This window comes from Apteryx mantelli, chromosome 1, assembly GCF_036417845.1.
Source record: "Apteryx mantelli isolate bAptMan1 chromosome 1, bAptMan1.hap1, whole genome shotgun sequence".
NCBI lineage: Eukaryota > Metazoa > Chordata > Aves > Apterygiformes > Apterygidae > Apteryx > Apteryx mantelli.
The window spans coordinates 107,153,922-107,730,637 of NC_089978.1; the positions used below are offsets into that span (position 1 = coordinate 107,153,922).

The 576,716-nt window shown below is 39.8% G+C and overlaps 6 protein-coding genes and 1 long non-coding RNA gene across 21 annotated transcripts; 4 read left to right on the top strand and 3 right to left on the bottom strand.

Annotated features, from left to right (window-relative positions):
* Positions 1–1,209: 1,209 nt before the first annotated feature.
* Positions 1,210–59,161, top strand: CYYR1 (cysteine and tyrosine rich 1). 7 transcript variants are annotated; one of them, XM_067299513.1, is made up of 4 exons: positions 1,210–1,324; positions 3,723–3,828; positions 52,408–52,565; positions 55,693–59,161. In XM_067299513.1, exons 1-4 carry the CDS (start codon positions 1,246–1,248, stop codon positions 55,824–55,826), a joined length of 477 nt encoding a protein of 158 aa, XP_067155614.1. In that variant the 5' UTR covers positions 1,210–1,245; the 3' UTR covers positions 55,827–59,161. The 7 variants fall into 7 exon arrangements, 2 of the variants coding, with proteins under 2 accessions (XP_067155614.1, XP_067155618.1); XM_067299517.1 differs by having other exon boundaries at positions 3,726–3,828; XR_010884649.1 differs by lacking the exons at positions 52,408–52,565; positions 55,693–59,161 and adding exons at positions 3,471–3,629; positions 18,325–18,864 and having other exon boundaries at positions 1,239–1,324; positions 3,726–3,828.
* A 29,632-nt stretch (positions 59,162–88,793) lies between these two features.
* On the bottom strand, positions 88,794–112,967 carry LOC106494920 (uncharacterized). The gene is made up of 4 exons (XR_001294371.2): positions 112,903–112,967; positions 98,584–98,657; positions 93,222–93,320; positions 88,794–92,053 (listed from the first exon to the last, which is right to left on the bottom strand). It is a non-coding gene; the product is annotated as an uncharacterized lncRNA (long non-coding RNA).
* A 17,021-nt stretch (positions 112,968–129,988) lies between these two features.
* Positions 129,989–366,442, top strand: APP (amyloid beta precursor protein). 2 transcript variants are annotated; one of them, XM_067299530.1, is made up of 17 exons: positions 129,989–130,152; positions 178,496–178,663; positions 209,980–210,109; positions 241,561–241,673; positions 243,156–243,349; positions 262,209–262,411; positions 273,083–273,250; positions 289,942–290,075; positions 301,245–301,319; positions 302,571–302,729; positions 316,041–316,169; positions 318,311–318,410; positions 337,207–337,428; positions 343,325–343,378; positions 354,106–354,206; positions 357,408–357,554; positions 365,176–366,442. In XM_067299530.1, the coding sequence occupies exons 1-17, from the start codon at positions 130,096–130,098 to the stop codon at positions 365,275–365,277; spliced, it is 2,256 nt and encodes a 751-aa protein (XP_067155631.1). In that variant the 5' UTR covers positions 129,989–130,095; the 3' UTR covers positions 365,278–366,442. The 2 variants fall into 2 exon arrangements, with proteins under 2 accessions (XP_067155631.1, XP_067155637.1); XM_067299536.1 differs by lacking the exon at positions 273,083–273,250 and having other exon boundaries at positions 129,991–130,152.
* Positions 366,443–397,834: 31,392 nt separating this feature from the next.
* GABPA (GA binding protein transcription factor subunit alpha) lies at positions 397,835–430,993 on the bottom strand. 4 transcript variants are annotated; one of them, XR_010884664.1, is made up of 11 exons: positions 430,939–430,993; positions 427,925–428,025; positions 423,778–423,922; positions 421,362–421,446; positions 412,848–413,093; positions 409,227–409,421; positions 408,387–408,443; positions 407,121–407,261; positions 405,524–405,716; positions 400,888–401,013; positions 400,743–400,812 (listed from the first exon to the last, which is right to left on the bottom strand). XR_010884664.1 is itself a non-coding variant. In XM_067299557.1 (10 exons), exons 2-10 carry the CDS (start codon positions 427,999–428,001, stop codon positions 400,584–400,586), a joined length of 1,368 nt encoding a protein of 455 aa, XP_067155658.1. In that variant the 5' UTR covers positions 428,002–428,003; positions 430,939–430,993; the 3' UTR covers positions 397,835–400,583. The 4 variants fall into 4 exon arrangements, 2 of the variants coding, with proteins under 2 accessions (XP_067155658.1, XP_067155655.1); XR_010884662.1 differs by having other exon boundaries at positions 400,888–401,016; XM_067299557.1 differs by lacking the exon at positions 400,888–401,013 and having other exon boundaries at positions 397,835–400,812; positions 427,925–428,003.
* A 172-nt stretch (positions 430,994–431,165) lies between these two features.
* ATP5PF (ATP synthase peripheral stalk subunit F6) lies at positions 431,166–435,664 on the top strand. 3 transcript variants are annotated; one of them, XM_067299567.1, is made up of 4 exons: positions 431,166–431,344; positions 431,978–432,157; positions 434,124–434,248; positions 435,548–435,664. In XM_067299567.1, the coding sequence occupies exons 2-4, from the start codon at positions 431,988–431,990 to the stop codon at positions 435,574–435,576; spliced, it is 324 nt and encodes a 107-aa protein (XP_067155668.1). In that variant the 5' UTR covers positions 431,166–431,344; positions 431,978–431,987; the 3' UTR covers positions 435,577–435,664. The 3 variants fall into 3 exon arrangements, with proteins under 3 accessions (XP_067155668.1, XP_067155676.1, XP_013810712.1); XM_067299575.1 differs by lacking the exon at positions 431,166–431,344 and adding an exon at positions 431,476–431,523; XM_013955258.2 differs by lacking the exon at positions 431,166–431,344 and adding an exon at positions 431,514–431,598.
* An 849-nt stretch (positions 435,665–436,513) lies between these two features.
* On the bottom strand, positions 436,514–469,654 carry JAM2 (junctional adhesion molecule 2). 2 transcript variants are annotated; one of them, XM_067299582.1, is made up of 10 exons: positions 469,033–469,654; positions 450,200–450,265; positions 446,472–446,585; positions 445,101–445,253; positions 442,867–443,072; positions 441,447–441,549; positions 439,626–439,733; positions 438,797–438,812; positions 437,861–437,891; positions 436,514–436,738 (listed from the first exon to the last, which is right to left on the bottom strand). In XM_067299582.1, the coding sequence occupies exons 1-10, from the start codon at positions 469,085–469,087 to the stop codon at positions 436,706–436,708; spliced, it is 885 nt and encodes a 294-aa protein (XP_067155683.1). In that variant the 5' UTR covers positions 469,088–469,654; the 3' UTR covers positions 436,514–436,705. The 2 variants fall into 2 exon arrangements, with proteins under 2 accessions (XP_067155683.1, XP_067155687.1); XM_067299586.1 differs by lacking the exon at positions 439,626–439,733.
* A 9,515-nt stretch (positions 469,655–479,169) lies between these two features.
* On the top strand, positions 479,170–492,806 carry MRPL39 (mitochondrial ribosomal protein L39). 2 transcript variants are annotated; one of them, XM_067299597.1, is made up of 10 exons: positions 479,170–479,272; positions 479,920–480,126; positions 480,485–480,624; positions 481,074–481,173; positions 486,264–486,331; positions 487,655–487,767; positions 488,971–489,036; positions 490,274–490,427; positions 491,312–491,359; positions 492,673–492,806. In XM_067299597.1, exons 1-10 carry the CDS (start codon positions 479,221–479,223, stop codon positions 492,757–492,759), a joined length of 1,035 nt encoding a protein of 344 aa, XP_067155698.1. In that variant the 5' UTR covers positions 479,170–479,220; the 3' UTR covers positions 492,760–492,806. The 2 variants fall into 2 exon arrangements, with proteins under 2 accessions (XP_067155698.1, XP_067155703.1); XM_067299602.1 differs by lacking the exon at positions 479,170–479,272 and adding an exon at positions 479,422–479,640.
* The last annotated feature ends 83,910 nt before the right edge of the window (positions 492,807–576,716 follow it).

Below are 576,716 nucleotides of genomic sequence, written 5' to 3' on the forward strand. Positions count from 1 at the left end.
GTTACCCACCTGGTCTGAGTTTTACTCTCAGAAGCTAAATTTAACTGAAATTTCCTTTTATTCATTTAATTCAGGCTGTTACATTAACTAAGGGACACACACTGCAGGCTAGCTGAAAACATAAAGAAAAAGTTGCTTTTCTTTTTTGATGGTTAGGTTCTGGTGTGCATAAAAATACTCAGCTGTGGGTTGATAAACAAAGCAACTGGCTTTCAAGTGATTTGGTTTGGTGGTTTGGGGTTTTGTTGTTGTTGTTGGAGAAGAATAGCTAAATCCTTAAAAAATAATTTCATTATATGCTTCCCTGTCAGCTTTCCCTTGTAAGCTGCCAGCAGCAGGAAGCCCTTTATGAGCAGAAACACCTGTGGATTTTTCTCATTTTTGCGTGCATACTTTAACGTTTCAAAGTGCATTCCTTGACTTGTAATTCATTACAAAGTCAGAGCTAACTCTATTGTTTTCTGAGACCATAGGGTAAATATTTTGGCCTCTGGGTCCTGCATCTATGGGAATTCTTGAACGGAGTTAACTACGGCGGCATTTAAACATAGCTGTCAAAAACCACTCTTGAAAAACACTTTAGAAAGTATTATCTCCAGTCTGGCCGCAGAGCGACTTTAATACTGAACAACAAGGGCAGATTGAGGGCGTTTTAGTTAGATATATGATCAGGCTTTAACACTCCCCCCCCCCCCAAAAAAAAAAAAAAAAAAAAAAGTTCTGCGCTTATTCAGCTTACTCGTGTGTCCTGCAAAGGACCACGCACATAGGGAGCCACGCGTGAAGAAACCAGATTTTGTTGTCGCTACGGCCCCTAGTGTAGACGGTGTCTCTTGTTTACGAGAATGTGCCGTATTCGATGTTTTAATGGTGCCCTTGCGGTTACAAACAAAACACGCTCTTAATCCTAGCAGGAAAAAAAAAAAAAAAGTTAGGCTCGAATATTACGCCCCAGCACCGGAGGAAGGAAAAACACAAGCCGAGCGGGGTAGCGCGGCCCCGGCCCCGGCCCCGGCGCCGGCCGACAAAGGGCGGCGGGAGCGCGCCGCGCTCGGGGCCGCGCCGCGACGGGGCGGCCTCGCCGCAGCCGCCCACGGCGCCGCCGGGCGAGCCCGGGGGCGGCCCCGGCGCGGCGGGGGGCAGCGGGCCCGGCCCCGCCGCCGCCCCCAGCCCCGGCCCCGGCCCCGGCCCGCCTCCGCGCCGCGCCGCGACGGGGCGGGCGGCGGCTCCGCGCCCGCCGCCGGCATGGAGGCAGCGGGGCGGCGCGGCCGGGCCCGGGGGCTCCCCGCCTGCGGGGCGCTGCTGCTGCTGCTGCTACTCGCAGGTCAGTGGGGCCGGGGGGCGGCGGGGCCGGGGCGGGCGTGAGCGGGGCGGCGAGGGGCCGCCGGGCGCGGGGGGGAAGCCGGGTGCGAGCTGAACTTTTTAATACTGGCTGTGATTAACTGGGGCTTGGAGCCGTGACGATGCTGTGGCAGACCCGTATGGACAGATATGTGTGTAGGGACCTCTGACCATGCCTAAAAATACTTTTTTTTTTTTTTTGAAGTTTTTCATAGCTGTGCTGCCACAAATGCAGATGGGTAACCGCATTTTTAGCACTCCACCGCAAAATGTGGCTTTGGGAGGGAAGATCTGTGTAACTTGGTTGATTTAAAAATAAATTTTTCCAGTGGTTTTCTTCTGTGACTTTGCAATACAGAGCAGAGGAGCCACTGGGGTGAATGACTACTTCCAAAAAACTTTAATGTAGGTAAGGCAGTCCAGAAGAGACAGGCAGTGTCAACTTAGAGTAAGTCTAGATGCAGATCCATGTGACTAATTTACACTGTGTTGGTTTTGCTAAAAGCTGCTGAAGCTCCAGCTGAGGGAGGAATGCTGTGCAGCCTTACTGTGGGACTTTAGGGAATGCATAAAGTTAAATACATACTTAAGTACTTCTTGAACCAGAGCCTGAATCAATAATGCCAGAATTGCCAGTACTGGAAGCCAACAAAATTCTCTGGTTTATACCCAGTACTTGGGAACTAAATTCTGTATCAGCTGATAACTTTGGTGTCTCTGGGGACAAGAGAAGCTTTTCAGTGTTGTTGATGATTTAAGATATTGAAAATAAACACAGACTACTTGAATTAGAAGAGTGTGTACAGGCTATTTCAGTAGACCTCTCTTGAGCAGGATATGCTGTGTTTAAACCCATCTCAGACTGCGAAAAAACAAAACCATCATCCTATGGGAGAAATACTGTGAGGTTTTTTTTATACCCTCACCCCAGTGTCTTGTTATCAGGAAGATAGGACTGCTCAGGTGCTTGCACGTGCAGGCCTCCAATTTCTCTGATACCTCCAGGTTTTGTGAGAAAGCAGGAATTTAACTTGCATGTGGCTGCTGCACTTACTTCTTGTGTAGTACCAGTACTTGCCTGTCATTTTAGAGGCGTATCTGAAGACATAAGCACTCGCTCCAGAAACATAACAGTGCAAAAGTTTGAAATTGCTGGCATGAGAAGTCCTGTACAGGTCACAGTCCCACACTGCAATTTCTTCACAGCAGATCTGATTCAAGAAGTTACTGGCCCCGTTTCTCCTTTCGGACATCACTGTCACTTCAGTTGTTCGTGTGGTTTTCTAAGCCAGATGGGTGAATCATCCCACGTTTTTATGCATGTGCATTTCTTTAAAAGGGGGTAATTACACAGTTCTCAGCAGGGTGAGCTGACCTGCGTGCTGCCTTGCGCACCTATCTCTTCTCCACGGGTTCCTGCCCTGACCCTTGTATTCGTGCTTGTTCTCGCGAGACCAAACGTGAGCAGGTTCAGGGAGCTGACCTGGTAAAATCTAACCAGCAAAATTCAGGTGAGGAGTTTTAGGAGGGATCAGCAGCCTGAGTGGTTCCCCATGTGGTCACACACGAAGGAGCCTCAGTGCAAGGCAGAGGTGGGAACTTGTGGTCAGAGATGAGCGAGAGCGTGGCCACGGCAGCAGGCTGCAAGGAGGTAGGATTGCCTGGCTCCCACCTTGGAGCTCAGGCACGTGGAAAGCGGGATCAGCATGACCGAAAGGCAGTAAATGGAACGGAGGTAGAAAGAAATGGAGGCAAAAGCCACTGCACAGGCAGAGCTGGGCGCCCCGCTGGGTGCTGCTGCAGGGCCAGGAAGGAGAGGGGTGCCGCAGCACCGCCGTGGCCCCTCCATGCCGGTACAGGGCAAGGGGCGCTGGTGCCAGCTGGCAGTGGGGAAAGCGGCCCCAGGCGGCTCTCATTTACACCCAGAGCTGAGATCAGGCAACGGACTGAACCGGGGGTGTAGCCACTTTCCAGGCAGCTTCATTCTCCAGTTTCTCCACCCTGCAGCTCAGTAAAACAGGCTCTCTGGCCTCAGGTTTTTCTTTGCACTCTGTGTTTAATATTGAAAGATAATCCATGATGCCTTGACATTTTGAAATGTTCTTTCTTTTTTTTTCTTTTTTTTTTAGATGATTAACTAGGAGAAGGAACTGATACAGCCCACTACAAAACACCCATATACAAAACACCTAAATCTGTACCTCTTACTGAAATTTTGAATGAGGAGGAATTGATTGCCATTTGGATTACAGGGTCAGGTCAAGCCTCGAGTGAAGTCCTGTGATTGTGTAAAACTGTTAGATTGCATTTTCTTTAAAGCTGTGCTGTAAGGTATTTCATTGTTGTTGCTGTTTGACCACATGAATGTTATTTTTATTCAGCAGAAAATTGTCTGGCTCAATGTGATAATGACTGCAAAGCTTACTGCTGCGATGGGACTACTCCCTACTGCTGTTCATATTATGCCTACATTGGGAATGTCCTTTCGTAAGTATGTTTGCTCTTTAGAGGAAACCGATGCCCTGTGTTCATGAACTTGATGTAAAACCAGGTTGCTGAAAAATGTGTTTTGGCAATAAACAGTGGCAGAATTTGGTTTGGTTTCGGCTTTGTTTGCCTTTTTTTTTTTCCTTGCTGGTAACAAATATTGGTAGTCCTGTAGTCTCACGTTTCATGTCTTTTTAAAGCATGTTTATATCAGATATGTGCTAAAATTGAAGCTATGTCCTTAATTGTGTACACTGATATGTAGTATCTTTACAGCTTATTTCCACAGACTGAGAACTTTTTTTCAAGCTCTTCAAATCAAGAGGGCTATGAATAGAAATCTTGTATTTCTTGGTTGAAAGGCTTTGTTACAATACTTCAGTCAAACCACTATTCAAATGACCTGGATTTGAGGGTTTTTTTCCCTTTCAGTGCTCTTTGTTTTCTTTTTATTGACTTTTTTGTTTTTGTTAAATGATTTTCTGGCTTTCTGTGGAATTTATTGAATATTTTCTGTGTGAGGGTAATCTGCTCCTTTAACACCGTTGTATGAATAGCATGTTGTACAGTGTTTAACACACAAAAAAGAAAAACACAGCAGATGAAACAGGGTGGGTATGAATATTTCCTATACAGAGGAAAAAATTGGAGTATACTGTTCATTAAATACATAGGCTCCAGCGGAGCTGTTAGCTCTGCTTCAGTGTTCTCTTCAGAGAAACCCAGGGTGCCTGCCAGCACATGATTAATGTAAATGACAACCATAAGTATTACATTCATGTGTGAGGATAAACCTAAACAGAACATACAGTGTTATTCTTCAAGACAGGGCACCTTACCATCTGTTTTGCCAACCCCATCAGTAATTTCCTTAACCTTTAGCATGCAGTCAGTGACATATTTTTATTTTGTATTCTTGACTAAAAGCAGAGTAGGAAAAAGAAGTATGTCATCTGAACTGCTCGGTGCTTGGGGAGGAGTGAGTGGGAAGGTGGTGGTTGCTTTTTCTAGAAGAGGCTCCTCTGTTGCATGCTTTGTTTTAGCCATGGTACCTGGGGAGCATGTTAGTCTTCCCTTCAGTATATTTTATAGCACTTTGAAGGAGTAGGCATAGTGATGGTATTTTAATACAGAATTGATCCACAGCTTTTAAAGCAGATCAGACACTTCCTGGGCTAAAGTAAATAAAATGGTGATAGAGCATCAGAATCCTTCACCCCTCTGGAAATAAAAGAGCGTGTATTTAAGATTGCCTGTTACTGTTGGAGAATGACAAGTGATTTTTGCTCTCGCCTAGGGAATGTTTGCTTTGATTTTTTTTTTCTCATTCCAAGATTGCTTTCTGATTTAGATGCGTGGAAAGAGGTGCTGGTTTTTGCATACCTTATTCTAGCTCATATGCGCTTAGGAATGTTGGATGTGATACCACAGGATAGCCCATTATAAAAAGCAGGCTTCCTATAAAGCAGCGAAGCAAGCAGTTTCTTCTCCCACTTCCACATGAACATCCTTGGCATTTGTCTAGCCTCATGTCAGAGCTGTGCTTTGGAAAGGATCAGCCAGGGGATTTTTTACGGTAATCACTGAAACGTTCAAATCACACTTTCAGCATCAGGTTCTTGCTTAGTCTCTTGTATGTTTATTTAGCAGCTTTGAATTCGGTCTGGGGTGTGAGTGATGCTGGAACATTGGAAAGATTTGTGTGTATTTGGATGATTTTGAACATTGGAGTGGCTCTCTACAAGTGCTTGTTTGTCACAGCTTATCTTGAAGAGAACGTTTGATTCTTCTCATTTTTTATGGTTAAGTACTCCAATTCATAGACTCGAAGGCCAGTCAGGAGTCATTATTCTCCTGTGACCTGACATTTTGCATGATCAAACCATAGATTTTTTTTCCCTAGAAGCTGTACTGGGTGTGTCTTCTATAAACATGTGTAATCTCATTTTGTTCAGGCATTCAGGCATTAATGAGTTGACCATCTGCCCTGGTATGCTGTTCTTTAGTTAATTTTCCTCACACTGCCAGGAAATTTCATCTATAATGAATCTGAAATTCTTAATGTCAGGTCTTAGTTTATCTGCGAGTTTGAAATGTGGCCCTAAGTAGTCATCATGACAGCTTTCAACCTTATTGCTGAGCTGGGTGAACTCTCTCAGCTTCACATGTAAGATTTGCTTTGTTTTGCTTGGCCCTGCCCATGGGTCAGTTCTTCAGCTTTCCTTTGAGCTCCTTCTAGTATTTTCACTTCCTTCTGAAAGTGGGGCTAGCAGAGCTGAGCACAGAACTTTGCCAGGGGTCCTACTAGGATTTTTTTTTTCTATATCTTTGTTTGAGTATCTGTTTTGAAGCAGTTATCTATGATGATCACAGAAAATAGAGCTGGAACAAATTCTAGGTTCATTTGGAAGTCTTCATGTCACTGTTCCCAAAGCATGTCTGCCACTTCAAGCTTGCCAATTGTTCATTGTTAGAGGTCCTATCTTGCATTTAGTTGTATTACAAAACATGTTGTTGGACTGTGACTTTAACTATGCCATTTAGATTGCTCCATAACAATAACTTTCTCTTTTTATTTTTTTCACCATATTGGTCTTTGTTTTTATGTGCAAACTTTACGAGTCAAAGTTTCTTCTCATTTCCTCACCCCAAATAACAAACCTATGAAATTGCATTAGAAGAAGATGTGATCCCTGGGATCTGGAAACCCCTGCTAGTGACATCCCTGCTTGCTGATGGCTTTCTGTGAACAACTGAGTTTTCTGTTTTAAGAAATCATCATCTTTTTAGGACATTAGGGAATTTTTTTTCTTTAGTCGCATGAGGTTTTTGGCAAACATCCTCCAGGCTGTGTGCATCTGTGATTAGTTTGGGGTTTTTTTTTTGCACATGAAGAGCAGATGCGAGTGATCAGCTCACTCTAATATTAGGATTTAGAGGCCTGTAAGAGATGCTCCCATAACTCCATCTTTAGTTGGACTAGTTAAGAGATATACTCTGTAAACATTCAAGGTCTGTTTTTGAGTCATTTATAATCCCATGAACATCTCTAATGTAAAGTAACACATCCTTCCTCCTTCTCCTCCTCCTCCTCCTCCTATTCCCTTTTTTCATGATACCCTTTCAGAGCAAGGTGTTACAACACTGAGGTTCCAGTTATATTTCCCTTCCCACTAGTTTTCAATAGTTCCAGCCTGTCATTATTTCCTCCGATGCATATGCATTTCCTCTTGTTTATTTGCTAGGCATCTAGTGCTCAATAGATGTTTTTCTAAAAATGTTTTTCCTTGGACAAATTACAGATTTATGTTTGGATTTGTGCAATGTAATAGAGCTATTTCTATGAAATGAATGAAAAGGTGCAGAGACGCTGGGGTTGCCAAACAATTCCTTCTGTCTGGCTTTTCACTCCTCATCAAAAGAAAGCTTGATGGCATCCTTTGCAGCCTTCCTGCATGATCCCAGCTCTTTGAGTCAAGAGATTCAAATTCCCCTCCTCCTCAGAAGCTACTTTTTAAGCTACTGAGTCATTTGTGACTGACCTTTCATCAATTGCCCTGTGCTACATCTGCCTCGGTAGCTTGCTACCAAGGTAGGGAACCGAGAGAAATGCACTCTTCTCTTCCCAGAGCAGATGCTCCCGTGTTGCCCACAGCAAAAGTATCTTGGTAACTAACCAGCCACCATGGTTTTGCTTTCTGTCATTCGGTGGAGTTGGAGATGGTCTGGTTACTCTGCAGTCAGCTCCAGCTTGGAGTCCCAGAGCTCCTCAGCAGTGGAAGTCGGTACGAAAGGGGTTTCTTCTCCAGATCCCAAATTTGTGTGTGCACTTGTGATAGTGCTCTTTGTATTTTCTTGTGCCTTTATTGTGGCCCAAGTGCGGCTTTTAAGCTGCAGGGAGCTCTCTGGGAGGAGATGTCAGTAGTTGTGTGCTGTCAGGGGCAGTTCTGGATGCCAGCTTGGCCTTTTCATGCTTGTCTGCAGCTGTGAGTTGATGTGAAATCCTCTCGGATCTAGGTGAATAATGAAGAGGAGAGGGCAAAATAAACAAACTGTTCTTTTACATGAATACTGCTGGACCAGTTGAATATTCAGCAGAAATGAAGGGACCCAGATTTGGCCCACAGTATTTGGAAAAGCTCATTGATAGCTGTTCAGCTGTAGTGTGATCAGTCTGTATCTTCCTGGATGATTCTTTAGGGGGAAGAAACTGGAACATTGGCTTAAACAGAAGAAGAAAGCTGAGATGCAGTGATGATACGTTGTGTTGCAAAGTGTATGAAGTTTCTTGGTAAATGTCTTTAGAATGACTTAATCTGGGATAACTTTTATTAAAAAAAAATACAACACATGATTCCAGGGACTTCAAAAGTAAATGGAAGAAAAAGTAAATAAAAACTTTAGAGAACTGTGATCTCATTACAGATAGTGAATGGGGATTTGCAAGGGAGTAGATGGAACAAATGTTACCAGAGATAATGAGGAAGCAACAGACTATTTGGTGACTGATGAAACATCAGGTGTTATTTACTTGAACTTAATATACATTGGAGGGGGCGAGATTTTTTTTTTTTTTGTCTAGGGTTGCACAATGTGGCCAGGAAGGAAGGAAGGCAGACAGAGAATGGGAGGAAAAGAGGCAGAGAATATGCTTAGCGTAAAAATTGTGTGTATGCTCCAGCCTTCCAAACTGAAAAAGAAGGCATTCGTAGTATGTCCAAGTGTGGCATTTGAAGTGAAGTGCTTTATATCCAGGAGTGCTCTGAGAAAAGCAGCTGACCTCAAAGAATGCCATTTTCATGAAATAAAGAATGCCCCTTAAGCTGATTCGCTTGATATGCGAATATGGGATTGAGGTTGGGTATGGAGGAGGAGTGCACCAAAGAACAGAATTAGCATTTAGAAAGTTAAGAATATGGAGATGTAGTCTCTGGAGTTCATAGTGAATAAAAAAATCAGGAAGCTTAGCATTCACTATGAATTCCAAATAATTAAAATTAGACATTTTCAGGCATCCCACAGTAAATATGCGAAGCAACATATGGATTGGGGATGGTTCTATGTCTGCACTTCAACTGTCTGGTACTCTGCTTAAAATAAAATTGAGTTCCTTTTCATCAATGCAGTGTTCAAAATTTCACATGATTGAAGCACTTTTGGACAATATGCAAAACTGCAGTTTACCTGACAGTTACCATTTCATGCCCGTGGGTCTGGGACTTCTGAGAAGATACCAGAAGGTGAGCCAGAGGCCTGATTCAATGAATATTTTTTCCATTTGTCTTGAATTGTGACTTTTGGTCTGGCGAGTCTCCTTGAATAAGCACACAGAGCACGCCCTGAGCTGTGAGGGGATGGAGGCAGAGCCTGAGGATGCTTGTGCTACGCGTTGGGGGCTGGCTATCAGTCTGCAATCGATAAGGAGAAAACTCCGATGACTGGACTAAAACAATTTCCCTTTCACTCTGGGTAAGAGGTGGATAGAAGTTCAGCTTTTTAATCCTTAGTCTTCAACATCTGGAGTACCTGCAGAAGTGTGCTGTTCGTGCCTCAGCCCGGGAAAACCTCTGCGGGAGAGGTGTCTGCCTGGCCCTCTGCAGAGGATTGATTAATTGCAGTCTGCTGTAAGCTTAGAGGAAGATCTAGGGCCACGTTTCATTATAAGATCTGCTGGAGAGAGAACTGGTATGCGAAATGTGACCTTCGCAAAGTGATTGAACTTGCAGTTGTTTTTTGTTCCGTGCCTATTGTTCCATTGCATATCCTTTGCCGGGGAATGTGTGATCAGATTTATGACTAGAGCAGTATCTGCTCTTGGTGGTGGCTGCAGAGGAAACCTTTGTCAGTGCCAGAATTAAAACACAGGGCGTTCCTTCTTTAGCCCTTCATGTTTTTATTTCTGACCCTGTGTTGTGACAAGCTGTACGTTGGCTGTTAAGTAGAACAGCCAGCTCTAAACGGGGGGAAAAAAAACTGTGTTGCTTGCCAATGGTAATGGTGACTATAAAAAGATAGCTCCCTCTTCAAGTTCCCACCTCCTATTTGGATTTTAAAGCTGAAGCTGGGATTTTTTGGGTGGCTGACTAACTATTTTGAAATGTTTGGGACTGATGGGACTTTTTTCACATTTAAGAATCATGGCTTTTAGTATTTAGAAAGTAGCTATGAGAACTAGAATTTTTCTTATGAAAACTGGAAGTCTTTTTAAGCATGTGAGGCCTGTTGTTCATAAAAGAAAAAGCTACCATGTTTTTTTGCTAAAATTTAAGTTGTTGATGTCTCTGTGGATCATCTGATCATCTGTTTTTCATCATTTGGAAGATTGTTAAAATTTGGCCTGAGAATGGAAGCATTAAGGTATAAATCACTGTGAAATGTTCTCTGTGGCTTACAGAAGACTCACGGTAAGGGGTGGAGAAATAAGCATTCATAAGGGACTCAGATAAATTACCCTATTTATACCCAACTGTCTTGAAAAGATTATTCAGTAGAAGAGAGATGATTTTGTATTTATCACTTGCAATGGCCTGCTTTAGTAGCTGGTAAGATTTCCCCATGTGGTTTGGTCGCATGAAAGATAAATGTTTTCTTACCGTATAGTAAAAGATTGGCATAAAGACTGAGTCTGGGAATTATGTTGATCACAAGATGACTGTCCTTTCTTCATAAAAACTTTACCTTGTCTGTTATTTACCCACTCCCCCTCCTTTTTCTTTTTTGAGTGGGGGAAGACCTGTTTATGTATATGTGTGTGTGTGTGTAACTTCAGGGTTGTGAGTAGACTCAGTGGATAGAGTCCTGATCCTGTTGAAATCAATAAACTAATTACTTCAGTGGGGATTTCATGCACTGGCTCTAATGGGACAATTTGTAAGCTCAAGGACCTTGTTGAATCCAAGTGTTAGAGCAACAATTTCTTTCCTTTTTCTTTTTCTTTTTTTTTTTTAAAATAACCATGGTACCTTCCATGCTTGCTGCCACCTTATGCTCCCCTGTTTCCAGTTCGAGTGCTGCTTACTGAGGTGCGTCACTCTTGGGGGTGAGGAGATGCATAGGACAAATCCCATCTCAGCTGACTCATCCGCTCCCCGCAGTAGCTCCCTGCATTTCTCAGCTGCATACACGTAGTCCCTGCCACCAGCTGGAGAATTTCTGTTTTATTGACTAATTCTGAGATTTCACTGAGCTCGCAGGGTTCTCGGAGGATTAGTGTATTGCATTTTGTACTGGTTGCTGTGTAATAAGAAATATCACAGTAACTCAGAGCAGGGTTATTAATGAAGGTACTTTGGGGTCAAAAGATGTGCGAGGGGGCCATTTCATGCTTGCACTGTGTAATTGCAGCCAGTCCAAATAAAACCTGTAGCACTAATTCAATATTTGAACAATATCTTCCTAGAAAGATAAACTCTAGTTCTAATCATAATGGGCCTCCTTAAGGGACAGAAATAAAGTTTGGAGTATATAAGTGATTTATTAAAATTTAAAAGAAAATGAACTATTAATTCACAGGGCAGCTGCAAGTTCCTTTGAGATTTATAACCACAAGTAGATAGAAATTCCACAGTAGTTAATATCATCTTTAGAGATTCAGTGAAATTTTCTTAATGATTTTTCTCTGTTAAAAAACAAAAAGTTGACATTTACTTTCTGAATTGTTCACACTTTCAAAAAAAATCTTTTTTCCTGTAACGATTTATTTTTGTAGAATATGAGATTTGCCCTGGGACTTTTCTGTACATAAGTATTTAGTATGGGGTAGTGAGCCACTATTACCACAAACTGTGCTGGCATGTTTCATCATAATATCTCCCTCTGATGGCTCATCCACGCACAGAAGAGGTTTTTACTGCCCTTGGTAAACAGAGTTATTCCTTGTGTTCACGAGGAAGGCCTGCTTTAATGCTGTATGTTCCAGCTTCTCTCTTTGTTGAGGACCATGGTACAGTTTGTTGCAAGCACAAGAGGTACTGAAGGTCTACAGCTGTTGCTGAGGCATTTGTTCCTCAGCCAGGATGCAGTGAGCCTGACTTTTTGGTGCCTCGTGCACTTGTTACACTGCTACTCGAGTGCAGAGGGACTGTATAAGCCATCTCTACCTCAGTCCTTCAAACAGTCCATAGTCAAGATGGTCTAATAGGGTATAATCAGGGTACTGCTGCCAGGTACCTCTTTTCAGCTGCTAAACGGGGCGTCAGAGTTAGTAGACTGTGAGCAACATATGAAATGCAGTCCAAAATGTGGGGGCTGATGCCTTCATGTAAACTGCACCTTTATTCTGTGCTACCCTTTATTGCCTGGCCCAGCCCTGCTCTCCTGGTGCCTGTGTGTTTGATTTTTTTTTCCCTTTCAACAGCAGTGTGAGAGAGGACCGGGCGGGGGGTAGTGCCTTTTCCTTTTCTTCCCTTCCTCCACCGCTGTTGCTCCTTCTTCCTCCCCAGGAAAAGGAACAGAATAGAAATAATCCTTTGGGATGGGGGGAGACAGTTAGCCTTGGAGAGCCATGTCCCTCCATGGAGGGAGTGGTGCCAGCTCCCCCAGCAGGCATCTTCCGCAGCAGCCTCCTCTGGAGGCAAAGACCCCCAGGAGCCCTCTGAGTAAGGTACCATGGGCTGGGAGGACAGGAGGGCTAGCAAGGAGGGGAGAGCAGGGGATTGCAACTGCTGCCTGTAACATTTTAATCATATATACACACACACAAAAATCTGTATGTATATATGTGTGTGTGTATATATGCATATATATATGTATATATATACACCCATACATTATAATTATTATTTTATAATCTCTTTGCTTTTGAAACTCTACTTTCCCATTTTCTTACAAGACTGAAACCATCTAGAGTAATTGCTGGTGTTACAGTCCTTTTTGGTATCGATACTGTTGAAATGTCAAATTGGTGGCACCCATCAGTAGCAGCTAGCGTTGGGCGTTCAAGGCTGTCTGACGTCTATGAGTCCCCCTGGCCTTGAGCGCTCAAGGCCAGCGTCTGTGACTTTGGGCTGGGTGTGAATGGGGAGAAGGGAGGAACGCTGCAGGGCTCTTGTTCTCGTGTCCTGCACCTTTCCCTTGCCACCTCTGCGATAGGCCGCTAAGCATGGAGAGGAAGGGAAACAGAAATTTTCTGATAATAGACAGAGGAGAATTCAGGGACAGAAGACAAGCTTCGGAGAGACCCCAAATTAATTAATTACTTATAAGTAGCACTTATAATATGATGGTGTTTAAACGATACATGACAGCAGCTCTTAATTCTTTTGTTCGGATCAAATCCTTCAGCAAGTCCCTGAGCTTTAGGGCCTCTCTTCATCTGCTGCTTTGGAAATGTAAACCAACAGGAGAGAAAATAAGCAGCCAGCATAAATTTAACACTTACTTTTCATTGTTGGGACTAAAGCAACTCTAATAGCATTTTGTTGAAACCTTGGTGAAATATATCTCTTGGAATCTTCAAGATTTTCCTGGAAGAATAACAAGATTTTTGTTAGTGTTATGTTTTGTGTAAAAGCACCTGCTTTTCTGTAACCATCTTTGCTTTCTACTTATATGGCATATTGTGATCCAAGGGTTTCAAAACATCAGTTCTCAGTTACTTCAGTCTTATTTCATAATGTCCTGTCAGGCAAAGAAATGATGCCAGGGGATTGCCTGTCTGCCGTCCAAGTAGTGTGCACTCTTGCTGGTGATGGGCTAGTCAATTCTGAATGCAGTATAAACTATCACAAGTAAAGATAGATTATTTGGGTTATAGGCAGGATTTTGATTACCTGAAGCCAAAGTTTGACATCCCAGTGTGGACATTGAATATGCCATGGATCAGCACAGTCAGATGAAAATGTCTTGGGGCAGAGGGTTTCACCTTCCCTGTGAGTGTTTTTTGTGCTGTGTCTGGCACAAAGCCTCCCTCAGTTGTGAATGACATGTCTTGGTGTTAATCAAATCTAAGTAACTAGTAACCTTCCCATAAACCTATTAGGTCAGAGCATCTCACATGCAAATTTGTTGCCCTCTTTTAAGACAACAGTTATTTTTGTCTGTCTTCCTGTTTGCTGAAACTGCACCCTGGGACAGGGCTTCTCCTGCGCTGCAGTGTGCCGAGTTGCTCTGCTGTGTGGTTCTCATCCCCAAGGAACGCAGTGAGACCGTGTCCGATGATGCCTAATATATTTACATGCCTGGAAGCTAATATTTAGTCAACTGTAGTTACCCTGTGTTTGGCTTGGAAATAGATGGCCTATTTACATAAACTGAAATTATGAAAATGGATTACACAATCACCAATCTGCTTAGCTTGCATTGGTTTCCTCCCCGACTCCTTACAGAGATAATTTCATATTAAATTCCAGTGGAGAGCGAAAGAATGAAACTTCAAGGGGATGGGGGATTGATGAGAAGTTATGGCCCTCATTTCTGTTTTTAACAACACAAAAATTGTCTTAAACAAAGCTCAATGCGTTTTTATGCTTGAGCCTTCATGATTCTTGAATGAAACTTAATGATTGATCTTGCGTATTCCCAGGAATGTAATAAAGTGTCAGCTTGATGATAATGCTTTCAAAATTGCTATGTGGCAGTTATACTGTAAACACTGTGGCATGTCTGCTGTATGTTTCAAATAATACGTTGCATTCAGATAATAAGATAATATGCTGAAATTAAGAGGGAAGCCGTGGTAATTAACGTCTATATTTGGCAAGTTTACGTTGTTGCTATCTTCTGATATAAACTTATTTTACATTAAAATTTGAGATCAAGAAAGGAAATTTGTCCTGCTTTCTCCTCACACCCTGCCCCACTCGTTCTTCTTCCCCAAAAGGTGCATGATGCAGCGTGATCAGCTCATGAAATGGGTTATCCAGCGGGGTTGCCTGTGCGAGCAAGGGTATGGGTTTGATGAACTGGGAAGGTCCTTTAGCACTAGCCACAGAAGTAAGCATTTGTTTCATTTTAGGTCTGGCCTATTCCAGCATTTTGAAGCTGTAGGGAAGCGGGTAGTTAGGGGTCTCTCTCTGGTCTTCCCCTGAAGTCAGAGGCTCCCAACAGCTGTTTTCAAGCTAACCTCCAGGGTGGCATTTGTGTAGCAGACTGTGCTCAGGGTTGTTTACCCGACAGACAGAACCATCTCTGAATGTGAACTGGCCCATGCATTGCTAGGTAAACAGCCCCATTTTATATCACTCTGATTTAGCAAGCTGTAAAGCAACTTTGTTTTTGTTTTGGAGCCATGCTTCCTTGCTTAAGGAAGGGGTTTGGGTTTTTTTCCTCCTCCAAGGGAGGTTTTGCTCAGCATATCTGTGAGTAATTAGCCAAAGGGATACTGCAGGGATGCATCTGAGGAAGCTACGATCCTCTCCAAAGCGCTGGGAAGCTGTCCCATGGGGTCTCGCTCGGGCTGCTGGGAACAGGAAGCTGCAGAGAGACTACTGTTGTTCTGAGCCAAAGAACTCTCTGTGGGCTCTGGGCTGAGAGGTTTTTAGATTGTCTGATATTTTAATGAGTTTAAAAAATACCATCGATTGTGTATCTCCTTCTAATCTGAAGTCTGTCTTAGGTTACAATAAGGTACTTTTGAGATGGCGTCAATTAAGTTTCTGTATAGTTCTGTCTTATTTTCCTTCCAAAGAGTTGTTGTTATCACAGAACTACTTAAAATCCCAAATTACGCTAGGAACTTTTAATGACTAGATTAGATTCTCATTAAAGGTTGACTCATTTTTTCTTGGAAGTTCTTGTTGCTAGAAGTGAGGGGGGGAGGTTACTCCTCGCTGGGCAACTTGCTGACTCAGACAGAAGATCACTGGGTTTTTTTTAAGGTGTTTCTAGCTACGCCGACTGGATGGGGAAAATGAGGAAGAGCAGAGTTGTAGGGAAGATGGAAGTGCCCTGTGCTTGGCCCTCGCGTCGCTGAGGCCGGGCAGCTGGAGGAGCCGTGGCACGGGGCAACAGTGTGCTGTCGCTAGAGGTGTGCTTTCTTGCATCTTCTGGTGTACTTTCTAAGCCGCCCTGATGAGAATGCAGCCCTCGCTTTGAGAAAAAAATCAGTACCTCTTTGAGCTAATATCAAAGCAATTACTGCTCTGTGAATCTGGAAAGCAAGTTATCAGTTAACAGCTGCTGTTTAAATCTAAAGGAGCTATGCCTCAAGTGAGGGTTTTCACTCTGGGTTCATTGCGTGTCGATAATTTAATCTATGTTTCGGTTGCTGATAGGGCTTTGTAATGAGATGTCATTGTTTTTTCTAGACTGAATACTTGCTGTGTTCACAGAAAACCCTGGATGTGTGGATTTGTGAAACAAGTCAGCTGATTTATTACTGTTATCTGTCACTTGCACTGGATGGTTTTAATAACTGCCAGAACTAACAGCGCCTTCGTAACCGCCGGTAGAACAGTTGTAGCTGTTGCTATTTTTTTTTATCGCTCTTTCATTTTTTGACTTGTGTCAGGAGATACAAGCAGTCAATTAACTGGGCAAAATCCTCAAGTCACTGGAGTTATGCTGGCATACACTGGCTGAAAATATGGCCCAGTGTGAGAAGAGCTACTGAATTTTCCTCCAGAACTGGCAAATGAAATCATTTGGCCTGTCTGGAAGAAGGTTTCACTTGGTCCACAACTCTGAAAATTTCTAGGGCTGCGTGGCCCGTACTCAGATTTGAGGAGTACTTTGCTCTTGGTGGTGTCAACAAAATCCTATATTGGCTTCACAGGAGCAGCCCAAACTGTCCCATCCAGGGGCCTGTTCCATAAAACGGGGAATGGAGGTTCCTCCCCCAGGGAAATCAGTTGTAAGCTTTGCATTTTTTCCTCTGACCTACTTAAGAAGTTGCCTGAAGCTGAACTTCAGACTGGTCCTTGTTTTCTAGGCATTTTTTTCATTACTGTTTTATTCTTGTGTTTTTAGCTGCTTCTTCCTCAGAAAATAACTGCTTATTCTACTTTTTTGTCTCTGCCCCCCCCCCCCCCCCGACTGGCCCATTGGTGGATTTGGAAGACCCTCATGACTGCAGGAAAACAAAAGCTTTGGCAGTGATTGCATTGCCCAGAAGGTTTTTGTTCTTCTGTTGTAGCAGCTCCCAACAGGTCCCGAAGCCAAAATAGAAACAGTTTGGGCTAGAAAGGACAGCTTATCCATGGCAGCACAGGAACTGTTCAGGTGGAGAAAGCTCTGCTTTTCGTTCTTCCCACTGGTTGAGCATCTTCACTATAGCTCCCCTGGGAAAGGCGGTCCCATGCCTCTTGCACTGTCGGAGATGCTGTAGGCGCAGATCAGCTGACCGAAGGCAACTCCGCCTGGTCTCCACTTTGGGAGCTGCCGCTGCCTTGACTGCCACCTGGGAATCCAAGCTGGAAGCAGAAAATCAGCTCTTTGGAGGAAATTCTGCATTGCAGCTGCGCTACTCCTTTGCCCTAAATGCCTGCTGTTGCTTCTCTAAGACTCATCCCCCTAGAAAGGTTTTTGTCTCAGAGCTATCCGTCCCCTGCTACCAGGATCCATCCGAGTCAGACTGCTTTTCTCCCTGCCATGTACCATGGCAGCTCCCTGTACAGCCGAAGCTCGGGGACAGATCAGTGACCTTCTACGGTACGATGCCATTCTGCAGCTCCTACTTCATTAAGAAGTTAAAAGGATTAAGAACTGGCTGACATGTCAAAAAGTGGATGCAACAAAGAATTAGCGTGTAATGAGGGTTGTTTGCGCTGAAGTTCTTTGGGGATTAGTACTTGTGCTGAAAATTTTTCAAATGCCAGTCAGGTCCTAGGATGTGAATGCAAAATCCTTAGTCATAAATGTGTGTGTATGACAGAGATACATTTTAAATGAATGCACATTGCAAGTTCTCAGATGATAGATTAAAGGGGGTTTCTGTGACCTTAATTTGTTCCTCTTTTGTATACTTTGTGGTGCAGTCTTGAATCAAATGATTTTTGGGGAGCAAAACAGGATTGTAATATGCCTATACATCTTCCACAGAGATGCTTTCAATGTGTGAGGGATGTACATCATGATATAGATTGAAACTTGGACCCGTAATGCATATTACTCGTAATAGTGCAAAAGAGCCCCTCTCTGATCTTGATATGGACAATTTCAGACCTAGAAGTGGCTCTGCCGTTGATGGCCAAATTTCTTTGCTAGGCCTTGACACCGTTGTATTAGCCAGCTCGTGTGAACTATGTTGGAGGCCTTATTCCAGCTGTTATTGATTACAACCAAAATTTGTCAAAGCTGGTGCCAGATGAAACATTAGCTCAAAATAGAAGCAAAAGGGGTAAAGGATAGATTGTCATCTTTCGCTGCAGAAGTAGCACCACCTGGGCAGGCGAACAACTCCTGACAAGGCAGTGAAGGAAAGCTGTTTTCGTGTTATCTGTGACATAACTTTTCTGAACACAAACATGAGTTCTTTCTCTTATGATGTTAGCACGTTAACAAAAGACAGTAAAATTTTCAGCATTCTAATTAAATGTCATTGTTATTGTGTTGTTTCAGAAATTCAGCAACAGCAAAATCAGAGATGATCTATGCAACCTAATTAAAACCAAAACAAATTACAGCCCCTGCTTTCAAAACTGTTTAGGGATCCCAGATCCCATTTTGATGTATCTAGCAAGAGGCTCACCTCCAGCGGGAAGGCACTGGGAGATCTCCAAAGATTCAGTCTTCCTGCAGGGGGTCTCGCACGGACAAGGGCATTCAGAGCCACCAGACGGTTTTGGAACACTTGCTTTCCACAGCTGAAATTTTGCTCCCCAGTGTTAGAAAGTTGAATGTCTTTGTGTATACTGACTTTGGTGCATTTAGTTTCTGTTTTTTTTTAATCTTGGCAGCATGGCTCTTTCCTGTTCATTTAAAAAAAAAAATAGTGCGCAAGTGCACACACGCTTGCACACACACAACAATATTCCCAAAAGCCCTTGCATTCTCTGCTTGGTGCGTTACTCTGATTCTTCATCCTTCTGTACCTTCCACTAATACAGTTACATCATGTCTGTTAAACCATGAAATGCAATAAATGGACTCTTAATCAGATGTGACTGCATTTCTATTTCTGAAAGCCGTCCAAGATGGCTGATTAAAGGGTGGGGGGAGGAGATTGCCCTATGATCTCTGATAGGTGAATATAGGTTGAAAAGTCTTTGAATTAGTGCCATCAGATGTAATACAAAATATCTAGTGTTTCAGGGCATCTTCTCAAATAAAGGTCAAGAAGAATGAAGATAAGCTCTATCCTGTTTGAAATAGGTTTCAGTAACAATATTCATTCCCTTAAGCCACTTAGCATATTTTTTGTAGCAGTGTTAAATTTAAGCTGTGAAACAGGATTTTTTAGTTGTATTTTTAGCAAGTTATTTTCAAGAGTGTCTTTTAAAAAAAAAAAAGTTAACCTGCCTTTATATGTCTGTCTCGAACTTAATTTCTACAGTCTGAAAACAGATTTGCAATGGTCCTGAAAATGCCAACTTGATTTATCCTGAAGTCAATAGGAATCTTGTTGAGAGTATAGAGCTGGACTAGTAATAAATGCTTCTGGTCCACACACGCCATGATGGTTGATGCATGCTTCATGTGTTTAACATTTGAAAAAAAATAGAAAGAAACGATTGTCAGAGTCCATTTACAATCGCATGCAGTACTGCAGTGTCTTTGTGACATTCTTCCTTTGCTTCCTGTACCACAATGTCTTTCCACCCAACTTCCTACAGTAAATGGGCTGTAGAAATGTATCTAGAGAGTCTCATGCTAAAGAGGACTGCCTTCCCCATGGTTTACTCCACAAATCCAGTAACTTTAAAAGACATTGTCTGGATTTAAAGCCCCCTCCCACCCTGAGTCAGGGCAAATTTACTCTTTCACTTCTTTTTAAGTTCTCAGAATGTATAATTATGACAAATTGGTTGTTGCCTGCCTCTGTTGTGTAAAAACCTAATTGAGTGATAGGTTTTTTAAAATATTTTGTATTTAGATTAATGTAGTTGTCTCTTCTCAAAAGCTTGTGATGTGGAGTCAGGGCTTGGCAGGCAGTTCGGAGAAATGAGGGGGCAATGGAGCGTATCTGCCCCTCTGGTGGTGCTTTGGGTCTGAGAAGGAGAGGCAGGAAAGGGGTGGCAGAAGTTGTCATTCTCTAAGGATAAAAGGCAGGTTCCCAAGGATGCTTCTTCTTTCGTGACCTGTGAAGTGTGGGAATTGAAAGAGGTGGTGGAGGAATATAATCTGCCTAATCCCTCTCCTTCTGGAAGCCCAGTCTGTTTTGGGGATATGAGAAACTGCCTGGAGACGTTTTTATGAATCATCTCCTCTTTGTGCCAGATCAGGGTGCTCTGGCTGCCTGGGCAGCTTGTGGAAAGGGAGCTCGCTGCCATGGAGGTAAGCACCCACCCCGGGGCCTCCCAACGGGACCTTGTGTGAGTGGTGAGGAGGAGGAGCAGGGGGAGGCAGTGTTCTACTCTAGCAGGGTCGGCAAGTCAGGAGGGAACATGCTTTCAAATAGACCTTTTGGGTGGTTTTCACAAGGAACAGAATATAAGACAGAAAGCATTATTCACTGCTAAATATGTAGTGATGTCTGAACCTAAACATGAGCTTTCCAACAGTAGTATAAATTTCAGAAAGCCTTCATGTTTAGTGGAAACCAAAATAGTTTTATGCTAAGGTATGGTGTAACATTCATTGAATGATTTTGCAGGGGCCAGAGTGTTTAAAATAGTGTTTGTTTGGCAAATACAGATGATTATGCTGCGAATGTATGGATTTGCTGCAAACCACATAGGTTTTATCTCTTTTAGTTTGTAATGAACTTCTTTTGAAAACTGCTTGTTTTGTAACCTGGATCCCAGCGGAAAGTTTCCCGCTGTATTTCACGGGCTGTGGCTGAGGAGATTGAAGGACTATAATGTCCTTAGCAGGAACACTGCCCTTTCCTCCTCCTCCACCCAAACAGAAATGGCAGGCTCTAGGGATCAGGGTAGTACCAGCCCCCAGATCATTTGCTCTTCCCAATCTTGCCATGGAGTCGGCCAGTCAGCGTCGTGACTGGCACCAGTTATGGTGACAGCTCATTGTGAGCTGGCTCCCTTTCAGTTCAAAAGCAGACTGAGGCTATCAACTCATTTCACGTTCATTAGGCGAAGAGCAATCTTACAGCGGTGATTTTTGAACTGATTGCATGGAGGTATATTTTATTACAAATCCCCTAGATGTCTCAAGCCTCCCTTAAGCCATGCATTTAAAAATTGGTGTAATCTCCATTTAGAACCTGAAGCAAAGTCTTGTACTAAAAGCAAGGCTGCAGAATTTGGCTCTAGAAGAGGTGCTCTGATATAAAGCTGATAAATTTTCAATCTATTAGCTTAATGCCAGGAATCAAGACAGTGAATTTTGCAGAGTATATTCCATGTCTGACAGTTTCCAGTTGCCACAAAGAAGGCAATGCATAACAAAGACAATGCCTGCAAAAATAGCTAATGTGCTGTCAGCTCTAGGGCCTCGTCTAAAAGGCAGGGTGATAATGGAAGTGCATAACGTTGCTCAGACATGAATATCTACTGCTGTGATCTGTAGGTCATACTGTAACAGCTCTCTAAATCTAAGTATGTGCTTACTGTGTCCCTTTGCAACAGATAACATAGGTTTAGCACAGTTTGTGGTGTGCTGAGTGGAATGCAGCCTTTTTTCTGTTGGTAAGGATACGTCCAGCAAGATAGAAATATACCAAATACAGACTTTTCGTTGCGGTATCTGTCAGTCAAGCAGATGATGCTTTGTAGGAATGAATGACTAAAGGGGAGTGATAATGCCAGGTGGAAAAAAGTTAGCAACTTGAGCAAATGCTTGATTTCCTGGAAAATTCCTTGAATGGAGACAAGTGGTTGCAGCCAGACCAGCTACCTTTAATAAAGCAAAAGCATGGTCTTTTTAGCAACTCACTGTATTAATCCCCATCATCACTTCTGTACCAGGATGCAAATGTTTCGTCTTCAGAGGATTTGAATCTGCTTACACCTGTGGTGTATTTGTCTTTATGTTTAAACAGTTTGGTACGTGCCCTTACCAAACCAGGAATTTTTAATTCCACAAATAATCCAAGTTATAACTAGTTTCCAATGTTCTGTCATTAGACTTAAGCTTTCTTTGTTATCTATTTAGACAAGGACTGTTAGGCATTGCCCATTCCTTCTGAAATCTGTGCTCCCCTTTGCTGACAGAGGTTGCGCGGTGCTTTCAGTTGCCCAGCTCCGCACACGTCGGTTGGCTTCTCGGGCTGGATTACAGTGCTTTTGGTGTTAATAAGTAGCTCTGCACATGCAACACCTCCATAGAAATCTAGTTACAGTACAGGTTTGAAGGAAGCATAAAGTAACGTGTATACTAGCAGGTGACAGAGATAGGGCATGTTTTAGGGCTGAATGGAAGGCAGGTCAGTTAGCTTTTGTTTTGCCAAATAAGAAATTATACATACCTACATATCTATGTTTTCTGAAAAATAAAAGCAGCTGGTTATTCTCTAATCAAATGTCTTCAGAAATGCTGGATAGTAACAATTGCTGTTTTCTTGCTTGTGAGGTGCTATGTATCTGGAATTGTTCTTCTGATGCTTCAGAGGAAGTAAAATTGGGCTTCTTCTCCTGAGAATCAATTAGTTCTTTGCTGGTAAATATTTCTTTCTAAATCTGTAGGTAAAAAAGAGTAAAGCTTCGTCTGTGCTGCAGAGAACAGGTCAATTGTGTAACTGCTTTCACAGAGTTTGTTAGCAGAGCAACACATCAAAGTAGAAGTGGGTTAATTTGCACAGATTTGTGCTCTTCAGCCCCAAGTTCTCCAACCTGTGTAAGCTGCTGCACTTGCTGAAGTCCTCAGTGCCCACAGAGGGCCAATTTATCTCCTCTTTTGAAGTCCCGACTTCTGGTCTCCAGCTAAAACAGGAGTTAAATTTTACCAGTGTAATCTGGTAGGGTGGGGGATCTGTCTGTCAATGACTTTTTCCACTAACTGCTTTGCATTATAGGAGTACTGGTTTGGTCTTTTAAGTTGTCAGATCTGCCTTTGACAGTCTCTTGTTGGTTTCCAAGGATCAGCTTTGTGACAGTGTCTCGCTGTGGGATACAAACTGCTGTCAGGTGAAAGATAATTACAATAAAAATAATGCTATTTTTTCTTTTCTCCCAACAAATATGCATGCATGATGTTGAGAGCTAACATTGGAGAAAAGCAAAATTAGCACTAAGAAAGATCTAGGAATATCCGTTCAAGTTTAGTTTTTAAAGAGAAATCAGGAGGTAAAATCTCAGCTTCTTTTGTATGGATGAGGGGTGGGCGCTGGGCTATTGAAAACTAGGATGTCAAATAAGTTGCAAATTCTTTCAAGTTATGCTCATGCATTAAAAAAAAATTCATTACACTTTTTAAAGAAGGAGCTTGCCCCTGTTCTCCAGTTTGTAAATATTTCATGCTGAAATAATGTATGAGGTAGCAGAGCTCACACCACACTGCAGGATTGCAGTTGCTCTGTTTTCCGATTCTGATTGAAGTGGATCACCGGGGAACTGGGCTTACGCTGAAGCCAGCGTACCCAAATCTGCCACTGTAGGGTTTGTTTCGCAGGATAAGGTATTAAGAAAACAATCTGGCTAACAACGACTGAATCCAATCCGGGTTGCTTGCTCTCTAGATGGTGTAGAAGTTGGAGTTTCAAGAAAACAGGAAAAAAAGCAATGCTGTATCTAAAGTTATTTTGTAATTACAAAATTCTGCAATTACGAAGGCATTGCTCTTTTCACCAGGTAAAGCGAAATCAGTGCATGAATCGTTAGGGGAAAAGCTATCTGGGGGGGGAAAGGTGGATTGCCCGATCATCAAGTCGGGAGTGGTTAATGGACGAGGGGTCTGGAGGTGGAAACCACAAGCCTGCGAAGTCACCCTCCCTGAGCTTCAACGTGGCCAAGACACCCGAGGGATGGTGCTCCCTCCACAGAGCTGCTCCGGGATCCCCGAAAATGGGCTGCCAGCCTCTGAGCAGGCTCTGAAGGGAGGTGAAATGAGGTTCTGGGGGCACTGGGCAGTGAATGCATGAATGCCCATTACAACTCATCATTTATCATGAAAATTAGGTGTACAGGGCATGCCATATAGTATGATATAGTACTATTTATATTCCCAAAGTTAGCTTGTTTCATCTTTGTAAAACCGTTAATTTCCTGTGCTCCATCTCTCCTAATACTCATTTTTGTCATGAGCCCCACAGAATAGAGAGATTCTTGGAGGCCATGTGTTTCTAGTTATCCATGAGGGAAGGCGTAAAAGAACTGAAGCCGAAATAAACACTCAGGCAATTAAAATATAATATGCTTCCTTTTCTGAATCACCAGTCATTTGCATGATTTGGTGAGGACTACTGGGATAAAATCCTTGGAGAAACATTACCAAAAGCCCAGATGATTTGCATATTTAAACAGTTTACTCAGCAATCTGTTAAATCTTAAATGACCTGTTGAAATACAAAATATAACTCACCCAATATTTTAGTACAAATGAGTTTTCTTCATCAAAAGAGAAAACTTAATTGTACATTTGTGGTGTTGTGTTAACAGGATTTTTTGTCCTCTATAACCTTTACAAAGTCGGGAATTAATGGTTTTACTGCCACTGGTTTGCTGGGGATTATCAGCATCATCCCTGTTTCTGATGCGTGAGGGATGTACATGCTCCAGCCATGCTACAATTTTTGTGACTCTTCAGAATTAGTTCACCTGGATTAGGACCAGTGAAAGTCAGAGGTAAATTCTTGGCTCTGTCACTGCCTTCCTGGACAGCCTTGGGCAAGCGATGATGGGTTTGGCCTGTAAACGCGTGGAAGGAATCAAGTGCTCCCTTAGAGAGAGAGAGAGAGAGAGAGAGAGTGAGAGAGAGAGAGTGTGTGTGTGTGTGTGTGTGTGTGTGCGCGCGTGCTTTTTTTTTCCCTGGCTCAGTAGGGTCGTAGTCTTGGTTGAAACACTGCAGTACTGTTAGTCATAGTAAAGTATATTCCCTGTTTAATGGGCACACTTTGACAGGATTTAGGAGTGAAATTAAATCAGAATTAACTCCACATTTTGTACTGCCCACAATCCCAAAGCTGCTAGCAACCAGATACTCCTTACAGCTCCTTTTGGAGGCAACAGAAAAGTATTTCTTTTTTCCCCAGTGTTTGCAGTGAGGCGCAGTGAGATGAAGTGATTTGTCTACATTTTTTAAATGAGCAAGGGGTGGAGTTATATCCCCACTCACAACCCGCATCTCCTGATATCTGGTCTCTCATTCTAATAACTGTATCTCTGTGCAAATCTTTACCATATAAATTGGCAGGCTCTGGTGTAGCTAATACACTCAATGTGTGTATACTTAAATATCCCTCGTCTCACTGTGCAGACAGTTAGCCCTGGAGTTGGAAACTGGTATCTTTAAAAGCAATTTTCACTGTTTGAAAAGAAACAGGCCATTCTAGCTGCTGACACAGGAGACTTAGAAACTGATTGGCAGATTTAAATGCAGAAAACAGACACTGGTTAAAATACAAGTGCATATGTGACACCAGTTGTTTTTAACATTACTGTAATTAACTGGTTTCTTGTGGACTAATTAAATGCTTGGAATTCTCTTGTCTTGTGGTAGCTGTTTCAAACATCAGGAATAGGGTGTCTGTTGTTTTTCTCTAATAAAAGTAAACTCATTATTAGGTAAACAAGTGAATATGCTAACAGACTGACAAGGAGGAAGAATTACTTACGATGTAAAACTTGAGTGCTGGAGAAAAGATAGCATTGATGCTGCTGTCACAGCAGCCTGAATTGTGCCAGCATCTCCTGTAGTTCAAAATCTAAATCTGTTTAGGATCTACATTAATTTAGGTCCCCAAAATAAACCCTGCAGAGACGATGCAGTGTAGCTTCTCCATCTTGGGAGAGCGGAGGTTTCAGGGATTAGCTGTGTCCAGGACCCTTGGTCCCTTGGGTGGCAATAAACTTGGTAGTAGTGTCATTATTTAAGTGCTAGCCGAAGCGGCCGCCTCTCTGGCATGAGAGATGCAGTGAGCTGGGCAGCCAGGCTTCATGGCGGGGATGCTACCCCGCCCAACGTGGAGGAGAAGTCCAGCATAGCCGAAGCTTTGGGAGGCATCGTCGGGGCTCGTCTGCCTGCAGACAAGCTGCTCCGTAGGCAGCTGCCCCAAACCAGCAGCTCCTGCTCCTGCTTAGCACGGCTGCCCCCGGGGCTGGCGGGCTGAGCTGGGAGGGAGCAGCACAGCTGGCACAGTGGATGCCAAGGAGGACAAGCAGACTGGCAGTCAGCCCTCAGCTCTGCGTGGCTGAGAGCTGTCGCCTGCTCTCCTTGGGGAAAGGTGGTGCTGAGCGAGCAGGGAAGGTACTGAGAGAAGTGGAGCGACTCTGGGCAAGGAACGTTTCTCTTCTCCAGCGCCCCTCTGGCTTTCAAGCCATGCTCCTTATCTCCTCCGTTTCCATGGAAGATAGGCGAGGCTTTTTCCAGACAACCTTGCTCAACGGCGGGACCCTTCTTGCTCTTCCAGCCGGCTGTGCTGTTGAGGATGTGATATGGTTCAAAATTTGGGGGGCAGGGGTGCCTGATTTTTAATCATGAAATTAAAATTACATTAATTGGATTTACCACACAAAAAAATCCTCAAAAGCTTTTGTAAGTGAGAAATTAGATTTACAAATCCTTGCCTTGACTTTACAGTACAAATCCTTCCAGTAAATCCTAAATATGCTTTCATATATAAATCCTTTCTTTACCCTTGGAATGGAAGTCACTGATTTATGAATCAGAACGGTAAAAATCCCAAGGTTGTATCAGGCTTACAAATCCTAGCGTAATTTTTTAATGGAACGTTCTGGTCTTGAGTTTTTGTGTTTTGTGTTGCTTTATCCCGAGAACAGTGAGTAGTTTACATCTGCTTCTACATTTGCATGCATTGGCATAGGTCCTGATGTTTTATTTCACCTGGGTCGGCAGCAAAAAACTGCTGTCCGTGCTAGTGGATGTGGTAGGAAGGTGATCCTTTTTCTTCCTCTGGAGACTTGAAATGCTTGTAGCTCCCGTATGAGAAGCAGCAGAGCGTGCTGTGTTGATGACCCCTCTTGACGGTGACATGGCTCCCTTCGGCTGGTGCATTTGGCGGTTCGCTTCCCCCAGGGCTAACTCTGGATGGCGCCTCTCTTTCTCTGTCTAGGCCACCCTCTTGCTGCTGAACCTGAGATCAGAAGCAGACGTGGTAGAGATGCTGTGCACATCAGAGGGCTGTAGAGTTCAGCAGCAGCCCTTGGCTGAAGATCAGCCAGGCCAAATGTGGAAACCGGCAGAATGAAAACAATCCTGAAGCAGAAAGGTTGCTGCTCAGAAGAAGTCAAATTTGCCAAAACTGTAAAGGACACTGTCACAAATTTAAAGTGACTTCTCAAATAAGACTAAGTTTACTTCTGAATAAAGAGGAGAATAACTTCTACATGTAAGATGTTCACTGCTCTTCCTTTGGCAATCTTATTTTTGTCTCCTTTTCGTATGTGTTGCCCTGCTCTCCACCTTCTCCACTGATTTCCTTCTTCCTTGCTCTGTGAGGCAGGCCATTTAGACCTGGGCAAAGCAAGAACAACACATAACCATGCCAGATAATTACAGCTGCGCACTCACTCTGCACTGATACAGACAGTCGTTCAGGGCTGCTGGCCCTGGCTAGTCTTCTGCACACGTCCATCACGTTTGACTGTTTTCCTTTGAAAACTTTGTTCCCCCCCAGCCAAGGGCACAACTGCAGCACAGGTAACACAACTGGGGGACACCTGGCTCAGCAGCATCAGCTGCCAATGTGTTGTTTCGCACTTTGAAAAGCTAAGTGACTTTTTGGAGCAGACGCAGAGGCTCTTGGCATGAAGCTGCATTTCCGCAGGCGTTGGAGAGGTAGCAGAGTCAGCAATAGCTCTTATGGAAGCCCTCCCAATAGGGGAACAGATGCTTTTAGATGCTGATCCAGTTGTCTTCCTCTTGTGTTGGACCCGCTGCCCCAGGACCCTCCCAGAACTGAGCCCAGGAGCTGGTAGGAGGGTGCAGCAGTGGTGCCTGTCCACTCGCTTTGCAACTATGGTGCAGCAAGGCCCTCTGCCACTGTGATACGCTGGCCCAAGATTGCCCTCACAGAAAAACTCCTGTGAAATAGCCATACCATCTTTTTGTCTTAGAGTTTAACTGAGTAAATGCCTATGCATGGCAATATAAAACAGGAGGAAGGAGGTGTAATTAGATAAAGGGGAACTTTGGCAAAGCAACTTCAAGTCTGGTTGTTTGAGATACTGAAGTGAAACTAGACTGTATTTTTGAGAATTACTGTGTTTGCAAAATTACAGTGGGAGGAGATAACCAAATACCTGCTTCTGTCAGTGGGCATATTATTACTAATGGGAAGTTACACTAAAGATTTCTTAGCTCTATTTCCTTATTTTGAAACTGCCAAGAAATTGTCACATCATATTCTGCATAATTTACTACTACAGATGTTATCATTTATTTTTTTTATGTAGCTATCATTTTATTCCCTATAGTCATTGAAAGAGATAATGACTGGGATGTGATCAGCGATAGGGAAGAGAACCCAATATGCCTGGGTCAGAGGTTTGATGCTTGGTAGATCCATGCCAGCAGCCGTTGCCAGCTTGACTTCTGCTTCATAATTTAATCCTGCATATTTAGCATGCCCAGTATTCCAGTATCTAGTACAAAGCCCAGAGTTTAAATCATACTGACTTCCTAGAAGATACTTAAATCCTGGAAACACCTTAAAAAGAGCTTTGATCATGTGATTGGTTCCTCTCCCAAGTGGCTAGTGGGACAGCTTAGAAGAACATGGTTACATGCAGTGTGTTATCTGTTTCAGTGGCTGGGTTTCTTCACCCGATTCGACTCGCTGCCAGCCCCTAGGAATGATCTGCAGGTAATCATCTGTCAAAGCCATCTCTGGCCGTTCTTCTGTTGTCCTCAAGGAGGCGAGTGGTGGGGATGGGCCACCTCGGAGCAGCCCTGATGTCTTGTCCTAGATCCTTCCATAACAGGGGGATTCCCACTGCGAACACCACACCTGCAATTTTTTTAGTGTGACCCCATGTTGTACCCCTCAGATATTCCTTCTGTGCACTGGATTGCAGGCTGGATTTTTTGAAGTGCAGTCTTTTTCTGCCTCGAAATTTGGCTCAGGCAGTCTGAGAGGTTCTGTGCTTGTCTGGAAATGCAGACGTGCTGCTCTCCAGAGCAGGTCACCTCCACAGTGAGCCCAGGCTTTTTGCACAGCCTCATGGACCCTGTGCATCAGGAACAGCCATTTTTCTCCATAGCAGCAGGGCAAACCTTTTGAGGATGAGTTAGCTGGTCAGCCTCTGATCATCTGTGCCTAGCGGTCATAGTTTCACGCAGTAAGGCCAAAATGTCCATACTACCCAAACCTAGTGTGCAGGTGCTGTGTCATTAACGTGCACAGATGCAGTTAGTCTAGCATGGTTTGAAGTCTTTTTTCCTAACTATCTGCAGCCCAGCTGTGTCCAAGATGCACTGCAATTACAACACGTATGCAACACGGCACATATGCGCATATTTCTTCCTGGGAACAAATATTTGTTTTCAAGGCAATTAATGAGACACTTAGGCTCATAAAGATGACAAAGCAAAGCTCAAATGTGACACTGTGTTGCCTTATAAAAGTTTGAAAAATACTAGTCGAATATAGACTTACAGCTTTCAGAGGAAGATTACTGGCTTAACTCAGAGTTGCTGCTTCTTTTTTTTTGTTACAGTTAGAATTACATTAATGAATGATATGTACACCTTTTTATAACACATGTTGTTACTTGTGTTATGATTGTGCTTATAGTAAAGTGTGTTCTCTCTTAACGTCATTTCAAAGGTAGTTTATGAACAACACAAACAAATTCAAAACTTTATGAGAAGGAAGAACAGGAATATTTCTTATGCTGATGCCAGACTTTGAGTCAGTGCTCAGCACTGGTAAATAAAAACATAATTGAGGGTTCTTTCTTTATGAGAGATGTAAGATTTTTTTTCCCTGTCCACCAGCAATTCAGAGCTTCTGTGACAAAGGAAATAGGGAGTCGTATAACGTCAGTAATTCTGTGTCCAATTCCAAAATATATATTATGCATGAATAATTCATTGCCTGGCCAGCAAAGAATTTCAAAAAAGATTGGGTGTACGCCATGCAGATTAACGTTGGCAGAGTTATATTGCCAATGCCATCATGGCTCCCAAAGTATTTTATGTTCATGTAGACTCAATGCTGAGGGCAAACAACTGCTTCCAATCACCAAGTCCTGAGCCAGGAGCCTGCCTGGTTCCTTAAACAAAAGAAAACACATTAGTAGTTTGTGGTTTATCTGACACATGGAGAAGTTGACACAAAGATTAAAAGTATTGAAACGTCAAAGGGGGAAAAACACATTGTCGGGGATTTTGATCAGACTTGTTCCATAAAGCTCACTCATATTTTCTTACCTACCTTCCTGACTTTTGTGCCTAGTTCAAAAGTGCACAGCAGCACCATTAAGATTCCTGGGGAATGGGTACTCTCTTCCTGTGTTACATTTGTGCCATCATTTAGCTTCTGGATTTTAAGGACTGAGCATGTAATCGTGGCCTAAGAAGTGCATGTGCTCGTTAGATAACCCAGCCTCAGCTATAGCAGCAGTTGCATGAAAGAAGGAGCATCACTGAGATCGATGAGCTTAGGGCACTGCATAGCCCATAGTGCCTGACGGGCTCCCAGCATAGGAAGGTCCCAGTATCATGCTTTTAAAAAGCTCTTGCAGAATCTGCAATGAGGATTTCTCAGAAGCATTACAATCTTTTTTTTTTTCCCAACTACTTCTTCTATGATGCCCAATTTACATTTTTTTTCCTCCACTGCTTTTTATCTTGTGGGTTTGTACATAGCAAAGTGAGTGTAAACTCCGACTCTAATTTGCAGGCTTTTTACTGTCATTTTTTGTGAATGTAAGTGACCACACTAAAGTGCAAAGCACTATGAAGAATGGGATGCACTACCAGATTTTCTTCCTGTTTATTAACATAAGTTAATAGTTAACAGAAGTTAACAGAACAGTCTTTTCTTCCCATTCCTCCTTTATCAGGAAGAGAGGAATAACTCCATTCCACTCACCTTCTTGCCCCATGCCTTAGTGCCAAGTGAAAGCAGTGTTCTGTATTTTCCTGGACCGCAGGAAGACTAGAGACCTCAGTACTACCCAACTATCAAATCTACAGTGTAACTCTTCACCTTAGAATCACTAATTCCATTTATGCTTCAGTCAAGGTGGGAGAAAAAGTCTAAGGGTTACTGTTCAAAAGGGGGAAAGATGTCAGAAAAATGTACTTCTGTGAGCTACGCTCAGCTTATCCGCAGTCCTCAGTGCTTATGTATTGAGTTCAGCAAGGATTAGTGTTTCAATAGGCACTCTGTTTGCCACAGTGCCTGAGGCAGGAGAAGCCGCCAGTAAAGCCAGCGTCTGTTTCTGAATAGGGATACCTGGACCAGATTGAAACTACCAGTAGCACATTCTGGGGCTGCATTTTACCATTTGTTGCCTGTCTTGCTTATACATCTGTGCTCTGAAATGTAGCTTCTTAAGTTTAAGTTCATAGTTTGCCCAGATCCAAACTGATGGATCATGGAAATTTGCTAGTATCTGCAAATTGCTATTCATTGAGTTATGAGCCTCCTTGGGTCAGGCACGCTTTGCAAATAGTGAAGGAAATTCAAGCTCAGGGTCCGACCGAATCACTGGGAGACTCTTTGGCTCTGCGTCATATTCTGGAGCAAGCTCTTAGACCCTCTCCCCCCCAGAGGAAAGGATTTTGCAGCCTGCATCACATTTGTGCATTCCTGCACAAATCTCTGGGCCCTGGCTGCTGAGGAAGCCTCTAGCAGTACTTTTCGACATCTCCATGTCTACTGCAGTAAAATGCTTGCAAGTTAAAAAGCTTATTTTGCAATAGGGAAATAGATGCCAGTGGGAAGATATGAGGGCTGGAAATCCCAGGTGCTTTTTCAGGAACTGCCACAATTCAACCTCTTGTGCCTCCTTTTCTCCTGTAAACTGGGGCTGTTTATTTTTATAAAACTAATTTACTGTCCCTAACCCAGTTAGGGACACAGGCATCAACTTGAACAACTTAAAAAATGTAATTTCTAGTGTTTAGTTTGGCAAAGAAAACCTTCTTTGTAGAAGTGAATGTATAAAGAATCTGTTTGTCTTTTCAGATAGCTAAGAGAGGACAGGCAGTGAAAGCAAAATCCACTCTGTGGCTGTAGTTTGTCCAGCCATACAATACCTTCCTCTGTGACACCTCCATTTTATTTGATTAATTCTGCCAAACGTACTCAGATCGTGTCCCCAGGTTGGGAGACTGGTAGGGTTGGAAAGGAGTAGATACCATTTGCCTCTCCCTGCCAACCCCAGGGCAGCAGCAAATCTTTCTGCCACCGCTGTCGCTTCCAGGCTATGGTTTTCTTGGCTGCATTTCCCGGCTTTGCACTTCTGGCACTGACTAATTTCTTAACAGCTCCACGTAATAGGAGATCTGCACGCATCCTAAAAAAAGCCCCTGAGGCTTCTCTGTGGGAGGTTAGTAGGGTGGGCACAGGTGTTTGAGTGAGGTGTGATTTAGCTTTATCTTCATAAATTTAGAAGATGATAGACAGGTGTTTCCAGTGTTTAGCCTTGAAGGTAGAGAATGTGTTTCCTTTAGTTTGGTAATGCTTGGATTGTCTTAATTGCACGGCATCTTATTTATTTTCATCCTTCTACATTAAACCATGGAGATCTTTGTTTTTCTGAAAATTATTGTTAGGCAGCTACCATTGAACCAGCTATATTATTGAACTGCTAGACAGGGTTTTTTTCTTTTCTTTCTATTTAAACTGTTGCCTCTTATCTCCAGCTTTTCTGTATGACATTTTAATGAATGGCCTGTTCCCTCAGCTCAGTTCACAAAAGCTCTTCTACCTCTGATTTTATGTCATGTCAGCTTGAGACCAGAATAGGTGAGTTTAACCTCTAAGCACCTGTGTGCTACATTTTTAAATATAATATATTCTTTGCAGGTCTGTGCCAGTTCTGGTATCTCTATAATGAATGGCTTTGTGTTTGCTTTCACCAGGCAGAAATGTTTGGAAGGGACAGAACTTCCCATTGACCTGATTCGGAGGTCGTATTAACATTACCAAAACGAAAAGAGCCCAGACTTTCAATGTAGACTAAGCCTTACTGCTGCCCCTTGCCCTGAAATGACAGTCAAGCTTTGTGCAGTTAAAGTAAACTTGCTCCAGTTTTGTATTTTTTTAATACAGTGGGCTGTAATTTGTGGTGACAAAGTGACAAATGATTAGCTAAAACCTGAAGTGTCCTTGCAGCGTGGATGGGACTCTTTGAGGAGGAGGTGCAGCCAAGAGCCAGCGGGCAGCTAAGAGCCAGCATTGGGTTTTCTAAGAAAGGTCATCCCTGCTAATGAGTTAAAACTCATTATCTCATTACTTCCTTGCTTAAATACTGAGTACTTAGATATCTTGGAGCATCTCTGTCTAAGAGCCTAAGTTATTTAGAAAATTAGATTCTGGGCTGTAGATTATTTATCTGCTCTAGGAATTGGAAGACCTATTTCTTCTCTCATTGACCATAGTTTTACATGGAGGATGTATAGAAAGAGTCAGTTGGATGCTATTGAGGAAATGGGGAGTATCTGCATTAATTTGTTAATTTTCATAGAGCTACATCCTCTCAAGCCACTTGGGGATCTGAAACAACTTTTTTGTCCTCTGGAAAGAGGAAAGGAGAAGCTATTCTCCTTATTGTGAATATTTTTCACACAGACAGGCTGTTAATTAATTAAAAATAGGTGATGTCCCTTAGAAAGTTGAGAAAGAGATTTTCTCTGTCTCTCACCCCCTGTTTTCCCTTACCCTGAGATGTCTCATTCACCTGAGGCTGAAGGTCGAATAGCTGGATCAGAAGCATAGTAAGAAGTGCCAGTCAAATGCAGTCAAAAACCATATAGACTCTGTCTTGGTGGGCAACTCCCAAGGGTCAGGAGAAGCAGAGTATTTGATTCTGACTTCTGTATTGGATAAGCATTTAAACTCTCTCTTACTTCAAATCAGACCTCACTGGTTGCTGGTAGTGTAAACTGCCATTGATTGAGCATGATTTACATTTTGTTTGTGTAGAGCTTAATTCTGTATGGAACTAAATAAGCTAAATGAAATGGCTTTCTGTGCAATCAGTAAATGAGGAGAAGGCAAAATTAAAACATGACTGTTCCCTTTGACAATTAAATAAGAAAAAATAAAGCGTGGTTTAAATCATGTGAGCTTTCAGCTAATCCTCTCATTAGTGGTGAAAACCTTTTTCTCTGAAATCTCCTGAACTCTATTTTTGAAGGGGAAAATAGAAAAAAAGCACTTTATCAAATTGCTGTTTTGAAACGGGAGAATTTAATTTATCTGTTTCTCTTCTTCTCAAAAGTTAGTGTTTACAACAGAGCCTCCAGACCACCCATAATCTTGTAATGGGCCTACCACAACCTTGAGTCTCTAAACAGATGTTTATCTGAGCATTATCTGATTCCCTTATGGTGGGAGGGTCTGTTCATAATCCCCAAATGCATTAAAGAAATGAGCGGGTTGTAAAAACATTTAGAAAGAGATGAAACACCCTTCCAAGAGAAGTTGCGATGGAGGAAAGCAAAAGCTCCATGGGACTGACATGATTCCTTGAGTTCTTCGTGCTACTTCTTTGGCAGCTGTGATGTTTATTCTTACTGTGGTGACTGTACTCTGAGGCGTGTACTGAATGTCATTCTGAAAGAAATGTCTTAGATGCTAGAAATACAAAGACACTACTTTTTATTTTACCTTTGCGTATTTGTTTTAAAAATTGCAAGTTGGGTCTTAAAATAATGGTAGATCGTCATTGAAACGGTCTTGTTAGAAGGGTTGTTTTCTTTGATGAATGCAGGACATGAAGGCTGAAAATCAGAAGTTATCCTGATGTTTAAAATGACACTCTTACAAAACATACAAGCACATATGTTGCTTTATCCACATGAGTTCTCAGATCAGAAAAAAAAGAAGCTGTAAATCTTTCTTTTTACAGTTATCTAGGTAGTAAAGTAGGGCAGAAATACGATGTGAAAAAAAGGATTATTAAATAATTCCTGAGCAGAAATAACCTATAGAAACATGATAATTAATCAACTACAAAATCACAAACTTCATTACTCACAAGCTGGCAGGTGATAAGAAAGGTGCAAATGCATTTTTATGGCAGGAAATACTTCCATTAAATTATACCATGAAGTCATCTCTACAAGTCTTTGCATTCTCTGTTGCTTTATTGGTTTTGTATCTACTTCACCTTCTATTTGGTGCTGTAGACAAGAGAGTAGTGCCACAGGTAATGCATTTCTCATACTTCTGGATGCATGCTTGTCAGGGGGCCAGAATTCAGACGTTCCCATCGCCTCCCACCTCGTTCACTCCCATGATGTGTGTGTGCCATTTCTGCTGCATTCCTGAAGCGCGCCTGTCCCAAATCTTCATTTTGGTTGAAATGCTCATTATTCACAGAAAAGGTGAGAAGCTGCAGTGCCTCCACTTGAAAAGTGAGGCGTAAACCAAAGGTAGAGCACCACTGCTCTTAAAGCTCAGTCTGGTTTTAGAGAAATCAGTCAGTCTTATTAGCTTTACTTAAGTCCGGGATTAGACCTTGTAGGCCTTTATGTCATCTGAGCTGTCAGTACTTAAAACCCTGTTAATTCTTAACTATATTCCCAGCCCTCTTCCATTTCAGTCAATGTCATGTATTAGGTGCGGTGCATTCTGCTACTTCTGCCAAGTCCCACATACTGCCACTTATTTTTCTATTCCTGCTTTCCTCATTGCATTTAAGCCCTGGAGTCCCAGTGCAACAAAGCATTTAAACACATGTTCAGCTTTAAGTGATGAAGTGTTTTGTTGAGTCAGGATCTTTATATTCAGCTCAGCCTGTTTGAGTGAGAGTAGTCTTTTAAATTTGAAAGGTACAGGGAGAGATTCTCAGTGGCACAGAGGACCAATTAATTCTTTCTTTTTTCAGTGTCGTTGGTTCTTCATTATAGTTGCCCTTAGATTCCCATTTTTTACTTTCTCTGCTTTATTGTACCTTTTCTTTTTCTTCACTCTGTTCTTCTTTTATTTATCACTTGTCTTCTGCAGAGTTGGGAAGCACAATTTTATTTTGTACTTCAGAAAATTTACCCTACAATTAGTTTAATTGAATGAGCAGTTCAGATTGGCAAGTCCGTGACGTGCTTCTGGTACCATGAGGCAGGTGTCAATGAATGCCACTCTCACAGAAGGCAAGAGCTGTCCAAGGGTACTGTCTCACCACAGTTTGTCCTGATGGGATAAAAATATCCACACTGGACTAAATGTTTGCTTGATCTAAGAGTGTTCCCATGTTTTGTATGAGAACAGTCAATGCATGCAGCTGCTTCAGAAAGAAAAGAGCTGAAAACTTGGATGAGTTTAAAATGGCGGTTGCTAATGAGATCCTTCTCTCTACTTCTGAGCACCATTTCCCAGAGCTTTGGTGACTTTGCATTGACTCAGAGGGACATGCCCATCCTTTTGATGTGTGCATTTTTTTAAATCTGCTGCAGCATAGCTTTGAATTCAGAACTTTCACTTGCTCTGCACTCCCGGGTCACTGCGACCAGGCTCCCGCTATCATAGGCAACACATCATGTGATTGCTTTTATAAATGTGCCAAGCTCAATATTCAAACTCTTAAGTAGCTAACCCCTGCTGCAGCTACTGAAAAGCTGTTCCAGAGCCTTACAACTGATGGCTGAAAATCTTTTCTTTTGCAAGCTTCCTCTACAAGCGTAGTAATTCTAGTGATACATTTCTAATTGACCCTGCACATTTTGATGTATAGTTGTGAAATAGATTATTTGGTCCCTTCTTAAGTGATTATGTTTCTAGGCTGAAATTGTTTTGGGGAGCTATGTCCTTGCATGCATAACAGCGTTCCTTTTCAGTATATTAGTCAACTGTGTAGGCTAAAGTGTATTCCCTGAGTCAAGAGTGTAATTCCTGTTTAATCAGAACAGTAGTTGATTCACATAGGCCAGGGGACAGAATTCTGCCTGTTTTCTTAGGGAAACGTTTTCGTGTGTTATTTGACCACGCTATTGGCCTGTCTGCTCTTCCCAACAGTTGCATGTACGTCTCAAATGACTGCAATGGACTGTGACATGTTAAAAAGAAGGGCCCTATAACCATATATTTTAATGAAAACTGCATTAATATGTAGTTTAGTGGTTGTGAATGCTTTTGCTTTTGAATATTTTGCAAGCCATACTAGAGTGTTTAGTCACTTCCTTCCCACTGTTGCAAAATCATGCAAAGTGTAGATTAGTTAACAGGGCATGACATAAAAGCAGTACTTACGACCTCAAGGAAAACTTTGAAAAAATGTTATGTTTATGGATCATTTTGTTAAAATAGCTCAGATTGTCACTACGTCTCTATTTTTATTGCTAGAGATATTTGCATGGGTATGAGCTCTTCTGGCTTGTGGATACTGCTAATGTTTCACAAAGCAGTAATGAATGTTCAGCACGGTTAAAGAACATGAACTCAGTAGAGCGTGCAGTATGGCAAAGGACACCTGAAGGTTGGCTGTGCTTTGGTGTTCCCGGTTGTGTTTAACTACTGTCAACTGTGATAATCACAGCATGGGATGCACAGGATGGAGCACAGCATTTCTTTCAAGGTAGTTGAGTAAGTGTCAAAGCTGTTACCTTCAGCAAGGCTAAAATGGAAGGATAACATTTTAATTGTCTGACAGGCGGTGGATTTAGGCCTTTGTTCAGCAAAGTACTTAGAGTCTATTGACTTCACTGGGAGTGTTTTATTTAAACCTAAGCATATGATTAAGTTCTTTCCTGAGGTTGCCAAGCCAGGCCTTTAGGGAAACTGCTTCTCGCCTTCCGTGCATGGGAGGGGAAAACGCATTTAGTTCTGTGTCTAAAGAAATTAGGGAACTTCATTAGCATAAAAAGCAGGGGAAAGTGATGCTGAAAACTGGGAGGAAGACACCAGGAAGGCAAAGGGGTGTCTCTTCTGCACAGCTCTACAGGAATAAGGGCTGTCCGGTCTTCTGGAAAAGAGCAGGAAGGGGCTGGTGGCTGCTCGGTCTCCCTTGCTGCCGAGTTAGGGTTTGCCCAGCCCCTCATCCAGGCAATGCAGGCAGGTGAGCGTGGAGATCTTGTGCTTGCCAGAGAGATTATTGCTGTTTCAGCAGTGACTGGCTCTTTGCCGGCCCCTGAAGAACTCCAGAGATGGACAAGGTCAAATCCAGCTCAGTGTTACTTAATGTAGCCTATGCACACATTCTTGCCATTCAGTGGCTTTTGCATCCTCAACACAGCTGCCTTCAGATAAAGCAACCTTCCTTATTTTATGGAAGCCCTAAGAGCCACAGAATACTTTTGTAATTGCAGTTTTTCTTTTTCTTTTTTTTTTCGGTTTTCTGACTCACAGTTCTTTTCTTCAGAAACATAAAATGATTCATATACCCAAGCACATAGCTCACTTTACATCTGTAAATGGCACTTTATGCATGCTTAACGAGGGTATTACAAACCGCCAAACCCATAATTTGCTTATGCTACTTAATAGGGTTTGAATCCTGTGAAGGTTCATGTAAATACTTTAAGTTCACGGTAGGTTTTTGCAGGTTTGGGACTTACAGCTAGAGTGTCCAGTGGCTTGGGCTCAGTGCATCTTTATCATTGTGGCCCTCATAAGCTGTCTGGCACAGCACCTGGGAAGAGAGAAAGAAAAATGGAGTTGGCGTGAAAATTTGATACAGAAAAGAATGCAGAAGAGGCTCTTTTATTGCTTTCACAGGGCTAAGAGAGCTGAACGTTAAAGTACATTAGAAAAAGGAGATGAAAAGGGAAAATGAAAAACATTTTTTTTCTTTCACTGTGCTCCAGAATTTCTAAAATTAAACTCCCAGTGTCTTATTATTTTTATTGGAAGATATGAGGGAAAAATCCCCGTGCTGGATAATTCAAAGCCTAGATAGATTTATTTAGACTCAATAACTACAGTAGCTAGCACTGCCTTTGTAAAAAGCTATTTCGCTGTTACTCAGGCAATGCACATAAGTTATAATTTGCTTTTTAAAATGGAATCAAATAATCTGTGAAACTGGGTTTTAATATCTCTTAATTAGGATTTTTCCTCCCAAATCTTCCAGGAGCCACTTCAGATTACTTAATTCTAAAAATACATCTTTTGCATTTTTGTTCTACCAGACAGAATTCTAAAAGCAGTAAAGTCTTCCAATTTGAGTTGAAATTTAATAAATCATAAATGCATTTTTGGGACACAATTTATGTTCTCAGAATCACATTTCTGAAAAGGGTGAAAATATTTTTTTCTGGTCCATAAAATGGTGTTGTGTGCAGGCATCTGTTCATTTTCACATATGTTATTGCTTAGTGTTTTATGTTATTTCAGTTTGTTGTTATTTGGAAGAGAATTTTTAGTTTACAGTCATCCAGTCATCTTTTTTGCGTAAAAGGCAAACTTCTCTTCCTCTTCCGACCCCCGACCCCCCAAAGAAAGCAAGAGTTAACGATCTTCTTCTCTAAGCTCTGGGACTGATTTATAGCTCACTAATGTCGATGAAAGACTACTAATAAACAATATTATTAATTAGGAAAGGACCATGAACTGCATGCCGAGTGCATTGAACTCTGCAGGGGTTGGAAGTGGGTTGACTTTATACCATCAAACCTGTTATCTAGAGTCGTGGCTGTAGTCAGCAGGTACCTGGCCCCAACCCCAAAACGGCTTCAGCAAGTGGGTCCTACCCTACCTGCCCTGAATGCTTGAGTCGCGGAATGATTTGCACCGGCAGCGTCCCACAGGCTGCTGCCATTGAGAGTAGCAAAGCATTGCTGGTCTTTCTGGTGGTGCAGGGGGGAGCCAAAGCTTCCAGTTTTCCAGTGTTTATCCTTTTCCGATGATGGCGTTAATATGGGACGTTTTGTACTCCAGGTGTGGTTGCGTTAAAACCAGCTGCTCTCCACTGAGGAACACGTGGGAAAGCAGCTCATCTCACCTGCTGCAGCTGCAGCAAACCATGGTCCAAGGGCAGAGGAAGATGAAATAGTGTGTGCAAAATAATCACAATACGCCCCCAAAAAATGTTGTCTTAGTACCTCCCCTTGGAGGCCAGGAGGGGGAAGCTGCAGTTAGGAAGAAATGGAACTAATCAGAATGGTGGAACTAGGATTTGTATTATGGTTTTGGTAAAATCTAAGATCTTGCAAGTAAAGAGAGTAACTAATAGAATATTATCAGCCATCAAATGTTACTAAACTAATACCACCATCTCTACCACTGTTAGGACAGCAGCAATTTCAGAGAGGTGTAATTTATGAAGAAACAGCGTTTCTCTGAAAATAAATTATTCTGGATGATCTGGGACCCCGTGAAATTTTATATACACAGGGAGTATATATCATAGGACACCAGAACAAGATCTGTAATCCCCCTTGAGGCAGAACGATGGCCAACGAAAAAATAGGCTGAATCAGCAAGGAGCATTTCAGGGATGGCAATCCATATGATGCTCTTCCAGTTCAGTTAAATCTCCGCTCTGGCACAAAAAAGGCTGAAGTTGGCTTTGTAATATATGTTCTATGGGCATTTACTTGGGGTCTTCTCCCTCTGCACACCCTGATCTTCATTTCCCTGAAAGCTCTCCTGAGCTCACATTAGGTTTGTGCCGTTTCTGTTAGCAGATGATAAAGCAGTTCTTCGTAATGATTCACCAAGTATTTAGGATCTAGGCAGAAATGCTTCAATATTGAAAATGTGCCTTACTTAGCAAATTACATAAGCCGTTAGATTTGTTTTTAGGTTACTTTTGTCTTCAGAGCTGACCACCAAGAAGGAAAAAAATGTTTCTGTTGGCCTCAACTTTTCCAAAATTGGGAAGGATCTCTTGAGTCAGCAGCACGCAGTTTCATATGAAGCGTGGTCTGAATGCAAGATACCAAGTTTGGGCTTTTGCCTCTGTTAGCATATTTTGAGACTGAATGCTTGAAAGATGGCCTGTGTGGGAGCCCATGAGGGGAACCTAGGGAATCCAGGGTTGCAGCCTAGTAGGAGAAACAGAAAGCCCCTAGTCTTTATGAAGAGCTGGTAAGTAAACTGTGCTCCTTCCGCCAGAAACACTGTAGTGATAGTAAATTGTTCTCAAGGTGAATATAATGGAAAATTACCTACTCAAGTTAAAACTTGTGTAACCTTTGGGAGGTCCTTTCGTTTCTTAGCAGGAAGAGTCACATTTGCGTAATACAAACAGGTTGGCTCATTAGCAAACCAAATAATAACCTTGTACTCGGAGTTGTATTCAGTGGTGTTTTGCTTCTCAAAGACAACCCTGTAGTGAAAAGGATTGAACTGGCAGGGAGATGACATGCAGTTACCTTATTAAATCAGTCCTTGACTTTGGGCCATAGATACATGGTCAGTTGAATTTGGCATAAGTTTATGCTGCCCTGGGGAACAGGCGAGGAAGTCTTTACAGCGCTGCCATCCTGAGCCACTCAGCCCGTTGTGCTAGCCCTGGCGTTTGGGGGAATGCCCAAAATGGGTGCCGTGTCCAGGAATCGGGTCCCAGCTCTTAACAGCTGAGAAAAGTCACCCTGATGCCTATCTTCTTTCAACCTCTTTGCCAAACAAAGCACAGCGCTACTTCTTTTTCTTTTCCCCCTGGTTATTTTTCAGAAACTTAGACCTAAAGGTGTGGTTGTCATGGTAAGGGGTGGAGGTTTTTTTTGCCAACAACCAGTTCATTCTCTTTCATTGTTTTCTGTTTGTTTCAGCTAAAGGAAATATGGCAACAGAGAACGGTTAGCTCATAGCTCTGCCAACAACTACAACTTGTTCAGCAGTGCTAGGGGGTAGTGGCTGGATTGCACACACAAGGCTGTTGAGAAAAAGGAAACCTTATGTGTAGAAAATTAAAAATGGGAAGGATCAGCCTTAACAGTGCACAGCTTTGCAAATGAAGGTGGTCAGAAGGGACACAGGGGTGTGAAACTGTGAGGACAGACATCAAGGCCAACAGCAAGAAAATGAAGGGATGATGCAGAAAACATCCTGGAAAACATCTCTTTAGTTTCCACATCTAGTGTTTACCTCTCTATTTAGCCAATTGCCTTGGAAATCATGAGTAACTACTCTTCTTAATTACAGCCATCACAGTTCTTTCTTTTTTTAAATTTGTTCATCTGTGGTTTTGAGTCTTTTTGTTTTAAAAAAATATTTTCCTACTGAAAAAAGAATAAGTGCAAATTCTGACATTTACAACTAATAGCTGGCCTAATCCTGCCTTTTGACCAGGAGACCAAGGAAGCCCAGTGCGAGGTGCTGTCCCCCGAGCTCTGGGCTCTGCAGCAGCCCTGTTGCCCTCAGGGAGCAGGACCCGCAGGCACAGACTTGTCAGATCTCTTTGAGGCCTCACGTAGGTAACCATGCACCATGGGCCCACAGTCCAGCTATGAGCGAGCCGGCCAGCTCGCCATCCTCCACCGTACATGGTCCCAGGGGACCCCTCTGAGATGTGCTGCTGCTGCCCAGGAGCCAGAGCCCCACATTGCCCCTGCAGCTGGATGGAGGTGCTTTGCATTAAAGGGGTGTGCTGCCACTTTCCATGTTGCTCAGACACTTAATGTCCCCTCTGTCCTGCCTTGATGGTTTTCTGCCTCAAAAGGCAATAATTAAGGGTCCTGTCTATAGGCTGTTTTCATTAGGGCCCACTCACTTGGTTAATTTACAGAATAACAATTAGTCCTGTGCACAATGTTCTCTGGCAAATCAAAATCATGTCAAACATGGCTGGCTGCAGGGTTTATTACAGGCTTGAAGCATGGAGTAGGCGTGTTAAAAGTCTCCGAACTGTGAACCTTTCTTTGGCTTGGCAGGCATGGATTCAGGCCAGATCCAAATCTACTGTAGATGCAAGCCTGAGTAAAAGTAGGCAGGTCTGGCTGCCAATTGCTCTGAGATTTCAAGATCCTACAAACAAAAAGTCCAGAAATCAGAAGAGCAGGTCAGGCTTTTATGGCAAAAGCTTCCAGGCGGGGGAGCTTCAGGATTCTCCTGATCTGAGCTAATGGGACATAAAAATATATAAATAAAAATATATATAAATAAAAATATGTATCATATATATCATATACATTATATATAAAATATAATGTTATATATATTATATATATATATAACATAGTATATAATATAAATAAAAATATATAAATAAAATTGCTGTCAGAAAGACTATGTTAGGAATTTACCAGAAAGATAATAATCCTGAGATTCTCCAAAGTGTTTGTATGCAGCCACCAGGCTAGTGCCAGAAGGGAACAATTAGTAGGATTACTAAGTTTGTGATCTTCTTGGAAGGCCAACACGTCCTCCAGACCTGGCACGCTTGGCTTCCCGGAGGGCTGGGAGGTGGCAGCAGCTTCAGCCTCTCCCTTTGTTGTTGATTCAGAACGTGTTTTAAATGGCAGACTCGGCCAGCAATGCAAACGGTAGGTGTACAAAAATAAAAATCCCTAAACTAAAGCAAAGGTTACATTAGGTATAATAGTGTCATAATTTTCTATTTAAGACAACGTCAGGCTAGGCCCTGGGAGCACAATGAGGAACGTTTTGAAAAGTGGAAATGCCATTATGCATGCTGTTTCCTTTCCAGGGAAGCATGTGAAAGACATTGCATAGCGAGGGGAGGTCACGACTGCTGAGAACAGGACAGGATGTCTGAGCAGGGGAAGGTGGGGCGAGATGAGCTGCTGCAAAACAAGCACAGAGAAGCAGCAAGAGAATGTGAGGGTGAAAACTGGTAACTGGAAGCCTCGGCAATATCTTAATCAGAATTCCTTCGGATAAAATGTGGAGAATAGCTTTTTCCCGCTGTTATTTCTGTATTTCTGGCTTTTTAATCTCTTGTTCTAGTTTAAATGGTCACGGAAATGTTTTTCACATGCTAGTAACATCCTGACATTTTTGAACTACCAGACAGATAGTCTCAGTGTTTCATTTCAAAAGCAGTGTTTGCATCTGTGTCTGATGAAAACGCTGGACAGGCTGCCACTGATCAAAATGTATTTGCTTAGCCATGATCAGTTAGTAACTCAACACCACCATCTATTAAGTATTGTGACTGTCATATCGCTGCTACATGCGCCTCCCAGCTATGTGCCATGCCTCATTCTCTCTGTCCCCAAAATTATTTCTGAGACAGCCCTCTTCATTGCACTGATTCTCAGGCAGGGCGGAGGCACGGTTTCTGCAACCTCCTCTGTGTCAGACAGCAGGAGGATCTCGGGCTCGTTGTACACTGGCAGTGGAAGTTGTTTGGGAACCAGCTAGAGGAAGGTTGCTGCCCACCTCCTCCAGGCCCTCGCTATGGTGGCAGCAGCACTGGACCTTACAGGCCTTTCTGGGTTGCTTATTTGAAGCACTTTGCAGCACTCCTGGCCAAGCAGCATCCCCAGCAGTGTGCCAGGGAGAAAAATGTACCATTTTGCCTAAAGGAAGTAAACATAAAATATCCACATGTTTCTCAAAAGGTAAGTTGTCTGAAAAGCCTGTCCAAGAACTAGCCCAAACCAGAACAAGCTATAATTGCATGTCCTTTTGTTTTGCAGTTTATATGATTTTCTCTCCGGTGCTTTAAGTATGCCATGGCTATGGTCCAGTGGATCTGCAGCCTTTTAACAAGCTGTAGAACGAACCCGACTGCTCATGCACTGGTGATACAGGAAGATGGGAAGTACTATCCTTTAACCCTTTTCAGGGTTATGTAGCTTAACAATATGGAGCAATCTCAAATGATAACCTGGCCACAAGTAGCAGGGAGGAGGGAGGTGAGGAACCAGGATGGTTAGCTGCCACCTTTTCATAGTACGGGTGTTACTCAGGGTATTTTGCTGCTCGAGTTAATAATCTTGTGCGTATAACAAAGTAGAAAGAAGACAGCAAAGAGGAAACAATTCTGAGGAATTAAACATTAACAGCACAGCTTAAATGCAATTGAACAAGAGTGAAAGAAGGGTAAGAAGCTGTTCCCCAGGGAAATACTGTCCAAGTACAGCTTGTACCCAGTTTTAATAGGCAGATGGGATTTGTTTACGGAAGCAGACAATCATCTCCTTCCTCTGTGTTGTAAAATGTGCCTTTAAAGGAAGTACCAGTAGGAACTCTGCCTAAGCACAGCTTGCAAAGTAGCGCATTGCATTTGAGTTACTACTCTGCAAACTAATTATTTAATTTAGAGCAGGGGGCAGCATCTAGCTGACTATTTTACTGATTCCCAGGTTGGACAGTTTCTCATTCCACGTTACCCTGGGTTCTGTGCTCCCAGGCTGTAAAAGTTTGTGGTGAGAAGGCTGCTGATTTAGCAAGGGAGGACCCAGGCTGATACAATCATTCCTCCATCAGCTTCTGCTGTGGGGTTCTCCAAGTGCCCTAGCATAAAGCCAAACTGCCCTGGAGAGCAAAACCAGGCTCTTGGAGGAGTACTTATGGCGTGTTTTTGCCCCTATTAGAACTAAGGGGTGACTGTGGGCAGCTGCAAACCAACCAGAAGGAGTCCGTCTGCTCCGGCATCCTCAGGAGAAAACTGCACTGCTGCACTTCTGCTGTCAGTCCCAGCAAACCAGGCTTTGCCAACCAAATTAATAAATAAATGACCCACCACTACCTCCCCCCAAGTAACTTCAAATCAGATTAGCAGTCCAAAGAGTACATTTTTCAAGACTTCAGTGGCTGGATCAGAAGATCAAAGATCATTGATTTTTTTAAATTTTATTTTACCTAAGAGAATGAGTTTTAAAAAATCCCTTACCAGCTGCCTTTTGAATGCCCAAAAGGAAAAAAAATTAAAGGGTATTTATTAGCATTAGAAGTAGTATTCCAAAATGTATTACATGCATTATTATTAATGCTATTCTAGAGATTCAGTGCCAGCAAATCATAGATAGAAAGAATTGGCAACAAATTAATTGGAGAACTAAAAAAAGTACTGGAAATTAGGATAGATGATGAGATGGAAGAGATGAGGTGAGCTAAATGAAGACTATTAAAATGGTACCTCTTTCTTGCACTGAAATAGTAATGAAATACAGTGAAGGAAAAGTGGAAATACTGATCTTCATGTGCGTCTAACAACCTCTTGCCATATTTGATCGAATTTCTGTAAAATTGCTAACATAAGCTATTATAACATGAAAATACCTTTATGCCAATATAAATGCATCTCTGGTAGGGATTTCTACTACTTCTGTAATGATATTCTATAAATTGATATGGTATTACAGAGTGAGCTGGGCTTTTGAAAAACTGGAGGCTTGAATTCACCTGTGCTAGGTTTAGCCTGTCTCCTTCTGCAGAGGACATGAGTCGGGGCACCGTGACAGGAAATTCAGTGGCTATAACAACAACATAATGCATATAGGGGAAAACAAGCCTAACACCCCCACAAAATGATTGGCTCTGCATTGACATTGCCTTTTAGAAATGAGACTTGGTGCTATGGTAAACGGTTCCATAAAACCTTAGCTCCCGACTCTGTGACAGTCAAAAAAACAGATCTAACAGGGATTATTTAAGAAAACAATAGAGAACAAAACAGCAAACATTATTATGCCTATGTGTGATACATGGCTCTTGCAGACCATATGCAGTACTTGAAAACAACAGAGCAGAATGAGGAAAATCACAAAGCCCAGGTGTGCCCAAGTGCAAAGCCCAGGGTGCTCAGAGGCACGGAGGGGTTCCCATACAACGGACAGCTGGGAAGGGCAGCCCTGCTTCAGCCCCCAACGGGGCTGGCTGCCGGCACCGTGCGAGGGGTCTGTGAAATCGTGAACAGCATGGAAAGGGCAGCTGGCAGCTCAGGAGCTCAGACCTGGGAGGCTCGCGTGAGAGCAGTGGCCGTGCGGTTCAGCATGAGCCGAAGGAGGTCGTTCTTCACGCGTGTGATCAAGACAGGGAGCTCCTGGACACGTGATACTGTGGATGCTAAAAATTTACCCGAGCTCAGAGGGAGACTGGGCAGGTTTGCAGGGGGAAAACCTACAGAGCGATGGTTTAAAAAAGAAAAAAAAAAACTGTCTGGGTCAGAAAGTTACTGAGCTGCTAAACATTGGAGGAAGCCAGGAAAGAAACACATATTTTCTCCTTTTTCTTACACTCTTCCCTAGACTTCTCTTTGGCCATGGTCCCTATTGGGTTCTCCAGTTTAAGAAAACCCTTAGAGCTCTTTCAGGAAGGGAAAGGGCTACAGGAAAAAAGAAGCCGAGAGAAACCACCTGACAGTGAGAGACACCCAATGCGAAAAGGGCAGGCATGTGAGGGTCACGCAATGAAGCGCGGCAGAGCCAGGGCTGGCAGGACAGCGAGGGGAGCACCCCACAGCCTCGCTCCCGCAGGGTGCCCGAAAGCAGGATGCCACCCAGCACTGCCCTGCCCTGCCACACAAGAGGATGAGCCAAGAGAAACCGGCCCCTGGCCGGGGAGGATCAGGGGCAGGAGAGGGGCTGCGGGAGACACTTCCTACGGGGTCGAGGAGGCTGTCTCGGAAGGGGCTGACTTGGTACTGGTGGGGTTCAGGGCATTGTGCCAGGGTCTGCAGGCTTGCTGGACAAGCTGAATGAAAGGTTTTGTCTTTTCCTTGCAGTTTTGTGCTAATAAACCAGACTCCTAGGCAAAGTTTTGTGCTCCGCAAGGTAGCACGCATGAAGTTAGAACAGAGCCCAAGAAGGAGAAGTTGAGGCAGTATAAGGCTGCCAACGGCCTAGGAAGTCCCTGCTGTATAGCAATGCAAGCTGTGGAGACATTTTTCCTTCTATTTCCATTTTTTTCATTTAACTTTCACACATTTCAAAATTGATAGCTATTCGGTCATCATTCTTCCTCTAAAGAAACTTCAACCAATTGAACCATAATATTTTTAGGCCTCTGAGATCCACTCACCCTGCAGCGTTTTCCCTAACTTGAGCAAGTTTGACAGCTGCTTTGCTTGCCTAAATCCCAAATTATTAGCCTTTTGGAAGGGAGAGTGGTGCTAAATTAACTTTATTCCCGCTCATTAAGACTCCAAGGAGCAGGAGACCTCAGTCTCTCTCAGTCATCTCATCTCTAGCACGTGCAGGTTGGAGCAGCAACTAGCGATGCCTCTGCCACTTGTGTAAAAAAGGGCCAGTTACTGGATCCCCCGAGTTCTCTGATCCCGGGCCCCGGTCCGCCCTGGCTGGGCCCTCTGCAGGGAGCACTGGTGGAGGCTGCTGGATGCTCCAGGATCTCCAGTGCGTCGGTGCTGTTCAGCAAACAGCCTGAAACCCTGCACAGGACTTGCTCTGGGCAGAAATATCAAGCTGTACACGAGGATTATGTTCTTTCCAAGGGGTGCTGCTAAGAGCAGGTGGAAAGCTTCTCTGAATATCTAATTTTTACCTTCACAATTTCTCTTGACATTCTGCTGCTTTAAAAATATTTTTCCCTTCTCCCTCTTAACTTTTCTGTATGTTCTTTCTCTATGGCAGTATTTTTTTCTTCATACGTTTTCTTGCTGTAAAGGATCTTGCATAATGTTTTTCTTTAAATGGTTTAATTTCAAAGTTTTCTCTTGCTTCAAACTTTCTAGTTGCTATGTGACTCTGCTATGCGGTTTCTAGGTCTTCTTTTGCTTTAGTGCCCTTTATCTCTTAGGCAGTTTCCCTTGAAAAGCTCTGCAGTGGTGATAGCATGAAAAATATCATCTGTATCTCTCTGTTCACAGTGTAGAATTTTAATATATCTGTGAGAGAAGTAGATGCAGACCAAGCAAGCATTTTGTAGTACAAAATAATGGTTATTTATTTATAGGATACTTATTTTCTAAAATTCCCAAATAGCATGAAGAGAACCTTGGCCATGTTATAAGAAAAGACTTTTTTTTTTTTTCCCTCGTATGTTCTAGTCATACCACAGGCTTTCCACAAAAAGAACAATTTATTTTTGTAATATATGCCCAGAACAGTTCTTGCAGGACTGTAGCGTTGCCAGGATTTGATGCAGAGAACGTGCAGCCTGATTTTTTAAAGACAGAGTGCTCACAGCTTGTCTTGGAGCCTTTGTGAGTGGCAGGTGTTCCAGGTCTCCAAATTAGGATGTTTACAGTTTGACTTGCTGTCAGCGTTATAATGTTAGAATACTTCTCTCAAAATCCTCCAAAACAGATCCTTTTAAACTGAAGCATTTGACTCCTGTAGCAATTTAAAATGCATGACATTGGGTTTAATCTGAAGCTCACCAAGACCAATGAAAGTCTTTCTGCTGATATTCAGGCAGGCTATAACTGGATTTAAAAAGTGACCTACATCTTTTGCTCCATGTCTCAGGCTCTCTTTGCTCAACTATCCATAGGTGGTCTAAATTTACCATTGCAGTGTGAAAACATGAATCTGTGAACAGCGGTGGGTCTAGCTGTTTAAATCACTTTCTGGCCTGATTTCTGAACTGTGAACAAGACTTTCACTTCCCAGTTTTGTCATCAGAGCGAAGCTGGTGAATGTTTTCTTTGGTGACCATTTTCATCTGCAGTTCATGGCTACACCAGCCGGAGCTATGGTGAAGCCAGCAAAAAATGCTGTAGCTGATATTCCTTGTTTTTCCTATTGAACTGGGTTGGCTAGCTGGCAGATGTGTTTTTTGCTTGCCAACACAGTTGTGTTTATACTGGGAGGCCTTTACAAACGGAAAAACAATAGGACTGTGAGTGAGTCCTCAGGTCTCAGATCTGTCACCCAAAGCAATAGAGTTGATAGGTATCCAGGTATCTGCTTAAGACCTCAGGAAAGGCAGAAGCTCTGTTTGAAGAAGGTATCAGGCATTTTGTCATCTTTGTTCCTTTTCCCCCTAAATCTGCATTGATATTAGCGGAGCAATATTGCTTTGAAGCAGTCACTGTTTATGCAGAAAGGGAGAGTGGGATGTGGTTATGAGGATGGAATGTCTGGTAGGCACTGGTGCACAAAGAGTGCTTGCTGTCTTGCCAGTGCAGCCCATCGATTAGGGCAACCAAATGGCACCCAGCTGAACACTCCTGGAATCAGTGGGACACCTTGGCCTTTGGAGATCGCTTAAACTCTATTTAAAATGAGCTTTATTACTATGGAACTTCTAATTTAGCTCTTGGAAGGTAGCGTGTGCTATATGTGCAACGTTACGTGTTATCCACTTGTGCCAGCCGTTAGAATGGAAGTCACCTTCTCCTTGGCCTGCAGTCACTTAGAAGTGCAGCAAATCTTTTTAGTTTCTGGATGGAGTAGATTAGCCTGGCGGAACATACCTGGACTGTATGTACTGTGAAATAGTGAGCCCTGCACAAAGAAGAAGTACAGTGCAGATCCTGAGGGCAGCAGTCAGTAATCTTTGGTTCTGTTTCTTGCACGTAGGAAATGGTTTATTTCAGCATAATGATGATTTTGTGATACAGCGTTCCCATGGAAGGGCACAATGATTCATCCACTTAACTATTCTACTGTTGTTTAGAATAAGTGTGCCTTTTATTATGCCTGATTTGTTTTAATTGTAGTATTATAAGAAAACTTGCTGGAATGAAAAGAATATTGTGTTAAAGTATCTCCTGAACTGAACCATTTTCTCATATGGCAGTTGCTCTCAAAATGGTGATAATGTTCCCAGAGAGAACTGAATGTGAAAACCAGAAGGTCACCTGGTCACATCTTCTGAAAGTTTCAGGCTGTATTTTTTGTTAGAAACAAGAGTCCCGCTACCCCTTGATAGTTTGCTCCTACGTTACTCATATTGGTTAATATCAAAATACTTGATCACATCAGTGTGCCAAAATGGTTTTTGAGCTACTGGTTTCATCATCAAATGCTTTCTGCCATGAGTTGGGGTTTGATAAATTAGACCTTTATATATATTGCAAAATATTAACAGGTTTAGTCTCCCTGCACACTCTTCATTCATTGCTACATAGCAACAGAGAGTAATTTAGCCCCCCGGCAGTGAGTTTTAGTAAGAAAGAAAATTGTCTGTGTTTACTTACACTATACAATTCAGTAATTGTATTGCATACCTTGGCCAAGTTGCTGAATAATTGGGGCCTAAAAACAAGCTCTTAAATTCATATTTATATTCCTAAGTAGAAGGTCTGATTTTTCAAATATTGAGTCTACCTGAAAGCCAGTAGGTTATTGGCGTTTTGAAAATCAGGCCTGCTACTTCTTCCAGTGCTTGTATGGGAAAGCCAGACTATGTTTTAGACTCCTTTTAATACTTATCTTTGTAGTTTTGCAGTGCCTCTTTTATTCTCTGCATTGCAATAATTCCTAGTGGAGCTTATTCATGCTGACTAAATTACCAATTTAGATTGATTAAAATGTCCAGTAAGAAAAGTTTCCAGCAAGGTTGCTACTTAAAATCTTTGCTAGAAGATACAGTGATGCATAGAATAAGAATATTTCTGGCAGTTCATTTTGCTGTTTTCATAAAAGGACTGACTATAAAAAACATCATTCATGTAACATATGTTTCACTCCCTGTGCCTGACAACAAGCCTGAGTGAACTGAGGTGCATCAGAAAGGCTAATTTTGCCCTCAATATTATTAGGAGCTCTTCAGTGCAGTTAGTCAGGTTTGTCTCCTCTGTGTCAATGCCGTAAGGCTTCCTTTCTCTATATAATTTCAAGGAAAGTCTGATTCATTACTTCAGGGTCTGAGCTAAATTCTTTCCTCAGGACCATTTTAAAAGAAATTGTTTAAGCCCCAAATACTTGTTCTGGCTGCAGTAGTAGGAGTGTGAAGAAATGGCCATTTGCTTTGCTTCTTGCTGCTCATCCACAAGGAGAGGAGGCTCTCCTTAATCTGCGGGCTCAGAAGCGCAGCAGAAGGACTTTTTGACCTAAGATAAAACCATGACAAAAATGTTCCCGTGGAAGCACAGCAGGCAGGCACTTTGGGATGCTTCTGGAATATATTACTGGGGATAACTTACTCTTTCTTTTAAAAAGAAAATTGTACCAATACTGTTAGGAAAAAAAGTCTTGTGTGATGAGGAGAAAGAGAAGAAATTATTCTTGGTAATACTTAAAAGTTCTTAAATGCAGGAAACCCTGGAATGGCCCTGGATTTAACATACACTCACTCAGGAGTGTGTTCTGGCACAATTACAAAGGTGAGACCTTGAAAGAGGAGTTTCTCATTTTAATCTTTAGGATTTTCCATTTCTTTTATTTAGACACTCTCGTGGGTCAATATGTGCAGCATTTTCAATAATCAATATGCACTTTTTTGCTCAAATGAGGGCCACTCCTGAGAAAAGTATTTTGGTTTTTAAGCATTCTTTGGCTGATGCTGACTGCATATTTCCATTCCCCTTGCAGAGGCACAGCAATAGCTGGAATTGTTTTCGGTATAGTATTTATAATGGGAGTGATTGCTGGGATTGCCATCTGTATCTGCATGTGCATGAAGAACAACCGTGGGACTCGAGTAGGGGTCATCCGAACGACGCACATCAACACTATCAGCACGTACCCAGGTAAGGAAGCTAAATTGCACCCTTGCAAGAGCGCCTGTGGTGTCGTGATAGTGTATCTGTGGAGAGTTATGACTTTACAATAAATCGGGGATGTGAATATTTCTATGAAAGGAGGCTTTTCTCGGTCAGCAGGGGAGTGGCACGACTCCCTGCCGAGCAACGCAGGACAGCTTGACCCGCACAGCGTTAGCTGGAGCAGTGCTCTGCCTGCGCTATTTTATTCTGCTACTCAGTGGGCTAATTAGCTCTGGCCGGGTGCCATATTAACCCAGCTGTGCGGTTTCCGGTGCCCACAGTAGCGTGTTTAGACCCTGCTCAGGGTGGTACTGCATTGTGCCGTGAAGGCTTTTGCAGCGTGCCAGCAGCCCTCCGACGATGGATCCCTTGTTTCCCGCTTGGGTTCTTGTTCTTGTGATTGTTCATGCTCACGTGCAGTCAGCTCTCTTTCGTTGCCCAGTATAATGGGGGCCTGGCCTACCACAGGCAGGGGGAAAACCTGGATAATAAGGTCTGCGGATGGTGCTGCAAAGGCTTCCGAGTCATGCCGTGTGGAGTCAACTGCAGTCTGAGGTGGCTGGTACTCAGCCAGAGCTAACAAGCCCTGCTGGATCCTGCTGAATCCCAGCTGACTTCTACAAAGGCGTGCGAGTGGCTTTGCAATGTGTTCCCTGTTGCACGTTCCGGAAGGGACTGCTGGCTGGCACGCCGCGCTGGATCTGAGCTGGCTCGCTGCATCCGCCTGGCGCCATGCCTCCACTGAGAGGAGTATGGAGCACAGCACAGAGATGCCCCCGTGGTGCCTTGGTCAGAGTTAGCTGAGGTCTGGCGGGGCTTGCTAGCTCTAGCTTAGCTCTGGACGTGCGGGCTTGTTTGTGCAGAGCCGGGAAGCGGATTTGCACCCTGCTTCCATGTGTTTGTCAGGTGCAGGGCAGCACCAACGGAGGCACAGAGTCCAAGTCAGATCTGGCACAGAGTTAATCAGCTGTGAGCATGGGCTCCAGGGTACCCAAGGGGTGGTAGGGACCCCTTGCTGCGTCTGCCCTGAGTCTGCTGTAGTGAAGCCATGCCCGAGCCAAGAGAGGCCTGGTACATCCAGTGTTACCTGCACTAGCTCTGTGCAGAGCTGCTTTCTGCACTGCGCTCACCAGCTCGCTGTGTTCTGGGAGGGGGATACAGGAGCACCATGGTGGGTCTGCACCATGCCAGCAGGGTCTGCAAGGCTCATCTGTCTGGGCTCCCCACCATGTGAAAGCGGCCACGTTGTTGAAGAGCAAAGCTGGCCCAAAAGCAGCCTAGCAGTGTTTATGCAATGCAGCTATGTCTCTGCTTTGGTGGCACGATTAATTACAAATCCAGGAGCATTGCCTGCGTATAACTGAGAGTTCACTGTAATAAAAGGCAATGGTGTTTCACGCACAAAGTCCTCCCTCCCACTCTAAGAGATCCCCGCCTTTATATTCTGTTCTGTTGCAAAGGTTGCAGCAAACCCCAGGTGCATTATATATACTTACAGGCAAGCTACCCAATATTTAATATATACTCCTTCATCATAATCACTGTTCTTAGCATCTATTTTCTCCCTCATCCTCTTACTTTACAATTAAACTAAACCCAGCTATAATCATCCTTATTATTGCAATATTGTTTCGCATAGAGAGATGAGTAATGAAAGAAAACTGCAATATTCTCAACCATGAATTGCTGAAGAGCTATTTTAGAAGCTAATAGTCACCACAAGCTGTAAAAACAAGAACAAAATGAAGGCTCTGGGGCTCTGGCCTTTTCGTCCCCAAGGATGTTCCTGCACTGACTCACACCCTATCTATCCACCTCCAGGCAGTTTGACTCTACGTGCTCCCTGATCCCAGTGCAAACATTTATTTGAGCAGTTTTTGCTCAAATTTGCTGCCTCTCAGCAGCAGCAATTTTTGGAGGATGGGACAAGCTCTGAAATGATTTTCATGTTCCCCATCATCATTAACAGTCTTGGAGTAATGATTGGCCTGGCTCTGGTTTTGTGGTGTTTACAACCAACCCTCCCTACTGCCATTAGCAGTTTTGGACAGGAGTGACAAGCGATGGGATGCCTTTCCTTTGGCTCAACCACAGTGGCAGCCAGGTTTTTGGAGAGAAGAGAGTGCTTTTCCTGCCATGCAAGGATCCGAGTCTCCTTCCCCTCAATCGCAAACATCCTAGGCTCCTGTTTTCTCTCCTATTAAAATGCTATTTTAGTGCCAGTCTGCTTGAGATCTCCAGGGAGGGAATAGGAAAGCCTTCACAGTGATATGAACAGTGAAGAAACAGACCCTGGAACTTAAAATTCATAGAGACTACTCTAATGGGGTCTTAGTGTGGAGCCTTCAGTTCCTACCATGCTGTACTCCCAGACCATTTACTGTCTTTGTGATCACTGAATTAATCCTTCTCCAAGGTTAGCAGAAGCAGTTGAGAAAAGGCTTTCAGTTGTTTGTGAATGCTTTTTATTCTTTCATAAATGTCTGACCTGCTTTCAGACACAGGGCTCTCCTCAGCTTTCTCCACTGGGCAGTACAAGGCGAAAGCCCCGTTCTTATGCAGCCTAAGTCCTAGGAACATCCTGGGAAGATGTCGGGCTTTTTTCCTACAATGTGTAATGCTGCTGTGCAGCAAGGAGCTTTAAGCTGTGTTGGGCATGTGGCTACACATCTCCTGGGGATCCGCAGGCAGTTCGAGAGATCTGTGAAGGTCAGCAAAGGCCCTGGCTACAGAGTCAGCCTGAGATAAATCCGTGTTGCGGCTGAAGGAATAAATCTGCTAAAACCCAGCTTTCCTCTCCTTAAAATATTAAGCTTTCTGCCACATCACCCTGGTGTCATTTGCCATATGGCAACCTGAACAGTGCTACCAGCACAACATGTCTGTGGGGACAGGGATAAGCAGTGAAGGAAGGGGCAATAAGCAGGCACTTGCATTGAAATACAATGACGGTATAATGACAGCCTGGGGAAAAAAAAAAAAAAGTAAGCATATTGTCAGGAGACTTGCATCTCTTGTATGGAAGTCTGAATGTTAACTCGAAAATACTTAGGGACCCGTGTAGGAAAAAAGGTTAATTTTTAACTAATTCTTCTTTTTTCCCCCATTTCAGTGGCTCCACCGCCGTACAGTTACGAATACGAAATGGAATACCCGGCTGATCTACCTCCACCTTATACTCCAACTCCACAGACTTCGATGCAGTACCCCCCACCCCCTCCCTACCCTGGGTATTCAGGGAAATAATGAAGTGGCACCACATGGATATTAATTGCCTGTTGAAACAGCCAGCACCATTGGGACAGATATTTTTGACTCAGGGACAAATAGGATGGGCTCTGCAGCAACACTTGTGGCCAGGTACTAGCGTAACCAAGGGGGGTTGCCACGGCTCAGGATGAAGGAAAACACCGTCCATTCCAGCTCATCATGTTTGAAGGTTAAACAACACATGGCCAAAGAAACAGTTACTGCAACTTAGTGCCTGATGAGCAGCGCTTAGCATCAGTGCTTGGCTTCAGCGGCACCCTGACGCAGCAGCTCAGGGCGGTGCTCTTCCCGTTTCAGAAGGTGCCTGATGCAGATGATTAAGCAGCTCTGTTCTGAATGCACAATACGCAGCTGCTGGGGCTTATTCGGGGGGAAAATTCCAACTGTCGTCTGCAAACATACGCTCTGCCTTGCCTTGAAATGAGGTGAAGAAGGAAGACTGAAGCTATTTTCAGCTTCCATTTCAGGATGATAATACCAGATGATCAGCTGTGCATATTGACCTGATAAATATATTACAAAGTGAAGTGCGCTCGGAGTTACTCAGTAGCCAAAAAGTGACTGGGATTATTTTTGGCCAAATGCAGGCTGTTTTAAGTGCCTACTTTTAAATAGGTTGAGGCTAGTTTCTGGCCTAAAATGTAAACATAAAGAGCATTTTTTATATGTGAATTACACTAATTTATAGCTGATTTATTTTTATCTGGACTTAAATACTATATACATTGGACATATGCTATGCAGCCTTTATGCTCTTTTATCACGAAATGATACTCTCATTTAAAAAAAATACTGATTTAGGAAAACTCACAAGCAGGAGAAGAAATACAAATCAAGTCTTAAAACATCACAGATTTAACTTTCAATTGGATTACTGACTAAGCTACATAAAGACCAGCTTTTTTAAAATTGAGTATTGTTTTGCAGTAATAATGATATTCAGCCTAACCAAAGAGATGAGCAGAGAGACTGTGAACATCAGATTTCTTTTGTATGTTGTCTTGGGCATTTTAGAACTGTGAGCTACTAAATGATATTTTTCACATTCCTCACACACATAGTTCAAGATCATTTAGTCTCTACGTGTAATGTACAAATGTTCATGATTTAAAGTGTTCCATATCCTTGTTGGGCACACTCTAATTCAGCATCAGCAATTTGACTTCAGAATAGAGCATCCACCTACCTAAAACATCATCCTTTGATGATAAGAGTAGCATTTTTCTCAATTTTATATGCAAGCCACAAAGCAAATGGTTCTCTTCAGGGATTTAAAAATACTAAACTCCTTCAGTTTGAGTTGGGTGGCTGGGCTGTTTGAGAACTTTATAGCCAAAATAGTGGAAGGTGACAAAAACATATGGCACCTACAGTTCAGGACAGTGGTGGCATTAGACTCATTTCAGAGAGACAGACTTCAGGTTGCCATTGATTCCTGGAGATCAGAATGTGTTTAAATGTTGTCCAGTGTAGCCCTCACCTTTTTGCAGGTGTATCAGTGTATTAATGAATAAAAAAAACAGCTTGCAAAAAGTGGTATCTGTAGCCCAGTGAAGTCAACTGAAGAGCTCTCATCACCCTCTAAGTAAGGCGTATTTTTGGCATTCAGTCCAGATTGAGGGACGAATTCAAACAATCTCGTAACTTTAAGCACACAAGTTGTTCATAAGCCCTCTTGTGTCCAAGACCTTACTGACTGTTCTTGCTCAGATTTTGTAATTGCATTTGTCCTTTCCGGGCTGACTAACCATATCTTCTTGAAAACCCCGCTTGAAAGCATAAACGGCCTCAATTCTTACCACTCTAAGTCTGGAGGATCTGCATTGTGGCCCTTGGCCAACTGAGCTTTGAGGCAGAGCCCCATGAGGTATCCAGGCATTTGTAATCCAGTCAGAGGAAAATTGGGCTGTGTCACAGGTTTTGTTTGCTGCTGGTTCCTTAAAGTCTTCCCCAAAGAAGGAAAGTTATATTCTCATTTCTATTGTGCTGTTCAGAGATGACAAGTCCAGAACTAGGTTATCTTTAAAATTATTTCTGCTCTGGGCTGTATCTTGTAACATTTTAGTTGCTAACATGACCTCTCTTAAAAGATGGACGTTCCTCACTTGAAATCCTCCCATAAAGTGCAACCTTCTGCGCATGGTGTTTTGACGGTCCCTACTTAAGCCATCTGTTGGGGTATTGGTGTGCCTGCCAACCTTCCCATCCAGGCTGGTGGTCAGCGTGAATAACAGAATAAGCAACATTTTCTCTGTGGGAAATCCTATTTCACATAGTTCTACACTGGTACTCCAGCACTTTACAGTTGATCACACCAGATGATGTTTCTGTGCCAAAAACTAACCCACAAGTAATGAGTATTTTCATTTCCCCCATTCTTGTATTTTTTTTTTTTTTTTGTATAACACTGAACAGGCAGACCTTCAAATCAAAGAGTAGTTTGTATTTGATGAATCCAGTCTCCTGAAAAGTACAGAAAAAGAAAACTATGTTATAGATCATAAACCTTCCCTTAGAGGAAGAATTTCCGCAACTGTGACATTTGTCAGAACAAGCTATAGAGCAGATTTCTTAAATAAAAAGGCATTTCTGGAAAATAAAACTCTTTGGCCAAGGAGTCCTCTGTTTTTCAGCTTTGAGATTGCATGTTGCCTCTGATGATATTGCATAAAGGTCACAGTGACCTGACTACCTAGAGTGGACACATGGCTTATTCCAGGGGAAAACTATGGAAATAGCAGCCTGAAAATTTCATAGTGATAAAAAGATCTATTTGTCTGATGTGAAAACACTAGTGAGGATGTTGATTTTAGGATGCTAATTAATGTTGTGCAGATCCATATATATTGGGCGATAGCAGACAGTGATTTTACTTCTCGAAGGACACGGCATCTCTTGTCCTTGCTAAGTGCACAATACATAAAGATGTTGCTCTTAATGCAGATCAGGTAAAACTAGTATGAAGTAGAGTCTCTTTTCAAAAAAGGATGATGTTTGCATTTCAAATAAGTAAGCAAGTTGTGATAACCAAAAAGGTGGAGGGAATTTGAAAGATTTTTAAAAATAAAGAAAGAGAACAAAGAAAAAGTTGCTGCATAAGCATTTGCTAATACTAAAGTTGAATCTAGTTGAAAAAGTTGAAGTGTTGTTATACCTTAAGTGTTATTTTCTTTGTATGGAAACATGTAATTTATTCAGTGCCTTCATACTCAAAGTTCCTGCAGTTCAGATATTGCTGGCCACTAGTCATTTATTTTGTTTCACATGAATTGCTTGCAGACGAGTGGGTTAGTAAAAAGAGTTTTTACTTAGTCACACCTACTTATTTCACGTATTTCAGTCTCATGCCCTACATCATCTTGTAAAGTAAGAAAAAATACTAAAATGTAATCTATGGCTGACAATGGACAAGTGGTCTTTTGCTTTTTTCACTTGGCAGTGGATGGTATCACTAATTTGGTCAGACAGTGAATATAGCGTTGCCCTAGGCAAATCATACACTTTGACCAAATGCTACTGATTTTCCTGCAGTCTCAGTTTGCTGTGCCTTTTACTCATGACTTCTGAGTTAGGGAGGCAGGGAAGCAGGTTACTGTGTTGGGAGTGCACTCCCTGGTCCCATGAGCCTTCCTCCTTGTATTTGTAGTTTAGCACATTAGATGATTGCCTGGTTGCATGGTTGTTGTGATGGATTGGAAACAGCAGGAGTTGCAGGTGCTTGCAAGAACACATATGCTTGCATATGCTCTGATGCCAGTCCTCCTTTGTGGAAAAAAAATAAATTCTGTGTGAAGTCTTAGTTAATTATGTATCGGGGATATTTCAAGCCATGATTCATTTGACAATTTTAATCTGGCATTTCTTTAACTTTTTTCCCAGAATAAGCTACTTCCAAACCAGTTATCTCTTTGACAACCTACTGTTTCTAGGGTATATTCCAAACAGCAAGAGAAATCTATTTAAGTGCTAATGATCCATTTGGGAGACTGCAAATTAGGTAATGATCAGTTAGAGAAGTTAAAAGGCCAAGGCAAAGCCAAGGGAAGTTAATGTACTAGGTTGGCCATTACCTGAATGACACACTCCAATGAAAGGATCATGAATGCTATTATAAGCCTTTTTTAATTAGTGAAAAATGTGAGAATTTACTTTTTTAATGTCAAATACTTTGAAAGATACAGCTTTAGCAGTGTACAAGCCCAGTTCTTCACTAGTGCCACAATGAAAAGATTAGATTGCTTCATAAAACACCTAGATCAATATTAACAGTGTTCTTGGTACAGTAAAAATACATTCTTTCAATTTAAAGCAAACATTCCCAAGACCTTTTGTTAAGCCACAAGGATTTTTTTTAATGTAATGGGATAGTTCAGAAAGTACTTTTGGCTACCTATTAGAATAGTAAATGTTCCTCATTTCTGTATTCACATTCATCCTGGAGGCTCTCCAGGTGCTTTAGTAACTAGATAAATAATTATTTTAGTCACCTTGGAATAAAACGCAACAGGTATTTCACAGCACACAATAATAATATGTAACACCTTATGGTAGAAATTGCGCAAAAGAATTAAGGGAAATTTAATATATTTCTTCAATTTCGTTAAAAAGTCAGTGCTTGGACAAAACACCTTGAGAAAATAATTACCAGGACCTTTTATCAAGTGTCCTCCATTATTACTTTCTAATAGGTACATCCAGTCTAGTGGCTTCATTTTTATCGCAGCAACGTCTGAGGTCCAAAAAGCAGAGCCCCAGTCCAAGCCTGGATTACAATCCATCCATTGTAAAAACACCCCTCCCACTCTGCTGTGATTTTGAAGGTTCATAGTCAAAACGAACAAACAAGCAGAGGACTAAAGACAGGAGGGGTGGTGGTCATTTTACATCAGATGATGTTTTACGACAGGGAAACAGAGACTGGGAAAAACAAAATGGACAACATTTTGATTTTGTATGACCTACAGAGGAAGGATTACTGTTGCTGTTGACAGTAACTATCACTGTAGGAGAACGGAAAGCTATGAATAAAGCATGTTAAAGCACTGACATGTAAACAGTCGAATAGCTTAAAGAAGAATCCAGGAAGCTCAGACTCAGGGAGAAAGTAATTTGAGGTGCTGGAGGCAGTAACTAGCACAGTAATGTTTGTCTAGCTGCTTTGTTGTGAAGATTAGGTGGTCAATATTTATATAGCATAGAAAGGGAAAATGTTAATTATTTTTGCTATGCTCTGCATGATTAGTGTTTTACATCCTTAGCGGAGGGTAGGAAAGGGCAGCCTTTGCATGCCATTACTATGACTATAAGGACTTATAATGAACTAAAGCCAGCAGAAACAAAAGGAAAGCCAAAGATTTAGGTGTTTGTGAAGAACATGATTTTTTTGTTAACACAGTGTGGAGCTGGTTCTTTAACTGAGGCAAATTGGCCTGCCTGCAGCAACTTTAAACAGCTGAAGTGAGAAGGAGTGAGGTTGAAGTGGGCACTTTGTTCTGCCGTTCTTCCTGAGGCTTGAGTCTGTCCTGGAGCTGTGGGCACGCTCGCAGGAAACTTACTGCACAGATCAAGGTTCAAGGCAGTTCTCGTTTCTGGCATAAATGCTGAGTTGGCCATCTTATCCCATAACCTTCACAACACATCTAAGGATATGTTCACTTTCAAGAACATGGGCAAAACATTTTTTCATGGTTAGGAAGCAACCCCCAACTTTTTCTCAATAGGTACCATATTGCATTGATTGGAAATCCTTTGTTACAGAAACTAATCTGGACACTGGAGGTGACTTCTGCCAGTTTTTCCTAATTGCCCAATCTTTATATTGTAGTATTCCTACCTAGTGACTCATCTCTTTGTCCTGGTTTTACATGCTGCCTTAAGGTCTGTGTCCGTATTTTACTCTGTCTGGGCTGTGTCCGTATTTTACTGTTGCTTACCAAAGAGCTTTTCTGAAGGGCGCTGATCACACGAAAACATTTTCCAAGCAAACCCTTTCCTCTCTTCTCACTGCATTACCACCTTTAGGAGCTATGAAGGTTGCATGCTGCAAGAGTCATCCCTACCCTGGTTTTATACCTTGCTCCTCTGAAGGGGGGGAATGCCAGTTGCTTGCCAGTTATCCTGAGATCACCCTTAGCACAAGCTTTAGTTGTGGTAAAACTCAACTCTCCATATGTTTTCCAAAAATCCAAATATGATCAAGAAGTTTGGAGATGGAAAAAGAAATCATGCCTACATCTGCTTGCAGGTTCAGCTCAGCTCTGACAGATTTCTTTCTCCTTATATATATCCAGCTATCAAGCTGATAGGATATTTCCCATTTTCTGAATGGAGATCTAGTTCCTTCTTTATATATCTATCTTATATCTCTTATAGCTTATATCTTTATATATATCTTTATATATATATATATATTCCCTTATATCCATCGAGGATATAAGCAACTTTGAAGTCCAAGCATTCCCTGGCACTGTGTTGTAGTTTCAGTGCCTGTGGCCCCCTGCTTGGCATCTGGAGCTCTACGAACAATCACTCAATTTGCAAGTTGTTTTTAATTTTTTCTTCTGAAGTGTGATATTTTACCTGTCTTAATTTTTAGATATTATAATGCCCCTTGGTCTTATCCAAATAGTAACTTGTTAATGACTAGTCTGTGCTTAATTAACTTTAAACAAAAAGTTAATCTATGGCTAGGAACCCAGTCAACCCATATAATGGAGCTTGAACTCTGGTGAACTGTCATTGTACCCTGAAACTTAAAGCAAATGATAACTTGACAACAACAGATTATATAGATTGCATGATGGGATATGCAGAATATAAATGTGAAATAAATGCATACAGCTTGCTACTGGCCCTTATTTGAGACTGAGTATCACAGCAATTAGCCAGTTTGTTATGATAATGGGCTTGGGGTGGTTGATTAGTTGCCGAGGCATAAAGGGATACCACGGTATCTTCCTTTTATTGATAGCTAAGAGACAAGGTTGCTTCTGTAGCTCTTGCCCTCACATAACAAGAATTTATGAAATCACCTGAGGCTGCCTTTGCCAATTAACATCATCATTATTTCCATGTTTAAAAAACAAGGCAGATTTTTTGTTGCCCATTCATCAAAGGAATACTGTGGTGCTGCAGTCTCCACTAATATGCCTCAACTGAGACCTAAACAGGTAAATTCTTGAGAACTAGGAAAGAAAATAAATATATATATGCTGCATATTGTTCTTCATTTTATATTCTTCTTCCTCTAAGGTGGATGGTAGGAGATCAACAAGCAGACAGTTGATTCAGGATTAGGGAATCAAATAATACGTGGGTGTGCTTATGGTGGTAAAATTAGAGGTAAACCATCCCCGCTAGGTGATAGATTTTTGGGGGCACCTTACTGACGAATTGTGAACCTATGTTTAAGAGGTCTGCCACAGCCCTAGCTAGGCTATTGCTGCATATCCATCTTCATAATCCACAAGGGACTACAAAGAGGTATAAATGGTCCCTGTCATATCTGAGTGCCTGGTAGAGTAAAATTAAGTTTTGATCAGCTGTGACTGTGTGATTACCACCAAAATAGAGCAGTTTGCTAAGTGTATGCTATTGGACTCCTTTCGCTAGCCATGAGTCCTCTTACCCCAGCGTACCAGTGACTGCGCCCAAGTCCTGTACAATTTGGTGTGTAACACACACAGGTTGACAAATGGCAGCCTTGATGTGGAAGAAGGTATGGGCAGTAAGTAAGCTTGGCAAGAGCCAATATTTATTTTCATTGAAAAATCTGTCATTAAAATCCATGTTTATTTTTGGTTGCTGATGTTTATTGCTGATTATAATTTCTGGTCAGCTTCAGTGAGTGAAAATGAGGACAAGCTGCGCCTAGTGAGGTGGCCCAGAGAGGGGACACTGTATGTCTCAAGGACTGCAGTCCTGGGGAAAGGTAAAATTGACCAGAAATATCATCAAGAAGCCTGGGGAAAGTCACAACACAAACATGGATGTTTATGGATGCTTATCCTTAAAACCAAAAGGATAGCATCCTGATCTTCCTATCCCCTCCACACCTATCATAATAATTTGAAAAAAGATGAGGAGCCCAACATATATTCTTTCCCTCACTGCCGAGTGCAGAGAATCTCCTTTTTAAGCCTGATCCACTCACCTATCTGTAAGCCTAGAGCATGATCCTTATGATACCAATAAGGATACAGAAAGGTGTTCATTCAGATCTTGGTTGAAGAGTAGACTCGTGAAAAATGAGGGAAAGCAAAGCATCCCACTAGTTGGAGCTCAAGATTCACTGGAGTGTTGGAGTGGTTTTCCCTCCATGGATAATAGACTTACTCTGCTCATAATAGTCAAGGTATCATTTCCTAAATGAAATAGGACAACAGTAATCAGTTCTACATGTGACAGAAAAATAATTCTCCTGGTTTAGACAGAGCAAAGTGTATGATTTCTCTGTGCCTTGTTCACCATGACCCTCAAATAAGACTTCTGTGATGCAGCTGGATTAAGCAAAGTGTGGTCTACATCCAGAAATACACTCGTTTTATATCAATTTGATGAGCTAGCATTTTTGACCTTTGCAATTGAAAACAGCAATTACATCTCTGCCCTTTGCTACTTCCATGTCTCAAGAGTGAGAAAGTGGAACACAGGCTGACATCTCGCAGCATCTCCTGTGTGTGTTTTGCCTCTCCTGCAAGCCCAGTGACAGCACACATGGAGGGAACAGACACAACCCTGAGCATCTCCAGGGAGTCATGGCTGCATCCAGTCTTGGGAATTATTAGACATGACCAATTTTGCAATCTCCAGACTGTCAATTTTTCAGGCCACATAGTTTCTTGGTGTAAGTCTTTTCATATCTGGGTGCCCACAGGAGGGTTGAGAATATTTTATTTGAATTTCCATCTTTTGAAAAAAAATTCTGTCCAACATGAACGATATATTGCTACAAAAAGCCTATTCTAATAGATCTAAGGGCTTAACACAATGATAAATGCTGCCTGGACTTCACCAGAAGACTTCCTCACTTCAGGTGATTTGTTCCCATCAACTCTGGGTACAAGGGCTGGAAACTGATACCCAAAGGCCTCTTTTAAGGGGAATTTCTGATGCTGGACAGTAGGAGAGATTGTGGTGCTGCTTCTTTAAAATATGCTTAATGCAATCTGTAATTTAGAAAGATTTCAATTATCCTGGTTATGAAAAGGAAATAGAACAACAGAAGGTAAGGAAAATTTTCAAGTGCAGACAAATCTTCTTGTTCTTCATCTTTTGGAGGCCAGTGCTTAAAAGTAAGAAGTTGTAGATAAAGATTGTTGACAATTTTCAGTCTTCTCTTGCCTATATATTTCCCAAGTGACTGTCAAGTGTTATTTCTTTTCTGGTGTTGTCAGCTTCTATTGCCTGGCACATGATATATATTTTAATTGACAGTCAGTAAGAGACATTCCAATCATAGTGAAAACTGCATTTTATAGCCAGTGTGGATGGAAGTCATAACTTGAGGATGTGTCAGTTACTTGTTGGAAGTATGAATAATTAATACTGAACACCATTCCTTTTTACAGTCCCTATTCATTAGACACAAAGCAATCACAAAATAACTTTTTTTTTATTGTTTCCTTTATATATGATTTGCCAGTCTTTATGTAATTCAGAAAGAAAATTATTCAGCATGTAGTTAGGTTCTGAGTGAAGGCTTGAACTTAGAAATGTAATCAGGCATGACAAAATATTCAGTTTTGCCCATGGAAATATCAACTACAAGGTTGACAGTTAAAGTGTCTTGCTAGCATCGTTCATTTAAATGTGCCGGCAAGACCTAGGCTATGACTGCATGGTGACGTAGATGTGTGCTTATCAGACATTATAGCACAGGAGACACGATGTGCGTTGCCAGCAGTCAGAGGATGTATGCAGAGTCGCTGGCAGATTGTACCACACTCTGGGGAGCACTGCTCTAAACCCCTTGCCCCCACTTCTTTGCTGCTGCCTTTACTCATGTCGTTACTGGTGAGCTTGAGTTGAGTATGTCAGTGCAAAGACCTGATGTCCTGCCAAAGGCGGATGTGAGAACAGAGTACAATAGGAGCAGTAATGCCACTAAAAGAAACCTTTCTGGTCTGAGCATCTGTTCACATGGAAGATGAAGCTCCCCAGATGTATTTGGCTTCACTGGTAATTAACAAGTTCACATTTGCTATTACCTACGTGGTATTTCCCAGCCTTTACAGAGCTCATCACTGCTTCTCCCCACTGATCTTGAAATTTAATTTCTCCTGAGTATGAGCGTGGTACAGAAACTTAACAGTCTTAACCTTTAGCTGAGCCCATACTGCTGAGATCAAGTGTCGTGATGGCTGCAGACTAGCAAATCTGCCCTAAGCCAGTTAGTGGCAGGGCATATCATTAGCCTTGTACACACTGCAGGGATGTTGTCAAGCCCACAAGGAATTTCAAACCATCTAAATGGGTTGAGAAATGCCTCTTTTTTACCTCTGCGCCTGACATGGTAGACTAAAATTTGGCTTAAAAGAGACTGTCTACAAGAATGTAGATGCACTTGTGTAATTGTATTTGTAATTGTATTTTGGCAAACTAAGAGTGAATATCAGTTGGCTGTGACAGGTTTTTTTTTTTTAAGTTTTGTTTGCTTCTCTTGAAATAAGCAGCTGGCCTGTAGTTCTAGGGAAGGAAGTTTTCCCACTTGTTTTCCACTATTGTTGAACACTGAATAAAATTTCGTGGTCTGGAGGCAAAAGTAATGGAATAGGGTCCTGTAATACAGGAAAGGACTTTGGGGCTATTCCGGGTTTGTAGACCACATAGCCTAAGATTGCCATGACTCCAAGTTTTCATGTTTTTTCTTCTGTGTCCTCCCAGAAGGCTTTTCTTGGCAGATTTTGAGAACTTTCCAGATTTTGCTGGGAATATGCAGCAGACCCATTGGTACCACTCTTCAAGAGCTGTTTAGTCATAGGCAGAAGGGCTGTCACTGTTGGAAGGAAACACTGCCATCTTCCACGTGGTTGCCTGCACACCACCATAGGCCTGAGCCTTCTGGGAATGGGCAGATAGGGCTTCAGCTCAGATGCTGCCAATGGCCTGTTTCTTTTGGTAAATTAAGTTTACCTTTGAAATTACAGATTTACAGTATCTTCACAGAGCGTTCTAGAAAATTCAGATTTATTGTGTGTGCATTCATATTTCTGTCTAGGAAATCTCCAGACTTAAATAAAGGTTGCTAAAAAAACAGGAAGAAAAAAAGATGTTTTACCAGAGGCTAAGCTAATAACTAGTTATCTCATTGTAAAATCATGTGGAAATAAAAGCAAGTTTTGTTTTGTTTTAGTTTTTGATAGTGACATCAACTTTACTTTCATCAGCCCCATAGTGGAAACAACAAGAATCCTTTCTCCCCCAGATTTTTTAGTGAGATAATTAGCATGTATTAGCTATCTCACAGCTTTAAAAAATAGACAAATACCCATCCCTCACAAAGGGAAATTACAGTCTTTAAAAAAAACATACCTGAGCTAGAGAAAGGAAGAGTTCCCTGCCCACTTAAATCCAAACCAAAGCTCAAGTTCAATTTTTGTATGTATTGTAATTTCAATTTTTATGCACCAAACCGAATGGATCCCCATGGCAGCTCTATTGCAGTAAGGGGCTTTGTTCTTCCTTGCTTATCCCTGCCAGTGGTAACGGTCCCATCAGCATCTAAGCCTGGGGCCCCACACGGTGCTTCCATAGGGAGGAGGCAAGGTGGGAGGCCGTGGAGTCAGTCCACACCACCTTGGGTGGGCTGGGTGCCCCCGCCAGCATCCCTCCTTGGCCAGCCTCCACCCACCGCAGCTGCTGCCTCCATCTCTGGCTGGGACACACCAGCTTCTTCACAAAGCCTTGCTGGAAATGCGAGGTTGATGAGACTGAAAGTAGCAGCGAGCTTGGCAAATTATCTTTTTATGTCTGTAATTGAGTTTCACACCTTGGTGCCTTCTCCCTTTCCTCTGAAAACTGCCTCCATCTGCAAGTAAAAGTCTCTTGGCCTGAACTCTTCCGATTTGAGCTTAATTCCTCCTTTCATTAGGATGGGCAGTATTGAGCCCTTTGTTTTTCTTTTTCAAGAGGGGATGCTGAACACACTGACAGGCAAAATCCCAACACAAGACGGCTGGATCAGCCACAGATATGGCCCATCATTGTGTTACACCAAAGCAAAGAGGGAGAATGTGTCAAAAAAAAACTTGCAGGTGAATTATTATTCAGTGAGACTTGTGCTTATTCATGGTTACCAGGCAGTCAGCTCATGGGTGGCCAAGCCCAAACTGTGCCGGTCCCCAAAAGAAATGACAGCCCACACACATCTGCTGTGCCAAAGACCGCTCTCCTGCTGTAGCAGAGGCCTCTTGTCCATGATTTGGAGACTACCTACAGTCCAACATTCAGTTCTCCCTTCCATCAAATATTTCATTTCCTTTCTTCTTGAGCTAAAATATTCCAATTTTATTTTAATAATTCATTTAGTAAATGAGATTTCTTTCTCTTCCCCTCTCTCCAGTCCCCAACATATAATTAGGGTTTTAGAGGATACAGTTACATTGGTATAAAGATGTCCTTCCTGGGTGGGAGTAACTGTATTGGAATGAAGTACCTTAGACGGCAGTTATATCAAAAGGCAGTTGTATTGCTTTAAATGTTTACTATTTAGTTATGAATGCTTCTCAGAAAGGCAATAAGACTGTATATGCCTCTTAAGTTACACTTCAAGGCAGAGCCCTTTCCCCTTTTTGGGATCTTTCAGACACAAGCCTAAAAACCCCAAGCTAGCACAATAACCATCTCATTGCCTTAAAAGTTATTTGGCTCTTCTACTGAAAATAGTGAAGAAATAACTAAGAACTATCATGGAGCTTTAGAAATAATGCACCATATTCGTTATCAGTAATGGAAAGATGTGGTTGGTTTTTTTTCCCCTGTAATTCTCCATTTCCAGAGAGTGCTGTGAGAGGAGTTAGTTGAGGTGCCATGGTTCTGGGGGCCAAGGTGAGTACCTAAGTAGACAGAATTTCCTTGTATTTCTCCAGATATAGGTGCTTGTATTTTCGGAGTTCAGCCTTGGTTGTCTCTTCTTCTTGAGCCAGCTCAGCCTCCAGTGGACTTGGGCTGATTGATATACACCAGCTAAGACCTTGCCCCCAAACACAAACTACGGCACCCCTAGAAGGAGAATATAGGCTGGTCTCTTCCTTAGTAAGGATTTAAACATAAATGTTAAAAAAAAATTTTGAAAAAAATGTTCTCTTATTTTTCAGAGAGTGAGCAAACTTATTAAATGTTATTTCCCAAAAGGCAAAATTTTATGTCTCTATCTCTAGGCAGTAGCTGTTTCTCCGTTATAGAAAACTCTGGAGAAAAAAAATAGGGTAAATAATAGCTCTTATCAGAAAAACTGTGTCATAAATGGGCATAGGTAAGCTTTGCCACTTGGAAGGAATATCTTTTACAAGACAAACACCAGCAGAGTATATAGTAGAGTCTACCAACCACTTCTGAATAAAAATATAGTACATTTATTTTATTCATCTTCTTTTTAGGAGGGACAGTTAACTCCATGCCTTTAAAATAAAGCATCTCTAAAGTTTAGAGGACAAAGAGCCTCTCTCATGCTTGACCATATTCTTGTCACCAAGAAAGAACAGTGTAGTTCAGGATCTCTGCAGAGCTCTGCAAAGCAAACAGTTTTGCAGCTGAGGAAAAGATGGAGAAACTGTCATGTCAATGCATTTTCATGATTTATTGTCATGCTTATAGCTCTCATTGCTGCAAGTGTCTGAACAACGCATAGGCACAAGGTGGAGTAAGCCTCACTCCCCTTTTAAGGAGTTTTTAAATTCAGTATCTTAGAAGATCCTCTTTTTTTCTTTTTTTTTTTTTTTAATTTGGATTCCCCACAAGGTTTATAGCATGGGAGACACTCTTAGAAGTAAACCACAAATGACAGACTTCCTTGACCCAGTGCATGCGAGTGAGAGTTTTTGGCATCCCGAACAGGCTGGCAGCATGGTACCCATCTCCCCAGCCCTGATAGACGAGCGCTCTGGTGCAAACACTTCTGCTCCCTGCCACCAAGCCGGGAGCACTAGGGGTCCTGCCTGCTTTTCCTCCTCCTGGTGCTGTTGCTCCTGCCCCGTCCCCCTGTCCCCATCCTCTGAGAGCGGCTGCAACCCTCCATTGCCCACCACCTTGGCGCTGGGCCATAGCCCTGGTGCCAGCAGTCCTTTGGAAACACCAGCCCGGGCAGGAGGCGTCCCTGAACAACACAGACCCTTGTGAGTACTTCCAACCTGTTCCATCAGGGTGGAGGCATTCAAAGGCGTGAGGCTGGGTAGCTCATGGGCTCCTCCCACCTTGCAGAGGGGCATGGGAAGGTGCATGCGGGCAGGCAGGCTTTGGCATGATGGACACCACTCACCTTCTTGGCAACTCTGCGGGAAACAGGGCTTTCTTCAGAGGTAACCTGCAATTACTTCCTCCAGGGCCCTCACAAACTTTGTTTTGGTTAGGAACAAAGTGTGTATTCATTAAAGAAACAGCTCCTAAAAGGACACGTTACCGAAGAGAAGGAGAAAGACAGGACCTGGTAGCACTGGCCTGTGCTGCTCCGGGAGGGCTATGCTGCTGAGGGTGGTGTGACAGTCCATGCAGGACAACAGCTAATTCCACCAGCGTCGCTGTACAACTCCCACGGCAGCATTAGGCACATACCGCAGGCTCATAAGTATGGGAACCCACGCTTGTTACATAGCTTCCTGGATGGAGATTTTATTTTGCATCATTTATTTGAAATATAGCATTCCTCCAGCAGTAATACATGAAACACTTTCTCTTCTGTCTGCAATTTCTCATACTTTCAGATCGAAAATCTTTTGTAATAAGCAATTATTTGTTGCAAGCTTATTCCATTTTGCTGTGAAGCCTAATTTTTCTGCAGCGTGGAGAAGAGGTGGAATAGTTAATATCTCCTAGTCCTGAGAAAGACTGCAGAATAATAACAGAGGAAGCTGAAATAATCATTCTGCCATCAGTTGTTGTCCCCTGGGCCTGCCCACAAGAAATCATATGGAGAACTATTAGAGTCAGGCATAGCTAAAGACTGTCTGATAATTTTACTGTCTGTAACATAATCTGTTTATTCAGAAGATGCACTCTGTCTTCTGTGCTATGATTCAGAAGAACCTTAATCTGATATGATTTCTTTTATTCTCTCTCCTTGATAATTAACATTGCAGCACCAAATCTGAGGCTGACTCTGTATTGCAAGCAATATATTATGAAATGTTTTTTTTTTTTGCCCAAGAAAGCATAATCTATACTTTGCTATTAACTTTCTAAGTCTGCTGCTCTTATTTTATAATAATAGTGTTGTCTTGGGAGACAGTTGTTAAATGTCTGTATTTTTGTTTTTATTGCAGAAGAAAACTTGATCAAAGTGGGAACAGGAATAGTCTATAAAATTATAGTGTGTACCATTATTTAAATACAGCCTTTGTTTGAGTTTTAAACAGCTTCCCAAATGTGAGTATCTGTTGATAACCCTATTTATGGGACATCCGATGGACAGTGGCTCTGGCTCACTTGGCAGAATGGCTGCTTTTTCTTCTTTTCTTTTTTCAGTTTCTTTTTTCTGTTCAAACTGAGATGAGTTTGGCTTGAGTTTCTGGACCTCGAGTGCCTGAAGCTTTGAGCCAGGTCCTCAGAACACAAATCTGACCCCAAATGCCTCAATTTGAGCAATCAGTACCTAGAACTGCATATCTTGCAGTGTTTAGAAATAGCTGGCCAATGATTCGAACAGTATTTATCCTATTTACACAGTATGTTCTCAAAAGACTAACCACACGTTTTCTTCTCATTGTCCCGCTTTTCTCTTTTCTGTTTTTCCCTAGGTTCCTGGGTCAAACAGATATTGCTGCCTCATCTGTTGTCCCTTGTCATTCCAATGAATCCCATGCTTACAGAAGCGGTAAATGAAATATGAGAAGTTGTCCAAAATGCCATTTTAGTTATGCAACAGCAGACACTTTCAGGCAGTCAAAATGGAGATTACTCAGTAAAATCAGTTCTATAAAATGTCAATGATACATCTTTCTTTTCTGCAGTTCCTTTCTTTCTATTAATGTCTCCTTCCCTCATTATTTTACCCTCATTTTCCTTTCCAGATATATAACTGTTAATAGGATAGCTGAATGAATAAGACACTCACCTAGGATGCACTTTGGTTTAGCTCACAACTCTGCTGCAGATGTGATTTTCAGCATTTAATCTTTGCTGTGCTTCAGTTCCCTATCTGTAAGGTGGAGATGGCATTTCTGTGTAACGCAGGGATGTTGTAAAATAGAACCCCTTAATGTCTGCAAGTACTTCACAAATGATTCTGGTGAAGCCTTGAAAGAACTTGAATAGATTAATGTAGTGGTGTGTCCCTGTCTGCTAGCCAAAAGGCTTTTAGGAGAATGCCAGTCACGTCACAGTTATTATCTGTAACAACCAGGGAAAAGGGAGTGTGGAGGTATGCATGTGTGTATGCATGAAAGAAAGACCAGGGAGAGGTCTTTGCAAAGTAGAAAGGACCTGTGCCTTTTACCGCAACAGTGGCTAGTGCTCTGTAGAAATCTGCCTGTGGGTACTGATGAAGACAGAACGATTCTAAGAATTAAAAAAAAAATGCTTTTGACAAAAAATTTTGTGAATTTCCCAGGCCTGGCTTATGGATGGTGGAGGAGTTTTGCAGGAGAAATTGTGGTCCCCAGTGAAAAGTCATCCACACTTTGCAAGCTCCCATGACATCCTCCTCCAGGCATTCTCCTTAGGATGGACAGAAAAGGCCCTTTTCTCTCGTACAGGAGTGCTGGAAGGTCAGGAATCTGCGGGTGGGTCCAAGAGAGCTTGCCTAGGCTGCCTGTGTAGAGAGTAAAATGGAAGACTTGGGTATTTAGTGTTGAAGGAAATAACAGAGACTCCCCCAGTGAAAAATTCAGTTGGGCTCCTAGCCCAAGGAAACCCATCGCTTGCAAGGCTGATTCATGGCTCAGTTCCCTTGGCCAGGTAAGTCCCTGTCAGGGCAAGCTGTCTCCTGCTTCACTTGAGATCAGTACAGGCACGTGCCTCCTCCAGATGCCCTTCTCTCCATACATTTGTAGAATGTTCAGCCTAAGCATCATAGTGGCAACGTTAGGGACTTAATATTTCAGCCACTCCAGGCATAAATTACTCTTCAGGCCACATATAAGGAGGACAAACATAGATGTTTTAACAGAAGATGGTACAGTTCAGTGGGTCTTTTGAGAGAACAGCTTGAAGGGTAACCAGAGATATCCTTGCTTTGTTTGACCTTAAAAATCCTACTGTGGCAATTAGTTTCTTCCTTCCTGTAGTTCTGCGCCATCATTGTAATTTTCCCTATTTTCCTTCAGAATCAAAGTATTCTGCATGAAAGATGACAGGGAGCATAATAATAAAGATGTATTTTGTGGGACATACACCCTAGTGAATTTGAGATTGCCCTGTAACTGTATATTAACACTGTAAAATGGTTTACTACATGACATACTGCATTAAATTGCCCGAAGAATTTGAACAGGAAGGAAGGGGAGCAAAAAAGTCTCTAGATCCTGGCTCCCGTCTCCTGTTGAACCTGCAGGAATTTGTTACTTGATGGTCCAGAGAGCAGAAATGGGAAGAATATGAGGGCTCTGAGAAATGCTAATAATGTGTCTCCGATCAATGGCCCCTGAAGGGAACCAGACTGGCACATCCTATACTGGTGAACTTCTAAATGCAAGAGAGGGGTTCATGTGGGTGATTTCTTCTTGAATCTTCTCTCCTTATATTGAAATGGGTTGTTCCTACCTTTATAAGGACAACTTATACCACAACGTACATGGATTCTTGTAGGGAGGGTCAAGACATGTCTGAACTCCTGCAGCTCTGCTAGGTCAGCACAGTGACTGCACACTGCAATGGGTCAAGAGCATGGCCAAAGCGGTAACAAGTGTGAGATTTCCGCAGGAATTAATTTTGGTGGTGAGGAGAGACCAGAGCGAGGTAACGCTGTAGAGGGGGAGTTACACCTGTAGCCAGGGCTGCTTGGCTATGCGGTTAGCGTAACTCCTCATTTCCAAGATGAGTGTTCTCCATTAGAAACTTGAAATCCGTGGAAGGAAAGCAAAATCAGAGTGTAAGCAGCTGAAGCCAAGTTTTAGAAAATATGAATGAATATTCATGTGAAAATGTTTTCATTGTTCAACTCTGCTAAAAAGCTCTGACTTCGTTGCTCTCCTTGTTGAGAAAAACGGCTTTCAGAAAGCACAGCTTTTGAGACTACAGTTTCCTACATTTATGTCATTCTCTGGACTTCTAATTAAATATTAAAGAGACAAAGGAGAACTGGCAGGCAGTTACACTCACAGCGGTCTAATGTCATATGGTTTGTTTGAAAGAAAAATGTTCTGAAGCAGATGAGATAATGTACTTTTAACTTGAAAAAAAATGCCACTAAGCATTCACTGGACAGATACTTTCATAACATTTTATCATCAATGCAAGAAAATCAACACTTCTGAAATATCTGACTATGGCAATGACAGCTGAAGGTTTATGTTAACGTTGGACCAGATTTTTGCAGTGCAACTGTTGAGTTTTCAAAGGACACTATATTTCTGTTTCTTTCCAACCAAATTAGGCTGAAAGCAGTGGGAGGCCAACTTGCAGACTTCTCTTCAACAGTGTATTTGTTTCTTTTATGTAATGATAAGTGAGGGATTTTTCAGGTTTTCCTAGCTGTTGGTGAAAGACTATCTTTCCTTCTCCCTTCTACTTTCATTTTCAAAGAGTAGGCAATAAAACTGTACAAACAGAAGTGCAATAATTATTTCCCCCTTGGTAAAAATAAAGGGTTACTAGTCTGCTCTTTCCAAAAGAAGGGATAACCTTGGAGCTTTCATAGAAGCTTTTGATTACTATTTCCATATGTCCCTGACCTACTGTTTGCCTTCAACTGAAAATTATTGATGCTGAAAGAATGAATAAATAAATACAATTTGTTTAAGTTTGCAACTACTTGAAATGCCACTGCTGCAAGGTGTCCATCAAGGAAGCCTTGTGACAGGAATGTTCTCTCTTATGCTCTATTCCCTTTAATTGATTCCAATTCTTCACACAGCTTAAACAGGGAATGAATAACTCCAAAAGTTTAATCCTAGGTAAAATATGATTTACATTTACATACAGCTTTCTTCCCTGGGAATCAAGACATCTGCATTCCTGTTAGTTTTGTGGCCTTTCTCAGAATCATTTTCTTTCTTTTTTGCACTTCCTCATTCCTAATTTCAGGAACTGGATTCTGAGCTGCACAATCAAGCACAGCTCAGCTGAAGTCAGTGCAGCTAAATGCCTTCCCACTATACATCTGCCCGATCTTTTCCATGCTAAGGACTACTAGGACAACCTTCACCACCAACACTGGTGAAGCCACTTATTTCTTCTCTTTTAGATCCTCACCAACTTCACCCTCCCATGAAATCAGGGTGATTACTATTTTTACATAGATACTTTCTCCATATTTGCCATTGGCTGTGCTTTTTTCTAGCTCCCTTTTAAACTGTGAAGTTTGAAGAACCTTGACATCACTTAATGACTTATTTGTACGTTTACTATTTTATACCTACACTATAAGCTGCATAAAAGTTAAGCCACTAAAAACTCAGCTGAACATTGCTTACACTGAAGCTACCGTTTGCAACTTTTTAATGACTAAAAGATCAATTTCTTGTTTTGGCAACATAATTAATACTTCTATTGCCAACACAGTGGCTCAGAGCGGCTCCCTCCTGCTTCCTTCTGATTATCAAATCTGAAAATCTTCTCTTTTTTTTTTTAATTTACAGAAATTTCATGTCTTGACTGTTTGAATTTACAGCAAGCTGAACCTTGGAAGATAACTTGTCAGTCTTTTTATGAAGAGAAGTTTGCTTCTTCATGGAAACAGGGACAGCTATGGCTGTTGACCTATTTACAGGAAGAAAGGCAGACAACAAGAGTCTAGTTCATGCCAAACCAGAGACAAAAGTCTGGTCTTGGATTTATCTCTGTGGATCCAGAGAATGCGGGTGTCATTGGCAATCTTTCTTCTTGCAGTGTTTAGTCTCTGAACAATGCCTCTGCTAAAGCTGACATACTGTATGAACTATTTTCTCATAAACTTAATCTAAATTTGAGTTTCGTATACCCTATCATTTAAACTGTCATCTAAGGAAAAGAAAGGTTTTGTGTGACTGTTCTCTGCAATAATTTAAAACAAAACAAAGCTCAGATTCCCATAGTTGAAATGACACACAGTATTTGGAGTACTCAGCAGTAAGGAAAACTATTTCCTCATTTTCTTCCATCTTCTCTTATTCAGTAAATTTTGTTTCAGAAGCTAATCATATTAAGTATCTTAGCTTGTTATAGGCATGATGGCGGGCAAGTACACATAAGTCTAATACCCAAATTATTCTCAGGAATTGTGTCGTCTAGTGATAAAAGTGACCATTTCTATTCATAATGCTATATGCAAAATGATTTAATTTCAACTTCTAATTTTGTTATCCACAAATGATTAGGTGATAAACAAATCATTTGGAACCTAAAAGAGTAGTATCATTGTAAATGTCCCTCTATGTCTCAACTTGCTCAGTAAAGGATGTCAAAAATCTGAGAAGCTATGACCCACAATCATTCCCTCAGTTAATTCAGAGAGAGAGAGAGGGTATAGGATATCTTTACTAAATTTTCAAAAGTACATATAAAGAGGGAGCACTATTAGAAATGACCCTGCTGGTCTCTGTCCTCCCTGAAGTTGTACTCCAAAGATAGGTACTTTTATTTTCTTGCTTTATACTGTAAGCCTTGTTTTAAATAAGCAGGCCTTGTTTCAAATAAGAGCCCTTATAGTGAGCCTTTACTTTGTATTCTCTCTCTAAAAATAAATATCTGGGCCTCTTTTCTGAATAAGATTTCACCTTTAAATCAGAAAAGGGCCTCCTCTTTTTAGGAGACCGTGGAATTGATTCCTGTTTCAGAGGTAAAGAAAAAGTTTATATGATTCTGGGATGAATGGTTGTAAAAGAATATTGGTACTTTCTCAACCATTTTTTATTTAAATAAAACATCATCTGAGCTAACCACTCATGACACTTATTTCAATTTATTAGTCAACATTTGGCCCAGAATCCCAGTGTCAATGAGAAAAAGATCAGTCAGTATGGATTGCACATATGAATATCCTTTGGGGGTTTTGGTCAGTATCCTGGTGCTCACATATAGCAAGAGTTAAACATCTGTGGAATTATTAATGCTAAACAGGAGAAGCAGCTATAGAAAAACCTATGAAAAAGCTTAAAGCAACCCAAGGTGTTCTCAAGGAACTAGCATTTCTAGAAAATGTTCCAGAGAAATATATGGTTTTGTCTTCAACTTGGCTGCGACTTTCACTCAAAACTTCATTTACTTTATTTCATTTATCATCTCTGAGCACAGGCAGTATTTGGGATCTTTTTTGCTGGCTTTTGCTGTCTGAATATTGCCATAGATTTTGGATAGTGCCAGGCTGAATCTCAGGGCATGACAAACTCCTGGATCCTCAGCATACAGCTCTGCACCATTTCCACAGCTGGATCCTCATCTTCACTCGTGAAATCTCAGAATCACAGAATGGTTGAGGTTGGAAGGCACCTTGGAAGACCATCTAGTCCAACCCCCCTGCTCAAGCAGGTTCATCTAGAGCACACTGAACAGGATTGCGTCCAGGCGGGTTTTGAATATCTCCAGAGAAGGAGACTCCACAACCTCTCTGGGCAACCTGTTCCAGTGCTCGGTCACCCTCACAGTCAAGAAGTTTTTTCTCATGTTCAGATGAAACTTCCTGTGTTTCAGTTTGTGCCCATTGCCTCGTGTCCTGTTGCTGGGCACCACTGAAAAGAGTCTGGTCCCATCCTCTTGACACCCTCCCTTCAGATATTTGTACACATTAATAAGATTCCCCCTCAGCCTTCTCTTCTCCAGGCTAAACAGGCCCAGCTCTCTCAGCCTTTCCTCATAAGAGAGATGCTCCAGTCCCCTAATCATCTTTGTAGCCCTTCACTGGACTTGCTCCAGTAGTGCCACATCCCTCTTGAACTGGGGAGCCCAGAACTGGACGCAGTACTCCAGATGTGGCCTCAGCAGGGCTGAGTAGAGGGGGAGAATCACCTCCCCTGACCAGCTGGCAGCACTCTTCCTCATGCACCCCAGGATACCATTGGCCTTCTTGGCCACAAGGGCACATTGCTGCCTCATGCTTAACTTGGTGTCCACCAGCACTCCCAGGTCCTTCTCTGCAGAGCTGCTTTCCAGCAGGTCAACCCCCACCCTGTACTGGTGCATGGGGTTATTCCTCCCCAGGTGCAGGACCCTGCACTTGCCTTTGTTGAACTTCATGAGGTTCCTCTCCACCCACCTCTCCAGCCTGTCCAGGTCTCTCTGAATGGCAGCACAGCCCTCTGGGGTATCCGCCACTCCTCCCAGTTTTGTATCGTCAGCAAACTTGCTGAGGGTGCACTCTGTCTCTTCATCCAGGTCATTATTGATGAAGAAGTTGAACAAGACTGGACCCAGTACTGACTCCTGGAGGACACCACTAGCTACAGGCCTCCAACTAGACTCTGCGCCGCTGATCACAACCCTCTGAGCTCTGCCATTCAGCCAGTTCTCAATCCACCTCACTGTCCACTCAGCTAGCCCACACTTCCTGAGCTTGTCTATGAGGATGTTACGGGAGACAGTGTCAAAAGCCTTGCTGAAGTCTAGGTAGACAACATCCACTGCTCTCCCCTCATCTACCCAGACAGTCATTCCATCAGAGAAGGCTATCAGATTGGTTAAGCATGATTTCCCCTTGGTGAAGCCATGCTGACTACTCCCGATCACCTTCTTGCCCTCCACATGCTTGGAGATGGCCTCCAGGATGAGCTGCTCCATCACCTTTCCAGGGATGCAGGTGAGGCTGACTGGCCTGTAGTTCCCTGGGTCCTCCTTCTTGCCCTTTCTGAAGACTGGGGTGACACTGGCTTTCTTCCAGTCTTCAGGCACCTCTCCTGTTCTCCATGACCTTTCAAAGATGACGGAGAGTGGCCTAGCAATAACATGCGCCAGCTCCCTCAGCACTCGTGGGTACAGCCCATCAGGGCCCATGGATTTGTGGGTGTCAAGTTTGCCTAAATGATCTCTAACCCAATCCTCCTTAACCAAGGGAAAGTTTCCCTTTCTGCAGACTTTCTCTCTTGCCTCCAGGATCTGGGGTTCCTGAGGGCTGGCCTGAGCAGTAAAGACTGAAGCAAAGAAGGCATTCAGTAACTCTGCCTTCTCTGCATCCTTCGTCACCAGGGCACCCACCCCATTCAGCAAAGGGCCCACATTTTCCCTAGTCTTCCTCTTGCTGCTGATGTATCTGAAGAAGCCCTTCTTTTTGTCCTTGATATCCCTTGCCAGATTTAATTCCAAATGGGCCTTATTCCTCGATTCCTCGTCACATCCCTGCATACTCTGACAACGTTCCTATATTCCTCCCAAGTGGCCTGTCCCCCTTTCCACTTTCTGTATACTTCCTTCTTCTGGTTGAGTTTTGCCAGGAGCTCCTTGCTCATCCATGCAGGTCTCCTGCCCCCTTTGCTTGACTTCCTAGTCATAGGGATGCACCGCTCTTGAGCTTGGAGGAAGCGATGCTTGAATATTAACCAGCTCTCTTGGATCCCCCTTCCTTCTAGGGCCCTAACCCATGGGATTCCTCTGAGTAGGTCCCTGAAGAGGCCAAAGTTTGCTCTCCTGAAGTCCAGGGTTGTGATCCTGCTTGGCCCTGCCTCCTCCTCACAGGATCCTGAACTCCACCATCTCATGGTCACTGCAGCCAAGGCAGCCCCCAACCTTCACATCTTCAACCAGTCCTTCTTTGTTTGTTAGTACAAAGTCCAGCAGCACACCTCTCCTTGTTGGCTCCTCCACCACCTGTGTCAAGAAGTTGTCACCAATGCTCTGCAGGAACCTCCAGGACTGTTTGTGCCTAGCTGTGTTGTCTTTCCAGCAGATATCGGGGTGGTTGAAGTCCCCCATGAGAACCAGGGCCTGGGATCGTGAGGCTACTTCCAGTCGTCTGTAGAAGGCCTCATCGACTTCCTCTTCCTGATCAGGTGGCCTGTAGTAAACACCCACAACAGTGTCCCCCATGCTAGCCTGCCCTTTAATCCTTACCCATAAGCTCTCGACTCACTCTTCATCCACCCCTACTTCTTGCCACTCTCTCTATTTTGAGATGCTCCTGTGAGCTGCTCCTCCGAGGCAGCCCCCCACCCTGGACTCCTCGCTCTCCTGAGCGCTGAGCACCGGTGAGATAAGCTGAGAGCTGAGCAGGGACCCCTTTTCTTTTGCAGCCTTCCCAGCAGTGCGGTGGCCAGAGGGACATTGAGCTCCACACCAGCCCCAGGCTTTGGCCCCAAGGCCACTAAGAGTGGCTGCTAAAGCTGCTCTTAAAAGAGAGGGCCAGCACAGGCATTGCAGTCAATAGGGATGTGCTTGTACAACTGATTTAAAGGCTCCTGGGCACTGCCATGGATTCTGAGTTTGACAGGCCCTTTTTCTAATATACTCTGGAGCAAGCAGGGATTTTTTTCTCTTTGTCTGAAAATCTCCACAGAATGTGAGGTTTATGCACACAGATATGTAGGATAACAAAAATATAATTTGACACTCGGTAGCAGAGTAATTGGTTCCTGCCTTTTCTTCAGGCCACTGTCAATTTGCTGCCTGTTTTTCTTAAAAGGCCAACAAAATGGCCTTCATGCTGGCAGTAAGTCATGTTCATGCTATTAAAGTAAAGAAGAAAACAAATAAATGCTATATCTGTCATATTGCTTAACTTATATTGATGAGAAGGGAAAACAAATCATAGAACTGGTTATGTGTATCTGATATCTATGACTGCCTATGCTGTCATTGTTCTCTGACTTAAAAATTTTGCTAGAAAGAGGACAATACTGCCTATAAAAGAGAGGATTACCCAAAAAGGAAGTATACCTGTTTTTTGAGGGACTGGGCTTTATTTGCTTAGACCTATTTCTTTTTAATTTCTTGCTGCTATCTTCAAGGCAGATAGATGAGAAATTTACTGACCCTCATAGCCATAGCAAGTATTAGCAGATCGCCTGTAATATATGTCTTGTCTGGGCTAGCTAGGAGTCTGAGCTCCTGAAGAAAAATTTACCTATTTCACAATAGCTGTACGCAATAAGTTAGACAAATCACCTGCTGAAGACAGCTTGTTCTCTTCATTGCCTACAGATGCAGCCTAGATGAAATATGTAATCTGAACACCTGGGGTGGGTTTCGGTTGCTTAAATACAAGGCCTCGTGTCAGCTCAGGTGCTTGAGAGTATATTGAAGAGTGGTGTGGGGCTGGTGGAGGTGATCTGGGGCTGATGGGGTCTCTTTATCACCCAAAGTAGCAGTGGAATACCAGGTGGATTATGCCAGAGTGCCCAAATGATACTGGACATTTGTGGCTTGGTTACTGAATTACTCCTAGAGTGCTAAATTTAGAAGTGAGTGCTATCTCTTATTTCTTCCTACATGCAATGGTGAAAAATGCTTTAATAAGTGACCTGTTGTTGTTGAAATTTCAAGTAATGAGTAAGAAAAGAAATGTAGGTTAGATCTCTCCTTTAATTGTTTCAATGCAGAGAGAAGGTTTACATTAAGCATGAGGTAAAAACTAAGCTTTAAGCCATGCGGAATTATGGCAATTTTGGGAAAAGCTCTTATTATGCTCTATAGCTCTGGGTAACACCTAGTGAGCCCTACTGCTGTGATGGCATTGAAACTGGTTGAAGCTGGGTGTATGTGTATGTATCTACATGTAGTTACAATAGTGCTTGAAAACTGCCACAACAAGAACTCCAGACTGCTGAAGTTCTTGAATCCCAGCTCCTGTTTCAAGAAAGTATGAGAATTTTTTTTTTAATTTCCTTTGCTAGAACAGTTACACCAGTAATGTTCTGCCAAGCAAAGCTTTTGTTTCTGAAGTTCTTCAGAGCATACATACTTTGCTTGTGGTATCCATTAACTCTTCTTAATTAGACACACCAGTATAACAATTTATTCATTTAGCTTTAGACCCATAATTGCTTGCTAGTTCTTGTGCCTTTGGGTATGTGATTGATTCTGTTTACTTTAGTGCTATAGAAATAAGATGTGCTTTGTGTGTGAGAGTGTATTTACACATGCATGTGAGCAAGCATGTACTTTTGTGTAGGTTTGTGGAAAAACTGTGTAGGGAGAATGGGAAGTGGGGAGAGGCACAGAAACAAATGATTCCCCATCACAAGAGCAGATTAATTCAAATGAACAGGAAAATTCCTACAGCTGGGATGAATCCCTTGCCAGCATCCTTTTTCAGCCTATCAAGACCCAGAAGGCAATAGGAAGTATGCTCCTTCTCCGGCATGCTTTGGGAAGAAAAAGTTAGAATAGGAAATTTGAAAGGTCTTTTTGCTAGCAGTACCATTTTCTGTAGCAACTCTTTTCATGCTCTTGCATTTCTGATGTAGATGCCAACGCTAAAAATGAGGGAAAACAAAATCAGAGTGAGGATTACTGTGGAACAAATACCTCACAAAACAAGACACAGGAAGATGTTTGCTGGGAAAAGTCTTCCTCCTCCTCCTTTCTTAAAACTTTTCAACTCCTTGATATTGTCTCTACGTATCCTTAATACTATCATGGCTTGCTTTTTGTAAGTAAACACCTACCATGTGACAGACCTCTGACAACCCTCATACAAATTCTGTGATGTGCCTCTGTTTCAGACAGATTCATGGGCTGTTGCAGGGAGCTGTACACATAAATAGGAAAAAGTCCCTAGCCATTACCAGCTTCTGCCTTATGGATCTCTGAAGTGCTGGGTAATTCAGCTCCCTGTCTGATAATCACTTTTTGTTTGATATGATTTCTTAATTATACCACAGAATATGTGAGGAAACCGCTCATCTGTTTAGAGTGTGGAGATTAAAATTAAAACCATCTCAGTCTTCTCTGTTATAGTGTGGGTGTCAGTAACAAACTAACATGGAACAGGCAACTGTCAACTGAGATGTCAAAAAAGGCAGTCATTACAGCAGCTAGAAAGGCTGCTATTGACTTTATTGCTGAAGGAAATGTTTGCTTAGTCTGTGTCTGCAGGTAACAATGAATCTATTAAAATAAACTCTGGATTCATTTCCTGGCACTTCACATTTCTTGAATGCTTAATGTCTCGATAGTAAACAGAATTGATTTTCTTGTTTCAAGGGTGAAACATGAACAAGTCTCAAATATTTTCAAACATTATATTTATTAACACTAGCAATGAGGGAACCCTTGTATCTTCCACTTATTTTTTCCGATCAGCCAGGAGCTGCTGGGAAAATTCAAATCTGTATTGTGTTGGGAAAACAGTTACTGCATAGCAGCTGCAGTTTTGATTCTTTCAGTATTAAATCAGGAGGAACAATCACTTCATTGGTTTAATTCTTCAGCCTTATCATTCTGGAGGCAATAGTATGTTAATTCAAGCAAAGGAGGTGTTGATGATAATTTTATTCATTAGTTCAGTGAAGGAAAACTGCTGTTCCACAAGGAAGCTCCTCAATGAATAATAGTGAAAAGGGTAATACAGAAACTATTGGTTTATTTGGGGGTCTTCACAGGAAGGGAAATAGGATATATTCTTGTATCAACTGGCATTCAGCAGCAGCAGTTTTGCTTTTGCTTGCTGATCAGTGTTTTGTATTTTCTTTTATGCAAGAATAAGATCTAATTATAAGATTTAGTAGGACAAATCTCAAATATTTCCTTCGAGATGCTACATGTTCTCAGTATATGTTGTCTTATAACTAGCCAAACCACTCTGCTAAAACACCTCAGAAATACTAGACTGTGCTTGATAAAAATGTGTTGTAAGACCAGATCCCTCCTCTTGTTCTTGACAAACAGTTGTTTGCTATGTCTGGAAAGCTCTTCTAAATGACAACTGAAATGCATGAGTTCTGGGTATGGTTTGTATTAAGAGCAAGTAAATCCTCCAGAGACTTGAAGCACGTACTTATCCAGTTTTCTGCACCAGTTGGAAATGAGTGGTGATTCTGGAAAATGTGCAAGCAGCCAAGAGTATCCACATTATTCCTATTAAAGTACTGCAAGAGCCCTAAAGTGCAAAGGTGCAAGGCTGGAAGGAAAAGGCAACCTGTATGGGGGTGCCCTGACCTACTGTGGCCCGCTCTAAACCATGGCTCCAGCAGGCACTGATCCGTGCTTTGCTTAGCATATGTATGTCCAGGATCTGAGGTGCTGGCCTCCATGGAGTATAGTATGACTGGCTTTTGGCCCTTATATCAAAAACCACTGGTGCTCATACTATCCTGAAGACCCATCGCATCTCTCACTCAGGGATTATCTGTGCTTTCTACCTTTCTCCATTCTCTTCAGGATTATCTATCCTTTCTGCTAGGTCTTGGAGTTCACCTAAAACCAGACCCCCTACTCTCATTTTTCACATTGGGGCAGGCAGTGAAGTGGAAAGTGATGTATAGTCATCCCTGTTGCTTGCAGGAGAAGAAGAAGCAGAGGGTATGACTAGGGTCCTGCAGAACAGCAGGGTTTTCCTTTGGCCCATTTCTGGCACCAGCCCTGATTCCCTTTTGTCACACAAGACGGGCAACATGAATGACCACTTTGACTGCTGTCTTGGAGTGCTGTTGGCTCCTTTGTGCTGAGGGATGCCCTCTGAGATGCCTGTGTTGCCTGCATGGCTTTCTGGCCATCCTTTTATGATGCTTCTGGTTAAAGGTGGCCTTTAACATCTGTCCTCCTATATTTAACATTTCATTGTTTCAGCCCTCCAGGATAACTTGTCTGGGCACTAAACTGGCCAGAAAAGATTGGATTAATCCAAAGGTATTTCTCTAACCAAAAATCATGTTGAAGTGGAATCCAGTGCATAAGCCATTAACCAGCTTTAATAAGACGTGCAACGAGGCCTGGAACCTGTTTTCTGCCAGAGGACGTATCTGGCATTTTTTTGTCATGTGGTGAAGGAGAAGCTGCAATGTTTCATCACAGCAGTATCTGACTGCATGGCATAGAGCCTTTTACAACATGACACCTGGTGCAGTCCCTCACTTGCTATGAAAAACTTTGTAGAGAAGAGTAAAATATGTAAGAAAAGGGACTTCACATTAAGCAGTTACAAATAACAATTGTGCATTTAAATATTAAGTGACTCAATGGAAGAGACAAACTAGTGCAATGTAAATAACCACTGGAATACTTTAATAAATTGGAATACATTCTTTGAATAGGCCTATATCCAGTGCTGATAATTATGGCTAGGTTTAAATGAGGCATGTAAATACTGTGAAGCTCAGTTTTGTCCTAGTATTAAAAACTAAGGATTCTTCAGGTTAACTGTATGAGAAATCTGTTCTTTTCTGAAAACGCATTTCAGACTTTACATATTCTTTTTGTTGAATGAGTATATAGCATTACAAGTTGTGTGGGTTTTTGACGAGTGTGTGGGTGGCTCTTTCCGCAGACACTGGTTAAAGAAGTCTTGTCACATGGGTTTAGTTCTCACACGACATGCAAAGGATGGTTTCAAGAAGATTGTCTAAAGGTAAATCTAATATGATGTATTGATCAAATGTACTTCCTGTCATGTTGTCTTGGAAGCAAAAGAGAAATAGTCAGTATGCTTGAGTGACTTTAAGAAATACTCTGAGCCATTATCTGTGTTCAGGCAAACAGTCCTTAAAGGGACTTGAGCATACGCTTAGATGTTGACCTGGTACTGTGGAAGGCTTTCCTGACTAATTTTTTCCCTCCAGTCATCAAGACTTTGAATCTAAACTTGATGTTTACAAGCCCAGTGCAAATAAAGCTTTGAAAAAAGAGGAAATACTTCTTTCAGTTGAAAGCACTATTAAGTACTGAGGGAAAACTTGGAGTTGCAAGTTCATGGAGGAGAATCCAACTCTTCAGTAGGATAATTATTAAAGAAAATGACACATTACATTGAAGGTGAGAAATTACTGAAAATAATCTTAAGCTCAATTACCTTACGCAAAAGCATGTAAGGAGATGACTTCAGTGTCAAACTGTCCTGTTGGAAAATTTCTGTGAGAACTTAATCTGTCTTTGAAAGTAACTGAAGTCACTGGGGGGCTGTTTAAACCTCACCCTCTAAAGCAGTCTCTCAGTCTCTGATCCATAAATTAGTGATGGTTTGTAACACAGTGAGGGTCACATTCTTAATTCTTACAAGAGGACTTCACACGATGCGTTCTTGCACACAAGTGAAGAATTCATAGTTTTCCATGAATGAAAACCATGATGCCAGCACATTTTTTTTTCTTTCCAGAAAAAAAGTAAATGTCATTTTAAATAACAAAGGTTGAGAAACACTTTTCTGAAATTCCTAGTTATCATCTAAACATTGCACATTCATTACAACTTTCATCTGGTTCAGAGATTAAAAAAAGTGTGCCTGGTGAGGGGGAGATGCAGGGGTCACAAATGTTAATTCTGGTGTCATGTGGTTTATCTCTTATCTCCTGCATTTCCAATGCATACCAGAAGGTTAGAGGCTGGATGCCCTAGAGGCAGATTAAAAGCAGGCACATAAATTAGCTAATCTGAATCCATCTTGGAGAACAGATATTTCTCTGGTGATGAAAGCTTGCCTTTGAATATTCCCAAAGTCATACTTTGGCAACATTGTGACTGTATCCCTTAACCTCGCTTGGTATAACTATTCACTTAGGAACTAATGCTACTGTTTTATTTGCTGCCAAGCTTCCAGTTGCTGAAAGAGACATTGAGGTCTGCTATTGTAACATCTGGATTCTGAATTAAAGTATCCAGCAATTTGGGGAGGGGAGATTGAGCATAGCATGTGTGATGCTTATTTTGGTGTACTATTGAACAAATTTACTTGAGATATTCTTATATGTAACAAACTTCTTTTTCCCCACCAGTATGACCTTTTCTTATTTTATTCCATTCTAATAAATCTTGTTTGTGGGAGTCTAGTTGGAGGACATTCTGTGACTTTTGATAGCCTTTCCATCAGCTGTTAGACAAACACCCCAATGCAGGAGTCAAGGTGTATATATTGATACTTATATTTCAAATGTTTTCATAGGCTATGTGAGTTGAGTTAATATATTTTTAACTAGGGTCAGACTTAAGGCTGGGCTGATATGGTGGTACAGCTGTTCTCTGCAGCTCACCCTCAAGCCCCAGTTCCCAGGCTAAACTGGAAGGTGGGGAAAGGGAGTAGAGTGTAGGGTTTTTTTCTTCTGGTCCCTACATACCAGACTCTGTTCAGTGATCTACACTGAAGTCTAATGCCCACCATGGCTGTGGGATGCAGATGGGGTTTGCACCCAAACCTAAAACTTGGCAAATGCTCCTGGGCCCTATGATGTGGATGTAATTCCAGTGGATAGGTCTTGTAGACTGGTGGGTTGAGGTGGGATCCACATGCATGTAAGTGCATTCAGTCCTGTTTTGAAATCTTTTCTTGTTACCCTGTACTATCCATGTGATCCCCACTCTCAGGGCTGGTGCTACATGGTGGACAATATGGATGATGTCAAAAGGCACAAAATATAGACAAAGCATTTTGTGCTCTATGAAGGTCAGGAAACACTGAATAGTCAGACATGTCCTGGAAAGACTGAATTATAACTTCAGGCTAGAGTAACTTCATATTTGTCAGCTTAACTTAAAAAAAAAAAAAAAAAAGTGACTTTGTCAATCCTTTCTTCTTAGCTTGAGTTTTTTTCAGGCTTTCTGCAGACTTGGGGAGGAATCACTGCATCTGATTATATTCTTGCATTTTAAGTTTACTTTGCAGTCATATAGACTAGAAATGTAACTTAAAATTAAAACCAACTTATATTCTGGAGTTCATTCTTTTGGCAAGAAGTAAAATGGATTTTATGGTAAATTTTATAAGCATGAAGTCACAGGATAACAGGAACTGAATATAGCGTGTCATACCAGCCTGGCAACAGCAGTGTCTTGCTGGAGAATGAAAAGTAGATGAGGGGTAAAACTCGGAGAAAAACAATTAGTTATGCTTGGGGTTTTACAGGCAGTGGTAGAGATGCTGTTACCAGCTCGCCCTTGAAAGGGGGGATAGCTGATGAGAACTTAGATAAGATGATGGAGAATGGAGTGGCTAAACAAAAGTAAGGAAAATAATGCACAAGTTTTGAAATACAATATGAGGGCAAATACGATGCAGGGTGGGGGGAAAAACTGAGTTTTAGGAATGAATCCAGGATATCAATTTGTATTTTAGTCTTCCCAAAGCTCCTAAGCCAGTCCAGCTCTGATGGTTTTTGTCCCCCCAACCAAGTGAATTCCACTGCCCGAGCCAAAGTCCTTGCCAAGTGGAAATGCACGATCGCTGATAACAGATTGCAAAGCTCACATTGCCTCCCTTTCACAGGCTGCGTGAAATGTTGCGTTACCTGTTTGCTGCTGTCCCTTTAGCCAGTGCCATGAGGAGCAGCTCCAGTGAAATGGGCGCAAACAACTACAAATTGACTTTCAAGTGATTGTTATGCACCTGGAGACCAACAGCTTCAGTTTAATGGAAGCAGAAAGCCTTCTTTAAGAAACCCTAAAGGCAGCTGTAGTTAAGTGTGACTGAGGTAGCTATTCCACTGAGACACATAACGTTCACAGTCAGACCTGCCATCAAACTCACAGCAGAGCTCAGAGTTTTGGAGTTATAATTCAGAGCATTTAATTCTTCTGGAGGAATAATTTGTATGACTGCAAAAACAAAACTTCTTACTTTTATTATATGATGTTATAAATCTCCCCAGGAAAAGAAGCTTTGCTACATCCAGGAAATATAATAAATGTGATATTCTAGTCTTTTTCTGACACAGCATAACTTTAGCCACTGGTTAGACCTGTGTCCTGCATACATATGTACAGAATACAGCGATAGAGATGGATATGTTTTCTCAGTTGAAATAATTTCAAGTTTTCTTAACACTGAATGCTTTATTTTGAGCATATGGTACAATATGCTTTTATTTGGTTTCTTAACTGTTAAAGTAAACAGATACTAAACATATGCTAATACCCTTCCCTATTGCTCTAAAGAAAATCTCTTGTGACATTAATCTTCCCAATGACCATGTCTGCATGTTGAGGTCAGTAGGAAAGTGAGGTGCATGCTGAAGGCCTTGTAGGATCCAAAACTACCCATCTTGCAACTGTCAGTTTTTCTGAGGGTAAATCATTCTCTCATTAATTCTCCTTGCAAATAAAATGACCCTGGTGGAAAGAAGAAGCTCTGAGGTGCTCAAAAGTAACAAAATAATCTAACTTTTCCAGCAGGACTCACAAAACTGAAAAGAGAAGGAAGCCTATGAAATAACACCTAAAAGAAACATTTAGCAATTACTGTGATAACCCCTCTTACACATTTTTAATTGATCTGTTTGTTTCCCCAAATCCTATAATGTAATTTCAAAAAAAAAAAAAAAAAAAAGACTAAGAGGATGCAATCTTGCACAAGCTGATGTGATTGGATTTGAAAGTTAATGTGTTGCACAGGTAACCTACTTTATAAATTCAAGGAAATGTTTTGCATTTTGCACTTTTGATTTGCTGATACTTGCTTGCTAAGGAGCAAAGATTTTTCAATCCATTATGTTATCAAAAAATCTATCCACTTCAATTCAGAATGAGGGTGAATAGATAGCCTTTTGTGCTAGTCAAGCTGGATTGGTTGCAAATCCTACTTTAACTTAATCCATGGCAATTTGATCTCATAGCCTCAGATATCAGCTATTTCTAGAAGTGATCAGGCAAGAATAAGGTACACATTATTGCAATATTGATTACTTAGGGCTCTCCTTCTTCAGGAAGGCATTGTACTTAGTGGGCTGAGAATTCTTCATTCAAATATATGCTCCACCTCCTAAAAGTCAAAGTATATTAAAAGATGTCATGTAGCCATAATAGTGTTATTCTTTGTTAGCATTTGTTTCTCTTGGGTTAGGTATTAACTCCTTACAAAGCATAACTAAGAAAAATGAGATCTGCATGGAAATATGATTGACACAAACTGAGTACAATTACTGGGTGCTCAGTTTGAGGGAGGAGAAAGTCATATTACCCATTTTCAGCTTGCATTAGCTGAATTGCCATGCACAGGTACCTTCTGTTCGATGGTCAGTGCATGCCTGAAAAGCACCAGTTTAGTTCCTCAGTGCATCTGTGAGGTGGGAATTCCTGATAGCTTACACTGAGGAAAGCTGAATAACCAAGAAGATGTATGAGGCTTGTGTATATACAAGGCCTGTATTTCTGTACCTTAAGAGAAACATGACTGAACTTTTGAGTGTTACTTAAGGGACTAATCTTTGGGGGCTTCAGTAAAATATTTTCCTCCCTCATGCCATTTCTTCAGGATATTATTTGTGTGGGAGACTTTCATAGAACAGCACCATATCAGTCTTGCTCAGCTGGATTATGGACTTAGGCTGGCTCAGATGCTGTCCTAGCCTCTACTAATAGGAGTACAAAGTGGGGTGAAATCCTGGCTGTCCAGAAACTCTAACCCAATACAATAACTGACTCTGCTTGTGTCAGTCATTTCATACAGAAACACACTTGTTCTTTGCATGACATACTGTTAACCCAGCTGTAGGGGACCACAAGGCTCCCAAAAGCTACGAGTTTTCTAAGTAGCATTAATGATTAAGTAAGCTCAATTTACTATATTATAAAACAGTATTGAACCCCTTTGACAATATTTTGTGGTGTATCTGTGGTATATACATGCTTAGCCTACAAAGGTTTTTTTTTTTTCCACCATTATAACCAAGTAAATGTTGCTCCCTTGTTTCTTTACTCCTATAATTTTCCTCATGCCTAGGAAAAAAATAATCAATGCAGAAGAACTTAATTAGTACTACAAATCATGATACAGTTTTCCAACAAAATTTGGTGGAGAAAATGTAATAGCAGATCTCTCCTTTTTGAGAAAGACACAGAGCTGTCTGCAAAAGTGAGCTCTTTGGAGCTGTTGGAAGATTTACTTGAAGGAAATCCAGGGCAAAATGGATTATTGAGAAACACTACTTGCTGCTGACAAGGAAAGCTGCCTCAGCACGTGGCCCAGTAGAAGAAAAAAATCAGCCAAGTATCTTGAAAGGATCAGACAAGGAAGGAAATCTCAATTTGGGGCTGGATGGGGGGAAGCAAAGCAAATTACAGAACTGACCCAGAGGGTGGGGTCTATTGAGGCTTGTTGAAGTGTGTAGTCTCTACTCTGTTCATATAGTGCATCACTTTACCTATAAGTTATATCACTAGTCTTGAAAGACAAGGTTGTGAACAGTTTCACTGAAGTGCATTCACTATTTTTGCTGTCAGTCAGGTATGTTCCTATATTTATGTCTAAAGAAGAGGATCTTGGGATGCTTCCGATCTCCTGGGTCCAAGATCATGCCACTGTCCAAAGAGAGAAGCTAGGAGGCGCTCCAGGCTTTTTCTTGCCCCCTCTGAGCCTTGTCTACCTTGGATACCCAGAGGTTTGTTGGTCAGGCTCCAGCTATAACCCCAGGACACTGCGCAGCACTCGCCAGCGGCTGCCCAGTCTCCATGAGACTACTGCTTTCAGCAGAAAACTACCTCTATCAGAAGAGACTACCTCTATCAGAAGCTGGTCCATCAGTGTATTCATGAGAGATTTTATGATGCTTTCTGCACCATTTGTTTCCTGATTAGCTGTGCTCAGAGCATCACTGTTAACTCTCAAAGATGCTAACATGCAGGCGGTTATAATATGAGGTTGGAAGACCGCTGATAACTTGTTGAAAACTTGAGGAGACTGACTCGGTGGATTGCCAGAGGGAGAGCTCCCGACTGCTGAGATGCATCTGGCTGAGAAGTTTGTCACAAGCCTCACTCGTTCTCCCTACTGGGAATGCTCAGGCTGCACTTATATTGCTCTGCTGTTGCTGGCTTTTGATGCCTGGTCTGCCACAGCCCTGCAGCTGAACCTGGAAATGAAAACAACACATTAGAGCCTAGAAAGAGAATCTGCATGACCAACCACCTGTATGTTGGCTTTGGGAGCTTAATTTTTATTCACTGAGATATAGTAGCTGATCCTTGACAGATGTATAGTGGAAATGAAAGTATGATTAAGGAGACAGGATGTAGCTAGAAATGATAAAGGGCTTTATTTACTGCTGATCAGGTCTTATCTGAAGATTTTTAACCTTAAATCTTTTCTTTAAATAGATATATATATAAGATGGGGGTTGGGGTAGAGAACACTGATTTTTATCTACAATTTTAAAAGGACTATAAGGACTAATGTCCTTTTAGCAGTGCTCTGTCTCGCTACCCTTCAGCCCCTGGTGCGTTGCTTGTTTCTCTCATGCTGAAATCTGATGGAGCAAACTCTCCAGACAAAGTTGGTGGTCATGTTTCATCAAGTGCCCTTTGCTAATCAACGGTAATTGCAAAGTTAGAAGGATTTTACTGATAATTGGTTAAATGCTTTTGCAGTCAGTTGGCATTCTGCAGGCTCATTCTCATGAGGATGATTGAAGCTCACTAAAAATGGAAATACCAGACTTGCAAAGCTTGTTTGCTCTCTTCTAAAAACAACTTACCCTAATCCCAGAGCAGCAAACTTAACTCTCATGCAGAAGGCAGTTATTTTGTTGAACCTTGGATGTTCTGTAATCAGACCATTGATATTTGATGATGGAATTATGTATCAAGGGTATTACCAAGTTAAAGCAAGAGTTGAAAATTTAAAGTGATGAATCTCCTTTTTTTCCTACACCTAACACTCTTGCCATAAAAATGGCTTCCAGTATATCTGACTGCAGGAAGGAAGTGGGACTGTTCCATAACTATTTTAGCCAATTGCTTAAAACATGTAAGAAGCTTTGATCAGAGTTTACTGAAATAAGCCAGAGAACTGCAAAGGTCTGATGTTTGTTCATATTCTCAGCTTGAGATAAGAAGCCTTCAGAGACCTGTTTGTAATATGTTGGGTTTTTTATTAAAACCACTGCTTTAATCAATTTCAAATTAAAAAATGGAAACAAATTAAAAGATGAAAAGGGAGTATTTTGTTACTTTATGATGACCTAGCATATGCTTTTAACTTTTAGGAAGTAATTAAGAAAATAATCAACTGCTGCAACTCACCTTTAAAACTCTAAGCTGCTCAGGTTTATTGGGATGAATGTTCCTGGGACAGCAGAACTGTGACACTGGCCTAAGGGAATATTTGACTTCAGAGCCCTCCTGTGAAGACACAGCACACTTGGCTTCAGAATACGAAAATCACACTCACTTTCAGTGAAGTTCACTGAATTTATTTTCCCCTTTTTTCATGAAACATAATGATTACACATTTTTCTTAAGAGAAGCTACTTGCGTGAGTGCATTCAAGTGAACTATTTTTTGTTTTGTAATTCTGTTCAGTGCTTGCAAATCTCATGCTGCAGGGGATTGTTATTCAGTATTTTAAACTTGAGCTCTGGAGGTCAGCTGTGATTGATCTCCAAGCTTCCTCTTGTTTCCTGAATGACCAGACAATGGCATATCTTTTTTTCTCCAGCTGCTTGAGCAGTAATTCCTGTAATCAAGATGAGGGTGCTGCTGTGTTTCTGTCAGGGAGAGTATCAGAAGATTACGAATTCTTTTAAAATTTAAAACGATTTCCTTTGAACTTCCTCAGGCATTGTTCCTGTGCAGGTTAGGTTGCTCTAAGACTTATTGGCTGGGTACAAGTTTTAAACATAAGCAGGTCTCTCATTCCATTCAAATAAAGATCTTGGTATGTGCTCATGCGGTCTGGAGATATCCTTGGCTGTTTCGCTGAACTGCCTTGGGCTAAGCAGGGTTCTCGGCAAGAGGCTTGGGCCCAGCAGCCCCGGGCTGCTGCAGCGCTCCCTTGCTGAGAAACCCCTGCTGCTGGAGCCTGGCTCTTTTTTTTTTTTTTTTTTTTTTGCCGGGGGGTGGGGTTTGTTCTTCAAGAATAGCAGGCAGTTTCTTAAGAGCAAAAACTACCATTTTACACTATTTGGAAGAGGTGAGTCAAACGAAGAGAAACAGGACTGTGACCTATACGCAGATTTTCACTTATCTACTTTTTCAGCAGTTGAAATCCACCAGAAAAAAATTGGCAAAGCTTTCCTCACATACCTCTTTTCTGCAGAATTTATGCTGGAAAAAGCCAACAAAATTCCAGGTACTGAGCTTACATTGGCTAGATTAAATGAAGCCTCAATCATCTATTCTTATTCAGTGCAGTGAGTTGAGGACAGAATATCTAGCACAGAAGCTTATTCTCAAAGCACAGTCATTAGTCTATAACTCCAGAAACTGCTAGAATTGAATGTGATCCTATATCACTTCAGGAATAGAAGATACTAAGTACTGAAGCCATGACAGCATAACAAGGACTATGAAAGAGCGATTTTCAGAGTGCTCTGGCACACTTTGTGTTTTGAAACTTAATAACTTGTTCCCATCTTCTAAAAGTGCACTTCTGCCCTTCAACAGCTTTGATTTCAATAGTGGAAAACTGAAACAACACTCCTCTAACAGGTAAAGCACAATATATGACATCTGTCAGTAAGCTTTGACTATTTCTGTTTTACCACAGAAAACACTTGTGTCTCAGCTTTCATTGATCTTGGCGATCTTTGGTAGTGTTTCTGCAAGTTTCTGTGTTTGGGAAACTGTTTTGTGAGGCATGATATAGCTTAACACTACCAAGCTTTTTTGAACTCGTATTTCACATTGACCTGATTCTAAGACTTTATTGTGAAGTTGTTACTGTTTTACTATTTTGAGCTACTTTGATAACCCTGTGTTCTTTAAGAGCCAGCATTCGATGGAACTGAAGAGCAAATAAAAATAAGTATCACACATCAGGCATTCTCATAAAACCACCCTATATTTGTTCTGCCTGCTAACCAAGCAAAATAAGGAGTGTATCTCAATTACTTCTTCTTACTGCAGTAGATTGTCTTGTGGGCTTTACCTATCTTAGTCTACCTCCAAATACATGTGGATTATCTGGATTTATTCCAAGCTGTATTCATTTGGAAAACAGTTAAGAGCAGTGGCCCATCTGCATTTGAGCTGCCACCCCTTGAAAAATAGCTGCATCTGATAGAATGGCATCAATGAGTGCAGTGGTGAGAAATCTAAAGAGGAAGGAAATGTCCACATAAATGTAGCCTTACAAACTTGTTATACATAGTTACAACCCAGCTTCATAATACTATTAGTCAATGTCTACATTGACATCCTCTACAGTCACCAGCAATTCAGCTGAGGAAGCTGGGTGTGGGCAAAAGTACAGATCAAATCGTAGGCCTATATTGATGTGCCCTCTCTCACTCAGCTAGACATAACTGAGAACAGTGCGTGGCCTGCTGGACAACTCAGAAGACAAGCAGTGCCTGTTCTTCCAGCAAATATTCACAGACCTCCATCTCCAGAAGCTGGTTCTGGCTGATAAACGGAGGCAGAAGCCTCTCAAGAGTCACAGTTCAGGTCCCTGAACTGTGGAGGGGGACAGGACTCAGACCCAGCAGGTGTGCTCCTGCTCTGATCTTTGGATCACCTTTAAAGGCTCTGAACTGCAAACTGGGACAATTTATATTGGGGCAGCAGATGATGCATATGTACTTGCTGCATGGAGGTTGTGCTAGCCTGAAGCATCTCCTGTGATGGTTATGTTTTCACACATCAGGTTGTCATCTGCAGTAGAGAAAGCTTAGAAGAGGCTTCGTGAGCAGCTTGTCTTCCCTGTAGGAGCAGTGGAAATCTTGAGGAGAAGGATGTTGCGGGCAGCAGGAGGCATCCAAGTCACCCATCGTTCCAATATGAGGCAGTCCCCACTTGTGAGGCAGGGCTGTAGTCTTCTACTATCAGTAGATTTGGTGCTTAACTCTAGGTGCTACTTTGGATAATAAGACCCTAAAATCTGTGGATACAGACACAGAGATGCTGTTTTTAATCAGCTGCAACTGGTGATTTAAAAAAAAAGAAATAATAATCCAGCAGTCCAGTAGAGATTTCTGCTCACATAGCTGGAATAATGGAATGGCTTGTGAGGCAATTCAGGAATTCATTCATAATACAGTGGTGGGTTAGACTAAAAGCCAGTGAATGTTGCAAAGCAGATGCTTTTATTTAAAAGTGCTTTGCAGGTATAGAATGGAATATGCAGAGACTGTGCATGAATATTTTTGTTTGTAGTGCTGTGCTGTTCATATACCTGCTTGGGTTTTCAGTTCAAGCTTTCCAAGTTAAAGATGACTCTGTAAAAGACATGCTGTTTTGTATCATCATTTATTGTTGTGAATTTTCTTCCAACACTAAACTGCAATTAAATGTTCCTATCATCCTGTAAATTAGTCTTTCTCTTTTAAACATCACATTTGCAACTCTATGTTCATACAATCCTGTAATTATGTAACTATTTTCATTTCAGCACTGATTCAGCAATGTACTTAAGCATATGAATAATCTCTTTGAACCCATTGGGACTCCTCACATGCTTAAAATTAGACATGGTTTAATTACTTTGCTATATCAGCAGCTATACTAGTAGATAAAGATGAGGATAAAAGAGGTGGCTTGCATCTACTGTAAACACTGTTATTGAACTGGACATTTCTAAACTCTTTTACCTTCTTATTTTTAATGTTTTCAACTGAATCATGGTAATGGAGCTAGACACCATATGAGGCACTGAGATAGAATCACATCTTTTAGAACTGAGGTTTATCTAGAGGCAAAATAGTTTGAAGAAGCTCCAGACCTCCCTTGCCCTGTCTGCTCTCTTGAAGTTTACTGCCCCTTCAGGTGTGCTGCTGCAACTGATTGCAGACCAGCACTAGAGGGTTTGGGGTTTTTTTTTTATATAAAAGTGGTTTGTTTTGCTTGTCAGGATGACAGCATGACCTTATATTGCATTGGTATACCTGAGGTGGTGATAAACCCTGAGGCATGGACATGAACAAATAGGGGAGGTGGGAAGACAGGAACCTTCTCAATCCATTAGCAACTGAAGAAAATATACAGGTCTATGTCCTACATCTTTCCTGTGGTCTTCTACCCTAAAAATGCATATTGTCTAGGAATTGTCTTGATGACAGTTTAAACCAAAGTATATCTGTAATGTGTCTACCTTTTACCTTATATTACATGAACTGGGAAACTCGAAGCACAGACATTGAATTGAAATTAGAGCTCTTCTATTTCAGAAGAAACAAGACAGAAGAGTACTGTTGAAGAGAGTGGGAACATTAAGGAAAGGACTGAAATGAAATGAAACATTACAAACTGCCTTTTGTGACAGAATTTGAAATGCTGAACCAAGAACCTCCATTTTTCAGGAAACAGAGACAAATAGGCTAAGTTCTTCAGGGTTAAGTACAAATGAATGGTTTCTATGAGGTCCCACATGGTGATTTTAAGGAATTCTTGTTAATTTCATATTGACTTGCCCTAAGAGAGAAGAGCTTCCAGAGAGCAGTGCTCTTTTCTTGAGTCAAAACAGGGCTGATAAGTTTGATCTCTGTGATACTTATGCAGTGATTATTTTACAAAAATATCAACACAGAGTCAAAATTCAGGGCAGGAGAGAACGATTCTGTCCCAAAGTCAGTATTTAATCTTTATGAAGAGCAAAAAAAACCCAAATATGCTTAAAGATTATTTTAGAGCTAGAGAATCCACACAACTGTTGTTCTGTCTGTGGCTTAATATCCACTAATGGAGATGGACTTACCTGAAGCTGTCAATAATGAGAGGCTGCCCAGCCAAAAGTTTATGGAATGAGGTGACAGTCTGCAGGGAGCCTGGGTCTCAATTAAAAGCCAGCACACAGCCCAGTAAAAAGGAAGGCAAAAAGGGAGTAGAGAGGGGATATTTGTACTGCTAGGCTAGAAGACCTATTTAGAGATATCCACTGAGTGAATGGGAATGGACCCCTTATGAGCAAAAGAGGCTTTAGAAAGGATCAAGCAGAGGGGATTTGATACGTTTGTTTCACTGCTTAGGTTTTGAAAAATAGATCAGCCTGCAAAGAAAAAGGCCTGATTATTGATTTCTAGTAGGAGTTCTATTTCATGCAGACTTTAATGGTAGGGACTTGGTGGTGGTAACACTGCTGCTAGTAAAATGACTAATGCACTGGAAGACATTACTAGAATAATCTGCCATCTTACAGAGAACAATCCATAATTTTACCAAATAGTTTTTGCACCAAAACCTTCTGCCTGAACATATCTTCTAAGCATTTCATGTTGATTTACATATTTGCTTGGGTGGAGAACATACTCTCTTCTTGTAGAAACTGTTAAATACCTTCACGTCTAAAAAGAAGAATTTTTTGATTTTTTTTGTTGTTATTTCTTTGCCTGAATTTCTCTAGCTTCAGCTGCCAGCCATCAGATGAGTCAGTTGAATAGGTCTTTTCATATTGCACTCCACCAGAAAGGATCACTGAGGTACTATATAGTACATAGAAAAACTGCTTTACCTTCTGATGTTCAGCAGTCACCTCTGACTCTTGAGCTAGGCTACTGCAGTACCAGGAGTCCAATTACACAGCCTCTGTATAAGAAAAACATAGCAATGAATGCACTTCAGAAAGTACTTCAGCTACCTAAAAGCTATCCTATGCAACATAAAATTGGGAATATCAAGCTTCAGGGTCTGTTTACCCACGCAGACTAGAAATGAATGCTGTTTTGCAAGTGAGAGAAAGGAACAGAGTGCTTTTGTTTTTTGTTTTGTTGTTAAGCACTGAGACCACAATGTCCTTGCATTTGCATACTGCCACAGTGAATTTCGAGGCCCTTGGCCCTGATAGAGTACTATGTTCTGGCTTCTCACATGGTGCAATAGGAAGGGCTGGGTACCACAGAAGGGATCCAAAAACCACACAGCTTCTCAGTCTGTATTCTGTCTAAAAGTCATCTTAAAGAAAATAGTGAGAACAAGGACAACTCACAAATTCTTCCTCTCTTTAGGATTTTGGAGTTTACTCATGGCTGCAGGGGAATGTCTTACTCCACTCAGGTCCAATACCTGCATCTAATAGTCGTTCTCTGTTCTGTTCTTGCAAGAAAAAGAACAAGGATTGTGTTTTCTTTAAGAACATTGCATGCTCTTCAAGAACTGTTCTGATATATTTTGTTGTGAACTTTAATTGGTGCCTGGGAGAAGTCTTTGGGAATGCAAGTTGGAACATTGATCCTTCTCATTTTCTGCAGGATGAATATTTTAGACTTTAAGTTACTCAGATGCCATATTGTTTGTTCTCTCGGATCTTTCACAGTTCCAACAGAAGGGATAGGAATTGTGGCTTCTTGTTCATATGGTTCCTTCTTCACAGAGCCAGTCAGACAGGAAAAGCCTTCAGGAAGTCTAGTCCAACCTTCTGCCCCAAGCAGGGTCAGCTCTGGGATCAGGACTGCGTCCTGTTGGGATTTGAAAACCCCCAAGGACAGAAGCTTTATTTCCCTTTCCCCTCCCATGGACATCAACCATTATCCTGGCGGTCAGAGCATTTTCTGGAGATGTACATTTGGCTGAACTGGCCCTTGTCGAGTTGGAGCTTTAATATTTTACATAACAAAGGATGGTAGTAGCATCACCTTTACTGCCAAGCTTGTAGCCACCACTACAGTCTATTAACGTGTCCAGACTTGCCAGGTTGTTGGGCATGTTCTGAGAGTGTCTGCTGAATAAGGGTTCCAGGAGATGCAAGTAAGAATCGACTTTATGTTTGATTTGATGGCAGTTGATAGAAATGATTTAACTTCTATTGATAGTTAACTGTGTGTTTTTTTTCATAAGCACAGGGATACATGTCTTCTCCCTTCTTGTCAACACTCTTTTCCTATTTCAGCTCCTTGAAGTTCTCAGAAGGTCTTCTAAAATTGTCCTCAAGATACATCATGGGCAAATCTCCTTATAGAAACTAAAGGACTAAAGATTCATTAATATTTATGAATAATGAATCACTAGGATATTGCCCTTAGATAAATGAACTATAAACATTAATACAACTGACCATTTAATGTAAACACAAGTATGGTGTTCCAATTTATTTTCTGTTACCCTTTGTTTGCTAATTCATTGATTTATTAAACTGCCTAACTAGAAAAAAGGCTCTGCAAATAACAATTTCATTTGTTACACACTTATAAATGTTTAATAGACTCTTCAATTCCTAAACTGTTGGAAAGATACTACTCCTTGGGCAACATGATTTTCCCAGCTTGTCCTTAGCTTCCTACTGCTCAAGATTTGGATCAGCACAGGGCACATGATAACTTTAACATGATAATCTTTAATTTCTGTTTGTCCTCCACCTGTGCAGGACAGGGATGAAAAAGCTCAGAAGAGTCTCCTACCTACCATGTGTACTACCATCTATGTGAGCAACCAGTGCACTGAAGGAAGAAGAAAAATACCTCTGGCCCCTACATATGCCCTTGCACTAGTAGATGGGGTAAGGACTATATGTATCAGAAGTTATGTTTTTTTTCTGCTGAATGGTGTACCATGCAGGGTACAAGAACTGTATGCTTAATGCAGCTATTGGAATCTTACTGGCATTGCTGGGATTTCTCACTACTTATTGTAGAACCATTCACGCTAGTGAGGAGCATCATACAATAAGATGAGTTATACAACAGCTTTTTTAGGCTAAATCATTCCAGTGTTCACAAAGCTGTTTGTTCTTGCCTTAAGAAGAGAAAATGAGTCTGAGCAGCTGTTCAGCCACTGCTTCTTCCACTGCAGTCTCACTTAATTTTTTTTTATGGCCTAAATCCGCAGGTGTTGGTCATAGCAGTTACGTAAGTCATAATCAGAGTAAATATTTTGCTAGCCTGTTAGCTAGCAAATACAGAAGAATTGGTGGCATTACTGAAATGATTCATTATGGATTATAACCTTTGACAACAGGAGAGTGGTTTCTTGTTGAGTACCCTCACATATTACTAAAACTCCAAGCAGCCATCTTTGTCTTGCATTGCTCATGTTATACGTTGGGGTGGAGAGGCTGCCTAGCTAGAGCTGGGCCCTGTGGACGTGGGGTTTATGAAGTGTAGGCAAGCAGATTCTACCTCAACCAGCTCTCAGAATTAATCTCCCTATGCTTCCAATAAAAAACAAAGGATAAGCTTTTCCTACTCTTAACCTCTTTAGTCTGTTCCTTCTTTATTAAGAATAGCCTCCTTTTTCCTTTTGTAAAATAAATACAAGACCTAATTTTTCTCATCACTTGTGTTCAATGAACCACTCCATTCCTGATGTGATTTAAGTGATCCTAATGAAGTTATGTCAGTAATGTATTTGTTCCAGTGAGTGTCAGAGCAGTAGACTGTTTTCTTCCTTCCTCTTATGCGCACTTGTTTCTTTAATTTCTTTCTTGCAGCTATTAAGGTTGTAACATTCCTATCTTGTATTATAAATGCATGGGTGTTTTTCTTCATGGGCTTCAGGATGGTTAGTTTACTATATGTTACTAAAAAGCCTGATTACAATAAGGCCCTGATTATAACCTGTAGGCAGTACTATATTGCCAATAATCTTCTGAATAAATAATTTTCCTAAATTTCACAATACTATTCAGAAGTCTTGCAAGTAAATGTGACTGTCTTTCATGTGCACGGACAAAAGTATCGTCTTGGTAACAGTCGTTGTCTCCTCTCTGTTAATCCATACAATATAGTCAGTATGGGTTTCCTCAAGGGATTTATATGACATGGTTAAATCTGTTTTAGCAATAAGAACCCAAAACTGCCTTAATGTCACTTGTTAAATTACTTTCTGGAGGCCCAAATATTCTCTGCCATTAAGGTTTTGGATCTGATAGTCCTCATGTTGACTTTCTCAGTGAAAGCTCATGAGGGCTTGCAGCAGAAACACCTGTTTGCTGAGAGATGCACCACATATGTGTCACGAACGCTACAAAAACATTGGTAGTTTTCCAGAGATAGTCTGGTAAAGATTTAATTTTCTCACTTTTGCTTTTATGAAGCTTAGAAAGCTACTTAGAAAGGGGCAATGGATGATTCTAGGAGAAACTTTGCAAGAGAAACAAGAAAAGTTTCAGGGCTGTTTGGGGTTTTTTGTTCTTATTTTTCTGAAGACATTTGTGCAGCACTATGAAAGATGATAAGAGCTTAAGAACATCACTTTTCCCTTTGTCACATAACAGGGAGGAGCTGAAAAGAGTAAATTAATGAATTTCATACTGCCTAAAACAGAAAGCAATGACTCAGTCATTTATATAAAAGCACCGATATATGAAATTGAGAAAAACGTGACTGTTAACTTTCGTTCTTATGTACGTTTTTGTTCCTCATCTAAGAGAAACTTTTGGAAAATTCTAAGCTAGTTTGCAGCTGCAAAATTGACTTTTCTATTTAAATTTTTTTTTAAAGGAATTGAGGCCTTTCTTTACAGGGCCTGAGCAGCAGCCGCAATATTGTAAGTAAGCTTCTACTTACTGTCAGCACTCCACTGCAGTTCAAAACTGCTGCCTTGTAAAATAGCCACAGGGGTTTGGATTTTCATACTAGGTATGTGATATATTTTCCATGAAAAATAATGGAAGATTTGTCTTACATCTAGAAAACCTTAGACAGGATATTTATTTCATAGATGTATGCAGCAAAGTATTCAGGGCATGTAATTTTCTGAGACGTCCCATAGACAAGAGATAATATAAGTGCTGTTATATGCAGGCGTTTAGTATCTGCCTGTCAATATTAGCAAATCACTTTGTGATTATCAGTAGGATGATATATACTTAGCTATGCATCCAGAGAGCAAAAAGCAGGGAATGATGGATTTAGAAAGATAGTTTTGATAACACCTGCGCTGTTGTATTAAATCTTTAAGGGCTGCCTAGGCTTGAATGCTCTGTGTATATATTACACTGTTTCTAAAAAGTTCCAGGTGCATCACAGCAAAACACCCCCAGGCCACCACCTGCACCTGAAAGCCCTGAGAGCTGCCTCCAGAAAGGATCCCCTCGCCTCATGCTCCCACTCGTTTTGCATTTCCCCGCCGATCTCACAGCCCAGCATGAAGGGCCCAGTTTAGCCTCCTCATGCAAGGCAGCTGCGTAGCTGCTCTGCCCGTGTAAAGCTTTCCTGCCTTCCCTCCTCCTCAGAGCTGTGGGCAAATGCATGGCAGCCAGCAACCCTGGGGCCTCGGGGCCGTACAGTCAACGAGAAACCACCCAAGGCACTGGCAGAAGTTTCTGCCTCCTGGAGCACTCAGAGTAAGATCATTGATCCCATTGCCGGACCCAAATTGCACGCAACCTTGTTGTGACAGTATTTGGTCCTAAATGGCAGCAATCCCCATGGAAAAACTAGATATTCAGCCCTTCAAAGCTGGGACGCCCGAGATGGCCTCCCAGTTCAGATCTACAGAGTGAAAGCCTGCTCCTGTCTGTGCCCAAAACGTGATTCCCACGTGCCAGCCCTGGGGCCTTTCAAAGTCTCGTATCCTGCTGGGGCTGGTGTTAGGAATGACCCAAGGCAGGACTAGGAAAACCTCTTCCAAGCTCGGCATGGGCAGCAATGCAGTTTATGGTTGCCCTGCTGCCTGGCCGGTTGGGGCAACTGGGGCCCATGCCAGGGCCCAGGAGACCCCCAGCGCCGGGGCCGTCGCAGGCTGGCGCCTCACACCGGTCTCGTTTTCTCTGGCGCGGTGGCTCGCGTGGGGCAACTGACAGGACGAGGGCTGGGACGGGCATCCTGACACGCGCGCTGGGGTGTCGGCCTGGCTGCCTCTCAGGGAAGAGGTGCGGAAGGGGCAGAGCCGGGCCAGAAATATGCAACCCTTCCAGCTGATCTGCTGTAGCTGCCGCTTCTGCAACCTTCAAGTATCCTGGTGTGTGAAACATGGGTGTGTGAGGGCTGCCTGGCTGCCACCTCCGGCTGACTGCGTAACCGAGGTGCGGCGGTCCCACATCACCTTTCTGAGCCCAAGGGCAGAGGCCACAGCGGCTCAGCCTTCGCATGCCGCCACAGCCTGGCCCCTGAGATGTCAGCAGGCAGTGGGGGGACTTGGCTTCAGGAGTGTCACAGAGAGGGGTTTTAAGAAACGTTGAAGATGGACCCACTTAATAGCCCTCCCCGTCTCTGCACACACTGATTTCAAAAAGCCTGCACTGAGCTCCCGTAGGAAACTCCTGTCTAAACCAGTGTCCTGCAGAGAAAACCTGGTGAGCCTCTTTAAAAGTGTAGGGCCCATGTGAGAGAGGACGTTTGCTACGTGAGCCCTTAAAACCCCTGACAGTGGATCGCAGTTCTTTTCACGTGGATAAAATGGTGCTGTTTTCCTTCAGGCAAGAGTCTCAGCCTGTATAAATCAAACGATTTGCACTGGCTGACAATCTGGCTGTCGCACACCCAGCGTGCTGTTTTGTTTTTTTGTTTTTTTTTAAGCTAGTATTGGGAACATAAATTGAGGCATATGCTATATCTGACCTCGTATCTCTTGATCCTTAAGCTGATCTGTAACCCTAAAATCAGGGCACTTAGGTTTTTGTTTCATTTTCCTCCCCTTAGCCAAACTTACTGTGATCAATGTAACAAGGAGGTCCCTTGCAGCACACCAGTGAAGAGTGAATTTGGTGAAATACCTGTTTTTTGTTAACCCAGATAAGTTTTGAGTTAGGGCCAAATCAAAGTAGTCTGCTTGGGGGTGTGGTGGTGGAGGGGTAGAAATAGGAAACTGAGGAACTATTTCCACAGAGCTGAGGGAAATATTGGTGTTGCCTTTTTATCCAGTGGCTCAAATTTCTGTATGTTTCTAGCCCTGTGTTTCTGGGTAATATGGAGTCAGGGATGCTATTCCCTGCAGTCTGGAGAATCAAAAGGGCAGAGTATTTTCAATGAAACTAAATATACTTTGGAAGACTTTACTTCCTATAAGGTAAAGCTCTGAACATCTTAATTTTTATCTGAATTACATGTATGCAACTTTTTGACAGTGAGTAAGGGAGGGAGGGAGAGGGAGAGAGAAGAAAAAAAAAAAAGCTTTTGCACATATAGTATAGACCAAATAGAAGACAGATATGTAGCCAGAAATCAATACAAAGCCTTAGATCCTCAGACCTTTTTAGTGTAAAGTTTTAGAATATCAGGCTCATGGTCTGCCTCTTCATGCAAGTATTTGATGCATCTAGTATATATCCGAAATGGATAGAGTAGGGACATGCAATTCTTTACAAGTATGAGCTCATTAGAGCATCTATGAATGTTGTGAGTTGGAGGAAATCTTGGCTGCCTACAACGTACTAGCTGCCCTTCTGTATGCAATAGAAATGAGTGAAAAAGATGGTAACAGACCAAGCAAATTCTAGCACAATCACAGAGCTGTTATATTCAGGACCAGGATAAAAGCTGCAAGAAAGCATTTTATGCTGAATTTTGTGAGTTTTGTGCTAGAGATTTCAAAATGAAAATATAGTCCCTCTCTTGCTGATTAAGTTCTGTGCCAAAGGAAACTGGATTTGGTTTGTTCTTTGCAAAATAAAAAAGTTGGCTGGGCATCCAACCAGTAAAGATGGACATGGACTGTGCACACTGAGCATCATGCATGTGAGAGACTAAATTTGGCTCTAGCCTGGATATGTGAACATTTTGAGGTTTCTGTGTTGGCCTTCCCTGATCCCATAAAAACAAGGGTGTATCTTTAATTCTCAAACTGCAATTATAAAAACTAAACATTATCGTAACTGTGCATCTGTGTTACAGAAAATTATTGTAAATGTGAATAACATATTACCAATGTTCCAACAAAAACCTAAGCAAAATTTAGGAGTAAAATTCTGCCACCCATTTAAATATGGAATAAAATGTTCCTTTTCAGTTATGAATGCTTGAGATGATTGCAGCTGCGACCTGTTCCTGGGTGTTGCACTCACTCTTTAACTGTAACTTTCTAACCTGAAGCATCGGAGAGCAGACAGCAATGGGGGAACATGCGCTGAGTCTATTTCTAAATACACCCACAAACACGTTATCCCGAACTGCGTGAAAATGTTCTTTCTTCCACTGAAACACTAGGGGACGAAGGCTGCTTTTCATATGGATTTTCTTTTTCCTTTGGGATTATTCTAAACAGTTTGTTTTTAACCTGCATATGAAAATCAATCTACCTTTCATTCCAGTTGTTTAATTTCCTTATCACCTGCCACTAGGAAGATGGCAGACAGGAAATGACTGCAGAGTATTGAAAAGCAAGGGGCAAGGAAGACACTATCTTATGCAATGCAACAATTCTTCCTCTCCTAACTCTGTGTGCTCTTGTGCGTGTAAGGATGGATGATTGGTTTGAAAGGCATACCAGAGGAAAGATAAATCAACAAAAGGTATGTCTGCTTTCACAAGTTTGAAATTAAACATTTATATAGCACTGACAGGGACTGGGTTTTCTCTTAAATTTTTTGCATTTTTTTTGCTAAGCAAAACTTCGTTTTGAGATTTTTTTTCCAGTTTACAACAAAAGTTATTTTCTTCTTAATCTCTTTAAGGCTCTAGCTGTGACTCTTAAAATTGACCAAAGATTTTTGACTAGGGAAAGATTTTGGTGTGCCTTCAAGAGCAACAGTTAAGGAATGGTGAATTCCCATATTGTAAAGATCCAGACTCCTATTGGTGTCACTAGGCAGACAGCTTAAAAAAAACTTTTTTGAAAAGTTTTGTCCATTGATTTTTTTTCTATTCTACAGAAAGACCAATCTGGTCAATATATATAGAACTTCATGCAGTTTTAGACTTTGTTTATAATTAGCAGTACTTAATATGATATAAATTGAAGTGACAATAGAGAAAATAGAAATGTAATATATAACGCTTGGGAATTTAAAGCTATTGAAATTTCTTTAGCAAAACACAAAACTGAAGACAAAACACAAATATATAAAATCAGCATTCGTTACTGCAAAAGAAGACATACAGCCTTGGAATGTGTTTCCTCTGACATCTGTCAAATGTCTATAAAATGTTTTCATTGATGCAGTAATCTTTTTTTATCATGTAAATCCTATTGAGTCTACTTCTGATTAACTTAGTTAACTATATTCATAAACTAAAAGTCTGAGGGGCTGCAGATGAGAAAAATATTATTTGATAGGAGATGTCCTTTGAGTTAATCAGCCTTGTTCCCCAAACCAAAAAAAAAGTGCTGTAAACCAGCAAGAAACAAATGAATGTGTAAAAGCCAAAGGAATGGATATTGTTGTAATTACGATTGATAAATCTGGTGAAAGGTCAGTTCCAAAAACCAAATCTGATCTTTTTGCCTCAGGTCTCAGCTAGTGCTCAGTTCTACATGACACAAGAATACAAAGGGAGAGGCAAATTTTAGGCAGCTCTGCTTGGTGTCAGAATAAAATCCCTACAACAGAGCAGATTAAGAAGGCAGGGGTATGAGGACGACCACTTTTCTTTGTGCAAGCTCCAAGCAGGGCAGAAGAGCACCTGTACCATGCACATATCTGGCCAACAACGCATACCCTGAAGCATACAAAGGGATCCAGAACCAAGGTTTTCTCCAGGCAATGAGGCCCCTCACAATATGTTGGCTCTCTGTAGTGATGTGCAAGGGGGACCTGCCTGATCTGGTCCCCAACAAGCAAGAAGCAGGAGTGCCTCAAGCCCAGGAAAAGTAGGGCACGGCGTTCCCCGACTACGCTCATTCTCGTAGCTTGATGTTTGCGTCGTGCTTCGCCAGGCCATGTCAACTTTGCTTCTGTTGCTCTTGGCACAGGAGCATGTTATCTGCAAACCAGATGGGCAGAAGGGAGCAAGAACTGAGAAGAAGACCTAGGGAAAAAAGTTGTGCTTCAGAGACACTACTGAATATGCTAAGGAAACACCCTAAATCCTAAAAAAGGAGGTACAATGTAAACTGCTCTTGTCAAATATACAGCTTCAAGGGACAAAGTTGCTTTGTTTTGTTCCTGTTTTACAGAAAATCTGATATTCAGTAAGTCCTAGTGAATTTGGGAGAAAGTTGGCTAACTTGGTGTTTTCTTTAAAAAAAAAAAGAAAAAGAAATGTCACTTTCACTTTGGAGGGGAAATGGCTGAAGAAGGAAACCTGAAAACAGGGATATTCACAGGCTGTCTTAGCAAAGAAAAGCAGTGTCTTGGATAGAGATGGCCTAGTCATCTGGTTTTCAGCAAAAGGTACTTTAAATGTCTGACAGCTGGATAGTAGTACAGGTACTTGGTGTGAGGAGATCTTGGACAGCTTATCAGCTGATTTAATTCAAAACAGCTGTAGCGCTCATTTTCTTTTGTCTATCCCAGTTGAAGATCAGGTCTCATGGCTTGCTAAGTGGAGATAAATACTTCTGCAGCAGAGAACTTCAGAGTTTTCCAAAAATGCCATATTTGAATTCTGTCTATAGGGACCTTGTTTCTCCTCTTCTGCTCTGTTTAGCAGCAATTTCTTGCACTGAAGCAATGCTTTAGATTTTATTTTGACAATGGAAGTTAGGTTGTATCAGCATTATGATGAAAAGGCTTGTTGATTAAGAAAACATTCATTTAGTATTAAAGAATGTATCCTTGAGGCATCTGGTTATACGTAAGAAAATAACATCCTATGACCCAATTCCTTTGACTTTCAGATATGTATCCAGGTAAAAGGCATACCCATATTTACTTTCATTGGCTCTGCTGCTCTTGATGTTCTGACTGTAACACTATATATGGATTTTTTTAAATACTGTATCTTTCCTATTAAAATTCAGCCTTGGATTTGGATGCATCCAGGTTGACATTCACTTTTACTTGCAATACAGAAAACAGCTGTGATAGTGGATCCATTATAGTGTCTAAAGACAAACCAAATAGACAAGTGAGGAAAAGCATAGAAGATGAAGGGTTAAGTGATGATGTGAGCAGAAACTGAGCTATATATTGTAGCTGTTGTAAACTGAGAAAACAACATAGCTGCATGGTGTTTTATGATTTGAAAAGCTATTCATTCTCTACATAACATTACTTACTTACCTATGTAGGTTGTATTAAAATAAAGCCCAGAGTTAACTGAACCTTAAATTTTATAGGTGCACGTTTAATTAAATTGTATGTTTTATCTGCAGTAATAAAATATGAGACTCATCTGAGTTAATGCACAGTTTTACAGTTTTGAGGTCTGAAACATCTCTAGCACCTCCATTCAGGGCTGTTTGGTCTATGAGCCATAACATCCATTGAGGGAAAGTGCTAATCTCTGAACCTTTTCATTTGCGACTAGGTAACTATCCCGCTCATCATGTTGATTCTGTATTAAGCAAGTAAATAAAACTGCTTCCTTTTCTGGAATAAAGTGAACCTACAAAATCAACAGAAAATTCTCCTAATCATTATAAAGTGCTTGGCTTTGCAAATTGTTTAATCTAAAAGCATCAACAAAGGATAGTACTGTAAAAATATATTCAGACTACACTGAAGGACATGTAAGTGTTTCCTGTTGATGTTGGAGGACAGAGGATGCTTTTACATAAGGCAACATTACGTGGAAAACTCTAATTTTAACCATATGCACTGTTCTTGCATTGTTTAGCTTCTAGCCTTTGTCAGGCTAGAAGGCAAGAACAATCTTTTACATCTCCCCATTTTACAATGGGCTTGTAAGCACTTTATTTCAGGTATAACCCATGAAAAGACCAGATCATAAGAGTCCGTAGGTCCTACAGAGTTTTGTCTACAGAAAAAGTGAACTTACTAAATGTGTACTTCTAGATTATGATTTTTGCAAACTGAATTTCCAAAAGTTTAGAGGGAATTCTGATGACCTGATCTGTCATTGCTTCCTTATTGTAGAGCAGTCACTTGTCCATTACGCTTCATGTAAACTAAAAAGGATTCAACCCAGTTTCCATTTAAATCAGTGCAGAGCTTCCACTTCAGGGTGTTGTCTAGTGAGATTGTCTCAATTTGACAAATGTCTGCATTCAGCTCTGCAAGTATCTGTCTGATGTCACTGTGTTTAAAAGGAGGAGGGTGGGAAGGTGCATGGAGCATCATGGCTATGTCTACGCTGCAAATTTGAGAAGTTTGAGCTGGATGGACATCTGACAAACCCTGTCTATTGTTCTACTGGCCATAGCTCAGACACAATTCATGACCCCATCTCCAGAGGGTTTAAACCCAGAATATCCACTGGTGGGCAGAGTTATATTATGGAACACCATTACTATACCTCATCCATCCAGGCTTCAGGACAGAGAGCTCAGATGCACCAGGTATACTAAAGGTCTCAGTTTTAAGAAGGCACTGGAGTTTGGCCTATTTTGTTTGTACGTAGATGAATCGGGACTTACAAGTGGATTCATATTAGTGTTAGTCTATCCTGGCAGATAACCCAATGTGATGCAATCATTGAGCTCTGACAATAGAAATTGCATGAAAATTTTCAGGTAGAACCTGATATGGTTGAAAGTTATTTGCCTTTGAGTTAGCCAAGCTTGTGTGATCTGGACAAAACAAATCAACAAACATTTCTGCTGAAACTGGTCATGAAACTTCCTTGTTGTACTTTAGCGTTCATGAAAACTCCAAAAGATTTTCATACCCACTTCCATTGTTGAGGTCCAAGCTGATTTATTAGGGACAGGTCAGCTGAAGCCAATTTATCTCCTTTTCTCTAAAGAACTTGCTGTATTTTGTATATCCTCTGACTGAGATGGGAGAGAAGGAGGGAAATTTTTTTTTTTTTGCTATCCTATGATGAGTTTTGCAACTATGATGGATTTTCAATGGATTCTCAGCACTCATGTAGCTGCTGAGTTCTCCAGAAGCCAATGGAGACAAAAAAACTCTGCAGAAAAAAGTCACTACCTGTACTTTTGATATCATCCTTTGTTAGTAACAGTAATGATTTGTGTTCATCAGAGAGCAGAACATATCTATCAGACACATAAACAGTCTGTTCTTCCTCTCTAAAAACAATGCTTTGTAGGTGTGAAAGAGTGTTGAAGAGTCTTTGTTTTGGAAAGCTGGGGCAAGCATCTGTAGCTTATGCATATGTCTTAGTTCCCTCAAATATTAATTTCTGTTGTCTAGGTGCATATGCAAAAATGTGTAACTCTGTACTCTTGATTGTAATACACATCAATAGCTCATCATCACTTGTGACACTGCTGATTATTTTTCTTTGGAGTAGTGGAAATATAACTTGATAATTCTTTCTAAGGTTATTCAGTTTGTGAATTCTTAAGTAAACAAAACCCTAAGCTAAATCTAAACAACTATCTTTTATTAGCAAGCAATACTTTGCACAACCATTCCCAAGACAAATAGTAATACATTGGTAACAGGAAATTACAAGTCATTTATCTTAAGGTTTGGTCTTTGACTGTAAATTCTCTTTAGGCAAAGATGGTATCCTTTCATCTATCTGTAATAGAGCCCTAGGTTTGAATTTGAGACTTTGGGTGTTATGGGTAACATACATCTGTAACAAAATGTTGGACATATATTTACTAGGCAATGTTGCATCTGGGATTTGCATGTTCTTGTTTTGTTTACATTCCAGAAGAAGAGAGGGAATGAGAATTATTTAAAGAAGAAATATTTTATTATCATGCCTGACCAACCTGACTGCTTTCTATAAGATGACTGGCTCTGGACAGAAGAGAGCAGTGGGTGTTGTATACCTTGACTTTATCAAGACCTTTGACACTGTCTCCCATAGTATACTTGCAGCTGAATTGGTGAGATCTGGAACTGATAAGTGGATAATAATAAGGTGGGTGGAAACCTGGCTGGACCCTTGGGCTCAGAGGATGGTGCCTGGCAGTACAAAAACCAGCTGGCAGCTGATTACTAGTGGTATGCCTCAGGAATCAATCCCAGGCCCAAGACAGTTAATGCTAATAAAGATTAACATCCTGGACTAAGGGACTGTGTGTGTACTCAACAAGGTCCTCCTAGCCTAAATTATTCTATGATTGTTTTAATCTGGGGATTCACAAAACAGGTAGCAATGAACACAAGCAGCTACATGTCATGGTGAATGTGCTAGCTCTCCTTCCTTGTAAGAAGCACCTATTTCAGAACAGTGCTTGACAGAGTGTAAATGCAAATTCAGTAACATGTTGACTTCATGTCAGCAACAGCGAGAAGGAAGTGGTGTAGGACCAGGCTGGAAAATTTTGTCCAAAGTTGATGTTACTACTGTTGGCTGAGTTAGTACTCCTGGGACTGCTTTTTACATGTAAAGGAATCAGCAACTGATGGTATTTTCTCTTTACTCTAAAATGGTAAAAGCAGACAAGGTGGAGAGACTTAGTGTTGCTTCAGATGCTATTTTCACGTGGTTCAGCAGCTCCTCTAGAACTGTCTACTCTCTCACTTTCTAGGGCCTGCCCCAAAATCTAGATCTGTCACTCTTGCATAAGACAAAGTTGGTAGAAATATCGCTATTGTGGGCTTTTGTATGAAAATAAAAATATTGCCCTATAGTAAACAAGCAGTTTAGTATCTGCCTGGAGAAGAAAGACTTTGAATGTCTAGGAGAGAAAGATGACAGCTCTGTTTTACATATTTAACAGTCTGAGGTTTGGAGTTCCTTAGTTTTTTGGGGCTTCTGTACCAAAACAGCCTTATCTTATCCAGTAAGCAATAGATAACTTCTCCCCACCCCCTACCAAAAAACAAAACAAAACAAAACAAAAAAACCTTGGCATTTTATCCATTGGCTAGTTATTCCTAGACACCTTATGCAGCCATTCCTATTTCCACCTGGTGTGCTATAAATTACAGATTTAAAGCACTTTAATTAGACCACAAAACACTCACCTTCCTATTCTGTTGTTTATATCTTCTGTTTTCAAGTGTGCCTGATATATGTGATGCAAGTCACTCTTATACTTCCTGACTATCAGTAGTTTTTGGTGAGACATCCCCCCCCCCCCCGCCCCAGCTGACATTTTCTTTGGGAATAAGGAGCAGAGAAATATTTTAAAGTCAACTTAGTGTTTAAGAAGGTTGCCAAGCAAGTGTGGGATCTTCTCTCTCTCCTCAGTGAAATCCAGTAAGGCACAAACTGATCAGTTTCCTGCTGTTTTTTTTCAATCCTGACCTGAAAGAAAAGAAGATATTCCATTTTTTCATACTATCCAAGTTTCTCCACGTCACCTTTTCCTTCTCCTTGTCGATACCCTTTTAGTTTTTATTGTGCTGTTTCTATATTTTTCCCTATTCATTTCTTCCTTCCATCTATTCTGTCTCCCTCATATACCTCTCCCCTCTCTGCAGTCCATGCCCCGTTTTAATTTCTCAGCTTCCTTGTGCTTTCAGTGTGCTCTTTTCTAACACTTCTCTAATTCCTTTCCATCTTTCTTGGGTACCAAGGATCTAAATTATATGCCAAGAAAAAACAAACATCCCATCATATTGTAGAACTGTATTGTCCTTGGCTACAAGCAATAAGACAGTACTTGAATGATCTTTTCTTTCATCTGGAATCTTTTTTCTCTGGCTATCTTTTATATTTGTGGGTACTTTTTTGGACGGAGGTAAGAAAAAGAACCAATATAATCTACTAGATTTACAATATTCAGATTGCAATTACCAATAGCTGTACAAAGTGTTATCACTAATGTAAAAATGCCACTGCCCCAAAAATACAAACCCATGCCTTCTGCTTCCGTTTTTTCATGTTCATTTTCAGGTGCAACTCCCACTATGGTAAGAGTGGGACACAGAACCCACAGAAGAGAACAGACACCATTCATCTGAAAACAGTGCAAGGCTACCATGTTTGTAAATTCTTACGACAGTGAAATATAAATGTTATCATTCCATATTTAGTCAGTCATTGTGTTACATTTCCAAAGACAAAGTACACAGCAAAGATGATCACCTCTTGTGTAATATTAGAGACAGATGCGACATTAAGCACGAACACTTAGCAGCCACCAAAAGAAAATGACATCACAGGAAGCCTTGGTTTGCCACATCTCATGACGTCTAAGTCTTCTACAAGCTAGTTAAGTAATGCATAGTCTTATTTCAGAACAACACTTCTTCCTGTAAAAATTCCTTCCATTATTACTTTTTTCCTTCTCCATTCCTATTTTAGTGTGTGTGTGTGTATACAAATTTTTTTTAAGAGCAAGATGTTAAGATCTGTTTTTTCCTTACGTCTTGATTTTCTCAGCTGTTTTTTGGACTCATTTCTTTTTGCAGAGGTAGAAAATCAATAGTCACCTTCAAAAAGAATGCATGTCAGAACCTGACAGAGTAAAACCTGGCAGAATATCTTTACCATGCATATGTCTCAGATATATTCCACAAGCTTACTACTGCCCCTTATAGCTTTGAAAAAAAAAGAGGAAAAAAGTATGTTTGAAATCTAGAGATTCTCACTCTGAATATAGAACTTTTGATGTACTTAGAAGTCAGCAATTCATTAAGTGTGCCATTCTGGTACTGGAACAACCTATAAAACATTTACATCTCTAGAAGCATTTATCATGTAATGACAGGAACAATAAATATGTCCATTTTTAGAATCCCATAAAAGATCAGTTTCCACTCCAACACCCAACCACAGCGCAAAGTTTTATGGTACAGATGGTGCTACCTCAAATAAGGCATTGCCAAATACAAAAAGATCTATGGCTTGACTGTATAAAGGACTTTCTACCTGCGACTCCATTTGCCGGGGAGGAACTTCAGGGTTTCAACTGTACTTTACAATTGGCGCTAATCACTCTGTAGGATCATTTCAGCCATGCTACTTAAGATTCATCTAAATGAATCTAGTAAATAACTGAACTATACAATTTAAAACATTTTTTTTCAGGAGGAAGTTCCTTCACTTTCAAAAATGTCTGCTTATTAACTGCAGGAACTTAGGGGGATTCCTACTTTTACTGAAACATTTTTACTTTTAGAAGATCAGGGTGCAGGATTTAACTGCCTCTCCTCCAACACACAAGCAGTCTTGCTGAGCTCAGCAAAACTCATTGCTTTGTTGCTTAGAGATAGTTACCAACTTGTAAGCAGGTCCTGTTCTTTTCTGTGGGTTTATTCAAGTACTTGGAGTTGTGGACTTCCTTAAATCCCTTCCTGAATCAAAACTTTGAGATGACATTCTTTTGGTTGATTCGGTCATTTTCTATTCAGCTGCACTCCTCCTCCTCCTCACAAAAATGACTGGATTTGCAGTCCAGTGTCTTAGCAAGCAGTCAAAAATGTCTCCGCAAATCTCCGGATGCCTATACAAATGCCAAGAGTGGCAAAATAAAGGTACTCTATAACATTTTAGATTGGCATTTTAACTTTTATTGACAAAAGTTTGCTCTTTTCATCAACCACATTTGCCCATTTTTATATATAGTTTTTAGCATCACAGAAAAATGGGATTTACAAAGTTATATCTGACTAACTGAAGGGTGGGAGTATCTAGAAGTCAGGATCTCTGTTCGGAACAATGATCTTAAAAGGTTTGTTAGTTGTGAAATATTTTCAGTCTTTTTGACTTGCTTCTGTTCTCTGTTCACTTCTATCATTTAGCTCAATGTAGCACTTGCCTCAGTGTGAACTCTGTCTGCCCTAAAGCAAAAAAAATGATTGCTTTAAACAATAATATCTCAATAACAGTAATAGATAGTCTTCAGTTTATTATGCTGGCAAAAATGTCTGGGCCAACAAGACTGCCAAGAGTCATAAAACTCTTTTGCGTCACTACCAATTTATTGGCATGAATCTGTCATATCTTACTTTGATGTTTACTGGTTTTGACTCCAGCTCACGCCAACATTAACTTCCTTTGATTTTTAACTCTCTACTGTGTGTTTGGACACCTTTTGGTAGTGGATATTTTGGGGTTGGTATTTTATTTATTTATTTATTTATTCGGAAATTGATGTAGGAGATTATCTTTAAATTTGGTGTTCTGAGAAAGGGAGTGTCTGTTCAGGTTGATAAGCACTCTTTTTTTTCTTTTTTGTTTTTAATTGTGTGTTTAAAGTGGACTTGAGCTGAAAAAGATATGCTCCAATATTTTCTTACTTGACACATAGTGTTTAAATGTCATTATTTCAGACAGTCTCTTTTTTAAAATAGACATTTGAGTCTCCTGCTATGATAAGACCCAGCTCTTTATAGTACAAAATGTAATCAGCCACTTTCCATTACTATATAGTATGAGAGTATGACTTCATTCCTAACACAATTTACTTAAATTGGACATTTTGGCAGATGTGTCCATGAGACTAGAGGAGCAGAACTTCTATTAAATCATATCCTGAAACAATAACAGATTGTGCTGTAGATCTAGCTATGGAGAAGTTTCCAGGTCTGCTCATAACTTACTGAACATTACAGGAGACATTAGGAAAGTTTACCCAGCAAAAGACTGAAAAACACCCCACGATCTGGCCAGAAATGACATGCATAGATAAACAATTTGATTTGTGATGGAGATGAAGAGGTTTACATAGCACAGCTACCTAGACAACAATGGTCAGTAAACATGTCCACTTGTAACAAGTCCAATGACACAGATGAGAGGAAATGAGCAATTCTCTAGTGATAGATGCCTTTCTGTTCTACTCTGCTGGGCTCATATACCATCTTCCTTTGGAGACGTGACAATACAAAATGTAATTCTCCTCTCTGGAGGTAACGAACTGTGCAGGCCCTGTGGTGTTCTTAGGAATGATGTGTGTGTGTGTGCACATATTACTTTGTGCTTTACAGTAATGAAGACAGGTCAGAGAAATTCCCCTAGCACTTGGAATTAAAAGTGGTAAGTCTTATGAGTATCTGAGGAATCTCCACACATGATTTCAGAGCAGCCCAAGAGAGCTCAATCTCCTGCCTAAACAAAGTGGTGCTCTTCTGGCAGAATGTTCCTGGGAATGAAGCAGGATTGTCAGCCAGAGACTCCAACTTCAACCCCAAGAAGCACTGGGGTAATTTTTGAAATATGTTGGGTTGAGGGAGAAGTTCTAGAACTTGAAATATTCTGGGGCAAGTAAGAATGACTAAAACCTCTGTCAATATGCACATTTCACACTTGTACTTTATTTTGTATCTTCTCACTGGGGTTGCCTGTTGCCTCCAGTGAAGCATTTGATGTGAGGCTTTCTGTACATTGGTGGTAGAGGTCAATTATTAGCACTAACCTAAAAGCATTACTGGTTCCTAAAGATCGCAGCATCTGAAAAAAGCAAAACCAAAACATGACAAAATCCATTCTGTTCTGCAAATCTTGATTCTACAATGAGCTTCACTAAGTTTTCTGAGACCACAAATGCAACCCAATGTGCTCAAAACCTGGGATGATCAAACTCTGAGTGCTACGGAAAGATAAGCTTATCTTGAGTAGTATTTCCTCTTTTCTTGACTTCCTAATCTCTTATAAAAGACCTATTCAAAGGAAAGAAATAAAATGTAGCATTGGAAGTGCCATCTGGGTCAGCAAATCAATAAAGCACATACTTAAATTCTATTGACTTAAAACTGAATTGAGTAGTAACAAAGTACACCAAAGATTTCAACTCTCTGTCCAGAAAAACACTTAAAACATGCTAGACTAATGAGTATGAATCAACTTTTATTTAAATATGTTTGAATACTTGTGAAGTCAGAGATTAGAGGGCAAAACCAACCCCAAATAAAATCAGAAAATGCTTTACCAAAATTGGACCAGGAATTTTCATTCCAAATATAAACAAAGAAAATAATAATATTCTAAATGGGTAATTGCTGACTTGCAACAACTAATAAAATACCTGCAAAAGCAAAGGGGAAATAACGATTACTGTCCTACTATGGATGGAATAGCGACCCAGTCTTATCTCCCATGCCTTGAATGTCACTGAGTTGCCTTGACTTTTCCCTTCCACCGTTGAGATCTGATGAAAACTTAAGGATAAACTTAGTCTCCTGGCTTCTGTCTCTCACTAGTGAAAGATGAACTTCAACAGGTACTTTCTATAGTAAAACAAAAGCACTCCTTAAGCGTAAAGCAGTTACGAAGTTATGACTTTGAAAAAAGTAAAGGAAAAAAATAAATAGAAAAGCTGTTATTTCCTCTATTGCCCAGTGCATTTTAAGCTTAAGGACTGGAGAACAGGAGGGATGGTCTGTGATTGTACTTGGCTTTGGTCTTTTAGGTGTTCCTTAGAAGGTTTGCTGGGGCAGCCTTGCTTTGACTTTGGAGTCTTTATTCTACCTACTGTTTTGCTTGCTCAGAATTTGAAAGCAAGAGAAACAAGCACTGGTTGCAGAGCTGCCGTGACCAGCCCCGCTCCCTAGACAAGGTATCTCCCTCAGATAATTTTTTTTCTTTCTACTTCCTCAGAGCAATGCTGAGTATGTACTGCTTCCCTTCCCTCACCACTACTCAGAAGTGAGCCATCAAGACATTAAATTTGCAACCAGTATGGTTTCTGCCAACTTACATCAGATGGGCATTTAGCCCACTAGATCTGGTTCTAATAGTTTGTATACAACAGAATAAGAACCCTAGTTGACCTTTCAATTAGTAAAGTCTGTTGAAAGCACAGTGAGGTCAGAAAGAGCTAAGGAAACAACTCAGGGACCAAATTTTAGAGGACCTAAAGTACCAAAAGGTGTTTTCTCTGTCTTACTGTGAAGTTTGCTAGCCCCTGAAATAGTCAAGCTTTGAGCCAACAAAACACTGGTATAGCTGTTTAATTTCAAACACAAAAGCAGCCTCACTAAAGTCAGCAGGATTACTCATATGTCAAATACTGACTATATTAAATGGTTTGCTGGCTTAGATCCAACAGATGTTTATCAGGAATGGCTATTCCTTTAAAGAAAGCAGCAGCATTCAACAGTAAAAGAAAAGGCCTACTGTGGGAAAATGGGAAGAAGAAATCCACCTGAATGTAGAAAAGGGTGGGTGGGAATACCTTTGCTGATTAAAAAAAAAAAAACTCAAAAATTTTTTAGGATGTCTCACTACCCCAAGACTTGCTTATACACAACTCTGTTAGAATCTTCATTTGTCTGCTGAAAGCATGAAATGCCATTATCAGAGAGTCAGTGGTGTCATCAGACCCTGAGCCAAATGCTGCGGCTGTGACACCTAGGGCAGAGGAGCTGTTTTCCATCCATTCTTACCATAAATGACAGTAAAACGTGTTAAAGTTTATCTGGGTATTTCTTGTGTTTTAGTTTTCTAGTTTGGTAACCTATATTTAACTTTTAACTTTTATAATTAAAAGCTTGATCTTTTCAGCTCCTATTTCTACTAACAGTACCCTATTCATTTAAATAAGCATACAGAGGGAAGGCTATTTTCAGAAGTGATCGGTAAATACAAGCATTGGCTTATATTTACTTCTGTGGAAGTCAGCAGGAAAATTCCTACTGATTGTTACTTGGGAGTAGAACTATGTCAACACTGAATGGTTTTGAAAAGCACAGCTTAAGCGTCACTTTGACTAAATGCTGTCCAGGTATAATCCTGAAGAAATTAAGCTAAAATATTTAATTAAGTATGACATAATACTTTCAGTTCACATTTTTCTCCTTAACATAGGTGCCTTGTCTGCACAGGCAGAGACATACCACAGAATAAGTCAAGTACTTCCTACAGATACTGCTGCTTTTTTTAGGCAGCTGTTGTAGCACTTTATGGAGCTCACAAAGTTTACGTGAAATAGGTGTTTGAAATAAACCAGCTGTTTGCATCCTTGCTGCTATACCCAACTCCTGTCCTTTTTTCTTTTTTTTCTTTTTCTTTTTTTTTTAACAGATGGAATATTAGGAAAGAAGGAATTTAGGTAACTTGTATTTGCACTTGAGCAGTATACCATTAACATCTGACTAAAGACAGTAGATGATGCAGTTCTGCAAGAGCAGAAAAAAGTGACATTATTCAAGAGAATTATACATATACATGAACATTCATATATAGATATATTTTGGTAATTTCAGCATACTGACTTTTAATGCTTCTTTCCTGCTAGATTCAGGATGTTTTCTGAAGAATGAGGCTGTGGTCCCATGATAATTTAAGCCTACATAGATTGGGATGACTGCAAAATCTAACCTTACCAAAAAATATGTGCATCTTTCAGCTAAATTGGCTTCTGAGTTAGCTCATAACCTAAGTACTGGTGCTGGAGTAAGGTAGAAGATGGGAAAGCCTGGCTGAAGGCAAAGGTATGGGCATGTAATAAAAATGATCAACGTCTTACCTTTATTAAACATTTTCACATGATTAAGTCATCAGTGGTGGGTTCAGTCAGTTTTGTACGCTGCAAATGTTGTTGCCGTGCTAATATAGTGTTTCTGCTAGGCCACATAATTAATGAGGGTCAGGGCTGTCTTTCATTTCTCGTTGTGAAGTTATGTCAATAACTATCTTTTAACAGACATATCGCTAAAAACACACTATACAGAGGGTATAATTTTCTCTCTATATATAACTGTATATGACATATATTTCTTTTAGTTACGGATACAAAACATATCTGGCTATAGATATAATGTTTGAGTGCAAGGAGGAAGGGGAAGGAATACCTATATTCACAGTAAGATAGTAAGAGGTGCATTATATTTGGTATAAAAAATATAAGAAACTAAATGAAACAATTCAGAAATTGGATCCAGCAATGCTGGATTTATCTGCTTAATTTCCTGCAATACTTTTTTTATTTGAGACTTTGGAAACTGAGCATCACCAGTTATGTCTGTTTATTGTTTTCAATATATTTAGGTTTACAGCTATGGCATAGTAGATATACTGTATGGTTATCATGATAGAAATATTTGCCCATTATGTTTTGAGATGCTGCTATTTCCAGTATAACTTTTCATTAATTTTCTCTACCATAAGAATTTCTCCTTCACTCCCTGAAAACTGAATTTGCCTCACGTTTCCTGAATGTATTATGTGCAAAATTCAGAGCAAATGAGTGAGACATATTTGCCATTTCAGCTCTCCCATATAACACCCCCATCACCTTTTCCAAAATGCAGCTGGTGGTTCTGTTTTTTTAACATGAAAAACAATTCAGGCTCCACTTGGAGCAATGAATGTGCAAGGAAAGTGTGTCAGGTGTCAGGTCAAAATAACCTCAGTGATTTCAGAGTCAAACCTTACATGTTCAAAAATGACTTTAAATAATATTAAGTCAGCTTCAAATGAATCACTTTTGAAAATGGACTAAGCAAGCTTTAACTGGATATTAGTTTTTACAGTTTGATCTGATTTAGTCCATGATTATGTAGTGCAGTAGTTCACAACAAGCTGAATTGAGGGTTAATTCCCAGGGAGGTCTTTCTTTCATGTACAAAGATAAGCTTTCATATGCACGTGTCAGAATCTGCTCTCTACTGCTCTGTGATGTTTTGAAAAAATATATGGTCCTGCAAATGTCTAACATGACTCTGATCGTCCTCAACTCTGCATATTTCCATGCTATCACAAGAGCCGCCGCATCACTTCTAATGCTTCCCTAGCAGCTCATTAAAAAAATGCAGAGAATAATGTCAGCATCTCTGTTTTGATGAATATTTTGAAGCTCACATCTCTGCGAGTGCCTGAATAAACCATCCCTGTGGGTTATGCAGGAACCCAATCTCAGCCCAGGGCAGGGTAGGGGGCAGTTCTGCAGCCTTCCTGCTCTTCTCAGGGTCAAGGTGGAAGGTGCAGCCCTCTGCAGTCACTACGTGTGTGGGTATGGCACTGGACCTGTGTTTTAACAGCCGATGAGAGGATGTGCTGCTGCTGCTACCTCGCTTTAGCTTGCCGGCATGCAAAGTCTAGTTCTATAATGCCTTTTTCAATGGAACCAATGGTGCCTGGTCCAGTGGGTGCCTCTCACAACTCCTGCTGTGGGGGAAGTGTAGCTCACCTACTCTCCCACTCTCAATATGCTTTTGTGTCTCTGCTCTAATTTGGGGAAAGATATGTCCATTTTGTGTGAAGGAACAAGGCAGATGTATGCCAAATCAACTTGAACAAATATTTTAAAACCCTTTTGCTGAAAGAAATTGCAGGATGATTACAAAAGACACAGGATCTGAGGGTGTTATTCTTGTATACGGAACAATCTGTAGTTCTTCATTGCAATCCCCCCTTTCCCCCTCCTTCTTCAATACAAAACCATCCATTACAAAACTCCTGTAGGCATTGATTCATGCGCTTGTGATCAAACTTTCCTGCTTCTAATATTGGGAGCATTTTATAAAAAATGGTTGCAATTCTGAGGTGGACTTATCATGTCTGTTCCTGTGCTGTTGCGCAGCTGCCTTGTTATGCTCCTGGCCTCTCATCAGTGATTTCAGTCTTACTGTGAGACTCTACATAAATGAATCTCTGGGAAGAATACATTTATATTTTGATGATCACCTCATCTGCATAGCTGCACTGGGTACTATGCTTTGTGATAACAGTCAGGGATAGTAAAATCCTGATAGCTAGTCTATAGGCTTTTTCAAGGTAACACGAGATGATACTTGCCCTTGCCCCAGAACAATATCAGCTGTCTCATCAAGCAATCTGATCAGTACTGTTTCTCATGTGTGCATATCAGCCTGGACTTGTTATTCTGAGCATCAGATAACATGAGAAAATCCCTCACATTCCATAGTTTCACAAAAAGTTCTAAAGAGGACCGTTCAGTTGATTTGTAAAATGTGAATTACAGCTATGTGAAGGGTTCATAAGAGGATTCATCAAAGGGTATAATATTCTAAGGCTTTATACTCTTCCACCTTCTCACATTTTATTCTACAAAATAAATTTACTTCTAGATGATAAGCACAGGAGACCGTAGCAATCTCTGCAGCATCTAAAAATATAGAGGGCCACCAAGAAGCTGCGCTTCTAATTTAAAATGTTTTCTTTATGTTCAGGTCTATTATTTGGCTTAAATTGCAGATCTTGAGGGAAGATCTACCAGATTCTGGCAACGAGAACGAAGGGAGACTTTTTTTCTTTCCACTCTGTTTTCACTTTAATAACAACCTCTCACATATAGGCATTGCACAGCCTGTTCCATGACACTCTTTCACAGCCTCTTAATATGGATTTACACATGGAGAGTTACAGGTCCCCTCTTTAGCCCCTGCCTCCCACTCCTCTGGTTCAGCCCTAGCACCACAAATGCTGCTGCAGCATGGCACTGGGAATGCAAATATGCCGGTATTGTCAGGGGCAATGGGAATTATCTCAGTGAAAACCTCAATCCCTTAAAGAGAGAGGGTCTGAGGCTACAGCACAGTCACCAGCATTTATATCTCCTATTTCTCTCTTCAGATAGACCTGCAGGTTCCCAGGAGCTGCTTGTAGTCTTTTCAATGGTTGTACTGGGAGTGAAGGGACAGAAACCTGTGGCACCCACAAACCCAGCTGTTGCAATCTTTCCACTTGCATAACCATTTCTTGGATTGGCTGCTTTTTGTCCACGTTTGAGGTGCAGGCATATGACCTGAGAGATTCCCTTGTTGCTTGCTGTTTATTGGTAGAGTTGTGTTGCAACTGAATTTGTCATTTTATAATGTAAAGGCCTTGGACTTCACTTCCTGTGAACAGTCTCTGTTGACTGTTTTCAGATTTTAGCAGCCTTCAGAAAAGCTACTTTATTTTTTCTCCAGGGACAGTTGGGGAAGTGCTAAATTATGTGGTGAATTAAGTTTTTCTACAAGCAAGTTGAGGAATGAGGATGCTTTTGTTAAAGTTTCTTGACAAACAGCTGTTCTGTGTTAAGTGGAGCCTGCTACTGTTCTTAAACTGACTGTTTTTATTTTCACTATTACAGACTGTAGCTGGGACTTTCAAAAATTGAGCTGAGCACTGTATTTCTATCAACAGGTGGTAGGATGTGTCTGTGCATTCCAACCTGCTGTGTTAGCAATTACCAGGTATTTTAGGATCTGACACACCATGCTGAAAGAATCAGAATAACAATATATTTTTTCATTCTGTCCAAATTGTTCAGCTAACTGAAGTCAGAATCTAAAATATTTTTAATGTTGATATATATGCATACATATACCATCTGTTATATTCCCTATTTCCATTTTTATTTCAGTTCCAAGACAGTGTTGAAACAAAGGACCATGTCTAATGTCATACAGGAAGCTCTTTGTGCCAAATTAGAGCCCTATTTTCTTCCTTGTGCTCTATTCAGACATATATGGAAGGCTTGTATGGTAGAAGTGGAAGCCAATACAAAAATACCAAGATTTCTGTTTAATAATTTCTCTAAATCCAAGTACAGTTCGTTGTTTTATTAGCAGCACCCTTGTCTCATTTACAAAGTCTGTAAGGGAAGTAGGGCATATATTAAATGTTCAGTCTCACACTGGGGAAGAGGGGTTAACGTGAGCCTGAAAGCTGAGAGGAGGTCCTCACGGTGTGCTGGGCCAATGTTGGACAACGAGCGTGCTCTGGACAAAGCTACAGAAGAAGAGCTAGATTCTGTGGGGGTAAACCAGACATGGATGGAGCTCTAAAGAGAACCATGACTATGGAGAGAGGAGCAAAGCACTGGGAAAACTCACGATAGGATTAAAAAAAAGTAAATCTCAGAGAGAAAAAAATCATGGTTTTTCATGGTTTTTGAATATTGCTGAGAAATCTTACAAATCCACTCGGAGATTGAGAGAAATCAAAGACATCCTGTTGGTTGCATCTATTTTTTGTTAAATAGTAATGATTTGGGACATTCACACCACAAACTGCAGTTTTATCTAGGAGGACAAATCATAGCACAACAAGCAGCTGCACAGAGGCCAAAAGGACAGTAAGTATTTCATCTGGTGACCTTCATAACATGGAAGAAAACACATCACAACTTTTAGTTGCAGGGATGCAAATAGCTAAATGTCATTTGCACGGTTGCTCTGGAGTTCCTGCAGGGTTGGATGCTGTCAGGGATTTGCTTTAGCCATTCAGAAATGCTTACTGTTCTCTAGATAATGCCAAACTTGACTTGCCTGACAAGAAATTTGCCTGCTGTACTGTATGGTGACTTGTAACATCTATGTGTTTTTGTTTGTTAAGAGATGCGTGCTTGTATTCAGAGTTGTTGGCATATGGGATGGTGAGGAAACGGAACACCAGAAAGCCTGCACCTGCAATACTTTGCTGGTAAACTGACCACACAAGGCATGAGGCCAAAAATAACTAGGAAGATTCACTGCATGCAGTGAAAATAAACGTAATGAATGTTAAAATCCAAATGCTGCTAGATTGCCTTATGAAGTAATTGGGTAAACAAAATCATGGATACAGAATCAAATGAAGAAGCGGCCATTCTGAACACTTCCTCCCTACTGAGGAGCATAGCAAGAAGCAATAGCCTCCATCAACAACGGGCAGCTGGGAGAAGCCATAATAATATCGTATTTGTTTGGTACAGAGTGGTGTCCATATACATTCACATCCCGATCAGCGGAGCAATTACTGCTGCTCACATCTCCATTTCATTTCCTTGGCTGAGCACTCCTGGGATTTTGGACTGTGATTTCATTACTCACTTGGCTCCTCCATTGGTATTGCGTAGATATCATCAGCTTTTAATACTCCCATGCTATGCAGAAGAAATAATTTACATCTGAGTAGGTCGCTATGGCTACTGGCTACCTAACTGTGTACTGTATCTGCAAGAGCCAAAAACTGAAGGTGCTTTGCAGAATTCAGACGAGGATAAACTGTTCACTATTTGAAATCATAGCCACATGTACTGTTAATGCTAACAGCACATGCTTGTGTAAGGTTGATTAGGTACAATCTCTCTCTTCCTGTTCTGGATGAATTTTTAGAGACTCTCTTTCTCAGGGTTGCCAGCTGACTCCAAAGGAATGACTGCCTCTAGAGGACAATTTACATGACAATGAGCAGATTAATTATACCTGCAAATGGTTTAAGGTGTAGCATAAAGTCTAAAGGTTTTCCATTAAAATTAATTCTGAGCTATTAGGAAATCCAAATTCCTACTGGAGTTGTCTGAAGCAAATCTGGTGACTTATGCTGTAATATTTTTGGACGAGTACAGAAAAATTCCTAAACTGGGACTAATGCAGAGGGTGCCAATTATATGGGATTCAGGTCCTTAACTTCCAGAGGTTCATTCAGAAACACTAACCGTAGTGCTTTGTAGCGTTCTGTTCTCTATATGAATCACACAGGCAGGGAAACAATATCATCCCCAGTAAAGAAAATGATGAAAACTGAAGTGAAGTGACTCCAGAATGAAACAGTGAGTCAGCATCAGGGTCAGGACCAAAGCTCAAGCCTGCCAACTCAAGTCCTCTCCTCAGAGCGAGAACAAATGAAGTAACCATCTCAGTGAAAGCAGTGGCTGCAGTATACTGAAAGAAATTTGACTGAGGAATCATCCCTAATACGAATAAAATACAGTTGAGAACTGGACTAATAACTATTTTGTCATTGCGGAGGAAATAAGTCTCCATGATCAGAAATTCAGTGGACATCAGTAAACTGTATGTATTTTGTAAAAATCCTTGCACATAGTAGGAGACATCTGGCAATACTGTAACTGCATCCATGCCACAGGCTGCCTGTTCTGCCTTTGGAACTCGTGTGTGACTCCTCCCCTTATAGCTCTCTGCAGTGAGATCCACAGGAGCATCAAGGGAAAGTTTACTGCTGTAAAATAATCAAAGAATATTCTAGTGGTTGCAATACTGTTTTTGTTCCCCTCAACAACCACCTGTTTTCACTTAGCTATTATTTTGGGAGGGAAGTTGGAGGATTTTGAAATTTCCCTCTCTTCCCTCCAGCAATAACCAGACTTTTTTCATGACAAAACAATTCAAAACTCTTCTGACTAGACATCTGACTCCAAAATGTGCTGCTTTTTTAAGTGTGGCAGTGAACGTAGGTAGAGTGAAATATCTGTTTACTTATTTACCACTGAATTTCACTGTTATGGAGCAGACTTGAAGTGTTTTGTTGTCCACTGTGGAATAAGATCAACATTTATAGATAAGATCCTCTTGCTTCATGAGTCTTTGATAAGAAATTGTATAACTGAAGAATGTTTCCATATACAATAATATATTAAAATGAAAGTGCTGTAAAATAATATTAGACATCATTTGCACCCAAAGATACACATGCAAAGCAAAAAAGTAGCCAAACAAAACCTGACATGCATGCTTGGACATCACTTTGAAAGTGATCTCATTAAAACTGAAGCTCAGCAAATAAAGAGAAAAACACATTTGAACAGAGTTTGCCATTATTTACTCAAAGCACTTTATTAGATTTTAAGGTAACCCCTGTTGCTTTGTGATTTAATCTGCATTGCTTTTTTCTTTCTGGGGAAAGATTATTTTCATTGCCATAGCTGGAGCACTACCAAGACCACTACCACCTCATAACAGGAGGGACATTTTCCAAGGTTAGGTAAGACTGAATTTTATACTAAGGTAGAGAAAGCAAGGAAAAGAGTATATCTGACCTTCTATAAAGATCCTAAAGGAGAACAGAGAGGGGAAAATAGGACACTTTTTTTTTTTCTACTGGCAGGTCATCTCCAAGTTTTGTAGACCTTACAAACAACCTTTGAAAAAGCCTTTAGCTATAGCCATTCTACATGGCTAACTTGATAAAATCTTAGCAAATAGTGTCACTGGTTTGGACCAATGGACTGGCTGTAAACGGTCTTACTGTACTCTTGACCTTTCCCCATGAAAGACTTTTTCACCTGGGCCTTCCTTCACCTCCCCCAAGTGGTTCAATCCCACGGGTTTGCCCAACTCCTACTGCTGGGTGAAAGAGGCCTTCCGCCTGCCCACCATGAGGATGGAGTGGGCTTGGCTGATCCAGAGAAGCAGCAGTTTGATTTTTTGAAAGCATGATTTGATTTTAGCAGCAGGAAGAAGTGTTTACAAAGAACTACTAAGCCAACTTATAATAAAAGGGCTACATGAATCTATTTTGGTTTTCTATCCATCTGGAAGCCTAATTTTTTTTCAGAACTTGCAAAAAGCTTCCTTCTGATTGCCTCCATTGTTTCTGGAAAGAATTGTTTTTGAATGACCTCCATCAGCTCTACCAGGATGTTGCTTATTTGCAACCATTGCACTGCCTTTCCAATGTCTGAGTTTAGAAGCCAACTGGTTAGAAACATTTGCACAGCAAATCTTTCTGTAACCCCTCAAAGTCATGTGATTGTTATCCTAACAAGCAGATAACAGTATTAAATTATTGTAGCACAGCCTGACGTCACTGCTATTTAACTCATCCTAATTTACGAGTTGTGTTGTATCGTGGCTGTGACTCTGTTCAAAGTACCTATTTATTGCACTTGTGAGAAATACTGCATATCTCTATGTTGGGGGGAGGGAGGGGCCTCATCTGCCTGTCAGAAATCTCTAAAAATTCAGCAAATATGACTCAAGCAATTCCCCAAAGCCTTCATGCATTGTCAGTTCATTCGTTTGTATGAGAAGATTCATATTTGCGTGACCATATTTGTGAGGGGCAATGCTGTGGTTCCAAGGTATTTTATTGCACATTACAACCTGCCTAATACAGCAATCCAGTTTGCCATCCCTCTGGTAAACATCCCTCTGTATCTGGATGTAGCTTTGATCAAGAGTCTTGGTGAATGTCAGTTTTGACCTAAAAAGAACATTAGCCTAAGAGCAGCAGTAAGGACAGGCTTCTGTTACCATACTGCTTACTGGGGGGACTTTCATCATCTGTCCCTTAATTGACCTGGCTGTAGCTCCCCTTTCTGTGGTGGGTCTGTTCACTGCGCTCTTTGGAGCCTTGATGAGAGCAGAGATGCGGCTATGGAGTCAGCAGTTCAGAGATGAACACGTCAGGTTGTGTCAAACTGAATTTCAATTAAGATAGCAGCTGTTTCAACTTTGACGAGTTTCAGCATGAAACTCTAATAGTCACCCATTCTTAGCTTTTCTTACAGGTTTCTTTTCCAAATTATTATTATGCTATTGAGAAGGCCAGAAAGTAAGTCTGCTTTGGCCTCCTGACTACAAGGTATTTGAAAAGCTGTAAATTTTCATTTGATTTCTTCTACATTCAAGGGTTATAAGCCTCAGACCTGTCAATGTACCTGCACACATTCTTTATTGATAGCACTTCCACAGATTTTGTATCAGATCTTGCAATTAACAGCAAACAAAGGAATACCACAGGGATCACAGCTATCTCTCCAGGCAAATTAATAGAAGATTAGGACTCAGGTGTGTGCACAGGTGCTTCCAGGTGTGGATCCTGGGTACATAGGCTATGCCTATTTATCATAACCATATGGATAATAACGGAAGATCCCAGCTTGGTATACAACCTCAGTGGAGAAATAGCTGGAAAAGCCAGCATTTGCCAGCTGTTAAATAGCCCATAGATTGCAAATACGATTTTTGGTAAACGCTCTGCCAAGAGCCGAAAGGCAACGGTGCGTCCTCGAGGCCCCAAGGCACCGGTGAGCGCAGGGGCCTCCCGCAGCAGCGGGCACGCTGCAGGCAGAGCGATAGGGCTGCTTCCGAGGCCGCGAAAATTTTCATCGGCGATGCCAGAGAGGCCGAAAAGACGTTGTAGCTACAGCACACGGACGCAGAAGAAAAAAAGAAAGAAAGAAAAAAAGAAAAACCCCGTTTTTCCGGACAGCGCCGGCACCTTCCTGCCCGGGCCGGCCCGAGCACCTGCGAAGAGCCGCACCCTCCAGGCGGGCCGAGCCTCGCTGCGGCCCCCGGCGCGGCGGGGCGGGGCGGGGCGGGGCGGCGGCGAGGCCGCGGGGGCGCTGCACCGCCCCGCCGCCGCCGCCAGGGGTCGCCGCGGTGCCCGCCGCGCCTCGCCGCGCCGCGCCGCACCGCCCGCTCGGGGGCGGGCCGGGCCATCAGCTGACCGGCCCCGCCGCGGCGTTCGGCACGGCTGGTGCCGCCGCAGCTCAGTCGCTCTCCCCGGCAGCGGCGGCGCGGATTTACAGCCGGACCCCCCCCAACCGCAGCTCGCCGGCCGGCCTCCCTCCCTTCCCCCCCTCCCCCGCCGCGATGCTGCCCCACTTAGCCCTCCTGCTGCTGGCCTCCGGCGCCGCCCGGGCCCTAGAGGTAAGCGGGGCCGGGGGCAGCCGGGCGGGGGCTTCCCCGCCGTCCTCCCTCCGCTTTCCCGAGGCTTTGTCTGCCCGGAGCCGCCCCTGCGGCTCGGGCTGGGCCGCGGCGGGGCGGCCGGGGCCCGCCGCGCCCGTGGCGGCGCGGGGCGCTGGCCCGGGCTCCCCTCTGCCCCGCCGCGGAACAATAGGGCCGCTCCCGCCGAGCGGTGCCGCCGGCGGGCAGGCGCGCAGGAGGCAGCGGGCTGGCCCGCGCCGTGCCCGCCCCGGCGGACTCCCTCCCCCCGCGCCTCGCCGCGGCCACGCGTGTCTGCGGCGGGAGCTGCCCGCGCCGCCGGGGCCGGCGCGCATCCCGCGGCGCCCGGCTCCCTGCATTGGGTCCCGGCGCCCGGGAGCTCGGCGCCGCCCTCCCGCGCCCGCCGCGCTACCTTGAGGCGCTTCGGCTGCCGTTCGTCGCTGCCCCTTCGCTTCCCCGTTAACTTCGGCCGCCGCCCGCGGTGCCGTCTGGCGCGGCTGGCGGGGGGCGGCGGCTCCGCCGGGGGATTTCCCTGCCGGGAGCAGCCGTGGGCTGGGGGAGCGGGGGGGGAAACTTCGTGGGCGTGGGGGAGCGCGGCGGGCGGTGCCTCCCCGCTGTGGCCGCGGTTGGGGGCGCCGAGCCCGCTGCGGGCACCGCGCCGGGGGCGCTGCCGCGGCGGGGCCCTGCGGGGAGGGAGGGAGGAGCGGGGAGAGGCCGGGCCTGGCAGGGCAGGGCAGGGCGCTTCCCCCGCGCACAGGTGTGGGGGGCTTCCCCCGCGGGGTGGTGCAGCCGCGCTGCGGGGGGAAAGGCGGTGCCCACCCCCCCGGTGCGTGTGTGTGTATGTGCGTGCCGCCGTGCCCCGCTGCGGGCCGGGCTCCCCCGCGGCCGGGGAGGGGAGGGCTGGGGTCGGCGCGGAGGCGCGAGAAGATGGCGTCTCTGCAGTGCAGCAGAGAGGCGTCGTAGTGCGAGCTGCGGCCGGGGGAGCCGCGCCGCCCCGCGGAGCGCCGCGCCGCTAGGTGTGCGGCCGCCTCCGCCCGCGGCCCGCCGCGGGGGGCCGCCGCCTTCCTCCGCCGCCTCCTTCCCCGCGCCCGGCCGTTAACGGGCATCCCCCGGCGGGCGCGGGGTGGGTGGGTTTGGGGCAGGGGCTCGCTGCCCTCCGGGGCTGCAGCCGGCCGGGTGGGGAGGACCGCGGCGGGGCTTCTTCCTCCCTCCCGTGGTGACTGGGAGGCTGCGCTGCGGGAGGCGAGCGAGGCGGGGTGTCTGCGCTGCCTGAAACACGGTGCGGGGCTGGGGGGGAGTTGCCTCCCGGGCCGCCTCCTCCTGTCGCCGGGCACCACACCTCGGCCTGGGGAGCTGCGCCGCTCTCCTCAGCAGCAGCGCCGCCCCTCCTAGCAGGAGGGAGGTCACGGAGCGGGAACGAGTCCCATGCCAGCGTTCACCCGAAAAGCCTGGGGCTCGCCCGTCGGCGGGGCCGGGCGCTCTCCCCTGGGGGCACCCCGTGCACGGCGGTCACCCGCGCCCTTTCCTCCCCGCGCTCAGGCTTCGCAGCAAAAAAAATTCCTCTTTCAAGGCATGATCTTGCAAATGTGGAGCTTGGCGCATAAAGCGGAGCAGATGTAAAGAAGCCCGGAGGTTTCAGGCTTCCTGTTACAGGACTCATTTGGGTTTTATCAGCTTGATGCAACCGTTTGGTGTCTAAGTGTAATAGGATGAAATCTCTGCCTGGGGTGTTCACCTGAAGTAAAAAATGAGGTTTTACAAAAGAGACAGTGTTTAACGTAGACCATAGAGGGGCTGGCATTTCCATCAGATCGCTCTAGATTGATCTTATAAATACATATGTAGGTATGTCCACAATGAAGCTGCTTCCATGTGTAAAGGTACTTGCAGGAAAGGGCTCTCGGATTTTCCATCAAAATCATTCTGGAGAGAGGCCTGTACTTAGAGACGTCTGCAACCCTGTCCTTTCAGTGGCGTTTGCCGTAGTGATATCCAGACTTTTCAGTGAGGCACCCTTTGCCTTGTTTAAATGAGCACTGACGTTTGTGCAGAAGCTTTTGATCTTGTTCTGACATTCCATATGAATGTTTGAGGGTTTGTGTGTGTTTTGTGTTTTTCTTTTCCCTTTCTTTCTAACATTTGGTAATGGGGGGAGTAATACTCTTATGATTAGGCATGTGTCACTCGATACTGTTACAGTTAATGTTTTGAACAAGTTACTGCTCATATAATACTAAAATATTTGATAATAGGAATGGCATTTGGGCATTAACTGCACTTGAGCTGTCTCTGTGTGCTCATGTATGAAATCTTGGTGTTTGTATTAGATTCTCTTTAGATCTCATTTCTGAAAATGAATGTTTCTCTTGCCATTTTAACAAATGCTTTCTGGAAAGCAGCAGAGAACCTATGCTTTGTTTTCAGATGGAGTCGTATGAGGAAGAGGGAAAGTTTGAACAAAACAAAAATTCTTTCTAAGTTGCACATGAAGAATACCTTTCTAAAATTCCAAGAAGATAAAAATTTATGCAACCTTAAGGGAAATTTTCCCTTGTGGTGTTACACTGATGTCATGGTTGCTTAGCATGTTGCTTCTTCTACCCATGTGAATCATACTTCTAGGGGACTGGAGGTCTATTGGACAAGAATCCTCAGAATCTGGGAAGTTATCTTTGAATAGCTATTTTTTTCATTTAATCTCTTCCCAGTAATTGTCTGATTTTTGATAGATAACTGAAACTGAGATTACCTGTCTTTATGAATTTGAGTGAATAATCCCAGTTTATAAATCAATATTTCTTTTAATTAACACATTAGTGGGGGTATTAAGATTTCTGCAGTGCCTCTTTTGCTCACTGCTGTTGTTCCATGTTCATAAGCAAGACTGTAACAATAGCTGATGGAAATAAAGTTAAGAGGTTCAATTCATATTGTACAAGCTGGCCCTCAGAAAGATAGTTGACAAAAAGTTTATTTTCTAACAGTTTTTTTTTTTCCAACAGGGTAATGTAGTGATTTTTAGGTACTTTTTCTTCCCCCCCCCCTTTTTTTTTTTAAGATCCAAAAGACTTCCTTCATACTGTCTTTGAGCAGCTTTTTAAAAATTACTTTGCAATATGGAAAGTTTTTTAAAAAGCTTTTCTTTCAGTTCTATGAGGGTGTCTGTTCTTGAATTCCTTTGGCCAAGATTTTTCTTTGTTAGTTAAAGGATCCCTTTTGAACTTCCTATTTAAAATTTTGTCATGTTGTGATAGGAGACTGCGTGAATGAGAGAGGCAGGGCAAGCATTATGGATTCTGGTGCACGGTCATTCTCTAATACTGGGCAGTCAAATGGACAAATTAGAGTAGTAAAAAAGGAGATTCTGCTCCACTCCTCCATTTGTCTTTCGTTCATGATTAATGAGCAGCAGACGATTTTGAGGCTCCCATTCTTTTAAATGCATTTTCTGAGCAAAAGGGATCAGTTACTTTTTCATAGAACACAATTAAAAATATGAGGGAAGTGATAAGATTTTGAGATAATTTTTTTTTCCATGAGGTGTTTGTGTGATAGACACAGGTGATCCTTCTTAATCTCTGAACAGTATTCTGAGTTGTATGGCAAACCTATGAGAAATATAATTGTCTTTACAATGGCTTATAATGACTTTTTTTCTGCATGTGTTTAATCAACTGTAAGAGATAAACAGAGACATATATTTAGTCTGTAAGTTGTGTGAAGAAAAGGTAAGATGTTTTCCTTTAACTGATAGCCTTTGTAGAATTCAGAGCTTAGGAAAGTAGCTTCAGAACATAGTAATTACATGTGACTGCTTGATGAATTGGCAGCTCTGTTTTTCTGGACAGAATAATTTCTTGTAACTTGGCAAAATAATTAACACAAGCTGTTGGGTGTGGAAAATTGGTCAAGAAATGAGTTCATAGGATCATAGAATAATTCAGGTTAGAAGGGCCCTCAGGATGTCTCCAGTCCAGCCTGCTACACAACATCTTGCAACCTGCTCCACTGCTTGGTTCCTTCATTGCTGGGTTGAAATGTCTTCAAGCTCTTTCTTGTTTATTTTTAAGGCGTTATCTCTAGACTTAATTTAAATATGTGATCCTTAGTGCTCTGAATGACTGTCTTTTTGACATCTGTCATGTCTTCCAAAAATTTATGTAATAACTAGAAATTGAAAAATCATACTTGAGTTTAATGAAAAAATAATTTTAATCTGTCATTCATATATATACACAGATGTATACGTATATGCATTAATATATATTAAAATTGCCTAATCCATATATGTATAGATGTGTATATACATATATACAGGATATATTAAACCAATAGTTACTTACATACTCAGATGATGAAGAGATGGAATTCTAGCCTTACACTGATAAAAAAATATAATTGGGTTTATATATGTTCATTGAAGTTGTTAAGTGAGCTAGTATGGTTTTAACGCTTAAGTCTAGAGCTCTGTGTTACTGGATTTAAATTCGGAGGATTTTGAAAAAATCCTGTGGTGTAAGAAGATTAAAAGTGAAGCTAATTGAAAAAATACTGCACTACTTCCTGTAAGATTAGTTAACTGTTAGAATGTGCAATTGAGAGAGTTTACAACAGTTGCTGCTAGTCTGAGGACTGCCAAGATCTGAAAAGAAATGTAGATTACAAGTTTGAGACTAGAATCCTTCTGAGACAAAGAACTTCTAAGAGAAATTGGATATTCTTTCTGGATCTCTCTTTTTTTATTAAAACAGAACACAGTCAGTCTTATGAGTCTTTGTTCTTAAGACTTGATCTGGAAACTGACCTTCTTCCTTGATTTTCCTCCAGAGATACCTACAACTCAGGGTTTTGATAACATGTTTTTCTTTTTTTGGTAATACCAAACCAATTGAGAATATAAATAAATAATGATTCATAAATGGAGTTTTCAGCCCTGAATCAGTCAGGTATCTGCCCTCTTGATTGCAACATGACATTGATTCTGAAATGTAGGTATAGGACTTGCTTTTTATTCATTTTGATTAAAAAAAAAAAAAAACTTTAGAAAACTGCTCAGTTCTGTAATTCTGAACTTTTGTGCTCTGCTATAGATTCCAAAAGCTCTGAAGTTGCATCTAGTTTTGAAAAACTTTTACCTTTCCTTCTGCAAATTTAGTCATATAACAAAAGAGAAACAAAATATATGGATATAAGGATCTTAGTCCAAGGGGATCAAATCAATAACAATTAGTATGTTTGTATATGAGCGTTTAAAAGAACAAACAAACCTCAAACCTCCCTCTTTATGGAGGTTATATGATTGTTTTGGTGCTATGCTTTGCGATAGAACAAATATTTGACAATGAGTAAAGTAATTGCAAAACAAAACTAAATTATTGCCACTTTATATATATTTCTATCATGTGAAAGAAACTCCAGTGTGTAATGCCGGTATCTTGCAGTGCTTCACGAAACATGCTTTCCTAGATAACAAGCACATCTGTTGTTTGAATGTAAAGATAAGTGACCTTTTTTAGGAGGGGTGAGAACCTTAAACCCAGCTACTGACTGTATGGACACTTTCATAATTGTGTGTTGCAGGTTTCCTTCCCTGCATCCATTGATAGTAATACGAGAGTACAATACATGGGTGTTGCAGATTAATTTAACTCCAAATAAAACAACTTTATAAGCACTGTGGCTTCTTCAGCAAAGAAGTAGGACTTCTGCATTGCTGCATTTTCTTGATGGTCCTTCCAGCAAGTTCAGGAGAACTTGATCCATCCTTGAGGACTTAATATTAATGGATAAGTATGGATTGCGCTGATTTAAGAGGCTTTCCAAAAAAAGCAAAAGTAGTCAACTGATGGTGTTTCATCTACTGCTGGACAGCCAAGCTTTAAGCAGCACATGAGCCCCAATGCGCTTTTTGGTTTTGTCATCTGTCTGATCTTTTCAGACTCTAGTTAAACGTTACTGTTGGCTGGCAGCACACCTAGTTCAGGAGCTGGCTCTTAAAGCTGCTCTTGATGCTTCCATCAGTGGTTAGACCTTTCTAAGCTGAGCCTTTTCAGCTGTCTTTGACTGCTCTTTGAGCTGGTTTTATGACCCTGTGCAATATTAAAACAAGCTACACCTTTTTTTGGTAGGTCTCTGTTCTTCAGTCAGATATTGTAGAGACCTGTTTCACAAAGTGACCACAACAGTTGAATTGGCCCAACTAAAAGAGCAGGCAGCTTCTTTGGGGTAAGAGCACTAACCTCTTAAATCACACTTGCTGAAGTTGACATAGTAGCATTTAATTGCATTTTTTATCCCTTTGCTTTCCTTTGGTGACCTGCAGCAGCGGATGAATGATCTTTTCACACCTGACCCCTCTTTGGTTCCTGATTGTTAAAAGTTAATGTCAAGTCAATGTGAAAGACAAAAAGCCCCAAGGAGCTACATTCAGGGATGGATAACTCCATTCAGTTCCTACTAACCTATTTTAGGTTAATCCAGATAGGAGTTCCCTGTTCACCCTTCTATGGTTTGTCCCTCCCTAGAGTAGAGTTTATCTATTCAAGCATGGTAGACAACATATGACAGGAATGGGGCAAAACTGGTTGTACCTGTTAGTAAAAGCATTTTAAAATTGTTCCTTTTCAGAGCAGGTTACCAATGCGATCCAGTGTGGCACTTTGCATCTTTTACGTAGTGCTAGTTGGAATTGCAATTAGTAAAGCATAGCATAAATCTGATAGAAATTCAAGATATAGGAAGGGGGGAAGAAAAAACCCCATGCTGTGTTTTGGGAAACTGTATTAATTTTGAACTTTGCTTCCATTTTGAAAATAATGAAATGATTTTATACCTAAATCTGAGTTGTTTACGTAATACAATTATTTCTTGCAAATATGTATGAACTATGTGATTAGGTTTTTTTTATCTTATGGTGAAGGCGAGAATTACCTCCTCATCCATCTTCGAAAGTTAGAAATAAGAATGTCCATCAGACAAAGATGAAAAAATAGTGGTAGGATAGTATTCTGGAATTATTTCCAGTCTCCTTGTTGTGTTGTTATTGCGTCATCTTTGTGCCTGCGGCAAACATGCTCTTACCTTGTCAGCACTTTGTTAGAGATTGCTCATTCTGAAGCTCTGACCCTGTAAAATCAATTTTTCTGTATATTATGGGCCAATAAAAGGATGCATTTTTCATTTTTATCCTCTTTCTCAGGTGCCATCATACAGGTTTGAGACAGAAACAGCTAACCTGAGTTCCTGTTTTTGTATTTAGTTGTGCAAATGTATCCATAATTGGAGTTTTGAACTGAATCTGAAATATGGACTATTGAGCTAATACAGTAGTTTTATACACTCTGCTTTCTCATCGTTTGAAAAATGCCTTGTATGTTTTCTCCCTATATCATATCTTAACACATAGGCAGATAGTTTTCTGATGTGCTTTTTGTTAAACCTTTGGTTTTGTTTTAGTTCTTTATTTTCTAAGTTCCTCATAAACTCTGAATCATGGTTTCTAGGCTTCTTTTTTTTCTATTCTTTTCTTTTTTTTTCTTCCTGGAAAAGCCTTACTTATATGCATATCCCATATAATGCCTGTGTGTTTGTTTACGTATGCTGTGAAAGAAAATGCAGTATTATTTAGGGGAAAGTAAATTGAGGAAGGAAAAAATCCTCTGTTATATACAACCAAATGGCAGTGGCTTTAAAGTGACATTCATTATTTTGGTTATTTTATTTCCTTACAAGCATTTTACATTTATATGTATCATTTTGGGTTATTGGCTGAATACAGTTTGTTTAGTAGTTGCAGTATAGGAATTGTTTTTTTGTATTCATAGCATTAGTAAGAATCTAGGTTTGTAGAATGAATTAAGATCTAGCTACTAGGTTGTTTTGGAGCTTGTTAGATACTCTTTTGCAGCTGTTACATATGCTTCTCTATCCTCTGCCCGCCTCTCTTGACTATGAAGTCGAGTAAAATTGCTTTTAATGATGCGTCTTTCAGCATCCTGATTTCATCAGTGCATCCGTCCCCCAGTTCTGTGTTCAGTCCAGTTAACTTCTGAAAGGATAATATTGACCTGAAGTTGCTTAATAACAAACTTTTAAAACTGAGAGTTTTGGAACTCCAACTTGTCATTCTTTCAGTGTTTTTAATTCCTAGAATTTAATTGCAAGCAACTTGCTAATTGGAACTTCTCCATAATCCCAGCTTCCAGCAGTGTGTGACTAATTATGTCAGCTTTACTTTAAGTTTAGATTTTATTATTTATTGCAAGATTTTATTACTGTGTTATTTTATTATTTATTGCATTTAATTGTATGTGTTTTGTTTTATTAAGAACGAGAGCTGGAAAGACTAAAAAGTCAAAGATCAAATAAGTGACCCAGAATACATGTATGTTTGAGAGAACTTTTGGGACCTCTAAAGTAAATTCTGTCTGGACAATTGAAGTCTTGTTTCACTTCTGTTTGGATTCATTTCTACTGTGGTGTTGCCTTCTCCTTTTCATTTCTTGTAGTAGAATAATAATCTTTAGTTGTTTTTTTTTTTTTTTTTTTTCTGCTAGCCTTAAGGTCTGAGAAGCTGTTTTCCCTTTTTAACATGTATTCTTAATAATCTTGTCAAAAAAGAGATAGCATTTCTGAGCAGTTGAGGTGGAGTATTTCATTTTTCACTGCTAGGCTCTGATCTGTTTGGATGCATGCTAAGGTGAGATCTTTTATAAAGCTCAACACTTGTTTCATCAGACCAGGAGCTGTTTTGTTGCAGTCAGTGGCCGGTACTAGATGAGTTGGCAGGAGAGGCAGAGATGTCTGCAGTAGGCAGTTCTTGCTACAAAGTCAGGGAGGGAGGTGTTTTTGTATTCACCTGTTTTTACCAAATGTTGGCACTGTGCAAAAAGCTGTTGACTTGCCATAGCCAACAGGGTTCATTAAGTCTGATTATGGGAGAGGGCTTTCCTTTGGGCAGAGGATCTAAAGCCTTTCCAAAGGTGTCTGCAAGAAGATCGTGGGAACCACTCAGCTTTTAGAGAAAATGAAATCTCTGATAAACACCAGCGTAAAATTAAATCAAAGCATTTTACTCTGAAATCGCAGTCTAAACTATTTCTAGAAACAGACTTAAATGAGACTTTGACTTTGTCAAACAACTTTAGATTAAAATTTAAATTGTAGTTATAAATGAAACTACTAAGATTTTTTTAGTTGAATTTTATTAAATTCCTGTGGGGAGTGGACAAAAATATTGGAGATCAAGACCCAGACTCTGAATTTTCAGACTTGCCTTTGTTGCTTAGCTCATCTGAACACTCCCCTTTCACATGCTTAAATATAAATATGCGCATAAGTGTTTGTAATGTTGTGGATTAAGAGAATTGATTTCTTAACTGGTAAGAGGAAAAAAACTTCAATTAATCTGTCGCTTTGAAGGAAGATTTCTGAGTAACGAGGCTGTTTTGTACTCCTTTTAAGCATAAAGACAAAATGCGTTTTGTACAATGCTATTGACTTATGAGCCTTAGAAAGTAGTGGGTAGGAGGCTGACTATTTCCTGTTTAACACCCGTGTTTGGTGAGGCTGATAATTAAGCGGTCTCCTCATTGCAGAAGGGGTTGCTGAGATCCATAGCTGCTGGCAGGGTTTGAGACAGGGCAGTGTGTTCCTGTTGCGTGCTTGGCACGGCTTCTCCCAGAGGCCTCCCCAGCCTTGCGTGAGGCTGTTGAGCCCTCTCAGCATGCTGCTACTGAGCACTGGGGGCTTTTTTGCATAGAGTTTTTAGGTAAATTTAATGAGGGTTTGGAGTTACCTTAGCAGGGTTGTTCAGCAGCTGAGCCCATCCCTGAAGAGAGCCCGTTGTCTCTGAGAGGAATGGGAAGGAGGGCCTGGGACAGGAATTGTCACCTCTGAGGTATAGAGGTAATTTTTTTTATTCCTGCTTTGGAGGTAAAGCCAGATGAGAAAGAAAGTCCGGGTAATTTATCAAAAAGAAGATTAAACAGTGTCTTAATTGCCTCCACAAAGCAAATACCGGGCAGGAAAGGCATAACAAGTACCACTGGCTGGAAGGCATTCAAATAGGAAACCATGGACATGTTTTTAACAGTACAGGCTTGTGGCAAACTGAGAAGTGAAATACACTTTCTGCCTCCAGACATCAAGACAACATGACTAATTTTCCAAAAAGGTAAATACAAGATGTTGGGCTCTATCACAGTGAAGAGGAGAACTGCAATGGCCTGTGATGTGCAGGAGATTGGATACAGATGTTCTCTGTATCTTTGGGTTTAAATTCTGTACCCACGTGGCATTTCCACTGACTTCAAATACACACCCTGAGGGAAATACAGTATGGTCCAGTCATAAGAGGTTTTTTGGCTTGTAGACAATAACCTGTGCTATATTTGCAAACAATGTTATTTGCCTGTTGATCTCCGGATATGAATTTTGGTGTTATTAACATAAAGATTCTAATTAAGTCTAGAACTTTTTTTCTTTTCTATTGTGAATTGGCATTTTCTTTGAGAAATTGCTTAGTATGATTTTAGATTTCTTAAGAGATTTTTGTGCTAAAACTTACAGAACTCTTTGAAGAAACAATTAGAAAGTGTCCAGTCTTTAAGTTACCATAAAGAATAAGCAATACATTAAATTATCTTAATTCTTTAAAAGGGCTTTATTTGATTTGGGTTTTCTGTTACCCGTCCTGCTGAAGCAAAAGACAGTGTTTGGAGTTGAAGGTGTAACTAGACACTGGGAAGCAGGGTTGATTTTGGCATATTTCCCGTGCTTGTAGATACTGTGCAGAGCACGTTTGGAATTGTATCTGCTTACAGTTGTCTTTGGTCCATCCATGCAGTGGACAGCTCAGCTCCTTAAGTTTCCTAAACAGGAATTTTAAAGAAAGAAAAATAATTTTTAAGTAGTTTCCTTGAGTTTGTTTGTTTGGCTTTACTGGATAAGGAATACTTTTGCATTTTTGAGTGTTCTGGGTATTTTTGTTTTGTTTTTAATGACTGAGCCTGAAAAGAAGAACACCTTGGAATGCTGATCACTGAATAATGTATCTTATGGGAAATAGCTCATGGGTGTTTCCTAACAACCAAGGCCAATTTAAATGGCCAGCAGAGCTTTGGGGGAAGGCTGTGTTTAAGCCAGTGTGCAGACTTTGTATATGTCCAGTGATTATTACTTTTTTTTAAGTATAGAGAATAATTCTGTAGGGGAAAATACTTAATTTGTGGAATGTGGGACATCAGAAATATGAAAGAAGTTAAATTCAAGTGTTCTACCCTTGCCTTAGTTGCCAGTAACTGTCACGGGAGCTAAGCTTCTGGCAAGAGCTGAATTTGTCCAGTGAGATGAAAGAAAACTGAAGTAATTGCCAGTCTCTTTGTTTAGCTCATCTCACCATCAGAGTATCATTTGTTTGGTTCATAATGTTCGCCTGAAGTCTAAGGTTTTCTTTGAATTCTTGTTTTAATTTGCCTCATAAGAATATTTAAGGAGACATCTGTTTTTCCCTCTCCTTGCAGATTATTATAGTTCTAATTCTTGTTTCTTTGCAGTTCTGTGGCTTGCTTTGGCTGATCGTTCATGTCAGAACTGATCCCTCTAGGGTCAGAGGGTTTTTTGGGTGTCTTGCCTACAAATGAAAATTCTTGTTCTTATTTACTGTGTAGTCAATAAACTGTCTTATAAGCACATTAGCTTTGTCCTCAGGTCAGTGCTGTCTCTGTCAGGTCTTTTTTGGTATTCAGATGCTTTTGTCTTGCTCCAGCAGTTTGAATTCTTGTTTCAGTAGAAACACTGCAGTGTAAGATTCACCTCAAAAAAAAAAAAAAAAAAAAAAAAAAAAATTGCACTAGCTATCTTGGTTTGAGAAGCAAATGATGCCACTGACTTCCTAATTGAAAGTCTGTTTTTAATCATGCTAGGAGTCAGATCACTGGTCCACTTAAAGAAGACCTTTTATGCTGCTTTATGATGTATGATACAAAAGCCAGATTGAATGGTTTGCCCAAGTCAATGGGAAGGAGCAATAAGCAACTTTCTGGGTGTTTTTGGTAAATTAGTGAATCTCTCACAAGAATCAAGAGGAAAAGTTGGGAGGAAGCCATATAATTACTACTAAATCCTTGGGTGTTTTAACACTTCCTAATTGAAATGCCTGTGGACTTTTGGTAAAGCACACTTTGAAGATTCAGCCTTCTTCCACTTCATTTGAATTCACAGTACAGTATGCTGTAGGATGCAAAGTCTTCTTATTAAACCTGGTGGTACAGAACTCCAGAACTGATGTGTTTTGGAGGAAAAATGGATAGAAAAGAAAGGGGAAATATTTTTAGTCAGCTGTTCCCATGACTTCAATTACATGTCAAAAAAGCACGTAAAAGTTCCTTTGAGAAGTATCTTTGCATTTTCAGTCCTATGTACTCAAATCACTTATGTCATCTAAATTGGTATGATGTCAAGAACATCTAAGGTTTTGAATTGTGTGTGCCACATTCCCTCTGCCCTTCTGTCTGTGCTTTGAAGGGGGAAAATGTATCTGGGGCAAGAATGACATGCCGACTGGAAGCAACCCGCCTGCCCAGTTGTGTTTTAGCTCTTCAGGCCTGTAAGAGATGCTTTGCTATGAATGATTTTTACCTCTTCTTTTTGGAAATTGAGAAAGGCATATATACATAAAACAGCTTTAGGAAGAACTTCTTTGAAAAGAATGTTTATTGTTTCTCCAAAGGTTACTTAAATTAAAGGTGGGAAGGGGGTGGGTATAGGTAATTGCAAGTATGGGATTCCGGCAGCACTCTTCTTTCAGGGACTATTTAGCTGTGTAATCCCTAGAGTTGGATGTCAAAAACCAAGGAAGAATGTAGAAGTGAAATAGAAGTTGAGGACTTAGAATTAAACTGAAATTTCATATGTCTTTATCAACCTAGTTGTGCATATCTGTCCTAGTGGTCTGTTTTAGTTTGACTGGAAAATTTTTCCTGTCTCAGCCTCATCCCTTTGGATCTGACCTTAAATGTTTCTTAATAATAATAAATTTAAAAAAAAATCACAAACTTCTGGGTTTTTTTACCTAACTCCCACTAGCTCCCTATTTGGCTTATTTTAAAAAATGTTCTTGAAACTGCCCAGATTATTTCTCCCACCTTTGCTGGATGATATGTATTGTTTTTAAAAAGTGTTTCCAATGCCCTGATTAGCAAATGTGGCTTTTTTTTTTTTCTTTTCTCCCAGGCAGGCTTATGTACATGATGTTAATTGTGTGCAATGCCTAGAGTTGGTGCAAGCATGTAAGCTAAATTTCCCCAGAAGTAGTAGTAGTGGGTTAGTGGTTTGTAAACAGACAGTCCAGAAATGAATTGCATGAGTTTCAATATACCTTAAAAAAAAAAAAAGGCAGAAAAGAAAGGTTATAATGGCTTTGTTTTCAAAAGCAGCATTCCGGATATGAATATCTGTTTGCAGAACAGTATAAATAATGCAGCTTGTATTGTTTTGATTAGGTGTTCAAAAGTGCCTATGATGATTGCTGGATCGCCAGCACTTAATACAGGCAGCTGGGATTTTTTTTTGTTTATTTTATTTTTAGAAATTGCTCACTTAGAGCATACAGCTAGCTTTTGAGAAGCATTGGAAAAATGAAATTTTGCTTAGACATAGCTAAAAATGAAATATTAATGAAAGAGTTTGTAATTTGAAATAAGTGTTTTGTCTCACTGAGGTTCTAATGTCCCCTCAGTCTTCAGTGAATTTATAATGTTGTAGTTGATTTCCATGTTATTGCAAGGAGTACTGTAACTTTCATAAGGAAAGGAAGAGGCTAGAGGTTAGCTTAATTTTATGAACTTGGATTTAGATACTGCATTTGATGTTATGCACACAGAAATCATAAGGGCTCTTGTTTTTTATTTTAATATAAATGTATGCTTTTGTTTATTTATTTGTCCAGGTGGGTTGTTAAATATATGTACTTAAATCTTTAACACCTTCCCCCCACTGATGTGTTTGGTAACTGAAATTATCTGCAAAACCAGTTCCAGGTTTGAGAATGGGTTTGGTTGCCTGAAGCTGTTCAAAATATGTAGCCTAGTTGTACTTGGATGTACGCATAAAACAAATATTTTTGTAATGCTGGGTTAGCTTCAAAAACACACCCAGAGTGGTTTTCCTTCTCTTCCCCACCTCCTCCCATCATTAAGAAGAGGGAAGATGCATATAATTATATTAACATTATATGCTTTACTTGCAATAATTATCACTAGGAAAAATGTTGTTTAGAATATGCTTGTATTTGCTTTGATGCTGGAAAATATTACTTGCTTAGGTTCGAACTGCATTGCTTCCTGGTGTGTCCTCTGCGCAGCTGCTGCTGCATCTGCCCCACCTGCTTCTTGGTCTCTGCCGCCCTTCTTTGGTCCTGCAATATGAACGAGGGGTTTCTGCCTTTCTGCCACTACTGTGTTTAAGAAGTGCCTCTCTTGACCCCTCTGCACAGAAGATGCTTCTGCCGTCTTGGTTTAATTTTTGGTTTGCCATGTCATGTGGGTGTGCTTGACTTGGATTACTGTTTTCCCTTCTCCATATGCTTACGCATACAGTTCCCAAGCAAATAAGTCTCCTGAGGTGTCAGAAGGAAATAATGTTGTTTAAAGTCAAGGTGAACTAGTACCTGCTGGTTTCCTTCTCCTAAGGAGATGATCCAAGAGCAAAGAACTGGCTCTGCAAAGCACTACAGCTTTCCTATTAGCCACAACTTTCTATCAGCGTTGCTTATATCCTTAGGAGCCAGGGACTCCTGATAGTTTTGAACAGTTGTTATGGCTTTGAGGGAGACTTTTTACAGCTTTAAGTTCTGAATTTGCTTATACTGCAAGGCAATGGTTATCAGTTTGTCAGCAGGTCTGTAGACTATTTCTAATAACTTTGCAAAAGTAAACTGAGAAACCGTACCAGCTTCAGTAAGCTTAAATTGTTTGGAATAGAGATCTGTGTTTCCCTGTATATGTTTTTAGAGTCTCTGGAAGTTGAAAGCAATTGTACTGAGCATTGTGTGGTTATGTGAGAAATATTACCATCAGTTGATAAATCTCATTGCAAAGGTATGTTAAGTCTTCAAGAGGAAAATGTTACCACAACGAACACAGAGGATGGCATAGAGTCATATTCTGGTTCAGAGTGGGTTGGCGCAATGCCTTGGTTTTGAGAGATTCAGTTGGGCTGCGGGGTTGGTGTTCCTTTTGGTTGAAGTTGGCTGTTTTGTCGTGTCTGTATTGATGTTTAAGTTCAGAGGAGGAGGAAGTCCTAACTGACCTGCTTACCGCACTTGCTTTGTGCTGCAGAGCAGTCTTGGAGCACACGGAGTGGGCTCTTCTGGGGTGGAAGCCAACTATAAACTAGATTTCTTTGGCAAAATGCTGAAAATGTGCCAGCCGCTCATGGCAATTCACTCCAAATAATCGGCCTAAACCTCATCTGAAGTAAACCTACCTAGAGTCAGTATAACATGGCTATCAGAATCTGGGCATCAGTTGTTTTGCTCGACGGGTTCTCTTGTTTTCCAGACTACTTGCTAATGTAGGCACAGCCGTCAAGGCTTGCTGAAGCAGGAGGGGCTGTCTTCCAGCTGTGAAGGTAGTCAGTTTGTTTAAAGGGAGCATAGTCAGTGAAATATGGTTATAAATGGTATAGACACTGCATGCTTACAAGCAAACTGTGAGTATCAGCCTACTTTGAAAATGACTTTTCAAGTGAGGGGTTACTATAATGTGAGGAATTTCGGCCTCTTCTGTTGTCCATTGAATCTCAGTGTTACCTGCCTAATAAAGGTAATGTGGCTTGCTGTGTCCTTGGCCAAAGGATCAGATTGCACACCACTGTCTTAAAGCTTCTGTTAGGGGCTTGAAATGACGGAGTGGGGGAATGGTGCTAAATAAGTGTTTATAAAGAGAAAAGTTCAGCTTGAAAATAATTGTTCTTGCACCTCTCTATGTTTAATAGGAGCAAAAAATGGTAAATAAGGAGTAATTTTGAAAAGACTCCTTAAAGCAGTACATACTCCTGATGAAGCACTGACTCTTTCATTTAATCTACAAGCACATTCCTCCAAGGGCAAGGTCACATCCGGTGTTGAAAATGGATCAGTGTCGCCTGAGGAAATCTGCTGAGCGGGCATGGGGCTGGTTCCAAGGTTCCCCAAATGGCACTCTCTAATGTCAAGGGTTTTGTTGTTGTTGTTGCTGTTCCTCATTTAAAGGAGCAGTGCAAGAGCAAGAAGTATTTTCCTGATTCATTTGGAGTAGCTGCTGTTTTCTTTTTCAGCCTTGAAGCAGATACTTTAAAGATGCTTTGATGCCCTTGTATGCTACATTTTGAGGTTGGCTAAAGCTGGCAAAACTTGATGCCCAACCTGTACAAATGATTTTTTTTTTTAAATGCTGAGTATGTGGAATCTCAGTGAAATTCAGAGAAATTTTTGGTCACTTACAAATTTAGAGAGTAGCTTCCAGTTTTGTGCGTGTGTTTTTTAAACCTTGCCAGGTCATCTCGTTTTCCATTGTGTCTATTTGATGAAGGCACTAACATCTGCATAGATGTGAAGATGAGAAGCTACCCCCCACTACAGGGGCTTGGTGACCACAGGGTGGAGATACAAAATCTGTTGTAGTTGCTTAGGTGAAATCTGAACCTAGCCTGAAATGGCACTGCTGATTGCTGTGGTTGCACGCTGTGTTTGTACTTGTGCATTGACATGTATGCGTACATGAATGTTTACTATAGATAACTACTGCTAATTATGGCTAGCTGTAGAGCTCTTATCTGAGGAAAGAGTCAGATGGGCAGGGCTCATTAGTATCACTAAATTTGCATTTGCTGGCTTGAGTTGAAGGTGGAAATCTGGGTCCATCTTCCTCATCTTTTCCCCCCCCCCCCCAATAGTAAATTGCCGATTCTCCTGCAAAGATGTTCATTAAACCCATCCTGCAAATTTTTAATTCTTTAATTCTCCTGAACCTTACGTCTAGGTTTGGAGACCTTGAATAACAAAGTCCCAGACAATGCTGAGAGGTTACTTTTTTGCTCTAGTGGTTAGTATGGCTGTATGAGAAATTGAATGTCAGCTTCACCACATCAGGCAAAATCATGAGGAGAGTGGCTGTGTGTGTGTAGGCATGACCGCTCCAGTTCCCCACAGAAACTCAACAAACCAAAGCATCTCTAGAAAATGAAAATGTTACCGAGTTGGAAAGTAAATATAGCCCACCCTGAAATCTTTATTTTTGTAAAACTTGGTGAAAGTTTCCAAGAGTCCATCTGCATTTCCATGCTCTTTTGTTGAAAGTTGTGATGCTGATAAATTACTTTACTATCCAATACTATGCCATTATCTCTTCTTCCCCAAGCAACTGAATATTTTTCAGCCTTTATCTTCCACTGTAACTGGTCCTAACAACAACATTATTAGGTTTAGCAGCACAGGTCGGAAGTTATGTTTGAATTGTGGTGGTTCTTGATCATTTTCTCATTAAAATCACCTATTTATTTATGATTAATTTAAATTATCATTGTACTTAGGTGGCCTGTAGAAAAGTGGGTGATGGTGCAAAATCATTGGTGAGGTATGTACAGCGTTTTTCTTCAAAAGAAGTGTTGAAATCTTAATTCTCTAGCATCATGTATTTTTGTTCCAGGCAGAATGACTTGCAGAGTTATTCTGTGATATGAAAGTATAGAATTTTAGTACGCTAATTTAAATGCTACTAACTCTTGTGTGTTCTTAAAGCAAAATTAACAATACTGTCTCTTAATATTTTCCAGCTATATATATATATTTTTTACATTTGCTTAATATGTAAAATTAAGAAGGAATATAGCTATCATAGTTTCTGATGTAATTTCATAAACTTTTTTCTAATGAACAACTTACTCATGTCTCTCTAAATTTATGGAAGTGGTTTTGTACTGTTCGCACAACATTTTTATGATCAAAGGTCTTGAAATGCGGTTTGAACAGAACTGCAGTGTACTTCTGGCAGCAACTGCTGTAGGTATTTCCCAACATGATACTCAAAGTGCAAAAATAATCAAGTTACCTGATGCAAAAAGAGCAAGCGGTGGTCACAGTTAAATAATCACCTAGGTGATTGGCAGCTGGTCTTCAGGCAGCTGCTGATAGGGATAGTCTCAGTTTGTTGTTTCATTGGTAAATTCTCTATGCTTATTTATTTTCTCTTTCTTAATCACCTAGAGAGCTTCACTTTTTAGACTTCTGGGAATAAGGTATAAATGCACATTGTGTATGTTCTGTGATTCTTGATGCTCAGTATTTATTTCTCTGTTAAATATGTATCACCTCTATAAATGGCAGATACTTAAACAGTCAAGTTAAAATGCATACCTATTAAAAATCTTGTCTTGTAGTTGGAATAAATGACTATGCAGAACTGAATTCTGCACTGACTATGCATGTCACAAGTTGAATTTACTTGCAGAAAATGAACGTGTACAGTGTGCACTATCTTTAGTCACTGTAGCACTGACTTCTGATGCGTTCTTCCTCAGACATTGTTATTACTGAAAGAGATGTTCTGTCTTACCTGTAATTGCAAATAAATCAGATTGGCCGAGATGCTGCTAGGCTAGGCTCTGCTGCATGTCAAGGCCTTAGAAACAAGAAAAGATTGGAGCTATAGGAATATGAAGAGGAACAGCTGTATATGGCAGTTCGCATTTGACTGACAGTCTTCTTGCAGAATGAATGTGGTGTTTTCAACAATAAAGATGATAAACCTTAGTCTACTCATGTTTTTCAAATGTTAGCTGCAGTTCCAGTTCATGTGTGTTAGGTTGATAATTGAGGAGAAATGCTTAGAAATGGTTGACAAAATGAAATGGCAAGTTGCCATTCTTGAATGAGGACTAGATGAGAAGTTGAATGTTCTGCCCATCTTGGAGGGAGACATCTTGACTCATTAATACTGAAGGCTGGGCTACTGGTTTTGATGACAGTTACTTGCCTAAAGGATGGTCTCTGGATCTTTGCAAATTCATGGGAGCAGAAATTTTGCAAACCAGGTTCACAGTTTGTGTTATATGAATAGCATGAAACTGTAAACGCTGGATAGTGATAGGCACTGATATATTATTAGGCGGAATGAGGAGGCTGAGGCAAGAGTTTTATGCAGTAGTCATGTTCAGTTTATATATAACAATTTGCGCCACTGTGCATTTTCCCCAATTAGATTTGAATAGCATAGTGAAATCTAGACTGAGGTTGATTGTGATCAAGGATACAAAAAAAAAAAAAAATCGGATCTGAAATTGGATAACATAGAGGAAATGTTTGACTTAATAGCTGGACTCCTAAATCTGAATACACTGGAATCTGTGTATGAGAATACTTCCTATTTATATTTCACCTCAGCTTTTAAAGTATCACACGTGAATGTTTGTTTGCAACTTCAACGCTTGTGCTTATTAAGGGTATTGCTTCACATTTTATGATTAAGTAAAGTGAGGCAAATAGCATCAGTCATGAGCTCAGCTAGATACCAGCCTGGTAGCCGAGCAGGATGCATAGATCTGAGGCATTTCCAGGCTTTCAAACATGCATATGTTGCTTTTGGGCGCTCTATTGCTAAGGAATGAAAGGCATTATATCCAAGCCATCAGTGAGCAAATCATCTTGATAGCAGTGATCACAGACAGCTAGTTTTGGGTGTATAGGATAAATGAGCATGTCAGCTTTGAAGGCAAGGACAAATCTGGTCAGCTTGAGAGTCTTTCTCTTTTTCTTGCCCTTTGTATATCTGTCTAAGTTCATTTTAAAAGAAACCGTGAAGAAACTGCCCTTAACAAAAAATAAACAGAACGTTGTTATGCATAAGATTATATGCTATGCTTAAATTTGGGAGTTTTTGCTTGAGTCCTCCTCTGGGTTGCAGTGATTCTGCAAAAAGAAAAACTCAGGGTGGTTTAAGTCTTGAGGTTTTAACTAGTCAATGCTTTTATAGTACACTTTATTAGTACCTGGGCACTTAAAATGGTTCCCTGTGTTTTGAGAGATAGATGGTATTTTATACAGCTGTATGGTATTTATAGATTGTCCTTCTCGGAAGAATGTCTAATACAACCGCTGTATCCTTATTTCTTTTGTTTTCTGTTGATTTGGGGTCTGGGATAAATATAAAATGTTGGAGTCATGTTTATAGTTGAGGGTAATAATAAAAAAAGCAGTCAGAATCAAGCTGTTTTCTGACACTGGCTTGTTCTCTCAGCCCTGCAGCTATAAAAACCAAAGTAGCTAGTCCAGTTGTCACTTTAGTGCAGTAATCAGTGCTACATCTGGACAACAGGGCAAAGCAGCTTCTTGTTTAATGTACTGCTAATTTCTGTATGTGCCAGTTAGTAGAAGCCACACAAATGCTTAATGGTTCTGATGTTACCACTATACATAGCCATGTACTAATGGAAAAAAGATTGGAAAAATCTTCAGATGAGAAGTAAACCTTAACTAAACTTAAAACTGAGTGGCTTTAGTCTGTTTCTTTGCTGTAATAGAACTTTTTTTATAAGCACTTAAAATTTACACCAGTGTTTTTAAGAGATGATGCCACAGCCAGTTGCTCACTGTCCTGAAATCCTTCCTTATGTTTCATTCGGTGGGTTTAATTGATTCCCCCTACCTTCCCTCTTCCATAGCTATCTAAATGGAGAATCTATGTCCAGACCAATGCTGCATAAAACATTCAAGTTTTTTGAATGTCTTTTGTGTTTGCTGAAATGGGATGCAACCTCAGGTGGTAACACACTATGCAAAGTGTTAGTGTCCCAAAATTTCTAATGCAAATGGAAACTGTAAGACTGGAAATGTTGTTAAAAAAGACACAGATATTCTTGCTTCCTTCTCTTGGCCCTGGGTTTGGCTTTGGTTTTTGGAATTCCAATTACTTCAAAGTTGTGTTTTCACAGTACTAGGCTTTTTTTTGTTTCACTTTTGCATACTCTCCTCATCCTCACTGCAAGTTGATGTTAAATATGCCTTTGCTGTATTTCATTTTTGCTGACAAACTGGTTTTAAACAGACTCTCTCATTATGTTTCTGTGCTATGGCTACTCTGTTTTGTGTACTGACAGCTCAAGCTCAGGTGCTTGCAGATTCCTCTTAATCAATTTGGCCTTTGCATGACCAGATCAAATGTTGTTCAGTGTGATCTTGTTACAGTCGCATCCTGTAGCTTATTCCAAGTGTTTTGGTGCCTGCTTAACCACGGACAGGTTTGTTTTCTGCTTTTTGTAATTTGTTTATGATTAGACTGAATGGAAAATTAGAAAATGGGATAATGTTTCTGTAAAGATCCTGGTGTGCATCTACTTCAGTTACATTTGTTTGGTAGCTCAAAATCAGTTGTTTCAGCACTTTGCCCTGCTAGTCTAAGAATAACAGATTCCTCTCTTAAATTGGTAGGTGGGTTCATGACCGTACTGATTTTAATAAATTGCCAATTTTTGAGGTTGTCCAATGATCAACATACATTGTTCTTCAGAAAAACAACTTGCATAATCTCGTTAGATCAATGTAAACTCTGTGTTTTGATTTATAAACAGTTTCTATAGCTGTAATAGCAACTGATTTCATGGGGAAATATCATTTTGTCCTGGGGAAGTTAGTGATGTTTCTAACAGATATTTTGCTCAGTTTGTGGAGAAAAATGTTTCACACTTCCAGCTGTGGATTTATGGTCACTATTTAGTGGTTACAGTTTGTTTCCCTGTGGGAAAATAATGCCACCTTATACTCTTTAACTTGTATCCTTGGCAAAATGGCTAGAAGTCTCTATTTGCAGTAGATTTCACTGCTGGGTGAATTGGAATTATCATGCAGTATCTCAGATTGAATAGTAGTAAATGCTTCCTGTAATGTTTTCATCTTCCATTTCCTCCTTTTAAGTCAACAAGACTTTCTGCATAAGGTTTGAAGGTAAAGCAGGCTAAAAGGAAAATAGCAAAATGGCATTACTTTATAAGGAAGGAGAGCACACTGGCTTGGATTTCCTAGTGCTTTCAAACATTCATCCCTATGGAAGGGAATAGCATTTGAGGTTGTGAGGACCAGGAGACATCTGTCACATGGTTGGCTCAGCTGTGCTGACTTCAGTTCAGTAATATTACATTACTTAACTGGTTATTAGTAGCTGCTTATGTTCCACTCCTCTGAAGTCTTCAGTCTTTTTTTCCTGCTTCCTTATCATGTTAGCTTTCTGAGATAAATCTGAATGGATTCCTGCTGAATGGACCTATTGTTGTAGACAGCGTTTTTTGTACAGTTAGTCCCTTTTACTAAAGGCAAGAAAAGAAACAGCCCTTTGTGGTAAAATGGCTTCATTTTTGGTGCATTATTAACTATCCTTTGTAAAAAGAGCAGAAGAACTACTTACGTTACCTTTACACGCATGCATTTTTTTTAATATGGTAATGTAGTAAACAAATTGCATGTGCATGTTCAGAATTAAAATGTCAGCCATATAACAATGATCCGTTCCAAGACTAAAAACTTATTTGTGTTGTGCTAGGGACCTGAGATGCATGAAAGACTGACAGGAGATAGGAAAATAAATGTTTCATAGTCGTATACTTAATTCAGTAGAATAAAGAATGAGGGAACAAGTTCTTGAATTGTGATCTTAAAAAGCTACTTGGTAAACAGAATTGATTTTGGGTGTTAGCTTTTATAATAGTTTGCTGTAAACCATCAAATGCACTTCACATCAAATTTTAGCAATTGTAAATTGCATCAAAATTTTTTTTCCTAACAGACTGTGAAAATTGTTTAATTTACAGATAGTCCAGTAAAAATAGTTTCATATATACAAATTCAGATGTACAGAAATTTTTAAGTTTTTCAGCCTGTCTGGTGAAGATTTGTTTTCCTCAACAGCATGTTTTGAGTGCAATGATGCCAGTATTGTGGAAATCAAAATAGGTCTAAGGTGCTGAGTATTTTTAACAAGCTTGCTATGTTAATGTCAAACAGAGTAATGACAAATTGCTGTCATACATTGTTTGAAATCAGAGATTTACTCTACTTTGTGTGTGTACTTTTACTAGGAGAAAAGTTTTCTTTTAACACTAGGGCTGTCTTTTAGGAAGTCTTGTAAGAATGATGACCTATACTAAATATACAGTGCACTTATATATATGTTAAATATACAGTGCATTTTATGTATGTATGTATGCAGAAGGCTGCACTCCAATTACCTGACAAATAGGCACTGTGGTAAGGTAGGGCCTACAGCTTACTTGGTGACAGAATGGACATAAGCATAACAGGATATTTTTCCTGCCCTTCATTGATACTTGTACTATACTTTGAATATATGTTTGCTTGAAATCATAAATGATAAGTACTGTGACATAATGTTTAAGAACTGATGCAGCAGTTCTTCCTGTCCGCATCGCCTCTTCTCCAAAGGACTTGCCTCCTCAGAGGGTTGACTGTGGTGATTCCTGCAAGGCTGCTTACAGCAATCCTCCCTACTCCTGTTTGAAGCGTCAAGGCAATGGGACCTTGCTTCTTGATTTGCAATCATTGCGCAGTTTTATACCATGGTCCTTAAATTTATAATCTTGCTAGATAGTTTCAGTGGGGTCTGTAGCAATATAATTAGCTTCATCTTTGTTTAATCCACCAGAGGAGCAAGTTGTTTTGTGCTATAGAGGAAAAGAATCTCACAGTAGTTATATGTATTTACATATATTCATATATATAAATGTTTATATGTAAATGTAATTTATATGTAGATATAAATCTATATTTATATGTACGTGTGTGTGTTTGTATGTGTTTTTAATTTAAAATTCTAGCATGTGTATCAAAGTACACCTAACATTCTTCTTGGTAGCCTGATTTCAGGGCAGCAATCTTGAATTGCTGTTTGTGAGAAAGATAGAGTGCACTGAGGAGCATTTGGAGTGTAAAGTGTTCAGGCAGGCTAGTGTTTTAGTGAACTCCATGATGTTACTCTGGATTTGTTAACTGAAAATCTTGACTTTAAACATAGGTTATTAATTGGAGCAGTAGATGCTGATGACATTCAAGAAGTGTTTGAAAGCAAGACCTTGCTGTGTCATGGCTCCCACAGGGAATGGGAAGTGATGTGTCATAAACCCGATATCTTATTCTGCTTGAAAACAGAGCCATGGGATGCAAAAACCCCATCAATTTGACTTGTTTTCATGCTTAGCCTGGGGAAGAACATTGTGCCTAGAAACATGATCACGTTCCCTCTCCCCTGCACTAAGCAATCCAAGCAGCTGGGACCAGTTCAGCTACAAGGGTAGCCAGGGAGTTTAACTGGGAGGCCGTCAGAGGCTGAATTTGTGTGTTATGTTCCCTGGGGAAGTATCGGTGTTGGCCGGACCCTGCGGAGGGTTGGGAGATGTTGTCCCTTCCTGGGCAAAAGCTACCCATTGAGCTCAGGGAACAGTGGCTGCAGGGACAGCAGCTACAGCAGGCGAGAGAAAGAAGGTGACACTGGTAAGGAGCAGGCAGCCTGGCCTTGAAGGTGATGGACCGTCGGGGTCGGATGCCGTGTGGTGGCTTGGAGCCACTGAAGCATCTGGAAGCAAGGACCTGCTGTGGAGCACACAACAGCAGGCAGGAGCAGAGTTGTATATAATAAGCCCCTGGGGTTATTTGTCATTTCAGCTCTGTTCCATCATGGCGCATTTGTATTTTCTGAACTTTTAACAATGAAAGTACTACTTAATTTTTCTAGTAAAATGCAGTGTTTAAAAAAAGAGAGGGGGGGAAAAAAAGAGTGAAAGCCTTTTGGTCACATTTGGGGATGTTCATTATAGGAACGTTTCTAAGTCTGTCCACCCTAAAGCTCTGTCTGACCCGGATTTTTGGCATACTTTGGTAATGTACAAGCACAGAAAGCGTGATTCAAACAGTTGTGTCCCCACTTCAGTCTGCTCTTTGGCAGTGGTGACTTTTAAATGTAGAGAAGACTTCTTGGGCATCTTGTGTTAAAGTTTAATGTGCTGCATTGCTGTCTGATATGACAGCAAATTGACTTTCCCTCCCCCTGCCCCCCTTTTGGGAATGGATGGGTGGACTCTTAAATGTGTGGCAAATTTTAATGGAAAACTTGTTGTTAAATTAATTGTAGTAAGACCAGAGTAGTGTATATCTCCATGCAAGCATGTAGTTATTCTATGCTTCTGAAGTAACTATGTTTGGTTTTCTTCTCAGTTTCCATCTGTGTAGAAGTATTTTGTCAGTAACTTGGGTGGTGCTGAACCTAGAAAAGAAATTTAGGGTTTTTCTTTCTTTTCTTACAGTTGCCTCCAAAAACATCTTTATATTGCTCTTCCTGTAATGTATTTCATGCAAGCCTAAGTACAGGAGCTCAAACAGTTAGTGCTTGAAATGAGGCTGTGTGTATAATCATATGCATACATTATATGACTGTTGAAATGGATTTATAATGTCTGTTTATTCAGACTAAGTGCTTTTGACAGATTTTAATAAAAAGTTTATATTAAAGAGTGAGTGGATGCATGTTTGCACAGCTTGCTCAGACAACATTCTTATGTCTAAGATGCTAGAGACAGAATTGATAGTGTACTACGTACGTGAAGAAAAGAGTTCTTGAAGTCCTGTGAAAATAGACTAAAAAAGATCTTGTGGCGTGACCACTCTGAAAGCTTCCAAAATTTAGAAAAGATGAAAAGCCACCTACCTGGCTGTGAAAAAGCTAAGAACTGGTTATCTGACATTGAAATAAACCTGCATTTAATCCGTTTTGCTATACCTTGTCAGAAGAAATGTATGTTGTAGATTTTGCCTCTTCAGGCAAATATACTCTGAATTGTTATTATGAAGAATTACTAAAGCCATGAATATCAAAACCAGTTCAGTGTGAATGTGTAAGGACACACCTGGTGAAAACAGTGACTCAGATGATTTTTCTGATTGAACTATTGAGAACATATTTTAGAAGATCTAAAATTCTCTTAGCGCCTTGCATTTGGAGATTATTTCATCAATAGGATGAACAGATATTTGCTAGTGTCAAGAGATGCTGAGGAGGAGGAAAGAGCCCTATGTGATAATTTACCAATATTTAATGCTTTTTGGTGCCTGGGATTAGCTCGTGGTTTACTTTTGAAATGTAGCAAGTCTTTTTATATTGTGATTTGACACAACAGTGTGATTTCACTTTTCAAAAACTTTTTCTGAAGTTAATGTGAATTTAAGTATCTTAGTGATCTCTCTTTTATATGGTGGATTACTTTGACTTCTATGCTTTTCATGTTTGAAAGTAATAGGGTGTTTTATGTAAAAGTAATTTTTTTTGTAATGGACGTAAGCAAGGTTTTGCAGATGCCCACAATAGGCACTCAGCCTTCCATTAGAAAGTCAGCCTGTTCAGAGGTAAGTACATGAGACCAGGTTATTGTCCACTGGAAGTCTGTTCTAAACCCTACATAATGCTAAATAAGCGCATCTAGAGCAAAGGAAACATGTTATTCTTATGATTTACCTGAAATACCAGTGTCCTGGACTGTTATTACAGTGTTTCTTAACCTTACTTTGTTAGTTTAGATTTGATGCTTATTTTCTGCCTGTATATAATGAAGGAAAATAAAAATACATTTGAAGCCAAAAATATGCTATTCTAGTTATACTCTTGATTACCTTGAAACAACTTCTGCTCTCAGTGTGGTGTAACAGTGCACTGAAAAAGTCAAAAATAATGCTCGTGTTAATGGTGAATATTCTCTATTATTTTGGTAGAGGAAAGAACCACATAATGTACACTGGCTGAGATGAAAAAAAAGTAAGGAAAAAAGTTAATGTAATCATATTAGTAAACTGGAAAACTGCCCTATTGTTTGGAATGAGTAAGTTGAGGGATGCCTTAAGGTTATTCCATGTTAGATGTAATGTGTTTGTGGATGTTTTGCCAGTATAAAGCTCTACCATCAGTAAAGGCTCGTTAATATACATGTGTATACTCAGAATGTAACGATAGGAATCACCTTATTTCCACTAAATTCTCAATTTTGGGTTCTGCATTGGGTGGAGTATATCGTTACTGCAGACGAAATGTGATGAATGCTGGGTTTGACTAAGCCTAGGTTGAGTGCAGGTAACAGAGTGGCTGTGTCCTCTCATGAGAGTTGCCAAGGCTTCTGGAGCCAAACACTGGCGTTCGCTTGTGCTGTCTAAGCTAAACTATCTCCATACTTCCTCAGTGAACTCTGAGAAACGGTGCCTGCCTTCCTGGGCTTGTGGGCAGGGAAGGGGAGTGTGAGAGTTGTGGGAAGGGCGCTTGCTTTTCTTTTGCTGCAGGTTGGTGGCTACCATCTGGAAGGAAGAGGATGCTAAGCTCCAGTGCAAGTTTTGGTCCTTTTTGGCAAGCTTGGGTTGAAAGCACCAGCTAATTCTTGGTGACTTTGCCTATGTGAGAGGAGACGGACGCAGTATTAAGGCAGTGCTTGAGATGGACTCAAGGCTGACATTAAATCGGAAATGTATGCACATGAACGTTTCCACTCTGCAACAGTTTCAAGTTGTTTTGTTGCTCTTTTCTGGGGTGTTCCTTGTTGCCCTTCTCTTGGCGTTTTCGGGGAAATCAGCCTGTGTTATTGTGGTTGGTACTCTAAACTGCTGTTTTCTGCAATTTCACATCACTGGCAGTGGGAAGGAAAGCATGAAGAGAGTCTTCTGAAGATGGAAAACAAGGACAGCAGCTATAGGCTGCTTTATAATATCTTAACATGGAATAAGAACAGCATTTAGTTTAATACTTGATGTCATTCAAAAATGACTCCACCAGACAGTATTGTATTATATTTTTAGTGGTGCAGTTTTGTAAAACTCTCAACCAGCAAAGTGAAACTCAGTTGTACAAGATGATGTGTCAGGTTGAAAGGTTTCTTGCTGAGGACTGAAGGTTTGAAAACAAATGTGTATGGCTGTTTTAGAGAGAACATTCCTCAAGGGGCACAGGGGAGGACATCCAAAGAACAGGTTGTGTTGAAGCTTGGGCAAGTGTTTTGTCGATGTAGGTCAATTTTTAGTATCTGCAAATAAATCTTTGAGGAGAAAGAATTTATTATTGTGCCTTGTTGCTCTACAGTGTACAAATCACAGCAAGCTTGTGCTCTGCATCTAGTATTCTGGTCAAATTCCTGGCTTAAGAGTCATCAAGAAAAATAAAATAAACATTATTTCTGCTTTCACCGAATATGGTTTAACTAGGCTGTCTTAAGTAAGAGTTGATAGCCATCATGCTTTTTTCTCTGCTGTCTCCTCATTAGTGAGCCAAAGTGAGGATTTTTTTACTCTCCATATGAGGCATCGTTAATGTTCAGTAGGATTTTGATATAGCAGAACACCAGGCTCTATAACCAAGTACAGGATATATATATTTTTCCCCCCTGCTCCCCTCTGTGATTGCAGAACATGTGACATCTTTCACAGTATAGCTGGTTCTCCTTACGTCGCAATAAAACAATGATGAGTGTGAGGTGGGAAAGAATGGTATTATTTCTTTATTTATGACAATAGTTATCAGGATGCTACAGCTGATGAGTTTCATAAAGATAGGCTGTTGTATTAATCTTCCAGATTATTCATTTAAAAAACAAACAAACGAAACCCTTACAAATAAGCCACTGTTTAAAGGATTTATGTGTTCAAAGTAACAGTAACGTGATGGAGGTATTAAAAAATGAGAGATTTTCATCTTGCAGTACATGGGTCCAACATGATTACAAAAACTGAAGGCTTTTTTTTTTTTCTCTTAGGAGAGGACTAATGCTTTAGTGTTTTTCTGTTTAATGATCAGTGGTGATTTTAGTCCACTTATTGGTAAGAAAACAGCACTTCATCTTTATTGTATCTTCCCATTTGGATCAGTTCTTTCATATCTGATAACAATAGTTAACACAGAATAAGACTTCTCATTTATTTGCATCTTTTGAGGATCTGAAAATGCCTCAAAGTTCATTTTAACCTCTCTTTGATAAAAGTCTGTTCAATTCAATTAGTGTAGATTTGAAATACTCTTTAAGGATTTTCCTTTTGAGCCCAACGCTTTTCATAAGCTTTCAAATAAAATGTGTGTGAGCATTTCTCTTCCATTCCCACTGTTGCCAAGAGTGAGAGCAGCTGCTGTTAGGGATCAGAGCTAGCAGAGCTCCCAGAGTCCTCTTAATCTATTAAAAAAAGAAAAATACCCTCTGAATTTTGGCTTGTAGTTCACCTGTTCAATCAGTAACTTTCTCCATTCTTGTTTGAATCTGAGACCTTAATGCAAGCTGCAGTTAACTGTAAGAACTATGTCTTCTCATGGAAGAGCAAGAATTGTCTGCCACAGTTTTTCTCAGGTTCCAAGGAAGTTTTGTGTTAACTAAATTGCAGGAGATCACTGCTACTGCATTGTTAGAACACAGTAAGGATGGCATATTGGAAGAAAGCTCTTGGATTACAGTCTCCTGCAAACATAAATAACAAAATAATGCAGTAGGTTTGTAGTCCATGGTACAGAAGAGTACAGAACGTGTAGTGCTCGATAAGACCAGAAATCCAAAACCCACAACAGTAATGTGCAATATTAATAGAAAAGGGTGAGAACATCAACAGTGTCATGCGCTCTTTCTTTGAGGTGAGATTTTTAAAGACAAAACATTGAAAGCAGTAAGTGCTCCCACCCACTCCCTGACTCTTTTTGGTGAAGACAATCCATATGTAAGAACTTAAATGCTTTTAGGCACAGAGAAGAATTGTTGTAAGAAACTGCAAGTAGGGTTTGAAAATTTAAATATATGAATCAGAAAAATATTCTTCTATAGCATTTTTCTTCGTGTAATGGGTAGTATGGCTTAGAGTTTTTTCTCCTATCCCATGTTGCTTCTATTGCATGTTAATTGCTTCTTTTTGTTGTCTTCAATTGCATAACGGATTTTGGAAAGTCATGAATTTATCTTAAATAGCTTCCTGTCCAATTCCTGTTTCACTGGAAGTTTATTTGATTCAGGGCTGTCAGGATTCCCTTAAATCTAGTTTTAGACGGTTTTGCTTATTTTTTCTTTTATAAGCGGAAGAGTTGTCTTCTGTAGAACAACCGACTTGCAGAATAACTCCTCCGTTTTATTATTTCCAGTAAGATTAAGACTCTTGCTTTATATGATTTACCTTTGTGAGTCTATCGGGATAGAGGAGTAGGTGCGTATAAACTTGTTGAGCGATCCCTGTGCTAAAGGGAGAGATTATGATGTTGACCATAATGTAGTACAGTTGTGTAGCCTACTGAACAATGTTATTCTCCTTCCTCCTGTTCTGTGGTTGCAAGTTCTGGGAAGGAAGAGGTGCTTGTTTTTGAGTGTTAGCACAATGACGTAAAGTTCATGTCTGGGCTTGTATAGTGTAGTAGCATTTAGTGAGTAAAGATGTGGAAAGCGCAAATTGTAAAGGGAAACCTGAAATGTGTCCTGTTGAGAGAATGATGGAATATATTGATTTCTTCCCCAAACTGTAGAATCGTTTGCCTTTCTCTATTAAGCAGTTCTCAAGGTCTGTTTCTTTTTTACTTAGGTTTTAATCATTAATATTTTATGTATGCAGTAATGGTAAATTTATTTTTTTAGTGGTGGATGAAATTAAATAAGCAGTCTCTAGAGCCAGAAAGTGGATAGCCAGAGAAATGGCAGCATCTCTGAAACAGCTGGGCATAGCATCAGAGGTTGAAGGACAGACCTTCTTTCTAAAGTGTGGTGTGGTTATTATATCATAATATGTACAGTTGTTATTATGAAAACTTACTGAACATGGGGTAACTATTCAATAAGAGCAGTTGGGTACAGAGTGACGTAATAAAAAGCATGTGTCTTGTATAACAGTAGAGGGTTTTTTTGAGTAACAAATTACCCAAAGTGCTGTTTAATACTGGGCAGAATTCTTTGTCCAGCGGCGCTCTCCATACAGGATGGGGTACGTAGGAACACTGTATTAATACCCTCCTTGTCACAGCATTACTGCTGTTGAGAGGCAGAGTTGGATACATTTTTATGGGGAAAGATTGAAGGGCTGGACCCCAATTCAACTCAAACTGGATCAAAATCTGTCCAACGCCTATTTGACTCTGCCATGTGCCATACTGTTAGGTTTCTGTATGTGCTTTGAAAGTGATCCAGATAGTTCTCTATGTTGTTTAATCCTAGTGTTGACAGTTTAGTTCCTTTTGGCTCATACTGGTGTTTTTGTGAGTTGAAAAAAGGTTTGTCTAATTAGAAACGTGATGGCATCTGTTGTAGTATAAATAATATCTCAAGAAGGATCTTATGGAAGTGCTCTTCTTTGAGGCAGTCAGTGAATCCTCACCTTATCAAATACTAATGGTTAAAGTCAATGAATGTCAGAAATGTCACGTGCGTTTATCTTCATATCATATGTAGCACAAAATTAGGAAACTTTTTTTAATGAGCAAATCAGTTGGACAACTTGTGGGGCAGAATTGGAGTCACAGACTCCCTGTTTTGGCAGAGAATAGTTCTGTAGTAAATGGAGGTGGAGAAAAGGGGGACCTTTGGCATATGTATGGAGTGCTGTAACTGTGCACAATCAAACACTGGGTGTTAAAACCAGTGAGTTGCATTGGACTTCTCATGTGGCTCTGTTCAGGTAATTGCGATTCATCGAAATGATTGCAGAGGACGGCACCATTCTGCATCTTTTGAAGAGTAAGATAGGTGATTTGGTCAGTTTAAGCCATCCCTTTGGTATTGTAGGTTGTGCCTCTGTTTTGTGACTGGATTAAAAAAAGTAATAATGAAAGTAAAGATCAACCTCAGAGCTTGATGTGAAATTCAGCTGATGCAGAACGTAGGTCCTGTATCACAAGCAAAGCTTCAGCACTTATGGTCATGTGAATTTATGCTTGTGTGTGTAAGGGTTTGTTCAACCTGACTGCTTGCAACATGAGCAAAACCCTCTGCTAAGCAAGAGGGTTGCAGCTTCTGTTCCTTCTTGGAGGGGCTTGCAAAGTGAACTGGATATTTCCTCCACTGTGGTACTAATTCTGTAGGTTTAGTGTAATTAGTTCAACAACTTAGTGTTGTCTTTCTGCTCTAGGAGCATGATATAAGCTTTCTTGGCCTGCAGGATTTTCCAAATCTATACTGATATCTGTTTTTCAAGGAAGCTTGTTTAAAGAAAAATAAAATACCTCATACATCTAAACTCACTTCATCAAGGTAATATGTTGTCAAAAAATATGGGATATTAGCTCTGTATAATATCAGCCATGTAAGAAGTGTTTTGTACAATTTTAGTATTTATCTTGTTCATACTGCTTATCCAAGGTGTGTGTGTGTGGTTTTTTTTTTTAATTTAAAAAGTTACAAATCCAAACATTTAAACAAGAGTGTTAGAAATCATATTGTCGTCTGTTTTGGGATTCTACTATAAACCAAGTCTGCTGATTTGCATGTGTAGGCACCCCATATAGGATCTAAAAGGAATAAAAACATTGCTGCAGAGGTTATTTTTAGTAATTTATTTCCTTCTTTTCTTTTTTACTTCCACAAAATGCTTCTAAATTAAAGGTTTGATTCCGTGAGATGTTGAGTACTAATAAATTTTATGGAAGTGGGGTAATCCCTCAGTAGACAGAATGGCTTCCTCTTATGAGTAATCTTTTGTCACTCAGTTTCAGCAAGAAAAATCATTGTTGAAAAAATAAATTCTCATTAAAAAAAGAGGTGCAAAGATGACATACAGATGATTTCTGCTAGCATGAGATGCTTATGCAAAGTGCTAGAAATGTGATGAATGAGGTCTGAAACTGTGCAGTAAAGACAACAGCTACTTCAGATGACTTCCTGAAAACTGAAGACTGCTGTTCTACTAAAAATATGGCAGTACCTTACAGAACTCTGACACTTGAGCTATAGAGCTCATTTGAGAAACTGACATTGCTCAGATGTTAACTTGTTTATCAAATTTGTCAATCTAGAATTGTAGTTCAAACAGTTTTTGACCTGACAGATATAATTTAAACTTATTTGTGGAATGTGATCTGGCTCTGCATGTAACCGTTTTTTCTTTTTAACATCCTTCTAATGTATGCACACATCTAAGATATAATTTATACCAACTTAGGGCACCCTTCTTTAAGGAAAAGTGTTTTAATATAAATGAAAACTAGGTCTTAAATTTTAGGGGGATTGTATACTTGTTCTCACTCTGTAGTTTAAATTTTACAGGAGTGAGTTTTATGGGAATAATAAGAACCTGAAAGTTATTATTGAGGTTGGAATAGTTCTGTAGTCTGTGTTGTTGCTGTGAAATATACTCTCATTTCCTCTTGCGTATCAGGTCTTTATTTAGGATAAAACAAGTGATGGTGGCTCTGAGCATGAAAACAGAAAATGTAATGCTGGAAATAGATGCTTTCCAATAAAAGGCTTTTTTTTTAGTCCAAAATTTTAATTTAGTTTTGCAAAATATGATAATCTGTTTTTGTTTTATGGTAATGACAGGCTTTCTGTGATTAGATTTACCTGCAGTGTCATAGCATTTCTACATGCATAGATATGTTAAAAGAAATAATAATCTTGTTATATTTATTAGTATCATAAAAACTTGTTTCCTCAAACTTGATCACCTGCTGGATTGCATCTTCATTTTTTTTCAAATCAGAGGATATTTAATCCTGACAGGAGGTTGTTTTTGTTTCTTTTTTTACCTTGCTGCTCTTTGTGAACAAATTATGTTGATACATAAATGAACAAAGACTCTTTCAAAATCTGAATTAATAGCTTGGGAGCAGGATTGTCTTATTTACTTATTTCTACCTTCTTAATGCATTTAAAACATCAAGTTTTTATGACTTGATTAGAAAAGACTTTAGTTCGTGTTGCACTAAATGTTATACTTCATGAAATTCACTCCAATCTCAGATAATTTAGATAAAACCACTTGTCACCATTTTCTTCCTGGCAAAAGGGTAGTTTTTATAAAGTATGACTAAACCATGCTGAGGTACCTGCTGGCTGAGTAGAACTTGTGGTCGTGAAGGTTTTTTGTTCACTAGTATGGTGACTAATAAATGCAAAATACATAAATCTGAGTATGGAAGAATAAATCCAAGCCTGCAGGGGCTATGCAGTCTCTTAAGATAATTTCAGACATGCTCATGGACTCCCTCCCTGCCCCCCCCTTCAGTCCGGCATTTGCTGTAGCCATGTAGGAGAATGGCATGTGTGGGTGTGTGGTTTTTTCTTTCCTCCCCCCCCCCCCACCCCCGATGCCACTTGTTCTGTACTGTTGTCCAGTACAAGGTGAGAAATGTGAACAAACACATCCGAAGCTGTGATGATGCAGGTTGTCATAGGTCAAACTACTTGCACTGCTGGTCTAGTTATGAGCTGAGTTATGTAGAGACTGGGAGCATCATATTTGGGGGATGTTTTGGAAATAGTCTAAATGTATTGCTAATACAGAGTTCCGTAATGACAGTGGTAGGTGAGAAACTCTTTGACACTGTAGTTAGTTGCTGACAAATCCATGTTTAGTATGCTGATTAGTCTACACCCTTGCCCTCTCGTATATTCATGTTGCTGATGGAAAAATCTAACTTATTTGACTCTCTGGGAATTCTTTGCCCTTGATATTTACCTTAGATTTATGACCCCAGTCAGGGATGTTGATTTTCGTAGCTAACCTTTCGAGTATCTTTAGTCTCTCTCGCAGGAGCATGAAAATGTCCCTGTGCTGCCATTTGAAAGGCTGTGCACAGGAACTCGGTCAGCTTTTGCTGCACTGGTGATTCTCTTTATTGCTTTTTCTTGTTTTCAGGGGCTCTATTTGGGGAATTCACCTTCTCTCACATGTTAGTTCACACATACGTATAGGTGTGATGACAAAGTTTTTACTGGAGTCTTGCAGATATCTTCTGAAATTTCTTGGTTGCTGAGTCTCTCTTTTTGTTGGATAGTACTTACCTCTAAATTTCTCCCTGAAATAGCCTTGCAGACTCAGCACTTACTCAGTCTTGCTTGGTTTTTTTGTTTGTTTGTTTTTAGTACTTATTTTGATTTCAGGGTAGACATGCCTTGGCCAGTGTGTGGATAGCATCCTGCTGGTAGCTGGAACATGACCCGAGGGAAGTTTTGAAAACTAAAACATATGGAATGAATATAATGTATCTATCAGGAACTTGTGAAGGATGTGGATGACAAGAACAGTTGGCTGTCGGAAGATAATTTTGAGAAAAATATTACTTCCTCTGCGGTCTTGGAAACAGACTTGCTTCTTGATTTATTTGTGGAGTGGACAATGCTAGAACTGCCATGGAAAAGTGGGAAGCATGCTATTGTGATGCCTTTCTTGCATTGCAGTTTATAAAGTAGGACAGGACAGGAGAACTGCACACAATTATTTGTACTTGTTTGGCTTAACTAGTTCATAGTTAGGGCAAATCAAAATCTCATATTTTCTAGGAGCTTGTCAATGAGATCTGTTTCTCAATGACATTTCAGGTATGTTTTAGTTCACTCAGGATTTGAGTTTCTCAGAAGCTAACAGCTTTTTGTAAAGGAGATGTGGGTCTTCCCAGGCTTTCTTCTGTAGTTCAGGGAGATGGCCCTTTTCAAGCCTGTTTGCCAGAAACATTCATTTTCCAGGAGGAAGCAGTTGTACCTTTGAGTTCAATGAGTAAAATTGTTTTGGTTTTTTTGATCAGTTTCTCTAGACTGTGAACAATAATTGCTACTACTCTTTCTATATTATCGTTATATAATAAAACACAGTTTCTAAACTATTCATGCTTATTTTGCCAACCTCTTACTCTTGTGATGCTCTTTGTCTGCAAGGAGAAGTTGGGAGATGGAAATTTTTCCTTGCCTTTGGCAGACATCTTTAAGTTGTGGGGAGACAATAATTTGATATTTCCTCCTTTTCTGACTTTGGGTGGTTTTTTTTGGTGCTGGTAACATCTATAAGAAGGGAAGAGTTCTTCATTGCCTATCTGCATAAGCAAGTTTTTTAATATTAATTGTTTTGAAAGTATGTGTGTGTGTGTTGCATAGATGCATTTGTACAGTAAAACTAGGAGGAAGATTGGTATTTTTATGACATAAATAGGAGCCTTGCAGTCTGTATTCTGTTGAGCTCTCATGTGCAAAGTTGATAGTTAACCAACAGGCAAGAAGCCATGGATTTATCTCTGGTAACAAGAGTCCTTATTAGCATGATATTTGCCTAGTTTGAATTGTGTACTTCTGGAATTCAGCAGTGAACTTTATTTGTAGGGTGTAGATCTCTGAATTTTTGCAGCTAGAGTAAAATGGAAAGAGCCTGGTCTTTCCATTGAGGACAAGTACTAAAGCACATCAACAAGGATGTCTCATGTTTTGCCCACAAAAAGTATAAGGACAAGCAGAGAGTCCTTTTAGACTCCTTTTACATCTGTTCTTTTAGGAAAAACTACCAGCAGCCACACTTCAAAGATAGGATTTCTTTTATTTTATTATAATTGTATAGGAAGCAAATGGATGCTGCTTTAATCATCTAGACATCTCAAACTGCAACCAGAATGTGGAAATAAATATTTGGAGGAGCTGCAGAAATGGGTTGGAAGGGTGGCATATAACCTGTGTGTGCTTATTCATCACAATAATTGGACATTTTTCAATTTTTATCTTCAGCAAAAGTTGTTAAACCTTAAAACTACATTCACTGACTATTGGGTTGAAGGGCTGGAACTGATGTTAGGATTAGAAATGGAAAGCAGAGAGAAGTTATTTTAATTATCTCCTCAAATAAGGAGGGCATTTGTTGTTCTTGAATAAAGTGTAGATATGGAGGTTATTAGAGAATGTAGTCTCCTTGAAAACAGCTGCAAGTGAAGACCTATGGTAGTTGCTTCAAGTTAATGTTTGCACAATAAAAACAACCAAAATCATAGAAGCAGTCTTGGGGACTGCTGGGGAATGTTTTTTGATGTTTCAGTGTTTAAAGAAACAGCACATACAAGGTCTGATGCTTATTTTCATATTCTGTTGTAGTCCTTCTGAATTATAAATTAATAGTAGAGCTAGCTGGAGTGAAGTTGTGTAGCTTTGGGCTCTTGATGAAAAACCTCTTGAGGTAAAATCTTCCAAAGGTGCGTTTGCTCAGTAGAACCTTAGTTGTGAACAAAGCCTACAGTTGTTGAAATGGGGATTATGAACCCCTATTAGCAAATAAGCTAATTACTTCTGCAGTTGCAGGAAACAATGACAGAGAGTGGATGAGGATAGGGCAGCACGTTCTGACTTAAATAGCGGTACTTGACTGGAAAAGGGCTTTTGCTGTAAGATGAAATGGTAACGAGCTGAAAGAATCCTAATGCTGCTTTTAAGGTAAGTATTCCTTTTTTGATTTTGTAATTAGATAAGCTGCTTCTAGCCCTCTGGGCTCTGCTGCAGGAAGCCTTTTTGAGTGTCTCAGAAATTGTATAAATTGCATTCAGCATGCGTTGCAGAATCTGGTGTATGCTAATACTGTCAAGCATTTTACCACCTTTCCTCAAATGTTTTTTTCAAATTACCAGAGCTGGAAGAGGGGAAGGCAAAGGAATATCTATACTGCTTCTTAAGATGGGAAGGAAATCGATTACCTCTCTTACATCCTGGCTCTTTCAGTGCTTGCATGCTGTCTTATTTTTTTCTGTCTTGTATTTAATTTGACATTTAGAAATCAAATAAATATTTGGAAGGGCTGCATTCTCTCTAAAATGCAAAAATCGCCCAAAACATATTTTAAAGACAATCTAATCAGTAATTAAACTGCTTCATTCGGTTGGCCTTGCCAGAACTTACCTTGTTTTGTTCTAAATTGACCAGGCTTGTAAATGTTTCTTTATTATTTGACAGAAGCTAATTGGAAAACAGCTGGGTTTAGTCCTATTTTTCATGTATCATGCTTATAATATGCAGTTATGCACTTGATGAGCTTTCTCTTATGGAGCCATTTTCTGATGTCAGTCTTTGGCATTTTATTTTTTATTTATTTTTTTTAATGTCCTTATTTAAAGGATGAATTCTTAACAGCACTTTCTCCCTGAGAGTAGAGAAAAAAACTGAAAACCCATACTTGAAAGATATTTTCAAATTCCTTATTCTCAAATAATAAGATTTTTAAGTACTTTAAGATTTAGCTGCTTATAAGAAGGAAACAACAGGGTAGCATCCATGAAGATGCAGATCTCAAGAGGAAATGACTACTACAACAGGAACGTAGATCTCTGAAATGCCAAAACTGTTTTTTAGGGAGAATCTGCTGTCGGCATTGATCATTACCTCTGTGATGCACGTCATATCCTTTCTTTCAGAACTTCAATTCTTATTTTAATTATTAAATTTCAAAATTGTAATAATTATCTTTTTCTATACCAAAACCATAAGATTTGTGGTTTTAACACTTTGACGTATTAGAGCAGTGTATTTTATTTACATAGAGATCTAAACAGTATGCGGTCCACTGAAATAATACTTTTCAGAATCAAGTAGTTGCTGGTTTTGCGCAGTGTAAATTTAGGTAGTTTCCTTTCTAGAAATTTAACCCTGATCTAGGTGTCTAACGTCTAACAGTTACTGCCCCAATGAAAAAAGATGATGAATAGCTTTTTTTTTTTTCCCCCAAAGTGTGTTTTATTTGGTCTTTGAAAACTTGTTAATGTACTGTGATTTGTGATTGCTGTTCCAAATACAAAAATTCTCTACACTGCAGATCAAGAAAAACCAAGCATATTACAGTTATCTGGAGACCGTGTGCTAATTGGTTTAAGTGTTATTTAATGATATGCTGAGAGGCAGGAAAAAAATACATGCTGCTTCTTTGAGGTCCTATGCAAAGTAGACAAAATAATACATGATTACAGTTTCATAAATATGTTTCTAGCTATTACTTTTGCAGAATACTAATAAAGCAAATAGTTGCTGTTAATGTAATTTGTATTGCATGAGTTGTTCTTTGGGAGACTAATCTGCCTGAGAGCGTTAGGATTAGTCAAGGAGAGACTTGCCACTACAGGCATTATTGTAACAAACTGGACTGTAGCTTTATGTTATGCAGTGCTACTGTATAGAAGTTGCTTATCTAAGTAGATCGGTGCTCTAGATTATTTAATTGTATTGTAATGCAGAAAGCTTTTCTTGGCAGGGAATGCATGTGAATCAGTCAAACCATTGGCTATGATGAAAACATAAATGATGAATAAAATTCTCCACTGATTTGCTTATTTTAGCTAGATACACTTTTGACAAGACTAGTTGTTCAGGAATCAGCTGAGGCAGATTATTACTGAGTTGGAGTTTCTGTCTCTGTATACTTTAAATGGGCTGATTCCAATCATGCTGTATAGGGTTGCACGCATACCCAGATGCATCTGCTAGATTTCAAATGAAACTTGGAGTCTCTACATAATCCTTTTTTTATGTTTTAACAATGAAATTGTGGAGATTATTATGAACTAGCTGGCTTGACATCCTGGAGGTGTAAGATTAAATATTTCCAGTTGGAATTCTGGTGGCTGTCGGCAGGTGAAGGACCTGCGTTTTAAATGTTAAGACAGCTTGCATGGGACAAAATCACTGTACCTGGCCTTTCTCTTGTTTTGTGATGAAACTGATATTGGATATCTCCATTAAAATCACTAGTATTTCAATAGGTTTTATTTTTATCAGTAACTTCTGCAGAGCAGAGACCTCTCTTGAAATTGGTTGTTACCTCAGTTCTACTTAATATTTATTTGGGGGATTAAACATTGTCTTTTGCATATGTCTATATCCTTCATGTAGATATTTCTGGGTTGTTCTAACACTCAAGACATACAGAGTAGGAAATTAGTCGTGGTTCAGTTTTTTTTATGCATATGTCTCATATCTTGCAATATGGAACTAAAGGAAGAAAGTGAATGCAACCTATGGAGGAAAGTTACAAATTTTCTTCCTTTTATTCGAGATTTAGCTTTATTTAGACAGAGTAGTGCATCAAAATTTAAAGTTTAAAAGAACAGGCAGTAAGCTTTAGCAGCCCTTTATCATATTTTGCTGACATTAACAAAATTTGTTTCTCTACCTACCACCTTTTGATTGGAACCTCTTTTTTGGTAGTGATTTGAATGGTCAGAAGAACCCAATGGCAAAAGTACTAACTCTCTTGTTCTTTTGTTTCACTGTAATAATAACAAATGTCATATAAATGTGTAATGGAAGAGATGGATGTGCATAAATTTAAAAGAACACAATATACCTTCAGAGAAGATCATTTTTATTTATTTGACAAAACAATAACAAAATTCCCTTTTACTTTTAACTTCCAGTGTAATGTTAAAATGCCAGTGACAGTCCTGAAACTGATAATTTATTCCATCCAGACATCTTTATTGTCGTCTTCTCCTTCACCTACCTATTTGCCACCTAGATGAGGAGATAATTCTCATAACCAACCCAATCCTTTGTCTTCAGCTCATTAAAACCTAAATCATCTGAATTAGTCTTGTAAAGAGCTAATCAGAATGAGGTGTTTTAGACAGACTGTGCTGTAAGTAGTAAATTTCCTAAATATGCCTGCCTAAGAGTACTTTAGGTTAACAGCTGAGGTCTAGCAACCTTTTCTGCAGAAGGTGAGGACTAATGTAAGTGAGGCTTTTCCAGCTGCTGGCGCTGTTCCCTAATGCAAGTCTGAACAGGTCTGAGGTGTCTGGTATCTTGTTTTCAGTAGTTCTGACTTCTTCCTGAAGTTAGATCTTACTGGAGTGAGAAACCATTTCCAAATAACTGATATTAATTCAAGCTGTTTGCTATGAAAAACTGTCCCCTGTCTCTCCTTCCCTTTTCCTGTGTTTCTTACTAAATTCGCTGTTTTTGTACTCTAAAGCGATTTCTTCTTCAATAAAATACTTATTCAAGAGCAATCTGCTGATACACATGCAAAATGGTTTCCTTCCCAGAAGCTGTATCCATTATACACTGAACTTTTCCTTAGGTTAACTGGGGGTGTTGCTCAAGTGTGCAATGAGCTGGCTTCTTGCTACAGTTCTGGTGAAGGATGTGTGAATTGAGACCTGTGGTGACACAGCCCAGTATTTTACATAAGTCAAAATAAAAATTGTGTGAAATAGTGATTGTAACATAAACCATATTGAGTTTTTATTTTGAATTATCCTGGTCTATTATTACAGAAAAATAAGTTCTTGGGGTCAAAATTATTATTGAAGTACTGTCAGTTGTTTACTTAGCTTTCAATCTATTTTTATTCAGACTAGAAGTTTATTGTAAGCATGATTCTCCTAAACAATGCATATGGTTATAGTTTTTAAACTGGCTACCTGGTTTAGGGTTAGTCTGAGGAGAATTGTGTACAGCACAATCCATTTCACTTTGCAGCCATTTTATAGCCATCTAGTGAGTCGTCTTTAATGTGATGGTAGAAGTTATCTGAGGAAGGTAGAAAGTAGAGAGAAAACCATAGAGATGGTCAGATCAGATAATTCAGAGTTCAAGAAATCATTTATCCTCCCCCTCCTTTTTTTAATCTAGATTTAAAGGGCTGTCTGAAAGCTCCCCAAAGCAAATGAAAAGACTTTACTGACTGTCTTCCAGAGGTTTTTCTGTGATAGTGAAGCATAACCATGATGTAGTCCCTGGATAAAACAAACTGGATAGGAGTCCCAAAGTGCTGTGATGCTCTAGGTCTTTCAGGCAAACTTGTTGGTTGAGGGAGAGGTCTGAAGAGAGTGGTGTTTTTCTCTTGGTGTAATATGGAATATATAAATAACTTCTTAAAATCTCTTACCTGGAGAGCTCAGGATAGATGCACCATAAGTTTCTAGCACACCTTTCATTCCCTGGAAAGCTTTTGTAGTGCAGTCGTAGTACAAATATAGTTGGGACGTTGGGTGAAGCTTCCTCTTCAAACGGCAGCATAGCCTAGATATACATAGCGCATCACCTGAGGAAATCATGCGATGTTTAGTCTTCAGAGCTCTTAGCTTGAGAGAGAAACAAAAGTGTATGGCGGAGCCAACTGTGCCATAAAAACTGAAGTTGGAAAAATGGTCTAAAATCTCAAGGTGTGTAGGTGAATGTGTCAGAAGTGAACACATCTGAATGCCTGCAAGATTGATGAAATGGTATGGAATAATGTTGTAAGGCTATCTTCTACTTACTGGTTTTTGCACCTTGCTCCTACCAATAGATGCCCTGTTAAATGCACTAACAAAAATGTAATGCAAGGTTGGAACGTGGCATGCAGGTTTTATCAGCTCAGAATTACATGTCATATTAAAGCAAGACTAAAACTCAAGTAACTACTGAATTGTTCATGGAATTGGGATTTCTGCAGGTGAGAGAGACGGCAGGTTAGATAGGAAGAGAGTGGGTGATGTTAGAGACCCCACTGGTGAGTAATGAGGCCAGTTCAAACCAAAGTAGCCTGAACGGTTTCATGTTTCTTTTGTTTTCCTATGTGATAACAATCAGCCTTATAAAATTAAATTGCACAAATACTTTCCTGAATTCATTCCCTAACTTACAGTTCTTAATTTAGGAATCTGTGCCCTAGATTAAAATGAGACCCCTTAAAATTAAGGTGCTGATCTGAAAGAGCAAGTGTCTTGGCAGTATGATGTATCTTGGTAACAAGTTTTCATTTGCTCTTTTACTCTAGTTGGTAAAATAACAAAAGGCCCCTTGTTATGTAGGATTGCAGTATAGGGCGGGCTAGGGAAAGGGGAAGGAACCAGAAATGTTTTTCTTTAAAGTATCCATTATTTAGAATAGCTGTTATTTTGGACCAAATACATAGAATGCATTTTTAGCTTTACGGATTTCAGCTTTTGTGGTTTTTTTACCTATGTATTTTGTTACAGTCAGAATGATAGCAGAGGGAAGCAATATGTAAAAGTGTAACACACTATATAGTTTGGTGCAGTCACAGGTTTGTGGCTAGTGATCTAAAAAAAATTTACATCTATGCTTTACCAAGTTTGGGCCAGGATGAAATGCTGCTGAAATTATGTGGTTGTATCAGTCTAATGCTCAGGGAGGGGAGGAGATATATATATTTAAAACAAACAAACAAAACCTGTTAGGCTTTCAAAGAATTTGTGTAGGAATTATAACAAAGAAGCCAGAGGAGTTAATAGTTGTTTATAATTTAATAGGAAAAAATTGTTCTTTATAGGAATGTTCCCTCCACTTTTTTGTTAATGCTAGAATCACACTGTCAGTCATTGTGTTTGCTGATGTTTGGAGGAAATAGAATAACAAGGCTATGGTATATATGCTTGCAGAATGGGGCGAAGGGAGGTCTTGTAGTGGTACCCTCTTAATTGGTACGTTGCTCAAGTGTCAGCAGAAGTCCAGTAGGAGTTGTCTCTTAAATCTGGGACTAGTAAGGCCAAGGTATCTTGTAACACACTCCTTTGCCCCATCATCAGAAGTGTTTTTAGGATTGTCTGTTGTGTTTTAACTATCATCTTTGCAGAAAGGTCTTCATTAACATCAACTGTTTCTGCACAAGTAGCTTCCTGAAAAGCAAGAAGCAGCTAGTTTTCTCAAGAAGTGAATCACAAGAAGTGCCATAGCGATGCACTTCTCATTTTCTCCCGATATGAAAAATCAGGTGGCAAAATCTTGGATTAGAAACCTATTATTTTAGAGAAAGAGCAAGAAGATAGCAGCAGAAAGACTATTTGTTTTCCACAATAAGTCTGTTTGCCTGTTAAAACTTTTGCAATGTAACTGCAAATTTCACAGATATCACACTGAAAATGCAATGAATAAAATTGCTGCTTACTGCTAAAGGTGAGAAGCTTTCAGTTTAAGTACCAGGGCTACACAGTGGTAGTAAGCATTTATTTTCAGGTATTAACTAGTTTAATTTTTTTTGTTGTTTTTCTGATAAAAGATTCAAAACGGTTGGAAAGGTGTTAATTCCACTCCAGGTATTTACAAAAAGTTAATTGGAAAACTCAGTGTTGCATCTTAACTAGAGATATAATAGACAAATCCATTAACCTACTCTCCTTGCTTTAAGGGCATTCTGAAGGAGTTCAACTTTGGAAGCCAAGCATTTGAATTATTCATGATCATGATCTAAATGCTTCAGTTCTGTTTACAGTGTCTGTTAATTGCTCCTGTATTTCTTTATGATTAGAAACATTTAGCTGTCTTAATAAGATGAAGTTCTGTGCTGAGCAGTTAATTAGTATAGCCCTGTCAGCTTAGAATTCAGAAAGCTAAATGTGATCATGACTTGCTTTAGTAATTTGATTAAGCTAGCGGAAGAAGTCTCTTTCCCTTCTGAGGGGAATGAGATTGTAAGGAGACGTTCATAGGTTGTCATGTTATTAAGTTGATAGCACTCCGAGTAAACCGTTACTTTTTTTCCTAATTTTAGCTCCCTTCCTATTTAAGACCAAAAAAAAAAAGGAAACAAAAAGAAACAGAAACCTCCCTATCTGAAATCCACATGGTAAGACCCCTATAAATCTACAGCTTCTGATTTTGACTGAAAAATTTTAAAATCTGCTATTTTATGACTGTTGCGTACACTAAAAGTGCTCACAGCTGTCATGAAAGGGCAGATCTGTTTTAATTAAATCTGTATTAATTTAATAGAGATACTGATTGGGTGAGCTGATTGAGAAATTTAAAAATGTCTGTGAATAGAGTCCACATGTCACACACGGAATGACTCACTTCCATTTTTATTAAAATTGTGTCAGAGTTGTCTTTCATCTGTAAGGGAAAAAGTCCTTTAAACCTTTTGCAGGTTTTTCAGGACAAATTGCAAATACCTACCTCAGTATTTCAGTTGTAGGTATGTCACGTTTGAGATGTTCTCCTGAGCTTCTTGAGATGTTAGAATAAGTAAGCGTGGAAGACGGCAAGCTAGTTAACGTGTCATCCCAGTTACTGGAAAATTCTCTAATTACCTTGTGGAAGGTTAGTTGTTAAAGACCGATGATGGTTGTTAAATTGTACAAAGCTTATTAGATCCACAGTAGAAGAGGAGTTGGCATAGTAAAGGGAAATCTTTGCTGGCAGAGATGTTCCTGAAGTGCTTCATTTTCCAGACTAAATTGGGGTAATATGTAACATCTTAAAGAGGCAGGAAAATACATCCCCCCCCCTTTTCTAAAAACTGAAATATTTGTTTTAATTGTGGCATGTTAATTTACAATGTAAATCTAATGTATTAGGGTAGTTAGATGTTGATTCCTCTAATGTATATTTGATGCCAAATTTTTATCATTGTAGGCGTGTAAAACTAATGAAGTGTTCTGTTTTTTTAGTGAAGAACAGGGAAATTAAGATGCTGCATATGAATATCTATTGTAAGACAATTGCCCTGTTTCTTCAGTTTTTCTTACATTTTTAAAATGTTTGTAATTTTTCTCTTGAGAATGCTTCTGGCTAAAAGATTACAAGTTAAAAAGATATTTAAATATAATTGCATATTGTACAGTATCTTGTACAGTATCTCGAATGTGACGGCTTCAGCTTTAGAACAGTGAACTTTTAGAACTTTCCTCATAATGAGCATAACACTAAGAAGAGATTTACCTTTGCCTTGTGTTTCCCAGATTAAGTTAAAGTTGAACAGAATAGTTTAAGCATATGCAATTAAAGTAGAATGAACCATTGTTTTCCAAAGGGCAGAACATCTGGAAGAAGGATCTCTTGATTTGTGTTACGATGTGGCTCCACGAAACAGTGTGAGCTGATCTACCAGCCTTTCCCATGCAAAAGGGGGAAGGATCATCTCCTCTCTCCTTCCTCCCTTCTTTTTCCTGCTTGCAAACTGCTGCTATGTGCTGTGTACTCTCTTTAGTCCCTGCTGGATCCCTCTGAGTGAATCTGGAAGTTCGGGAGAAAGCTGGCCCGGAGGAAAGAGTGGAGGGAGAAAGACCAGGACTTCTTTCTGTTGGGGTGGTGCATTTAGTTACTCAAGGAAGGGTCCATAAATCTTTTCAGTGGAGAAATTGGAAGGGGGAGAGGAGAAGGGGAAGATGAGGAGAGACCCCTCATCCAACTGGTGTCAACAGTGTAATTGTGTAATTGTTCCTGGAACCGCAGTCATGCAGTGCAAAATGTAAAGAGCTGAATAGAGTTGAAGAGTTGGTTGTGTAACCTTTTCTGTCTCCTTCTTAAACCCTTGTATGCTATGGATTTTCTAGCAATTCATTTGGCTTTATTTTCCTGAAGGGATTTTGGGATTCAGATAGCACTAGTAGTAAAGGTGCATGAAAAGCATGAAGACAACAAGTTGGATGAGAATCTGAGCATCGTGACGATGATCTGTTTGGCCTAAATGTGAGAGGACTTCTCTTATTTTGAGTGTAAAATAAGAATTTAATGAAAATGTTAATACAACTTCTCCAGTTTTATTTGCAGTTGTCATTTCATTCTGCCATATAGGAAATTTTGCACAAAGTCTTGCAAATAGTTTTCCACTTCTGTTTGGACAGCAAAATGGAGTTCTAGCTTATCAGAGTGGCAGGTCAGGCAGAGGAGGATTAGCTCCATAATATAAATCATACTGTTGTTCAAATCAATCTGTCTGTCTCTTTTAATGAATGAGAATGGCGGAAAGATGCTTTTGTGTGTATATTTGTGTAGTAATAAGCAGCAATATCATTGGGCTGTGAGATGGAAGAATTTTAAAGATACTTACATGGTATGAAAATCTCTAGAGAATAATGATAAAAAGGGGTCATCTGGCTGTGTGGAGCATATGGTCCTTAGCCTAAGAGTTGTACTGAGGAAGAGGCTCACCTGGATGGTCTTGTTGATGCCTGCTTAATTCTTCAGCCTTCTGTAATCTAGATTGATTTATGCAGTATGATTTAGTCCGTTCTTGGTTGGAAGCAGATTCTTTAAGACTGGTGTTGGTCATGTGTTTTCTGTTGTAGTCTTGCCAGACATTTCTGCTTAACATTACTGCTGTGGTAGACCTGCTGATTCATTCATTTCAGCTACTGATTTATCTACTCTTAAATGATTTCATTCCCTGCTCAGCATCTTGAGATTGATTTCAGCAGTGCTAGGGATTAAGATGAGTTACACAGAGGTAGGGTACACTTTACAGAAAGGAGGGTTTTATAGGCTTTTTTAACACAGAACATTTGGAGTCTTTTCCTGTTTTTATGGAATCATAATACAGATTCTTGGGGTGATTTCTGGTACTGGTCAAAAGGCCCACATATAAAAATAGTGGAACAGAATCTTTAGAATATTTAATTTCATAAAAGTGCTTCATATAAATACAAAGTGGTTTAGGAGGGAATAATGTTCAAATAAAGCAATTCTGAATAAGGCTCCACAGAGCTTATTTCTGCTTTGCCCATGTATGATGCAGGTTCAGTATTTAAACCAACTTCAAGGTTTGTGGGAGAAGAGGATTGATTAGCTTTTCTTTGTAAATGCATGTAGAAAGCTAACAGATGCTACAGAATCACATTCAATTCAGTAATTGCTAGAGTAATATTAATGTTTAATTCCTTATTCTGAGAGCGCACAGGCATTTCAACAAGGGAAACACCTTGTGGTGTTGGGCAGGATTGAGGCATCATAGACAGCGCACCTGCAGTAGGCAAAGAGGAGCACTTTAGGTAGCATATCTTAATTTTGTGTGTTTTAATGCTTATTCACATGGTGGTATTACTCTTAGTAATATGTTACTAAGAGTTAGACATAACCCTCAGCACTCCCATGTTGTTACTTCAACCACTGCTCTTTAAGGTTCAGTCAGAATAAAGCTTAGATGGAAGGCTCTACTTTTAACCCATGAGCTATATAAGACATCTAAAATACAGCCTGTGCTCTCAACATGAAAATGAACTAGAGATGGTCTTAAAAGAATAAAATTTAAAAAAAATCAGGAAACTCTTGAAAAAACTTGTTACTTTTTTGCTAATTGTTAGTGACCTCCCCCCCACACAGTGCCAGTATACAAGTTAAATTTATGTAATCACGTGTTCCAACTATGTACGTTGTTTTATATTTAGCCCAAGTCAATAAAAAGACAATTTTTTGCTCAAAGGAATTTACGTCTTTAGACTTTGTTATGCCATAGCATGTTGAATTTCTATAGAGATTTTGGTTATGTCTCTCAAACCTGCCTGAATCAAATAATTTTTGTCTTTACTGCCATATGTGGGTAAGCCTAGTGACTGATTTGGGCTTGTTTGGACTGTTACTGCTTTGGATGGACTGAAATGTCAGTCATGAGTTTAAAACTTATTTTTTGTTCTCCTTCCAGGTGCCTGCTGATGGAAATGCTGGATTGTTGGCAGAGCCCCAAATTGCCATGTTCTGTGGCAAACTCAATATGCACATGAATGTTCAGAATGGAAAATGGGAATCTGACCCATCTGGGGCCAAGACCTGCATCAGAACTAAAGAAGGGATTCTGCAGTATTGCCAGGAAGTAAGTTTCTTGTTCAGGGAATAATTTTAATGGTTCATATTCGGAAGTATTCAAGTACAGGTGTTTGCTGGAGAACTGAATCCATAGGGATCTTCCATTTCTTTTATCTTCTACTCCATTGTCCTTTTATCCATTTTTAAAGAGGCTCTCCCCAGAACCCATTAAAACATCTTCAAAAACTGGCTGCTGGGGGTCGTTGAGACTGTTGTTGGGCAACTTTGTCCCTCTGTCTTCTGCCTAGGGGGCATAATTCTGTTGGATGTATAGCGAACTACTGGTTTATAAAGTATCCTGAATAAAGCTGAGGTGATGGTTATTATTAAAATACCCTTTTGCTTGCTGGGCTGATTTTGAAAGTCAGCTGTAACATGCTTTCTGTCATTGTACCATGATACTGAAATACCCTGGGTCAGTCCATAGCTTTTGGTCTCTGCTGAACACTGAACCTTCTGGAGTTTCTTAATAGAAAAAGCTTGCCCTACAGATCAAGTCACAATGAATGATTTCATATTTGAGAGCAGAAACTTATTACCCACTCGCTTATGTCCTAAGAACAGATTGTGTATCTAATTTTGTTTTATCCCCATGCTGTGATAGCATGATAGCCTCATACCAGTGTATGACAATTTGAAAAGAAAATGTGGATTTCATGCCATGAAACAAAAGGGCATGGTTTGAGTTGCTTTAGTCCCTGGTCTTTTCATCTCCTTGCTTCCTTTTTTCTTTTTCTTCTTTTTTATTTTTTTAGCTGGAGCTACTGCTTATTGCTAGAGCAGTAGCTGTCTTGCTTCCTAAATGTCAAACCAATTCCTGTGAAAATGCCTCTCTAAAAAGCAAAATAATTCAGTCTTCAGATCTCATTTCTCTTAGTATCTTCATTTCAGTCCTATCACCCATCAGTTGTTCTTTCTGTTTCTTCCAGTTGTTTTGCTTGGTTGTTGCTGAGTTTTGGCTTTCCTGTCAAGAATATTAATATTAAGGTGATATGTTTTTAGGAAGAAATTGTGATGGATGCTAAAATTGATACTTTACCAATAGCTTTGTCTTTTTACTAAAAGTATTACTTTAAGGGAAATTCATAATATTTTTTGTTTACCTCTAACAAGAATACCAAAAGTATTGTCAGGGTTTAAGAGGCTTCTGATTTTCCATTGTCCCCTTTGAGTCATCTAAATAAAGTTGATTTATGCATAGTGAAATTATTGAGGAGGAGGGAAGCAATAAGGAGATGAAAGTAGGCAGTGAGTAAAGCTCCACAAAATAGTAAGTTTTTTCTAAAGTTACAGAAGGAAATAAATTCATTAAGAGGAAATAGAAGTAGAAAGTTTGGGCAGTTTTAAGGCATAAGCTTTTAGTGGCTTGGTAATTCAGTTACAAATGCTGCAGATACTAAAGGATTCCAGAACAGAGACTGGGAACTGTAAAACTCAGGTGAATGTCAGGTAGTAATTTTGAAAATTTGGGTGGTATAAAAAAAAGCTATCGAAAAAATAAAGTGAAAAGGAAAGCAAAAGCAATCAGAAGGTGGTAGCCATATGCTGATAGATGACAAAGGGAATATTAAGGGATGTTATGTTTGGACATAAAGAAAAAATTCTTCAGCATGAGAGTAGCCAAGCACTGGCATAGGCACCCAGGAAAGCTGCATAATCTCCATCCTTGGAGAATTTCAAAACTTAGCCGAATGAAGCTCTTAGCAACCTGATCTGATTTTGAAGTTAGCCCTGCTTGGAGCAGGCGGTTGGTCTAGATGATGTCTATAGGTCCCTTTCAACTTCAACTCTTCTGAAAGAGTCTATGAAATTTTCTCCTGACTGGAGAAACGGGCAGAGAGGGAGAGATGATCCATTACTTCTGCTTTCAAGAGGACATAAATATTTAAGCTCCAGTGTGGTGATAGTCTTGATCATGGTGCTAAGTGACATTTCATTAGCCTAATTTTTAGATCATCATGTTACAAATTTGGAGCATCTCCTCAGCTTACAGTTAAAAGCACAACTTAGGGGGTTCTGTCTTATCAAGAGGCAGGCTGCTGGCCGGTGTGCTCCCTAAAAATGCGGCAGGCACCTTCTAGTTTTTAGTTAGAAAAAATTACTACAGTGGCTTAAGGCATCAAAATGCCACTCTGTGCTTAGAGCAGCACAGGTATTTACTTCATATCTCAGAGCTTGGAATCTGCATAGACTTGGTGAAGGGTAGCTAGGAAGACACAGGGTTGGTCTGTGTGCTGAGAACTTCACCAGATCTTGTAGCTCAGCCACTGGAACAAGCAATTGTCTTCCTCTGCTTTTGTTCCCAGGTCCTCAGGGTTCCAAGAGTCACAGATGAGTTAGGGAGAGTGCGTAGTAATTCTCACAGACCCCTAGCAGTGCGAGCGTGTGATTAAGCAGTGTGCTCTCATTAACTTCAGGGGAGGCAGGCATTCTGCTCTGGTGTTTCAGATGTGGAGACCTGGCTAAAAACCATTTCCCTGCTGTGCTCCCCAGTAGGCTTTCTGTTTGTTCATGGGAAGCTGCTGGTGTCCTGGCTGTCCTGCCGCATCTTCTCTCTCTTCCACCTAATCAGTACAATATTGCCAGCTGTAGGACACTGGTGAAAAAGGGGCAAGCTGATCGGGGACTTAACAGTACTTGGTAGGAGCCTTGTGGGCTGTCTTTGTGAGCAGCTGGTTTGGGGGTGGGAGGTATCATATGAGTCTCTACTTTTTAATGTTAGCAAAAAATTTAGAAATAGTTAACAAATATCCGGAAGGTCAGATATGCTGCTAACGAGATGAATCTAAAAGCCATGTTGAAACTGATCCAACCCTGCAGACTGGAAAGAAACTCAGTTCTGTTAAGATTGTTTCCCATAGTCTCCCCTGCTTTCCCTCACCCCCGTGATCCTGTCTGTAGCTTGGTGGGCTTTGGCTTTGGTCATGAAACAGCACTACTGCTTCATGTCTGTTTAATTTTCCCATTTTCTGACAGGAAAAATGGAAGAATCTGATAAAAGCACCTTCCAAAACCAGAGAGATGAATTTGCAGAGAAGTGCTAGTAAATGCAAGGAAGACTGGCTTGTCAGCTGCATGGAACTCCTTGTTGCTTGATGCTCCCAATAGGCTTTGTATCCAGGGGGTAACACATAAGCAAGGTGGTTGTCCCCTTGCCTTCTGCTGTTTGCTTTGGCTGTGAGATAGTGCTGTAATTGGGCCCAGGGAACTGGGTACGTTTTCATTTTCCTGTTAGCAGGAAGCTGTAGGTATCGAGGCTGACATGTGCTACCTCTTGCATTGGAATAGTATGCAGGGTATGCAGGTAAAATCTCCTTTTTGATTACTTTTGCCAAATAAGATGTTTCCTTCCTTTTTTTGTCTCTCTTTCATACTGCTTTTTCTCCCAGATGAAGGACTGCTGTTTCTTAGGGTGCAGTTTTTCTTGTTACAGGTGGAGGCTCAGTGTATATACTTTGCTAGTCAAGCAGGCAGGTAGTCATGCTGAATCTGTTCTTCATGTTCCCTGGCACCATGGCAACTTCCTTCCTTCTGTCTTGCTGGAGCAGCAGCTGTTAGTACCTCCCTGCTGAAGTACTTTTGTTTTTTTCCAACTCTGAGCAGAGCATTGAAATGACAGGAGGCAGATGATGGTAAATGATAAGATTTCCCCTGAATCTGTAATGAAAAATCTGGCCATCCTGTTCTACGTGTTCTTTGTCACAGATACCTTGAGTGGCTCTGGGCCAAGCATTGTGATTATGGCTGTAATACAGGAGATGATGACGCTCTACTGCAGTATCTCCTGTGCGCCTAGTTTCTCCTACATCAAGGAAAGACCAGGAAGGGTGTATAAAAAGGAGCCAACTGCACAGAAACTCACAGGAGCAAGTACAGTGGAGATCCTGCTCTATGGCTCCTAGACACTAAAATAAGACAAAGTTAGTAACTTTTAAAAGGAAACTCCTGTCCATTCCCTGTTAACCCAAAGTGATACTCTGTGTAACTTGTAGCTTTGTTTTCTTCCATGAAAGTATCTTTTAAAAAATATATAAAAAAAACCTTTCAGCAGAACTTGTGAGTAGATGCATTCCTCTGTCTCCTGATACATTGTTTTAAAAGAGCTTTCCTTTTCAATACAAGGGCAGGTGCCTGGTTGGTGATCAGAGCATATGGTTGGAAGGTATATGGAGTACAGCAAGATGGATGTTTCTTGCAGAGAATACTTAATGTGCTGTGTACCTCTTCCTTGAGCTTGTCATCGCTGCCCCTCCTTGTCCATTGCCAATGTTAGGTGGGTTTTGAAGTCTTGTTACAGGAAGTAACAGTAGAGGAGCGCTGCAGGGGTAGAAAAGGAGGAACAAATAATAAGCAGAACCACCTACATATTTTAAAGATGTATGTCACTTGTTGCGTCTCTTCTTTTGAGTGGGAGCTTAGTGCAGCACAGGAACTGTTTGGATTTATATTTGGACAACACATCACACAGTTTAAAGATGACAAAGCTCAGACTATACATTGCTTATTTGAAAGGAAGTGAAGATACTTGAATGTTACCTTCTAATTTTCCTGAGTTCAGTTAAACTCTGCTACTGGAGTAACAAGAAGTGGTTCTGGAAGCAGAATACCTTGATCTTTTCTGGCTTCAATTCTGCACATTCTGTGTTTTTTAAGGCAGGGCAGACTAAATAAAATGTCTTTGTTTATTGAGGAGATGGCAACCTAATCTGGTTGCTTTTCTCTTTTAAATTCTTACAGCAAAATCAAGCTTTCTTGCATTTCGGTGGAATAAGACACTGTTCAGAGAAGTAGAATTTACTAGTGATATCTTTTAATCTCCAACTAAGCAAAAAGACATGGCCCTGATCTGTGCTCAATGGACAAAATGCGACTGCTGCAGGCAACAGAACAATGTTGATTCAGATTTCATTAATGTAAGTGGGATGGTTACACCTATGTGTGTGCCAAAACAGTTAATGTGTTGTGAGCAAACTAGCTGACGCTTCAAATCAAGCCATCGGTCAATCTAGTCCTGTTGTTGACACTGCACAGTACCAGCTGTTTTGGAGGGATGTTGAAGAAACCCTGCCATATGCAATTACTGGATAACCAGGCCCCTAGGGAAAGTTTTGCTCCTAATAGTCACTAATTGGAGGTTAGCTTAACTCAGAAAACATGTGGGGACAGCTGCTCCTGGATATTTGCTTTTTGTTGTTTTGTGGAAGAAACTGTGTACCCCCACCTACGTATGCTGAAGTTGCCAGAAGCTCTGATACGGCATGTTATTGTTGAAGGACGGTGCATTTAGGAACAGGTTGTTGTGCTCGGACCAGGCAGCTGCTTATCTTGTTAAACCGTTTTCATAAAATTGATGTAGAACCTGCCCTTTGGCAAAGTATGTATTATAGAGTCATGTGAATATGCAGAGTAGAAAATTAATTTAGGTGGGTTCATTTCCCTGTTTAAAGGGAATGAGGATTCAGATGAAAGATACTGGTGTACATTTTATTATACTAGCAATTTTGAACAGCTACTGCATGCTGAATTTTATTTCTAGTAATTAGGGTACATTATAAAAGTTGCTCAAAGGACTGAAATTTTGTTGTCTGTGCTGAACTCAGTGTCCAAAACAGATTTTAAAAACAGCAGTCATTGCCAGCAACAAATTAATTTTGTCTAGTACGTGGAGGGTTTTATTTTTCCCCCACTTAGCTTAATTTGGAGGTGCTCATTTTCATTTTTTAGTATGCATGTAGTTGAACAGAATGAGAAGGAACTGTTCTGAAGATTGTTTTTCAAGAGCAAACCAAAAACACAGTAAAATTAGTTTGGGTCTGGATATTGGTTGTATGGTTGTGTGTGGAAGGTAAACCTGGGAGCCTGGAGATAGAGTTGTGCCCCATAATCAGCAACTGGCTCACTGCAGGATCTTTAGCTAGTTGCTTAGAATAACTTTCAGACGCAGAATATGGCTGTTGGCTTTAGCAGGGATTACATCTGGCTTTCTGAAACCAGGGAACTGCTTGGTTTCTTCTGTGGAGTCATTACATTTCTCTGCTTATTTCTTATGAACCTTCAAGATACATGAATATGTTCCATTGAAGGTGTATTTTATACAGAAGTTCTCCCCAGAAATAAAAAATGAATTGTAAATGCATACTGCTGTGTTCTGACACTATTTCTTTGCGTTACGTGGAGCAGAAAAGAGTAGGGTAAACTCGGATAACAGATAATTCGTTATGACTGTTGACAGAACAGTGTTGACATTTCTAATCTCATCATAATATTTTCAAAAAGATATTGTTGTCATACGCTCTAATCTTCTGTGTTATACCACATGTTTAGTTAGATAAGTTGCTGGTGAAACCCAAAGTGACTTCTAAGCCACATCCAGTGCAACCTGTAATGTGAGAGTAATAAGGCATTACTTAACCCCACAACCTCCTGCATCAAAGTAGTCTTCAAGAGCCCTCTTTCCTTTTTGATGGACTGAAAGGGTGATCAAGCTATTGCCTCTTACTTTTGTTGGATTCCCTACCAGCACCGTTTCCCATGATCCTTCTGTTCATGTCACCCTGAGGCCTACAAGTTCCAAAATTAGATGGACAGGACTGACGGTAGTAGTCTCCTCTCTCTAGTCTTTACCCTTGTTGCGAGCTTCAACAAACTCTTTAACAAATATTTAGAAAAGCCAAGAATGCTGGTGATTTAAAAAAAAAAAAAAAAAAAGGCCTTTTCTTTTAAGAAGGGAGTTTAACAGGGATGCAGTGAAAATGGTGTTGCTCCTTCCATAACAGCATCTCTCCAAGTTCGCTTGTCGCCTTCATCCTAAAAAGAATTGTTGTTTTTATCTGGGCTGCATAATGTGCTCTTTCTAGTTTCTCAAACAAAATAGTCACTGTATTGAAGACGAAAATGGTTTTAAACCTGCACTGTTCAGCAGCTTAGAAAGCCATACATTTTGCACTGAGGAAAACTGTTTAATGAAAAATCATGGAAAACGTACAGATTTTTGGCAGCACAGACTGTCCTTAAAACAAATGACATTTCAAGGAAAATGTGTTTTGATAGATTTTGAGATGGGCACAGTCATGCTTAAAAGTTTGGGAGAACAGCATCTTAGCACTCTTTGTCTTGATTGTTTTGAGGTCCATTGTTTAATTAAATTTCAGTCCACAAAAATCCTTTAACCTCACTTGCTTCAATGAAGACTTAGCTTTTGGAAATGCAAGGTCTACTACTGATAGCATATTTATCCTGCAATTATACTTTAGTTTGTTCACAGTATGATTCCTTTAAGAAGGAAGTTTTTTTAGCCTAGACTGTATTCTACCCTTTATATATGGTTCAAATTGAGTGACTGATAAAACCTGGAGCATTTGCTGCAAGATACTGTATTTCTTTCTTTATTAATAATAAAAAGCTTTCCACTTCTTTCCCCCACAGACTTTTTTGTTATGTTCCAAAAAGAGAGAAAATGTAAAACATCAGAATCTCAATATGCTCTATTGCTTTTATGATAAATTGTCCAAGTCTTTTTAAAATAACATGTTTTTCTTGGGAAGGGAGGCTACTTTTACTTTGAGGCTGAGGAGAAGAGGATGGAATGGAAGAAGATTATCTATGTAAATATATATTTAGGTAAATCTGTATTGCAGTGTTTAATGATGCTGCTATGCTGCATTTTCCCTACATTAATTTTGAATTTCACAGATACAGTAGCTCAGATGAATGGTTCAGCTTAATCTCGAAGTCCAGCCAGCATAGAGCTTGAGCCAGGAGTAAGATGAGATGATTAGGTTGTTTTCTTCTGCCCTCTAAAATATACAAATATGATGGATATCTGCTGGTTAGTGCTGCTGCCCTTTCAGTTTATAGTTGAACCAGCAAACAGCCATTTGCATGTGATCAGATGGTGAAAGACATCTACTGAATTGAAGGTTTAAAAAACAAGAAGAAAATGTTGTGCAGCATTTGGCAGTGTGTTGTTCTTCGTGCTGGTGGCTTGCTCCCTAAGGTTACAAAGGGGCCTGCTAACCACACTTGCACAGAGCCTCTCTGAGCACCTAGGGAAGGGAGTGAAGTTCATTTGGCCCAAATCTTGGCCTTACTGAAGCCCTGGAAACTTTCTAGGAAGGCAATGTAGTGCTGGATGTGATCTGCAGAGGTGTTACCTCTGCTGCATCTGCGGTGTTGCACAGAAGACCTGATTGTGACAGCATGGTGGAATTCTACTGCTATTTTTCCTCGTTCTTTTTTTCCTTTCCATATATATCGTTATGATAGTATTCTGTATGATGTCTGCTGTTTTCTTTAAAGATGCAAATCCCACCACATTTTACTCTCTGTGAGATGGACTGATAGCAACTGTTCCTCCAATAATTAACATTAGAAGCCTAAGAGATACTAGGCATAGATTTTTCTTTATCTAAGGTAATTTTAACACTTTATTATAACTATACAGCTGTTAGATATCAACCCTTTTCAGAAGGAAATGCCATTCTTTTGGACAGAAATGTCTGTCTTTTCCTCCACCCTTTCAAACTGTGGTGCATGGACGCTTTTTAATCTGGTAGAAATGTATTCCAGTTTCAAAAGAAGTAATCTTGGGTCTCCTTTAACTCACACTGTGCTGTATTTCTTATTCTCTGTTTTTTGACTGTGTGGGGGGGGAACACACGTTTTTAGACGTAGGTCAGTTCCATAATCCAGCTCCTGTGGTAGTGCTGGCTCATGGAGAAGTGTTGGTAGTAAATGGTCAAGAGCGGAATAAGGCAGGATCGTGCCTCAACAGCATCAGATCTGCAACTGATTAAAGGGACTGAAACCACCACCATAGCATCTGTAAGTGTACCTCTGTAGATGGATGGGTGCAAGTGCAATTCCTTCTTGGGATTGGTGCTTGTGAGAGTTGAGACTACTTATAGGTGTGTGGGTTGGGTGTGTTTGGTTTGGTTTTGTGCAAGTGTCCAGGGACTCTAGTCCTTGCTGGTCTTCATTCACTGAATCTTATGGCATCCTGTATTTCTTAGGTCAACCTCATCTGTTATGGATGGCTCTGTAGCTTTCCTGTGGTGGTTGTGTGACCCCAGTTTGTTTGTTTTGTGGGTTTCTTTTTTTCTCTCTCTCTCTTTTTTTTTTTCAATTTCACCCTTGCCCATTTATTTTGAAATGCTTAGAAATCAGAAATATTCATAAGAGATCTGTTAACTTCCCTATAGTAATACCTCTGAAGTTTTTTAGTAACAGACAGTGGGCCGATCTGTCTAGATTGATGGTACTGAATTGGTAGACAAAGACAGAAATCTGTCTTTCCAAGGAAAAGGGAAAGATGCATTATGCATATGTTTTCAGTTGTCAGTTTTGCAGGCAATCAAAAAAGGGAAAGACAGTTTTTCTCCATCTTTAGCTTTGAAGCTGTCAGGAAGGTGATGCTTTCTTTAATTCATAGCAGGACAGTGCCCTGGTGTTGGATGAGGGGAAATACTTCTTGATTTTTGGGACATTCCATTTTTTCCAAGTGGTTTATTAGCATCACTTTCTAATTTGTGTTGTGACATTATCTTCTGGTTAGCATTTATCCCATTAAGATTATTACATGGTACTGTACTGAATGCCTACGTTAATCCTACAAATGCCATATACCTCTGTTCATTAATTGAAAGTCCCGCTGATAATCTGTTTTGATAGATGTATGCTCCTTACATAATATTATTCTAGATGGTTGTGGATTAATTATAGTATGTTCATATAATCATGGAGAAGTTTCTGAATACCTGGCCAACTACTGATTGCTTCATCCTCCTTTTCCCTTATAAATGTAGCATAGTCTTTCATAGTTTTAACAGAATTTTGATTGTTAGAAACTCATTTTTTACTTGAGCGGAATGAGTATTTCCATCAAGGGCTGCTACCTGCAAATTTCTAATGTTTGAAATGTGAGGTTTTCCTTTTAGATCTTTAAAAGCTCTTGGGGGCCTCTGTCTTAATGTTGAGACTGAAAACAGAGCATTGGATTTAAGGTTCCCAAGACAAATCCAAATTGCTATAATGTCTTGGGGTAAATCCTTGCTAGGGAAAGGGAAAGTGTCCTTCTCTTAGCTAAGTAATATCTGTATAGTATTTGAAAGACATGTCACAATATCTGTTAAAACATTGGCTTTGTGTTTAGTGGGTGGTGACAGCTATTGCTTATATTAACACACAAAGAATGTAGTCTGCAAAGATATATTACTTGCAAGGTAACGACAATAACATGTTTAAAAGCATATTTTCTTCTGTCTGGGTACAAATATTGAAGCATGATACTGTTAATCTGGTATAAGGAAATAAAATCTGATACAAACTCTTCTTGCCAGCATAGTTTCTATAAATATCATTGTAGGTCAGAAAAGAATTAACCCCATGGCTATTTAATGCTACACAAGATTTCTAATTCCAGCTGCTTGAAGAAACAGTATAATGTTTCAGTAAGACTACAAAACAGTTTTATAATCTAGTGAAATGAAATCTGATTTATTTGATTCATGTCCTGAGTCATATGTGTCTGCTTGAAAAACAGTGATAACTAAGCATTTATAAAACACCTGACTTCCTCCACTATCTCTTACTTCTTCCATTTGCTCTCTAAAGTCAACTCTGTCAAAGAGTTGTGGTCAATAAATGGCTTCTTTGTTGCCAACTTCTTATATTCAACTTCTGGGTTGGATGTGGGAAACATAACCTTTTTTCATGTGATATCAAGACTCTACTATTTTTACTTTATCTTGTGTGAACCTTTTAAACTTCTAGAAATTGTAAATCTGAATATGATTTTGATGAGTATTTCTTCAAAAATCTCTGAACTGTTGGAGCTAACATTGTCCAAGTTCTCACACAGTTTGGCAAGTTTATACACTCCATCTGAGAGGGGAAAAAACAGTGAAGGATCATCCAAGAAACACAAATTACATTTGTGCTTCTAACCAGAGATGTAAGGGAAGTTGAAAAGACTGATGTTGTTAAAGCTGAATTTATAATTCCATATAAGTTAATATGTAAATAATACTTTTTAGTATTTTAGAGGAGATTCTCACAGAAACACTAGTTTTAAACTATTGCTCAAAACACATTAGTGGACGTGCTAATAATTAGTTGTTGACGACTGAAAGATGTTTTTTAAGACTATAGCACCAGTATAGATCAGAGCTGCTAAGCTGTGCAGCAGCATTATGTTTTGCTATTACTGTTTCATTCCTCTATCACCAACGTTTCTTATAAGAGCACCAGTAGGGTGTTGGAGTAGGTTTGGAGTTTGGAGTTTGGAATGACACAGAACTGTGCCACTGCTGTGAAAAGTCTCCTGTATTCATCCAAATTCGAAGTTTCTGAATATCCTGACTTCCGCATGCTGTCAATTATGGCAACTGTAGCTGTTGTGGCTTAAGATATGTAGAAAAAACAAGCGTTCTCTCCTATGAGCTAATTTTAGAGTTTCTTATAAGTTAAGGTTAGAAGTGCTATTAGAGAGGAGCTTAGCAGAAACATTGAACATAACTGATACGTGCTGCTGCTGCTGAAAGACTCAGTTTTGTTTCCCTCCTCCCCCTCATTTCTGCTCTGCCAGAATTTAGCATATGTCTGATCCTGTGATGAGGAAATTCAGGGAGCTGAATTGGCACAGAGCTAACCCCCGCAAAAAAAAGATTGGTTTATCTCTCTGAACTATGAGCAGCAGTGTTAAACCTGGAGAGGTGGAAGGGAGAACAGGACCTTCCCTTTCCATTACCGCTAGCCAGTGGGCTGGCTTTGCTATGATGTTTGAACCATCCATGCAGGAGAAACTTTCTAGATATTTCTCAAAGCAGTACAACTTTCTGCTTCTTAGTTCTGCTTGTTTCCGAAAGAGCATGTCCAGTTAATCCCTGACTTTCCCCAGCAAATTTTCTCTGGCAATAGGTGGCATGAACAATTTAAATGGAAAAATATTTTTGATGTAATTAGAGCTAGAAGATGGGTGTTAAATCAAGCCTATAATGAAGAACAGGCCACATTTTAATCAGGGATGCAAATGTGGCTCCATAATTTAATTTAGAGTAGCAGTAGCAAGAGAAATGGAGAGTAATAGATTCAAAATACCAAAATCTGTGCAGAAAAGGAGAGAAAAGAAGGAAAGTGAAGATAAAGGACAAAGCTGGCATTTTTAGACAGGACGATAGTAGCAGGGAGGACAGAGGAGAAGTGACAGCTGCATGAAAGATTGAGAAATTGGATGTAATACAGTAGTACCCTTGTTGTGGTGATCTGATCTCCTGAAATTTAGGTTTCTTAGGTCAGTTATTAAAGGACCTGCCATATAATGTTTTAGGAAAAAGGTGTGGATCCTCCAGTAAAGTGTATAGTCTGAATTCATCTCTTGGATGTCTGGGGAGATGCTCTCATCACATTTTTGCCAGGGGAAAACTGAGGCATAGAGTAACTAAGTGACCTGTTGAAGGTCACACACTTAGTCTGTAACAGTACAAGAGATTCAGCTGAGCTCCTCCAGTCCCAAATTACCACAGCAGTTACTCCATCTCTGATTATTTGACAGCAAGGATGAAATTGCTGTCCACAAGCAATAAAAAGCAAAAGACTCATTGATTAGTATACAATAATGATTACTTTTCAAGCATAGAGAGAAACTAGACGAGATGCCAAGTATTAAAATCAAGTGAGAATTCGAGTTAACTATCAGGACTAACTTCATAAAAGTAAGAGAAATCTTACTTATCTAGGAAATAGTCCTGTAAGGAAAGCAGTGGCAGCAAGCCTGATGGATTGGATGAAACACTAGCTGGGAATGGGGCAGGTGATCTGGTAAATTGTCTGCATGCGTGTTTGGTTTTTTTTAATTTATTTATTTTTAAATCTGAGTAGCTACTAATCAGGAGAAAGAGAAACTGGGCTGGAGTATGAAAAAGCATATTGGAGCTGAGATCCACAGCACTTATTCACCAGCTTGAATGGTCTCATTTATTTAGTGTTTATGCCTGTCTAGAATCTAGGGTCCCAACAGCTGCTGATTTTGCTTCTCCTCTCACTCCTGCCAGGGTTTCATGGCTGGAGACACAGGAGGAGCAACTGGCTCCCTGGAGCTGCCAGTGCTTGGTGGATGTGAGCTGTGCTTGGATATCTGTCGGCTGTGCTCATGAGCATCCATTTCATGTGCTGTTTTCTAAGCTTAGGAGGTTTTTGTTGTTATTGTTTAGCAAGTTAAATTCCTGTCTTAAGCATAATGCAGCAGTGGCTTTGGTATTTGCAAATTAATGGGAAGTATTAATTCATCACTTAGTGTAGCTTTACCAAAGTATTTCTTGTAGGGGAAGTACTGAGCTGTCTTATTGGGTGTTAGAGGGTCCCCCTGACAGTTGTCATACGACTGCACCAATAGCTTGATACAAAACTGCTTGCAATGGTAGTTTGCTACAAAGCTATTTGAAGTCTGTGTGAATCCTCGCATTGACTTGGGTGTTAGATCAGTCTCTGGAGCACTAACTTCAGTCCAATATAATGTCTCACTTTCATGTGTACTAAACAATTAAAACTTATCTCTGGAAAAGTTGTTCTGCTAAACAACAAAATCTGTTTAAACCACAGAGCACAGTAGTAAAGTAGATTGCATGATAACATAATCCTGAAGATAAAAGCATTTAAAGCTTTGATCTACTTTTTAATTTTTTTTTAATTTCTGAAAGCTGTAGAAGTGTAGGTGCAGTTCCGCAAGGGCAGAAGTAATTGCCTGTCCTGTGATAAGCCAAAGCAATATGGATTGTTAAGAATTTTCTTTCTTGTTTCTTTCTTGTCAGTTTGAAAATCCTTTCCATCAAGAAGTACTTGATAGGAATGGGCAAACTTTTTTTTTTTTTTTTACTTCAGTCCAGTTCAGTAGGAGAAAGGGTGCCAAAGATCATTTTAAATTAAGTGTATTATTTGCCACTCTTACTGTGATACAAAAGTGGAAATATAAACTTTCTTTTAGTATTAAGTTTTTTCTTGATCTGGAGGAATTGGCAAGTTTGAGGAGCATGCGGAAGCACAGAAATGATTTGTGTTACTGCCACTTGAGTTGGGATTACCTTAATGCCTCCATCAAAATGACTCTAAAAGTACCTGCTTGTGTAGCAGTTAATAGAAAAAGTGTGTTTTTCTACTTGGCTACAATTCAGGACATTAGTCTGTGAAATATGGTTTTAATATGCATTTCTGATGATGAAGGGCAAATGAATTTGTTGCTAAAGGTTGAGTTTGATAGTACTTCTGAAACCATACTTAACACCCCTTTCTTGTTATTTTTTCCTTGAAGCCTGTGCTGGGCTTTCCTGCACAGAATGGCTTGTGCTTGAGATAGTTTGAGCATCTTTAGTTAGATGCAGCCACAACAACTGTACGTTAATTAGTTGCCTCAAGCAACTAGTTAATTGGGGAGTTGTTGCATACTAAAGAAGAAGTGATAGCAGACTGTAACACCGCCTTTTGTCAGTCAATGTACTAGGCATATGGTGTCATCTTTTGGGCATTCATAGTTTCTGTATTCTTAGCTTCAAAACTGGAAACACTATTTCTGCATCATATTAAAACACTTTTTTACTCCTGTCAGTAAGAGCAAAGTAACTGAGGATTTTCGTATGTTATTTTCTCTTTGAAAGTTATTTGTATCTGCCTTGTAGGGTTCTATTAGAAGAAACTATTTTTAATCAGTGCAAAAAGGTGCTGATTCCCAACACAGAATTAAATGCCTGCTTAGGCAGAGAAAGGACTGACACTACACATCAAACCTGCTCTCTAAATTGGCTTTCTTAAAGAGTATTCAAAGTCACATTTTCCTTCCTGACTTTTAATGTTACCATAGCATTAACCCAGCATATCTTAAAAAGTAACAGCAACACATTAATACCCCAACCTGGTAGGAAACCAGCCAGCTTGAGAGTGCCAGCAGTTGGAATGGCTGAACTTCTGGTCTGAAGACTAAGTCTCATGAATAGAGTAGAGAGTTTTCTTTATGGTCATGTCTTTGCATCTCTTTGGAGATTGTGTCTCAGTGAGAGTGGGATGCAAGCTTCAAAAGAAATGAAATGCTGTTGCAAACCTCGTTATTTTCCTCTTCAAGGGCAAAATGCTCTACAGGTTTGAAACATGTGGAAAGTTCAGATATCTGTATGGAGTGAAATTGGTGCTAATCTCTCAAATGGTAGATGTCTTGTCTCCTCTCCCAGTGCCCACAAACCCATGCGCCTGCGTATACACATGCAGACACTCAAAGATGGTAGAAATTGTTTTCGTATCACGTTTTAGGACTGCCCTACAGAACTAGTATAGTTTAGATTTTAACTAATAGAGCAGGTCACATAGAGTAGTAATCAGAGCATGGCAAGCAGCTGTATCACACTGTCAGCGATCTCTTACGCTGTTAGTCATGTTAAATAGACTTCACGTTTTCACTTCATGTTGGAAGCTTGATTCATACTGTACATGGCCTGAGAATTTGTAGTGAAATTTACCCTTTAGACCCTGTGACTGTGTCCAGTTGAGATGGGTCCTGTTGGCTGTCAGCCTGGACGTCTGCCCATCCTGTGAGCAGGCTGGGAGATCTGCTGGTGAGATGAAGGATGCAGAGAGGATTCTTGACTGGCATGTTCCACCTGTGCAGTATTTTGGGTTGGAAGTAGATGCAGGATTGCAATCCTTTTCTCTCTCTCTTTTAAAATTTAGATTTGGCAGATCACAGGAGATTCATACTTGACTTGGACTTCAGGTTTATTCTGATGTTCTCTTTGCTCTGTGTACCTCTGAGCATTTAGATGTACAAGTTCCAAGTCCGCTGGAGAGTAAGGTCTTTTGTATATTTGTATCAAAGTTGTTGGACATGGTGTGGCTTAAAATTACTCTTCAACAATGTTCTTCTCTAGGAATTAACGTAACTTTGGTCAACTGAGTTGGAGCAATTTGAAGTGCCTCCAGTTTCTCTATTGGCAACCATCTGAATCCTCTTAAGGTTGATCTTTTTTAGGGAAAAAAAAGCTTTTTTTCCATTCATCTAGCCTTCTCTGAGTTGATGGATTTAATTTTTCTGTTAGAGAAGTCAGTGTTAGGGTTCCCATTGACTTCAGTGGAACATGCGGTACAAGGCATCAATAGAAATGTTCTGCTCTCTGTGCAGGAACAGGCTGCAGTAGGAAGAACACTGGCAAGAAGATGTTCAGATTCTTTGTTGATGGGGGATGGAGTACCAAGACAGACTGCTCTTTGGTTTGTACATCTCTGACCTGCTTCTGTTAAATGGGCAGACACATAGACAGCCCAAAGACTGGGAACTTTAATGCAAATCTAGAATCCGTGCTTATATGAAGGATATGAAATTGTACCAGTTTATGACAAGCTTCTGCCTGAACCTTTCCCTTTGTCACGTCTATGAGGTTCAAGTAGCTGGCTCTACAGCAAAATTTTTTTTTCCTTCTCTCTTTTCTCTTTTTTCTTTCATTTAGCAACGAATGAACGAAAAAAACTAACTTTAAAGCTTTGGCCCCTAACCTCTCTTGTGCTGTGTAAACAACTTCAAGACCATGAGTAATGGAACTTGCTTTGAATATGCAATGGTGGAAGGTGGCTTTCAGGAGCGGGCAGATTCTGTGTCACATGTTCTAGCTGCAGTAAAATCAACTAAGCCATGTGGGTCTGCTGTGTTACTGAAATAACAGGAGGTGATTTTCTGTTGCATGGATTTTCACTGTGAAAAAAGAGTAAAAGGTCTTGGAGTTTTACTAATAAAGAGCACAAACAATGTTATGCAGCTGAATTACCGTAGCCTGGAAGATGCTGTACATGTACATTTGTTTCAGAATCATGGCTAAATTCAATCTGCCACCACCAACGTTCTGCGCGCGTGTGTGTGCACATGCATATATATATGTGTAAATATATATATAGTGCATCTGAAGTGGAGTGTTTAATTAAAAAGTTTCTCAAAAGACTGAAAAGAGCAGAAAGAAATAACTAACACAATTCTTACTGAATTTTGAGTTCGTGCAAATTAGACACTTGCAACATAAGGTACAGTGAACTTCTTGACAGTGGGAACTGAAGTTTTGCAGATGCTATGTTCTAGTGAAAATTGCATAAGCACTTAGCATCAGGATTTCCATGTGCTTGAGTTAGGGTGTTAAGCAAACAAAAGATTAGCCTTTAAAACTGATGCCCGACTTCATGGTGGTATAATTTTGGAGAACATAGAGGGAGAACTGCACTCATTAGGCATCTGCCCTCGAAAGTTTGAACACTTCGTTTAACTGAAGTTGACATTTCACTGATCAGCCTACTTTGCCAAAACTGTCTCAGTCTAACAGAGATAAGTGGGAACAGGGATCTTAAGTGTGGGATATACTGGTTTCTTAGACAAGAGAGCTTATTTTTGCTTTAAGTTTTATAGTAAGGTTGTTTTTTAACTATATGAACATATCCTTTGAAGGAAAAAAAGGGTTGTTATCTTTTTGTAGAGGAGAGGGAATATCTGAAATTGGTGTTTTGTTTGCTCTGTGTATGCTAATGACAGTGAAGTGCTTTATAACAGTAGAACTTGAGGCATTGTCTAAGTTGAAGCCCCTTTGATCAGGGAAGTAATAAATTTATTTTAACAAAGTCACAAATGAAATACCTGCAGTTGAGAGAGGAAATTATTTTTCCATGAAATTTTCTTTGTGTTTTTATTTTTTCCTCCTGGTCACTAACATTTTCTGGAAGGATATCTTTACCAAACTGCAGTGGTAGATACCTTATCTTTTATCCATTTTCCAAGTTCTTCATTTATAGTTGTTTTGTAATAGACAGTTTTGAAAACATATATTCAACTCTTTTTTTATCTATATACCTACTTGTTTTAGAAACTGAGTGGGTTTGGGTTTTTTTGTTTTGTTTTTTTTTTTTTGGATTGTTGACTTGGTTTTGTTTCTCCATTTTTCCTGACTTGAAAGAAACTGGTTATGTGAAAGTCACCAACAAGAGCAGTAATTAAAAAATACTGATTAAAAAAACCCTGTAAAAACAGTTCTTTGAAAGTATCCTTACTTCAAAACTGACTATATGCAGCTAATAAAAATGTTGTGAAAGTTTTCTGCTCTCCTAAAGGCTGTTTCCAAACATAGTTTATTTTTCTTTGCAGTTTTGGGAAGGAGAATGACAGATCTTTCAACAAACATCTGTATCATAAGGGCTTTTCTGCATTTGAAAATTATTTCAGATTAAAGTATAATGTGAGTTTAAAATTAACTCCTGAATAAGTCTGTGTGGATCTAATCAGTCTGGAGTGTAGCTTATTCTGCTTCCAGACTGCAACAGGATATACTACAATACTGGGACACACTATATATGTTTTGGAGCACTGTTATGTTATTGTATCTAATCCCCTATTTGAAACAGACTCATGTGAAATGCAAAACAGTAAATAAACTTCTGCCTTACTAGTTGCTCCACATCACAGTTCTCTTGAATAAATAAGGCTTAATATGTACACAGTGGCAAAGTTTCCATACGTGGGCTTTGGTGATCTTCATTTAATCTAGATATCGTTAGTATCAATAGTAGAATGAATAAATGTCTGATTTGTCTTACTCATGTATTTTTCGCTGGGTTACTGTCTTAAGAGTGCAGTTTGCAGGTAGAAAGACTGTATGTGTGTGCAAGGGAATGGTGAGACAGTTACGAGTGCTGTGAACTAAGTGTTATGAGAAGTACCAGACAACTTAGCAAAAAACCCCATAAGTTTAAAGATTTGTGAAAAAAATGTGATTTGTTTAGGAAGTAAAATGTTATTATATATGGACATCAAATACTCTGTGTGTGTATTTATGTATTTATAAAATGTTTTATATATAGTATGTATCTCAAGTACAAAAGTAAGATTATAACAAAATAGTGCTGTTTGATTAAAATAGTGTCATTTTAGACACTATCCTATACTCTATTTGGCAATTCATTCTAGGAATCATGTTTTAAAGGACCAATACAAGACATGAAACTTTCTATGCTGTCAGTAAATAAGAAATGTTACTGATTTGAATGTTTTCTGCAGGTGTGCTCAGTATTACTCATTTTTAACTTTTAATTTTTTCAAGGTAAAAGTGTATTTTAAGATATCAGGCAGTCTGATTATTTTTGGTTTGAGTATTTCTCAGTTTTTTTCTGTATTCCTTTTACTACAGTCCTAAATCAAGCTGAATGCATGGTGTTCATGTATTCTGAATGATGGAGTACAACCACTGTTTCAGAGTTAGAATGTAAAGTCATATCATGTCATATTCTAGATATTAGATTCTGAAGTTGATTTCATGAAAAGGGAAATCACAGCCTCGTTTCCCTCTTGGGGTATTCATACAACTGAATCTAGGCTCTTAGATTAATAAATTACCCTTTGGCAACTTCTGCAGTAAACTCAAGGATGCATAAATTAATTAGATTATTAAAAATGAGTTCCCAGGCCTGTTACTTTTTGACAGTTCTTGCATAGTCCTGAGGAGAACTCTGACATAAAGTAGGTCATTTTGTAAGCAATGGAACTTGGAATAGATGAATAAAGAATTTTTTTTTTCAAGTAAGTTTTCATAAATTTTGTGCTGCTATTCAGTTATGTTTTATACTGTGATCTACTCAACAAACATAACTGCATCCCAGTTATCACATGTTTTCCCGCTGACAGAAGTGGGGGTGTGGGGTTTATTTAGATGAAGCTTGTGAAACTAATTCAGGTAGGTAATTTGGTGATTTTAAATGAGAAGTATAGCCCATTAATATCAAAGTGTTTTTTCAAAATCTGAGGAGAAGGAAATTATAACTTTCTGCATGTGGTGATTTCTGCAGTGCCAATAAATTGTTAGTTTTATGTGTTCAGAAGGGTGCTCTATCTTGGGGCATCAGTTGGTGGCAGAAAGTCTGGTTCTTTCCCTCCTTTTCCTTTCTGAAGCATATCATGCTTGACATGAAATGTAGTGTTTCATCTTCATCCTAATACAAACCAAAACAGAATTGAAAATAAAATAGAAAGCTTAGACTCCTTTTCCTTGTGTAAATGGTTGGTTTTGTTTTTTAATAAGAACAGTCCTCCTAAGGACTGTACCTGAAGAGCTGCTGCAGCTGATCCAAGGCAACAGGTAACTGAGTCTTTATTACAGTTTCTTGGATGCTAGTACTTTAGCCAAAACAGTTTCATTTAAACATCCTCCTTGAGTTTTAGTTGTTTTGTACAGATCACTGTATCACACCATTTATTGATATGATTAAGAAGCTGCTGCCAGAAAAACATTCTACCTTACTGCCCTCCTGCGGACAAGTGCTGGGGGGGGTGTGTGGCAGCCCTAAAAAAACAGGCCCAGGCTTGGGAGCTGTGTAGTGTCCCGCCTGGGTTTATGGGGTGGCATAGGGCTTCAGGCAACCCTTAAAATGGAGCAGGATGGATGAAATCTTGTCTTGTGCCTAAAGGAGGAGATTTCTTGGAAGTACTTGTGGCTGCCTGTTGTCCCCTCCTGGAAAGGCTGCTGTGACTCCTGTGGTGAGCAAAAGCAGTCCTTTTTCTCTGTATGTGATCATGTTACTTTGAGATAGAAATGTATTGTTAATTTGATTAGATATTCTTCTGACTCTCTGTTCTAATACTTAGTCTTTCTCCTGCAGAAATTTGGTTTAAAAAACAAAATGAAAAAAAGACTGTAATCGCTTCCGGTGGTGCTGTAGAGTAGCAGACAGAGGTAGACTCCTCACCTGCATACATTCTAGAGTAGGTCTGTGAATGGACTCACGGTGGCCTGACAAAGTGGACCTTGCTGTCTCTCTGTTGGTATGAATAACTGTTTCTGCGGATGGAGAAACAGAAGCGCTTGTTGCATTTAAACCATTAAGTGCTTAAGGTGGAAGGCAAGCAGTTTAGAAGAGACCATATGTTACAACCCTGTTTACTCTTGAGGTTTTGTAGTATGAGCAGCTGGATGCCCTCTGTAATTATGCAAGGGAGACTTTAGAGACCTTGTGTGGTAAACGGAGTTTGCCTGGCAGGGCTAAGACTTTTGGTTTGGTTTTCTTATTACATGCAAACGTATTTGTGTTATAAAATCAAGGACTTGAATGGCAGCGAGGGGAATGAGGTTGGCTACACGACCTTATTTCTGCTTCTGTATGCCTTTGCTTTCCCCTGTGTGCAGAGGAAAGCACTTAGTGGTCATGTGAGAAAGCCAGTGTGGGAGCATACAGTTAAGTCTGTGTTAATGCATGGAGTCCCATGTGTGAATTAATGTTGAGCAGGCTGCCTCAAGTCTGGCAGTTTTTTGAATGCTTTGAATGTTTTGGAATGCTTGAATGGTTACAGGATAAGTAGCAATCTTCCATGAAATTCCAGGTAAAAGTATATTAGGGATTTTTAAGAAAAGAGATCATGCACATGAGAATCTTCTTGCAGGAGAACCAACCCAACTGATCTATCAACTAAAAAAAGGTCGTGTTTCTACCACTCTCAGTAACAAAAGCACCTGGAACACTATACTGGGATTTTATATATGTCCTGCTCAGAGAGAGAAGCAGTGGATTCATGTTCTCATGACCAGGACTGGAACAGTTGAAACACCCTCCACCCACCCCACCCCCATCAGTGGATAATGCCTAGAAGGTTGATCATCTCCTCCCGCATGCTCTCCCCCCCCCCCCCCCTTCTTTTTCCTTTTCAAATGGATAGGATCAGTAATGAAGGTTTCCTTAAGGAAACAACTTACAGGTATTAAAATACATGCTGACTTTGCATACTTGGGGGAAAAATGGAGAGGTTTTGAAGATGCTTAAGAGATAAGGATAGAACATTTGCCTCTCGGGATAAGAAGGAAAGGGCACAGGGTGAGCAGATGACTAGAAAATAGGAACTAACAGGACACCATGATAAGTGGATTGGTGAGGTGAGAGCTGGGATGAAAGGAGCCAGGATAATGGGTGAGCTCGATGGCAGGATACAGCTCTGTATGTAATAGAGAAGCAGCTGAGATGTTGGAAGGGAGGGGGAAGATTGTCAGATGGTCCTACAGAAATAGCTTTAAGAGCAGTGTATGAAACTCTTCTAGATGGGGTTGAGGTTTGACGCAGGTAGCTGGTGAGGGTGCAGCCCTTAAACTGAAAGAAGTTATGGATGAATACTAGGTGATGTGACTGAAGATAACAGGCATTATGTCTTCGTAAAGTTGTCCCCAGGGTTGGATTCAAAGAAATAATACTCTGACTAGCCAGGGAGACACTAACATTGGATGTGGTTTTGCTTTTAGGGATTGATTACCTCTTTCCCTTTAACTGGAGGGTTAAAAGGGTTCTTTATTTCCAAATAGCAGTTGGAAATCATTACAGCTTTCTGAAATGTTATGCTGATTAAGTTGCAGAGGCAGATACTCTTGGAGTTGCAGTGCAGGGACAGAGCTGTCTTCCCCCCCCCACCACCACCCCTTTGAGACTCTTTCTTGTCTGGGGCCTTTTGGTAACAGAGCTGTTCCTTCTTGTTCATCTTGTTCTTTCTCAAGTTGGCCCATGACCACCTGTGACCACAGTCGATTTGGAAGTGGACCAGTGCAGCTGGGTGCTGGGTTTATTCATTTTCCTGTCATAATTCTTGTGTAGCAAGTGAACCACTTGTATGGGTTATAGAGAATGGCATGAACCATTGAGTTACTAAATAGCCATTTAGTTTTGCTTCTGTGGTAGAAGCATCTGTGTGGCTGAGAAAGCTCAGAGAGCACGATTGAGTTTGGTCAGGTATGACAGAGTGTAGTTGAGCCAGCAGAGACTTGGCAGAAAATTTAAGTCTTTAATGTTGATTTGCAGAAGTGTGCTGGACTGGGAAGGTGAAAATTCTTGTCCAGCTGGCTGATGGGGCACTGCCTAGAGGAGAGCTACAAGTATGTCTTATGGAACATTTGCTGTGTAAACACGCAAATACCTTAGTATTTGCAGTGCTAAGTTGAGTGTAACTGTTTTGCTTTGACTCAGCAATGAGGAGATCCCTGTTCATATTTCATAACTCTTTCTGAGGATAGATTAAACCAAAGAACAGCACTTTTTCATGTGGTATTTCTTTGAGGAAATATAGAAAAGACTAGAATGTTATATGATTGTGAAATGAGCAAGCACGGCAATATATGGTTCATTTCTTGTGAAACACAACAGCTGCTATCTGCAGATTTTAGACCTTGGAACTCTCCAGAGTAGTCAACTTGAGCATGCATAGCATGGTCTTTGTGTCAGTGTGTTTAAAATCTTTCTAAAGCTTGTATGGCTTTTCTTCCCCTCCATGGTTGGCAATTCAGCATGGAGATTATGCCTATGCTTGTAGCGCTCCCTTATCCATGTGAGATGACTGCAGAGCTCAGGTGCCTGAGCTCTGCTGTACTTTATGCTTACTGTAAATCTGGTTTCCCTTGGTAAGCCCACAGGCTAATCAAGAGTTATGGTTAGAGCAGATGAACAGAAAACAAAGTTCAAAAATAACTTGCGTGAAAAATTACTGAAGAAATATGAGCAAAAAATTAGATAGGTGGTTGGAGTGAGTAGGAGGATAAATGTAATAGATCCATAGTTGCATGTGTTAAGTGTGTGCAATTTCATGTGTGTCTCCCCCCTGCCTTTTTTCTTGTTTGTAAATAAGAAAGAATTTGAAGGGAAGGTCTTTCTACAAGAATTTCTGAAGCTGATGTTCTGTTTTTTTGGTGGAGGTTTTTAGCCTTTAAGTTATGTGACTATGCAGCAGAAAGTACAAAAATCCCTGACTTCTAAACTCTTGCTTCTCGAGTCCTCAGACTGGGCTTAAATATTTTATCAATGAAGATACAGAAGTACCTTATACCAAGACTCCCTATAGTAATGCAGAAAAATAGTTGTAAAAAGCAGTAGTGAACTAGACTATTTTGACATGAGACGTGTAATACCTTGGATCTCTGTATAACTGTCTGTTTTTCCAGAAACAGATTACAAGGCTGAGAACAGGGTGTTTCATTCAGATTTGGCTGTGTTTGTGTAGTTGCTGCCCATCTGATGCCACTGTTGTTGCAGCTGATGTCGGGCAGCTGGGACTCTGCAACATTGCCTCTTCAGAAGTCACACGTTGGAATGCCTGCAGAAATACTGTGCATGGACACACAAAAATAATTATCATATATTTCCTCTGTGTGGATATGCTGAATTGTTGAAAATGAGTGCAGTATGTCTGCTGGGTACTGCTGTTCAAGAATATATCTATCAAAATGCTGGAAACCAACTGATGATCTTTTAATCCTTTCTGTGGTATAAATTTGTAGCTTGCTTTCTGCCCTCAGAAGGATTTTTCTTAAGGTACACTCCAGAAAGGAATAGAAATAGTTTCAATCAAACTCTAATTTGTTAATCTGAAATTGAAGACTTCTTTTCGTAGTTGAAGCATTGTTTAGTCAACCTTCAGATATGCTCACTTGTCAGAAGGACATTTTCCATGAGCAATTTTAAGACTGTCTTTCTACATAGTGGGTATTAAATACGTGTCCTTTTGTGTTTATGGCAACTGCATGCAAGCTACTTGAAGTGATCAAAAATTTTATTTATTTGTTAAAAACGCAGAGGTAAATATTTATCTGTCTTATATCCATTATGTTTTTTAACATTAAAAACAGCCAACCAAACAAATTTTCTGATAACTTCAGTGAGCTGTTTTGAGTATTAATGTGGACATTATAAATATAGAACATTAAAAGTACAAATTTTTGCAGGGTTAGGTTGGAAGGAAACTTGTCCACAAACCAATCTTTTTTTTTTCTTTTTTTTCTTTTGGTCTGGCTGCAACCAAGCTGTGAGTATTTCAGTTTGAGTTATCTTCCACTTTTTTCAAGTGAATCAAAGTATTTGATTCAAATCATTACAGATATGATTGCTAAAAACACCCGAATGTTTTTGCTCTGTTTTTGACTATTTACAGCAGTGATTTCTATTTTTTTTTAATTTTTTTTAACTAGGTATATATTCCTTTCTAATTTTCCTATGGTCAGTCTTGTACTTATTTTTTAATATAGATACTGTCACTGACTGCCTGAGGCAGATGTCAGACAGAATGCCAGTTCATAAATACCTATCGGATTTGGGGCAAATTAGTAGCAGTTCTTCAGTAGCATGTTTTAGAGACACTTTAGCATGGTGCAGTGAACTTTCAGAGAAACTGAGAAGTCTTTTTATCTTTTTTTTTCCTCTCTCTCTTTATGACAGTAGAGGATTAATAATTACGTTTAAATTCAAGTTGGCTTAGAAATCTTGCTGTGTCAGGTGCTGAAGCTTAGGGTGAAAGGCAGATCTAGAACCCAAATGTGTGGTCTAATTTAAACCAAGATATCATGAGTAGGCACAGCAAACAATTGAAAGATTAAGGAAAGAGAATAAAAGGAAATAATAGAAAAACATATCTACTTCTGACTGATGCAGCGTTTCATGGCAGTTAAACTAATACATGTCTCTGATTTGGAGCAGTTAGAATTCAAATTTATATGAGGTGCACTTCAGAGACAGTTTCTAAGGTGTTTAAATAAAAATTGGCAATTAAGACATGTAAATTTTACATCTAATTTAAAAAAATATATTTTTGCCTCTTGCTAAGGTTCTCTGCTGTTTTACGTTATTAGAAAAGATGAATACCAATTCCTAGTTATGTTTTAAAACATTTAGTCTAGGTATCTAAGATGCACCTTTTTTCTTTTTTTACAGTTCATGTTAATGTGTAACACCACCCTTTATTTTACAAGTGTGTGTGCATGCACAAGTGCATGCATGAATGGAAACAGTTAAATGGAACACATAAATGGAACATTCTACATTCATGAAGTGACTTGTACCATTTGATACTGTAAAACTGAATTTTGCTCTCTTCCCTGTGATGGTTCTGCTTTTAGAATATACAGGAAAAGATGTTCAAGTTCAAGCAGAAATAATAAAAATGAGAGTACATAAAACTTTGCAATATCATCATAATATGTTATTGGAGTTACTGGTATAGATTTATTCTTATTTTAGCTGTATAACAAAAAATGCAGAAGTAGATTGAAATAACTCTGCTAAACTTTTAATAGTCATCATCTTAATCAAGATTAACCTTCTAAACCTTTGGAAAATTTATTTGAACAATATGATAAAAGGAACAGTATTCTGAATGGGCAGAATTAATCTAGAAGATGAGGAGGGGGAAATGAATACTACCAAGAGAATAAATACTATGCTTTTGAATAGAAATGTCATTTATGACTATCTCGTATAATTATCCTTAATTATTCCTCCAAGTTGCACCAAGATGTACAGAATTCATTGTCTTCCGTCAAGCATAAATGACTCGGTAAAGAATTTTTTTCAGTCAATCCTTGATGTATTTTATTATGATTGCATAAATAGGATATCTCTTTTAGAGATTTGGTTGCAATTAGTACGATATGTGTCCAGAGTGATCATCTAATATTAGCAGGTGCCTAGCATAGTCTGTAGGATTTACTTGTTTCCAAGTCTCTCTGCAATGGGTCAACAGGAATATCCTTGTTAGGGAAAATTTTCCCATTTTAGCTGAGAAATTTCTGGTCGTGGCGAGGCTGCCACAGCCCTCCCCAAGTCACTGTCTTGGTTAAGCATCCCGCCGTCACCGTTGTCACGTCTCAACTTCCGGCCACTGGCTCTTGCTGTAGATTTGTCTGACAAATTGGGGAGCTCACTGATTTTAAATTCCTGGAGACAGTCGTAACCCGCAGCCACGCTTGGCCATAGGCCTGTCTCCGTTCAGCTGAAGGGATTAGTCCCGGGGTCGAGCACGCCCGCCTTGCTGGATGTTGGCTCTCTTCAGCGCTCCTTGACTCTCCTTTGAACTCTCTCCAGCTTATGCAAGTCCTTCCAGATTGTTTCCACCACAGCTGGGTCCGGTATCCCAGCACTGGCTGTAGCGATGCTGAACGCGCAGTATCAGCCCAACACAGGGCTCGCCTTGCTGCACGCTCGCCAGCCCCGTTGGCCCTTTGGCCCACAGCGTGCCAGGGGCAGCTTGTGTTCGCTGATGGCCGCTGGCTGCTGCCCAAGTCAGTCCTTCCAGAAATAGACCCCATCTCACGTGAACAGCCAGTGCTCCCCATGCCCGAGAGACCTAGGAATAAATACATACAGGCAGACGTGCACATTGGCCATATTGAAATGCCTGTTGTCAGATTTTGCTCTGTCTGACAGGCATGACAGATTGCTGTGGTGGTGACGTGTCCGTTTCACTATTTTAATCTGTTCCTCTGCCTTCCAAATTTGTGTCATATTTTTCTGTTTCCTTCCAAATTTGTTTTAAAATAATATCCAACCTCCTGTTAGAGAGCACGTAGGTTACTGTAACGCTGTCATAATTGTATCATCATCATCATCACTTTTGTATGCCAAGCAGGTCAAAACGCCCTTTTCTCGTTTTCATTAAGAACATTTATATTTTAATTTTAAATCCAAGCATCATCAGGCTTTGTATTTATAAACTTAATTGCATGAAGAATGCATGGAGATGGCATTCAATTCCAAGTAGCCTGAGCACAGAGACTTTTTTGTTTTGTTTTTAAGGTCAATATATAAGGAAATTTGCAAATGAAAATTGAAGTAAATAATGGTCCAGCTATAAATTTTGGTCATAACTTAAAATTTTTAGATTATATAGAACTTTATTTCTTCCCAAATTTTAATACATATTAAATTGATTACTGTGCAACAAGTTATCATGAAGTTGAAATTTTAGATTTCCTGTACTTTTCTAAAGCAACTCATTTTGACTATCGAGAAGGAAAAATGGCTCTTTGGGGACGCTATAAATAAATATGAATCTCATCTTTCTATGCCACTAAGTAGGTCCCACTTCAATTCAGAGCAAGTATCTTATGCAAGTCTAGTTAGAGGAACTTTTTTCAGTGTGTACACATTACTGGCATTAACCTATTGATAGTGAAATTCACAGCCTGTTTTCTTTTGTGAAGGGTGGACAAGCTCTTTGTGTGAGCTGTCAGAAGAAATTAAGAATTTAGTAACTGATGTAGAAACAGAAGAACAGACTTCTTTGTATTTCTGCTTTCCTGTGTACTTTTGACAAATTCTATTAACTACTTAAAGTTTGGTTCACTACCAACCAAGAATTTAAAAGGTGGTTTGGTGAAATAGTGAAACTAAAATAATATTTTCTTTTCAATCTTAATGTTTCAATAAGAGTCTGCAATAATAGTTCGCTCTTACTCATTAGAAATTCATCTCAGGAAAGCAACTAAGTATGTCTTTCGCTCCTGAATAAGAGTTCTGTTCTGAATTGTTTTCCTGTTGTGTATACATTCTTGTGAATGCATAAATTATTTTGAGGTTTTTCTCAATTTCTTTTTTGACATTCAGGTCAAACCATTTGAACACTTGTCAGTCATTTTCATTTCAGACATTTGCTTCCTCTGGGTGTGACAAGTGAGACTTACCTATTCTGCTGAGAATGTGTAAATGATATTGTGTGATATATCAAGTTTGTGGTAACATCTGATATTATATAACCCCAGACTGTAACTGTTCAAATGTAATGTCTATGGGAGCATAAACTTGGAAGAATGCAGAGTGACTATGCTAAGCACAGTGTCTAAGGAAAATCAAATCTTTCTGTTGCATCTTGTGCGTTAGCTCTTGAGGCAACTACGGTGCCTTGCAGTGTAATATTTACCCAGCAGTTGAGGTGTGAAATTTCTCACCATGGTGGAATCCTAATCCGTTTTGGCGGTGCTGTAACAAGCATCAAGAGCATGAGCATGTGTGGACCTGTTTTGTGAAGCTGTGGGGACCCAAGGGAAAAGGTAATGAGATTGAAGAAGAAAGGGGAGCTTTCATTTAATTTGCAACCTTACTGTTTCAATCCAGAATTCAGTATTTCAAACATGGATGGAGCGGAGGAAACGGTGAATCCTTCTGGACTTGCTTTCTGCAAGTATTGCAAAAATGTTGGTATATTTGTAATATAGGTGGTGACCCATCAGCCCTGGTCAGCTGCTGCAGAGTAAACAAATGAACAGAGCAAAGCTATTATCTTCTGAATGTAGGAAAACCTTCATCCTGAGTTTTCAGTTCTGGTCTATGCACTTCCTCTAAGTGATCTGTATCTAGCTTGTTTGGTTAGCACAGAAGATGGCATCTGAAGCCTCTGTGCATACTTTTATGGTCCACTGTAATGAGTTGAGGTGCTGTCTAAACTGGCAAAAAAATTTTAGATGGCTTCTGTTTTTAAGTGTTTAAATGTAACAAGAAGTATCTGATTAAAAAAGGCAAGGTTGATGTTTAATGTCTTCAGCATAAGGTGCAGTTTTTAAGTGGAGTAAGTATTTCTTTCCCTAACTAGTCATTTCCTTAGCGTTGTTACTGTATCTGGCTTTGTTTCATGCATGTTAAACTGTTAATCAATATAGTTCGATTCTACAAATCTACTAGCTGCTGCTTGTCTTTTAATGAAAGTGAGTAATTCTTCCCTCATATTTCCAATAATGCTTTGATTACTTTCTGTTGTAACCACAGATGCGTGGACCAGGCCATATTCATTCAGAGATTACTGATCTCAAATCTTAAAAAGGCTGTACTGTTGTTCACTACTGTCTTTTTTTAAGTCTGAAACTTTTACTTGAGCTTTAGTTAAATAGCCTGCTTGCTGCTTTTTCACTACAATTGGATTTTAAACTTTTGGTCAGGTGAGTGCCAGGAGGGATTGGCACTGGGTTTCTGTTGGCTTGTGAGATATGTGGTTGAGACTAATCCTTTTCTCTCAGAGAAGGGGTAGAAAGGTTCTTCCAAGCACTGGTTTGGGACTCCTGGAATTCATCCAGTCTCAACCCAGCTTTCTTTAACTGGCTTTATATTCCTTTTCTGTAGGATGTTTTTGATCTGTCTTCAGTTGCTTGCTTTTCCTCAGGGTTTGTTTCTATTTTTCTTTTCCTCTGATAGGTATGAGTAGACTAGCTTTCAGTTTACCTGAATCCTCAGATGTGACAATACTCAGAAATTGGTAAGGACTACTTGAGGAAAGGTAGAGGGAAGCTAGTCCATTTTAAGTTTGATCTTAGGAGCTAACTGATAAATCACCGATTTGAGCAGTCGGAGCCATAGGTTATGCTAGCAAGCAGCATGGTGCAAGGAGAGCTGGGAGCATGGAGTGAAGCAGCTGGTGCAGAGGACCCAGCAGCCACACTGTGTGGGTTTGCAGGTTTTGCTTCTCATTAGCTCTAGCCTGGTCGTCTAGATTAAACATCCATTAGGGGATGGGAGGCTTTAGGTGTGCTCCTGGAGCACATCTTTCAGTTCAGTTTTATGCAAAGGAACCCAGTTCATGTGCTCTGAAACCACTCTGCTTTGTGAACTGAGACATAGTAAGAGGGAACGTACCCCTGGTTAAATTGAAATGCTAATGTAGATGCACTCACAGAAGATGGCTGGGAGGTGAGTCTGCAGAAAAGGTCAGTGTCTAAGAACAGTCCTCTGGCAAAAGAGAGCAGCCGGGCCATTACTGACAGCAAAAAAGGGGAGGTAAATATATATGGCACTGAGATGAGGGAGATAAAAAGCCAAATACGTAGGTTGATCAAATTGGCTGCCAATAAGTGAGTCATCCAGAGTGATGATGGTGTGGTTGTTAGCAAGTGTGGGGTTGTAGGAGTGTATTGCAGTATTAAGAGCAAACTGGATTTGATCTCAATTTGGGAAAGTCAGAAAGAAGGAAGCATTAGTGATGTAGATCTAAATACGAATAACTGGTTTAACAGACTATGCAGACTGCAGTGGGGAAGAACATGATGCTAGTTAACATGGTTAAGAGAAGCATAAAGGTATGCTATGAATTTTAGATGAATCAAGATTAGACCCAGTATAAAAAGTTTTGCAAGGAGAGTGATTCACTAGGCATGGAGCAGAGAGGGTATTTCAGCCAACCATGAAACACTCATTTAGGTGATCTTTAGCTTAAGAATATGAACTGGCCAAGTATTGGTATGTTCAGTTCAAGTGGAGTTAGTCAAGTGTGACTGTTTGAAAAAGACACGACAGCCAGCTGTTACCACCATCATACTCAGAGCTAACAGCTACATGTTTTTACTGATGTAAAAATGTATCAGCTTTTCAGGTAAGTGCAAATATTCATACCATGAAGTAAATAGGTATATAATATGCAACAGAAGAAGGAAACGATACGAAATTGAACATTGTTTTGAGATATCCGCATGACATACACATGTAACAATATTGAATGACTCAGAGAGCATGCCTGGGATAACATTGTTCTTATTTATATTTTAATGCTAGGTTTACCCTGAATTGCAAATCACCAATGTTGTCGAAGCCAACCAGCCAGTTACGATCCAAAACTGGTGCAAGAGGGGATGGAAGCAGTGTAATGGTCATCCTCACATTGTGGTTCCCTACAGGTGTCTGGGTGAGTGATATAGAGTGTTTGCATCTGGTTTTTTTCTGCCCTTGGATTCCTCAGTCTCTTCTTGAAGGAAAAAAAAAAAAATCTGCGTAACTGTCTCTTATATTTTTGTATGATTATTTTCTCTGAGATGGGTTTTGTCCAATTTGTTCATCCTTTGGAGCTACATCAACTCAAGAGAAAATACTCCAGCTATTCCTGATACTATTTTCAAAGTGGTTGCAAACCAGGCTTGTGCTTACTCCCCACATTTTTGTCAATATCTGTCCTCTCTTCTCTTTCTCTATAGACGTACACATGTTCCCAATTTACAGTTCTTTGCTTATAAGCTATCCATCTTTTCCCTAGATACATACCATTTTTCTCATTACTGTTTTTATATCTAGTACTTGATCTTTTATTGTGAAAGCCAATGGGAACCTGCTTTTATTGGAAGCAAGCAAAAGCTAGATTTTAGTAATCCCCTGTTTCTTTCTGCAAGTTGTTTTGTAGCAGCAGCTTGCTATTCTCTCCTGTGGCCTTCATGCTTTGAATCAATTCACCAATTTAAAAGGGAGGTTTAATCCTTCAGTTTTCTGTTAACCTTTCCTTCTCTGTTAGCTTTTTGTCAGCATTTAGAAAATTGAGAATCATATTCCTTTGGTGTTGTCATTAACGTTCTAGGCACAATTTTTTCTTTGAGATTATTCCATGAATGGCTTAAGTATGTTATTTTTCCAGTATCATTTAAATTGTGTGATAAACTGGCTGCTTGACTTCATGGTTAAATGTAGCCACCAGTTGGAGTTTGCTGTTCTATTAAGCCAAGGCAGCTAAAATTGTATGTGGAAAGTAATTCAAGCCTACTGATCTTTGACCAGTTATTCCATGAATAATGCAAGAAATTCCAGAAAATTTGCTTTTTTTTCCTTTTTTTTTTTTTTAAAGCATATTGTGCCTGATGCCCAGCACCAAGTGTGCTAACTTCATGAAAATAGGACTGCTGAGTAAATAATGTGTGTGTTACCGCTAGGGTTAAAGTTAGCAAAACAACAGATGTGCAAAATACATACCTAGAGTTATCAGGGAAATGCTAATGTTCTGTCAGGTTTCTAGATACAAAGTATGCTTGTGTGGATACAAAATACACGTGTCTAGATCTCAGGTGTGTATTTGTTGATGCTACCACAGGTAAGAACAGCTACGTTATTCTGAGCATTAGTGTTGTTCAAGGAGTACCCAAATTCAAGACTACTTTTTTGGAACCCATCTAATTCTGAGTGTGCGAAAGCAAGCCCCTTATTGAGTGTTTTCCTAACCTCTACATAAGTTATGGTGATTACTCTGCTCTTCCACCAAATTTGTTAAATGTTTAAAAGGGGCATGCTCTTCTACCCACTTGTTGTTTCCTCTAGTTTTTCATAGTCAAGATAAAAATATCAGCTTGTAGCGTAGATATAGTTGTAGAGTAAGATAAGCAGCTTATTAGAGATAGGGCAGAACTGCAGACTCATCTAACTTCATCATAATATATTTGATAGAATTCCATGCGACTGCACTTACAGTAATTAGAGATGTGACGGAAGAAGTTCAGAGTAGTGGAGCTGTGAAAACTAATTTTTATTATTTATGGTACTGTCATCGTAACCAAAGCACTGAATTATGATCAGGGAACAGTTATGCTCAGGACTATATACTTACATAAGAAGGTTTCGTTATTGCCCTGGAGAACTTACAATCTAATTTAAGATAAAAGACAATGTCATCACAAGAGCAAATGAATATAAATTGGCCATGAATAAATTTAATCTGGAAATTGTAAGGAAGTGTCTGCAAGAATAAGGAGCTCTAACAGTCTTCTAGTAAAAGGAATATGGATAAGAAGCCCAGTAATTTAGCAGGAGATTCATAATTTATTAACAGGACTGCGTACAGCTCCCGTGCAGGAGTGAGGGACTGGAGTTGGGTATTTAAGGCATCTCTCCTGAGTTGTTGTTTTGAATGAAAGATTACCTAGAATTACATGTTTGCTGTCTCAGGTAGCAAGCTAGTCTTTGCTTACTGGAGGCAAAATTTTTGAAGGTATTTAAGCCCCTCGTTCCCATTAACACTTTGTTTTTAGCTCCTCTATTATATTTTAAAATCCCCTCACGTATGCTACTTTTTGCCTAGTTTCCTGATAACTGAAGTTTATGTATTTGTGTCTGCCTGCCTGCCTGCGTTTAGGTGTGTTTGTCTATCCTGCCCTTCAACTTTTGACCCTGACTAAAGTAAAAGTAATAGAAACAAAAGCATTAAAAGATGATGGTGTTCTCAAGAGCTTATTGGAGGAAGAGGGGCCATGTTAGTACTTCCATTGAAGGAAGAATGGCAAACTTGACCATTATCTGTCATTTCTCCCCCAACCAGCCCTTCAATTTTTGTGTGTGGTCCCACAGAGGTTGAAGTACTGCTGCCTTTCTTCCGGTGAAAGGGCATTAGAGGGTGAGACTGGGAAATCTGATCATTTTTCTGTGCATGTGGGGGGAGGGGCTGTGGACAGAAGTACAGCCTATGGGGAAGCCAGGCTTGCTTAGTCCTCAACAGCTTGGTTTTGGTCTATTGTTAGCAGTCAAATTGAGTGTTACAATTTTAAACAGTTCTACACAAGCACTGTTTGTTTGACTGTCCTTTCCATCCTTTTTTTAGGAACAGCCCCCTGAAATTTTAGTAGCGCGAGACCAGTGAAGTCATATAGATGCATTTTTGAAACTCTGGAATGTGATACGCTGCTCCCACTTGAAGGGATTCAACTCACAGGTTTTAATGCTGATACAAGTTCTGTTTTAGGAGCTGCACAGCAAGGATTTAGTTGCAGGCTCTGCTTGTGCCTTTCCACTACACTTGATGTGGTAGCTGCTGATGAGCAATTTTGGAAGTGTGGCTCTGGCAGAACTGATTCTGTAGTAATCTTAATGCAAGTAGATCCTTGATGCAGACCACCATTAAATCCAGTATACTGGTAAGAATCAAGATGGAACAAGAAAGTTTGCCAGTGGGCAGCTGATTGAGTCTGTGCGAATCTTTTTATACCTTTTGTGGTAGAAGCTTTCAAGGTTCGTGCTGAGATCTATTCTTACAGAGAGTGTTTTGAAGTTCTGCATCAATAACCAGTTTGTAGGCTTATAGGTTTTATTTTGGTGTGAGAATCCCTTTCACTATATTGAGTCAGCTTATAGTTTCTCCCATTTTGACATTCATGTTCCGCAGAGGTGATAAACACTGAGTGACAGAAATATGTCTGCTGTCAGGCCAGAGCATCTTCACAGTCCGTTGTACATCCCAGTCCTTAGCCAAGGCCTTCTGAGAAGTGAAGAGAGCATATTGTTGTAGCACTTGGCTGTTGCCTTAGTTTCTCTCTTACAGACCTCTCTGGCAGTTAATGCAGGCTGTTTGTAGCAATATAATTTAGTAATATTGATCTGATTTATTAGATTACATGGTTTCATATTTCCTTTTCTTGATTGGATGCAGCTAAAGCATGTAAACAATAAATTATTTAAATAAGGCTAAATTAAAGCCCCTGATTTGAAAAAGCCACGTGTTTATGCAATAACTGCTTAAATATACCCCAGAAAATATTTCAACTAAACCCAAAGAAGAAAAGCATTCTCAGTTTTGTTCACTTTTGTAAGTAAAGTTTGAATTTGTTTCTGCATGCAGGGCTTGGCAATGTTCTTAAAACTGCAAGCTTTGCAAAAACTGTTCTCATACAATAAATCTGGTTTACCAATACATCTCCTGCATATTTGCATCAACACAGGCCATTACTGTACAGTTTCAGTTTTCTGAGGAGGGGAAACTTTTTAGGAAAAGAAAATTGTCAGGTGAATCTTTGTTACCTTTTTGGACACACTGAACACATTTGTCTTTTAACAGGATTTCTATTTTTATCTTCACTTGTCTAGAAAATGACATGTCTCAGTGTGTACTTCTTGTGGCTCCAAGCTCTGTTAGCCACCTCATGACAGAAATAGGGATTTAGTTCTTTTGAAAAATGATGTGGCTACTGCTGTCCGTATTTTTTTTTTTTTAAAGTAGTGTAGGAATTAAAAGGTTAAATTGTGCTGTTTGAGGGAGAAGTGTGCTACTTGACTAGTGGAGGCACAAATGTGTGTTGGTGCTCAGGCAAAGGCAGTGAGCAGTGGGATTTGCTGGCCCAGGAATGAGGATCAGCAGTGCTGCCTTGGCATAAACTCCTGGTGTGCGTGCTGGCATCCTTGCACCTGCAGCACGCAAAAATCATACACTTTTAAGACCAGAGCGTTCCAAAACAGTGATGTAAGCTTGCTGTGTGGCAAGGCTGCAGGATTTCATTAAGCAGTGCCAAGAAGCCTGCAATTTCTGATTCAGTTTATAAAAACTGTCCTAGAAAAATACCCTGGCTGCAATTCTGGCCTTATTAAAGCTAGAGGAAGAACTTCCCACTGGCTGCAGTAGGAAGGCAGGATTTCTGCCTGGCTCTTCTCTGTATTGGGAGAATATGGACATTGGGCAATTTTGGTTTGCTTTTTCTTCTCCTCACATCCCACATGAGGAAAAGCAGCTGTCAAATTTGTATAACACGGGCTGTGAAACAAGGTAACCGGCCCTTTTTTCCAGGTTTTCTGTGGGGGCAAGTATCCTTGTCCAAGCAATGTGGTGGTTTTAAATCCTCAGAAATACATGCGGCTATACTTTACTGAATAGATGGCATTTCATTTACTATTGATGAGCTATACCCTCGCATAGCTGCTCATTATACACCGTAGCCTTGGAGAGAATGGAGAAGCTAAATTATACACACGCTTGTGGATTGATCTGTGGGCATGGCAGACGAACAACTGTGAGGTAGGGTAGAGGGGAATTATCAGAGCATTGAGTAACTGTGCTATGCAAAACGCTTACTTGCATACTCACGTGTGACTCTGTTTTGTTATCCCCTTTAATGTGCGCTGTTAAACACTATATTCAGACAGCGTTTGAAGGATCTAGATGTACTGGAATATGATTATATATGTAGCTTCTGTCAGTCAAAATTTGATTACTTATCAATTGTCCATAACAAATGGATTAGGTTATATGACAAGTATTTTTTGCTGTTCAGTTACATAATGAAAAGCCTGCTTCTGTTTTTGATGTAAAAAAAAAAAAAAATCTTTGAAAATATTTATTAACTTGTCGTGCTTTATTACTGTAACAGCTTGTAAAGTAACTACGTGTTGATGTCAGAAGAAGAGGCTTACTGAAGTTTTGATACATGTCTAGCCAATTACAGCAAAGAAAACACAGGTTATGCCTGGAATAAATCATTTAAATATAGGTGCACATAATTGACAGTTCTTACGGTTCATCTGGTAATCTACTTGCATTTTCAGTTGTGGGGTTTTTTTTAATATACAAGTATATAAACTGGGCGTGTTTACGTCTGATACATGGTGTGGTACTTGCTGTTCTTTTCTCTCAGCTCACTGTCTAGCATACCTATTTCTACTTGCAACTTCAAAGCTTTCCTTCCAGATATTTTAGAAGGACTTTCCACTGGGTATTCCATGCAGTGCCTAGTCAATTGAATGGCATTAAATAATTGTCTCAGAATTTTCCTGTCCCTGCTATTTTAGCTACCCGCCTCCAAATTGCTTCAGTCTCCGCTCAGCCACAGGAATGATGCAGATAAGCCTCATACCACCCTGTTTTCCTTAAATAAAAAATGCACCGAATTTCAGCCTACACAACTACATCATGTCTAATTTTTCAGGATCTCAGGAGAGGATCTCAGAAAAGACTGACGGTCTGAATTGCTTAGTGAGGATACCGAGGGTAAAGAAATCCTAGGTGCAACGAAGGGCACAACTCCTCAGAAGTACTGCAATGAGAGAAATCCTTCCATCCCACTTCTTTGCTCCCTAATGCACAATATTCCTGCCTGCTACTGGTGTCTTTGGTACGGTGCTGGCAGGCGGATTAGAAAGCCCTGCCTGCATGGGCTAGGCACATTCTTTGTGAAACAGCAAGCACTACGGGGATAGCGAGGTGTCCCAATTTCAGTGGGCAAAGCCCTGGCTCCGGCCACCTCTCCCAGGTGCCCTGTGGTGCCCATCGCTGCTCAGCCTGTCCCTTCAGTGTCTCAGTCCAAAAGCCTATCGCACTGGCACACTGCTGACACACCTCAGCACTGTGCGGGCACCTGGGATTTCCTGCTATTTCTGTGTCCTTGCTGCTGAACTAATTGCAGCAAGCTTTCAGGGCCTCAATTCATCAAGCAAGTTCTTAAATGTGCTTCTGTTCCGCAGTGTAATTAAGGATGTGCCCTGACATACTTTACTGAATAGAGATGGTTTTCCGTATATACCTGAGCTCTGTTGGTCTGAATTTCATGGTTGGCTTCTGCAATAAAGAAAAAAAATGACTGTTAAACATCAGCTGGCTTACTGATTGTTTTTACAAACAGTAATGAATTTATATTTTTATTATAATTTCAAGTAGCCTTAGTGTTTCATGGCTTGTAACTCTGTCCTTGCCAGTGGTTTCTTCCCAGAGCAGGACTGTATAAACAGTTAATTTGGCATCTGGCACACTTAATGGGACAAAAATCTCTAGCTAAAGGAAGAAGTGGAGAGTAGGCAGAGAAATCCTGAATGAGCTCGCCCACCAGGAGAAGCAACATTTCCTCAGTCAGTCACGGATCTGTTTCTGGAGGTTTCTACCTCCTCGCTTGTGCCAAACATTGATTCAACGGTTTGTTTAGCCAAGTTCTTAGCATAAGGCGCAGAAACTTTGAAGTAAAGGGATATAGCAAAATTCCTGCAAGTTTACTGCAAATTTACTCTTAAAACGGTTTAAAAAAAAAAAAAAGGCTTATAAGTAAATATTGAAAATAAGTGTTTTCTGCTTGTCTCTCAAATGCAAAAAGGAAAATAGAACAAGTGATATATATATTCCTCAAAAAACAGTTTCCAGGAAGCAGCCATTGGTATGTGAAAGCCTCATTAATGACTATCTGTTCAAGACAGCATTATAAATTGTAATAAACACTTTTTTGTTAAAAAACAAAAAAAGGTGCACAGGTTGTTCAAAAATATGTAAGAGCTTGAAAAGATAATTAGACTTTCTGCTTGAAGGACCAATCCGAGCTGGACTAAATTCTTTGTTTCTTGTAACACTGACCAGGCTATCCGAATGTGTTAGGCATTCCTACTTTTTCTGTGGTACTCTTATGTAAAAGCAGTTAACCACAAAAAGTATTGCCAAAAAATAATAGTAAGGTTAAAAAGCTAAGAGCTCAAAAATTAGGAAATGCAAAAATTAAGGTTGCCTCTGTGTGACCATAATTTGACCCCTTTCTGTGCATGCCTTACTAAAGAGACTTTAATTGCACGGTGATGCACCCTTACCTCCTGCCATATTGTGTGCAGAGAGCAGGCACTGCTCACTTAAAGAGCTTCTATTTGATGTTTTGTTCTAAACTCCTGTGTGTCCCAATGCCTTATTTACTACTCACCATTCAAATTCTGCCAGAAGACGAAACTGATTTTCATCATAGAATTTTCTCTAATCTTACCTGAGTACTTTAGAGATATAGTTTAGTTTCATAAAGATCACAAGGTAAGGACTATAGGGATGATAAAATTAGGTGTATTTTATAGTTGGAAGGCTGAAGAAGATGGGCTTCAGAAACAAAAGTATCCACTAATAGTTGGGCTCTGAATAATAAAGTGCTTAAAACTCTGTGTATGCATGCACACATATAAGAATTCCTTATGGACTGTATCCATGTATTTGATATACATGTACAATATACATTGATATACATCAATCTGTGAATGATGTGTGAAGCTACAACATAAGTTTCACACCCCAGTTGTTGTATACCCCCAGCTTTTAGAACAGACAAAGCAAGAATTCTTCATCCAAGGATTTCTGTTGTGCCACAGAGCTGATTTATCCGTTCATTTTTGGTGTTTCCTGTAATATGTAGCACTTGATTTTGCAATGGAAAAGTTCTGATTAAAGTATATTTGCCTAGTCTTTTAGGAAGGAAGGATGAGGAGGGGGGGGAGAAAGGAAGTGTGCATCCTACCACATGTCATTAAATTGATTTACATGTGAAGCATCATCCCACAGATTTCTACCACATAACTGAAAGCGGGGATAGGATCCCATTGTAATATGGTCTGGTCTCAGAGAAGGATAGAGTGTTGCCAGCAGATTCAATGCAGTAGTTAACTGTAAAGGAAGAGTCACTGATGGAAGTCATTGGTTATTTCTAAAAGGTTCTGAGTAAGATCCGAGGAACTGCATTTCAGTAAGGCTGCTTTTTGGGCTTTTATTTATTTATTATTTTTAGTGCTAAAAATTAGAGTTACTGGGCTTGCCCCTAACTGTGATATTGGGAAGAGTCATTACAGCTTCTGTAACAAGAAATTGCCTCTCAGTTCTTTTAGAGTTTTTTAAAGGAGTAGATAGGCAAATGAGTAATGTATCTACTTGATTTTTCAAAAGTAATTTGTCAATGTCCATTACATAGAGGCTTTTAAAGAAATTAATCTACTGTGGAATAGGAGAGAGAATTCTTACATGGATAAATAAGAAAAAAAAATCGTCCATCCTCAAGGTGGAGAAAAGTCACCAGTAGAATCCCATGAGGATCAGTTCTTGTGTCTGTGACATTCAAAATACCCTCTTTCAGATCATTCACCAGTAAGTAGTGAGGTGACCCATTTGCTGAGGATGCTAAGTTATTCAGGGTAGAACAAATAAAGACAAGCTATGAAGAATTTCAGAAGGACCTCGTGATACTGATCGACTGGAGGTAAAATGGAAGATGAAAATCAGTGATTTCAAGGTGATGTACATGGAAGTACAAAACAAATGAATCTTAATTTGGTGGATGTGGTGACACACTATGAGTAACCTCTAGCTATTCAGGAATGAGACCTTGGGTTTTAATAGATACCTCTGTGAAAACATGGGCTTATTAGTACCAAAAAAACACCGTTTTCAGGATTATTAGGAAAGGAATGGGGAATGAGACATAAAATATGATTATACCACTGTGTCAGTCGTGGATTTACCTGCATTTTTGAATACTGTGTGCTGTTCTTGTCTACTACTTAAGAAGTATATCATAGAAATTGAGTTGAAAGAGTGACTGATTACTTAAAGTATGACATGGCTCCCATACAAGAAATGACACGCTAGATTAGAACTTTTCATCTTTGAAAAGAGATGACTGGAGGCTATAACAGCGGTCTGTTAAATTATGCATGGCATGGAGAGGATGAGTGAGGAATGGTCATTCACCCTGTCTTCCAAGATGACAGCTAGGGATATCAAATGAAAGTAGCAGGTTTCAGGCTGCAGACAAACAGCATGCAGGCGCACAACTGTATGTGATCATGCAGTTGTATGTTGTATTGCAGAGTGTGTATCTGAGCTCCTGATCTCTCTGCCACAGAATGTTGTGGATGCTAAAAGGCTGCACAGGTTCAAAAACTAACTGGACAATTCACCACAGAATAATCCATCAGGTGTTAGGGCTGCCCAGTCCTGCTTTTCTCACCTGGTCTCTCGCTCAACTCGAGGATTTCCAGCCTCTCTCCTTTCTTTGGCTAACCAGGCTCTACTCTGTCTTTCCTACTGCCAGTCCACTTAAGTTTCCTTGCCTAGGCATTGCTGTTTCTCATCTCTCCTTTCCTTCTGGGTAATAATCTTCCTCACTCGGCATCTCTCCCCTCCCCTCAACGCTGCTTATTCCTCTTCATCTTGGCATCTGTTATGCAGCCAGTCCGACTTCTGTCTGCTTCCCAGCTCTTCATCAGCTGTGTCACTCATCTCCTATCATCTCATTTCACATCTCACTCGATGTTACCTGAGCCAGCCAAATAGAAAGAGACCTTTTGATGCTTCCTGGGGGCTCTGTGATTAGTGTTTTAACACAAAGGCAAGGAAGCACTTAACCAAAAAAAAAAAAAAAAAAAATCCTTCTGTCACAGCAAAAGCATGCTTTGTGTTGTGAGTGGTAAGCTTTTTGTGCACCTCTGTTAGTGCTTCAGCATATGTAAAGAAAGGTATAATTGCTTCACCTTAACTGTTGTTTTATAATGTCTTCTCTTTCAACAAATTGCAATAAAAATTGCTTTATTTAAAGCGTTCTGGAGTATGGCAGTTACAGGCACAGTCTGAGTGTTTCTGATGTTGCATCATTTATGCTGGAGAAAGATGTTGTTGCTCTGTTTGTCAGATGACCAAACTACTGCTGTCAGATGTTCTTCTTGATACCTAGTTAAATAAAGATGTCTTTATCTTGTGTAATAAGTGATTGTTGGTGTCCTCTTCGATGGCCTCTAATGAATGTTTTATCTGGGGTTTAATTTCTCTTTTTCAGTGAAAAATGGAGGTTTATGATTCTTGTGTTTTATTACAGCTTTAGTCAATTTTACTTTTTAAAAAATTTTAAATCATTAAGATCAGATACTCTTTTGTTTTTCCCTCTCTCTGCTGTTTCTGTCCTATATGTGGCTTACAACAATGGTTGAGCTGAAATTTTCTGTAGTCTTTATTTGAAGAGCATTATCTTGCAGTCATGATGAAAGAACATCTTTTTGTTTTATTGTTTGTAAGTGCTGGCATCATTCTTCTTTAGTGTATGAAATCTTACATGATAATTGAGTAAAACAAAGCAAGTCAGAATAATAATGTTTCAGTTTTTGAAATCCAAAGAAAAAAGCCATAGTAGTAGGTAGACCTTTGAGAAGGAGCCTCTTGGTTAGGAGTGAGTGCTATTGAAACTGTGTTTCCAAAGTCTTGTGGGGAGAGCTGGTTAGACTTTTGACAAGCTTTTTAGAACACCTGTTTCGTGACTAAAGGTATGCTATCCTCTATCCCGCATACACAGGAAACAGTCAACGAAGCTTCATTTGGCCATTATTTTGTGCAGAAGCAAATGGAGGGCTGCTTTGGCAGTGCTGGGGTGGATGTCTTGTTTATCGTCATTGAGTTACATCTGCAACTGCTTCTGAAGCCCTCTTGGGTCCAGAAACAGCTGAACCAACTCTCACTGCACAAACTTAAATTAGTAATCCTTCCAGGATATAAGCAGACTCTGGGCAAGAACTGTATTGCAGTTTTTGGAGGCCTATGTCATGTATATTTTTTCTTTTTTTTTTCTTTTTTTTTTCTGTGCCCATATAATTAAGAGTTGGCTGTGAATTTAAGTTCCCATTACTTTGAATTTAAGCTGTAGCGTGGTTTCCAGATTTGGTATTTCTCTATGTCACAACACTTTTACCAAGACACTCCAATTACTTTTCATGAAAAATGTGGTTTTTTTAAAATAACAGATTAAGAACCATTTTACTATGCTAACTGTAGTAACAAAATAAAAAAACAATTATATATTATAACCAACACTGTATGTACTGTTTTTTTCATTGTCAGAGTGCTAGTATGAATTAATCTTCGTATTTGCCTTTTTAATTTAGACAGGGGCAAAAAATGGGTTTAATGACTAAATAGGAGAGAAGTGGCTTTCTGTGAAAGATATTTTGTCCTTCGTTAATACACTTCAGATCTTTTTCATAAATATGCCCTTACATTCTCATTTTTAGCGGATAATCTGTCTTTTAGGGAAAGCTGGCTTCCAAGAGCTCATCTGTAACCTTGGAAAAAGGGGTTGCAAAAATGACCTCTAAGTACTGGAAGTCGCTCAGGTCTAGTGGATGTTCATTCATCGGATCTTGTCGCTGACAGCCTCAGGAAGAAGGGGAGGTATGGCGTTGTATCGGAAGTGCTTATCCCAAGCAGCATTCCCATGAAACGGCATGTGGGAATTAAACAGTTGCAGGGCTATGTCCACAGCTGTGCTAGGATGATACCAGCCATTTTCCCACTGAACTGATCACTGTGCTCGGAGTTTGTCCCTAGAGAAAAAGTTACAGCACTTCATGGTTGTGTAAACATCTGAAATCTTTGCGGGATGAACATGTTGACATTTGAAGGTCAAATGTGCTTCAACTCTTCTAGTCCCTTACCCACAATTGCAGGCATCTTTATCATGCAAGAAGACATTCCCTTTGGGTTCTTTACTCTTTCACATGAAAGCTCGTACTCACAGTTGGTGCTTAAAAAATACTGTGCAGCAGGAAATACTTTGTTTTCAAATGTAGCTTTTTATTTTCTTGCAGTAAATTTCTGCAATGGAAAATACAAATTGAGAAAGGTTGTACGTGATTCGTAAGAATGAAGCATCCATTAACAATCCAGGAATTCAGGTTTTATTGAATCCTTGCACATACTAGATTCTATCTGAAATGTGAGGAAGGAAGATATTTTTAGTATGCTTGCCACAGGATGAGTGGCAACAAAGAACCAAGAACCTTCTCATGACATTTCATTTTTCTTTTCAGTAGAACTGCCCAAATTCTCCCAATTATGATTTTCGATGACTTTCATATTTAAAAAAAAAAAAAAGAAAAAAACAAGTTTGCTTCTCTTCAAGCTCTTCAAATTTGGACACGTTTTGTCAAAAGCCCCAAAAAACTGAGAGCTGAGTGGACTGGAACAAGCAGCCCTCCTTCCTTCCTTCTTTCAAAAGAAGCTGAACAGTAAGCAGTATTTTGACTGTATTTGAGGTTTTGTGCTTATTAAGTCTGTTCACAGGTGGAGGGTGAGACAGGTAAATTAAAGAGCTGCAACTTCAGTAAGAAACCCCTGGATGTTGTGGTCCTGGGCGGCCTGCTCTAGGTGACATGCTTGAGCAGGGGGCTGAAGCAGATGATCTCCAACCCCAGCCATTCTGTGGTTCAGAGGATGTACCTACCCTTTTCCTGTCTTACGTTGAATTTGCTTCAGTGACGGGTGAACCAGGCTGCAACTGAAACCTGTAGTAGGTCCCTATTCTCCTTCCCATAGACCTTAGAATTTGTGCTGATTTTCAGAACCTCTGTGTCTGTCTCTCCTTGATGGGAGAGTCGAGAGAAGGGAGGGAGCATAGGACCTGGGAGGGCCAAAAGCAGCTCAGGGCCAGGGGCCCCCAGTGGCTGCAGTGGGGAGGGGGAGAGCTAGCCAGGCCGGCCCAAAGGGGCAGTCTGGCCTGTGAACACAGGGGATGTAATTAGTTACTGTGGTTTGTTGCTCCTGGAGTCATGACAGCTGTAGGAGGAAGATTACAGTACTGAGCCGTGGGAGTGCTGTGATGTTCGCTTCCTGCAGCAAGTTTGCAGCAAGCCTGTGTTTGACTGCAAAGATGGGTGGGGATTCTGTTTGTTTTAACCCATGTTTGCATGCTGTTGCTTCGTGAGATTTCCGCTGGTTTTATTTAAAAGGTGCTGGGCTCTGCTTTTCTCTGCTTGTATCTTCACTGGGTTAATAATGAAGAAACATGCTTGTGTAGAGGAGTTAAGAGTAGTAGTTAATGGCATTTAAAAATTTGTGTCCACAAAGTAGTTATGAATGACCAGGTTGATTTTGAACTTTTAAACTTTATCTATTCATGCCGTACATAATACCACCAGCAGCCTGCTTGTTAACTAAACAAAGCTGACTAATAGCTTTCATACCTCTTCATTAGCTTGAAAAATTGCTACTGATTTACAGTATAGTACAACATATCTTTCTTAGTGGTTTCATCTGCATTGAATGTATGAGTAGTAGTGTGTTTTGGTTTGGCTATGGATTTAACCTTTATTCAAAAATGCTGGACTTTCTAACTGACCTGATGTATAATAGTAGTTTATATATGTGTGTGTGTGTGTGTGTTCAGGATCATGTGGAAACTTTTCTTAATGGTCACTAAGGGAACTTAAACGTGAATTTTTTCCAGTTAAATATGTGAACTGGGGGCTAATATGAAGTAATTCAATTTTAGTAGAACATAAGAATATATGTAAAAAAGAATGATAGCCTTAACCTGTTCTACTTAACCTGCTAAAGTTTTGTTGCTTTTTTCACACAAGGTTTCTTCTGTGTACCTAAAAATGCAAAGTTGATAGGTAAGAGTTCTAGTTTAGTTCTGTACACAATCTGATGGACTTTGGCTGTTAAATATGGTTCCTAATTGCTCATTTTGAAATACTAAAGGAAAGATAGCAAAACCATGTGCTAGGGATAATGATTGAAGGTCATGATTATTGGAAATTATTTACCTTCTGCATTTAATGTCTTCTATCTAGTGAGCACTGTCAATAAGTTCTTGATGTGTAAAATATTTAAAATACCCCATTTTTATTAGACCATTGTAAGTAGGTCAATATAAAATTGAATCATAACAACTTATTATCAAAATTAATTTTGATAACATGAATTAATTTTGGTTTTTGTAGTAATGCCAGCTTCTGCTTTTTTCTGCAGAAGGTACTCAGGTGAATACATGAACAGTGTCTGTTCTTAGGAGGTCTAATCCTGTGTGCTCTGAAGGAAACTTGTTTTCATTTTAGTTTTTCCCTTAACTGTTCTTTATGTAATTGCTCTTGTATTTGATGTGTTTTCATACCTTTTTATTATAGTTTAGCCTAGGGTGTAATTTTTGCATATCCGCTTTTTTGTCAAGTCATTCTCTTCTTCTCTTTGCTGTTCTTAATCTGTTACAGAATTATTGATTATTTCAGATTAGCTTCCTGTGACTGCAGCTATTTGTTACCAGTCCATTGAACAGAGATTGCAAACTCTTTGGGGAAAAGGACTGTCATCTTATGTTTTTTCGTGGTACTTAACACTGGAGCATCCTGCCCTATGACCGAAATGTCTGTATCTCACCTTACAGAACAAATACATGCACATAAGTCTACATCCAGAGCTTTTTCCTTTCACCTGTTTTCTGGGATTTGTTTATTCAGTCTTTGTGATGGGCAAACTCCTTCCCTTTGTGTATCCTGTTTTGTTTGTTTTGTTTTATTTTGTTTTTAGAACAACCTTCAGGGAGAATTCCTTCTGTCAGGGCAATCCAATCCCTCAAGTTCTGCAGTTGACCTCAACTTCTGCTCCCTGTATGCTAGACAGATTTTATTACTTCCATTTCATAAACTTACTATTTAAAAGATTTTTCTTTGTGTAGATTTTTCTAAGCTTGGATTGAATCATGCAGTTTTTCTATAGTCTGGGAAAATATGAAGCCTTTTGGGCAAGGCTTCTATTTTGCGATTCCTGTGCTACCATAAGGAGGCCAATAGCTGTCTCTGAATACTTTGTGAAGGCAGGCTTGGAGCAAGTATTCCGACTCTGATGGATCTGGGTTAGTATTTCCACTGCCTGTCCTCCAGCCTTCTTCTTGCAGCTGATCTCTGGTCAGCTAAGATCAGCTGTCAAACAGTTCTGCGAAATGTGAGCTGAGTCAAATAAATAACCCCCAAATTACCTTGCCATAAGAGGTGCTTAAACAGCCAGATCTCTGATCTTGCTGATACCATGGTCACAGGGGTGATAATGGTGGCATGAGAGCAGGCTGGGAGAGCAGGCTGCACCGGCTGAGGAAGGGGGGAGCATGGAGCCACCCTTTTGTGGGGGGGAAACTGACCTAGGTTGACTCAAGCCAATCATGAAAAGGTTTTTTTGTTTTTATTTTTTGTTATTTTTGTTTTTTTTAAAGCAAGCTCCCATACTCATCAATGGCCCGTGAAATTTTTGGCCAGTTTGGGTGGGGGGGGAGGGAGGGTGTTATACTTTTAAATCCTGGATTGACTTTGAAAATAGAAAGCATGGCATGTGTAAATCACTGTCATCATTGAATTCTCATTATAGAACACTGATGTTATAAAGCTTTCATGTTTCTTTTACTATTTCAGCTTTTGGGAAAAAATCAAACTTCAGTTAAGTTACAGTATAAACTTCCCCTCTACATGCCCTTTTGCTCTGTTTTTTTAATCATAAACATTTTGATGTGTCAGTTTTGTTCCCAGTTAATGTGGGAAATGAGATTTTTAGATTAAAGCCTGACTGAGTCTGACTCTTAACAATTTTTCTGTAGCCTCCCCTGCCCTTGTTAGTACTTTTGTTCTCCTTTATTATATAATAATGCCCCCACTCCCCACCCCTCATTTTTGGCATGTAATAAAAGAGTGATAATGAGGTCTCATATACCTCTTTTTTTTTTGTTAAACTATGTAATATGATAGGCAGGTGTAAAGTTTTATTTCAATTTTCAGTTATGTAACTACCCTTATAATTTAAAATGTCTCCTATGTCAAGGTGCTTCAAGAGTAACTTTTAAATTATAATAAAAATGGGATATGTAGTTTAAAATTAAATTCTAATATCACTTCTATTACATATGAGCAGTTGGCTATGTACAATTACTGTTATCTGGTCTGTTACAACAGAATCAATTTACAGCAGTTTTTTTGTACATTATCAGAGGTAAAGCTCTTAAGAAAAAATGTATTCTCAAATAGCATGGGCTCTGCTGAGGCCAGCTAATTTAGATAAGGGACTGGAAAAGAGGGAGAATGCCTTTGGTGATGAGTACTTTGAGGTGCTACCACTTTCCCTTCCTCCCCCTCTCCTCTTCCAACAAAAAGTTTGCCAGGTGGCTCTGAGGTTGCTAATTGACCAAAAATTGTGTTGCTGTCAACTACATGTTAACTGGGAAGATGTACTCATGGTGTCTCCATTGTATTGTTTTGGCCTATGCGCCACACTAGGTGATGGGGACTAACTCATGCCAAAGCCTTCCTCCTGGAAGTTAGTTATTGATGTAAGGATACATTCTTGGGACACTGCCTAGAACTACAGCTTTTTTGGTGTTGTTTTGTTGTTGTTGTTTTTAGCAGTTACCCATTATTCTCTGAATATTTCTGTTTAAGAGTTGATGAATGCGGCTGGAGATGAAAAGGGTTAAAATAGCACCTCTGGGGAAAACCTCTGCTGAAGAACTCACTGATGCTGCCTCTCATTTGGCAAAACTCATTTTTTGAAGTATTTCTGCTTGAAGCGAAGTACTTGTTTTGCTGAACTGGGGTGGGGCTTCAGTTAACTTGCTCTTTTCTCTGACATAAGAGGTTCAGATTTGTGAATGGGAAGACCATGCTGCAAGAAGTACTTGAGCACGTTGCCTGCTCCAGCAGACTTCTCTGAGGGGGGCTCACCTTGAACCTCTTCTGCCTGCAAGACAGCCATGATCTGAACCCTTGGTTAAACAATGGAGTCCAAACAATATGGTTAAGGAGAGGTTTTTACTAGGACTGTCTGTACAAAATTCTTATCTGAATAAATAAATTCTGCTTAGGTGAATTTTTCTCGTTAGCAGTTTGAATTCAAAAGCAAATGAGCAAAAACCTGCTGTCCCGTTTTGTCAGTCCTGGCCTGAGTGTGTTATGAGTTTCTTTACAAGGCATCTCCTCTGCTGTACTTGAACAGGAGCGCTCAGAGAGATGATCAGCTTCCGGGGCAGTTCAAACATAGGCATTGTTGTGGGAAGAGGAAGCAACACCAGAACAGATGTTGTAGCGTACCATTTTGGGCATTTTCTCCATCTTTTTTTACCGGACAACACAGCTAGTTGTTAGCTGGAATACTGTCTTGAACGCCCAATATTGGAAGAAGTGTGTAGAGTAATACGAATTTTCATCTGCTTGTTTAAAAATTCTCGTTCCTGACTCTGAATACTAACATGTCCTATAAAGGTGTCTCCTTCCTGGTGTCATGCATAACGCTATCCAAATGGAATTTGGGTTCTTCTGAGTACTGCATTGTGGCCAACTTACCTTTCTCTGCATGTATAAACTCAAAAAACATGTTTCAGCTCATCTTAGTGACTTTTATTCTGTCAAATGTGTGTATAAAAATATATAGTGTACTGACTTTGAGTTCTTTAATATCATTCTTGTCTTGTCTTGCATGCTTGGGACAGATGCTTTTTCCTCTTCATTTTTTTTTCAATAACGTAGTTCTGCTAGACGCTTCCGACCAGGGGCAAAAATCTGCAAAGGATTTAATTCTAAAAAATAAGTTTTTATAGACCTTCTCAGATGCATTAAAGAATGTTCCATACCAGTGGTTAGTCTTGATTTATTCAATCCAATTTCTGTTATCTGTGCTGTAGGTCTACAGTATGATATATTTACTGTTCTTGTTCAGTTTACTGTCTTTCCTTACTGTTGCTCATCTTGCTCTGAAGTCCATTTACTCTTTTGATTTTTTTATCTGTTGATGTGATTGATAAAAGGTATTTGACATAAAATTTCACATTCTGAAACTGTGGATTAAATTAAGTGACTAGGAAGTGTTTCTGAAGACAAAGTCTATGTAAATAATAAATATTATTTTGTCATGTTGCCCTCAGTATTTGCGTGTAACATAGTGTTTTATTATTAATCCTTAAGGGCAGGGTAAGGTTCTTGAGAGACCATGATCTTCCATGGTAATCCTGACTTGGTTTCTGTCCACAATGACTCATGAATGTACAATGAACAGAAAATAAATAAAATGGATCAGAATTAATCACTTAGGAAAATATGACTATCTTCTACCAACTGTTGAAAACTGCAACTATGTTCACTGCGTTTAAATCTTGCAAGTGAGAGCTGAAGAGGAACATTTTTGTCATAAGGTAGATTTTCTTATATAGAAATTGTTGGCTTTTACCCAGTGCTGAAAGTATGCTACACTAATGTCTGAATACTTGTGTGTTCTGATGTAAGGATCAGTAATGATGCAGAGCTTTTGCCTTTTAGTTAATCAGAGCAACTCAGCCTATCAGTAATAGCAGACGGTCATTACTCTCAGATCCCATCGATCAAGTGGCGCATGTAAAAAGAGTTCGATCTTAGTGAACAGAATCTTGTACCCTGTCAGCATGGTAATGGTCTTAGAAGCCAGAAGTTGTATTTACATCTTTTAAAACTATTTTGAAATTTCTGGAGCTGGTCCACCATGTACAAACATAAAAGTTCCTGTGCCTCATAGGACAGGTGATTCATCTAATCTAATGCACTCTCTTTCTCATTAGCCAGCCGAAGGTGATGCAAGAAGCCTTGGTGTTGCCTATATATAAGCAAGGTTGCCTATATATAGGTAGGTTGCCTATTTCATGAACAGGAGACTTGAGCATGTGATGTTGACAAAATGGCTCCTTTGTTTTTTTCTATCAATAAAGTTGACTCAGCCATCACTTACCCTTGTTCAGGATAAATAACAGAGAAACAAGCTATCCAGTTCATCCTGAGTGATGATACAGAGTATACTAAGGTGATGATGAACTAAAGAAGGCACCACTCTCTTAATGATACTGTAGTTTGCAATGACTTCAAAAAGCCAAACAGTAGATCACTGTGCTTGCCTTAGGATGCATGTATTTTTTCATGTATTTGTTCCAAAGAGTGCAAGATAATCACTTCTTATGGCTGCACTTAACTTGACTAGATGTTTTGAAGGACAGTGTGATTGAAATGAAGTCAGAGATTGTTGCAGCAGTGTGGGGGGAGGTGGAGAGGAGTAAGGGACAGCTAGAATCACAGGGTCACTCAGGTTTGAAGGGACCACTGGAGGCCTCAAGTCCAACCTCCTGCTCAAAGCAGGGTTGATACTGAATTCAGACCAGGTTGCTCAGGGCTTGGTCCAGTCTGGTCTTGAAAAGCTTCAAGGACAGAGATTCTACAACCTCTGGGAAGCTTTTTCCAATGCTTAATTATCTTTGTGGTTTTTGGTTTTTTTCTTAATTCTTTCTCTTTCTTCCAAGCTGTCTTATCCTAGTAGCCTTGTAGGTGAATTACCAGATCATAGTGCTGTGCTATACTTACTGCAAGATGAGTAAGGGCTTTGCTCTGTGTAGATCAAAAACACATTTTGGCAGATAGTTGTTAATCTGTTTTTCCATGAACTTTGCTAAGCCTGAATGTGGTTGCTTTTTTTTTTTTTCCTTTTTCTCTAATCACTGATAATAAAGTCCATTGCCCACAGGCAGTAACAATTTGAATGCAAGTTTGGTCTCAGCAAATAGAATATTCTGGACACAGCAATATTATGGAAAGTGATTGCTTAGGCTGTTAATAATTAGAAAGGTGCTTCTTGCTAAATTGATCTTCAGCTGCTGCTTATGGAATTATTTATTCACTCATCAGAACCTTTGCACAAGATGGCATTGCAGAAACAATTACAGCCTGACTTGATTTTATGTTCTTTGCCAGAAGAGAGGGGGTGAACAAGAGCAGAACTAAACTACTGCTAAAGTAAAAAGAGAATCTTAATTTTGTACTGAAACATGTAGTAGGAAGGTATTCTAGAAGTAGATTAATGAAAGAAAACAGAAACAAAACTGAATTAATTCTTACTGCTGTAAATACTTCTGTATTTGAAATCTGATTTATTTCTCACAGGAGCACTGGCATTTGAAATAGTTTTTTGGTGACCAAAACTTAAAAATTGAATGTAAGACTTTAATTTTTTCCTCCTATCTATGTGCTTATGGTCATTACTCCCTGTAGACATCTGTGAGTAGAGGGGCCTTCTCTAGCTTTACACCTACTATGAGATGCTTTAGCCCAATCACTAAGAATAGTCCATGAGAAGCATCTCGGCATATAATAATGCAAAGCACAGTGAGATTGCTGGTCCCAGCTGTACTGAATTGTTTTCAAGCATCCTGATCTTTCAGGAGTGTCTGGTTGTGCAATCTTACTGTTTGACTGGTGTCTTTAGCAAGCCACTAGTGCTAATACATAATGTATTAGTAAATGAATTAATCCAATTGCTTGTTAGGGTACGTTGTTTCCAATTTAGAACCCCCTTTTCTAGGAAATCTTAAGTAATGATGTGCATTAAGGGTCACTTCAGTGGGAGTGGAGGCATGAAATTTTAGGCTGCTCGGAGATTTGCACTTACAAATCTTGCTGCAAAACATGTCTGCTGCCTGCTGTGAGTGAAGGAGCACAAATGGTAATGAACCAAGGTTCGGCTTGTCGTGCATCTCAGCAGCAGCACAATGTGTTGTTTATAGCTAGTGTTAAAATTCATGCATTCAGTACCATTTTATAAAGTATTGTCTGTTCCGAAATTCAGCCATATTATTGCTTGCAAAAATCTGAAGGCAGCAGGGGGAAAAAGAAGACTTACAAATATATAATTTCTTCAGGTTTAGAATATATCCATTTTTGAGAAATATCACTAAGTTTTATTTGGTATTTAGATTTAAATAAACCCAAGAGCATTAAAATGGGTCCTGCAGCATCAATCATTTTTATTTATCCAATCATGGTATGCAATTTTGTAATTATTTCTCAAAAGGTTCTTAGAGATGTTCTTTTCTTAAGTTGCTAGCTTTTGTTCCCTTAAATAAAGCTTGTTTTTTCAAAAATAACATGGAATCTTATGGAATCTTATGGAATACAAAGAAGAGTGACTGTTGCCTTGAGTAAGCCTGGGAAAGTTTAACATGAGTTTACTGCAATGCATAAATTGTTTAACACACAGATTGAAAACAGTCTAAACTGAACAAGGGGAGTTCCTCTTTATTTGTTGTCTAGCTAGTCCTGACTGGCTATTAAGAAAGGTCGACAGATGGGAAACTCCATTAGGGTGCAAGAAAGAGCCCAGAAGAGGTCTGGCACACACACTTGAAGCTAAAACACTAGTATAAGCTAACGAGTATTTTGCTAGGTGAAGGGATGCGTGTTGGTCCTGCATCGTAACAATGTAAGCAGATTGCCCCTCCTCAACTTTTCCTCATCTTTCTTCTTTCAGTGTTACTGTTGCCAAAGGTTACTTTGCCCCAGCACCTGCCTCTCCAGCTTTTCTCTCGAGTTTAAGGGCATGGGAGAGGCATGCAGCTCCCCGGCTCGTTGCAGAGGCAGGCATTCGAGAACCAGCCAGTGGAAAGTGCTACTGGGTGGCATCCAGAACTGCACTGCTGGCTTCAGTCACCTGACGTGGGAGCAGGGGCACTTGTCTAGTGTGACTTGTGAGCCACCTTAGCTGGCTTCCCAAGGAGCAACTTCTTCTGCAGGGTTTTTGGGTGGGCGTTTTTTGGTGCTTGATTCATGCCATGCTCCATTAGTGAATGTCCCGCCTGGTGGTGATGTGAGCGGAAGCGTAAAGAGCTCATCAGTAATCCAAGAGAGGCAGAATTGTGAGAGGAGTTAAGAACATGAGCGCAAGGAATAAAAGGAATCTCAGACAAGTTAGAAGATTACAAGGTAGGAAGCAATTAATATTTTGAGGCAAAAAAAAAAAAATCACAGACTTGTTCTTTATACAGAAAAGAGCCTGAATAGGATGAAAAGAAGGGTTTTCAGTAAAATAATATCCCACCTGAGGAATTTCTTAGTATCCCTGAATTTTCCTATTACCAATATCCCAACACTGGACAGATGATTCTGGTGAGAAGACTGTTTCTGCTGCATACCAGCTACCTTTGTCTGTCCTGAAGCACATCCTTTCATGAGGTGAGAGATGGCCCTTCACCAAGAAGAGGTATAACCTCCCTATGAGTGAGACCAGGGCAGCATTTCCATTTCTTCCTCTTGAGCTTTCCTGGGTAAGCAAGTCCAGATACTGTTGGGTTTTGACCCTTAGAAAATGGGTTCTGGGAAAGAGTGCCCCTTTTATATGAGGAGGGGTGGGGAGGAAGCTTGTTTCAGCAAGTTCCTCAAATAGTGTTTGGTTTCCATAGTGGTATACCTTATATCTTACCAGGTTGAATCAGCTTTTTTTTTTTTTTTTTTTTTTTTTTTTAGTTACAAGGTTAATAACTTTGAGATCCTGAGACATCCTCGATGATGGCTTTTATTAGCTAGGCACTGAGAAAGGAAGTGGATGCGGAGTACAAAAGGCCTTAATATTTGATGAATTTAAACACTGGGTGATGGAGAATTGCTCTGTAGGTAGCACTCTCACAAAAAAGGGGAGAGGAATCCTACCTTGGCAAAAGAAGCTTTTCCAAAAATTTGGAGTCTTTCTCTGCTATGCTGTTCTGCTAGTAGGAGCTCTTCAGCAGACAAGGTAGGATTCAGGAATCCTTTCATTTCCTTTCCCTTTTCTTTCTTGCTCCCCGCCCCTCCACCCCCTGCACATTGTATTTCACTCTATAAGAGAAGTACTTGACAGGGATGTGTGTGCTCTAGTGTAGAAGAAAAAGACTTCTAACTGTTTGAAGGAGAAGAAATATTTACAAAGAAAATGGTTCAGATTTCTATGATTTTGTCTTCTGTGGGAACTCTCAGGGACAATCGCATGTCCCTTGCACTTCCTTTCTGGGCTGAGGTGGTCAATGATTTGAGGAATAACGTTTCTGTTTCTTTTGCTGAAGCTTGCTGTAAAATGCTACATATAGGCATGATGCTTTTCAAACAGAATGACAGCAAGCATATAACTGCATGTTCCAGATGGTACTGTGCAAACAAACTGAGTGTGTACATACTTTTTTGTGGAATGAAAGTGCTATCATCTTTGAAAGTACCCCTGTCCTATTTCCCTCCTGATTTTTCTAGTAATTTGGTTGTGGCCCAGGGTACTTCAAATAGTACTCACCCTCCCAGGATTCTGCTTGGGGGGGGGAATCGTTACAAAATCTTATTAAATCTTCACAAAATGGTGTCCTTCAGCCTTTCAGGTTTCAAAACTGTTCCTTAGATATTTCTGTATCTCTTTTCAAGATTTTTCCTTTCTGTGAATTCTATTGACTCTTTCCTGTAGAGAAAGAGGTTTCCAATAAATTCTTTGGTTATTCTGTCCTCCTGGTTGAGGAATCCAGTAGTTCCCTCCATTATGCTGTAGGCAGAATCAAACAGACTTTTCCAACTTGTCTTGGTTCCCAGCGGTTCTCAGCTTTTTATCTCAGCTTTTTATTGGCCTCTGTTTTTATCTCACTGCAGAAGATCTGTTTTAGCTAGACATACTACCTTCAGCCTAGGACGGGACCTTTTTTACGCTGTTTTTAGTAAGCTTTCAATCCACATTGTGCTTCACCAATCCTTGAGAGCAATTGACTGTGTCCTATCACAGATAATGTCAGACAGGACTACTGTGGTACTGGAATGATTGCATCCTCAGAAGGCAACAAGGAAAAGAAAAAGTCTGTTGGGACTGCAGATGGGAGGGAAACAATAAGTGAATTAAGTATGTTGCGGGAGGAAGTGAAAAGACTTTTCTTTGCACAGCATCACATGGGAGCTCTGTGGCTGAGGCAGGGTGGAGTCCACCTATGCAGTGACATGTCTAGATTTTCTTTGTTATTCCTGCAGTTTCCTAGCTCACTGTTTTCAGGAAAATAAGCAGGGTTATATAGTGGAGGGCAAAGGCTATGTCTGCAACAAATAGTACCTGGCAGAAGCTTTGAAGATGTATAATCAGTGCAGTGAGGAATTGGAAAGAAGAGCAACTCAGTCCTGACAGTTCTCAATTTCTGGAGCTTGACTTTGCAACCAGCTTTTGGGTCTGTTGCTTAATTAATCACATTTGAGAGACTGCACTTTGATTTGTGGTGCTGGGCTTCTGTCACAATACAAGAAAACTTGCTAGTCTGAATGTTTGGTCCCTGGAGAAAGCAAACAGAAGGAAACATTCAGATAACCGCATGATCTTGGCTGCTGGTCTTATTGATAGAAGTCCTGAGGAGGTGTGTTCTATTTTTGTGGGCGTTTTAGAGAGGTAGGGGAGGAGGAAGATTCACAACACCTGCCATAAACCATGATACCAGTATCAGGAACAGGCATTGGCACAGTTCTGTTATGTGGCATTGATGAGCAAGAGAGGGACATGAGAGGCGTCTTTATTCCCAGAAGGATTTTCCTTGAAGATGGGAAAGAGAAGCAGAAGAAAGAATAGAGAAGTAAATGGACTTAATGCTTCAATAAACCATTGAAGTGCTACAGACTTTTAAGGAATGTTTTTACAGCTTGTCTATAAAGATGACAGAGAATGTAATGATGCATATTTGAATCATTTTGCATGTAAACAAATGCATCTGGTATTGGTGTGTGAAATCTGAATGATATTTGCACTCTGTCTGAAAAGAAAGTAAATTTTATTAGAAAATGCAGTCAGGCAAAAAAGTAGCAAAGTGGGCAGAAATTCTATTGATGTCTGCGATCGAAGAGTTGGAGGAAGGTTTGAGAATAACCCTTGTTTTACACGGTTCTGTAAGAGAATTTTATGAAAGTGAGGACATAAACAGTTTGTGTGCTCAATGGACCCTAACAATAAAACAAATTAAGATGCACCCATTTTAGCTGAGATGATCTTTTGGCTATTTTCCATTTCTTGCCTTCTCTGATTTATTTCATCTTAATGAATATTTACAGTCTTACTGATTTAGCTCATTATTTCATTTGAACAAATATTCTATAATGGTCTGTGCTTGAAGAATTTTAGTCCTTAGACTCCAAAATTTTATAAGAGGTATTTGGACTTTCAAAAAAAAAATCACAGTAGAACATCTGATATACACATAACATACCAAGAGGTCCTAGTTTTTATATTTATATAGATGTTTGTGGTCAGTGAATTCATTACAGTGGGTTTTATTTTGCTTTTGTTCTTAGGTCTGCAGTATGGTCATATATTGTATGCCATTACAGTGTAATGTTTCACAAACATTATAGTGTTTGTGAAAATTACATTCATTGTCATGACTTTTCAAAATTGCTGTAACAGCATCCGGACACTAAGGTATAGTACAGCCCGAACTGCCAGTTTTGAATCTAATCAAGCACTTTGCTCATCAGAAGTTATTTTTTGTTCCCTGATAATGTGAGAAATGTTGCAGATGGTAAAGATAGTTTACTTAAGAGATGTCACATTGGGTGAATTTGTTGCTGTATACGTTAAATAACAAAACAACAGCAAAACACTTCTTAGTAGGTATACTGTCTTTACTTTTTCAAATTTGATCTAAAGCAAGAATACAGAAATAGGCAAGGACTTCTTTGGAGCAGGATTTTTTTGTTTTGTTTTTGTTTTGTAGCAGCAAGTACTTTCTTTTACGCTGTGGCAATATGTTTTGGGGAGAATCATTGAGTGGCCTTATTTTTAGATGCTTAAAAAATAGTGGCTGACTTTTCTCAAAAACAATATAAAACTTGATATAGCTATGGCAAACAAATTGTTGGAACTCTATGAGGGGAAAAAAGCAGTCATACAGAAGGTGTTAATTGGGTCCCTGTTGGTTTTAGCAGAGTCTCCAAAAGACTGCATAGCTGTGGCTGTTCTAACCGCGTGCTCTGGAGGTGGCATAACAAGTTTTGTTGTCAATTCTGCTTCTGCCATTCAGATTTGGGTCTGCATTGCTGTCAATTTGCCATGTTATGGATATTTTATTGAAAAATATCCAATAAGTTACAGATAAAATGGTGGAGTAGGGACAGTTTTCTTACAGGCTGTTTTTTTGGGAGAAGTTTTCTAGGCAGGAGTTAAGTCTGTAACTCATCAGAAAAGTGTAAATGATCCAAGCAATTGGAGCAGAGGAAGTGTTTTATCAGCATCACATTGCCTTTCTGTTGGCTCATGCTGGATTTTATGAAAAGGCCGTCTAATTTCTCCCTTCGTATCGGTCAATGTGTTGGTTATTTCTCGGATGGGACTGAAGTGATGAGATCAGTCCAGCAGCCCGGCCCCAAGCCACCCGTGACATAAACACTTTATTTTATTAACGGTTTTAGTGCTGCCAAAGCAAACGGCAGTTCTCTGCCATGCGGTTTTGCGGGATGTTGAGCAGCAGAGAAGCCCCTGGTGGTTGCCTGGACTGCAAGTGAATGAGGCGTATTGCAGTGCACCACTGTCAGTCCGTACCTCTGTCCAGATAGTCTGAAAGAAGGTTAAAACCCTGTGTTTCAGATGGTGTCAAGAGAGATGGTTCCTATCCTTTAAAACTTACAAGGTTGTGGTGTGGTGAAGTATATAATTTGTAAGCTCTTTAACAACTTTTGCTTTTGTTAGTGACTACAAGGGAGCTTGTGTTTTAAACATTGTTTACTCTAAATTTTTAAAAGTACCTGGAGAAGGAAATATTGTAGGATGGTATTTGCTACCCTACTGGATGCTGGTATTAATATTGGTAGTCCTTCATCGGTAAAAGTGTAGGTAAAAATTATCATTCACATATTTTTACATGGAATTTTACACGCTTCCTAAACACTACTGCTTTTGGAACTCCATTTAAAATTAAATTTGAAATTGGAGAAATCTGTGAAGTCATTGTTTATTATAGTAAATAGTATATGCTATTGCTTGATACAATCTATGTGAAGCCATAGGAAAAAGACACATTCCCCTAAAAGTTTTCAAACACGTAAGACTAAAGTACTTAAATCATTTTAGCAAGGCCTTGTTCTCATCACTGGCGCTAAAAATTAAGCCTTATAAAATTCTTTACTGTGCCGAGTCCTAGTGTTTCAGCATTTGTGATGTATTCTCATTCAAAATTTAGCACAAGCATTGATTCAAAGAGATACTCTGAATATAATTTGAACTTTTTTTTGGGGGGGGGGGATGTCAGGATCCTTACTATTTGCTAGCCAGTGTTTGGCTTTGTAACAGATTCTGTTTTATTACCTTTATCATCTTATCTTTACACTCTTCTTTGTTACATTGGATGATTCCCCACATCCAATCTATTTTATGCAGTGGATGGAAAACCTGCTGATCAGAACCATGCATCTCACAGAGTATAGTATTTTTGTTATGAATTATTTTGCCTTGATATTATATCTGCCTCCCAAACTGGTAGGACAGTCATCCTCTTAGAAGTGTGCTCACTTGCTGAGCCTTTCTCTTCCTAGAGAAGATTTAAAAGACTCTGTGATCAAATGCCTTGACTATAATCTTAATTCTTTTATTAGTGGTTGAGTCTTAATGCTCTTAGTCCTTGCTGTACAGAGAAACGTATTTCTGAATCGAACTTCTGAGCATACAGCCCAAAGTCTCCTGTTGTTCCAAGAATATTTTTCAGAGACTAGGATATGCTTGACTGGAGTAAAATTATTTAGTAGTAAAATGTGGCATCATAATCTCTGGCTAAACTGTCCTTGAAAAATGTGAATTGCTACCCCATTGTGATACAACAGGATATGATGATATGAAGAAGTCCAGTATAAATGTAATGGAAATTTTGGAATCATAAGAGGTTACTAATATTAGGGAAAAAATAGATTTGTTAGAATAAAACTGTGACTTGCTTGCTGTGATCTGCATTCCAATGGCATTTATAACTTAAATGCAAACAGTGAATACAGCAGCTTAAATGTTGCTGTTAAAATACATATGTTTGAGTTAGTTAGGAACAAGCAACTTAATTTTAAAAGCAGAGAATTGTCAGTCTTCAGCTAAATGAATTGTAGGCACAGGATTTATTTTACATGGTATCTTTACACGATCTTGGCCCAGAATTCCCTGTCAAGGTTGTTTTCTGCAGAACTGTCAGCAGTCCACCAACCAGAGCAGTCTGTTTTTGTTCAGACCTTCACTGCAAAAACGAGTGAACAGCTATTGAAAAATAAGTAGTTTTACTTGGGTTATTTGAGGGAGCTTGGAGATTTATAAGCTCATCAAGACAAATTGTGTGCAGTCATATTTTATCATTAAAGTACCTGAGCAGACAACAAATGTACAGGTAGAATCACAATGCAAGAGACTTGAAGAGGGTACAAAAGTTTAGGAAAAAGTGATAAATGTAAGTCTGGTGGTGGTAATACCAACCCATACCATACTATAGTATGGATTCAGATCCAGCATAAATTTTGCAAGCATTTCTGTTGGTGGCGGTCCCAGTTTAGCCGTCTCTTGCCCCCTGTCGGCTGCCTGTGCCCGATCCCTGTGCAGCTGCGCAAGCACTTGTGCCAGCCCTGCACGCCCGGGGAGGCGGTGCAGGGGCATGAATAAAGCATAAGGAATAAGGAGGGAAGGGGCAGAGGCGAGGAAGACTTGAGGCCGCTGCCAGGGGAAACGCTCATCCGACTTCAGAATGAAATAGGTTTGTGCCTTGTAAGCATGAAGAAGAGAGGGATGAGCTGATATCTAGCTATATCTGATGCAAAAGTAATTTTGAAGTTGAATTATATTTTGCAATCCCAGGACTTGACAGTGAAAATTAAGACCAGTGCTGGTTTGGGATACTCAAGCAGTTAGAAATATGTTAAGATTCACAGTCAACTTAGTCAAGGCTTGTATTGCTATTTTCCCTTCCTACTGTTGTCCCTTAGTAGGACTAAAACTACTATAACAGAAGGAGAAAACCGTTTCTCTTAGGGTTTTTTGAGTTTACTCTTGCACTTGATGTAAATCTGGGGTAATTCCAGTAGGACTTCAGGCAACAGCAAGGAAAAGAGAAATATTGCAGGTTTTTTTCTTACTTGTAGAACCCATACACATCTGCCCTTTGCCTCTTGAGCAGGCACAGTACTTCTCACTTTTCACTCTTGTGTATCACACCCGTATAGCCTGTGGGTTATGTGTTAACAAAGGCAAAACTAGCCTCCAAGTGCTGTGATTCAGCAGCATTAAAAGTTAAATGTGTATTAGTGATACAGGTAGAAGCTTATCCACAAACTGAGTGTGTTTAAAGGGCTTCTTTCTGATAAGTTTGTGTTTTCAGTGAGTAGTCCAGGCAGAATAAATGTTTGAGTTGTCAACTGAATAATAACAAGAGTAAAAAAAATGAAAAAAGTTTCTAGGGCATGATCTCAGGTTGTACACATGACTGTATGCATAGCTTTAAAAATCAAGTCTTGTTGGAGTAAAATTAACTTCATGGTGTCTGCCAATTTTACAGTTTTTTTTTTTTTGATTTTATAGAAATGTTTGCCATAAAGACTGCTCTGAATGTTTTTTTGGCTGCTCAGGCATGCAGAGTATAACAGCAGTTCTTTATGAACTGTTGTATCTTATGAGAGCAAAGTAGACATACTCTGTTAGTCTTCAGCAAAACACTTATCCGTGCTTGCTTAATGTTTAGGTACTAAATTGAAATATTAGTTGAGTGACTTTGGGTATGGGGGGGTGGTTCCCCGCAAAGATAAATACAGCTAAAAACAAGGTGCAAATTAATTCAAATTTCATTGGAAGATTTGGGTGTGATACCACTGGGAGTAGAGAGTTTGGTAACAGAAGCTGTAGATTTGTGAGTTACCAGAATGTGTTTCAACTCATTGCTGTTGCAAGTTTATTTTGAACACCTCTGTAAGGAGTTTCTGTTAATAATTTGCACGCATTAGTGTGTGTTATGCAAGGGTAATAAAATCCCTTTTTTCCTAGTAAATTAACTGACTGGCTCTTAAAGACTTGCAATCAGACACATTGAAATATAGCAAGGAAATTCATGCGAAAATACACATATCTATAGCAAAGGTATATACATAGATTTTTCTGAACTGTGGTCCATGTAATGCACTGGGTGTTGCTTACTTTTAAAGCAAGCTTCTTAGCTGTAAGTCTCAAGGGCCACTTCATTAGCTCCCTGAGATGACCCTCTGCTGAACAATAAACTTGTAGCTGTCTCATTTGATTCATTAGCTCATTATTATATCCATGCAATCATTAGGCCATTTTGGTTTGTTCATTTAGAACGTGGGCTGTAATTTTTTGGAGATTGCAGGCAAATCTGCTTCAGCGATCTGATAATTTATGCCAGCTGAGTTATGTGCTTTCACAAGCCAGTGTTTGTTCAGTATGTCAACTTCTTGCAAGTTTTCCATAAATTTTCCTTAAAAAAAAAAAGGAAAGAAAGAATGATTGAAGGTGTTTTAGGTTGTTGGATTGCAATGCCAGAGTTATTCATAAATGTGTAAGTTTTTGTCTTACTGCTAAAGAGAGCACAATTTCTTCAGCGAGTTGCTTCCTCAATAGCGGGGTATTTTTGCCCCTTCAATCTGCTACCCAGATCTGATACTGAGGTGATCCGTGAGTCATCATCTTCTGTCATTTCTGAGCTCCACTTGCCTTCTCAGTTAACCTGAATTCCTCTGGCTAATGAAATGGGATTGCAATAAAGAGTCTTCATCAACAAAAATAACTAACTACGCAGACTGTGGAGCTGTTAGCACTGTAATTGAGGAGAATCGCTCTAGAATGGTTTGAAACAATGTGTTAGTGTCAGATTTTCAGGACTGGACTGGAAAAACTATGAATATTTCAAAACGCTTCAAATCCCCCTCCCAGCCACCACACCGATACAAAAGCAGAGCATAATGGTTCCTCCCCACTCCCTGGGCTGCCCATTCCAGGAACAGCATCACCACAACTCCTGACTTAATGTTGCAGCACAAAGGTTGTCTTCGATGGGTCCTGCACATTTCAGATTAGGTACATAGAAGTTATCAAGCTAGACTAGACTAAAGTTCTCATAATCTTACTCTGAAAAAAGACAGGAACTACTTCCAATGTCTGAATGACACAGTAGTGAAAGCACCATGCAGAAACTGTCCTATTCTTTACAAATTGGTCCCTGTCACTCATTCATGAGAGTTGGCCTACACAGTTAAACGTTTAAAAGGACAAGGTACTGGAAGCAAAATTAACATTTTTGTATCACTTTCTTTCAGTGGGTGAGTTTGTGAGTGATGCCCTTCTGGTACCAGATAAGTGCAAGTTCCTTCACCAGGAAAGGATGGATGTGTGTGAAACTCACCTGCACTGGCATACGGTTGCTAAAGAGGTACTTTAATCTATCTTAAATTTTTCTGTCTTCCTTTTTTAGCATTGTATCACTATTCTGAGGATGAGCTCAAGTTCATCCATGACATGGGAGAAAATAAAAAGGATGCAGCAGTAGTTATGTATGTTTAAGTGAATGGAGTTTTGTTAATGCTTAATAAGGAAAGAAATAGGAATTGCTCTTCTGAGCCCATCAGGTTTCATTACTGGATATTTAATGCTGACCCTTGAACCTATTTTATATCAATCATTACATACCCACCCCCCCTTGTTTTCTACCTCCTCTAGCTTCCTACTTTAAGCCTGCTCTGGAAATGTTCATTGATAATGCCTGGGCTTTGTCTTTTTCATTATCATTATTATGTTTGCTAGTATGCCAAGTGCTCCATAGAGATAAATGTGCCTCAAAGGATGCAGTATGTGAAATTCAGCACAGAAGAAAGAGGACTGATAAGACATAAGACTAGACAAGGACAACTTGTAGTCAAACACAGAATTTTTACAATTCATCAGTACTTTATTGAAAACAGAAATAAATCTAATGTTATAATTGCTAATATATTTTGGGCATTTTCATCCTTGTAAAGAGAGACTGTAAGAGTAAAAACAGAAATGAGCTTCGAGAAGATTTCTGTTTGTCATTTTGTTTGGAACCTCTTAGCTTGTATGTTATCTCACCTTCTAGGTTTGAAATAGAAATTTGCTTACCAATATTTTTACATTTTCAATTCCTGCTTGAATTGTACAGTTGCCACTCAAAGGAAAAATAACTGTTTACAGCAGCAGTCTTGCATGCAGGCAAATTCTAGTCCTTGCAAACTTGAAATGGCATGAGCAACAGCCTAGAGCAACATTGCTGTATGTCATTGAACTATTTTCTTTTTTTTTCACCTGTCCTACATTACTGCATCTTTAAGGTATTAGTGCCACCTCTTAGTTACGCATGTCTGATGGTTTTCCTAACAAAGCTAGAAGGTATTGTTGGCACAGATGTTAGACCTCAGTATGTCAGATATTTTACATGTAAATGTCTCTTACAATAAAATCTTCAATAGCATTAATACATCAGTAGGACAAATAATCATTCTGCCTCAGAGTTTTCTGTTTTATGAGGCAGAGCCTGTGAGGATTTTAGACAAGAGGATACAGAGTTGTCAAGTGTATGAGAGGAGGCAAGTCCTTCTCTACAGGAAAAGACTAAAGGGTAGGAAGGAAGAGCTTGTTGCCTGCAGTGGTTATGTAGGGACCTACATAAAGTGCAAGGACCTATGTACAGGTAGGGAGTTATGTACAGTGCAAGTAGTGAGTGAACATTTGGACCACTCTAAATGACGTTTAGTTAGTCAAAAATGCAGGGATCATGCACGACACCAACTTCCTACTGCCGTACACAGCCCTTTACATTTTGTTGAGGACTGCGAGGTCTTGAGGTCCAGCTTCCTCCCTGACAATATTGTTACCATTCTCTGTTTCTTTTCTGTAGTCCTGTAGCGAGAAGAGTATGAATCTGCACGACTATGGTATGCTGCTGCCCTGTGGCATCGACAAGTTTCGCGGTGTGGAGTTTGTTTGCTGCCCGTTAGCAGAGGAAAGCGACAATCTTGATTCAGCTGATGCTGAAGATGATGATTCAGATGTCTGGTGGGGAGGAGCGGATGCAGACTATGCAGATGGAAGGTAAGAGTGGATTTTCTTCCTTAAACTTCTTAAAGTTGCTAAAAATCTGTCTGAAAAAATGCAGCGTGGAAGAATGACTCCTCCTTATAAGTGAACTTCCTGATTTAAACAGTTACAATGGTGGAAAACTCCAATGTACTGAATTTTTTTAATCTGCTTTATTAAAACTTATTAATATAGTTATTGCATTTTATATGCTTGATGTTTTTTCAGTGAGAATCAAAGTATATCTCCTTGTTGTATTTATAACAAAAATGCTAAAATACATAACTTTTTAACAACTAAATGACAAACACTGTTCCATAAGATGCTTTGTGCAGTCTGGGGGTATTGCAGCAGGTATTTAGCCAGCATGACTGTTGGAGGTTTTGAAATGACTTCATTTATGATAGGCATTAGCTGTGTACCCTTATTATTGTAAGAATATTTTCTTCTGCTAACAATTTCTGAATGTGACCTGAAATGTGGCGTTAAAGAAAGTCAGTGAATGTCTAGCTATTGATGATAAGTTTTATTAATATACCTTACTCGTTCTACAGTTAAGATGGAGTATGGAGGTTTCCTTTGCAAGACAGCAGTAGGTCAGAAAACAACTTATTTATACCATACATTACTCTTCAGTGTTCCTTATGTATGTGGGCTAATTTTAAACCAAACTTGGGTTACGACTGTGTTACAACAAAGTGGTCCAGCACCATCAAGGCCTTTTCATACCGATTTCTTGAATGCATTAGTGGGGGGTTGTGAGAGTACAGTTTTATGTCCTAGCAACTGTATTCAAACCACTGTTTTAAGATAGCTTTCTTCATAAAACTAAGATCTAGGTTCAAATTCTGTATGTGCTCTGTAGACTTTCATCACTTCATACTGTGCTAAAAAGGTTAGAGAATGCAGTGTTTCTGCTTCTTAGGTGATGGTACTGCATTTTTTTTCAAATAACATACAAAATCCAAAACTTGGGGCAGATTAGAAATGAACCATGGAAATGATTAGGGACCAAATGAAGTGAATAACGTGGAAAAGTTAATAGTTCTGAAATGTGTAATTTTAGGCTTTATTAACAACCAAGATGGGGACAAGTTCTTGGAACAGTGTAGAGATGAAGGGCAGAGACTGAATTGCTGTAATTTGATGCAACAAGATGACACTAAGAAAATGAAAAATTAGAAGGCATTTCACGATAGGCATCTAAATCTCTCCTGACAAAGAATTAGAAAGTGTTGTAGGGAAGGGTTCTATATGAATAATGGAATGAATTAAATAAACTAAACTAAAGGTCTTCTATTGTAATTCCCAGTTCTCTCTCATAAGTGGAAGATTGAATGGTCTTGGCTGTTTGATGTAAGAAACCTGCATCAGGAGATGTTGTATCTTCTACCTTGATGTATTTAAGCTTTTTTTCCTGACTTGTACTTCCAACAGTTGTCAAAGTATAGCAATTTATAACTCTTTCAGTGAAATTTGTAAACTAGGCTATGGACTGTTGCAGTGTCACTTCTTTATATTTGGTTTAGTCTTAGGAAAAAATCTTCTCTTAGAATAAGAAGTGAGACATGAGTGCAGACTTTGTACTAATAGAGACAAATTTGCTTTTTTTTCCTTTGCAGTTTTCCCTTTTCATATATCTGCTCAAAGACTCCTAAAATATTTTAAATAAAAGAGCTTCATAATAGTGCATACGAAGTAGTTAAGTTTTGTTTATAAGACAGATATCACATTTATTTCTGGGTTGTTCACGTTTGTCACTGAACATTTGATTTATAGTTCTCATCCATTTTGTTCCTCATAAAGCAGTTTAATATCCAAAAAGATCAGTTCAAGAATAACTTTAGAAATGTATCCTCTAGGAGTAGGAGCTGGAATTGCATTTGAATCAATTTCTGAAGTTCCAGGCAAATACAGATGGGAGTTTTTTTCCTTCCATAGAAGTGCTTACAAAAAGTGTGAAAGGATCCTTTTGTGGGGCACTTGTACTTCAAGGGCAGATGAAGAGCCAAGCACTCTGTAATTCTTTCACACTGACTCATTCCTATCTCTTGCTGCCTCTTCAGCTTCCCAGCAGCATTTAAACCTTGTGTACTGGAGCCAGAAATACTCTTGAAACTTAATAATATATTTAAAAAAAAAGTATCAATTACTCATGCAACAGTAGGTGGTAGTTCAAAGTGTGTGTGTATGTGTATATCTACATATATATATACACACATACACATATTTTCATGCATATATGCATGTACATTTGTGTGTATATAAATAGATATTTATATATGTCTTAGTCCTAAGCTGGTTGTGAGGGAGGAAAGAGTAGAACGGAAGTGAAAAGTACAGTGATACTTTCCTAACGCTTTTATGCTATTAAAGCAGTTCTGTTGGAAGTGTTTACTTAAGTCTACATTTTTTCACCATAAATGGGTAATCTTACACTTACAATGTTTGTTTCATCTTGAAGCCTTCCAAAGAGTTTAAAATCCCTTTGTATAGAGGTACATTAGTGTGACACACTATAAAAGGAAGAGAAGGTGCTGGTATCTCTTACATCAATTAATGCTCACCCCACTTTTCAGTAGCTTCAAACTGTCTGAAGCAAAATCCTGTGTCAGAAACTTTGGATTCTTGATAAAGCCCCTCTTTTGGCAGGGAGGGGATAAATCAGCTGGATAAAGTATTCATGAAAAAGTACTCACTCATGAATCATTATAGCTTTTAATTTAGTCAGATCAAGTGAACACAATTTGTCACTGTCTTCCCGTGACAGTTATTTACGGTGTAATGTATGTGTTTTAAAAAAAAAAACTTTTGGTGTGGATTTCAAAGACAGGGCATATAGTCATTCTAGGAAACGCTTGTTTGGCTTGTGGCTTGCTTTTCTGGTCACTGCTACAAGTACTACAAAATAATATTGTCCATACAAAGATAGCAAAATTAGAGGACACTAGCGAGTCCTTTCAGAGAAGTACTTTATGCTATTACTTTATCATGGGCTTATGTCTGGAATTCCTTAGCATTTCTATTGCAGCAGTGATTATGTTGATTCCCTCCTCTCCCCATTTCCACCCATAAGCCAGGCTGCCCCTAGCTAGTGCCTTCCTTGGGCAGAGGAGCCTCCAGAAGGCTGGCTACTTCACACCCTGTTTCTGTAAAACTAGAACTGAAAATGTTGAGCACAGAAACCCTTAGCAAAAAAATTCAGTCTGCCGGTGGTGTCATCACGACTTTGTTACGAGGCATGCCTGAGTGTCTGGGGCGGAGGGGAGCAGGTATGGCATTAGAAGAATGGTAGCCAAAGCCTCAGCTCTGTGCTGACAACCATGGTGGGGTGAGGGGAATCTGTAATTTTCACAGCTTCCTTCCTCTTGGCAAGAGCGAAAGAGGACAGCTCTGCTTCATTAAGGACCTGGTGACGTCAGCTCTGGAAATACAGTCGAATAAAATACTTTTGACTACTTTAAGAAGCTTACGTCAAAGTGAAGATGATGTATTTGAGATAGAGGTGCCAACCTGAAAAGCAAATGATTATATCCTCGTTTCTCAAAATTACTTTAGTGACAGAACAGAAGCCAATAAATGTAGATGATAGGTTTTAAAATAACTTTGTAGCTCAGACTATTCAGATCTGGATTTGAATATACTTGCTTTTATGATTCTGAATGCTTAGAGGAATCTCTGTTTCAGTCGTTTATTTTGTACATGCCCTTTTCCAGCCTGTCTTGTATTTTTACTCCCAACAGCTGCCTCTGGAGCATTGTGTTTTTCTTTGCAGCTTGGGGTTGGGTTTTTTTGTTTGTTTGTTTTTGGTTTATGCCCAGCAGAATGCAAAGCTAAGCGGCACGTTGCATCATCTCTCCAGCAGTGTCTGTTGGTGCCATTAGAGGGTGTGGAGAGGCGTTTTGTGCTGCCGTTTTGTCACAGACTGACGTTGTTCTTGCTGGGACTCTGACCGCCCCATGGGTCTGGCCGTAAAAGGAAGTGAGTTGCCCCACGGTGTTGCTTATTATTGGAAGTACTTGGGAAAAGGAGGGAGCTTGTATTTCCTTGAAGGATGTGACATATCCCCTTTTGTTAATGAGGGCAAGAAGCAGGATCTACCTATGCTGTTGAATTTTGAAATGTCATGTTATGCTTGTCCTGAAATAGCCTGTAATTCTGACTAAGAGATCAAGAGCATTTTCTACTGTGCCATTCTTTGCAGTTATCCACACTTTAATTAAAAATTGCTTTGAAGACTGCCCAAGGGACAGCCAGATGTACCTGCTGGCTTTCAGTACGGCTTCAGAGTTCCCTGTTTCTAGCTGCAGTTCAGTCAAATAACCTAAAAGCTCTGACTGCCCTTGAGACTCAATACAGCTTTGTGGTTCCCTGCCCGTGTCTGGATGCTTAAGTGAGAGGCTTTGGCATTCCTGATATCCAGGGCTGAACATCTTTAGGAGCAGTGGTCACGCTGGAAATTTCCAGCCTTTCTCTGTCTATGTGTCTCTTATGTGCCTCTTCTCTACAATAAGTAATCCACAGTGGTGTAGTCCACTTACTTTGTTCTGAAAATTAGGCACCTGTAAAATAAAAGTAAAATAAGAATTTGTGCTATAGACTGGTAAACATGTTGTACTGTGGTTTTGCAACCCTGTACCAGCCTGAGCTTAAGGCGTGTTCATCTCCCAGATGTTGCAGAAGAAACAGTTACAGTGCTATTCATCCTTTTGACTCTATAAAGATCTTTTTTGTGCTAGTGGTAGACACCTTGGAAAACTCTTCTTAATTGCCTCCTTCAACTGTAATCCAAAAATATCATGAAAGGCTTTTAAAATTTCTGATATTTTTTCCTAATGGTGAAAGCAGCATAATACTATGTGCCTGTTATGTTGAATTACTTCCAGGTGAGATCCTGTGCTTCTAGTTATCAATTTTGTGTTACCATTTGGGGGGTGGGGAATCACAGAGATCAGACAGAGCTGCTTTTTTGAGTAATCGCTTTATAAAGATTCTCACACTTGAGATGAGAAACCATACTTTTCCTTTTTTTCTTTCAGTGTCTAGCTCTTTTTATGTCTTTGTCTTAAGTGGTACAAAGATGCCAACACACATTTGTTTTACCTAATTTATTCATTTCATAGGTGTCTAGAAGTTAACCTCAACATCAACTCAGTTATAATCAAAATTCCCTAGTGTTGTCATTAAATCATGGTGTCACAAGGTGTATTTAAATTGGCCATGGTCATATAGTGCCCTGACTTAATGTAACACCACACTAAGTCCTCATGGTATGTTAGACTACTGCCTTGACATAAACTAGGCAGGCTAAATAGAGAGGCAGTTTGGATGTCTGCCTGTGGCAAATATTTATGAAAAATACTTAAGTCTAAATAGTGACACATAGAAAGTAAAGTTAGTAGGTAAAAGGTGGTGGATATACAAAGTGTTTATAATAATTTATAAGGTCAGATTTTATGGATTTTAATCATTTTTCCACGTGGAAAATTCCCTTCTCTTTTGTAAGTGCAACTCTGACAGCTGCTGCTTAATTGCTTTTGTTTGGTTCTCTGCATAACAGAGCAGTGGGAGATCTAATACAGGCAAGAGGCATGGAGCTAGCGATGTTTTAGCTCAAGGTTGTGAATATGGTTAAAAGGCACAGTGCTACAAACAGTGTGGCAGTTCATTGCTGTTCTCTACACTCAAGCTGTTTATCTACAAGTCTATCCAAAGCATGAAAACCTCTTTTCCTTTTCTCCCCTTTACATCTTTTTCTAGGCCTCTGACCCTTCTTTTCCCCCTGCTTATCCTCCCCCTCCCCCTCGAAAAAGTGTTGGGAAATAGTGTGAAACAACAGCCTTTAGGGAACTGTTTGACCCAGGCATACTTTTGCCCATTGCATATTTGTTGATCAGGGAGATTGGAGCATTTCAGTTACTTTTTCCTTGATCTTCCTCATCTACAAGGCTGACCAGTACTTCAGTCTCTGGCATTTGAACTAAAGCTGGCAGAAACAAACACCATTCAAACACGGAGAAAAAAATTACTTGACAAAACTATAAGAACTGATGTTGTTGACGTGGGTTGCTTCCTCCCATTTGAAAGGGAGGTTTCTGTGTTGCTTCCTCAAAGAACTTCAGTGGACTTCAATTCCATAACATGTTTCTTGTCGGCAGTCAGCAGCTGTATAGTGTTTATTTGAATATATCTACACAGAAAGACAGGATTCTGATACTTGCATTAAACCAGTGTTGTGACTGTGTTGAAACTAGAGTGGTAGAGTAATCATGAGATTGGAAAGTGCTGCATGCTGGACAAAGAGCCCTGAAGGTTGTCTGGATATCAAGAATTGTCGGTGGAAAAATATGGCAGCTTTCTGACCAGGCAGGCAGGACTTTTTGAGATTCGACTTCATAAATCCTTAACCTCTACCTGATACTTGTATTTAGTATGTTGGGAAATTTTCTTTCTTGTCCGTTCTTCCTTTCTTCTCCTTCTTTCTCCTGTTATATCCGGTTCTTGTTAACATGGTCTCGCAACATTTAGTCAGTAATCTGTGGCTCAATTAGAAGGCCTGCTCTGAGCCCAAAAGATTAGCCTTAAGAAGGCAGAAATAGGATATTTGCACTCCTTTTGAAGGTTTTGCTATTCTAAAGCTAAAAAGTGTTGTCAAGAAAAAGGAAGGTGCTGAGTCTAAATACTTCACTGGAAACAGTCACTAGAGGAGAGAAAAGAAATCACATTTTGTCTCTGAAGAATGTTCATCTGTGTTCAAGGCAACAAGGCGTAAGCCATCCTGTTACTGATGTTAAACAGCAATGAAACTTCTTTGAAGTAATTTTTTTTTATTAAATTGGAAGGTCAGTTTCTAAAATGTCAGTGAGAAATCCCCCGATGGAACCTCCTAAATGATTCTTTTAATAAAAAATAAATAATAATAAAAAAAACCTCACCACCAACCAACCCCTTTTCCCCCAAACACTTGAGCCAGTAAAGCTGAACCAGCCCTGAAGCTAGACGAAAGGGCTGTATTGGAGCTTTTGACTTGGAAGTAGGAAATAACAAGTTTTCCACTTTTTCCATACAGTGCAGATGGAGTTGTATACAGTTTATATCCCTGACAGTATAAGGAAAACTGAAATTCATTGCCAGTAGTGGTATGCCTGGTGCAGTAGTTCAGGATATGCTTTGTGGGGAGCTCAGGAGCAGGGGGATGCAGCCAGAGGCAGTCCTCATCAGCTGTCCTAATGTGAATTGTTCCCGATTGTGAGTCAGTGCCCTAAAGTGAATACTAGGGAATATAAAGCTGTTTTCTTGCTTATTTCTTGTTTGTTTTCTTTTTCTCTGAAGTTTACCATCAGTATAGATTAACACCAATTACTGAAATAGATGAATATTGCGCTATAAAATAGTCTATCACTAGAGCTGTGCTTTAGATAAACTGAGTTCATTTGTGGGGGGATGGCATGAAGGTGTTCCAAGTTTTGCAAAATAATATTTCATCTAATAGGTTGGAGGTTCATATCTTCTTGATGCTTGTATTAGAACTGTTAGAACAGTCTAAAACATGTCTTAAGTTGCCATTTGTTTTAACAAAGATTTTATTAATGATACAGCTTATCACAGAACTTGTGTGGGTTTTTTAAGTTTTTTAATGGTAAAACTTAATTTGCTTTTCTTCATAATTTTAACTAAGCCAGCATCAGTTTACAGGCATAATATTACTGTGTATCTTGACTATCTCTTGCTATTACCGTATTTCACATTTTTACATTAATTGGGCTTGTCTCTCATGCAGGCTATTTTTTAATGTTTAGACTTGGGTAGTGCACAATAGATTTTTAATAGATATTTTGTCCTTTTTCACATGGAGGTTGTTAAAATAGAATTCAGAAAGCACAGAAATACAGGAGTGTTAATGACTGTAGAAAGACTGATAGTCTTGTGTTGGATTTCTTAGAACAAGTAAAGTTAGAATGGAATTGATGAAACAGCATATTGCTTTAGGAGGTAATTACAGCAGTGCTGAGCTGGCAAATCCAATCACCCCTCGAGTATAAAGCATTAACTGAAGTGATGGACGAGGCTATGGGTAGAATGAATTAGTCTAATTGAGGAAGTGATGAGTAGGAAATAGCCAAGCTTTCATGACCCCTTACGGAAGCAGTTTGCTAGCTATGCAGATCACCTATATGACTTAAGTGAATGTTGAGCCCTTTCCAGGCAGTTAAAGGCATAAAACTTGCACATTTAATGGATGACTGATTTGCAGAGAAGAGTTACATTTTTATGACATCAAAAAAACAGAGCCATCAGTTGCAGAGTTTTCCCTAAGTAATATGCAGAAAATTTATGAGTAAAAATTTGAGGTCCTCACTTGTAGAGACTGAAATGGTGACTGAGATGGTGGAGTTCAGGATCCTGTGAGGAGGAAGCAGGGCACTAAGCAGGATTGCAACCCTGGACTTCAGGAGAGCAAACTTTGGCCTCTTCAGGGACCTACTTGGAGGAATCCCATGGGTTAGGGCCCTAGAAGGAAGGGGCGTTCAAGAGAGCTGGTTATTACTCAAACGTCACTTCCTCCAGGCTCAAGAGCAGTGCATCCCTATGAGTAGGAAGTCAAGCAAAGGAGGCAGGAGACCTGCATGGATGAGCAAGGAGCTCCTGGCAAAACTCAACCAGAAGAAGGAAGTCTACAGAAAGTGGAAAGGGGGACAGACCACTTGGGAGGAATATAGGAACGTTGTCAGAGTATGCAGCGATGCGATGAGGAAGGCTAAGGCCCGTTTGGAATTAAATCTGGCAGGAGATGTCAAGGACAAGAAGAAGGGCTTCTTCAGATACATCAGTAGCAGGAGGAAGACTAGGGAAAATGTGGGCCCTTTGCTGAATGGGGTGGGTGCCCTGGTGACGAAGGATGCAGAGAAGGCAGAGTTACTGAATGCCTTCTTTGCTTCAGTCTTTACTGCTCAGGCCAGCCCTCAGGAACCCCAGATCCTGGAGGCAAGAGAGAAAGTCTGGAGAGAGGGAAACTTTCCCTTGGTTAAGGAGGATTGGGTTAGAGATCATTTAAGCAAGCTTGACACCCACAAATCCATGGGCCCCGCTGGGCTGTACCCACGAGTGCTGAGGGAGCTGGCGCATGTTATTGCTAGGCCACTCTCCATCATCTTTGAAAGGTCATGGAGAACAGGAGAGGTGCCTGAAGACTGGAAGAAAGCCAGTGTCACCCCAGTCTTCAGAAAGGGCAAGAAGGAGGACCCAGGGAACTACAGGCCAGTCAGCCTCACCTGCATCCCTGGAAAGGTGATGGAGCAGCTCATCCTGGAGGCCATCTCCAAGCATGTGGAGGGCAAGAAGGTGATCAGGAGTAGTCAGCATGGCTTCACCAAGGGGAAACCATGCTTAACCAATCTGATAGCCTTCTCTGATGGAATGACTGTCTGGGTAGATGAGGGGAGAGCAGTGGATGTTGTCTACCTTGACTTCAGCAAGGCTTTTGACACTGTCTCCCGTAACATCCTCATAGACAAGCTCAGGAAGTGTGGGCTAGCTGAGTGGACAGTGAGGTGGATTGAGAACTGGCTGAATGGCAGAGCTCAGAGAGTTGTGCTCAGTGGCACAGAGTCTAGTTGGAGGCCTGTAGCTAGCGGTGTCCCCCAGGGGTCAGTACTGGGTGCAGTCTTGTTCAACTTCTTCATCAGTGACCTGGATGAAGGGACAGAGTGCACCCTCAGCAAGTTTGCTGATGATACCAAACTGGGAGGAGTGGCGGATACGCCAGAGGGCTGTGCTGCCATTCAGAGAGACCTGGACAGGCTGGAGAGGTGGGCAGAGAGGAACCTCATGAAGTTCAACAAAGGCAAGTGCAGGGTCCTGCACCTGGGGAGGAATAACCCCATGCACCAGTACAGGCTGGGGGTTGACCTGCTGGAAAGCAGCTCTGCGGAGAAGGACCTGGGAGTGCTGGTGGACACCAAGTTAAGCATGAGGCAGCAATGTGCCCTTGTGGCCAAGAAGGCCAATGGTATCCTGGGGTGCATCAGGAAGAGTGTTGCCAGCAGGTCGAGGGAGGTTATCCTCCCCCTCTACTCAGCCCTGGTGAGGCCACATCTGGAGTACTGCGTCCAGTTCTGGGCTCCCCAGTACAAGAGGGATGTGGCACTACTGGAGCAAGTCCAGCGAAGGGCTGCAAAGATGATTAGGGGACTGGAGCATCTCTCTTATGAGGAAAGGCTGAGAGAGCTGGGTCTGTTCAGCCTAGAGAAGAGAAGGCTGAGAGGAGATCTTATCAATGTGTACAAGTATCTGAAGGGAGGGTGTTGAGAGGATGGGACCAGACTCTTTTCAGTGGTGCCCAGCGACAGGACGCGAGGCAACGGGCACAAACTGAAACACAGACAATTCCACCTGAACGTGAGGAAAAACTTCTTTGCTGTGAGGGTGACCGAGCACTGGAACAGGTTGCCCCGAGAGGTTGTGGAGTCTCCTTCTCTGGAGATATTCAAAACGCGCCTGGATGCAATCCTGTGCAATGTGCTCTAGGTGACCCTGCTTGAGCAGGGGGGTTGGACTAGATGATCTGCAGAGGTCCCTTCCAACCTCAGCGATTCTGTGATTCTGTGAAATGTTGGAGGGAAAAGGTTCCCTGTATATGTTCATTTAGTAATCAACTGAAAAAATCCTTCTGATATATCTATTAGATATTCTGAAAACTTATTATGAAATAATTATATATATATTTATATTTTTATATGTATGTATCTGTATATACGCATACACCATCCCATCCCATTTCAAGCTCTGTGCTATTTATAATCTATGAAAAAATTGGAAGTGGAAAGTTTACAGCTGGGTTTTTCAGTGCTTATTGTTACACCAGCATTACTGCATGCCAGCAGATTTGTGGACGAATATCCATCCCTAAAATTTTTCCAGCAGTTTCTGCTCTGTTTTACCTTTCGGTGATGGATATAACAGTTGTTCCATGTTCTATACTAGAAATAAGAGTTAGAGTGGTCTGTGGAAATTTAAGAATTCCCACACTTCTGTAGCTATGCTATTATAAGCACAATGTAATAAAGCATTCTCTGTAGGAAACGTGTTTTTTCTTTACCTTTTAGTAAAGTCTACACACTTGTAATAACTGAATGCATGGATGAAACAGCAAATACACATAGTTTTTTTCTGACAGAAAATTTTCTAATCTCCTTGAATGCAAATGCTTTGGCTGTAGTTAGATGGTAACATGCTATTCCTTCACTTAAGTTCTCTGCTTCATTTATTGCTGAGAACAAACAATGCTCAGGTGGTGATCTCAACATAGAAGAAAAGGTTAAAACAGTAAAATGTTGTTCTGGAGAACTAGATCTTGTTTGCTACTGCCATGAAAGTCTTACGTTAGGCTTGGCATGTTGTGGCCACCTTGACAAGCTTGGTACAACCAGTGCCCCACTCTTTTCTGAGTGCAAGTTTGGAGGTGAGGGGAATCTGGTCTGCAGAGCTCTGGGCTCTTGCAGCTGCCCCTGGTGGAAGCTATACTCAGAAAGCAGCAAATGGCACATTCACTGAAAAACATTCTGTAACATCTTAGATTGAACATCCAGAATTACTACATGCTTTAGGTAATTTTTGTTTGCTAATTGCAAAACAGTCAATGCTGTTTTACCCTCTAGCTGTTAGGTCAGAGTACCAGCGTGGTAAATTCCACAAAAAGGCAAGTACTTCATTTGGTACAGAGTTCACATTGCTTACCTCAGATAAAATGTAAGATAGCAGGTTGGACACAGAGATGTAGAATAACCTGTTTTGAGTAAGGCAGAGGTTTTGTGGGAACAGGAGTGCTGTAATAGATCCAGACTTCTCTGCTGTTTCTCAAGATGGCTGAGATAGGGTTGCATAGACAACCTTCATTCTGCCATCTCCTGTCACATTCGGTCTTAATGCAGTTCTAATGTCGGGATTTTGAATTTAGTAAAGATCATCAGGGTCTGTGAGCCTTATGAATTTTGTGTGATTGCAGATGTATTTACTTTTTGAGCTTCTCTTAGCATAAAAAAATCAGGATGAGAGAGAATATGGGTTAAATTTATTATGCTGTCCTTCTCTAAAAATGACATACTTCTTGCTGAATCCTTCTTCAAAAGGAAAATGTGAGGACAGCAAAGGCTTTGTTTCAGAGATTAAGCTAGGTGGGTTTTGAAAAAGTATTCTTGCATGTGAGTCATCAGGTACCTTCTGCAAATGCGCTTCAAATGTTCCACACTTACACCTATCTTTTTAAGCAGGTCAGCTGCAGAGAGAAATTCCTAATAGTGTGAAGTATGCTTTTTTGTTCAGTTGCGTGGAGAAGATAAATATCTGTCGGAGGCAGAAAATTAGATTAAAAGATTTTTAATGCAGCTTTTCAGATTTTCTACCAAAATTAATGAAATCGAGCATGTTTTTTCATGCTGTCATTGTAAAAGATTTAAAAAAATACAGTAAAAGGAGGAAGAGGAGTCTAAAAGCACAGCTGAGTTGTTCAGTATGTGCTAAGAACTCAGAATCAACCTATGTGAAACTTCTAGAAATAACATTTCTTTTTTTTTTTTTTTAATTGAGAAGCATGAAATAAACATCATTCCAACTTCTTAAGTAAGGGAAAACAAAAAGAAAAATAACTAGAAGTAGCAGAGTGACTACCTGAAAGATATTAAACCATGTGAATTGCTTGCCCTGATTTGCTGTGGGACGGAAGGTGCTCATTTGAGGTCTTAAAGTTTAACTGTGTCTTAATAGGTGTTTTTATATGCCCTAATATCACATTGTTTCTTCTTGTTGTGAGATACCTAATTTGCTAACATAGTATAATCCAGCCCTAGTGAAAATAACCAAGGCAATTAAGTAGTTTGTGCTTTTGTGGTCACTTAGCTTAATAGACAAACCAGAAACATTATTGCTAATGTATCTTTTGGGTCAGGTTTTCAGTTGTGCAAATTGCTGTAATTTTCCAGACTTCAATGTTAGTAAGCTATTTGAAGGTTAATTTACATAGAACAGGGTTCTGGCATAACCTTTTTCTTTCTTGGCTCTGTGCCTAATCTCACAACTGCAACACAGTGTGATTTCTTACCCCCTCCCCCCCTTCCCTCTACCTGCCCCAGCACTTCAGGAAAATAGACCTTTTTGGCATAATTCCCTGTTCTTAGACTTTCAAGGTGAATCCTAAAATCTTCATTTTCCACTTGGTTTTGACTTTTCTCCTTCCTTCTCTTCCACTCCTCGCACAATTGCATTGATAGTCATTATTTAAATTTACTACCTTGACGTTCATTTTCACACAGTTAATATACTCATCTTTATCTTAAAACTAGCTAGTGTACTAAAGCCAAAGTTAAATAACAGAAGTTAAATAATAGAAGGTACAGTGTTGTGAATCCTCGGATGTCATATGTTGGCTTGGTTTTTAGCTTTAAGTAGTCAGTATGTTGAGTCATATGTTTAGTTAGTGATGCCATTCAAAGGGACAGTGAGTGCAGTGGTGCACAAACCTGGTTCATTAGAAATCTCATCCTTAGTCAGAAGAACTTTTTCCAGGATGCAAAATTTGAATAAATCTTAGTGGAAAATACCCAGGCCTCTAACATGCAGTTTTTCTGAGAGAATTTGGTTTCTTGCCTGTTAGTTTGCTAAATTGTTTTTAATCAAAAGCGTGATAATTAGGTCATCTGAAATGTACTCGTTTTATTGTTTGGATTCCAAGCTTGTGTCATACTTCAGTAATTTCCTTTGTGTTTCTGATTTGCCTTCTGTTTTAAGGCATTAACACTAATTCTCTTTTAGAAATTTTGCATTCGATCTATCTGTTTTCCCTTCCACATTTAAATAACTTTGTTTTGGAGCTTCCCTCTATACTCTGTGTACTCAGATAAAAATATCTGTGCTTATCATTAATATTCCAGTGGAAACAAAGTTAGACCCAAGCTGACTACTTGACAATCCAGTCCCATCGCATGTTTCCTGAAGTTCATTTGGTGGACCTGCAGAAGGCCAAGGGCTTCCTAAGGCTGTAGGGGTGTTATTTTGTGCCTTTCTGAAACTGGGACACAAGATACTTGCAAGTGGGATGGTAGCACCTGCAGTAGTCAACGTCAAGGAAGAATGTTGTGATGAATAAACTACCATCATCTTGGCCTGGCTGGCTAGAAGAGCACAGGCTGCAGGTTACATGCAGCAGTTGCTTCCCCTACATTAATTCCCTCGGCTGTCTAGAGCAAATGTATATGGCTTTGCTCTCTGTATACCGGCTGCTGCTTGTTACTACTGCTGACGCGGTTCCTCTCCTGGAATTAGCTCTCCCCCAGCTCAGTCTCAGTGCTGCTGGTGAAATCCACAGTCCAGATGGAATCTATTTGCAATAAAATATAGTTGCAAAAGCATAATGCACGCTAATCTTTCCAGATTTTAAAACATCTGTCTTCAACACCTTTTCTTTTTTTTCTTTTTTTCACCCAGTGATTGAGTGTATGTTTTTGTTTAAGTTGTTATTTGGCAAAATCATAGTTTAAGTGTATCAAAATGGATTGGAGTTTATTGCAGGCAAACATGAGCCACTTTCCAAAACCAGTAACTAGTCCTTAGTTATTTTATATCCTAAATTGAAAGTTTTCCCCAATTTTTTGTCTGAAGTTAATAGCTGCAGACAGAAACCTCTTCTTAAAATGAATGGAGCTAATGCTGGAGTACCATGAGTTCTGAAACATAGTTAGAAGGAAAACTAATCATTCTTTTAATTTGTATTCTGCCATGGTCCCTGTTGTAGCTTATTAGAATACTAAAATGAAACTTTCTTCTGCTAACTTTTTCTCATTTCTGGAACGGCAAGAACTAGCATAGTTCAGTTTCCTTCACTTTCCCTTTCCTTCAGTGTTGTCTTCATGAAGTAACAGGACGATGCACAATTCTGAGGAAAGTGAATAAATAATACATTGGTGTCAGCTCTTACTAAAGTGATAGATTAAGAAAAGAAAATCACTAGATATGCATTGCAGATCTGTAGCTTAAACATGGCTTGTAAATATGTGATTACGTACATAGCAGTGGAATTGTACTGGATGTGCTTTTTAAAACAGAGATATGCTCATCAGAGCTACAGTAGTTGGTATGTTTTTACTTAAGTCAGTGTTCCAAATGGAACTGATTACCTCTTAAGGCAGCCTGAAACCCCAGTATATCTGTGGCATCAGAAATAATGCTGAAACTACTCAACTCCAGATACCCTGTTTGACCACACGTAGGCCACATAGATGATTTGTATTAATGACAGACTGTACTACTTTGGTGCTTGAGAGAGGCATTATTTCCCTGACAGGAAATTGGATTTTAATATCCCTTACGTGGGAAGGTTGAGGCAACAGCTTCAAAGCTATGATGCCCATGTGTCTACTGTTAATGGAAATTGCTGCCCCTGTTTGCCAAAAGTCTCCACTGACGGGAGAATGAGATACATAATGCTGAGTGTGTGAGGATTGCAAATACCTTCATGGCTGCATTCAGGCCTAACAATTTACCTCCGTTGTTTACTGCTGTATCATTAAATTCAGATGACGATAATATGGTTTTATGAATACGTGAGCTTGTCAGTGTATCAAGTAATTTTTTTGAGCAGCCTTTGAAAAATGCTGTCACCAGCGCCACTAAGCTAAGGCAAAGTGTCAACAATTTCTTGTAAATGAGACGCTGCAGTCTGTGGTGCTAATAAAACCCTGGCTGGGATGGTATCAAGGGAATATAGAGAAAAAGCTGTCAAGGTATCATGGCTCCAAAAGAAACAAGACTGAGTCATACATGCTTACCAAAGAAGGTAAATTGTAATAATAACAGGAAGCACGCATACCTGCTACATATATTAAATAAAGCAAACTCCCAGGCTTCTGAGTGTTCACATTCATTTTGTAGTAAACCTTTGTTTGAAAACTGTGGATTTAAACTGAATACTGAGGTGAAAGGTGTGCAAAATAAGCTAGACACAGTGGCTGGAAAGCAGTGCTGTAGCGATGCTAATTGTGAAAGGTGAAAGGGCCCCAGTGCCTTTAGTTAGACATGGAGAAACAGAGATCTGTGCACTCGGCAGCAGAGAGGTTTTTGTCCTGGTTTGCAAACTTGTTGCTCTATTGCAAATGTTGAAATGAAACTGCATTCCTTTGCTGAACTAGTCTGTTCTGTATCTCTTTGAAGATGCTCCAGGATGATAACAGTGATTAAATCCAAAGAAACAAAACCAAGCATAATTTTTCATGTTTCTCACAAGTCATAATACCTTTTATGATACTAAAAATACATCAAGTCCTCCCACTGTCTTTGTTTGCCACAGAAGCACAATATTTATACTAAACTTGTGTCTTCAAGCACAAGGCTCAAATTTCCCTTATTACTGGCAAATACTGGGGGACACCCCACCTTTTCAGCAGCGTCTGACCCCTGCAAGTAGCTGAGGGTGAGAGGAGTGGTACTAAGGAACTACAGCTTTTTTCATGTCTGTCACAGCTGTGGCCTTTGAGAAGATAGGGTCATCTGTGCTTGCACGCTCAGCGTGGTTACCATGGTTGGATCTTGGGAGGGCCTGAAGTAGTGGAATAGCACTGGTTTCTACTGTAAAACTGCTGTTTTTACTGGTATGACTTGCTGGAATACGTCCCTGGCTGTTGCATATTTGTGCAGTTTGCTCTGTGTAATGCTGCGTTCTGTATGGTGGAGCTTGATTAAATCGTCAGGCTGATGCTCGTCCAGTTACTCTCTGGTATCAACCTCGTTCAAGGAGAATCTTGCTGAGAGGGTGTAAGGCACTTCTCCCCTTCCCCTTTTCTTTGGAAGACAGCACTGATAGGGAAGCAAACTGACTTGTCTTTGTTTTTAAAATAATATTTTAAAAAGGCATCTGAGAAAATACTTACTTGTAGAAAGAGATTGGAGTGTTCCTTCAGAAGCCTGGGTATAGTTAGGTACTTCTGTACGATGAGGCTTTAAGGAAATTATCATGAACTTCTAAAGCCCAATTACAGACACCTTAATTCTGTAAATATATGGCAAATGGTTCCGTTTAGGTGTCAAAATCTAAGGCAAAAATGCTTCTGTTTTATTTGTTCCTTTTCCTTATACCTTGCAATTAAATAAATTCTGTGAAATACTGTCCCTGTGGTTGAGTCTTGCAGAATATGTTACAAGCAGAAATAAGATTTTTCTAGGAGTGATCAAAATAGCTGATAGAATATTCTAGGACATCTTTTGTGCAAGCTCTGGCGAATACTCTCAGGAATGTGATCCTGTAGCTGTTGTAGTCTTCCAACATGTGCTGCTTTTTTACCCGCTCGGGTGTTTAGTTCATTAGCAAGCAGCAGGTCAAAAGGGAGGTGTGACTAAGGGTTACCCTTATGTATTTACTTCTGGGGAATTAGTTGAGAGTAAAGCAAGGTCCGCTGTAATGGCAGGCATAGCCAACCAGTGCATACAGAGTATCACAAAGTGAGTTGTCACGCACAGCTCAGGTTGTTTATGCACTGGTAAAGACCATGCTTTCCAGAAATTGTTTGATTTCTAAGTGCAGCTTCTTTTTTAACTTCCTTACGCATTTCAACATTTATGGTTGCAACTGCAGATAACAACACCTAGGAGAATCGTGTTCGTTATAACAAAATGTCCATATAAATAAAAATATAAATAAAAATGATTTGCTTCCACTGGTGATACTGAAACAAATTCAGTCTGTGGTTTTCACTGTTCTAGAGGGTGACTGTAGCTCAGCAATAGTTTCTCAAAAAAGAAATACAGATTTAAAGGAGAATTCTGTTCTGCCATCCTGCTGCCTTCACCCCCCACCCCCCACTCCCCCCCACCCCAAAAAAATACAAGGTTGCCTTCATGTTAAGAATTTCCCAGCAGAGTGCTGTGGACTTGCATAGCCAAGTGAGTTGCCTTTATGGAGCTAAAAAACAGATGGTAATTGGATGCATGCATGCAAATTTTTTTTGAAGTGGATTTCCATGTGTCTAATTGACTTTCCTTTGTTTGTTTCATTAGTTTGTTTTTGTTGTCCTTTATTTTATTTATTTATTTTTTTTAAACTTTGAGCTTGCCAGTGTCTGAAAGTAATTATTCATGTGAAAGGAAGAGGAAAAATAATTGCACTTTTTTTTTAAACATGCTGTTTGTTCTTGTATGTCTAGCATAGGTGGGAGAGAGAGAGGAAGACAGAGAACAGCTCTCTTTAGTGTTGAAAGGCAACTCTGTGCACAATTCTTTTTTTAAGTGGCATTTCAGTGCAGAAAACTGAACACTATTTTAATAACAGGACAAAGAAATCAGCAGTCATTTCAGAAAATTCCAGATCCGTGTTTGGTTTGACACTGAGCAGGCCTGCATAAATGGCATGCAAACACGTTCACAGCGTGTCTCTGTGAAAAATGTATTGCGGATGAGAAACTCCTGAGGAATTCTCTTGCCTCTGTGTGCATGTGAACTGCTATGTGTTTTGAGCTAATCTGAGCTTCTTTCAAAATAAAAACTGATTCTTTGATGGCAGCATGAAGCAAGCATATTTGGAGTGTTACTCAGCTGTCAAAATATGGTACTGCTGGTGGGGATCCTCTTTTTCATCCCTGCGTGAAAGGAGGAATTCTCTTCTGGCATCTCGCTAGCTGGTTTTCTCCCAGCCTTGCTAATGTTGACTTTCAGCATTTTCTGATTTATCCCTCTTTGTTGGAACATCCCAGGGTCCCTGATTCTCCACAGGGGGGAAGGGAGCTGGAGAAGCAGGTGCCTTCTGGTCCTCCCAGTGTTTCTGAATAAAACGTTCTCACTTGTCACCTTGAAGTCATTGTGTTGCTGACAGAGCGTTCTCGCTTTCTTCATTTAGTGATGATAAGGTAGCAGAAGAGCAGCCAGAGGAAGACGAGGAACTAACAGTTGTGGAAGATGATGACGCTGATGATGATGACGATGACGGTGATGAAATTGAAGAAGAGACAGAGGAAGAGTATGAGGAGGCAACTGAAAAAACAACCAGTATTGCTACCACCACCACCACCACCACAGAATCCGTGGAAGAAGTTGTCAGAGGTAAATTTGTGGGCATTTATCTTGGGGCTGGAAAGTTAATCTTCTCGCTTTGTATATTTGCCCTTTACAACAACAAAAAATGTTCCAAACAGCAAAATATCCTATGTTGCAGCATTCTTATGCTTTGTCTTCTATGATTTGCAAGTTGGCTCCACCTCCACTTTCCTTTTTTCATTACGTATATTCTTCAGAGGTCTGTCTTCCTAGAAAGTCTGGTCATTGTATATTATTTGCATGGAAGCTAATAGTTTTTTTTTTTTTTTCATAAAGTATCATTAAAAAAGTTTGACTGTGTAACAAATAACACAAAAATTGTTTGTGGGGGACGTTGTGTGCATTTGTTGCAGAATAGCGAATGTCAGTTTAAAGCAGGAGGTAGCGCTAGCTGGTTTGCTCTCTAACATTGGTGATTAGCCATTTTGTAAAATGTTACATATCTATTTCCAACATTTCTCTATGAACTAGTAATTCAGGAAAATTAGATGAAATTAGAAATAACTATGCAGAAAAGTGAGCCTGGCTATTTTGTTTTATTGGCTAGGTGGGGAGAGGGGAATAGGAATACAGTGATCAGAGAAGAAAACATGGAGTGGAAAAAAACCCCCTTCATTTCTAAAGGTTTTTTTTCCATAATGTTTTGTAGATGTTAAAATAACTGCATTTTAAACATTTTAGTTTTAGCCTCATCAATGGACGTCAGTATTTTTAAATACCACATTTCCCCCTACAATACATGTTTAAATGAATTCTTCCTATATTTCAGTTTTAATCAAAACAATTCCATATGATGGAAATCTCTGTAAGACATATGATAATTCTTCTGCCGTGCTTACAACTTCCGCAATAAGTGCAGGAGTTGACGACAGAAAATGAGATGAAGAGCTGCAGTTAAAATGAACGGAGTCAGAACTTGCAGGAGGCAGAGGCAAAATGACAGTGATTGGGAGTGCAGTGAAACAAGGCTGAAAGCATCTGGCCTGGCTCCCTTCATCTCACCTCTTACCTTGAGGGGTGCTAGTTATCAAACTGCCCCCACTTTGCTACGTGTGGCTAGTTGTCCTTTCATCTTGAACCACGCTGCTGTTGTTTGGCAGAACAGATAGGGAAGGAGGGAGGCGAGGGCTCTTGGCTATGGTTTTTCACACATATAGATGACCAAGGTGTCCAAGAGATACTTTGGAATGGGGAGAGTTTCTTCATTTAGATTTTTCTTTTCTGCCTGTGTGCAGATACACTCTCTCATCAAAAATATTAATACTTCAATGAAATTACTTGGAAATGTTTCCTTCTGAGGCTGGAGAGGCAATTGTATGTGTCTGTCTTATGGAACTCTGTTGAGTGTTTTGCTCAATTATTGGAGGGCTATTTTGGCAGCAGGGGGAAATTATATTTAAATCTTTAAGCCAATTAAATGTACTTCCATATGTGAGCTTTCATGGCCCAGGGGTGAAACGGCCTGTTCTCACGAGTAAATGAATATTTTAAAAAAAACCCAAAACCTTTAATGGGATTTTGGAGGAGTGGAAATGAGAACAAATTAGGTAGAGTGTGTTTCTTCACTGAGGTTGATATTTCAAAAAGGTTAAGATGTTTAGCCTTCAGGAAATTATTATGTAATAATATGAATGTAAAATACGAAAAAGATGAGGCAAAGTATGGAAGCCACCTTAAAAAAAAATTCTTTAAAGATGTATATGCTTGCTAACAAACAATGAAAAGCTGTTGTCCTGTTTTTCCAGAGTCTAAAAGTAACCACCTTTTGGTTAGTATCTGTCAAATATGTGGTAAAGACAAGAACAGGGCTGCAAATGAGTTGAGGGCAATGCGTTTGGGATACAGATTTTCAGAGCAGTTCTGCCACAGCTCCTCAGGCTTTCCAATTTGCAGCTTTCTTGCAGGGGGCTGGGGCATGCTGATATTGCTGCCTGGTGGGTGTAATTGATGCCTGACAGAACTGCACTGTGCAAAACGCTTGTTCACTTGTAAATGAAGAAGCACACAAGTAATATATAGCTTTGGCCCTTGCTTCTCCTTCCCTTGTTGCACTTGAAAGCTCCCCCCAGGGCACATTGATCCTCCTGATACTGCCAGCAGATCCCAGATAGAAACTTCTGCGGTAAGCATCTGCTGTAAACTTGCTGTTGCAAACAGAAGAAAAGTTTTTCATTTTCAGTGCATGTGAAAAAGGCAGAGGTGTCTTGTAGGCTATTTATGTACAAGTGTGCCACTCTATGGAGACAGCTTAGAAGCCCCTCCAGATGGGCTGAAGTGTCAGATCTTCATTCTAGTGGGCTTGAGCTCTGTTCAGGCCTAAAAGTTACTTTTCCCAAGTGTTAGTCAATGCAGTTCAGAAAATGTATCCTAGAATACTCTCCGTGGGCACTTTACAGCACGTTTTTTGCTATCCTTCCTGGAGCTGTGACTAATATTGTTATATAGCACTGAAGAGCACAGAAAGTGGCTTTGTCCAATTTTGTAGGAGTTGCTTTTCCTATGTGAAATCAACACGGACTGGTACTCTTCTAAAACCATAAATTAAGATCTAATTGTGGGCTGGTACTGAGCCTTTTCTCCCACAAATCAATGCAATGATTGCCATCAACCATAAATAACCAAAAAGCATAAATGTAATGTTATACTTCAAAGACATTTGAGCTATTGTAGAATCAATTTGTCAGGCAGTTTTATTTCTATGTGTATTTTAATAAATTGTGATCAAAATAGCAATAGTAGAACTACTTTCAGACTTATTTTCAGTGAAAAGAAAACAATTACAGTCTTGCTTAGAGAATGACAGATGCCATTGACAGGAAAATAGTCTTTTCGTTCATTTTCTTTAGCAACCATATTTTTATAAGCTATAATGTTTATTCAAAAAAATGGGGGAAAGGGATAGTTTTGTTTATTTATTTACATCCTTTTTCCTAGCACAATACTTGCCAATATTCCCTTTCTTGCCTTTGGTGAGGGTTCATCTCTACTCTTGGTTTTCAGATGGAGTAGGACAACTGGAGTTTGAACTTTCAGATACACTGTTGCTGGGGTTCAAATGTTAAATCTAGTTCATGGTGGGACTGAGGCTACCGGGATGCAAAGAGTCAATTAATTTCAGGTCTGCATTTTTCACCTTCAGTCACTGGGAGATGTTATCACAGAATTTGTGCTGAACAAAGTGTGATTAGTTTTTATGAAGCCCTGCAGAAACACTGTGGCTCTAGATTTTGTGTCTGTATGGAGCAGGGGGGGTAACTTCGATGGCCAGGTATAAGCACCAGAGCAGTCTGAGCTCTGCTGTCATCGCCGTGTTGCAGAGCTGCTACTGAGACATCCAGGCTCCAGGTGACTCTTGCGGTGTGTGACCGAAGCAAGCAGAAATTCGGCTCTCCCAGCATGTGTAATTGTTTGTGATTTTTTTTTTTTTTTCTGCTCTCCTTCAGTGCTGTAGGGGATAAGAAAAAACAGTCTGTCTTAGCTTACGGAGAAGAATAAGCGATTTGAACTTAATGTTTCCTGTCAACATAGGAGTCAGTCAGGTCTCATTTAAAGGAAAGCAATGGAGTCAGTGCAGCAGCCTGGCAAAAATGCTTGGCAGCTTTTTTGTGTACCTATCAGCAGATGTGAGAAATTCAGCAAAAGCTTGACCTGCCTCGTCTGTCATATAATGTTGCCCTTTAGCAATTGGTTTTGCTTTCTCTTATTCAGCTGGATTTCTTTAAACATTTAGGAAAGAATTTAAGCAGTGCTGCTTGACGTGACATTTTAACTATGCTTGCAATCTGGAGTTGCAAGTGAGAGACCATATGCTGGTTGCCTAGCAAGAGAAAAGTAGTCTGATGTTGGTATGGCAGCTCTTGGCCTTATTGATCTAGGATACCTTTTGGTGCAGATTTATGTATTTAAGAGTCTTTAAATTCATTCAGTATCACCTACTATCTGTTCTAAGGCAAGGCAGATTATCACTAAAATTTCTAGTCCCATCAGCTGTAAATTTTGGGATAAAATTAGAATATTAATCCTATACGCTAGATCAGATAGGCTTTTTTCACTCAATTGTTTTGTCCTATTTTCTTCTATGAAAGGTTATTATCTTTCTTTTCAAGTAGTTGTTCTTCGTTTTTCCTCATTTGCTTTAAGGCTATGACGTATGCTTTATTTGGAAAGTGATAATGTGTAGTTATATTCCATATTAAGAAAAAGTCTACACAGTTCTATAAAAAATAGTGTACACTGTGATAGCTACCTTTTTTCTTTCTTACAAATGAGATCTTCATTAAAAATGATAATCCAACATGAACAAGAGCTAATAAAATTAACGTAATTGTTTTGGATTAAAATAACTGATAGCATTTAATTGGACATTGTAATTTAAAACACAGCTATTTCACCATTTTAGAATACTTCAAGATATATTGCAATTAGAAGAATTTCTTTTTGTTGTTTAGTAATCTTGCTTGATGAAAAAGTAATGTATTATTTATATTTTAGGTCAAGGGCAAACATAATGAAATATTAAATACAGTAATTCTGTTGTTTTACATAAGGTTGGAGGGTGGAGAATGGTTTAATTTGAAATATATCCTGTCAGAAGAAATCCCCTGATAATCTGTTCCCCTAAGAGAAAAGATCATTTTAGTCTATTGAAACAGTAATTAATTGAATATTTTGTTTTGTTGTGTACAGTTTGTTTAACAATGTGCTACCTTGTCTGGACACAGCCATTTAATAGGCTGAAATGCACTTTTGTGCTAATCTTCATATTCAGTGTGTCTTGTCATGTTAGTGTAATCATGGTGTTATATGAAAACTATACATCTTGTAAAACACATAATTTTATGAAATTTTATTGATCTACACCTAAAATCAAGCTGGGGGTTTTGTTTGGATTCTCCTCATCAGTGATAACTGTTTGTCACTTTGGTTCAGAATGTGGTTGTTTTTTGCACAAGTAAATAGAAAATGTGTTTTTATGTATTTGTCCCACATCAGAACTGTAAGGCTTTTTATTCTAGCCAAGTATACCATTACTTTTTTTTTTTTGTATTCCAAATATCCCCCCTCCAGTAGATTAAGAATAAACATTATAGAGAGGAGTTCAATCTTAATTGCTTAGGATGGAAATTACAATTTTAGAGTATTTAACTGTTTTAGAAGAGATGTGCTTTAGTCTTGCATTTAGAACTCATCATTTTGCTTTTTTCTTTTAACTTTCTCTCTAGAAAGTATTTAGCAATTGTGTAGCTAAGGGACCAACTTTATTCCCAGAGCGTGTGCCAGCTCCACAGCTGTCTCTGCCTAATTCCAAAACCTCTTAAAATTAGCTTTTGTCTTTGAATACTCAAATTAAAATTTGGCTGCCTCTTCTAATCATATGTTCATAATGAGAAGTTTTCTTGTTTCAGTGGAATTGTCTTCAAATACTCCCTTTTGATTAATTTATTGAGCAAAACAGTATCGTACCTTTTTGGAACAAGAACAGTATAAGAAAAAAAAAAAGTACATTTACTCTTTAACTTGTCCTGTTTTTCTCACCAAGTTAACAAATGGAGGACAATACAGATATATGTGTATTAGTATCCCCAGGCTGTAGCTCTGAGTTCCTAAAGACATGGAAGCTAAAATTACTCCACTTGTTACGTTATTTACTAGTGCTTAATAAGGTGGGCCATATACCTCATGATATATACTTGAGAGGTTGATTCCTTTGTCCTCTCTTGCATGAACCAATTACTCTGTTCTTCAGTGAAGTATAAATGGTGAATTATAAAATTGTGGTCCCATTTACTTAAGCAGCTAAGTACATTACTTGTTTGGGTCCCGCATAAGTATGATATGCAGCTTGAACTCATAGGAACATGGACAATGTGAATACCCGATAAGTGAGTTGGATCATACTGCCTGCATACTTTATTAAATGTACTTTTCATACTTCATTTGAAGCAACGTGCTTGGAAGATAGGGATGCCAAGAGTTAAGGGACAGATGTGAAATCTATTTGTGGCTTTTCCGAGTGCCTTTTATGCATGTAACCTCAGGGATCTTACTCAGCTTTGCTGTAAAAAGGGTCATGGCTACATTGCAAGGCTACTGTTTAGGAATATTTCAAAGGTTTGAAAATAACTTTGGGATTCTCAGTTGGAGAGGACTATGCAAAGTTGAAGGGTTGACAGGATAAGGAAAGTTATAGATACATTATATTTTCCAATACTGTGCCTAAATTATAGAATACTTGGAAGCCAACCTGCTGGTATCTTTCTCATGTAACGTTGAGGTAAAGAGGTTTTTCAGAGATGTAAACTAAATATAAGTCCAAGCTCCCAAGACGAATCAGAGTTGGTTGTCTAACTCCTCCTACTTGTCCTTTGTTTTTGTTTTTTATCTCTTCAGATTTAATTTCCGGATTAAGGTTTGGAACAGCATTTAAGCGAGCTTAGTTCTCATGATCATATAAATAAGCTCAAATCCTGAAGAAAATAATGAGTAATCTTAATGTTTACAGTGACAGAAGTATGTAAAGGTAGCTAAAAAAAATCTATTTTTTTCCCATTAGAAGTTTAAATTTATTTCGGATTCCTCAATTGAAAATGTTGGTATTCACAGAGGAAGCGTTAGTCCCCTATGAGTGAGAAAAAAATTGCACGAAGCTCAGATTTTGAAATAAAACAATTATAACTTCATTTTGATTTAAAATCTGTTTTCTCCAAGGAACAGAAAGAAACAATTTACATTGTAATGAAAAGTTTTAAAATGTGATTCAGAACCATGTTTTTTCATTTCCCTGTGTAAAAACTGCTCATCAAAGCTATCTAGTGTTTGCACATATATTTTAACTAGCTCCACTAACAAGTCTTTGATAAATGACTATTTACGGAAGAATTTTGTGTAGAGCTACTGAAAATCAGTGTCCAAATACTTGAAAACTGTGCATTTCCTGGGATGCTGAAGTTTATGCTTTTCGGAGGGAAAAATAACGCAGTCATTCTCCATATTTAGTGTAACTAATTTGTTTTCAGTATATAACTTCAACTATTAATTAAGAAGCAAATCAAAAAATTTGCCACAGAAGCGTGCCTCAAGGAGCGATCTGCTCACTTTGTTCGAAACGGCTCTGTTTGTGACAAGAGGCTGGAAGAAGTATAAGAAGTTTATAATGAGGAAACATGAATTATTCCTTCCTGATGAGCTCAAAAATAATTTGTCAAAGCCAAGGTTTCAGAGAGGGAAGGAACTGGCATCTTTGGTTTAGGGCACAGAGGAAATAAGAGGAAATTCTACTATTGAAGAAGGATTATTTGAAAACTAAGGGTCTGGAAACAGAGTTCAAATTTAGACCAGTTATGAACCTGAATTGTGACAAAGGCTCATCCTCTTTAATTTTGCCTAATTTCATGAAGTCAAAGAGTGCATCTTTGGTGGGGGAGAGTGAGGGAGTTGCCAATACAAAGCAAAGCTCACTCTTATTGCTGCGCTTGGTACAAATTATAACGAGGAAAATTGAAGTACATGGTGGCAAAAAATAACTCATCTTTTAATTGGCAACAAGATTAATATATGAAGCAAAGACAGCTTTTAATTTTTTGATGAATCATTGAGCAGTGTATGCTGCCTGCTGCTAATATTTGTGGAAATACCATAGCTCATACATCATAGACATAAATTGCTACACTCGGTACCAATGGAAGGGAAAAATATTTGCGTGGCAGTCATTTTTTCTTGGCCCAAGAAAACCTGTTGAAGTTCCCACCTCTGCACTTCTGTTCCCATCCTCTCGGTTCAGCCAGTACCACTGAGGGTTAAATCTTGTGGCTTTGTCATATCAGCACAAATGATGGGGCTATGAGGGTGCCTGGGAGCAGCCACTGACCTTGGACTGGACCATTTCCTGGGCAGCAAAGCTGGTTTAAAAACGTATCTCCAAACGTGACGCTCGCCTGCAGGCTGTCAGCAGTGTCAGCTGGAGCAGGGATGAAGGGACACTGCTCTGAGCCCTCTGCAGAGAAGAGGTGGTGGCAAGCAGTGGTGGCATTACTGGGAAAGCAATGACGGCAACCAGATGTTCCCAGACTGGGCCAGCAACACTCTCGCAATAATCGAGCACATTGTTTCTCCCTCTTATTTGTCTTTAGCTCATAAACCATTGTGCCCGTGGAAGACATGCCCATTCCTGTTGCACGGTAGACCATTTCTGTCTTTACCGTTCAGGTCTCACCAAGAGCAATGAGGTGGGCTGTGTGGTTGGAGGGAAAGACATGCCCTGCAGTGTCACCAAATCCCTAGTGGGGAACCAGGCAGGGCCCCAGCCACAGTGCTTGGCTCCTGCGACAAGCCGTATTTCACTCTTGCTCTTTTGAATGCGCTATACTGTGATTTCCTGAACGTTTGTCCAAGTGCTTCTTAATTTGTATGAATGACTTTGGTTTCCAAAGAGCTAATTCCTTGCTGCCGCTGGCATCAGTTATTCGATGGGCAATTACCGTCATTTTTGCACATTACTTGCACATGCAGAAAAGCTCTGCTACTATTCCTGTGAGAGAGGTAACTGGAAGTAGGTATATTAAACTAGGAAATTTCAGACTGAATCTGTGAGCCTTTCTCATCTCATAAAAATTACAGTGCAAAAGGTAATAAACTGGACTTAATAGCAAAACTAGGAAGGTTTCAGGAGAAACCTAGAAGGTGCTTACTGTGTGGTTTGAGGTCAGCCCACAGTCAGCGTTAACTAAGTAATTTTAAAAGAAAGACTGATTTGTTGAGACCTTTGTGTTTTTGAAATGACATTTCTTGTCAGCAAAAACTCTCTTGTCTGTACCTGTCTCTTTCATGTCATCAGTCACTATTCATTTTTAATTGACACTCAGCAGCCCTTCCAAAGCTATGCAGAGTTTGCTTTGTGTGGAGACTGTGACTGTATAATTAGATGTCAGGGTTGGATTTTATTTTAAAATAAATCAGAAGTCAGTCATATACTAAATGTGGTATATAATTAATCATGCAGTAGCATACAATTAATTGTAATTAACATGTTGTACAATTAAGTACTCTTATTTTGTTTTTTCTTAAAGTAGCAAGCTGGTATTCCTTCATTCTGTCTTCACTAATTGGTAGATGCAGAACTGCAACATTTGTAGTACACCCTCGATGACTGAATACATGGATCTGTTTCTCTTAGACCAAATGTATGCACCCTAAAATCAGTTCTTAACATTTATACATACTATGTGTGAACCTGAAATACATGTGTAAAATTGTGTCTATTGTTTTAGATAGTTAAGCAAATATGGATGCATGTTGACTAATGATGACAAATTAATATAAAATGTATTTAGTAAAGAACAGCGCTCCCAGGGAGAGTGAAGTGTCTATTATTCATCCAGAGAGAGTCTGAAAAGCTGAATTTTTTGTAGCCAGAATCTTAGAGGTGATGAGTGTGTAGGGGATTTTCAGTGCTAATGCACTGATACTTCTTTATACCTTTCGACCCTTAGGAGTCTGCCTTCCACAAAGCTCAAATTTGTGCCATAAATTTAGAAGCCTCTAGTGAACATCCCAGTTTGCAGATGCAGTGTGTGGGATGAAAGCAAATGAGGGATATATTGGTGTTTAATGTTATGTAGCTTTGCAAATGGTATATAGCATATAGGGCAAGATAAAATTGTTTTTTCTGTTTGGAACATTATTTGTAAAGGGTTATATATTTACACGTATAATTGGCTGAATTCCAAATTGCAGGCAGAATTTGCTTTCTCTTCACTTAATTTGTGCAGTTCGGTTTTCCCTCAGGTTTTCATGTGTTGCAGGATATAGGCAAAAACTGTGACAGCTCACAGTGAAAACAGATCCAGACTGTTTTAACTTTTTTTTGCTGTACATATTCACTGGGGATGAGATTTACTCCTATTCATGAGACGAAGCTATGGCACTAATTTGATGTATATATGAGCCTCAAACCATGAATTATAAACCGTGTATGGTGCCTCTTGCAAGAGGGAATTTCATCTGGAGTGATTATATATAAATAGGTGTATGAAGAGAGTTTGTTTTCCTGTGCAACTTGTAAATGGTCTTTTTTTAAAAGTAAGGAAATCTCAATTTTGGTCGGTCTGTATAACTGAAAACCAACAAGAAAAAAATAGAGCATCTTCTGACTTCTGCTGTCAAATGTTTCCCATAAAGACAGTTACTCAATGTGCTTCTTGGACAATAATCCATTGTGTCTTTGTCCGCATATCCTGCCAGTAGTGCAGTGATAATGCAGATGTGGACTCAGCAACCTTAATACGAAGAAGTTTCTACTGCTGTGGCTTGGAAGTGAAGAAACTTCATCCTTGTATGACTGCCACCATATTGGAGCTTATTTCAGTATGACTGTTCAAGGGCAAAATCCTTTAGTGTATACAGATGAACTAGTTAAAAGTGTAGGCACACCTTGTGCTAGAAGACTTAGTGGCATGAATCTGTATTAAATCAAAATTTACCCTCATTTTCTCTGAGATGGTTTCCTGGAGGAGGAGTTAAAGCAGTCGGTAATTCAAATTTCCTGTTTCCATGGAAGTGTCTAGCCCCTCGTTCGCCTGTGCAAACATTAAGAGATGTCTAAGTATGCTTGTGTAGACAGACACAGGGACAATACCGTTTTCATGCTAAATGCAGTTCCTTCGGCTCTCCTGTAACTAGAGGTGTGCTCTGAGCAAGCTGAGACGGGTCCGTGCCAGGCGATGATCTCCCGCTGGTACTTTGATGTGACCGAAGGCAAGTGTGCACCCTTCTTTTACGGCGGCTGCGGCGGCAACCGGAACAACTTTGACTCGGAGGAGTACTGCATGGCGGTCTGTGGCAGCGTCAGTAAGTGGAGCTCGCCGGCCTCGCGCAGCCTCTCTCGCGCGCCGCCGGCTCTGCTGCTTGGGAACGGTCTGTGCTGCCACTAACCACCTTCCTGGCGAGCCGCTCTGTTCACCCTCCTTCTATTGAACGTGCTCCCTCCTTATTAGCTGCTCGTAGTGTCTCTCTAATCCAGCATGATAGTGGGTAACTTCTTTACGCTGTAGATGGGGTTTTGCAAAGAGGTAACAAAAGGCAAGCTTAACATCTCCATAGATAAGGCTTTCACACTTACTTTGTCTTAAAATCTTCCGTAAAAGTGTCCTGACGTTTTGTGTGTCTCTGTTTGTCTTTGTGCATGTACAATGCATGTACAGAAAAAATTTGAATTTTAGGGAAGCTTCAGGTAAGTTTAAAAATAGCTCATAGTTTGCAAAGTGTATTTTCATGTATTATTTCTTAATTTTTTAATCAAAGCAATATAATCTCATAAGAATATCAAAACATTTATTTCCAGCCTTGGAAGAAGTTTTTTGGTTTTTGTTTTTTAAGTTTTGTTTGAATACTTCATATGTGTTTGCAAGGAAAATGGGAGAATTGTCATTTGAGTTTTAGGATTCCCTGAGTGCCATGATGCACGTGAATGTGAATTACCTCCCACCTCTTTTGTTTAACATATCATATATTTAATGATCACTTTCCGTGAAGAAAGAATATTTGCATTGTGAGTTTGGTTTGCAAGGAATGATTTTCCCCATCGCAGAATCCTGAAGCTGATACAGATTTGTCAGCTGTGTTTTGATTTGTGAGCCTCTGGTACTGTCCCCGTCATCTGCTTTGTCTGCTCATAATCTTGGGAGAGTTATGGCTGCCATTTACAACTGAAATATTAGAGAATGATTATATATTTCACTGCCCTGCCCACTCATAAGGATGGGCTGGAGGGAGCAGAATAGAAGTGGCACATTAGGACTGCTTTTATTAAAAAAATTTCCAATTGTGCCTAGGAATGTTTGGAATAAGTAGCAAGCTTAAAAACTCACATGAATATTTGCAGAGCCACAGCAGGGCATGGTATATGTGTCGTGAAGTAGAAAGCTGACCTGTATTTTATTGGAGTGAGAGCAGGAGCACTGATGGAGGCAGGACTGCTGCTCTGGTGTTCCCGCTGCATTTCATCTCCGTGTCTTTTGGAGCTGTTCATGGCAAGGCTCCCTAGAGGGACATAAAAAGACGACCACAAGAAGAGCAAGGAAGATACTGTATGGGCAGTGATCAGCTCCTGTAACGAGAAAAGATGTAGTGAGGAGAGAGAAGAAATATGTTGTAGATATAATAGTAATATGCTTGCTAAAAAAAAGTAAAATTTTGAACTAGTAAGTTCCTGTGTTAGCTTTCAGAGATGCGTAACATAGTATTGTCTCTTATTGTATGCTATATGACAGGCAAAGAAAAAAATGTGACTTTGTAACCCTCACTGAGAGTTAATTTAGGCAGCAATAGAAAAGAGGAGGATTTTAAAGAAGAAAAATGCAGGCTATGTGATGTTGAGGGACAGTTGGTATGTAAACATGGAATGAGGAAAGAAAAGTTAAACTGAAGATAGCTGGGTCATGCAGGTTAGAGGCATATAAAAAATCTGCAGTGAGAGAGATGTTGAACTTTTGCCCTAGAAAAGCCATTTGACATCTTGTTCATTTAGTTTCAGGTAGCTGAGATGGGGCTGTGTTTTTTTTCTTTACTGTTATGGACAACAGAGAATTTGTAACAGTTAATTACCTTTGTCAGTCTTGCATAGATATCATGCTTAAATGGCGATTGGAGCAAAGACAGGATGATGGCCGTCAAAACTGCTAAGCAAAAATAGCTGAGAAACTGAACCTTTTGCTGCTTTGCTAGTGGAAACAGTCCTAGTTAGCAAGGGAAGAATGATTGGAGTGAGCAGGATTTGCCTGCACGGAATTGGGGATACTTCCAGGGTTGGCTTGGCCTGTAGGAGGCAAATGGAAGTCACCTGCCTCTGCGGATTGTCTGATGTTACACCTGCTGCAACAGTATCCAAGTTCCTTTGCCTAGAAGTTTAAAAAAAAACAGCTTCATTCATATACCATATATTTGATGTTCAGCAAGGTAAGCTTGAATGAAAAATAGCTATTGGCCTTTTGTGTTGTGCATTTTAATTTTATGAATTATTATTGCCTTTGTCAGCCTCACTGCAAAATCTAAACTGTCTTTGTGAAGGCTGGACAGCAGTATAAATAAAGACTTGTATTATATTTTGACTCTTGCAAGATTGAAGCAGTTTTGTTAGACTTCCAGTTTTTACAGATTTGTTTTGGCATCTGCCCTTCAAGTTGAGCCATATGGATGCATTTTTGTGCCCAAATTCTGTAGTAGGGCTCTGTGCAGACACAAAGATCACCCTGTCCTGTATAGTGTGTCTTGCAAACAGAGCTGTAGTTACTCACCCAGCACTTCAAATCTGAGACTTTCATTTCTGGCTTGTATAATACTGTGAAGTTATTACATAAAGGGAGAGGTGTTGCTGACTAAAAGAACAGTCATGCCGCCCAGACTTCATGCGAATTAAATAGTAAAACTTGGAGGAATGAGATTCTGATTTGTCACATTGATAATACAATGATGTTGCCTTCCATATGCAGGTTGTAGGTGAAAATGTGACACAGACTGGTTGTAACAGTAGGCAACAGGATTTACACTCCAATAAAATTCAAAAGGGCTCTGCTCAGATCCACTTCCCAGCAATCTAGTGATCTTATTGCATGAAACTTCCTGTTACAAGGGGTGGCCTTGGCCATGATCTTAAAAAGAATATTATGGATTGAATGAAACCTGCCGGTTAGATTGCCTGCCTTCTTCCAACTTGTCTCTCAGCAGCAAAGTTGTACAGCTTGTGCTCATGCTATTTGGAAGGATAAATAATCTTCCCTTATAAGATTGGCAATTCTTTCACAGCATGTGAAATCAGAAGTGAAAAAAGAAACAACTTCTAAATTTAATCAAGCTGTACAGTGAATCCATTAGGAAATTCAAATGAGCCCAGGAGATTCCCCCCTCTCTCTCTTATAGAGGTTTAATTCTTTCTTAGGTTCAATGAAAATAAAACAATGCCAAGAGCATTACTATTTTTTGTTCTTCTCATAGGTATCTTGGTTTACTCTGGGAATCTTATTGTTGGTCTGAATCATTTTATGTTTAAGAAAAATACCTTAACTACTGGGGTGAAAAAAAAAAAAAGAAAGCCCTTTAAATTAATTTTGTCACTGTGTGCTAACTGAATCCAGACACCGAGATTTTTGAGTGTATTCCTATTCTTTCCGTCCTTATGAAAATGTGAGTTTCATAATATGACAATATTATTTGTGTTCATGTAATATTTGGAACACATGAAAAGTAAAAATGTCTTCCATTAAATGGGTTTATTTCAGCTTTTTCATCCATTCATAGGAATTTGATCCAACCAATTTTTTTGCAAACTGCAGTAAACTTTAAAATCATACCACACAACAGAGGTTACGACATGGACTTAGTCTGAATATTTGAGCTGCAAGATTTCATTGACACACCTGGGCATGTGGAAAGATAGAGGTGGTCTTGTCTTTTCTGAATTAGAACTTACAGGGCTTTTTCCTGGTTTTCCTCAGTAGTTTCTCAAACAATATTTGAGTCTATAGGGTACACTTTCCAAGCTACCTAAGTTATCTTTTTGTTCTGTATTTTTCATGTTATGTCAAAGTGTTATTTACCCTGATCTATACCCATCTCATATTTCTGTTCCTGAAATACTTTTTTTTTTTCTTCAGGTTTCATCTACTGTTTCATTATCTCTGTGCTGTTTCTCATTGCTCTTCATAATGTTGCTGAATATAAATGGCAATGAAAATTATTGGAAATACTGAATATGATATATTTCAGCACTTAAGTGAGATCTTGTCTTTGGAACAGCTCTGATGTTGCTAAAATTGATTGACGTTAGCTGGTTAGAGCGAACCTTGGATCAAGCCTTTTCTCCCTTCCCCCCACCCCCGATCTCACGAAAGAAAGAGGGGAAAAAAACAGTGGAGAAGAGCTTCCGACTGGGAATTCTTCAGCGACCTCTCCTTCTTCCTCTCATTTTTCTTGTATTTCTTTTTCCTGTCAGCCTGTACTTAATCTTTCTTTCAATACTTGCACATTCCCCCTGCTATCCGCATTTATCTTTATTGTTTTACTCCATTCTTCATTTCTTTTCTCTCCAGTGGTTGCATTACTGCTGTTCCCTGGTGTCCTGCAAAACTCCAGTGAGCCTCTCTGAGGCAGGACACAGGGTGTGTGGAAGGCACGCTGGGTGGTTTGTGGATCTGCCACCGCACCTTTTGGCTTGTTCAGCTCCACACCCGGTAGACTGGAATATATAGTTCTCTTCTGGAGTCAGGAGAGTAAAATCCCTGCAAGGGAGAGCTGTCTCAAATGCACAGGGATCCTTCGGGAGAAGCTTTGAGCAGGTTGGGAAGCAGGGCTTCACTGTTTGGCAGGACATGCACAGTGGAGACAGGTGCGTGGTCAAGAGAACAGCGTACAGAACCAGAGAGGTCTTTGGAGATATTTGCAGGGAGCTTGGAGGGAAGCTAAGAGCACACGTCTTTCATTTGCCTAACTACAGCTTGTTTTGTGGGATAAACTTGTTGTATTTTACAGTGATATGGAATAGTGGGTAGTGTCTAGGTTTCTCTTCAGTAGTGGACAAGGGATGGAAAGGTGGAATGTGAGCTTATTTTTCTTGTAGTTGTTGAAATTGGACTGAACCAAAGCCTAAGGATGTTCTATTATCATGAACATTATACTGTCTATAGAAAAAAGCTCATGTTTTATTCTGCTTCCACATTGAAGTCTCTTAGCCTTGCTCTGAACGGGTAGTTATGTACTGTCATAGGAGGCTGCTGCTGTCAAATTTTGCGTAACAAATTTCATCACTGAGCTTGGAATGGAGTTGATATATAACTACCCTAGAAGGGGAAGGCTTTAAATGTCTTGTTACCAGCTCTCTTAGCTTGCCAGACCCCACGCCATCTTTCTATTGATTTTTAATAAGGACGTTCAATACTGTACACAGTTTCTGTTCACTCTAAGAACTCAAATGTCTGCTGTGTGACTGTCCTTAATGGGTCCTTTGAAACCATTAGGATCTGTCAGATGGGTAATTCAGATTTAATGACTTCCAAACAGATACGTATTGGCAAGAGTAAGCAGAAGATGATTTAAGTACCCTTATCAAAGGAACTATTTCTGTCTTATTATCAAATGAAAAAGTAATCTATTGTAAAAATCTTTTCACTTGTCTCTAGTTGTTGCTTGTTAAACATCCTTAAAGCTACAAGAAATACATAATTTTTCAATAAATACCATTTTTAAATGATGTTAATATTCCTATTTTAACTTGCAGACACAAGGAGCTTCAAAGTTAGGAAAATTCTTTCTCTTAAATGGGTTTAATTTAACAGCTGTTACATTCAATCCTGCTCTCTTACTAGTTCCTATAGCTGTGATATGGTAGATTTAGAACATATGGAATCCTTGCTGCAATATTTTCACTTGTTCTTCATTTAAAGCCGTAGTTAAACCAGACTCTGGTGGCACAATCAATTTTTGAAGACTTCGACATATCATTGAAATGTCCTTTTATAAAATAGAGGTTTTTTTTATTATTCTACTGAATTACTAAGGCTAACAAGAGGATTCAATGTTGTCAGTTATCTCCTTTACCTTACTTCTGTAACCTGGAACCTAGTAATAAGTTTAAATGTCAACATTCACTGTTTTATTTTTGATCATTTTAGAGCATGGTCACAGACATTTTGTGTGAATTTAGATAGAATTGTATTTATTCTCTAAACTAAATGCTGGAATCTTACAGGCTTGCTACACCAGTAATTGTGATAGTTTGTGAGTAGCACATACTTTATTTCAATTTCAAGTGGAGGAGATGAAAAGAAGCAGACATTATAACTAAGGAGCTACAATTTCATAGTAGACATGGATCTTCACACACTACAAATACGTATTAAAATATTGTGCTCAAGACTTAGTCTAGTATTAGAGATCCACTCTTACTGCTTATTATATAGGCTAACTTCACCTTGCCTTCTGACTAGTATCAGCCCATCCTTGGTAATTGATGAAATCGGTCTTAAGAGTACAAATTGAAAACATTTTAAGTGAGGGAAAATATATTACCTCTAGTGTTTTGCATTGTCCAGTTTAATTTTTCTTCAAAGGAACTTGCAAAGGAACAATCTGTACCTTTTTACAGCAAAGACTTAAAGATGATAGTCCCATCATTTTTGGTTGTCAGTAATTTCCTTTAGGCATTTGCTGTCTGTTTGGGATCTTGACATCTCTTTAATTAGCAGGGAGGAAAATGTTTTGGCAGCTAAACTTGCATGCCAACCGCCAGAGCGTGTTTTAAGTGATAAGGAGGTAAAGAGCTGCAGTACATTCGCATAAGCAGAATGGTAAACTATACATAGTTTTTAGTTAGGAAGGATGTTTTAATCTTCTATCTTATTTATCAGATGATTGCTCATTTTATCTGTAAAACTTCAGAGACTGCTTGAGCTTGAGGTCAGGAGGGAGGCTTAAATACAGAAAGCGGGCGGATGTATAGAACACATTCGTCTGATACAGATGATATTGCCCTTTCATTGTTCTTGAGGTTTATGGGGTAGTTGGCAGACCTGTGTCTATAAAAGCAGTAGAGCTTGAAAGTTGCTTCATCGCAGGACTGCGTTTTTTGACAACACACTTAGTGTTGGAAAGTATTCATCACAGTGAACTGGCTGTAGCACTAATTCTTCACAGTGCTACAAGAGATACAATTTAAAATACAGAAGTCTAGCACTAACATTTCAAATCCTAACAACCCACCTTTATAAGCAGTGATATTGCAAGGAAACATTTCACTAAGTACAAGTCTTTTATCGGAATGAATGGGGTGGAGGGGGAAGGAAATTTTTATAAATACCCTAAGCCAATCCCACTAGAACAACCTGTGGCTTTATCACAAAGGCTCTTTGTATTCAATTGTTTTACTGCTTCCTAAACTCATGGTAAAGGGAAAATTGCCTCTCAAGACTTCACCTAAATGTGTCCCTTCCCCACCATCTCCAGCATACGTTGCCTGCATCTGCTGGATTTAGTTTTCTCTGGCATGTAAACTAGACTAAATCATGCATCTTGATGAAGCAATTTTCAAGCAGTGTAGAGGAAATCTTAAGAAAAACATATTTTTGCAGTTCTTCATTGTGAGTGCTTGAGGTTTGTCATTCAGTACCCATCAACTGTAAATGGATGAGTTTTAGGATCTAAGTTGTTAATTTTGACTAGCACGTTTAGTGAATGTAAATGACTAATTTGCCTTCATCTATATAAATTTGTAATCATATTTCACCCTTGAACCAAATGTAAAACCAGTGTTGGACTGTACCTTGGGGGAAAAAAAGGGAGGGGAGGAGTAAAGTTTAGGATTCAAAAGAGAAATGATACAAATATTTCCATACACAAGAGTTTGACTGCTAATAGTTTTAAGCACTAGGAATTTTATTATGTAATGTATTAATGTAAGCACTGCTGTAACTTGTTCTGTTGGGTTCTGTTTTTCTCATAAATATTTAAATTTATGTTGACAAATCATATAAGAATGACCTTGAAGCAGAGCTTTGCAAAGAGGTTTGCAGGGCAGTGATGGGAACGTTTGCTTTGGGGACCTCCTCGCAAGCATGAGAGGCAGCAAAGCGGGAAGGTGCTCATCTCAAAATCCAGCCACTAGCTGCTGGAAGCTGGAGTGGCTGGCTCTTTGGGAATGCAAATCAATGCTCACTATCGAGTGACTAATCATAGGTGTATGTGAGGGGAGAAGCAGGGAATAGACCTGAAGACAAGCTGAAACAAGGTCATCACTTTGAACATGAGGGAAGAAAAGAAAAGAACTGAAGAACTTGAGAAAGTGAGTGATCTGCATTTGTCAGGGCTGGAGAAAAGGACGTTGTAGTCATGGAGATGCAATGAAAGCATGAAGGAGAGTTTTAGCTGTGCTAAAGTGAAATCCTTACACAGTAGGATTTTTAAATAAGAAAAATTAAGTTAAAGCTGGTTAGATGGCAGAATTAACTTGAGTTCAGGCAATAGATGAGGAACAATATGAGTATGGTAATCTTTTTTTCTCCAGGTTGTTTTTGTGAGGGATTTCAGTAAACCATCTTCCAAGCTGCCTCTTGTTTCAAAGGAATATAGGGTCAGTCTTTGCAAAGTAAAGTTTAAGAAGGACTATCACTTCTAAACGTGATGTGATTTTTTTTTTTTTCCATCTCAATACATTTAATTATATTTTCTGCCAAGGTTGGTATCTTGACCTGTAATTATTCTTTGAATACTAATGAAAATTATGAATCATTACAGAATCTATCTACAGACTTCAGTGACAGGGATGGTAGGTAATAAAAGCAATAAGAAAACCTAACTATTAAGAAAGGAAAGATCATCCCTTTGGAGCACTGGTTCAGATCAGTTTCTCTTTCAGGTGTTAACTCTCCATGTCACTTGTGCCTGGAATCTTTTTCAGTTAAACTAGCAGGTGTTTTTAAGCAGCATGCTTTCTGATTTGCCCTAGGAACATTCATCTAATTTGACAAAACTTTGGAAACAAAGAAACATCTTGAAATTGAAGGGGGACAAGTTAAGTCTCAGAACTTGAGATACCTTTTACTGTTTCAAATGTGATCCCTGAGCATATGATCACTACTGTTACAGATAGTTTTTTCTTAATTTACTAACAAGATGCATTTACTTTATCTAACAGAAGAATACATTTGTGTATCTTGTCTTCTAGCCTATGTTTTTTGCCTCCTGCATCCCCACCATTGTGGTCAGGATTCCTTATTTTTTATGAAGAAATTTTCATTTCATAGACTTTTGGGGTGTCACAGTGTTGGGAGAAAGCAAATGTGCAAGATAAAATAAATAAAATTCGGCTGAATGGTTATGATCAGCATGAGTGATAAATATGTAGCTGAAATGGATGGGCCTTAATATCAATGAAAATCTTAATTAGAGTTCATATTATTGAACATGTTCGCTGAAAATTAAAATGTGGACAGCTGGAGTTGAATGATCTGAAGGATAGGAATTCCAGGCTCTGAATGTAATCAGCACAATTTACTGCTCTGCAATTAGCTTCCAAGCAGGGAAATGTGCTGATTAGTCACAAGTTGAAAGATCTGGCTCTCAGAGCTCAATCTTGAAATATTAGCATTTGTGCAATTATGAAGACTGGTGATGAGGGATGTTCAAAAGGTTTGCATAAGTATCCAGAGGCTCTTATCCAAAACCTTTAATGCTCCCTCTCAGCCCTTTGGTTAAGGTTCTCTCCCATGCAACTCTTTTAAAAAGTAGGTTGTTGAGGCACCTGGGTAACATTGTAGCTGTGATTGCAGTAATTTCTGGAGTTAAAGAAACCTTCTCATAGTCTAAAAATGAAAAGTAAAATGGTTTTCATTTGGCACTTGCTAGAAGATGAATGAAGTGAGAAAGGTGAAGGTGATGACATAGGAAAGGGCTTATGCTGGAAAGAGATATCTCAGAGGCCTGGGGTAGCCAAGTGCCAGTGTCACAAGTTTGTCTCCTGACAGTCTTTTTAAGAGGAAAGAAATCAAGAGGTCACGCCAATGCTCAGAGCCCATCCCTGCTGTCTACTTCCCCCAAAACCTAAAGACAAAACAAAACAAAAACACCACTCACAGGAAAAATACTAAAATTGGGGACATTTCTGGTGTTGATTTTCACAAATTCTCACTTGGATTGCTGACTGTGGAAGGAACTCTCTCCTCCCTCCCCCCCCCCTTTTTTTTTCTTTTAGTTTTAGACAGGGTTAAGAAAGTGGTCTTGATGAAAGAATGTGTGAAGATAAGGTAATTAAAACTGGAAAAGAGTGGGAGTTTTCCTGCCTGTCCTCCAGTTTAGAATGCCAAGAATGAGAATTGCTGTCTGTATTTATAATTTTATAGATTATATATAGTATATAAATGCACTGTACTTACAGTTTAGGATTTTATTGTTCTGTGCCCCTGATATTGATCTCTGTACTAAAAAATGTACTAGTTCAGCACATACTTCTCTCTGAGCAATTAAATTTTATTAATTAAACTTCACTACTTACTGTGTAATAACTCATCCTGGTATATCCTTTTCCCTACATATAAAATAATGGTCTTTTACTATAATCTGGTTTATACCTTCCCCAAGCTTCATTTGTCTTCTGTCACTCAGCTCACTCACTGCTGTACAGATTCTGTTCCTTGGTTTTGCTGCCCTGCTGTAAGTGGAGTAGTTTATTCACAAACAAATGGGGTTACATCTTGTAAAGCAGTTCATTTTGCAAGGTAGCAGTAACAGTAATAGATTGCCAAAGATATTCCATAAACGCTAGCGGCTGTTGGAAATACTGTAATTAGTTGTGATTTTAGTCAACAACTGCAAGCTTTGGTTTTAATCCTTCATTAATGATGCAATTGTACATGTGGGATTTCAGAAGCAATGAACGCATTCAGTGACTATTGCACTGTGGGTAGGTAGCGTTCACGTCTCAAGCGACTTCCTGTCTTTTATGCAACAATGAGTGTAATTTAGAAAAAGGGTATCTACTAATCCTTTTACTTATATGAGCATGGTAAATGACTTTATTCTTTCACTGGAGCTACTGATAAGGATTATTTATTTTGATTGTAAAATAGAAGAAAACTGGATCTTGTGGGTTATTGTTGCATTTTTATTTTTTTCCTGGTCTTTCTTCTGATAATTAAGAATTACTGTTAAATAGCAAATGATGTAGAGCATAGTTTGAACGTATTACTGAACCTATGTCACTAGGAAGGTTAGTATTTTTAAGTCTAATAAAAAAAATCTGTTTGGGAATCGAAAAATAAAATGAGTGCAAGTATGAAGAAAATATCCTCTAGTACTGGATGTCTTCTACACCTGTCAACACACACTTTTTGATGAGCTCTCATGCAGTAGTGGAATGAGTTATCTTATGAAACAAGCAATGCATAGAAAATGAAACCTCCCTTTAAAAAAAGTCAAAGGTCAAAAAAGAGATCGGCTGCAGATTTTTAAGAAATTCGTGCATGTAGCTGATGTCTGACCAAATGTTCCCAATTTGCTATGAGAAAACGTGCAACACATCTATATGAATGAGGTTCCCAAATGTATTGGAATGGAAACAATAGATTGTGTGCTAGAAGCCATGAATAAATTCAAGTTTTTCTGCTTTATGTAGAAGGGAGGCCTAGTTCTTTTATAGCTGTATTTCATGTCTTTTTTTCCAAGGGGGGATGCTAGTTATTTGTATTATTGGAATCAAAAGTCTTCAAACATACTATTGAGGATTTCAGGGTTTGGGGTTTTTTTAACATTGGGTGGAGAATTTCTCACATAATCATTTGGGGACTTAGTAAATACAGGGAGCAGAATCTTGTAGAGTTATTTGTTTTTAAGCAGACTGATTTTTATTTATTTTTTTTTTATGCCAGGGAAATATTTCTGCTTACCTTATAATTATGTTAACAGCTAAACACCCATAAAAGGAGCTATTTCCAAATTTCAGTTATAATAGAAAACAAAAGCCTACATGATCGTTTTAGAATTTTTGTAAATATTCATGCTGAACTTCTCTTTACAGAAATTATTCCTGTTTTTAATAGTTTAAACAATATCTTTGTTTTCAGACTAAGATATGATTTATGTTAATTGGTTGGTTATTATCTGCAGCCTCTGACTGCATGTGTGACAGATCCAAACAAATATTCCAGAAGAGGTACATAGACTATTCGTCTTACTACTTGCTTTGCACAAATTTAACCCGCTCTCTCAGACCTGGAACAGTGCTAGCAGCAAGCATGTAGGAATAAAACATGCATTTTACCTCTTGCTGTGATGTCTTTTCTCACCTAACATCCACAAAGGTCTTGCCTGTGTGTGTCCTTGACCAAGTGGGTTACGTGTAGAAAAATACATACTGAAAAAATAGTGCTAGTCTTTGCTGTTCAGATAACAAGCCAAGATGTGACAGTGCCTATCATAAATTTGAAAGGAAGTGCTGAGCACGAGTTGGAGGCATGGACCCCACATGTCTTGTTTGGAAGGGAACCGCTCATGATGGAAGGGGGTGGCTGGGGGCGCCAAGGCCTCTGTGCCAGGCACTGCCCACACGTGACTGAAGCAGGACGGCTGATGCTGGAGCCTTTACGGCATCATCTAACAATCGCCCAAGCGTTTTCCCAGAGGTAGGGTTCCCAGCGCCTCCATCCAGGGAGCTCTGTTATGATCTAACTGGGTGCAGAATGCAGAAGTTCCTCTGGTAATTTCTGCCTCTAGGCCATAACATCAGTTTGTGCTAAAGCAGGATGTTTTAAAGGATACTCTCGGGCAAATCAGCCTACCTTTGGGTAAGTTGTTCAAATACTTAATTGCACATACTACTGAAAGGTTTATTTCTGGTCCGAATTTCCAGTCTTATTTATGCCCAGCTTTGGCTTCCAACCTTTAGACCTCAGTTACTTCATTCTGATAAAGTTATTGTCAGAAATCTTTTCTCCCTAGCCTTTTTTTGAATCAAATTAGTACTTCACTTTCTCTAGGATAAGTGTGAGTGAGTGAGCTTCCTGCTATAAAATACTTCCCCCAAAGCTCGCATTGTTCCATGTGCCCATTTCAGAGCCTTTTTTCTTTTTAGACATGTGTAATCGAGAATCATGTATATAGCGTTCCATGAACAATTGTGCTATTGCTTCTTGCAGAAGGCCAGGAATAATAACTTTCTCCTCCTACACAGCATTGTTCTTCATTAGCATGAGCCTCTTTAGCATTACCATGAGAGAATATGTTGCAGTTAGGTATCAATCTATTATCAGCATCCTTTCCAGTATTCCTGAATACAGTCTGGCTCTCTCAGGCATTCAGGCCTGTTAAATATAATGCATATGCTTTGTTTGATTTGGCTAGGCTCTCTTCATTTCCACTAAAAAGCTTCATAATTCTTATTTTCCCATACTGATTGCAATTTTGAGCAGCAGTTTAAGTCTTAGCTACAACTTCTGCTGTTGTTACGATGCATAGAGGAGCTTCCTTGAAGAGCTGAAATTAAGATGCGTGTTAGGTTACTGAAGCCTCCAGACATGCAGTTGTTGAACTAGTAACTCACTTCTGGATGGGGCTGAATTTTTTGACATCCCCAAATCAGGCACTGAGATCCAGAGCACCAGGCACTGTGAGATCAGATTTTCCAGTTCTTAGCACCCGCTATTCTCACCTCTTTGGAAACACTCTAGCAGGTGTCCCAATGGGAAGTAACGGTATCATCAGAAAATCTGGCCCTTAAAGGCCATGCATGTGAGACAGCATCTTTTGAAAATCAGACCTTAAATATACAGATGGCTTAACAGATCTCATTGCAAATTCCTGTGACCTTTTTTCCTGTTCAGTAAATTAAAGGTTAAATTTGCATAATTTATTGGACAGTTATTTAGATCATGACTTCTTTCCACTCATGTTTGTACAGACTTAAGAAGTTCAGTGGAAAAAAAAAATCGTTAAAATTGAGAAGCATGGAGAATATATTAAAACTCTGCCCTGTTCAACCTTCTCATGCAAAAACCTGGGGGTGCCCTAGGAAGCTGGGAGGAGGAAGGGTCGGACAAAGGAGCATTTTCTTCACACAGAGCATCATTAAACTGTGGAAGTCATTGTCACACCATATTTTGAATGTTAAATTTCATGTGAGTTTGGGGAAAAAATAGTCATGGAAGGAAAATCCAGCAAGGATAGTTTTAAAACATTGTAACAGGGTATTTACATGTGGCTCAAGACTCCCCGAGTGTCAGATTTGCAAGCTGGGAGATCGTCACCTTAAATTTCCCCTGCTCATATATATTCTTCCCTTCAGGACGTTCCCATGTTCTGTTAACTTCTGTCAAGAAACAAGACCCTGGAATAGATGGCCTTTTGTCTGATGCTTTTAAATTTCTTCCTGCTTTGTAATAAAATCTTATTTTTATTTTTTAAATGGAATTAAAATATACCATACTTAATTGCAGTTTCAGGAAAGATCTGGAAAGATCAAATGAATTTGGTGCTACAGACATTTAAAAATATATATATATATATATATATATATTTAAAAATACAGTCAAGCATCTTGAAAATGGTTCTTTTTACTCAGTCAATGCTTTAAGTGATCTGTTTTTGGAATTTGCTTGTATTCGTTACAGTCTTTCCAACAGGCAGTGCTGCACCCCGCAGAAACCATTTCTTACAGTTCAGCAAGACAATTGTCCTGTTTTTAATGTTCATTAATGGCCCTGTAAATTTTTGTTATCTGAAAGCTTTTATTATAAATTCCAGTTGGACATTCTGTGCAAATGTGAATGATAGGACCCGTGGCTCGTGTGCTACTGAGTAAAGGTAGACCCAGTAAATAGATACAGAAGTCAAAGTCAAAGGCTCTGCATTTCTTATTGTGGCTCAACGACTAACTTGTTAGGTTGTGCTAGCTGCCTTGTGAGCCTTTGCATCGGGTGCTTCCCCTATAAAATAGGGATAACTCTTTGCTTGCCTCAAAGGATTGTTCCCAGAACTGTTGTTTTTAAAACACAGAATGTTATAATGTAGTATGTTCATGGATAACTGTCTTCTAGTGGTCATCATATGTGAATAAACACCGCAGAGAGGCTGGTGTGTTTTGGAGTTATCGCTTTGTAGTTACTTCGTGAATCTCTCATTTTAACCTTTTATTTTTGTGTTTCCTTACACTTTAAATTGTGCAGTTCTAATATTTCACTCGTATTATCACTAAAGATGAATTATCGTTAAGAGAGTTTAAAACAGAAAAGATAACTTTTATGCTTTTATAACAGAAATAGAGACTTCAAATTGTCTGAGGCTATGAGGGTAACCTCTGAAAATATTAAGAAGAGCTACATTCCATTTTTGTAATTTCTGGCTTGTTGGGAAGCTTACGTGTTTTTCTTTTTGTTTATTACAATACTTCAGTAATAAAAATGTTTGCAAAATGTAAATCTTGTGGTTAAATATTCATGGGACAAATCTAAAAATGGCAGGAAGAGTGATAATTTTCACTGCCTGTGATTTCCCAGTGGATTTTTTTAGTTGCTTCTAGAGTTTTTTGTTTTGTTTTGCTGAGACAAGGAAGGCCTTTCCTTTGTTCCAGTGAGTAACTTATAAAATCTGTTGTGTAATTTACTTTAGCAGCAGCTAAAACCGTCTTTGTCTCAAATGCAGCCAAGGCCAAAGGCTTTCTGGTTCTGTTTTTGTTCGTTTTGCTTTTCGAGTTGTATGTATAATGTAAAATCTGAGGAAGAGTTTTGGATTTTGGAAAAAAACTATTTATCTTAATATCTGAGAATGTATTTCATTGGAACTAACATGTGGAAAGCTTGTTCTTGTAACTGATGATTTTAAAAAACCTACATAGATGTGTTTACAATTCAGCTAGTTTTTGAGAAAGTAGTAATAAACAAACATTGACTGTTGTTTCTCAGACTGAATTTCAGATTGAAGTTTGCTTCTGCAGCAGACTTAAGGAATGTTTGGGGGGTTTTCTTGTTTTGTTTTTTTTTTCCTACCTGTATTAGTCTCTCTATTAAAATGTATTACTTCTGTACCCAAAGGTAAAGTTAACTAAGTACATGTAGTCAAACTCATTTAAGAAAATCTTGTGCAACTATATGTACAGCCTTCATTTGTTTGTTAGAATTTTTAAACTGACTTTGCAATTGTTGAACAAAATGTGACAAGGGAAATGAGACTATATAATAAAATATTTAGGGATAATGTAGCTGATTTGAAATAGTTGTTCGTCATTAGAGAGCTTTTTAAATGGCTGTTATGTCCCTAGCACAGAAATGTTACTCTAGTTAATCTAGAAGCTGCTGGATGTTACTGCATAATTAAAGAATTGTTGCCTACTCTGCTTAAATTACTCGAAATGTAAATCTTTCTGCTCCTAGTGTAATAGATATAGCCTGGTTATCTGACAGGAAGGTGCAGTGATCAGTGCATTCTGGCTGATTATTTCCAGCATCGATGAGGGGTTTTCGTAGCCAAAGTTGTTACAAATAAAGTAAATGTCTGTGAGAACAGAATGCATTAAGGGAAAAATTTGAGGTATTTCGTTAGAGCACTGTGGGATCCATAGGTGCTTAAAAGTATGTTTGTGTTGGCACTTGTGTGTGTAACAGTTTACATTTTAAAAATAAACTTATATATTAAGCACATAATTTTGCAAAGGGCTTTCTGCTGGTTTATGTACTTTGCTCATTGCCATTTTTCTTTCTTGGATTTTTTCCTTTGCCAGTAGTTCCTAATCTGTTTGAATGATATTGCTTTGTTAATTCTAAAGCGTTTCTCCTGGATTATAAGATAGAGGAAATCTTTGTATATTTATATATATTTGCTGCGTGTAATATACTTGACTAAAAATACATTTTTGGAAGCTGTCTATCTTTCTCTGAGGTTAAATGAATGGTTTTATTCTGATAGAGCAGATGTTTCTTCCTCAGTTCAGCTAAACTTTATCTATAATAAACTGATAATTCTGCTTTTCCTCCCCTTCCCTTCCCTCTCTTGCCCTCAAAATTTTACCTCAGTCCCTACCACAGCCGCTAGCACTCCAGATGCTGTTGACAAATATTTGGAGACACCTGGGGATGAGAATGAGCATGCCCATTTCCAGAAAGCCAAGGAGAGACTTGAAGCTAAGCATCGTGAAAGGATGTCTCAGGTAAGGGGGGATGTCTTTATTTCTAAATACGGCAGGGAATTTTGTTTCTGAAGCCATAAGATGCATGGAATCCTTCCTGTTCTTATTTCCCAAGGCTTCCGCCAGCTGCCCTGCCCGTTTACAGTGCTATAAATACATCATTTGCTGCCTTTCTGACTATGTATCTGAGGATTCAGCTGTCTGGACACACATTTGATTCGATCACATCTGTGATCATAAGTTGCTACAGTTCACTTGTACTGGTAAAAATAAAAAAAAAAGTCCGTTAAAAATTGGTCAAGTCTTTGCAGAAGAATGTGGGGTTTGTGGGATTATTCTTATTTTTAAATAAGGAACTTGACCACCCTGTAATTCATCCTTCCTTTGTACCATTTCAGGGAAATTCCTTTTGGGTGGCTTCATTTTGCCAGGTGATGGCATGGCAGGAATGTATGAAATGCATCTAAAGACAAAGGAAAGGACAAAGAAAGGACAAAAGAAAAGGAAAAATTAGTGCTTTTGAACTGAATAATCAAAACGTTTTTTTTTCCTTTAACCACAAAGACTCATGTAGACTGAAACTGTGTACTCTGTGTTTTAATCCTGTTGAACACTAAGCAATGAGTTATCACTCTTTCAGATATAGGGTTTATAATAGATAAGCCAATAAAAATTGTGACAGTTCTGCTCTAATAACAGCAAAGGAAAACATGTAAAAGGTTTGAGTTAAGCCTGTGATGCATATTTTAGAATGGAACAACCACTCCAAAAAAATAGTAATACAATTTGGAAGCACTGTTTAGGTATTTTACTGTAATTTTTCACTGTAACTTTCTTCCCCTGTTGGATTTTCAGTATTTGTGTATTACAGATGCATGAGCCAGGCTTTCAGTGCTAAAATGTTTGTTTAGGCATGAAATGAAGCTCTTAGAAAAAGTCACCCTCTGTTAGTACTCTGTGCCTTGTGCTTTTCTCATAAATAGGCCAGGGCATGTTACAGGAAGGCCCAAAAACATCATATAGATAGAGTATACAATGAAGAGTGACTTTGGCGAGGCTACCAAAATTAACTGGAAAAGCTATCGAGCTGTCGCTTCAGAAAAATTCTGGGTAAATGCTCTGGTCAGTGTATTATACCAGCTGTATTTTGGACAACTTCATAAACGAGGGTTGTGGTTCAAGGGTTTGCCTGACGCTCACGCGGGTGCTGCCACCCCTAGCGCGTTGCCAGCCCTCTTTTCCGTCAGCGCGGCAGAGCCTACAGCTGGGGGGAGGCACCTCCGCTCCCTGCTCGGGCTGGAACGGGAGCTTTCAAAAAAAATAAGATAAAGTAACCAACTCTGGCCAGTTCAGCAAACTAGATCGCACCTGGGGAACAGCAATACAATACATCAGGGAAGAAAGTAAGAAATGATCTTTTGTTTGCCTAAACTGATCATGAAATCACACCTTAAAGTACCTAGAACACCTGCAGAGCTTTTAAAAAGAGAATTAGCTTACTGAAATTTCAAATGTTAGTTTTTCCCCTATATTTGAGTGGTCTTGTCTTGTACAGCACTGCACTAACCTTTCCCAGCTAATGTTTCAGACGTTTAAGAAATACAAGACATGAAGGAGATGTAGAAAAACCGGTTAGTTTGCCATTCTTTGTTTCATTCCTGTTGTGAACTGTGGTATCTCTGTGTCCCATGCTGCTACTCTACTTTTCTGGCAGTTTATTTAAAAATTGCTTTTTATACTTTCTTTAAAATCAGATATGTTCGTAAAGTGTTTTTAATTGAAAGTTTAATTTTAATTTACTTTGTTATGTTAAAAACAATCCTAAATAAATTAAACACTTAGTAAGCTTTTACAGACAGTTTTTCCTTAAAACAAAGAAAAGTTAACTAGTGAGAGTCATTGGCTAAGCCTTCCAGCCACAAAGAAAATATTTTATTCACTTCTGTTTCCTCAGATTGTAGCTCAAACTTGTCTTCTTTTAATGCTGAGAAATGGGGCTTGTAAAAGAGCAGGAATGCCCATTTTTCTTATATTAAAAAAAAAATAGAGGGAATGATGAGTGCCTTTGAGAAAAGGAGCAAGTCATTCTTTAATCTTGATAAGTGTGATAATCAGAAATAAGTTTGTTCACCAAATACAAACAGTACTTCCTTTGTTTAATAAAGCAGCTAGTTTTAGGAGTACTTGATTTGATGCACACTTGGCTTTGTAGCAGTCAATTAATTAATAAAAAGTATTTCTTATGCATTCTAGTTCACATGTAAAACTTAATCATGTAAGGAGTAGGAAACTTTTTTAATCATTAAAAAAGCTTTCAATTTGAAATTAAGTATTTTAATCAAAATGTCATCACGGCGAATGCGGGTTTTCTGTTTGTTGCCTTTCTGCGGTTTCCCTTGTTTACTGTGGAGTTCTCACAACTTCTGTTTCTTCTCCTCTCATGTGAAGATCTGCACACGGGCAGAGACCTGGCTTCTTTCAGGGGCTGTGTCAGTTCATAGTTCACAACTCCTAAAAGCCTCTCCTACTCAGGGTTTCTGTGCTCTCTTTATACCGTGACCTGATGCAACTCTGGTTCACACAGTTTGACTCCCTTCTGCTCTTAGTGCCCATCCCTTTAGCTTACAGACCATGAAGGTTTTTCTGCCCTTACCTCTGTGTAGCATCTAGAGCAGTAAGGCTTATAACATTTCCTAGGCACTACTGTAAAGTGAATTACATTAGGATACAATTTTAAGCTTTTCCCAAGAATTATTAATGCAGCTCCAAAGAACAACAGCAGAACTACATTCACGTGTGAATTGGATAGCTATTATCTATGCATGTGCAACCTTTAAATGTCTGCTATTCTGTTATATATAACAGGGAGAGATTATGTGAATTGATCTCAGTCCTAGTTCTCGTTTCCTGTTTTGGTACAATTCCACTTTTCCTCTTTCTCTTTCCAGTTTACTTGTGTACAATTTGCTCATTTAAATAGTTGCCGCTAAATAGCGTGATGGCAGCAGGTGTTGAACTTCACTCAAGGGAGCTGCGTGTTTACATATTTCTCCCCTCAAGCATCTTGAGACTTCCTGGTCTCTAAAAAATTATTCTTTCTATGGCTGTTTACAGTGTTTTAGGAATCATAGTTTGTACAGTAATTACGGTAAGAGCTTAATGATATGCTGTCTCCTAGAATAGTCATGCTTCTTGGAAGTTTACTTCCAAGATACACACCTAAAAATACTTCAGCCCTCAGCCAGCCTGAACTTAGGGGGATGATGGCTGGTGTTGCATTCAAGATGCTTAGTTTATTTCTGTGATGAGAGTGTAGTTTTAAAAGCAGAGCATAAAGTAGATCTACACCGAAGTGTTTGATCCTGTTAATCATCAAACAATGTACATTAAAATACATGGCTGGTCCTGGGAGAGGAAGATTAGGCCTATAAGCCACTCAAAAGGTCATTTCCATATATTGAATAAGGTCTTCTGTTAGACAAGGACTGCTTACCTTTCAGCTCCCCCCTCATAAACTGAACAGTATACATGTCCTTTAATTGTAAAACATTTCAGGAAGAAGTCTCCCTTACTAAATAATTCAGGGGAAAAAGTTTCTTGTAAACTGCCTCTCCTTTCTCATAATAAGCATCTGTAGTATGAAGTGAGGGTGGCACCCAATAGTCCATCATTAGGCCTATATAAGAGCCAGGCCTAGAGCGCAGCTCCCAGAGCGCAGCTAACAGAGGCAGCGAACAGACACAGCAGTTTGCGCAGCAGTTCGCGCAGAAGGGCGCACGAAGGGACCTTGGTTTCTGTTCCCTGTGGTGTACGTTTCCTTCAAGTATGGTGGTGACTCGCCGCACAGCGCGTTCCCCAGTGGCTGTTGGAGTTGCTGTGTCAGAGGCTGGGACCCAGACCGACCCTCTGACAGCAGATGCAGCTCTACAGGTCTCAGGCTGCAGGGAGTGCTTGGGGCCTCTCCGGGAGGCCTGGGCTGGCAGCCAGCTCTCCTGCAGGAGGTGTGCTGCTGTTGACGAGCTGTGTCGTCAGGTAAGGGAGTTATGGGAGGAGGTCAGTAGGCTGCGCAGCATCCGAGAAGATGGGCAAGAGATAGACAGGGTATTCTCGGAGACTGTGCAGCTTCGGGAGTCCCAACCCCTCACAGCAGTGGAGTTGCCAGAGGGCTCTGTGCCGTGTGAAACGGTACATCATAACACTGTAGAAGAAGGCTGGAAACTGGTCACTGCTCGTGGGAGGAGAAAGGCTCCTACTCCTCCTGAAGACTTGCAGCTGAAGAACAGGTTTAGTGCCCTCCAGGATGAGGAGGAGATGGGCATGGCTGCAAGGGAAGCAACTGGGACAACAGACCCTGTGCCTTGCCGGAACGCCCGGAAGAAGCGGCGGGTGATTGTTGTGGGGGACTCCCTGCTGCAGGGGACGGAGGCATCTATCTGCCAACCTGACCTCATGTCTAGAGAGGTTTGTGGCCTGCCAGGGGCTCGTGTGAGAGATGTCATGGAAAGATTGCCAAGGCTTGTCCACGCTTCGGACTATTACCCACTGCTGCTCTTCCATGTGGGCACTAATGACACCAAGGGCAAACTGGAGACCATCAAGCAGGATTTCAGAGCTCTGGGGATGGTGGTCAAGGGTCTGGGAGCCCAGGTCATCTTCTCCTCAATCCTGCCAGTGAGGGGGATGGATGAGAGGAGGAGGAGACGGACTTTCCAGGTTAACGACTGGCTGCGCCGCTGGTGTTGGCAACAGGGTTTTGGTTTCTACGACCATGGGACCCTGTTTGAAGATCGACAACTGCTGGGGAGAGATGGGATCCACCTCACGAGGCGGGGCACGCGGGTCTTTGCCAACAGGTTGGCCAACCTGGTAAGGAGGGCTTTAAACTAGGAAAGATGAGGGAAGGGGCGAGTTATAGTGCCAGGGTAGCTGGCAAAAGACAGCTCAAGTTGGGATGCCTCCAGCAGGTGAATACAGCTGGGGAAGCACGCATGGGATGTGGCTATGGAGGACCCTCTTTTACCCCTCCTGGGAAACCTGCATGCTCGATCACCTCTCTGAAATGCCTGTACACCAATGCACACAGCATGGGGAACAAACAGGAAGAACTAGAGATCTGTGTGCAGTCACAGGGCCATGATCTCATTGCCATTACAGAGACATGGTGGGATAGCTCGCATGACTGGAGTGCTGTCATGGATGGCTATGTGCTTTTTAGGAAAGACAGGCCAGGAAAGCGAGGTGGTGGAGTTGCTCTTTATGTGAGAGAGCAACTGGAATGTATTGAGCCGTGCCTAGGGGTGGATGAAGAGCGAGACGAGAGCTTATGGGTAAGGATTAAAGGGCAGGCTAGCATGGGTGACACTGTTGTGGGTGTTTACTACAGGCCACCTGATCAGGATGAGGAAGTCGATGAGGCCTTCTACAGACAGCTGGAAGTAGCCTCACGATCCCAGGCCCTGGTTCTCATGGGGGACTTCAACCACCCCGATATCTGCTGGAAAGACAACACAGCTAGGCACAAACAGTCCTGGAGGTTCCTGCAGAGCATTGGTGACAACTTCTTGACGCAGGTGGTGGAGGAGCCAGCAAGGAGAGGTGTGCTGCTGGACTTTGTACTAACAAACAAAGAAGGACTGGTGGAAGATGTGAAGGTCGGGGGCAGCCTTGGCTGCAGTGACCATGAGATGGTGGAGTTCAGGATCCTGTGAGGAGGAGGCAGGGCACTAAGCAGGATCGCAACCCTGGAGTTCAGGAGAGCAAACTTTGGCCTCTTCAGGGAGCTACTTGGAGGAATCCCATGGGTTAGGGCCCTAGAAGGAAGGGGGATCCAAGAGAGCTGGTTAATATTCAAGCATCGCTTCCTCCAGGCTCAAGAGCGGTGCATCCCTATGAGTAGGAAGTCAAGCAAAGGGGGCAGGAGACCTGCATGGATGAGCAAGGAGCTCCTGGCAAAACTCAACCAGAAGAAGGAAGTATACAGAAAGTGGAAAGGGGGACAGGCCACTTGGGAGGAATATAGGAACGTTGTCAGAGTATGCAGGGATGTGACGAGGAATCGAGGAATAAGGCCCATTTGGAATTAAATCTGGCAAGGGATATCAAGGACAAAAAGAAGGGCTTCTTCAGATACATCAGCAGCAAGAGGAAGACTAGGGAAAATGTGGGCCCTTTGCTGAATGGGGTGGGTGCCCTGGTGACGAAGGATGCAGAGAAGGCAGAGTTACTGAATGCCTTCTTTGCTTCAGTCTTTACTGCTCAGGCCAGCCCTCAGGAACCCCAGATCCTGGAGGCAAGAGAGAAAGTCTGCAGAAAGGGAAACTTTCCCTTGGTTAAGGAGGATTGGGTTAGAGATCATTTAGGCAAACTTGACACCCACAAATCCATGGGCCCCGCTGGGCTGTACCCACGAGTGCTGAGGGAGCTGGCGGATGTTATTGCTAGGCCACTCTCCGTCATCTTTGAAAGGTCATGGAGAACAGGAGAGGTGCCTGAAGACTGGAAGAAAGCCAGTGTCACCCCAGTCTTCAGAAAGGGCAAGAAGGAGGACCCAGGGAACTAGAGGCCAGTCAGCCTCACCTGCATCCCTGGAAAGGTGATGGAGCAGCTCATCCTGGAGGCCATCTCCAAGCATGTGGAGGGCAAGAAGGTGATCGGGAGTAGTCAGCATGGCTTCACCAAGGGGAAATCATGCTTAACCAATCTGATAGCCTTCTCTGATGGAATGACTGTCTGGGTAGATGAGGGGAGAGCAGTGGATGTTGTCTACCTTGACTTCAGCAAGGCTTTTGACACTGTCTCCCGTAACATCCTCATAGACAAGCTCAGGAAGTGTGGGCTAGCTGAGTGGACAGTGAGGTGGATTGAGAACTGGCTGAATGGCAGAGCTCAGAGGGTTGTGATCAGTGGCGCAGAGTCTAGTTGGAGGCCTGTAGCTAGCGGTGTCCCCCAGGGGTCAGTCCTGGGTCCAGTCTTGTTCAGCTTCTTCATCAATGACCTGGATGAAGGGACAGAGTGCACCCTCAGCAAGTTTGCTGACGATACAAAACTGGGAGGAGTGGCGGATACCCCAGAGGGCTGTGCTGCCATTCAGAGAGACCTGGACAGGCTGGAGAGGTGGGCGGAGAGGAACCTCATGAAGTTCAACAAAGGCAAGTGCAGGGTCCTGCACCTAGGGAGGAGTAACCCCATGCACCAGTACAGGGTGGGGGTTGACCTGCTGGAAAGCAGCTCTGCAGAGAAGGACCTGGGAGTGCTGGTGGACACCAAGTTAAGCATGAGGCAGCAATGTGCCCTTGTGGCCAAGAAGGCCAATGGTATCCTGGGGTGCATGAGGAAGAGTGCTGCCAGCTGGTCAGGGGAGGTGATTCTCCCCCTCTACTCAGCCCTGCTGAGGCCACATCTGGAGTACTGTGTCCAGTTCTGGGCTCCCCAGTACAAGAGGGATGTGGCACTACTGGAGCAAGTCCAGCGAAGGGCTACAAAGATGATTAGGGGACTGGAGCATCTCTCTTATGAGGAAAGGCTGAGAGAGCTGGGTCTGTTCAGCCTAGAGAAGAGAAGGCTGAGAGGAGATCTTATCAATGTGTACAAGTATCTGAAGGGAGGGTGTCGAGAGGATGGGACCAGACTCTTTTCAGTGGTGCCGAGCGACAGGACGCGAGGCAACGGGCACAAACTGAAACACAGACAATTCCATCTGAACATGAGGAAAAACTTCTTTGCTGTGAGGGTGACCGAGCACTGGACCAGGTTGCCCCGAGAGGTTGTGGAGTCTCCATCCTTGGAGATATTCAAAACCCGCCTGGATGCAATCCTGTGCAATGTGCTCTAGGTGACCATGCTTGAGCAGGGGGGTTGGACTAGATGATCTGCAGAGGTCCCTTCCAACCTCAGCGATTCTGTGATTTGCAGGGGTGACAGAAGGGCGTCAAAGGTCCTCTCTTCTTTGCCTCATCAGATAGGGTCACATCAGCAAGCCCATAGTAGCTGATGATGGTCATCTGCCACACTTCATGGGGAACCAGCATTGGCTGGCCATTCACCACAGCTTTGCACCATTGCTTACTACTAATTCCAGCATCCTAGAGGGGTCTTCATCTGATTTTTAGTGCCAGTGGCACTGTATTCCTTAGGTCCCACTGCCTCTGTTACGGTGTGTCTGAGGGCTCTCTCCTTCCCTAAAACTGTCTGTCGGCTTAGTAGCAGCATCCTCCTCAGTTACAATCTCTACCTCTGAGAGTAAAGAGAGAGTAAATCTCTCTTTGGAGATAGTTAGTTATGTTATTACCAGAAAAAGGATCAAGACTTGTGTGGGGACAAAAGCCCTTGACAAAAGTAGGTGTCTTATTGTCATGACTTTGACATTCTAACTTGGCAATTCTCAGTCAAGCACCACTGCTGCTATGATTGATGTAACCCATATGTCTGGCATAAATTCTTCCCTTTGCAGTTACGTGTCCATGCACCAGTATGTAAAATGGGAGTATGTTCCACTGGTTTCAGTATAATGAGATTTTTGCGCTTAGCATTTGGCTCACTAATGAATGATGCTTTCCTTACTTCCTCTTATTTTTTCCCTCTTGCTGCCCCTTACAGCCCAATCCCAAAAGGAGTCTGTCAGGCAGTAAGTCCTGAGTTCTGAAAAAGTGTGACTTTGAAATGGCTTGCTGCTTTAAATCTCAACCAGAAGTTGTCATTTTCCCTGCACGAAGCAGCCAAGCCTTGAAGTGCCATAAATCTGTGTGGCTTTGTTAGGTTTGTGCTTTCAATGAAGGAGAATAACTTTAATAGTGCGTACAGGACAAGTTCAGCCTTTTTCTACGTGAGCACATCTGCAGAATAATTTTTTGTTTTCCGTGCTGCTGTTTGGTTTCCCACAGAATGCTGAGGCATATTTGTTAATCGCTCATAATTTCTCTAAAGCTATGACCTTCTGAAAGAATAGTTTTCCTGGATGGTAGTGGGACAGCCCAAAGATAACTGTAGCAAAAAAAACACCCTGTATTTTTGATCGATTGACATGTATATGCTTTTAGCCATTGAAGTCATCCCAATTGCAAAAAACAGCATTCACAGCACAGCTTCTGCAATCTTTACATTGAATATTGTTTGTGAAAACAGCCATACCATTCTGTTTTTTCGCAAGACATTCACTCTCATTGCACCACAGCTGAACTCCTAATGCCAGAATTTACATCTTTCACAACTGTGTAGCCTGTCAGTTCATCAGCCTGCCTCCCCTGCCCGAAAAGGTTTAAAGAAATGATAACAGGCAGAGAGACCTGGTCTAGCCAAGTGTATCCTTATTGCATTGCCTACAATATTTGTTTTCATCATGTGGATTAGCAGAGTGTCTTTGCCTTTAAATTTTTCAAGGTTAGTTAGGCAGATAAAGATGGCAAAGAACTGTAGTTTTGAAAACCCACTGGCCACTCATTCACAGAGTGAAAAAGAGTATTAAGCAGATGTCAGAGGTGTGATTCGAAGGCACAGAAGGAGAGAAGAGAAAAGAAAATCAAAGTTCCTAATCTGGGCCAATGCTCAAGCTTTAGCACATCCTATTGTAGTTTATGACTTGAATTAATGCTGTAGTTTCTGGGTCTTCTGTAACATTCACATCTTGGCACCGGTGATATTTTAGTTCTCTAGAAAGATGTTGCCTGTGTATATGAGTTAGGTTTTCTAGGCCACCACAATCATTCACTTATGGCCTAAGTGCACAATTAAGAAATGAATACTTAATGTGCACTTAATATACTGTGGCGCTCTGAGCATTAGTAGTTTTTTTCCAAAATACATCATGGCACCCTAAATTGCATTGCCGTTTCATGTCTAGTACTTTTTTGTCAGAGAAGCAGTAAAATCTCCTGTGCAAAGTATTAAGAAAATAACTGCTGATGGGGTGACCTGTCAGTTCAGTGCACTGTGCATCATGTTCTCTTTTGTCACCTGCTTTGAGTCCAGAGGTGTCTTTTGGTGGCACATGCTCACCAGATGCCTTGGGCCACCACTGGTGCTTTCTAGTCTGTGCATCAAGGAGCCTGACTAGCGATGTCCAGCATGTGGGGCAACTGGGGAGCTTGAGACAGGAGCTGAGAGGTGGAGGCTCAAGTGCAGACATGAGACACAGCAGGCCTAGTCTGTCTTTGCTATTCATCCTGCTAAAATTTCAGTCATGCATCTAGACTGTGCTTTTCTAAAATCCCCTTTGATGAAGGTTTGTTTGAGACTTCCTATTTTAAATGGTGTAAAAGTGTGGGGTTTGGTGAGAAAGGAAGGAAAGGAAACGTGCATACTGATGAACTGCATCTGGGTTTCTACTGACTATTGCATTGTGTTAATCTTGCAAACAAACAAGTCACTTATTTGTATGCACTACATCCAGAGAAAGCAATTACTCTTGCACAAAAAGTGTTATCTGAGGAGATTGCTGTCTGGAAATGAAATCAAGAAAGTCCCTAAGTAAGACCCTGAGAGGGTTTCAGATGTCAGGTACAGAGTACATGTACACTGTGGCAAGTTAACAGTAACTCCTTCCCTTATTATTGAAATACTGCCCTGCCCTCTGTTACAGGAGAAAGTGGCCTTTTAGATTGCTGAAAGGAATGGTACTGAAAGTTTTCTTACACCCTTTTTCTGTCAGTGTTGTACTTGAAATATAAGTATGTTCAGTTCTTGAAGTGTTTGGCACCAATTCCTCAACAGACCAACACAAATTGCATATAATTCTTGCTCTGTTCTACTCAAAGGTCAGTGATGCAGTCCACATAAATCTAGAAATCTTTGTGATACCAAAAAAAATACCTTTTAGAATGAGCTGAAATTCACTTATTTTGACCAAGAGCATAAAACAAATTAGATTGAAACATTTTTCTTGTCCAAGATGAAAAGGGGTCTGCGTGTTCACCCACCAAGATTTCCACTTCCTTTGCTTGATGGTAGGGTTACAGCTGTGTTGCTTCACGGTGAGGCTGAGAGCGCTTGACGTGATGTTCAGACGAGGCAGTGCAGTCCTTGTTTAATTTAATAACAGGATTCTACCTTTGTTAAATGTCGTAACTGCTTTTTATATACATAAAGGGAGGAGAGGAATTTCAACTGATGGCTGTGTGAGCTGCAGTACTTGGCTGTTGCTAAGCCCTGAGACAAGGGAGGAGAATTCAAAAGTCACCCTCCTGTGTTGTTTGCCAGGTCATGAGAGAATGGGAAGAGGCAGAACGCCAAGCGAAGAACTTGCCAAAGGCTGATAAGAAAGCTGTTATCCAGGTAAGGGATTTTTACCAGCAGGGACTGCAATTAAAACACGATGGGTGCTAGTTGTGATATAATTTTAAAACATATTTATATGGGGAATTAATGTTATGTTCTGCTCTTACAGTTGCTATTTTTGCTTCCAGCTGTTAGTGGCTCCTGGGTATCTCTGTGTTTAAAAACCAGTCCCTGAAATGAAAATGCAGAACATCACTAGTTACTATGTAGAGAGGTAAAATTTTACTGTAATTTAGGTTTGCCTTCAGTGAGAACTGAAAACCCAAATCCTGTGGGCCCTTTCAAAATTTAAGCTGTAATAGACCAGTATAAGCTGCACAAGTACCTAAGTGCAACCAGAGATGTGAAAATGTGATTTGAGGAAGCAATAAACACCAGTTTTTATCTGAAAGAAACCTTCAGCCAAATGGGAGATGTTCCAAGTGGTAGGATTCAGCATCATGAGGAATTATACCAAGGCTTTGGAGCAATCCAAATTTAGTCCAAATTTGTCACCAAATTCATCTGAATGTGATCAATAGAAAGAATTGTCCTTATATACCATGGAAAAACAAGCCATTATGAAAAAAACAAAAATTGCTTTATCCAGAATTATACTATAATTCAAAAATTTTGGCCAGACGCTTCTTGAGACCTGTTGTGCCTGTGTTAGGTATTACTTAGTACTGCTGGAAACATTTCAGTGCAAAAATACAAAAAATACAAAAAAAAAAAAAAAGTGATATTCAGAACCAGACTGCATTGCATATTAAATACCAAAGCTTTGTTCTTTGTATGCTTTGCCTAGTGAATCTTTCCCTATATTGGAATGAATTTGGGCTTGTTTCTTCTTCCTGATGGCTAGTTTATATAGAATTTTTTCTGCCTTGTAGATTTGTTTGTGAAGTTACTTTGATACGTGAAAAGCCTTTATAATCACAGGGAGCAAATGTTTGCCAAACTCCGTCTGTTCCCAGGCAGAATTCTGTTGCACCAAATAGTCTTGGGTCAAATGAAGGATTCACTGGTGATTTTGCTGACCATTTTAGGAATATTTGATAGATTAATAAAATATGGCCAGGTGTTCAGGAATACAGGGCATCAGCAATTTGCATTGAAATCAATAAAAGATATGTTCAGCTCAGATTTTTGGAAGTCACGCTAGACTGACTAGGACAGAACATTTTGGTCATTTGCAGATGAAGTTTTTAATGTCTGCTGATCTCTGCTGATGTCTTCACTCTTTCTGTTATGATGGGTATTTTTCAGCATTTCCAGGAGAAAGTAGAATCACTGGAACAAGAAGCAGCGAATGAAAGACAACAACTGGTGGAGACTCACATGGCCAGGGTGGAAGCCATGCTGAATGACCGTCGCCGCATTGCTCTGGAGAACTATATCACAGCCCTGCAAACTGTCCCGCCGAGGGTAAGTGCAATATCACAAGCTCCATGAGCTGTGTCAAAATCACTTTAGTTATCCTGGGAAAAACAAATGTACATGCAGGTACAGTCCAGTTTTGACGCACTGAGTGGGTGTTCCCTGCGTGAGCTATTAACCAGTTTGAAAGTTAAAGTTTAGATTTCATATGTACATACTCACAGGCAAACACCTCCCATACATACATATAGATAGATGGATGGATATAGATATTTAGGCAAATAACATGAAAGTGATTTGATTGTCAAAAATTGTAGCTGTTCGCAGATACTACTGAAGGATGATGATACAGTCCGTTCAAGTGATGCACAGTAGGATACTTGATTATTTCTAGAGGAAGCTTGAGGATGGGGGTGATTGTGTTTTTCCATTTTGTTTGCTGAACTGTTAAAATATTGGATGAAGGATCTTGTCAGAATTGTTGGACAGCATGAAGTTACCACACTAGAAATTGAAAAATTTTTGCTTTGGAGTGATGTAAACACCAAATTCAATATGTGGATTTGAATGGAATTTTTAATGAATCCATATCTGTGATGTTTAGATTTAATTCCAGAACAGTTGATCTGTGACCTCCAGAAAAAGTGGGTCTACATGAACACTGTGGGACAATAGTCAAATATTTTATATTTCTCTGGTCTCTTGGATACTTTCTAGATGGAAAAACCATTAGGTCAGTGAAAGGCTTTTGGGTTAGCAGTGTAAGTTATAGCCATTAGATTCTGAATTTGGCTTCATGAGGAATTACCTGAATATGACTAACCTGGTAAAATTATATTTTTTAAGTGAATTTCCTTCTGTATACAAACCCACATATTCACTAGCATGGAAAAGTGATCATCATTTTTGTGCATACAGTAAATCTATCTCAAGCTCTTGTTTATTTGGCATACTTGAAATATGAATGAGTATCATCGCTCTGTAATCTTACAGTTAGGATTCTGATGGGCTAGAATCCAGTATGGGGTGTAGGGTAAGATGTTAAGTCTCTTTTACTTGGTTATGAGACAATAGTTTAAGGAAAGAGCATCTTTGGGGCAACTCTGTTACTAGAACATGCCTAACAGTTGCAGGGCAATAAATATTGCAAAGCTTTTTTAAAATAAATAATTATTTTATCTGAGTAATACAGTTTTAATAGCTATGTTTGTCATGAGGATGGTTGAATTAATGCTGAAATGTTTGAATATCAGAAAATGATCTATAAACTCTTATCAGATGTAATCCTTTTTTTTTTTTTTTTATCAGCAGCAAACATTTTCTGCATCATGTGGTGCAAAACTCTTATTTTTACTGCATGCCAAGTAAAAGAACAGTCTGGGGTTGTCTGCCTGTCCTATGGAAACTTTAGAGTAGTTGTATGAAGAGTTGATCTGTATTTTGCAACATAGTAATTTGAGGAAAATGCAGTGCTAGTCTGTTATAAATTGGTAGAGGATGTTGTTTGGACCCACACTGAGTGTGTCATGTTGTGTATTGTAACCTCTGACTGTTATAAGGGTAGTGAAGGGCTTGGACTCAAGGATCTCATTAGCAGCAGACACATTAGCAAATTATAGGCTGTATGCAGCTTCCTTACGATTGGAGTCTGCAGCTCATAACTGGAAGTGAGATGTGGTTAATGCATAGAATGGCTGCAGGTTCTGTTGGCTCTTTTACGATGCAGTTTTCAGTTATTCACCTAAGGTATAATTTCCTGTTTGGTTTAAGCCAATCATCTATTGCTGTAAAGGTGGTTCTCATGCAAAAGTAACCCTGTCTGGCAAGTATCCCCAAAATTATTTGATTTCAAGTTTTGTGGATCTGGCTGACAACTTGGTTCTGCAAATATTTGGGGATGTACAAGGGGAAGATGGGGACCAAACTCAACACGAGAAAAGGTCTCTAGAGCAGCCAAAATGTGAGACCCTACTCCTAGCATTAGGGAACTTTCATGTCCAACGAATGCAAATAGCATCTCCACTTCAAAAAAAAAAAAAAAAAAAAAAGCAGTGAATTTAGCTGCAGAACAGTAAGGAGCAAAATGTTAATGCAGACTTTGGGACCAGAAGAAAATGAATTTTGTTTGGGTTGTTTGTAGTCAGCTTCTGTGACATTTAAAGTAATAATAACTTTACCTTTTCAGTAGGAGAACCTGAAAGGCTGTGTCAATGAATGCATGAGTCCAGCAAGTTTTGAAGATACTGTTGAAAGACTGAGATATATCCTATATTCTGTCTCTACAAAAGCTGATATTTCTGAAAGGAGCAGGCAGCAAACATTTAGGTGACACCAGTTCAAGGTGTTACCGGACGGGGCATCATCACAATTGAGTTTAAACTATTGAGGGTGAACAGAAGCTCTTAAATGCTAAACAGTTCATTTGCCAGTCTTCTTAATGGTGCTGTCCTTGCCTCAGCTTTTTTTTGTTGTTGTTTCATGTTCTGTAGTTCCTGACAGTTCAGCTGTGTGCCTCTGAACTGTCAGTCAGATGTATGCCAAAGCACAGAAAAAGCTGATCTTGAATTCAGTAGGAGGATTGGTTTGGTATTTTTGTGGGACAGAGGGTGAAACCTGAGGAGTGATTGATGACAGCTAAGCAATCTAATGAATGAATCCAGTCCTGTGACTGCTGTGGACGATATTGAGCCAGATATTGGAATACCCTCTGCGTTCAAACTTTGGCTACCTAGCCAAAGAGAAAATGGGATTAATGGAAGATTCAGCTCTGTTACCCTAGCTATTTTCTTTCAGACAGAGAGAGGGATCTTAGGGACTGTGTCCCTAGTAAAATGAAAGAACATTTACTGCGATTGTCTTGTCATTCTGACAGTAAGTCATAACTATTCTGGTGACTTGTTAAGTAATCTTAAAAAGGGGGAGGTTTTCCTGGAGTTACGCAACAATGTTTTTGAAGAGTCACTTTCTACTGCCTGCTTCAGATTACATGCTTTGTTCTTAGTATGCTTACTACAGAAGTAGATTCTGGATTTTTAAAGTGGTGGAAACTGTTTCTCTATATGAAGTTATAAGGAAAGAATTTGAGTTTAAATTGAAAAATAAGTTTTTTTGTTTTTTAAAAACTGAAGTATATGTTTTTGTGCACAAGTAAGACTTGAGATTTTAGTAAAACTCTGCTTTTAAGATATTGTCAGTATGATGACATTTCTTTAAGGGAAGCGCAGGTTAGAATTTGTTAAATAAGGAAACAAAAAAAAAAACACCTCAAGGTCTTTGGAACTTCTACTTTACAAGAAGGAAGGTAATACTTTTTTCAGGCTTGGGTCACCTATTTACCTGGTAAACAAGAGGATAACTTTGTCAGCTTCTTTGTATACCATATGCTATACAGTATAGTTGTATAGTTTGTTATTGTAAGAAAAAACTTTCTAGGAGAAAAATCATCTATTGAGGAGGTTCTTTGGCTATATGAAATGGTGGTCTATGATTCTGGAAGTCTGAAGTCAGCTTCTAGCTGTCTCTGTTTTTCTAAGTCACTGGACCAAGGTCTTTTTTTGGTGCCTCAGGTCATACTTTGTGATATGGAAACTTCAGCAGCAGCACCAGAGTAAGAATTTGACAACTTTTTTGCCCTTAGTCATTTGTTACCACTTCTGTTACTGCTTCCATTCCATAGTATGGTGTTTGTGGGACCACATGTGAATAAGATTAGGGAGCTGATCTTTTTAACTTTAAAGTTAAAAATAAGAGCACTGCAGCACAGTTCCACAAACCCACTGCACTCATGCATGAGGGTGAGAATGACGGACAGGAGAATCTGAAAGCCAGTACCACTGCCAAAGTTACGGTGTTGTGGAACTGCAGCCTCGGCTCTCTGTGGAAAATGAAGTTGCTAGGAGGGTTACTGTAAGTCTGGCGTATATATCTATTTTCCATATGCTGCTTAATCACTTGGTTATATTGTCCAGATATATCCTTGTACTTGAATTTGAACATTTTCCCAGGATTTTTTGGACTTCTGGCAGACCACTTGGAGCATCAGGATTTAATTTGGCCTTTGGGTATCTAGAAATCTATGTCTAATCTTTGCCTGCAGATCAGTTATCATAGGAATACATTGAGTCTGACTCTCCTGGTGTCAGACTTAGGCACGTGGTGCACAGTTCTTCCTGAGTGAAGTAATCCTGAGACATACAGAAAATATGAGTTCATAGTGCATGCAGGTTATGTGGTACATACAGAGTAAGCACATTATTTGCTGCCTGTGCACTACACAGTGCAGATATGAACAGTCCTGCCTGAGAAACCCAAGCTGGAATCATGGCACCGTTGCCTGCACTGGCAAAGACTGTTTCTAGGTTGGAAGTGTTGTCGTGGCTAGAGCTAAGAAAGAGATTGATTGCCTACTGTGTCTTCCACTGCTGCTTTCAAGAATGAGGAGCCTTAAAAAAAGCTGCACAGTATTTGATTCAAAACAAATAAAAGGTGTAATTCTTCACACAGTGCATAGTTAGGCCGTGGAACTCCTCTCCACACTTTTGGAGTCTAAAAATTTAACATGTGTTCAAGGCATGAATCTGGGTAGGTTTACTGAAGAGAGCTGAACAGAAACTTCCTCTGGCTCAGAAAGTCCCTGAGCTACAGATGATGGGAAGCTGGAAAAGTGTCTGGGGGGAAGTACTGTATGCTTGCCCCTTCTTAGTAGGCATCCAGTCCAGGCTAGCAAGATACTGGACTGGGGGAACCTTTGGCCTGGGCCAGTAGGGTAGTCATTATATCTCTACAAATGCCTACAAAATCAGCAAAAGTTGAACTCAAGATCAGTGACATAGCCAATGATGAAGCTTCAGTAGGAGGGAATGGGAGAATGGAAAAAAAATAGAATAACTATGGCAATTTTCCTGTCAGGTAGGCAAGCAGGATGTTTCTGTTGTTCCTGGGGCTATGCCTGAGTACGTTTGTTTCATGCTGTAATTTCCCTGTACTATAGTCACAATAGCTGTTTTCAGTGCCGTTCCACTTAAAACTACAAAAGGCTGGGAATCTGTTATGATTAACTTCTGTATTGGACCAAAGACTTTAATGGCATTTTTTTTTCAGCTATGATACAGATGATCACCCAGTGCCGGTGTCACAGGAAATCTGCAGGGTAGCAATCTGGGCAGCAAGGAAGCCAGGGAGCATACGGAATTGAAATTGCATAGCTTCAAGGTCTACTAGCAAATAATTTTGAACAAACCCAGATATTGATGCTGCTGTTCTGTTCTCTGAAGCACTGTCATGCAAGCTGCCCAGAACCTTAAACTTGATCTGTCTCCCTGATTCCTGGTGCAGCTTAGTTGTGCTATACTTTGATGTCTTTGAAGATGGAGGGCAGCTGTTCAGTATCCAGTGTCAAAATACTGTATTGTTTCACCCTGCTTAATGATCTTACTACAGAAAAGGAGAATTAGTGGTAGTTGGAACTAGTATGCCCCTAGTTTTTAAAACAGTTGGTGATTTTTTCCCTTCATTCTGCCAGTTAAGTAGAAGAATTCAAAACTATCATTTTCTGTGAGCAGGCAGGTTCTATAATTCGCTTAAATTTTCTTTCACATGCATGTCAAATTTTACTGGATTTATGTCTTGCTGTTTAATCTTCATGGTAACAGAGGCACAATCTCGGTGGGAAGGCAGTGGGGGAGAAAAGAGAAGCAGAGAATAAATCCAGTTCATAATGGTGAAAAAAAGGGTTTCAGAACAAGGAAACATATAGGAAAACTTTAAGAGGTAGTTAATTAACCTCCTTATTTTGTGTATAGAGTAAAGTAAGCATATAATGATTAAAGGCAGTTTAAAATGTTTCTTTTCTGATTTGGAACTATCTTGCCAGGATGTAAATTATTGACGAACAGAGTAGGATGATTAAGATGAAGCCTGGCATGTATGTTAACCCACCTGAATTCATTTGCCGTGTTTTTTTCCTATTGCCCTCAGAATTCTTTCTGGTACCATTTGTGCTTTGGGGCCAGTATCTGTTCGTATGGAGAGAGCATAGTATGTGCTGAAACAAGTCGAGTTTAGCTCTTTGGGCATAGAGGAGGGTATGCAGAAGGGCCCTTCCTCAGTGCCTCTGTGTTTCTGGAAGCTTTTCTGAGAAGTCTTTTCTGAGTCCAACAAGGTCACTGTGAAAATATACAGTTGGAGGCAGGTCAAAGCGTAGCTACTCATCTAGTGATAAAAATCCTTCTGTGAGGTAGGAAAGATGAGTCCAGCTCTAATACTCCACCCTTTAGTTCTGCTAATCTGACCCTGTAAAGCTGTGGAATTTCTCACATAAATTCAGTTACATGGGATTTGTGAAAGAAGAGGCATGGGTTTCATCTCTGCTGCTAAACCAGGTCAAACTTGAAGCATGGTCATCTAACTCAGTTTTTCAGCAGCTGCTGAGGCTTTTGTGTGAATAAAACCAGACTCTTATTTTTTTTCCTGGATTGTGGGCTTGAATGTGTGGTATAGTCATACTCCTAGCCTTGCCAGTAGGTTTTTGTAGAAGCAAGCTTAAGAGAAGGCAGGCAAATCCAGATGGCTAATAAGTTCTGCAAAACTTTGGCAAGTTCATTATATCTAAATCCAAATTCTTGAAAAGGCAAGCAGAGACAAAATTGGTTTTAATTTGTCAAAGCTGAGTAAGTTCAGATCCTGAAAGGAAAATAATGAGATTGAATCAAACATTGTTTTCACTTTTTTCTTCCTCAGGAAAAGTGCTTGGGATGGTATGTACAGGGAAGTTTTGAGTACCGTTATAGCCATGTAGTAACAATGTTTGCGATAATGTATTTTCTTATAAATTACCAGAACTGATGAGAAAGTATCCTTAACTGCACATGAAGGGTAGCTGGATGGAAGGGATATAGCTGTGTCAAACACTGCAGTGTAAAGGTCTTGCTCATTCTAGCTAACCTGTCTTGAGTGCTTGTACAGTGAGCTGCTTTTCCTGCATCAAACGTGACCCTTAGGTTAGTAACAAGTTAATTACCCTAATAAGCTAATGAAAAGCACATTCCAAGAGTGGTAATCAGAAAGGATCGGTGATTGATTTTGCTCTGCAGGCAAAACTAAATAGCGAAATACAGCATTGTGGGACTTCCGGTTTTGATTTATAGAGACAATTTTGATCAAAATGACAAGCCAGCTCAGAATTCCCCATGGTAGTCCCATGGCACAGAGCTAGAAGTTGTACTTTAAATACACAGAAGTGCTTTAATATGATTTTCTTGTTGTTTTTCTGTAATAAATACTTTGAATTTCCATGGAGAGAGAATGTAAGTTATGTTTCTAACAATTCAAACTAAATTTGGTATTTCCATTTTCCAAGCTCAATGAAATTACACTGTTTCACCACTCACTTAAAAACAGAAATACTAGGCTAGCTCTGTGCAGAGGCCATGGTACTTATAGACATTCTTTTACCAGTTAGAAACTGTTGTTCAGATATTTTAGATCTGATACATGGTTCCTTTATGGAGCTTACAAAGAGGCCAGTGGGTTACATTTTCTTGTAATTGCCCTATAGAAAGGGAAGCTGTAGTTTTCATCTCCTAATTTTTGTAGCTGTGAAAGAACCTGCACTGTCTCCATTTCAGGGGAATCCTGGTAGTCATAGAGCCAAAACCTACAGTGAAAGAGAGAGTATAGAAGGAACAATAAAGGTGGTAAATTATCAGAACTGTTTTATGGACAAATTGTAAGAAATATTCTCCATTAGCTACAACAAAATCAAGCTAAGTCCTTGCTAAAATGGCATAGATCAGTAGAGAATGGAATAATTGAATATTCTCCATTTAGAATCTTATGTGAATAACTTCTGGTAAGCTGCCTTTTGAAAGGCTCTTTTTTACTGTATTTAATAAATTGGTATTATCATCATAGTGATGAGTGCTTTCTCCAAATGCCTTGCATGTATGAAGTTCTTTCCTCCAGAAGGATCCCAAAGTGTTTTTGAGCATTTTTAATAGAATTCTTGCCTTTTGCAATGCCTTAAAAGCTGGAGTGGAAATAGAGCCCATGTTCTCCAGTTGGTTATGTCTGGAACCTGTGGAATATAGACAGAAGTCTAGGCTGACAGATTCTGCTAATGTGAGTTTGGCAGTTAGCTGCAATGTTAATATTGTTATTTTATTCTTAGAAAAAGATGTCAGCAGTCTTGTCTTGATGCTGTTGCCACCGGGAATACAGGCACCTTTCTGGCCTGTAGAGTCAATATGATTGGAAGTCAGCACCAGGTAGCCAGGTTGTCATCAGTATTTTCTGCTTCATTTGGGCTTGTCTCATTCAGCTAGAAAACTGGAGGTAGGCTGTCAGGATTGCCTGGTTAAGCTTTGAAGCCAGGAAGTTGCAGTACAGGTCATTTTCATAGCCTTAACTCTGCCCTGGTGCATATATATTTTCCCCAAAAGAATTGTCTTCCAAATAAGAGAAGAGGCGTATTCCCTACAGTATTAGGCAGAAAGACATCTTTTTAATGATGATTGGAAGTCTGTGAATCTGTCTCCTGCGTACAGAATTAATTGAACACATGCAAGTCAACATATTTATAAGAACTCTATGTAAAATAATACTCTGACAACATCCTCCAGAATAAACAGGATTTTAAATTAACAGTTAAAATACCTGCAGATGTGAGTACATCTGCTGGACTGTGATGAATGCTCGTAAAAGGGCTACGATGCCTGCTTATTTTTAGGTTAAAAAAAGCAGGTGTTTGAAGCTGCTGAGAAGGGAAGTGTTAGAACAAGTTCCGCAGGAGTAAACTGCATGGCTGAGTGTGCTTGAACCGGTCAGAAGTGATATATAACAGAGATGTTCAGACTACCACAGTCTGCGGTGCCTGGTGTGTGTCCTTGTTAGGTGTGTTCATGCCTTTTTTTCTGTATGTTCCTAAATGAGAGTGCCATGATCCTGTGGGTTTAAGCTTCTTGCCAGCCAACCCAGGCTCTTCCAGTACTCAGGAATCAATATTATTCCTAATTAAACAGCACTCCTTATGAAATAATATGTATTCTGAGTTTGGTGCTGGATCCTATGGTTTCAGAAGTCATTTGTCATTCCTGTTACTGGATAAATTAGTTGCCAGCAGCGTTGGCCAGGATAACTAAAAACGTGTAGATAATGGAAGTCATGTTGGGAGTATCTTTGTTGCTTTCCTAGGAAGACCGATTAAAAACAAGCCAGCAAAACAAATACAGAAAACTGAAAATAACAAAATTATTTCATGAGGATTAGGTAGCCCCTGGTGGCTGATACAGGTTAGTTATTCTGTGAGTCATTTCCCAGATGATTTTTATTAGGTAGCTACAAATGTGAATGCATTGAGTTTTCCTTGGAAAAAAAGTGGAACAGAATTTCAGAAACTAAAACCAAATTTTTTTTTAATGAACTTCAATACTTGGTACATTATTTGTCAAGAGTGAGAGGTGCAAAGCTGACCCTGGGATATGTCAGCAGTTTGTTCTTCTGCCATAAACAGGGTCAGAGTTCAGGCCTTGAGAACTTAAATTAGCTGGTAATGGCAACTTTTTCAGTTATAATTTAGTCTGAAGGGTCCTTCCTTATTTCCTAAGGTTGGACTAATAGATTCCCCCCCCCCCCCCAGATTTATTGTAATAGCTTCAGACACAGGGTCTAACTGAATTTTCTTAGGCTTTGGAGCCCTCCCTCATCTCTGTGCTTGACCGTACCATACCTTGTGGCCCCTCTGCTGCACCATCACAAGTGTTTGTATTGCTACATGGTGTACTAGACAGGGGAATAAATCCTGCTGAAAATAACTCTGCAGAAAAGTGTGTCTGGGGAAGGGGTTTTTAAGCAGAACCGGTTCACTCCATGATGACATTTAAAAAAAAAAAAAGAAAGAAAAGTATGTGCAATGCAACGAGGAGGTGGAACTTGGTGAGAGGTAGCAAAGAGTAAAGTCAGCACAGCGATCAGGAGATTCGTTAAGTGCAGTAGGTCTAGAATTCTAGGCATAGAGGAGAAAAGTATCAATTACCTTTTTTTACACTATTAAGGTTACCTCCAGCTATAAAACTTGGGCCTCGATTATGGTCCTGGCCACCTCCAGGCATGTGAAGCTAGTAGAGAGCTGTCATTGTCCATCACCAGCCCTGGCAGTTTAGCCTCCAGCAAAGGTCCTGAAATTTAGGCAGTAACATTTCAAAGTTATTGGGAGGTTGGAGGTCTGACCTGATCCAGTGTGTCTGTAACTCTTGGTAGTTATTTAAGACTGAGGGAGCCAGAGACATTTTAATTTATGTTGAATGGTCAGGGCATACCACCAACTCTCTTGAGGTTTGTTTTTGTTTCTGTTTTTCTTTTTAATTAGCATGGAAATGACCCACCATATTACCTTAATGGATAAAGCAGGGCATGTTTCCTGAAGGTCACAAAAATGGAATATTTGGCAATGACAAGAGTATACTGTAGGACTGCTAATCCATTTCAGCTTCCACTTCAGGGAAGCTTGAGTGCTTTTATATCTCAGGGCCTAATGCTGTGTTCAAGGAATAGGTTCCTATTGTTTTTATAGGTGCCTGCATCTATCCTAGGAACTCCTGACTCTTGCAGTGCCTAGCTGACTGTGAAAGCCTTGTAAATCTCTGTGAGGTGATGGAATGCTTCACAGGGATTTTTTAGCTTGAAATCTCTCTTTGTTAGAGCAAAGTCACTAGCTTTTAGACAGTCACTAGTCAATTGTTGCCATCAGGGTTAAAACTTGTATATGGATAGCTTTTTTTAAAAAAAAAAAAAATGCAGGCTTGTCTACCCATGTACAGTGAGTTTCTAGTGGTTTTTTTCTTTGCTTAAGAAACAGCAAAATCATTGCTCTTGTAAGAAAGCACCTTATATTTAGTATTCTTTCTGCATTGTCCTCTGCTTTAATTATGGTTTCCTACCACCATGACAGGAAGTTTTCTTGGCCAGACATGCTTGAGGTATCCATGTTCATTTCTTCTTGTTAGTGATAATTTGAGGCTTTTCTCAATGTAAAAAAATGCACTGAAAGTTGGCTACCAACTTACCCAAGTGACTATTGCTGTTAGCGGTATTTGACAGGTGTTTTCAAGATTGTTATCATAGTAATATCTAGTTGCAACTCTTAATGTAAATGTTCCATTGACCTATTGCAGTGAACGTAAACATGCTGAAGTGAAAAATATGCCCTTCTCGCATTAGACGTGACACATAAATGGCGATGCCTCAAGAGATACTTGAAGAAACAGAAATTAATACTTTTCTCTCTAGTCTGCCCTAACCTGCTGTCTTGATGTTTCTTGGGGCAAAGAAAACTGAAGTTTCAACAGAGGTAGCAACATTGTCAGTCTTTGAATTTTTACTTGTGTTGTAAGCCTCTGGCCTTCTAGTCTTTGTTCCTATAATGCTTCGCAGTTGGCCTTTCAGTTTTTGTCATTACCGCAGTGTTACAAAGGCTACTTGCTTTCCAACATTTGTCCAGTTTCCTGCAACTTCATCCCAAGGTGTTTGGCTTTAGGTTTTATTTTTCCTCATGAAAGAATTTAAGTGATGGAGCCACTAAATTTAATCCTTTGTCAGGTAATGGCTTCACATTTCTCTATTTCTGTCCTACAAATCTTCTTCAAATAACCTTTGTTTTACTTTCTTCAGGCATTTTTAAATCTGTTGCTTCTCTAAAGCTGAAGAGATCCTTAAATCTTCGAGCTTTGTAGCTTAGTATTCATCTCTTGTGTAAATGTTAAATTAGTTTAGGCTCTATATTTCTCTGTGACTCTAAGTCTTCTTAAAGCTTCAACTTCTCCAACAGTTCTTTCTTCTTCAGGATGCTGTATATTGAGCTTCTAATACTTGCTTTGTCACTTATCCATCCACTCCCCTTTATCACTTCCAGTCCCAGAGCTGCTGCTCACCACTTCTACTCATTCTTTAATTGAGTACACAGGAAGGTCACTATTTCCTTTCTTTCCATCTATGTCAAGGGCATCTTTCTCACCATTCAGCAGTATCAGGTAGGATATAGAAACAGCACAAGCTGAGTTTGTTTGTTTGTTTGTTTTCCAGAATCGTCATAAACACAGAGTTAAAAATGATTGTCTTGCCTGAATACTAGAGTATGCTTCCCTGGTTTGGTACTATGTTATTGTACAGAGTGAAAAAGAACATTGAAATATACATTTCTTCTTAGGCTTCTTAATCTAAGTCTGTGCTCACTGTTGCCAGGTACCATCAGACTATATCTGTTTTTAGTGTTCCCTTCAGCTACAGACCTTTCCTCTGTTCATATTCAACTATATTTTTACACAAAATAGTTGCTTTCTTACTTTGACAGTGCACACACTAGCTTTAAGGCATTTATTTAGTATCTTTTACTAACTAAAGTCACCTGCAATATAAACATAAGATTTTAAAAAATCCAACCACCCAAGTTGGGTGCATTCAGAAGAACCAAGTAGGTGGTCCTTTTTTCTTTCTCTTACAGTTTTTCAGTCAGTTGTATATTCTGGATGTGTGCCTTCCACACCTCAACTCAGCTTCTGACTATCTGTTCCTTTCCCATTTCTCCCTGAAGGCATAGCAGGACAGAATAGTCTTAGATTTTTAGAGTTTTACAGTCAAGTCTGATGACTGTTCCTTGGCTTGGATAGTATAGGGCTTTCAAATGGTCTTCTGTGCAGGTGGTGGGCAGCCCAGGACTATTTACCTTCTGACCTGAATCTGGATTTGTGCATTCAGTTTACTGTTGATGAGACTTAACAATTGTAATCTTTTTTGGTTTTACAGTTTAACTGTAGTTAATGGATGTTGATCCTGGTCAGATAGTCAACATAGTAGGGGACTCTTTGAAATGCTTCTGACTAAGACCAGGTTTCAGGGAACGTTCTGGGAGAACTTTGTTTGGTGGTGGTGAAAGTTGCAGAACTGGGGGCCTGAATCATGGGGGCTTCCTCCCTGGGAGAAGAGGAGAAGTGGTCTGGTGGGGAGAATAGAAACACCACCCAGAGGAAGGGTGGGGGAGGTATTAACTAGCATATTAAGATGGCAATTCCTGTCATGTTGGGGCAACATCATAGCAGTTAGACAACGAAAAGCAACAGCCAAACTTCCTTTCTGGTCAGGACAGGTATTGGAAGGCCTTCTCGTGTCTACCTGCGGCTATGGTTGAGCAATGCATCCCGCCGAAGGGGCTGAGCGATCGGGTGTTTCTCAGAGGAGTCTGACCTTCCTTTGGAAGATCGTTGCTGCAGGGTCTGCTTTTGTTTTGGGAGGCACCTCTGGTCTAAGGAACTGTAAAACATGTGGTGTTCTAAACTGAACCAATTTTTTTTTCTTGTTTCTTCTCCATAGCCTCGTCACGTATTCAACATGCTGAAGAAGTACGTGCGTGCTGAGCAGAAAGACAGACAGCATACTCTCAAACACTTTGAACATGTCCGCATGGTAGACCCAAAGAAAGCTGCCCAAATCAGATCTCAGGTAATCCCCCCTGAGGGTTAATGGGGTCATGTTTGTTCATAACTATCATGTTGCTGTCAACTGATTAAAAAAAAATTTTTTTTTTTTTACTCCTTCCTGTGCACTTTTACATGCAATAAGAAATAATCTGCTTTCCAACAGCAGATTAAAGCAAAGTGATGTAGGAATAAGGTGTGCGTGATTTGTCTTTTGAGAAGAACTGTTTATCCAGGCAGTGAGTCGGTTGTGGGCATTTTCTGGGGAGCCCTCCAGAGCAATAATGCCCAAAGCCTTTACTACTGCTTTGGTAAATAATACTTCTGAGGGAACATCTTTAATAGATTTGGTTACCACACACCATTATGCTTCCCTCAGCTGAAGTGGCAGAACCAGGAATGGTATAGGCATCTGACTGCAACCAACGTTTCTGCAGTCATTTCAGAGGTACTTGTAGTGTCTGTAAATGCAATTCCTACAAAGCACTTGAGTTTAACATGTTTTTACAAATGGGTACTGTAGTTCATGGCATTTTAACTGCTGAATGTTACTGCAGTCCTTAACGTGTATGTTTTGGAACAGTTCTTGTGTTTCCCTCATAAATTGTGGAGAGTGAGAAAGAAAGAAGAAAAAAAAAAAAGACTGAAGAAGTAGCTGGTTTTCAAAACATCAATTAAAATTGCAGGTGCAATGGGTGAGCTGCTAAAAATGTGTGTCGTAATCTGCAGAATCTGCTTCTGTTCCCTCTGCAGGATGCAATTAGAAGCTCTGTTCCAGCCACAGTTTTTGAACTGATTGGCATCACTAAAAGCCAAATCAAAACCATGTACCTCCATGAATGGCACAATTTACATATTAGACTTCTCAAACATCTATTCCAGCCAAACTTGTGTATCGAGATTGTGCTATCTTGAAATTGCTACAGTTGGAAATGTGCAGTTCTAAGTGTCTTCTGCAGTGATCTTAGACAGCTTGTGCATGTCTGAAACATTCAAGCTTGTCCTTTTGCATCCAGCATGGCTGTTTAGTTTCTAAAACATTGTATTGTTTAACCAAAAGGAAACAATGAAAATTTGCAAACTACAGGTTTGTTGGCAGCACAAGTAAAGGAAGACATTTAGATGCAAGAAGTACAGTGTATTTTTTTAGTATACTTTTGTAGGGCCCTGTATTTTCTGCATGATGGGAATATTGCAGTAAGAACATAGAGCTAAGGAATGAGTATTTCTATAATATCTTTTCTTCCTGAATTGGTCAGAAGATTGGTTGGTGTAGGCTGGCAGATTTGGTGGGGAATTTTTATTTCAGTGGAAAATAGAAAACAAAATATTTTAGTCAAAAGCATAAGTACTATATTTCAATTTGAAGAAACCACACCAGTTCTTCAATGAAATTGCTGTCTGCAACCCATTTTCTTCTGTACGCCTCATTGCCCAGACTAAGTCATCCAAGATGCACCTCAGTTTCCCTTTCTAATGAAGAGAGGTGAGACTTCCCAAGAGTCCCCTGGGGAGCATACATCATACGAGATGGAGTGACTCAACCCCTGCAGCAGCCTGCAGCAACCTGGAGCAATAGCTGTAATCACATGAGACAACACAGTAATGCATCTGGGTAGATATGTTTTTGTTTTCAGCTGAAAATGTTTGCAAATGTTTTTAACTAGAAAATTGAAGCATTCTTCAGAGAGTAGTCAATTCTTTTTGCCATATTTGGACAAAATAAAAAAAACAGCTGACACATTTTGATCCAGTAATCATTGGGCCTCACTTGGTTCATGTGTGATGCAGAAGCCTAAGGGTGTGGACAAATGTACAAGTTATTGAAGGGTTAAGTGTGGCAGTGAATTTCCGCCACAATAGCTGCTTGCATACATGCTCTGATTCACAGCAAATGTAAAACCCCTACCTTAAATTACTTCATCATTCCCATGGTCTCTCAGGTTGTTGCCATGGAGGAGCATCTGTGGCCCAGAACACTATGTGGCAGCTGTAGGAGAAAGGTGTATTTTGCAATGGATTCAACTGTTTCAGGATGTAGAGCATACCCAAGTGTTATACCTAGCACAAGTGAAAAGTGTCTTGCTTTGTGTAGTCTCTAAAATTTGCAGTAATGATGAGTAACAACAGTATTCCTCTCTTTAAAACACTTTCGTTTTTCCATAGGTTATGACACATCTACGTGTGATATATGAACGCATGAACCAGTCTCTCTCCTTCCTCTATAATGTGCCTGCTGTGGCTGAGGAGATCCAGGATGAAGTTGGTATGCAAACTATTAATACAGAGAAAGAGAACTGTTTCTGTGATGAAAAGTCACCACCAAAAGCTAAAATACGTCCTCTTACTTCTGTTGATATACTGCTGTAGCTGATAAACGAGAGCACAAACCTGCCAATGTTTTTAAATTATAAATTAAATTATAATGAGGTTTGTTAAGTTATAATCAGGTTTCTAATGTGCACCTATAAGAAAAATACTACATGGATGAAAAGAAGGGCCAGTGATGGGGTGGTCTTTGTCTTTGGAACAGCTTTTTTTTCACAACATGCATAGTCTATCAAAGGGCAGTTACTGGGTTAGTTTCACAAATAAGCAGTTTCAGTTGACCAAATCAATTACCAATTTCTTTTCAAAGCAAGGGAGGGAGGTGTGCCATTCGGTTAAGGGTAAGGATGTGTTTAGGGCCCAAGGAAGGGTTGGACGCGGAGAGTACCAGTGGATTCACTTGGCCAAAGTGCAGGTTAGGAAGGAGATGCATTGATGTGAGTTGGGGAAGGGGTTGGGAGGAGAAAAAGATAGTTGAATTAATAATCATCCTTCACCATGTGTTTCTATTTTTCACAATTCTAAGTCACAGTCAACAGCCTCAGTCTGTAGTTGTAGAATGCAGTTTTAAAAAACCCTTATTTGAAACGGTATCCTTTTTGTAGCAAAGGAGATGCCCATACTGTTGCTAAGTCTCTCAGATGCTCGGTTTGCTTTATTTCCCTGCCACCATTATTCCCTTGGGTTTTTTTGCTAGAAGTTTCAATTTCTTCTGTTGTTGGTAATGTTAATGCTTGTTGTTGGGGACATGCTTCTAATTTTTCTTTTTTATCTGAAGTAATGAAATGGAATGGAAATTTTAGAGGCTTTGAAGTGACATGGGAGCAAAAGTCTATTAACTGCTTAGTGGTTTACAGAAATATGACTCCTAATCTCAAATTTTAATACTTATTTTTAGTGGTAAAAAGCAACTGAAATTAGTAGAATATTGTCTCCCAATAAGATGAGAGAAGCTAAGATATCTCAAAGGAAAAGTCTGTCACAGTCTCTTAAGTACCTTTTCCCTACTTTGATTTTTGGTGATTTTGGGTTTACCAAAAATTCTTCAAGGCATTGCAAAGTTAAAAGCAACCAAAAATAGGTTCTTTTACTGGGAGTTACCAGACAGCATTAATTGATGAAGGCCCTGTCGGCTCTGGGCTGTACTAGATACAATAGTTTTTAGTACTGAAAAGAAAGCCTATTCTCTTTTGATATCAACGTTCTCCTTGTTGATAGCATTGACTGTATTCTAACTTTTACATATTGGTTTTAATGGAAGGACATTCACTGAGATCATTCCTTGCTATTAAAGGAGACAGCAACCTTCTAGATTGAGTACTGATCATTCTGTTGAAAATCTTTTCTGAAATTATTGAATTTTTTAGTCTTGGTACTCTTCCTAAACCCATGGAAAAAGAAATCTATTATAGCTGCAGAATCTGTGGAGAAGTAAAATATTAATAAAATTGCACTTTGTAACATTTCCAAGAAATAGTGCAACTCTCATTAAAAAGACAAATGTTTCATTAAATACCATTTATAAGAACTATTGACTTAGAAAGTGTTAGTGGAAATCTGAAAAATACCAAGATAAGAACATCTTTGCACACAATGTCTCTGAATAATAAATTGCAGGTAAGAAAGCATATTTGAAAAAGTTCTTCTGTCAGCCTGGGATGCTAGCTAAGATGGCAAATCATTTAGTTTTCTGTTCATTCAACTTACAGTTTCTAGTTCTGCACTTTACAGCAGTTCTTCATGAACAGTTTTCACCTTGAGGAATGAATAATCTTTGCTTTAGAAGATAGAGCTCTGGCAAAGGTAGTTTTCCTCTAAATTGAATAAGTAGTTTCATGAGCAGCAGAACAAATGAGTTCTAGTTTCCTGTGAATTCATACCCGTGGTTAATTCCTCTAATGTCTAATAAGGTGCCAGTTTTGAGTAGATTTTCTCATTGCTAGAAATATTATGCCCCATTTTGCACAGTTTCTCTGTTACCAGCTTTTGACAAATTTGAATCACTCGGGTCTTGGATTTTTTTTTTTTTTTGACACTAGACTAAAAATAAATTAAAATTTTCCTCATGTCTTCCCAACAGTCCACCAACAAAGTTTCATTCCTGAGAGACAGATGTTCATCTTTCACAGGAAAGTGTATGTGCTTGAAAATTAGGTGCACACTTGTAATCTCTTCCTGTTACCTTTTGAGAACTTTATGCTGAGCAATGAATTTGAATGATAACAGATAGAATAGAAAGTTGTTGCTGGGGCATAGCAACTGTATACAGAACATTTTTGTTATCAATCCAAAGATATTTTTAATTAATGCTGATGAATCACAACCTAGCAGTGGGATGGTTGGAGTTCCTTTCAAATACAGGATATTACTGAAGATCTTGACCTCAAAAAGCAGATCAACGGCCGTGGTTTTAAGGTGCTGAATCCAAAATAACAAATCCAGCTTCTAAGCTAAAAGCAGCCTTTCAAAAGCTTTGGTTATTTTCCCAGCTCTAGCAGAGATGATGGCAGAAATTTAGGGTAAAATTTAAACCAATCATAGTTCTTATCTACAACTGTTTGTCACCAGTTGAGCATATGGATACGTAGGAAGACCCACAGTACTCTGAAGAGTAGAAAGCAGCACTTACATGAAGTGAGCACTTTTTTGCTGCTAAGCACTTGACAGATGTGCAATGTATAAATGCCTTGTCCTCATAGGACTACAGGCATGTATTGTAGCAGCAAATTCCAGATGTGAAAGCAAGAATAATGCTGACTATCTCTACTTCATGTTGGGGCAGGGATAAAGACCCCCAGTAAGAGCTGCAGAGACCAGTCTGTCTGACCATGAGTTTTATGACAAAGCTTGGAAAGCTTAGACAAGATATTTGTGTAGGAGCCTGTTTGCCATTCTGGATGCAAAGGATTTCTCAAAGAACATTGATGCAAATGTCCTACAGTTCAAACCAGGTCACTGTCTGCAACAGGTACAGTCCGTGGTGTTTAGTGTTTCTGAGGAACAGGAGCATGAATATGAGAGTGGCAACAAAAATCTGAGAAGAGATATTTGTGCGCTGTAGATGAGCAGATTACTTGATTACTTTGATATTTTTACCCACCTTTTCTCTCTGATAAATCTCATATACTATTTAATATGTACAAGACCTCAGAAGAGCAATGGCAGACTTTAAGGGGAATCAGCAATTCCTTTTAGCACATCCTGCTTTAAATCCTTATTTGATTAGACTGCTTATCCATGTATGTAAAGGTAATTTATTGCAGGGAGTGGCACAGCTTCTGAATTAGAAGCTACATCAGAGCTCTGTATATCAGTCAAATGGGCAGGGGATGAGCTGAATATTTTATTTTGTCTTTGCTGCTCTGTTTCCAAACTGATGTCCCTGACTGCACGTTTTCTAGCCCACCACTGATGAAATATTCAGCACAGCCTACTATAGCAGTATGATAACTAAGCTCTGAAACACTCAGTCGTAAGCAAGTAATAAGTAAGAAAATGTGATTTTGTTTGTTACTTGGCAAATAAGTTCAAGCTATTGTTATTTTATCATTCTATTCCACTGCCCCTATCTTGTTCTTCTGCAGCGTGTTGTGGATGCCACATTCATGTCATATAGTAGGGAGAGAGGACAAACAAAAGCAGATCCCAGGTCATTACTTGCATTCAGCTGGATATGGAGTGCTGTGGGTAATGTGCCATTTCAAATATCTGTATGCTCCAGCTTAGCATAACAAAATTCGAGCAAGAGAATTTTGCCTCTTGACACTCGGTTCACAACTTCTTGTGACAATTTTGTACATATTTTTGGAAAAAGGTTGACAGCTGTAAATATAGGGCAAACTGCAGAGTAAAGATATGTGAAGACTTGCCTTCTTTTAACCCTTTCTCTTTAACCATTAGGTCCCTATATCTGTCAGCCTGCCTCTGTGCATATTTTTGGACTGGCATTGCCTCAGCTAGTTTTGGTCTATCAACATAGCTTTATAAAGCTAATTGTTGATTTCCTGTTTCTAGCTGCTAATTTTGACCTACAATGAACTCACAACCTTTTTGCATTTATTTCCATGAGCTCAGTTCATATGCTGTTTTCCATTCATGCTGTGGTATCTGTCTAGAAGTTCTGAGAGCATTAGGTGTTTGCCACAGGCAGTCAATCCAAAATGAAAACCATCATGGTTTTTGGCTAGATATTGCAAAACCAAAACACAACCTTGGAGGCTTTGCAAAAGCAAATTCAGCCTGCCCTGGTGGGTGCCCTTTCTTTTGTGATTGTTTTTTTCATCGTCTCGCTCAAAATATTGCTTTGAATATATAACTAGAAGTGTCCTTCAGACTGCAGTGGGAACTTTTTTAAAGTTCTCAGTATCTCCTTTTCCTGTAACTAATATACTTGCTGCCTTAAGATTTAGATGAAGGGTGAGAAAGCCCCCTTCCAGATGATACTAATATCATTGAAGGGATGCGTAGGATTTCTGCATCTTTATTTCAAGTTGTGTTGCCGTATAGAGGTATCAGAATAATAAAGGCAACTTGACATACATTAGATGTGTCAATAGCTTGTTAGAATGATGTTATAGTGTTACATATGGCATTGATATAGTATAGAATGGCTTATATGTAGTTCATATCAAGTAAGAACAATATTTATCGTATGACTAATTTTCAGTATGTTAGACCAGAAAATATTTAGAAGATTCTTGAGATTGCTTGTTGGGCAAGGAGACTGCAGTTAGAAATTGGGAAAGGAGCTGTAGTCTTCCTGCAAGACTTACAGTTAAAAGTACAGGCAATAGTTGTTTTTTGCAATTAATATCATATATCAGGGAGGTTATAATGCCTTATGTTTTTTGTTGAAGAAAAACAGAGATGTCAAAATATGGGTGAATGAATAAGCACTGTAGGCCTTACCTGTACTGGGATGGACGTAGTCAGTGAATTGGCATAGACAAATATGAGGAATTGTCATCAATTGTCCTCATCCTAATGATTCTTAGGGTTTTGCTTCAATTGACAAACCTGCTCAGTTCAGTCAATGTAAATCCTCCTGCATCTGTCTACACTAGCATTTAGACTTGCACAGGAGTATGCTTTGGCAACGAATGCCTACGTCATCCCTATTTACTGTGTTGTTCTGAGATAGGCCCAGGGAGAGGTTAACTTGGTTGTTGATTTGAGGCAGTTTCTAGGACTAGATGAAGATGCAGAGAAACACATTGAGGACTGGGAAACTAGAGATGTAGAGCTGTTTTTCTGAAGCAATTCTTCTCTGTTTCTAGTTATCCATACTTTACAGTCAGTATTTCCTTTTATTTTTTTAAAGGACACAACTAGAGTTGAACTTTTTACCCAGGATAAAATAAACAGTCACAAATCCAGTGTACATCTGCAGTTGTTATAAAAAACTGTAGTTGAGAAAAGTTGGACTAGTCCTGCTAAATTTTAATACTTTCTACGATTCAGGAGGTCAGGTCTGTCATGTGGAATTTTAGTTTCTGAATTGCCCCAGGTGCTTGGTTGGTACTTCAGGAAGAGTGCCTTCCATTTGGGATGCAAGGCAATGTCATCTTTGCCAAATTCTAGGTGTTAAGTTTCCACTCTGTAAAAAGTTTCCACCCTGTATAACTGCCGCATTTTTTGTGGCAGCAATTCTTCCATTTGGATTTCATGGGTATATCTACACCATACAGAAATTTTTCAGTGAACTCTAGTAAACAGATTTTCTGGAAGCAGTACAATTATGTGCAGGTCTTACCCTAATGTACTGCGAATTCTAGCTTCTAGTTTTCAGGACATAGTTTAGGTGTGTCTGCTGTATCATATTGGCTTTCTGTTCCTCCCGTTCTGCTCTGCCTCCGTTGCCCGGAAGGATAACGTGACTGGAACAAGCAGTCTCAAGAAGCCTTCAGAGAACGTGTATTCGCACAGGTACCCAGGTTAACTTCCAGCAATAACCGTGCCTGTGTTTTCTCCCCATAATTGATTTGACATATTTGTGCATATCCAGTAACCTTAGTTTTCCAAAGAAAACTTTGAATTTTCAGTGATGCAGTTATTTACCTTTAATCTTCTCCCTTAAAGCCCCGTAGCATTCAATTGAATAGATGAATTTTTGGAACTCTAGCAAAAAATATATTGCTGGGTCACCATGGTTAAAAATATCAGTTCTCCTATAAAAGCAAGCAAATTCTATGTTAAGCCTTAAACACTGTTTAAATAGTTTTTGTATGCTTAAATACTGATGTGATATGATCCAGGTGAACTGTCTGATAAGCAATTAAGACATCTTCCACCCAAGGGCATTGCTTTTGATAATATTTGGCTAGTTTATATATACTTCAGCTTTTTTTTTCCTTTTTTTTTTTTTTTAGTTTTTTTTAATATCATCATAGGCTTACAGTGTTTACTGTGCCACCGGTTTTGCCATTTTGTCTTCTGTATAGAGTACTTCCCTTTTGATTTAAATACCACAATAAGATACAACGGAGCTATTTGTTGGAGCAGGGTGATGTATTCTGTTTTTAACAGGGGGTCAAACAATGTCCTTCCTTACTCTGCTATATTTTAATAGGCAAAGATGGTTGGCGGCTGGAATGACAGTTATATGTTGCTGCAGGCTTTGTAAATTCTGCACATCATTAGGCAGCTTTGAAGAGGTGAGAAACCTGTTGTTTCTCCAGGTTGGAGGCTCAGTTCTGCGTGCTAGTAAAAAGATCTTTTGCTGCAGATTAAAAAAAAGTCCTAGAAATCGATGCAACATTTTCCTCTTCCAAGCATCTCTTATTTTCTGTCCAGATTATTTGACTGTCATAGAAAATTAGGCAGAGAATAGTAGATGATTAAAATAGATGTAAATACACTTCACTGACACTAACGTTTTCAAATGCTTTCATTACTAGCGTACTATATCCTCCCCATCTTTTGTAGCTAAATGGTCTATTGTATCTTGCCCTGAGCACTACTGTTCTTTAGGAAAGATATGAATCCTGATTTTTGTGTGCACAAGCCTTCTTTTAATCTCATAAATATTGTGAACATGATTTTAGACAAGAAAAGAACAAGCTTTCTGCAGATCTGCAGATACTGTGAAAGGGATGAATGGCTTCACGTGTCTTTGGATCTGTTGGGAAGGGGTGTTTTTTTAATCAGGAAAAGATGTGGGACATCTTTCTTTTCATCTGCTTTTCAGAAATTTAATCAGAATTAGAAGATCTCACAAAATTTGTTATGACAGTATTTTTCCTTTGGTTTGAAAAAGTTGTTTCATTTGCACCTTTGAGGAAATCTGGTCTAGTGGTTCAGGTGCTAGAATTGGAAACCAGGAGCTTCTGATAATTATTGACTTGTAGATTATAAACAAAGTATTCATATTCTGGACATCCACTATTCCAGTGAATATTTAAATGTTTCATTCTAAATAGTGCATCTTTTAGCAGGGGAAATTAAAAGCTCAATTTTCAGTAGGAGCTAATAGCTAGAGGGCACTCTCTGCTGCCCTGGCAAATCTGGCTTGAAGTCTCTAATCTGTATTCTTTCTAGTTCTCTTACTCTAGCCCAAGTATTTTTTCATATATGCTTCTCCTTAAATAGGAAATTATCATCCCTGCTGCAGGTCCCACAGGGAGTTTGTGAATGAGAGAAAATGCTGGAATCACAGTGGCAACAGATTTAGTCTGGAACTGTGTCTGTTTCACAGCTTTTTTTTTTTTTTTTTTTTTTTTTAATACACCATTTTAGATGAGTGTACAGATGAGCTTGTGCAGGATGGATTTTCACTCTGGAGTTAAATTAAAACCACACTGAACTTTGAAGAGTTGCCTGCTGATAATTTGTATTCTCTCCTGTTTTTCCTTGTTTGGTTGTACACATGGAAAAGTGTGGATTTCATTAGGATTTTGGTTCCAACTTTCCAACCCTTTCACATGCCGTTTTCTGATGTCTTTCAGACAAGAGGCTGAGGAATTCTGCTTTGGAGACCATTGTTTCTCTTGGTAGAGGGGTTACAATTGTATGCAAGTGTCTAACATATTATTTTAAATGAATGCACTGGATATGTTTTGTTTTAAAAAGCATCGTTGGTCATGATTACCTCAGAGTTAGATATGTTCATAAACGTGTTTGATTTGATTTGCTACTCTATTCTCTCTTTGGTGTAAGTAAAAAGAGAAGCTGGAGCACTTGTTTTTGAGAGGATACAGATAAAATACATGGTGGTACTGACATTTTTCTCACGTGGCCTTAACCTGGTGCCTTTTTTTTTAAAGTCTGGTTTTACTGTTCTGTGCAGCAGTATGGCTTCTCTCAGCCTCTCTTTTGTAGTCCCTAGTAATTGCTTCTGCCACTATACTTAAGGAATTAATGAGCTAGCTTATCTTGTGCCAGATTTAAAATGTTGCTCTTCTATTGGATGGATAACAAAAGTCCGAAAAAATCTTGAAGTTCTCCAGCTTGCAAATATGATCTGAAGGAAGGTTAGCTTAGAAGAGCTTGACTTTCTGTGAATGTGTAGCTTTCAGTCAGGTGGAGAGGGACTCGTTCAGTGAAATATTACCCACTTACGGAAATTCCATTACTTTTTGTTACAGAGAGTTTTTTGGTGCACTGAATATATGTATACCTTTACTTAGAAATGTGTATGTCTAAAGCAGGTAAAAGGTATATTTGAGAAGCTTGATGCAGAGAGCCCACAGTTAAGCCAAAAAGGAATGGTTTGGGGAGACGCTAAAGCTTCCTTGTGCTCTTCTGCCCCAACCTTTACCAGTTAGTGGGGACGGGGACACCTCAGCCAAACCCCTCTCCCTGCTGTCTTAAATCAAGTTCCTGATGTCGGTATCCGTCAGCACCGAAGCAGCCCAAAATCATAGGAGTATAAACAATGCAACAGCAGCTTCCAGTTCATACTAACTGTTGAATGATGGGTTTTCTTTCATAACTACCTGGTGTAAAAAAACAGTTCTGTCATTCTGCATAATTCTGTCTAAGATTAAATTCCTAATAGGAAATGTTAGATTGTAAAAGAAGCAAATTAATGTTCTTAGAGTTGGGCACCCATTTTCCTGTGCTAGCAAACTGTTACGTGTCCGCTGATCATCAGTCCCAGGCTGTCAGCACAAGCCAGGTGCACTCAATATGTGGTTTATAGAGCTAGCGCTGCAGTCACTGCTCCCCAAACAAGTCTCTGGTCTTCTCATCCAGAGGAATTTAAACACTGGAGTCTGAGGTGTGTAACAGTGGTCGGGCATCCTGAGGTGCAGGATACACGGGGCCTCTAATGCCAGTGACGTGCTAAGTTTTCTTTTACTCGGGCATAACTTGCTGTTCAGGTGGGCTCCAAGAAAATGCTTCGGAGCTTATTACAGTCAAGAATATCTGATCTATTCTTGCTAGACATGTTCTTCTTATAAGGATAAAGAAGGAAAAGAATTACTGAGGATGTATGATTTTACAGAATAGCTGGATTGATGGAAACATTGCAATAATCTCCTAACAGTCAGTTCCCATGCACATGGGGTTACAAATGAAGCAATTTTTCATCAGCACAGCTTTCTCCTGCTGTGAGATTCTCATATGCCCAATTTAATTGAAAAATATATTTTCTTGAGTAGCGCTAGCTAGGTGGAGATTCCGGTCCTTTCACTGTTCTGCTCCCTGCTATTAAATCATGTATATGAAAAATGGCAAAGAAGCCGTCAAAATAAGACATGTTACCCCTTAATGTATATTTTTGCTATACATAATGAACGTGTCTCAAGAATACTCGGATAACCCAGGATACATTTGGCCTGTCAAGTGCTAAAGCTGCAGTTAATAAATAGCCAAAATGTATTTTGTCTGAGGCAGATGCTGCAGAGTTCAATTTTGGTGAATTCTGATTTAAATTAGTACAAGTGAGTCAAATCTAAAATGCAATTCTGTGATGAGGAGAATCAGGTGCAATAAATTAAAACTTGTAAATTTTCGTATTTATATATACATATATATATATATATATATACACACACACTTGTGGATTATTTAGTTCCCTACATACTCCCTAATGGTTCCCTAAATAATAAAAATAGTTCCCTAGCTGCCTCAGAGTTCAGTACACGTCAAAAAATCATGTGGGATTTGTACTTGGACCTTCAGAAATATATTTAGAAAATGATGAGTAATTGACTTCTTTCAGGTGTTGGAAACAGGAAGAGTTTTAAGTTTTGGTGTGGTTTTGGATTTTACTGTGTATTATAAGGTCGACAGGTAACTGTGATCGTTTTTATCAGTATAGAAAATGAGACAATAAAATTCCATAGAAGTTTTGAAGAAGTTTTTTTAAATGCTTTTTATGTAGGGCAGTTTCAGCTTTAATACTAATAACCTGCTTATCTGGGATGAAAATTTACATAGCTTTTCCCCACCTCTCATAGGACTGATGGAGAATAATAATGAATGCTTATTAATCTTACAGAAAAAGTGATGGGATTTTGGGGTGGAGGGTGTTTATGTGTTTTAATTTAGACTCTTTCACCTACTTTGAAGCATTTAGTGGTATTTTCACTTGGAGTTAAATACAGAGTTAAATTTAAACTTCAGGATTTTAACACAGTGCTCTGTGTGGATTGGAATGATGGCATACGGTGTATTTTTCCTGATTACAGTATGGAGTTACAGTATTTTTGCCCAAGCATTTTTTAATACTTCTTTGCTTAGCTTGATGGTAGGTTGCCATCCTCTTCCTGAAGAGGAACTTGCTGTCCTGAAGAAGTTGCACTTTTTCAATAGGTAATGGACAGTACAGTATGCTAACTTACAGCATCACCGTCAGGGCAGTAGCTGAAGGGGTTTTTTAATGAGACGTGTGTGTGTGTGTGTGTGTGTCTCTCTCTCTCTCTCTTTTGACAATTCTTCCCATTGAAGCAGAAACTGGGAATTTTATTGCTCAGTCTTACCTAGAAGAATGTTCTGAAGAATTTTTGTCAATATTTCAGACTAGTCCCCTTCCCCCAAGCATCTGAGGTGTGAATAAATTCTTACACAAGGAAAACTATGAACATTTTGTCCCAGGCTTCGAATATGTCTCTTAAGTAATATAAACTTCAAGGTTTGAGGAAACTAAGTATTTCATGAAGAACGGTTAGAGTTGTATAAAGCAGAAGGTAATTGTCTCTAGAAGTGTTTTAGTTATACTGTACACCCAGTAAAGGAGGGAAAGTATTTTGTGATTGGAAAGGAGAAAGAAGAAGAGATGTCAGTATTTAAATTACAGTAAAGAAAAAACTTTTAGCTACAATTGACAACTAAATTGCCTCTCTTTTGCTCAAGTGGTTTTACTGTTATGTAAATACTGTTTAATTTGAATCTTCTTTTCCACAATTGGCACTTTACTGGAGAGGGACAGAACATGGTATCTTTTCTGTTAAGAATCTATAATCTCTCCCCAGCAGCTGTAAGTGATAACTGACTTAGGTGAATGGTTTTCTTTACCCCAAGATTATATACGTTTGCACTTGTAATAGTTTCTCACAGTGCCATGTTGGGTTTTTTTTTGCTGTTTCTCCTTTATCTTACTAAAGTTTGCTTTGGGGGCAGAGGGAATATGTCTAGAACTTAGAGATCCTAAAGTTGAAAAAGTTGCTCTCAGTGTACAAATAACTACATTTCATTCAGAATTTTTACCCAAAAGTGATGATAAAGTTGTGGTATTTTTCTATTTTTATGTGTTAGAAGGATGTTCACTTTTAATAGGTTCCAAGTATTACAGCTGCTCTGAAGTTCAGAGGTGTATTTCTTTCAAAGCTTTGGTTCTAAGGCTATAGGGTATTAGCTAAGGCTAGAGGGTAGTTGTTATTATTTTATTTCTAGGAAAAAATTCTTAAGTTTACTATTTTATTATACCTTAAATGCTCATTTTCCTAGAACTTGAAAAAACAGAAGTCTTGTCACCTTATTGAACAAGATTTTCATTAGCATAAGAAATCTCTGAAGTCTGCAAAGCTACTGCTGCTACCTACTCTTGCCCTAGTGGTGATGTCTCTTAAGGAAAGAAAATAAGAACTGTGAAATATTATTTTTCCATGGTTCTTGCTCTTTAAGTCTCAGCTCCACATTGAGAGAGAGACATACTGCACCATAAAAGCTTCCAAATTAGCAGACCTGTGGTGTAATAGCACAGGCTAACCATGAGATGGGAAGAAGCTTAACTCTGATGAGTTGATCACATTTCTCTGCCAATACGAATCTGAATGTTGCAGATTGGGCTCATTTCCAGTACTTCACAGTGATGATGTAGATGGCTCTTTTATCACCATCTTCAAAGCATGCAGGCGACAGAGCCGCTCTTGCACCTTCCTGGAGACAGGTCACTTCCAATAAAGTTCTCATCAGAGTTGCTCTCCAAATTGTATTTGACTTACACTGTAAAAATGAATTAGTTCAACACTGAATACCACATAATTGTATTTCGTACCTTAATAATGTTATAATGATGACACTTAGTAGTATGTGACATTATAATCTTGTAATACTTGATGCAGCAAAACACCTTAGAAATTGATTTTATAAAGTATATGTTTGGAATTGAGCAGAGCTTAACCCTTTTTGCTTAAATGCAGAATTCAATGAGATTAAATTTAAGCTCACGCTTACAATTTCCTCTGACTTGGGCAGGGACTGGAGGAAATTCCCCATGTATTTTTTGGCATATTCCTTTCTTTCACCTCAGAGGAGGAAATATCATTTGGTGTAAAAAGTTATGTATATGAAACCCACAGGATATACAAGTGACTTAACCTACCTCCCTGACTTTATAGAATTTGCATTCATCACAGGTGTGGAAAGCACTTTGAACCAAAAAAGTCACCCTTTTTAAAATCTTTACCTGCAATACTAACACTTAGTATTCCGGAGTTTCCTACACAAACACTTACTTACAACACGTCAGTGAAAATGACTTATGCAGAAATACACGGGCTTTCTGAATGTGAAAAACATGTATTTATTTGCACCAAGCTTGTGAAAGTGAAACTAGTATAACTATTGGTTAGAGGTATGCTGTCATTTTATATAGGTATAAATTTTATTTTTTATATATATATATTATATGTGCTATGTATAAATATATATAATATAAAAATGTATATTATAAATTTTTATATGAAGTATATAATTTATGTATAAAATTTATATGATATATATGAGCCCTAATATAGAGTCAGATACATGGGAAAATATTGTTTTGTTTTGTTTTAAAAAAAAAGCTTACTTCATTCACCAAGGCAAAGCCATTAGGGAGGCCTTGTTTTTATATTTACCAGTTTGAGGTTTTTTGACTCATACAGTTGCCAAGATGCAGCCGTTCAAATTTCCTTAAAACCTGACTACATTACGTCAGCACAACTCCTTTGGACACGTGCTCCTATTGAAGATTATAAAACTACTACATACTGATTTAGCCCATAAGATAGGCATACATCTGAAAGCAGCAGAGTTACTGTGTCTAACATGTTACTATTTACCAGGTGTACTGTAAGAAACTATTGTGTAGATGTTCTTAGCAAAACTTAATTGTAACATAAAACATTTGCATGATTTAAACTGTCTTCAAACTGGTATAAGCTAATCTCTGTGCACGTGCAAATGAAGCAATCAGTATGACTCAACTGCTCTGCAAGTTCTGCCATCGAGAAGAATGAGGAGGTTGCTGACACTTTTTAATTTGTCATTTTGAAAGCATATGCTCAAAAGCGACCACAACTTTGGGAAAAACGTGTTCAGTTCAGACTGAATAGTGACTGATAAGATAATCACTACAAGGCAATAAGACTGTCTGCATTTGTAACAATTTATTTGAATTGGTTCCCAAACCTATTTTGTTAAATCAATATATATTCTATCACGTAGATGTGGCTTTAGAAAGGAGGTTTGGTGTTGGGATTAAACTATGGCATGTAATTTGATGGGGTCTTAACTACTACGCAGAAGAGGTGTTTTGGGTGCATTTTGTTTCCTAATAGTGTATAAGACCTTTAAATTAAAGAAAAATGCTCTGTTGATTTATAGAACTTCTAAAAGTTATAACTCCTAATTTTAAAGCTGCTTTTTAAGTAAATTCGAAAATCCTGCACAGGGTAGGGATAGCAGAGCTTTTCATCTGGTAGATAGGCTCCTTAGAAAGAAAACACAACAAACTCCTAAACTTAGATATTATAATTAGTTTTGGAAATGTTAAATAATGAACTACTACACTAAATAAAAATGATGATTTGAAAGATAGCTAATGGACTGCTGGCATTCCAGAGCAGCAAGTAAAGCTGTTCTATATTAAACTTCTGCCATTATAGCTGCATCAGTTAAGTATTGGGGTAAGCATGCCAGACTCTGCCGATGTTGCTTGCCAATACAAAGCAGATAGTTAGTTAAAAAATAACATGTTTTTTGCTATTCTAAGACTCCATCACTTTGAATAGGATTTGTCACAATGTCTTTGCCAGTACATGATTTAGGAGCACTGTAGATGAACTGCTCTTAGCAGTCAAGGGTCCACCAGCAGCTTTTGTAGCAGATTTTCATTCTCTTCCTCTGCTCCTCCTTTGCTTTCTGCTCTGTATGTCTCTTTACCACAGAGACAGTAGTCTGAAAGGAGTTTGTAGTGGTATTACCCTTCTGTCTACTTTCCCAAACCTATTTTACTTCAGTATTTCTACATGTTTTTTTCAGTAGTGATAAACTGTGGGGAAATGCCCACAGTGAGACAAAAGATGAGTGAAAATTCTTTGGAGATGATGATGATAAATCTGAGAAATGTGTAGTAAAATCCCAGAAGTGAGCTTCTCATCCTGAGAAAGAAAGGGTTTGGGTGCCTAAAGGAGGATTTGTTGTAAGCCGGGGGGGATGTCCTGTTTGTAAAGTGATTGTGCACCCGCACACCAAATCCAGAGCTGCTGGGAGATCTGTGGTCCAAACTGAATGTGGATTATTCCCAAGGTCATGGTTACTTTTGAACGCACCCTCTCAAAATGACAAGAAGTTTAAAGATCCTCCATATTCTTCTTGATGGCAGCACTTGCAGCATGTTACAAGGAGATAATGAGCCAAGCAACGACAACAGTTACAGAGGAACAAGTCTATTATGGGAAAATTGTCATAGGGTTTTTGGCCTGTTGGTTTGGTATGAGATGAAATCTTGAAGAGCAGCCTAGAATATATCTATTTTCAGCCCCTTATAATGAAGACATTTGCCCGACAAAGAAACCCCCTGAAATAGTTTTGAATGCGCATGCTGGCCTCCAGCAGTACTCCCTGCTCATTTAGAGAATTGTCTTTTGCAGGGTGGGGAGATTGAATTGGTAACTGTGATAAATGGAGGGAATACTCAACTGATGAGTAACGGTGAGGCTATATGGCTTTCCTTAGTGTAACTGATGATTGAAGTAGCTAACAATGCTCTGAACAAAATCAACACTGAAAATTTGATCTTGGAATTTGCCAGCTAGTATCAATAACCGGAAATCCTAGAGCAAACTTTTTTAGCAGTTTTCAGATTGGAACAATTGTTTGCAAATCAATTGCTCGGTGCAGACACAGATGCCTTGATCTGATGGGCTTGAGCACGGTTTATCAGCCAGGAGCTTGTAACATCTCACTACAGTTCAGTTTCTGATTCATCACGTCAGATGGGCTGATTCACTTTGGCCGTTGTTTCCCCTCTTGTAAAAATGGATGTGATCATAATCTGCTCATTGTAATACGTGCCTGCCTTGCTTGAGCTATTGTGTGGGTCAGTTAATGTCTGCGTTGTGCACAGCAGCTGAGCAGGGAAACAAAGGGACCTGCAAGTCCTGGTGACGGCATTCTCCGTTTGGTGGTATTGAGCATCTCTATGTATGTGTCCTCCCCAGTGTCTAATAATTTTGATACATCCACAGTACCGTGATGTTAGTCTTGTGCCCATCTCTGTCAGCCTGGTGGGCTCGGCTGTGCCTGCCTCATGCTGCCTTCGCCTTCCTCCCCATGGCGCTCACCTTCCTCCCCAGTGCCATGCCAGCCCCGGGCTCTCCTCACCCTCGGGAGGACAGGCCCCTTCTCCCTCTGTCCCTACGCAGCAGCACTTGGCACTTTCCAAGGGACTGGAGCCATCCCGCAGGTAACACTGTGCGCGAACAGGGTGAGGGTGGGCAGGGAATCCCTGGCGGTGGTGGGGGATTGATGGGCAGGGGGGCACGGCATCTTCAGCACAGCTCCATGCCGCAGCCACCATGGTCTGCCCCGGGCTACTACGCAGTCTCCAGGGACTGGGAGGATGGCAGGAATGAGGAGAATTGTCCCCCAAAACCCTTCTAGTTCCTCTGTCAAAAAGACTTGCAGGTATCAGGATGCTTAGTGGTTCTGTGATAATCACTTTCCTATGATTTATGGTGACTTTTTATCATAATGTATTCAGATTTTTATCATAACATATTTGGATGGTGTCATCTGTGACTACCTGCTAGGCAGCTGGCACTTCAGAAACCAGCCTTCTTACTCAGGCCACTAATATTCAGCTCCTTTTTGTAAAGTCTTGTCGTCCGTACCTAATAAGAATTAACATCTGTAATGTGATACAATGTCTGCTCAGAATATTGAGTTGCTTTGGCTGTCTCTTCTCTGCTATAAGGAGACACTTTAATTTGATAAAGGATTAATGCAAGTGCACTGGGGAGAAAAAATTTGAACCTGCCTCCTGTGGTAGATTTATTATGTATCTTATAATACTGTTTTCAATAAAATGAACACAAAGGGAAAAACAATTCAGTATTACACAGGCTTTCTATGCTGTCCCGGTAAGTCATTTTAATGAACAAATTAAATGACAAAATTGACTTTTCTGTACATATTAACAGTGAAATTGGCTTACTGTCTACTAATGCAAGTACTGTTTAAACAGGAAAGGCTGGTTTTAGACATCATTTGACAAGATTTAAGACCTTTATGTCATATTGGCCTCAGGGCTGGGGTAGGAACTTTTGTTTTGTTTTGACGTCCTGGCTTCAGTGCAGTAATAGGGCAGCACAGAGCCATGTTAACTCATCTCATTAACAGATGGTCTTTAAGAGACCTATTGCAGAGCAGAGCCGTAATTCATCCTCATTGATGAAGGCATTGAAGCAGAGCCAGCTCCAGTGCTTCTGTGTTGGGGGGATCCTCTCTGAGGACCGCTGCGCAGGTGTGGGGTACTTCCATGGTGCTGTGCCGTGGTGTTGGGCTGGGTGTTAGCATGTGTGCTGCTGTGGTAAGCTCAGGAGGGAAATAAGACTCAAAGATGTTACTGAGGGTTAGAAGGTTTTGGCAGGACTGGACCTCGCTATCCTTGAAGTAAGAGCTACTACCCTTCACAGAAACTAGGAAGCCTCAAAGCTGGTAGGTTTGGAAACGTAGACTCAGTTCCTCACGGTTGATACAGGGAAATAAGTGAGCTCCTGCAGAGTGGCACAAAGGACCTAGCAGCAGCATGGGGTTTCCTGACCCTGAATTGCTGCAGGTTTCAGATGGAGGTTTGATGCAGTGACAGTCAGTAGGTCATTAATGAAGTGGAAAAAGAAGCCAGTCTTCTGGCTGAAGAAGACTGAAGAATGAAAGCTTTTGTATCATCAGCTGGTGTGTGCTTGCGCACACACATGTATGTGTGCAAGCAGTTGCACTCAGTAGCATAATCTTTACAGTTTTGAGTCTAAACTGTTTAGCACTGTAAAGCCTGAGTACTAAGTACCTTGGCACATTATTAGCAATTCTTTGCTAGCTTCCTCATTGCAATTGCTTTCTTACTTAAATGTACCCTCCTGTGCCAAGTTCCCTAAAAGTTACATGCAGATAATGCCTTGCCTCTACCAAGAAAAAATATCAGCAAAGAGGGGACTCAAGAGTGGAGGAACTTTGTCATGGGGAGTTGCAATAATGAAGCACACAATCTCCTAGCTTATTTTTTAACACTGAATTGGGCAGTGTGTCCCATATACCTGATGAAGTTGAAAAATGCTTTTATTACTCTCACCTTGTTCTAGTGCAAAAAAAAAAATTCCTATGTAATATTGCACAGCTTTAGGTCCTGGTTGCTTGTAAAATGTTTTGCAGAGAATTTAATGTAATATTTTACTTAGCTGTTTTATTCTGCCCGTTGTATAAACCTGAATTTAGGTTAATACTACATATTTATATCACAGATGTTTACTGCTTAAGATTGTTGGAAAATAACTACTTCAGTATTTTGGCTAAGGTATATATATTAAGAGAGCAAATGTTTCTTCAAATTCAGTTTGTTATAGTAAGCCCAATTTCATACAGTAAGTTCTGTGGTGACTTAGGATTCAAGAGCAATGATGAGCTATGATAGTCAGCATTTAAGAGGAACAGGAAAGAAAAAAGACATTTCTTCCTGTGGGTTTCTTGTATGTTAACTTACAGCAGTATGCTGGGAATTGATTTGTGCTTCTTTTAAAAGTGGTTGTGAAAAATCCAGGGACTCATAAAGCAAAGACCTGTAATCTGTGGTGATATGTGGGTAGAAAACAGTATTGAACATTTCTGGTTGATATTTTAAAAAAAATGCCTTACTGCTTTAGCAGCAGTGCTCATCACAGAATTTTGACTATCCCAAACCTCTACATTTTTCTTTTTCATAAAAAAATAGAATCTCTTAATGGTAAATTTCTTCTATCATAGCACTGGAAAGGGGTCCTCAAAACCACAAGCTCTTTTAGTTAGTTTCTATGTTCTTTTCCTTGCAGATGAATTGCTTCAAAAAGAGCAAAACTACTCTGATGACGTTTTGGCCAATATGATCAGTGAACCCAGAATCAGCTATGGAAATGATGCTCTCATGCCTTCATTAACTGAAACTAAGACCACAGTTGAACTTCTTCCAGTGGATGGAGAGTTCAGCCTAGATGACCTTCAGCCATGGCATCCCTTTGGTGTTGATTCTGTTCCAGCCAATACTGAAAATGAAGGTATGTACAATTGGGGTAGAAACCCCAGATTAAATTGAATTGACTTTTGTGATTCCTTTTTCACTTAGTTCCCTGAAAATTGGCGTCTTTCTGATATAAGCAGGGTAGAGGTCTAAAATGTAAATTTAGAACTGGTCTGCCGCATCTGCTGTGCTTCTTTAATTAAACAGAGTCCGGACTAAAATTTTGAATTTAGATGCATAATAAATTTCAGTATTGAACTTACTTCTCTTTAGAAACAAAGCAAAATAAATTCCAACAAATTGCGGGTGAGAGTCCTATAAAATACATGGTGATGAGTTAAGGGAGATAGGTTGGCAGATTTGTGCAAACACAGAATGAGTGTTTAATTAAGAAAGAGCTCTTTAATTGCTGGCATGAAAAGGATTACAGAGCCAGTACAATCCCAGCATATGAGTTATGTTTATTTTTGTTGTTGGCTGGAATGTACTGCAGATATGTTCCTCTTGCATATCTGCACTGCAACTGGCTAGTGAAAACTTTTTTCCTAAGGAGTACTTTATGTTGCTTATGGAATAATTAATTGAAGAGACTGCATGATATTTTAATAATTTATATATAATCTGGAATTGGTAGTTCACTTAGGTGCCTGAGCCAATTAATCAGAAACTTAAGGGACTTTGGTCATGTCATCAAGTTCCTTCCCTTGTGTTTGCTTTCCTATATCAGTTCAACTCCACCATCATTACTGATAAGGTAATCCCAAAAATGAAGGTTTATTACAGGAAAGGAGTGGTGGTTTCACAAAGGCTGGAGCTACAGAAGTCTTGTTGCATGCAAATTTCTGTTTTGCAAATCAAGTGCCTTGTGAAACAGAAGAACACAGACGTTAACGTCTTCCAGAAATCTTTTGAAACCACTGGCTTAGGCTAAACCTGCTCTTAGAATGAATTTTGAGCACATTAAGCCATTCTCTGTGACTTAGTACTCCCTTTTAGTCTCACTCTGACACGACAGTTGAGTGACTATGGGAGCTGGGTGCTTGGGAGACAAAACATGGGGCATGGACATAGACATGGCCATGAACTCGTCAGGCCCAGTGTTGGTACTGGGTGAAGTCAGTGGAGTCGAGAGCAATTCTGTGATTGAGCTGAGCCATCCCCAGAGGTCAGAGAAGCCTGGGATCAGGCTAAAGACATGGCTAGGGACCTGAGCAAGGGTCAAAAAATCAATGAAATGAACGTGTACCAGATCTGAGGGGGAGAGACTAAGGAGGAGTGGGGCCAAAATGAGAAAGCCACAGAGGCAAGGACTGCAGGTAGGGCCCAACAGAAAGAGCAAAGGAAGCTGGAGCAAACTTGGAAGGACTGGCCAGCAGCACGAACCAGAAGAAGGTAGATGGTGACACAGACTGAGATGTATTTGGAGCCCAGCCGCAGCCAAACTGATGCACTGAGCGGCCGAGAGCAGCTGTCTGGCTTGCATCAGGTACTGGCGAGCAGTGCAAGCTGCTGATCAGGCTGGCAGGCTGAATTTCAGTTTCCTGGGGAATCAGCTGTGGCTGGCTATTAAGAGTCGAGGCACTCTGCCAGGAGCAGGCCACAGTCCCTTTGGTGGTGTCTCTCCTGCAGGAATTTTCCTGTATGGCTCTCTGCAGCATTTCCCGTAGGTGGGGCCTATGGTGGATCTACTTCTTTACCCGCTGCCTGCTTTCATGAAACTCGTGGTGGGGGACTTTGAAGTCTGTCCTTTCAGCTTTCAAAATTTACTGATTTTAGTCACCAAGTTCAGAAGTGATTAGGTAGACAGGTGCACCCAGACATACACACATTTTAATCACACGAGCCTGTTTTTACTTGAGAAACTAGGCTACACCCAGAATTTGATAATGAAAGGCACATACTTTAATGTGACACTGAACTCCCATAGGCAAGTATGGGAGTGTGGTTGTCCTTTTAGAAGGTATGATAGAAAATAAGAAACAAAAACTCTTCTGCCTTGAATAGCATACTGTTTAATTATGAATCCTTGTTTATTTTTATGTGCTACATTATTTATTGCAGCCTTTCTTAATGTTTACTGTGTGGACATTTTATAGCTGGTCATGGAGCCTTAAAGGATTTTTATTTATTTTTATATATATATAAATGTATATATTTATATAGAGAGATATATATATCAGGATTATTTTTGCCATGAAGTTACTTCAGGCGAACAGGTCCATCAGGCTAGTCACTATTAATGTGCAAGTCCTGTATAGTTAGAATATAAATTATTTGATGACACAGACCTCTTCAAGTCTTTCTTGTTTCTACACTACTTCTCTGTCATCTGTCCAAACCACAGTCACAAATAACATTTGTAAGTGTTGTTAATATGGTCATATCTACAATACCTTCTTTCTCTCTTTAGATATCTTCTCTATTGTTACCTTTGCCCATAGTATCAAAGGGGAATTTCACAGCCTCATCTTTTTCCTTCTGTGTGTATTCCAGCTCTTTATTTCAGAAACCCAGAACTAACTATGCCTTTGTCTTCTGTTCCTGTGCCTGTTTTCTTCCGTGGCCATGGCCTAATCCCAGGCTTCATCTAAATAGCTTCCAAAAACTGATGTCTCTCTTGTTATAATATGTTTTAAAAAGGAGGAAGAAGAAAATAATAAATGACACATTTTTTCTCTTTCTTTCTCTCCCTTCCTCTCCCTTTCTTCTTAGGGTCTCTTTGCATAGTCTGTTTTTCACACAGTAACTTCCCCTTATACAGGCAAGGTTTTTCTATCCTATGCAGTACTGAGCAAGTCGTTGCTGTTTCTTAACAAATAACAGTTAATCAAAAAGGTGTAAGTTCAAAAATCATGCTATTTAGTGATTAATTGTTGCAGCATTAGTGATCATCAGTGTCCTTCTCTGCTGTGAGATGCTGAGCATGCCAGTAAAGTTCAGAGAACTGAGGATCTCAGCTCCCATTTACATGGGTAAGAGTAGAGGGTGCTCAGCACCATCAAGAAAATCAGAGCAGGTTCAAAGTGAAGGGCCTGGTATCTGGGGAATCTGCTGAGCAGTTGAAGCCCCAACAGTGAAGCCCTGACACTGCAGAAGTTGCTGGGAATTTTGCCAATGACTTACCTGGATTTAGTGATTTACCCTGCAGATAGCGTTAGCCTTAGTGATAAAGTATTTATCTTTTTCTAAAATAAGATTTTTATGAATGTATAGTGTTGCCATTATGATGTGGCCAGCTACTCCCTTCAACACTGTCCTTGGTCAGGTCAACATCATGTAGTTATCCTTGCCTGTTCATTTGTACCCATTTTTGAGCTTTTACGTTCCACTTTTTTTATTTTTTGAAAAGAAGAGCATTCGTACACATCCGCATTGCACTCTTCTTCAACCTGAAATGTATTAGCATAAGATATGAGATGGGATGCGTACCCTGCATGAAGCCTGCATGGTCGTGTCATGAAAAAAGCAGGTATATACCAATTTTAATTTCATGAGGCTAATTCTGTGTACGTGCTCACTTGTGCCTACTTGTGTGCACATGGAAGTGTGCTCAAGAGAAATGCAATGATTTTGGAGCAACAAAATGAATGCAGTTTTTAAAAAAGATTGTATCAATAATATCCTGTACGTCTTTTTGGAGATTTGCTTATTCTTAAATGCTGTAACAGGTTTAAACTTCTCCCTTCTATATCACTGTTGTGAGGCAATGCGGTCCAGTGAGCAAGGCAGTGAGGAAGGCCACTGACAAGATTTTCAGAGTTAACTGTTAGTTGTGCGTACATCAATACAGGGGCAAGAGCAGGCAGGTTTTAAAATGAAGCTGAAGTTCAAAAAGTGACTGCTCAGCACTCTCTAGAAATCAGACCTCCTTTACATCATGCCATCTGTGGCATGCTGCACTGAGATAACCAGAATCACTGTTTGGTTTGAAAAACCCTTGGCTCTGAGCTTTTGTTCCCAGTTTTTATCCTGCGACTGGTGTGTGACCTTGAGCAGGTCGCATCACTTTTGTTTCTTTCTCCCAATTATGAAATGTGCCATTGATGTTTGCCTTCCTCCTGTGAAGTACTTTTAAAACTGTACATGACAGGAATAATTATTCATTGTTAATGCTTTCACCTAACTCCACAAAGAGTGCATTAGCCCTAGGTCAGGGCCGTGCTATATAACAGAAACTTCCCTCAGCCTTTTCTCCCTTCAGCTGCCCCCATTTTTCTTGCTACATATAACCTGCTCTCTCAGTTCTTTGTAGTTATTGGTGAAATCCTCTGCATGCCTCCTTGACTGTGACAGGGTTACAAAATGCTAAACAAGAAGGATATAAAACCCTTCAGCGGTCTAGGAAATAGGTAGCGGTGGGGTGGTGACAGGGGAGGGTTCTGCAGAGGCAGAATAGAAGGATGGTTTGGAGTTTTTTGATGCTTGTTTGTTTGTTCTCTTCAGTCCTTTTCACTGAAAATTACTGCTGACCTACCTAAGGGTTGGCGCCAATAATTTTGGGAAACCTAGTGGAAGACTTAAATAAGAAAATACTCAAAACTGTAGTTTTTAGTTAAGGATGGAAATTGTTTTTTGTATAGCACTGTGTAAGGAAAGCAATTACATGGTCAGCTAGTGCCACTCTGAACTGCTGTGAAGGAAAGTGGTTTGATGGCTTGTCTCCGCAGCACCAGGCCAGCAAGCTCTGTGAAAATTTTGTACTTCTGGAAACACAAGCAAGCCGGATGCCTGGATGTGCCTTTAACCTGCAGCTGCTATAAAGCTGGCTTAGTGCTTTCTTGCTGAGGCAGGAGCTATTGCAGTCAGCTCCTGGGTGCAAAGGATCGGGGTGCCACATAGACTCTCACTTATAAGCATGGCAGGTTGTTTGCCAGACCCATAGGAAGACTTAGTGACACAGGCTTCCTAAGGAGATGGTGAGGCCCCTTGCATCAATCAGCAGTAATCGTCAGGTTAGCATGATTTTCTGATACAGAATGCAGTGATCAGTTTTCTGTGTGAAAACTGTGATTTTTGTCAATTTTCTGCATGACTGTGGCTCACCTACTGCTGATTAGATGGTTCATATTTGGATCTAGAAATTCAAATGAGTGAGAGTACCTTATCTAAAAATTAGGTAATTCCAAGCTATGACATAATTTATTTACCAAAATTAATTTCTTTCTGACACTGACACTTCTAGCAAAAAGTAAATAAAAAAGGCAAAAGCATTGGAGCAAAAGAGAGAAACAACCAGGAAAAAAAGGGAGAAAGACTCTGAATGTTTTAGGCTGGTAAGGTCTTTGTATGGTAATACAAGGGTTTTAAAACTACTTATGATGTCCAATTGGACTGGAAAGTTTCATTTCTCCTTTGCTCCCTTTTCAAAAATTGGAAGATGAATTTACTGTCTACAAATCAGAGCATACTGGAATGCAGTATTGATCATGTTTTTTAAATGTGCTGTACTTTTTTCAAGACATATAGCTAGTGTTTTAAAAAATCTCTATTGCAAGGGAAAGGAAGTCAAGCTTCAGTGGGTTTATAGGTCAACATTGACCAAAATTTGCTGCAAGAACTCATCATGTCAGTTCTTACTGCTAATTCTAATCAGAACACTGGAAGAGGTTTGCATGTAATGAGTGTAGGTTCACTGTATAGACAGGAATTCTTTGATCTCGATAGTTTCTCGTTTTAAGCAGGAACCAGAATATGATACAAAATTGATTGATGCATCAGCTGTGAAACTTTCCTTTTGAAGTTTTGCCCATCCCTTCCTTTCATTTCCAGGATTAACTGAAGGCAGATCTCTTTTAGCTGTTGCTTTTTATAACTTTGTTTATGCAGTATGTCTCTCCTGCACTGTCCCAACAGAAGAGCAGTTGACTTTATCATTTTGGGGGGTTTTGTTTATTTTTTATTTTCTTTTTTTTTTCTTTGCTGCACATGCCCAGTTGAGCCAGTTGATGCCCGCCCAGCTGCAGACAGAGGACTCACCACACGACCAGGTATATAACTTGCATGGCTTTTATCTAACCTGTGTTTTCCCAGCATGCCTGTGATTGGCTTGAGCTGAAATGATCGCCTTTTCTTTGGTATAACCCTCTGTTAAAATGTAATGCTATGTCATGAACCAGTAGCTGGTATTTCAGGGAAGAGTTCCCCCACAAAACCCCGTCAGCCTGTGTGCACTGTATTAAGGACATTCAGTACACGTACTTGGAAAAGGGAGTGGGACGCAGAGACCCAGAACTTACATCAACTTGTCATCCCTTGTAGCAAAAGTGTTCTCCCTCTGGATTGAGTCATCATACAGACACCTCCAGACAGGTATTCATCCCATCCTAACATAGCGGTGATTATTTGCCCTGTGCAGATGCCTGTGTCTCCTCGTTGATTGCAGAGGAACAGTAGATGACTGGCTTGGGTTAAGCTGCAATCATTTAGAAAAAGTGAGGTGAATCCAGTTGTTGGAGGTATTCAGGGACAGGATCTCCTTTTTAATATGCCATTTGGCCCAATTTTCCAAAGCAAAAAATTGCTTTTTATATTATTTTTTTGCTTTTCAGACTGCTTTTCCCTCATCTCTGTTTAGGAATATCTAGAACTGGCTGGTTCCATTGAGAGCAACAACCTTTTCTTTAAGAAGCGATTACTCTCCAACACGTAATAAGATTAGATCAATTTATTTTGGAGTCAGAATGATTTCAGTGTCACACAATCTTTTTTTTTTTCCCAAGTCAGATAAAACTTGATCAATCTTTCCTCTTTTTCCTCTCATCTTGTCTTCCAAACTTCTGTCAGAAAACATGATGGGCCACACACTCCTACTGTGTTTAAATCTTTCACATAACTCACCAGTATTAACTGAAGTACAGAAAATGCTACCATGGGAAGTAAAATATGTTATACCAATTGGGATATAGGTCAAGACTGGCCAGGTAATATGTTACTAGCATTGTTTTAGGAATTACGTGAGTTTAGAGTCTTGATTCATTCCACGAAGACAGCCTGGAAATGTTCTTGTAATGCTGGAGTTTTCTACCTTCTGGATTAGATTTCTTCCCCAAGAACAGTAGAAATGTCACTGCAAATGAAACACGTATGTGAAACATGAATGGGAAACACATTTAATCATAATTTTGTAATGTCAGTTCAGTCTGATAATTTTCTCGTCATATGTCAGTTTGTGATCATTAATCTTTTTAATTCAGTCTTCATGAAAAAACTCCTGTTTAAAGGCCTGTGTTTATTACTAAAGATTCCTTCTCCCTTCTCCCTTCTCCCTCCCCCCAAGTGAGGGAAATGGCTGGTATTACTTATCTGGAAAAAAAGATTTTCTAGTATTACTGCACACTCTATATTCAGAATGAAAGACTGGATTTTAGTGCATTGTATCGGAGCTCTCCATTGATCAGTATAAAGAGTACCAAAAGTATGGCTAGCATAGGTCATGAGTGATCTTTGTGAATATATTCGATAGACTATTAGGAAAAGGTAAAAATGTTTTAACATGTGTCCTTTGGGGATTGAAATTTCCAATAGATAAAGGTAAATTTACACTATACAAACCATGAAATATTTCCTCAATTTTTTGCTCGAGTGCAGAAGTAGTACCGTCCAGTGGCCTTGGCAGCATTTGTGGCTTTTTGGCACAGAATTGAAATGGCGCAAAGGCCCTTCTTCTGCTTTTGACGCATGGATTGAATCCCTCCGGACTGTCAAGGATGCAGACTGCAGTCTCCAGTGAAGAAGAGTAGTCACTTCACTGGGCACATTAAAAGCTGCCACTGTTGTGCCCACATTCCTAATTTGACAACACAGATCTTATATATGTATGTAAAACAGGGATTGAGCCACCTTACCATAGTGCTAAATGTATTGTAACAGTAAGCAAAACATATTCTTTTCACTGTTTCTGGAAAAGCTTCTCAAACATCTTTTCTGGGGGAGTGAGATAGCTTTCCTTTTTTTAAGTCTGCCTAACACCTTTAAACACCATGCCTAGACTTCTCCAAATTTGTCCTTACCAGACACAAATTCTGGCAATAAATGCCCACCTGATTTTTTCATCGTCCTTTAAAACTGCGTTAGAATTTCAGTTTGCAGAAAAACTGATAGCAGTCTGAGTATCTGTCGTAAACTAGGAATTCTGGAAAGCAAAATGGCTGGTTAATTAAACTGAGTGTGAAGTACAAAAGGGATTCTGTCAGTTCAAAAATTACTGTGTTCTAAAATTGTTTTACTTGTTAATTATAAATAAAAAAATCTATGCTAGAGGTTAAAGGAGGAAAAGAGATACTTTTTTGCAGTCATTATCCTTTTGGGATAATCAGTTTTTACAGTTTGGGGCTATTCTTTATGAAAAGAAAACGTTTCGAAATACAAGGATATTATTCTAGAATGAAACAGTATTGACAAGGGACCTAGAGGCAGATAAGACACATGCTGCTACTTGTAACTTTTTTGTTTTGTTCTAATTGCCTGGATTCCAGTGGATTTCCTGAAAGGTTTGTTGTTTTCATAGTCTTCACTTCTTAGTTTCTTCTTTCACTTGTTTTGCTCAAGTGAACGAGGTGGTGACCTGCTTCTTCAGGGTAAAAATACTGGTATTAAGTCAGTCTGCAATGGTCTAAGTCTGGGCTTAACAAGTCAACATTTTGTAGCAGGTGTTTTAAAATTCTTGAGGAAAATCATCTCTTTAATGATTTACATGCACGTACAAACACATGCCTTTTTTCTTTTTTCCATTTTCTTTCTTACCACTGTTTCACCCATACAACATTCTTGCAATGTTCATTAAGTTTTTCTTAAAAAAAGATCACGATCATGCAGATCCCTTTCCCACAAGAGTCACAGTACAGCAAAGAAGTACAAATACCTTGTTGTTTCTAATCCTTACGATAACAGTTATATAGGGATCTTATTACCTCACTGCATCATTCTCTCTCTCTCTCTCTCTCTCTCTCCAAAAAAAAAAAAAAAAAAATCATATAAGAAAAGCTGAGAAATGTGAAGAGTTGTCCAATCCATAGATCAGGAAAGTTTATGAGTAAGGACCAAGTTTAAAGCATTTAATAAAAATTAAACCAATTGTCCTAATCTCTACCTCTGCAGTGCTCCACCTTGGCTGGCAGCAGCTGAAGCTTGAATTTGAGTCTGAAATACAGCAGTCGTAGGAGGAGAGTAATGTCAGGAGGAGAAATCCCTATTTCCTAGTATAAATGAAACATCTGAGTGATTCACACTGGTATTTGGAAAAAAAGCCTGCTGCTTCAGCACACTGCCCTCTCCTCTTTAATTCACAAGTGGGGAGAGCAAGGGAGAATTATGCCTGTTTCTTTCCCCAGAAGGAAGTAAACAGAGATAATAAAAAGGTGAAAGGGATGGAAAATAAACAGATGCACTAAGGAGTTATCAGTGGCCTGTATTTTTAAATACTGGGCCAAACAATAAGAGGTTATTGCATATTTCTTGACATATATAAATCGCTACCTACTTCCACAGGAAGAGCTTCAAATGGAAAGAATGCCTCTTTAGTTGGTAGTCTTTTCAATAGTGCTTCCTACTCCCCGACACTCCAGAGGTCACTTTTTCATTATGAGTATTTAATTTCTTGTGGCCAAATTTTGGGTACGTGTTTATTAGTAACTTTTTTGTGCGCATAGTGTAAAAACGCGCCCAGGTACTCATAAGCATGATCCCTTTTACTCACATTCAATCAGCAAGTCTGATCTGTAGAAATTGAGTAAAAATTAGAATACCTGGCATCTGAATGATGCTGCTTAACATCAGCAGAATTTCTGAAATTCAGGGTGCTAAAGAAAAGAACCAGTGCTCGGTTCAGAGTAGATCTTATTCTCATCTGTCTCACAGTTGCAACTATATCACTAACAGTATGTCTGTAATCCAGTATGTCCATGCAAAGATATTATGATATTAACTGTGTCATTTTCTTCCATGTAGTAGGGCTGGGGGGTTGTTTGGTTTGGTTTGTTTTTTTACTTTCTCCCAACTGCACATAAAGCTGCTTCTGTGTCTTTGGCCCCTCTGCTGATAATTCATGACATGACCATCTTAATTCTGTTACGTTGCATAGAAGGCTGGGGGGGGGGGGGTAGTTGCAGAGGCTCTGTAAGCCTAATGACTGTTCCGCAGAATCATTAGCACATACGCTGCAACCTGTGTGATGTGAGGCCATAGAGCAGCTCAGTGAATTATTTATGATTTTCTTGCCAGAAATTGCACTTTTTTCCTGTCTTAGTGATGTTAGTTCAATGCAGTTGACTTAAGCCAACTGTCTGCAGCTACCAAATTAAATCATTAATGGGTTGGGTTTTTGCATCAGATAGTTATTTCTTATAAATGAGATAGTTATCAACTGCAAGCACAATTATATATGCATAAGCACAGCATCTGCACTGACAAATGCCAGAAAGAGATGACCAAATTTCACTTGTTTTTCATTATTCATTTTTACACATATGTAAAATATCTTTGGTCTTCTAGGGAAGAATTTTTTCATACTAAGTTCCAGTGAGAGTTTTTAAAAAATGAATAAAAATTATTTTTATGCTCTGTCACTGCTTTCTCCAATCTGAGAGCCCTGTCATCATCTATGGAGTAAAAATACACCACCATTTTAACAAGTTCCAAGGAGAGACCAGGAAATTTTAGTTCCACGCAGTCTTAAAGTACTTGTTCCTCAAAGATACTTAAATTATCTTTACAACTTAAGTTATCTTTACAAAAGTGAGTATATTATCCTTGCTTTATACATGAGGAAAATGAAACAGCTGAAATAATTTGCACCAAGTCATAGAGCAAATAATAGTTGAACTTCCAGTAAGATCTTGTGACTATCTACTTCCCAGGTACTTGTTTTGAACACTACATGCATTTCCATCCATCCTTTTTTCAGATGAATCTTTATCCAGATAAAGCTGTGTACTACAACTATAGAACTTCTTTTCTACAACAGACCCAAATTCAACAAATCTTTTCTATTCTCGAAATTACTCAAGTCCAATTCATAGATGTGGGGTTAAATGTTTTCCTTAATTTGGTTCTTACATCTTTTGCTCAAATGGTTTTTGAATGTGCTAAAAATTTTGTGTTTCTCTATGCAGAGACCACCCAATTTGGGTAGTTTTAATCATGCTTCACTTGGAGGCTTGATTTTTATGTCTAAAAGAACCTGGAAGACCATAGGCATGTGTATATTATTTCAGATCCCCACAATATTTTTTCAGATCCCTGCAAAACAAAATCAGAAATCTTGCAAGGCCATTTAACTAGTAGAAGAAACAATTATAAACAGTGTAGTAAATAATGTACAGCTAATTACTTCCTTGGTAGAATTCATTGCATCATCTTTATTCTTCTTCTTCTTAAAGCATAAATTTATATTTACACAAACACAAAAGCTCATCTGCGTGAGAGTAAAATGTTCCTCAAAGCCACTGATTTGTTTTTATTTCATATGAGTGGTTTTTGACTCCCTGTGGATTTTTTTTTCCTTTAAGGGCAAGGAACAATTAAGTTTATATATGCTGTTCTTTTTGATGTTTGGACTATATATGTATATAAAAGTAGTTAACATTACTAATTAACAGCAATATAATTAAAAGCCCATCATTCAACAACCTTAAGTACTCAAGAGCAAAGCAAGAAAAAAACAGTTGAATCTTATTTTCTGATACATATAAAGTAAGCAGGCAAACCTGTCATTGTTTAGTAAATGCTTTATTTTATCAAAGTATAATAATGTTAACTAGCTCATTGGATTTTATTGGGTGCTCTTAAGTGTGCGGTTTTGATGGCTAATTAGATTTGTTAGTTTTGCAAAGGAGATACAAGTTAATTTATTTACCAGCTGAACTGTAACATTTTTAAATTGAAGTAATTAGGAATACCAGTCCCTAAAGATAGTATGCATTTTAGAAGAAAAAGCATTAATAATTATGATTATTTGTGAATTTGAATTTGCCATCAGACTGTTACTCTCATTTTTCTTCTTTTATATTGGCTTTTGTGTTTGGGTTGTATATTTTAGACTTGGTAACGAAAAAACGTTATTTATTTTGGGTCAGAATTAAGGATCTTGTCATGTAGCTAACTCTTCTTTGTATGCTTTTCTTCAGTACAAGGGTAAAGCAGTGTTAGCCAGCTCTTAGTTTTTTGCTTCTTACCTGATTCACACCCCTCTGATAACACTTTTCAAAAGACCCTTAATTTTTTTCCTTCTTTAGTAACTACCTTTGAAAAATAAATCTTTGATTATAGCATCTAAATCTCTAAATATGTATTCACCAGGACAAGAAGGTTAATGAACTGGAAATAGAGGGAAGTTAAATAGCAAGTCTTCCGTAATGCAACATTACGGAAAGGCAGTTTATAACCCTGTGTATAACTGTGTCATACCAAGTATTTGATTCCAGTACAGAGTCATGGGTCTCTTATCATATAATTAATTATTTGCAGAAGACCACTACTTTACCCTGTTCATACTTTTAATTGTCCTTATCTTCACTTCTAAGGGGGAAAAGAGGAAAGAAAAATTACTGTTACGTTTGTTAGTGCAATAAAAGTTTCATCTCTCTCTGTTCTTGACCTTTTTCCTTGACTAGATACCACGCATGAGTTTTAGTAAGCCAAACAGTGTTAACTGCCTAACAGCAGGCCCTATTTTGTGTTCAGATCTCATGGCAGTTTTGGGGTTGGTGAATAAGACCAAGTAGACCACCAGACCTTGATCACATTGGCCCAAAGCAGAGATTTTTCTGCTTGGTCTTGCAACAAAAGATTGGTCAAGCTGCCGTACCCTGGAAGTAGGGCTCCTGTGTTACCATAAAACAGGAACGGAGGGAGGAAGGGGAACAGCCAGTCAGAGAAATGGGGCTTAGGAAAGCCTGGGGGGTTGATCATGTCTTTTTTCCACTTGCAGCTGAGCCTACTGATAAACTTCCCACCGTCTGTCACTGCCTGAGGCGAGGGCTGCTGCCTTCCGTTCTGCCAGCTGAAAAGCTGCTGTAATTCCTGCCTGTGGTGTTTGACTCCTCTAACTGCGGTTATCAAAGACCCACAGTCTAAGCTAACCTATCTTGTTTTCACTCAGAGTGGTTAGAGCCAAGAATAGAAGTCCCCAAGCCCAGTGTCCTATCTCTAGCCATGGCACAAGCGGGATACCTGCAGATATCGCCTCTGCCTGTGCTGCCAGCACATCCACTGAGCTTTTGGCAATCAGCATTTGATAGACTTCCAGAACTGGAAATTTTATCTTCATCATTGTGTTTAGTAACCATGGATGAACCTTTCTTCTTCACATTTGTTCATTTGCATTTTGAACATGCTTATAATTTGTGCCAATGAGTTCCACAGCCTAATTTTGCATTGTTCCAAATATATATACGTGTGTGTGTATATATACATACATATATATATATACACACACACACTTTCTTTTGTTAGTTTCTAATCTGCTGTGTCCTAATTGTGTTGGTGTCCTGCACTTTGTTAGGAGAAATAATGAATAATCGTTTACTGTTGACTTTGTGTGTCATTCACAGCTGTATAGCCCTCTGTAGTGTTCTCCCTTAGCTGTCTCTTTTCCAGTCTGAAGACTCCTGATTTGTCTAGTCTTTCCTTGTATAGAAACCATTCCATACTAGTGATCATTACTGTCTCCCTTCTTTGTACCTTTTCTAGTTCTTCTGTGGAGATGGGGTGACCAGAACTGATAGCCATATTTAAAGTGAGGATGATTCATAGATTTATACAGCGGTGTAATGATGTTTTCTGTCTTCTCTTTTCCTTCTTAATTATTCCTAACTTTCTCTTTGCCTTTTTGACTGCTACTGAGCCAACTGCCCACAGAGAATTATCCACAGTGACTCCAAGGTCTCTGTCCTGGGTGAAACAGAACTAATTTAGAGCCCAATGTTGTGTATGTATAGTTAGGGTTATTTTTCCCTGTGTGCATCACTTTACATTATATCAACATTGAATATCATTTCTCTTTTATTGTGCGCTCAGAATTTCTGCAGTTCTTTGCAGTTGGTTTTACTTTGTCTACCCTCATTTTTATTATTATTTTTGTTGTTAGACTTTGTCACGGCACCATTCACTCCCTTATCCAGATCGCTTTACAAATAGCACAGCACAGATCCTTGTTGGACCCTGCTGGTAACCTTCCTCCATTGTGAAAAATGACTGTGTATTTACACTTTGTTTCCTACCTTTTAATCGGTTATGGAAAGTCATGTAGGACCTTCCCTCTTAATTCTTGCCATCTTATCTTCTGCCAGAGCTTTGATGAAGGTCCTTCTCAAAAGTGTTTTGGAAAGCCACATTCACTCTAAGCTAAATCACTTTTACCCATTTGCTTATTAACTCCTTCAATGACCTATTATAGATTTGGCAGGCAAGACTTGTTGCAAGACAAGTTGATTCTTCACCAATATATCTCATATATGCATGTATATTTTTTAATCAATATTTACAGCTTCATTCAGTTTGCGAGCTATCGCAATAAAGTTCTGTACTTCCCAAAGTCCTTGCCTCGAGGGAGCTTCCACACAAGTGTGACTGTGGACAGTGGCAAGCAGCTGGGAACAGCCACCTTTTCAGCCCTTACAGCTGTGGGCAGTGAACCAAGTCCGAGGAAAGCCCTTTGCCCGCCCCCCCCCCCCCCAAAAAAAAACTATTGCAACTATGTGAAAAGCTACTATTCCATTATTGTTTCTCCCCTCTTAATCCTAGCACCAAAAAGGCAGAGGATTTGAAGAAGCGAGCCTCTGTGCTGCCAAATGTGTTCTCACTTTTTTCACTTCCTGTTGATGCAGATATAGGAGCTATTTTCAGATTATGCAGACAGGAGAGTGAATCGTATTCTTTCTTTAGTTTGGAAAACTAACCATAGCTGCTTTAGGGATAGAAAATTAAACCTCCTTTCAGGCACCGTGTGGGTTTTATTTCCTTCATCTCCATTTCCTCCTGCATTTCATTGACAGAATGTCATGGTTTGTTTTCAAACTGCAATTCCTTACATACTTTACAGTTTTTGCCTTTAGAAATGGCCTTTTGTATATAAATGTCATAATATACTTGTGTCAGATTTAGTTGTGTAATGTGGCATCAGCTGCTTGATAAAAATATTTGAGAGCCGCTAAATACTTTATTCCTTCAAAAAAAAAGAGAGACTAAGTTTCAGTTTATGGGACGGTCAGACTGTTCAAGAAAATAACCATAAATACTTTACTGCATGAAGATTATTCTTGTTCTCTTTTGTATGGTTTGTTGTGAAAAGTAGGATCAGAACCCAAGAATGGGATTGTCTGTACAGCCTAGAGAAGTTCTGGGAAACTTCTGTTCTCATTGTCTCACAATACAAGAATAGATCAGCATTTAATGTAAAAAACTGGCAAATTCAGAAGCAGTAAAAGGGGAATAACTGTTTCATTCAGTGCTACTTTAGATTGTGGAGCTCATTGGCACTTGTAAGTCTTCAAGAATTTACTGAGAGTCCAGAGACACTGTGGAGAACAAGAGCAGTCCATGGTGTTGAGAGTTTCGAAGATGTTTAAATTTCCACACATTGGGACTTAAGGTCAGCCCAAAATACTAGGAATCACAGTGAAAGCTTGGAGAGGGGATAAAAATGTTAGAATAGTTATAGGCAAGGAATCTGAATCAGTTCATATGTTCTTATCACATTATATCGGGTGAGGAGATAACTTCTCATAAATAACATACTTCTGCAGTGTTTGTATCTCCAAGAGATACGAATGTCAATCAGTTGCACTAAGAAGGAAAACAACCAGCTACATGAATACCCATATGTTCTCTATGAGCTAGAGCCGGTTTTTCAGGACAGAACATTCACAGATATACACATCAGCTGCGCTCCTCAGCTGTTGTAAGTCTGGCTAGTTCTCCTATGGCCAGGAGGAAATCCTGGCCTTCTTTCCAGCTAGTGCAGCATCCCCCTCTTCACATCCATAAGGAGAAAGCAGGACTGCAAACTATCCATGATTAAAATCATTGCAAGCTCTGGTTACTTGCTATACTGTCTGCTTCTAATCAAGAGGCAGAGTTATCTCTCAGGCAGAAGTCAAAATTTGAATCATATTAATTCTGAACGGTCTGCACTATAAAAGCAAGAGTTCTGTAAACTTCACAAACATTTTTAATAACTCATATGCATGTTTGTGCATAAGGCACAGACTCACTGGAAGCAAGAGAATGTAGTATCTGGGGTTCCCCACCTCACACCATGGGTATATCTTTTTCCTCACAGCAGCCTGAGCTAGGGAGGGGGAAGATTTCAGCCTAAACATCAAATTTCCTTGGTGTTTCTAGAGAGGCTGTCAGAGCGGATCTGTCTTCATCCCCTGAGCCAGTTCAGGAGACCACTGTTAATCCCCCGCAGCTTAGTTCTTGCAGTATTTCATACTGAAAGCCTTCAGTGCATGTACCAACATAGCTACAGTGGATTAAGGAACGTTAACAGAGGAGAAATTTTACCAGCTCATTCTCTATCACCTCAGTGGGAATGAAATATCAGATGTACCTCACTTCTCTCCCAGCTCCCTTTCACACCTCATCTTGTGTGAATGTTACATCACACCTCACCTGTGTGAATGATACCATTACCTTCTGCTCTTGTCATGGTGGAGGTAAGTAGAGTGTAATTGAATCAAGGACATTAATAAGTTGTCATTGCGGTGCAATGCAGGTTCTGGGTTGACCAATGTTAAAACAGAAGAGATATCTGAAGTAAAGATGGATGCAGAGTTCCGGCATGACTCAGGATACGAAGTGCATCATCAGAAGCTGGTAAGTGAACAAATTGTGCTTTCTACATGTGCATTTTGAATTGGTGGTTAAATTCTGGGCTTGTGAGCCAATTATGGCCGTGTTTCCCCTGTGTGATGTGGATGGGGATGTCAAAATTGCCTCAAAAAGTCTTCACGTGAACAGCTTCTGCTTCTTCTGGTTCTCTCTTAATGGGAGATCTGGAATAATTTCAGCAGCGAAGACTGAATACTACTAAGTCTGACGTAAGAAGCAACGCTGACGGTTCCTGCCCTCACGCTTGTATGCAACCAGATGTGGTCATTTGTGTAATAGCTGCCCCCTGGTCCGTCTCTCGTCAGGGATCACATAACTGAAGAGCGGAGATGCAGAGGAAGGGCACCACTAAGTAGGTAAAAGAAAGTCTGATGGAGACCCAGCAGGGTGCAGCAAGAAATAAGAGTGGTATTGGGGAGTGACTCTGTTTTGGGAAAAGAGTCCCCCTCTCTCAAGACAGATGGTGATGGTGCATGAAGGAGCTGATCTCTACGGAGCATAACCTCTCACAAAATTCCCTGCTTGGGATGAGGAGAGATTCTCCATTGGCCTTAATTTTAATTTGTACTTGGTCGTATCTCTGTATTTTGTTTCTTAGGGTATATTATTAACAGGTGAATGGCAGATAGGAACAAAATATTGTTCCCCTTTTGAACTGTGATTCTTATGAAAGTAACAACTAAAAGCCATGTAAGTGAGAATAAGGATCTTCTAAAGGCTTTTTGCAGTCTCTTAATAAGTAATGAAGAACCCATACAGCAGTGCTGACTATAAACCTGTTCTGCTTCCCCTTTTGTAAAGGTATATTACATCATGAGATTTCACTTCTCTGACTTTCAATATCCTGATATTAAACTTGAAAGCTTTTTTTTAATATATTTTTAAAGCTAAGTAGTGCTGAAAATTAAAATTAGCATGGGACTCGTTTTTGCATTTGAACTAGGCAGTCACTGTGTAAAAAGATATTCCGCCATCTCTTTGATGCTGAGAACTGAGAATTCCCAGTTTGATGAACTAATCCAAAATGCATTAGCACTAATTTGGGAAATTCTGACACGCTTAGCTCAGATGAGTTAAACATCCTGATGGAGTAAACCTGTGTGAGTTTACTGAAGGGAGGAAACTTGTAGAAATGTGTTTTCATACACTTGTTCCTACATTACTGATCCTGTGTCACATGCACTTTTCAACAGTAACCTTTTATGTAGAAGTGCTTTGATACCATCTCAAGCAGTTTGGAGCTGCAAGCTACCCCCTACCGTTGGAATCCATCCGCTTCAATAATGTGGCATGCTTAACACAAGAGTTTTCAAGCTTTCTAAAGCATTTTATGTCATACTTCTCACTGATAGCTACAATCATTATTTTAAATTAGTAAGTTGTCCTCTAGTTTGGTTGGGGTTTTTTTTGTTTTTTTTCAACTGAGACTGAGCAAGGAGCCTAGTATCATTGAGAAAATACTGGGATGATGCCTTACAGTGCATTGCATGTCATATGCCATTTCATATCAGTGAGTTGTTCTGAAGTTGTATATTCTCCTTATTCCCAGCCAGAGTTGGTTTTGAGGTTAGAATTTGAAGACATCTTCTCCATTAGTTTAAATTCAAAAGCAGTAAGTAGAAAAATACATTCACCTGGGTGAAACAGTCTCCTTAAGATATTGTTCTGAATTCAGCTATGCATTGTATTTTACATGCAAGCTTCTGAATTGATCCAAAATTATAGTTATATTCCTCTTTATGGGTATTCATGTTTTAACTATATATAAAGTTCATTTTCATGACTGAGGATGCTTAAGCCCTTCCTCTGTTGCACATGTATATTAGCTGGGATATTTCACAGTGCTCTAAAATAGTATAGTAACAGACTTTCATTCCTGTGCAGGTAAAATTGACAGAGGAAGTTACTACTTCACATCAGTGTATGCCAACACTGTCCATTGTGTGTGCTTTCCAGTGTATTTTTAACTCCGTTTAAACATATTTCTTGTTTACAACTAGAAACAATATACGTATTTATATTGCATGTTTTAATACCTCTCTGCAGAAGATTGTGTTTTCTTAAAGAGTGCAGATGTAATACAGCTCATTATAATTCTCAGCAGGTTTCCTGTTTCCCCTCGCATTTTTGTTAAATATTTGTCAAAGAATTTAGTCTTTCAGAGTGAGTTAGTCTTACAGTCCTATGAATGTAATGTGTTCTCTAATCCGTTTTGCCCATTTTGATTAAAAATAATAATAATAAAAACCTGCTATTGACAAGCAGACAAAAGGTTTGTAAAATATGCACAGAAGTAAAATAATTCAGCATATTACTTGAATACAATATGGAACAGTGAAAACAATCACCCACTTTCATACCTGTTCCCATTTCTAGCAGCCAGCCTTATTAAATGCATGGTAAAGCACCTTGCTGTTCACTGTTTTGCCTTATCAATATACACAATCCAAGTGGATCTTCTCTGTTTTTCACACAGCTGTCATATCGGCTCAGTCTCACATGAGGATTGTCATCATCCAGGTGTAGCTCATTCTCCCTTTGCTCTGTGAAAGCTCGATGACTTCCTTGCTAGTCACTTAAATTAGTACGCTTGTGTTTGCTGGACTCTGGTCCGTCTGCTGGGAGAATTTTCTCCCAACTGGTCGTGTGCGAGTTTCACTGTCATCCTACTGGTTTTCTTTACTTCTTTATCAAACCAATGCATCAGACTTGGTCCAAACAAGCTGAAGAGATGTCAACTTGTGAACAATTTCATAATTTACATTCTTAAAAAAAAGAAATTTATATGCTTCCTGGTTACTCCTCTACGAGCTTATCAGTCATTTTGCAATTAGCTTGGCTGTTTCTTTAAAAAAAAAAAAAAAAAAAAAAAAAAGGACAACTACTGGCACACTTGTATTGTTTCTAAGACCTGTGTAAGGCGCTGATTTAAAAGACATAGAGATAAGTCTTCTACGTAGGCACAAAACTGCTACACTACAGGCAATAAAAAACACTTTTGTACCTCTTCTCCTGCTAGGAGAGCTTTGTACTGCAGTGATCCAGTTTTGAATAATTAGGCTGACATGCAGTAGCGTTTAATTACAGATACTTCAGTAGGCTTTGAATTGCTCTGGCATCTGGACACATTAGCCAAACACTTGGTCAGGTTTTTATTAGCCACCTTATTTTATTTTTCTTTTATAGGTGTTCTTCGCTGAAGATGTGGGTTCAAATAAAGGTGCCATCATTGGACTAATGGTGGGAGGTGTTGTCATAGCAACAGTGATTGTCATTACTTTGGTGATGCTGAAGAAGAAGCAGTACACGTCTATTCACCACGGTGTTGTGGAGGTAAGACAAGGCTTCCAAACACAAGCAGTGTCACATGAACAGCACAGTCAACACACTGCTCCATAAATACATTTACAAAGAAAAAAGCCTGGTTTTTTGGCTAGCCCAGTGTTCAAAGTCAGAGTGGTTGTATGTAGCAGACTGGAATTGAATTGCCTCAGTTTGTAAATACAGTCATAGTATAAACCATGTCAAGTTGGATGCAAAACCACAGAACTTTGTTCTGGAATTATCCTAGATCAATTACCTTATAACACAGAACTTCATTTTATAGGAAATTTGATAGTAGCCAATGAGCAGATACTGCACAAGGAGAAAAATCTGTTTTTCCTATTGTTGGAAATTCACACACAGACTTCTTTATGTAGTTTGCAAATAAAGGTTCGAGGCAGGTCTGTGGATTGTGCTGCATACTACAAGGATTTTTCTTATACAGATACTTTATTACTTTTTGTTCTCTAAACAAGATTAACTTTTGCCACCAACAGTTTTTGATTTATGGCTAATCTGAAACTCATAGATTTGAGAAGCACATACAAATATAAAATTCTATATGAGTTTTTCAAGATGAAAACCATTGTCTCTTCACAATCTTCCAGGTAAAGCTATGGTCAATTTACAATAATTTAAAATACAAGGTCTGTTGCTTGGATTTAAAAAGGAGTCTCTATAAATAGGAAAAACTTGATCATGAGAACTGGAAGGGGATTCGTATACCTTTTTCCCTGCTCCCGCTCCCCCGCCCCCCCCAATATGTTTATATCTAGAAGTTAGCTGTGGGAGTATCTGATGCGCAGGTAGTACTTTATGTTAGGCAGCACTTCCGACATTTATGGTTTTTGTCTTCCAAAACCAATATTTGCAATTTTTAATTGAAACTAAATCTTGTTCAAGTCCACAGTTATGTTGGTTTCACCTTGAGTCAAATGAACCTTGCTCTAGTCGTACTAGATGAATATGAGGGATGTTTTCTGATGCACCTATTCCATTTTTGGTGGCAGTGAAGAGCCTTAAAAACATTTAAGTAAGCCTCCCAAAATCCAGGCTGTGCTTTTTCTTATGGTTTAAAGCCTCCCAAAGAGACAAGGTGAGAAGAGCACCTGGCGAGAGCGCTCTTATACGCAGGATAGATTAGAGTCCCAACAAGCCATGCAGAATTTTGGACTGAGAGGCAGAAAATAGCAACTAAGAATCTCAGTTTTAACTTTCCATGTGAAAGCTTTCAACCTATTTTGTGGAAAATTCAAACAGGCTTGAATTTTAAACCACCCAGTCGGTTTCTGCTTCCAACAGTTATACGTCAGCTGCGGTGTGAGACCCATGTCGGTGAGCGTTGGTCCTGCTGAAACAGCCCACCCGGGGCTCCACGCTGGAGCTCGCGTGTGTGGGGACACCCAGAGGTGGTGGGAGGAAGGTCCTGGCTGTGAGTTGGGGTTGCCCAGCTGAGACCCTTCTTTGACTGCATTTAGCTGCAACAGAACAGGTCAGGAGGCTTGCTGGGCCAAAGCCCTGAATCAGACATTGGATGTGGACATACCGTTATTGCAGTACGACCTTAAAATTTTTGATAGATTTTGCCTGATGGAATGATATAGAGAGAATACTCCTAGATTCTTATGAGCTTTCTTCAGTGAAAATGAGCTTGGAAATGTTGGCTTCATTGCTGGAAATAACGTGCACAATCTGAACAAGATATTCATGTCAAAATGACAGCCTAACTTGGGGAGTAAAAAGTTTTACAGAAAACAAACTAAAGGTGTAGCACGAGGATCTACCAAGAATATTAGTCAGTTTATAGTGCCACACTGTAGATGTTGTCGCATGGTAGATTCACTGCATTGGGTCTGCCGTTGGCAGCCAGGATTCCTAATTCTGCCAGACTTGTTCTGTGCTGTTGGCAGTCTGCATAACCTCACTGTCTCAGCTTCTCGCTTGCAAGAAAGGCATAACACCTATTTTTGCCCTAGGGTAGTGAAAATTGTGTAGCAGTTACTTGATGAAAAACAAAGATCCATGTACAATAAATGTCTTCAAAATTAAGCTATTCCATTTAAAAGAAGATTAATTTATCTAGCAGAGATGCACCTACAATATGCTGTGCACTAAAAAGTAAAACATTTGATGTAAAAATAACTGTACATCAGATCTAGGTTGGCTGGGTATATTTTAACAAATCTTGCAACCTATCTGTTTGTTGCATGTCAGAAACTATTGTGAAAATTCAAGTCTGTATTAATGGATGCAAAGATTACAAAACAGGTCCTATTCCACCTGTATTCCTATCTTCCAAAAAAGTCATCTCTGACTGTAATGCTTGTTCTCATTCCACTATGATTTCTTTAACAAAAGATGTTATGAAAAACTCTATTAGTCTTTTTTGAAGTTCTGAGGAGAAATATATATCTCCTATTTTGAAAAAGTGTCATAATAATTTTCTCACCAGTTTGACAATATAGATATTTCAAAGTGATTCATCCTTACCAGGAAAAAGGACAATCACAAGTACGTAAATAGATGACTGAGTGACTGAAATTACCTATTATATGTGCCCAGGTGGGCTCCATCAAACCTTCTGAGTTTTTTTTCCCACCTGGCTGCAGGAGGTTTCTTCCTCTATAAAAGCAGATGGCAAAAGAGTCATCATCATCTCTCATATGCTCCAAACTTCAGCCAACTGTCTCAACTCATCCTCCTTCAGTATCTCCTTTCTGAAACTCAGTTGCTTTCTGTTACAGAGGCGGCACCTCCAGCCAGGAGTGTGTGAGGAGGGGGGACAACATAAGGGCTCACAGGAGTAGCACAGCAGTCATTAAAATTGCTGTAGCTGTACTCTCCAAAGTTCATCTGTCAAAGCCGGATCTGCAGATGTATATTAGACAGCATGCATTTACCAAAGAAAAGCACAATCTAAACAACAATGTTGTGTTTGCTGGATCTTTGAGAACTGCCTTACACGTACTGTCTGGGTTTCTGAGCTGGCCCATATGTGCAGAGGCAGCATAAGAAGTTTTTTGCGATATTACTGTCTTCCTGACTCCACGTTAGGAAGTTCTGCATGAAAAAAGTATAAGCTAGAGAAGAAGTGGTAGATGGACAAGCAAGCTCAAAAGAAGAGGTTATTTACCTGTCCAGGCTGTTTTTTCAAGGGGCATCAGGCCATAGAAAAGTGAAGTGTCTGGGATGCTTCTCAGCAGTCTTGAATGCTATGTTCAACTCCTACCACCTCTGTAATGGGTAGCAAAAAGCTTCTTAAAATAAGGGAAGTAAGGGAAAATAAAAATGGTAAGGAGCTTTTCGTGATTTACTGACAAGGAAATAATCAGGTTTAAAGACATGTAGTTTGTCAGAGCAATACCTAGGTCAAAGGTTGTAAGAAAAGAAAGGAATTGTTTGTCAGAGTAGAAATGGGTAAAAGCAAAAGGTAAAGACAATCAGGATGAGCAATAGTGCACTGAAGTTGGCAGTGAGATAGATTAACCTGTGGCATAGTCAGCTGCAGGCCTCAATAAATCCCTTTCATCTATAAATGCTGTATTTCAGAGGTTACTGGCCTTCCATTGTAAACTGGTTTATCAAAATGGGACTTTTTTGATATGGAATATTGTGCAAAGTTTTTTAAAAATTCAGTCTGATTTCTGCTGTCCTTCCTTATATTTTTTTCTAATCTCTTTCTCCTTCCTGAATTTCCTCTGAGTTTCTGGTCCATTCTTTAGTCTCTTTTGCTTCTTCTTTCTTTGACTCTGTTTTTTATGTTGTTTTGTTTTCTTACCCTGCTTCTTCTCCACAAGCAGGTTGTCTTATGGGCTTATCATATCTTCTAGTCCTGGATAGAAATTGTGAGTGGGAGGTTTAAAGCTAAAACAGGTTATAAGGTTCAATACAATGTTGTTTGAAGCTTAAATAGGGAGAAGTCCAGCACTGGTTCTGGCATGCCCTTGCATGCATCCCAGCCTAGTGTGTGAGCCCCATAGAAGGGGAAATGCTCTTAGGTGTGTATTGATACGTGGAGATCCCTGATCTCTCAGGCCCAGTGCTTCATATTAGGCTTTGATTTCATCCTCAATGAGAGCCTTTTAGAGCAGTCAGTGGGTTTAGTTGTGAGCTCTCCAGTGGCTCTCACTTCTTGGTTTGGACAAGCACAAGATACTCCTGTAGCGTGGTAGGATAAAACACAGGGCTGACTTGACATTACAGCAGCCCATTCAGGAAGAAGAGGAAGGGTGATTTTTCCTGTGCGTTTGCTTTGTATTCTCATTTTCTGTGAGTGCTAGAAAGGCTACTGGAACGCTTACAATTTTCCCTGCTTTGTTCTTCCCTTTCCTTCACAGCCGTGTTAGCGACGACTTTAGCAGCAGCAGATGGCATGCGGTGACATTGTCACAATGGAAATAGTTAACGCTGTTAAATTTGCATGGTCCTCAAGGCAGGCATTAGGCCTTCTATGTGTTTTTACAAGACCTATACTGAACTGGATTTGTTAGGCCCTGCTGCCATTTTAATGATGAAATATTCACATTGAAAACAGTGTTCTACAGAATGACGACAGGGTCGAGGAATTGCCAGAAATTAATTCACTGCATATGGTTACTGATGGTGTACCCTTGTGGAGGGGAAAGCTGGCAACCCAGAAAGGACTTGTAAAACAGCAGGAACGAACCAAGCACCAGGAGATCCTTGTAGGGATATTGCTATGAGTTGCAGCAGCTCTGTCGCTGCCTCTCACCCAGCCCAAATAGCCCCACAGCTGCCTTCTCGGCTGAGCATAGGTCTCTGCAGGAAAAGGGGGTTAAAAAGGAAGGCTCGAACAGCAGGCACAGACAAGTCTTTAAAATGCAAGTGCACAGTTGTACACTCACTGCTGAGGAGGTTGTTATACAGAAGTGTCTTGGGGATTTGCGTGTAGAGGTTGAAGAGGAGACAGGCTGCGAAATTCCCAGGGGTTCTCCTGCCCATGATGGATTGAAATGATTGCTGACAGCCAAGCTGAGCACTCACCAGCCACGTGCGCTGGCCCAAGGAAACTGCACGCTGTCAGCAAGAAAGTTTCTTTTGTCGCTTCTGGAGAGATAGGGGGGGCGGGGAAAGGAAAACACATGTTTTTTTCCCCCTAATATCTAAAACAAGAGAAACCTGAAAAGAGAGAAGCTCAAAGCAAGAGCGCCACTTCCCTAAACAATAACCTACTGCCTGAGAGCATGCCACAGGACTTGAAGAAATGGATGTATTTTGGTTTTGTTGCATAAGAGAATTACTTATTGCAAATACAGCTTTGACAGTATTTTAACAGCAGAAATGTCAGGCTATGTTGCAAAATTGGAAACACAGGAAGCACCACGTCAGCTCAGCCCAGAGATCCTTTCTGCCTGGCATCCCGTTTCCCATCGGCAGGCATCACGTGCTTTCTGGAAGACTCAGGACTCCTGCTGTAGAGAGTTTTGTAATAGTCTGCAAGTGGAAGCAGGGTGTGACCCTTAAAGTTGGATATGTCACAAAAATTTGCAATTACTGCATGACAAAAGAGAGATTTGATTGAAAACAGTGATGGCTGAAAGTGCAGTTTGGGCGTTGGAACATGGCTAAGGAGATTAGAAGGGACGTGGATTAGAAAAGGGATCCAACCTGGGGTCAGCAGTTCATCTGAGCAGTCCAGTATATGTACCACACACAGAACCATTTCATCTCTTAAATAATCAATGCAAGAACATCAGGAAGGAAGATGGCTCTGACAGGAGCCACGTTCTGGTGGTACTGCAGGAAAGGCAAATGTGATCTACCACAATAAAATAACAGCTGCAAAAATAAGCTGAGCGGTCTGCCTTTGTCCCAAGCGTGGAACAACATCCCTATTATTTTTTTCCAGAGCATCAGGTAACAACCCACTGAAGGTTATAGTCTGTCCTCACTGAGGTGAATTATTTCTAGTATTGTAGAGCAGATTTAAAATGAGCATCAAACATAAGTACTATTTCTTTACTTTTTTATTAAAAGGTTAAAGTAAGCTAGCCTGCTATATAAGACTTCCTGAGAGAATACATTTTCCATTTTCCAAAAGGTTATTTTTATGCTAAAAATAAACAGCTCTTTTTGCTAAAGGTCATTACTTACAGAAATCCACATGAAAATGTTCATAACCAATATGTAAAGAGTCTTAGGCACTTTCCTGATTTAAAATTTTTGACTGTGTAAAATTCACTTTTTACCTTCTCTTTTTAAGAACTGTCAAATAGCTGACAGGCTATCTTAGCTCTGTTTTAATATGTAGTTAACAAGATAGCCAGGAGATGGTAGGTTTTGAATTCACAACAGGTATTTAGCTCAAACAGTGGGGGTAAAATACCTAATTAACATTTAGAGACTGTTCTCGCCCACTCTAATTTGATGAAGTTCTGTATTACTGTAATGTTCAGTGAAAGAAGAAAATAATTTGTGGAGCAGCAGGTATTCAATGGAGAAGTCTTGACTGAGCTGTTTTTATGCCTGTCTTCCAAGTAATCAAGAAAGGTCAATTTTTGTTAAGTAGAAATACTTAACCAGCGCAGAAACCTCAAGCTTTTTGTCACTAAACTGAACCAAATTCAACATTGGAGCCAGAGAAGTTCTGCTTCAGGCACTGCAATGGAATTTTTGCTCACCTTCTGCCTGTCTGCTCTGTTTTTTCTTTGGTATTCTCATTTTATTTCTTACCAATTAATTATTTAATGGTTCTGAGACCTTACCCCTGCAACAAATCTGAGAGTATAGTATAGACAGAAGGCAGCCTCCAGCCACTTCCTTCAGCTTTTTCTATCTTTTCTTTTTCTTTGAATTTTTCCTTATTTCAGATCCAGTCGATCCCAAGTATAGATACTGTATTGGGGAGAAGGGGGACATAATAATGGGAGTCTGGCAGGGAGATGCAAAATATATTCCCTTTTTTCTTTGTAATGTTGCATACTTCCTGAACCAATCAACAGAAACAAAACACAAGGTGGTATTGCTGAGTTTGGGCAGGTAATCATGAAGTCCTTCAGCAAAAATAATAAGTTGCAGAATTGTTCCGGTTGCCTTACCTTGTTCCTGCACATTACTCTATCCAGAAAGCGAACCATGACTGTCCAAACAAGAAGGGCCATCCCTGCAGGTTGCTCTGGAAAATTGTTCGTGGGCTTTTATTTTGTATTATATTTTATACTGCAACACAGTATATTGACTTTGTTCCCTGAGGCCATTTGCAGTCCTGCGTAACTTGGAGAGAAGAGTTTTTAGAGACAGTTGTCTCCTCAGGCAACATTAGAGCCTCCAGGTCCTAGGTTTAATACTCTGTTTAGTGGAGAAGTATCTGAGCAGCTAGGTCCAGCAGGGCAAGCAACTGTTGAGTTCCTCCCTACCACCTCCAGACACCTTTATTTTAGATTTTCTTGTGAGGGTGTGACTGAGCTTGGGACCTGAGTTGCTTCCTCCCTTCTTTAAAAAAAAAAAAAAAAAAAATTGTCCTGAGCTTTAAAACCTATCTTGCATTTCAGAGGATATTTTGTGCCTAAATACATGTAAAGCAGGATACAAAATACGTTGGATGGCCATTAAGTGAGGAAACACAGTGTGCTGTGAATTGAACAAGAACCTGACCCTGGTTTCTTCACAGGTGGATGCTGCAGTGACACCAGAGGAGCGCCACCTTTCCAAGATGCAGCAAAATGGCTATGAAAATCCCACCTACAAGTTCTTTGAACAAATGCAGAACTAGGACACTACAACAGCCTCATGAGTTGGACAGCAGAATGATTGCTTCACTGCCCATTGGTGTTCAGTTATAGAATAATGTGGAAAGAATCAAAAACACTCTGTTTTATTATTTACTCATTATCGCCTTTTGACAGCTGTGCTGTAACACAAGTAGATGCCTGAACTTGAATTAATAAAATCAGTAATGTATTTTCTCTCTTTCTCTTTACATTTCAGTCTTTACACTACATTATTAATGAATGTTTTTTGTGTACTGTAAAGAGTTTAGCTGTATTTAACTAGTGCATGGATAGATTCTCTTTCCCAATTATTTATCATGTAGCTCCTTAGCCAGTTGTATATTATTCTTGTGATTTGTGACAAAAATTAAGTCCTAATTGAAATATGCTTTAAGAATTGATGGGGGATGCTTTTGGTGTCTGTGGGGTTTAGCTGCTTCTCTTTGCTGAGCATTTTTTTCTGATCACTATGCATTTTAAAGTAAAACAACATTTTTTAAAAAGTATTCCAAATGAGTTATTGAAATTCTTTTCCTCTGCAGTTGCATATTATTGTACAGATTGTTGCTCCTGCTGTATTAGTGACGTAGAAATCATGGGAATACACATTTGTTTCTTTGTGCCTGTTTTATGTGCACACTTTAGGCATTGAAAGGTAAACTTTATTTTCTTTTCCATGTATCTTTTTGATCTTAAAAAAATATTAAAAAGAATCCCTGTTAATTGTGAGCACTTCTGGGGGGGGAAAAGTGCCTGCTGGTCGAAAATTAACGGGGATCCTCTGCAGGATGATTGTACAGAACCATTGCTTATGAATTGATAGCTTTCTACACTGTGTTACATAAATAAATTAAGAAAAAAACCTTTGGGCAAGAGTTTTCTTTGGAGGCAGAAAAATAGTTTGAAAGCCACTGAAACAGAAAACATCGGACATTCGCATTGGGCGAACGAGGGGCAGTAGGGGATTTTCCTACACAGATAACGACGCTCATGGCTTGACCAGAGACCAGGGTGGAGCAGAAGCGGCAGTGCGGGGCAGAAATGAGGCACTTGCTGACTTTGGCACACCTGCCCCTCTCAAATGTTGTCTCGCTCTCTTTTTTCTTTTTTTTTTTTTTTCAGTTTGTATAATAATGCTTTAATGTAAATAAACGTGTTCCTGGAGGAGCCCGTTGTGGTAGTGTGTCTATGCAGCAGCCACACACCCCGGCTTGTGCAGAGGGGCACAGCGGTGTTCATCCCCAGCCTCCCACCTGTCCCCGGAGAGACCCGCCGCGGACCTCTTCCCTTGATGCCGCGGCCTGGCCTCAGCGCCCGATGCCGTCGCCTCCCGGCGAGGTCCCCACGCTGCTGCATGCCTCAGCCATGGGTGCACGACGGAGCTTCCCGGCTCGCAAGGCCCCATGTTGCACCAAAACAGCAGATGCCTGGGAAGAGTAAAACAGCAGAACCAGTGATTTTTTTTCCTATTCTTTCCAGCAAACATGTTAAATAAAGCAGGACTGAGGGTAGAGAGCTGCAGTAGAATGAAGAAAGCAAGATATATCCAGGGAAAGCCCCTGTTAACTCATCTTGCCTGCAAACCCACAGCAGCCGGATCCCAGCATCGCCTGCTGCGGGTCTCTGTAGCACAACAAAGCATGGCCGTGATCTCCAGCCCTGTCACCTCTCTTCCCTGCCCATGACCTTCCCCAAAACCCACCTTGTCTGGCCGGTTTGCCGCTGGCCCAGGACGTAGCAGCGCGGGCCAGCTGACCAGGACGGGTGTTCGTTCAGCAAGCAGAGAGCCCGTGCGGTTTCATAAACCACCTGCGAGCTTGCCAGAAGGATGGGAACATGTTCCCCGTAGCTGCTCACAGGAAAACTGCAGAGCTTCCCCTTGCATGTTGCCAGCCAAGTGTTTACTCACTTTGCTCTCCCATCCCTGCTCTGTTGAGATACTTGTTAAGGAAGGGAATTCACTGCAAGGTATCTGGACACAGATGATGGCATTTCCTAACCCTTCAGTACCAGTATATTTTAAAGAATTAGCCAAATGTCCCCAGAGGATTTCTGATCTCTGCTTTTAGAATTGGGCTGTTCAGACCATAGAGATGGATGGTGGTGAGCAGAAGCCTACAGGCCCAAAAAGCTCCCCAGGAACCTACCTTTTTTTTTTTTTTCCACAAATACTCAGGATTAGGTTGGTTGCCTTGTGTCTGTTATTGTAGCTCTTGTTATGGAGGCCACACACAGTCCGTACAAAGGCGTACATTAGATCCTCTTCTGTGCACATGTCCAGTATGACAGAAAAAGATCCCACTTCAGCATAAGCAGGACCTAATTCAATTTAGTGCAGTCTCATTAAAGGAGCATTATTGAAATTCCATTTAGGAGAAGCTAGAGTAATCCATAAAATAGAGGCAGCCACCAGCCTTTAGAGAAAATCCCACTTATAATACCATAATCCCATACAATCCCAGTTATAGAAAAATGCAATTGCTTTGAACAATAATTCCCAGACAGTAAGTCAGTCTTCACAGAGTGGGGTCGTTTGTCTGGTGAGACACTGGTGCTGTTCTTTCTACTCATAGACCAACTTCTAATTAACTGCACAGTTTTACTGCACTGATTAAGTGATCAGTTTTTACAATTCTGTCCATGTATGCACACTCTAGGAAGAAAAACAATAAATACACACCTGGACATGCACATAAAGGATAGGATGCAAGTAAAGTTCCTAAAACTTTAAGACTAATATTCCCATAATTGTTGCTACCCCAAAAGCTGCCTAGAAATTTATCACAGTTCCCAGGTAACGGCAGCAGCCTTCTGCCTGTTTCTAGCCATGCAAGCTCCTTATTGTGTGAAGATTATATTAAAAGTGAATAAAAACAGTTTGACAGGCTCATAAAGTAGAAAAGCTGACACAGGAAAGTCACTAAGCACCTCACTTCCAAGCGCAGGATTGATTGCTTACCATCCCCTTCAGCAATAAACTGAGCAGGGCGTCTGCGTGCAGCGGCAGGCTGGAAACACAATTCTGCTCCCCAGCTCTGAGGAAATTGCTCCTGGGGGAAAAGAATAAATAAAAGAAAAATATCCCTGGCTTTTGAGTTGATAGGTTTAACAGGAGGAGTTTTCTAGCCTGAGTTGTTTTGACAGAATGGGGTTCAGGAGCACTTGGGAGGGCCAGTACCTCTGTGGCAGGGCTGAGGATGGTCTCTGGCAGCAGGAGCCCTTGCCAACCCACCTGCGCCAGGGCAGCACATCTGCCCCAAAACCTCCTTCTCCCCCCTTTGAGGCTTTGCAGGAGAGGATTTGATTAGCCCAGGCCCACTCCTCCTCCTCCACTTTCAGAAGCTCCTGGAAAAAAATTGCATTTGTTGCTCACATTGGTGGTTTCTAACTAGATTAACCAGTATTAGATGTGAAATGATGCTTCACACATGTCAGGCACATGCTAGAAGAGATGCCCTAAAAAATGCGTGTTCATCTCTGTGCTTGGAACCTACCTCTTGCTAAATTTAGTTCCCCAGCTATGAGGTGGTCTAGGAAAAACAAACCCAGGCCTGGTGCTGCCCTTTACAGAGAATAATTTGCAGTGGCTATATATTCCATTAGGTCTACCATGATGCTTGTGCAGCTCCGAAGTCTCCGTCCTCATTATATGTGCACTTACCAAAGCAATTTCAGTGTCATCGCTGTTGGCCTAACTGCTCATTTTTATTGTTTAAACTAATGGATTTTGTGGGCGGTGGGTAAGTTGCTGTTAAAATGCCTCTAGGCAGCAAGATTGAAAATATCCTAATGACATATGAGAATAGATTACAAATAACACTGTGCACGGCACCCTGGTGCTGGCAGCATGAAGCTAGTAAATTAAAATATAAATATTGTTTTCTATTCATGGACAATCTTTTTACCACTCAAAAAGGGAGAACCTTGATTTTGTCAGAAAAGGATGGTTGTTTTGTCTTGCTGCTTCCCCAATGTAATTCTCTTTTCCACCTTCTTCCCAAAAGAAGTAAACACTAAATCGTTCCTGCAACTTTCTACAGTCCTGGGAAATTTATTTGGCTAACTATACAGAAAAATATTTTAAGCTTCCAGATATAAGGTTTGGGATTTATTTAGAGGTAATAAAATATTCTGTCTTTAATAGGATTTTTAGTTAAAGCAGAGTTGAATTTAGATGCTGAATTGGAGACCGAGTCTCCCTTCACCCCCTATGTTTGTTACTCAGTCTGTCTTGGATAGTGCAGCTGGAGAGCAGCATCCGGATCAATATAAGAAGGGATATCACCTAGATAGATAGGTAGGCATTCCTTTTTTTAAAAGCTGCTATAAATAAAAGAAAAAAAAAAAGATACATGCCACAGGGTGGAGTTCCCTCATTAGGGGCTGACCAACTGCACAGGAAGTAGGTCCTTGAAATAGCCGCGACGCTGCCACTGGTCCAAAACGGGACCCGGTAATTACAGCTGCTCTGAGTCCCGGATCACCACACCAAGTCCACCTAACTGCGCCTAAAAGACACTTCAAGCTGGGGAGCATTTCGAGTGGAGGAGCTTTTTTCCTTTTAAGTAGGGCAAGGGGTGGAGAGAAAAGGAAACAAAATCCCATTTACTCCATGTAATTCTCTGAAAAGGGTTAAGGGAAAAGCCTCCCCCCTCCTCCAGCCCCTGCCCAGAGACAGGAGCAAGCCCAAACTATGGCCAGTGGCGTTCCCTGCGGGGCTGACAGCAGAGAACAAAGCTCCTGCAATATTGTGGTTTCTAGAGTCCTTCGAAAAATATCCTAGAATGAATAAATGCTGAAGAAACTGTTTTTACTTTCCTTTTAACCAGCTTGGCCATCAACCTGTTTTATTGAAAAAAAGGGTAGGCGAGGAGGGAAGGAAGATGTCTATTTTTATATTTATTTTTGTCAAGTCTATTTTTAAATAGACCTTTGTGTAAAGCTCCTCACGGGCAGTTGGGTACAAGCAGGAGCCCCTTGCTCCTGTGGGTTGCCCTTGCGCACCGGCGTGCAGCAGGCTGTGGAGGCGCCCAGCCTGGTGCCTCTGTGCCACGTGGCTCGAGCAGTTGCTTTTTGCCTTGTTAAAACTGCAGCGCAGCAGCCGCTGCTCAGAGAGGAGAGACGTGCCCTTGATGAGGCACCCAGCTGTGATAAAACAGCTAAAATTGCAAGAGCCGGGCACCCGGCTGCGAGCTGTCTTGCAGGATGCTGTATTTCAGCCTGTGATGTGGCTGTACCTGCACACATGCCTGCAATGTCGAATACGCTGCTCATTCGCAGAGCGCTAATGGCTTGGGGCCACAGCTGGCAGGTACCTGTAATGTGCAGACAACATGGGAATACGTCGCCCTTTTACACTAGCCGGGATCCAGCCTGATAATGACTGATAATAAGCGTCTCCATGCGCCCCGGGGTTTCTCCTTGGCTCCCACTCGTGTGCTGCTGGCCAGCGGGTTGAAATCTCTTGAAAAAGGTGGTGCTGCCCAGCTCCTCTGCTGAAGGCATTTATTTGGGTCTCCCACAAATTGTCATGAACCTCATAGAGATTTCATATTTTTGAAACTTCTCATGGAGGGCAGGTAGGAGGTTCTGGTATCATCTCACAAGCTTCATCTCTTTGAGGAAGCGAGCTACAAAGCTCAGGTTGACCTGACAGCAGAACAGGCTTGGGCATATCCTGACCTGTAATTAGCCCAGTCTTTTTTAAAAGAGCAGTTATACTCATTACCTAACACTGAATATTATAATACAGTTTGTCTTTTGAAGACAAATGTCAAGATAGCCCTGCTGGCATAGAAAACCTGCATTGCCAAGGCATTTTGCTGCTTTTGGCAACTGGGTTGCTAGAAAATCTACTATGAAAGTCTGCTGGCTGCCAAAATTCATCAGAAGAAAGAGTTTAGGAGCCAACAGCCTGTATTTTGCAAAGCTTACATTTTACATGGTTGGTATTAAAAAAAGGTATTTAAAACCTAGATATAAGGAATGAAACTCCATATTCAATACCTCAAGACAGGTGTGATCCTTAAAAGCCCCCATAAATGAATAGGAAATCACCAGAAGCTAGCCAGTGACAAGCAAAGAACAAGAACTGCTTTCCTTCAAGGAAAGATGGCCAAGCCTACATCTACTTTTTGCCAAGGAGACAGTCCTGAAACCCCATTTCTGGCCTGGCCTAGTGAGAGCATCCGCTGCCAGCTCTGTTGGTGCTGGATCATGCTAAAATTCATGTGCCCACAGAGAACAGAGCAACTCTCAGCCTGTGCAGAGAGAAGGAAACACCTGGAACCAGGAGAAGATTTCGCCATGATCCCAATCCCACTTATGATTTGTAGTTTATCCAAAAACCAAACAACCCACCTGACCTTCTTCAATACATGGTCCATTAAGCAGGGACCAGAGCCCACCTTCCAAAGGGCGTAGGACCCCCAAATGGAGACTACTCTCAAACAAAGTAGATGTCAAAAAATCTGATTTGTGCTGCGTACCACTGCCATGACTAAGGCTCTCCTAAGCCAACCAAGAGGAGAACAAAAAGAATGAATAGCAGGAACAGAGGAATGGATGTACAGTGTCAGAGCAAAGGTCCACCTAGTCCGGCATCCTGCCTCTCGTAGTAGTGACCCAAACTGGACGCCAAGACAAGGCCATAGAAAAAAGCAAGCACGCAGTGCTGCTTTGCTTGGCTATTCTTCATGCCTTATATAAATCTGTGGCTCAGAGGATCTGTCTGAATCAGAGAAAGAGTATTTTTGTATTTAATTCCCCTCATGATCTTTTCCATGATTTGTCTGGCCACCCTTAAGTTAACATAAATTTTAGTATCTTGTGACAGCCTAACTACATGTTGTGTGAAGAACCACCTCTTTTTGTTTTGGACCCTCCATCTGACAACGTTATTTGATGGGCCCCATTTCTTGTACTGGAAGAAGCACTAGGAATTAATCCCTCTTAATCCTTTTTATACTGTTAGAGATTTCCTAAATATCTATCATAGTCTCCCTCAGTGGTCTCTCTATCAGGACTCATTGCAGATTGCTGGTCAAACATCCAACATTGTTTGAAGTTTTGGGAACACTCAATGTCCACAATATCTGTTCCAGGTAAGCACATCTAGAAAGCCACAGTATAAGAAGGGACTTAGATAAGATGCAGACATATAGGCCTCTTTTTAACACAAATACCACAATTGAGTGTATCTAGCCAAGATAACTGCTATTGCCTCTGGCACATATTGACATCTTAATGCAGCATCACATTTGTGACATGAAATCATTAGAATAAAAAACAGTGCTTTTAGACAAGGGACATGTCTAAGAATAAGTTCTATTTAATTTGGCTGAACATATATCATTTCCACCAGTGGACTGAATTCTCATTCTAAGCATGACTTTGATCAAAGAACATAATGCTTAAGCATAGTGGTTAAACAACACAATGCAAATCAGGATGATAATTTTGCAGATTCCTCAGAACTTCCATCTTCTCTAGCCTTTTGGCAATATTAAAGAATAGGAATTCACTATGGTTTCAGTTAAAGTTGCTTCTGACCTCATGGCTAGAGCTAAACAATATAAATGCAGATTGGAGGTGGCTTCAGCTTTCACATCTGGATTCTAAACAGAAAAGTAATCTCAGCTCTGTGGCTGATGAGTAAATGGTGTCTGTAATGCCACGTTAAAAAAAAGTATGTGAAATTAGAAATCTATTGCATGGCTGACTGATTCATTTGTTACTAATCAAGATAGCAGTAGAAGAGCCTATGTATACTGAGCATCACATCCCAAGTTAGGCAATGAGTTCAGCAAGCCTCCAGATCTAGCCCACCCATGCTGCTGCCTCCAGTCCAGGTGTAAACCCTCAGGCTAAGCCCTGTTGGCCTATAAATCCCATTTGGCCCTGCAGCAAAATCATGTGAATACCCTTGTAGGAAGAAGCCAGTGATTTCAAACCATTGCTCCTGGCACAAGGGAGAGGCATGGAAACAACTTGACCAGGCACTGCCCGGACGTCCTGCAGACAGATGTGCTGAGGAGGCCGGGATTTTCCTTTCTGCCTTTCCTGCAGTGCTGGCTCACCCTCCTGCCTACACACCAGCTTGGTCCATCACATGGAAATGAAGACATAAGGCTCTTCATGACTTCACAATACAAAGAGTTAATCTCATGATGGTTTCTATTTTCTATTGATAAATCCAGCAATAAGAGCCTTCCTCAGCATATGGGAGACAAGGGCATTCCTCAGCTGGAGAGGTTTCAAATACACTTTTCCCACTTATCCCAGCAGCGCACCCGACCTACCTCGGGAGATGGTTGTTGAGCACTGGGAGGAGGCACTCCTCAGCTCTTTTGCTGCACTTGTGCCGCCTTGAAGTATGGAGTTAACTGAGCCTGGGAGAAAAAGAACCAAAGAAAGTTGCTGTAAGCAGTCACAAGTTTCTTCATCCAGGTGGAGGAAGTTGTGGAGTTCTGTGCTAGAAACTAATCTAACATAAAATAAACAGGGGGCAAAGCTACCATCTGGGTAGTAATTTGTGCGAAAGAGTAAACTTTGCACAGTTTCTGGAAGGAGGAGACACACAAACCTACTTCCTGGGGAGGTTTTATTGCCCACTTTAAGAAAAGGCAGAGGCAGAGCTCTGAAGCCCTGAGGACAAGGAATAAACACCCACATCCTCAGTGTTTCTTTTTGGTTTGCTCTAGAGAGATTTCCACTCATTGTTCTGACTTTAAGACCTCATCTGAGGCTTAGGAGCCAAAGACCTTTTTTTAAAAAAAAAAAGGCATAGCTTTTAAGTGCATCAGTCTTCTGTTGATCTGCCTAAAATCATGAGCCCTGGCATATGCCTTGGATGGCCATGTGTGAGAGCTGTAACAAGATTAGTTGAAAGAGGGAGTATTCTGCAGCATTAGCAAGCCTGTGCATTCAAAACGTGCTTGAGCAAAGCAAGATCCTGCGACTTCAATATATTATGCATTCTTATCTGCTTTCCAATTTCAGGACCTTGAAGATGTATTCGCATCTCACTTCCAAGCTCGCAGCTGCAGTCACATGGACTAGAACCTGCTTGTGATGCTGTGGTAGAAACGAAAGGTACGACACTTGTGAGATTAGTCCAGTCCATCATCGGCCCAAATGAAATCCCTAAGGCTGCCAAGACTGACAGAGAGCAAAAGATCATGTTGTCCTTTTGTGATTACAAAACAAAAAACAAACTTTAAAAAACAAACAAAAAAACATAGTATGTTTGTGAAAGCAAGCAATTTTGTGACTGAAATCCTCCCAATTAGCATAACTGAAATACATATTTGTTCAAAAATTAATGCCTGTATCCAGGCAAAATACCAGCAGTCACAGAATAGTGAGTCTGAGAAGCAAGCATGAAGATTCACTTTTTACCCAATAAATTCTCTTTCTTGTATCCACTTGTATCCAAAAACACAATCACAGCTAACAGCTAATCAAACAGTTTCTCCTACAGGCTGGGAAGGAAGACAGAAAATGGTACTATTATTTCTATTTTTAAATAATAGGGAGCTGTTTGAAGTCAACAGCTCTGTGGCTCTATAAAATACACAAAATCCTCATTAACATAGACTGTTATATATAAAAGTACAAATTTAAATAAACAACTTGGGAAATTTGTAAGTCAAAGGCCATAAAAAAAAAAAAGGCCTTTATCACAGTTAACTGTATTAAGAATGCACATTTGTAGATGCATCTCTGTGAACCTATAATTTCAATGAACACTAAATACATGCACAGTGTAGGCAAGTCAATGTTAGCTGAATGGCATTTTAAATGGCTCCATATGCCATTTCAAATAAACTACTTTGTAAATGTACACAATAAAGACCTCAACATTTTGCTACTGCATAATGTTTTCTTCAGTTTTATAGTGATGCATACTATTACACAACCCAAGAACAAACTTCAGTTCCATTTACAAAACACAAAATCATGTATTTGTTTAGAATTTTGATCATTTTCTTCCAACTTGGTTGCAGACTGCATAAGATATAAACTCTTTGAGAGAATTTTTTTTCTGCTTTGATGACAGTGAGCTCAAGGAAACTCTGGTCCAAAACTGGTACTTCTTCAGTAATAAATAATTAGACATCAATGAGCACAGTTAGTCTTTTTTACCTGTAAGCAAAATTCTTAATCGGTTTAAAAGTGAGTGAGGTACTTTCTCTCTACACATGTAGCATTTTTCATTTCATAACGCTTCCAGACTGGGACTGCTCAGCTCCCAACAAGCAATAAAGAAAGCCTAAGTGAATTATAAAAAGCCGTATTAATGAAAATTGGGAATGTGTTGGTCTCGTTGTTGCTAAGAAATATATATTCTCCCAGTGTTGAATTAGACACAGAGCTGTTCACACAACTGGAAGAAGAAGCGGAGGAACCATGAATTGCAAAAGCTCTTGCACAGGAAATGAATCCTGAGAGCATAGGAAACTTCATGCTGTTGCTGCTTTTGATGAACTGAAAGCTGGTGCAACATCTGGCTCAGTCTACCTTAGCAATTAATGCAGTGCAATAAGAGCAGATCTGCTAATCAAAGCATTTGGTCCTGAGGCGTCTCATGTCCCTGTTATAACCCAAGTTGAAGGTGTTTATTTCAGACTATATATAATACAGCCTCCAGGGCTAAGCAGCTCTACAGCACATATGGTTCGGCACTTTCAGAAGGCAACAGACCCCCTCAAACTGCTTCCCTCCTTCTACTGCGGCCCCTTCTAGCCCTACCGCGCTGTCCTGTGGTCTGTTTCCTGTCCAGGAGTCACTGCCGGCATCAGTTTGTACACGTCACCATCTCTCTTTTCAAGAAACTCAACTCTATTCCTGTTCCTCCTGCTCAGAAGCAGCACCACAAAGCTTACTTCTCTGTCCACCTCCCTGCTCACAGCTGGACAAAATGACCTTCAACGGGCTATGGGCTGAGGGCGGAAACCTAATCCTGTGGCTGTGCTGGAGGGACACCTGATGTCTGTTATCCTGGGCTGTTTTTTCCCTAAAAATCCAGGCAGGATTTCCTCCTGGGTGGGCACCATGCTTGGGCTCCTCTGCCCAAGGCTGACCAGAATTTCTGGGCCTCGGTGACACGCAGGGCCATGTCACCGTTAGTGTGCCTGGCTGACATCCAGCTTTGGGATGTGAGAGGCCACAATCAAGGCCATCTGCTGTGAGCAGACACTGTGACTCCATGTAAACTTTTGAGAGCTCATCCCTGGGATCACAAGTGGAGATACTGCCTGTGGCATCTCACCATCTAAGCCTTGCCAGTCAGCCATTAACCAGTTTGGAGTGGGCAAGACCACCAAGGATAAGGTAGTGATCATGCTCTGTGAGATCATTCTCCAGACTTGCTCCTTTTGAGGAGCATGAGGAAATCATGAAATCCTGCAGGCCTTTGCTCCCTCTGGGTGCCTGCATTGCAAAGGCTGCTGGCTGCACTGACCTTCCCATCCTGAGCTTAGCTCAAGGAGGCTCTGACTACATTAACTACCAACATTACCTACTATTACATGGGCCTTTGCGGATCCCCACAATGTATTTATGGACATCTTAGCATGCTTCAGCAGAAAGACGCAAGACACCCAGGATGTTTTCTTCCAGATTCAGATGCAGTAGGTATTCTGGTATCTTTTTTTCCAAGAAGGGACTGAATGGTTTGCAGTATTTGGGTGCCTGTCTCCATTACGGGAGGTGGTGCCCACTGCCTGTACTGATGGGTTTTGAGACCATACCCTAAACACAACAGAGCCCATGCCTGATTTCACCGTGCCCTCAGCACGTGCATGGTAAAGTCAAACAGCTGTTTCTTGCTGGGAGAGCCCTGTGTGACTGACTGGATGCCAGTCTTCCCAGTGGCCTCTCGAATGTGGAGTTAGTTAATGACCCTTATTGATGAGGGCCACAAACAAACTGGTCACCTGGGAGCAGACTGGGGAGCAGGGAATGGGGAATGTGCTTCGATCCTTTTATCAACGTGGTAAATGTAATGCCAAAACAAAAAGTGTTTCTGTTGCCCTTCTCCATGCCCTTTCTTCAGAGGTTTCTTCCTGCCTTCCTACACCCTCCTCCAAGATTTGCCTACTCCACTGCCTCACTCCTGAGTAAAGCTTAATCCACACATATGGACGAGCATGGTTACTTGGATTATGCATTCCTTGGCCCTCAATGATTTGGACCCGTAACCCCATCAGGCACGCACACTGGAAATGGACCTTCCAGGTTCATGTTCTCTGAAGGGGATCTATCTTGCACACACCAAAATCCTTCTGAGAAACAAACCCACCAATGGGGAAACGAAGGCTGTTGAGGGGTTGCTTCTAACCCACACTGCTGTTCCTAACCAAACTGCTAAAGTTGACTCAATTTCTCTTTTCCAGGTGTGAGATACACTCAGTCTTTCCTGTCTTCCCCTCTTCTCCCTTTCCACCCCTCCTTCCCACAAGGTAAGAAATGAGAGCGCTATCCTCATAATGCCAAGCGATTTTTCAGCAATTCCTTTCCTGAAACTAGATCAAGTTAAAAGTAGTTGAAACTGAAGTCAGCTCAGTAGGACTATAGATTTGTTTTGCCTGCCGTTGTTTGCCTGCTAAACAATTATAGATTTTTTTAACCTTTGGACTGCCATGAGTTTGCTTATCGTACTGCATTCCCCATCTAAAAAATGTAAAGAGCCAACCTTTGAATTCACCATATACACCATCAAAAAGCATAAGCTGCATTAGGTCTTCTTATTTCTATCCCAGTCATAAGACTTCAGGCTTTAAGTGATGCAGTCATTACAGTCAATGGAGAGACAGCCAGTGGAGTCAAGCAAATGAGTCATCTCACCCCAGGATTTTTACATTTGGTCACAGGAGTTGCATACTAAACTCTATTGACTGGAGTGAGAGAGGACACAGCTGCAGGTAGAACGAGGAACTGTAGTTATTACAAACACTTCTCATGGCAGTACAAATGATAAAGATCCTGGTTAGAGAACTATTACCTTGGCCTCAGTTGGAGAAAATTATCACTGTCTGGACGCTGGATTCATCTTGCCTCCTTTTATCAGTCTACAGTGCAGGCATCTGCATCTGAGCTGCCTCTGTATTGACCGTCATGAGTCTTAAGGACCCACTCAGTCAGCGTAAGTGTAACCCGTAGCTGCATGGTAGACATCTAAAATGAGGCAAGATAAAGTGGAGTAATTAAGGATGTTAAATCAAGGGGTCACTAGCTCTACAAAAAGGACTGTGGTTCAGAGTTTGGAGCAAGATAACCAAGTTAGAGCAAAGCATTTAGGAAAAATGGAGGCCTTGTAAAACAATGATAAATATATTATCCATTCGTATCAGTTGGCCAGAAAAGGAACCCCAGTAGGTGAATTTACTGACAAAGGAGTCCAGTTCTAGCTTAGAAAAGATATCAGGAATTCTTATAGATATGAGTCTTAAGTCTTTTGCCCAAAATACCTAGATAGCGCAGACTTTTTTAAGCTTTTGAAGACTGTCTCGGAAAACTTCAGTTGACAATAAACCTTTATGGGTACAAAACTGCAAGATATTCCTCTTTTCCAGTTTGCCTTTAAAACACCACCTTCACCTCTATGCCTGCAAACTTTTAATTAAACAGCTGGTGTGTGAATGCTGCTTATTGCACTGGAGAAGAAATTGTACTTCTCGATGTTAGGGACATGAGTTAGGACGCCAGTCTTCCTACGCTTACTCTGTGGGCAGTGAGACAGAGCTTCCAGATGGGGAGTCAGAGAAGGCAGATTTAACACTTTGAATAACCCCCGTTATGCATTGCTGGGTACCTCAGTTGAGATTGGATCCTAAACTTCTGCAGGCAGGCACAGTCTCTGCACTGTGCATCTCCGTATTTGTAAGCACAGAGCATCACAGGCTCTGAGGCACGCAGAAAAAAAATCTGTCCTAACTAAATAGCAGATGCTCTTTAGAAATACAGAAAGAGAACTATCAGCTTTTGCAGAATAGGTGCTAATCACCAGGCTTTGGCATACACTGGCTTTATAAAATGCTGCAGCATGAGGAAGGGGCAACTGATACAAAAATTGAGGGCTTGAGCTGACTATCAGTGTTCTGCTGGAAGTGCCAGTAAAGGTCTTCCTCCTTCCCAGAGAACCATGGTCATAGTTTTGGAGGTAGAAACGGAAGTGCAGAAGAAAACAGAGACTGATTCGCAGTTCCCAAGACATCCCAGCTAGATGATGATTCTCAACAATTTTGCCTTGTACTACAAAATGATTTTGCCTGCTGGTACCTGTTCTTGAATCAGCCACAAGCAAACCACACATCCAAACACTGTGCTGCGTTGAGGGGTAGAAAGAGGCAGGGAGAAACTCTTGTTTTGTTCGAGCAGATCAAAACCTAGCTGGAAAAGAAAGACTGTATAAAACTGTGTAAAACATATGCATTATGCTGTCTTGTTCATTAGAGGAACAGCTTCAGACTGATGCACCGTGACTCTACATTAATAAGGAAACTAAACCAGAAATATTCACATGTGACAACTTATGGAAAGTTAAGTTAGGAGACAGACAAGAAATAAACAGAGTAATATGCACTATTTAGTTATCAGCATTTCAGGATCCTATTTTTAACCTCTTAAAAATACATTTACATATCCCACCAGTTATCCATGTAGTTTCCTCCTGATGATAGCAAGCCAAAAACCTTCTCCATCATATGGACTGTGAAGATTTCATGAACTGCTTAAAAGAAAGCAAAGAAAGCTTTGCTTTGCCCTTTGTAAAGACTCATTGCAGCCACATCTGGACTGTCGCACACAGTCCAGCTCACCACCTTGCAAGGAGGCCATCTCTGAGTTGGAGACAGAGCAGAGAAGGGCAACAAAATGACCAAGGGGATGGAGCAGTTGCTGTAGGAGAAGGGGCTGAAAAGGCAGGGACTCAAGTTTGGAAAGACCTTGTGGGGATATGATCAAGGTTTATAAAGGGATGATGGTGTATGCAGAACTGTTATCAACCAAATTACTCAGAAATCGAGGGCATCCAGTGACACTGATGGGGGATCAGTCCCAGACAGACAGAAGTACATGCTTTTTCATACTGCAGGCAGGGAACTTGAGGATCTTGCTTCCTCAGGGGGTTGTGGGGCAGGCAGTACCACTAGGTCCAACAAGGGGCTAGAAAAATTCATCAGCAAGTCCATAAATAAAAACCAAAGGGACGAGGCAAGGATGTATCCTCTAAGAGCCCAATACCACGACTGGGAACGCTCAGAGAGTCTGAGGAGAAAGGACAGCCGCTGGCACACGATCGCCTCAAATGGCATCTTCTGCTAGCACTGTCAGTGTTAAAATGCCGGGCAGCTGAGATGGCCCATTAATCTGATTCAGTAGGGCATTTGTCATGTTGCAAATTACCTTCGGGGGGAAGGAGGGGGTGTGCAAAAAAACCCCCCTTCCACATGACAGCAGAAAGTATGAGCAGCAAGAAGAGCATTTACACTCCTGGGAGCTTCACCAGTGCTGACCACCTCAGGAGCTGCTTAATTATACCATTAAGGCATCCCCCCCAGGCGCTCTCTGCAGCCAGCCAGTGCTGGGGAGGCACTGGAGGCTGATATTTCAGGCTGGACCGACAGTGGAGATTGCTGGCAGGGTCATTTTGCTGCTGCATTCTCCTGTGCTATGTGCTTTAGAAAATTAATATGGAAATGAAAATGATGGCAACTCTGGAGTGGGAATAGCTGTTGAACACTGCAGTGCTGACATGGAATAAAACCTGACGAGGGAGAGGTTAGACATACGTGTGGGCAGTGGTCCCTTCAGTGAGCAAATTTAAATCAAACAGTGGGCAGAGAAACAGAAATAAAGGCACGCACCTAGCTGCCACAGGGGTTTTTACATCCATTCCAGGCTTTGCTGAGCTAATGGTTTGCTTGTCCCCTCTGTGCACACCCGGTGTGTGACGTGCTGTCTCGGCCCGTTGCTGCAGCAGCCAAGAGCAAGGCAGCACAGGGCACTGGTGGCCCATGAAGGAGCTCTGGCATTCAAATGCCAGTTAGTACACCTGCGCTCTGGTGGGATTTGTAACCACAAGGAAGAAGGTGGCTTTACAAAAAGAGCACGAAGAAAATAATTTGCTCTCCTTGTTAGCCACAGGTCCTTTTGCCGGTGGTACCTGAAGGCTGTCAGATGCTACACCTGCAGTTACTAGGCAACAGCCAGGAGTCAGCTCCTCTTTGGGCTTCACCCTGTGGACCTGTCAGCTGAGGCCTTCTGGCCCTGAGAGGACATGTGGGAGCTGTGGGAGGGAATAGCAGGCGATTGCCAAAGGAGCCTGCAGAAGACAGAGCCCTCCACAGTGTCTCCCTTCCCGGTCCTCACAACACGCGTTCGCCGCTCCCTCATCAGGAACAATCCCTCATCTATTCCCGGAGTGGCTTTCCTGGGTGGAAGCGGGCAGAGGCCATGTGGGGCTGTTGTCCCCTCTTGTGCCCTGCTGCCCTCTCCTGCCTCCACCTGCACCGGGCCGCGTGACCATGCGGTCTGCGCCGCTTCAACCTGCTGGAGGGGGAGCCGGGCCGCCCCGGATTACAACATACTTGTCTTTCATGGCATTTGTGATGCTGCTCTTGTAAAACCCTGAATGCAGGCACTGAAGGCCTTCATTAGTGCGATGCTGGAATTAAGCAATTAAGTGTGTGCAAAAAAAAGAAAAAAGAAAGACACAAACAAACAAAAAAGGCAACTTAGCTCTTAAAGGCTGTCTCCAGAGACAGCACTGGTGCATCTGCTTGCTTTGCCTGCAATAGCCCGTGAGTGTACACTTCAGGGAATTTATTTATCAAGGTGCTGATGCTCTACAGCTGCCCTCCTCCAGATTAGAATCCAGCCAACTCTTTGTTTCATACAGCCTGTTCTGCCTTGCATTTACAAAATTATCCAGCAGACAGGCAGCACCACACTGCGGGGAGCCAGCACCACTGCCGGCATCACCAGCTACAGGTGGCAGGTCTAACTTCTGATGCCTCTTCTGGCGGCACCTTTCACAGCCCTGTCTGTGAAGTGCTTAATCAGCCGTGGGTGGCCAATGTCATAAAAACCCTCCAGGCCTGGGGCAGGGAGGGAAGAGCGGGGACCGCAAGGACACAAGGGAGAGCTAGAGGAGCCAAGCTGAAACACTGCTCTGGCTCGAAGGAGCACCTCCAGCACAGCGTTTTCTCATCCCATGGCGATATGGGAGCAGAGGCCACCAAAAACTTCCAGACTAAGAAGAGCCATTTGGCAGGCTGAAGTCAGGGTATCGGGTCCTGGGCGGAGAGGTGGATCTCAGCTTGGATGCAAAAGGCAGGCTGCTCCGGTTTGGAGCGTGGTCCCCAGGCTGCCCTTAACAGAAAGTGTTGGCACAGTTGATATTAATCTTCACACTTCATGCGATAAGGGGGTATGTGGGGTCAAGTGAACATGAATGTCCTTTTAAACGCGAGCAGGCTGGACACCTGGATGCAGCAGCACCACCCAGGCAGCATCACTCTGTCTGAGCCACCCTTACAGGGAGCCTGCAGGAAACTCCACCAGCGAAAAGCCCCAGGAGGGATCTCCTTTCTGCAAGGAAAGGGTGTTTTCCTGCCCTGAATTTTCCCCGCAGCATCGCCTGTGGTGGGCAGGACGGCTGGTGGCACCTCTGCCCTTCTGTTACTCTCATCGGTTAGCAAGACAGCATAGTATCCTCAAGCAAACCTGGGGGGGGGGGGGGGGAACAGACCTCCCCCTTAATATGTTTTTTTTTTTTTTAAGAATTGAGCAGCACTAAGCTCAGGATGTTGCCCCAGGAGCAGCAGTTAATGCTGTGATTAAAGAAAAGCAGCAATTCGAGGAAGGGCACGCGTGGGCTGCCGTGCACGATAGCTTTCACTGATCCCAGCATCAGGATGACTCACTGTGAGAGGGCGTGAAGACAGACCTGCGGAGGGCTAATAAACCTGTTCGTTAAGTGGATAGTGCCCATAGATGGGGTTTTTCATTAAACTGCTTAGGAGAGGCAGCGTACTTCCATGGAGCGCTTGTGAAAAAAGAGAGCTAGAGAGGCAAGAAAGCTGTGGACAACAGGTTCGATGATAAGCCTGCTTTCCTCCCAGGCCCGGGTGAGGAACAGCGATTAAAGGGCTGGGTGATAGGAGCAGCGACTCAGCTGCCCCTTGCAGGCCGGGGTGGGCTCCTTCCTGGCCAGGTGCTGCAGCAGCAGTTCCAAACCATCCGCATCTCCAAGGAACTGATGACCACCAAAAAAAGGGGGAAAAAAGAAAAAAATAGAAGAAAAGGTGCTTTTATGGCAATTCTTGGCCACAGCAAAAGCAGCGATTGCTCCTTTCTAAGAACACGTCTTAGTTATAGTGTTTTTTAATTCAGCAGCAGCAAGGCCCACTGGGCTGGGCACAAAAAAGCCAGGGCAATTAGAGAGACGTGGGTTTGAAGAGACAGGGTCAAACTCCTCGCGGGCAATCACATCGTTTCTGGGCCGCCTCCACCTCACAACACCTTCTGATTAATTATGGGTCTTTGAGCCTCTGCAGGGCTGATGACCCAAGGCCTGCAGCACATGTGGTGACTTGCTCTTTTTCTGGACTCCGCTGTCTATGGGATAAGCGCCCTCTTAGAAGAGGCCTTCCTCTTGCAAGGGTCTCACAACAAGGGTCTGAGCTTTTATGTTGCACTCCCCGAATTTCATCCCAGTTCTCCCGGGATTTTTTTCCTGTGTCATATCTTCCTCTGCTTTGACAATGGTGTCTCCTATTGCAGTGAAAACCTTTAAAAGACCAGTCCAAAAGCTGTTCTGGGGATCGCTGCTGATCGCCTCCCCGGCACAGACACCCTCACCTTCAGTCAGCCCCATTCCCGCGAGCCAGCTCTCCTCTCATGTCAGAAAGCCGCACACCTCTCTCTGGTCCCTCTAGCCAAGCTAACAATTTCCTGGGTGAAACCGTAGCAGAAGCTTTACTGAAGCAGGTCGCTTGAGACAGACTACATTTCCTCTGCCAGGAAAATCCATAATCTTACACAGAAACTATGTTATATGACCAAGTAACGCACAACGGCTGGTAGATCCACAGTCTGGCGTCAGACTTGGAAGCCTTCTTCACTGCTGCTGGCCTCTGCTTCTGCCCACGGCGCCTGCTGGCGGGCTGCAAGGGGGGCAGCCAGCAGAGCCCTGCACTTTTCTGCTGTCGAGCTGTATTTTTAGGAAGGAAATCAGCAGGCATAATTATGCCCTGCCAAAGCCTCAGGTCAAGTCGAAGAGAACTGCTTTTATTTTTTTATTTTTCCGGGACCTACGGCTCGCAGGAGAACTGCGGGAAAGCTCCACAGTGGCAGAGGCCTCGACTCTAGTAATAAATGAGCGTCGATAGCATCTGTTTGGTGTGTTTAATTAGGCATGGTAGGAGGCTTTCAGGTACACTGAAAACACACTTACCATAGTGCTCAGACTGAATTGCTGCAGATTATTCCCTACTATTTAACCAAATGGTTTGCCTTGGCGTGAAATAAGCTGCTGAATCATTTAAAGCCTTATGACTTCTCCTACGTGGGGATTAGCATTAGCAAGTCAATCAGAGCAAAACTCGGTTTTAGGGGAATTTTGCCATTTGAGAAACAGTTGACCACAGTGAAAACCAAAGGGCCATATGGAGAGGAGAGTGCGCGACTGCAAGGGCTGCTTACAGGGTGCAGGACTGAGCTTTAGGTAGCTTCTGACTACTGCTTCCGAGACTGATGGATACCTACTTTTTAACTGTCTCTGAGAGCACCCCAGAGAGGTTGCGAAGGCTGTAACGGAGATGGAAATAAAGCTTAGCAGACTGAGCGGAGGCCTGAGGGTGACAGGGAGGCCAGGTTTGAACTGCTACTTCTGAACTTCTTCCCATGGTCATATGACATTAAAACAAGAAAAGAAAAAAATTTTCTTGCTATGGTACTGTGTGGCAACATAAAATTCAGGCCTGCTGTTTGTGGCTTTGCAGCCAAAAGGATGTATTTATGTAGATTCAAAATAAAATAAATCCCTTCAAAGCTTTAACATCAGAAAATACTTCCCTGGTAATCAGTACATCACTTCCAGTGGGCTGGTGATGTATATCACGTACCACGTTGTCATTAGCTCTAAAAAAAAAATTCCTCCAGCCAAGTGTAATGCTGGGAGAAAGTGAGCATTTCTCAGCATCGCTTGAGAGGGAAGTCCCAGTCCCTTCGACTTCGTTCAGGATAAATTATGCAGCTGTTTCAGATACAACCCGACCTCATCCCTGGGCTTCTTTGGCCCAGCTGCTCAGGAGTGGGGCCGGAGCAAACCTGCCCCCACACTGCATCCTCCCAGGCTCTTCCTCCAGAGGCACCTTTGGCATCTCTCAGCACCGTCTGTTCTTCGCTCTTAGACAAAATACCCTCAGAAAAAACAAAAAGCAAGCCCACCCAGCATGGCTTGTGGCACTGGCAAAGCTGACAGCAGCCAAGCTGTGCCGAGTGTGGGGCCGGCAGGTCCTCATCATCCTCCAGCAAGCTGGTGCCAAGCACAGGGGCTGCCACCACCCTTTTCTTGATGGCAGGGAAATGACTCTGGGCAGCCGCAGCAAACCCAACTGAGTATTGCTGCTGCAAGGATGAAGATTTTTTTTTTTTTTTTTTTTCTCTTCTCCTCCTCAGGGCAACAAAATTTAGCATTGCCCACGCCTTGAGCTGGCTCCGCTTTTTGCAATGGCAATGATGTCCTTCGCAGCCCGGCAGTGCGGCGTGGGCAGAGATGCCAGTGAGGGGGGGCCCGAGATAGCTCCTGCTGCCGCCGTGACTCACAGGGGTGGGAGGCAGCGCTTCCTCCTTCTTGGAGGCTGCCGGGAGGTTTTTTCAGACAAAAGAAATATGGATACATTTTTGGTTAAAAAAAAAAAAAAAAAAAAAAAAGGCTTTGCCCACAGAGATGTCAGTGGGAAAGACAAACAAACAAACTCAAAACATGTATTTTCTTCAGAGAATAAAATTTGTAGTAGCAAAAACCTAAATGTGACAGAGAGTGTTCAGCTAGTATTGATACTAATGTGAAAATGGGTTCCTTTTTCATTTTTTGGTCATGTCCTTTTATCCCTTAGCTCATAAAAATGAGGTATAATATATCTCTTTAGCTCCAAAGGCCTAGATAAATTCAACCAGACAGATTAAAATGAGGTTTTAGTTAACAGACCCTTTCGCATTTCAGCTGTTTCCACAGCCAAGCATGTACGTAGAATCTGTCAAGCAGTTTCACCAGAAGCCAATAATACCCACTTGAATTTAAAATACACACTTAAGAAAAAATTGCATTGTATCTTAATAACCATGGGGGACTTTGGAGCTCATGAACGCAAAGAGAGAAGCGGATGTATTAGCATCAAGCATTAATTCCCTTTGTAAGGCGCACAGTGGTTCGTGACCTGTCACGGTGCAGCGGTTGCTTTTCCCATCTTGAGGGGGCCTTTCTGAGCAGCAACTGTCAGTCATAACAAACAAATCAAATTGCTGTTTTATTAGTGAAACAAACATCCACTGGAGATGGCTATTTTCACTAATAACTTGCTAAAATATTTTGTAAAATACCAACAGTGTATACCAACTAATACCAACTAATGCCAACAGTGGTCTAAATGATGCTTCAAAGTTCAAGCAAAGGCGGTCTTGTGCAGTATCAGGGTCATCTGTGGAGCTGTCAAATTTCACCGCACAGAGAGGAAAAGAAGGAAAAAAATTAGCCAGCATAAGCTGTGTAAAAGTCATCCATGCATCCAATTCCTTTGGACTAGGGATTCCTGATGGCATCCCTCCATTTACAAAAAGCCCTTGATTTTTTTTTCCGCAGTGCTGGTGATGAAAGGTAGATATGAGAAAGGACTCTTGAGATGGTCCATATGTCCACATGCTTTCCAGTAGGACTGGGATATGTATGCGGACAGCTCCTTTGTGAGAGGCCACGGCAGCAGCTTTCCTCTTTCCGATGGTAGCTTGAGTGCATCTGCGTGGCCCAGATTTGCAGTCCCTGCTTGGGCTGAGGGTCACTCCACGCATTTGTCTCACCACTGGCTGAAAATATGCTTTTTATGCCCCCTGAAGAAATGTTTCTTAGCCACACATTTTCAGGCTGCTGCCTGAAAGCATTGCTGGGCTCTCTCATTTCAGCCGGAGGAAATGCTTTTAGGATTAATAACTGTGGCAACCTGTCTTTATTGTCCTTCTCTCGCATGATTTACACAGTCTTTTCAGCGTTATTTAGTCAGTGCTCAATTGATTGTGGTTGCAAGCTGTTATATCATCTAAATCATTTGCATCTTTCTTTTCAACAAATAATTTCTAACCAGATATTGCAGCATAATAAGTACTATTATGTGGAACAGTTTTTATGTATGTGTGTAGGATAATATTTTTATTATCCCTTTAGCTTCTTTCTTTGTCTTGTACGCTCAAGAGAAAAGATGAAGGGATCAGGCTATCCCGATGCCCATTAAGAGGTATTGGAAGCAAAGATTTTGCTGAGGCAGCCCCCTACTCAGACATATGACAACAGGTTGCTAAGAGAAAAACCTTTATTTTTCCCCTCTTTAGCACATACAAAGGCTGGGAAGGCTTCAGGGGGCGTGTTGGCTTTTGTCTCTGCACAAAGCTCATCAGAAATAATGGACTTTTAGGACAACAGGATAACCTTGATGATTGGATTTTGCGTCCTATTTTAGGGGCGAGGAGGGAAGAGATTTATGCTTCCGTGTCATTGCATGCAAAAAAACCCTGGGACCAAGAGGACTAGCAAGGGTTTGTTAACTCCCTGCAACTAGGAGGCCAGTGCATCTCACTGCTTTCCTGCCCTCAGGGCTGTCTCTACCCAGTCACAGCCGAAGGGGAATGTGCTTCGCCCCGACAAAGCAGCTCCGGTCTACAAATGCTGTGAAAAACCTGTCTGAGTATCAGTTTTTCTGTATATCATGCTGCCTTCCTGCATGGTCTCAGCCTGTCGCTGCTGCTTGACACGGGAGCCTGGAGAACACTGCAAGACAAGCCATAAGGAAAGCAATAGCATAAGTAATGCCCCCGGGTGTCTGGTTTTGCGAGGCCAGCTTGTCTGGAGAGAGGGGTAGGACTCCTGAAAGCCAGGAAGCACCATCTTGGGGTTCAGCGTGATTGCTGGCACCAGTGGGAAACCTTGAAAATGAAAAAAATATCGTAGTTTTAACTGAACAAAATACTAACATGATGGCGGAAAGTGGAGGGAGGTCTATCTATCTATCTCCTTAAACCATAATGGTTACAAAATGTGAGATGCCTGTATCTCTAAGTTACTGCTCACTGAGGCACTTGAGTGAATCAATCTCTGCAAATAGCTATCCCATTTTAATTTCTCCGAAGGCATCCTCTACCCCAGCCTCCTGTTCTGGCTCTGAAGCAACAAGTGGCTGCTACTGAAGTGTAGGCTCTGGCAACTCCAGAATGGCATTTCATGACAACAACAACAACAACAACAACAACCAGCATCAGTTAGGGGAAAAAAAAAAAAGAAAAGAAAAGAAAAGAAAAGAAAAGAAAAGAAAAGAAAAGAAAAGGAGAAAGCATCTGAGGGGGGAAGGATGTTTTTGCCTTCCAATTGCTGCACATGCGGCAGCATTACACCTCTAAGACAACACGTGCAGGACTCGGTGCCAATACACTGAGACGAACCACCTACCACCTCTCACGAAACTCAATGCAAGAAGGATCCACTGCAATTGTCTAGCGACATGGCGAGGCCGGCTATTTGAGCCCAAGTTTAATTTTAGCAGCTGCTGGCATTCAGGAGATGTGGGCAGTTGCACATAGCGCATGCTAATGACAAATAATGGTGCTGGATGATCCTTCACTCCTCTTTACAAATTGCAGTTCCATTAAACTAATTAAGGAAAGCCTTTGGGTATCAGTGCTGAGAACTGCGAGTGCGTCACTGCTTCAGTCCTGTGCCGCCTCCTGGGCTATGGTCCCAAGGACATTTCTGCCAGTGGCAAAACCCCAGCTAAGCAGGGTCTGTCCTTTGTCACATGCAGTTATTTGCTCCTAGCCTCACGCAATCTTCCCCACTGGGTCCGAACAACAGCTTATGGAGACACATAATTAACAGGATCACAGAGCTGATCCAGCTGAAAAATAACCCTAACAAAATGTGTTGTGAGACTTATTTTAAATAATTTATATATTCTGTACATATATACATTTATGTGTGTGTATATGTGTCTATATACATATATGTGTGTGTACATATACATATAATACATATAGTTTTATATATATAAAATTGAGAGACAGAGCCCACATATTTTTTAAGGGACTTGCCTGAGGTGTCTCAGGATGAGAAATGAAGCCAGTGGACCTGCTGGTTAGACAGGTCAGGGAGTTTCTTCTGCTTTGCAAGCTATAGTCCTAGAGTAATTTCCCTGCTTTTCTTATGGCTTCCCCGTTACTTGGCACTAAAACAGTAAGTAAGTAAGTTGTGTGATAGTGTAATGGAGATATTTCTTTAAATAAAAAAAGCCCTCCTTCTGAAGCCAGAGGTAAAAAGATCATAAATCTTTCGAAAGTTCATTAAGAAGATGGAATTAACCACAAGTGAGCAAGAATTTTAAAGAAGACACTCTAATTTTTTAATTCAAATTATTGATATTGCAATCTTCCATTAATATCCTTTTAATTTGTGTATGCATGTAAGAGAAAATATGCCCCCTCCCCCAGCTTGTCATGCACCTACACCCAGGATTTTAAGAGAGAGAGAGAGAGAGAGAGAGAGAGAGAGCGGGGGAGACTGAGAGAGCAATTACAAGGTTAGTGAAGAGAAAGCTGCAGAAATGCCCCACTGGCACTGGGAAATGTGAGTGCCTCTCCAGTAAATAGAATAGAGTTTCGTAACACACAAGGCACATAGACCCTATAGCTTCATGTATTTTTTCTGCGCTACTTCAGTCAAAGTGCTTCAAGCCCACCGCTGAAAATGTCAGAAAACAAATCAATATCGTCGAGAGAGGAGCACTGCTGATGCACCACCGCATCACCTACAAAAAGAGGGACAGTGCTTTCCACAATGTTTTTGCCAGGATGACTGCTACTGTCTGACACTTTCCCCCTAGGGAAGAGGGAAGTGTTAGGATTTTAATTTTACTTCAAATAACCATCATCACTCTAATCTCAGAAACCATTACAAACCATCTCCAGGGCATGTCAAAGCAGAAAACCCAAGTTGCTTGCTTGGAAAAGACTGGAATAATTTTCATGTGCTTTTGAGAAAGTCTGCATTGAAAATAAACATTTTCAGCTGATTCACAGCAGCCTTTGCCTGGTCCCAAGCAGACAGTTCGTGCCTGTAGTGAGGGAGGCTGATGCCCTGCTGCAGTGGCGAGGAGGAGGAGGGACGGGAGTCCATGTGGGGATGCACGAGCCAGCCCGAGAGCCTCAGAAACACGCTACGGAGCAGCAGCAGATGGGAAGCTTGCCACTGGGTGTCACGGCAAAATGCATTTCAGCATTAAAAGAAAACGAACAATAAAACAGGCGAGCGGTTCTTACTTTTCAAGAGCGGTTGAGTCAGACTCCCTGTGCACTGAGACCAGACATCCCAAGATCATTTTGTCAGTGTGTCCCCCACCTCCATGGAGATTGTAGAGACCTAGTTAAATAACTAACTAACCAGCATATTTCCCACCGGGGGGGGGGGGGGGCCTGTCTGACAGCAAACTTCACCACATGACATTGGACATGTCTTAGTCTGGTAATGTAAGAGGGAGTTTTAACAACAGTTGCAGACGATCAAGGTTTCTTCCCTCCCCTTTTTTTAACATCCCGTTACTTGCAATTCCTTGGCAAGCTTCTGTTATGTTATGCTTTTCACCTTGCACACTAAGATGGAACATTTTTTATTATTTCCTTTCTTCTGACTTGATAAATCCTTTTCACTAGCTTTCCAGGTTTTTTTGTGCTCCTTTGCGCATTTGCATGTCATCTTATTGGATCTTTCTGGGCTTTGGTCTAGCATGAAATATGACCAAGGTACATGCAAAGTCTTGGAACACATTCATCATTAGTTCTCTTCTGGATTTAATTTTCCCCACACCCTCAGCCGTATTATTCACGTGTTTCTTGGCCAGCAGTACCCTTACTAGTATATTTGGATATGAATGCCTGACGACTCTACCGAGATCTGATCCACCGAGAAACTTTCCGTGTCTAGTTGCCAAATCCCCGCAGCAGTCACATGCTCTTCCTGCGCGTCTCCTCGCCTCAACACACCAACAAACAGCCTTTTTTATCTTTTTCCTTTGAAAGCAGCCTGCTGCTAGCTCTGTCCCCCGGCACAGCTTTGAATGTTGGCTTGGCCCCTCTCTTTTGGAGATCAAGGAGCGGATGGGAAACAGCCCTCCAAGGGCCTCGCGCCGCTCCTGCTGGCTTGTAATGTGCAGAGAAACGCGGGTGTCGCGCTCAGCTGGCCGCCGGTGCCCCAGCTCTGCGGTACCTGTTCATACATTTCCTTCTCACACCCACAGGATGAGCGTCCTCCACGTTCAGGAGCAAAATTAGATGTTATTAGTGTTCTGCTTTCCTACCTAGTGTGCTTGAATCCATTGTCAGAGTGACATCAGCTGGAAAAAGCTGGTACTGGAACACAACTTCATTTTCAAGAAGTTTCTTTTCATCCCAAAGCAAGTTCCTCCTCCTCCTCCTCCTCCTCCTCCTCCTCCTCCTCCTCCTCCTCCTCCTCCTCCTCCTCCTCCTCCTCCTCCTCCTCCTCCTCCTCCTCCTCCCCCTCCCCCCACTGCACAGAAGACTCCCTCAGTCCAAAAATGTCAGGCAAATTACAACTTTCCATAATCTGAAACCAACCAGTGACCTCCTGCTTCAAAAGAGCTACCCAGATTAATACCAAATGAAGTTCTAGCTTAATTATTCATTTTAACTGTAAAGTCGTTATACATAAAATTAGCAAGAGAAAACTAGAGAGCTATAGAGAAACTCACCCATTCTTTGAAGGACAGAGTTGAGCACAGGACGGAGTTGATCACAGGATGGAGTTGATCACAAGGGACCTGAGTCTTTTCTCTTTCGGTTATATAGGAACGATGCTTCAGCATTAATTTTCATGAGGGCTGGAGATGACAATTGTCATACTGGAGGGCTGGCTGCATGATGTGATCTTTTTCAGACCTTCTGGCTGTATTAATTGTATTTTAATATTATACTATGCATATAGGGTTTTAATTAAAAGGCAAAGCAGTTGCAACACAATATACTAAGTTTTTCAACATGTGTTTGTAATAATTATAGCTTCTGGCTAGCAACACGTATTACCATGCAAGAACATAATGTATTTCATATGATCTTGGCATAAAATCAGGATTATATTTCTTTCGGAAAGATATCAACAATTGCTGGAAAGTAAATTACCCCGGACAATTCTGGCATACACAGACAAGCAGCAAATATATCAAAATTTTTCTTTGGTAAAAGAGTATTCACACTTTATCGCTGAATATGTGATAGGAGAGGTTTGAGAAATCCTTCTCAAAGAGGAGGACAGGTAAAGCAATCCTAGGAGACTTAGATCAACAGTAAAAAAAAAAAATTTTTTTTCAAGGGCAGGAGACCTTTTGTAAAGTTTATGGAAATTTGCAGTCTAAAACTTTCTTTAGGTGCAGTTGAGCTTGTCTTTTGGGAAAAGCAGCTTATTTGCTAATACCTATGATGTTTGCTACTTTCAAATCTATTACTGATTTGCGGAACAGCCGCAGCCTTGACAGGAGAAGTTGTGATGAGGCTTCTGTAAGTTCTGAGGTCCCAGCAATATATTTCCATAGGAAATATCCTATGAAAAATCAGTCTGCACACAGCATGTCTTTTGGGAGGAGGGGAAAACCTGGGATTTCTAGAAGAACATCATAATTCCTGGAGATTTCTTGGCATCACCATCCTTTGGTAGAAAGGCAGGTGTTGAGCTATCACATTGCTTGGGACTACTATCAGGAAAAAGGAATATTTTTGCCTTTAGTTCTTCTATTTCATTCCAGAGTTTTCTAGGCAATACAAGAAAAGGGAAGGAGCAAAGTGCTTATGGGAATAAATAGCACCAGTAATTCTCAAACTGTTTATGAAAGCTAGATTGAGTTGATACCAAGCTTGCTAGTTTCTCCGCAGCAAACAGCATCTGGCCAAACTTTCATTTTAATGCTGGTTGAAAGAAATTTATAAGTAGCTCAAGCAATCGAAAACTGCAGGGAAAGTAGAGAGCATCATACCATCTTGCTCTTCAGCAAGTGTTCCTCTACAGCCACAAGGCTGAATACAGTTTAAAAATGAAACACAGGATTCTCCAGTAGTTAGAGGCTTCAGAAATGGAGGCTCTCAATGCTTCCTTTAAAACCCTTCATCAAAAAATGTTCCAATATGCCATTCTGTTAGCAAGCACCCTCCAGGCCAAGGAGATTATTCACATACTGGACATACCTGTTAGCTGATGCTTAAAATAATTCTCCACAGGATGCTCGAAGTTTAATCAGACTGTTCTTTTCAAAACCCTTCACTGAAGCCCAGGAAAATTAGAGAAAGAAATATTTCTAGGTATGCACTGTGGAAAATGAGAGAGAAAAATTGCATTCACATGTTTACTCATCCATGCCCAAGGGCATAATCAATTTTTGGTTGTTTGAGTTAGCAGATAGCAATGATATAATCAAGAACTACTTTAATACCATCTGGTTTATTTACAGAGACTTTCTAAGATATGGATCCAACAGGAGACAGTCTCTTGGCTTACAGTACCAGGCTGCTTTCTGCCAGCAGTCAACATCAACAGCTCTTACTGCTTTTCCTCAGAGCTTTGACGGCTGAATCAGGAGTTTCTTTGCTTCATTGCTTTTTATTTTTCAGTGATGACTTTTCAGTTTCTTTTTTCCTCCCCTCATGCTTGCATGCACCTTCAGGCAGTATCAGTTCTTGACCTGTATTTCTTTTTGGTCTGGTATATAATACTTCCCTCCCAACACATGCACACCTGTGAATCAGCTCTTTTCCATGTTTTCCTGTCTTTCCAGCTGAGCAAAATTCAGCAAGGGGCTAGTCCAGGAACGCGCAGCATTTGCATAAAGGCTGAATTCTGCTTTACTTCCCTGCCTGGACAAGGTAACTTGAGAGCGCTCTCATCTACCCAGCTACTGCGTTTCACAGAACTCGCAAAAATTTACTCTTTTGGAGCCCTTTAGAAGTAACCGGCCCCCAGGCTGAAAAGTCATTGGAGGGGGACAAACACATCTCTCCCAATAAAAAAAACCCTATGCTACAAGTGTCGCCTCATTGATTTCTCCTTTCATTCTTACACAGCTCACAGTAGGTCTGGTGAATTATTCCCGAGGGCCAAGTTCAAGCTCCTCTTACAGCTTCTTGTTGGATAAAGTTCAAGTCATCTTATTGATTAGTTTATGGTTACCACATTTGTTAGCCAAACCGCCTCCCTCAGTTCTGCCTCCCTCAGTTGTTTTTAGTGGACAACAGCCAGAACAGACTCAAGTTACACAGCGAATTTCACATCCTCAGAGAATGTCTTTAACCTCCTTTCGCTGATCTTAATTAGTAAATCCAAGTCCCAGTGTGCATATACAGCCTTCTGCACAGGCAAGCTTCTGTGAAGCCCAGCATGCTGGCACACAGCCCTGGGTTTCAGCCATTAGGAGACAGGTAGTTTATTTCATTTGGGGAAGAACGTGGCTTTGAGTTTCCTGGAATGAAACATTGTGGAATTTCACTTTCACAGAAAAGAAAAATAAGTTACAAGTGACTATTTACTGTTTTTGTCTTAATCCTGAAGTTTAAACAGAACTGCATCCTATGGATGTCCTTACCCCTACTTATCTCATCCCTTGCATTTTCATTCCTTAAGACTGACTTTTTCGTGTGCACTGTTCACAGTTTTTACTCTTACAAAACCAATTTTTTTAAACACACATTTCTCACTGTATTCTCTAGCTGAAGCTTTTTCCACACCCAGGTCCCATGAAGCAGTTCCTGCAGACTCCTTGAAAATGAGAATATTGACAAACCTAAGCTTAATAGGAGGAGCAGGGAACAGTTAACTGACCTTTTCACCCCCAAATACTTTCCTCTAAATGGGAGATTTTTCAAACAAACAACAGATCTGCTCATTTCTGAGAAACAGTTTGTTCAGTGCCCTCTATGTTTGCTTGAATTATAATTTAGAGAATTTCTGCCTTTTGCCTTCTGATATGGGGACATTACACTTCGAATAGTGAATCCTGAAATGCAGCACATGTAAAATTAGAAATACAACTCCTAAATGCTAATTTCTCCATTTAGGTTGTAATGCAGGTTGCAAAGGTAAGAAAAAAAAAGTGTCATTAGAGATCAGATCTGTTATTGACAGCACAACTTATTTCTCTGCTAAGGACTCCTAACTCATTTAGATCATTAGTAGCAAATACCTGAAGGAATTAAGTAGACAAAATTAAATGTTTCCACAAGTTTTCACACCCACTGGGGCTGTTCTGAATTAAACAAGCACTTTTCCTGCTTTGTTTCTAAATGATCATTTTAACATTGGCAACCTGAAAGTGACTACAAAGAACAAACTGAATTTTTATTAATACCTACTGTCCAACAGCTGTTTTACAATTCAAGAACTGTTAGACATGTCAAATGATGCATTCTTGTAGTTTTACCTGTTTTTGGTAACATAAAGACAGCTATTTACACAAGGAATTCAACTGGTTCCTATAAAGAGTTATTTCTAGCTTCCTTCATTTTTATTAATCAACTGCATTAATAAGTTGCTTACAATTATGATCAATAACTATCTTCAGATTTTTCCTTTCCCACTGTAAATAGTTATGGTGATACCACCTACAAAAAGAACATAGCTGAATGTTAAGTGTGTTGTGAACTTCAAACACAATCGATTCCTCTATTCATCAAGGTAAATGAGGTAACAGTTTCATGGTTACAGATATAGCTTTTGATACCACTGCCATTAGCATCATTTAATTTTGGTTTCCAGACAAACAGTTCCTCATGGAAAAAACAATTATAATTAAAGGCAGATGCTCAATATATGTTTCTCCCTCCTCAGCAATTTTTTTAACATTAGTTTCAAATTATTAATGGCTAAGATGTCAATACTCTAAATTACATGCTGCTAAAATTTCAGTTTGGTGTCTGGTTAGATATTGCGTGCTCTAATCCAGAAATAAAGATGCTATGTAACCAAGTCATAATATCTGTCTGCTATATTAGATCCCACTGTTACAACTCTAGAAACCAGTTAATCTTTCCTCTCCTTTAATTAAGTAATATTCTGTTTAGCATCATCCATAGTATTGCTTTTCAAAAAAAAAAAAAAAATTACTTGGTATCAAACCAAGTATCTTGCAGAAGCCATGCTAGAACCACATAAAAAGTATTACTGTTAACAATGTGTGTGATCTTGCAAAGCAAAACATCCCAGTCTAGCTGATACTTCCCATAAACCTGTGTCAATGGACCTTGTAACATGCTTCTTTCATCATTAGGCAATGAAGACCCAGCAATATTAATGGGCAACATCAGCTTATGTTGCTTAAGATCGATAATAACAAGTTCTCAGTTTGTAGTTACCTATATTGGTACAGTAAACACTTCAGTCTGAGTATGGTAATCTGAAACAAACTCACACTGGCATCAAGATACTAATCACTATAAACACAAATAAAAAGCCCTCAATTAATAAGATGCTAAACATTTGCAGGTACGCTTTGAAAGCCCAACAAATTATTGAAATACCCTCAAAAATTATTTTCAGTCAATTACATGCTACTTTTGCTGATGTAAACATAAATGTTTTGAAATCAAGCAATCTGTATGTCTAAAGATGACTAAATATTTCCATTTTGGATTTCACAATCCAGATAGATGAGAAAATTGTAACTGACGACATACCCTAAGCTTACCCATCCTTCAAAGGTATAACGACAAGGATCTCTATTTAGACACAATTTAAAATAAAGTAATAAAAAGATGACCAAATTGTGATTATATTGTTGATAAGAGCAATATTAACAATTGTGTAAGCAGGCCCTATGAGGTAAGTGGGACTATTTGCACATATGAAAGAATGTACTTGGGATGTATTTAATTTGTAGGTTAACATGAACCTTACCAATTTAAACACTAACAGCCTAAAAAAATTTAATTATTTATAGGAGGCATTATTTTGTTATACTGTTAAGTCAGTACTTTTAGCAAAGCACCATTCTGAGATTTACAAATAAGATTCTAAAGAAAGCTGTTTCAGAGATGAAGTATACTGAGCTCCAGTTTAAAAGTAAAAACACATAGCCAAGTATTGAGTAAAAGATGTGTCTTCAAAAAAGACAAATATTTTGCTTTCTTCCTGTAAATAGCTTGTGCTCTTAAAAGTAATAAAAATGAAGTGCATGCATTAACCCTTAAATTGTTTACACTTGAAAGCAATGACAGCTTTCTGAAAAATTAACAAATCAACAGGCATCAGCTGTATAACATTTTTATTTTACTATATTGACATTTTATGCACAAATATTTTATCAGAGTAAAAATAGAAAATAATTGTTTCATGTAAAATTACCAAAAAAAAATGCAAACCACAAAAGAAATACATAATTATTAGCAGAGTATAAGTGTCTTTATTTAAAGAGTAAAAAGTATGCAAAAACCCTTCTGTTTTACAAAAAAATTGGGAATATTCTATGTTTTCCTTCTGGCAGCAACAGAACAACTCTTGACAATATATTCTACATCTTTTATTTCATTGAAGACATCAAGTTAGTCACAGATTTCTCCCTCAACTGCAGAAAACGTGACAGCAATTTTACACTGTTTGAAAGATTCTTTCGTTACTAAAGAGAACAAGGTGGAAAAGCAGATAATCCACAACAAAGCATCCAAAGGACTATCACAGCTACTGAAAAGTTTCAAAATAATAATTAAATACATTTACAAAGAAAGCGTGATATTGGATCTCTCCCCTAGGGGGCTTATGAGGTAAAGAGAATATTCAAGGGGATGAAGTAGCAATATTACCTTTCAATTTTGCTGTTAGTTTATCCTACTAGAGTCCATTTTGATTTAGAAAGCTAATATTTTAAGATCTCTTCTTTCTGTACTGTATTTTAACTAAAAGGTTTTCATAAACTCTGTTCAATATAACCAGTAACTTGTATTGGACTTCTGTTTAGTAACAGAGTGATGTTATATAAATAGTTGTTGCCACTGAACTAGCAGCTTCATTTTATTCCTAGTAAGCAAATCTGCATCTATTTGTAAAAGTCACCTCAAACACTTGCCAACTGGTGGAATCAGACTACTGTAACAGCAACAGGGGACTGATGCTTGACCTCTTCTGACAGATGCATTGACATCTTTTGCTCAAGACTTTGAAGATTTTTTCAAATAGGGGGGGGGGGGAGCATGCTCAGTAGATGGAGTGCTTTAAAAGCTCAAGAATTAAGACAAGAGTTAGTGAAAGAATTTAGCAAGAAAAAGTGTAATTGGTGGTGATGAAAAAGTAGGCTAGAGAAGTACATGCAAGATTTCTAGTCAATCAAAAACTATCTGCAGATGAACATCTACCTCAAAACAAACAGCTTTGTCCTCAAAGTATCTTTAAAATGAAAATAGGTCTCGTGTGTTCTCTGCCCTCTGACTGCAAGATGACCATTCCTTTTCGGATCAAGAGCAACAGCCCAGTGCTCCCACTACTCAGTATAATCACATTTTATGTTCAGAATCTCACTGTACAAACGCTTTTGACCCACATTTTAGAAGTAGCTCAATCCATCACAGAACAAAAGGTTTTCCCTTATCCACTTGCATTTTAATTGTCAAGTGTTACCAGAGGGCTTTTAAAAAATGTCATTTATAAAAGTTAGAAAATACACACAGTGACATAACATCTATACTTGTTTAAGAATATGAAGGGGCAAAAGCAAAAACATACTGTTTTCAGACATCAAAAGAAATAGTCTAATGGGCATCAGTATAGAAGCTCAAAAATTGCAGCCTGTTTTTTACTGCATGTCTAGGTTTGCGTGAAGTACTCTCTATACCAGTGTCTCACAATTCAGAACACATTCCAGCTATTTCTATTAATCATCCAGACTTTAAATTGCACCTGGCTCTGGAGCATGCATTTGGTTTATAAGGCTTCAAAAACATCATTTCAGAAACAAATTAATTTTAAATAAAAATTACATATCTTCATATTTTAGTATGTCAGACTATACAATAATTTGGAAGTTAAACTTCAGTTCTCTGTAAAACTATTTTCAACTTGCATTTTGTTTCTAAACAGGAAGAGACTGCTGACTGTGATCAACTTAAGTCTTCAGTTACTAAGATTGACTACCACAGGTATAAGCACCTTGACAATAGAGAATTAAAAAATCCCACCAAAACAACCTACTCTTTGGGTGAGGGATATTTTTTCAAGTTTTCAAATCACCCTGACTTGGGGTGGGGTGGGGGTGGATTTTGTCTGTTCTTGTTTTGTTTTGTTTTTTTGCTAAATGGCTAGCATTAATAAGTCTTTCAAAACAGGTTTTCAAAACAGTACTTGCCCTCATATATGCATATTATCTACATATTACAATGAAATACTCATAATTGGCTTTTTACCTAAGCCAGATTTAAACCTGGATCTCCTTCTTCAGCACTGATCTTCAGTTGGTCTAGTCTTAGATTTCTTTGCTTATAAACACAGAAGTTATTTTGAGAACCTGATGCTTTATAATGTTTACTGTGCCTTTCTTTCAGCTCTGCTTGATTAGATGAGAATAATGAGCATGTTTAACTTTGAAAGCATCACATTCCACTTGGTAGTTCAGCAGAGAACAAAAGAGTGGAAAGAATCGAATTCAGACAACTGATCACCCTGCTTATTGTAGGTGCTTCATTTTTCTTAAAAGCACTGCAAAAATTACTTTGTAGAGCTATAGACACAGAACACTGACCAGTTCAGCCCTTCTCACCAATTCCAGACTGCATACCATAGAGGCCCAGTCTCAAAGTTGCAGAAGTTGTGGTAATCCCTTAACTTATACTGAAATATATGCTGTTAAAAGATCCAAATTTATGGGAGTCCCAGTTCTTTGTAGAAAGTCATGCATCATATTGTACTGTCAAGAAAGAAAAGAAGCTTCCAATTGTGATAAAGGTAAGAGCAGCAACTGCTCCGCTTATATATGAAAGGCCTCAGGCTCCCACTTTCAGGTCCTAGTGCTTAATTATCTTTCTCTGTTTGCAGGGATGCTGTAGCTAATGCTACTGCTGTGACTGGCTGTGCAATGCCATGGAGCTGCATTTTGGCCAGTTTCTTCTGCTCACATTCTGTGACCAAACGATTCAACTCTGCTGCACTGTATCCGATGAGGGTTTTCAGGTCACAGACAAATTTGTACACAAACCTCTTGCCTTGCACTTTGCAGATCATGTCTCCATCATAGTAATATCTGTGAAATGAAAAAAAAAATATATATATCCATGTAAGTTTTCAGCATTTGTAACTTCCATACACAGTCACTTGCCTAAGGATACTCCAAGGCCAAAAATTGATCTTTTCCTCATCAAGATTCTCATGTAATTTCATATATCAAGATAAGAGAGTGCTGTCTTCCCCTTGTTATTGTCATTTGCCTTCTTTACTCTTCTCCCTGCTTTTCCAAGGATAAAAAAATTCATGTAGCTAACAGTTTGAAAATTAACACTGCTTTCTATGCTACTGAAAACAATAGGAAGGGAATGATTACTCTAAAGACAGTACAACTGTAAAAGCATGCTCTACTTTGTCTTTTGCGTACTTCATGTACTGGCAAAACTACATCCTTTGCCTTTATTTACAACTAAAAGTGACTTTTCTTTACTTATGAATGCTTTTTATGTCACAGAAGAATTATCACACTGAACAGAGATGCAGTAAAGATACAGCCTATATGACCTACTGTACTCCAGAGACATTATAAATCCTTAGGTAATACTAACAAGAACAAAAGAAGTTGGCATTTTACAGTTTTATTGTTCTTGTCTCACTGCAGGCACTAATAAAATACACATTACATTTCACATTAAGAAAACATAAGATGGACGTAACTTGGACTTGATAATCTTAGCAAGCTTGTGATAAATTTGGAAAAGTATCACATGATTTAGTTTCCTCAAAACCATCCTCCAAATACATATGAGACCGCCCATATTTCTTGACTGTCTGAAAGTCAATCCTCTGAATAACATGTTTGTAAAGCAAAGAGGTTTCTCATTCATCAAAGTTAGGTTAAAGACTAGCTTTTGTCTCCTAGCTCTAGTGGAAAATAGATAAATAGGAACCAAAATTCTTCAGACACTTTGAATTCAGAAAATACCATAGCCTTTGAATTTCTTACTTTTTGGAGTCAGGATCTAAGCAGTAGGTAGGACCCAAAGCAAGGACAGATGAGAGACACTATATAGAGAAAATTTTGACAAGCCTGCTGGTTAATGCTATCATCAAGGAAGACACAGAGGTCTGTTATGGAGTACAAGAACTGTCAAAATAGCTTGCCATTGGGTGAAGAAAACCCAGTCTGTCTGCCAAAGCTGCCCTTTCCCCTTTCTCCTGGGCGCCCTAGTTATACGAAAGCTATGTATGAGTAGCAATGTATTGACGCATCGTTTGTGTGGGAATTACAATACAGCTTAGAGAACACTTCAGCATGGGAACACTGGGCAGGAATTACTGCTGCTGAATGCTTAAGAGGACCATACATGGTAAAAGTGGGGAACTGTGAGCTAAGCTGACCTGGGTGAACTCCAAGCATCTGTGGAAAGCTAGACTTTGTAAAATGTGGCCATAGTATGTGTCAAGTGCCACAAGACAGTAGTCTGCATTTATGCAAAGGGCCAAAATCATGGAAAATTCCCCTACATCATGCTGGAAATACTTGAGGTAGAAGCAAGTAAATATGACCAGATAATAGTTTTTAAAAATACTGCTGAATGAAGTTCTGATTACAGTGTTTGCTTACGCAAAAAACACAAACCAGGAGACAGATTCATTTTCAAGTATCGCTTCCCTGCTGGATAATTAAACAGACATCAATTTTAGAAAAAATGCCAGCAGTATGTAACAATTCAAAAAAGCTCTCTTCCTCCTCTCTCTCTTTTTTCTTTTTTAAACCCTGCCCTGTACTTATCAAGTACTATATGAAGCTTCAAACTGCCTAGATTCCTACAGCTGGGCAGAAAATCTAGCATCTTTCTCAATAACATCAACACTATTTTCTATATTAATCAAAAATTAACATAGTAATTTCAAAACATTAGTAAAAAAACCATTTACACTACCATTTTTGTTTTAATAAAAGTTTAGGTTGACAACAGCGTTTATCTCAGTAGTAGCAAGTGGCATTAAATATCCCCTCAGACACTCAAGTGTTAGAAAATATGTCAATATTGATGTAGCTGCCAGAAAGACAAGACTTTGAAGAATGTGATTTCTGTGATTCTGCAACTAAAATACAAATGCAAAACTTCTCTAATAGTGATTTATGCAAATTATTGTGCAGACATCTGTTTAATATCCCAGTGATAAGAATGTTATTCCTCATTTCTTCAGCTGCCTTTGAGATCTTCTGCATAGTTTGTTGACAAAAACCAAGAGAACATTACAAAATCATATAAACGATTTTGATGTTCCAGAAGTTTTGCACATATACCTTCAGTACGCAACTGCACAGATTCAGTAAAACACATTGGAAATGTAGGAATGGCATTGCAACGATACAGGCTGGGAACTGGCTGATGGGGGAGCAGCTCTGCTGGAAAGGCCCTGGGGTCTGGGCCTACAGCAAGCTGAGCATGAGCTACCAGCAGCTGTGGCAGCAAAGACAGCCAGCAAAGTCTTGGGCTGTGTACGCACAGGAGCAGAGCCAGGAGATGGAACGAAGGGATTATGCCATTTTACTTGGCACTCCTGAGAGCACATCTAGAATACTGTCTCCAGTTTTGGGTCCCCCAGTACAAGACAGATATAGATAAGCTGAAGGGGGTTCAGCAGAGGGCCCTCATGACTGTTGGGGCTGGAGCACTTGCCCTGTGAGGAGAGGCTGAGGGGACAGGGCTTGTTCAGCCTGGAGAAGGGATAGCTGCGGGGAGGCCTAATAGTTGCTCTCCCAGGATCTATGGGGAAGTCATCAAGAAGAAGGAGCCAGACTTTCCAGGGCGGTGCACAGCAGGAGGACAAGAAACAACAGGCATAAACTGAAACGAGAGAGGTTCAGGCTGGATATAAGTAAAAACATTTTTCCATGAGGGCAGGCAGGCAGTGGCAGGTTGCCCAGAGGGGTTGCGCAGGCTTTGTCCTTGGAGTTTTCAAGACCTGCCTGGACACAACCCCGAGCAGCCTGGTCTGCTCCCAGAGCTGGCCCTGCTTTGGGCAGGAGGTTGAGCTGAAGACCTCCTGGTGGACCTTCCCACTAGAGTGACTCTGTAATCCTATGGAAGGGAATAACACTCTAATTTAATATATGAATATTAACAATTTAAGAACAGCCATACAAGACCAGACTAAAGATTTGTCTAGAACAGTATCCTGTCTCCAACAGGTCTAAAGAAAAGTATGAAAGTAGAGTCAGCAAATAATGATACTCTTTCTTGCTTCCAAAGATGTGTAGCTTAAACTTCCAGATGATGCACCTTTCTGTATTTCATGCCCAAAGGACTCCTTTTCCATTAATTTGTCCACTCTTGTCTGAAACTCAGATATATTTGGCACCCACAACAGTGTCTCACGGATTTCCACAGCTTAGCAATATCTTTTTGTTTGCCTTCCTGAATCTGCTACCAGCTCGTTTCTTTTGATGCCCCAAGTTTTTGTCTCTCTTGTATGAGATAGTGAGCAGTTGCTCCTTACTGAGTCTATGCCATTCATAGTTTTATAGGCTTCAATCTCCCCAAGTGAAAGTACTGCATTCAGCATAATGCATATAAATGTTATTTAAATCCTCCTCAAAAGACTGAAAAAAGCCAATGTACAGTAACTTTAACTTAGTTTCTAATCAAGTTACATTGAAAGAGAAATTTGTACTTTTAAACAGTATTAGATGAATAGAGCTTACTTCCTTTTAGAAAATAACAAGCAAAAATGGAAACACTAAAACTAAATCTTAAATCTCAGACTTAAACTGATGTGCAACTTTACTCATATAAAAAGAGTTTTAAAACTGCTTAAATATTTGCAGCATTAGGCACTAAAAACCTGTCTTCCAAACTAATCACCAAAATAGATTTAGCCATATCAGAATAAGAAAGTGAAAGTTCAATCTCTGAATGATTTCAGAGAACTTGGAAGAATTTCCAAATGCTTCCAGAGGCCAAAATAATCAGAAAAAGTAGTCTAAAATTCAGGTACTTGCATTTTGTTCCCCAGGCACATCATCTACATTGATGTAATAGCACAAGTTCCTTTTATCATGTCAAAGTACAAAATCATGATGGAATTAAGGCAGCCTGAAACATTTCAATTTGTTCAAACATAGAAGTTCACTATATGGGAATCACAACACTGGTTTACATTTATCTGTTTATCAACTGTATTTTGGAATTTAACATCTGTACCCTAAGAATAATGGAATGAATCAATGAATGTCTAAATTCAGAAAAAGATTTGTTATGTATAGAAAAAAATTGTTACATATAGGAAATTATTAATGATTAATTACAGAAGAATGTCTTCTTTATACCATAACATGAGCTAGAGGTACATATGTAAACTGTAAAATATAAAAGTTAACAAATCAGAGTATTCACACATTTGTTTCTTTCATCATTAACAAATACTGGTTGGCACATTACTAAAAAACAAATGCTGAAGATATTCCAAAAAGAAAAAAATTTTTTTAGGAAAGAGAGCTACACAAGTTAATAATCACATCATGGTTCAATAAACTTAAGAAGATATATTTTCAAATATTCGATCATTACTGTATTATTCCCCCTGCTTTTTAATTTTTTTTAAATAAGCCTTATCCCTAATGCTATTGAGATCTGATGGAAAAAGTAGCTTCAGAGAAGTTGTTTATCCCTTTACTAAAAAAGGTGCAAGTGTCACATTATGACAGTCAAAAATAAATTAGTCAGTTAAGTGGAAGCAAAATACTTCGTATATGATCAGTTTCTAAAGTTTCTTACCGCAGAGCCCGACTAAGCTTCTCGTAGTTCATGGTGGGCTTGTTTTTGCGCTGTCCCCATTTCTGGGCAACCAGTTCAGGTTGATTCAGTTTGAACTCTCCTTCATCACCAACCCAAGAAATACAGTCCCGAGCATCTTTGTCAGTAAGAAGTTCTAATAAAAACTGCCATAACTGGATCTGGCCATTGTTTCCTGTTGAAATAGGAATAATGATATCCATTTTAAGCAGTCCTTTTTATGTTCCCATCATGGCTAAAAATTTTAAGCCACCACATTAAAACAAACCAGCACAGAATGTGCTCACAAAAGAAAAACTTGCCCTTATTTAATTTCTTCTACTTTACAAAAGAATAATACTTTCCAAGTTAATAAATATTAACTGATTCAAAAAGAAACTGAGGAATATGGTAAATTAAGATTTTTCATATATACTTTCTAGAACTTAAGAAGAAATTTATATAAAGTTAAACACAGTCATTTAGACACATACCCATCCCTTAAAAGGGAACAGATTTAGTGAGAGCTGATTATTCCTCTTCAGAAATACAGCAGAAATACATAATAGAAGTTTTTGTTTAAAATATTTTAATCTCCAGGTTTCTACTTGAAATACTAGAAATATCAAAAAACCCTCAGCTTAAGCCAATATAACATCTTCCATGTCACTAAAATTTCTTTTTTACCTGACCATCTGAAGTTAAATTCCTAAATTCTCAATGAGGTGTATGTAGCAGACCTGATGTTTGAAGGGAGAAACCCATAACACCTTTCCCACTGATGTCAGTTCACAGTCTTGGCCAAAGAACCCAGTTTCAGCATCACAGACTTTATCAGAGAATTTGCCCTCCACCCCCCAAAAAATGGGGGGGAGGGGGGGCACAAGGAGAAGAAAGGATTTAACAGAACAATTCACAAGAGTGGAGAGAACCTGAGGGGAAATGACAGCAAGAAAGCAATGTGATAAGTTATTAATGAATCAAAGAGCAAGTATGAATAACAAGAATTCTGAAAATAACCTGCAGATTTAGTGTGCCGTTTTCCAGAAGGTGCATTAATTTAACAACAAAAGAGGAATCTGAAACCTGCTAAATTCTGAGGTCAGCAACAGGAAAAGAAAAAGAAAAAAAAAGGAAAAAAAAAGAAAAAGCAAGCCAAACAGGGCCAGTAGCGGACTAGGCCAGGATTCTACAACATACAGTTTATTTCCTCCGCTTTCTGCGAACAAAAGTGGAAAGATGTTACAAGCTTGAGTAATGCTGTAGAGTGGCTTGAGAGAACAGATTGTTTAATGATAGGAAGAGACAGACCATTTTTTGCATCTCATCTACTGTATAGCACTTAGGCTAGCCCCACCTGCTCCAAGTCAGCAGGACTCAAAAGCTGTGCGGCCACCTTAGCATAGCGCTTATGTGAGCTAACCACCCCGGCAGGTTGGCACGTGCCTGTGCTATACTTTGTAGATACACTCTCTTTGTACCACTTGGATTTTTTCTACAACCATCATATCCAAAGTGACAGATACGCGTCCTGCAAATCTGTAATTCAAATTAAGTAAGTACCTACTGCCTTCACATTTTTAAAGAATGGAGACAATACCTGTTCTATTCCCAGGGGAACTTCTATCTTCCCCAGAGATCCTTGGAGCTCTCTGTACTTTAGCTGCCTTTGCGCTGCTGTTTATTACTTTAATGGTGGTTGGGGTAGCAGGCTGTACAGATGCTGGAATAATTTGCACAGCTGTAAAGCAGAAAACATTGCAAAACATCAATTATAAATTGCTGGCACAGAAACATCAGATGCATAGGCATATATTATTTATTATTTGTATTATAACAACATCTAGGAGCTAGTTTTTTCCTTTGCTAAAAAGAGACATGCAGTATTAATAAGTCATCATGCTAAGAATAATTTAAAGAGTTTTTACCTCTTACAATGGAAATAGTGGTTTTAGAGTTGTAGGAGAGATGCTAAATTATAGGTAAGGCATTAGCTTCTGTCCATTATCATGAGCATTACACATTTCTATGAAAGAAGTCTCATGCCTGTATTTTCATCTTCAAGCTGTTCCCATACAATCTGCCCTAATGCAGTTTTTTCCGTAGTCACTGAACAACCCTCCAAACCTGCTATTCAAGCAGCAATGAAATATCCTTCTACTGCAATGGTGTAAGAGGGTGCCAAGTCCACACTCTAAATGACTTTAACTAGACACATACCAAGGATGTAACACATGGCCTATCTACACTGTACATAAGCTTGTTTACAAATAGATTCATTTTACTAATGGATGATACTGTATGACAACAAGAAGAATGAGTTTCAAGTAACCTGAAAATTACTTTCACATAATTTTCTCTTGTACCAGTCCTAAGCAAGTCCTCTCTTTCAGGTGCCCTTTCAATTTTTGAAAAGGCTTTCTTCTAAAAATTCAAAACATTTTAATATAGCTATTCATTAATGCAATATGTAACAAAAAACCCTCAAGGTCTCAGATATATATCCTAGAAATCTTTTGTATAAATAAATACACATTCACACACACACACACACACATATATATGTAAACAGAACATAGCAACTTCAGTTGTTGAAGACTAATACTTTTCATCACAATTACAAAACAGAGCGGAAAACCTATAATCCAAAATGAAAACTACAAACTTTTGTAGTTCAGGTTCTACTGAACTTTCCAGCCAGTAACAAAATACCCCAAACTCAAAGTTTTGCTTTAAAGCTTAAAATACACTTCTCCCCACAAAAGAAAACTATTCTCTCTAGTGTTTTTCTAAATCTTCTATCATCACAGTGCTGAAACCAAGGATCCTGCTAACAGTTAATAGTGTAAATCAACAAACTACTCACGCTGATCAATAGTAACAGTTGCTATTTCTCCAGAGTGTTCTTGACTAGCCAACACATCTGAAAATAAAAAGAAAAATAGTTACATTTTTATTCAACCCATAAACTTCAAGTCAGCTGAAGGTCAAAAACTTCTGCATTTCAGAGAAAGTTAAAGAAGCCAAAATTTGATAACTATTTGCAAATGACATGCACAATCCATGATCTTATGGGTAAAGACATTTAATGTTTGTTGTTCAATTTTTAGAAATAAATAGACCTGTTGATGGTGAATTCCAAGGTATCTTTTCAATACTTTATCCTCTAAAATTTTAGAGATATAATGTAAATTAATACCACGACTCAAGATAGAAACTGTTTTTAGCTTGCCTAACTATATCCGAGCATGGTAGATCTGAAAGCATATTAATGCCCATACAATGCATTACTCATCAGCTGTGCTGTGCACAGTCTAAGGATTTCATTATATATGCTTAATACTATTCACATCTATTGAGATAGAGGTATACATTAAATAACTCAAAATCAATATTTAATTAAAAAACTGTCAAAATGAGAAGATGCACAAACTAAGAATCTTTATTAGAAGCAAAGAATGAATCATAAGTCAGTGTTTCCTCCCTATTAGTTATGAAGTTTGGTGAAAGATGGGCAAACAACGTTTAATATACAGACAAGCTTCATAACAGCAGGCATTCTCACTAATATCTCCTGTATTCGGTGCCCTCATTTTTACTGCTAATATGAAGTGAAGGAAAAACAACGTTCACCATCTGTCATCTTTAAGAAAAAAAGAAGGAGAAGCAAGGAGGAGTAAAATAGTCACAGAAAAATCTCCCATACACTTTCGAAGAAGCTCCAAATGGCTCCAAAGAATTTCTCCTCGCGGGACTCGCTGGAAGAAGTCTTCTTGATTGAGGCTACAGAGCTCCCGCCCGGGAATGCTGAGCGCGTTGAGGTCTATGTCAGTCATGCTGAACTCCTTCATCACCCACACCACCCAGTGGAGCACCTGGTCTGTCGACCACTGTACAGGATCTAGGGAAAGAGAAAGAAGAAACGCCAATACATCCGTTACATACTACAAGGAGTCCTCCTCATTGAGGATACGTAACTATTCCTTCCCGTAACTGGCAATGAGAACTAAATGCAAGTGGCTATCACCTCACAGAATTTAGACAAGCTTAGCCTAGAACTTGTTCTTTTATATAACTTTCTGAAGGCCTTTTTTAAGCTTTATTTGGGGGTTCTTGCTATTTAATTTTTTAAAAAAGGGCCTGCTTCTAGGCCAGTCAGTACTGGTGTTCAAAGTCCACCGATGATAGGGTTTTCAATTATGTAATAATTTCTATTTAAAATCAAAGTAATGAACGTGAAGGATAACTATAGTTATCAAGAGCAAATCTGAGTGTGTGAAAAGCTGACTCCTCTTAAAATGCTGATGGATTCGTGTAGCTTGATGGGGAGAAGGAAAAGGCAAAAAAAAAAAAAGAATTTTCTTCAGCAAAGGCTTTTGCATCAGAACTATGCACTGAATTTCTCAAAACACAGAACATCATTATTTTTCTTTTTCCGTAGCTCTTTAGTTTCAAAAACAAGTTTCTCACACACACCAGGCTCCTCTTCCTCAAATATGTTCATCAGCATGTGATTATGGTGAAATATTAAATTCTAGACTCATGCACGTTATCCCAGTTTCTAAACTACTTAAAATCACATTTAAGAGATTTGCACAATATACAAAAATAATAGTAATTGTAATGTACAGTATCTAGCAAGACCATATTAACTAAGCCATTAAACTAAGTTTATATATAATAGGCCCCACTGCACACCTATCCTTAAATCAAACAATAAAACACCAAATTTAAGGATTTTTTTTGACATTTCAAGAGAACATATCATGCACAACATTTAAGTGCCAATACAAAAGGTATAAAAGTATAAGCAAGCCACAATAGAGGAGCACATAGAAGGGGTAACAAATAATCAAGTCTAGATACGTGAAATAAGTGATTTGCCGACTCAAGGCATTTTAACATAAATCTGTTGTTTCAAGCCGTATTAGTACAAACAAACTGAAAAGAGGATGGGTAAACCTAAGTATCATCTTCACAACATTGTTAATGTCACAAGCAATATATTAAGACATGTCAATGAATGAGAACTGGAAAGGGAAACTAAAGCAGGGATATTTATTTTCATTGTCAAAAGTGAAGAACAAAAGAATAGGAGCAAAACAATTATATTTTAAATTAAGATACCCCCAAAAGATGTTTTTTATCTTAAGAAGCAAAGAAAGCAAAGCTTTCTAGGTCTACAAACGTTATCTAGGAGCCACAATTTCCACTTTTCCTAATAAAGGAAGATAACATTGCATCATTTTTCATTACTACTACCTAAAACTATGCAATGTAATCCTTTGAGAACAGCCAAACCCAAAGGGTTTTGGTCTTTAAAAATCGTAACATGAAATGCAGTGACTTTTCATCAAAAATCTGCTAATTTGCTCTCTTTGACAGAACATGATCTGCAGAGGAACACAAATCATTATTTTCCCTAACCAACCCCAAAGTTTCTGCGTTTTCTACTGCTTCCTTTCTTGGCTTTATTTCTCATATCAATTAATAGTCTCATTCTTCCTAGGGATCTTTGCAATGGTACCAAACTTTTGAATTCCATTAGCAGAAATGCCTTTAACAGCTGAAGATTTGTAGTCTCTGATACAAACCACCAAAAACATATAACAAAGGGAAAGCCACAACATTTTAAAGACCTGTTAAAAACTGATTTTGAATTTACAGCAAAAGAGGTAGACCTGCAGGAATGTAAGGAAGGAGACACCAAGGTACTAACTTCTTTGGTGGATATTATTTACTGATCAGATCTGACTTTTAATACCAGCATACACTACTTTTCGGATTCAAGGTTGATAAAATGATTAGTAATTTCAGAAAGTGTTACAGACCCTGACTACACAACTCTAAAGGAAACTGGCCTCTCCTTCCATTTTTTTAAATACAGGTTTATAATGTTAAAAAAAAACAAACTACTTTTTTGAGGACTACACATAAATTTTAAGTGTTTTATGTTCTCAGGAACTTCTGACTGCATCACAGTATAGAACTTAGTGGTGCCCCATTTCAACTCAAGTCCATGCAATGGGCAGATAGCCAGTCTAGCACATTTTTCTGATATCAAGTGAAGACTATGGTTATAGAGATCTCTGTCACAACAAACTAGTATGATTTTCCTAGAAAAACTGCATTCCCATGACACAGAAGACATTAAACTTCTAAAGCCACAATTGTGTGGATTTTTTTTTTCTTTTTAAAGCCAGGCAGCAAAATTAGTAAAATTTATTCACATTACTCAATGTCATAACAACGTGGTCTTAAATAATTTTCTTCTTGTATTAATGGGAGAACATGTGGACAGATTTCATGGACTATTGATAATGTATGACATCTCTAAAAGCATTTTGCATCACACCCTTAATTCACAGACATGATAAAAGCTATTTTGGAAATGCTTGCCAATGAGATCAACAAAAAGTATCAAAAAGCCATTGCTTTAATTATCAAAAATTTGTTAACATTGTTAACCTATTAAGTATCCTGTGACTTCACTGGCATTTTTTTTTAATTGCTTCCAAGTACCCCCTTTGCCAAAAATACTCCAGTTCTTCAAATCTGCTTATGTAGTACAGCTTCATGCGCTGGACATATCTTGACAGTACATTTCAGAGTCACAAAAAGCAACTCAATTGCATAAGCTCCTGAATATATTATAGGTCTGAAACTGCAGTTACAGTTCAATCTTGAACATACACTTAAAAGACACTTTTTCTAAGATAACAAGAAATTAGTAACCTGCTTAGTGGCAACAACACTAGCTCAAAAGATTATGATTTACTTTACATTCAGGTAAGATACAGGTATCTTTACATTCAATTCTGAATTACGTTTTTCCACTGTGTTCAAGCCAACATTTTGCTTTCCATGCAAAATCCAATTTTACAACATGCTCAACTTCCTGCAGCCTATCAAATAGTTTGTTGCAGTATCTTTAGATTAAATTCCTCCCCTCTCCAAGTCCTGAGTGCTGTTCAAATTCAGATCCATATTTGAAGAGTTTTGCCATTAACATATATATTTTAAAGAGAGTGATAAGAAGAAAAATGATTTCTAAAAACTCCAATTACAAGGAAGTTGTGGAGCAAACAGCACTATTTTAGTAAAACTCTTAGAAACATTGATTCTATTTCTCTTTAGCCTACTCTTTTGCAGAAATATTTGCATTGCATTCACCTATACCATAGGCAGCCTTCTCTGAGGTACCAGAGCACTTTAATTGTATAATCAATGTTAAGTAATGCTCATTTATTAAAAAAATGCAAACTTCCAAATAAACAAAAGAGCATTCCCCCCTCCATGTACACACACAGAGTCATGTACTAAGTACCATAGGGAATTCCAAGGCGTTCTTGCTCCTTTCGATAGCCTTCCAGTGCTGCAGCCCATCGTGTCACTTGTTCAGAGGTCTCATCTGAAATTGTTGTTATATGTTTTGTTCCATCCAAGGTTATCACTTGAGCTTCTTCAACAAGGTGAGCTTCAGCCTCAGCATGATGAGCATCTGGATCAATCACTACTTCCACAGTCTCCACAGGCTTCACAATCTCAAGGATGTTTAACTTGGGCTCTATCCCTAGGTACAGAAAGAACAAACATAAAAGTTAAAGATCACAGTGCAACAATAACAGATAAATATTATTTTAAAACTTGCCAATTAAAAAGTGTTAGCAAACTTAGGAAAGAAGCATGGCACAAAAGAAACATCATCTAATTTCTGCAAGTGTCCATACTTACTGAAGTACCTACTTTCAAGTACATACTTTACAAGTGAACACGAAACTGTCTCTCTTCCCTTCCTGTGTTCTAGTTTCATATTCTAGATAGGTGATCCCTTTCACCTATCTTGAACAAGATGCTCAGTATGCCCCTATGTTGAACAAAACACTTGTTCTTTAGAAAAGAAATACAGTGCGTCGGGGGGTGGGGGGTGGGACTTGCCTCCCTTCTCCTGAAAGTAACAGGTGTTACTTTTAGTCTTTACAATATTTCTCCACTTTCTCTGGAGTCTACATACCCAAGTTAACACTGTTGTTCAAAATGTGTGCTCTGTTAAATACACTGCCTCCTGCAGGACTTCATCTTTATCAGCTATTTATTTTGTGGTTTTAGGTCAGTCACTTAAGACCTCTTCCAACTCTGCTGCATATGTCTGTATCCATTAGGCAGCAATGAAGAAAGCATTCAGTAATGATACTAATGCTTTATATCACTGCCATCTCTATGGTCTTCCAAGAAGGCATTCTGCCCTACTTGTACCTCGCCAAATCTGACATTGCTTAGGAGACTTTTCCAGCCATGTGATAGATACCTTCTCTCTGTCCCCTCCCCAGCTCCAATGCCATTATAATATACTAAATAGAAATAATTTCTTTCCATTTTTGTGGCATATAGTTGCTTATATCATTTCCATTATAATACCAAGAACAACTGTACTTCAACAGATCTCTGTCAAACATATCTGAACCTTCCTTCAACACTTCTGGGGAAAATCCTTGAAGAGGGTATCTTCATCTTTGGAAATGCTCAAAACCCAACTAGACAGAGTCCTGGGCAACCGGCTGTGACTGACACTGCTTGAGCAGAGGCACTGGACAAGACAACCTCCAGAGGTGCCTTCCGACCTCTACTATTCTGTGAAAATCTGTAAAATTCTTTAAATTCAACATGACTTTGAAAACCTTGACTAGGACTAGATATTCATTTGGCAAGATTCGCAGGAAATCACATGACCAGAACAATTTCAGTTTGATCTTGTGCCATAAGATACTACTTCACATCCCTGCTGTCTAACCTATATTAAAGCTTAACACAACAAGGCTGTTTCTGGAGGTGATATTGCCATAAAAGCTAAAAACCACAATCTATTTACTGTTTAGGAGGAAAAATAGAAGTAGCACATCCATAAGAACGAATAAAGTCTTGTCTTTTTCAGACAAGAACTCCTATTGATTTTAAATGAATTCAGCTTGAGAAAAATGACAATGAGAACAGTACAAAGATAGTAAGTACAGTTTATTCAGCCTTGAGCTTTCTACACAAACTTGCAAGACACATGGGACAAAAAAGGAGAAACACAACTCTGGTACTACAACACTGGTGGTAAAACCACTATTTTGCTGTTATAGCTGTTTGGTGTTTCATTTGGGTCATGAACATTTAGGTCAACTGTACTTCTCTCTCCTACTGTGCGTTTTTAGATTTGAACACAACTAACGTGAGAAGATGTCAGTTAGAAAACACTCAGTGACTGTAGACATTCCGATTTGATAAAAGGTTTATTTTTCTCCTTGATCAGAAATTTCCTGAAGATGCAAGGCAAATGCTGAATGGAAATGTTACACTTTCTAGTAAAGAGACTATTCTCCAGTGACATACACTGAAGTCTTCATGGATGAATTCTATTTAAAGAGAAAAAAAAGAACTCACAAAAAACCCAAAGAAATTACCGGGAAAAAAAAACAAACAAACCCCAAAATCACAGCACATCTCGAAACCCATCCTACTCCTGACATTTTAATTCAGAAAGACAGAGAAGTTTTCCAAATAATATTTGAAGCACAATAGCCCAAATTTTGTCACTGTACTCCCATTCAACCTTCCCAAACAAGAAATATAGACAAGTAGAGGAAAACTGTAAGCCAGTGCTTCCATTCACTTGGTTGCATTTAATATTAATGTTTGATCTGTCTGGCATAATATCATACCTGTAATTACAACATTATCAAAACTAACTAAAGAAATCAAAAGCAAGAGGAGTGTCATTTTTGATCTTCCAACTAACTTTAATTCTTATTAAAATTTGTTGGACAACTTGACATTTTAGAAAACAAAACCAAGCTGAAGAATACAGTATATCTTTGTTTTTTTGTTTGTTTGTTTTTAATGAAATATATAGGAAGACCTGAATATTTCTTTTGTATTACATTAACATCCAGGCTCCAGATCATACACTGATTCTTTGTGCATTACACAAATAAAAATTCAATCTGTACCCAAAAAAGTGAATAAGCTAAGCAAGATTGTCAATCTTACCAAGAATCACGGAGGAAAGAAAAAAAAAAAAAGAAAAGGAAAAAAAAGAAAACATCCAGACAATGGATAAGTAAAGGTAGTAAAAAAGCATTCAGCATCATAACAAAGTAGCTACAACTCACTGCCTACTTAGTCATGCTCAGGTGAAAGCATTCAATAGGCCTCACAACTGTAGCTCTCATAAAGGGACTTGGAGAAGAGGATAAGGGGATGACTTCAGATTTTTGCTATGCATGGAAAAAATGCAAAGGTGTTTAAGGGAGCAACAGACTAAAGAGATGAAAGTTGACATGATTAACAGAATGATGGCATAAGTGGACACTTTTCACTGGTAATGCACATATAACTGATAAAATCACATTGTATAGGACAAAGAAACGTGCTGGCTGAAAGAAAAGAATGAAAATGCGCTCTCTACAGTAAATTGTAGATAACACTAGCAGCATTGTAGTAAATGAACATCCAGTTTGCCAGTCATAATACAATGGGCAAAACCAGGTATTCCTTATTTTGGTCATTTGTTTGTCTTTCCATGGCTCTGTCATATTCTGGAAAACTTGACAATCATCCGGCTGAGAACCATGCTGTCCACTGTCTGTTATGTGGCCAAACAGGTTTTATGTTTGTAGGGTTGCCAATTCAGCATCTTTTCCAAGCAGTAGAAATAGTTTAAGATAAGTGAAAGTCTTCTTAAGCATAGGAGAAACTTCTGGTGTTGCCTCTCTACAACCCTAACTTAAAAAGTGCAATAATCTCTGCTCAAAAATCGTGTTTCTCCTTTAAAAAAATCCATTTGAAGTGCATTTAAAACATAGTTCCACATTCTAAACAATCTACCCTGAAGTGACACTCAAGTACGAGACTTCTGAGGCTCCCTATTGTATTTACTACTTAAGCAAAACATAAAAGGAATATGTCATTTTAAATCATCTTATACAGACCTAGTTCTAACTTTGATTACCAGACTGCAAATACTGGAGCTACTCTGATCAGATGTTGATGCAACAGAATTCAAACAAAAAATTCTGTGTCTGAGAGAGCAGAGGGAAAATAAAATAAAAGGGATTGTATACAGTAATATGAAATTAAGGATGTGAAAATAGATGTAGGCAACCAGTAAGTGATTGATTAGATGAAGAAACAGACATAAATATAAAGCAAACAAGTAAGAACACGTGCATAGAGTAGCAAGTGTTTTGACTAGGCCATTAACTTATGAAGCAAAGATTCATTTTAAATTCAGATAGGAATAGATAAGGGAAAATACTAAGGGTTAAAGCTGTATTTTTTGATCCTCAAGATTAAGCAAAGAAAGTAACCAGAAGAAGCTTTTAGAAAGAAACTGTTTGCTATTGCTCCAAAATAATTCACTGTCTGTCAAATAACTACATGCCAAAAAAACTGTGAATCTACTGCTTTATCCATAATGCAAACAGGGAGATCAAAGTGATGAGTCTCTGTAGAGGGATCAGCTTATAAGTAAAAATGTTGTGAAGTAACAGTCTGCCACCTACCTTACTGCAATGTTAGATTAAAATAAATTCACTGGATTTGGCTGCATCTCTTCTCAAATCTCTCCCTTTACCTACTTTACAAGAAAACAGATGACCACTTTCCACTCTGTGGAAACAAAGCCCGTTTTTTGTTTCAGAGTATATTCTAAACATTTCAGGAAAATATTATGTTTCATACATGCCTTGAAGCAAGTTAGATTTTATATTTTCTGCAGCTTTATTTCTGATACTTTTCAGTTAAATGTTACAAATTTTCTTATAAAGCTTTTATAAATTATTTCTCATGATAAATTTACAGCCATTTTCCTTGGCCAGCAAATAAATTGTGGAACTCAATGTCACAGAATCTCACGCACATCAGAAGTATAAAGAGGTCCAAAAAGGAGAAAAAAATTCAAGGAGGCTGGCCATCAAGATTTCTAGATGTAGCCTCCAGCACAAGTCCCTTCACTGCTAATTGTCTGAAGCTAGAGAATATACTAGGGTAAGACTGATCTATGGGCACCCTGGTTTTGTTCTCTAAGCACATGCTAATGACCACAGCCAGAGACAGGACATTAGTCAAACTGCACCTTTAATCTAAACCAACACGGCTCGTTATGCTGACAAATCCTTCCTTTACATACTAGAAATTAAAGCCTAGTTATTGCAAAAAACTCTTTAGAAATCACAGTCAAATAAGGAGTTATGCACTTAAAACAGGACTCAGACTTCAGATACCTAAATCCAAAGAACATCTCATGCTTCACCACCGCTTATCCCTGAAATCTCTGTAATTACCTATAGCACAGCTATGTACACATGCTCAGAAATTCTCGGCAAAAATTGCTGATACTAAGCTCTTGCCTTATTCAAGCACTCAAAAAGTAAGTGGAATTGCATCTGTGCAGGAACATGTTAACCCTGCAGGAATGCTCTGGGTGTGTGTAACATACTCTGACAAAACTGAGTTCAACACAGACAAAGCAACTACAGACACTTTCATTTATAGACACTGCCTTGACAAGCTTAAGTTTGTTTTATTCTGTACCTGAGTGTCTTGAAAGCCAGGCTAACTGAACTATCTGTTTATATACCAACCACCCAAACAAGAAAGAGAAAGTAAAACCATACTGGACACCTGCATAATTCAGGTCTCTCTCCTCCTACTGCTTAAACCAATGATGGACAGAGATCTCCGTTCCCCGCTCTCATTCCAGCCCTTTGAATCTGTACCTCCATCTCCTGTAACCCATCTGCAAAAAGTGTGTTAAGTACTTCTGTTCAGCCTTGTCTCTACTCTGGTGATTAAGGAGGTAGAAGAAACAGAAAAGATTTCTTCAGGTGACAGACTGCCAGCCAGATCTTCCACCACTGCTCTCAGTCACAGGAAATTAAAAAGTAAAAAATAAGTTTAACCAGAATTATAATACTGCCTATACAATATTTCTTGCATAGCAATATTGTTTTGCAGTCATTTTGGCTGACATACAATTCTTCTATCACAATATTCTTTTATCACAAATGCAATAGCATGTTTCTGCATGAAACAGTCTTTCAAAATGACTGCACCACAAACAAAACAGCTACTGAACTTCTTTCAGAGGAGATATTGTTGGGGGAAGTTCCTCCAAAAGAGACTTCAACTTAAGCCGTATACCCAGCACCAAGAATTACAACTTGAAAAGTTTATCAACTTTTTTTTTTTTTTTTTAAGATCAAAGTAAGCAACTAAAAATAGAGTAAGAAACAATTTCACCACATCTCAAAAACCCCACCCAACTTTGGACAGCTTTAGCTGGAAGCCATGTAGATAGTGATGTTCATTGAAAAGAACAAACCTCAACCAGTTAACCTCAACTTCTTGACAGTGTCTCCTCATACCCATTGCTGGTGTTTAGCATCTAAGTTACACTATCTACTGTGAAGAAACTACACAAACTAAACATTTGACTAAACAGACTACCACAGTCTAACCTAGCATCAAGATCCCTGTCTTCAGGAATATCAACCCTTACAGTTTAAGGATGGCAAAATGTTAATGGTTATCATCAGTCAGACAGGCAGGATAAATCCTTAATCAGATATAACTTGTGTCTGGATAAAAAAAAAAAATACTAAAATACTTGCTAAGGAAGTCTTCAAAACTAAAGCTTCTTTCAAATTCTTTGACATACAATGCAACACTGTTACTCGGATCTCCCCAAACTTGCAAGAGGCTTATTTGAGAGTCATGTAGAACCAGGCTGCACTCAAAACAGATGGTGTCACAGTGGCAGGAAAAACATATACATCTCCATTCTTCAAACCAAGAGGAAGAAATTAAGTGAAGATGGAGTGACAGAATGGTCTTTCTAATGAACCAAGCAAGGGAAGTTAAAAAAACACCCCCCTCCAACCCTTAAAACATTAAGCAATAGCAGCAAAGCCCACCTACTAAATGTACTGCAATCTGTTGATTTTTGTGCTGATACTTAATCTACCATAACTTCCATTATGATACTTTTGGATGAAATATTATAAAAGAGCTACACTGAGTCATATTCCAGCTGGTGTTTATTCCTCTGTATTTATAGATGGCTAATCAAAATTTGATACAACACTTGAACTGACATAACAGATTGCCTGTCAAGAAATAAGAGAATCCAGTCCACAGCGAGGATTAGCATCACTGATTATTGCTTGCTTAATTCTGTAAAAGACAACTGGGGGGGGGGTGTCAACTTGGGAGAAATCAAGAATCTTTCAGATACTTCACCCACAGAACAGAGAAGGAACGGGAGGTGACATAAGAAGCTGTTTTTTTTTTTCTATGGCTCTATATCCTAAACAACAACACAAAACTCCCTTTTTAACGAGACACTGCAGTCAGAATAACAAGACTTTCTCCCTGGTAGTGACCTGACCACTTCTTTAGTTTATTTGCATCTATGCCATTTGTTTAGTGATCTTCTGCCTTGCCACACTTTTTTCAATTTGAACTGTCACAATTCTTATGAGCTGCTTAAGCGTTAAGTATCAGGGCTTGAAAATAACACTGAGGACTGTTCTGAAGTCATACAAAAGCATTTAGTATTTCGGTGTTTATTTTGAAGAGGGAAAAGAAAAAAAAGGCTCTTTGGGTTATTTGGTCATATACTTCAGTTTCACATTAAAAATACTGAAAACATAGGAGAAAAATGGAGGATATTATTGAAAGATCCTTATCATTACCTGCACCCTTCTGAAAATGGAAGTCTGAGCACTGCACATTATAAGCTACTGGACATGAATTAAGAGCAGTTACATAAGAGAAATTTTGAATTCAACCTAGCACTTGTCACTTGACAGCATTAAATGTAAACCCTTAGTCCTACTGAACACTTAATACAAAACATAAAGGCTTTCTTCAGTCTAATCTATGCTGAAACCACAAGAAAACCAGATGTGCTCCCCAAATTTTGCTAATCTGCTTAGCTGACATAACTCAAAACAGAAAATCAAAGATATCCTACTCCAATAGGAACTTGTTGCCATTGTTGATTTAAAAATACGACAAACATTAGAACCACTTATAGCTGTTTCCAGAGTCTGACACGCAGTTTCTCAGTGAGTGGCTGCAGTCCTTTCACACAGACATACGGAGGGGGCAAAGGAGAAGAACAGGGCACAAAGCAACAAACAGAGCTACTAATTGCTGAGAATTTGACAAGGTGAAATCCTGGTGTGCCTGACGCTGCAAACAAATAAAGACTATGTATCAACAAATACCTATCCACCTGGTTAATGCTCATCTGTCACAATGGTTTAGTCCAAATTCTCATCCAAAGAAAACAGGTAACAGATGGTGAACCAGCCTTTCATAACAATTTTCAGGTAGGTGCATGTACTCTCATAAGCCAGTTATTCAGGAAGTACACAAGCTCACACTCCTCATTCAGACAGGACTGTCATATAGCTAGATAAAATCTTTTGCCTCCTTAGACGCTTGGTCTGATATGAATAACTACTCGCCCTTAATGAAAGCCTCACAATCTAGGCAACTACCACTATTTGACTCAGTTTTTTGTTTTCTTTACTGTGAAATCAATATGAAGTTATTATAAGAGAAAAATACATTTTAGATAGCATCAGTCCATCATATTTATTTTAATTACTATACTATATATTTTAATTACACATAACCATGGTATACAATGGAAAAGACATTCTGAATCTATGTGACAGTTCAGTTATTTTCTCAGAATTACTGTTAAAAAGAGTAGAGGATTGATTTTGATCACAAGCACTCCAGCAATATTACTTTGTCTGTACAACAGACAAAATTAACTACTTACCTTGCCTAGATATTACTTGCACACTGAGTTGTACTGTTCCATCTGTTTTTACTCCTTGATCAAAAAGGCTGCGATCTGGATCCAGCTTGATAAAAGCAGAAAAAACAAACAAACAAACACGCATTAGTCTCACAGTTACAAGAAACACTTACTTTCCTTTGAACTTTATAAAAATGTCTGCAGTGAATTTTCTAAAGAAGGGTGAAAATATTTTTATTACTGAGTAGACATAGTACACAACACCAAGAACTTCATCAGAATTTGAAATGTGTCACCCTGTTCTGATTAAAATGGTGTTTCACTTACAGGAACATTTTTTAACCTGATTAGTAAAGAAATGCCTGGAAGTACCCTTACTTTGTAAAAAAATTCTAGAATTCCTTTTCTCAGTTTTTAACATCTTAATAAATACTTTTGTCTTAAAAGCAGTATTCTTCCTGTTGTTTCTGGAAAGGCCAAAGATGTCTGACTAACTACAAATAAAATATCCAGCTGAACACAAAGTGAAATAGTTGTACTGCTTAACATGTGATGGTGCCTGTAGAGAGTGTGGCAGGGGTGGGTTGGAGGAGTAAAAGAAAGAGAAAACTCCATTTTGGGGAAACCAGCAATATTCTCACTGCAGTGCTTCCAATAAATGCTGATCAAAGATAATCATCTCAACTGGCTTTTCCTTTAGAATCAGATTTCCTCTGAAATCTTATATCTTGCTACACAGGCAGTGTTAACACTAATTTAAATTAATCTTTCAGTCTTTCCGACATGGCCTCGGAATCATTTTCTGTCATTGCATAAGGTTCTTCCCTTTTGCCCAACAATCTTAGTGTAATTACATCACTTACTATTTTTTGCTTAAAATATATATCTGAGTAAAATAAATTATTTATATTCTTCTCTATATTATACAATTTAAAATGACATCTCGTCTGCAACAACTACACAGAACTCACTGGGAGTTACTAAGAACTTGCTGCCTGGTGTCCAGAGGATGCAGGGAAGAATGTCAAAAACTTCAGTTTCTACTGGAATCATCTCTTCACCCTACCAAACACAGTCTTTTTTCTTCTGTAAGACTATCTTTTCCCATTTTTAACCTTGTTAAAACTATGGAAAGATGGGTGGGGGGGAAATCTCTAATCCCACTTAAAAAAAAAAGTTGAAAAAGTCTAATTATTAATTTAGTTCACTTAAATAAAACTTAGCTTTCTTCCTTTTCCATCAGCAAGTTACTGACATGTATACACATACTTCTCCAGAACTCCACTGTATTTATTTCTAATGAAAGTGACATTCTGCCATATCTGAACAGCCTATGAGAAAACTCCAAAAGCAATACCAACAGAGCTTTAACAAGACCACAACAACAATCTGGTTATCCATCATAATTTAAAAGTCTTAATTTTTTTGTAAGGGTGTATTTGGAAAAATCCAGGATCTAAAATACCATCCTTTTTGCCTTGTTAAATGCTATTATATTGGTTCTGAGAGTTTACTGTAATACTACTAATTTTCGAAATATTTAAAATGAATTGCTATGCAATATGAAAGCAACTAGAATGATAAGACTAAGATCTAGAAACAGGAAGGTGATTTCCCAGGTTTCACTATGCCTAAATTTACTACAGATCAGGTATTTCCTCCTTAAGAACTTTAAATCTTTTTCACTACTATCCAAATCATGAAAATCTTAAAGTTGCACTAAATATTCCACTGATTTTTCTGGTACTCCAGAGAACCATGAAGGACCAGTAAGAACAGCAGGACAATAGAGAGGACTACCAAGCTTTTTTGTATGGCAGCTTTATTAAAGCTTTAAAAGAATTATCACAAAACAGCACATTATACTGAAATTACGCATCAGTCAGGGAACAGTACAGTAACCACTTATTTCAGGCTTTCAACTGCCAAGAGTTTATCATTACGGAAAGTTTGTTGTGTAATGCTTTGCTATCTATGCACCTGAAAACTATAAAAACAAACTTTCTCTCTTTATTCAGAGAGTCAAAGCAAGATTAGACTCCCAGAAGTTCAGATGGCAACAAATGATGTGAGCTACCTTAAGAGCTTTTACTTAAATAGTATTGCCATTGCCCTCATGCTCCTGAAATGCAATGATGTTCTTTCACTTGGAAGGGTCTTTCTGCATTTGGGTTCCCCCTCCATTCTCCCCCACACCTTCCCATGAATCCCTTTGATCTCACATGATTCATGAAGTCTTCCAGTTTCATTTGTACTGAATTAGTGTGTGCATATTAAATAGTCAGAAGATGATGAAGCTGACACAATTATACTTGTAATTTATATACCAAATGAAGCATGAATTCCATGAATGGTAGAAGGGGACTAAGTATGTAAAATGCTTCTCAAAAAAGAGTGTAAATCCTTGAAAGCAATTTTCTACAATCTTTCAATTTACCTGGATATCTTGCAGACAAATTTCATGTGCATCCAAGGAACACTGCAGTCTGGGTTCCAGTAACTTCTTAAGATTTCCAATTGGTTCATTGATGTCAATAGCTTGACTCACAAATTCCGCTGTGGTATAGGTTTGCTCAACAATGCTTAAATGCGAAATAAATACAACAGATCATGAAACAACAGCACTGAAATTGGTCACTGCTTTTCTTAGAGGTGACTTAATTCCACCTCCACTGTGCTTACTTCTGTATTTAAGTGAACTGCTTCATGAAATGCATGTAGTTGAGCTCGATTCAAGTATGTTTTATTGACCAATTACATCATTAAATAGCATAAACAACTAAACAATTAACTAACTTTCTCATCCAACACAATTGTTATGTTAAATAGATCAGCTGCAAAAACTTTCTAGTTTCATTCAAAGTCCCTACATATTACGAAGATGTATAAACAGGAGTCTCTTCAAACACTTCAGTATCACTTAGAACTTTGTATCTCACTGTACTAAGCTTTCATTAATCACTTACTCAAATTTCCTAGTATTTACAATCTTGCCTGATCTAGGAATGATTTAATGACTAACTATAAAAATACAACACAACTATTCAGAACTTGGTGTAAAAAATAAGAAAAGCTGTACCTTTGATCCATATGGCATCATACACATCAGTTATGTTTTCTATTCATTCTAAAATTTTAGTGTTTCTTCTTAAAACACAACTGCATATTGTTAAAACATGCTTTTACTAAATCCAAGTCTTTTCCCGATTTTTTATTGACATTCAGAGCTCCTACTGAATGCAGCATTCCTACCACGAGGCACCATGCTGCACTTGCTCAGCGCAGCCGTATCATCATAACTCCCAATCACCTACTCTTATTAGGCCCCTCCACAGTTTATCTTTGATGATTTTGACTAACCTATGTTAACTTTGCACCATCTGCAACCTCTGCTGCCTTCCTATTCATTCCTTCTGGATTATTAATGAGCATAAACAGACAAATTCTACAATGGATTCTATGAAGGAAAATCTTATGCTGTTAGGACAGTAGTCAGCTTCACGTTAAAAATCTCCATTTTATATGCTGTTCAAAATTTTGGCAAGATTTGCGCTAGGGAACAAAGATAATTTATTCCTTCGATCATGGCAGAAAAACTCTTCAGTTGCAAATCATTAAAAAAAAAGTCTGATTCAAATTTTAGATTTATCTGCTGTTTGCATTCTCTCCCCCAAATTGCTTATTATTTCTTCTTAAAGTAAATAGCTCTTATTTGGGGGAAAATTAAATTGTAATTAAACAACTTTTAAAGTTATTCCTAACTTATAAATAGTGTCTAAACAACTTGATGGAACGTCCTGGATGATTAAAAAAATTTCCAAGAGGTTTCTGAAAGTTTTACTACTTCCAGACATCGAGGTAATTAATCCTCAAATCCCCTTTGCTCTCACTATAATGCAACCCCCACCCCAAAACTCATTATGCTGGCAAATTGAAATGATTAATGCTATACGTTAAGAAACAATTATATTTTATTAAGAGACAAACTATAATACAAAGAGTATTTAACAGAGGAAGAAAAGGCTGCATGTGCTGAGTGAGGATAATTTACCTTGTTTAAGAAGGGTATGATTTCAAATTGCTTGATAAGGAGCTAAAGTGTCAGTTATGACCCCTGTGATTTATAGAGAAGAACACTAAGGAAAACCAGAACTAGCAAATAAGCCTTTTAAAATGCTGCACTGCAAACTGTAGCAGTTCTAGGGCTGGTTGATGTGCAGCTCAGATGTCACATACAGCAGAGGGCCTTGCTGTCTAGTACTGGATGTTACTTTTTAAAAATTGTGATCATAGTCCACAGTGAAACAGTCCCTTTCTGATCTCTTTAAGCATCCTGCAATCTGCATTGAACAGGCACAAACTAGCTTTCTAACAGGGGTAATTGAAGAATGGACTAAGCAATTCACTAAATGCTTAAGCAGAAAGCTTGGGACAGAGCTGAAAAAAGAAAATTCTCCGAGGTAAACATATCTGCACAGTAACCTCTTGGATATACATTTCTCTTTCTTCCCTCCTCAAGTCTCTGCAGTTAGACCAAACATTGCGGAACAATCATTACTCAGCTCTGCAGTTTGCTTTTAAGATCAATTTCTGAGGCTGCAATAAGCTAGCCAGAGAGATCATTAATAGTACTCATAACCACTAGGTACATACCAGATTACTTGAAAATTCAAGATTTTAGGACTGGTATCTCCCATGGGGCTTTTAGAAGTCTTTAAGTGCTATATAATGTTCTACATTAAGTGATTAAATAAATCTAGGCACTGCTGGCACTAGTGAAATCCTCAGTGAAGGAAGAAATGCACTTCGTGTGATAACTTTTTCTATTAAAAATAGAAAATTTTACATAGGAAAGGGGTAGAACATTAGAATGGGAAGTTTCTGTGACACTTGGAAAGAGTTGTGGGGGCGTGGAAGACAGTGTTGAAAGAACTTCTTGAGAAAGCAATGGAATAAATTAAAACCTGAATAAAAAGAAAAGGAACAAACAGTGAAGTTTGGCCCAAGAAAGATCAAAGAGAAAATCTAACAGCTGAGAGGGACTGGAACAATGGAGAAGTACAGTCAAAAGGCAGGTGTGATGTCATTTGTCTCTGTGTCGAAAGAAAAGGTTTAAACTGCTCAACCCAAGTCTTTACTTTTGAATTTCAAATCCTTGCCAGCAAGGTAGTCATTAGTTTTGATGGAGGGTAAACAGGCTTCAGGAGAAGTCATATTCAGATATTAACACAGAATAACTGTTAAAGCTGTAGCATACAGAGCAGCAGACACATAGCAAACCCACCCCAACCTTGATGCAAGTGAAGGAGGGGAGATTTTTCAAGTAAAGAAACTAGTCACCTAAGTTAGTGACTGACTGATGAATGATGACTGCCAGGTAGGGAACAAAGAAGGAGAAAAATACCTCCTGTCACGCAGAATGATCGTCTGTATCTTTTAACCAGTCAGCATAAGCTTATGCATACAAGTGACAACCAGAAGGAACTACAGCAACTTGTAACCTTGCAAAAAACATTAGCGACATGCTATAGCTGTCATGCATTAAAATGACTTGAATATATGGCACAGGCATTCAGAAATCTCGATTTTATAGGACTCATATCCCAACAACAATCATGAGAGTTGGCCTCTTTCAATTTACACAGATGGAAATTAGAAAATACATGGATAGAGTCAGTTTGTAAGAATTAAAAATATATAAGGAGCTCAGGACAAGGAGAAACTAATAAATGGTTCAGAATCAGTTTTCCAAAACAAGTTCTTAAAGAGCAGGTCATCTACAGCCTCAGCTATCTCTTCCCAACGTATTAACTGCCTCTCTGAGCTTTCAAAATAGTGTGAGAATTAGGAAGGAAGCATTAGGAAGAAAAATTAGGTTGAGGCAAATAAGGCAAAGAACATCAGACTTCGATATCTATCATTTCAATGGACCTGATAATCTCTAATATAGAGAGAATATCATTTCTACTGCACTGAAAAAATGACCTTGGGTAAGAGTAAAGCAATTGACTGGAGAACCTGAAAAGTTCATTTCACTTACAGAAGGATATGCTGGAGCTGTAAGGTTCACAGCAAGTACATGTAGACACATTCCTACAGACATTAAAGTTAGGGGAAAGAGAACTATGAAGAATATGGCAAGAGATAAATTGGTTTGGGATTCAAGCAATTAAGATGAAGGCAATGCCCTATATTGCTTTCCTATAGTGGCTACATTCCTACTTCAAGACAACCACCATTTAATTAGATAAGGAACATAAGAATGGAAGAGTGCACACACAAAACTGAGAATGTTGTTTCCACATTTTTTCAGCGTTCTTGCCACATAAAATCAACAGCAGGAGTGTGGAGATCATACTGATCCGGTTACTTCTGCTAGTGTAAGGTTATTTTTTGCCTAGCTAGAAAACACTTATTTCTTAACACTGGCCATCTCTGAAGCACTACAGAATAACTAAATAAAAAATCTGAATAACTGAACTTAGTATGTGCAGCCATAAATCTGAAACCAATTAAAGAAAGAAAGAAAGAAAAAAAAAAATCAGTTACAATACAATGACCCAAAAAGCAAAGAGAGTACATACCTTTCTTCAGTGCATTCTTGTTTCTCAGTTCCATCAATTTCTATTTCTATCAGCTCCTCTGCATCTCTCTTAGTCATGGCTAAAATGTTTTAAAAACAGAGCTATGAACAGAAAATAATTTTTTAGGAAGTTACAGACAAATAAAACTAGATGATGGTTGTGTCCTATCAAACATTACTTAACCAAATAATTGGACAGCATTTTAACTATAAAATAGTGGAGCACTTGGTACTACCCATTCACATTATTTCTCAAAAAAATATGAAAAGCTAATACAGATTTCACAGAACAAATGACAATACCTGTTCCTTAAATGAATGCAAATTCAGGACTATAAATGGAAATAAATACAGAGCCCAGCACCTGTTTTACTTGGAGGCATCCATATTTATTGGATACCCTTGGAATGGACTGGCTACAGCTTTTAATGGCTGGTTTCAAAGAACTTTCAAAAGCTCTTTGAAAATGTTTAAATTTTGCTGTCTACATCCTCCTACATACTACCCTCCTAGAAAGGCTGGAAGATGCTGCTTATAAATTCAAGCAGCACTTAAAAGGGCTGAGCTAAATTTCTGCTCCTTGACACCTTCATAAGTCACTACAAAAAGGGATGTGCACAGTGACAGAATTCACTAATGACACAAGACCATTGAGAAAACTGAAAAGTTGCAGAAAGAACTCATGATCTTGAATGACTTATAGCAGAAGAAATTTAATAACAATAAATGCAAAATGACACACAGTGAGTAAATATTATAAGAACATAGTAATTGCAAGTGTACAGAACTAGATATGACATTCTGGAGTCCCCTGTGGATTGGGCTCTAAACGGGCATCTGGATTAGTAATTGTTCACTCTCTTTAATCAAAAGTGGTTTGTCTTTTTAACTGATGAATTGTTAGGCAAGATACAGAAACACAAGAAAGCATACATTAACATGGTAGCATATAAACACACAATGTGCTTGCATCTCGCATGGCTGCACTACAGCTCCGGTTACCCTGCCTGAGAAGCAGGCAGCACAGGCATAGACAGCATGCATAGAGAGAGGAAAAAGATTGTTCCACACAGCAAAAGAGCAAGAAAGGGAGATGACAGGGGTAGAAAGAGGAAGAATCATATTATGAAAACATGTATGGTCATTAACAGTTTGGAGAAGCCTAACGGGGAAGATTATTCATCTATCTTACAGTTGAATAGAAAGACTCCTGATGATATGACAAGACAGCAAGTTTAAAACAAAAATCAATATGTCAGACAAATTCTAATGAAACTTGTTGCTACAGGATGGTGCAGAGACAAAAAGCGTATACAGGTTCAAATGGGACTAGACAAATGCATGCAGATGAACTCACCAGGAGTTACTAAATAAAATAAACAGGGAGAATATCACCCCAAGTGTCAGCTCTCAAACTCTCCAAAAGAAAGATGCCTGGCTAGACCAAGTACAGCAGCTGCCTGAAACTAGCTAAATAAATAAATAATTGCAAAACATGTGAGAACTAGTTCTGGCATTTGCTTTCTTCCTCAGAGTACTGAAGACATATATTGTCCTTATTAAGCTTCCTGGAGCTTTCTCTGAAGACTGGTGAATAAGAGTACTCAAGCAGCCTGTTACGTAGTAGCAATACTACAACAGCAGCATTTGTCTGGAGGAACATACAGAACTGTGCTTGAATTGTGCACATTACAGGCTGCCGATTTCTGTTTCAGTCTTATTTTTTTCAGCATATAAAGCCCTGAGACTTACCTGTCATCTAAGACAGATTCTAACTATGAGACGAAGCCAGACACAGACCTCTGCTAATGTAAGAGAAGGCACCTGTTAACAAGGCCTTTTTTCGCTCTGCACAACAGCCCACTGCTACTCCAGTATCTCTGGAGTGTCTCCTCTTGCTGAAAACCTCCAAGTGTAATTATTCTGTAAAAATCTATCTTTTCTTCCCTAGAAGGCACAGAATTAGGCAAGGGCTTCATGAGAGAAGCACAAACTCTACTAGCAGAATTAGCATTTGTTATTCTACCAGGTTATTGTGAAGTGGGGTAAATTACTGGAGCCTATATGCATTATCAAGTAATAATGTTTAAAAAGCACAACCACTAGAGATATTCGTGCTAGTTTAGGAAGCTCCCACTATAACAGGGATTCAGTTGCACGTGGAGTACTTGGTAGTAGCCATTCACATTATTTCTCCAACTGATAATTACCAATATAAACTATCCTTAAATAGATAACAAAGTAAACAACTTATCCTTTTGGATTTCACTTTGGGAAATTAACAGTCGAGTAGGATTTAAGGACAGTGGACCGCTAAAAGGGGTGGAGTCTTGCCAGGTCTCCTTCCTCATCAAGCATCAGAAGCCAGAAAGCAAATCCAAACTGGGGAAATCGATTGTGCAGCGCGGCCCTGAGCAAGTACCAGGAAGCAAACTAAACAAGACCACAGCCCCCCTTAGGCTTTCGGCCAGGAGCGCTACTGATGGCTAAACTAGCTTCTGCAAGAGCTCAACGCGAGGACGCCTGTCCGCGAGCCGCTGCCGCAGAGGAGCCGCGCACCTCGCCCGGGCTGCCGAGCCCCAGCCCGGCCGTTACCCGGGCGGGACCGCGCCCGCCGGCACCGGCGACGGAGGGGCCTCCCCCCGGGACTCCGGCAGCCGGTGGCCGCGGCGGCGGCGGGGAGCCGGGCTGCATTTCCTGCCCTCGGCGGGGGGCGGCGGTGCCGGGGGCCCCGGGCAGCCGCGGCCTCCGGGGAAGAAGCGGGGCCGCCGGGCCGGAGCCCCCGCCGCGGGGGCCGCCGCCATGCGCCAGGCCGGGGGCCGGCGCCGACGCCGCGGGCGGGCGAGGCCGCCCCTCCCCGCGGGCCCCGGTTCCCCCGCGCCACCCCGCCCGCTTCCCCCCTCCTCCCCGCGGCGCCTCGTCGTTGTTTGAACCCGAAACGGAAATGAGACGCGCGGCGCCGCCGAGAAACGGAAACAAAACACGGGCCGCGCCGCCGGGCCGCGCCGCGCTCACCCGTCGCCGCCGTCGTCCGCCGCGCCGCGCCGGCCCCAGCGGAGCGGCCGCCCGACACCCCGCGCCCGCCGCCCGCGCAGCTCCGCCGGCTGCTGCTGCCGCCGCCGCTCCTTGCACGCCGCACCGCGCCGCGGAGGCCAGCGCCCGCTCGGGATTGGACGGCGAGGCCTAGCGCGGGGCCCGGGCGGGGAGGGCGCGCCACACAGCTCCCCCCGCGCACAGGTGCGGGGACTACAGCTCCCGGCGGCCCCCGCGCCCCCGCCAATCGGCAGGCGGAGGCCCCCCCCGCTGGCGTCCTTCACGCCGAGTCCGTTCCAATCACCCGGAAGCGTTTCGCCTACTTCCGGTGGTAACGGGACGGCGGCCGTTGCTATCGTGCTCCCCTCCCGCCACTCCCAGTAGGAAGGTGAGCGGGGCTGCGCGGCCGCGGTAGCTCCGTGCGCGGAAGCAGTGCGGAGCGACAGCGGGGCGTGCGCGGCCCCAGGGTGCCTTGCGCGGGGGGGGGGGGGCGGGCTGGCTTCCCGGCGTGCCTAGCGCGGAGGAGGCGGGGCGGGGCCGGCGTGAGGCGGTGGCGGCGGGGCCAAGGTGACCGCGCGTCCCCCTTCGCCCCCCAGCGCCCCCCGCCCCGCCGCCGCCCCGGGCCGCCAGCGGACGTCCTCGGTGGGGGCCGGGCCGCGGTGGCGCTGCCCGGGCGCGGGGTGTCCTTGGGGAGGTGCTGCTGGGGGCTGGTGCTTGTGGCAGTTCCAAAATTATTATTATTATTATTATTATTATTATTATTGTTTAACTGAAATGCCCCGTTTGTGTCGGTGGTGTTGCAGAGCTGGTCGCTGCTTGCGATGGCGTGGGCTCTGTGACTGTGTACGCAGTGACCGGGTACTCTCTGAGCTCAGTGACTGCTTGAGTGTTCACTGCATGCTGGTTTAAATATCCTTTCTGCTTTATTTCTGAAAGTGTTTTTCGCTGTTTTCTCTGCTTAAATTGGAGAAAGACCTAATTATTTTTCTTTTGCTTTTTCTGTTTCTCTTTTTTTTTTCAGTGTATTCATCATGATTCTGCAACAGATACTGCAGCTTTCTTCCATTTTTCGTGCTGCTGTTTCCTTACACTTGCGCAGGAATATCGGCCTCTCTGCTATTGTCTTTAATAAAGCAAAAGAGCTTGATCCAGTTCAGAAGCTCTTCTTGGACAAGATCAGAGAATACAACACAAAGAGCAAGTAAGTAAATAAAATTGTCTTAAAGTGAATTGCAAACTGAAAAGAAATGTTGATTTTGATAAATGTTAAAATATGTTAGCTTTGTAGCCTTGTCCCTAAATATTTTAAGGTATGCTCCTGTGTCAGTAGGAAAGTTTCCATTAACTGCTGGGGTCACCGAGGGAGAAGACACGAATTTTTTCAAAAAGGCATTTAACTGTTTTAAGTATCACACTGATAAACTTACCTCTTTCTACTGATGATAGGGGGAATCTAGAAAGAACACTCTCTTGAGCCTAGTTTCATTTGAACAACTTCTCTGTAAGTGCCCGTAATAAGCTGGGTAGAAGTGTTTCAACTAAATGTATTAGCTTTTAAAAATGGGTGAAAGTTGGCACAATTGTTTGGGTTTTTTGTAGCAACATAATACTCTGATGCAGCTTTCCCTGGCGGACTTCCTGGATAGCATGATAGTTAAAGCAGAACATACTCCCAGGCTGAAACCTAAATTTGGAGCAAGGATCTGAATCTAGCTCTTGCACCCTCAAAAGACACCTGAACCCACTCCAAGGCTGACTGATATGTGGTGATATTTCTTCTCTTGGTGATGGTGTATGTTGGTATAAGAATGTATTGAGGGAGAAGGTAGCTGAGGCAGTGTTGAAAATAGAAGATGCAGGTTTTTTCCTCTGGTTCAGAAGAAGTTGCCATATTAACTAGTGCATTGACCATTCTGAAACAGGTTTCTGGCTTGCTCACTTAAAAAAAAATATATATATATATATATATATATATATATAGCAGGTCTAATTCTGCTCTGAAACAGGTTTTTAGGCTGAAGTCTTTTGTGAAACAGAACTCTTGCTTTCCTGCATCACTTAAAGTGTCACAGTAAGAAGGCTCACTCCTGCATACCTGATGGAAAAGGTACAGTCCTTTTCCCTTAAAAAAGTGAAATAAAATAAAGTTGATGGGGCTCTCTTTTGTCTTAGAGAGCTAAGGCACTTGGTGAAGTTTTTTGCACACTGTGGAAATATCAGCATCTTTGTTCTTACCCGTGTATGTGCTCTGCAAATAAAAAAATAATTGTTTTTTAGTCTGGGGAAAATGGATATTCTGCAGTCAGATTTTTGGAAGCTTCATGGAAATGATGACCAAGAGCAACTGAGAATTAATGGAATTGGGAGGCTAGTTCATTAAAAATCTGAAGTTAAGTTGCTTCATTCAAATGGAATCTTAAGCTCTTGTAATGAACTATTTAACAGGAAACTAAGATTATAGTCATTCTGTGTAATGCTCAGACTGTTGAAGCAGAATGTGATATGTGATGTAGCTTGTTTAATTTCTGTCTTGGGAAGGAAGTAAGCCACTTCTTAGCTGTGCTGGAAGAAAATGTGGATTCTCACACCTTCAAAATAGCCTGTTTAGTGGAAGCACGTTTCCTATGGCTTTGCCAACCATAAGTGATATCAATGTTGGTGTTGCAGAGTATGACTAATCTATAGAGTTATTGGTTTATGTTTGTATTCTAAGAAATTCCTGTCTGAATCTATCTGAATGCAAGGTGCCATGTCCCTTTTGTTTGTTTAGTATTCAAATCATGTTCTCTTTGCAAGAATAAAGTTAGTCAGAAGTAGCAGGGGTCCAAATCACAACTTTGTACAGAAATTGCACCTGGAACAAATGAAATGAAAAGTCCTCCAAGCCCGGATACTCAGTGTTGTTTTACATCTCAAAGAGCTGCCACTTTGGCTTGGATTTTCATTAGCTGTAGCAGAAAGCCTGTACTTTCCCCTGAGAACCTTGTTTATCTGTGTGGTAAGTAGGCCATATAGCGTGCCATATTTTGACTCTTGGAAACATTTTTAATTGTTTGCTTTAGTTGGTTTGGGAAATTATTTTTTAATTCATAAATGGAGATGACAATGTAAAACTTCCATGTGACGTTTCAGAGCTGAACTGTTAATCGGAACTTTTTATTTTTCAGACAAGCTGGGGGGCCTGTTGATGTAGGCCCTGAGTTTCAGAAAGAAATGAATGAATCACTTGCCAGACTTCAACGGATGTATGGTGAGGGAGATCTAACCAAGTTTCCAGAATTTAAATTTGAGGGTGAGTAAACAATCTTACCTAACTTCTAATTACAAGTAAGGACATACATGTTCATTAGAGAGTCTTTTAAGTTAATTCCTATTTAGTTTTTATATGGACCGTTAATCTCAATGAATATCCTTGCTATTGCATGGTCTACATCTGACAATCTTTCTCAATTTGCTATTTCTAGTAAAGGTGCAGACTTTTATTGATGCTTAACCAAACTTGCAGTCAGAGTAGGCTCTCTTAATTACTCTTCACAGACCCTGAAGAAATAGCCCCCCAAGGCCCTCCTCTTGCATTTTTTTTATTCCCCAGAAGAGGTCAGCAGACTGTCATTTCAAAATAAGTTGTCTGCAAACTGTAATTTGTAAATTCTGTAAGCTTATCTGGAAAGTCAGTGATTAGTGGATGAACACAGAACTTAATTTTCTCCTATTCATGATTACTTGTGACTAAATTATGTGAAAATGACTTTTCTCCAATTATTTGGAGGTGATTTTTGTTTAATTGCTCTTGTTTGCATTAGCATATTTTTGTATTATCCAGATTGATTGTGACATGTTTGTTCTGATGTGTTTATCTAGAACACGGAGGGACTGCACCAACTCTGTCTGCCTTATGAGACAAGGCAAACTTAGTTATTTAAGGGCAGACTCATTTCTTTAGTTCTTTTTTCTCTTGCTTATTTACATATATACAGCTATAAAAAGCACTAACCCCTTTATAGTTTGTACCTTTGACACAAAGAAATCATTTCTCAGAGTTTTTACAAAGTGGAAGCTCTTTTGCTGAGCGGAGTTAACATTGTGCATTCCATTCTGTTAATCTGCTATAAGACACTAATTAAGAGAAAAGCAGAGCTCAGTTACTTGTTCTTGTGTGAGAGCTATTTTGGAAGTAATAAGGTATTATTTTGTCCAGTAATGTTCTGGTTGATTTCTTCAGCTTCTCTATTGCCTTCCCCCACCAAAAAAAAGTATTTGGAACAGTCACCTTTGCTAAAAGTTGTTTGGGTAGAATGTTGCTAAGGTGCATGTCTTACCCTATCAGAATTACTTAGATCTTCACCTTTGAGGAACTATACATAAGCTTTATCTCCAGTGTGCTTTATTCTTTAATGCACCCCTCCCCAAACATATCTTGGCGCAAGCAAAATAAGTAAATCGAGTTGTATGCTGCAGTGTACAACAGCTTATTTTAGCTCACCAATTTAATTCTTAGTTTCCTTTCAATAGCATATGAATTGCGGTGTTTGAGGCTAGAGTAAGAAGAAACTAATGTGGCTTTTCTTCTCTTTCCCTATCTTACTTTTAGAGCCCAGCTTTGAAGAGACTCCAAAGTGATCGCTGCAGGTTGTCAAACAGCAGTGTACTTCCATGGAGGTGCTGAATATGACATCAGTTGTAACTCAATAAATGTGTTTCAGGTTGATTTCAGAAGTGTGAATAAGTTCTTAAGCATATGGTGATTTTGTCATCTATTATGGTCAACATGATTCAGTAACAAAGAGTTAACTGAGAAACTCTTTTGCTAAGTTACATTCTAGTACAGAGACAAGTTATAACACTGATAATGGGACACCTAGAACAGTTTTAAAATTACTTATTTTCTTGATTTTGTTACATCCAAAAAGCTTCTGCAGAATAAATCTAAACCCTGAATCTGTAGCATAGCTTTGTGGAAGTGATAGACCTGCACAGCCCAGAGTGTAAGCACAAGCTTTACACTTTTATAGAAGCAACTGGAGCCTGAAGTTTGTGGGGTTTAAGCTTCACTAACTGAACTATTGCCACAAACACTTCAGACTCTCAGAAACTATTTATTCGTAACACTTCAACGGTTAGGGTCCAGGTACAAGAGCTTAGTTTTGCTGGCTTTTTTTTTTTTTTGTACTTCAAATTACATATACAGTCTGCAGAAAGAGACACGTACTTCCTTGCAGAAGAGGCATATGCTGTAGGCATTTCACATTAGACAATAATACAATGCTGGAGCCTCAATTACAGGAAGCATTGTTCTGTCAGGATAGCAAGTTAAAATCTGCATAAGTACTTATGCACTGATGGATGGTTTTGACATATTTAATGTCATGTCAAGGCACTAATAAAACTGGAGTCAGGATTGCAGGAGAGTTTGAGCCCCTGACAGTGGAGGCATAAGTAGTAAGAAGTACTCTTTATTAAAGTCACCTCAAAGTATTTGGAAAGACTGGTCCAAGCTGTAAAAATGAATCCCATATTGCTGGGTGTACACAGGAACAAAAAGAGGTCTTCACACAAATTGACTTTTATAGTCTGTTTATTTCTGTCTTTAACTTAAAGTTTAAGGAAAAATGGGTTGACTAAACATTAGCAGTTTCTATTTTCAGTGTGTAGTACATGGAAACTATTTACAGAATGGAAGTCAAAAGATCCCTTTGATATTTTGTATAACAAGTAGTCATTTGCTGTCCCTCACAGAGGCCGAAATCTTCTAAATAACAAAGGATTTGGTATGCTTGAAATCCTAAATGAAGTAAGCAAGGTGACATAAGTAATAATTCAAAGACTTTAAGCAGATTAACATTCAGTGTACATTTCAGAGGAAACCAAGGCATACAGGTTAGAGAGGAAGTGTGCCTGAAGCATTCTCTGTATCAGTTAATATATTTCCCTTTCTGGAAAGGGAAGTCCACAGAATTCACACTTGCACAGAATAGAAGTAGGACCATATTAAAAAAAAAAAAATCTCAACAGAAAGCTGTTTAATGCTTCAGTTTGAAGTGAAGCATTCACTAAATTGTGGATTTAAAGTGCAGGACTTCACTAATTAATTAAGATCAGTAAACAGATACCATTCAGAGCAACTAGTTAGTCTCAGTAATTTTCTTGTATGCAAACTAGATGAGGAAATAAACTTATGCTATATATTATGTTCTGTTTGGCTTTCAGAGAGCTTTTAAGACTAGTACTGTAGCCTTAAACCTTGGATATTCAAATTAAGTTGTTCCTAGCTGAAGCTTTAGTTGGAGCTCCATTCTTTTTGCACCAGTTTGAAAAGCAGGAGCAATGCAGACCTACTTAAATCCTTTGAGCTCTCTCAACCAGAAAGGAGAAAAAGGTTAGTAATAAGTTTGAGTATTTAGTCAAGCCTTTTAAAACCATATAAACCTTACAGGTGCTAGGGCCCAAACTTCTCTCACTGCTGCCTTGGAGTTTGTCACACTTGGTTTCTTTGGTTAGTTAATACACACAAGCAAGAGTGGAAGTCTTTCTCACAAACAAGTATGGTGTGGCTAAGTAGACAGTAATTACAGAGATGAGATCAAATGGTGTTCTCTCTTTAGTTGGCCTGGTGGGATGATGGAAGAAACAAACAGGACAAGAAGATGCAAGAAGAAGGAGGTGTAGGACAAGCAGGTAGAACATCTGGTCAGTGTGGTAAAGAAAAGTCTCAAGTCATAAAGTAGATAGCTAGGTGCTGTAGTTGTATGGCACTTGAGGAGGTTGAATAATAGGAAATCATAAATAGATAAGGTATCTCCAAGTAATGGGGGTGGGTAAGCTTTCCTTGGGTCTATGATGTTTTTGCAAAGGAGTTTTGAACAAACTAAAACTTTAAACACACTACTGAATGCAAGATACTTGCCTTTTCACTTGTAGATTCATAGTTGGACTTTCTGTTGATAGAACAATAGGAAGGTAGGTTAAATAGTGACTTTTCTGGTTTTAGTTTTAGCCCTTTGAGAACTTTATTTATGAATGTATGTCTTGATTTCTAATAATCCTAACTTTTTTTTGAGACAAGAAACCTACTCCACTGCAAGCTTTTTATACAGCTGTCACTGTCTCATGAACTGCTGCCAAGTTACCTTCCCTAGCTTGTCATTTCAAGGCTTCCAGTTATGTTGTCTAGTTTATGACCACTATAAGAAACAGAATATTTTGAAGTATTTGTACCTGTTGCCCTTTTTACTTGCTATCACCTGCAAGTGATAACATAAGTTTTTAAAAGCCCTCCCCCAACAACTCCTCACCCCTCAAGCAAGGCCAGCCTTGAACAAAGCACACAAGTTTAGCCTTGTGTGGGAATACTTGAATAGATTGAAGAATTCTTAGTAGAAAGTCAGAGAAATATCTACTGGGAATTTTAAGTGCCATATATAAATCCATATTAAAGGAGTAGACCAGATGACCTTGAAGTCTTTTCCAATCATATTTTCACAAAATAGTTTCCCAAATAATCTGCAGATACAGATATGAGTAGAGTTCAATTTGCTTTTGGAAAGGAGAAGATTGCATGCCTGTAGCTGAATTAGGGGGTAAATCACAACTGTCTAAAAAGACTTATTAGTACACATTTATTAGTAATAATGTTTAATTCATTCTCTGACCAGCACACTGGTTCTAATGAAGGAACCAGTCAGTGTGCAGGATCAGGTTTATTTCAATGTTCAGGAAAGAAGCCTGTTCAAGAGTCACATAAAAGACTTTAACAAAGAATCACAGTTAATAAATCATCAGAAACGTAACTGAAGTTTACAATGGCTGGCATAACACTTGTATAAAACATCAGGATACTTACTGGGAAGAGCTTTCCTCTGAAAAAGAAAAAAAAGAAAAAAAAAAGGTTAGCACAAGAACAGTTTCCTTAGCTGATTTAACATTATTTGAAATATTTGTTCACAGCTTCTTCAGCTCTTTAATTTCTAGAAACAGTTGCTGAATCAAGGTTTTCTTTGTGATAGTGAATTTAACAGAAAAGCAGATTAGGTTGCTTTCAAAAGTAATTTAACTTATGAGTGAACATGAACTTTAACAACAACTCTGTTGGCCAGTCACTCTCAGGCAGTAGACTTTCTCAGACAGAGACATTTGGGCACCCCCCTTCCTGCTTGCTGTGCTGAACTCTACAGGCACTAATGTAAATGCTGTGAAGTTGCTCTGTGTCAGCCACGTACTGTGGTAATTCTTAAAAGCGAGTTTTCTCCATGTGTACTTTCACCACGACCCAGAAGAGGGAGCCGGTAAGTTCACCTTAGTCAGAACAAGTGTTAGCTGTTCAAACCTTAACCTATACAAGTTCACTAGTGTTGTAGTTTTTATGTTGTCTTTCTTTGCAATCCCCTCTCAAACTAGGACAAAGAGGCCCTAGAAGCCAGGGTTGTGCTTGGTACTGTACCGAGACTGCTGTTTGGTAGCCCTAAGCAGCTGCACAAACATCACCACTCTTAATGTATCTTTTGCAGTAGAAGTAGGCAGAATAAAAATGTCTGCAGAATAAAGCTAAAGCTGCAATACTCGTTAGCTTCAGTACCATGGATTTAGGGCCTTCATGAAAAGGAGGACATGTTACAGTCAGCAGAAATACAGCCACTTTCTTGACACAGAGAGATAAATTTTATTTTACTTACTTGTAAAGTAACCCTTTTTTTGGGCATAAAATACTCCAAGGCCACATAATGCCATTACCAGAGCCACAAATACTACAGCAGCAATTATACCACTTACATTAAGGTCATCTGTAATTATAAAAAAAAAAAAAAAAATCCAATTTTATAAATTGGAAAAGTTCCCTTGGCTAGATTTTCCCCATAATTGCTACAGGCACTATTTGTATTAATAGGTGGACTTTTGCCCAAGTTGTATAAATAAATTATGAACAATTAGATGTCGATGAACAGTCTGAAAGTGTTTTTGCTATCACATTAACTTCAAATCCTTACTCCAAGTCAAAAGTAGAGAAAGAATAAAAGGGGTCAAGAGGTGCATACTCCTTATTTTATCTTTCCCAAATAAGTACTATTCAAGTCACATGTCTCTAAGGACCAGTATCTTGAAATCTTTAAATTTTAAAGTCTATTAGAATGGGTATTTTCATGTACGGGTAGTTTGACTTAAATAATCAAAACAGCTGATGACAGTGTTAGGACACAGTCCTGAAGAGCTTTTCATGCTGATGAGTTATTTAAAATTGAATGCTTTTTATTTTTAAACAACAAGACTTTTACAATTCAATATACTAAGGCCACAAAATATTTTAGTCCAAGTATCTAAAGTTAAATTCTACATTGTGCTATTGAAAAGTCTAGCCACTTATTTTAAAGGTGGTGAGTCATGCCCATTTCCTGATATAATGCCCAAGACCTTCAGGCAGTCATCCATTTTCAGAAGAACATCAATAACAAACCTATGAAAATATTTCTGCTTATCTGACCAATTACTTATTTGAATCGCAACTTCAAGCATACATTACTATATGGTTGGGGATTTTGCCTCAAAGCTTATCAGTTTGTGTGCATTAGTTGACAGCAACTTGGGACTGGATGAGTATTTCCACGATAGAGGAATTATATCTTGGCTACTTGTTATATCTTGGCACTTGCTTATATCAAGCAGGAGTGCATTAAAAGCCTTGATACAGTGATTTTCAACTACATGCTAAGGAAGCACCAGACAACTGTTTTCTGGAATACCTTGACAGCAACTATTAAAGCAATTTTGGTTAGGATCTTTTAGAAGCTTCAAGTATTTCTATACCAATTTTCTTCCCAATCAAATGTGCAAGAACTAGTTTTTATTTTGCAGAAACTCTCATACATTTTGGGTTACTATGGATTCTGCCCCTCCAGCCTTTGCTAAATTCTTTATTTACTAACAAATACTACACTTTACCTACATTGTGCAAATAGAAGGGAAAGAGGCAGCATTTTTTTTTGTTTAAGATATACCAATCCTTTCAGCTTTCCTCTGAAAGGTATGAGTCATTATTTTCAATTAAAGAAGTGTTTCTGATCTGTAATACTAAGGTCTCACAGGAATTCATCTCGAAAGGGAGGCTATTCATAAAGAAAGAAAGAAAAAAAACCACAGTAGCCTGGTAGATTATGCTGTACAGCTTCCACAAAAGCATTCTGAAATAATAAGGACCTTATATAGATACTACCATTGTATGAATTTCAGTGTTTTGCAAGTTAAAGACTGGCTACTGCAATAATTCCAAGGTACTCAAATATCTGCTTTTCTATAAAATACATTGGGCTCTATTTGTGCTTTAAAAAAGAAACTTGAAGTAGTCACAGCAACTACATAACAGGCACTCATAACAAGAATATTTGTTTATGGCATTTTGGGGGAAGAATAGTGAAAGGATATAATTCAGTCTGGTCTTAGCTTTCTAGTTGTATCATGCAATAAAATCATTCCTATTGCAAGACTGTTTTGCTTTGACATACCAACTTGCATTCGCTTCACTGAGCATTTCTGAGATAATCCAATCCCATTAGAGGCTTCACAGAAATACTCTCCAGTGTCATTCTTTGTAACTGTGTTAAATAGCTGTTAAGACAGAGTCCAAAACCGTTATCAGAATGGAACAAAAATTCAGAATTTCCTGTTGGATAGAAATTGAAATGTCAACAGTTGTTTTTTCCAAAATCTGAAAGAAAGTGAGAAATCCTGATCTCAGTTTGACTTCATAGTTCACTTCCCTAATCACATCCCCTGGCCCCTATCTTCAACTACTGATGCATCTAGAAGACCCTTTTGGGCATTTCAGCTAGATGGAAGGGTATCTACAAGGTGTTTCTTTTTCAGGGGATCAGTTCTTTCCCACAAAATGCATTTTCCTAGATCCGCTCCAGTTTCAGAATCCTTGAAATCAAAACATTTTGTTCATTTAATGAAAAATGAACCATCTGATATGTATAAGCTTTCCCATAGAAAAAAAATAGACCATGTTACAGAAATTGCACTTTCTATGAATTATTTCAATGGAAAAATGCTGAACTGCACTGTTTATCAAATATTATTGCCATGAAAATTAAAGTGATCAGTTCCAGTGTTTCTCTGGTTTTTTTTTGTTTTTTTTTTTTTTAATAATTACACCTGCTAACTTTTTTCCCTTTAATATAACCTATACTTTAAGGCTAAGATTTTTCAGAAGTGATTACTGATTTTGAGTAGATCCACAGCACCTCTCAAAGATTAGGCATCTTTCGTTTCCAAATTTGATCATCCACAAGAGTAGGGTGCCTCTAGAATGACATTTTACTTCTGAAAGATCTTAGCTTACAGTGCATCATGAATACTTTAAAAAACAAAAACAAAAATGAAACCTTAAAGAAGGATCAGCTAAGCAGGAAAAAAAATAGTAATAATAGAAGGCTAGTTCTGGGGAAAAAAAACCCACCACCTTGTGCTTACTTACAGCCTCTACTCACTCCCATTGACTTCACCAGTACAGAACTGGAACCCTTAAATACCATTGAATTTCATAGATTCTAGACTATCCTTAGTGCTGTGCTCCCTATTAAATTATAGAAACTGCTATTTTAGATTTTACAGAGCTGTTGAATATATCTCTGTTGACATACTGACAGATCATTTTCACCTGGAACTGGTTAGCTAAGTGACAAGGTGAAAAGTGTCATTTTTTTTCTGGATTCTGCTCATTAATCATTACTGCAGCCTTACAATCCACTCAATTTATTTCACTCAACCTCTAAGGTTTGCCATGTGTCTGCAGCAGAGAATACCTTATGTATTTGTTAGCACATGTTTCAGCATGACATTCATCTTGGATTAAGACCACTGTGCATCACTGTACTAAACATTAAAATCAGTCTTCTTAATAGTTGGTTATTACAGTCTTACCAGAGTGCCTGACTTTTTATTCATGGTGTAAGTTATATTTGCTGCTCTAGCACCTCCTGTTCCTGTCTTTTCCAGCAAGGCAACACCGTTTTTATACCACTGGTACTCGGATGGAGGAGAGCCTTCAGTTTCTTTACAGCTCAGTTCCACTACTGTTCCAGTCATTGCAGAGCTGGGTACCTCACATTTCGGAATGGTTGGAGCAACTGCAAAATGAAAGTTACTCAGTCACATACGTGCTGTCTATGTGACAACGGTTTGACAGCCATTGATGATCAGAAAAGCACTTGAGTACATGCTTAACAACTTCCACGTTAATGAACTGAGAGGGGCTCTGGAGAAGGGCAGGGCCCTACTAGGTCGTTCTGCTAAGAGCACAGTAACATTTGTGAGTTGCTAAATGCAGTGGAAGACAGCAGCCTACTCCCGGCCTCCTCCACCACATGCTGCGCCATCCCGTCTCTGCTCTGTACGCTCTTCCAACCCCAGGTAGTTTGTTCCAGCCCACTTCCTCAGTGGAGCCTCTTGCTCCTGGACAGAGGAGCAATGTCTCAGGGAATCTGGAGTCCAGCATTTTTTTCCATTAGTATTTAAAAAACAAAAGTTAGGAGGAGGAAACAAGGTTTTTTTGTATTAAAAAAAAAAAGTCTACTTTTTTTGAAAAGTGATTGTTGGAAAGCATTACCAAATTTGACTGGCCAGCATCACAGCCATTGTGAGAGTCTCAGGCCAAAAACAATTGTCTATTAACTTTACCAAAAAAACCAAACAAACAAAAAAAACCCACCCACAAGAAACAAACAACTCATGAGTCACCTACTTCGTTAGTCTTTTTCCTCCATAGCTCTCTGAGCAGTGTGTAAGGAGTTCAAATGCTCTCCGCAGGTTTTGTTGGAGGATTCAGAGAAACTTCAGTCGGGTTCTGCCATGACTATTCTTACTTGTTTGTCCCTATACAAGTCTCTCTGCCTGCAAGTACAGATAACCCTTTCTGCATCCCGGATGCAGGACTCCATTCCTTCTGCCATAAAAATGAAGGTCTCTTTTCCAAATCATATTTTTTTTATTACAGAAATAACTTATTTTTTTCTTGGCTGACTTTAATGAACCATGCAGATCTATTCACCCTTAGTTTTCTTCTACATAGCTTCAAGTCACTCTCCCCCCCTCCCCCCTAAAAAAATTATGAATACTTTAAGGTGTCACTTTCTTTTAAACTTAAAAGATTCACAAACAAAGAACACTAACTCCCATTAACTTTCAATAACAGTGCAAGAGAAACTCACAGAACTTCAAGCTCTTAGATTGTAGCTTTAAATCAAGAAGCTACATTCAAAAAAAAAAATTCTGTTGAGAGGAGAAGGAGGAGGAAAAAAAAAAGTGTGATTACCTCGTTGTTGAAGCTGGTCAGAAGTTCATGAATGTATCTTTTATGAAGAATTTTGAGACTTTGGTTTTAATTAAAAAATAATTGATATTTTCTGTAGATAAAACAGTACAGACATTTCAAAAGCAAGTATTTTCTTTCCTTCCTATGAAGGAAAAAAAATAGCTACCTCTACCACTCATCCATGAGGAAAAAATGGGAGGGACAGTGTAAGAGTACTCTTAGTATTCACTCTCCCTCCTTTCCCAAGCGCAAGAGTCAAGATTAAAAAAAAAAAAAGTTACTGTCTCTCCTGTAAATAAAGTCCACAGATTGCTAGCTGGCATTGCACAGACACTGCAGCAGTTTCTTCTGCTAAAACAGGAGGAGACTGTAGCATCTTGGAATGAATTGCTGCTTAGAAACATTTGGTAAGCTAACTGTTGACAGATGCTGCCTTTCCAGTGCCAAACACCATGATCAGCATATCTAGATTCTCAGCAACATGAATGACATCAGTTTTGGTAGAAATGGTCATTTCACCAGGATATAAATCAGCATACTTACTAAGTTTTGACAACTACAATATACATTTATATCCTTAAAAAATAGTTATTGTTAGCATTTGCAAGCAGCCAAAACCCCCACATTCCTTGGTCCTATATTTGCAAAATGCAGGTGTGCATTTTACAAAGTTCTTCTATGAACTACATTGTAGAGTGAGTGTGTGTGTGTGCACACGTGTGTGTGTAAGAATAACCCAAAGAACACCCGAAAGGCACACACTACACAAACAACCTTACTTTTAACACTCCCTGCCATCTTTCCATTTCTTTACAGAAGCCCAGGTAGTAAAGTTTGTTCATACCCAACACTGTGAGCATAATAGTAGCCTCTCTCAAGTGTTGGCCATGTTCACTCTTTGCACTAATTTCACAGCGGTAGGTCCCAGAATCCTTTCTGGTCACATTTCTAATATGGATTCCTGTATTCAGCATCTCTGCTCTGTCTTTAAGATCACCTTTAAGAGAGAAGAAATAGGTATTTTCCAAAAATGAAGCAGGGCCCGCCCCCTTCCTCCCCACCCAGCAGAAACATCCGTCTCATCAGCTTGTTTTGAAACAGTCATTTTTGAATTATTGTTCATTTACTCAGTGTTAGTTATCTAGCACCCAGCAGCAATATTTAATTTCACCCCCCAAGACAGTAAGACTCTTCTACAGACTGATCTACTTAATCCAAAAAGCTCAGCTCAAAACCCTACATCTGTTATACAGTTTCTAGTTGGAAGATGGAATACTTTCTGCAGACTTTAAGAAAACAGGTAGAGCAGTAGTCAAATGAAAAAAGTAGATCGTTCTCTGTTCAGAAAGATGGCAATCACTAACGTAACTCCCTTACAGAATTCTGAGTGAAGCCACAGCAAAGTATTTGGGATTTTAACATAGCAAGAAAACTTGATGGATTTAGTAAAGATATTGTCATCAGACTTCTTGCAAAAAAGCAATGAGGTTTTGTTTATTCTATAGCTTTTTGCGAAATTACTTGTACGTGTAGAACCAAGAGTTCTAATTGCTATACAGGAATAAAACAAGTCCATCAGCAAAACCAGCACATCTTGCTAGCTCTGCAAACTAACAAACATCTGTAGCTTTATTTTATTTCTCAAGCTTCATTTATTGTGTACAAGGTACCAGAGACCCATATTTTCCTCAATACATAAAGCTGAGTCATTTTAAGAACATTAAATAGAAATTCTACTTCTAAAAAGAATACAAGTAACTTAAAATGTACTTCTGAATTTATATTTTATGTATAGACAAATTGCTGCATTATTCATGTCTAAGCCTCCAGCTCTACAGGATCCTTCAGAAATCTCTTCATAGGACAGGAGTGCAAACCTTGCACTAGTTTTGGGGGTTTATGTTTCCGTGCAATTTAATTTTTGGAAAACTTTAAAGAACATGCACTGCCATTTTTCTTAGCCTCAAGTTTTATGGTTTTACTATATTTAACTTCATTAAAAAGGTAACTAACCATTGAGGATTAAAAAAAAGAAAAAAAAAAAGCAGCATGTTTTTGTGGAGAGGCATTCTTTTCCTCAAAGGACAACTGTTCAGTCATAAGAGTCAAAAGCTTTTTCATTCACTTATTTTCCCATCTTATTCCCCAAGAAGGGGCCAAGATTCACATCAGAGATGACACCTTAAGCCATCAGTCTAAGTTTGCAGTACTGTACCTGTAAATTCACCATTGTAATAAACAAATGAGACTCCCCGAGACTGGATTTTCTTCCATTCTATTCTTAGACTTGTCTCTTTTGAAAATTTGTGCTTGCAGCTAAGAATAGCCTCTAGAAAAGAAGAGCAAAAGAGAAATTAGGATTTTCAGTATTGTGTTTGCTACACATTCAGGCTCCATGAAGTTAATTATCCCTCTTCAAAAGGACTTGAGCAGACAGCAAGAGCCAAATCCACTTCTCAAAGTGATATCACCAGACCTTCTCCAGATTTACACAAATGCAATGGGAAACAGAAGTTAGTAGTGTTCCCACACTTCAGTGGCCTTTGGATCAAACTTCAGGTGTTGGGGACTAGACATTCACAGGTTGGATGAGCAGATACCGTCCTACTACCATTGTTTTATATTTAACTAATTTTGTCAGTTAGCAGACCACAATTAAAAGAAGAATCTGAGCTTGTTACTGTCAGTATTTTGTGAAAACTACTGTTCTGAATTCAGAACAGTAGTTTGACTAATGTAAAACTTGACTGTACCAATACAATGGGTTAAATGTTCCCCAAAGTAACTTAAATATTTAGTTACAATTTCATATTGGTTACCTCTTATTTTTCTTCAGTTCTTAAGTAAACAAGGTTCATACAACTGTTAACTTTGTCTGTCCCCTCAGCTTTCCCTGACTTACGTGGAGTGGACATCACCAATCAGATTTCACACAGAGGCCAAGGTCTCAAGAGAGAGTTACTGATTTTTTACTAACGTTGCAGTAACTGGGTAGGGAACAGACTTATGCTAGTACTCCTAATGAGGAGAGGGTCACACTGGGAACTCGGCTGTTCTTTCCCTCCACCTCACAGCAGGGCCTCAGCATATGCAACTGGTAATATGTAGCTCAAACCATAACTGTGGTCTATGGTCAAGCCCATAATTATTATGGGGGAACTGAAGAAGAGGGAGGGAAGACATCACATACTGTATAGGTGAGTTACTGGGACACAAACCCGAGGCTTCAGTAGTTCCGCTGCCTGTGGAATAGCATGATGGAAAATAGTTATTTATTGAAAAAAATAATAATAATAAGTCAAGGTATTAAGAATGAAAATTGTTGGGAGACAGAAGAATGAATCCAGCCACACATCTGACTGGTTCTGAATCTCTTCATTAATGAAGTAGGGCTTAATATCTCCCAGAAACATCTGTGTAAGATCATCCATCTATTGAAGCAGGTCTGCATACTTGTCCTCACTGTCAATCATCTTTTCTTTAGACTAGGAAGAACTGTGCCTTTTATAGTTAAAGCATTGGACCCTCTTATATGCAAGAAGATAGTAGAACAGGTTATGCAAGTGACAACACTAATGAGACATCCATCGACATCTGAGGGTTTTTAATAATTTTCAGGATGAAGTACTGCAACAGGGGCAAGACCAAATGGCAAAAAAATATTGGTCACCAAGAGATAAAAAGCAGTGTAAGGGTGGTCAGGGCCCCAAATTCTTACAGCATAAGAGAGCTGAAGTACAAAAGCAGCCCTTTTTTACTGTAGGCCTGGAAGAAATGGGTTAATATGACATGACTGAAAACAGAAATCATTTCTATGATTTGGATTTGTTTTATTTTTTCAAACATTGTGAAAGAAACCAGTACAATATTGGGCTTGCTACCTTTAGACTGCCCATCATCCAATATAAGACAGAGTATCATTGATCAAAGATCTTTTCATTTTTCGTGATGTCTGTCTAGCTTTCAGGAGACAAACATCCACTCAATCCACATTAACTTGCACCCTCAATTCCAGTCTCAACAAACAAGGCTGAAAGGTGATTAAGAGCTACCAGCAGGTCTACCCAGTCACCCTCTGAGTCTGATTTTCCGGGTCTGTTCTGTGGAGAAACAAAAGGCTTCAAAAAGACCAGACTGGTAACCCTGGTGATATCTTATACAGAAGAAATGTCCAGACTTGAAAGAAAAGTCATGAGGCAGGAGGGTGTTCTCTGCCAGAAACATGTTACACGCACACACAGGCTGCTTTGCAAAACATGCTGTGCACTCAGGAAACCCAAGGTTCCTGACTTCAGGTTGAGTGGATGGGTGGAGGCTTCCTGAATCTTAAGATTTGCTAAAGTTTCCTTTCCATTTTGTTTTTGTATCCTTCTAACAAAGAAAAACCATCATTCAATTTCAGCTTGCATTTGCTGCTGGCCTTGTGACAGTTGGCTGAACTTATGAGCTAGTCTATATTAGCTAACTCAGGCATGGCTCACTTGAAGTGTTCTCAGCTTAGCAGGTCACCTCTGCCTTGAATGAACTGTCCCTTCCTTGCATGCCACATTTTTTCATTTCAGAAAAAGCTAGTATTGATGCCACTCCCATTAACTTTATCCAGAGAGAAGGAACAGATTGAAAGGAGTGCACTCAGAACAGAGACAACGTAATAAACCCCTCCTTATTTACAGTTCCCCTCTCCTCATTGAGTCTATTAATAAGAGGAAAAGCAGAAGCATTTTCCAGAGCAGGGTTGCTTGATTTTCATTAAGGTATACTCAGAAGAGGCTATGCGTCAGCACAGGCTCTACCAGGCCTGGAAAAAAACAGTACATCACACTTGTAGTTATTTTTCCATGAGTGCTCAAGAAAACTCTAGGGCCTCTGGGATCTTGGAGAGGCCTGGACAATGTTTACTTTAGATTTATATCTGGTCTGGAGGCTATTGTTTGATCAGTCCTGCTCTAAAGTAATAGGAGTTAGAGAAAAGAAAAATGCATTTCAGGTCATTTACTTGGAGAGCTGAGTCTATCCTTCAGCCTCTAGCATTCCTGTAAGTGCTGTTACATAAAAAACAGAAGAAAATTCAACAGAGCACCTGAGCAATGTTAAGCTAGTCTCACTATCATACAAATAGCAGAAAATGAAGTACAAGGTATATATCATATAACAGAGAAGCTAATCAAGCTTTAATATTACCTGAAGAGCTTCTCTCTCCTCTTGCCTGTCCTCAGTTCTAAAGGTATTCTCTTTTCTTCCCCAAAAGTGACAAGAATACTTTACAGGAGCCCAGCTGACAGCTTCAAAGGCCACCATATTTCATTATTGCCTTGAAGAGATGAGGAGACCCTAGAGCTCAGCAAGCAGTTCCAAACTCCCATCTCTCTCCATTCAAGCCAAATACAAAGAAAACAAACAAACCAACCTCGCACACATACTACTAGGATCTCCTTCTCATCCATCCAGCAAACATCACCAAATTTTCCTCCCTGCCCCCCTTTAAGTCCTCTAGCCCAATTATGAGGAGAAGTCGTGTGTGATTTACACATGTATCAAAAACAGCCACTAAATTGTAGTTACTGTCAATGGTTGATTTACAATTGTTCCCTCTTTATACCCTCACTTCTCTGCCATATAATGTAATTAATGCTTCTCCTTTCTATCAGTTCCCAACATTTTAGGTGGAAGGAAACCAGAGAGAAGTTACAGAGTGGGCTATCAAGACTAACAAACAGGCACAGAATCAGAGAGTAGTTGGGGTTGGAAAGTACCTCTGGGATCATCTAGTCCAGCCATAGGTCAAGCAACAGAAAATGGGGACAAGACTAAGATTACATGAAGAGCCAATGGAGAGAGTAGAAGCAGGAATGAGGAATACAACCTTAATGTCTGCACTGCTTCTGTTTGCATAGCTTGCATGTATTATGTATATATTTAAGCATAGTGATGCCCATACCATACCTTTAAACTCCTCTGCTTTTACATTTTTGTTATCTGTTTCAATGGAAATTCCAGTCACTTCATGATCTGCAAGGGGACACAAAAAAAGGCCACAATTCAGCAACAAACACTATTATTGTCATAGGTACTTCAGCAATAATAACCAGTATTTTCAAGCCTTCCTTCCACAGGACAGAATGGATGCTGTCTACTAGAGACAGCACTGGACTGAGAGTCAGAACTACATGACTGGCCATGTGGGTGGCCTTGAACAATTCACCTTTTCCTCTCTATGTCTTGGAACATGTAAATGTTGTCAGGCTATTGTAAAAGAGAAATATTACAATTTTTTACATGTGACAAGTTCTATCCATTTTTTTTTTAAATATTTTCAGCATCCTTAAAAAAAAAAAAAAAAGAGAGAGAGAGAGGCCTGCATGATCTACAGTACTCCAACTGTGGTCCTATAAGGACCTTTAACCATTGCTCCACGGCTTACTGAAGCCATGATCATGTTAGCCGAGTCCCCAACACCATAGCAAAAGTTCAGTTGCTCATTCACTCCATCCCGCATTCCTGTTCAGAGCTGCTGCTTTCTAGATCATCTCCTTGCCCGACCTACCCCCCTAAACTCCAACTGTATGGCCAACATTTCTGGCTTCTAAAATAATACGGCTTCACACCTGGCAACTTAAAGTGAAGTTTCCCATGTACCGGTTATCAAAAGATCCAAATTCAAGTAGGCAATTACCCTGTTGTCTTTACCATGTTTTAATCATACTGTCACCTTTGTGTCACCAAAAAATAGCTTCAGCAGAGATTTATAGTATGGAGGAAAATATGAAGTCAAGACGACAATTCAAGCAATGGTTCCCTGAGAATACTGAAATAGCAAAAATATTTCCATTTCACATAATGCTTTGGGATTTTTTTTCCAATCCATAGAGAAGAGAGAGAGGGGTTTTTTTTGTTTGCTTTAAAAAAAATAAATAAATAAATCACACAACAACAAAAAAAACACTGCTGAAACCAGAAGAGGGAATCCCTCCTCCAGCACTTCCAAATGGAGCAGTTATTCCCACTGCACATATGAAGCCAAACTCTGTTTTTATCCAAGTCTCCCTGAGCTTGCTTTCAGGTTTTATTCTGGACCTTTTTCCTTTTAATCTATTAAGCCCTATTTAGATTTATGGGGAAAAATAGCCTTTTACTTTTACTCAAATCATGTTGTTTTGGGAACAATAACAAACATTATCTATTGGTATACAGGATGTATTTTTATCCACTGAAATAACATTTCCCTTCACATTTTCATAATGGGGGTTGGGAAAGCATTTTTTTTTCCCTCGAGCTTTTGACAGTGGCTAACACTTGTCTTTGTTTAGGTAGGAAGCACTGGTTTTTAGGACTCGTGTGTGGGTAAAAACACTTATAAATTATTGAAACATCAAGCTTCTATCTAACTGGACACCAAACAACTCAAACATCTGCAATTCACAAACATATTACATATACTTTTCCACAGACCAGAAAATTCTCTGCCTCTTTAATACAGAGGTAACGCAGCTTACTGTCATGTCCTAAGTGTTCATAATCTAGAACCTGCAATAAGAAATCATGTTTTATGTCCTCTGGGGCAGGATCATGGTACTTACTTCTCACTATGGAAGGTGCCACAAAATTACATTTTATACTTTGTATATGAAGCTTGCAATTGCACCAGGTCTACACATATCCCTGTGCATCCTGGGAACTAAAGAGTGTCTGAAGAACTTAGTATGTGACATACTAAGTACAAATCATACCAGAAAAATTAAGACTCAGCATACATACAACCCCCCCCCCCACACACACAAATCACACATACATGTTTCCCTTCAAGAAATAGAAGGGTCTGAATAGTAACTTAAGGTGGTGCAGAGACAGATGGCAGATTTCAAACCATTAAATATTCTGATCAAGCAGAAAGACAAAAGAACTCTTTAAAGCTAGAAGGCCTCTTCCTTAAAATGCTCTTTTTAGAAATGCCTCTGTCAATGCTTCACACTCCAAGACATAAGCTTTGGCTTTTAGTTCACCATATAAAGTGCAGCAATGAATAGATGACATGTTACCTTACTACTTTTTGTTCATAAAATGCTTTTATATGCAGACTGAAAAACGCTACTCTTACATAGCAGTAACTTTATCTGTTTAGAAGTTAGCCCACAAAGTACATAGTCTTTCTATCTGAAAAATCACTAATGCAGCTGTGAACTGATACTTTTCATAAGGAAAAGCATATTAGTCAAATCAAAGGAAACAGTGTTGCCTGCAGGAAGTTACATGAGAACAAAATCCAAACAAAGTTGTAAGTACAAGAGAAGAAGCAGCCTCGTGGGATTTGTTTTGCCCAGTTCTAAACATCAGGTGGTCTAGAACAAAGCTTAACAAAGGATCTCAGAGGACAGTGCAAGTTTAGGAAACCGATGTCCCAAGAACAAAGCGAGAATGCAGACAGTTCTCTTACCTAAGTTCCTGAAAGCAAATAGAAAACCAGACACCTCACTGCTGTTAGCATCCTTCGGACATACCCCAGGGTAAGTCATTGTGGACACACTTAGATGCCGATATGAAATTCTCAGCTATGCAAATACCTACCATTAGGTACTCAAACGATGCCTAGAGCCTTGCCATAGTCACATTATCCAGAGACTTACATCTGTTTTGACTCTCCTGTTGACATATTTTTTCCTGAGAAGCATTCCATAGATGGCAGCCAGCATCAGACAAATGGCGGGGGAAGCTATCTAACTTTGGACAGAATTGGTTGTGAATCATACTCATGAAAGACTAACTCCCATTCTCCTTGTTAGTTCAAACTGTGGTCACTACAACCAACAGGTTATGACCCTGCTTTCAGTGGGGCTGGCACGCTAGACTATGTTCCTCCAAAAGTTACCAGCAAGGAGCCACGGTTCAAACCCATCACTCTTGCCAGCCTCGTTGCTAACAGCAGTTGGAGTACACAGGGAGACTTCATCTGTTAATTCTGCTTTGTTAATGCTAACCTCCAGCAGAAATGCTGGAGAGGGATCAGGGATACTAACAGCCTCCACTACCACTAGAGTCTCCAGAGTGTCTGCCAGAGTCCTTAGCTGACCTCTGAAGTTGGCAACTTAAGCACCAAAATGTAGCCCAAAATAACTGTACCTGAGTGACAATAGTGTCATTAAGTAAATACAACATAAGCACAGCATTAAGACTCCAAACTTTGGACAAGAACTAGAAGAAGTTATCACACATTGTGAGAAAACCAGCTCAACTTCTGTCTTTCACTTATTTTGAATTACAGTCTTAAAGACTAATAATAGAACAGGATGCTGCTTTGGGCAGAACTTATCTGATTGACAAAAAAAAAGGGGGGGGCATACCTTCAGCCACAGAAGACAAACAACAGTAGTCAAAGGGGGGTACTGTAGAGTCAGAATAAAGAGCCTGTTCAAATCCAGATGTGAAAAGCAAGTTTGTATTTTAATCAGCTTTGGATGACTGCAGAGGATGTAACGTGAGAGAGAAGCCACATTTTCTGACAACTTAAAAAGGGCATAAAACAGGAAAGGAATTTAAGGAAGAGATGGCTGAGAAGCTCTTTATATGATAGCTTTCAGCAGCACTTCTGTAATGTTTTAGAAATTGTTAGACTTAAACACAGCATATTTTAGTCATTCAGACACTGGAGTTGCTGGAACTCCCAGAGAGGTGGTAATACATGCAGTTCTTGATAGGCATTTAACTTACTATAGGGTGAAATACATTGTAAGGTTTTAAACACTAAGACATTGCCCTTGCAGATATTTTTATTAAGAAAGGATACTTATGTGTACACGGTATAGAAAGCCTACCTTACCCATACATCAATGGTAAACTTCTCTAGTAGCTTGAAGAGATTATATTAAGTAGAAATTTAAGTTTTTAGACCTTTAATTGTAAGGAAAATTGTTCTACTATATGAGCAGATGCAGTGCTGGTTTACCGGTACTGCAGAGAAGCAACTCTAGCTATGTCTGTGCTGCTAGTGTTTCAAGCTGCAAAACCAATTTACGGCTTGTTGTTTGAACAGTATTAGAAATGCTATCTTGGTCTTGATTCTTGGGAATGATAGAAGCACAACAAAAAACAGACTTTCAGATATTCAGAAATGGCAAAGAATGGGGCAGGGGTGGCAAGACACCCTCACTAGAAGAGTAACAGAGCCTAACTCCTGTGTTGTAGGCAGTGCCTTTTCCATCACCATATTTGTCAATTATTTCACAAAAAGCCTGGCAGCGCAACTGAGCTTGTGCATATAGATGTTCGACAGCTCCCCCTATCCTCCTTTTTCACAAGCCCTCACTTAACTCCTGACAAACTTCTTATTCACAGAGAAATGGACCAGTGTTTTGGAGCATGGAGGGAGGGAAGAAAAAAAAAAAAAGAGCTAAATCCAATATTTGGTTTTATTTCTCTCCTGTAAGAACAGGTATTACAAAACTAAAATTCCAGCTCTACAGCTGGGTAATCCCCTGCTCAACCCTAAGACATTTTTCCTCCTTGCATCCCAGGCTGAGAGCCATGTGCACTGGAGTAATCCCCCACTCTTTGTTCTCCTGAACAAAGTTATGAATTTGAAGCTGGTAACAAGGACAGCGTTCAGATGATAGGGTCATTAAAAATACAATACACAAACAGAGTAAATGTCTTGCTGGGTAAGTCATTAGATACTCTCTTCACTTTATTAAAAGATCTCAAATTAAGAGCAAAGGCTGTCAGATTTGAAATATTTGTCTACAGATACGCAAGTGAGACAAAGCAGTCAAGTTTTAGGATAACATGTCTGGAGGATGTCTGTCACAACAAAGCAAGGTGTCAACCCAACACTGTACTTCAGAGGAGCTTCTCCCAACAGAAAACATGACAAAAGTAGTAAGCTGCTTGAGAAGAAAAATTTGGCTAAAGTGGCAAAGAAAGAAGAGGTAAATGCTAGAGCTGATGAAGTTCAAATAGTTTTTCTTGCATTTAGCACTTACTACATATCCAGAGGTCTAAAACATCATTCAAAAAAAGTACTGTATTATTAGACGCCTCATAACCATAAAAACAATTCTTCATGCTCATCTGTTAAAGACAGTAGGTTTTTTAATCAGTTTTAATAACTGTATGCCTTCATAATGGCAGGCATGAAAATAACAATAAAAAAAAGAGCATTGAGAACTGTATTTTCATTCATTGTGGTGTTACTTAAAGAGTAGAGAAGTAGTTTTACCAGAGAACGACTAAAAGCAGATATTCTAGCTGTATTAAAAAGCTGGTATTGGATGATCTGAGGAGCTCTCAGTCCTGCAGGGGGAAAAAAAAAAAAAGTTACTTTGTTAAACGCTTCAACTACAGAGGAGACTACCAAAGAAGGAAGTTTTCATTTATTATGCCAATCTAAAAACAGTTTAATCTCAACTTCATGCGTACTGTTTAGTACAGCCTGTAAGGCTACCACATCATCTGATGTTGTTCTCACTTTTACTTTCAAAGTATTTTTTGCTCAATTTGAAGGTGAATAATAATAAGAGACTATATAAAGTTATCAGTAGTAGTCTTAAAAAGAGTTTAAGATCATGTTAATGATCCATTTTAGAGCACAGCCCCAAGGACAGTTGGCCCTGGAAACACAACACTGTATATGCTGGCAGAGGAGAAAGGAGGGAACAGAAAACAAGCGGCATGGGACAAGAAAGGAAGGAATTATTCAGGTCAGTCTTTCCAAAGAAACAGAACACCAGAGCAAATGAATTCCAGAGAGACAAAACAGCCACCTGGGTGCTTTCAGCAGTCCCAACACTGAAAGACTGCTGCATGAAATGATGTGGGAAATTCCAAAAAAATCTAATATACATAATTCATGGAATAAGCATTTTGTAAGTGTTTTGCAAACATTTACAAATATAAAATTCCATTCCCTTCAAAGTATTTTTCCCCCTTCTCTTTTCTACCCACACAGAAAAGAAAGGAACAGCTTGAATTCACAGTTTTACAGAAGCTCAGTGTGTGATGCAGACTTCTGGAGCTTTCTGGATTGTCTATCTGTTGGGAGATGTTATTAAGCAAATAAATATTTATAGTTCTCACTTTTACAAGACTCTCAAGACTCTGCTACTCCTCCTGTCTCCATGGCAATGCAAGGGGAGCTGCTGAGAATGGGGGATGGAGTTTTAAGCTAGTCAGCCTCTTACAAAAAAAGGCTATTTTCCAGCACTTTCCCAATTCTGCTTAACATTGGTTTCCATAGCAACTCAGCAGCAGTGCAAAGAAAGCTTGTAAATGCAATGAAAGCCTGTATTTGCTTCAACTGTTGCTTATTTTAAGCTGTATCAGGATCCTGTAGTCTTGTGTCTAGCATCATCATGTTTCAAAAGACCATCTAGAATAGGCCAGGGGGGTAGAGGGCTCTCTTGTTATTGCTGTCCTATCCACCTCATATCACACACTCACAGGGATTTGAAGAAACAGGTTTCCACTACTAGGTGTTAAGATTTCCACGAAATACTTGCCTATGCAAATATCTAGATAAAATGTCTTAGAGTGATTATCAAATTTACAAAACAAAGCTACCCCCCCCAGTGCAAACTGGCACGTTCTACTTAAGTCAATAGTAGTAAACCAACTGTAAACTGTAGTTGATGTACATCAACTGTAAAAATCAATCCTGAAACAAACAAACAAAAAACACCACAACCCACACGTACAAGACAAAAAAATTCTGGCCCACAATTCAAGAAAAGAGTTTCATGTTAAACTTCCAAAACCTGAATAATGCTTAAGTGACTTTTGCTGAAGTGACTTTTGCTGAAACTGCTGAGCAATTTGAAAAGGGCAAACACTTTCTAAAAGCTAGGTCATTTGTGTATCTACGTACACACACAATACATAAGAGTCAGAACACAGATTTAGTTTACTTTCCAACTGTGCCATTCAATCTTAGTTATGATTCCAGTAAACACCATTTAAAGCTGCAGCTTCTGCCTGTGCAATGAAGTCATTTAAGCTCCCTTATTGTAGGATCAGTTTCCAAATGCTAGCAAAAACATCAAACCTCTGCAATTTTACCTCACTGTAAGCAAATGCTTTGTTCTAGTCAAGGAACACCCCTTCAACAGTCAGCCCCACTCACTCAAGTCAGAAATGCATTTCCTATGCATCCCCAGTCTATTCTCAACTTTATGGCAGTTTTTCCCCAGCAGGTCTCTTCAGCCCCTTTTTGATATAAGCATTTCTACACAATGCTTTCACTGCAGAGAATGAATAGGCAGAGGATGAGCTCTGGCTTCTAGGGGTGTATGAATATCTAATTAGAAAGAACTAATCACTGCAAGCAGACCCCAACTAGCAGGCAGGCTAGCTAATTAGAGCAACTACCCCCAAGTGCGTCATTTTCATGTAAACGTAATAATCAAAATCAGGTCAACATCGTCAGCTGATGTCCCCCACTGAAGGAGATGATCCATCTGTAACTTGGTTTTGTTCTTTGAAGCAAACATTGACATAAACTACACTTCTATGCTAATATGATTAAGGTCTAAGAATAACTCCTTGGGGTGAGTTCTTAGGAAGGCTTTGCACAGGCTTCCTTCCATTCAATTTCTGCTGACTTGGGACATGCCATGACTTCATTCTAGGTAGTGTTCAAATTAAGGGGGGGTGGGGGCAGCGGAAGTACTCAGCTAGACACTTGTTCAATGTTTTGTGAATTGGGGATTTTTGAGAAGACACTTCCAATAACTAGGGAAAAAGTCTGGTCTACTTGACTTCCCATTTCATTTGAACCATGGGACTGCATCCTATTAATGATAAACAGCACTGAAGTTAATATTTTAGTTTTTTCCTCCAAACTAGAGACCACATTCTCTGCTAATATGAACTGGGAACAAGATGACCACTGCTCTCCTGGCCAAGAGAATTTGGTGAACCCTTCCTAATCAACAGCACATAGTTTGCCAGATTAGCTCATCCCATTTTCATTCACACATGATCCCTTACACTGCCAAGTTTGCTCAGGAGTTGCTTCTGGCAGGAGGAGATGGACAGTCACGTTTGACAGCTATTACTTTCAATCAGCATTATGGTTTACAGTGAATATGTATCAGCAACTTTAATTCTACAGGCCTTTACTAAGCAATTCAGTTCTTCACTATCAAATTTTATAGAAGTACCTTCTGACATATTTGAAGATGACTGAAGCCACCCCTTCAATTCAATTCAGCCTGCTAAGTATCAAGAGGAGCTGGAACAAACAGATGTTTTGCATGTTGAAAGGAGAAGGGTGACCTGAAGAAATCCTCTGGAAGCTAAAGCCAGAAACAATAGGTCACAGTTTAATAGGTGCCAATTTTTCCTTAAAGGAGGTGGGGGGGAGGAAGCTAAAATCATCACATTAAAAGCCACACACAAGCAAAACAACATATGGGTATTCAGATTAGAAAGCACTTGGAAGAACAACACTGGAAAGTTACACAGGAAACAGGAATAAATAGAGTAACTCTGTGCTTTATTTTTTAATCAAGCCTAAATGTCAAATCCGTGATCATCACAGATGCGTTAGGAGCCATATCCTTAAGAATATCCGGGTAAAGTCAGCTAACAAACAACTCTGCTTCTTTGCTTCAGAGGAAGGAAAAGCTCAGTAATTGAGTTAACATTCACAACTCACTGGTTTGCCGCTATGTGTAATAGGACTGGATGGTCTTGTCAGCAGATATCTCAGACTAAGAAGGTACCAGCTATTTCACTCTCACAAAAATGAAACAAGAAAAAGTCAGTAATTCTGTAACGCTAAAAAAAAAAAAAAAAAAAAAAAAAAAAAAAAAAAAAACCACCAAAAACCCCCCAACACGCTGCCTGGAGCATTACTTTATCAAGTACAACTGAGTGCTTAAAAGCCTAGTGGTTAAAACTGCTGTATCTGGAATACTCTAGAGATCACATAAGATACAATCCTATTAAAAACAACCATCAAATTTCTAAGATGCTGGTTAGAGTTAATAAATTAATATATTTCATGCAACCATGACTCCATAAAATTATAGGGATTCATATGAAGCATTTAGCTGCAGGATTGCAGCCTTAACTAAACAGCAGCATGATGCAGTAGATAATTTCTCTGGTTTTCAGACGACTAACCCCACCCCCAAACTGAAGGGGTTTAAATTACTTAATTATTTTTATATATATGTTGGACATACTATTTAAAATAGTATGCTTGTAAATAGGGTTGCTAGGACTCAAGTCTACATATTTTTGCATACAAGCTACACACTGTTAGCTTTATTGATTTTATCTCTAGTTGCAATTTGTCCTTTTCACATTTTAAACACCTTTCTAAACTTTGGACTGGTGGGAATGATTCAGGTTCAAAGTTACCCCTATTTGTTGTGCAAATTATCATGTAGATAAGTCCTGTTAAATATACATTCAGACAAAAAGTCTCAAAGTAATGAAGTTATTGTTTGATTAGACACTGATTTGATTAGACACTGATTAGACGTGTGTACTAGGGGTTTTGCACAGCATCTACCTTGAGCTGAAGGGGTAATAACAAAATATTCTGTTTCTATTCAAGCAACATTAGCTAATTCAGTTTCAACAGAAAAGCTATTTAGTCCTTAGCCCCTCTCAGTATTTTGTTTAACGCTTGTAACTTAGCTAATCTTTGCTGGAATCAGATACAACATTATTTCAGTAACTAATAGAAGCTCTACCCCCTACCCATCCTATTCCACTTCTGTCTGAGATGGTCTTTTGTTTTTTGGGGTTGGGGAGGGGGGGGAAGGAAGTATACATGAATATATGCAATAAATTGTTAATGGTGCTAATAAGATTCAAATTCAACTTTGATCCCCACCTTCTGGATAACTAAATGAAGTTAATGAGAGTTGCTTGGAGTTCAGCAACACTAAGCTGATCATGAATACGAACATACTCACAGCTTTCCAAAATAAAGTGTAAAAAAATTTTTTTTAAAGGCAGTTTTATTATACAGGTATTAAGCTCAATTATTTTACGAGTAGACAAAGTACCTGCATTAGAGTTCTACGACATTTTTAGATGGAAATTCAAGTTTCTTTGGACCTTTTGGTTGAAGACTAGCTTAAAATGACAAGAAAAGTAGACTTCTGTACAGCTTTGATGTTACCTAGAAACCTTAAAATTGCTTTAACTTGAGCAGAATGTTCTGTACCTGTTCATGCAATTGTATACACAAGAACTGGCCATCCTGCCTCCTCTTTCTTTGTTTACATATTTTTCTGAAAGCTTTGCATAAACTTTTTTAAAAAGGTTTAAATGCTTAAAGCGACATCAGTTCATTCTTCTCTCACAAAAAACAAACAAACAAACAAACAAACAAAAAAACCAATGCATTCTCCCAACAGCTATTTGTTAGAAAGCTACTGCATATTGCTCTTTGACACCTGGGCAAAACCTCTGTAGCAATGTGTTCCCTCCCTTCTCCCCACAACAAAGGGTGCTAAAAGTTTGAACATAGCTGGAAGGTGAAAAGCAACTTTTTTTTTTTTTTTTTTTAAGACTTGAGGACTCAGGTAAAGATATAATCAGAATACTAATGAAATAAGAAATGCATAAAATATGCAGAGAAAGGTGAAGAGTGAGGCCAAAATTGTTTTTAGTCAATGTCTCTATGTATGCTGCTGATTCCCTGTTCATAAACAGCTTACCCAGACAACTTTTATCCTCTGGAACAATATTTACCAAAAGGCTCCAAAGACAAGTGATATAAGTACAGTCAAATATACATTCAACATTCTGACCCCCTGTGCCATCATTTCAGTAACACTTAAACTGAACATGTAAAAAGAAAAGAATCATGTTTACTTTTTATGCTTAATACATTTCAGAAGACTTCTGTATCAACTTGTGTTGTTGGAATTAAGCAATGTCCAGGACATAGGTCTTATTTAGAAAAAGAATAAAATAAAAAAGTCATTTGACTAATAAATAAAATTATGTGAAGGCCTCTCACAATGCAGGGCAAGCAGCAAAACTGTACACTAACTCAGCCATAATAGTTGCTTCTTGATGTCTAAGCAGACTACCATTATGGTATGCATCAGCTTACTTCTCTCTGCCTCCTCCCCCAGGCACTAACTTTGACATTTCCAGTGAATCTGAAATATCTGAATTTGCTTGCTTTACTAGTCACTCCAGTACTACAGTAAAAGCATCTTAAAAATCTTATGAGCCCTTACTACTACCTTCCTGCTCTAAACTCCTCCCCCTCTTTTTACATTTTCAAATGCTGTATTGCTCTACTCCAACACTGAAATACTGATTTCCTTTCAGGACCCTTGCAAAAGATTACCATATTCAAGTGCATCAGTAAATCATATTACACATGGCAGGATCCTTATGTTGGTCAACAGAAGGCAACAGTAGCATTGCAAGATACAAAGAACACTCAAGTATTGACCAAAACAAATACACTTCACTTATTTTAACATATGATTATTAATAGGAATGCTTAGACAGCTTGTGCAGAAAAGGCCTTGATCCTCTCAGAGGACTTGATAGCTTTCCATTTGAATGACAATAAATATTTTTATTGTACTTTATGGGGACACTGGGGAAAAAGACACCCCTTCCTCCTCTCCAAAAAGAATCCTGTGACAGAAGTTCTTTCTCTAGAAGAAAAACCAACCTCCCCCCCCCAAAAAAAAATAAAAAAATCCAGCAACAGAGGATACATTTATCATCTATGCTTGTTTCTGAACAGTGCTAAGCAGATACCAGTGATGTCTTATTTTGGTATTCTACTACTTTTGCTTTAGAGATAATCCTCCTCTGTCTAACTACTCCTACAGAGTTAGAAGATGCAAACATATGCAACAGAGTAAGGTTGCTGATGTGCAGTATAAGCCACTCTGTGGTTATGACCCAAGTCTCAAGCAAAGAAATACTTGCATTGCAGTCAGTTGGTCTTCCAGGCCTTTATCTAATAGAAATTACTGAAGCATTCTCAAATCTTGACTTACTGTAACATATTTTAATTGGCAAGACATCATGTTCGTATTTGTTTAACTGAGTAGTATTTAAAGAGTCTTCAGTCATGTCACATGTATTACAGAGAAGCATATATTTTTGTCTAGACTTAACTTGTACACAACAGCCTTACACACCTTTCATATAGCATGGTTCGGCTGACTTGCATTTTAAACAGAAGTTTAGGTCAGGCTCTCAAGCATGCTCAACACCTTAACACCAGTTAATCATACTTTTCAAAGCTTTGTAGTGAGAGGCTGAGAACATTACAGTTGAATCAGCTGACTAATATCCTGAACTTCTGTGCTTTGAGCCAGAGCCACACACGCTCTCAGCCAGCAATGTCAACATAGACAGGTCTTGGGCGCACTGAAGCCCATACTTGGAGCCTGTTCCTTACCCCAGCCATTCTGCTCTCTCAGAAAGATTTCTCTGTTCTTACCTGGGAAGCAATCTACCCAAATGCAGGAGTATGGCCTTTCATTATCAGATACCTGTGACAGCCTGCTCCAATCCCAGCTGCAGGAATGTTCACCAGCAACAGTTTGGACAGCTATCGAGCTTACAAAGCCTGAAATCCCAGTCAGCCAGTCTGAAGCAAGCAGGCATAAAACAAAAGATACAAACAGGAAGCCATGATTTTTTAAGAGAGAATTTCTCATCTTTGTGGTTGACTAGCTTAGAGATTGGAGATTGGGGAAAGGGGCCAGGTGTGGGAGAACAGGCCCAGTAGTCAGACTGCAAAGAAGCAAGAAAACAAAAAAGGAATTAGAACAGAACAGCTAGCCATAACATGAACATAAACATACCTACACATTCTACAGGTAATGATTCCAGATGATGCATTTTTACTCATTTTTGCTGATACAGCTACTAAAAGCTTCAGTTATAAACCAGGGTCACCCAGTGATAGATACTGTCTATACATTAAAGTGCTGAATTGCTGTCTAACTTGCATAACATCTATTTACACTCTTGATTTCTGTGTGCTGGTTACTCATATGTTCAAGGCAATCATGAACACTTTCTTCAGTCCAACATCCCCAAGAATTTCTCCCAATTCATATTGACTACTAACTTTCTGCACTTTGAAATACAGTACAGAATTCAAATAGGAAATCAAAAGGTCTTGCTCTGAGCAAGAGCCACTTTCAGAGAATTCATGTTCCATCATTAGCTCCAACATTATGCTAGCAGTTTGCAAGCAGCAAATATAGCTACTATTGTTAATGTTACCTGGCACTAAAACAACCCTATGTAATACATCACTTTCCCTCCAGACCATAATACATTTTGCTTCCCTGTTTGCTTTGAACTGACTTGAGTGCATGTTCAACTCTTAAGAAGTTAATCCAAACAACAGCTTTGTAAATATATCTAATGAAACTTGATACCTGTAGACACTATTCTTTCCAGGTCAAATTTGACAAATTCTTTCTTTTTTTTTTTAAAAAAACAATCAGGATCAAGTTGTTGTTATTACAAGTTTGAGATTTCCATCTTGTACTTACTGAAAACTACTAAGTTTGAATCTTTTAAAAACTAAGCATTCAAAAAGGCTTCTTAACAGATTTTCCTATCATGCTTTCCTCTGCAAGAGATCTTTGAGAGAAACTAGATGTCTGCCTTAATTCCTGTTAACTAGTAAGCCTGTGTTACAGGCTTACTAGTGGATCAACAACCATAGCTGTTTTATTACTCGATGTTGTTCAGAAATGGTTATCTTCCCCTTCTTTCCTCTCCAGAATCTCCTTCACCCTCCAGTATGTATGTTAGAAACGGACAAGTCAATGGGACCATGTAATCAGCTGCTAAACTTGCCTTCTGCCTGTTACAAGAAATCATGTATAAACACTCAAATGCTCAGTGATACACTACAAGCACAAGAGACATTACTCATTAGAGCCCTCAGAAAAAGAGTAGCTTTGGAAACACAGGTGAGGTCAGGCAGGCCCAAGTGCTGGCAATCATCCAAGCACTGCTTCAGCTTCACTTTCTCATTCTTTGTCAACCATACTCATTTCCCTGAACGCTAGTATTTACACCAAGGAAATGAATCATTTGTCTTGATTACAAGTCACCATGATTTTTGCTTTAAGCTTCCTGTGGTGGAATTAAAACATGGTATTATACAACACTGTGAGGAAGATGTGACAGATTTTTCTGTAGAAGTGTTTGGTTAAAACTAATAGTTCTTTGAGAAGTACTCAGGATGTAAAAGGTCATGCCAGTAAGCAAAAGTTTAAGAAGCTAGCCTTAAGTTTACAGGTGGGGTTTGGGGGATATTCCCCAGCCTCTATGGAAAAGCAAAGTGAACTAGCAGAAAGAGAATTACTGGTAAATTCAGTAAGTTCAATTTAATTCAGGTAAATGCAGCCTTCAATTCCTGCCTAAGACTTCCTCAGCTTCCTTTAACCATTTACCCCATTGTAAGTTGGCCACCAAACCAAAAAGAAAGAGGTTGTAATCCACCCACTTTCCCAAATATATGCAATAGTTCCACAAAGTTATCACAGTGGAAAAAAACCAGCAATAAGATAGTTCATCACAGACATACACCCACAGGGACCCTATCCAAGACAAATTTTTTTTTGTTTGTTTGAAGTCATCCTATAACTTCATGGGAACCTTAATTTAGTCATTCCATATGGTCCTGGAAATAGTCCACAATGATAAATAAAAACCTCTATCTCACATTTCAATTGTTTTGTTACACAAAACTATTTATATTGCTGAGTAAACATTTCTCCCATATCTTCCTTTATATAAATTTTTACATTGCACTCATCTCTGGCTTTAACAGAAGTATGACACTAAGCCTTACTTATTCAAGGAAAAGTATTCCTAAAATGGATTGCTAATTCTGGGAAACTGATTATAAGCATAATTTTTTTTTTTTTCAGAAAGTGTTCTGAGAGAGAGAAAGCTTTTTAGAGTATTGATGGAATCAGTAAGTAGGTCATAATATAAACAAACTGTTTAATCCCAGAACTAAATTATTAGTAGCTTCCGTGACCCAAACCCACTGACAACCCAAACCTACTCTCTACATCTGGCAAGGGAGGCTTGCTCAATGCTACTACAGAAGATTATGTCTGTTTATACTACCATCTTTAGTGAAGAAATAACACTATGATTTACCTCATGTGAAGTTGTATAAAAATACTGTTTTTATATTGTTTATACAAGAACATTCTCCTCTACTTTAAAAAAAAGTCTCATTCATTCTGAACAGTCGTCTTGCATGACAACCAACACCTGAGAAGTAGCTAAAGCACTGGGGGGACCCTTTGAGGCAGCTACATATAAAAAACTTTCTCTAATATTTTTAGCTCACTTTTCTTGAAACTGCTCCGCACATATGTTTTTCCACAGTAACATTTGGGGTTAGCCAATGGATTCAACTAAATTTGGTAGCTCTAAGCCACAAAAGATGACAATCCCACAAGTTTTGTTAAGCCAGTCAACTGAAGAGAAGAGAGCCAAAGTTCAAGTACTCGCAAGTTCTTACTTAATCATTCACAAATGTCATCAGCCAATCTCTGCAGCACAGCCTCGCAGCTTGCATGTTGCTGCCATAACAGTCTGTAGTAGGAAATATAGCTATCATGCAGGAAATATTGGAAATCTAGTATAATTCATTTAAATAGCCAACCAGAAGACATCATCCAGACTCAATTAGATCTGCTAATCATAGTACTAGTTTTAATTCTTGTTATTAATGCCAGATGCCCTATGGTTGTATGGCCAGATGTCCTATGATATAAACAAAGAATTGTTACAACATTAACACTGAAAAACAGGACCTCAGAAGCCAAGAAACAGCAAAAGCAGGTCCTCCCCTTGCATACTGCCACTTGAAATAGAAGATAAAGGGGAATTGTGATTCTCTTGATGTGACAGTACATCTCCTACGTCCCATAGGCAGGAAACAGGAAGGACAATCAATCACCCTCATTTTTAATTCTGTGCATCCAGTAGCAGACTGTGGGGCCAGTAACCTGAACTAAGGATGCCACAGGGTGAGCCAGAGACCAGCTCTCTGCCTCCTCACTGCTTGGCAGGTAGAGGAGAGGGACAAAGCCCATGCCACAGAATAATGGAGCCTCTGGTGGGGTCCTTTCTTAAGTAGGGATCCTTTTCAAAGTAATGTGCCTGGGTTTAAGGGTACTAGTGTGGCTTGTTCAAATGTCATGAAGGCCATGATTCCTAACAGACATCCCAATAAGCTGACAGCCAAAACTTCCTCTGAGCCCCAAAGATCTGACCAACAGGGTAGAATTGCAAAGACAGAAAGGGCAATAAGCTAGTAGAGAGCAGCATGTCTGACTTCTAAAAACAGGAAGGTCTTCCAACTTAGTTCTCTCAGAAATCACACCTAGAAGCTTCACAAAAGGGTCAGTTCATCATTATGTGCAATTCCTCCACAAGTATTGACTACTATTAGGAAGAATAATTTCTGTGGATTTTCGAATGGTCTTACAAACAGATCTCGTGAGTTGTACTCTGTAAAACCTTCATAGGTAACATCAGTTTAGGAAGCTCAACAGACTGAGAATATATGATTAAAGATCTCACAAAATCCCTGACTTCCCTCTAAATTAAAGGTGAAAGAAAAGCCTTAACCCAGAAAAAAATCCACTATTTCTGTGGGTTATTAATATCTCCCTTAACAGGTGCTCACTGGAAAGCAATCCAAATCTTGTTTACCTCATCACCACTCTTTACAATGCTGGCTTACTAAGACCATCTTAAACTGATTTTTGGCAGCTAAAATATCCAGCAGTTCTCTACACCTATTCCACAGCCTAATGCTCATGTTCTTCAGGTATCAACCACTTCTTTCTCTTCCTCATTAGTTTCTGCCTGTTTCCACTGCTTCTATAAATAGCCTGTTGGGCCCATATAAGAGATTCCTCAGCCCATACCTGCAACTTGGGTGCCCATATTAGTTATATTCTTGCTGTGAATATACTCCAGCCACAGGATCAGCAGCAGAATCCCAAATGCCCTCTCTACCTGGATTTCCTCTGGCTCACCTAAACAATCAGCATCTGCACACCCACCTACAGTCCCTATCTTCATGCCTCAACTTCTCAGTACTACCTTGATAGTAAACTGAGCTGTCCCTATCTGCTGTTTCTTGGGATTAGAGACAGGAAGGGGAAAAAATGAGAGACTGCCAATAATTTAGGAACCAGACTTTGATCCACTGTGTTGCCTCCAGACCACCCTCTATCATCTCCACACTGATCAAAATCAGCATTGCCAACAGACACACCTAACGAGATAGCTGAGCAGCCTGAACACACCAAAATCTGTCACCAAAACCACAGCAGTGTTATCTGTTCAGATGCACTCACGCAACTAACAACAAATAAAGAGATCAAAGCACATCACTTTTTTTTTTTTTTCCTTCTATGAAGGAGAAAAAGTCTACACTGGTCACCCATCTAATAAACCAACATTTCCATAAAGTCTTGTAGAAGCGAAGTGGAAAAGAGAGAGAGAGAAAAAACAAACAAATCCAAAACACAATAGAACTAACAGAATATATATGTCACTTCCAGTCTCTCTTCTCAGGACTCATTCCTTCTCTGCAGCCAAGGCATTTCCACACACACAAAAGTTTCTGTTAGGTGAGGAGGAATGAAAATTAAGCTGTAGAAGTACCGAGCATCAGCACCATCCCACATCCACAATAAACAGAAGGCACCCTTCCTAGTCTGGTCCCAGTTGGTCACTGCTCATTAGCAAGATTGTGCTGCATAGTTCATTTCAAAGCGTTATTTCCACATACAGCCTCCTTCCTAAAATGTCAGCAAGACACAAGAAGTATCCAGTATACTACAACAGGAGCACAGTAAAGCACGATCTGCAAGTGACAGTCTTATCACGATAACGATTGTTAACACGATTGTTAACACTGTATATTAATTCACTGCTTCTTCACAGCTATGTAGCTCCATGGCTCTCCCCCCACCCCTCCCTCCCCCCCCTTATTTTCATGTGCTTTCTGAGAGGGCCAGTTTTGTCAACTTATTTTACCATTTCTTTTTTTTTTCTCCAGTTTGTTTTTTAATGAGTTAGAGCCATAAAATTATTGGAAACATGAGTCTGTCCTAGAGCCGCACCATCCAATGCTGGCAACAGAAAACATGCTCCTGTCACTTGCTTCTTTACGTTGTAAAAGCCGCCAAACGCGCGAGCTATGCAACTCGCATCCCAAAGTTTGCATCCCTGCAAAAAGCCGAGAGCTTGCTCTAAAACAAGCCCTGCTTGAACAGATTACATCTGCGTGAAAACAAAAAAGACATATGGAAATAATCAGCGTAGAGCCCCCCCGGCCGCCCTGGGGGAAGCGTTTGCTTTTATTTCGCTGCCGGAGGCGCGATTTGGCTCCCGCTCCTGGGATGATGGAGCGAAAACATCTCGCCGCTGCCGCTGCCACCGTCCCCGCGCCCAGCCGGGAGGCTCGGGCGGCGCTCGGCGGGGCAGCGCGGCGCCCCCTGCCGCCCGGGGCGGAGGGGGCCGCCTGCCCCGGGCCCGCGAGCGGCGCCTGCCCCCGCCTCGGGGGGCCGCCTCCAGCTCGCGGCGCGGGGGCACGCCGCTGCCGTCCTTGCGGGGTAAAGGCTGGAGGGGCCAAAGCACTCCGCGAGAGGAAAAGTATATACGTACGTACGTACGTGTGTGTGTGTGTGTGTGTGTGTATGTGTATATATATATATAATAGATAGATAGATAGATAGATAGTCCCCGGGGCCGCCGGGGGAGAGACGCGGGCAACTTACAGCAGAGGACCCCCAAGTAACTGAGAAGGAGCAGGCGGAGACTGCGGCTCGCCATCTTCCCGGCAACAGCTGCTTTCCTCCGGCGGGAGCGGCTAATAAGCGCGGGGCGACGCCGGGAGCAGCGGGGCGTGGGGCGAGGCCCGGCCCGGCGGCGGCCCGGGGACCCGCGGCGGCGGCCCCGCCTCGCCGCTGCCCCCCTCGGCCGTTGGGCCGTTGGGCGCGCGCCGCGCTGACGTTAACGGCTCGCTCGCTCAGCGGGGCTGGCGGCGCGCGCCCCCCGCCCCGGGAAGGCACCGGCGTGCGGAGGAGCCCCCCGGCCCTGCTCTGGTTGAGCCCTCGCTTCTGCCGGCGCGGCTCTCGCGGAGCCTCGCGCACTTCTGCAGCGGCAAAGTTTTCCAGCGCCAGAAGACGAGTTTCCTCGCACGCTTCGTCTCGCCACAGCGGCAGCAGGAGCGGTGACTCTACAGCTGGCTGCAGAACTTGGCTTTAATTCTCCTTCTGCTTCTCCTTGAAGCATGATGCAGGCAAATCAAGATGCAGCAGCAAACGGCAACCTTGGCTGCAGCTCCTGGCACGATCCGGCTCATCTGTTTTCCCCTGTGACCAATAAACCGCCCTCAAACGCTCCCAAGCTTTTATCATACTAAATTCTTTATTCTCTCTTTTTTTTTTATGGGAATTTTCATACTCTCAATGAAATTTCTTGCAAAAGAATAAGCTTTAGCTTTGATTACAAAAAGCTTAAACTTCTTAAAGGGGAAGATCATAATCACTGCTTGCACCAAAGTCAAACACACCCAGGGTGAAGAGAAATTAGTATTAAAAAAAGTAGGAATAGCAAGGTGAAATCACCAGGTAGCTCTTTCAAGTTACAGACCTTAAAATCATAGGGATTCTTTGGACGTGTACAGCTAGATTGGGCAAAATATATTAAAGGGGCATCCTTACACCAATAGAAGATAGAGTACATAATGACCTTCAATGTCTTTTTCATTATTAGTTTATACTAGTTTAGGAAATTCTGGATTAAATACACAGGAGGTCTAATGGCCCTTTATGAATCAAGGAAAAGTACTCATCATGAAGGTTAACAGTACATTTTAGTAGTTTCTAGTCACATCTTAAAATGTATTACAATTGATGTAATATGCTTTCATAACAAGAAAAGTATTATAAGTATTTCCTCGATAATCAAAGAAGCAAGGTTGGCTATATTTTTAGTATAGAGCAAAATGAGAGTTTATTTGCAAATGAAATCTAATGGAGAACAAAGAAGCAGAATGCCATTAAACTCGTCACGTCAAAATCTTTTTAGCTTTTTTTCACATGCTAAAGTTCATATAGAATGCAAGTAGTATTTCTGCAAAAAATAATTGTGCTAAAGTATAATGGTAACACATATTTAATAAAATCAGAACGATTCCATAGGCAACATAAAAGTTTTTTTATTTTGTGTGGCCCAGCACACGATAACTTTAAGCAAATAAAAAGATTCATTGATTTCTGTAGGATTACTTTCATGTTTAAAGCCTCACAGTAGTATAAACACTGTGTTGCTATAAAATTTAAATATATGGGAGGAGCCTGGTGGAAAGGGTATAGAGGTGGGGATGATAAGAAATGGCAGTATTGAATTAAATTAAGGGATAATTCATAGGATGGCTACCAAAGGTCGTAAAATGACAGTGAATGGACAAAGAAAATTAAGAGATTAATCATGAGGAGAAAACAGCCCATTAGACAATGGGATGAAGTTTAGCTACAGTAATCTTTCCACCACTGTAGACACTCAGCACTAATTACCCAGATATGCAGACTGGTGTATAGGGTTTAACTGGGATTTCATTTACATGACTCTTATACCACAGTAAATCCATTTAAATACTCTGGATTTATGTAAGCATGAAGTCAGAGTAAAATTGCTTGCTCACTGTTTTGTTTCTCTGGGAGGTAAAGCAAGGATCTAATGTACAAAGTTGTCCCCCCAGCTTTCTATTACCAGTTTCACAGTACTTTCACAGTTTCTTTCCATTTCCCTTTTCTGTTTCAGCAAAAACTAGATCACGGCTTCTCTGCCTGCTTTATACAATTGCAGGAAACAGCAGGAATTAAATATGAATATTTTGAATGTATTTACAGAAATATTGGAAAAGCGGTTGTAGTGCGTATAGTTCATTTAATGAGCATACATTTTCTGCATGTACTTTGCTGAACAGTAGTATTCTTAAAGATACTGTAAATACTTTGTTTAAGAGTACAAGATTGCTATCCTTATGCTTTTAATGGAATATTCATGTTTTTAATTTAGAAGTAATAAAAATAATTTAATTTAAACAGCACAGAGAGACCAACATGAAAGAACTTTTCTGTTCAAGATATTCAGTTTAACAGTTACTCTGGAAGGGCTATCTATAGAGACTCATTTTTAGAATAATAAGAATAGTCTATAATTAGCATCTGCACACAAAATGCGGATCAAGAATAGCTATCTTATTTTGTAATAACTATTCTAGTCAAGTTCTTTCCATAGAAAAGCCTTTAAGGATTGTGTGGGAGTGCAACAAGATTTCAAGACTTAGCTGCTTCTTAATATCAGTAATTCAGAAACCAAAAGATTGCACTAGTTTCATTAGATAATATTTTAGATAAACCTACAATTCATATGTAATTTTTTCTCCTTTTAATGAGAATCTCTAGCACAACTGAGGAGTGCTGAAGACAATCTGCTCTAACATTACAAGTTTACCTCTTGCATTATGGTATCATCGTGTTAAACAGCTTTATGCAAAAAAATTTTTGAACATGAGTTTGCAAAAAACTCTGTGAAACAGTTACATTATTGTGAAACAATAAGCCAAGACTCTGAATCTTCACTTTGAGCACTTTTAATTTTTGTTAATGATAAGATCACAGAATCACAGAATCACTGAGGTTGGAAGGGACCTCTGGAGATCATCTAGTCCAACCCCCCTGCTCAAGCAGGGTCACCTAGAGCACATTGCACAGGATTGCATCCAGGCGGGTTTTGAATATCTCCAAGGATGGAGACTCCACAACCTCTCTGGGCAACCTGGTCCAGTGCTCTGTCACCCTCACAGTGAAAAAGTTTTTTCTCATGTTCAGATGGAATTGTCTGTGTTTCAGTTTGTGCCCGTTGCCTCGCGTCCTGTCGCTCGGCACCACTGAAAAGAGTCTGGTCCCATCCTCTTGACACCCTCCCTTCAGATACTTGTACACATTGATGAGATCTCCTCTCAGCCTTCTCTTCTCCAAGCTAAACAGGCCAAGCTCTCTCAGTCTTTCCTCATAAGAGAGATGCTCCAATCCCCTAATCATCTTTGCAGCCCTTCGCTGGACTTGCTCCAGTAGTGCCACATCCCTCTTGTACTGGGGAGCCCAGAACTGGACTCAGTACTCCAGATGCAGCCTCAGCAGGGCTGAGTAGAGGGGGAGAATCACCTCCCTCGACCTGCTGGCAACACTCTTCTCTGATGCACCCCAGGATACCATTGGCCTTCTTGGCCACAAGGGCACATTGCTGCCTCAGGCTTAACTTGGTGTCCACCAGCACTCCCAGGTCCTTCTCCGCAGAGCTGCTTTCCAGCAGGTCAGTCCCCACCCTGTACTGGTGCCGGGGGTTACTCCTCCCTAGGTGCAGGACCCTGCACTTGCCTTTGTTGAACTTCATGAGGTTCCTCTCTGCCCACCTTTCCAGCCTGTCCAGGTCTCTCTGAATGGCAGCACAGCCCTCTGGAGTATCCGCCACTCCTCCCAGTTTTGTATCATCAGCAAACTTGCTGAGGGTGCACTCTGTGCCTTCATCCAGGTCATTGATGAAGAAGTTGAACAAGACTGCACCCAGTACTGACCCCTGGGGGACACCGCTAGCTACAGGCCTCCAACTAGACTCTGCGCTGCTGATCACAACCCTCTGAGCTCTGCCATTCAGCCAGTTCTCAATCCACCTCACTGTCCACTCATCTAGCCCACACTTCCTGAGCTCGTCTATGAGGATGCTATGGGAGACAGTGTCAAAAGCCTTGCTGAAGTCAAGGTAGACAACATCCACTGCTCTCCCCTCATCTACCCAGCCAGCCATGATGATGAAAATGAATGCAGGAAATTAATGTATATTAAAAATTACTCCTTTTGCTGATTTCTCCTCTCAGATAGATTTCTTTTTTTGCGATGGGAACAAACCCAAATCACCCTATGCCTCTTTTGCTGCACCTCACATGCTGATTTCTAGAATAACTTTGAGGTATAATAGAAAATTGATACAACAGATCAGAGCTACTGTATTTGGTTACAAAGGTGTTATGATGCAAATACTCAAACACATTACAGATAGATAAGAGAGGAGGATGATTGTGATTCCTTTTCTTAAATATATGTGTAGTATAGGTGGAAAACTTCTGACCTACAAGAAGAGAACTGTTTAAATCTTACACTTTAAGAGCCAATTCATTCCTATGTAATCACTCTATCATGGCTTACAAATGCCAAACTAGAAGGCAGTCATGGAAGAGCCACTGAATGTTCATCCTTGCCCTCGTCATTAAAAAAAAATAAATGAAAGCTTGTGCTTCTGTAGCATACCCCACCCAGGTGTAAACCTGACATATCCCAAGTTTATTCATTGAATTTAAGTAAACCAACTTCTGTAACCATAGTTTCATGTAAGTAGTTACATATTTTCCAATTCGTTAATGACCTGGTAGTGTTCATGTATCTGTGAGTAGGTGAAAGCATGGAAGATTATTATCTTCCCTTTTCTTCCTGTGCCTTTCTAAATTCATCATCTAGATTCTTTTTGCATGGCTTAGCTGATCTGTAACAACAGGTAGCCCAGTGAGGTTGCTGATGACTGTGCCTAGTTATGGTGAGAGGATTAGCAGGGAAGATTTAGGATCTGGAGCCACTGAGAAGAAAGGAAAAGATGCACAAAAAAGCATTCCTGAGCATAAGTGTATCTGTGCCTTTATTTATATGCAGAATAGTAGGGCTGATTGTTACTGAGATTTTTATTTTTGATCAAGAAGACATGTTTGAAAATGATTTTTCCTTGTTTAGAGAAGAGGAAACAGATCTTCCCATATTTCTAAAAGAGAAATTTTATGCTTGAGGTGATCAGAGATGCCATTTGAGACTTGGTGCCATAGCCTGTGGGTTAAATACCTGTTACACCTTTTCCAAGCATATCAAATTGCTGTCACATACGTTCTAGGAAGTGGCGGAGACTGGAGCTACATCACTGCAGCATGATTGTTCTGGTGTGATCCTGGGGACCGGGATGCAACAAGGTGATGGAAACTTATTTGTGCAATTGCTAAAACAGATTCTGTTTAATCAACCAGATTAATCACCAAAACACATATTTCCTGTTCCCGAAACCTTGCTTCTGTAACTCACCAATCAATACACTACATTTTTTTTTCTTTGTGCCCAGTCTAACAGCCCACAGCGCATTGAATCTACCAGTTTGAAAGCCCTGTTCTTTAGTATGAAGGATTTGTCAGGGCCCTGCAGGTGCTACGAGCCCTCGACCCACCCTGGGCCTCCTCCAGCCCTGGCCCTGGTCCCATCGCAGCCCAGCCCAGGGCCGTCAGTCTCTGCTTTGTGATGCCGCAGCAGTGCTGGCTCCAGCCCCGCCACAGCCCTGCCCCAGCCCAGCCACGGGAGCCCTCGGCCTCGCGGCGGTGCCCGATGCCCCCCGGGCTATTAATTTGACAGCTGTACATTCCTCTAGTTACAGTAGATTCGTCTCCTTTCTACTTCTGTGGCATTTTGTTATTTTGTTTTGCTGTGTCATGTCATGTGCCAATTACTTTAACTTCTGGCTGAAAAAACAGATGATTTAACTGGCAAACTGTTCCCTTGTTTTGTACTTCTAAACCAAAAACTGTGAGCAAGTGTAGTTTTGAAAAAAGATGAAAAAAATAAGATTTCAAATGTCCTTTTTCTTCCACAAAACTGTTGCTGATGGCTGTTTAAAGACAGAGGCAGTATGCTGTAGATTAGCTGCATAATGAAATGGATTAGAGTGCTGTGATAGAACATTATGTTTCTATCGGACTGTCAAAATATTGCATATTTAATGTGGCAGCCAAACTAGAATGAGGAAAACCAGAAAATGTGAGGATAAAACAAGATAACAGTAATAAAAATTACTTCTGTAGCTTTCTTCTGTGGATAAAAAACTGCCCTGAGATCTGTCATAGAATTTTATCTTTGACTTGCAGCATATTAATGCCTTTTTTTTTCAGCTGGATTTGCAAGATTTCTGCACTGAGCAGATAGCTCAGTAGCAATCAAAGGTGCATTTCTAAAAAAAATCCACAGAAGTAGCTGGCTCTGTAGAGTGTTTCCTGATTCAGCCTAAGCAAGAGTGGACAATATGTCAGCCAAGATGATGATGATGGTAGATCCAGAATTATTTCACCGTACTGTTTAAAATACTTTGCTGCTCCATCCTGGCATGAAGAATATGCCTCTTAACATATAGTTATACACTGTGTTGTCTTACTCCTGCTTTATAACCAAGGAAATTGGTGCCTCTGGCTATGAATTACTGCTATTGCTTCACTTGTGCACATGAATCAGTATGTGAAGCTGTATTTTAGGCCAGACTACTAAAATAACGTGGATAAATTGTAATTTGTAGCACTGCAGTACAGCTCTGCAACAACTGTGTATCTAGAGTCTATTCATGAGAAATGACCACAAACGGCAAAGGGAGGAGCAGGAACTTTTAAGCCAGTTCTGCTTTTGAAGACAGTTTATCAACAATCTCAGAGTTGGCTTTGGAACCATGAGGACCATAAACAGTCATGGTTTGTCACTTATAAATTAAGGTGGGGTCATCCACTGTGGTGTAAGAGTACTTAGGGGGTTCCTACTGCTGCACAGGGCAATCTCCCATTCTCTGCACGTTATAAAATAACATCCATGGTTTTCCTGAAAGTCAAGTGGCTGTATGAAGACTGATGCCTTGTAATTATTTTTGGACTGTTTTTCTCCACTTCTGTTACCTGCCTCTTCTCTTTCCCCATAACCTAGCTACAACCATGCTCAGTGTTGTGACACACTAACAGCCTTTGGAGCTCAGCCAAATCTTTCCCAGAGTACTTTTCAGTCAGAAGCTCTTTGTTTTTTGACACAGCTTCATTTTTGATCCAGATCAATAGCTTGGGGATTAAAGCAGGCCTGTAAGTCCCCTACAGGCTGCTGACGGGGGCATGTTTGGCAGCTGAAAATAATCTCCCCAGCTGGTCCTTGGCTCAGTCTGCACAGTTCTAATGGATCCAGATTTTTTTCTCTCTCACACAGAAGCCTCAGATAAATATACGGAAGAAAACAGAAGAATGATATTGCAATTGTGAGCCAGATGTGGCATCATAAATCTAAAATATTCATAAAGATTGAATCTTTAAATTAACCCCAAATTTATGCCACTATAATTCCTCTCTTTCCTTCTTTTGTCCAGAGGCTGTAGAGATGCCTTGGGTAAAATTTACAGCAGCTTCAGATGTCTTTTGATTTCCACTGGGGGGTAAAGCCTCACAGTGTGTCACTCTGTCAGCCAGGGATTGCCAGAATACAGACGGCTATGACCACGCTCCCTTAGTGTGCTGGGCATCACAGGTCTCAGATGGCTTTTGATCTGCTTTGGGGTTCCAGAGTGACACCAAACAGGTTGAAGGAGGGACTAGATATGCTACCACCATTTTCCTGAAGAGTAAGCTGAATAAAAAAATGCATATACTTGTACAAAGAAAGAATCAGAGATTAGGAAGTGGCAATTTAAAACAGAGTGACTGTAATAACAAAAATGCAGTATCAAGTAAGATTTCACTCTTGTCATTCACAACCTCTTCTGAGTGAGAGACCAGGATTTGTTTCTTTCTTTCCTTCTCCACTTTGATCTTACTATCTAAAAGATTAAAATGTTATTATCTTCTATACCCTACATTGTGAACTTTTTGTTTTTTAGATTTTTAAAATAAAATGATAATGTGATGTGGTGATCATTGACAGCATATGATTCCTTAAGCCATAAAATAAAAAGTTAATAGAAGAATTAGTATAGTTGAGCTATAACAATATAAATAATAATAGCATCTTTGTGCTTTCTGAGCACCTTTCATCTCAAGGCTATAAAGTGTTTTCATATACAAGCATGTAGTCTACAATAAGCCTGCTGTGCTGAAAAGTAACAGTATTTGCATTTAACTTGTTTTAAAATTTAAGAAAGAAGAAGGATGATTGACCCGCTGACATTCTTAATTTATCAAAGAACTTAATGAAGGACATGAATAGCTGCAGTACTCATATATCTGGTTTTCTGGATCAGAGCCCAGGTGAATAAGGAAGCCAGTGTCAGGTGCTGAACCAAGAGAAATCAGTTCTCCTGGTTCTCCATCTGGCTTCAACAGAAATGTTTCCACAGTGGAAAATTCTGGGTAGTTGCATCTTGTCAGTATTAACAAATTTATTTTTTTAATGCTGAGTTTAATAGAACAAAATTTCTTACATCCTTTAGCTCCTAAAGGCACTAGTTCAATGTAATTGTTTGACTTTTGCATCCTTGATGGCTGCTCTATCTTTATCATTTGAGGATCCAGCTGAAGATTACCATCATCAAAACTGTAAAACATAAAACAAATTCTGATTAAACACATTTTAACTTTGCTCAAGAAATATTTTTTGTATGTGGGCAGTTCACACTTGGCTTAAATCTTCTGGGGAGGAAAAATGGTAGAGAAGTTTGTGACTGCTAATTGGAATTAGCAGTATGGAGTTGGAGTAATAAAGGAAATTTGGCTGTTTTTGCAAAATGTTGCTCTCTCCCTGTTGCTCAACCAGAGCAAAGAACAATTGACTAAAGATCATTTCAAACAGGGACCTTGCTGTAGTCATAAATGGTGTAAACTCAAGACAAAATATTTGCAGTCAATCCTCCATGACAGTAGAATATACATCTTAAAGCCATTCAAAAACTGCAGTTAGCAAGGACTTTGTATGATATTTCATGATCTCATCAGTAATGTTTTTTTCTGGGAGAGCTTTAAGGTTTTGTGTTTAACCTATAGGTTCCTGAGCAATTTGAATGAAATCTTCCAGCTTGAGCCTACTGTTCTTGTGCCAGCCGCTCCTTATCCCAGAAGAGGTACTCCTTCCTCTGCCTGCACTCTATTTTCTCTCAGAGATAAACAACCGGTTGCCCAGCTCATCACTTCCCCAGTCCTCCAGCTTGTCTAGGAACAGGCCTGTAACTGAAGCAAATCTTCCATTCAGCTCCAGCTTATACTGCAACTAGTGTTGAGCGTCTTTGATCACCAGTAGCCTCACGCAGCTACTGGGAAAAACAGGGAGCAGCCCAGCAGGGCACAAAAGGGCTACCTGACCAGAGCTGAACCCGTCTGACTGACCCACTCTCCAGGGATTTCAACAAACGCTATAATTCAAAATTATGAAAGTATGTAAGAGGTCCCCTTGCCCCTTCCCTGCAAAGCGACCAAAGCCACCCTTTGCCTGGCGTGACTGCGGGAGCATCGCTTTGCGCCGCTCTTCTCTCCTGGAGCTAGTGGGTGAAAAGGGACGGGGCGCAGCAGCCGGAGGGCTGCGCCACCCCGACCAGGGCGTCCAGTGACTTCTGGCTCCTCCATCCCAGGGCTGTCCCGGGACGCATTTCAAGACGTTTTGAAGCGCAGTTCTGAGGCGAAGAATTGCCAATAAAGGAGGATGGCATAACGCGGTGCACTCAAGAAGAGGGTGGGCAGAGACTGCAGGCTACCCCCACAGCACAGCAGAAGTGAAGTACGCGTGGGTTTATGTGCAAGGAGAGTGAAAAGGCAGAGAAGAGCAAACGCATCCCCTCGGTTTGCTGCCGGGGCACAGAGGGACGTCTCGGCTGGCCTGCACCTCGGACGCCGGCCGTGCCGGGCGCCGCGGGGCGGGAGGCGCCGGGCAGCGCCCGGGGGACGTAGCGGCGAGGGCCGGGACCGGGACCGGGACCGGGGAGCTTCCCCTGCCGCCGCCGCCGCCGCCGCCGCCGCCGGGCCCGCACGGGCAGCGGGCGGCGCCGCTCGCGGCCAGGCGGCGGCGCCCCGTCGCGGCGGCAGCGGAGGGCGGAGCGGCGGCGCCGCTTCCGGCGGAGCCAAGGAGCGCGGCGGCGGCAGCGGGAAGATGGCTGCGCCCTGGGCCGCCCGCTGCCTGCGGGGCGGGCGGGACGGCCGCCGTGAGTGTGGGCGGGGGGGCTCGGCCGGCGCGGCGCCCGGTCGCTGCCGCTTGTCAGGGTCCTGCGTGCGGCGGCTCGGCGGGGCCCCGCCTGTCGCCCTGGGCGGGCGGCGGGAGTCGTCCCTGCGTGGGCCCGGGGGCGTCTCGGTGCCGCTTGTCCCTCCCCCCTTGCGCCCGGCTCCGCAGCAATGGCGTGAGCGAGGCGGCAGCCCACGGCCTCGGCGGCGGGGGCCGTTGGCACGGCCGTTGCGCGGCTTGTGCTAGGCTGGAGCGCGCGGCCACCTGGCGCCGTTTCCGCCCGTTTTGCCCCCCTAGGGTAGCGCGGCACACGGAGGGGCACAGCCGGTGCTCTGCGCTGACATGTCCGGGGTAGGAGCTGTGCCGAGCCTCTGCAGTTGGAGAACGTATTTAAGCTTTCGTTGTTTTAGGGCTTTTTTTTGTTGGGGCTTTGTGTAAACAGTGCAGTCGTCAAGAACGGGCTGGCCGGGAGAGCTGCTGAAATGCTCACCTTAGTGCGTGTTAAGACTGACGCTTAGATTAGCAGTACAAAGTCATGTTCTCCTCTCTGTGGAAGAAGCTAACTTGTGTCTTACAAAGAGTCTTTGGAAACTCTGTATTGCATGTTTTTAAAACCATTTCTTTCACCAGGGTTCATCACCACACCATCTGCTTCTCGACTGGCCTCAGATGAAATTATTCAGATGCGGAATGAACTCTTCACCAAAGAGAAAAAGAGACAGTTATCTCTTTATCCACGAATTGAGAAAATTGAAGTAAAATACGTTGGAAAATCTCACCCCGGCAGTGTTTTTGTAATGAACAAAGCTTTGTCTACTCCATACAATTGTGCCATGCGTAAGTGAATGGACTCTTAAACTGAAGTTGTGCCATTGGCACTCTGATGAGTTATGCTGCCAATTAAAGTATTTATTATCCAAACTTGAAATGTTAGTATTGTTATCATTTCAGTGACCAAGATAAGTGTCATTCAGTCAGAATATTTATATTTGTTAAGTTTAAAATACACCTGTATTAAAATATGTCTGTAACCCAGTAGGAGCTGAGCTAATTTTTATAGTCTCTGTTATAGCTCATCCTCCCAGTCCTTTGCAAAAGTAAAACTTGCAATTTGTTGTTACAAATGCAGGGGTCTAAGCTGCTGACTTTGAGGAATAATGTTAATAACCGGGTAATTTTTTTTCACTTTCTTTAGACTTAAGTGAATGGCATTGCAAGAAATCAGTACTAGCTCTTGTGGATGGCGAAGTTTGGGATATGTATAGACCCTTGACCAAATCATGTGAAATTCAGTTCCTTACTTTCAAAGATGAAGATCCAGAGGAAGTAAACAAGGTGAGTCTGGATCTTATACAATTGCAGGTGACTCTGATTATCATCATGAGAGCCTGTGTGCCTCTTTCAGTTCCATGTCCATCTGCTTCCTTGAGTTTTGTTGTCATGAAGGTTTAGATATTTTTAACCGTTGGTTTGCACATCATGGTTATAGTTAATTGGACCAGGGCATTGGGCTAGATGGTGTGCAGAGACCCCTTTCAACTTATATTGTTGTCTGATTCTATGATTTCAGGTTTAAATATCTCCGGGGAAACATCCGTCTTGTATTTTAAGTGCAGTTGTGATTTTGTTGATGGATGTTTTAATTATCTCCAAATGGAAGTTTAAATTCTAAAGAATATAATGGTTGCGTTGACGGTTAGTTTTATGTCTAATTCTGTTAAATGTTGGTATTCTTTTGCAACAAATAGCTAGGTAATGAGTCTGTTTTGAAATTCTCTTTATAGGCCTACTGGCGTTCCTGTGCCATGATCATGGCATGTGTGTTAAAGCGAGCTTTCAAAGATGAGTACTCGGTGAATCTGATTAAAAGTCCAGAAGTACCAGGTGATAAAATGTTTTATAATTGAGTCTTATTTCTTGCTACTTCTTAAGTGTGTGTCTAGGATGTAGTGTTACAAAACAAGTCAGAGGCTCCTTCTCCAATGACTGAAGGTACTTAGCATTTGTGAGTATAGTAAATGCTAAATACCCACTGCTGCTCTTTCATGTGGGTGCCAATGACACCAAGGGCAAACTGGAGACCATCAAGCAGGATTTCAGAGCTCTGGGGATGGTGGTCAAGGGTCTGGGAGCCCAGGTCATCTTCTCCTCAATCCTGCCAGTGAGGGGGATGGATGAGAGGAGGAGGAGACGGACTTTCCAGGTTAACGACTGGCTGCGCCGCTGGTGTTGGCAACAGGGTTTTGGTTTCTACGACCATGGGACCCTGTTTGAAGATCGACAACTGATGGCAAGAGATGGGATCCACCTCACGAGGCGGGGCACGCGGGTCTTTGCCAACAGGTTGGCCAACCTGGTAAGGAGGGCTTTAAACTAGGAAAGATGGGGGAAGGGGAGAGTTATAGTGACAGGGTAGTTGGCAAAAGACTGCTCAAGTCAGGATGCCTCCAGCAGGTGAATGCAGCCAGGGAAGTGCGCATGGGATGTGGCTATGGAGGACCCTCTTTTACCCCTCCTGGGAAACCTGCATGCTTGATCACCTCCCTGAAATGCCTGTACACCAATGCACGCAGCTTGGGGAACAAACAGGAAGAACTAGAGATCTGTGTGCAGTTGCAGGGCCATGATCTCATTGCCATTACAGAGACATGGTGGGATAGCTCGCATGACTGGAGTGCTGTCATGGATGGCTATGTGCTTTTTAGGAAAGACAGGCCAGGAAAGCGAGGTGGTGGAGTTGCTCTTTATGTGAGAGAGCAACTGGAATGTATTGAGCTGTGCCTAGGGGTGAATGAAGAGCGAGACGAGAGCTTATGGGTAAGGATCAAAGGGCAGGCTAGCATGGGTGACACTGTTGTGGGTGTTTACTACAGGCCACCTGATCAGGATGAGGAAGTCGATGAGGCCTTCTACAGACAGCTGGAAGTAGCCTCACGATCCCAGGCCCTGGTTCTCATGGGGGACTTCAACCACCCCGATATCTGCTGGAAAGACAACACAGCTAGGCACAAACAGTCCTGGAGGTTCCTACAGAGCATTGGTGACAACTTCTTGACACAGGTGGTGGAGGAGCCAACAAGGAGAGGTGTGCTGCTGGACTTTGTACTAACAAACAAAGAAGGACTGGTGGAAGATGTGAAGGTCGGGGGCAGCCTTGGCTGCAGTGACCATGAGATGGTGGAGTTCAGGATCCTGTGAGGAGGAGGCAGGGCACTAAGCAGGATCGCAACCCTGGACTTCAGGAGAGCAAACTTTGGCCTCTTCAGGGACCTACTTGGAGGAATCCCATGGGTGAGGGCCCTAGAAGGAAGGAGTGTTCAAGAGAGCTGGTTAATATTCAAACATCACTTCCTCCAGGCTCAAGAGCAGTGCATCCCTATGAGTAGGAAGTCAAGCAAAGGAGGTAGGAGACCTGCATGGATGAGCAATGAGCTCCTGGCAAAACTCAACCAGAAGAAGGAAGTATACAGAAAGTGGAAAGGGGGACAGGCCACTTGGGAGGAATATAGGAATGTTGTCAGAGTATGCGGGATGCAACGAGGAAGGCTAAGGCCCATTTGGAATTAAATCTGGCTAGAGATGTCAAGGACAGCAAGAAGGGCTTCTTCAAATACATCAGCAGCAAGAGGAAGACTAGGGAAAATGTGGGCCCTTTGCTGAATGGGGTGGGTGCCCTGGTGACGAAGGATGCAGAGAAGGCAGAGTTACTGAATGCCTTCTTTGCTTCAGTCTTTACTGCTCAGGCCAGCCCTCAGGAACCCCAGATCCTGGAGGCAAGAGAGAAAGTCTGGAGAAAGGAAGACTTTCCCTTGGTGGAGGAGGAGTGGGTTAGAGATCATTTAAGCAAACTTGACACCCACAAATCCATGGGCCCCGATGGGATGCACCCACGAGTGCTGAGGGAGCTGGCGGACATTATTGCTGAGCCACTCTCCATCATCTTTGAAAGGTCATGGAGAACAGGAGAGGTGCCCGAGGACTGGAAGAAAGCCAATGTCACCCCAGTCTTCAAAAAGGGCAAGAAGGAGGACCCAGGGAACTACAGGCCAGTCAGCCTCACCTCCATCCCTGGAAAGGTGATGGAGCAGCTCATCCTGGAAGCCATCTCCACGCATGTGGAGGAAAAGAAGGTGATCAGGAGTAGTCAGCATGGCTTCACCAAGGGGAAATCATGCCTAACCAATCTGATAGCCTTCTCTGATGGAATGACTGTCTGGGTAGATGAGGGGAGAGCAGTGGATGTTGTCTACCTTGACTTCAGCAAGGCTTTTGACACTGTCTCCCATAGCATCCTCATAGACAAGCTCAGGAAGTGTGGGTTAGATGAGTGGACAGTGAGGTGGATTGAGAACTGGCTGAATGGCAGAGCTCAGAGAGTTGTGATCAGCGGCGCAGTCTAGTTGGCGGCCTGTAGCTAGCGGTGTCCCCCAGGGGTCAGTACTGGGTGCAGTCTTGTTCAACTTCTTCATCAATGACCTGGATGAAGGGATAGAGTGCACCCTCAGCAAGTTTGCTGATGGTACAAAACTGGGAGGAGTGGCAGATACCCCAGAGGGCTGTGGTGCCATTCAAAGAGACCTGGACAGGCTGGAGAGGTGGGCAGAGAGGAACCTCATGAAGTTCAACAAAGGCAAGTGCAGGGTCCTGCACCTGGGGAGGAATAACCCCCTGCACCAGCACAGGTTGGGGGTTGACCTGCTGGAAAGCAGCTCTGCAGAGAAGGACCTGGGAGTGCTGGTGGACACCAAGTTAAGCCTGAGGCAGCAATGTGCCCTTGTGGCCAAGAAGGCCAATGGTATCCTGGGGTGCATCAGGAAGAGTGTTGCCAGCAGGTCGAGGGAGGTGATTCTCCCCCTCTACTCAGCCCTGGTGAGGCCACATCTGGAGTACTGCGTCCAGTTCTGGACTCCCCAGTACAAGAGGGATGTGGCACTACTGGAGCAAGTCCAGCGAAGGGCTACAAAGATGATTAGGGGACTGGAGCATCTCTCTTATGAGGAAAGGCTGAGAGAGCTTGGCCTGTTTAGCTTGGAGAAGAGAAGGCTGAGAGGAGATCTTATCAACGTGTACAAGTATCTGAAGGGAGGGTGTCGAGAGGATGGGACCAGACTCTTTTCAGCGGTGCCGAGCGACAGGACGCGAGGCAACGGGCACAAACTGAAACACAGACACTTCCATCTTAACATGAGGAAAAACTTTTTCACTGTGAGGGTGACCGAGCACTGGAACAGGTTGCCCCGAGAGGTTGTGGAGTCTCCTTCTCTGGAGATATTCAAAACCCGCCTGGATGCAATCCTGTGCAATGTGCTCTAGGTGACCCTGCTTGAGCAGGGGGGTTGGACTAGATGATCTCCAGAGGTCCCTTCCAACCTCAGCGATTCTGTGATTCTGTAAATGGTTGTCTTAGCCTTTAGGTGTGATTGGTGTATTCAAGTAATCCAAAACTTGTACTGGATTATGTTGTCAGGCTTTAAACTGTGTTGAATAAGTGACCTGTACGTAAACAGCTAAGATATGTCTGCTCTGAAGGGGACTGGATGGACTGGAGAAACCACAATAGCTTTTCTTCCTACGCCATTCTTCCCTATCAGTCAGCATGCTGAGGACTAAATCTGTGTTCTTTTGCAATTTATCCAAATAGCTTTCTGAAGCAGTAGATTTTCACTATGCTTCAAAGATGTCAGCACTCTTACCCAGCCTGATGTTATTAGGAGGGAAGGCAGGGCAAGACAGTCTGCAGTCCTGGATGCTCCATTGAAAGAGTAATTATCAAAAGAGTAGTGTGATATATTGTTGTTCTTTAATTCACAATAGTCAGGTTGAATCCAGTTTCTTTGTCAAGGTATGGAAAGCATGTCTGTGTGGCAACTGGATTTCGGAGCACTCTTGACTTTGTAGATTGTTAGTTACTTAGGGACACAATTGTTTTATTGTGAAATAACATGAGAAAGGCATTTAGAATGTGTGATATGTTTCTGTGTAATTTGCCCTAATAACTCAGCATAATCTTGCGAGCACCCAAGTTGCTTAAAAATTACCATGTGTACCTCAAAGTTGGAAGATTACTGAAGTACAAATAGTTTTGCTCATCTGTGATCTGATCTAAAATTTACAAAAGTGAGAAAACAAAGAGAAGAGAGAGGTATTTGACTAATAAAACCTGACTACTTAGGCACTTGATGTATAAGAATCTGGTAGGTTGCTGGTCAGTTGATCACTACTGATGCCCTTTTTAGCAATTTCAGAATTTGTCTTGATTGTCTGGTAAGCATAGAGTGAGTATTTCAGTTCTACCAGGATCTGAAGTAATCTTGCATACTAAATTATGTGGTTATAGTTTATATATAGAAATAGTGTGAGTTTACTGGGTTCATAAGCTTGATTTTTAAGATGACAATGACTGAATAAATATACATGAATAGATAAATGAAGAAATAGATCTTATACTGCCTCAGAAATTTCAGTTCCTGCTGCCTGTGTCATGGATAAACACTTTAGCCCTACATAATGTTGTCTGATGTCTCTAAGCAAAAATTTCTCTTTACAGCTGAGTGCAAATTTCTCTTTACAGCAGTGCAATTTTACTTTTAATGTGTGTTGCACGCAAAGGGAAAAATGTGAAATGTTCTCAAAGAGGGGTTTCATCCTTCCCCCCAGTTTTGAGAGATTGGGAGAGTTTTGGGAAGCAGTATAGATCATTATTATTATTTTTTTATGGGGATATATATTATAGTATCATTAAATTAAAACTAGTTTGGAATAAATATTTTTCATGCAGTGAAAAGAAAATGATGCAATTTTAGTCTATAATCTGGCTCTGTAATCACAGCTGAAAACTTAGATTTTATGATTTTTTTGTGATCATTCTGTTTTTCTTCTCATTCATTTTGATATATTTAGAAGAATATTTGTATTGTGGCAATGAAATACTTTATTACAAACCATTTTTTTTCTATTTACAATTGGAATTGCAGTGATCTCTGGAGCTTTCTGCTATGATGTAATTTTGGACAGTAGACTCAATGACTGGAAACCAACAAAGGTAAGCACAATAACTTCTCATTTGAAAAGTTGTATAGTTTATGTCCTTGTCAGATATATTTTTTTGGCAGGAGGGGTTGGATTTTTTTCTTGTCAGAGGGTATATCTACACTAGTGTTTTATTTTAGATCTGGAATATTTGGAAGCTAATCTCCATATTTACCACATATTGGCTCTTATTGCAGTGCGGTCTCGGAGCATGCAAACTGGATTCCTTTCAGATAAAATTAAACCAAGAGTTGTGCTCCAAATACTTATGGATTTTAGGTCCACGGGGCTAGACTAGCTCTAGTTGAAAATAAAATTCCAGAAACATGGTTAGCGTGGCTGTTGGGACCTCAGTGCCATCTGTGTTTCTATACAGATCTGCCCTTCCTCAGCCATGCTTACTTGGTAATGTAGATGCAGCCATAGGCTTATAACATTTATGTGAACAGAACTTTATGAAAGTAAAAATGTGTGTAATTTGTGTATTTTCAGCATTTTTCAGTGCTTTACTGCAAAATCAATTTATTGTTTGAGACCCGTGAGCGCATTCGGTTGAAACTCCCCTTAGTATTTCATGCTCTTCAGTAAATCTCATCATCTACAAACTTTTAAGTCTCATAAGTGTTCAGTGGTCTGTGTGATCATGAATATTTTACTTTTCTGATGCCTATTCTTGTTCTCATGCCCACGTATTGGGAGAAGTACGCATGGCTAACAAAGCAATATTAATAAAATGCAGAATTTTTCTTCAATATGATCTTGTAATTGAAGTAACTTAGTTTGAAATAATTTTGAAGTGACGTTATACATATGCTATGTAGTTTCTCCTGATAACACTTTCTTATTTAGTGACAAATCAGAGTATGTAAAGCTTTGGTTTCTGGACCAAGGCAGTCAGTTTCTATTTATTAATTATTCAGTACTTCTTTCTTCTTTTTCCATCAGAATAGAGGTCATTTATAAATGGAATCATGACTCTGTGGGAAACAAGATATGTAAATGAATACTTAACAATGGCAAGTTTATCTGTGCGTCTATCAGGTTGGGAGGACATGTGAAGTTTAACTCGAATTAATGTATGTTGAGTCTAATGGAAAAATGCCTGTTGATTTCACTGGGCATAGAATTGGTCCATTTAAACAGTGATGATCTTTAGCAACAGGTAGCTGATTAAATATTAAGAGTTTTAGTTCTATTGCAGTGTTCTTACATTTAGGATCTATAGCAGATGATCCTGACCGCTTTCAGTGCTATTTGATGTTTTCCTATGCTTTGTCTGTTAAGTATGGCTGAGAAACAGTGGTGACAGTCTTATACATATAAATTTTTTTTTTAGGACAACTTCCGTTCTCTTGCAAGGGATGCTGGTATGCTAATTCATAAAGATCTGCCGTTTGAAGCACTGCATGTTGAAGCAAAAGTAGCATGTGAAATGTTTCAGCATAACAGGTAAGTGTCTGTGTTTGCCTTTCTTTTAGAAAGGCACTTAGAAATTCAATTAAATCTCTGCTGTTTTATATAAGTCTAAAATAAGGTGTGACAGATGAAGTAAGAAGGTGGTACTTCCACTACTCTGAACATGTTTTCATTCTCTTGGTCATACTAGCTGATCTCATTTTTAATCTTCTCTTCAAAGACCAACACCAGGCACCTCTGTTGGATGTAATGTTGTGAGAAATGGAAAGTTAGTTTAATATTAAGCTTCAAGATTTCATCAGTCCTATATTAGAGGAATTCTGTTGGTTGGACTCTGCATGCTAGTTACTGTCAGCTTTTGAAAGGCTTTCACATTCAAAGAAATGTAGAGTTTTCATTTGTTGATATTTTTCAAATGAAAGTTTTATGCCCTACTGGAAGGGGTGCTTTGTCAAGAAATGTTACTGAGCTCTACATGGGAATAACGGGTAAAATTCTCTGGCCTGTGCTATAAAAGGTCAGCTCAAAACACTGTTTGTCCAGTTGTCTTAGTTGAAAGACCACTTAAGCAGTATTTTGGAGTAAAATTCTTTGGTCCACAGCTTTTTGGTGATTGGAGAGAGATGGGGTGAAATGATAAATAGTGTATCGTTTTGTGAACCAGAGCGGAATTTTGCTTGGTGTTAAATTTGTGGTGAGGTAACTAACATTTTTAGATTCATAATCCAGGTACTGTTAATGTGACCTACAGACTATCTCTTCACTATATTGGCTAGCAGGCATTGACAGCCGTTGGGAGCTAACTCCTGGAAATGACTATAAGCATTGTATTTGTATCTGTGTATGTACAAAGAGCACGGACCACTCTGTGTTGTCCTACAGATTACCAGTTGTTTGGGACCACCCATTGCATAAAACCAGTTTAGGTGATCTGATGGTGTCTTCTAGTCTTAATGTCTGACTTGAAAAGTTCTTATTTTTATTGGAAGTAATAAGTTCCTTTTGTCTTTCTGAATAAAACTACTTTGAGAGAGCATGGCCCTCCTATAACATGTGTGTTTTATGAAACATGTCAATACACATTGGAATTTGAAATTAAGAATTTAAAACTGCTTCCAAGCTCACATAAATATGAACATGATTTTAAAAAATGCTCCTGATATAAATCTTTAAGTATTCTCATAAGAATTACGTGTCAAAGGTGAGGATTTTTTAATCCTTTTTTGTCTTGTTCAGATACAAAATGGAGATGATAAAACAGAAAGCTTCGCAGAACACTGAAGGAATTGTGATGTTACATAGGTGAGTAAAACCAAAGTTCCATTCTGTAATGATTTACTGAAAGATTTAATTATATTGCAAGTAGTATCTGCAAGTGAGAAGGGTAAGCTGCTTGTGATAGTTTTTAAATTTAGAAATGTTTATATTCGTTATTGTCTGTACTTTGTCCTAAGTTTTTTTTATACAGCCGTGATTTTCTAATAGTTAACACCTGGTGGCTGTCACTAAGTTTCTAAATTTTTTAAAATTTTTAAACATGGTAAGTGCTAGGAAGTCTTATTGCTTTGCACGTTTTTATTTAAACTCTAAAATAAATCCCTAGAGATTGACAATGTAAATGAAATGCAAGGCAAATACTTGTTTAAAAACAAGTGCCAGCATTGTCCAGTGGATTTTTTTTGCTGAAGTTGTCAAGCTTTACTTAAATGGCAAGCTACTGCCCTGTAGCATTGGAGATGAGAATGGAACTGGCTCCTGGGATGCAGCCTAAGATGTAAAATTCTTAGGCTGGAGGCAGGAATCTTGCTGTAGCTCAGGTGTAATAAAGGCGTTTTTGACTGGCTTAGGCTTGTGTAAGATACCAGTTCTCTAGGTTTCTGAATTGTTTTCCATTTGATTTTGGAATCTACGTCTCTGTAAATGAAAAGATGTCTTTGCAGTGATGATTCTTTAAATTTTAGAACAGTGTTTTGTCTGTTCTTCATGCCTTCTTCCCCTCCTACCACTCTCTAGTTTGAGTAGGAAGGAAAATAGGCTTAACAGTTAATTCCTGGAAGAAGAGTATGTTCTAAAGACTCTTTTGTTATAGGTCTTCCTTTTGTCTCTCACCTTTTTTTTATTGATTTGCAATTTTTCAAAACATGAAAAGGAGATGCCTGTGCAGGTGATAAACAGTGTACTGCTGGGAATGTATGATCTTGGAGACAAATCTTTCTCTGGAATATAATAGCATTATATCACTAGAAAGCCAACATGGTTTCAGATTTGGGTAAATCTAGGATCTTTCTGCTGGACTTGAGGTTTGAATTTTCTAAATTCATTTTAGGAAACTGTGCAACCTACACTTCTGCTGCAGAAACCTAGAAATGAAAAACTGGGGATTTGTCTAGAATTGGTTTGGGATTTGTGTGGATTTTCTTTCATCATTTTTACAGTGTTCTGTAGATAAGAATTAACTAATCAAAAATGAAAACAAATGGGTGAGCTTGTAATTCTACTAGAATATATTTTTGTCATAGTTTTTTTTGGCTCCCATCAGGTTTGGAGACTTTGTAGATGTTAGTGAAGGCCCTCACATTCCAAGGACAAGTTTCTGTTACCAGTATGAGATAACAGCAGCCCATGATCTTCAGACTAACAAATCTGAATTGATAAGGAGGTTCCAGGGTGTGTCCCTGCCAATCCATTTAAAGGTAACTAATCCATTTTCTGCAGATATTTCTTCTTCCTTCCTTTTTTTTAAAGAAAGGGCATTTGGCCTATTTTCAGATCTTTGTTATACACTGTGCTGGTAACTGAACATAAGTCAGAGGTGATGTGAGCAGTAGTAGAAAGTGAAGGCCAAGGATAATGACCGCATTGGTTATTTGAGATTCATTTTCCTGGGAACTATTTTGAATGTGAAATCAGAACTTCAAAAGCACATCAGAGTGCCCAGTATTGAATGTGTGGTTTTGGTTGTGTGGTGTGTGGATTTTTTATTTTATTTTTTTTAATTGCACGTGCGAGCTAATCATTTACCTTGCCTGCTACTGTTTATTCAGATTCAGGAAAAAAGTAAACTTAGAATTTATACTCATGATAAGTGATGTCATATCATAAAATTCTAGCAATAATCTGTTTTGAACAATGGCTTTGCAGAACTGTAGGTGGGGGCAGGAGTTCATTTTCTTCCCCCTTCTATTGACTTGCATGATTTTGGCCTGGGGTCTAGAACATGTGCTGTTACCTACAGCAGGGGAGTTTTCAAGGGACAAGTGGCCACTGGGTTCCTGGGTTCTGCTTCATGTACCCTTCCTTATCCCTCCCTCACACCATTTGAATTCCCATTTTTGCCCATTAGCTTCTCAGTGATTCCATAATATACAATAAATGCATGTGATCAGCAAACATTGATTCATTTATTCTTTAATACCCTAAAGTGACACGAGCAAATTGGACACTTGAACCATAAGGTGTAATTTCTGAGTTAAGGATTGTTATATTTTTGTGCCATCATTCCTATATGTCAGTCAAAAACTATTATAGAATAATGTTTTTTGCCTATAGTAACATCATTCAATGTCATTAAATACAGGCCCACCACACCGTGTGGCACAAATTGCTGGAAAGGTCTAAGAGACTGGTAAGTCTAATCAGTGGTGAAGTATAGTTTACCAAATATGAAGATTCAGTGTCATAGTGTAGAATTTGAATGATTGGAGATGGGTAATATCTTCAAGAACGTTTCTTTAAGGAAAGAATCCTAAACAGAGGGTAACAGGTAAAGAAAAGTTGGATGCACATGGTAATATCTTAACATTTTTGATAATACCTTAATATCTTTGTAGTAGAGAGCATATTGGTATTTTTTTGATGTCTGTTGGTTATTAAAATGCATTTTACTATTTAATAAAAGCATGCACTTTTCAATTGACAATCTGTACTATTCCAAAAAACCCAGAGTAAATTATATCAATGTCTTTCCAGCTATGTATGACTCTGAAGATGTCTGCTTGTGAGAATCCCACATGCTTTTTATAATAGCCCCTCTAAGCTGTCATTAAGTAATTGTCACTTTAAATTATATTAGAATTTCTCAGTTTCATCTCTAGGATTAACATTGGCATAATGTGTGTGTAAAATTTAAAATTATTTTTTCTGTTTTAATCATGAACATGGAATAAGGAAAAAAACCCTCAAATTGGAATAAGGTACTTAGGCTTATCTAGATACCTGGATAAATTTAAATAGAAGTTTTCTGCCACAGGTATAAGAGAACACAAGCAACCATGTTTTTTATAAGTAAATGCAGGATTGAAAGCTAGTACCACTGGGTGAATCTAGGCTGAAGTTACTGGAGGTAAAAGGAAAAACTTTTTCGGTAAACTAAATAGATGCACCTAATTTTGATCCCCCCCCCCCTTTAAAACCTGCATAGAAAATGAGAAAGTTACCTGTGAACATTCACCCATCAGACAAATAGTGTTTCCAAAGTTGAAATGGGGTCATCTGAGGGAAGCTTTACACTGATTGAATTAATGTAAAATAGCAAGTTTGTAAGATAAATGGAACTGTAAAATATCATATACCACATATAACCAGAGACTCGCTTTCAAAGCATGGCAAAATGTGGGGGAACTTGGTAAGAATTAAATAACAAAAGTTTCAGAACCTTCAAATCAAATATTTTACTTGTGTGGCAGCAGAGAGGAGAAAACACCTTGTATGCTTACTGAAATCGGTTAACTAAGGGTGTGCTCAGAGTCTAGTCCAAACAAATTTAACAGAGAAGTAGCATGAGGATGCTTCAAATTCAGGTCAGTTTGGGGTACAGTGATATATGTTGTTGTAGGCTGTCCATTCTTGCTCTCATGACAGTACAAGGGGAGGATTTCAAGGACGAAGGAGAATTAAATCATGTTTAAAAAAAATAACAAAATCAACGTGTTTCTGCAGGTCACTGAAGAAAGATACTTGGAAGCAGAAGACGGCAGTAGTGAGACAAAAGATGGAACTGAAGAGGGAAAATCTGTGTCAATCTAAATTATCTTTAACCTCTAAATGTACATAATAAAATTTTTTTTACATGACTTGTTGTGTTATATGTTTTTAAAAAAAAAGTGTTGGTTAATTCAGCTGACTTCTGTGGAGTTAAATTAGGGATAGCTACAAAGTCAGTATCACACATTTCAGTCTGTGTTAATTTGAATTTTCGGCCACTGTTACAAAAGCACAAATTAGATTTATTTTTTTATTTTTATTTTTATTTTTTAATGAGTAATGAATGCTTTATTTGTGGTAACTCATCTTGCAATTACCTGTGTCCTTATCTTACCAGCAATTGTATATGTCCAGGTGTTGCATTCTGTGATTGGTGGTTTGGCCTACAGACTGTAATTGAACTGGTAGCTGGTAGCGCCATCTTCTCTATCCTTATATAATTTCAAGACCATTTGTTTGGTCTTTCATGAAGTAAGTACTGCTTTGCATTTTCTGAATGGATATATCTATTTCTTGCTGGAGGTTCATAATGAAATTCCACTGACCTCTTTGCTTTCTTCAATAGAAACTCAAGACCAAAAAAAATTTTTATCCCCCTTACTACTTCTGCCATTAAGTACATTCCTTGTTTCCTAATCAATTGATACTATAGTTTTGCAAGAGCAGTGTAACAAATCAAGTAGAATATATTTAAGTAAGGAAATCTTACCTAGCCTAATGAAATGGTGTACTCATAACTATAACCAGTAAGTAAATAAAAGCGAAATGTGTCAGAGCACAGAAGAAGAAATGCAAATAACAAAAGTAGCTTTTGGTGAAATTGCTGAAGTCTACTTAAGATATGTATTAAAATGTTTGGTCCTATGCGTTTCTCTGGTTTGTGCAATCTTTAGCTATTCAAATTTACTGACATGTAATTAAGTTTGAAGTCTGTTTAGTATAGCAACAGGCTATACTCTGGTATAGCTTCCTGTTAAACACATGTCATTAAGTATATTCCATATCCTTTGTACTTTGATATTCAAATAACTGATTTTTCCTTATTAATACTGCAGATGGTGAAGGATGTTACCTCAAGTTTTATAATAATATCAGATGCTTAATTTTTTAAATAAGATACTTGATACTTTCACTTGTTCACTTCAAGAGTATGCACACACATTCTTTATATTTTCTTAAGACTATAAATGATCTTTGTACTGAACTTCAAATATTTGTATTTTAAACCTAACCTAATGCAGTATGCTTTGGTTTTGAACTGGTTTCCTTTCTGCTACTGAAGAAGCAGACACTGGTTACTGTGTCAAGGAACACAAAACTTGCTGAATTTTTCTGAAGTGTCTGTCTCTGATTTACCCAAGACCACAGTGAAATTATTTAAGTGGGAACATCGCCAACCCACGCAGCCATCTTGTGAGTCCTGCATTTTGGGAATCAAGTTCAGAAGCATCACTCTTGCATCCTATCACCTGAAGAGGAAGGTCAAACTCTTTCTTTTAGGAATTTTTTAAACTTAACTGGAATTCCATGTAACAAAGCTCTTGTGCAGGGAGGAGGGCTTTTATGGTATTCAGTGTAGGAAATGATTTGAAAGGAATGTAGCTGGGCTGAAAAATCTCTATTTTACTCTAGTTTTATATAGAAACCCCAAAAGTTTGTTACTGCACTTTGTGTGATTCTTTCTTCCTCTCTTCATTCCATCTCATCAACCAATCTTGGAACCTGTTGGTCCATTTCAAACAACAAATTCAGAAGGAGTAGGGTGTTAAGAGGTTTCATGAGTGAAATCCTATGCATTTCATGTGGGCTGAGGCGTAGGGGTAGCTGTGTGAGCTCACGTGTTACTGGGTACCAGGGAAGTGCTGTTATAAATGCTTCAAAGCCACCCAAAATGAAGTCTTAGGAGGTCAGCTGCAAATTCCAAAACACAGATTGATAAGAAACTGGTCTTCACTAGGTTTGGTGTTCAGGCACTATATTTAAGATTATTCAACTAAAAATTGATATAGAGCATACTATAAATTTCGTATATGTTTGTAGAGGTAGGTGATGACAAAATTTAGCATGTGCTCGCTATTGCCATCTTTTCACTACTAAAAATTGCCTAGGAAAAAGTCCTGTTATAATAAATTTGGACCTTAGTTAAAGCTGCAGTATTTGGAGTGGGTTTGTACTCAGATACAGCAACGGTGAAATGTTTCCCATTAAGACATAACACTTCAGCTATCAGATTGAAAAATATAATTTAACAGATGAATTGTTTGTCAAAACAAACGGTTGTCTTCCTTTGGGAAGAAGGACAAAATGAACTTCTTGCAACAAAATGGTAAAAAATAGTTCTGCTTATCACTTTTAGCATTCTTGGTTAAGAATGAAACAAGCATGCTTCTTTCTGTAAGTTTTCAATAGCAACCCCGTTACAAATATGAATCTATCCTGAGACAAAAATTTTATAGGAGTAAGTTGAATTTGGAGGTGAAACTGATTTCAAATTTTGAATTGGGTATAATTTTTTTTTTTCAGAGCTCATAACCTTTGCTATTTCTCTGCCCTTGACTGGTAAATTTTGGAGCTCAAAGACAAGGTCAGTACAACTTCTAGAGAGAGAATTTCCCTTCCCTAACTTGCACTGATTGATTAGCGACTGAGTCAGGGCCCTTTCCCTTGTGAGAAACGGGAGGTGCCGAACTGGCAAGGAGGGGGGATCCCCGGTCGAGGCCGGCAGCCCTGCAGAGCTCCTGCCGCTAGGTGGGAGCAGTGGCTCAGCAAGGAGAGCTGCTGGCTTAGCAGCCTGCTCCTTCCCAGCGGGAGAGGAGCCAGAGATTCACTCTGCGGGGACGTGACCCACAGAAGGGGATTTAGGTGGGATGCGCTTGTGCAAGTCCGGAACTGTGCTTCTGAACATGCTATTGAGACTTGACACCTAAAGTTTATATGAGAAAACTTGTTTTTTCCCGTAGGAGTTCTGTCTGTTAAAAGGTGGAGACTGTCCACGCTTCTGAAGAATGTGGTACCAACTCGCATCTCAGCCTGTGGGGACTCCAGAAGGTGGGTGCTCCTTTGGAAGAGATTAATCTGGAGTTATATTTGAACATGCCAGGGTTCTCACAAAATACAGTGTTTCTAGCAGTTAAAAATCAAGTAAGAGACAGTGATGTCCACTTCTTTCTTACTGCCAGTATGATGGTGATGGTACTTCTCAAAGAGGTGGGAGATAAAGATTCAGTCCCCTATTCTGCCAGAGAGGGATTCAGAGCCATGCTTTGGAGGGAAACATCTGTGGGTTGTTCTGGGATGGATCATAAGGTACTCTGAGTATTCCCTACCCAGTCTGTATGAAGCAGTGCCACTATTAGAAAAAGGTCTTGAAGATTCACTGGACTAGCATGAGAACAAATGAAAACAGTGCTTAGTGACCATGGCACCCACACGCTGCACAGAGATCTGGGTTTTGGGAACTTGGGATCAAGGCCATTTCTGTATTTTACCATTAACTCTCAAATGTAAAATGCTGCAACTGTCTGTACAAGAGGAGCATTATCATAGCTATGCTATGGTAATGCTCCTTTTTGTATTTTTGGCCTAAAGATCTCTGAAATTTTGCTGAACTTTGGTCTGGCTGGTGCCAGCCTCCTGCTGGTCTTGGAGTTGAAGCATTATGTTGGATGGTTGGGTTTAAATCCTGATTTTCCATTTTCTGTGCAAGTGCAGCAAATGTGAGACTTGCGTATTCAGAACACTCATCATCATACTACCACTATCATTCTTTTTCAAGAAGCTCTGCTCAGTTCTTTGAAAAGAAGAGCTCTTACATATAAGGAAACGCTCTAGACTTTGGGTCTTAGTATGTTGTCTGAGCCTTGTGAAAGGATCTCAATTTCAGATGCTCTTGTTCCAGTATTTCCTATTTATTAATGTTAGCACAGTGTGCTGGCTGCTTTGGACTCTGCTCTGACATACAGCTGGAGCTATAAAGAGAGCTGTGCATGAAACTTCAAGCTATGGGGTAGCATAAAATACCAAAATGAGCTTGGGTATGAAAAGGCCCTGGCTGTGTGTTGATTCTGGATCTGTGCATGCTGTTCTGCACACTGCAGCTCCTGGCCCAATGTTCTCCTTTGGAAGTAGCTGAACAAGACCTCTGAGGTCAGTTCAAAGAGAAAAAGAGACAAGAAAATCTCTCTATTGAATGCTATAGTTCCCAGAGACTACAGGGATAAGGGAAGAGTAAATGAACAAAAGAGACCCCAAGAATAAGCAAAAAACCCTTCTTAGCTATTTCTCTTTCTTATTAGATTGGTTTTTGGGTTTAAAGAAGCAGTTTTTACTGTATCCATTCAATAAAAGAAATTCAGGGCCAGTCAGAAGTAAGGAAGGATCTAAGAAGATACCATAATGGCATAATGCCACAGATGCTGGAAGAAGGGGATTGCTGGAAGAAGGGGATTGCTGGGAGTTTTAGGCCAATACATACGAGCAGGAAAAGAAACCTGGTTGGATTCTGATTACAGGGGAAGAGGGGGGAACTGTAGCCTTCTTCCTTGTCACACATCTCAGTAATAGCTCCATAGCTTTTTTCATTCAACTTATGCCTGCTTCTACCTTGATTCCACCTGTGTATTTCTCTCAAAAAGAGGTCGAACTTTTCCAAATCACAGAATTTTTGCTCTTAGCCTAGAACTGTCAAGCATTCCCTTTTGTTTATAGCTTTAACCAGATAAGAGTCTTCATACCAAAGTTAAAACTAAATGATATTTTGGTTATAAGGTATAGCAGCAGGAGAGTTGACCTGGGTCAGTCCCAGCTTCATATATGTATCCTTTCCTGGAGGGAGAGTATCTTTCCAAAGAAATATTCTCTACTCCATGTTTTTATGGATTTTGAAGACAGAAAAGACGATTATCATCTAGCCTGACTTTCTTCATAACAGAAGGAATTAAATTTCATAGAGTTATTTTATCTTATCATGGAAGTGAAACTTCTCCCTGGGAAACTGCACACATGCAATTATTGAAAATCCTAAATCATCAGCAGACATTGAGTCCTTAATGACAGCAACCAGAATGAGATAGCTTCCCATTCCATTTTAACCTCTGGCAATCAGTAACCTCTTACTGCTATTTGGTAACTAATCTAATGCTATACCGCTTAGTTCATTGCAATGCTTTGTTATATTTGAAGCCAGTGAACTTGCTAGTGCAGCTATATTTATTTTATTAAGTTTTTTAAGTAATCCAGACACAGGAACTCAATATCATAAAGGCATTCAATGGGAAGAATGGGTAGAAGACATTTCTTGAAGAATACCAACCATCTGAAAATGGTAATGCTATCATGCTGTGGTCTTTCATAAGGTTTAACCCCAGTCATGAACAGCATTAACATTTTTCAGAGTACAAAAAAACCCTGGTTTTTATGTTTACTAATGTAATATCTACAACTTATTATATCTGTTTTCTGGGGAATCAGCTATGCAGAAAAAAAAGATGTATAAATAATATAATCACCATATTTATATCTGCTATTTATTTCTTAAGTTTACAGGTCACTTCTCATGTACATTTTAAGGAGAGAAAATATAAAGGAACATATAGTCATGCTATAAAAATCATCTATGAATCAGAATAGTGAGTGGCAAGACCCATTTTCTTCACTGAAAATGTACCTTTTATTGGCATGTGTCTATATAGGATAGAAATTAGTAAGCTATGCTGAGGAGTGGCAAGATGGGGAAAATGAGAGAGAAGTTGCAAAATCTATTGGTCATTGTTTCAGTAACGTATAATTCACCATTGCTGAGGATAGTACTTTACTCCAGGCACACAGCTCTGCTATTGATTAAAGCCTCTGAAGAAAAAAATAAAAATCCCTTACTGGTTGCAGGTTTTGGGCACTGTGCAGTAAATGAGACTTCTTTCAATCAATGAGGATTCAAGGAAATACTGAATAACATTTTCCTTCTGTGAGAACAATCAATTGACTTAATAAATGTGATCACTTAATTAATACTCCACTTTAATCTATACGGCCAGTGGGGCAATTTAAGTTGTGGAAATGACCTCTCCTGAGTTCCAAGTTTCACAGAAATCTTAGTGTTAAAATTGGCTTTCCGTGTCAGGCAGCTAGGACTCTTTGCCAGATCGTGGTAGGCCATAAATCCTACGACCACATCAGGGCAGCTCTGGGCTTGCTGCCAGGTCTCTGATAAACTCCCCAAGGAGGAGAAAAAGCAGCAGTGACCTGGGAGCCTGGGACTTCCCTGTTCCTTGCCAAGGGGCTCAGGCACCACCATGACTTCACCGAGAGAGCTGATACTGCCAAACTTTGCTTCAAATACATGGTAAAATCAAACTTTATTGCACTGTTTCACCTTAATCTCAAAATAAAAAGTCAGGATTTCTATTGATTCTCCTCCTCTCTTTCACCACATTTTTCTCACCACTTTCAGAGGTAACTTTCCCACAAAATGAATAGGAATGTTTTTGTCTTTAGCAAACAGTGCTTTGCGACATTCAGAATCCCCTCTCAGAGCTGCGGCTCTGACTTTGGCAGGGACGAAGCTGGCTTTTCTGGGGTGGGCAAGGGCCCTAGCTATACACATCCCCAGGGAGCCACTGAACAGAAAAAACTTATGCCTCTCGGCAATTCTGTCTGAGTGGAAAATTTGTATGAAGTGAGACTGTTTTACATGTGAAGCCATTGATTCATAAGTGTTTGTGGTCCAGGGTGCTCTGTAATTATATCTCATTCTCAGGGGTTCACAGTCAAACTACTGTGAACAGAAAGGGATATACTTATTAATACAGCACAAATATTAACCTTATTTCTTTTTGTAATGAATGGTAATTACTTTTTTTATTTGTTTTCTTTCTTTCCCCATTCCCTCATCAAGCTAAACTTTCATAACTAAAGTATTCATTAAGCAGAATTAATTGCAACATAAGACCGGGAATTTTGAAAACTGGCTCTGCCTCTCAGTTTTTGTGCAACTCTGAGCATTCAGTATCTCTCTGCTGTTTTGTTCTTCCACAAAATAGATATAATAACTTTCCTGTCTCTCAGGTGTTTTGTGAGACTTTACTAAGAGTTTGGAATGCACAGGTGATCCTAGAGTAAAATACATCTTTTCGTGTTCTTCTAATGACCCGTTAATAACTGCCAATAAAATCCTAGATTAATATTTTCTGTTATTTTTTCTCTTGCATATAATAAAATTCTGTAGAAATGAACAGAATGCACAGTTATACATGCCAAATGTTTAATTCATCATTTTTCTTTCCTAAATCAAACGAAGAAATGAAATATTTCTATGAGATGCAAAACCAGAAGACCTGAAAAGCAATAAGGCAAAATAAAAATAGGTTGCTGAGCTCAAAATATTTACAGATTCTAAGGATTTATTGGTATACAAAGCTGCTTTCCCCCCCTCTTCTTTCTGTGACTTTAAACCTAGCAAACCTTTTAGCAAGCATGCCTATATGCAGAACAACCCTTCTTTTTACATGTAGAATGAAGGTTTTCCCAGAATTGTAATGACTGATTCATGCTTTCTGCTCTCCTCCCACAGCAGCAGTTTGTTCCATGTGAATTCTGGTAACAGGCATCATACAGTGTTAATGCTAACATGTAGGAGTCAGTTAGAGGTAAAAACCCCTATCACGATTAGCATTAACATCATACAGCCTACAGAAGAGCTCCAGAGCCTGGTGTATGAGCCATATAGAACTGAAACCACCGTTTTTTCCCCTTGATTTACCTATTAAAAAAAAAAAGAGAGACAGAAATGCATCTAACAAACTGTGTCAGAGAGAGAACACACATCAGAGGAAAAAAGAGGAAAAGTATTGTAGTTAAATACAAGAGAACCATCTGCTGTATATTTAAAAAAAGTCAAGTATGTGATTATTTTAAAGTTACTTTTACAAGAGAGTTAGAATACATTTGCTATTCTTCTTCTCTGAAGGACTTTTCTTTCCATCATTCTATTTATTGCTTTTGTCCTTTTTGTTTCTTTATTTGCACTGAGCAGAAGAAATATTGGAGAAGGAGGACTAGAGAACAAATTTTACATATCATATATAGCACAGTTGCACCTGATTTTTAACCCCTTTAGAGAACAGATAATGAAGACTACTACTGAAATGCTCAAAATAATACAACTCTGAAAAGAACATGTGATCAAGCAGAAAATTACTTGTTTTTATTTTTACTAAAATATACAAAATATCACAAGAGCTAACTGTTTAACAGGATATAAGAAACAGAGCAGAGAAATAATCACAGTTTCACCAATATGTAGCATTTGTGATTAAGCAACAAATATTCCTTTGGATGCTGGCACTAGCTAGCACTTAGCAGAGAGAAAACCTGTTTGATGGATTCAGCTTTCAGTAGGACCTATATGTGGGGCTCCCATATGCTCTTTTCAGTAGATTGGAATGAGATTAATGACTATAATTTTCTGTGTATTAAACAGGCCATTGTTTGTTAATCACTTCTTAAGATAAATCAGTCACTGATGCTTTGACCATAAAATTAATAAGAGCACTGAAATTTTTTGGCCAAAGGTGAATGTATTTATTAGTTTTATGTCTTCTTTCAGCCTATTATTAGCTCTCTCCTGAAAACAAACAAGGAAAACATAGTTTTGGTAATCAATAATTATATAAAGTATATCAAATATCTGCATAATTAGGTAGAAGTGCATGCAAAAGAAGAAAGGTTAGAGAATCCTCATTACATATCAAATTATCTGAACTTTTTTTTTTTTTTTTTTTTTTTTTTTTACAATTTTCAGTTACTTACGTCAGTATTAATGATGGAATAGTTGAGGCAGTCATTCCAAGCAGGCCTTTTTAAACCTAAGTAATGCTCCAGTTAGTTCTCTGCTAAATCTGCCTTAATTGAAATATATTTTTCTTTTTCCATCCTTTTAAAATAAAGTATCAGCTCCTGGGCAGAGTTCAGACATGGCTGAATCTTGCTTGCTTTCTGTTTGATCTTCCAGTAACTGTTTTTTTTTTTCTTAAATAACAGTAAAAGTTTTTAAAAAGTAACATGAAAAACAGCATGGGAAATGGGACATTATATATAAGACATAATTTTGGAGATCTTTTTGTATGTAAATTTAAAGAAACTTATGAACTTTTATAGCTTCCTTACTCTTACTAACACATGTTTTAAGAGGAAGTTAAAATGTCATAGTAAGACTGTGATCTAATTTAGAGATTTTAGGGAAATTACCTTTCGCTTTGTGCCACTCTAAATGAAACCAGCCAAGTACATGGTTGTGATATGTAAGTGGCAAACAAAAATTCCAGGATGAATATAAAATTTTGGTAGGCAGAAAAAAGTGGTCTAGAAATTTCCAAACCTCAAATTTAAAATGATGATTCAGAACTCTGTTAAGTATTCAGGCTAAACTCCTACTGAAGTCAGACACTGAGGCGTGTGATGCTACATTTGCATTTGTGGGCAATGAAGTGAACAGTTTCTAAACCTCAATACTCCCAAATGTTGTGTGTGTGTATGATATATGTGTGAGGGGGAGTGAGGGATGCAGGTCAGGGGAGGAGGATGGGAGATGCAAGGTAAAGTATTCACTTTGGGGGTTTTCATTTATCTGGAAGAAAGCAACCAGATTAATTAATACTGTGAATAAATAGCCAATCTGAATTCTATGTGGATTGGCCCTGCTTTGAGCAGGGTTTGGTTTTGATGACCTCCAGAGGTCCCTTCCAGACTGAATTTTTCTGTGATTTAATTATTTCACTTTAATGTGTCTAAGTCCCTGACTTCTTATCCACTTGCTGTCATCCAGTGGCATACATTTTCTTGAAAGGCTTGATGCAAAATGCCTGTTCCTCTAGTGGGAACTCTACATTTGACTTAATTGACCTTTGGATCAGGACTATGCTAAGTAGTAGGACAAGAGTTTCGCTACAAGAAGATACTGCAACTTCAGAGTCTGTTATTCTAAGAATATTTGTAGATGATTTTTGTGACTTTGAATGATCTTAAATGTTGCTATCATTTGCATCATGTTTCCCAAAAGCTAATTCTTAGATATCTTCTCAGGGTTTGCCAGGTTTTGCTGAAGAATAAGAATATTTTATCTGTGGTTTGTAGAAGCCATTTGTGGTTGATGGCATTTTCCTCTTCAGTCTGCCCTCTACTGCCTTCAGTTTTGAAGAAGGGATGTCTTTGAAATGGGTCACTTCAGTAGATCTGCTAACTGTTTCATGAGAGAAGCTGAGTGGGCAATGTACTTGCACATGCACAGTCCTGCAGTACTGTTGGGAAGCGAGAGGCTGCAGGGAGCAATTGCTCGCTGCAGGTTTACTTCAGAGAGTCAGGTCTTCTAGGCAAAAGCGGGTAAGTGGGTAGCCAAAACCACCAACAAGCCTTTTGCTTTGGTGCTTTTCTACTCCCGCTGTCTAGGCCTTATGTAATGGAATAGTTTTGCCTAGGTTGGCACCTGACACACTGCATTTGTGTTAAAAAGCTGCACAGGGTTTCTAAAGCTGCAAGCTGTTTTGCTTCTATGTGCTAAAGGAAAAAAAAAAGAATCATACTTTGTCAGGAAGTGGTGAGAAATGACATGTGTTTCCTCTTGCTGAACCTTTGTAACAGCCTTTTGTACAGCTGTCTTATTTCCATTACATGAACAAATACATATATTGCTGCCTGCCTTCTCTCACAGCTCTAAAAATGTCACCTTGCCATGAGTGGAAATGATGACCATCCACTCATGCTTAAATGCAATGAAATAAAATCCCCCATTACTTCCCTTGCAACGTTAAAAAAGAAAAAGCTCGTAAGATCTGCTATCTCCTTCTTCCTCTTCCTCTTTCCAGTACTCGCTCTTCCTGCAGTTAACACAGAATAACACACTTCTCCCTATCTCATCTGCTGATCTCTTGATCATCAGCTCTGTGCCACTCATCTGCTTTTCTGTCCCTTCATCTGTTCTAGTCACCTCAGAAAGATAAGTGTGTTTTAATTTCATTTTCAAACCACCTTCGAATCCACTTTCCTTGCTATTGCCTCCACCAAAACTGTCCATATCAGAATTGATCTCTGAGGCTAGTGCTCTACCCCTTGGTTATTTTATCCATCTTTGACTGTAAGCCACATGTGAAAATTTTGTCCCCCATTGCCTTTCTGTGAACGTCCCTTCCTGGTTCTCCTCCCAGCTCTCTGGCCTGTCCACCACTTTTCTCCTCTCCCATCTCTGAAAGAGTTTGTAGAATTATTATGATGTCATCTATTTTCTATATAACGAAGACCCACAGATCTGTCTCTGCTTCTGAGCCTTCATTTAATAACTGACTTTGCCTATACCTGACATGTGTCTCTGGATTTCTTAATAGCAATGTTTGACTTAAGCCAAATAAACTGCAACACCTATTTTTTCTCCAGTGTCATCTCTGCTTCTTTCATTCTCTGTCAGTGTCAAATTCTTACCATTAACTTTCTTCTCGATAATATACAGAAGCAATCTATTCCACCAGTGATGACCATCTCAGTAGCTTCCTTACTGCACTTCATCTACTCCTCCTCACAGTTTTTCCAGGTCACCCTCCTTCAGACAACATTTTCCCTTGACGGTTCCTTTCTCTTGTTTCAAATACCTCCTAAAGGTCAAATTCTGCTGTGACAGCTTCAAGAAATGTGCTAGTGCTTACTGAAGAGCCTGTGAGGCAGCTGGGATAAACTGGGAAGTTGGATGATTTATTTTGACTATAAGCAGTAAACATAAAAATAGCAAACATATACAAGATTTTCTCTGCTCCCATATACATGGGTATTTCATTTATTTTCTGCCCTTGTAATTTCCTGTGTATGGGGCAGTGTTTATCTCCATTTCTGTTGCAGTATTAATCCAATTGATTGAGACCTTACTGAAATTTGTGACATTACTAAAAAAAAAAAAAAAAAAAAATTAGCTAATAACTTTACAGAGAATAATGCATAAAACAGCCTTTGCAATCTGTCTTCCAGAATGTGTGAGAGTGGACATCACATTCATAGCTTTCTTTTTATTTCATGTATTAAAAAAAAATTTCTCTGAGTTATTGAAGCACTTTAAAAGTCTGCTTGAGTATAGGTAGCTTATTGTTCTCTAACCTAGAAGGAGTTTCTTCTGTCAGTGCAGTAGGAATGGTTAATCAATTCATCCATTACTTAGCCTATATTTAGATTCCCTTCAGAAGGAGCACCACAAGTAGAGTTCAACTTACCTAGTTCAAATGCCACAAGTGCTCTTTTCCCCACCTCTGCATTTGTACTTGATTGTACAGCATCTCAGGGATTTGAGTGGACTTACACTGATCCACTGTTGGACTACAAGCATCCAGCTCATTCGATCAGTCACATGTTTATTAGCCAGCTTTGACTCCACAGTCCAAATGATCAAATTCTTATTTATCTGTCAACTAGGGGGATCCTTTGCAATGAATCCAGAGTAAAACACAACCTTATGTCTCTGGATTGGTAGCAGAAGGCCATGCCAGCTCTGACACCACTTCCCAATATAAAACATTTATGAAAATCAAGTATAGATTAAGACAGTAATTCCAACTCTGCAAGATTTGGCAGACAGGTTGGAAAAGATAAAAGCAAGGTATTCTTCCCCCCCCCCCAAAAAAAAAAAAAAAATTTTAGAACTTTGCCTTTTGGGGAGCTATACCGAAACTTGTTTAAGGTTGTGCAAACCCTTCCATTACACAGCCCCTTTTCAATAGGAGAGTATGAGGGAGAAAAGGCAACCTGCCAAAGCCAGAAGTCTGCAGTACTCAAACACAGGTATGTATACTCACAGACATGGCTGGGGAATCAGACTGTGATAGACCCTGATCATTATGCCTTGAAGTCAAAGGATGGAGAGGCACCTTGACCTCAAGAGGCTTTGAAACAGCTCTAGTAAGCCTGGTCTTTTAGCTCTGCATAAAAATGAGACAGAGCTCACAAGCACACTATCAGATTACCTGCTGCAAATTTCCTAAGGGCCTGATTCCAGGAGAAAAAAACTTGAATGACCATGGAGGTCTTGACAGAGCTGTGCGGAAAAGCAGACTGTGTGAACAGCTTTGTAGGGGACCTGGGGTGGGATTCACGTCATCCAGCTGTAGCTGTATAAAAAGTAGGTGTTCGGCCTGTGCTGTGTATCCTCCCTTTATGGCCAGCAGAGAGAGAGGTGGGCACTGCCCAAAGAGTGACGTACTTCACCTATTTTATATCTTTCTTAGAATGTGGCTAATTGCCCCTGGAGGTGCCTGTACCCTTTCACTTTTTAAACTAAAATTTGGTATACTATATGAGAGTGGCTTTTGAATCCTTCTTCCTCTGCAGTCATGAAAAAATCCTTATTGTCATTAGTTGTGCATAAAAAATAAGACCAAAATGAAATGTAGCCGTTTCAGAGATTTTTTTCCCCTTGAATAGCAGAAATCTAATTTTGACTGAATAAAAAAAAAATAGGTTTTGGAAATTAGTATAGTTAACACATTCTCTAATTCTTTGAATTATCTGCAGAAGGCCACTACATGTAAACAGTACACTACACATCCATTTTCAGACTCTATATGCATTTTCAGAAGGACTCTAAGTCCTCTTTGTATATTCACAGGAAAATTTGGAATCTCTCAAAAAGTAAAAGTATTCCTTTTAAAACAGTTAGAAAAATAGTGAATTCAAGTCTCTTACTTATGATACTGCAAGAGATCCAAAGATGTGTATGTGAATAGAAAAATCTTTTCTCTGTTGAAATCTTGCCTCTAAAATAAAACATTCCCATTAGCTCTATTTCACATTGTGGACTAAGTAGCTGGAAAAATTTTTGGAACATATTTCAGTTATTTTGTTTGTTCTTCTGTAAATTAAAGATTATCATGTTTTAAAAACCTAATACAATAAATGAGTAAGTTTAGCTATTGGATGCCAAATTTTAGTCCAGAGCAAATTTTTATGGCTAAATTAAACCGCAGAGTTTTCACCAGATAGGTATCAATGCTGAGCTTGGAGCTGCTGCTTTGTCAGTACAGATATGCGTTTCAAGAAAGTTTTAAACAGTTATTGTATGAGATTTTTAGACATTTTCATTTTAAAAAGACCACATCCAAATGACACAAGCCTAGTGGGTATTTAAAGAAAGCATTTCTGGGTTGCTTATCTATGAAATGAGGATGAGAACTGGACCCGTGTCCAAAATTATCTGTACATGCAAAATTAAGTAAGTCAAACTGCTCTGTACAAACAGTTACATCTCCCCACTTCAAAATCTCTCTGGCAAGCTGTAGGCAAGAGAATATCTGCATCTTAGTTATAAATCTCTGAAATACACAGCTGAAACATTGTAGAATGGATATTCTTTATAGTATGGTCTTCTAAACTATCCATCTCAAAACATATCAAAAAATGGACGAGTGCAGCTGTTGGAAAGCATCTCGCACCCCCCCCCCCCCCCGTGTCCTCTTAGATGCCCCCTCTCCTAGGTGTGCTGTGCTGTAAGCTACACGAGGGGAAGCCACCTGCAGAAGTGAATGCAAAGACAGCAAGGGGACTGGGTTAGCATTCGCTTGAGACTGATTGCCTGTATGCGATTCTGGATCGCTGAAGGCATATTTCTGTAAGGATGCCTGTCTGAATATTTCTGTATGTGTATAAATGCTTGAAGTTTAGCCTGTCTGACTCTTTAGAGCCCCTGTCCTGGGGCCCCTTCCCTTGGCCTGCTCCTGTCTCCTGCAACATATGATCTTCTCATTTGAAAAAAGAGCACACACAAAAATAAACAAAAAAGCCAAAGAATCAAACTGAAAAACCTACCTGCTATGAGGCAGTTTCTTTACACAGAGATGCAAGCAAAACCAATGCAGCAAGAAGGCCACAGACTTCCTTTGTTCCATCTCACATGTTAACCATGATCACTGAGGTTGGTTTGTATTTTTTTTTCTTCTAAAGAGAGAGAGAGAGGGAGAGAGAAAGGGAGAGAGAGAAATAAAGCAAACAAAAAATTTAAAAAAGCAACTGAGGCAGCGACAGTTGCCACAGAGGTCTGTTGGTCTGGCTGATCGCCTGATATCCCTGCAGCACAAGTTAGGTGAAGAAAGCCCGCTCCAGACAACTTGAGACCCTTTATAAGTCATGAAGGTGACTCATAACTAACCGACTTGCCTTGCTTTTAGTAAATCCCCTGCTTTCCTTTTCTTAGAACAGAACTTAAAAAAAAAAAAAGAAAAGAGAAAAACCAAGGAAAACAGAAAACTCCAATCAAACTGAGGATTTTTTAATAAAAACACCATGTACTTTCCTTCCCTCAGACAGCTTGGCATCAGCCTTTGAACTGAGTAATAGTAATGAATGCAAATGATTGTTTAGTAGCGACGGTACACTTAAGCAAGTTAGGGGTATGTCTTGCGGGACAGGGACAGTTCATGGCACATACCGTCAGCGATCTAACTGGAGAGGGAGTTCACTGTGGTGAGCTGTTTCTCATTCTTCTTTACTCTTTCATCCAGAGCTGTCCTGCACGGATTTGTCTTATTACAATTAAAGCTGGCATATCCTGGCGGAAATAAACACATATCATGGAGATGGATAAAATTCTTCTTGTTCTCAGAACATGTGCACAGGCACCTGACAGCTGTGGCTGGAACAGTTGCAAACCTCTAGAACTAGAGGCAAGTCTTAGCCAAATTTTGGTGTGTATGGAAGACTGTAAAACAGTGGATTGCTTTACCCTGCTTTTAAAAGTATATGGCATTTTTAACATTCTTGAAAGACTACTGCAGAAGACTTGAAAGATCTGTTGATCTGAATGTACAGGAGATATGACTTTAATTCAGTTCTTAGTTTCTGAACATTTTCCCAGAAAAATCCAGTCTATGTGAATTTCCAGCAACTGAATTTCTGAGATGCGGCTGCTACCTGCTGATTTTGCTCAGACAGTGAGTGTTGTGTGGTCTCACAATACTACCTCTTCACCATTAATAGAATGGAATAGAATTCCTTCTGCCTCATATTTTGAACATTCAGTGATATTTTCCAAAAGTATCTTCTTTACAGAACTCTTTAGGATTGCGGAAAGACAATAGTTCAGTGTGCCAGCCGCTGAAATGTAAGAAAATAAAAAATTTCTGACAAATGTAATCTTATACACACCCGTCTTCTCTTTGGTTTAGGTGTGTAAATAGAAATGTCTTTGTTTTCAATGCTGTTGAGCAGTTAAGTTTTAGGTGCTTGTCCTTGGATCCTGCACTCACTTGATTACATCAGACCCTCATGCCTCATTAAAAATATGGGGGATTCTGGCTCCCAGGGCTGCAGAGACAATGTTGAAACTGTAGCAGGAGCCGTGACGTCTCCCTGATGCACACCAGCAGCAATGGCTCTGAGAAACATGAACTGCTGCAGGACCCTCAGTGGAATATGAACTCCAAGGTGCCTTGCTCTGGCGCTGGCACCGCTGCTTTGGACCAGCCAAGTGCTGCTGCAGGAGAGGGCCGGAGACCTGGGTGGCAAGAGTACAGCGGTCCCCTCCCTATGGCTGTGGGTCAGGAGGAGCCTGGACTTCTCTTGGGTCCCAGGAAAAGGAAAACCAACCAAGCAACTTGTGTCTCTCCCACTCCCGTGTCAAAGGGGGCTTTGCTTACTTGGCCCTCGCAAGTGGGTGCAGGGCCAAAACTTTCAAGGGAAAGAGGTGGGAGGTTCCCTTTCAATGGGTTTAGATGCTGAGATTTTCTTAATCCAGCCTGATCATAATACAACATAAAAACCTTATTTTTTTGTTCCAAACCCTTTTTTAACATGCATTTTTATTTGATTTCAGTAAACACCTGAAATTTATAATCCTAAAGAGGTGAGCCTTAAGCAATGTCACTGCATATGTGTATGTCTGTATGCGTGTCTGTCAGGCTCCTCTCTAATGACTTTTGAAATCATGGATCAATTTGAACCCACACTGATAGAGGAATATCTCAAGGATATGAAACTCCTACAATTTTTATGAAAACAAATGAGCAGATTATTAAAGTCCCCATTGTGGAAAGGATGGCAGTGAGAGTTCAGTTCCTCTCAGATATTGCAGAAGCCACATAGGAACTCAATTACAAATCCATAGACAACTGGATTTTGTACATTTTACTGCTCACAAAATGACTTGGTTTATAGGGAATTACATTAGGTGAATGAAAGCATCACTTAGTACATCAGCTAACAGAAGATTTTGGGGTAAAGAGCAAATAAAATCCTCAAATAGCTAAGAACAATAATGTGTGTATAATTTATCAGGAAAGTTGTCTAACATTGTTGATGCCTAATTATGAATAGCCTAATTAAGGCTGTGTGCATTTGTGTTTGAAGGCAGGCAGCCAGTCAGCATCAAATGCTCAGAGAGGCCTGGTGGCATCGCTGTGGTCCCGGGGCACAGACCCGTAGCCTGGGAGATGCATAACCTCCTATAATATTTCAAAGTTTCTGAATATGATTTAGGTGGATACAGTGAGAGACACAAAGCAGAAGTGCCTTGCAAGGATATCTAAAAGGCCCTTTAAAAAGGCCATTTAAAAGATTTCAATCTCTAAAAAGTATGCCATATATTTTAAAAGTCCTAGACTCTTTTTAATTGTCCAGCATACAGAGAAATAGAAATTTTCTGACTGACACTTGTAAAGATGGACAGGTTTCCTGCCTTCTGTGATGCTCTTTATGAGATACAGCTGACCAACAGAGGGCAATACGTTCATACAAGCAGTAGCTTCTGGTCCAAACCTTATGGAAGTGAAGAAGAGTTTTCCCTTTGAGCTCAGTATGACACTGGTCAGTGGCATACTCAATGATATTCTCACCTGAGATATTGGTTAAAACTCCAAATGGCATCTATCAGAGACAGACCACAGTTTGGTCTCTATTAGAAAATAAAAAAGGTGGAAACACCAGATTTATTTATAACTGTTTAATGACAAAGTATTATCTTCAAATAGAGCTGTTACTGTTCACAAGAAACTATGGGGATTTAAGTTATGGGTCACTGGAAAATATCATGACAATCTAGACACAGCAAACTTCTCTTTTAATTACCTGCAATTTTCTTCAGACTTTCCAGAACCATCTTCTTCTGCTTTTTGAAATAAATTGTGTTTTAAATAAGGAGTTTTCTGAGCTGAAAATTCCAAAGTTGCTAAAATTAGGCTTTGTAATAAAAGCTGATTGTAGACTTTTATTGTGAGTACACTTATAATAGTTCTATGGAAACTGTGACATTCATTGATCGTAGATGATATTTTTGAACAATAGGTCTTAAAAATATATAATATTTCAATTATCAAAAATTATTCTATGGCTTATCAGATTTTGTCACACTGCCATAAAAGCATCTAAAACATAATTTGAGATGGATCTTTGAAGTTTCCCAAACTATCTTTTGCAGTTCTCCTCCATCTCTTCACAATAGCCTACAGCACTGCAGCTTGTGCAATCCTGGGTTTTAACGACAATTGAGTCACATTTTCAGGAAAACAGTCTTTTGTTGTGGGCACCAAAATTCTGCCTAAGTTATTCTTTAAGTGTCTGTCACATCTTTTGTGATACAGAAATCCTACTGGCAAGTCACAGAGGAGCCAGAACACAACTGCTCAGATCTATCTTACTTTTCTGATCCAAAGCTCAGGAGTGCTCAGCGCAGCTTTAAACACTGGCAAATACTGCCCTCCAGGTTTTTTGCAGTATCTCTTGTCTGTGCAATGGTGGTGGTACTTTTTAAAGCAGCCACACCACCAAGCTCTTCTGGGAGACCTACTTTCCAGAGGGTCTCGTGGCCCAGCCAGGAAACTAGGGATTGAACTGTTCCCTGTGGAGGTGAGGAGGTGCGGGAGAAAGAGCCGAGCTGCTTGCGGTTCTCCCTGACTTGTGTGTCAACCCTGATAGTGAGAGACCAGGAGGAGCTGCCAGGGAAACAGGCTGCACAGACGTCAGAGAGCTGCTTGGAGACGGTGCCAGTGAAAAAGCTAGAGGTCAGATGCTGAACATGGACTCCAGGGCTCCCTTGCTAAAGGCTCTGGAAGGAGGCAGCAGGGACTGAGCAAGCTGCCCCAAAAGTTCCATCCTGGGGATGATTCCTGCCACTTCTTTAAGGAAAGGAAATGACTTGGTCCTAGAAAGCAATGAAAACCATAAGAACTAGTTAGGAGGACCTCAGTTCAGAAAGGGAATGAATGCTGTTGTGAACTTCTGATTCCTTTGGGATTATCTTTACTTAGCAGAATGGATGTTTCTAAAATACCCATTTTAATCCATCCTAGATAAGTCTGGGTGTGACCAAAGAAAAACTACCCATAATGACAAGTTATTGAACATAATTGCTAACTGCTCTGACTTGTAGCCAGATATCAAAGAGTAAAGTTTGGATTTGTATCCTAATGGCATTTTTTTATAATGGCACTCTCAAATTATAGTTGCAGCTCCTGTAATTTCTTTATCATACCTTTGATTCTTGGGGAGTAACTGGCACCTTTTATTCCCAGACTTGGAGAAATTTTACTGTAGAGCAGCCTGTGAGATAGCCCTTTATTTTTTATTCTCTTTAGCATCCATGCTTTGTCCACTTTGCTGCTAGGCAGAAAGGCAATAAAACATGAACCAGAAATTTTTTTGGTAGACGGAATTTCCTTTCCCATAACTATGTTGGTGGTAAAAACTTGCTGTCACCTTTTCAAATGCAGAAAACCAGAGGGAATATGACTATTGCCACAAACCAAAGGGCCTTTATCAGAGGACAAGGTAGTCAGATGCCCATATTCTTTTATCCAGTGCACTTTTGTAATTCTCAAATCTTGCTGACATTGTGGGGGAGTACAACGTTTTGAGCTGATAAAGTTTATTTGTGATTTCAGCATATGCACAGCAGCTCATTGGATTTCTGCTATGTGTTTTCACAGATGAGTTCAGTCCAATGTTCTGCTTTGTGGAAATCTTTTGTAAGACTCCTTGGTTTATTCACAGGCACTCATTGCTCACACCACAAGTGGCCCCCAGCAGATGAATTACTGCTGACTGAGAGCAGAGCCCGGGCGCAGCGCAGGACTTCCCTGCCCGCGAGCCGTGGCACAGCGATGGTCCTGCCAGCACAGCACTGATGTGGCACTTCAGCCTTGCTCCCCCAGTCGGTCCCAGCACAGGGCACACAGAGGACCAGTTTCTGCTGGGTTTGGGAGAAGGAGAAGGGAGCCCGCACGGGCCCTCCACTGCTCCAGCCCAACACTCGCCAGACCTTATTTGTCTGGAGAGATAAATGGTGGGATATTGGCAGGTGGGGATGGTGCTGAGATACAGCTGAAGCCCTCTTCTGTGTCGGACCGTATAAGCAAGGCTCAGTCCATGCCTAAAAGCAGCAAAGGTGTGCGTGTAGGGGAGTGCTTAATGAATAGTAAAATAATAAAATATATATTTGGGTAGAGTTCAGAAAAATTGAATTTGCATGTATTTCTTCATAGCTTCTTAAGGACTGAAAAAAAGTATTTTGCCAAAAAAAAAAAAAAAAAGTAGTTTGGAACATAGGAGTTGAGTTTTGGCCTTACCAAGCTGTTTTGGCTGATTGTTGCTGCTGATTTCAGCACTGAAAATTATTTTTTTCTTTTTGCTGTACCAAAATAAGATGTTAATAATTAAACATTTAAAAAATGGTTTGTTTAGATAAAAAATTAGAATCTGTTTCTGAATCACACCACCTGTAGCTCTTCTGATGTTGTATGTTGTATATGGATACTGGCTGTGTATCATTTCTTTTATCCTCCTGCATCCTCATCTTTTTCCCCTGGTAATAAATAGTGGTGCTCTCTGAACGTTTGAGTCAACTGAAAGTGGGCCTTTTACCCTTTACCCTTTTTTATATTTGTTTATGACAGCAATTTGGTAAACCCTTGTTCAGTCTATTCTCTGTCAGATGAGTACTGTTTAACTAAGGAAGCCCTTTGCTTTCTAGGAGCTTTCCTGTTCAGCTATGTAATATAGCCCAAAGTTGCATTAGCAAAGGGTATCCACTGTTGAAAATATGACTGAGGAAGTTAATGACCATAGAAGTGTGCTTGGTCTATGTTTTAAAGAGCTAATTAAAGACAAGTTAAAGACTACATGTAAACTAATGAAGGAAAGCATTTCTACTTTTTTTTCCCCTCAGCCTTGACAGGAATGTGCTAAAGGGCCTCCCATGACTCTGGCTCAGAGAAATGATCTTCCCACATCCCTTTGCTGGACATGACAAATCCCTCAGGTGTTTTAGAGGGGACCCAGAAATAAGTTAGCAAAGAGTCTTGAGCCAAATCTAAAAGAGGAATTTTCCTCCCTTCCTAACCCAACTGTTGCACTTGCACTTTCACAGAGAAGGGGAAAAGAAATCAGAGTAGCGAGCAAAGCTCTGTCACTACTTTCGGCGTTGCAGAACCTCCTGCTGCTCGCAGGTTAAATGCTCTGTTTGTATGTGTGGCAAGCCAGGCCCTGCCTACATGGCATTTGAGGACTACCCTATTCCTTATCATAAGCAACCTGGATAATCAGGGCAGCACTTGTATGATTTTTATACGAGTTACAGAAAAAAATGTGTTGTTGTACACAAATAGGTGTCCACAAAGCACAGAGCAGATTTCAAATTCTTCAGTCCTTATTTCCTCATGACAAATCAGAATTACATTTTTGGGAATCAGAAGAACATTTGTGCAGATTATTTATCACTTAGGCTGAAGAAAATTGTCTCACTGTGGAATTTATTATTTCAGAAATTTTATTTTATTTCTGAGGGTGGCAAATATTTTTTTCTGCATAAGCCAGCGAGGTGAGGAGAAAGAAATTGTATTTTTCCTAGGTCTTATTCCTGTCTTTCCCAAGATAAATAATTTTAGTTATGAGATTGGATTAAGGGAGAGCTGACTTAAACAATAATGATTAAGTGTTTGAACTTGTAAAAACAAATTAAAATGGTATACCAAAGATGCACAGGGGCATATCCTAAGCAAGAAAGTGGGAAGCAAAACAGTAAGAGGTTGCAGTTCAGGATGTAGGAAAATACAGGACTGAGTATCAAGTAAATGAAAGGCAAACTTAACCTGATGTTTCCTCACAAGAGAAGAACTGGCAGTATTTTATCAGTATGTACTAAACAAAGGGCTATCTGCAGCTATTTGTGAGTGGCCACTTGAAGGTCATAAATCCTTTCCCTGAAATATGGCCTGTTTCCTTTTGAAGACTGTTTGCATGCTCTCCCTTTCTGAGTTGCATCTCTGTACATGTTAAATGATTTTGCTTAATCATTTTGCAATACAGGCATACCTTGGAGATATTGCAGGTTTGGTTCCAGACCAACCCAATAAAGCGAATATCAAAACAAAGTGAGTCACACAAATTTTTTGTTTCCCAGTGCATATAAAAGTTATGTTTACACTCTACTGTAGTCTATTAAGTGTGCAATAGCATTATGTCTAAAAAAACTATGTACGTGCCTTAATTAAAAAATACTTCATTGCTAAAAAATGCTAACCATCATCTGAGCCTTCAGCGAGTCGTAATCTTTTTGCTGATGGAGGGTCTTGCCTCGATGTTGATGGCTGCTGACTGATCAGGGTGGTGGTTGCTGAAGGCTGGGGCGGCTGTGGCAATTTCTTAAAATAAGACAGCAATGAAGTTTGCCGCATTGACTGACTCTTCCTTTCACGAAGGATTTCTCTGTAGCATGCGATGCTGTTTGATAGCATTTTACCCACAATAGAACTTTTTAAAATTGGAGTCAATCCTCTCAAACCCTGCCGCTGCTTTATCATCAGCTAAGTTTATGTCATATTCTAAATCCTTGGTTGTCATTTCAGCAACGTTCACAGCATCTTCACCAGGAGCAGAGTCCATCTCAAGAAACCACTTTCTCTGCTTATCCATAAGAAGCAGCTCCTCATCTGTTAAAGCTTTATCATGAGATTGCAGCAATTCAGTCACATCTTCAGGCTCCGCTTCTAATTCTAGTTCTCTCGCTATTTCCACCACACCTGCAGCTACTTCCTCCACTGAAGTCTTGAACCCCTCAAAGTCATCCATGAGGGCTGGAATCAACTTCTTCTAAACTCCTGTGAATGTTGATATTTTGACCTCCTGCCATGAATCACGAATGTTCTTAATGGCATCTAGAATGGTGAATCCTTTCCAGAAGGTTTTCAATTTACTTTGCCCAGATCCATCAGAGCAATCACTGTCTATGGCAGCCATAGCCTTATGAAATGTATTTCTTAAATAATAAGACTTGAAGGTCGAAATTACTCCGTGATCCATGAGCTGCAGAATGGATGTTGTGTTAGCAGGCATGAAAACAACATGAATCTCATTGTACATCTCCATCAGAGCTCTTGGGTGACCAGGTGCATTGTCAATGAGCAGTACTGTTTTGAAAGGCATCTTTTTTTCTGGGCAGTAGGTCTCAACAGTGGGCTGAAAATATTCAGTAAACCATGTTGTAAACAGATGTGCTGTCATCCAGGCTTTGTTGTTCCATTTAGAGAGCACAGGCAGAGTAGATTGAGCCTAATTCTTCAGGGCCCTCGGATTTTCAGAATGGTAAATGAGCATTGGCTTCAACTTGATGTCACCAGCTGCATTAGCCCCTAACAAGAGACTCAGCCTGTCCTTTGAAGCTTTGAAGCCAGGCATTGACTTCTCCTCTCTAGCTATGAAAGTCCTCAATGGCATCTTCTTCCAATAGAAGGCTGTTTCGTCTACATTGAAAATCTGTTGTTTAGTGTAGCCACCTTCATCGAGTAACTTAGCTAGATCTTCTGGATAACTTGCTGCAGCTTCTGCATCAGCACTGGCTGCTTCACCTTGCACTTTTATGTTATGGAGACGGCTTCTTTCCTGAAACCTCATGAACCAACCTCTGCTAGCTTCAAACTTCTCTCCTGCAGCCTCCTCACCTCTCTCAGCCTTCGTAGAATTGAAGAGAGTTCGGGCCTTGCTCTGGATGAGGCTTTGACTTAAGGGAATGTTGTGGCTGGTTGGTTCTTCTATCCAGACCACTAAAACTGTCTCCATATCAGCAATAAGGCTGTTTCACTTAATCATTCGTGTGTTCACTGGAGTAGCACTTTGAATTTCCTTGCAGAACTTTTCCTTTGCCTTCACAACTTGGCGAACTGTTTGGTGCAAGAGGCCGAGCTTTTGGCCTCTCTCGGCTTTCGACATGCCTTCGGCACTAAGCTTCATCATTTCTAGCTTTTGATTTCAAGTGAGAGACGTGCGACTCTTCCTTTCACTTGAACACTCAGAGGCCTTTGTAGGGTTATTAGTTGCCCTAATTCAATATTGTTGTGTCTCAGAGAACAGGGAGGCCTGAGGAGAGGGAGTGAGACGGGGGAACAGCCGGTCGGTGCAGCAGTCCGAACACACACAACATTTGTCAATTAAGTTCACCATCTTATATGGGTGTGGTTCATGGTGCCCCAAAACAATTACAAGAGTAACATCAAAGATCACTGATCACAGATCACCATAAAAGATAATAATAAAAAAGTTTGAAATATTGCGAGAATTACCAAAATGTGACAGAGACACGAAGTGAGCACATGCTGTTGGGAAAATGGTGCCGATAGACTTGCTCGATGCAGGGTTGCCACAAACCTTCAATTTGTAAAAAACGCAGTATCTGTGAAGCGCAATAAAGTGAAGCGCAATAAAATGAGGTATGCCTATATAGTCAGATGGAGTGAGATAGGGAGGTCTCGTAGCCTGCAGCCCCTTCCAACCTGATCTTATTCTATGGCTCTGAATGCTGAGTTCTGCTCATGGTAGAATGTTACATAGATAAGAGGATTTATTCAGGAAGAATTCAAAATTTGGAGATAGTAGACAAATATTTTTGTTAAATTGAGCTAATGGTATGCATTTGGGGTTTAGGATCAGAGTTTCAGATTTCGGTTCAACTCCTGCATTGTAAGCTGAAGGTCTCTGTGTCATCTTGCTCATGTTGGACTGCAAAATAAATATTATTCATATAAAATATTAGGGCATTTTTGGAAGTGAGTGGGTGTTTTGAAAAGCCACTATTAATGCAATGCATTAAGAGTTACTAAGAATCCCACAGAGCAATCCTTACTAGATTTCCAGACTTTCCCTTTGTCTTGATGGCTAGGGAAATTTAGGCAAGGATTATGAAGTTGTATAGCCTTATTCAAAGTGCCTAACTTGCTGCAGTGTGCACATCACTAACAATCTAGCAAGAGATTTCAGCAAGAGCTAAATCAGAAATCTCTACCAGCTGTTGAAAATTTAGAGCTGGATTTGAGCTCATGGCACAGCTCTGCTTCAGCAACCTACTGTGCTGTCCAATCAAGAAGAAAAACAGATGCTTATTCCCTAGGCTGAGACCATAGGCTAACACTTAGCATGAAAAAAATTACTTTGCAGATGTTAGAAACAGCAATATCCTAAAGAAGAGGCACTCATGAAATGTCCACAAATATCTTTACCACATCCACAAATACCTTAGTAAGTAAAAGGATTCCAAAAGAAAAAGCAAAAACCCTGCCACCAACCATGGCTTTTTCCCATTCAGACTCTTTTTCTCTGTTCTAAGTCCTGGAGGGTTACTAGTGTGTAAATATGTCACGTGTTGAAAGGGTTAATGGATTTTATCTGCCTCGTTCATACTCACAGGAAAACTACTTAGGCCGATTTCCTGTAACATAGAGAGCTGTATCACAACACGAAACATTCGGCTGACAGTTTTATGGCAAGAAATGGAAGGAGCAGCTCTGTGAGAGCGGGCTTCAAAGAGAATAATGTGGGTGGGGAATTTTTACAAGCTACGCACAACTTCAGAAATTTCTGAAGAAGTCAGTTGCCAATCAATGATCTTTGTTTCTGTAAAGTACATGGGATTTTGTGCTTTTTTCAGTGTGATGCGTATTTCCTTCCCAGAATTCACTTAATGACAACACTGATTGTTACTACAGAGACCTGGGATTAAAAAAAAAAAAAAAAAAAAAAGATTGCCTGGTAATAAGTATCTATGTCAAAGAGACACAGAGATGTGTTGAAAGAAAGTGCATGTTTGCATGTCTTTTAAGCTCTTTCACGTTGGTTAGTTCCTAGGAAAAATGAATAATTTTATAAATGTAACTCTGCTAAACATATTGTAAACATGGTTACAAGATTGCTTTTTCTCTTTAAATGTTAATAAGGTTTATTAATAGCAACAGCAACAAGAACAACAGTAACAACAATATTAATAATTTCAGTGCAACTCATTTACTGAATGGCAATAATTAAACATTCTTATTAATTAAAAGTGCTGGCTTTTCAACAAATGCTAGAAGAGATAAGTAAAACAAAAGCAACACATAAATAAAACAACCGAAGTGGAGAGGGCTGGTTTCAGAGACGTGACACACCTCTGAGAAATGACTTCAGGCAGGATAGGGACACTCTTGAAACACAGGTGTAGCTGGGAGCAGAAGCCCCTCAGGCAGAGAAGATCTCGCTGTAACCAAACCTAAAGCTTTCGGTTTGCCAACGTAACGGCTGCAAGGAAGGCTATATATACATGTGAACGTTTCAGTGCCACAAGGAGCTCCAGGGTGCCCACCCTCAGCATCCTGTAAGTGGCGAAGGGGGGAACCAGCGTAAGTGAGCCTTGAGGGGCTGAAGCTTGTTACCAGCATCAGGTTGTCTGGAGAAACCCACTAGTAATTGTGTGCCTAAAAATCATGTTGTCAAGTCACACACAACATAGCCTTGAAAGGAGCGGTTGCGGTCTCAAATGGGGCCAACACTTTTACTTTGAGTCACGGCCCCAACTGATTTCTCCTCAGTTGGAGGAGGACTGGAGAAGGACAGCCCATCTTGTTCGAAGGGGAGCAACGCAATCCTCCACTGGGAAAAAGTTACAACCACAGTTGTAACGGGGTGTTCTGTATTTAAAGAAGGGCAGGGTAGTGCTCAGGACTGGATACCCTGTGGTTTTGCTCAGGTAAGTAATGCTTCCTCACAAGTCCAGGCCAGTTAGGCTAAATAGGATTACACTTATGGTGGTAAACTGTAGGATCTGGACCATCTCTTCCCACTACATTTCTGGAGCTGGAGAAAAACAAATAAAAATACCCCAAACCAGAGTGTAACTCCACAGCAAAAACGCGAACAGGGAAGTAGCATTACACCTAATAAACTGGCTAACAGCATAACAGTGTGGGAGACTATCCGCATCCATGCAGAAATGTCATCATGAGTCGTGAATGATCTGTTGTACTTTTGAGCTAACTCATCGGCCTTAGTGTGGCTAATGAAGGCACATGAACGCTCCCGTGCAAAGCGAAGCCGGAGGTGTGATTCAGAAAGCAGCCTGCCCAGTGTAGTCAGAGGTCTGGGTAGTCCTCCAGTTCCTCACTGGGGGATGGTCCCTGGGGCTGCTGCCAGGGCCAGGCAGACTGTGGGCAGGGAGCTGGGTCCCCAGGGAGTCCCCGGCCACCAGGGGTGCTGGAAAACCCCGCAGGGGACTTCCTTGCTCTGAAGTGCAAAATGTGGGAGCCAGAGAAGCTCTGGCTTCAGTGAAAGCTCTGCACCTCTCTGCCTAGTGAGGAGCATGAAGCTCTCCGTGACTGAGAGCCGGACCCTGGCAGACCCTCCAGAGCTGCCCAGGGTCTTCACTGAGGCATCCTAAAAGTCTTACTTTAACTTTAACTTACTTTAACTTATTTTAACTCCACAATTGCCCCACAATTACTAGGGGAGCAATTCAGTCCTGAGGCAGTCCTGATGGGAGGGATGTGATACTCTGGAGCTGCAAGCCTCAGAGGTCCAAGCTCCCAGCAGAGAGATGAGCTGGCAGGAAACCAAGGGGAACACCACTTGCTATTTGGTGAAAGTCTTTTGAAATAGAAATGTTTCTATGAGGCTTAAGGTCATCACAAATAAAGGCACCATGGTGCAGAATTCTCTGCCGACTCTAAATGAAGTCTCTAGGTGCAAAGACCTGAAGCCAGAAGCAAAATGTCAGCACATTGATTTAGAAGTGGCAAAATGGGTTTTCCTGTTCCTTCATGTGTTCTGCAATCTAGGATCATGTTTTTAGTGTGTGTGTGTGTGTGTGTGTGTGTGTGTGCAACTATGAGGACATGCAAGCTTCTCTGAGTGAAAGCCGGAAGTCTGATGCTATTGTAGAATTCAAGTCTGAGTTGGTTAAGAAAAACACCTAATTTCCCAACACTTCAGTGCTGCTCTGTGCCCCACAAAATACAGCAACTTCATTCTTTCGTCTGAACCTGTCTTTGTCCTCCCTTTCCCTACTTCTCCTATCCTTCATGAAGAACTGATGACAGAGTGGAACAAAGAAGACTTGTTTCGAGCCACAAACTTCTCCTTCTGTCATTTTTGCTCTATGCAGTAGCTGACAGCTGAGCACAAAGGGAGACTTGGGAGGGAAATTTTCCCTTCTGCCCCTTTAAAACATCCAACAACCGTGCTATCGTGCATTAGACACTCAGAAAGAGATAAATTGTTATGAATAACCAGTCATGTTTCCAGTGCAACAGACTGAAAAAAACTAAAAAAATTGCTTTTCAGGGAAAGCAACCATTTTGGAAAGACACCTTCACGTCTTGGGGGGTCTTGAGCTATTAAATTTGGCTTTGAGGTTGAAAGATCAGTTCATACTTTTCTTGTTCTTATCAGTGTGCACCACAGCAACCATCTGGCTAAGAAGTTTGCTACCAAAGCAGTGCTGATGAGATGAAAAAGGATGATATACTCAGAAAAGATGAGACAGGCCCGTACCTGGAAAACCCCTTTAACAGGAAGAAAGTTAGTTTGGGAGGAGGAAGCTGGTTGCAAATAGCAGTCAGTTTCCTCAAGGACTTTCTCTCTAAAGCAGTAGCTCAGTCTGCCTTTGGAGGTTTTAAGCCAGATGCACATGTGTGCATATGGATACCCCTGCTCCCCCCGCAAGCTGAGGGTTTGCAGTAGGCCGCCAGATGACTGTGTGCCATATGGGCACATTTCACAACGGCAAACGTAGAGATGAATGATTTTCAGGAATGATAAGACAATATGGGCTAAGGACAAATAGATTTGTAAATTATTCTTTGATCCAAGTAGGCAAACATGGTTACACACACACACACACACACACACACACACACACACACTTATTTCCTGAGTCCAGTGATTACTCCCTTCCTATAGGAAGTGTTTACACTGTAGCATAAAACAAAAACCTTCATGTATAAATATTACCTGCTTCCCTGAAAGTTCCTCCTTTGAAAGATGTGCATGTGTAAAGCAGAGTCCACAACCAACAACAAGAAACGTATCTAATACTTTCATGCCCACCACATACATATCATATCCTCTTTTCCTAGGGACATAGCTTCATATGCAAAATTTTGAATTTCTGAAGTGACTCATGAAATGAATGCAGGCTCTGTTTATGCTTCCTTCACCTTATTAACAAAGAATGCCAAACCACTGAACGTTAGGAAGCATTCCTGCTTCATTTCTTAGAAGTTTTTGCTGTTCCCCTTTCTAATGAAGGCTGCCGTTATGGTCGTATGTCAAGAATGATTCATATAACACAAGATAAGTCTATGTATGCCTAACTTTGTGCACTTTCAGTTATTCATAAACTTACACACTCATTCTGGTTTTAGATTTTATTTAGTTCCTGGATAAGGATGCATATTCATTTACTTATAGAAACACTATTTATTATATTGCATGGAATTTTATGCATAACATTTGTCACCTGAGCACTTGGGTGCTTTAACTTAGACAAAACCAGACATTCAAACAAGAATTCTAAAAACTGCTGGTCAAGATACATGTATTTTTATCTCCTATATGTTATATCACAGGTGGATAGCTTTATCTTATGCTTACTCTGACCTAATTTTACTGGTTTAAGTGATCGTCATTTTTGTAGTAACTTATTTGACTTGCTGCTCCAGGTTGCAATCTACCAGATTTCCAGATATTTGCCAGCACAGGCTAATGGACTTTGGAAAATCCTGATAATAGATATGAGGTATGTGCAGGGTATAACTATGAAAACGAAAACTGAGGAGGTTTGGATGAGGTGGAAAAGTCAGGCCATGCTTGAGACTTGCTGCATGTGGCTGTGAACAAGGGTGTTAGTGGGATCCTTTGTTTCCAGGGTCTGAAGAATTGTTTTAATCTCTCTGCAGGAGGAGGATAACAGTAAAGTCCCTGTGGGCTTGAATGTGAGAACATTTGGACTTGTGACATGGGATTCATCTCATGTAGGTTAGACTTTCACAATACGGATATCTGTGTCTGTGCTACTTGCCCTGGATTCTCTCTAAGGTCAGTGGGAAGAAAGAAACTTTTTTTCATCTGGCCTATTTTAGATTTCTACTTCAGACAGAGATGATTTGTGCCCTAGAAGACCCAGTTATCTCCATGACTATACAGGAAATCTATATGTTTAGATCAGATGCTGAGTTCTGCTTATTCTAGACATTATATTTGGTCAGGTGAATCCTATTCATAGTGCCCAGAGCAAGTCAAAGCGTAACCAGAAAAGCACAATGCAGTGCATTAATTTCAGCATCCTCCTCAAGCAAAGTGACACAACTATATTGGTTGAGACCCAGTACTGATTAGTAATATTAGCAACGTGAACACAATTGCAAAGTTTTGTGGAGTTATTTTAAAAGATTTAGGTTGGGTACTTAATTTAAAAAATTGCAGTTTATTACTTAACCTATGATATTGCAGATGAGCACTTGAATTTACTGTGACATGATCCAAATACAGCCATAAGATTTCCTGACTTTAAAAAAAAGTCTCCTCAAGAGAAAACATTCTGAAATCCATTCATCAAAGTTATTAAATGGGATTTATCAAGTTGCAGTTTTGTTTATGACTGGTGCAGATATATCATTTCACTAAATGTATGTGTAATGATCTGTCTTTGCCAAAGGTTGTAAATAAGGAGAGAGACTGGACATCTCTTGGCACTGTGAGGGCACTCTTGGCAGGCAGAGACTGTAGCTAATGGGTGAGTTTCTTATTTACAGAGTGCAATGTTATAAAATTTATCTTGATCTAAATGTCAAAGCTTGTTTTATATGCAGAAGTCCAAATGTTGATAACCATGTTTGAATTCTTAAAGACTTGTCATCTTCATATCATGTCACCAGTTCTGTCTAAAGTTAGTAAAGATTTACTTCGTATTAGTCCACTCTCCTCTTCTAGGAAAGCCACAGAGTAAAAAGCAGTGATAGCGAAGGAATCAAGTCACAGGCACGCAATGCCTTTGGGAGAGTGCAACTTATATAACTGTATTTAGCCAGATATCTAAGGACCTACTCTAATGTTGCATTCCTATACATTGCATTGCATGGTGCAAGGTGCCAACTTAGGATTCGAACAAAGGAGGGATCGCCTGGACAGTGCTCCATAACCATCAGCTACAGCAACATTGCGGCTGCTTGACCACAGAGGGTTTTGGCTGCCCAGGTGTTTCTGTCATGGTCCTCCTAGGACAGCTGAATTCATTCATGAACCAGGTGACATTTAATTTGAGCATTTGCATAAACACATCCATATTACTCTGAATAAAGGGAATACTGCTTTTTATGTTCTGAAATGTAGACTAGAGTTACCACTAGCACATGCTTGGCCCAGAGCACTGTGCTGTGACAGGAGTTGTCTCCCTCGAATGTCACTAACATTGTACATTCCTGAAAAATTCTGTTGCTTCCCTCTTTAAAATGGGAAACAGCACTTAAATTAGTCAGATTTTTCAAAACAGGACTGTGTTGTGACCACAGCATTTGCAATGTGAAACAAAATTACTATATCCTGACTGTCTTCTGAGACATGCACATGCAGAGGGAAAAATAAAGTAATTATTTTCAAAAAAGGTCTAACTTGGATTTCAGCAAAACTTGGGGAGTGGGGTGACCAACCAGGGCTCAGTGAGGCAATGGGATTTGCTGTCTGTGCTCAATGAAAATGGAAAACGTTTCATTCCAGTTAATTATACCTTGGCTTTGCTAATATTTGGGAAGCTCAGTTCCTCTTAGGTCTACTAAGTAAATTAATCTGTCAACTAAATGCCTAACACAGGTGTAATATTTAATTAAAAAATACAAAGATAAAGCTTTCTGGGTGGTGGGTATGCTGTCACTGATTTTTTAAAATCAGTATGAGTGTAACAGAGTTTTCAGTTGGAGCAGATTTGCTTAAAAAATCAAATTAAATAAAAGTGAATTCTATAATAACATCTGGAATCTATAACTAGATGGAACGCTGAAGGAGTAGGAAGGCAATTTTATTGGAGGATGTACTGCAGTGTTAATAACAAATAATTATTACCTCATTAGTTGAATAGATTCTTAAGTATGGTTGGTTATTCAAACACATCTTAATATTTTCTGTTCTTAATATTGAAGCCCATAGGGCATCTACAATAGAAATAGTAAGTATTTATTTTGTTTGAATATTATGTAAAATTGATAAAGATTTGCTGGAGAAAATTCATAAGTTTATTCATGCTGGTCCCACATCTCCTAAAGTTGTATTTAGGCAAGGCTCCCACTTGCTTCAGTGGGAGCTGGATCCAATGTGTAGATACAGAAAATTCCTACTATTTCTAAGAATAAAGCAATATATTATTTGACATATATGTATTTGCAAGAGATATATGCACTTTCTCAGACATATTGTGAAAAATTAATATTAAATTTAATTAAAAGTCTCGTGTAACCTTATTTTATCTTTCTGGTGACTATTGCTTATTCTCTGTTAGCCTATGACTCAACAGCTGGATGAGTGATTTAGAAACAGATTTCTCTATTTGAAGTAGACATTTCATATGTTTTTTTTTTTTTATTAAACTCGACACTCAGGTAATATCTTTTATTCAAAATTGAAAATTAGGTCCCAGAATGAGACAAACTACTCTATTTTGAGTCGAAAAGGATATGGAGTCTTACACAAATGTCCCCTCTCCATGTTTCTGTTCAAGAAATGAATCTGATTTTTGCAGTGGTCTGCAGTCATTTTAAGCTGAAAATCTCATTAAACGAGCTGGTGTGGGTTTGTCTGATATATCTCTTGGGAACGTTACAAGGAAAATCTAAAACGTCTCTCATTTTTACACCTTCCATTCTGAAACTTCATTGACTCAAATGAAGTTACTCAGGGTTCTTACCCACCACAGGGGAGAAGCAAACTCCCAAACATGACTTTTGCTTTCACAGAGGATAAAGTGATTACTTCCCTTGATTTTAGGTGGGTCTTTAGGCCCACGACATTTCATTATGTTGACTTGCAGCCTCCAAATCAATACTGATCTAAATTCATACTGTGATATTGTAGCATGAGCAATCTATTACTTAAGGGTTTGTGTTTTTTTTTTTTGGGATAAAGTAATGGTTATACTCATATTTGACTTAAAGCAGACTTTATTTTTCTAGCATAATACCCCTCCCACCTTCACTGGATTCTCATGAGTGTTCACAGTGGTTTAACTAAAGCCATTTTTAAAGCATATGTCTTACTACTAACTGGGCAGTTTTGTATGTAGGCAAATTTTAAGGCATGACTAGAGACCTAAACCTTCAATATCTCCTGACAGAACAGAAGTGTGAATGGTTGTGTACATAGGATAAGTGGGACTCTGGAACCGACATTTTTAATGTGTCGGAAGAGAGTACAACTTACCTATCCTCTTTTTATGATGCACTGAGCATAGCGAAAGTAGTGATATTTCCTTGCCTGTGTTCTGACTTATAACCTAACTTTTTTTGGTTAGTTCATTTTTAATTCCTCAAATACTCTTCAAATTCTCTTAAGGAGCATGTCCAGATAAAATATGAGGTATTTTATCAACATTCAGTGTTTGCAGAGCACTCCTTATCATGGCATTAAGTTGTCCATGGCCTGCATCTCACTTTCATTCCTTGTACACTGGCAGAATCCTACCACTTTCTTTGACACATGGTTTGATGAGCTTTGGAAACTGTTGTCTTAATCACAGAAATGCTGATAATAGTACTTAACTTCAAGTGAAAGAGTAATTCCCACAAAGCTAACAGGACCACTCAAAAGTTTAATGTGGAATATACTTATCTCTACAGGCAGGATCAGAGCCTGAAGTTCTGCGGAATTTATGGAGATCATTGTGGTGCACAGGAGAAGACAGCGAAATAATGTTTTACATCCCTTGTAGCACACACTTGATAATGCCATTACCTAAAAGACATTTGGATCTCATTTTTGGCTTGGTAATCTGTTTCTTTCTTGGGACCTGCATTTGTAACGAGTCACTTTTTGATATTTCAGGGCCACTAAATCACAGGTGAATAGACAAGGGGATAGTCACAGGAGAACCATTATTTCCTCTGGATAATGCCATTAAGTTTCCTGATAATTCCAGCTGATTCTTGTTTCCCAGAATAGAGATGTTTTACTGTTCAATGTATGTGAGTACAGTTCGGTGGTCATACTGATTCACTGTACTTTCTCGTTCTTTCACCTCTGATATTTGCGTATGTTAATTTTTTGTGAACCTTTAGATTTCTCCAACTAAAGAAAAAAAAAGGTCAAATCTACCATGAGACTGCAGGCAACAATTTTTAGAGAATTATTTGTTTGATAATTTTTTAAATATAAATGTATCCCTTTGCTTTTACTGCAGTCTTAAAGTTATGATGAAATAAAATGGCTTACACAGAGCGGACTGTTAGTTAAAATACATACCAAAATAACTGCAAATTAGGGCTGTGACTTAAAGTGGAACAGCATTTTTAGTGGTCTTACACCCAAGCTGACTGGAACCTAACGTGTCTGGTATTGGCCATGGCAGGTTGGACTGCTGTCGTGGTTCATCCTGGCAATTCTCAGTTGATTTTGTGCAGCGAGGGGGGATTCCCACTGAGCAAGTGTAATTCTAAAAGAGCGAAGGTAAGTGAGTATCTACATCTCAGAATACTTTTGATCTCAGCCCATTTGTGCAGATCACTTTACCATCTTAAATGTGCAACTGCTGACATGTTCACTCTGCTCCTGGCTCATGTTTCCTCCCCTCAAATCTATGGGGCTTGCTGCACTATGTATTGGGAATGGGAGGGCTGTCTTCATACTAGTGCAGGAAGAAGGCAAAGACTGATCTCTGGAAGCAATTTCCTCTGACTCCCTACTCATTACAGTAGCATGTGCTGGTTTCTCAGCTTCCTCTCCTCATAACATTTTTTCCCTCTGTGATTCTTTCTCTCCATTCCTTTACTCCAGTTCTTTCATATTATGACCACTTCTCACTTTTACTGCTACCTCATGAATTGGATCATGTCCTTTCAGCTCATACTCCCATTTGTTACCTCCATCATCACCGTTCACTTCTTTTCTAGCCATTCATCCGGCTCCCCAGGTTCTACACATTCATTCAACCATTTTTGTAATCATTGCTTTACCTCTGCCCACAACCTGTTTCCTTCTCTTTCTTGAATAACAGTACTTGTCTTCTGTGGCATTCATCTCTTGACTCTCTCTCAAAAAAACTTTGAATTTCCCCTTCAATCGTTATTTCTGCAGTTCTCTTAATATGGACTCTTTTTCAGACATCACATCTTACTTTTGGGGGTGGGGGGAAGTCCATCTTGCTGTGTCAGTCACTAAGGCTCTAGTTTCAAAATATATACGTTTATTTAATGTTGAGAAACATTTTGAAAACTTCTGCCTCTTCTCCAGCTCATACTCTCATTATAGATAATCCCAATGTCTGTGTATCTGTCCAATATGCCAGAGCTGCATGTTCTTTCATGTCTTACCGTATCTACTTTTTTCTCAAACTCTCAAACTTTCCAAAATCTCCAGCTAGGCATGTGAAAGACTTTTCTGTCACTGTTAGTGTTCCCTTCCTAGTTCTTATATTCTTTCTCCCTATCCTCCCTCTCTTATTTCCATGCCTTCATCTCTCAGTGTAAGATTTTATCCCATTAACTCTGAGCCTTGGCTCAATCCCTGTGCCTACTTTCTCCATCCTTGTTCTTATGCTGCTGACCATCTTTGAAGGAAATCCTCCAGTGCAGCCTGTTCCTTCATCTGTCAGCTCTTTCATCTTCCAGTTACTGGATTTCATGCTTAGAGATGTCACTTACATGTAATCCTTGATTGTTTTATACCTCTTCTCTCATCCTCTTTATTTTTTCTATTTCAAACTTCTCTTCTTCAGAAAGAAAATAGATAAAATCCTTTATGATCTCATCTCTCTTGGCTCCTTGTCTTACTTCCTCCCTTCTCCCCTCAATATTTCATTGACTATGAAGCTCTGGAGGTTTGGCTTCTGAAGAATTTTCATCATTACCTTCAGGATTCAAAAATCAGGCATGAATACTACAGAAGGTACATGAAGGGGAACAACAGAAAGGGAAACCAAAATAATATTGTTTAAAGCAGCCTTTGTGACTGCTCTTCTGGGTACTTCCAAGATGATGAGCTGTTTTTTGGTTTCAAGAAGGCTAATGGAGCTAGGACATTAGCTCTAAAAACTACCATTAGAGAAAGAAAATGTGTATCTCTTAAAAGCAGACCAGGTCAAATTTCATTGAAAGATTGTATCTGAGAAGTAGAGGAGCTCAAAGGTGTGTGCTGGAGTCTTGGTCTACTAATAAACCAGGGAGGATTTGGGGGATGAGGAGTGAACTGAAGCATACTGGAGCACACTGTTTCACACTTTTTCTGTGTGTCTGCTTTTCCTCCAAAAAACCCTGCGTCTCATCCTGAAGTGCAGTTGGAATACCTCAAGTGACTCTTCGTATTGGAAGCTGTCAGAGTAGGTATAGCTGGTGAAGATGTTTGTCCTGGAAAGGTTTTCCAGACACTCATTTCAACTCAGCCTTTGCTTCAAGGCCACTATTCAGACCTGGAAATGAACATTTGTTAATGATGTTTCAGTTCACAGCAGTGCTGAAGAAAAGCACCAAGTTTCTCAGTTTGTCTCAAGAAGTTTTTAACTTTCATTCTTCTAGAGCAGAGGTAGGCATGGTAGCTTCTCTGCTGGGAATGAAAGAACAAGCAAGACAATTTATTGTGTGTTTCTGGCTTTCAAAGGACTTTTATATAGGAAATAATTGTTGGGCTATAGTTACTGATGTTAAAGGTTTTTTTTGTTTTTTTGTTTTTTTGAATAGCAAAGAGTATCTAAAAACATGGCATCTTGCAGATGGGTTTAACCTATTCAGCCAGAGGAAAGAGAAGTGGATTATGGGACCAAGTTTATGCTTCCTCATGCAGGTTGTTTTCATTCACCACAAGGAGAAGGAAAGTGATTCAGTGAATTTGATGAATATGATAGAGAAGATGACTTACCTCCCTTAACTTGAAGTCTTAAAGTGTCCTGGAAGACAATGGCTGAGATACTTCTGACTGCTGCTGCTAGATCTGCCAAAACCACCTGTGTTGGGAGAGAGTCAACTAGGAACTGGGTAATAACACAGAAATGGCTTAGTATATAGTTTCTGTGGGAATAAGCATACCTCCCTGGCATTGTTTTGCGGGCACTGACCTTCATGAGGTGTTGCTTTTGTCTTCAGAAGTATCCATGGCCTATAAGATGTAGGAAAGTATTGTCGTATGGTCTACGATGGAAAGTCTATGGACTAACCATCCTGGGGTCATCACTCACTCCTCTCAGCTGAAAGGGCAGCTGATGGCAGAGAAGAGCAATGAGGACTACAGGTGGGCTCTATAGCTGTGCTTGTGATTGGTTATGGCCTGTGGCAGCAGTCTCTCAAAGGAAAGCAGAGCCTGTGTTTCCTCTGGGAACAGTTTGGTTCCCTGTGAAAGGGTGAGAAGGGCTGGAGGACCAAATCTACCTGTTGCCACTGCCCCAAAACCTGGAAGAGCCTGAGAAGGACCACCTGTGAGGGCTGGATCAGTGCTTGCTTGCCCACAGGAAGAAAACCATGACAAGAGGAAAGTTAGGACAGTTCTCCTTCCTCCCTACATAGCTGGTGGCTGCAGGGGTTGTGCCTTGGCCTGGGCTGTTGGCAGTACTGTTTGGTGGGAGAAGTGGGAAGGACGGTCCCAGATTTAGGGTATGCCTAAATTGTCCTTTGAAGTTGGGCAAAGGTGGAGAGGAGACCAAGGACTCTTGAGGGGGGAGAGTGACCAATGAGGGACATCTTGCAGTAGGTCAACAGATTTAATACCGGCAACAAATAGGTTACCTCTGAGGAAATGTGGGATTAAGGGCCATGAAAAATATGTTAAGATTTATCAGATCATATTGGCCCAGTGGAATTCCTCACTGGACACTTAGAGAACAAGCGGATGTAGCCTCAAAGTCATTAACAGTTATCTCTGTAAACTTGTAGAAGGCAGGTGAGGCTCAAGAAGTCTGCAAAAGGGTGTTTGCCTTCACAAAGTGACAAAAAGAGAATCCGGGGAATTATAGACTCTTCTTTTGTCTTTTATTACTAAAAATACTGAAACAAACAATGAAACAAACAACTTATAAGCACCTAGAAGAAAACAGGAGATAATTCACAGCCCATATAGATTCATCAAGAACAAATGGTGTCAAGCAGTTTCCTTCATGACAGGGGAACATGACTTTTCGCTAGGAAAAAAGCTTGGTTTTACATCTTGACATTGATAATGCTTTTGACACTTTCTCATATGACATTGTCATAAGCAAACTGGAGAAAATGTTCTAGACAAAACTGCTATAGAGTGGGTGCAATCTTGCTGGAATACTGTTCTTACATAGTATTAATCAGTGATTCATCACCAGAAGAGAAGGATATATTGAGTGGGATTTTAGTGGGCTACTATTCACTATTTTTATTGGCGTCCATGAGGATGGAATAGAAAGTATGACTCCTAAATTTCACTTGGTACACTAGAGGATAGGATTACACTTCAAAGTGCTCCTGGTAAACTTGAGAAAGAATCTGGAAAAGAAGGATGCAATACAATAAAGACCAAAGGCAGGTTGTGCTCTGAAGTAAGCTTTCTGGTGTATTTAGCATGGAGGAGTCCTCAACCAGGGTAATACCTGCAGTCTTGTGTCCTTCATGAATAATACAGACGAATCGGAGAGAATCCAGAAATGAAGAGAAATGATCACAAAAGTGATCCACATCTTAAAACACATGACTTAAGAGAAAAGATTGAAACACCCAGGGTTATTTAGTCTACAGAAGAGAGGATAGAGGTAGCAGTTGGTCACGATATTGAAAAACATAAGAGACTGACAGAAAGAGGAAAGGAATAATCTGTTCTCTACGTCCTTGACAGATTGGACAAGAAGTAATCAAAACTAGAGAGATTTAGGTAAGTTTTCAGGGTAAAACAAACAAGCAAACAAACAAACAAACAAACAAACAGACTATCTAAGAACAGATCTTCTCCAGCAGGGCTTGAACCTTAGGTATAAGCCTTATGGACAGCCATAATTGGAGATTTTTAAGAACAGCTTTTAGGAATGATATAGGTGTAATGATACAGCCTCTGGGGCAGGCGAATGGACTAGATGGTTTCTTTAAGTCCTCTCCTCTCCAAGTTCCTATGGTTCTGTGATAAATTTTTGATAGAGAAAGCAAAAGTTACTGCCTACAAGTATTAGGTTTTTATCCAGGAATTGTATTTTGTGCTTCCTGAGAGTGCCTCTTCAGCTGGGAATGACCATGTTTTTATCTTGATCTAGGTAAGGACAGTCACATTAATATCTGCTTGTAGTCTGGCACAGCTCAATCAGTTTTGACTCACAGTTCCCATCTAGAAACAAACATGAAGGATCAAGAGTGTCCTGGGATCCACTAATTACCGGAAAGGTAATATTTAGAGCACAAACAAGTATTTTGAATGACTGTGTCAGGGAAGTAATAATTTCTATTTTGATAAGCAGTGCACATATATCCAACTCTGACCTACCTATTCAAAGTATGAACCTCATAAGTGTTATTTTTGTATGTCTTGTTTCAATAATACAATTTTGATGTCTTTTTTATCTATGCCATACCTATAACCAGGGTCCTGAAGTATTGCATGGAATGAAAGGGGCAGATAAGGTCAGATCAAATAATTTGCATAAAAATATTAACAGTGAGAGGATGTATTTTAGATTATAAATTTCCCTATCACGTTAGGCATTTTAAAAATGCTTTTCTCTACAAATGACATCAGCTTGGAAATAACCTACAGCTTCTCTGGATATAAGAGATTAGCACACACTCCTGATAGTAGTATTAATCAGATTTTTCACTTCTGTTATGCCTACACTTGATAGTACAGACAAAGTGAAAATGAAACTATTTGAAATACATGACAAAATAACAGCTTACATATTAGGAAGAGACTCAAATTCTAAATTAAAATCACAAACATTAAATTCCTGGGGGAAAATGGAAAAACTGCAAACCACAAATTCAGCAATGTAGTTGTACCGTAAATTTTAGTATAGTCATTTCCAAAGCTTTTCTTTTAACTTAGAAATATATGATTAATGCTTTTTTTTCTCTTTAAATCTTGTTTATACTGAAAGTAAAATAATGAACATTGAAATCTAGTAAAAATTTAATGTTTATACAGTTTTCTTATTTTTGAAAAAGGCTTGGAGAATGTGAGAACTGAAATTCTAAAAAACCTAACTATACCCAAATGTTCCCTACCCTCTTTGGTCTTGGAAAATATTACTAGAGTTTTCCTCCTCTTTATAATTTTGGTTTGCACTTTCAACCTCTTGAGCAGAAAAGAAACTATGAATACTCACATGAATTGAAGACAAAAATTGGAGCTTTAATATTTCTGCCTCAAAAAGAATAAGGAAACATAGAAGAGTTAAGGAAATATCGTGTCTTCAAGGGATTTCCAGACAAACATCTATAAAAACATTTATCAAGAAAGAAACTGGGAATACATGGATTTTTAGCTACATTTCAGTGACAAACCACTGATTTGTGCTCATAAATTGTGTTTTTGATCATCCAGAAATGCCTAAAAGTGAAGAATTAAAAAGCATCTGGCATTTGCAAGAGCTTTGCCTCCAGAGAAATCTGGCATCTGGTATCAAACTGTTCATTTGCAATCCATTTATAATAATGGCTTGCAAACAGTTTTTGATACTGTGCAAAGAACGGGCTTATAAAATGTCCTATAACAATACAATACAGAAGTAGAAGTGAGGTTCAGGGAGGCTGATCACTGAAGAAGGGACAGAGGAATGGAAAGGTGTGGTCATTGAGGAAATTTATTAATTTTTCCCAAGTGTGGGTGCCTAATAGAGAAGGCTGGTTGCTCTGAGTGAGACTTATTTTACCTAATTGGTAATCTGGAGTTTTTCTATAAATCATCGAGAAAGATAGGTCCTGTCAGTTGTTGATTCCATCTTACTTTCTTACCCACCTATTTTAAGGTGGGATTAATTGCTTGGTGATGATGCCTGTCTCCATTGACTGTAGAGGAACCTAGATGACTGGTTTAGTCTATAAACCTTAATTTTAGACTAATTCGTACCCTCTAGGCTTTTTAGAGATGGCCAATGGACAGGCAGATGTTCTGAATTACTTTCTACAGGAGACAAATTTAGGTTTGTGCTCTGAATTGTTCTGCTACTATTGCAAAATTGTTATCTACAAATGCTCAATGGGGGTTTTGGATTGACATCACTGAATGTTTTTTCCTTCTGATTATTTTCTAAGAGAATGAAAAAAGAAATTTGGTTGTATCAGTGAATTCCATTTGGTAATTTGAGTAAGACAGCAAGCCATGCTTGAGTATCATGTCTTGTAACAGTGGACAGGGATATCACACAAATGATAACCACGCTTCTTCAGTACAAATTGCTGAAGGACACTTGTGAAGGACACAGTAAGGACACTTGCATCTGCAAAATGAACTCTCACAAGCTCCTACTGGGTGTTTCCAAGTATCTTACATCTCATATAACATGGTATGAGCAATAGCCCCCCATCTGATAGTTTCACATTCAAGTGGTTGGGAAGGATGGCTTTTCATTTTAGTCCAAAGCTATCAGGTGCTGTTGTGATGTTGCTGAAGTGGGCAGCTGAAAATAAGCTCCTCCCCACACTTTTGGATCTTAGAAATTAAGAAAAAATAAAAAGTTATTTCACAGTCACTCAGTATATTCCCTCATCCACAGTGTTTTCTTTCCCTGGGTCAGCACAATGCCCCTCAACCTTTCCTAGACCAGCACCCCAGCTACCCAACTTTCCAAACATTTCCTTCCTCTTTTTCTCTAGCATTCTACAAATTACGAACAGCTGCCCCATTTTTTCTCCCTGGTCATTTCCTGGTAAATCCATCTGTAATTCCATGGATTAGGTGGCCATCTTCCCTAACAGCCCCATCCACAGTCCCTGTATTCTCTACAAACCAAGTACCAGGGACCAAGGATTTGTGTATCGCCCTGTCCTTAAACCACTAGTGCTTTTCACCTGTGCATGTTACTGGCAATTGTGAAAATGCAATTAGCTAAATTGCTTTAAAAATATTTTGTGCATAAAGTTCCCTTGCAGAACTACATGTGTTGGCACTTTTCTATACACTGAAGAAGAATAACTTCAGGGGCTCTGGGCAAAGGTGCTGGGTAATAAGGAAATCCTTTACTGAAGTATCATACCAAAGGCTGGCAAGAGGATTGTCCACAGAACACCATTTTTCAAAAAAAAAGCAGAAAATCCCTCTTCTTTGCCTGTGAAGGATCACTTTTTAACCCTTCTTAGGATACTCCTTTCCAAATATTGTCAGGTATCCTCTTCCTCCTCACCTTTGGGACTTCAACAATACCTTTTCTTTCCATGCCTAATCTTCTTCTTTACCATCTGGCTATTAAAATAAAATTCCCTGGCTTAGCTGATTCTCCCCTGAAAGTCACTGGTGTATCCTTTCCTTAGAAGTTCTAAAGGGTTTCATTTTTTAAGAATATTCTTGCTAAACAATTTCTTAAGTGGAAAAATACTGCTTTTTCACAATTTAAAAACGGACCTTCCTTTTAGCAAAAGTAGTAGTTCATATTGACAGTTGGAATAAATGTTTTTCAAATTAAAAGATTGCTACAAAGGTAAAGGTTCAGTGGTGACTTTTGTACATACCTGGAATACTTTTCATTACAAAGGATCTTTTTACTAGTCATTAGAATATGTTGCATTTACCTTTTAGAGTAGGCAAAACACAAATTACCTTTTGAAAGGCAGTAACAATTAAAACATTGATTTGTTTTGCAGATTAAGGTGATATAATTATTAAATAACATCTCTAATTCTTATTTCCCAAACAGGTTAAGAAAAAAAATATATATTAAAAGGCTTTGGTACCCCCTCTTAGGATAATATACCCTAAGAAAGAGCTAATTCCACTTTTTTCAAAGGAAAAAATCTTTTCCATTAAGAAGCAGAGTTCATCAAAATTAGAGGGCTACATATTATGGTAAAAAGCATTTCAATATTTTAACAGTTAGTCAAAGTTAAAAATTTTGCCTTGACTTAAAATGCTGCTCTAGTTTTTAAAAAAACCAAAAGTTTTAATTTCCTATTTTTGTTTTCTGTGTTTTATTCTCCTCTTTACAACTTTATTTAGCTTTTAATTTATTTTCCTCTTTTGGAAAAAAGGACTCATTTTAAAGGTATTATAAAGAGAGGGAACTTACTTTTTTAAAATTGGAACTTAAGGCAGATTTTTTTGCTTTTTATTTTAAACAACAAATATACAAAAATCTCTTCAGTTTATAATTTTTACTATTTGAAACTTCAAAAGAGGACTTTTCCCACCACTTTTTATAGATAAAAGATTTAATTTTATGATCAGTTTTGTCTACACGCAGCTCATATTCTTTTCAAATCTTTATTATGATGAAAGTCTACTTCATTTATACTAATTAGTTCAGCCTTTTTCAATGTTCCCTGCTATATCAAATATATGGTATTGCCTCTCAGGGATGTAGTCCTGAAAGTACCTGGGTTCTAGGCTGAACAAAGAACAGACCTATGTGGAGGATATAAAGACATATCTAAGGAATGTTTTTAATGTAGTCAAAGGCGTTTCCCACCGAAAGTGGCATAGGCTTAGATCTTAAAGTATTCTTTCATTCCCCCCAAACCCACAGTTCAGTTTTAAAAGACTTCATTATTGGTGGATAAATTTACAAAGAGATTTCATGGCATATCTTAGACCTTAACCCTGCATCAGAAACCACAAGTGTGAACACCTGGATGCGTATGTACTTGTGTTGACTTAGATGAAGTCAGCCAAGTACACTGAGGAAGGCCTTGAAACTTTAAATAGCACAAAATTCCTTACAGCAACCAACATAACTGGCATAAATTAAAAAAGAGTACTGTGCAATATTATAGTCCAACTAGAAAAGCTCTTTTCATTTGAAGATAATGATGAGGAAGCTGAATGTATTGCTTCAATATATGTTGCTACTTTTTTGTTCAGTATGGGTGAGTCATCACCTATTACTTAAAAATCCTCACAATTTTCATTGGAAGTTCTTTTTCAGTTTCTTACAATTTTGCCAGTCTGTAATCAGCAGAACTGAAATTTTGCAAGTCAGGCATCTTCCTCAATGTTTTTTTCTTAATTATTATTTTTGGTAATAAGTGGTTGTGAGGGTGGTTCAGTTGTATTCAAGCACAAGATGTAGCAGCTTAACCTACAATGCTTAGGTCTGAAAGTTTTCATTTGGATTATAGGGCTAGATTAATTTTGGAGAGGAATATTTCTGATTACTCTCCAACTGTTCTCTTTAACGTCTGGTTATCAGTGTAGGAAGGATTTCCCCTGTAGTAATTAGTAACTTGAAAAAAGAAAGGGGTGTCTGAACCACAAAAGCAACCTTTATTAAAATTTCATTTTAAATGTTAAACAGTCTGTACAACAAGTGAGTAAGGGCTTAATCATAAGTTAAGTATCACTGAAAGGCAGCTTGGCAAGCTGGATTGAAGCCAATTGATCTGCCAAAGACAAGCACACCACAAATATTTTTGGTATATGAAAGACTATTTTTGAACTTGACAGTCTTTTGTCTTTTTCATAAGCTGATGGAAATTCATTCTCTGAAAAATCAACTTCTAATGTTATTAATGCACAAAAGTTCCCTTCACCACAAAGCTGCAGGCTTTCTTGTTACTCAACATAGGTGCAGTCATATCAACACAAATTTGTGCTTTGGGCTTTTCTAGTGCACTTATCTCTGGATCTCATAGGGATTGTTTTTGTCTGCTTAAACAGACAATACAATTGCTATGTCTTCTATGAAAATAAAACCATACACTTTGATTATTGGTTCATTGATGTCTGTAATCTAACCCACAGATAAGAGATATCAAAAGAGGCAAAAAATACTAAATGAAATGAAGTGATTTATTTGGAACTTTTATGGTCACCAAATGTTGCTGATAAGCTATAATTGCCATTTTGCCCCATTCTAGAGCTGAAGAAAGAAAAGAGATTCCAGTTCGATGGTGATATGACTGTATGAATAGGTTGACTGTTAAAAAGCTGTAGAAATTCTTCTGTGCTTATGATTCACTCAGTAACTAGACTGAGTAGGATCACCTAAAATTTAATTACCAAAAATTTAATCTGTCTTGTTAAAAAAAAAAAAAAAAAGGACATTCCTGCTGCAAAATCAAGTCGCCCAAAGCTAAGGGATGTTGAAATTAAGGTTTTCTGTATATGTGCAAGCTTACTGCTGAGCAGGTTGAGTATGCATATGTTTTTTGAGGTATCTTGTTTATTTCTCATGGGTCCCAGATGATGCTTGCTCAGTGAGAAGCTCTTTAATATATTTTATTAATCTCAGTGTGTGGTTCAATGTAATATTTACTCGAATTGTCCTTCCCTGAAGACAGCATATTAACTCCTATGATATTCACTATTACTTCAACAGTGATGAATTTACCTACTTAATACTGTAACTCTAGAGGTGTGAGAGATATTGACTTATTTTTACAGAGGGGAAACTGAGGCACAGATTAATTTAGGTGTAAAAATATATACCAGTCTTGGATGCCTACTTCAAGATGCCTGGAGCTTGATTTTATCAGAAAGCTTACTGTTTTTGGCAATTTTCAGGTTGACCTCAGTTTCCTCTGTGAGTGCTCAGCTCTAACACCCAAGCATCATCTCATGTCAAACATTTAACAAGAAACTCATAATTAGTAGCCAACTGAGAAAATATTTTAGAAGCTTTTCTGCTTAGCTGATGAGAAAACTCTGTGACAGAGGCAGGGATAAAACGTAATCTGGCAGTACAGATTTCACCTGTTTTACTCAGAGGACCATCTTGTTTCCTATGCCTTTCAGTTTACACCTCCCAGTGTAACAAATGAAACAAAGGTGTTATGGACAACTGTCTCTTTCATTGCAAATCACTGACTCATTCCCAGAAACGATTCATACTATATACTGAGCGAGGTAAAAATCTGTATAGCATGTGGTCATACAATGCACTTAAGCAGGGGTGTGGAGTTAAGATGACAGATACCACTTTAATCCTCACATTTCTTAACTTTGGAGTGATTAATTTTACAGCAGTCACTTTAAAAATATACATTTATGCATAATTTCCAAGGTTTTAAAACACAATTCAAAGAGGGAAAAGAAAAAGGAAACTAGGCCCTGTAGCACCACATAAGTATCAGCAGGGTTGCTCTCCTTAAATTAACAACTCAAACTTCTGGCATTTGAGCTGAAAGGAGCTGGTAATAAAGACACTCATTCTCTGTGTGGACTGGCAGTGAAGTGGAATTAAGCTTTTATTTGGCCAGTGGTTTTCACACAAATTCCCTAATGCCAGAGGAACTCAGTCCTGGAAATCTTGATTCTCTGATAGGGAACAGAGTTCTATTTTAATACAGATTATTCTCTCTGGATTTTTCACTTTACCAGTGTTAGGAATTTTGTCTCATCTTCTTTCTGTCTACTTTTGTCTTGTTCCTAGGCTGTTAGTTCTTTGAGGCGGGGACCACCTTTCTGTCTTGTGTAGATGGTACGTAGCAGCAGGGTATTCTGGCTACAGCATGGGTTCCTACACACTGCTGCAGCACTGATAAACACATATATCCACACTTCATTCAGATAATTAGGCCTAGTCTTTTACCAATAAAGTGTGTTGCAATTAAGTTTGGTGTTACAGCCTGAGATCTAGCACTATTAAAAATGTATTGTACATTCAGTTTTCAATGGCCATAGTTCATCCAACTCCAGCTCATCTGCAGGATATATTTACTCAGGGATTAACCATTTTTTTTCTCCACCATTTCTGATGCTAAACTGGTTCAAAAATGTTAAAAAAATATTATTTTCTTATACTGAAGAAGTTAATTTAATTTTACCAATCTCTCACTAGAAATTTCAAATTTTCTGCAATAATTTATGAATAGGTCAAGTGGAGACAGAGAAGTTTTCAGTTAGAAAAAAAATTTTCAGAAAGACTGACTAAAAACAGACTTTAGAGTGGGAAGATCCATATCAATCTGTTTCTCAAAGAACCTGAGAACTCTCACCTTCAGTTGACTTTGTTACTATCAAACATTTTAGGTGAGCTATTGTCCAGTTCTGGGCTCTCCAGTACAAGAGGGATGTGGCACTACTGGAGCAAGTCCAGCGAAGGGCTACAAAGATGATTAGGGGACTGGAGCATCTCTCTTATGAGGAAAGACAGAGAGAGCTGGGCCTGTTTAGCCTAAAGAAGAGAAGGCTGAGAGGAGATCTTATCAATGTGTACAAGTATCTGAAGGGAGGGTGTCGAGAGGATGGGACCAGACTCTTTTCAGTGGTGCCCAGCAGCAGGACGTGAGGCAACGGGCACAAACTGAAACACAGGAATTTCCATCTGAACATGAGGAAAAACTTTTTCACTATGAGGGTGACAGAGCACTGGAACAGGTTGCCCAGAGAGGTGGTGGAGTCTCCTTCTCTGGAGATATTCAAAACCCACCTGGACGCGATCCTGTACAATGTGCTGTAGGTGACCCTGCTTGAGCGGGGGGTTGGACTAGATGATCTCCAGAGGTCCCTTCCAACCTCAACCATTCTGTGATTCTGTGATTCTTTAAATACCTGAAGATATGGGCTACTAACTGTATGAATATTTTTGAACAATGACTAAATTTAAAACTGCACCCTGTCTCTGAAAATTATCAGCATGTGCAATGAATAGTTTAATTGTATTAATTTCAGGATTCAAGGTATAGTTTCTAGCTGAACTATTTCATAGGCAGAAAGAGCTAAACAAAAAATGTTTCTACTCAGATTCCCCAACTTCAGGATCATTAGGCAGCAAACAGTATCTAATATATACCCATAGTATCCTTATAGCCAGACTAGTGAAGTATGGATTGGATAGGTAGACTATAAGATGGGTAGAAAACTGGTTGAACCTCTAGGGTCAAAGTGTTGTGATCAGCAATAGTAAGTCCAACTGGCGGCCAGCTAGAAGTGGCGGAGTTGATACTGAGTTGATGCTGAGGCCAATGCTGTTTAATGTCCTTATTGGGGATCCCCCTGGATCCACCAGGATCCAGGATCCACCTGGAGGATGGGACAGAGAGCACCCACAGCAATTTCATGGGTGATACTAAGTTTGGGGGAGTATTCAATATGTTGGAGGGCAGGGCTGCTTTCCAGAAGGGATGCCAGCAGGCTGGAGGGGTCCCTCTGTCAGGGGCCCCCCTGACCGGGGCCTTCGGAAATTCAACAAAGGCAAATGCAGAGACATGGGACAGAACAACCCTATGCAGGGGAACAGGCTGGGGCCCAGCTGGCTAGGAAACAGCTCTCCAGGAAAGCAGTCCAGGGAGTCCAGATGGTCACAAGCTGAACATGAGCTAGCAGTGTGCACCTGTAGTGAAAAAGGCCAACAACATCCTGGGCTGTATTAGTAAGAGTGTAGCTCGTAGGCCAAAGGAGGTGACTATTCCTCTCTCATCAGCATTCGTCGGTCCAAATTTGGAGTACTGTGTCCAGTTTGGGGCTTCCCCAGCACAAGAAAGACAAGGACCTACTGGAGGAAGCCCAGGAGAGGGCCATTGAGATAATGAGAGGGCTGGAGCACATGGTGAGCCTGAGAGAGATGGGTTTATTCTGTGTTGAAAAGAGAAGGCTGGTGTGGGGATTTCTATTGCTGCCTTCAACTACTTAATGGGAAAGTATAGGATAATAGAGTTAGACTCTTCTTGCAGTTGCACAGTGAAAGGATGAGAGATAAAGGACACAAACTGCAACACGGGAAATTCCAATTAGGTATTAGCATTTTTTTTTTTTCTCACAGTAAGGGTATTCAAATGTTGGAACAGGTTGCTCAGAGAGGTTGTGAAATCACCCTCCTTGGAGGTATTCATAAGTTAGCTGAACAACCTGCTCTAAGTTTGCTCAGCTTTCAGCAGAAAGTTGGGCCAGATGACCTCCAGAGGTCTCTTCCAAGGTATAAAATTGTATAACTCTGAAAAAAAATCTCTTTTCCTGGGAAAGACACAGACTTACATTAAGACCTACTAATAGGTTTTGACTTATATCCAGTGGTGACCATACGTGGGTAGTGAGAGTTACAAATGATGTAAACAGGCCTGTTAGTCCGTGATAAAGCATTAGGTGACCAGTGAGAAGCATTCACACACTGAATGCTTCCTAGTACAAGGAAGACTACCGATACCATGTGTCATAGTTGCTTTTTTCCTGGGATAGCACACCTGCGATTTACAATTCTCTCTTTACAGTGCTCTTTAAAAATAAGAAAAGTTTTCCAGTCCCAGGCAGCTGTTTTGTGACACTGATGGTGGAGTGGGATTCTCTGATCCCTGTTTTCCAATAATGTAAGTCATTACAGTCCCAGTGCAGGACTGCTTTGACTGTGCAAAGTCAAGGAATTAAACTGGTTCCTCGATTTCAATCTTAAACTTTCATCCTGGATACGTATAAGAATTTACCACAATTGCTAACAACTTGTGCCAATTTGCACCCAACAATTTTCAGCAGCAACTTTCCCTCAGTGAACAGCTGAAATTTCCTTACATGGTAAAAATTCTTGGAAAGTTATTCTCTCCTAAAGATGCTCATTCAGCTGTTTCTCTCCAAAACAGTTGGAGGTGCCACATATGTGTATGTGACACCTAGTTTTCCTAATGCATCAAAAAGTCAGAAAGAGGAGTACAGCTGAGTGATGCCAACAACCATCTAATATGTAAGTCCCTCCCCATACAAATTAAGCATATTAAATATATTGTCATACAACAGCCATGATGGACTGGAAAACATTTTACTCCTCCTCTGCAGTAGGAATTACATGTGCCTTCCTTGCAGAGTACAGTCTGTTAAAATCCCATATCATAACCTGTGTTCAAGAAGTCAATTCAAGGCCCTAAGAACCTGACCACACAGTGCTTTTTTTCTAATTTCTTTTTGTTTTCGGAAGTGGTGTTATCACTATGGAACTGGTGACAGATGCTCTCCATAAGCATGGATCTTATGTGGTCGGGCTTGAAGTTGGGTCATGACAGAGAAACATTGCTAATTTTTGTGGCTGGACTCAAAGGTGAACTGAAGGAAGCCAGCGGTTTCTGTTCATAGTCACTGATCAGCTACCAGCTTTTGATTAGCATTATTAAGAATTTTCTACTGCAAACCATTTTTTGGCCACAATAAACAAAACAAAACAGAGTCTGCAGAATTGAAATTTTCAGTGCCTAAGTTTCAATTCTACTGCAATGTTTTGCTTTCCAGTTGGGAAGACTGAAGCTCAATATTTCATTTCAGATTGAATCTATCTGAACGGAAACATGATGGTTTGTTGAATTGAGACAATGGTTTAAATTCAGGTCAGATTGTCTGAGCTGACGCTGTACCTCCTGGAAGCTGCAGCTGTGGGGGAGGAAATCTTATGCCTCGATTTTCTTGGGATGAGATGAAAGTAAAATAAGTAAGGCTGACCATATTCTTTGTCTACTGACATCTTTAGGTCTAATTTAGAATCATAGATATTTAAATGCATACATTTAAAATGGTGTCTGTAATTAAACATATTCACATATTGATACAGGCATATATTTATTCTACATATATTTACACATATATGTATTAAAATATTTTTTTCTCTGGGTAAACATGGCTGGAGCTCAGAGGAGAATAAAAGATGTCCATAAACTAAAAAAATTCTTTCTCTTTCCAGATGTTTTGTCCTGGTACATGCTGCTTTTATTTCAACACACTATGTTCACTTTGTAGACTTTTCGTGAACAGTTCATCTGTGTTAATGACAGTTATTGGCAGGGCTGTGTCACAGGTAGGCACTAGGAGAACTGATACTGAAATTTAGTTTAAGTGTATAAATGAGTTAATGTTCATGTGATTGTATGCAAAAGAGCCACAAGATGGCAGGAGCACCACATGCCAGTTTCTTTTCACAGCATTTCCATTCTTGTTTTCCTGCTTTCCTTGCATTGCATTGCTATTTGAATAGTTTTGCTGGTTTTAAAAGCCAATTCAGTTCAACAGCAAGTCATTTTAAAGGTTTTAGGTCCCTTATTATTCACGCCAGAATCCAGAGTAAATGCAATAGCAACATTAAAAACTAGAGTGTTGTAGTAGTGGAAGAATGAACCACTTTTAACATCCAATTCCATAGTCATTTCCATATTTAGAAAACAAATTGCATTTCCATTGCATTTTCAGCTGCTTAGGGAATGATTTTTTTCCTTCTTTGATAAAATTCATGACGTTAAAAGTACTAATAGATTGGTAAAACCCTCCCAGTCTATTCTTTGCATTAGAATTCTGAATAAAACTTAAACAACCCCTTAACCAAGTTAATGAGAGAGCACCATAATTCATGTGCTACTGAATGAATACGTGCCAAGTGCATCATGTTCTCACTTAGAGGTAGTACAGCTATAGAAGGCTACATGTAACTTGGCAAACGTAAATAATTTTGGAACATTTCATCTAACAAAATGAGTCTAGAAAAAAACACACTTAAAAATACAAAATTACTATTTGCTCATACTATATCTAGCACATCTGGGCTTTGAAGGACGGATGAAATTTGGAAGAAGGATGTCCTGAGGCTAACAGTTTTTACTGTCCCTAGGAAATGGGCTCAAATTTGACCATATGATAAGTCTTGAAGTCTATTAAGTTACAGGTGCTTGGCAAAACTGTGTTAGAGTTTGGCAGTTTCATTATTTATGAGTCTTCTTGCCTGAACATGCTCTAATCACTTCACAGATTTTTTCTACATATATGGACACATACATATGACATCCCATTCAGGCTGAGAACAGAAGACACATACTGTGGGACCTGGTATCTCTCCCCTGCTGCACCGTGCTGCTGTACAGCATGTGCGAGATGCTGATGCTCCTCAGGCAGCCCCTACGTAGTACCCTCTGGAACAAAAATTTTTGTTCAGGCATTAAGCAGCAAGATGAATCTCAGGTGATCTCCCCACCATGTCCTGCACAGGCACAGTCTGCATTTAAGGCCTGTCCCTTTCTGTTTTAAGATCCTGTTTTCAGTTTCTTCGAAGATTTCAAAGCTTAAAATTTTCTGGGTGAAATTGTCCACGTGCAGTGTCAATTTTTATTTCTGTAAGAGATAGAGCTAACATGGTTAGCTCATTTCCTAGAATGTAAATAGGGGGAAAGTACACTTGCCCTTTTAAAAAGATCTTATAAATGTTTCACTAAGAGGAACCAGCACTTCCATGCCTGAAAGCAAAACTCTGGTGAGAGACTTGTCTTTAGAGCATTGCCTTTTGCAATTAAAAATAAGCCCCAAATTAATGCAGTTATACATAATTGAAAAAAATCTCAGTGCACACATGCTGGGCCACATGTGCCTGGAAAGACCTGGTAAGCAAGGCTGGCTACAGCTGCTTCTGCCCAGTGATTATATAGGTTGGTAGTTTCTGCTGATGGTTGGGAAGGGTGTCTCCTTTATAAAAGTATTCCTCAAGGAACGACTCTTAAGTATCTGTAAATCTTGAATCTAAAAACCCCATCTTCTCCATCTCTTCTCTGTCTGCCTCTTATCCCTCTCCTTCTTGTTTCTCTTTTTGGGAAGATTAGCAAAATTTTGTTTGATTATATTTCTGAGAAGCCACGAACTAGCTCAGACTAGTCCTTCCAGACTAAGGAAGCAAACTGGATGACTGGTTTAGCTTGAAGCATCCGAGGGAGATGGATTCCTCAAGCAAGCATCTGAGAGATTTTAAAGCACTGGGACCACTGACTACACCTCCAGATGGTACTGCTTGCCATGGCAAAAATTAAAGGATGCCAGTTTAAGAGAAAACCTTAACTTTGACATTTCTAAACTTTTGGATGCCTTACACCATAATCTTTTAAATTTCTTTCTTTAGCTTTCTTATGTCTCAAACACATGGGTACATGTACACGCAGAATATTTGTGTATTTGTAGACTAAGGTCTATCTATTTATCTAGCTATCTAGCTATCTCTTGGCATGAATAAAATCTATTCTAATACAAATCCACAGCTTTATATTTCTCTGAAAAGTGGAAAATGTAAGTGGCAATTTTACCAGCAGAGAAAATCTATTTGAAGGTTTTTTCTTGATGGCAGTTGCTTCCCGAATTTTTATCTTCTTTAATACAGCGTGGGATGCTAAAGTACACACCTACCCAGTGGAATCATAATCCATTTTAGCTGTTCAAACAACATCATGCTATCAAAGGATTTTTGATTTCAGAGCCTTTCACTGTATGGTACTGGACTTTACTGAAGCGATATATTTGGTGTTTCATTCAAATCCATTTTATACCCACTGTCTATTATAATTACATATTATTTACTGTGTATATTGCACATAATCATCTATAATTTGTATAATTTAACACATTTTACAGCCAGTACGTAGATAACTGCAAAAGAAAAGGAAAAAAATGACCTCCTCCTGTCTCTCTCCCTCCCTATCCCCGACCCTCTCCTAGTATTTCAAAAGCACAAACATTTTGGAAATTGGGGGATTGGCCTTTTCACCTTTATGAAATGAAGGCTCCTGTTTGTGAAACTTTTTGCACCATTTGGCTCTTTATTGAACTCCCAGAGCTATTTATACGATATAGCACAATGTGGTTGCTGCAGGCATCAGCAATTGTGTTTTTCCATGTAGGTGGCCCAGAAGGAATCCAATTAGAAACAAGAATATCTGTGAACATTTGTTATTTTACTAAGCATTTGGAGGAAGAAAGAGATAACATATACTTTTACTGCCTGCAGTGTAGTCATAATCCCAAAATGCATACAAAAACTATATAGCATTAACAGTAGAATGGAATTATTTCCACCATTGAATAGGATAATGTATCATGCACTGTTCTGTAGATCCTTCCCTATGCCTGCTTTATCATGTCATGCTTTGATAAGAGCTCAGAATTGCAACGTATCTTTTTTGTGTGAAGTATTTAAGATAATTCATTTTAGTTTAGTGTTTTTAAAGATTATAATCTTTTCCTGACATTTGACAGAAAGTAAAAAAGTAAATACTGCACTACAGACTAACAGCTCCTCTCAGCACGTCTTTAATTCTCTTTTTTCTTTACTGAGCCTTGTATCTGGAATCATGGGACTTCTGTGCTAAATGCAAGATTTCTTTCTGTCACCTTTACTTATGAAACCAGATGAAAATAACTGTGAAAATACTGAGATACGAAGTGAGATAAAATTCAACCATTCTGTGGAACTTGAAAAAGTCAATGTGAACTGTGGGTGTCTTACTACGGAAGAAATTTCTAGAAAAAATAGTCACCTGTAGCCTGTCACACCTACTGACACCTTTCCCACCACACCCCCTTTCCCTTCCAAATTATTCTGTGTGCATGAAGCCTGGAAGTACTGCACTCTGCCAGTCTACCTGCCAGATCCTCGAGACTGAGGATCCCCAGTGTATTACCCTGGGAAAATAGGCTGGCACATCCAGATTTACAACAGCTTAGCCACAAAGCAGCCAAAACCCCATCACTCTTAGCATTGAGTAAACATCCTTTATGTTGAAAAGGCAAACTATTTCAGGAAACAGTAGGCATTGCTAATTTTTAAAATAAAAAATGTCCTTTATTTTTCCAAAGGAAAAGAGATGATTAGTAGTTGCTGTTAAGGATTTGTTCATATTATAGAAGAGTACTGATGAGTAACAGAATGTACAGTTCTATTTACGCCTGACCTTTTAAAAAAGAGATAAAAGATTCCATGACAAGCTATTAAGAAAATAGCCACTGTTTGTTAGGTAAATGAAATGAGATCTGTGTAAGGAATCTTTGCAGTTAAAACTGAATATTAGATGCTAACTCATTTATTTTATCTTCGCTGCCTAACTTGCAAAATATTTTTCATGAAAGAGAGGCAAATTGTTCGTGAGAAGAATGAGATTGCAAGAAGCTGGCTTTATGTTTCAGTTTTCCATTAAGCAAACCTATGACTTTTCTGTAAAAATCCTTTTGCTAGGTATTCATGAAAACAGCTTTTTCTATTTGCATAATCTTCCAGTCTGTACTGTTAGCAGTAAATATCAGGGTTACTGTTAAGAAAAGAAATAACACTTTGCCCTTTAAGTTTCCTTGAAAAAATGGAAATGATTCAATGATTAATTGGACACAGTCATAATAATGATGGAATATACTTATCTAAGTTGATATAAATCATTAAATGTTTTGACTTGCTTTTGCAGGTATGGTACATTACTGAAGGACAAAAGTCTTAGAATGAATATTAACAAACCTGAATTTTGCTTATTGGTGCTGGTGTATAAGCTACATAAAGCGTATTTGAAAGAGGAATGGACTATTTCCTTTTTGTTTGCTTAGACTGAGTATATGTGGAAATGCATGGTATGCCACTGCATTAAGGTTTTTTTCAGCATGGAAATGGTAACCTCCTTCCTTTCTCCATGTCACAAGCTTATGCGTCAAATGAAAATGAAAATTCATAGTGCTAAAATTTTCCATAACCTAAAAACCCTTGGTAGTACCATTAATAATGTTGTGATTCACATGAAATGTGCTGTTCTAATGTAAATGTTTTTTACATTTTAAGCATATGTTCCAAGTAATCTTTCAGATAGTATGTACGTGGACAATCTTGAGAAAGGTTTAAGGACCTGAGCAAGATCTCATCCCTCTTGGTGTGGCTGGAGTGCCCTATGGAAATTTACTCAGCATTGCAGAAAGTAGGTGGTATGGGCAGCCAGAAATGTGCCTGGGAGAGTGCTCTCAGGCAGTCATCTCTCTGTGCCAGGACAGAGCTGATGCAGCCCTTGAATGCAACAACAGTAAAATGAGAAGTGGAGATAATAGGCCTGAAGTACGGTAGGAATTGCTAATGACCTAATTAGCTACTCTTGTACTTAATACTAGAAAGACCTAATAATTTGGGATGTTCTAGGGCAAGGAGTAAGTGCTTGAACAGCATAATTTTTACATTTCCCAGTAGCTGCAAATTGGAAACTATTGCAAGACCATAAACCTACCACTAGTCTGGGAGTGAATGTTGCTAAGCTCATCAGAGGAGCAGAGTTATTGTCACTGGTGTGAGGGAGCCTATTGCATATTTAAGGAAGTAGCTTCATGACTGCCAGATGCTTTCCCAAAAGAATTGACTGTTTTACCTCCAAACTCCACCATTCAAGGCTGTGTGTAACCTGGGGCCTTCTGCCTTGTGCTGAAGCCACCCTGAAGCATGGAATAAAAATAGCTCATATTAAAAAGCCTGAACTCCAGTTACCAAAGGCCTGATAAGAAAGTAAAGGTAGGAAGGGAACCAGCATTCTCACTCTGAAAGTCTGGAAAATGAAAAGTGCTGGGGTTTGTTCAAAATGTGACCCATAGTTATGGATCAGGAGCTCCACTTTCTTGTTAGTGGAGTAAATAAATCTGCAGCTCCTCTTTCTGTGTTTCCTGCATGTGGTTGGATTGAAAGAGAAGATTGTAGAGTCCTCCCTCTTTCTTGTGACTCTTTCTTTACATGCTCATCTTATTCTCTGGCTTGTGTCTCCTGATTGTATAGGTTCTTCATTGTGCCCCTTATGTCCAGCTCTTCATTTTCTGTGAGGATGCTGTTCTTTCCTAAATCCTTTTAGAGGATGCCTCTTCTGCTGTCCACAGTTTTCCCAAAGAGCAGCTGACTAACATCTACATAATTCTTCACCATCCACAAATGGTGGTTCACAGAATTTTATAAAGCTGCAAAACTGCCTATGCTCCTATTGATTCATTTTTTTTTGTAACTTGAAATCACTGAATGGTGACTCTTCATAACATAGCAGAATTTAGTTATAGTTTGCTGCTCACCTTTGTTACCACTATTGTGATATTTATAATATATACAAGTAGGACTGTATTCCAGTGCAAGTTACTTAATATTCATCTAGTTCAAAATGTGATCTGGCTTTGCTTAATTTCCCCTTAATTTACCTCTTACCAACTTACTGATCCTAAATAAGGACGGTAATGCTCCTCTCTTAACATTTACTTCTATGCATATTTTTGTCTCTATCAAACTTAATAAGTACAATAATTAAAGCAGAAAGCAATTATCACTTGTGTCCCTCAGAAAGTGTAAAAAGCATCCCAGAATCATGTTGCTTAATGGCTGTTTCCACACACCTCCCTATGTACTATGCTGTGTATCAGTCTATAGCATGCTGGAAAGCTGAAATTAATTCTGCAGAAAATTGTTCATGTCCTTGTTGAAATGTGACGTAAGAGAAAAACATATGTGCTTGCAGACTGATGTTGCCCTGGCAAAAATACCATTTACAAACCAGAAAATCATCTAACTGTTCTAGCAGGCATTGTTCAAACTGAGCCAGAGCAGTGAACAATGATAGTTCTGTGCTGTATGACACAGTGTTTTATTACATTATAAATTCTTGATACAGTGACATCAATATTCATCTTCTCTAGCACAATACAGAAGTCATTGCAATTATGAACAAAGTCTTCCACAAGTGACTTTTGCACTGTATTATGTATAAAAAAATCAATATTAACAATTTAAATGAAAAATGCTAAATGAAAAGGAAAGTTGCTAATGCAATATAATAACATCTTTCAAAATGTGACACTGCTTTCTTTTTATTCCTGCTCACAGGGGAATAAGGCAATGACATTACAAAGAAAATGTTACCTCAGGAGCTTCATACGTCACTTATTTTAGATGCTCATTTTCAGGCTCCTGTGGAGTTTGTCTGAATAAGTTGCTTAGAAATACCAGTTATCTGCATCCTGCTTGAAACCTGCATGCTCTTCCTAAAGAACCATTTTTTACAGGTGTAGTGAGAACACCTGTGGAAGATCTGGTGAGGAGTCAGTGACTGGCAGAATATGTGGTAGCAGGCACAGCACGTGAGACTACACACTGACCAAATTCCCATCAGGGCCAGGCAGGCATATTCTGTTTTGTCTACAATGCCTAGCTGCTTCCCAGGCAGTAGTTTCTCAAGGTTAGCATGGCTAAGATAAAGAAATAGTTATAGTAAATCTAAGGGGCCCTTATGAACCATGGGGCAGGGAGCCCTGCCCGTGTGTCCAAACTGTGTGTCCGACCTGTGCCTCCAGCAGCTTCCTGCTGGCGACCCCCTCCTCACAGTTCCTGGGTCTCCCTGATCAACTTGGAGTGCAAGTCCTTTATTAAATCTAGCTTGTTTAACCCCTCATGAACTGTGAGTGTCTCTCTCTGCCAGTATCCAACCCTCTCTTGACCGCCTTGCGGTCACAACAGGACTGCTGTATAGGGCACTTTAAAAGAACTCAGGCTTCTATAATGAGAAGTAAAAACCGAAGGTGAGCAAAACATACCTCACTGTGAAGTAAAATGTTAAAAGTATTCATCATTACAATTAATTGTAGGCAGCAAAGGTAAAAGGGAAAGAGCAAACATAAAATCTGCCTAGGTCTTCCAAGGTCACAGAAAAATTCCACCTTTTTGTCTGTCTTGGATTGACTCTTTTGAATAACTTTATATGGGCTGTAAAACAAGCCAGAAGAAAGGAAAATTGTGGTAAATGATATGAATCTATAATAAGGCATAAGAGAGATGTAGAAAACCAGTAATTCGTTGTTGCTGTGTTGACATGAGGCAGTAGATAGGCTGATTCATTCTCTGAAAAGCTGTAAAGTGCATCTGTCACTAATTTTTATGATGGAATCTTTTAAGGCCAGGGTATATTATCCTGAATATCTCTTGCTCAGTAATCTATCCTCATTTAATGGCTTTCAAGATCAGGGTGTTCTGGCTAGAAGATTCTGAAAAAACAGTGGAGGTTTCCAAGCTGCTTTGATTCCATTAATGGTAAAGGAACCTTTATGATACAGAAGAGACACTGAGATGTTAATCTCCAACACATACCTTGCACATGATATGACTCCTTCTGTGGATCACGTGGCACGCATGCTTGATATTGTGCACATTTGCAGCTAACTGTTGTCTTATAGACGTGCTCTGTTGTTACTCTAACAGAAATATTTCCAGCATTTGGATGGAATTGTATATGGTTGCGGTTAAAAAAAATCAAAGATTGTAGATAGCACAGAAGAAGAAAACCAGCAGTTTTCTTATGGTGCTACACATTCTTCCAAAGTGAGCATGCAGTTTGGTAAATCCACATTGTATCATATATATTGCAAAAGAACAGTAAAATATTATGACTCATTATAATTTTCCATTCTTTAAAAATTTTATTATGACAATCTCTGAAGAAAATGTGTGAAATAAGAAGAGAATTTATGATCACACACATAGAGTCAAAGACAAAACAAACAATAAATCACCCTCCCATTATCTTACTATGGAGTTTGGCTCAAGGGTATCTATTGCTAATTAAGATAAAAACTATCAAAAAGATATCATTAATTTCTCCACAGCAAATACTTTAAAATCTGTTTAAAGCACAAAAGTTAAATTCCAAAGACATTTATAAGACATGGAGTTTTACAGACAAGGAATTCAAGCAAGTTTGGCACTTCCCTGTAAATTTTTCAGTCTTAAGGGAAAATTCAGTACCTTCCCTGAGAAACACTTCTTTTGACATTGTTTGGCTACCATTAAGTAGTTACTGAAATAGGTATATCCTTTTTCATACATATTTATCCAAAGCTGCAGGTCTGGGAGTCTGATTGCTGATTGCTGCAGAATGAACATCATTTGCTTTCATCTAGTAAGTACTCTTAAGGTTTTGCACTGTTTTCCTTTCCCTTAGTCTTGTGGAAATCTTCACCAGCTCAGCCAAGGTAAGATGATAGTAGAGTTCAAAGCAGCAAGGTTAGCCTAAAAATTCATATTATATTAAACTTGCAAGACTCAAGCAGTCCTCAAAGTGCTTTATGTAACCAATTGATAAATGTGTGTTATTGTGCCTGTTCCATGGAAAATTTGTATCTTCTTATGTGTTACAGGACTAGCTTATGAGTTTAAATTATTATAGCTCTGGAGCTCCTGAGCATTAGCCAAGATATTGGCCATTGTATAGGCTGCTTCTCTGTAATTCTACTGATATTGTCTTCTGGAAAAAGCTCAGGATCTCTTACATTTCATTTAGGTGGCTCTTAGGTGATCGTATCTCTAGCAGCTTTTCAGTAGCAATGGGGCATTCTTCATACCTCCTGCTCTTTCAATTAGTCATAGGAAAATAGTTCAGGTTGGTGACTTCTTCACTGGTTTCCTGAAACAATAATGGAAAGGGAGGAACAGAAAAACAACATAATTTCAGCAATGTTTCTATGCTTTTCTGCAAATTAACTGAATCGCTGAGTGATAATGGGCACACGCTGGACATGCTCCTGAGCACCACAGGCACTGGTGAGTGTGTAAGACCCTCAGCACTCATCATGGTTAAATCTCAGCAGAGACATTTCTAGATATTTTCATTCTACATCTGATCTCTGATTAGAGATCCTTGATCACAAGATTGATATGTGATAAAGAGTTATTCATGAAAATAGAGTACTTACAGGTAGTATTTGGAGGTGAGGAGAGACAATATAACCAGTAACATGGTGATTGCTAGGAAGTTGAAATTATTTTATTTAGACACTTGGCTGTGCAGAGCGAGTTGCTCAAATTGAATTCTGATGTAAGAAAAGTATTTCTCTTGGGGTTAGTCCATGGTCCTAAGGAATATTGAGCTTTGTGGGGCCTTTGAGATGCCTGATTTTTGGACTAACCCACTATTTCCACTGGAGTCGAGGAATGGACTGATGGCTATATGCAGAAAGTGATCATTCCCACGTTTTTGATGAGTACTTACAGAGTCCTTATCCAGTTTAACTGCATGAGAAACTAGTTTTATATTAACCACCTCCAAGCTGAGCTCATTTCCCATTCTGTGAACAAAAATTACTGAGGTTCTTACAATCCATGAATAAAAGTTTACCTTGATTTTTATTTTAATTGAATTGATTTGTCAGTCTTTCATTTAGCAAAAGTTTGAAACTGTCAAACACAGTTTGAATATGATATCGAATTAAAATGACTGCTCTACTTAAAATCATTCTCCTTTTGAACCATTTTAAGTGATATTTAGCAAGTTAGACCAGATAATGAACAGCCTTTAGAGAAGATAAGGGGCAAAATTCTTTCCTGCTGTGTCTCCAGTCAGTTCAATAACATTATGCCAGAGATTAATTTTGCCCTGAATCTGTAAGGTTATAATATTAAGGTTCTAAAAATGAACACTGATGAATACTTGAAGTATAGGGTGACGTGCAATAAAAGCTGTGATGTCAGATATTTCTTAGCTGACTGCATTGCAAGATTTATTAGCTGATTGGTTTATAAGATATAATATTGCTATATAATATGATTAATAAATGGATTTATGGTTTTGGCTTAAAAAGATCAAAAAACTTTTTTAGAGGAAAATTAGCCAATGGCCCCCTAACTGTGATCTGATCAGTAGGTTAGAAAGAAATGGATATGATTGTCTCTTTTCTGAACTTTACCTGTATAAGCTTAAAATGCAGCAATAAAATATGAACCTCAGGCTCTCTTCCTAAGCTAAGCTTTGCTTTCAGTTTCTCTGCAAGGTTTCTTTGATAATACAGTTTAGCAAACTGTAAAGATACGTTTACCCTGTCTACTGGCAGTTGTGTTGACTGTACTAATACTATTAATGATATTAATACTAGTGCATATATCGGCTCAGGATTTTTCCCACCATTTTCTAGGAAAGATGATAATAAATCATTATACCAGAGTTTGAGATACCATTCTGAAATGTGTGCATGCGTGTGTATTCAACCTCATTTTGGAAAAGTAAAAGAGATGTTTGAAACTTTTCCATGAGGGGGCTAAATTGGATGAACGGTTTTAATATATTTGTGATGCTGCCGTTCAGTGTTTGAAGTTCTAACTTGCAGGCTTCAAAGAACAATCTGTACAGAGTGAGCTCACTTATAAGCAATGTTGCCTATTTACCTAAATCAGAATGTAGAAATATTGACCATACATGGCTTGAATGACAATGAATCTGGAGGAAAGTTTTAGGGCTATGAGTGGATTGTTGTCCTCTTGTTCCCTACTTGTTTAGGGATAGTGTCTGTTGGGTCTGAGGCTGTGTGGGTGGCATGAGAGAGGAAAAAAGAGGAGCAGTGGAAAGGTGGGGAAGCTGTGTATGGATGACATTGATCCCAGCCAGGAGCTATGCAGGCTAGAGGTAGGTTTTAGTGGGGAATTTGGGGACTGGCTGTTATTAAAACAACTAGTGAAATCTAGCAAAGATCTGGAATCAGAGAGGGGAAAAAAGACCTTCCATAAACACAAACCCATATGTGGGCCAGGCGTGACAGTGCTTGATTTCCCACAAGTGCTGTTCAAGACAAATTTTGCAGAAATTCCTGGTATCTCCAGAGCAGGGAAGATGGGACCTCTCTTTGTTTCAAGATGTTAGCTCCTTCTTGATGGCAGTCCAGTACCAGGTTTGACAGAACAGAGACATTCCATAGCACCTCTGGTACCTACCCTCCTAGTATGGTTTGTTTCTGCCTCTAGATCTAAAGCTATAATCAAAGACACACGGGACTATAATCTGTGTAACATTTGTGTTAATAAAAGCATTGTTTGTCTTTTAAAAGGCCATAAATTTGATTTAGCTGAGATACTCAAATTGACCTATATTACCTTCTTCCCCTGTTGTATTTGCATGGTAGACATTATAAACATTTTAACTTAATGAGAATATTACGCTAATTGAAACTGGTATCTTGGAGTGCTGAAGCAGCAGATGTACACTTGCTAACAATGAAAACAGAGAATCTCTGACAAACAAAATATAATCCATCATAAACAACATAAGAGCCTAAAGAAAGACAATAATTTAAATGAAATGGAATATGCTTCCCTAATGTGTCACTTTCAATCACACACTGACTCATTTAGAACATGAATTTCCCTCAGGGCTTCTGCAGTTTATAAGATTTGCTGACTATTCATGCACCGATAGTGTCCATTCTCTCTTCTCTTTAGGGGATATTTAAGTGGATAGTGTTCATTAATGTTGATAGAAATGTTCTGGATTAATTCTTTAAACAACTATTCAGAAAAAGTATGTTTTTGCTTTTGACACAGAATATCCACCCGTAAGCTGTCTCACACCCCAAATGAACAAGAAAGCTGTATATTTACAAAAATATGTGTTCACTTCAGCCGAAAATGCATCTGATCTGAAAGTGAGTTGCCAGGACAGCATCTAATAATTCAGCATTTTTGTGCTGGGGAAATTCTAACATGCAAAAAATGCTTGCACTGTGCTTCAGAACACCAGAGCATTTGAAATTTCCTCTGCAAGGAAAGAGCTGAAAAAAGGTTTGTTTCTGAAAATTCTCCTCTTCTGATTTTCCTAGAATGCAATGTTAACACTGACTTCTGGAAGCTTCCTGGGCAAAAGTAGGAAATCTAGCTATGGCTTTAAAGATTGCCTTACCTGTAGCAGAAGGAGCTGGGAAGCTCTGAGACCCTGGCTCAGACTGGAGTTCCCAGTGCTGCTAGGATATTAGTCTTACAATAGGTAGAGCTATAGATACTGAAAACTCCTGGGCTGGGCTGCTTGGGGCATGGGATCCTGAGTTGTTGATCTAAGAAGCTAGGATTCATGAGCAATCTAGCAGGAGAGATGGCAGAAACCTGTCAAAATCATGCCATATTTTCAATGAATGTTTGTAGAAATTTATCACTTAAAAAACCCGATTTCTTTAGATTGATTTTTCTTTTTTTCTTTTTTGGTCAGAACCTCTCAAGCCAGGGCTAAAAGTACTAGGCTTACAAAAAAGTTATGCCAAGGGCTAAGTTGGAAGGCTTTAATCACGTGAATGTTTCTGAGGTCTGGTCTATACACAGCATTACATCAGCCTAGCCACAGTGTCTCTAGACAGACCTTTCCTTGCTGTAGGCATTTCATGGCCTCAGCACAAGAGCTAAAATGAATGAAGGCAGCTCTTCTGGGCTCTGTGCCATTGACACAGGGCTGTGTGTGCAGAGGTGACTGCTGAGTTTGGATTCCTCCATTTATTATTGGCATACATGCAGTAATGTGAGGAGTCTGAATCTCCACTGTTTTCCACTTAGTGCCCCATAAACAGTTGTGCAAGATGGGCCTAAAATATTTACAGAGGAGGAGAATTCTCATTTGGAAGCATTTGGGGTCTAAGCTGCATGGCAATAACTAGTTAGATAATGCTGTCACTACTGTGATCTGAGGAATTAAATAAGGTTCCTGTATACAGCTATTCATTAAAGCTTGGTCCCATCCTCATCCATCTTCACAGATTTCTGCTTGTGTCTCTTTGGCCTAAAGGCAATGTGGAAGTCACACTGCCTGTACACTCAATGGCTCCATGTGTACTACACAAAGCGCAAAAGGGTGGAAAACCAACCTACTATGGCACAATTTATCTTTGCCTATCTTCCACTCACTGGCATTTGCTCTGATGTATATGGCGAAGTCACCAGAAAACGTAGGAGAAATACATCTCTCCTACCTTTTCCATGGCTGATTATTTTCCTTATAACACATCCCTCCTTGCACTGCTATATTAGTCCCTTCAGCTGCCTGAAAATGCCTACTATCTCCCTTGAGAGTGTTTACAATGACAGGTTGCCTACGTTAAGTGTCAGCCTACAAAGGCCCAGTGGACTAAATATTAAGATTTACTAGTGTGACATAACCCCCCCAATATCTTATAGTTGGAGATGTCCAGTATAATGAATGAAAGCCTTTGCTCTTGGCTTTGATTCTGCATTATCTACACAAGGCAAACTCCTGAACTTCAAGGGAGTACTGTTAGGTCAAGAATGATAAATAGGGGTAGTGTTTGGAAAATACTTAGCACTAATTAAACCTGAAGTATTATAATTAGTTTATTTGCTTATTTCTGGAACATTTTGTGATTTAGTTATTGATTTTGCACAGAGATGGTTTAAACAAGGAAACTGAATCAAAGGTTTTATGTTCTACAAAGACCTTCTACTGAACCATGTAATAATATATAGTACAATTAGAGTGAGGGAACCCAAATAATAGTATCTTTAAAAGACTTTTTTTCAGTTGTCTTGGAAATTCACTGGTTTCAAGGTAATTACTGAGGAGTGATTTTGGCTCTGCTTTTTTAAAAAGAAAAGAAATAGACTTAGCAAAATATTTCACCAACTGTGTAATTTCTTTTCTCCTTTTGCATAGTTTTTGACTTGCAAATAATTTCAGTGCCACTACTCATAACATTTACATTTTATTGGACTGCAGTGTAAGTACTAGAAAACATAACAAAACCAGCTAGGCTTTAAGTTGGACAATTATATGACAATTTTGTTGGTTCAATAGTACTGAAAAGTAATTTTTGACCTGTTCTGCTTCTCTTGTGAAACAAGCCTCCTTCTGTTGTTTTTATCTTCAGGATATGGTCTCACTGAAATCAAAATGAGGGAAGTAATGTCTCCTTAGAAAGTAAAATACCGAAGACATGTCTGGAATACCAATAGAGAGTGCTCAGCAAGTTTTAACAAGCACTGAGGATTCTACTTTGTCTAAGGAATGGGCCCAGCACTATTTTTTAATGGGATGATTCTTCTTGGGCTCCCAGAAACGTCTAATTCATATGTGACAAGGACTTAGGAAATGTGAACTAGTTCTGAACATAGTTCTTCTGATACTAATATGTTGCCTTCTACAGACACTTGTGCCAAGTTCATGATACTTATTTTTACTCATTACTAACAAATGAATTAAGCACGTAACTGTTAAATGCTTCATCTCTTAAATGGAGTCAATAATATTTAGGGAGATTCTTGGGCTCTCTTTGCAGCACTTGGAAAAGAGTCAGACACCTCAGGACAAAAACCTAAACATTACCCTAAGCAAAAATCCAACAAAGGTCCAGCTGCTCACCTGCCCCAAATGAGCTATTGCCACCACACAAATAAATAGGATGACTCAGGCCACAACTCTACATGTGCCTCAGTTAGGATTTCGGTACAAGATGAGGCTTAGTGTATCCCTCTTGAAGATCCAAAGCCTTTTTCCTTTTTTTCTTTCTCCAAAGTTAGTGAGCAGTTTGTTTGTCCTTTGGCTTTCAACATGTGCCTGATGGTACTGTTACAAACTGCCCCTGTAGGACAACGGCTTGAGGAATAGAGCATAAATGCAGAATGTGAGAAATGACAGTTCAGTTCCTCTCCTTGCCTAGGAGGAATTCAAATTCGGCTGCCTCCCTAGAAATGCATTCATAGCTATAGCAACAACTCTTTATCCCTTTTGCTGTTGTTGTGCCTCTGTACAGGAAATAAAGATTTCTCGGACCTGAAGGACAGAAGAAGAGTTAGTATAACTTTTGCCTCATGTGCTTTTGTAGTCTCAAATTTTGCCTTGATAACTTTTGTAGTGTTCTTGCTCCCAGGGCCATGCCTTAGCCCTTGCTGGAGTGCTGTGTTTCGGTGAGCCTGCAGAGCTGCAGATGTGATGGGCTGTGGCGTGTTCCTGCACAAAACAGTGTGTGGTCGGCTGATGAATGTGCTCTTCTGCCTGAGGGGAACCTTCAAAGAGGAGCTGAATGCAGCTCTCCTGCACAAGTGCTCTAGCCATTAAATATGTGCATGAACATCACTATTATAAAATAAATTGGTAAGCAGCAATTGTATCTTCTAGGGTACCTGAGTCTGTTGGTGTGCATGAGGCACTTCAGGAACCCTAAACCGTGCAGGGCCTGCCTTCTGGATCCCAGTCAGGGTTAAGTTTGGTGCTAAGCTGCTCAAGCACAGTGCAACTGAAGCACGTCTTGGCATGTGTAGGAACAGCACTTTCTGGTCAGTAGTGAAACATTAATTTACACTGACTTAAGCTCCTCTTGTGGAAGGTAGTAATTGAGTGAAGATTTTCAGGATTGCAACACTTAAGTACTTAAACTCTGTCAAGAATTTCTCTTTTCATGATGCATCCTTTTTCTGCTCTAGTCCTTGATTTTTCAAATCCAACTTTCTAATGCAATATTGCCAGAGACCGTAGTGGCTTGGAACCATTATACTGGCACAAAATACATTATTTCACTCCCTTATATGTTCTGGGAAAATGAATGTTTGTTCGTATATGAGGAAGAATCTGGAGTTCATTATCCTTTGCAAGTGAATTTCTATAGTTTTGATATTACTTCTGACCTGTGGTCATGTCTTTGGTGAAGATTTGATAATTTTCAGTTTTATTAACCCATCTTTGGGTGATTGGTTGTATACTTGTCAATCTGAATAGTAACTTCTAGATTTGCCTGTTAACTTTTTTGTGCCTTTTTCTTATATTTGCTTTGATTTCAGCAACTGAGGTCTTTGTGGGGGGACTTTTTCTGCATCTGTGAGAGGGAAGCTCTGTTGAGTTGTTCCTGGTTTTGACATAGTTAGCTGTGACTCTACTGTCATGTTAAGCTTTCCCATGTTTCACTCTCTGTTTAGATGTCCTGTTACTTTACACCTATTTGATCAATGGATAATGTGTTCAGGACTTACAGATCTCCATATATTTCTTGTCTTTGAAATTAAACTTACCAGTAATAATAAATTTTTGCTATTCCAGATCATTCTGATTGTGATTAATTAGCTGATCACTTTTTGCTGATTACTTTTGAGTTAAGAAATCCCTGTGAGTGTAGGGAAAAAAAACACATAATTTTTTAATTAAAATGTGTTACTTTATTCTTTAACATAGATGTAAAAGATATCATCTGCAATTTTTGATTTGTAATAATGAATATAATTAACTGTGGTGGATATAATCAAAGTTTGTATTCCAGGCAGAATACCCAGTATCTCTTTCACTTTGCTCATGCATTTATTACTCATGTGGCTTCTATCTATTATGGTGAAATTGTTTTTCTTGTTGATGGGCTGTCTGTCATAACACTATAAAGCATGCCTTTGACCATTTACAGATGTTTGGGATTTGGCACTCTTTATTTGGGCATTGCTTGGTGACTGATTACTTCTATGGGTGCTCAATCCTTGTAGATGTTGACAAAGTATTTTAGACAGGCTCATTTGAGGATACGGGCTCTTTATCCTCTGTTCATTCGAACTTGTCATTAGTTCTTTTTTTCAGTTTGGTCAACTTATCTAACACAGTCTTTTTCCACCATCCAAGAAACTAACCGAAAAATTTGAAGAAGAATAACACCAATAAAAAAGGCATTTTAAGTAGGACTTTTAATAAAAGAAATTACTTAAGCTAAAGCTCATTGCTTTGCGGAATGAAAGGGTACACAAATATTATGGAAACATTATGGAAATTATCACAAACTGTGTAGATATGCTGGAACAGTGTTCAACCTCAGTTATGACACTTTCTCTGCCCTTCCTTCCAAAATAGTAATACTGGCAAATTTACTTTTATCACTTGTTTTTATACATATATACATGCAAAATCGATGTTGACTCTGGTATTTAGTTTGTTTTTACAGCATTTTTAAGTTGAACACTTTCCAACAAAATCTTGAGGAATCTGTGCTAATGAGTTTGTTTTCAGGAAGCCTTGTTTAGAATTTCTTTAAGATGTTACAGGTGTCTGGATATACAGACATTTGAATCTACAGTATTTTTAAAATTCCTTTAAAATTCCTTTTAAAACTATAGTTAAACTGAATAAAAAATAAGATTCAAAGATATTATTTTATTGCTGACTCACTTTTTATCAGACGAGTTTGTATATTTTTTGCTTCTTTATGGAGCACAAAAGTCTGTAAACTTTTTTTTTAATGTCAAGTCTTTTTTTAGTTGACAAAAACAATTTGTAAGATTGAATGAATGAATGGAAATGTTTTCAGCCCTGATATAAAAGACTGGGGTCTGGGAAATTTCAGGTGTAAAGCTTTTCTTTCTTTCTTTGCATTTTTGCTGGAAGCTTACAAAACCATCCCACTGCATTGCAAGTCTAAAAACGTCTTCAGCTTTCAGTTGCTCAGGTTTTGGTATCTTGTCAGTTGTGATTTAATAGACCCAGTTGTTCTCTAGTCATCCACAGAGATCTCTGGGGGCAGGAGGACACAAAACGACCAACAGTGAAGATAAAACTTCTTATTTTTTAAAGGGAAAAAATCTCCTCCAAACATCTTAACCTCCCTGCCTACACCTCCATGAAAATTTCATTACATAAGGTACTAAAGCAAAAAGGAATATAAATATTTCCCAAGCAGCTTGTTCCACATGCTTTCCAACTTTCATCACCTAAGTAGATTGCATGCTAATCCTACAGTCTTCTGGATGCTGTTATTTTTCCTTTAAGCAAAAGACAGTGTCTTTGTTTCCTGTAATGTGTAAATGTACTGCTTATTCAGTGCATAGGTTAACCTTGGCATGGAATCACTGAGGACGTGTCTGTTTTCATGAGGAAGGATTTGTACATGGGCTACTCTATCCTGTTTCTCAGCCTTACTCATGCGTCTCTGCAATGAGGTAGCCTTTTGCAGTGCAGCCATGCCCCCTTGGCAGAAAGAGGCTTAATGAAGAGTTGGAAGAGTAACCTTTTCTTCCTTAAAGATGCTTGGCATATAACTTAGTGGCATCTGTGCTACCAATAGTTGTAGGATGCTAATATCATATAACATTATGAGACTACTAGAGAACACTATTCTATAAATGTTTGTCTAAGGATCTGTCACAGTGATCATAGAGATCTTCTAGATGTCCCAGTAACTCATTCAGTCACTCTGTCTTCTTCTGTGCTCCATGTTCCCATGTAAAGCTCTGAAATTTGCTCAACACACTTTACTCAATCATTGTCTAGGTTTATGTAATTCATTTAGTTACATGAAGGAGCGACCTACCTGAACCAAACCTAGAAAAAGTAAGCACAGGTGTAATGGTGTCCACAATGATTTTGCAAGCTTTCATCACAATTTAGGCTTAATTACAAATGAGATGGCAGAATAAAATTATAGTTTTTAACAGGCTTTCATGGGTAACAGTGAATGCAAGGCTGTGTTGGGAAGAAAAGACTGAAATTTAAAATGAATGTTACTACTAAGAGAATTGTGAAACAATATTCCTTAAATTACAGGAAGAAAAAATTCTTTAAATTTGCCTGTGCAGCAAGATGTTTAACAAGACTACTGGGGTAGAGGTTGAAGCAAGGCATCCTTGTATCTCTTCTCCTGTTTGCCAACTGAAAACTATATATATATTTTTTTTGCTTGCTATTGAGATTTCAACTTTGACTAAATGGTGAAGACTTTACATTTCCATTAAAGTCAATCTAGCAGCTACTGCTAGACACCAGCAAAAGTAGTGCTGGAGCACATAAGGTTTTCACTAAGTTTTAGCTGCAGTAAAACATTGAAATTACAATGCTTTTAGGCAGTGGAAAGGAGTTATCATCTCCTTTTCTGGCTTGAAAATGGAGCCACGAACAAACACTCTTAAAAGAGCCTCTAGGATGGAATTGGAGGATTAAAATAATGGCAAAAGATCCATCCACTTCCATAATACATGTGTAATATTTAAACTCTTCCAGGCAGAAACAGTCTATTTGTCCTACACTTACCAGGTTTCTATCACAGTGAAATTCTAGACCATAACTGGGGCATCTACAGCTTTTCAACATTCAAATAATATTCTGTTAATAATATTCACATAGATTTTGCTACTTCTGGTGTCCTTTCTGTGCATCTGCTACTCATACATGGGACACTGTGGTCTGAGATTTTCAAGAGAACATCAGCATCATAGGAGGCCCAATCCCACTGAGGACAATCTTTATGGGGTAAACTTCCTCATACACCCTTCAAGATTTTTTTAAAATATATTATTTAGTCAGGTCAGTGCAAAATGAGGTATTGAAGTCATAGATGAGTGGAAACTACAAAAGCTTATAGTACTTGTCATTTTTCCCTGCTGATCCTATCTCTTCCCTATCTCCTTGCCTCCCTCCCCACTCCTTTCTTTCTCTTCCTGCTCTACCTACCATCCTTCAAATTGCCCTCTCCCAGGTCCATGTTTCATCCTATTCTTCCTCTCTTCCTTCTTTTCTCATTCTTTGGCTCACAGCACTGTCTTACTTTTTGTTCCTCTCTTCTCTATGCATTGTCATGGCTCAGTTGATCTTTCCTTGTGTACCCATTGGATTTTCTTTAAACTAAAGCTGGTATTTTCCTTCATGGGCCCTCAGGGTCTGCCAGTCTGATTGTTTGTCTCCATAGCACAGAGCCTATCCTGGGCAAGGGCCCATGGCTTTCAAACTTACTGGAGAAAAGAATGTGGGGCTTTGAGAGAAAGTCTGATGTAGCCTGTGATGAGTTGGTGTGGCTTGGATGAGTGCCACAAAGAGATAATGGTCGTCTTTGTAGCACTAAATGATTGTCTGCGTGGTCTCACTGATTTCCACACAGCTGGGGGAAGGATGCTGTCAAGATAACCTTTTAATTTCTCCTCTTCTTTGTTTTTCCAGATCTGCAAGTGTTTCACCTTTTCTGCCTTACTGAACTAAAGGTGATGATCTGGCCAGGACATATTCCACCCCTTTTTTTTCTTTATAATTCTACTTATTTCCCCAGAGACCATTCTTGGAGACTTCAGACTTTAGTATAACAGATTATTTTTTTGATTACTGTTATCCTTATTCCCCTTGGACTGTTCCCCATTTCCCTGTAGCCTCTCTTTACACAGAGGATTAGTGCAAAAGGACCTATTGTAACAGTTCATCAAATGCTCAGTTTTGATTGTTTATTCAGACTTGGCCAGAGTGCCTCAGCAACTCTCAAAACAACAGTTAGACTAAATTCTTCAGGAATAAAGAAATTTACCTTATCTATAAGTGTTTTCAGCATCTGAAGACAAAAATCTCAGGACAACTCACAAGTCCTGTCTTTCTTTTGCTTATTCTTAAAGTTGCAGTGAGGGTTAATTACTATTGTCTTTCTATCTCTGTCATAGTTGAGCTTGCTCTCTTTATTGGTGCTGTTCATACAAACATCAGATTTTTATAATTTGTTTTCTCTTTTTGTTCACATTCTGTCATTGTTATTATTACCAGTGGTAGCAGTAATATTACGGCCCACTGGTTGGTATCAAGTATCCTTCAGAGTGTTACATTTTTCTCTGGCAAGGCTGGCTATCTGATACCAAAGATAATAAATCCATACTTTAAGAAGTCTTGTATTTTTATGATGCATAAGGAAACAAGCTTACCTTGAATTTCTGAATTGGTTCTCCTATTCATTATGATATTTGGTAGGGAATCACAATTTCCTCTCCTTTCTACCCATAATATATAGTGTATTCCTAAACCTCTTTTATTCTACTTTTTTTTTTTTTTGCTATGTTTTAGATGATTTTCTTTGAGAAGCCCTGAGAGAAGGATAAGCCAGTAAGGGACAGATAAAATCTATGTGTACAGGAGGTATTCTCATTATCTTCTGAGATCATCTCAAAAGAATAAAACAAATGAACTGGGAACTGTGAAATGTGCCAAAGCAAGCATCTCCAGAAGTGAACAATTGTCCCCACTGTTTTCAGCTAGCAGCCTGTTGTAGCATCCCTACAAATAAATATACACTCCTTAAATTAGCCTCTGGTAGTCAGGTGTCTACTTTATAATTCGAAGTACAGACTTGCTTTTTCTAAAGTGGTGATCTTTTTCACCTTTACGGAGAATATGTGTTACTGGCTTAACATATGCATTTCCTATTTAAACAATATCTTTCTCTTTTTAAGCATCAAAACTGCTGTGAATCAATAAGCCTTTTCCTTTCAATAGTACACTTCTGCTCTCTCCCCTGCCTCTGGAACATATGGCATATGGCTTATGCTTTGCTGAGTAACCCACTATTTAAATGTTTATTCACCATTACTTATATGAGGAAACATCTTGCTGTTTTTTTGTGTGTGTTTTCTTTTTTTCTTCTTCTTTTTTTTAAATTTTAGAATAAGCACATTTTCTCTGTCTGCCCCTAGCTTTCTGCTAGGCAGGCTTAATACATTGATTTATACAGTGGGATGAGCTGGGAAACATATTTTAAATCTGAAATCTTATATTCTGCTGAATATAGCAAACATCTTGAAAAGAGCACCAAATGTGCAGAATCTGACAATTTTCCACATGCATGCACTGTAAATACTCCTGCCAGGGACTCAAAAATGGCAGAATGCAGATAAGAGTCTTTTTGAAAGTTATCTTTCAGTGTACAGCACGGTAATTAATATGACATTCCAGTATAGTAATTACATACAGTGCATTATATTCCTGGCTTTATCTGAGATGATATTGTAAAACACACTCAACCATTTTCATTATTATTTTGTGTTCTCTGGACATGTATTTATTACAATATTTACAAGTCATTACTGTATGCTGCAATGTTATTCCTATAATCTGGGCACTTTAAACATCCACTAGTGAGCCAAATACTGTGCTGATGAGTCCCTTAATCTTTTTAGAAATCTGCAGACTGCTACTAAGTTTAAACTACTCTTAATAAATGTGACATAAAATAATATCATTATATTCTTTCTATTCCAGAACTGGATTTGATGTTTCAAATTCTCTACTATGTGATGCCTGCAACTGGAATCTTGTTTAATTGCTTTTTACATGACAGTCCTTTTCTTTCTTGTTGGTCTGTCATCCAGTCTTTGGGTTCTGTAGTACATGTACTTTGAAGAGTAAAGAATGATAAAGTAGCTGTGCTGAGCATTTCTGACACTTTCATGGAATTGTTAAAGAATTTTGTGTCTTGTAAGGTTTTGATTTAGTCTCTTATGACTAGGTTCTGATTATCACTGGGTTAGAATAACTGACTGCATTAAAAGGCACTAGAGTTGGTCTGGATCTACAGATCAGTCTCTTTCAATGTTAAGTTTACCAATACCCAATAGAAATGAATGCCAAATTGTTAAAGCATAAATAAAAGAAATATTTCAATGAGTGAACAGGAAGGAAGAACAGGGAACTATGCAGCCAGGCGTGTCGGTTATTCCCTTGCAGTGACTTGCAAGTTAAATAACTGAGAAACATCTTGATTCAGAATCTGCTGGAGGGTACAAATGAGTCTTGCTGTTTGGTTTATTTGACTTTTTTTTTTTTAACAAACAAATTAATAAGTTTTGAAGTACTTCATAAAATGTATTTAGCAAATGCTTTACACTCACTAATCTGTTGTTTTCACATGTATTACAAATATGTAAACTTTTGATTCAGGGTTTTGGAATTTTCATTGTCAGGAAAAACACTCTTGTACCTTGAGGTTTTTGGGAGCTGTCAAAGAGGGTGCTGACAGGAAAAAAGGCAAAACACCATTAAGAGTGCAGCATTCATTGTGACCTGATACTGAATTCATTATGGATTGAATAGAACTATTAGCTACTCAATTTCAAAAGAAAATAACTGATCTGCAGAAAAAATCATCAAACGAACTTGCAACACTTGCATTAGATGTGGTGTGATAAGGCATTCTTCCTCTGAGTCAACTTTATTATATCAGACAGGAACTAAAACCCCTTACCCCACTAAAAATGACATGCAAAAGCTACATTTGAGACTTACATTGCCTTTTCTAAGATTCATGTGAGCTGAGAAATGGACTTCAGGGATCTTTTTAATGATGAGTTCTATAAAAATACTGAATGCCTACAGTAGTATTCAAACTACCCTCATAAAAGTTGAGTTAATATTTTTTGTTTAATCCTTATATTTTTACCCAGGGATATTCCTATTCAGCCCTAAATCAGTCTTGCATAAATCTGAAATAGCCTTAGAAGGAGATTTGGTTTCTCAAAATAGGCAAGTCTAGAAAATAAAAAACAGTAAGGTTATTTGCATTCTATTCTAACTTAAGGGTGATCCATAAATCAAAGCTAAAATATTTTTAGTCACTTCAGAATGAATACATCTTTCTATTTCTTTTAGGTTCACACAGAGAAAAAGATATAAAGATGTAGTGCTTTCCTTTTTGGTTATATGCCTCTGTTACCCCTAGACTGTACTTAGAAAATAAAACAAAACAACAAAAAGCATCAAAAGATCTGAAAAAGGTGTGATGAATTGAAGCATACAGCTCCTTGATATGTTGTTCACCTTTTAGGGCTCGCTTCCAAATATATCTAATTTTAACCCATTAATTTACAAATCTGTCCTTAAAACAAACAAACAAACAAACAAAACCTTCCATGACTGTCTTTGGGTGTGCCGATATATATTCTTACAAGCAGAGTAAAGCCATCTTTTTTTGTAACTTTTTCTAAGCCACTTGCAGAGCAGGCCTCAGAACTTCTTGAAAGAGAAGATATTTTCTGACTGTTTCTAAAAGAAAAAGACAGCAGCAGAGATGCTGAATCATGGCTTGCTGGGTTTGGTGGGAAGACCCCGGAGGGGACCAACTGCAACATGACAGACGAGTGACTCCACTGGGGAGTAGGTCTTGAGTCAAAAAGACTTTCAGAAACCATTTAAGGCAGTTCTCACATACCGTAAAGCAGCAGCGAAGGGTATAAACAATGCATTTCGTGGTACTTTGTCAATATGTGTGCCTGGAGGTACCTATTGCTTTGGAAGACCATTACCCATCTGTTGGCAGTTTCATAAGCAAACGTAAGTGACGGTGGAGTAGTTTGTGGGCTTATGAATTGCAGCGCTGAACCTGCTGGAAGTGGCACCGGCGGACGGAAATGCGGGGCTGACGGACAGTGGGCAAAGGAAAATGGCAATGAGTCATGTGAAAGGGAAAAAAAGAAGAAGAAGAAACCCCTCCCTAATTCCCCCTCAAGACTGAATGGTCCCTGGAGGAATATGTAGTACCTGACACTGAGCAGAAGGCATTGGTGCGCGAGTGCCTCTCTGTACCTGCTCCACAGGAGCTCCGAGCAGGATCGTGCCCCAGCCTGGGGCGAAGGCCTGCACCAGGGAGACTTCTCCTGGGTGTGCTGGGCAGCTCGCCCTGCTTTCCCATACCATTTCCCCATCTGGAAAGCTGAGTCTGATCACGAAATTTCTCTTGGTTTCTCCCCAGCAGCTGCCCGGGAGGCCCTGGTGCCAGCCACCATTTTGCGCTGGGCCCCACCAGTCCCACCTGGGGCTGGCCACCATTTTGTGTTCAGGCCCCGCCAGCCGGGAGTGGTGCTCACCCAAGCGAGCCAGTGGTGAGCGGTGCTGGCAGGGAAGCGGGGAGCCAGGAAGTAACGGCCTCCACATGACAGAGCAGAGCAGGAGGGAGCGGGGGAAGAACCAAGATTCAAGCGGCAGCCAGACTGGGAAGGTAAAAGCAGTTAACGGACGAAAATGGTGTGCGACGCAAGGTGTGGCAGTCCGCCTTGGCAAGCGGATCGCACCATGGAGGGAGCTTCCTTTGCAGCAGGCGGTTTCTAATGACAGTGTTTATAATTTTGTTTCTAGCAGTCCCACGTCAGCTGGCTGCTTTTGGGTTTGGGTTTGCTGGTTTTCACTGGTGCAATTCAACAGTGTAAGTGGAGCAGGCCATGCCCCCGGCATTAGAGCGGGAGGCCGGCTGGTGCTGGCCTTGCCCCTCGCTACCCCGGCTTTGCTCAGCTATTGTGTCCTGCCTGGCATTTCTGCAGCCCCTCCGCAGTCTGGGACGCTCCTGCGAAACCCCCTTCCTTGGAGCATTTAGCTCCAAAGCAGGAGGATCCCCGCTGGAAGCAGTTAAGGGAGTGGGAAGCTTTGGCTGGAAACAGTTAAAAAGGAAAACAAGAAGAAGCACAACAATTGCCAAACAGCTTTGGCATCTACTTCTTTTTTCCAGTGTTCTGTATAAGTAGGAGGTAATAATAATAATTCTCATTGTTCAGAGAGATGCATGCATGCAGAATTTGTTTTGTTGATGCAGAAATGAAACAATGTTATGGCTGGTAGACCAGCAAGACCTATTTGTCAGTGGCTTAATGCAAGTTTAGAGGGTTGGTAGCTTAAACGAGTGTCACTCGAAAAGCCTAATTTAGCTTTCCTGAGGTATTTTGTCATGCAATATTGAAAACATCCTTCTACTCCTACAGACAGTGCATTAAAGAGGAAAAGTGGTGATAGGGGAAAGCCTCTGTGGGCCCTTGGGCAAAGGCAGAACAAGAACTGAATGACTGCAGCTGAAGGCAGAGGAAGTGAAATCTAGAAATTAAGGAAAAGGGGGAGGGGGAGGAACAGAGTGAATTAACTTATGAAGGAAGCTATCAAAATAAGTTGTGGCTTCACCTTCTCAAGATGTCTTTAGTCAGGCTTGGATTGCTCAGCATTTGAATCAGGATGGGTGTAAGGCAAACACAAGTGAATAAGCTCAGCACAGGAGAGAAGGATTGAAATGCTGATACAAGTGGTGGATGAGAACTGGCTAAACCATGACACACTGCTGGCAGGTGTAGTAGCGAACTAAAGAGCTTACTCCTCTCTAAGTGTGGCTGGTGAAAGCCAATAGCTAGTGTGACAGAAACTCATCCTAGATAATCTAATGAAACTGAAGCTCTCCATTTTCCCACTGCTTTGGGAGCAAAATTGATTTTAAGTAATTTTTTTCCCCCTTTTTAATGCCCTTCCTGGGCTTTTGCTACTCTGGGGCTTTGAAAATTACCCTTTTTCCCATGTGGCTTTTGCAATTTGTCATCACTTCCTTCTTGTCCTGGGTAGTATCTTAATCATTGAAGCCCTTACCTTTGGGTACTAGAGACAAGAAGCCTACATGTGTACCTACACTGATGCTGTTTTCTAGTGCTCTGAAAGTGCGGAAAAGTCTTACAGTAGACTCTTTTTATAATGTTAGACTAAGATAAAGGGGTGACAGTATAGTTTAATATCCTGGACACTTCATTTGATTGCATCACTAAGGAATAATGCCATCAAAGTCAATTCATGTTTTGCAACAGGAATCTGCATCTTTCAAGTGAGTCAGTGGCTGCAGTTCTGTTGACTTCAATTCAGCTGGGAGGTGCACAGTCCATCTGAAAATACCTACAATACATCTGCAAATACCCGAGTGAAAGTTCTCTGGCATGTGTTCCTTTTTATATACTCTCCAATGGCAAATGGTAATCCTGGTTGTTTAGATGATGAAATGAAGCATGCTGTGATGTCAAGCCACTGGAAGTTTCCTGTGGATCTTGAAATTTGTCCATTTGCTGCATCATTGATGTGGATGTGCATTTGTTTTTGACTTGTCCTTAGCATAGGAACACACTTTAAATAAACTCAATTGAAGCATTTAAAGTGCATTCATACTGACAGCTTCCATCCCTTCACTAATTAATTCTGATTTTTGCTGCAATCCATGTATAACGTGCATCATCCTTGAACAAATGTACAAATGCATATGGAATGGTGTCTGCTCAAAATTGATACAAGTTGAAAAAAGAAACTGTGTACCCCAAGGACAACTTTAATAATTTTTTTTAAACTGGTAACTGCTCTGCTAATGGTTTGGAAGATGGAGCTATTTACTTGGCTTATGCAGTCTTATCAGGAAAGAATTGTGAGGGAGATGTGAACCATACTTTTATGAGCATATGAAAGAGCAGTTGTTAAATTCATACCAGGATTAAATCATCATGCATTAAGGATACCCTACAGCAGAATGGGAACTTACTTCAATTTTTCTTTTTGTCCTTTCAAAATGCCTTGTGTTTTTATCACTGTGTGTGTGTACGCTTGCACAATTTTTTCTATTTATTTTTTATTTTGAAATCAAACCATTAAGAATCACCTGTTGCAGGAACATCCAGTAAACCTGATGTTGGTGTGCACTGAGGAATTTTAGGGGAGAAAATCACACTGAAGCATCTGCAGTTTCATCAAGGAATCTAGAGATGTATGAGAGCTGATGAAGTAAATAATTATTTTCATCTCGCTTATCAAAAGGATTTTGCTCATGAGGCATGTAAGCAACCTCAGCATACTAATGAATGCTGGCTTTACAGGCTTGTCCCATAAAATGGAATGGACAGATGTGTGGTAATTATGAAAATTAAACAAGTATTATAAAACTGAACCATTTAAAGTTGTTTAAAATCCATGCATAACCTTTTGTATTTTGATTATGCAAAATGAGTTTAAAAGCTATTGAAGACATAGACTGTTACAAGTAAAATATCATGACATGAGTGCATGTCACCTGGATTATAAATTATCAGATGAGAACAGTTTATACTTCCAACAATGGAAATCAAACTACAATTGATGGGCTCCATTTGGAGGTATCTGGGAGCTGGTCAAAGGTCTGTAGTGTGCAGTAAATAATTATTGTCTTTTCTTGACCTCAGCTTTATAAAACTCTGAAATGAGAGTATAAAGAGTAAAACTCTGTAAAAACAAGTTAGCTCAGAAGCAACATACCTGCATTTGCACTTTCTCAGACTGATTCACCTTCCTAAGAGGGATAATGGTAAGAGGGATAGAGTGCTCCTAATACCTGAAGTAGCATGTTTTGAGATAGCTTGAGTATCTCCATATGAAAATGAAATGCAAACTGAGACCATAGGAAGAGATACCACTCACCATAAATCAAGATTCAGACAGACGACAGTTAAGAGTGATCAGTCTCACTATTTTCATCATAGTGTGATGGATGGTGCCTGTTTTATTTGCTTGGTCTTGGAATACAAGTCAAAAACATACCTGAAGAGTGGGCCTTCTCAGAAGGAGTTGGAGGATGCTGCTTTGTGAGCAGGGGCTAAAAAGTTGAAGGAGATTGCAGGTGAGGGTGAACAGGCAGGGATAAAGAGGCAACACAGAGCTGGGAGCATGTAGATCCAGCAGGGACTGAGAGGCTGATGAGAAGAACAGGGAACAGGCAGTTAAGCATCAGAGGTGATGGAAAGAGAAATGTCCTAGGGATCAGCAGGGACTGTTCTAGGTTTGCTGCAAACCTCAGAGCTACTGAGCCACCTGGATGAAACTTTTAGCTGTGGAGTGTCCCTCCAGTGACCTATAGTTGTGTGACTTCACAGACAGCAGTCTCGGTATTCAAAATAAATCCATACAGTTTAAAATAAAAGAAGAAAGAAAGGAAGAAGAAAAAAACCCAAACACTAAGTTCCTGTTCCTGACTACCACGTGTTCATTTACATTTATGCCACCTGTAGCTTGAAATTTTCCAGAGTCACAGCTGAAGTTCCCATGTGAACTTTCTCCTCCCTCCAACACTTGTGTTTTTTCTCAAGGAAAGGAATGTGCTAGTTTTTATTTATTGTTGTTTATTATGCTTAATTTACTTTCAAAAAATCATCAAATTACTTAATTTATTTTTCAGCTAGGCTCAGTATTTGAATTCAGGTGCAAACTTAGAATTTTAAGTGAGGCATTCTGTGGGGTATTTTGGGTTTGGATCATGTCCCGATATCCATTAACAGCATAATTTCTGTCAGGCTGTGGCCTTTGTTTTGGAATCAGCTGATCTATGGCTATGGGGAGAAAAGATACAATTTTTTTTTCTTCTTTTAGAAGTCTGAGACCAGTGGGCTAGCTCAAAATGTCTATGTATTCTTTTATAATGGAAAGAGGAAGTAGAACCCTGCTTTAGCTAACCACAGAGGAGAAATAACTTGTTAAATACCAGAAATGTAATATTTGAGTCTCTCTCTCTCTCTCTTCAGGCCTCAAAATTTTTTCACATTGTTTAAGAAATGAAACAAGGTTTTGTAGTTCAGGCAACTCCCTCACTGGCCTATTATTATAGGCTGGCATGCCATTGGATTGATTTACACATTCAAACACACATCAGGGCTATTGTTGCCTCCCCCTCCAACTGATTGCTATTGCCTCTCATGCCATAGTTATGAGCCAGGACTTAGTCCCTTAGCCCCTCTATTGATACCTCTGACTCATTTTTTTCATGCATCTTAATCCATACGTTTGGAAATGGGGCTTTGTAAACTGTCCAGCGAAGACAGAGTGCAGAATCTCACCCATCATGTGGAAGGGTTGAGAAAAGGGGCAACAGATCTTGGGAATCTCTGAAATTCTTACCACCATCTCAACAAACACCATCTAGTATATTGATAGATAGTCTGAGATGATTAGATTGGCTGGATAGTTGTGGAAGAGTCAGAGAATAGCTAAGGCATGGGACATGATTCCTCTCTAGTGAATTCTTCAAAGATTGTGATGAATTGTTTCTTCTGGATAAATCATTTGTTTGTACTAAAGAAACATTCGTGGGCTGAAACCTCAAGGTGCATATGTGATAGCTGCCCTCTTGTCTGAAACCTCAGGATGTCCAGAATTTAAAACTACTATAACTTGGGTTCACTAAGTTGAACCAAAGTTCAGTAGTTGATGGACTCCATCTATCTGTGGATTGCCGCAGCACAGGAGCTGTGCAATGCATTTACTGTTGGCTCATATGAACTTACAACACAGAAACCACTTCTGTCCTGAGCTACTGAACAATATATGAATAAAACTATATACAGCAGAAACTAAAAACTAAAAGAAATTACTGAATGGAACAGGAGAAAAGAATAAGAATAGCGTAGTTGCCTCAACACTTTGGTAGCTTAATCCTTCTCAATTGATTTTGTTTTTATTTTGGTAGGAAGTTTAAAGGAAAGACTTGAATAAGGACAATGGGATATGTAGAGTATTTACAAAGAGCACCTATGTACCTATGCTTGACTAATCATTTCTGCTTTGTGGGCTCCCAGAGTTATTCCTATTCTCAGCAAAGCTATGCTTCACTTACATTTGGTATTTGTTTGGGAGGAGAACCTGATCTTGATCTTAACAAATGCGTAAGTATATTCAGGATTTGAAATTGTAGTTAACTAGTGCTGCCACAAAATAGGGTGTTGCAGTTTTGGACCAAATGTCAGTGCAGAGGCTAAATAGATTTGGATACGAAAATACTTTAATCACAGATATATGCAATTTTATGAATCACATGACTTTCCTGTTCTGTGGAAGGAGATGGCCCAGTCAAAGAGAGAAGCCAGCTGTGCCACACACCCTCCTTTAGCTATAAGTGTCCTTGTCCTCTCAGGCATCTTTGGAGGTCAAAGAGATGATCTCGAGTCTTGGTGTAGGGTTGTGGGGTCCCCAGAGTCTCTCCCTGAGTGACTGTGTCCACTGTCATTTACAGGATTGAGTAGGGGATACCCAATTCTGATTGTCCTGTTCAAATTCTTGGTGCTTGATTTTCTGTTTTTGCAAACCCAGAAGTGATGTGTGAGAAAACTTTAAGCTTTGCCTGAATTTTTAAATTTGCTTTGGAAAGAGTGAAACAAAATATCTTTATTAAGTCAAAAACAAAATCAATTTAATTTATATGTTAATCTATGTTTACTTCAAATGTCACTGCACAACATGCCAGTTGTACTTTGAGTATCTCTCTTCCATTTTTCTAAAATTGGGTAAGCTATTAACCTTCACTGTGTTTCCCATATACTGCACACACTTGTGTCTTGTTGAACTAAAGCAGTTCATTGTAGGAATTCCTTAATCCTGATGCATCATGAGAAATGCAGTTTTGGCTGAGAAATTTGGCCAACAGAAGGAACAAAGGACACAAGAAAAACTTAAGCTAGAGCTCTCTCCAGATAAGATAATAGCATGGGCAGTTGTTATTCAGTGTTAAATTGATTCAAAATAAAGCATAGTAATATGTCCAAATAAATTTTTTAAAAGTTTTCTGTTTCAAAGATTTTTTATTTTGAATACCTTGTCTTTTATTCAGTAGTGGTTTTGATATTGAAATATCAGAACTGTGTATGTGATAGAAATTCAAATATTTTATCAGTTTCATAAAAATGAAGAAAAAAAATCCATACTTGTGTTTAGGACGGTGCACCTGCCTGTTAGGTGTGGGCAGTACAAACAGTTGCTTTAAAGGCGATAAGAGCTTCCTTTTGCACGAGCAAATACCTGGCCAATATGCCACTGATATAGTTAGCTTTACAATACTTTCTCCCAACTCTCTAATGTAAATTGTATCTGAAAACTGAAGATGAGGAAGAATATGTATGTCAATGTAGCTAAGGGTATCAACTAACTACTCTTAGAGCAGCCCAGAAATGGGATCAGGAAAAAGAAGGAAGATAGTGAAGATCCATATTCAGCTAAGATGCTTGTATTTAAAAGAATAAATAAATAAATAAATAAAAATTCCTATTAAATGGTTTCAGAGGAATTTTCCCCATACATTTTGTTTCTCTCTAAACTGTTATCATTCTTTCCCTTTCTCTCCCTTTTCAGTGTTTTTGTTCAAAACATTGTTATTAAAATGTATTTTATCTTTACTCATTTTTTTTAACTTGCACCATCTCTTCACATCTCTCCTATTTTCCTTTATCTTTTTTTTTTTTTTTCTAAATGCTCATCAGTCTGGACTGCCATCAAACTATTTCAGTAGATTTAATTAACCAAAGTGAGGTGCTGACAACCTCTGAAGGCAGATGCTGATAAAACACAGTTTAAAGCAGCACTACTTCCTAAGGTTTCGTCAGATAAAGTCACTTGAAACCTGAGTTTCTGTGCCATTAGTATAGTCTGTATAGCAGACTGTTGCAAGAACAATATCTGTATTTTCCACAG

What these genes read in the sequence shown, in the direction of transcription:
- JAM2 (XM_067299582.1), bottom strand. Translation starts at nt 469,087, where the DNA reads ATGGCGAGCCGCAGTCTCCGCCTGCTCCTTCTCAGTTACTTGGGGGTC. An exon ending in TTACAATGGTGAATTTACAG is followed by an intron (nt 445,254 to 446,471) that starts GTACAGTACTGC and finishes TCTCTCTTAAAG; the next exon opens with GTGATCTTAAAGACAGAGCA. An exon ending in TATTATGCTCACAGTGTTGG is followed by an intron (nt 443,073 to 445,100) that starts GTATGAACAAAC and finishes TTCATTTTGCAG; the next exon opens with TTGCTCCAACCATTCCGAAA.
- GABPA (XM_067299557.1), bottom strand. Translation starts at nt 428,001, where the DNA reads ATGACTAAGAGAGATGCAGAGGAGCTGATAGAAATAGAAATTGATGGA. An exon ending in TTTGGAGCTTCTTCGAAAGT is followed by an intron (nt 408,444 to 409,226) that starts GTATGGGAGATT and finishes TTTTATTTTCAG; the next exon opens with ATGTGTTGGCTAGTCAAGAA. An exon ending in AACTGTTACTATTGATCAGC is followed by an intron (nt 407,262 to 408,386) that starts GTGAGTAGTTTG and finishes TCTGCTTTACAG; the next exon opens with CTGTGCAAATTATTCCAGCA.
- ATP5PF (XM_067299567.1), top strand. Translation starts at nt 431,988, where the DNA reads ATGATTCTGCAACAGATACTGCAGCTTTCTTCCATTTTTCGTGCTGCT. An exon ending in GAATACAACACAAAGAGCAA is followed by an intron (nt 432,158 to 434,123) that starts GTAAGTAAATAA and finishes TTTATTTTTCAG; the next exon opens with ACAAGCTGGGGGGCCTGTTG. An exon ending in TCCAGAATTTAAATTTGAGG is followed by an intron (nt 434,249 to 435,547) that starts GTGAGTAAACAA and finishes TCTTACTTTTAG; the next exon opens with AGCCCAGCTTTGAAGAGACT.
- APP (XM_067299530.1), top strand. Translation starts at nt 130,096, where the DNA reads ATGCTGCCCCACTTAGCCCTCCTGCTGCTGGCCTCCGGCGCCGCCCGG. An exon ending in GGTTCCCTACAGGTGTCTGG is followed by an intron (nt 210,110 to 241,560) that starts GTGAGTGATATA and finishes ACTTTCTTTCAG; the next exon opens with TGGGTGAGTTTGTGAGTGAT. An exon ending in GGCGGTCTGTGGCAGCGTCA is followed by an intron (nt 273,251 to 289,941) that starts GTAAGTGGAGCT and finishes ATTTTACCTCAG; the next exon opens with TCCCTACCACAGCCGCTAGC.
- CYYR1 (XM_067299513.1), top strand. Translation starts at nt 1,246, where the DNA reads ATGGAGGCAGCGGGGCGGCGCGGCCGGGCCCGGGGGCTCCCCGCCTGC. An exon ending in TACATTGGGAATGTCCTTTC is followed by an intron (nt 3,829 to 52,407) that starts GTAAGTATGTTT and finishes TTCCCCTTGCAG; the next exon opens with AGGCACAGCAATAGCTGGAA. An exon ending in CACTATCAGCACGTACCCAG is followed by an intron (nt 52,566 to 55,692) that starts GTAAGGAAGCTA and finishes CCCCCATTTCAG; the next exon opens with TGGCTCCACCGCCGTACAGT.
- MRPL39 (XM_067299597.1), top strand. Translation starts at nt 479,221, where the DNA reads ATGGCTGCGCCCTGGGCCGCCCGCTGCCTGCGGGGCGGGCGGGACGGC. An exon ending in ATCCAGAGGAAGTAAACAAG is followed by an intron (nt 480,625 to 481,073) that starts GTGAGTCTGGAT and finishes TTCTCTTTATAG; the next exon opens with GCCTACTGGCGTTCCTGTGC. An exon ending in TGGAAAGGTCTAAGAGACTG is followed by an intron (nt 491,360 to 492,672) that starts GTAAGTCTAATC and finishes GTGTTTCTGCAG; the next exon opens with GTCACTGAAGAAAGATACTT.